Source organism: Ammospiza nelsoni, chromosome 6 (assembly GCF_027579445.1).
Source record: "Ammospiza nelsoni isolate bAmmNel1 chromosome 6, bAmmNel1.pri, whole genome shotgun sequence".
Taxonomy (NCBI): Eukaryota; Metazoa; Chordata; class Aves; order Passeriformes; family Passerellidae; genus Ammospiza; species Ammospiza nelsoni.
The window spans coordinates 31439911-32016626 of NC_080638.1; the positions used below are offsets into that span (position 1 = coordinate 31439911).

General features: G+C 41.1%; 7 protein-coding genes across 16 annotated transcripts in view; 3 read left to right on the plus strand and 4 right to left on the minus strand.

Moving 5' to 3' along the window:
* Positions 1-12049: 12049 nt before the first annotated feature.
* ZFP36L1 (ZFP36 ring finger protein like 1) lies at positions 12050-15662 on the plus strand. Its single transcript, XM_059473660.1, has 2 exons — positions 12050-12302; positions 13136-15662. The coding sequence occupies exons 1-2, from the start codon at positions 12246-12248 to the stop codon at positions 14084-14086; spliced, it is 1008 nt and encodes a 335-aa protein (XP_059329643.1). The 5' UTR covers positions 12050-12245; the 3' UTR covers positions 14087-15662.
* Positions 15663-67177: 51515 nt separating this feature from the next.
* On the minus strand, positions 67178-423903 carry RAD51B (RAD51 paralog B). 7 transcript variants are annotated; one of them, XR_009418616.1, is made up of 12 exons: positions 423774-423903; positions 422825-422918; positions 421897-422010; positions 420647-420763; positions 416397-416533; positions 413640-413759; positions 412218-412401; positions 274964-275060; positions 220588-220706; positions 194245-194323; positions 77735-77879; positions 67480-67556 (listed from the first exon to the last, which is right to left on the minus strand). XR_009418616.1 is itself a non-coding variant. In XM_059474510.1 (11 exons), the coding sequence occupies exons 2-11, from the start codon at positions 422906-422908 to the stop codon at positions 67405-67407; spliced, it is 1203 nt and encodes a 400-aa protein (XP_059330493.1). In that variant the 5' UTR covers positions 422909-422918; positions 423774-423903; the 3' UTR covers positions 67178-67404. The 7 variants fall into 7 exon arrangements, 5 of the variants coding, with proteins under 5 accessions (XP_059330493.1, XP_059330495.1, XP_059330497.1 ...); XR_009418617.1 differs by lacking the exon at positions 77735-77879 and adding an exon at positions 150785-150872 and having other exon boundaries at positions 67488-67556; XM_059474510.1 differs by lacking the exon at positions 77735-77879 and having other exon boundaries at positions 67178-67556.
* A 15983-nt stretch (positions 423904-439886) lies between these two features.
* TMEM229B (transmembrane protein 229B) lies at positions 439887-472108 on the minus strand. 4 transcript variants are annotated; one of them, XR_009418646.1, is made up of 4 exons: positions 471971-472108; positions 461376-461545; positions 441078-443467; positions 439887-440085 (listed from the first exon to the last, which is right to left on the minus strand). XR_009418646.1 is itself a non-coding variant. In XM_059474737.1 (4 exons), the coding sequence occupies exon 4, from the start codon at positions 443439-443441 to the stop codon at positions 442938-442940; it is 504 nt and encodes a 167-aa protein (XP_059330720.1). In that variant the 5' UTR covers positions 443442-443467; positions 451917-451964; positions 461376-461545; positions 471971-472108; the 3' UTR covers positions 439887-442937. The 4 variants fall into 4 exon arrangements, 3 of the variants coding, with proteins under 3 accessions (XP_059330720.1, XP_059330718.1, XP_059330719.1); XM_059474737.1 differs by adding an exon at positions 451917-451964 and having other exon boundaries at positions 439887-443467; XM_059474735.1 differs by having other exon boundaries at positions 439887-443467.
* An 18992-nt stretch (positions 472109-491100) lies between these two features.
* PLEKHH1 (pleckstrin homology, MyTH4 and FERM domain containing H1) lies at positions 491101-545167 on the plus strand. Its single transcript, XM_059475053.1, has 29 exons — positions 491101-491325; positions 500226-500401; positions 506065-506127; positions 509190-509339; positions 512146-512229; positions 513753-513834; positions 516436-517445; positions 519797-519875; positions 520448-520536; positions 521042-521192; positions 522237-522376; positions 523043-523153; positions 523704-523790; positions 524755-524916; positions 525887-525967; positions 526891-527070; positions 527193-527301; positions 528166-528278; positions 528954-529130; positions 529954-530051; positions 532557-532734; positions 533147-533302; positions 535854-535954; positions 537675-537816; positions 538700-538842; positions 539748-539877; positions 541509-541595; positions 542112-542258; positions 542572-545167. Exons 1-29 carry the CDS (start codon positions 491271-491273, stop codon positions 542746-542748), a joined length of 4458 nt encoding a protein of 1485 aa, XP_059331036.1. The 5' UTR covers positions 491101-491270; the 3' UTR covers positions 542749-545167.
* A 769-nt stretch (positions 545168-545936) lies between these two features.
* PIGH (phosphatidylinositol glycan anchor biosynthesis class H) lies at positions 545937-551488 on the minus strand. The gene is made up of 4 exons (XM_059474270.1): positions 551287-551488; positions 549276-549485; positions 548564-548647; positions 545937-547016 (listed from the first exon to the last, which is right to left on the minus strand). Exons 1-4 carry the CDS (start codon positions 551464-551466, stop codon positions 546915-546917), a joined length of 576 nt encoding a protein of 191 aa, XP_059330253.1. The 5' UTR covers positions 551467-551488; the 3' UTR covers positions 545937-546914.
* Positions 551489-553856: 2368 nt separating this feature from the next.
* ARG2 (arginase 2) lies at positions 553857-574722 on the plus strand. Its single transcript, XM_059473607.1, has 8 exons — positions 553857-554041; positions 554160-554232; positions 567270-567447; positions 568214-568373; positions 571743-571837; positions 571959-572063; positions 573281-573417; positions 574298-574722. Exons 1-8 carry the CDS (start codon positions 553913-553915, stop codon positions 574501-574503), a joined length of 1083 nt encoding a protein of 360 aa, XP_059329590.1. The 5' UTR covers positions 553857-553912; the 3' UTR covers positions 574504-574722.
* VTI1B (vesicle transport through interaction with t-SNAREs 1B) overlaps positions 574635-576716 on the minus strand; it is an 11535-nt gene continuing 9453 nt past the window's right edge. Inside the window, exons 5-6 of the mRNA XM_059473610.1 lie at positions 575890-575951; positions 574635-574991 (exon numbers count right to left, since the gene is read on the minus strand). Coding sequence (XP_059329593.1) covers positions 574895-574991; positions 575890-575951 — 159 coding nt within the window. The 3' untranslated portion in view covers positions 574635-574894. The remainder of the gene's footprint in view (positions 574992-575889; positions 575952-576716) is intronic.

A 576716-nucleotide genomic window follows, 5' to 3' on the forward strand; every position in this document is an offset into this window, starting at 1 on the left:
GCACACTCTTCTTAGTCTAATACGTGCACAGAACCACTTATTGTTTGCTTTTTCTGGTACAAAAGAGAGGATCTGCCGAGGGATCTGGACAGGCTGGATCATTGGCTGAGGCCAGTGGTACGAGGTTCATTAAGGCAAAGTGCTGGGTCCTGCACTTGGGACATAACAACCCCATGGAGCTGGGGGAACAGAGGCTGGAAAGCTGCTCAGCAGAACAGGACCTGGGGGTGCTGGTCAACAGATGGCTGAACATGAGCCAGCTGTGCCCAGTGGCACCCTGGCCTGTATCAGCAATGGTGTGGCCAGCAGGGCAGGGATTGTGCCCCTGTACTCGGCACTGGTGAGGCCACACCTGTGTTCTGTTCTGTGACAGTGGAGCTGGTGAAGGGTCTGAAGAGTAACTCTGATGAGAAGCGGCTGAGGGAGCTGGGGCTGCTCAGTCTGGAGGAAAGAAGTTCATGGGAGGCCGTGTTACTCTCTGTAAGCACCTGGAAGGAGGCTGTAGCCAGGTGCGGGTTGGTCTCTTTGCCCAGGCAACAAGTGACAGGACAAGAGGAAATGGACTCAAGCTGCACCACAGGAGGTTCAGGTTGGACATCAGGAAGAATTTCTTCACTGAAAGGGCTGCCAAGTATTGGAATGAACTGCTCAGGGAGGTTGTGGAGTCACCATCCCTGGAAGCATTCAAGAAATTGCTGGATCTAGAACCTAATGCTATGGCTCAGTTGACATGGTACTGTTTGGTCAAAGGTTGGACTCAATAATCTTGGAGGTCTCTGCCAACCTCTGTGAAATGTATGCACTTCACAAATGCAAACTGGTCATACAGATACACAACTCAGCTATGGGACAGAGCCCCAGGCCTCTCCATAGCATCATCATTGCAACAACCTTCTGCCTGGGCTGAGCTTTGGAGCTGAGAGTTCAGGAGATGTAGATTAGTTAGCATATTAATTCACCAGTACAGCTAATTCATTGGTCTGATTTACGCTGAACACAACATTTGGTGCATTATTGGCTTTTGCTGCTGCTTTTCATTCTGCTTATACTATTGGAGTATAAGCACTCACTGTAGGATCCTCCCTCCATCAGCAGACTTCCTCTTATGAACAGTTTCACTAAGAAAGCCTTTACCATTTAACACCCAACACCTGTTCTTCAATGGGTCTTCAGCATGTTAATGACACTTGGAAGTTCAGGCTTGCCTTTTGGAACAGCTCCATTTGCAACAGACACAGTCACATCCACCACATCTTGAACGTGTAGGATTTTACCCATTGATTTACCAATATCAGAGGTAACAGACTGGTCATCTTTGAGCTGCACATCTCAAACACACTTGAACTTGGGAGCAGGGGCAGAAGTTTGCCCAGCATCCTGGCATTGTACTGATGGGCCAACGGCTGCTGACTTCAGTGACAGTCAGTGGGCATGATTTCTCAGCTCAGTGCATACAAACTGAAAGGCACTGAGCTTTGCAGTCAGAAGATTTCTTAAAAATTATTTTGATATGTCTAACAGTGCTCACTCTAGTAGGCCTGGAGATAGCAAGTGTCCATCCACAGATAAATAAAGCAGCACTGGCTGAACTCTCATTTCACACAGGACATCAGGCAGTCTTGAACAGGCAGAGTTTCCTGCTGCTATGAGTTACCACTGGATCTATTATCCAGCTGGACCAGCCACATCATCCCCCCAGTGCTCACTGCCTGCACTGCACAGTGGCCCAGACACCCGGCCCAGGGTCTCTGCTCTTGTCAGGAGCAGCATTAGCTCCTCTCTGATGACAGTAATTCCATGCTTTGCTTTTGTTTCTCAGCCAAAAGCCTACCTCTCTTGTGGATCCATGGCCACAGCACTGGCAGCTGGGGCACCCAGAAACCCTGACTGAAATAGTGACAAATATCATCCAGCCAACCATATCCCCTCCCTGATCATCCACACAGCATGTGGCAAAGCTCCCACCTTTCTGGCTCAGCCACCTGTAGAATGTGTGGCATTCTCCCTCTCTGGTTTCTCCACAAATGTTTCTGTATGCAGGAAAAGTTGGAAATTCAGAAGGCGTCTGTCCCCTCCCAGCCCAGCTGCCTTGCCACACACAGGGGACAGATGCCTTTGTTCTATGCCACTTCTCTGGTCCCTCAAACTTATTTCAGAATCAACATGGTTCTTTAGTAACTTCATAAAAATAAACAAGGGCCTGATAGCCAGGTCATACTAGTAAATTATTTACACACAGATCCCCCCTCTGTTTCTTATTGCATGGCTCTTGGTGTCAACCACCAGGGACCACACTTGGCCCTGCAGCGCAGTCCCCACTCTGTGGCAGCTGGGCACTGATGTGAGCAGGTTTCAGTGCACAGGCAGGGCTTCACCAGCTGCTGCCCAGGGCTGGAGGTTGCCTGTCGCAGTTGCCCACAAGGCAAGTGGGTGTTGGCAACCTCTCCCGAGCCGGTGCACTGCTCCAGGCGCCTTGGCACGCAGGGGTGGCTGAGTTCAGGCCAGGTATGAGCTTATCAGCACATCACATCCAGCTGGGAACAGTACTGAGAGGCAGTGGCAAAGCACTAACTTCCTTGCAACTATTTTTAAAAGCACCTTTACACCTCTCTTTTCAACTTGCAGAGCACAAATAAACCAAAAGCATCAGCCAGTTGTTGCTAAAGGGAACTATTGTTTGTAGCCTTCCTTATCCCTGTTGCAAATGAAATAATATTATACTCCTCAACCTCCCTTCACAGAAAAAGTCCCCCATCCAGCTCTGCGTTTGATCCTGTTTCTATTCTTCCATGGTGCCTTTGATGGACTTTTGATCTTGACTCAGTATGGTCCATCTTAAAATGGTTCTTTAGGTCCTGCTCCACAGTGGGCAAGTGGGCATGGGCTGGGGTGGGTACCCAGGTTATACCATGACATGTTTTTCATGCTGACCCACGGTGCAGATGTTGTATGTGTGATGCTTGAACAGTCATTGCCCCGTCCACTGCCGACCCCCACAACACAACTTCTAATTCAGAGTAAGAGGCTTGCCCAATTTCTTCTAAAACAGCTTGCTTTGGCATTTGTGTGCACTGAACTTTCTCCGTCATGGTGGTTTGGTTTCCAAGTTTAGTTAGAATCTTCTGGAGTCCCTCCCAGTCCTGCCAAGACTTGCTTGCATTTATAATGCATGGTTCTCTGTTGGCAGTAAATGCTGTTGCCTTTTTATCCTTCTTCCCCCTTGACTGATTTTTGCAATAATATTCAGAGGGCTGCTTTCATCTCTGCTAGGCATGGTCCCACCACCCCCTTCCACCCAGTAAACTTTTCTTCCCCAACTGGAACACTGGCCTTTTACTTGTAATGGATTTTCCTCCCATTCTGCCAGCTCTGACTCAATTTTCAATCCATTATGGGACTTTTCATACCATGGCCACCAAGTTTGTTTCATTCTTGGAAAGGCCTTTATCAAAAGACCTTTTGAAAGCATCAATTACTATGGTCCTTGCTTGTTCCTGATGAACTATTTCAGAAGCTCACAGAAGTCAAATGACTGACTAGTGGGTCTAGTGCTCTATCAGTGCACCTTCTGCTGGGTGCTGGTCCACCAGGGTGACCAGCACCGTCCCCATTTGTCTGGAAGCCTCATATTATGCCCTGGGTAAACTCCTTGAGCCCAGGTGTCACACACAGCAATGCCCTGTCACTGGTACTGGCAGCTGTGCCGGGTGCTGAGGATGCTCCTCTGGGCTCTATCACCCACCCCTGTGTGCAGTGCAGGGACACTCAGGGTTAGGGCTGCAGGAAACACCTCAGATTGTGCAGGGCTGCCCAGGTCTCCCTGGGGAAGGCAGAGTACTGCAGCCAAAACACCAGTCCACCACGCCCCAGGGAATGGCATGTGGCAAAGCCATTCAAAAGCCACCGGAGCAGCAGCCCTCGTCCTCCTCACCTTTGGAGCCCTTGTCCCTTAACGCTGAGGGCTGGCAGCACCTGCTTGCCATGTGGGGTGCCAGCATGGCCCTAGCACTGTCCAACCCCACCCTCGTGCCAGGATGAGAACAACACAGTTTAACTCTCCTGTGGCCAAACGTGCCAGTTAAGCTGGGGGGTCCTGTCCAGGGAATGGTGGGCACTGCCAGCCCATCCCATCCTCTGCCGTTTGCTGCTTTCCCCTGCAGTAACACTGAGATGATGTGTGTCAGGAGACACATGCAGAAGTGGGCCATGGACCAGGAGGTTCAGAAGTGGAGGGGCCAGCGTGCCCCCAGGATCAAGGGGTAGGTGCAATTGCCTGAGGTAAGAGCCATGTCCAGCATATTTGGATCTGGGTCTTGTTCTAACATTAGTTTAGTTTCCCAGTTCACCTGTGAAGTGCTTCAAAGGGCACTGAAAGAGTCTGCAAAGGGCAGCAGGAGCATGAACAGCTGAAGTCTGAGGGAAGGCTCTCAGTGGGAATTTTATCTCTGACTCCTAGATGAGCAGAATTAGGTAAGCACACAAAGCTTTCCCAATCTGAGTTCAAATGTATGAATTTACCATATCTAACGCCTCCCTGAAATCCAAAGAGACTCAATTACATTCTCTTTCTGTAATGAATCAGTAATTATATTGAAGAACACTATTATTTGTTTGGCATGACCTATATAAACCCGACTTGGGGAGTGCATAGTTGGTGTGGTGCCAGTACCCTGCGTATTATTGCCTTATAAACACAACCATTGTTTGAATTTCAGATCAAAACAAACCGAGCCACGTCGCTTGTCAGTTATTAGATATCTTTTTCCCAAATGCTCACCCAGGCCGTATTACAATAACAATAATTATTATTACATACTTCCTTATTGTATGTTTGTGCCGAGGTAGCACATTTGCCTTTTTCCCACACATTAGTTGCTTCTCTTGACTCTTATGATTCACTCCTGCCTATTTCCCAATGTCCATGAGGTCTTTCTGCATTCCCAGCTGCATTTTGTCAAGACATGCAGATTGGCACACGGACTCATGATGCTGTATTGCACCAGCCTGCAAAGGGTTGCAAAGCAGCACAGGGGCTTTGCTCCTCGAGGGAATATACAAACTAAAGAAATATGTGGACCCTGCCCCCAGGTGCTTTATAAATATTTAACTTGGTCTGATAATGTGATAAGGGCTGATAATGTGATTTGGACAGACTAAAACCCAGCCCTGCTTGGGCAGGGCTGCAAATGGACCTTCTGTGGGAAACACGGTGGGAGGGGGCCAAGCCAGAGCAGCCAAGTGGTGATGCTTTCCACAGCCACTGCCACAGCTGGGAGAGGACTCACCTTGCCCAGCCTGGGACACCCAAATTGTAGCTGTCAAATCCTCAGCAAGTTGCTGATCTGCCTTTACAGTCACAGAAGAGAAGCGGGTGCTTGGCTGTCGGTGAGTCAGCCCTTCTCAAGATAAACTCCAAGATATGTGAAATGAATCATACACTAGAGGTGCCTATTTGTCTCCATTGGCTATGCAGGAAGCCTGTCCAACTAATTAGGTTTAGACACCTAACTTTTAAGCACTTAAAAACAGAGGAGAGGAATCCCATCGTCATTGACATTCTTCATTACTGGCCTGACAAGGGAGGCAGTGGGAGAGGCTCCCTGGAAATGCCCCACCAGATTTGGAGCTAACCAAGCTCCTCTATCCTCGGTGCATGGGAATGTGCAAAGCCTCACCTCCGTGTCCTCCCCCTTGGAGCTCTGATGGGCACAGGGCTCTCCAGCCATGCCCAGCTGGCAGAGATGAAAACATGCTCCCTGCTGAGGTCTGAATGAGGCAACGGTCTTGTGGGAAAAGATATAATAATGGAGCAGAAGTCTGTATTATCATGTATTCCGAGCAGGCAGGAGGAACAAAAAAAAAAGAAAAGGAGACTTGACCTTGGCATCCAGCCTGGTGCTAAAAGTGTGTTTTGAAGGAACGGGATAGGCGGGAAAGCAAGCTGCCTCCCTAATGCAAATATCTCACGGAGCTGTAAGATGTGTGGAGTGCAACCCATGTGTTTGAAAATAAGGTTATGACAAGCTCCACTGTGAAAGGACAAAATGGTATTTTTCAGAGGGTTACAGCTGAGCCTATTGGAGGTAAGTGGCCACCAGCACAGCAAGCAGCACCTTCTGACACCAGCACTGCATGCCACATAAATGTCATGATCCAAGAGGCTCCAGAGTTGTCTTAGACTTTCTCAAAAAAGAAAATAAAAAGATGAAAGCATTTTGTCCCAGCACTCTTTTTTTTGAGAAAAAAATCATGGAAACATTCCACTGGTTAATGTCTGCTAAATAATCAGCAGCCACGGCTGCTGTGGCTGGAAACAGGCAGAGGCCAACAAAAACCATTATGTGCTGCATTATCATCTTGCTTGTGTATCAGCTCAGGACCAAGGATGCAGGATTTGAAAGAACTGATTTTGTCCTGTTTTCTGAGATCTATGCCTTTCCATGTCCCCAACCACTTGTTACATGCATTAATCATCTTATTGATACAAAGGTAATTGCTGTTTTGATGTGCAGCAGGTGTCACTTGTTTCTTTTTTTCTGGAATCACCCAATAGCCTCTTTAAAGCTTCTGGCACGTCCTTAATCTGAACAACAATTTATTGAGGTGAGATATATTTGACTTCCCTCTGCCCTGGCAGGCACAGAGCCCTGTGCAGATTAGGCCAGGTTAAGGGTACCTATTTGAAGCTGTGCCCTTGCTGCACACAATAATCTGCTCCTGAGGTTGGGCCCAGCAGGCATACTGGGGACCTCAGGACCACCATGTGCCTGGCTGAGACCTGGAGGAAAGAGGGTGCTGGCCCCTGGCTGCACAGGCTGTCCCCAGGGAGGGATGGGGACCTGCAGCAGGATGGAACACCAGTCTCCCCAACAGCAGCTTCGTGGCTCTGCTCCACCAGTGATGAGAAACACATCTTGCTCCATACCTCACCTTGCTGCGGCCAGGCTGGGCACTTCCTCAGCTCCCATTACCACCCTGGCAGGATGGAAATCCCTTCTCTAGCTTCACGCACTTGCAGCGTGTTCAGGGAGGAGACAGACGAGTCTTGCGCCTTGCCCTAGAGGGTTTGCAGCTTCACTGAGAACAGGCACACCCCTGAGAACAGGGAGGTTTCTCTGCAGGAGGTGGTGGGTGCAGCAGCAATGGGCAGCAGGGAGATCTGTGGTGCTGTGTGAGGCGGCTGTTGGGCTCTCCTGCTTGTCCCCATGTCCAGACAGGATGAGCAGACCCCAGCTTGGGACTGCACTGTCATGGAGCTGGGGTAAAGCAACAGCCCCACAGCCAGGTCACAGGCAGGGAGACAGATGCTCCTGGTCGGGCACCTTCACTTTCCACACCTGGTGGTGGTGTTCTCCTCCAGCCCCTCAAACCTATTGCCACACTGGTGTGTCCCAGCCCTGCTCCCAGCCTCAGCACGGGCTGAGGGTGTCTGGATGCAGCAGGACGGACCCCAGGATGTGGCTAGGCCAGCCTCCTGAGCAGTCATGACAAACAGCTAAACACTTGCATGGGCTTGCTGTCCTGCTGTGTGGAAATACATTAATTGCATTAGTATTTCCACTGGAAATTATAACTTAGATCCATTAACTTCAGCCAGTTTCCTTACCCTGCGTCTGCTTAAAAGGACATCTCTGCTTTTTCCACTGCAGTGTCTTGTCAGTGCCACCGGTGCTAAATTTGTGGCAGGCTAGTCACATTCATGTGACACTTCAGAAGAGGCCACACATTACCTCCACCTCCTGCCTTCCCCTCACTTCCCCCAGAGGTAGTCCAACGTCTGAGTTACAGAAAAACAGAAACTCCTTTGTTATGAACAACTAAAGCAGATCCCAAACCCCATTACTAATTAGTAAAGATGTGCTGTAATTTAGATCGCCTTGGATGGTCTTTAGGTCATTCACAGGTGTAAAGTCAGGAGGATTAAGGGCTTATAATATTTGTCTGGTACGGCTGCTACCAATTCCAGCAAAAATAATGGAGCTAGCTTCTTGGCTTTCCTGCCACCACAAAGTACACACATGCACACACACTCTATTTTATGAATGTTTACATACCCAAGCTGCCAGGAATCTCACTCCCGTTGCTTCCCACCACCTTAACACACTTTCCTGTATCTCTGTGAATTTGTTTTCTCACCGAGCAGCTGGTAATATCCCTTTTGCCTGGGAGCAGGCAGAGACCTGACTTCCTCGGGTGCCAGAAAAGCCTGGCAGAGGGCGCACCTACAAGCTGTGGTTTCCATCTCAAGCCATTTACACCTCCCAGTGGCTACCCAGAGATGTTCCATGGAAGAAGTGCAAGGCCAAAATAAAAAGAAGTATTAAAAAGTTACAGACAGGTGGGGAAAGGCCACGCTGACATCCGCCTACTCCCCCTGAAAGGCCACAGAGTCTGAGGAGGCGCCTGAAACGGAGGAAACATCTACACCCGCATGCAGAGAGCAGCAAAAGGCACTTCCACACCTACACCTCCAGGGTCACAGCCAACAAAAATAGCATCAGACACCAAAAGATATGTATAGAAGAGCGACTGCAGAAAGCCTTGGCTCATTTTACACCCCCAGCAAAAATAAAGTCAGGAGGTTTGTCCTTCCTCTGTTCCCACCCTCTGTACATTGGAGCACTGCTGCAGACAAGATGTCTCTGTTTACCTGAGGATTGCCATGGGAGCAGGGGAGTTAAATGCCCAACTCATCTGAAACTCACAGGGGAAAACGTTGCTTGTGACGAAAGCACTTCCCTTTCCTACCTTGAAACTTTGGGAACGGAGTGGTAGAAGGGGGAATAAACCAAAACACCCCACCCCCAACCTGTTTTCAACAATTCAGGCTTTTTCATACTCAAGTTCTTGCTCAGTAACTCTGACACAAGCAGATCTGCAGGCTTCCGACTGCCAAATGGCTCCAGGTGAGGGGAAGTGCAGGTGTCTTAAGATAGCAACCTTGTTCTTTTGCCACAGGAGCTGCACCATCATCAAATATATTTGTGGCAAAGCTGGCACTTGGGTTCAGTTTACACTCAGTGCTCAAAGTAACCTCTTATTACCCTGGCGGGGAGTTAAGCTGGGCGCAGCGTGCAGCCAGCCCATGACACCGTCCCCAGCCCTCAGCAGAGGCCAGCATGCGAACCCGTGCTCAGTGGCTCGGGGACAAGATAGTGCTGATTTGAACATCCCAGTGCCAAACTGGATCAGACCAAAGGTTTGCTGTGGCTTTCCTCTTACCTCCAAGAGCAGCCAATGCTTATGGGGGAAAATGGGGATAAGAGAGTGATACTTTTGCTGTGCATTGTCCAGCAACAAGTCGCAGAGGTCTGCCTTTGCCTTTAGTAAACCTCCAGGGACTTTTCCTCCATAAATTTGTAAAATTGCTTTTTTGACCCAGTTTATACTTTTGACCTCTACAGCATCATGTGCCAATGAGCCCACGGTTTTATATACACACACGCAATTGGAAAAAGCAATCCTTTAAATCTCCTGCCTTTATCATTTCATTCGCTGCCCCCTTCTTCTTCCCCGCCTTCTGGCCACTCTGGCCTGTTTCAGCTCTCGTGCATGAAAGTGGTTCTTAATTTCTCTGCTAGATGTGGGCACAGGTCTAATGCAGAATCTTATCCCTCTGTATTTTGTGACAAGTTTAGCACCTGCTTGCATTTGACCCAGAGAAGGAGAGGGCTCCAAAAGTGGCTCCTGTGCTGAGGACAAGTTTGAGAAGGGCTTGGGAGGTTCTGGACATTTTTTCCTGCTTCCCAGGCCCAGCTGTAGTATCCCAGCTGGAATGTGCTGGGCCTGGATGGACTGAGTCACACAAGAAGGCTATTGAGCATGGAATTGCATTCATTCACTTTTTCAGTAATCTTTAATAATTGACTTTCATTTATTCATTTACCTATCTTTATTCATTTGCATCTATCAAAGTTCTGGCACGGCTCTGGCGGGCGGTGTAAGGCTCCAATTTTTTCATTCCTCTGCTCGGTGTGAATTCATGCCCACACAAATTCCCACTCTGGCCCGGAGGGCTGTGACTTTTAGCCACGAGGTGGGGTGAGCAGCTAAATTCCTGAGCTGAGCATGTGCGCAGGCAATGCAAGCCAGACCACCATGGAGTCGGGCTTTGCCAAGCTAAATCACTGGAAAAAATTCCTTCTCGGCTTCAGCCTTTGCCACTTGATCCGCGGAAATGTGCAGCCTTAAACCCCAGGTTTCCAAAACAAATGCACACGGGGCAAGCGAATAGCGCAGGAGCAGCAGGGGCAGGGGCTGGGCTGGCGGAGGGGCTGCCGGCCCTGGGCTGGCCCCAGTCCCGCTCCCACGTCAGCCCCATGCCGCGGCTGGACGGCAGGAGGCACCGGGCAAAAACCAGGCTGCGAGCGACTCGGTAGTGAAATAGTTATCTCGGCTGGCTCTCTCCGTAACTCTTGGAAAGTCCCCGAAATGACGTTTCTAACTAACAATTAAAGTGGGTTTAATTATAGAGAGGCTTAGAGCCCTGGGAACAAGCACCATCTACAGAACGAGTAAACAACTGCAGAAAATAATAGGCTGTTTGCTCCCCTGTCTACTCCTCACTTCTGGCCAAGGCGAGGGAAAAAAAAAAAAAAAGAGACCATAAAGAGAAGGAAATTCGAGGAACCTGATTGCTCTCCTTAAGGAAATAATAATAATGATCATTAAAAAAAAATCTGGAATTGCCCAAGCCTGTGGGCATTTCTCTCGGTTGGTTATTTTGGTTGTTCTTGAAGACCAGAGGAGGGGAAAAAAATCAGCCGCCAGCGCAAAGTCCAGATGCCGCGACTCCAAAGCAAACAGAGGAGGAAGTGGATCATTTGTTTGAAGTTTCGGTGCGATGGCCGCTCGGGTCAGTGCTCTGCAGCCCAGGGCAGGGGTTTCTGTTCTCTCAGCCAAGGCGGAGCGCAGCGAAAGGAGCAAGAGCCTGCAGGGCCGGGGCAGGGCCCCCGCGCCCACCTGCGCAGGGAAGGGGGCTCAGATCCATTGCTCAGCCTAGGATGGAACACCGTCTGAAGTTACAGCGGGGGCTAAGGGGGATACCTGGGCAGAGACTGAGCACTGAGGCGCCCTGGCACTGACAAACTTTCAAGAGCTGGGCTCATTTTAATTTTTATACAGAAACTGCCACTATTGTCCCCCTCATCTCTGCAATACCAGTATCACTATGAATCATTGAATCATACTTTGTTTACTAAAACCTGGAACAGGTCACCTGCTTAGAGACAATTTCTTTTTTTTTTGTTTTTTTTCAGTTTTTTTTCAGTTTTAGAATGTTGAGTCCTGGGGCCTGGGAGAAAAGGCAGGATTTATCGAACAGCCTTTTAAAGGGCAGACACGCATTTTAACACCTTCAGTTGCTGGGGCTGTGAGCTATTTCCCCTTGCAGAGCGGGTTTCAGTAAAAGTTTGAAGGAAGGAGCAGGGCTCCGCGGGAGGGGAGCAGGGCGGGTGCCCAGCACAGAGCCCTCCGGGGCTCCGCGGGGTTCGGCTTTCCCGCTTCCCGCGGCAAGTGTCCGCGAGCCGCGGAGCCGCCGCCCAGCACGGCCGTTGGGCGCGCGCCCGCCGCTCCCCCCGCGCGGAGCGGAGCGGGACGGCCGCGCGCGCCGGCGGAGGGGATCTCGCGCGCGGGCGCGTGCCGAGTGAAACGCGCGCACGCACGCGGACACACGCGCACAACGTGGACGCACGCGGACAAGAGCGCGGGCACACGCGCACGGGGGCGCGCGCGCGGAGACGCGAGCAGAAACGGACACGCGCGCACAGGCGCGCGGAGTCACTCGGTGCGGCCGCACAACCGCCCCCTCCGGCGCAGCGCGGGGCAGGGCGGGCCCGGCCCGGCCCGGCCCGGCACAGCCACCCCACCCGCCCGCCGGCCGCTTCGCGTTCTTTTCCCCCTCCCCCCTTCCCCTTGTCCCTCCCCCTCTCCTTCCTCCCGAAAGTTTTTTTGGGCCTGCCCGCCCGGGTGATTCAGTCGCAGTGTCAATCACCCTGCCCTCCTCCTCCTCCCCTTTCCCGCCGCCGGCTCCTCCTCCCGGGGGTAAGTCACAAACTTTATAAGTTGAGCTTTCCGCGAGCCCCCTGGAAGCGGCGAGCGGGCGCGGCGGCCGGGCGGGCTGGTGGCGGTGTCGGCGGCGGGGGGAGGCTGCGAGCAGGGGCGCTGGAGGCTGTGCCTTACCCACGCCGTGACTCCTCGTGTCCGAGTGCCGCTGCCCCACTCGCTTCCCCCCTCGCTCGCCGAAGATGTCCACAGCCCTGGTGTCACCCACCATCTTCGACTTGAGCGAAGTTTTATGCAAGGTAAGGGCGCCGGCGGGGTTTCTGCCGCCAACTTCGGGGCTTTTTAGCTTCCTTCGGGTTCGAGTTCGGGCTTCCCTCTTCCCCTCCCCCCCCCACTTAGTTTTCTGGTTGTGAGCGAGTTCTGCGCCGGGACCGGAGGGCGCAGGGCGGGAACCGAGCGCGGCCACCCCGTTTCGGGACTCCGGGGTCTCTCCCGCCCGCGTTTCCCGCCTCGGTCGTTCCGGAGGAGGAAGGGTGGGGGAGCCGCCCGCGCTCCCGGCGGGCTCAGCCGCGGCGCCGAGCGGGGGGGCCGGATCCTTCCCGTGCCCCCGGGGCCGCCGCGCTTCAACACGCCCGGGCGCGGCGCGGAGGGCGGCGGCGCTGCCGCGGGGCCGGGCGGGGGACGAGCGGGCGGACGGGCGGGCTCCCTCCCCGCGGGGCTCGGCCGCCCCTCGCCGGCCGCGCTGCGGGAGCGGTTGGGCGGGCGCCCCGCCGCGCGCTGCCCTTCCCGCGCGCCGCCGTCCCCGGGGGCGCTCCCGGTGCAGCGCTCCCGTCGCGCGGGGCTTCGCGCGCCCCCCCGCGCCGCTCGCTCGGCCGGCCCCGGGAGCGCTCCGCGCCGCGGATGGGGGGGGGGGGGGGGGGGGGCGCGGCAGGGGGCCCGGGCCGCGCGTGGGGCGGCGGAGGCGGCGGCCAGATGCGGCTGCGGGGGAGCTGCCGGGGCAGGGCGGCCCCCGCCGCTCCCCGGGCCGCGGCAGGCGGTGGGTGCCCCGCCGCGCTCGCGGCGCCGCGTGGGGATGTCGGAGGAGGTGGTGGCAGTAGCAGTGACGTGACCGGCTCTTGCTTTGTCCCCGCAGAGCAACAAGATGTTGAATTACAGCCCCTCGGGTGTCAGCGGGTGCCTGCTGGACAGGAAGGCGGTGGGCACCCCGGCAGGCGGGGGTTTCCCTAGGAGGCATTCTGTCACCCTGCCCAACGCCAAGTTTCACCAGAACCAGCTCCTCAGCAGCCTGAAAGGGGAGCCGGCTCCCATGCTGGGCCCCCGCGAAAGCCGCTTCCGGGACCGCTCCTTCTCCGAGGGTGGCGAGCGCCTACTGCAGCAAAAGCAGCCCGGGGGACAGGTCAACTCCAGCCGCTACAAGACGGAGCTGTGCCGCCCCTTCGAGGAGAACGGCGCCTGCAAGTACGGCGACAAGTGCCAGTTCGCCCACGGCATCCACGAGCTGCGGAGCCTCACCCGCCACCCCAAGTACAAGACCGAGCTATGCCGCACTTTCCACACCATCGGCTTCTGTCCCTATGGGCCGCGCTGCCACTTCATCCACAACGCGGAGGAGCGCCGCGCCGTGGCGGGGAGCCGGGAGCCCGCCGTCACCGACAGACCCCGCCTGCAGCACAGCTTCAGCTTCGCCGGCTTCCCCAGCACTGCTGCCAGCGGGCTGCTGGACAGCCCCACTTCCATCACACCGCCGCCCATGCTGAGCGCCGACGACCTGCTGGGCTCCCCCACCTTGCCTGACTGCGCCAGCAACCCTTTCACCTTCTCCAGCCAGGAGCTGGTCAGTCTCTTTGCCCCCAGCATGGGGGTGCAGGTGCCCAGCGGGAGCTCCCCCACCACCTTCTTGTTCAGGCCCATGTCCGAGTCCCCCAACATGTTTGACTCGCCACCCAGTCCTCAGGACTCCCTCTCTGACCAGGAGGGCTATCTGAGCAGCTCCAGCAGCAGCCACAGCGGCTCAGATTCCCCTATCCTGGACACCTCAAGACGTCTTCCCATCTTCAGCAGACTCTCCATCTCCGACGACTAATCCGGGGTTTATTCTTGCCCCTCCCCACCTCTATTACAATGTTAAGCTGAACTCCCCCCACCTTGGCCCCAGTAGCCCAAGCTGGATGTTAACATGTCCACCTGCCTGCCTGATACCCGCTGGCTTAAACCTTAAGTGCCAAAATTACGATGAGAAGCAATAACGTTTACAAAATTAGTGCCTTTTAAAACACTTTTCACTGTGACTGTATTACCTCTCCAGCTGCAGAGGGCACCAGCAGCTCTGTGCACTTCCAGATGTGCAGGAAGTGTCCGAATCCGGCTCCCTCCACTGGCCACGTACTGCATCGCCCTCTCCCAGTCCCTTCCCGACTGGCCAGTTTCTGCTAGGCTGCAGGCATGTGGGCAACTGTTAACATCCGGCCCTCTTTCTCCCCTCCCCTTAAAAGACTAAATCTTGCCTGGATCCGCTCAGGTCTGCGGGAAGAAAAGCTGAGAACGGACAAAGATTGTAGCATGAGTGGGACTTTGACTGGGAGGAAGAAAACAAAAGAAAGGCAAAAAACAGATGGACTATGAGAGACTTGATTTTGGTGCTAAAAGTTCCCCATGTATACGTGTGACATCTTAAAACAAATAAAGAAATAGAGGGGTGGGGCTAACAGAAGTCATTCCACACACACAAGTTCGTGTAAACAAAGTTCCAGTAGACATAGCTTTAATGGTTTTGCTCTAGAGTACTTTAGACCTATCTTAGAGCACTCACGCCAAGCTTTTTATTATTTTTTTCTGGGTTTTTAATTTTGTATAACTTTTCAGAAATTGGAGAGCAAATTTTGCTTGTCACTGCACAACAATATAAAAAGCTTATTTAACTTATCAAAACGTATTTATTGCCAAAACCTTTGCTTTTTAATTTTGTTCATATTTATCGGGATGATGAATCCATAGAATATATTCTTTTATGTTTAAATTATGATCTTCCATATTAATCTTAAGATTGTGAAGTGTCTTTTTTCCTTTTTTCCCCACAGTTTAATATATTATACTACAATGACATTTTTTGTAACTTTACACTTTTTTTGGTTATTTTATTTTAAAAAATGAAAAATTAATTTAAAAAATGCAAAAACTGTGTTTGGATTATTTATTTTAGAACTCCCTCCCCCTTTTTTTGTGTTGGACTGCAAATGGAGTTGTTGTGCATCTTTGCCTTTTCTCTTCTCCTTCTCTTCTCCTCTCCCAGGTCTTGCCTACCTGGGCTTTAGAATGTACATACCTGAGGTCTGTTGCGAGACAATGTGGAAGGAAGACTTTTTTTCTTCCTCTTACTGTATAGATTCTTCAAGGAGAAAAGCCTTGGGCTCAAAGTGCCTATCTGAAGACATTCCAAATACAGTTTGTCTTTGCATTTCTGTATTCCAAGTTTGGAGTTTTCCTTGCCAAGGTGAATGGGACTGGCACAAAGAGAATAATGAATGTAATTTTTTTTTCCCCCTGTTACTGTTCGCTACACTGCTTTTTCTTCCTCTTTGTGTGAGTTTATTTAAAAGAGAATCTCTTTTGTAATGACTGTTTGCAGTTTAAATCAATAAACCCCAAGTTTTTTCAAGAAACTGACAGTGGAGCTGGTTTTACTTGGAAAAATCGAGGGGCTGGTTTTAGACAACCCCACAAATGCAGGTGCTTCCCTTCTCGACCCTTGAAGTGCCTGCAGTGTGCCCAGGTGTCCCTCCATTGTTCCCCACTGATGCAGCGGGTCAGCTGTGCAAGTGCTTGGGAGCAGATCAGTGGCAGCAAATACCTGCTGTGACCTACCCTGGTGGCCTCTAACCTTCTCTGTCTCTTGTGGAGTGCTCGAGTCACTCAGTCTGTTCCTGACAAATTCTTTCTGATGAGCGTGGCATAAACCTGGGACTGGCTTTTGTTGCTTGCGTGTTTTGTGTGTTCCTGCAGAGCTGCTTCCTCTTCAGGGAGGGCTTGCGTGTGTTTTGCGTGAGGCTAAAGTGGGATGTCAAAGTGTTAGAGGTACTCCAAATCTTGGCTTCTTGGTGGTACTGGTCTGCTTGCACAAAGGGGCTCTTTGGTGCTTTGTGGGGGAGAGGAACATGAACCCCCAGTGAAGGCTCAAGTGTATGCACACATCACCTTGCTATCGCATTCAAGTCCTTACATCTTGAAGTATCAGCAATCCCAGAAACTTATCAGGTCACTGGTTTTGTTTAGGAACACATCCTTGCCAGCAGTGCTCATGGTGTTAAGTCTCATGTTTTCACCTTTGAGCTCTTCTATGGAGCAAGCTTTTGCTTCCAAACAAAAGGCTGAAATGTTGCTGCTGAACCACCAATCCTTCAGCTGTCTTAACATGCCTCAATGTTCAGATTTCCTAATTCATGTTGGAATAGTTCCTGCCAAACAAAAGCTGTAGGATACCTCAAGGCTTATGCCGGTGAACCAACCTTCTGTGCTGTTAGCTCTAAGCACTTGTGTGGTCTGGCACTAAAGGTGAGCTGGGTGGAGGAAAGACAGAGGAAGAAGAGTGTTGCTGACAGAAGCTGCTTCCCTTGAACACTACAAAAGCTATGGGGAGTTTCTTTGGCAGATACTGATGTAAATTAGTGCACGGTGTGGTCTGCATGCTGATCCCTGAGAGAAAGAAAAGCCTCAGGCACGGCTTCAGCTCTGCTGGCCTTCAGCAGTACCTTTGACTGCAAACTTGCTCCTGGGCATAAAGGCAATGAGCCCCATGTGAGGGATGGGTTCTGCCTGGGAAACTTCTGCCCAGTTGCAGCAAGTGCCTAGGTGTGCCTCCTCAGCTGCTGGGAATCAAGCTGTCAGCCCCTGAAGAGTGAGAGTATCTGATCTGGAGGGGATCCCAAGTCTATTGCAGGGCACGCTCATGGGGCTTGAAACTGCCTGCTTCCTTTCTGGACTTTCAATGCAGCTCTTCAAACAAATAGTCTTTGACCAGTTAATAATTGATGAAGAAAATAGCTGTATCAGTTGCACAATGCTATTGGTATGACAAACAACCAGGAAGCTGTGCTAAAAGTAGCTCTTTGACCATGGTACTTGGGTACTTCCCTTGCCCTTCAAGTGCACTGATTCCGGGAAACGAGCACTGCTTTTCTTCTGTGAGTTTATTGATATATGCTTGGTTGCTCTGTGTTTTGCTTTTTGAAACTAACCTTGAGCTGGTTCATGCAGGGGATGGAGAAGAGCCAAACAGGATGCAAGAGCCTTCAGCAGTGAAAGGATTTACCTGATCTGATGATTCATTGCTGCTTTGGTGTGTGGCAGCAGACACTCTAGAGAGCATCTCTCCTTCCTTGTATTTACCAGGGATGAGTTGTTCATGCTCCTTCTCACAGTGTTAGCAAGTTCACCTAGTTGATGTTTAGGTGAACCTACCACGGCTGGTAATAGCCTAGGCAAGGCCCAGAAAAGTATAAATAGCCTATTCTGACATGATAGTTTTGAGACACAAATTCCTCTGACTTGAGACTCCTTCACTCTGGATTATTGATATAGTGCATGGGACTTTCAGAGTAGCCATAAAGTAGGGCTGGGCCTGTGCTTGGGAGCAGCTGGTCTTGGTGTGCCTGCTGTGGCAGGGCAGAGAGAAGCAAGAACAAGGTGCCTGTGAGGTGCCATGGCAAAGTGTGCCTCTGTACACTGCACAGGCTGTGCTTACAGTTCTTACTGTGGGGCAGGGGACACCTATGGTGGCTGGTGCTTCTTCTTGCATACATTTTGTTGTAGTCATGGGTGCTTGCTGTGGAAGGGACTTGGTCCATCCCTCTGGGCTACAAGCATTTGCTGCTTTTTGGCTTTGAATTTAGGTGTGTCTAGTGCTATCCGCCCTCAATATGTCTTGGAAATTAGAGCCAATGTGTATGGCTGGCTGTGCCAGTTGCCTCTTGGTATGGAACAATGAGATGACTTTGATCTGCAGAGCTCCAGGTGGCTCAGATTCCACCCTGGTACCTGCCTCCCCCTTCCTAATTCCTGCAACAGCTGTATGTGTCCCAGAGACACTGTTGACTACTCACTGCTTTGCTATGGACTAGCTGTGGCTTTGGTGCCAAAACACCTTCAGTTCTGCAATTAGAGCCTGTAGAAGCAGAGGCCATCTCATTTCCTGACCATCATAGGAGAGAGATGAAAAGTCAAATTTAGGTTCTTTGTTGTTGTTGATGATTTTGTTTTTCAAGGCAGTTGGGAACTTAACGGTCTGATTTTGGCCAACTTTTGTTTAGTAAAACTTGTACATAGATATGGTGTGCCAGATTGCAAGAGATGAAAAATACCATTTAAAAGGAACCCTGAAATTTTCCAAGTTTCTGGTCCTGACAGAGTTTGACTCATCAATATTGTCATGAAATTGGGAGGCAGAGAGGGAAAGAATTTGGAGAAGAAATATACTTGGAGGGCTGTTACCAGCTGGCTCAAATTTTTAGTCCATATGGTTCCCATGCAGTAATTGCAGTGGTCTGTAGATGGGACTTTGGGCTCCTCCTGCAAATCTCCTTGGGAAGAATGGGCTCTGCCAGGCCTTTGCACAGCAGAGGGGTCATGGCAGTGGGGCAGGAAGGGATGGGGTCACCACTGGAGATCAAGAGCCAGAGATTGAGCCCACAGAGCGTGGGGATAGCATGGGTGAGAAAGAAGCCATGCTGTCTGGAGCCTGAAGACTGCTCCTGTTCAAGTGCATAAAGGCCAATAACCTGGGTCTGTCCAGTGGGGCTCAAGAACATCAAACTGAGGGGAAGGTCTGGATGGTGTACCCTGCTGGATACTATCCGATGACCATGCCCAAGGATATGAATGACTATTAAGATGCAGTAATAGAGGCAAAAACCACAGCATGCCCTTTACACTTGCTAATTGCTGCAATTTGTGTGGTCTGTGTTGGGGAAAGCTAGCATGTGCTTGAGTCTGGAGAAAGAGGCTTTGGGAGAAGGTGTTGTGGTCAGTGTGTGAACAAAGAGGCTCCTGACTTCAGTGCTGGGGGTGTTGTGGGGGCTGGAGGCTGAGGACATGCCCAGGGGCAGCGCTGACACAAAAACACTGCCTGAGAAGGAGAGAGAGAGAGACTCATGCTTCAGAGAGGCTCCTCATGCCCTACATTACAAGGGGCAAACGTGAAGGTGTGAGGTCTGGTGCCATGCAGGGGGGCTGATGAGGCAGTCCTACTGCAGAGGGGTGGTGTGCTGAGCGACCACATGCTCCAGCAACAAGCAAAAGTGTGGTCAGTGAAGTGAAAATAGGCAAAAAAATGTAAGAGTGAAGAACGGTGCCTTTCTTACCTGGGCCCCGTAGAAGAGGGGTCAGGAGGAACTCATAGCAGAAGCACTTTGAGCAGCATGAACCAGCCACAAACAGGAAGAAAGCAGCAAAACCAGTGTTAGGAAGGCGTTAGGTGGAAGGAAGGGGTGAAGGAGTTGTAGAGGGTCTCTTGAACACAGGGACAGATGGTGAGACTGGCTTGGTGGGGACACTTCAAGAGTCTGCTGGGAACCCACAGAACAGCTCTTCCCCTCGAGGCTGAGTCCCGTCCAAAATGTTAGAAGATGATTCTGCCTGGTGATGTAAAACGTCCTTTGTTTAGAGACTCTGGCCCATTCAGCAACGCCTTTTCCTCACAAAGCCGATGCTTATTCCCTAGAATACTTACAGGGAGGAAAAAAAAAAGTTCCTCTAAGACACCCTAAACCAATACCTGCTGTGACTAAGCCCTGTGGGCAGCTCCGCAGCTGATTTATATCCTGCTCCTGCAAACGGGAGGCTTAGAGTGGAAACAGACGCGGCGTTAGGCGCAGCCGAGGGCAGCGCGGAGCGGGCCATGGGGCTGCGGGGCCGCTGCTGCCGGGCGTGACGCCGGCTCGGGTTTCCTCGTAGGCAGAACAGAGCTCCTTTTGGCTAGGGCAGCTTTATGGGCTCGCCTGGGTTTATTATACTGCAAATGTTTTGAATTCCACATGTTAATTTCCAGAGAGGCTTTGTTTCACTTTTGCTGCTTCCCCCACTCCCCGCCCCGGTTTTCATTTCTTTTTTTATTACCGCTGCCCTAACCTCTTCTTTTTGACTGGGTTTTGGTAATAGCTGCCGTTTTCTGAGCAAACAGAGGACTGGAATTCTCCCTGCCTGGGCTCCAGCTGCAAATTAATCTCCTTTCATAGTTTCATTTTATGTCCGCCCACTATCCCCACCACATTAACTCAGTCAACACATGGAAGTGAAATTTTTCCATCCAGGATCCTGCGGGTTGTAAGGCTGTTGTGGAGCACGTGACTGCCAGCTCCAGAGTTTTCTTGCACCTCTGGGTGGAAGGAAGTTTTCTCATCCCCCACGTATGCGAGCGGTTGCCGGTGGGATGTGAGAGGTTTTAGCATTGGAAACATTCAGGGTTCAGCAGCATTGCTGTGTGTGTTAAAGTCCGGGCGCAGCAGCCGGGTGCAGGCACAGCCTCTGTAGGCACGGCGCAGTGGCAGCACCTCCGCTGCCACCAGCAGCCACTGCTCAGCAAAGGAGCCGGGCAGGGGCTCTCCACGGAGCCCTGCTCTCCCCACAGGGCTCAGCTCCCTCCCAGCCAGCACAGAAAGCACCAGCAGTGGCGATACTGACGGAGATTGATGGAGTCTGCCTGGCCTGTGCAGATGTATTTTGTAATTTCTACATGATGCCTTTCACATGTGGGCCTGGGAGGACTTTACAGGTATTTTGGGCACTTGGCAAATATAGCTGTACCTATTCCACAGGTTTTAAAGCCCTGTTAGAGATACAACTGCCAGGTAAAGGGGATTGTTTGGCAGTGGCACAGTATCACAGAAAGAGCTGCAAAAATAATTCAGGACTCCTGATACTTTTTCTCCTGTCATAGTCTCCAGGCAACAGCAAATATTTCTCCTGAATACTCTGGATGAGCAGATGCCAACGTTGATTCACAGGAAAAGGATGTAGCCACGCAAGCCATAGAAATGTTGTTTGGGATGGTAGCCACAGCCCCTAAGGAGACATTAAGCAATATGGAACAAACGCCAATGAAGCTCTTAAAACTCTTGCTGTGTTTGCTATAAAGAGATTTCTTGAGCAGTCTTAGGTGGGAACCTTTGTGATTTACCTTGATTACAGCTATGTGGAAGGAATATACTGTGTTTCACAGCTCTGGAGATGCTGCTAGGGCTTTTGAGCACTAGCAAAGTTCTGGTTTACTGAGAAGCTACAGTCACAAATATGAGGAGAGCTTTTGTTAAAGGCCCACAGCAGAGCACAAAAGGTTCACTTTTGCTTGGAAAAAGGATGGCAGTGAAAATGTGCAAAGAGGCACCTTGTTTATTTTCCCCGAGTCTCCGATATTCTGTGCTGTGTTTGCAAATAACCCCGTTTCCCCCCACTATTATACTTACAAACTTATAATGAGATTGAAAAGCTGAGAACAAATCTAATTCACCCCCTCTTCAGGGTGTCCAGCCAAAAGAGCTAGAGGAGCTGCAGAAAATAATTTTCCTTTTAGGTTTAGAGGATGTGGGCTTTGGATTAATTGACTGAACTTGCTGACCAATATATTTTCTTTCTTCCAGCAATTTTTCTGACCAGAAAAACACTTCCAGTGTGGATGAAAACAGAACCGGAGATGTTTTGAAAACATGCAAAAGTTTGTTTCCAAAGGGAGCAGTTGGTAAGAAACTGAGGGCAGACAGGTGGGGGAGGCCAGTGGTCCATGGCCTAGCCTGTGGGGTTATCAGTGTGTCATCCAGATTGGCAGGGACTTCCAGTGAATCATTCAGACCTTCTCTTTTAACTGTGACAGGACTGAACTCCCTATTCTCCAACCACCTCTCAGGCAGAGGGAGTTGGCTATTGATAGCCTTCAATGTCTCCAGCACTGAGGTGTGCACAGCATTCCTTTATCAGGGAGTTCCAAGGCTCAGGCACTTTTAACCTCTCTATATGTAACCTATAATGAACCTGAATGTCTCCTACAGAGGTTTGTGGCAACTAACTTTTCGTCTTGTTGCCTTTGATTATCAAGACTGGAGCCCAACTTCCAGACTAAGTCCCGCAAAATGGCACGTGTGGTTTTACCCTTAAGCTTTCCTGCCAGCTTTCTCTTCTCCAGCCTGTTCCCTGGGAATGTGATCTTCCAAACCTTTTCATACTTCTCTTCACATGCCTCCTAAAAATATAGGCTGTCCTAGATCCACCCTGGACTTTCATTTTCAGCCTGGCTCTGCACTTGGTGATGCTGTCCTGCCTTTGGTTCTTGAGGTGGTAAATTTAACCTTCCTGGCCTAATGTGGGATGAGGTCAGGAGAAAAGCACCATGTCAAATTATACTGGTTCTGCTAGGAATACAGTGGGAATCAGAGTTCCACCTCCTGTCACAGCATTGTGCTGCCAGCCAGGGCCCTGCCCCATTACTGTGGGGTGACCTGGCTCCCCTCACAGAGCCTGGCAGTGGCGCAGTGGCGGGTGCCTGATTATGCAGAGTTTATCCCCAGAGGGTTGCATGTATTAAGAGGTGTGCATACCTAATATCTAGTAACTAGCTCTGATATTAGCACTGTGCTTCACAGCACCCAGGGTCCCTGGGCTGTCACCCCACTGTCAGGCTGGAGCAGTGCACTCAAAGGAAGCCATGCTCCTGCCCTTTGGTTTTCTTCCCTGAGGGAGACACATTATTCCCTATCCCCAGGGAACATCAGCTTTGAAACACGGAGTTGATTTGTTTCCATTTGCCATTATCTTGGTTTAAGTAAATTACAGCGCTTAACAGCGGTCATAAAATTATCTGGCTTCAAAAAACTTCAGCTGTAGAGTTTGGTCCTGTGGCCTCCCTGTGGCCTCCCTGATCAGCTCATTTCCAAGAGGCAAACATGCACTGGGAAAAGAAACAGTTTCTCCTTGTTCATCACAAATGGTCACCTCCCCATTGTATCAGCAGCTGCCTTGCCCAGTGCTGGTCACTGTAGGAAAGTTCAGCAAGCCTTTCACCATGCACTGCTTCACCCTCCTGAAGAACTCTGCCAAGGTATTTAAATCAACCAAGTCACCCACCATCCCTCACCAGTGGCCACCACATCACCAACATTTTAGAATCAAGTTCTGCCCTGGAGAGGAGGCTCCTTGACAAAGCAGTGATGATCCTCACTGAGGGATTTTGGATCACCTCTGGATATACTGCAAGTAAAATATTTTCTCTTAACACCTGCCTCATCTGGAAGCTGAATGGCAGGCTCGCTGGTTTTAGGAATCACTCTTGACCTGTATTAGGATTTCAGCAATGAGAATCTGGTTTCCAATTGTGGTATCGTAAGGAAAGAGGATAGACCAGATGCCTAGTGTATCCAAATAAAACCCCAAACCAATAAAATCTTATTTCAGTTGCTGAAACAGAAACTATGAATCTACATACCCATAAGGAGTAGATGAGCTGGACAACCAGCAATATCAGACAGACATTGTTCTAGCAATGGTATCTGCACTTTATTTCTGTTGGCAAGTTTAAGTAGTGACGTGTCTCTTGCTTCATTTAAAAACTGGTAGAATAGCCAGATTCAAGATGACAATTTATATAACTAGAATTTCAAAATAATACATTATGCCCCATTTTCTGGTACATAGACATTAACTGTGAAAAGGTCAGAGCTGGCAGAAATGTGGATTTCTTCAATTTTTGCACATCTTTCTTTGTGCTCCCTCTGATAGGACTGGGACTGCCACGACTCTTTCCCACAGGTGGCAGTGAAAATTGATCGGGTCCAGCCTGCTCCTCTGCTTCACCTAAATATAACACAAAAAGTGGACAAGAAACACGAATGCTAAAAAAGTAAAATCCAGTCCAGCTCCAGGTAAAGGCAATGTACCAACTCCTTTTCAGTGCTCTCTGACACACACAACTGGTCCTTGAGCTGCATCATTTGGTCTGCTGGTAAAACAAATCATAATGTTCAATATGAAGTAAACCAGGAAGAGAGAAAGAATCTGAAACTCAGCAGTAAGCATCTGAGAAGTGTGGAAATAAGTGCTGGTGGGGGCTAGAGCCTGCAAATCCAGCCAAGGGCCCCTAACTCACAGGCTGTGCTAGATTTCATGTGATTCCCAAATGCAGTGGGGAATGAGGGACAGGGAAAAACCTGCTCTAGAAACTGGCTGTATTTTGTCCAGCACTCAACAGCTGTTTTGGGTCCTGCTTTGTAAAAGATTAAATAATTTTTTTTTTATAAGAAAATTTTAAAAATGAAAAGAAAAAGAGTGAGTGAAATTGAGATTGGGAAAAGAAACAAAGAGTTCCACATAAACATGTTTTCGATGGAGGAACTGGGTTTTTGCACCCTAGCACTGTTTGTACTTTCAGACTGTCAGCAATGTGTAGCGTGCTGAGCAGAGGACAGTGTGGTGGAAATACCTATGAAGCAGTGAGAGCCTTATCAAGGTACTGTACCAGGAAATACACCGCTTTCTTTCCTACTTCATGCACGATACTGTGATTAAACCCAGCAGCACGCCTCACCATAACATGTGCCTTATCAGCCCCACTATCTGATGACAGCAGCAGCCCTTGGGAGACCAGACTGACATCATCCAAAACCTCAGCAGCTCAAGACTGAAGTATGTAGCTAGGCTGCAAGCTGTGCTTGACTGTGTTTGTACTAAACTTGCAGGTACTTTGCAAGAGGAAAAAGAATATGAAAATCAAGCCCAAACAATGTTTCTGAATGTTCCTGACAGGCTGTCACGCTATTTAGCAAATGAATGCAGCAAGCAAAGGAGGTTTTTGTCCTCAGCAAGTACCGCAAGTCTGCTCCACAGCTTTCTGTAGCTTTGAGAGAGGAGGGAGAAAAAGGTCAAACCAAGGTATTGTCACTGCCTTGAGGACAGTGCCACTGTATGGAGTCCCACTCCCAGCTGACCCAAATTCAGTTGTGTGTGGCTGTGAGGTTCATCCTGTAGCTGTTGGTCCAGGTGGAGCTCTGAATCTCCAGATACTAAACTTCATCATGGCTGGTTCGTTGCCAGTCTTCTTGTTTGGTTACTGCCGGTTCACTGAAGCAAAGCATACTGGCTCTGGCCTCCTCCTAATTTAAAATGAGAATTTCTACAGTCACAAAAATAAGAAACAGAAAATAGAGTAGGCTTTTCTTGTGTAACATTCAGCAAATCTCTCTGGTTTTAATTTGTTCTCCCCGTCCTGGGTTCTTCAAAACACCTTCTCTCATTTACGTCAGCATAGATTTACCACACCCCAGTTATTTCAGACCTGGATAGTAGCATGGAAAAAGATTATCAGTCATCTGGAGCTGCTTCCTTATGCCTTGGACAAAAGGAGATCGTGTGGGACCATATTCATTCAAGAACTGCCTTTGTATTTGTAGAGAACCTAGCATGAGTGAGCTTATTCCTTCAAGTTCCCTGTGCTGCAAAATTGTTCTTAAAAACACCGCCCACTTTTAATGTTTGAGTTTTGGTTGGTTTGTTTTTAGTTGCAATGCAAGCTTTCAGAGGGAAATCAAGCCGGATTTAAATGCTGAATGCATGCATAGCAACAGAAGTAGGGCCATCCAGCACAAGGATGCTAAGTGTCCATTTACAGCCCCCATGGAGCCCAGCAGCCCCGGGCCATGCAGGCTTGGTGCCCCTTACTGCCTGCTGTGACCCCGGGGAGGGAGGGCTCTGGGCCCTGGAGGATTTGACATGTCCCCGCACCTGTCACATGGATGTGGGGAGCTGCTTTGCCAGAGACCTGGTCTTGCAGGACGAGCTGGCTGTGCCCTCGCTGCTGCCATAACTCGCTGCTGGCTCCTGCCCCTGCCCTGGCACCCGCCTGCCCCGGCAGCGCCGGGCACGGGATCAGGAACCAGGACAGGATGAGCATAAGCTCCTTGGCAACGTGTAAAGGGCTGAAAACCACCCACCCAGCAAAAGGAAAGTACAGATGATTTTTATTTTATTGTCACAGTGAAGGTTGGCTCAAAGGATGGGCTGCGAAGGTGTCTGGTGGAAATAAGACTTGCCTTTTAAGACAGAGCATTAGATAAATCCAGCTGTGTTGTGGGACTGCTGGAAGCCTCCCCAGACAAGTGTGGGGAACTTGTAGTGGTTTTTGAGGCATAGTGCTATTGTCTATTTTGTCCAAAGTATTTCTTTGTCTTGATGAACTTTAAGGAGCACTGAGAACACAATGTGCCATAGGGGGAAGATATACAGAAAGACATGATTAGAAAATGGAAAAAATTTAAGATTTCTTCTCCGACAATGCTAAAATATTCCTGTTCTGAAGCACACTTGCTTTTTTCTGCCTGATGTATACACCCCGGGCTCTCACGCGGCTATGCTACATTACTCAGTGCTTTAGTTGATTACCTCTCACCATTGCTAAAAATACCATAAAAACCCACTTTTAAATAAATGGCACAGTGGAAGGTTGTTGAGGTCGGGGTTTGGTAAGAAACACAGGTGAGATTTTTCAGGTTTACAGACAGCTTCTGGTCCCACTCCTGAGGAGGAAGCGCTTTTGAATGGCTCTTGTGAAATATGCTGATGGTCTGAGCATCCACATCATCAACTCCCCATGACAATTGCCACTGATTGACCACTTGCTGGCTGTCTCCGCTGCAGCCCAGGAATGGATGAGTCATGGAAACAAAATTCCCCTTCACCCTGGCTGCCTCCCAGGCCCTCTGGGGAACTGCATTGACAACAGAGAAGGAAAGTCAGCACTGCTTTTTTTGACACTGTGAATCACTGATCAAACAAAACTCTTCTGCTTCCATGGACTCGATATCAAGGCAACGTTTTTCATGAGTGTTACCTGAAAAATTACATACTAAGAGAACAGTCTCGAATAGTGCTGGGCACATTATTTTGTGCAGAAAATTGATTCTGTGCTACTTCAGGCCAGAAACAAACATATACCATGTTTGCTAGAAGCCTTATCAGAAGATGCTAAAAAAGACTGCCATGCTTAAGTGCAGCAGTATTTAAATACTGGTTTTCATTTTCGAATGATTTTCTGACATAGGGTTTGGTTGCATTTTAATAATCTCTTAATGGAACAACCCTCTTGGAAAAAAAAAAAAAAGACAATAAAAGAGAAGGAATTAACAGATTAAGCCCTGGGTGCTTCCCTGAATAGCAAATTACTATTAAGGTGGGGAAGCAGGTTCTGTTCGATGAGGAAACTCAATTATTTTTATTTGAGTTCTGCCTGGAACATTACTCAATATTCACACAACTCTGCTACTGCAGCTCAGATGTAAATACCAATGAACCCATACAGCGAGGTATTCAGAATTTCCCTCGAGGTATTCTCAAGTGGGAAAAAAAAAAAACACATAAAAAAGTGTAAAGGAATTTTTGTCTTGACACGAGATGTATGCTGGGAGAAAGAAGTGCAAGTCCTGCCTTAATGCAAGCCCTTTGCCTTGAAAGGAGCTTTTCAGGTGTTGTCAGCCCTGCCCACACAGCACACGGTGCCTGAGCGCAGCCTCCCGAGGCAGGGCTGGTGTGGGATCCCCGCAGGTGGGTCAGGCCAGCACCTGCCTCCTTCACTCCTTCCCTACCCCCCTCCCTGTCTTTCCCTGTCCTTCCCTGCCCATGCCATCCATGCATGGATGGAAAAGTCCTGTCCTCCCCTCCAAGGTGCGCGCCAGGATGTTTCCTGCAAAATCTCCATGTCTCAGGGAGTAGCAGGGCACTGGGTGAATGTGTGTAATCCCTTTGGGCGGAAGTTTGTCCTGGTTCTTGTGGTGTGTGAGGATCCAGTGGTGCTGGGATCCAAAGCCCCACTGAGCTGCTGTCTGTGACTCAACACCAATTGGACGTTTTCAGCAGTGATGCGTTGATGCACTTGGATTAAACAGCGGTGCATGGAAATGAGAGCTGTAATAGGAATTGTACCTTGTGTCTGGCATCAAAGCCATAAACAGAGCTTACTAGAGAGCCCCCAGTGCAGACAACCCCACCTCATCACTCCTGCTTTTCAAATGGGGGGATGGGAGTGTCATGGCTCCTGGTAGTTTTCCCTTGTGGGAAATGCACCCTTACTTGCACACTGGAGATAACTTTAGCTGCAGGCACTGGGAGACGTGTCAGTGCAGTGGTGCCCTGCTTATGCCCATCAGCTGTAATGGGAGGGTCTGGTGACACCTCAGCCATTGCCCCACTTCTTCCTGAACTGGGGTTTTGGAAGCTGTGCCACTCCATGCATAGGGGCACAAAGAGGTTGGGAATGGGACGTCCTGGGTACCATTGGTACCTGGTACCATTCTGCCTCTCATCACTTGTGATTCTGTGCTGCTGCAGAGGCTGTGGTTGATGGGACAGGGAGGTGGCATGGCATGGCTGTGAGGGCACTCTGGCTTTCATCAGGGTGAGCAGTCTGATCTGCCTCAGCAGCCATACACATTCTGCCTTGCTTTTCCTTTCCTAAACAATCGAAAGTGGGGCTTCTGCCACAGACATGGATGAGGATGTACTGGATTAGACCAACAGGCCATCTAATCTGTGAATCCTCATTCAGCCAAGCTGGGTGCTTCTCAGAGAACTCAAATCACCCTGGAGCTGTGCTGTGTCACCCCATGGAGAGTGCAGGGAAAACAGTGACTTAACCTGGAGGAGTTCAAGGAAGAGCATTGCAGAAGTAATGATGCACTGGGAACCCTTCTGGTGGAAAGGGCCACAGTTTTGCAACGCTGCCCTTTGATGGGCCGTTGCCCACATTTCCCAGCCTGGCAGATTTAGATTCCTGCACTGGTCCTTCCTGAGGTCACTCTTAAACCCTCTCAGAGACAGCAGCCACTGCAGATGCAGTGCATTTGTTCAAGGGGTCATCTCCTCGGGGGTACACAATGTCCATGTCCCTCCAGGAAATAGTCCTATGGCTCATTGGTTTCTGGGTGCAGTTTTGGGTGTTGGTTGGCTCCCATAAAAACCTGAATGGCCCACAATTGGCTGTAATGATCTCTGACCCTCCCTGCTGCACTGTCACAGCAAGGTGTGCTGGAGCACCCTTGCTGGAAAAGGGAATGTCTCTGTAGGGGCACCGGGACACAATGGGATGCTGGAAACCCCTGCCAGGACTGATCTGAATTCGCTGGTTTTCCAGTGTGTTACTTCTAAAGCCAAGTTTTGGAGACATTCAAGTTTTGTGGGGGGGGGGAAAGTCTGATTCCCCAGGATGAGGGAAACACTGAAAAGGATTTCTGGCAGTGCCATCTTACTGGTCTTCACCTGACTGGTGAGCCCGATATTTTCTTATGGCAGAAATGGAATTGATTTGTTAATTGCTTTTTGGGTTATCCAGAGCCTTGGACAGGTTTTCCTTTACCTAAAGAAAAAAGAAAAAAAAAAAGTAAACCCATCAAATTCCTCTACAGCACTGACGAGCTAAGCTGAGTTGAGAGACACTCCTGTGAAGGATGATGTGAACTGGTGATTGCCATAAGGGAGACAGGGCCAGAGTCAGGCTTTGCTCTACAAAATGGTGGGGACAAGTCTGAAAAAAGGATCAAATAATACCGAACTCTACAAAGCACTTTGGAATCATGTTGTGGTTTTGATTTTTGTTTGTAACTCCTCATGTAAGCCAAATTTACAGATAAACTTTAGAAAGATCTACAAGTGTTAAAAGAAAACATTTTAATACAAATGGGTGCTCAAGTTCAAATTGGATCAAACTCTAGTTTCGTTCTAGGAATCATTGTAATTAAGGAAGAAAAAAAAAAACAACAAAGAAGAACCCACTGTGACAGTACTTTGCAAAATCCCAGAAGTAACAGAAAATACCTGGTAATATGTTGTGAAAAAAGCTGCGTTTTATTTTCAGATAGCTAGAAGAAGATCTGAACACAGCTAGTAGCTCATGGGTAGATCTGTAACCTTCTGAGAACGGTAACCACATTACCTGCACTTGGAGTAGCTGCAGAGCCCCAGAGCAGAGCTGAGATACCCCTAACACCCTGTCTATACTTTATTTCAAGTGCAAGCAGTGCTTGGCTGGGGTTTGGCCTTGGCAGCTCCACAACAGAGGTGCAAATCTGCTTGGGTGCACACTGCTTTGCATTTAGCATTTTGGAAGGCACCAAAACTGACTATTGCCTGGTCTGCATGTGTGGAAGCTGCATACAAGCTGAGTTTTTGATGAGAGTACACTTCTTGTCAAGATAGGCTTAAACTGAAAGTGTGTGGAGAAAATGAGCTCAGAGCGCTCCCAGTCATGTTTCTGCAACTTGGCTGATTGAATCAGCAGCTTGTGATGCTTAACATGAACAAATTGTAAAATGAAATATCCTTGATTTAAGGATTGAACTGAATACCTAAGATAGAAAGAAATGCCCAAGAGCCCCTGATGTTGCACCATTTTTCAGAAGTAGCAGAGTCATGCCTGCTTGTCATGGACTGATTGGCACAAAACAAGATCAAGTTGTTGCTGTGGGTGGCCTGTGTGGAGCATGTGGCACCTGCCATGAACACGTGGCTGCACAGCCCTCACCCAGACCCACAGGATCTTCTGGAAATTGGATCTTTGCTCCACTTGTCTCCACACCAGGAGAGATCTCCTTTCTGAGAAGGCTGCAGTGCCCTTCTCTGCTTGCAGCTGGGACCCTAAAGAGGCAGTGCTGGTGGTGGGAATCAAACCAGAACCTCCTGGTCCCTGTGTGCTCCTGTCCTGCCTCATGCTCCTTCAGAAACTGTTAATCATCCTGAACTACTTACTGGTTTGTGATCTTAAACAGGGCTTGAACTCAGCTTTCTAGAGGTGAAAGCACAATGTCTTACTGTAACTCATTTTGCCAGCCAATCCTATCCTGAACCCAACAATATTTTAATCTCAAAATCCAACCTCAAAACCCACAGCATTTTCAGTTACTGTATTTCATCACCACACAGCTGAAAACAGCTCTTTTTTTTTTCAACCACCCTTGTTTTTCTAAAGTGAATCACAAACCCTGGAGCTTAACAGACAGAAAAGACCCAGAGACAAACTCTCTCTCACTGTCCTGGTGTTTATAAGGAATAATGTAATTAGAGTAAGAAAGCATCTGCAGTCACATGGGTATAACAGACAATTCAGCCACCCCATGGCTAAGACAGATAGTTCATTTTAAAGAAGCCAAAAAGCATTGTTGCCTACAAAATATTTGTGGTGGTATACCTATTAGTCAGTAATTTTTTAATTTGCCCATGGAAGTCCTTACCTTTTCCCTGGAAGGCAACTTGACACTCTTCTAGATTTGGTCCTGCTAAGTGGTCTGCTGCTCATTTTACTGCAGCTCTTGGCTGTGCCTTCTTGAATCACACCAATGAATAATTAACAATAACACAACTCTGGTTCTCAGTGGATTTCCCCATCAGAAAAATGTTAACCATCAGAGTGCTCAGTGCAGCACCCATAAATAGTGTGTAACCCTTTCAGGGAAATCTGGTCTGTTTTAGTCACTCCAGTTAATTGGTGAGAAAACTGGGACATCTGAATTTCCGTTCTCACAGAAAGGCTCCAGGGTAGCCAAGGGAGAAAGCTGGATCTTCAGGCTGTCATTCCGAAGCAATAGCCACCTTTCTTCCCATGATGTTTACACTTAGGGAGAATAAATGGGCATTTCACAACCTGAGGAGGTGTTTAGAGTTCCCAGCCTCTGCTTACAGATGTGCTGGGATAATGGCCCCTGGTATGTGCTGGGATAATGGCCCCTGGTTGGTATTTGTGCTGGTGAAGGGGCTGGAAGGAAACCCTCAGTCCTGGAGGCCTGGTCTCATTGACCAGGTTTCACTGACACCAGAGGAAACTTGACCTATTCCAAATTTAAAAACATTTATCCAGCAGCAGAATCCTGGCCCTCAAGACCAACTGACGCTTAGGTAAAACATGAGCATAAGTGCAGATGTCAGAACTGTATAAAAATTTGGTCAGAGAAGAGTTGGAAAAAATTCCAGGTGGTCAGCAGCGTCCAAGGTGAGGCCAGTACAGGTTGGTCCTTGCATGAGGCATTGCCCACAGCTGGTATCAGTAGTATCTTGTGCCTGGGGCTGCCGTGGCGAGGCCAGCCCTGAACTTTCCCACTGTTCCTCTCCGGGGGTCTCTCGAGGGCGGGACGCATACAGCACAGGGCAAGTGTTGCAATCAAGCTCTCAATGGGAGCCGATTACCCTCAGTCATGTCTGGGAGAGAGGGAGGGCCCCACTTTGTGCCTTGATCAACGTCATGCATCTTTCTATATGGGGGTTTGCAAAATTAGATTCTTAAGCCTTCCCCAGCCCCTTCCCTGAAAGATACACCCACATTTTTCTCATGGATGACTCATTGTTAAAAAAAGATGTTTCTTCAGCTAGAGTTTTTCTACGCTATGTATTAGAAACAGCTGAACATCTGTCCTGACATCAGGCCTCTCAGGTATGCAAGTGAACGTGACCCTGCACACATGTGTATGTATACTTTATATATTTTTGAGTTTCTCTTTTGCCCTTTCCACTCCTTTTCCTTTCCATTTCTTTTATTTGTTGCATTTGGTTTTGATTTTTCTTTTTTTTTTTTTTTTTTTAATTTATGCCTCTCCACCTCTGTTCTATGTATGTAGATTGCAGAGCCAAAAACACTTGCCTTCTTCATTCCATAGGATGGTATGGAGGGAAATATAAAATGACTTCATCTGTTCCTTCATGGATAAACAGAAAAAGATTATGGAGTTCTTTCATATGATACAAGAAAAGAGAGTTAAAACAAATCAGTTTAAATTAAACAAAGGAAAACATTAGGTGAAATAATAGGAAAAGCATCCTCAGTCTGTCGGATTGAGGAATAATTTGTTTCTCAAGGGCAGTGGCTGAACTGAACATGATTTTTTTTGGGAGTGATAATGCTTCTCTGTCCCTAGAGTGAGGTGTGTCTTCATCACTTTGATGTGTGCAACTCTAAAATCAGCAACATTGGAAACCGCGGGGACAGAGATGTCAGAAATGGTAAGAGGTTTCCTGAGGTGATAGAAAGGCCATGTGGGAGGTGGTTGTGAAGGAAAATTCCAATGGTCATGTGCAATATTTTGAAGAAACAAACAAAGAGGCTTAAGGTTAAGATGCATTCACATGTGAAGGTTGCTTGTCTTTAGGTTATCCCCCACTGGAGGACTCTGTAGATGTGAGATTTTGGACCCTTTTCAAAAATTGCACTTTGGAATTAAAATGAAGGCTGTGGAAGTGGACAAAAACACCTAATGCACATATTAAGGCACATGTCCTGCAGGGAAATCCACAGAGGCTGGGAGAGTGGTAAGGGTCAGGAGATCTGCTCTGAGGAGCAAACCCTCAGCCAGCAGCAGTTTGGCCTGGAGGAGCACAGGTACCTGCCTTGCAAGGTGACGCTGACACAAGCGTGGATCCCTTCACCCCTGCCACCTTCATCCCAGCAGCAGGACCGCTGCTGTCCCACGGCCATCCTGGGGGGACAGGGAAGGTGGGATCCACCACATCCCCACCCCAGCTGCCCAGCCACCCTGCTCTTGTGCATGCACCATGGTGGAGAAATAGCCTTGATAAGCTGGCTGTGGTTGGGAGTGCTTTGGCTGTGGGCTGTGCAGGGCAGGAGCAGCCCTTTTTCACCTGCTGATCAGCTGCAAACAACCGCTGAGGGCATTTACAACTCAACAGGCTGAACTGGTAGGGCAGCATGGTGGCAGAGCAAGTTCCCCTCACACTCCACTACCCACAGTAGCCCAGCTGAAGTCTCTACTTGAATCAGAGTGTGTTAGGTGTGGTATAAGAGTTATGCTTGAAAAGTTTAATGAATTCAAGGGTAGAGCCTCAACAAGCAGCTAACAGCAATAAATGAGCCTTGGGGCAAGCCAAGCCAACTTTCACTCAAGTGGATAGAGGTACAGTCTTTTGGCTTCAGTGGGAACAGATGAGGTCCCTCATAGGCAGCCAAGGAGAGATTAATCTAATGATGTAATGGTGCTTGTAACTGCCTGCTTAGCCTTAATTCTGCTCTGACATTGTGAGCATGTATCACAGCACAGTCTGTAATTATGTGAGCACATACTACTTGCTCTGAGAGACGCCCACCCCATTTGAGGTGCAGGATGGGAGGTAAGGGCAGAAAGGTTCCCTCCAGCCCCTGAGACATCGTCCCATATCCCAGAGCACTGTTCTACAACAGGCTTCCTGCAGCGTCTTGGGCAACAAAAGGCTGTAGCATGTGGCAGGGACTGAGTTATGGTTTCACCAGCAGCATAAGCCTGACTTTTTCTAAACAGAGGAACTTGGATTTTCATTCTTATTGAGCTCTGAGTGTAGCTTTATGGTATGGGTAGTCAACAGCAATAGTGGCTTTAGGTCTAAACTGCCTATACAGCTTATCCAGATCTTTGCTGCAGGAGTTTTGAAAATCCCTTGGCTGAGGCATGGAGGCACACCTATCTTCTGGCAAGAATAGACAGCACTGCTCTTGGCAGCAGTACCACTTAAAGCCAAAGGTTTTATCTCCCCCATCTGACACCACAAGCTCACTCTTCTTCTGAACATCTTTCCAATCTCACCATCTTCTTCTTTTAATATGTTCCAGAGGCTCTGTTGGCCTGACTTCCAGCATCCCTATAGCTGATAGCTAAAGGGCTGGCTGAAGATCCTTGTGCCCACTGAAAAATGGGAGGGAATGGAACGAATGGAGAAAGGATATGGAAGGAAATCCTGAAGCAGTGAAAAATGGAAGACAAGAACTTTGTGAATGAGCTTAGAAGGAAAAAGACAGATTTGACCTTGGTAATGTGAGGAAGCACAAGGAGAGATGCAGGGGAAAAAGGAGCTGCAAAGAACCTAAAGGGTCATAAGGAAAAAGAACATCCAGAGTAGAAAGAAAGATCAGGGCATGAGAATAAACAAGGAGGAAAAACAGATGAAAGAAAACAAAACAGAGAAAACAAAGAAAATAGCTCAATCTGGAGGTGAAAACAGGAAAGACCATACAATGCAGCACTAACAAGCAAGCCTGTGGATGAGCTTCCCCTACCCCGCTTCATGTCTAGACCTCAGAGGCTCACCCTTGTGGGACCTTGGCATTATCCTGCAGGGACTGATCAAGAAGAGACAAGGTGTGATGGCCACATGGTGCTGCAGACAAGCCACTGTCCCTGCTCCTGGTGGGGCTCCCTGGTCTTTCAGCAGCCCTTAATTCGGTGCACTTTCACTGGTGTTCATGTCATGTAAGTACATCAGGCATTGCAACTCAGTCACCTGTTGAGTGGGATCTCTCTGCAGGAGACTGTAGACACACACACACTGAGGGGCAACCTGCTGGCTTGGTGCTGAGACCCCCTGAAAGACAAATACTTTGAGATATAAAAGGAACAAACGCAAAACCCTTGAATTTTGTCTCCTGCATGGATGTCTGGGCTACAAAATATGTTACAAGGGCCTCTTCCTCTTCAGTGAATCTTCTTTAAACCCGAGTTTTATCTCAGGCAGGGATGCAGCAATCCCACTGATGTCACTGGGCTGATGCTGGTGTAAAACTGGCATGTGTGCCTGGTGAAATAGGTCAGAGCTGGCTACTAGGAGGCACAGCTGCTCAGTCCACTGATGAAAAGGAGCTTGTGCAGCTGAGCCACACTCCTCTCCAGGCTTGGCTTGGGACTGGCTTCCTCTAGCCCCCCTCTCCATCCAGGCAAGCATTTTCCACAAGTCTTTGGCAGAAAAATACCGGTTTTGTTGAGGTTCCACATTTTCTGTGGGTAAAAGCAAGATGAAGAACTATGTTCCTGGTGTTGTAAGGACTGCATACTTTTTTTTATTTTGTTGAATGGAATAAAGCAGCTGAGGTAAAAGTTGTGACCACTGATCAGCTGCTTGATTTCACACCCTATTTTTTGTACTGAAGTGCAAGAGATTATTATTATTCTAATCCCATGTGGGTACTTGAATTCTTACAAAAGCTTTCCATCAGAGATGTGAAATGAAGTGTTGTCCTTGGAGCCATATTAATGCCCAAGCTGGGCCTACTCTGCCATTACACAGAGCGTAATTCTGTGCAGTCACTGTGCTGCTGGTGTCGAGCATATTGCTTTGGGATTTCTGGGGTCATGTAAGCTGTTAATAAACAACACATGTCTTTCCTACGGATGGATCCCTTCACTTCACACAACAGTGCCGGTGCAATCCACCCCACACCCATCACACCTCATCTTTCACGGGAAGCAAATATTGAAAGAGAAAAAACCCCAACACACGAACCATGAAATAAGGAAGAAAGGAAAGTGACGTCCAAGGAACTTGGCAGAGCCCCGTGTGCCCCACGTGAGGAACTGGGCAGCTGACTTCCAGCATCCCAGGTGATGTAATGTTGGTTTAAGGGCGTACACGCCTCTGTGTGCTAACGAGCAGAGCAGGCTGAGGCAAGTAGCTGCACAGACAGCTCTGGAAGCCGCTAGCAAGAAATGCACCTTGGTGTGTGTTTGTGAAGTGGCCACCACACGCTCCCCCCGTGCCCCTTTGATGCCGGGGAGGAATGCTGTGCTTTCCGAACCAAAGGCACTCGGCTCTGCCTGCGGGCTGTGCGGAAATTTGAGAAGGTGGAAGCAAGAAGCAACTTGTTCTGTCGGGAAGGGAAAGCAGTCTGCAGCTATTTACACTGCACACTACAGCTTTTAAAGGAGGTGGCCGGCGTGCCTGCAATGGTTAAAGCCCAGCTTTCTTTCTGCAGGGCTGCTCCTTGCCCCGCTGTGCTGCCCTCCTGCAGCTGGTTTTTGCCCCCATGCGTTGCACCAGGCTGATCCGAGGTGGTTTGGGCTCGGTGACTCTTGCCTGAGATCCCGCTGTGGTCTTTTCAGTCTTGCAAGGCACTGTGCTTTCGTTCCAGCGGTCTCTCCGAGGCATGACGAGGGAAGTTCCTGTTTGTGTGTCTGTGATGGACGTAACAGCCGCTTTTACTACACGTGAGGCATCGGGGCTTTTTGTTCCTTCCTTCTTTCTCCAACACTTTCTGGGTAATGTTTTCCGCATTTGGTCTCAACCCACAGTCCTCTTCTCAGAAAACTTAAGAGAGTTACGCCAGCTATCTTTCCATTGTGGGCGTTTGTGTTTATACACATACACATATGTGCGTTAAAAATATCCTGCTTAATTCAGGTACTATTAGAATATTCCATTATCTGGCATTAATCTAGTTGGCCCAAGCAGCAGTTTAAGCAGTATAAAACGGTCTAAACCTTCTCTTTGTATTCTGTCTGGAAGGAATTTATCGCTTTCATGCAGCTCTGGCAGGTCCAGGTGGTGTAAGGGGAGCCAGGCTGAGGAGCTCCCTGAGGAGAGCCGCGATGGGAAGGCGCTGTTCCCAGGCTGGTGCCTGGAGCGGGCTGCGGCCTGGGCGCCCCTCCAGCCGCGGGGCTGCTGCTGCTGCAGCTGGGGCTGGCCCAGCCCCGAGACACCGAGAACATTGGCTATCGATTACTGCTCCTGCAGACAAATTTACATATAAAAGCCGAACGTGAGAGATAACTAACAGATAAGCCTGCCATTTTCCAGGTGCTGGAAAACCTGACTGCCTTCTTTATGCAAACGCGGCTTTAAGTACTATTCACCTCGGGGTGTGGATGAGTTTATCTTGGTTGGGAATCCAAGGAAATGACTTTTAACCCCTAGCATTGTAATAGGTTGCCCAATGCATCCATATAAACATGATCCACACTTATAATGTAATGATCCCTGGGGTTTATTAAATACCTAACAAGGACTTTCGGAAGGCAGCCAGATAGCCTGTTCCTCCCAGCTATATCATTAAGAAAGGCCAAACTCTTGCAACAAAATGCTTTAAAGGTGTGTTGTTTTTATTTTCTTGAGTGGTTTTTTTTTGTTTTGTTTTATTTTGTTTTTAACTAGCCTTGAATTATTTAGCATGTTCTCTAAGGGATTATTGTTTCATGTCCCTTTTCAGCATTTGAGATCCGAAGAGTCCCATGAAATAGTCTCTGCTGGCAGCAGCCAGTTAACCCTTCTGTGTTTCCTTCGGTGACCTGCAGCTCTGGAATGCTTCTTCCCTTCTCAAGCACCAGAACATTGCAGGCAGTAGCAGATTTCAAGTACAGGACTGAGCTGAAAAATGATTATATACAAATACATATGGCAAGGTCCTGCAGAATTTAAGAATATTAAATCAACAGCAGGCCAGGCAAATTTAATTGAAGTCTGCAGAGATTAACTCAAGAAAGCAGTGCACCTGAATAAAAAAGAATTACAAGTTTTATGAAACTACAAAATAGTATATATGACTTATGGTGTGTTAGCAAAGCTAGGGTTGAACCAGTATACAGTAAAAAAAAATAAAATCACTTCTGGTCCTCAATAAAGAAAAGATTCTGCAGTTTATTACATGGCTTGTCTGTGTTGGTGCTGCAGGGCTGGAAGAAATAAAAAGTAATAAAATCTGACTTTGTTTCTAATACCAGCAGATCCAAAGCTAAATATGCAAAGGCACAATTCTGTTTTGAAAGATTGTACCATTTTTCCATAGCCTTTTCTCAGAGAAGATAACACACTCAGAATGAGGAGCAGAACTGTTACTGAAAAAAGTTTCCTTTTCCAAATATTTGGGGAGATTCATGCATTGCTAAGAGAAGTGGGAAAAATCCAAGTAGTGATCTACCCTTCCCCAGGCCATGAACGTGCTGTACCCAGGGCTGTGTCTGCAGCGCTCTGCATGGGATGTGGCCTGTCCCAGGGGAGCTGTGGCGCCCAGGAACCCACATGCCTGCCCTTCCTCCCACAGGCTGTCAGCTGCCATGGCTGTGCTGCCTGCTTCAGCCCCTGCATGCCAGGGAAAACCATGTGGGTGCCTCCAGCCCCAGGGCCTTGGCAGGCACTGCTGTGGGACAGGGATGCTCAATGGTGGACTGGTGTTCCTTGTGTTTCATCAGGAAATAAAGCTCCTGGGCCTCAGATTCACCCCACCTGGGAGGTTTTGTTGGCTTCTGGGAGGTGCTCTCTACAGGAGAAGGCAGCTCAGCAGCCATGGCACAGCAGGGCATTCCCGAGGGCCAGGCTCCCCCTTTCCTGCCCGCCTGGCAGGGCCACGGGGCCCACCCCAGCCGCCCTACTGCAGCGCATGCGAGGAGATTCCTGCTCGGTTTGGACAAACCACCAAGCTGCAAAGATTTCAAAAACTTACCCAGTTTGGCTAAGCCTGTGTGGGTTAGCAAAACGGGCTGGAGAATTACCAGAAGTTGCCTCCCGTCATCGTGTCTGGTGCTTCCTGCTGGGCTCAGGAACACCAGCTGCCCTGCCCTGCTCACAGGAATATCAGCAGTTTCACTTCCACACCCAGCCCACGGCAAAACACCAGTAAGCAGCAACAAAAAGTAACAGTTTAAAAAAAGAAAAAAAAAAGAGACCTATGTGTTTCATAATTCAGAAAATATTTACCAGCAGAGGCTATAGGTGACAGAAAATGGACAGGCCCTGATGGGGATTTGGTGTGAAAGGAACCTGTAGCCTGATGTTCCTGGGTATGGTTGGTAATGGTGGGGACCAGGAACATGCCAAGGTTTGGAGGGGACAGGAGGGCTGCTCATGATTCCTCACAAACCCCTGGAGGGTCTAGCCCCACTCCCCATGTGGCAGCCCTGCCTCTGGCAGATTTGCAGACCTCCCTTGCTGAGCCACAGCCCTTTTTGCACACTCCTGGGGTCACAGCTTTGAGCCTGCTGCTGCCACCCTCCCACTAGCCCCGTGGGACCCGGGGACAGCAGCATGGCACAGTAGACAGCAGGGTGGCACAGTGGGCACACCAGCTGGCGCCTGAGGGGTGGGCATACCCCGGGGCATGCACATCCCCCAGGGCCACACTTGGATCTGCCTCTCAAGAGTGACCAACATCTGATGCATGAGCCCCAGCAATGAGAGGAAGCTGGGTGCTTGAGGCAGGGGCAGTCACAGTTTGACTTCACTCTCATCTGTGTATTTCTGCATCAGCTTTGATTGCTGTCAGCCTTTTCCCATCCATACAAACCCTGTACGTACACAAAGTCTCATTAAGAAAGGATCGGTCTGAATGTTGACACATATTTTGGGGGAGGGAAACCTTCATTTAACTGAACTCCTTCATCCACCTCTAGTGCCTCCTCTGCCCAAAAGAAAAGGCTGTTCTCATTCACTTCTTTCACTGCAGTTAATTAGTAAGTCCGAGCTGGCCCGTCCTCTGGAGCTGGTGGTTCCTTTAATCTCTCTGTTGCTAGGGCATGCTGACATGCACCACTGGTACCAGTTCCAGCGTGATGTGGGGGATTGTGGAAAGAAAGGGGAAAGGGCTGATCAAACAAAATCTGATTTAAAAAAAAAGAATAGAAAAAAAAGAAAAGAGCTCTTTTTGATGAGGCTGAGAAGTTTACAACGAGGGAAAGCACACGGTGAATGATAAGGCCTAAAGGAGCTCATTAAATTGAAGCAAGCTGAGGAGAGTTATCTTATTTCACTCTCTTTCTCCTGACCCCCCCCATGATGGGGAATTCTTTTATTGAAGTGGGGGCAGGAAGGATCATTTCCTTGTAAAATGTTTGATAGAAATCAATGTATAACTGTTTTCCTAGAAGTTGTTTTTTTTAATCAACGCTTTAAACATCTGTAAAGCAAACTGGAGCCTCCACTAAGGCCACTGCTTGAGAGGAGTGTAGGCTCCAAGTGAAAGAGGTCCCACAGCCCATTATTGTTTACTTCTCAGCTCATCCAGCCTTCTGAGAAATAGCAAGATAGAAGTTAAGTAAGACACATGGACCTCAGGGATCTAAGACGTCAGGTGTGAATGTAAATGTGAAATGTTTGCCTTGGAAGTAGTTTTGCTTACTTCATTTGATCTGCCTTTACAAAACCAGAGTGAGCATGTGATTTGAGAAGATTCGTGTATAGACACAAAGGGCTGCCTAGCTAAACCTCACACGGTGATTTCCTTGGGATCTCTGGGAAGTGCCTTTCCTCTGACTGTGGCCTGTGCTGGCTGCCTCAGGAGCAAAGAATCCCACCACAGCATGTCCCAGTGAGCGCAGATAAATTGAAGAGCTACAGAATGTAGGAGGTTGCAGGCTCATAGGGAACCTTCCTAGGTCTTTGCTCAGGAGAAAAAGCTGGGGTAGGGCTTAATCCCTTGCTGGCAACACAGTGGGAGAGTGAAGTGATGGACAGTTCATTATTTCTTTCTATCTGAAAATTAGTCAGATCGCTAACCAGAGCTCCATTTTGACAGTCTGCTTAAATGGTGGACCACAGAACAGAAGTGAGCACCTGCCCCATGCAGGTGATGAGATGAGTAATGAGTAATGAGTAATGAGATGAACACTCACTTTCTTGAGGGGACAGAAGGGGTGGTGTGATGGCAGCTGTGCCAGCCAGAACAGCTCTGGGCACTGGGGTGGGCAGCAGTGGCAAGCAGTCTGTTGTCTCTGCAAAACTCCACCAGACCTAGCAAAAATTTTTGATGGTTTTACTTAATCCTTTCTTTCATGGACCCTAAAGGAGGCTTTGGAAAGCCACCTCATAGTTCTTATTAAAAAGCAATCCATTATTGTAAGTAAATATTTTAGCCTCCCTCGCCTGGAGGTCTTTCTCCCTACCTTAGTACTTCCCTCTGGCCAAGAATTCCACTCCTGCTATGCAGGTGATGACATGGACTGCTCATTTTTAGTGCAAGGGATAAAGTTAGCTGTTTCCAAAGATAAGAGCAGCCTTTAAATGCGCAAATATGTTTTTATTAATCTCTCCTCCTACTTTCAATAATTTCCCCTCCTCTCCAGCCGTAGGAGCACACAGAGAGCCTTGAGAGCCTTGCTGCATTGGGAAGTGCTGGACTTTACACATGGCAGCTTTACTGGCTTAATCTCCTTCAGGTATCAGCCCATTCTTCTGCAGGCTGTTTTTAGACAACTTTTTTTTCTGAGGGGTGTCTTCTTAAGAGGGATCAGGTGTTTGGCATCTAGCACACCCCCCACTCTCATTTCCCCATGCTCCAGTCTTTTTATCTCAAATTTTTTCAGCAGAACTGTACCCAAAGGTATGATGAGACATGGTGGGGTGTTACGCCTTACTTTGCCAGGATGACCCATGTTAGCAAACAGACTGACTTTGCTAATATGGTGTGAATTAGTAAGTGCATTCCTCACAAAACCCCAGGTTTAGCTAATGGGACATACTGGTAAGGAGAAACTTTTAAGGACCTTTCATTAACCCTGGTGTCATCTGTGTGCATGGGCACACAAATTTTCTTGCTGCTCCTTCATTTACCCCTCACATCTCTGCTCATTTGGGGTCTCATGCAGAGCAGGAAAATGCAAGTGCAGAGAGGCTTTGTTTGCTCAATGGATTTGTAAAATAGAGATGGAAAGATAGGCCATTGTAGTCTTCTGTCAGTCTCATCCATTACCCTATAGCAGTGTCTGGTTTATTTCACTGTATACTAATTTTGTACCTGGTGTAACAGTGGTAACATGTACAGGACAGTGGAAAACTTGTCTGTTGTTTGAGTTACTTAATGCCTACCTTTATCAGCTTGACAACACCCTTCTCTCCCTTCTTTCCAAGCATGGTGTTTTTTTGTTTGTTTCTTGACAAGTAGTCTTCAGCAATTCTTTGTAAGAACTGGAATCGTTGCTGTCATGCTCTCTTGCATTTTAGATGTGATACATTAAGTGCCTCTGTGTATCAGGGTCTTTACACAAGAGTCACACATAATCTTTGCATATTGACATTGAAGAAGAAGTAAGACAAGTCAGAGCAAGATCCAGTGGCTGAAAGCACAACAAATTCACAGCACTAAGCGCATTAAGGGTGGCTGAACAGGGGATATTGTGCTAATGGTGCAATTTGTCCAGGCTGGGAAGAAGAGGCAATTTTTCTATCATGGAAAGTTGCCATTATAAGACTGGATAAGAACTCTGTTAGAAGAGGGCCACACAGCCCTTATGGTTTACTCCTTCTAGTGTTAACCTGTGACAAACCATAAATATTGTGCAAGTTTCTGTGTACTGCAGTTTATCAGCAGGGTGTTCTGTTACTTGATTTATGGTCTAGGTTGCTCTGGTTTAACAGCAGTTGGTAGTAGAAAACATGTCCTGCAGTAGGGTCTGGGTGGTGCCTGGGGTCTGAGGCATAACTAAAACCCATGCAAGGCTGTCTTCTCTTCTCTGGCAACTGGCTGACACTGCAAAACACACAGGAACCCTAAAAACAAAAGCAGCATAATGGGAAGGAAGGCGACTCACAGTTAGGCAAGGGGCCAGCTTTCTCTGCTTTTTCCTCTGAGTCTCCACTTGTGGAAGTCCCTGTTTGCATGGCCTTACTATCAACTGATGTTTTAGCTGTTCATTTGTGGTGAATCATAACCAAAGGGAACTGAAGCCCTATCTGAAATTTGCTTCCTCTTGGGCAACAGAACTCCTTCCCCTTTTGGCTGCTCAGGCTGCTCTTTTGTCAGAGCACCATTACAGCAGTGCAACCCTGCTTTATTTACAGAATTGGTGGCACTGCTTCAGCTTCCTTGAGTGGGGACCTTTTGAGTGTCTTTACTGGTGAGAGGAATATGTGACAGGGGAAGGTAAGTTAGAGCTTCTGTGCAGGCATGACTTCAGTGGCATTACATTACCAGTGAATTCTTAGTTTTTCATGTGTATGAAACCAGAAACATATTCCCCTCTCCATCAGCCTAGTCTGTTCTGCCTTCAAGCTTGGCAGGCCAGCTGAGGGAAGCCAGAAAAAAAAAGGACCTAAATGAGAAAATATGATTTTCTAATGAGCAGCTGAGATGAAAGTGCAGAATGCTTCTGGCTGTAAGCACTTCCAGCATTTGGGACTATGTAAAATTATGATCTGGGTTAAAAAATATTGTTATTTACATTTATCACTTATGGTAAGGACAGGAATTTAAACAATATTTGGTTAACAGAGACTGAATGTTCCCAGGTTGAGCTTAACAGTTGGTAAGAGATGGAAACAAAGATCAGGCTTCTAGTCTTTCCTAGACCAAGAAAAGCAGTAGTGATTCCATTAAAACCATTTGCTCAGTAATTAAAGGCACGTAATTTTGGACCCTGGGTAAGGGAGAAGCTCTGGTTATGTAAAAAGCACCTTGGAGAGAACAGTAACAAGTATCAGCTATCCATCGGAGTTATAACAACAGATCCACTCTGAGAAATCATCAGCTCTGCTTTGATCTCAGCCTTGAGGAAATGAGCATGCAGAAGCCGGGCTAGATATATGACAATAAAATCACAAAGGTCATGCAGCAAAATGGGAGCCAATTAGCAAGAGACTTTAAATGACAATTAATTCTCCCATCACTACATCAGCAGCAAGAGGAAGATGTAGGTGACCAAAAACATGCTGCCCATTGGGGAAGAAAAGCTCCAGACAGTTCCTTGCAAGAGTGTCAGGGTGCTTCATACTCTTATTGCATTTGTTATCACTTCAGACAAATACTGCAATCAATGTCAATGATACAGGGGGGTGAGATCACAAAACTGTAACAAAGGCCAGATGAAAAGATCCTTCAGATAGTGTTGAAATTGGTTGGGCCAGATGAATTTCATCCTCGGGTAATTGCTACAGCCAGTTAGTTATTTAAGCACAAAAGCTCTAAGCAGCGTAACCTCGCCCAGCTCCTGGGATGTTTTACGGAGCCCAGAGATCAGACTTGGAAGCCTGGAAAAGTGCAGACGTAGTTCCGCTCTTTACAAGGGAAAAAAGGCGGAGCCAGGGATTACAGATTGTTCAGTTTGACTTCAATTCCCGGAAAAATACTGGAACAAACAATCAAACTTTGGTAAGCACCTAAAACAAAACAAAGAGATGAATAATGGCCAGCATAGATTTGTCAAAAACAAATTGTGTAAAACAGGTCAAATTTCCTTTCATGACAGAATAAAGAACCCTCATTGATAAGGGACAAGCAATAGTATTCCTATATTTTGAGGCTTTTGTCACAGTGTAACATGATACTCCAAAGCAAATTTAATTAAGGGAGTCTGTGATAGAGCTGGTCTGGGATGATGGAATGCTGATTGGAAAACTATATGAAGAGAAGAGTTATTACCTGTACTTTTAAAAGGGAAAGATGGATCAAGAAGAGTTAGTGGGAATCTGTACTGGTTCAGTCTGATTTAAAGGAATTATGAACTTGGACAATGGAATAGAAAATATTAGATTCTTGGCTGTCACAATCTGGAAGGGCACTGTGGGTAATCTGAAATATAAGGCTACAATTAAAAATATTTAGACAAACAGCCTTAAAAATAGGATTCATTTCAGTAAGAACAGTTCTTAGTTTCTATGCTTGGGCATCACCAGGAATAATTAATTCTATTTATATAGGGCAGTGAATTTTTGAGTAAGTAGCAACACTGCATAAAAAGATCTGAGAGATGTTCCAGGTCACAACCCAAATATGAGTTAATTGCTAATGTAAAAAGGACAAGTGCTTTTCTAGGATTTGTGCTTAGAGGTGAACTCCACAAATAATCATTCTGCTCAGTTGTCTGTGAGCAGTTGGAGTGTAATGTCCAGCTTTGGGTGCAGTGCTCAAGACAAGGTCCGGAGGACAACTGGGGGATAATCAGGGGGGATAATCTTGCAAAACAGAGCTAGGAGGAAGAATGAACAAACTGACTTTCTTAGGTCTAGAGAAGACTGAGGCAAGATAGGGATACTGCTGTCAAACATGCGAAAGGTGGCTGGGGAGAAAAGGGGAATAAATTGTTCGCCATATAGATGATGGATAGGACAACTAATGAGCTTAAACTACAGAGAAGCATATTGGGGTTGGATGTTAGAAGATGGCAAGCAGTAAGGGTAATTACACACAGAAGTATCTGAGGAGGGTGTGGAATCGCCATCCTGCTTTTAGGAAGAAGTTAGACAAGCACTTGCCAAGTGTGACATAAGTATAATGATCCTGCCCTGGGACATGTGCCTTGGCTGAGTGATTTTCTGAGATTCCTCCCAGCCGTATAAATCTCTGATTCTCTCCTGGCTGCTGGAGGAAGCAAGGCTGATGGGGAGCATTACAAGTGCTCCATGCTTGTGATGCAGTGATCTCATTTGTGAGTGAGAACCAAGGGCAGGAGATATGTGTGCTGCTTTCTGGTTCAGAGGAAAAAGGCTGCAGTGACAGGTGAAGTCACCAAAGACTCAGATGTGATTGTGAGAATATAGTCCTGTATGTTTGATCTCTCATTTAAATGTCTCTGGTTCCCAGAGGTGATGATATGTGACACTAACCTTGATTGATCAGTACAAAACAGTGTGTAAAGCTGAAACTTTGTCACTCTGACTGTCCCTAGGATTGGATGCTATTGCAGCCTCCTGTAGAGCCAACCAGAGCAGCCTGTCCTTTATGTAATTCAGGACTCTTGCTTCTGTGCTGGTTGGAACCAGAGGCCAGTTCAGCCTGCAGCCCTGGCAGCAGTGACACAGGCTGGCACTTGGAGCCCTAAAGCTTCCCCAGTGTCAGATGCTGGGGAACAGAAATGTGAGAAACTCTGCTTTTATCTGGAGTCCCTGTGGGCCATTAGGGACAGAGCTTGCTTAAGATTATTTTATGCAAGAACTTATAGAAGTTTGTGTTTCTCTAGGAACTCCATGGAAGATAAATGGAAAAGGATACAAGCAGGAAGGACAGAAATATTCTTCTTTTTTTTTTTTTTTTCAGTTTCCAAAGACAGCTTCTACAAACACTAGTATATAAATAGCAAAAAAAAAAAAAAAAAAAAAAAAAAGAAAAAAGAAAAAAGAAAAAAGGGCTTATTTTATTTTAAAGAGGTGGTTAACCCAAAGTCCCTTGAAAAAATAGCAGAGAGCAAACACTGAAGTCCTTTAACTCTGTGTCATAATTCATAGCAGGTTTCCAATTGTGAAATCTCTCAGTGATGTGGGACAGATGTTATGGTGAGGAAAACAGACAACGGGATGGGAAATGCAGAGAAGATGAAATGACACCGTGTTGTAATCCTTATGGGAAATCTCTATATGGCTTTCCAAAATACTGTGTTGGTGAGCAATTAGGAATAGATGAGCTATATAAACAGAGCCACTAGAGGTCTGTAACTGTTCCCATGCAGTTTCCACAGAAACTGTCAGCCTCAAGGGCAGCTTTCGGAGGGGACTATTCTGCCCACCATCTTCTAAATGATCCTTTTAATAATCTGTCCAGACTTACTTGTGTAAGAAATGGACAAAAATGGAGGTTTTCCAGTGCTCGGTCCAGTTCCTGTGGCAGTAGATCAAAGGCAATAACAACACAGATTTAATTAATTCAGGAGAAGGAATTCCCACTTGCAGCGGTCTTAACCCAGCAGTGGAGGAAAGCTGTCAATCATAAGGGCAAAGGTGCTGAAACTGGCATGGATTTGTGGTTTGTTTTGTTTTGTTTTGTTTTCCTCCACACTAAGCAGTTCAGGAGGAGAGTGAAACAGTAAATGTCACCTGAGCTTCAGCAAAAGTGGGGGTTCACATATAATCAGTTTATGTTTAACATATATATATAAACATACAACAATTTCAAACTGTGCCTGAACCATCCAGCTACAGGACATATGGACAATAACTGGGTCAGTCAAAAGAAACCTCTCTGGGGGAATTGTATTTCTTTGTCCAGGTCAAGTTTGGAGAACATCCCTATCAGCCTTACTCCGAAGGCCCACCTTCACACCAAAGACCAGCAGCATTCCTGAAGGCAGCAAAACCTGACAAACAAACAGTTGGGGAGGAACTCATCTCCACCTTCCAGCTTGGTGTAAATCATAGGAGCAGAGGGGATTAAATTATTAGAAATAATCAAGAATTACTGACTTAACCCAAGAGGAGTGAAGGCAAAAATCTTTGTACAGATCTAACATCAAAAAAATGAAGAAAGGCCTTTTGGGAGACTGAGCAGGGAGCTGGCCACCAGGGCACTTAGGCTTTCTAGAATGCCTTAAAGACCAGAAGGAAAGATGAGAGAGGAAGTTTGTTGATGTTACTTGAGCTAGAATTTACCACCATAATAATCTGATGCAAATCTACAATGGGAGATTTTAAGGAGGCCAGCAGGGAATGGAAAAGTAGAAGAATGACTACTTTCCCATCAAAAATATATTGTCTGAGTGAGAATATACAAGAAGGGACCACACAGCAAGGAAAATATTGAAGAATTCTGCTGATGTTAAATGAATTCATTTCTTTGAATAATATCTTCAAAAAGACATATTTTCTTAAACAGAGGTTCTAAAATAAAATGTCACTCATATCTGTGAAAAAGCTCCTGTTGCCTTCTCCTTAAAAGAGCTGCAGAATATCAAAGGTGAAGTCAGTTCAAGAATCTGTTATCCCTTTGCTCTGTTTGCCCTCACTTTCTTTTCCATGTGCAGCTCATCTAACCTGGCCTGAGTTTCTTTCTCAGCACGAGGGAAGTGACCCACATGACCCTTTGTGTCATTTCTGAGGCACTGAGACAGCACCAGAGCCCTGCTGCAGCTGATTTTAAACAAAACAGGCTGAACCCTGTGGCCAGTGTGTAGTTTGGTGCAAGGTGTCAAATACTTCAAGGATTGAATCTGCCTACCTAAAATTGCAGTGATCACATTTTTGCCTTGGGCAAAACAGGGATAGGAGCTCATACCCAACTAGGGCAATCTAATGATTTGTCTACCACTCTGCCAAACATTCATTCATTAGAAAAATCAGATAAATAAAGACTCACTTAGATCCAATGGCTTGCTCTGCTGAAGGTACCCTAATACTTTTTGCAGAAGTCCCCTACACAAAATTATTTAGAAATTGTTTCCGATCTGTAGCCTGCTTCATCTTTGAACTCCAGCTGACATCATCCCAATTGCACAAAACTTTAGGGCTCTGATGTATAAGAAAGGATCTTTACATTACAACATCTTACAGCCAGTCTTGTGGGTTTACCTGGAATCCTGCATATGATTCCCAGCACTACACATGGTAAACATTCTTACTACACAGAGACGTCTGTGTGTGCATTCATTCAGATTCACCCTCTGTGCCCACACTGGGGCTCTCACCAACCTGTGTGTGTGTGTGTGTGTGTGCATGTGTGTGTGTGGTTTCTCATCATGTGTGTGGTTTCACTGAAAGAGTGAGGATGTGAGGAAGAATGGGCTTTTCCATTTCTAGGAAGGCACCAAACCATCATGTTGTATATGAATCTGGAAAAAAGAAGTGCTCCCATTTGGAGGAGAATTTAGGTGCTGAGAAGAGAATGACCTCTTCATGCTGACACAACTTAATTTATATATTTACAGGATATTACCCTTTAAACCACTTGCAGCATGGCCAAAGTTAGGCCATATAAGGCCTAATTGCACTCCATTATGAAACTTGGTAGAAAAACCCTTCACACCTTTAGACTTTTTTGTTTTCAGGTTTATCAGGTATCATATGTCCTTATGTTACCTTGGGAGGTATATTTTTCAAGGTATTTTGCACAGTTCAGTCCCTTTGGTAAAACATTAGAAGAGCCTTCTCACACCCTAGGGGATTAGACCCCAGACAGAAGTGGTCAGTCTGGTCTTCCATGCAGCACTCTCTTGTGCTGCAGGGGCTGGCAGAAGACTTGTCAGAGATCATAACAGAGTCAGTGGGTCACACAGAGCCAGTGTGCGTGAGAGGACAGCACAAAAACTGCCATCAGGTAGGACCCATATAACACAGGGAAATGGGGCAAGTCTCAGCCTCAAGGCACTTCCAGAAGGAGGTGAGGTGATGCCTGCTGGTGGCATTGCTTTTGATATAGGAGGTCTTAAAATTACTTATTTTGAAGTAATTTTTGATAATTTATAGTCAGCAGATTCTTTTGGCACAGAGGAGCCTCATCATTGCATTTTAGATGTTATTAAAATTTGCCACTACAGTTTTAGGAAGAGTCCTTGGGCCATTTGCTTTATAGCTGGAGTTTGGAGCCAAAATACTTAATGTAACCTGAGATTTAAAGATTTTGCATGTTGTTAAGAAAGCAAGCTGCAGCCTGCCCTCTTCCCCATCCTTTCTTCATGGTAGCTAAACTACTGTAAATACAACACATGCACACTGCCTTTTAGCTGACTTCACAAAAAAGTGTCTACAATAGTGTAATTTTTATGTCAGTAACACATGTGAAAAGAATGTGTGAAGTCCATGAAAGTATGTGAAGACTCATGCTAGTTCTGTGTTTAATGATAGTGAGATATGAGGCTGCCATATCACACTGAGGTGTGCAAAGTTCTGGCGCTCTGAGCCAGCCTTTAAGAAGAAGGCTGAGAAGCATTTGCCTCCTCTGTGCCATTTGTGTTGTCAGGAATGTGCTAAAACCAAATCCCTGTATACTGGTAGTGATAACTGGAATAGTCCCAGTCTCACAGGAGTAAGATGAAGGCGTTCTCCTTTTTGTGGTCCCTGATAATGTGGAAGTCTGTTATAGATGGCTTGGATTTTTCTCAGGGACATAATTGGGAAGAGCCAGCTGATACCTACATGTGAACTTCCATGTACACTAAAACATTGAGAATTCCTTTGATTTACCTTAGATTTGAATTTTCCGGGGAGGAAAAGAATAAAAGGTCCTGATATAATTTTATTTTTAATCTTTAAGTGCAGTGTTTCAAGAAGTATTTTTCCCTGTAAGATAGGGAACTGTACCCTCTCAGGTAGAGAGTGCTTCAGTTTAGAATATCTTTTCTTGAAATCAATGCTTTTCCTCTGCCCTTACCATCCTCCTTTGCAACCCCAGAAAATGAAGGCTGGTGCATTCCTGAAGGCTGCTCCAAAATAAACATCCAGCAATTGCCAACTTCTGTCTCAGCTGCATTAATGAGCCCCTTTAAACCACCAGTGCAATGCAGTAGGTGCTTATAAGAACGATATTCAGCCATGGTCTGTGCTCCAGATACGGGGTTGGTTGTGAAGCAGGCAAGTTTCCAAAGCTGGGATGGCATTCCTGTTACCACTTTCCATGCCAGCTGTCTCAAGGAGTTGTTACAAAGAGGTGCTAATCAGGTGCTCGAGAACAGCATTCTCTCCTTCCTTCCTCTGCCAGGCTCTGGACATTGCTCCCAGGGAGGAAAATGCTATTAGAGTATTAGGTCATCTCGGTGCTTCCTGTTTTCTTGACTGATTCTCCTGAAGCTTGCTGTGCTGATTTCAGGTCCCAGTGCACTGGGGTTATGGCTGTGTACAAAATAAAGGCGGAGAAATGAGAGGCTACATCACAAAAGCGTATGACTGGACATTTTGTTTTGCAAGGCTGGTGAGACAATATGAATCATACTGTTCCTCCCACACAGAAATCCCCTTCTGCTATAGTTATGCCTTGCATACCTAATAGCTTAGTAAATAGCATAAAGAAACTTCTCTGCAAAGGTGGGGAAAACCGTATCTCCCAAGTGGCCAAACACCACCCTCCTCAGCTTTGGTCTAATACTGGCATCTCAAGATATTGACACTGTGATAATCATTATGAGAAGTGTCAGTGGAAAATGATTGGATGCAAAAAATGCAATTACCTCTCCCTTAGCCAAAAATAATGGGAATGTCCTTTAATATTTTGGTTACTCCACATGCTTACGTGTGAACCTTGCTGGGAGAATAACAAAAGCAGAAGAGCCTGTGGCTCATGCCTGACATTCACATCTGTCTTTGCAGGTGAGTGAAGGCTTTCTGAAGCAGCACAGGCGCTGGGAGGCTCAGAATCCTATGTGCCCAGAGTGGGTTCAAGGCATGCAAAACCAGCACCATTTTGTTTATTGCCTGGTGGAGGCTTTCCAGAGTCCACATGTGAAACCCTGCCATGGGTCATCACCTTGGGCAAATGCCTGGCAGAGAATGGGACAGTGGAACTGAGGAGGAGTCAGTGGTATCAGATGGGTGGGCAGCCAGGAGCTGCCAGCCACTTTGTCCTTGACTCATATGCATGTGTTACAGTACGCAGCAGACGTTTCAGGTGCTGATCAACAGTGCAATATGGGATAAAGACGGAAATTCTGGCAGCATATGGGAGAGATTTAAGCTGTGAGGAGGTGGAAAGAGCTGTCTCAGGAAAATGTCTTGAATGCAAGCTACTACAATGGGAAACTGCCACCCTTTCTCTTTTGTGTCTCGGAATACAGGGGCTGTGAGTCCTGTAGTTCAAGTTTACAAGTTTAAAACACTGAATTCAATGCATTTTCATAGGGCAAGTCTTGCCCAGCAGCTTGCAGGATGGTTTAACTGGGCCCAAAGCACTTGTGAAGAATAGGAGTATTTCCAGCAGCTCCTTGAAGGCAGAGAAAGCAGCGAGGTTGGTGTGGCCACAGCCTGAGGTACTGAACATGCTGGGGGCACATAGGGATGGGTGGGAAGTGTGGCTGGTGGGGATGCTGGACATGTCTGCCCACACTGTGAATTTTCTTTCCCTGGCCCCTGGTGCTGGCTCTGTTCAGCCATGGCCATCCTGGCTTGCTGTCCCTGAGCTGCAGGCCCTGCTGCCAGCCCCCCATTCCACCCTGGCAGTGCCCACCTCGCGGTGCCCAGCGCTCCAGCAGCACACCCGGCCCTGCCGTTTGTCTTGGAGGCCCAGAGCAATTCCCTCAGCCTCACGCCCCTCTGTTTACAGTATCGCAGCCGCTTCCAGCCTGAGATAGCGCCGTGGCCGCCAGGTGACCCTGGCTTAGTGTAAATATTTTGCTTTCAGTGGAAGGAAATGTGACATACATTTGGGGTGGAAGTTATCCAGAGGCTGTGGCCTCGGGAGCCGAACTGCTGGGAAGCCCCTGATGCAGTGCTCTCAAGGTACCAGCACTATCAAACACATTAGGGGACTGTGCACCAGCAAAGGGCCAAAGATTTGCTTCTCAGTGCCACAGCAGGGGCAGCTGGGGCTCAGTGAAGAGTGAGGGTGCCCATGCTGCCCAGGCACGGCACAGTAAGGCGCTGCATGGCCTGCCTGCCCTGGCACACCTCCCCCTGTGCAGCTGAGCCCTGGGATGAAAGAAGGTCATGGCAGAGAGAGATGAGCAAAGGTGCTTTCCAAACATCCATGAGAGTTTGGAGCAAAAATGCCGTAAAAAAAAAATCACTGCATGATGATTTGTGTTTCTTAAACCATGTGGCCATGTAAGCAGCCATGGGTAATGTGGCAGGTCCCAGTCTCCTGCTAATGGGCTTTGTCCTGCACTGAGGATAGTCTGGTTTAAGGCCTGGATGGGTTTTAAAAGCTGCCTCCAGCTGAGGGGTGTTTGTTGTTGGTGACACTTGTGATTGCCTGCCTCAGCCTGTCTGTAGATATGCTTAAAAAGGAATAGTAATACAACGCTTAAAGGCATTTTGTACCAAGTAGCTAGTGTCACATTTTACATCTGATAAATATTAATTAATGGTATTTCAAAGTACAAAAGGTGCTGGGAACTCACGCATTGGCTGGAGAGAAATAGATCTCCCATATTTAACCATAAGCTTGCTGAATTTGACTTGGCATAGCTGTTACCCTGGAGTGGTGTCTGCTTGTTTGGCATCCCTCCCTGTCATACCGAGGTGCCGACTTCCCACAGGACAGCCCCACAGGGAATCAAAGAGCCAGATTATCCAGACTGGGCAAGCTGCGCCAAGTCAAGGGTTTGGTTTTGGTAAGTATCCAGAAATTAAGGCTCTAACTTGTTGAGGTTTTAGGCCTTGCCTAGGCCCCGTCCTTATCAACTGCTGTGAGCTTAATTACCAACCTTTGTTTCTTCAGACAGTCAAATATGTTATGGAGAAAATGCATGTGTGTTTGATTCACTTGTGAAAGGCTTGACAGTAGATAATTTAAAATCAAATTACAGTCTGCCGTTAAAACAAACCCAGAAAGTTCCATTTCACAGGACAATGCTCCTCATGCACTAAAATAAAAGCTGATACAACTGCATGGTAATGCTCAGCCAGATCACAAAACTGTAGGGAGGTTAATTGACTTTTTAGGGAGATCCCCAGTGAATATTAAACAGACCCTGACATTCCTAGCACCGCTGCCTGGGATCAGCACTTCACTGCCAGCTACGTGCAGAGACATTTAAACAGCTCTTGCAGCAGCCACTGACACCATCCTGAATCCTTGCTGGGAGACCTTAGAAATGAGTCACAGATGGGAATGATCCTGTTCCCTACAATACACTGCAGTGTGCTTAGCTGAACAGCAGTGGAGAAGGAAGGAAATGAAATAAAAAATTTTCGGAATTGGAAATTTTTATTGCATCATTTCATAATTAGAAATGAACACATACATATACATACATGTGTATGTTTGCATACAACTACATATATATGCAGGCCAAAGAAAGCACTAGGAAGCTGTTGCAACCAAAGCATGTGCCACACAATCCTAAGTAGGACGTTCTGTTCATAGTAGAACATAATGTAGCTCATGGAAGCTCAAGGATGAAGCAATAAATGTTGTGTACTAGCCAGTTCAAGGTTACACAAAAACATTAAGCTCCCTCTTGTTTAGAAGACACTGAAATGTGATACATGAACAAAAAAAGAAGTAATATGTTTAAATCTTAAAAAAGAATAGCTGTTTTACTCTGTAGAGATCTATGTGATCCCCTATTCTGAGGAAGAAAAAAGATCTTTTTCCCAACTGGAAGGAGGGATTAGTTTTAAGTTGAAGCAGTATACATGTGATACTCCTCATGTGGTAAGTGATGTGTGGGCTGGCAAGTCTCTGGGCTGCCCACCATCAGTGTTTAACACTCAGAGCTGTGCTGTGGCACCGAGCACTGAGGCTGTGGGACATCATGGGGGCCACACCTCAGTGTGGGTCTGGCTGCTCTTACATCTCTATGTTCAGAGTTAGAACTGAAAATCATGCCAAAGCTCTTGCCTCAGGACTTCAGTTGACCTGCTAGCTCTTTGAAATCAGCAGCAGCAGCAGGTTAGCCACCACCAGCACCCTGCAAGGTGCTTCTGGGCTTGTGTGAAGCAGGAGAGTGAAGGAGAGGGGTTTTTGGCTGCCACAGCCTCCGGGTGTGCTGTGCTATGTAGTGCACGTGCTGTGAGCTGCTGCTTCTCCTGAGAGCAGCCAGAAGGAAGGGGTCCTGGCATCACAAGGCTGAGAGACAATCCGTGCAAGGCCGGCAAGGTGTCAGTCCATGAACTCACTGCCACTGTGGATATGAAATGCTGGGAAAGGGCAAAGGATCTCCCAGCCATTACAGGCAGGCTCAGTTCCCTGCCTGGAGGATGACAGACCACTCTCCCACTACAGACTCTGTTTAACAACAGATTAACTGAATTCTTTTCAGCTTTTCTTGTGCTGAAAGGACGTTGCCCAAAGCAGCTGAAAAGACAGCCCACGTATCCAATACTAGCAGCCCTTTTTGATCCGCTTTTTCTTTGACATTGCCTGAGGCACCCTCCCCCACAGCCCTGCAATGTAAATTCACTTTTTAATGCCGTTGGGTTGGATTTGTGAGGAGTGTAAAATGCCAGCCACCTAAAAGGCCAGTCAGAAGAATTGCCATCTAAAAGGCCAGCTGGCAGAGAAGTGACTTAACCTGACAAAAAAAGGTGTTGAGACTAGTTTGATTATTTTGGGGGTGGAGGGTGAGGGCAGGTGGTTGTGTTGGCACAAAGAAAGAGCTCTGGACCCAGTAGAAACAGCTCATTCAGCCAAGCACCAAAACTGGTGCCAGCTCTAGATAAACTCTGCTGCTCCTCTTGCAGTTTTTATCCAGACTTGTCCCAGTCAGCACCAGGAACTGCCAAGGGGTGCATCTCATCAATAAAAACAGGCCAGAAGAGACTTGTTTCCTGTGTGTTTGCCTTGAATCAGGATGTATCTCGCACCCAGAGCTCCACTTAGCTGTGCCAGTTCCAAGAGCTGGCTTGGTATTTGCACCATCCTATATGGAAGCTGGGGCAGCCATCAGCCTGAGCAGCAGGAGGAAACCTCTCCCCTGTTCACAAGTGCTCATTTCTGGGGTTTTGACTCATTGCAGATGGTGCAGTGGGGTGTGTGGAGTGTGTGGGCTGTGTGGGGTGTGTGCTGTCCTGAGAATTGCAGTTCTGGACACAGCTTTCAGTGGTCACCCCCATTGCTGTGTGAACACTGTGATGAAGCACACAGTTCACTTTCCAAGTACAAAGCTGTCCCATAGAGAGATGTGTGTTTCAAGAAGAGGAGAAAAAGATACATGTGGCATGTGTTTCTGAGAAACATGAAAACATGAAAATTATGCCCAACAAGAAAATGCAGCTGAGAGATAGCTGGAAGGGTTCTGTCCTTTCAATCTCTGTGTCTATCAACAGAAGAGGTGCTTGAAAATTGCACCCATCATTTTCTTTTGCAGAGTAATAAGCAAATAGGCTTTAGCCTGTCGCCTGCAGGGAAATGGTTTTGTAATGGAAGGAGCACTCTGAACTAAATCAACAAACAAGAGAATGGCTGTGTTTGTTTTTCCATGTACTGGAGGTGAGGGCTCAGCTATGCTGGAGTTTCTTTCACATCCTCTTCACTTGACACAGGGCAGGGGACAGGCACAGACACATGAAGAGCTGCACATTTACGTGGAGGGAGCATTGGAACAACAAAACTTTTGGTCTCTGTCTTCCCCCCACGCATGTGCCATGCCCTTCCTGTCAGTGGAGTGGGAGATGTGGGTCTCTCAACATGCCTGATGCTCTGCCTCTGGCTGTATTTTCATGAATGTTTTAAGACAGCACTTGTCACTGACATGGAAGCTGCCTGAGTGTCTCACTGCCCCTGACTACTTGTTTCCTCCCCTCAGCTCTAGTGCAATCATACTGAAGTGCATCGGTGAGTGCAGCTGGACCACAACCAACCAAGGACTACAAAAAGAATGCATTTTTTTAATCCCGAGGTTCTCCATCCAGTTCACTCTCTTGCACTGGGAGTGAACCTCGTGTGCCTCTTTTGGCAGTGATGCTGACTTATTGGGAGAGACATTCATGGCCCTCTGGCCCGGGGCAAGAGGTGACCTGGCTGAGGAGGGCCCTGCTGGCCCCAGGGCATTCCTGCCTGCCTGTGTGGGTGGCAGGAGAAAGTAGCAAGTAAACTGAATTAATCAACCAGAAGCTTCGATAGTGGTGGAAGTATCTGGTTCACATGCATACATATACTTACAGAAATGCACTTTACTACAGCCAGTTTCACATGAGGCATGTATTTTTGCTTATTGATTATGAATCCAGAACCACCAGTGTAGTCTTTTCATTGCTACATATGCATTGTTGGTATGTCTGAAGGGCGTGTGTCCAGCACAGGCTCTGGCTAAGCATTAAGTTGGGAAGAGAGTTACCTAGCCAGACAGAGGCCTTTTTGCCTCCTTTAAGTTGCATTTCAAAGACAGACAATTATTTGGAAGTATCTTATGTGCTTAATCAATGCACAGGAAGCATTTCCAAAGGCAAGGGCAGCAGTGAGTGTATGCTTTAATCCTGTCTCAGACACAGCATTCCCCTTATTCATCTATTCCCAGCATTTGAACTGTCAGCTCAAAGGCAGGCCTAGAGCTGGCATGAATAGCTTAAGATAGCTCTCTCTATGTCTAGGTCACTGGATGCCCATATGGGCTTATGTTTTTAATGTATATTCCCCTTGTCCCTCTTTTCTCCCAGCAGGAGAGAGGTACTTCTGTGTGCTTGTGTGCCTTGTATGTGGCAGGCCAGGCAGCCCTGAGCCTGTACAAGTGCTTGTGAGCACACGCAGATATAGATGTGCCCATACAGACCCAGATGTGCCCAGACACACCCACATCACTAGTCACATTTACATCTGTCTATATGCATGCCTATTCTGCCATGCAATCAACATATACACAAGTCTGTTGAAACAAGCCCATTTTTTTCCTCTCCTGAATTGCCAAATGCTGGAAGCTGCAGGCTAGCTATTGTGGTTACCCTGATTCCCAGGTTTCTCCTGCAGTTGGCAAGTAAGCGGCACTGCGAGTTTCCTAACAACTGGGATGAAGTTTTGTGTAAATCACCTTCTAGGCGTTAGACTTTTCCCAGCAAAAGAGGGGGGTGGGTGTTTGGAGGAGGGAGAATTGCTCTCTTTGATGTGGGGATTAGTTCACATGTCAGCATTATCCCCTTTTTTTTAATACGCTGTGATTTATAGAAGGGCGGCTATGAGAGATAGCCAAGGGGACACCCCACGTGGGACTGACAGACACCACCTCCCAGAAAATACCTACAACTAAAGCAGCTGGCATCAACAGAAAGACTCCAATTGCAAAAAAATGAAAGCATTGTAAAAAAGCCCTGTTTTGCCTAACAAATGTTTTTTAAAAATTAGGATGGGCTTTACTGCTTATTGAGCAGAAACTGGTTTTCCCAGCAGCAGAGGGGGAATCTTTCTGTACATCCACAATAAAGAAATTATAAATACTTTTTTCCTTTAAAAAAAAAAGTTTGTTTTGTATTTTCCCCTTAGAGCACACATCACTAGTTAGAATGAGCATGGTTTCAAAAATTATTATGTTTGCTTGAAACATATTTTGCAGTGGGACTGCTCCAGAGTTTCCACATTCTCCTGCATGAATATTTTATCAGTGCTTTAGAAAAACTTCACTTTTTGGTCAAAAGTTATATAGCTGTTCTGCAATCCAATCTTATGTCTGTTAGTGTTGAAGGAAACTTTCCTGATGTTTTTCATGGGAACTGGATAAGGCTCTAACTTATTAGGCTAGAAGCCATATTTAGAGTAGCTTTGCTTAGCATATCTGAATTATTTGGGTTTACTGCTTTGTGAAGTATATGGCTGAGGGGCTGGCAAAGAAGACAGTGATATATACAGTAAGAGATTTAACTTACTTGTATAGCTTGTATCAGTATTTTTTCAAATTTCTGTCTGTTTTGACCCTTTTCAGTTCCTTGTCTTTTTATTTTTCCAATTCTCTTTGAACAAAACTTTGAGCCATTCTAGTAGAGCCAAGTTTTATTTTGTAATTAAGAGTACAGTTTAATTTCCAGACAGATCAGCTCTTTAAGCTGATTCCCTGTGTGGCTGCTCTTGTGTTGAATGCAGTGGGGGCAACAAGGCTGCGGCAGCCCAGACTTTAGAGTGAGCTGCTGTAAAACTCTACCCTAAATAAGCAGTTTTATCGTGTTTTGACCACAGAGATACCATGGGGTCTTCCTTGAGTGTTTCTTTAGGTCCTCTCCCACCCACAGCCCTGCATTCACCCTTGCTGCTGCTTTGCTCACGCTCCTTCCAGCACAGCAGAGGCTGCCTGGGCACCTTACCTTGAGGGACAGACAAAAGCCAAACCACTTCTTTGCTGCAATGTTTCCAGTGGTCTCCCGCAATTCCCCTCGCTATTCTTTAAGCATAAAGAGGTTATTGTGTCACCCCCCAGCAACCCATGGCTGCCAGTGACAACCAAAGTGTGACGCACGGCAGGACGTGCCCCACACAAGCAGGCTTTGTACCCGGGGCGGTGCACTAAAGTGGCCACGTTCAAGTGTGGCCTCACAGTGTGACTTCTCCCACCCCAGCCGGGGCTGCTCCATGTGCTCTGACCCAAATGCTAATCAAACTACTTAAACCCGCAGTGAAAGCACAGACAAAAGCTGCTCTGGCATCTCTCCGAGCGCAGCCCTGGCCCAGGGCTCCTGTGAAGGTGTGCTGCAGCACGCTCACAGACCCACCTGGCTCCGCAGAGAGGGGCAGGTTTGGCTCTCAGGTGCCTGTGCATGCCCCACCTTGGCTTGCTACTCCTCTTTTGTGCCACTGAGAAGTGACTGCAATCACAGTCCTTCTGAGAAACATGCAAGAATAACGTGTAATGTGCACAGGCACCCTCTCCTCACAAACAGGTAACAGCAGAGTAATTCAGAGTGATGCTTCCTTCCACTCCAGCCTGAAGCAGGGTTGGGATGGTGTGTGGAGAGAGAAGGGTGACTTGTGGACTGGAAATGATAACTGTTTCCACAGCCTGGGAAACACACTGCATATGTTTCTGGCAAACAAGGGTATTTAAGAGACATGGCACATGCTGCGCTTCTTATTCTTCTTCACAAATGGCCCAGTGGAGCCAAAAATCAAAACCATTTCCTACTTATTTGTTCAAATTGTCAAAATATTTGACCGAATGAATGTCAAGCAGCATCCTGAAGACAATACTTCATACTTGAAGGAAAGACAATTTGGAGATCACTGTGTTCCCCCATTTCACTGCACTTTCCAGAAATGGAAAATCCTCCTTGATGGTCTCCTGGCTGTGGTGTGGCAGGGTGGACAATGCCAGCTGACTACAGCCACAGACATCACCAACTTGCACTTTTTTCTACATACGTTACCATTTGGGGGCTCAGACCTGTCTCCGTTGTCGCTGGTAGCTTGAATCTCTCCTGAAGGGTTAAATAATTTTTTCTTTTAAATAAAGAGACAGCACTGGCTGATTAAACCCCAGTACTTATGCATGTATTTTGTTAACGCTTTTGAGTGAGAAAAGTGATTCCTATATTATTCAGGCGTGCTCTCATCTGGGAGAAGCAAGATTTCTCAACCCCTGTTTGGATTGAGTTGGGAATACAAATTTAAGCAAAGTTTGTTAAATGCCATATATACTAAGAATTTAGATAAACCTTTTCAGTAGCTATGTTTGAGTGTAACTGAGACTAGAACTCAGATTTTATGATTTTGATGGCTTACAGTTAAGAATGAACAATGTAATATAATATAGAGAAATAATCAAACAGCCAGTCACACAGGACAGGCTTACACTTTTGAATACATGACACTTTTGAAAATTATGAGAAAAGCAGAGAATTTGAAAAACACTGTCAATTTGGGTGCTTTTTTTTTGTTTGTTTTTAAGTAATGTTGATAATGATAGAGCTTAAATCAGAACAATATGAACAGACTGCAACTTAAAACTTTACCTGGTCTTTTCATTTAAATCCACAAAAATGTAAGTACAGGCTGGAGTTCATAACAAGCTGGACCCTTCCCCTTCGAAAAAGAAAGAACCAAAACTGAAATCAAATGCTCAGTTTGATTATCCAACTGTTTGGCACAAAGGTGCAACTGGCTTGTCTTTCTGAATGAAACCCAGAGGGACATTAGACCCTGACTGCTAGACACAGCTCCCATGCTTCCAAAAGCTGATCATGAAAACCTCAGGTGGAGGACAAGAACTCTTCCTGCAGGAGATAGCTGCCCTCCCTCACATAACCCTGATAGCAGGAAAGTACTGTAGCTGCTGATACATCAGAAACAGCCCTTGAATATTTCTGCCTGTCATCCAGATTAATTAAAAGATCACTTCCATTTGAGATTCTCCAAAAGCATGTGTTTTTTCTGATATGTCATATATAAGGATGACACAAAAGTAAGTATGTCACCACTTTCACAAGCTGTGTGATGAACTAATACCTGCATCATCTAGAATTCGGTGATGGAAGAGCTGTATTTTCGTTTTGCCTCCCTAGTAACAGACATATTATCAATGTCCAGCCAAGGTAAAATTCTACTGGACCATACTGTGTACCTTGTATGCAGGCTTTGAGAAGTGATTTCCATACCTGCTGAAGCAATTAACCATTAGTGCAGCAGTTGGGGTAGAGCAAGTGAGGCAACCACAATGTGCCTTCAGGTGGTGAGCAGCTTCAGGGCTAAACGGCAGCCTTGTCAGACACTCACCTGGTTCCACTGCTTGCACTTACAGCTCGGGAGAGAGCTCAAAGAGTGTGGAAATTCTGCAGCTAAATAGCCACCTTCTTAGCATCCTGCTCAGTGCAAAGCTTCCCTAGCACCTGGGTAAGAAAACAGTGCAGGGGATTCACAGGAACAGGGGCTGGGGTCAGGAGAAAGCACTAAACCTTTGCGTGTAACTTTTCATGTGACCAGGCTGGCGGACCAGGGACTGTGGGCTCCATTGGCAGGCAGTGGCTTGTGGAGAGCTGGGAATTATTATATAGGATTGGGAGAGAATGCCAGCAATGCACACAGAGCCCGGGGGGGAGGATGAAAGGCAAACGCCACGCAATGAATGAATTCAGAAATATGCATGCAATTTCTGAATGACTTCTTTCCCTTTGCTGAACCTGCACACCAGTTTCTGCAGCCACCAGGGAAAGCCTCACGCACGTCCCACGGCTGAGAAGATCCGTGCCAACCCCCTCGGCTCTGCCAGCCCGCACGCTGCTCTGCCTGCCACGGCATGGGCACAGGCCACCCGTGCTGTCAGCGGCACGAAGGGCAGGGTGTTGGTGTGCCAGGAACGAGGGCCCTTGCCAAGACACCAGTGAGCTCCCCAAAAGCAGCTGCCCTCGGGAGGAAAGCGGGGTGTGGCTCTTCTGAATGCGGCAGCTCCCACTGGTGGTGGCAAAGCTGCGGGGCTGTGGTGAAACCCAGAGCTGAGGGCAAGGGGAGAAATATTCAATGTTGCTGCCTCAGCAGTCCGAACCCAGCAGTGCCAGAACCCCTGGCTGGGGCAGAGCTCATCTGGTGCCGCCTCCATTGTCACCATGGTGGCTGGGGGCCCACCTGTCTTGTGGCTGGCCTTCCCAGGTGGCTGCAGCCAGATGGGGTGTGCAGGCATGGGCTTTGAAAGCACACAGGAACAGTAACTTGCTGCTTCCCCACAGTGTATAATTTTGGAAAGATGGGAGGAGGGCCATCTAGAAATGGTGTCCCTGCAGCTCCTCACTTGGCATAGTAGAACCATCTTTTATTATCCTTTGGGGCTACAGCTGAAAACAAAAATTGCTTTCATTTCACTTTGGCAGCAGCTCTGGTTGTGTGTGCTCTGGCTGCTTTCTTAATTACAGTGGTTGTTGACAACTTCTGATAGAGACCCTCTCTTTGAGCAGTCCCCCCACTCCCCCACTCTTTTTGCAGTCTGAACACATAGCAAACTGGGACAACGTTCTGTAAAAATAAGCTCACTGTAACTCAGTAATTCCCATGCCACAGTTATGCTCTCTTCTGTCCTCTCAGTTTGTGCTGCTGCTGTTTATTTCCTCTTTCTGGCTATAAGACGTTTTATTTATTAGTGCTGGATTTCCTGTTGCTTGCAGCTGCCCGTTCTTTACTCTCCCCAGTGCATTTTGCCACGAGAGGCTGTCTGTAGGTTTGTTGTCCCACTGACTGGGGTACTCTCGTCAAGTTTGGTTGGTGGTTGTATTAAACAACACTTGACAAAGAGGGGGCTTCCATGGCAGCCTGGGCATACAAACCATCCCCCCCCCCCCCCCCCCAATAAACCAGAGGCAGAGGAGGGGTTCCTTTTTTATGACTTACTGATGCAGAGATTATGCTTTTTCAGATGGCAGGAACGTTTATTGTTTTGCTTGCACACACTGCACCACACAGGGGAAGTCAGCTCTTTGACTGGACACGTCTGCAGGCCTGACTGACAAGGGGCCTGCAGGGGCAATCATTTATATTTCAGACTGTGGGCCACATCATGCTAGAAACATCATGCAGACTTTACACATGTGAGGTTCATGAGTGACTTTCCTGATCTTTTGAGGACATTCAACATCCTTGTAGTAAACAGAAAAATTGCTTTTACTAAAAGTGAGATCATGAAGTGGAAAAAAATGTTTTGCTGCTTTGAACACGATTTCCCTGCTGGAAGGAAGAAGGTGGCAAAAGCTCTTTATGCTCTGTGTATTACCAGCAAGGCCAGCTGGAAAAGCTCGCTCATCGACACTGGAGAGAAGTGCTTCATCTAAATTCTCTGTTGTCCAATAGCTATCTGGTATTATTTCAAATGGCAGAGAATAAGGTTGAAGCAGCATCTAATGGTAATAGTCTATTTCTTATGTTTTGTGTGTAAGGTGCTGCCCTAATTTTATAATTTTTTCTTTCTGTTTGGAAGGAATTTGATCTGAAACTGAATAACGAGAGTTAGGGGTGAAGTGAACCCCAAGGCATGGAGGTGTGTTTTACAGTGGTGCAGCCATGGTCCTATTAGGATGTGATCTTTTCAGCTGTTGTTCATGGTGGGCAGTTGCTGGCAGAGAAGCTCTGCAGGTGCAGCACCATTTAGACACTTCTTCCTTTGTGTCAGATGTTCAAGAGCTGCCCATGACCATTAAATAGGGAACAGTCCTCTGACATCTTCCAGGTAAAATGGAAATGGGAGATCCTGAGCATTTGAATTATGAAAGATCCCAGTGTGTTACCTGCAAGCCAGTGTTTTAACCCCAGTGTCCTGGCCAAGTTCCAGCTCTGCTAATTACATCCTGCCTATGTGAAAATTCCCCTGCATTTGTACACTGCTTTCTTCCTCGCTTGTTTTCAGCAGCTGTGTGGAGTTGCCAGGTGCGGTGAAGCGCTTGCCATGTTCCACCTCAGGCCTGGCTGCCTTTCAGCAGGGAATGAAATGAGCACTGTGCACAGCATTTGCACTGAGTCCAGATCCTCTGCAGGAAAGAGTGCTAGAGAAGCAGCCTACCCACGGGCCAGTGCTGGAGCCTTGTCACAAAAGGTAACAGCGTTAAGAGGCCAAAGGTTCTAGTGCTGGGGTACATCATAAGGTCACAGGAGAGACAGGAGGACTGATTTTTCTCCCAATATCCCTCATCTACAAGGCCTAGAATAGCTGGTACATACTGATCTGGTTTTGGTAGCTAACTGACTTCAGATTTGTTTGCACAGTGCAAGAAGCTCTCAGTCCTGTGTACACTGGTCACTGTCAATATACATCCAGCTTTGCATGTCTGGTTATGTCACAGTGTGAATGAGAGAAGCTAAGGGGAAAATAATTTAAGAGCTTTAAATCTATAGATTTGTTTCCTTGTCTTCTACTTCATCTCATACACATTGCTTTTTGTTTGGCCCTGTTTGGAACAGCTCTCTTCAACTAACCATTAATCTCTCTGGTAAAAACCTCACTCTTACCACTGGAGAAGAACTGGCTGACGGATTATCCCTCTCTTCTGAAGAGGTGAAAGAGATGGCTGCAGCGGTAGTTACAGGATGCAAATAATAAGAAGCAGTAAGAAATGCAGGTCACATACAGAAGGATAATGAAATTACATCTATTCAATACACGAGTGACTTATTGGCTCATCTGTCTGATCTTCTTGTCAGCCAAGACAAGAAGATCAGACAGATGAGCTCTCTTGTTGATGATGGCATTTTTACCACAGTTCTGCCTGAATATTATATGGAAGTACATACAAACATGTTTGAGATTGCTTTCAACAGAACACCAGCTCCACTGGCAGCAGTGGAGGCTGAACATGCCCAAGGCAGATAGAGCAGTGACTTGATTTTTTTTCCCCACCTTACATCCCTCTTTGATCTTTTCAACATCTTAATTCCATGGGACAGCAATCGTGAGCAAGGGGGAAAACCCAAGGTTGTCTCAAGGTGTGATGCCAGCATGTTTTCACTATATCCTAGGAAGGGAAGTAGAGCAAGTCTTGGAAAGGGAGGGAATGTATGTTGTTTGTGGTGTAGGAAGGTGTGTTGTTTTTGGTGTAAGACAGAAAGCTGGGACTCAAAGACCCAAGTTCTGTTACCACGCTGCCCCTGTGACCTCAGCAAAGCACAACTATTTTAGTCTCATTAGCCCTCTCTTTAAACTGTACTTGTTTCATGGGGATGAGAAGAAGGGGATTAAGCTTTAATTCATTAATGTTTGTAAAACATTTTAAAACTTGATGGAAATTTCCCAGGTAGTGCAGAGAGCATTGGAAAGCTTATCTCCCTCTCCAACTGCATACAGCTCTGCAATATGACCAAAATGAGTGAAAACTCCTTGCATTCTGGTGTTTATAATAATGAAACCCTCCAGCTTCCCCTCTCAATCCTTCCATGTTTTTTTTTTAAATAGAGAGAGACAGCAATGAAAAATTTTAGTCTAAACAAAGTGCAGTTGCTCCCTGGAGACTTGAATGCATCTCAGTGGAATTTTCCCTGCCTTCAGTCTATTGTACTTCTTAAAGGTCCTGGAACCAGGCATGTGACTGTAAGAGCAAAAAACACTTCTCTGTCTGAGTGCTCTACCAAATATTTACAAGATACTCAGATAAAATGGCTACAGGCAAGTTCAGCAGGGTTTGAGTGGCTGGTGGTGCAGCACTGTCAAGCAGAAAATCTAAATCTTAGCTAAAATAAAATTAAAATTGCATGTTACAAAGGTCTCCTCAAAGCATAAAACTGGTAACACTGAAGCTGCGAAATTGCACTTCCCCAGGGTGAAATGTATTACTTTTAGAAGTAGCTTATTGAAATGCAGCAGCTTCCTTGTTGTGATGGAAACTGCCTTGTTACAGGAGAGCCCAAAGCTGTGTGAGCAAGCGTGCAAGCAGAGAGCTGCAGAGATGGCCTCTCCATGCCATCCTGTCTGGTGGCGGGGAGTGATGCAACATCAGCTTCCACATCTCTGCCACTGCCAGCCTTAACAGTGTGCAGTGCTTTTTAGTAGGGGCCACGTGCTCCCAGGAACTCTCTCGTCACCCCCAGACTGCCAGCAAACAGCAGATGGCAACCTGCCTGCCTGGCTGCCCCAGGTGGCCTCACTGCAGTCGTTTCCTTGCTGGGTTACTTCAGCTACTTCAGCACTACTTCAGACCTCTCATATTTCTGTACAATTCTCAAGAGGGTGCTCAGGGAGGCTTTCCCTGTGATGGCAGAGGACAGAAGCAGCCTCTCAGCCAATGGTGCCTTCAGCAGCAGCTGGCACTAACTGAACCCATGGCTTTCCTGTAGGCTTGAGAGCCAGGAACACATCCTGATCACAGCACAGCCAGTGATGCTTTTAGTGGCCTTGAGCAAGTCACACATTCTCTAAGTCTGTAAGGTGAGTAAACAGTTCTGTGGTTTGCAGTCATGTTGTGAATACTTCAAAAGTGCTTTGAAGACAGAGAAAGCTGAGCAGCTGTAATACACATTGATCTTCCCACTGTTTAGATTGCTACCTGTTCTCCTAACATTCTGAACAGTCTGAGCCCAGCTATTTGTAACTCTTACATCATTTCCAAGTGAGTTACAGGAATAAGTACTTACTGTACTATTGCTTTGTAATCAAGCCACTGAGTGGGCTTATCATTCTCTTAAAAAAAGGAAGTGAACATTTCACAGTGTTTTGGGCTGTGGACACTCCTGTGCTTGGCCATTGGTTCCTCCAAACTGATGAGAAGGTGAGGTGAATTAGGACGGCACACGTGGCCTACACTTCTTCAGTACCATGTATGTTGTTCAGAGGCTTTTATTATTAGGTCACTTTAATTAACCTAAACAAAAGACAGGTTTTCCCTAAGTTCAGAGTTAACTATGGCCCCACATATAGAAAGAACAGCACTTGCTTTTAAAGTCAGTCTTTGAAGAGATGAAAGAAGAAGAATGTTCAATCTCTGCTTCACCAGATTTTTGAAAGCCAATGTCATCATTCCTTCAAGTCTTTGGTGAGGTTTCATTTGTCCTTTCTATAGATTTGATGTATTTCTTGAAGTCTCACCAGTAGTGCTGGGTAAAGCAGCATCATGTAAAGTATCTTTCAAGGCAGTGTTCCTCACTCGTATGGGCTGCAGGGCAGGATTGGTTCCTTCCCAAACTAAATTAGTTTGATCCTTTTGATCTGAAACACACAGTAAAGACAAGACACCTCAATGACGATATTTCTGAATGAAATTGCAAAGTTGCCATTTCCTTCAGCAAACAACCACTTGGAAACAAATACAAAAATACAATAATACAAAAAACAAATCAAGGTAATAAGTTCACTATGAACTAATGGTACAAATCTGCTGAAAATGGATTGATGTGCATGTAATGATCCTCTTTTTTATGCATGTCTGGTTGTCCTTCTAGTTACCAGTGTCCAAACGCTCCTTCTCATTCTGGCTGGCAAACTTTCTGATGTGCTCTAGAGCCAAACTTTAGACTGGTCAAGGCCCCTTTACCATTCTTTGCCAGAGCTCTCCAAAGGCCAGCATGTATTTGCTGAGAATACTGTACTTGCCAGGGTACTTGCACCACCCTAATTTTCCAATAAAACTGATTTTTCATAGCCAGTACCCATGAACAGAGAATGGGATGTGCAAGAAGATAGACATTCTCTACTACAGCTCATGTTTGACAATTCAAACACATTTTCTAGAGTTAAAGAGAGCACATCTAATAGCAATATGTTTTCTAACTAACAGCAAATAGCCTTGGATTCAGAGAGAATATTATGGCTCCACTTTACATGCTTTATTAATACCTAGGCTGAGATCAGAGCCTGCTCCCAACCAGTATAATCTGCTCCTCTTCTAGTCTTAGACCTCTGTCATTGACAGACTGTAAAGTGCTTTGGGATGAAGCAGTCTCTTAGTAAATAAAGGACATTATATGACTGTGATTAGACACTTTATGTAGAAAACAGGCTGTTGTTTGTGAGAGGAAATATTTAAAACCAAAATGAAAGCCTTCCTGAGCAACCTGCAAGGTGACGAACACAAACTGAGAAACACACACGGTTACCAGGACCAAAATATCCGAGGTACCAAGCAGCAGTCAGATCATGTCATGTCCTCAGGTTTGCTGCTATTAACTGTGCTGCAAGGCATCTCAGGCCTATTCAAATATATATTTCTCTTCCACTCTCTGCAGGTGACCCACTGAGACAAGCTCCATCATAGCATAAGTGCCTGAAGGACTCTGCAGAATGGCCAGCTTCTACCTGGGCTGATTCCTACTGTGCTGTACCAAAGCTTGAATAAAGTCAATAAACCTGAAAGGAGGAAAGTAAAAGGCAGGATATTTTACAGTAAGAAGCCATGATTAACAGAGGTGATATTGTAGAAAAACCACAAGGCTTATTACACAGGTTGTCAAAGTAAGTTGTGTCTCAGTTTTCCTCTTGCTCTTTAGCCCGATTTGTTAACTATACCAAAAAGGAACTACACTAGAAAAGAGCTGCTCCTATAGCTGTCCTGGTATAACCATACTGACAATGATGATAACTCTCATTTCCCATATTCCTCAAGGGAAATATGCTACACTGACAGAAGCACCTCTAAGACTGTTTAAAACAGCTTTGGTATTTACTGCAAGACACCTAAAGCACTACCCAACTGTACTTAATATAAAGCTGGCTTGACAACCCCAAAAATGTATAGGGAGTCCTTCTGTGAATTTACTGGGAGAGAATAAGTGAAGTTTTCTATACTCCATCTAGCTTTGGTAGAGGGCTGACAGCAAATGTATCTGAGAACCTATTTCAATAAAAAGATAGGATAAGAAAGCAATTCTTTACAAAGAAACAGCTCATCATGAGCCTCTGAGAAGTCTATATTCTCATCCTATTCAAACAAACAAACAAACAAACAAACAAATCCTCAAGCCCTACTCTCTAAGCAAGGGAACAGAAAATACCACCTGTCTTCAAGGACAATCCAGACATTCCATAGTCATGACATACTAGGCTTATGAACATTGTCATTCTTAGTGCATAGAAGATAACAAAAAATAGTTTTGTGGTGTCATATTAGCCAACTACATTTCTGAGCTTTAGATAGCCCAGTAAATGTGCATTTTCAATATGCTGTCTCTTTTTGCTTACTTGTTTGTTTCTGTTAAACCATGATGTTTAAAACAAATCACAGGAATCTTGGAAGTCTGTTTAACACCACTGGATTTGAACAGCATCACTCAGGAATTCCAGGCCAAATGAGTCTCAGGTTTTGTAAAGTGGATGACCATAGTTTTTAACTACAAGAATACCATAGCTTTGTTCTAGTTTTCAGTAAGGTCCATTTTCTACCAAACAGGGTTTGTATAGGAAGGTATGTATGATACCACCCATCCATAATCACAAATTATAAAACATAACACAGTTTTTTTTCTGGAATAACTGCTGGTTACTAACAGGTGCTGAACAGTTCCCATTGATTTTGTGTGGAATAGCAATACCCAGTTGTATCTGCACCTGAAGCAGGCCTATGTGCTACATAAAACTGCTTAGATTTCTACACAGCCTCTGATTTGATCTTTTGTTATCTTCTCCAAGTGATTCAACTTGGAGAAGTGGCCTGATTATATCATTATAAGCAAGGACATGTAACCCTTTCATGGGGCTAGAAGCCATTGCAAAGTTATTTGTACTGAACACATGCAAATCAGCTTCAGTTTGAGGTAGTCTGGGGGAAGTCTGGGGGGATTTCCCTGCTTTATGTAATCATTGCTGCTTCTTAGCTTCCTCTCTTCACATAGCCAGGAGACATAGGCGTGACACTGCTTGGTAGTTTCTCAAACTCAATTTGAAAGCAAATGTCATGTGCTCAGTGACCTACAGCAGTCCTATGGCTTTCAGTAAATCCTCAGCTGCTGCTGCAATCACATCTGGAATGAAGGAGGCCTGAAGGAGAAGTAGGGGAATAACGCTACAGACTTCATTTGCTGGCATACTTTGACAATGGTCAGCAGCCAGGAGGATCTGTGTGCTATCCCTCAGCTCTTACTCTGGCCTAGCCAGAGCCCTGATTTCTCAATCCTCAATCCGCACAGAGTGAGGCACCTTATATGTGGTGAGTGCTGTCAGTTCGCTCTCCAGACTGTGGGGCACTCACAAGGCCCCTGCACACCAGGCTGCAAGCACACAGAACTGGCTGCCCTCACCTCCCCATGAGGAGGTGAGGAACAACACTCACACCATCTGCTCAGGAGTCTCCAGGCCCACCAAAGATATTCACACTGAAATCACAGGCTGGACAGGTAGAAGCTTCAAGGCAAGTAAGAGAAACCCTCTATCCCTTAGCAGCCCACAGAGAGTTGTGACACCCAGGTAAGCCTGCTCAGGGCTCTGCTGGGTATCACTCCCCACAATGTCTATCATGCTGTACACATTGTGGTGTTATGATTCCAAACTGGAAGATTTATAATTCAGCAACTATTCAGATTCTGAGAAACACACTTACTGAAAACCACTAAGCTAAGGGAAATAGGACAGGTGAAGTAAGCCTGGTGGCACTGAGGAGGAAGGAAATCTCCCTGCAGTGTGCTGATAAGAGTGTGCTTCATATATACAGTGTTCAATCTGGACAATCTGCAACTGGGAAAACACAGGCTAGCTGAAGGAAATTCAGCTTTGGGCCCTAGGGACTGAATTAGTCTGTTAAAATGCTTTGTTGGTTTTATTTATCACTGCTTAATTAGGATGCTTGACCAACACACTGGAAAGATAGTAACTGTTAAATATTCAACAAGCTGACCTTTCAGTTACAATATTGCAATTCTGAATAAAGTTCATGGAAAGTTTGTCCTTCCTAGGTACTCCAACAAAGCCAAAGGGAACTAGACTGGGCCAAAAAAATAAAAAAGCAAGAAAAAAGTAGGGCAGTACTGTGGAGACTTGCTTCAAAATCCAAGTCTTGCTATGGGCTCATTGAATGATCTCAGACAAGTTGTTTCCTGCCCTGTGCTTCAATTTTTTCCATCTGTAAAAAGAGTACAACAATGTTGATCTTCCTTGTAAATCACTGAGATGAATAGCTAAAAAAGCGGTAATATATTATTAATTACTTATTATTTCTGAGGAAGAAAAAGCAAAGAGAAGAAGTCATCAATCTTTCAAGGTTTTCTCAATCCTCAAAAAAAAAAAAAAAAGCACAACAGAATGTGAATTTCACACAACAGAAACTTTTGGCAAATTACCTTTAAGAAGAAATAGTGGGTACACAATTAAAAGACAATTTAAAGTGAGCAGACACTCAGGAAAACGCTCCAGATGGTGAAATGAGTTAGGCTGCAGAGCAGGCTCCCACAGGAAGAGATGAAACCGCCATTGTTTGAGACATGTGAAACTGAATTCCTCAAAGTGCTGGTATATACAATACAAGGAATCATTCTACACTGTCTCAAAGTACAGTGGCACTGTGATGACTTGAGAGAACTGTACCTTCCATTTCTTCAATTTTAAGAGAGAAATGACTCTCTCTGACTATGGAGAGCTGCAGACTCATTTATCAATACAGTATCTGAGGAACATCTTCTGAGGGGTAACTACACTGTGTTTTTGCAGGAGATGGATTCATCAACCCGTAACAGATCTTTCACATTCCTAATTCTGATGTCTGAACGTGGTATGTTGAGGGGAAAGAAAGCCCCCCATTCTCTGGGAATTACAATGTGCATCCTACTATTTATTTCCTTTATTACAATCTAAAGAGAAACTGAGTGGCTTGATTTTTACAGGCAGTGGTTTGCAGAAGAAATACCATTATTTTAATGGGAACCAAATGAGCAATCATTACATAAATGGCATTATGAGACACGGAACTAATGCTGAAATGTTAAATGCTTGGGTGAAACTCATCAAGATGGGAACTGACAGCAGCGTGCTGGAACATTGGGGTTTCTCCACACTCAAGATACTTCTGCAAACATTCCCCAGTGCTGTTTATGCTAGTTCAGCTCCTCTGGAGGTAGCTCTGGAAGGCATCTGACTTCTTCTGTTGTTACTGGCTTAAAATCTTAAGACCATCTCTGAAATCCAAATTCAGAGCTTTGGGCCAGTTTTATTGATAGAACTTGGTTAACTGCTTGGAGCGGGTAGAGTAAGAAAACTTTTTAAAAGGAGCTGGAATTAGAGTTTTAATATCTTCATTTCCTCTTGGTCTCATACCTGCTGGTAGACAAAAACATGCTGTGAATTGATTCATTGGGCAGATGAGCACTAGTGATCCTGTTTTACTCTATTCACTTGGGCAGGACAGCCATGGAGTGCTCCTGATGCCTTCTCAGCTCCTTGGGCAGGAGAGCTGGTGCCAGGAGCAGCAGGATGTGCAGCCCAGCATGCCTTGCCTGCCCCCTCCACCAAGGGCTGGCACTGCCCGCACTTCCTCCACCCCGTTGCTGGCCAGGGACTCAGCAATTTCCTCAGGAATGAATCATGAACAAAAAACCAAACAACAGCTACTTAAGAAGGTTTCGTCTCCCTCTGGAACTGTCCTGAGCAGTATCATATTCCTGACAGTTTATTCTTCAAGAATTTAGTCATCTAAGGTTACAGTGACTCATGTGATGAACCTTCTGCCCATTTCCTGGAAAGAGTCTTGCATGGTTCTCTACACCTCGTGCCATTTTCCTTCAGGGTCTCAGTTCTCACTTCATTTTCATATAGTTCAGCTTTCCTTCAATTTTGGGGTGGAGGAAGAAAGCAAAAATTTCTTGAGTGTACTCATATTTACAATGTAGCCAGAAAGCAGTGTGGTGAAAGAAACATCTGGAAAATAAAGATGGATTCTGAACCAGAGAATTTCTTTTGGAAGTAGTTGCCTCTTGGGCTGAAATCTGGTTAGAAGGAGCTGCTCTATAAAGTGCTGTGTGGTCCAATATGATCATGAATTTATCAGGGCTGTACCCTGTAAAATATTTGAGGGCTCTTTCAGATCATTGCTTGGGTAGGTGTGACTCACCCTGGGCAAATGCCACTGATGACAACCACCCTGACACAAAATATTGAATGAATTGTGCTGGATGGGTACCAAAGTAACCATTTTATATACTTGGGCCAATCTGAAAGAAACTTCTGTGCAGAAAACAACTGCTTCCTTTCCCTGATGGAAGTTCAAAAGCTGCTCACAAAGAGCTTGAAGGATACTTCAGCAAACTCTGATCTAAGTGGGGTTGTGCTGTGCCTACAGCAGACAGCTGCCTGGACATCAGCGATGCCCAGGCCATCTCTTATAACCCATACAGAAGTGATACTGCTGCATGTTTATATTACAGCTAAAGCAGGGAGTGGGGTTTAGTGTTCTTGATAAAATATCCAGAAACATGTGAGAGTCTGAGAGCATCAACTTAATTTCCAAAGCGTGAAACAGCTCAGCAGCAGCGCCAGTGCACACGAGAGATCAACTCCTTCTACACCTAAGGGGACAGAGAAAGCATCCTGACTTACACTAACTTGCAGCAGAGATAGTTAAGGAATTTGCAGATCTGTCTGACAGGCCCAACATGTCCAGTGTTCTTACAGGATGATTTCAGTGCTCAGTTATACCAGTGTACCTGGCATGTGTGCTGGTGTGTGTGTACGTATATGTATGTGTGTATATATATATATACACACACACATACACACACACACACACACATCAGTACATATACACTGACACGCATCAGAAGTCTGTTCCCTCTAAAGGGATATAGTGCCAGGCCAAAGCTGGCCTGACATTCTTCTTTTTTTAAAAAAAGTAAACTTCTACAAGCCCTGATTCCAACAGAAATGTTTCCATGATTTATTTTAAGAAGAGAACATTCCCCTGCAGTGCTCACCACAACCCAAACATTGCAGCACTGTGCAAGAGCATGAGAATCAGAGAGGAAACTTAAGAATCTATTTTCACTGCTTCAGAAGAGAAATAAAAAGAGCAAACAAACAGGAAAAACAGTGAAAAATAGATTTTATTTTAGTGGTGTCTGTAGTGTTATCTGCAATATAGCTAAGGAGAGTAGACTTGAAGCGTGCAGGCATTTCTATTGATTTCTGCAAGACATGACTAAATGTGTGATGGGCACTTGTGGGAGCCATCTACATTGTAAAAAAAAAAAAAATTATTTTTCTTGGGTTCACCCTTCCTTCTCCTCACACCTTACCTTTCACATCTGAGAAACTGAACAGTAGACTAGAAGAAATTGCCTCACTGTTTTCAAATCTGGAAAATAATTCAAAGCATGGGCAAGCTATGCAGAGAACAAATTCCTCACTGGTGGGAGAGCACTTAGATCTTGAAAGTAATGGGAAGAGTCCTTCCTCTAAATATCTGGAGCCCTCTATTGTACAGAAAGAGGCACCAGCCCTCAGTGCTACTGTTTGTTTCTTTGCTCAAATTCGCAACAACCAGCAAGACTTAGAAGGAAAAGAAGGGGCATATGTTAAGAGAAAGAACAAATGAACAAGAACAAGTTCCTGCCATAACTACTGGCTGCAAGCACACATGCATGCAGACATGCACACACAGCACACAGGGCCTCAGTCTGAAAGATCTGTGTACTGAAGACAGAGAAAAAAAGTGAGTGAAGCCTGCTCAAAAGGAACCATAAAGACTGATCTTGTGGCAGATTAGTGATTGCACCAGAAAGTTTTTGGAAGCCGTAAACAGGAAATGGTTAAGTAAAAGCAGGTGGAGCATGCTGATTGCAGGAACAATGCAGGAAATTGCTGAGTGTCTGAATGGATGCAAAAAATCTGCTCTTTTGCTCAGATCTTGGCAGTCACTGTAGGCCTACTCCACCTTCTCCTGGTCTTCCCTCTCTACCTTTGTCTTCCCAAGCTACAGTCTCAAAGCCTGCAAACACCTTTTGCTTGAGTAATCTGCCCTTCTTGAAATTTGAAACCAGTTCAGGAGAGTTGGGAGGTTCTGCTTGGAAGGCAAGAAACAAGAAGGACTCACCTAGTTCAGCAAGAATGAGTCACAAGTACTCAGCAGTACCCACTGCCTGCCAGGAGTTTCAGGTCTGAGGAGCCTGAACAGCATCTCTGGCTACTGCCCCAAGTGCTGAATTCCCAAGTGTATTTAGTAGAAGAGTCAATCAGAGAAACATTACTCCTCTGGCCCCTTCCATTCAAGGGGGCTCCCAAAGCCCTAAGCTGTAGGGATCATCCTCCATCTCCACTGAATCACAGTCCCTTCTGGGAGAGAGCACTGCAGCTGTTTAATAGCTCACAGCAACAGCACACAAGCAGATGGAAAAGAAAGTGAAATGTGCAAGAGGCATTTTTTCCACTTTCCTTCTAACCTTTCCTCTCTCCTCCTCATCCACAGCCATTTGTGCCAATTCCAGACTACTCCAGATGTGTCACCAGTCTGCAGAGGCTTGGCTCTGGAGATAGGGGCCTGCTTGCCAACTGCAGCCTTCCCAGTGCTTTCAGACCCAAGGGTCAAGTTCCTGCTGCCACACTCTCATCCCTGGCTGTGCTGCCAGATGTGCTGCAGGATGAAGTGCAGACATGCTGGTAAGGAACAATTCTGCTTTCTTCTAGAAGAGTATGATGCTGATATAAAATTGCTTAACATACACAAGACACTCTTGCCTTCAAAGTATACTAAAAGTCACATTAATGCTGTGAGAAAAGTGAAGAAGTACATGGATTAGTTTGAATCATTTTGATCTTGTCTACATCTTGAGTATTGGATGGTAAAGCTCTGTTGGCAAACTCTCACTTAGATATTTCTCCTCCTCTCTACACATACATTTAAAAAAATCTGTTTCTTCTTGTATTCTGAGTAAAGAATGGCAAATGAGCAACCATGGAGTTACAACTGCACAAACAAAAAGATTTTTCTGGCAGAAAAATCTTGCAAGAAAATCCTACTCTTTTTTGACATTGTTATTTTGGCAAAATTTACCAGGTGTTACTGGGAGTTCAAACTTTTACTGCCTTTTCTGTATCTTTTAAAACAGAGAGTTACTCTATACAACATAACACTTTTAAAGTTCAAACTCTTAAATCCTAGTCTAGACAGGACCTTTGGGAGTAAGGTTTAAATTCGCCCTGAGCAATCTCCCATATCCCACACTTCTGCCCAGGCCAAACCTTCCTGGGAATGTCCTGAGAACAGTGGTGATCAGAGACCAGCACTCCATACTGCTGCCCCCATGGGAGGAAAGAGGTGGCACTGCCAAGGAAAAGTTGGTATGACACCTTCTGCAAGTGCCACCACACTTGTTTAGGTTGCCATGGGACAGAAGTGGACAGAGAGGATGTGTGCTATCAGCTTCAGGTGGATGGCAGGTCAACTTCAGGTAGTTAAACCTGGGCACTGACTTCCAGGAGAAAACAATCTGTGATTCATACAATTCTAAGAAATGGAGAGAAAATAATTGGAATGGGCTGAAAAAAAATTAAGCAGGTGCCTCTTTCCTGCTCCTTTCACAGTTTCAGCTTTCCTGCATCCTTACTCACACTTTTTTGCACTTAAGTTGTTGAGAAAATTAGCAGGAATGAGGTTCCTGGTATAATTACAGTTTGCTGAGAAAATCACAGCCCACAGCAGTGATTCCTTTAGTGCCAGAGACAGATGTTGCTGAAGTCTAATCACAGGCTTCCCACTAACCAGCCCTGAGTCTAATCTGTCATCAGCTGAGAGGCCGCTGGCTCCCGCCATGCGTGTGAACCCCAGCTGCTGAGCTGGATCCTCTCCCCTCAAGCAGAGCCAGGCAGTGCCAGAAGGAGGGCATGTTTCCATTCACTCCCCGCCCTCAGTTACAGAGATACCACAACTTCAATGTGCTGCTTATCTCTCCTCCAGGCCTAGTATCAAAGCCTTGCTGGAAAGGGCTCAAGTGGTTGTTTTCAACTTACAGTGTGTAGTGACTGCAGTTCAAAAATACAATTTGAGATAAGTTGAAGGAGAGGCTTTGTAAGAATGGCCTGTAGCTAATTTGTCCTTCCAAAATGTGTGGCATTTTCTGCCTCCTAAGAGGACAAGGCTGCGCTCAGTGATGGGTCACATAACCTCCAGATGTTGATAACAACAAGATCCAAAAGTGGATGAGTGCTGATGAGCACAGAAATAGGAGGAAGAGAGCAAAGCAGAACTGGGCATATTGAAAAAGGTCAGGAAAGGGCATACATGCAAGAGGGGATTGAACAAATCTCTCCTACGTGTTACAGGCATATGACATTGCCACTAAATGTTTTGTATCTGACATCCAAAGAGCATTGGGCCACTAAGAGCACCAGGCCATATCTTTGAACTTCTCTATTGTGGTGAAAGAATCTCAAAAATCAACAGATCCCATCAGTGCCCCTGTGCAGGCAAAACTCACCGTGGTACTGGATTAACATCTTTAGATTGGATTCTGGTCGTGGAAGGAAACTGGCTGAAGGAGTCTATTTCAAAGGCACATTGCTGCAGCATTCAGAACCAGTGAGAACTGGGAAAGTCCTTAGGCTGGTAAGGGCTTCCAGCATCTGTAAAGTTAACAAGGGCCCTGAAGTAACAGGGGAGATGGTAGGTGGAGAGGCATAGATTAAACAGCTGTGTTTTGCATAAGGAGCTCTTAAGCAAGGCATAGGGGAACTGAGTTGGTCATCATTTCTGGTCAGGAGCAAAAGCATATTAAACGAGTTGACTTTCTGAAACAGCCTGTGGCAACTCAATTTCTTTGTGTTTAGCTTTTTCTGAATCTGCACACGGTAGCTGGGCACACACTATAATAATACTCAGCAGATCTCTGCAGTAAAGGTGTGCAGGGCACCATCTCAGCCACTGACAGATTGAGGGAAACAAAGTGTTGCATGATGTGTCAGAGAGGGGGAAGAAGTGACTCATACGGGAAGAAAAACAAAGCAAAGATGAACATGGAGCATAAGAGAAGTGGCAGACTGTTGGCTGTAAATCAGTTTTCTTGCACTCACAAGGGTGGGTATTATGGTGAGAGAAGCTGTACTTGACAGTAATGGAAGTTCAGGGAAGTTTGATTAAGATTAAATGGCAGTCACATGCCAGCTCAGAAAAGAGGCCTTAAGACTAAAATCAAAGACTGGAAGTGACTAAGTAGGTCAGAAGCTGTGAGCAGTGAGCTGCACAGATTAAGTGGGACTTGGAGCAACTGAGTTAGCTCTGCTAAGTGATAACAACACAATGGCACCAAGTTTAACAAATCTGACTCTGAGATCACCTTCAAGGCCTTGATAGCAAATCAGAGATTGCTGAGTCCTAGCTGTATCTTCATCAGAGCAAATGCTGTATCGGTTTTAACAAGAGATCTGTTTTACAGTCACTTTTTGACCCTGCCAAGCTTCCTGTAAATAGAGTGCTGTTTTGTCTGAACAGGATTTCTTCTCGAGGAGCTGGGAAAAATGAACTGACTAATAGAAACCGTGAGACCAAGAAGGGCTGCTGCTGCAGGTTGAAAAGACAGATGCAATGGATAAACTTCTTTTAACTCCTCAATTCAGCAAGTCTTTGATTCGAGAGCTTTGTTCACATTCAAGGCATCCGGAAGAGAACAGTCACCTTGTATTTTTGTACCTGATGAGAAAACTCCAGATTGTATGTGTGCATTGGGACAATTCAATGTGTGTCTATTCCAACTTCAAAGAGGCTTTCAGTGCTCTTTGAGATGTAGGGTGTGAGGAAGGGTGAGAACTGCTAATGCTAGCCCCATCCTCATTAAATCTTTGCCCTCTCCAGAGCAAGCATGCAAGTGGAGAGAATAGATGATATGCATGAGCAACTGAGCATCTGTGATCTCATGACCTTTGACTGTTGTATTATGGGAAATGTATTCTCTGGTTGCTATGCTTTTCTAATTCATTTGTATTTTCCTTCAGTGACTCCCTTGTATTTTCTTTGGTGCTCCTGCGTAACGGTTTCAAGGAACCACAGATATCTCCAAGTTAAGCATGCATACAATGGCTTTAATTAAATGTTTGTGGGTATCCCACAGTAAAGCAGGGGAAAGGGAAAGCAAACAGTTCTGTACTTACTTGTACCTATCCCTTCTGAGCCCTGGCTTGGGTGGAAGTATCAGCACGATTGCCATTAAAGCCTATTTTCTAAGCTATTGTGAAATGAAGGGCATCAGGTCCTGCTGCTCTGCATGCAAGCACTTCAGGCATTTCACTCTCATAAAAAAGCTACAGGTCACCTGTGAAAGGTACAATGCTAAGATATTTTAGATTAGGCTCGAGGAAATAAAAAATAAACTAAGGGAGGCACTTCTTTGCTCCACTTACAAAAATTGAAGACTAAGATTAAAAATATCCTTAACCATTCCTTAAAATACACTAAGATGCTATCAGAAGAGTAGCATAAAAACAAAGATTTTGGTCTTCTTTGATATTCTGATATTACTATTTTCTGTTCTCTGTGCCATTAGCACAATCTGACTCTTGACGCCACCCTCTAGAATGAAATAATAATAACTATTGTTATTGTTATTATTTTATATGGGAATCTTCGCTTCTTTTATAAGCAGTTAGCTACATTTTTCTTATGTATAGAAGAAAGCTGTGAAGAAATTTGTTTCCATTTCAGGCATTTAAAATAAATATACATGAGGCAAATGACATTTGGAAGGGGAACTTTCATCACGCAAAGATGGAGGAATACGAGAAATAAGAGATGGGATACAAAAGTTATTGCTTAGTTCTTTGAGTTAAATACCACACAATTTCACAGCACATTAAGTGTTTAGAGGAAGAATCTTTCTTTCTCTTGTATGATATGGAATAGTCAGCAGTATCTGCAAAGATAACTACTAGGTCTAACACTAACAATTATTGCTAATATTTAGCATTAGTAAAGAGTACTTTTCTTGAGCTTTTCAATGACTGACGTCACTATTAGTTCAGAGTTGATGCAAACTAATGTAAAACTGCTTTAGCAGAGCTGTACATATTTTATTGCAAATCCGTCCACCCTTTTTAGTGGCTCTCAGAGACAACATACATCAGAAAATTCAAGAATAATTGCAAGGGTAAAAATAAAAAATTAAGGCCAGTTTGATAGAGAATAAAGAACCCATGCTTCTAACATTGATTTTGGTTATTTCCCCACACTGAGACCAGAGGCATTACCAGTTTTTGCAGTCTGACATGCTGGATTTGGGCAGAAGTTGAGCAGAGCAGGGGCTGGGTTAGGTTTGCTGGAGCTAGAGCAGCAGTGACTTTTTAGGAGGGAACAGAAAGCATGGGTTGTTTCCCTCACGTAGCAAGGCACAAACAACAACAGGGTTATCTGAGAAGATTGAGAACTGCTGACATTAGAAACAGGAACTGGCATCTGCAAAGTTGAGTAGGAGGGGGATGACAAAGCAAAGGAGGAAATGAGAAGGCCAGGGAAGATCTAAAATTGTGAGCAGCTAACAAACGCTGACAAATCCTTGTTTCCTCAAGGGTATGATCCTGAGCACATTCAGACCAACTTGAAGATTCCTACCAGGATTTTTGGGATACTCTAAGTGAAGATTTCTACTCTTTGCCTCTCTCTTTAGCTGTAGTCTGTTTCCACTGCATCTTCAGAAAATGCCTCTCAAAAATACACCTAATTTTGATGACGGCTGACAGTAAAAAAGGTTTATTCTGAAAGTTGTATGAAGAAAGATCTACACTTCCCCCTCCTTCACTTCTGCCATGTCAGTCTGATGCCTGTATTCCAGTTTGCATGGCCAGTGACCTGTAGCAAGGATGCAGGGCAGAGCTGCACAGAAGGCACACAGCTTGGCCTTTTCTGGGTTTCCATTCTGATCATGGAGGGGTTTGATTTTTGTTGTTTGGTATTCTGAATTATTTACTCAAGCTGTCCTGAGCACTCTACTTACTCTATGTAAAACAAGACCTGGCAGATTCTCAGGTTTATTAGCTCCACTGCCCCATCAGCTTAATTTTTATTCATTGCCTTAGACTTTTCTGTATGTCACATATTTTTTGCTTAGTACTGTTTACATCTCACCTGTCAGTCTTCACTGTTGCTTCTCTGTTTCCTACTACATCACAACTGTGAAACTCTCACATCAAAACCCAAGTTACTCTTTTGTTTTCCATCCTATCAGGTACTCCAAGGACTACTTCTGCCCTTCTCCTCTAGTGGTAACAGCTTATCTACATCACCAAGGCTAAGGCTAGGAAAATCCATGCCTGATTTTCTCCCAGGGCTGAATTTTTATGGACAGTAATTAGTTAATGTTTTCACCACACAGGTCCCAAAAAACCCACACTAATTAAGGTCCATAGGGATATTGGTGTAGTAATCTTGGGCAATCATAAGTACATTTAGGCTTCTCTGGTTCTTCAGGTTTCATTTCCCTTTAGAAAGTTGTATCTACGTTAATTCACCAAATATGTAAAAAACTTGAAGTTAAAGATCAAAGTTCAGTGCAATCCTTCTACTCTGTGACCTAAGCAGTGCAGTTTACTGACAAATGCTCCCCCAAGTTATTTGTGATAAGGAGAGGGAATTGAAAGAGAAGAAAATAGTGACTGGTGATTTCTTTACAAATTCTTTTTATTAGCTTGTTCTAAAAGTAGTTTGGTTCCCCTCAACACACAAAAAAATTCCTATTCCTGACATAAAAGCAGTTACAAATGATTTAGCAGAGCTTTCTGTACACTGTGAATGCAGTGCTCACACTACCTGTCACCCCATCAACACTCCAAACAGACTGAGAAAGAAGAAGAAGAGTTGCAAAATGAGTATAAATACTCTGCATGGAGCCAGCAAGACAGCAAAGTCACAATGGTGGAAAGGAGAATGTCAGAAGTTAATCCCAGGTGTAATACCTCAGAAGTCAGATACACCGTTGTGAGAGGTGCTATTCAGTTAATATTTATGTTTTGTTTTCACTCTGTGAACTTTAAGGCAGACCTCAGCCAGTGAAAGCTGAATTCTCTGTAGATGCCTTGCACTACTCTTGTTGTGTTTCCAAGTTTCCTATTCAATAGCACATTTTTTCCCTTGTTTTCAAATGCTTGCTGGAGTCTTAAGACATTTTAAACCTAACAATAAAACACCTGCATTTTATTAAGACTTGAGACTTAAGTTCCACCTCCCTCAATTTTACTGAAATGTTTCCATTAGACGGTTTAACCCTTTCATAGTCAGTTTTGCTGTCAAAATGAAGCTACGTGTCTGCTACATATAGCCAAATTCCACACTCCTGTACTGTATTTGGAGGAAAAGAAAACCAGCCCTGAGGCACACCCAGAGAGCTCCGTCCTGTGCTGACTGGCAAAGGGTGCAGAACCACAGCTGCAGAGGCACAACAGCCCTGGAATGACATGTCTGCTGGTAAAACTTAAAACTGAAATGTTCTTACCAACCATTTTTGTTTCAAAAAATTTTTGAATTGTGTCATAGAACTTCATTCAACTAAATGGGAGAACTTACTATTGTCTGTGTCCCTTCCCTTTTGTCATTCCAATGTCTTAAATGAGAAACAGAGCAGCACTATAGAGTGATTTTTGTGCCTCTATGTCCAATAATGTCATTATTCCTATATTCAATTAGAAAAATGGCAGCACGTGAAGTAATTGCCCAAATTCATGCAGCAGTTTAGCAAAAAGAGCTGATAAATTAAATTGTCAATGCACTAAGCAACTGTGTTGTTACCCAATTAACTTACCTTTCTGATAAGCAGTTATTTCTAAGTCCACACACATCACAAAGCACTGCAGTGCAAAGAGCATCAGCTGCTGGCTATTTTACCAAATATGATCAGGTCTCTGAAGGCAGGAGAGAGAGTAACTTAATGCAACTAGACAGGGACTGAGGATCTGTACATCGTGAGTTCTGATTCCATTTCTGTTGCTATTTATGTGTCTATGGGCATGTAACTTTAGTTCTTTATGACTCAGCTTCCCATCTAGGCAAGAGGGAGAGTAATTCTTCACAGCCAGCAGGTGAATCAAGAGGTCATAGATTTCTGAGATGATTCTGAGTCAGTCATTCATCTTAGGACTTAAGTGGCACACCTATACAGGGCTAATTGGACTAATATGCATCAGACCTGCATGGAAATCACAGATTCAGAGGTTTGGAGACACTCAAATACCATGGCTATACAGCCATACAAATTCCTAGGATAACCAGGTAAGTAAAGAGAAAATTAGTTGCTACCCTGTATATTTACCAATGTAATTCATTTAATTGGTGGTTATTATTTACACTGTCTGAGGTATTAGATACTGTTCTGATTTATACCAACACATCTCTGCAATACTGATACAGGAAATATAATCACATACCCTGGCAGTCATAAAGAAAAAAGTACAAAGTTTGTGCTGACCTTGTAAACAAATAATTTCCACTCATTCATACCTACCAGTACATGATTTCAAATCTGTGTAGGTATCAGTAATCATTGGAAATGGCTTTTATCCCCATGGCAGAGATAGTTTTAGGACATAAGCCTATTGCTACTGCATATAATGTCATATGATGTGGGGATCCAGCAGCCTGGCACATGCAGCAGTGAAAGTCATGTGGTGTGAGAGTAGCAAACAGCCCCTACACCCTCATGCCAGCTCTGACCACAGACCAGGAGTGCACACTTGTGTTCCCACTGAGGAGCACACCTTGCCTTGCCTGCTATTAGGGAAGACAAAGGCTGAGCATAATTTATAAAGATAATCTAGCATGGAATTTTTCACATTTGAGTTATGACTCATAAGATTTTTACTTTTCCATTGAGTGTAAACATGCATAAATAATCATTCTGAATTGATTTTAAATGTAGAGGTAAACAGCCTTTCAAAGTCTCTCTTTAACCGAATTGGGGTAAATCTCACATTTGTTCGAGTTTACACCCTTTAACTAGCATTAGCAAGCTGTGATTTATATTGCTGTGTAAATCACATCTGCTCATAAGCTGTGGTTTGAAAACATTGCACATCTGGGGTGTCAAATGTGTGCAAATTAGAGAATTATATGACATTACCAGACACTTGCATGCAAATGTAAGCAATGTAAGCTTCATTTTTTGTGTAGCATTTGAAGTCATGTTATTACGTGGTGTAAACTACAATCATCTACTCTCTACTTAGACAGCAATCCAAACAGAGACTGGTAATCCCTTTGCAATCATGTTCACAGAGCCACATACTCAGGTACCCTGTCGAGAATGTAAGTTACAAACTGTTATGTGCCCTGAAGCATGCTTATGGCCCTTCTTTATAGGTGGCCTGCTCACCATACTCATTACTTTTGAGTAAATTAAGAGCAGGGTTTCATATTTTGTAGTTGTGCTTGTTAATAAAAGAATCAGCAATCTGGAAAAACAGAGGTTTTCCAGCTTTACTTCCATCATTCTTTTAGAAGTCAGTACCAGACTGATCACAGCCAGCACTTTCTAATCCAGGATCTGGAGGCAGGGGTGGGGAGCTGGTATAATCAATCTCTTTCAACACTGTGAAGGGGGTTGTCCCCTGTGCTGTATTTTTCTTCGTCTGAGTATCTCAAAAGACAGCGTCAGCAAGACTTTCCTCCTTCTATTTCATAGAATTGCTCCTATTTTCACCTCTTTTTATGTAAGTACTTTTAAAATCTAGTAATAGTAATATTCTGCTTTAAATTACAAGTTGATTTCTTTTCAGTCTTGACTGCATTTTTCTTTAGACAAATACTTGTACAGAATTTTCATCAGAGGACCTAACATTACTTATAAGCACCTTTAATGAAGCCCAACAAAACAATTATGCAAAAGCTGTTATCATCTTTATATTTCATAATAAATTATAGATAAATGAATAATGAATACATGACTCAGTCAAGGTTGTACTGTGAATCAATGATAGCAGTTGGAAATGTATCCCAGGAACTTTGACATCCACACTTCTGCTGAAACTACGTGCCCTGAAAACACCAGGACTCTCTCAGACCCATTGTGCCCCACCAACATTTCTCTCATATCAATGAAGCCTTTTTAGGCTATGAAAATTTAAGGAAAGGAAAAAGAATGCAAATCAGTGTCTGATAGTACATTGTTCTCCCCTCTGAAACTAAAAGACTTTTTCTTGGTTTATTTTTTTCTTGCAGTAGATATTGGCAGGCTGAAAGTTGAAATAAAATAGGAAAAAATAACAAGCATATTTTGAGTGATTACTCAACTGGGGTCCTTTGTGACAGGAAATGCAGCTGCGTGACTAATGGGCCTGACTTTCTCTTGGCTTCCTTCCCCCTTCAAAGATCTTGTTTATTGCCCTAGCCAACTTTTTTTTTTTTTTTTTTTTTTTTTTTTTTTTTTTAAATTGCTAGAAGCTAGAATTTTCCAGGAAAAAAAAAAATCTTTGCAAGGGGAAGGGGCAAAGGCAGTAAATCTTAAAAAGATCAAGGGCTGCAGAGCTCTCTCTCATCTACTCCTTGAGGCTCTTGAGTCACGTCATATCTTCCCCGTTCTGCCCTGAACATGTGTCTAGCAGATCTTTCTGCTTTGCTGAGGGGAGGGAGTATGTGAATCACATTTATAGCATTTAACCCTGGAATTCATAAAGGAAGGACTAATTCCATTAAGGAAACCAGGGGCCTCCTTAGCCTTTTGCATGTTGTCTTTTTTATTATTTTTCCTCGCTCTCTCCTTAGCAGTTGTGTGCCCATACCCCATAATGACATGGCTGTTAAGTGTGAGCTATTGAGACTTGACACAGCACAGTCCCATTAGTGAGGGGCCATGGAGTTTTAAATGCTGTTTGCATTTGGCCTGCTTTGTAAGTCTGCTGTGTTGAGCTTTCTGGGTAACAGCAGATAGGCCAGGACCTGAACGTCCCCTGAAGTGGAAAAGGAACTGTGCATCCAAGCTCCATGGCAGGTCCTTAACCCTATGGCTCAGTGCAAGGAAGCCCTGAGCTCCCTCTCAGTATGGGAGGGTGTTGGTTGGATAGAGTGGTTGTGGGAGCAGGGCCCTGCCATCCTTTGGTGGTGCTGAGCCCTGTGTGGGGGCACAGTGGGCTGACTGAGCTCTCTGAGCTCTGAAGTGCTCCCACAGTCTCAAAAAAGCCAACACGGCATTTAGTGGCCTGAGGGTGGGCACTGGGGCAGGAGCAGCTGCAGTGCCAGCACCAGCCCTGCCACAGAGGCAACAGGTACAGCTTCAGACTAGTAGTGGTGGGTTTAGTCCTGCAAGGAGGTTAAAACTCAACCAGACAGGTAAACAACAGCCTCAAAGAACATGATCTACAAGAAATGGGAGCCATTCTTTAGCCTTTTCTTAAGACCCTTTTCTTTGGAAAGCTGGAGTATCAAGTCATTGAAGGAGAGTTTGAGGGCTACTCTGTAATCTGCAATGCTGGCAAGGTTTCCTGTGCCTGTAGCAGAGGCTAAAAAAGGAGGTGAATATATTCATTACCATAAACTGCACAGAGGAACCATCACAATATGGGTATGATAAAAAAAGAGATGGAACCTTTGCTTATGAACAGACCTAAAAGAATTGAATACATGTGTACAGAGAGATCATTTTCCACTACCTAGAAGAGGAAAAATCTCTGGGGAAGTAGCTGATGCCAAATATTTTCTTATATTTCATGTGTCAGCAGGGTCTGGCAGAATCCCTTAAAAAACAGAGCATGCATTTTGTGCAAATTGAGAATCACAATTCTAGTGATTTAGATTGCTTCACCAAACTAGAGACATTTCTCCAAAAATACAGCAGATGTTTGATGATATACCAAGTTTTCAGCATTTAAACAGATCAGATAATGTTAAGATCAGCAGAAAACAACTAACAATAACACAGTAAAAATCAGATCTTCAGATCTGTTCTGAAAAACTTAAGCTGGGTTAGACAAAAAAAAAGTTAATTTCTACCAAGTGCTCTAAAATCCTGGCCAAGCTATACAGCAAAGTTACAGAGGCGCTAGACTGGGTGCAGAGGTGGCGGTCACCAGGACTGCTGGAATGGGAGATGTGTGTGTAACCTGGCTGCATGACCTGAGAACACCGAGGCACTGCTGCAAAAATACTGGCTTTGACTTAGACTTTGACTACAAAGTTTAACAATTCCAGAGACTGAAGGATAATGGGGATGCAGCCCTGAGGTATCTTAAAACTACAGGAGACAGAGTCATCCCCAAAAAAGAACTAGCCTAATCCTCCTGCAGCTATATGGTCAAAACTGGAGATCACTAATTTCTGTGCAATGAATGCTAACAAAAGCTGAGTGTCAGTACATTCTGATAAAAAAAGAGAAGGATTTGGCACTTGTTTGTGAATGTAAAAAGTTTCCTGTCCTCTCTTTTTGTCTTTTATGAGAAGACTGTTTTAGAAAACTGACCATAACCCGCTTACTGCAATTGCCAAAATGGCCCGGCAAAGCCCCCTCTCCTCATGCATACATGGATTTATTTGCTTCAGTTATAAATTTATGATTTGTAGATTGGGAGGGATTTGGTAGGTTCAAAACTAATCCCTTGAGCATTTGATGAAAAAGCAATGATGCAAAGTCCAGAGCTAGACTTTGTATGTGATGATTTGCTTAAAAATTTTTGCTTGTGATGGTGATAAGACCCAGTGGAAAGTATATGAGCCTGTCACTGAGAATATTCTCAACTTTGTTGCTGACTTTGGGTGGAGTATGCCTACTGTATCCTGGCTAGGAAAAATTACATAACCTCTCTTGATGCTTATTTTTACTTCCCTGAGGTAATCTTACTACAAGGTAGTACAACTAAACAGGCAGCACAGTATATCAAGCTTATCACTACACATCCTGTACCTGCTAAGGTAAACTAGATCTGACAATGTGGCAGGAATAAGTGTGAGATGCCTTCAGCAGAATAAGATTTAGCTCTACCACTCTAGTTCTATTACTCTTAATCAATGAGCTAGTAGGAAGTAGTGCCAGAAAAAATTTGTTACTTCTCTAAATAATGTGGAATTAGGCTGTGATCTGATTTTGGGTCTATTATATCAATGTATCAAGGTGGAACATATGAAGTCAGTCAACCACTGACATTTTGCTTTACCAAAAAACCCCGAAACAAAAATGCATACTATTTTCACTCCTGCAGTCTTTCAATTCCCTGACACCTCCAAGGGTGTCATCAAAATCATGGAGGTCTTGAAGAAGAGTAAAGTAACAGCCAAGGCACAAAAAAACTTAGAATAACGTAACTTGCCTCCCTGAGGACTGTAGCTGTGATATTCCAGTATCAGAGACGTAAGAACAACTGCCCAGTCCTCAGGATTCACTGAGCACAGTCTATGTGAAGTTGGTTGTAACTACTTGCAGTTGCATATCAGCACAACTTGTCTGAATTTTGTCTTGGAAAATTCAGTGACTTTAGGACTTATGACACTAAAAGTCTGAGAATCTGACTGAGGTGCTACAAAGTTATCATTTTATTATGAACAGCTGGATGAAACCAGATGCATAATAAAGCAAATTCTTCATAGCCAGCCTAAGCACTGGATGTGCAATGATGACAACTGCATTTCAGCCCAGAGGTGGCTGCATTTGAGCCATAAGGAAATAATCAATTTATAAACAAACTTCTCAAGCACTTTGAGATAAAAACACTACACAGAATCAATTTAATTCACTCTTCTTATGTGACAAACTCATGTTATTCATGTTATTGTTTTCTTGGTTTTGCTACACCAATCACACTGCAATTCCAAATGTCATCACTCTGTGCTGGAACAGCAGTCTGACACGTTCAAAAAAACTTGCAGAATAAAAAAACTTGTGATGGAAATTGCTCCCGTGTGTGCAGCCTGCTCATACTCAGAAAGTGTTCATGTTCCATTTCTTTGTCTAGTTAACAAGAGGTATGTGAGTATGGTTTTGAGTTCTGAGCACACTTTACCCACTAGGAGCCTGTTCTGGGCACTGTGTTCTGGAGCATGACATCTGCCTTGCATTCAGGCTCCTGGCTGCCTTAATTTCTGCTCTGATGCTCTCCTGACCCTGGAAAATCTCACCTCATCAGCAGAAACAACCAAACTGCATCTCAACAGTTTCAAATTATGAGACAGTTTGTAGATTTTCTCTCCCCTTTTGTTCAATCCTGCGAAAACAACTAAAAGGAGTGTGCTACCCAGGCGATCAAAAGGACTGCACTGCCTTTGACCTGGGGAGTATTACCGAAACTAGACGTCAGATGAACTCTAAATTAGGCATCTGCTAACTACCGTAGCTTCACCCAAACTTAACTTGTTACACAATGGCCACATGGCCTCCTGTGCCTTTGTTTCTTCACCTGTAACATGCAAACAGAAACACAGTCGTGCAGCAAGGAGTATTTAGAGTTCATTTGGCATTCCTGAAGACTTTGGAGATTCTTAGATGGACAGCGCAGTATGAACAGATTCCAGGTGATACTGTATCTTTCTCATGGTGACCCCCTCATGCTGTTGGTATTGTGCTCTCACATTCCTGAGTTAAGCTTGCTTGAGGGATTTGATTTCACTTGGGCTTAAAATCTTTGTTTGACTCCTCAGAGAGGATGCTGGAATACACGGTAAAGCACAGCAAATCTCACATGTCCAGAAACTTCCACTCTCAAACCCCTGCTAACCACTTCCACCTCACCTTCCCCACCTTTTAGAATATACTCAGCCAAGGATAGTGGGAACAATTTAATGCATGCATGTCTTGCATACCCTGCAACCCTGTGCATTGTGAAGGTCAGACAGAGCATTCTCTGCCACAGCAAACAATTTTGTGTAGATGAGAAGCTTTGCTTTAGAGAAAAAAACCCCACTACTATATGCCCATGTGTTTGCAGATTTACAAGAAAAAGCAGAATTTCTGGCTCTTGATAGTGAGGCATAGTTACAAGTCTGGATACACATTTTGCTTCAGGAACTGAGTTTTATCTATGTGCCTTCAAGAGGCCTTGTAAGTACAACATCATCTTTGTTTTTCCATCTTTAAAGCTGCAATTATAATATTCTCCTATAATAGAAGGGGTTAGAAATGTTAATTTCTAGAACTTTTAACAAATGTTAAATATCTGTTGTTTTGATCCTATTCCATTACAAAGAAGCCCTGCAATTCTTCCATCCTCTCCTGTTAAAAAGATTGTCTTCTCTTGCAGCCTGTAAATTATTTAATTAAATTGTACAGGCTAGTTGTATGAGCCAACCTCTTTTATACAACTCCATTTTGTTGTTACAGAGTGGAGGAAGATGTGCATTTAGACAGCAAGTAACTATTTTGTGAGTAAAAGTGAGGGACATGATGACAAAAGGTTTCCATAAATAACTCCTTCCCCTCTGTGCTCTGGGGGCAGCTCTGTCTGTGATAGCTCCTCTTTGACAGCGTGTCTAGCACAGAACAACTCACGATCAAAAAGTATCAGCAGGTGTGAAAAGCACACCCACACAAGTGTCAGGTCCTCAAGCATAATCCATGTAGCTGTTGAATTTCCCACTTTGCAGCAATGATTCAGCTTGGTGATGGCAATGTGAATGCTCAGGAGAGGAAAGACAGTAATATCAGTATTTACAACAGCAGCTCATTAACAAAGACATTAATGAGCATTTGCATTAAGGTGGCATGTTTCAGGTCTAGTCAGTGGCTGTCCATAAGGATCTCAGTGCTGGAGCACCTCCTACACAGGGCAGAGAACTGGGGGCTGGAGGTTGGGGGTATTCCTTATGGAGCGGGGGCTCACAATGAGGGCGATGTACATCTGCCAGTGTCCAGGAGCTGAGGGCAGCTGGGGAGCCCCACTGGCTGCTGTACAAGAACTGGGGTCACAGCTTGCCTGGAGGCATGGGCTTCTCCTGCCAGCACTGTCCTTCATCTGTCCCCCTGAAAGTCACGCTCGGCCACACGTTACAGCTCCGAGAGACAGCGGCTCCCTTCAACACACGCTCACACATAGCTAATGGAACTGGAATTATTGCAGCAGTTTGGGAAAGGGAAAATCTATAATGCCAGGCTGGATAAAACATTTAGACAGTGTTGGCTTGATGTGGGCAGAACTCCTGCCAGATGAAGCATTTGCACCTGGAAATCCGTGAGGCAGAGGCCTGGCCCTGGAGCATCTGTGCTGCCCCCAGCGAGGCAGCCGCTCGCTCACACGTACTCCGACTCCCAGGAGGCCGGGGCCCAGGGCTCCTCGAGGAGGTCAGTTTTTATATAGCAAAGCAAACAGTTGAGCTAATCAAGAAATTTTTTTCTTTTCTTTTCTGAGGCTCTTGGCATCCAGCCCTGTTACTTGCAATCTTTAATTTGTACTGTGGCTTCCTTTTCCCTGCTGCCTTCTCACTCAGTCCAATTTTCCCACACACTTATTTCCTAACTCTACCTCTATCGAGGTCTTCATTTAGTTTGGACCCAAATTTATCTCAATCCTACACAAAGTTGATGTTACCTCGTCATTTATTCCTTCAAATGACTGTCACCAGAAATTCATAAGCCTGAAAAGTTTATGAAAAAAAACAAAGCTGTTTTCTGTGTTGTTACTTATAAAGTAACTTTATTCATAGATAGATTCATTGATAGAAATGAATTGTGGATCAACTTAGACCTTCTTTTTGGTTATACAGCTGCCTGAGTCTTAAAATTGGGGTTTTTAAAGTATCTGTTTACGTCTGTTGTACGGGTGGGTTGAAATTTACATACACACCTCACACACTGGCCATGAAAAAGCCTCTTATCATAGAGCTTCCACTATAAGGAAGCAGATTCTGATGAAACAAAGTCACATTTTGGCAGATTCTCCCTCCCACTTCCATAATACTATGAAAAGAATGAAAGAGAGAAAGGCATTTTTTCTGTTTAGCACAGCAACACGGTCCAGAACATGTTGTGTCATTTGTGTAGAGAAACTGATGAAGGTGACATCAGTGCAAATAAACATCTCAAGTAAAACCATAGCAAAATCCCAGTAAAAATATACAGCCATCTAGTTCTCGATTGTCAACATGGCAGAGGCTAGCTTGCTCAACAGCTGATGAGAGATGTAGAAACATGAATAAGTGGCCCACCTGATCACTAGTTTCTACCTCATTAAATCACCTTTATATGGTCTTTTCTGAAAAGCTGCACAGATCCCAAGGTGTTCCTTCAGTCTGCACACACTCTAGGAGCTGCAAAGAGCACCATGTTGTAACAAATGCACAGCCTCCACCACACATTAGATCCAGCTGATCTCATATCATTTGAGGTAAATACTTCTCCTTCCCTGTGGTCATTTTCAAACCCATTTCTACAGAACTCCTCTGTCTCTGGAGCCCAAGTTGGCAGGACAGTACTTTCCAAGTCATGATGCAAACTGCAAACAGCTGACAAAGCCCAAAGTACATTCCCCGTATTTTCACTGTAATTGCTCCTCTCAGCCACTTCCACACCAGCACAGAAGGGTTTTTAATGAATTGCAGTGAAAAAGAAGCTAAAAGCACAGTGAAACACTGAGTTAGCAGGCAGTGGATGGGCTGTGTGTCCATCTTCTGCAAGGCAGTGGATCACAGGCCAGGGCCAGCAGACAGGACACAACAGCCATCATGACTCACTGGCATCCCAAATGAAGTAATGATGAAGTCCCCTAGGCTGAGCAGAGCCATAGATTAGAAAGCAGATGCTGCCAAATTGTGCACAGTCTGTGAGGCAGTTTGCTCAATGCTTCTCATTAATTTCAGAATCCACTACTGAAGAAAACGCTTTATAAGGTGGGACATGTTTTAAAAGAACAGTTGGTGCAGATTCAACTTGTATAAAGCTGCACAGTTCTATTAAATACCAAGGGGTGTTGCTGATTTATACCAGCTGAGAAGCTGGCCAATATGCTTTTGAAGCCATCAACTCTCCCACTGGTAATTGCCAGTAGAAACACTGGGAAATACAAGAAGAAATGAAAAAATGGAGCACATTTATGTGAAAAAACTTCGATGCAAAACAAATGTCTGCTCACTGCACAAAATCTGAAATAATACAGTTGTTATTGGAACTGTGCTACAATAAAACAAGCTGGATGAGTCAACCAGCAGTGCATCTAATCTCCACTGGCTGCCTTTCTGGTCTCCAAGCTCCCCATCTATTTTTATCTCTGCTTTCTTCAATACGATTTTTGGTTTGCAAGCAATAAATCTGCAGCTCTTGGGTCCCCTGTGTGCACTCTTTTTCGGCAGGCCACTCTGCATTTAGGAATTTACCCAGACCATTTCAGTTATAAGACCACAGAACATGGAGGCTACAATTCAGATTCAAAAGATACCATGGTGAGCACAGCAGAGGCATGGGGCATCACAAAAGTTTTCTGCTCTGAAGGAAGCAGGCACCAAGCAGGGCCATCTGAGAAGTTTTGGGATGGACTTGCTTCCACACTTGATAAAACACAGAGACTGGGGCAGTGCTCTATTCAAGCTCCACAATGCAGCATAGGGCACATACAGAGCACGAGATATGCCCAATTAGACAGCTAGGGGAAGAGTTAACAACACTAAAATAGGGGAAGAGTTAACAACACTAAAATAGCACTGGCAATCAGCGTTTGCTGCTATACAAAGCAGCCTATACAAAGAAAATGTCATTCCCTCTTTTTCCATGGGTGGGTGAAGTTTTTAGTGAAGAAGCCATTTGCACTTGGACCCTTAGGACCCTATACATTACCTATTACAGAGTGTAATGTTTGGAAGCTGAGAAAAGGATAACCCTGATTTCAAAATCATTGGGCAGGTGATGGGAACTGTGGTCATGAAGTGAGATTACTGGTTTTTGTTGGTTGGTGTGGTAGCCCTTTGTTGAGAAAAGTGTAGGTGAAATTTTGGAATCGAAATATTCCTGCTTCATTTTTTTCTGGCAACCACATTATGATCCTAGAAAAAGAGCAATTAGTTTTCTAATTTTTCTCTGTTCTTTTTAATGGTTTCATTACAAAGACATACAGCTAGTCACCTTGAACTCATACATGCTGGGAAACATCTGTTAATTGAATATTAAGATAGCCAGAGTGTTATAATGGATAGAAACTACTGGGATCTGATGGTAGCCCAAAGCCTTCCCTTTCATTCCAAGAGTACGTGCTTCAGGGAGCAAGGGAGAAGAGTATATGAATTTAATTTCAGACATTCACGTTTTAGGTGGCCCCGAGGGATGTACCCATTTCCTATATAAGGTTTTGTCTGTTTGCAATTAAGCTCTCTTCTTTGCATATTTCCGGAGAGATTAAAAATAGCAATATCAGCTTATTCTTGGACTTCTGGAAATAAACACAGCCATTGCTTCCAGGGCTTTTAAAGCACTGATCAGACTCATAGATCTTGAAGACCAAATTTGTCTGTAAATTTTTTTATGCTGGATAAATGAGCAATTCCAAAGATAAGAGAAAAGGTAGGAGCACATTTCTAGAACTGGAGACCTTTTAAAACAATTTAACTTTTATAGCCTTAATTTTTAAACAAAGCTTAATGTTGATGAAGAGTTAAGTTGAATACTCTTTATATAGAAAGCTCAAGACTGGTTCAAACCTCTCCCACCATTCTCACAACCAATGGATCAATTCCAGAGCTGAGAGGCTTGTTCAGCTCCGATTACAGTTTTCCTCTTATTCTTTTTCTGTTGGGATTACCATCATCAATCCATTTAATCCAAAATGTAAAGCTGTTTTTTGTGATGCAGTCATCCATTCTCAAGGACCTTTACAGAAACAACTCATTTATAATGGTGCCTAAATTGCTATCAGATGGGATTGATTCCCATATATCCCTAACAGCCTGAGGTTGGACACATGATAGTGATCTGCAACTGATAATTTCTTCCCTGCTGTTTAGGCTTCTCATTTGCAGAAATTACCTGGAACAGGAGCCATTTTCCAAAGAAGTGCCTGAGCACCATGTTGCAAATTTAAGTCTCCCGGTAGTGCTTTTGTTTATCTTTTGCAGACTGCTTAGAAGTCAGTGGCCACTGATGGAACCATGGACAATGGGATTAAAATCACTGATATAGTGGTTTTAACACTAGTTATTCACACTCTCATGTGCTGACAACAAAACAAGGATTCAACCAAATTCAACCAAAATTATTTGTTATGTTTCCTTAAGTCCAGAAAACACTTAGGACTACATTCAACTCAGTAGTGGAAATAACTCCCACTGTCTTTCTAGGAATTATGTTAATGTCTTCTTGATTTTAACTTTACTACCAGACTGAATTAAAGACTCAGATCAGCATTGAACTTTTAATCTTGAAAATTCAATCATGCCATACATGAACCTAATAATTATAATCTCTAATTCTAGTTGTGTTTGAGCTTCCTTATCCAAATAATCTGATTACTTCCCTACAATCGAATTTTTAGTGACTTTTAGTGTTTCTTACATTGTGAACACACAAGGGTAAAAACCAGTGAGAAAGTCTGTGATTCTGCAACAGTATAATCTGACCTAAACTGTGGCTGCATCAACACTGACAGCTCCTGATTACAGTCCTTCATCTCCTTTCTTGTGCTGCACTGGTGCTCATCCAGCCTTGCAAAAAATTGGTGCAGGGGATGTGAAAACTTACCTTTTTGCAGTGTTAACTTTCATCCAGTTTAGCTCCCTGAACTATGCTATTCCAGGGTCAGATACAAACCATTGCTTGTATTGAGGAAACACTGCAGCATGGCTGGGCAATCATAGCCCTGATTTAGGTTAGCTGGAATGGATGTGGAATTGTACTTTAACTACTCTGTGGGCAGTGTTGTTGAAAACATATGAAGCAACTTAACAAAAAGCTGCTTGCAGCAGTTCATTAAAGATTTGATTTCCAAAGCAGAACTTCCAGATCAGTAGTCAGTGCAAGTCATTGTGAAATTCAGGGGATATTTACAGAGCATCAGGTAAGGGTCTGACTGATGAAAGACTTGACAGTCTGACAGGGTAAACTGCATGGAGATTCTGGCAGATATCTAGGCCTAGAAACAAGGACTAGACACCAGTAGATTCAGGAGAGTGTATGGAATGGGTACCAGCTGATAGAGCACAAGGACTGGACAAACAAGTACACTGCAGCTTAGGGTTACATGAGTAGCAAAGCTGAGAACTCCAGATTGTAAGAGCAAGACTGGCTAAAGCTGAGCCAAACTGGTAGAACTACATTGAGGATGCTGCACAGAGCCTGTCCATGCAATGCCTGGCTCTTACATGCTGTCTAGGCCCTCATTTTCCAAGTGCTGCATTGTCCCAACAAACATGAATAATGATATTGAAACTGATGATTCAGGAGGGAAGGAAGATTACAGCACAAAATAGCCATGTGAACAAGGAACACATTTACTGTTGAGTAGTACGTACTTTGGAAAAATCCACATGGCCTTAGTAGAGGGAAGGAAATGGACATAGTTAAGCAAGATACTAATGAACTGGCTCACTCCACCAGGCTGCACTTTGTTCCTCTGCTGTGCAGTGGCACGGGAAGGACTGGTGGCCCATTCCATGCCTCCTGTGATGGCAGAAGGGCTCTTCCCTGCCACACTTGAGTTCTAGGGCTCTACAAAGAGCAGCACTCAATACTACAATCCTTACAGACACAAGCAGCCTTGAAGAATTCAACAGGACTATTCATGAGGACTGATTATAGGAGGTCCTGTTGCAAAATGAGCCCCTTATTTTGGTCAAGAGAAGCACAGCAATAAGTCCTATTGCTGTATTAGCAACATAAACACTATACCTGAGGACCTAATAAAGGTTTTGCTGTGTGACAAGAGTCCCAAACAGACCTTACAAAATAATATGGACTTCTGCAAAAGCAGGACAAAATGTGTAAAGTTTAAAAAAAGTATTCCTCAAAATGAAAGCCCTCCTGATTCACTTTAGCTCCCAGTAGCGTTAAGGACATAAGATCTTTCTGGTACCATGGCCTGTAAAGAGTCAAATCTCAGCTCCTAAATGTGCTCCTGCATATTTCCAGGACATTTGTGCTGGGAAAAAACCATTCCAAACAACAGAATAACCTTCTGTCCATCAGGCAAGATTTCACAACAATTACAGTACCAGGCGCAGAGAACTCTGCCTGTCTGGCCCACAGCCACACCGCGGGCGGCAAACTTTCTAACTCTCACCAACTAATTAGGCCCGGGTCAGGTATGTGACTGAGAGAAATCCAGGGAGAGTGGAGGGTGAAGCAGGAAGCAGTGCTGATGATTCAACCAGGGATCATCTTGAGAACAATTTTAAAGTTGTTTCTTCAGAAATATGTTTTGGACATGAAAGGAAAGTGATTTTATTTCTACGAGTACTTAGAAAAGGAAAAACTTTTTGGAACAAAAATGAAAGTGAGGACTCTTTTAGTAAGTAAAGAAGCAATGTATTAATTAGTCAAAAATTTTTAGTGACAGTTTATGGTGTCTAACAGTGGAGTGGGACAGGTGACAAGAAGGCAAAACCACTTTCAGTTGCTATAATCAGCTCTCAAGATGACTTCTTTCTAGTAAGAAACTAGAGCTGCAAAGGAAATAATTTTGAAATTCCAGCAAAGCTTTCTCCACACATAAAGACAGCACAGGAGTGACTCCAATATCTCCACATGCAATCAGACAAATGAAAAAGACTCACTGCTGGGTTTTGTATTAGATTCTGCAAATCTTTAGTAGTAGACATAACCTAGGGCTATGGAGGTCTGCTTTGTGCCATTCTACACTGTGAGGAGGGGCTGACATTTAACACCTTTCTCCCAAAGCCATAAAAATACTATCTAAGGTTCACAGCAGCTACAAGCGATGTGAGTACTGTTCCATCCAAACCCTGTATCTGGCTCCTCAAAAAGGCTGCTGCCAAGTTAAAGTAGTGCAATGCCAAAGTACTCTCATATTCCCTATTTCTTAACATCTTCAAATCACAGCTTTGTGGGAATTCCCTAGGTCAAGTATAGGGCATTATGTTTACAGCAGAGTGACTAGAGAAGAGTCTGTGGTCAGTGTTATACAGGTCATCCTTGGCTCTGTAGAGTGTCTTTTCAATAATGTAATCCTACTAGCAGTAGATGCAAAAAATGTCCAAGTAAACAACCTTCTATCTGGATAGTGCTTATCAGCTTTCAGGCCCAGTTTTTAGCTGCCCGTGCCTGTTTGCTGCATGACACGTAGCTGTAATGACTGGTGAAAGCAGCAACAGAAGCAACATGGCAAAGCTGTGGTGGTGAGAAATGGATGTCAAGTTCAGAGGGCCAGGTATGTCTTATTCCACCTGTGGATCTTTCAGATATGTCAGTATAAGCATGGAGGATCTTCTACTACTGTGTTTGCATTGAGGATCAGAAAGAACCTTTTCACTGGGTGAGCAGTACAGTGCTGGAAGGGGTTACCCAGAGAAGTTGTGCAATCCCCATCCTTGCATGCTTTCATGACTTGGCTAGACAAAATCACAGCTGACCTGTTAAGTGCTGGCAACAGTTCTGCTTTTATCAGGATGTTGGAACAGAGACCTCCAGAAGTCCCTCCTTAACCTACATTTCTATGATGCTATGTCTCTGGATCCCAGAGCTGAGCTGACGAACCATGTTTTGAAAGGACTTGTAGGGTGAGAAGCCATGGCTGGTAACATCTACCAAGCTGGAGCGGTTGGAATGGTTTATGTGGAGCAAACCAAGTGTCTGAGTGGAGGCCTCCCACACCTACTTGTAAAGCCTCCTTTTGAGCAGAGACTGAATGGCAGAGATATTGTGAAATACTGCTTATGAGGTGGCAGTAATTACGGAATGTGATGCTGCTCAATTTCCTTATGCAATCAAGGCTTCAGCCAAGGAAAGGTGTTAGTCTCTTGCAGCATTCTTTTACAGCAGTGCTGAGAGGGCAGTTGTGTTCATGTTTGTTCGCTGGCATGCTGAGGTGTTGCTCAAGGAGGGTAGGTTTACGGCTGAGTTACAGGCTGGCATCTACCTCAACTTTTATTTCCTGCTTTCAAGACAATTATATTTAGCTGCTTCTGACACTAAAGAGACCAGAAGAATTTGTACTCTTCCACTATCCAGGAAGACAGATCCCAGACTGGACTGGTTGCAGGAACATGCTAGAGTCATAGAAAAGCTGATAATTCAGGGGGGACATTTCTATGCAGGCTGGCAGACATAGCAGAAATATGCACAGAACAGACAAAATCCTTTCTGCAAAAACACCGTTTGCACAGTTCTGCCACACTTCATTCATCCATAGATCTTTGCTGATTTGTTCCTGGAAAACCAGGTTTGCTGGTTTTCTTCCCCCCAGTTCAGAACCAGCTCACCCACTGCTACAATACACTTATCTCTGCCATCCCTTTAATCCTTCTCATAATCTCTGTACATTCCCTGCTTTTAGCACAGAGATGATGGAACCCAAGAAGTGCATATACTAGTTGGACATAGGGAGAACCAGGAGTATGCTGGCCCCAGGTGACAACTTCTCCATCAGCAAATACAAGTTGAGATGTCTCTGAACAAATGGTGTTCTTTAAAAACTGCCAGGAGAAGAGCTGAACTCACAGTGAACAAATGGAGCTTGATCTAAGAACCGCAGCATATCACCTGGAGCTACCAATGTGCTAAAGAAATTATTTTCCTTGAAAAAAGCCCTAACCACAGTTTATGTCAGTGTGACACGTACTGATGTGGACTTCCAAATGACTACAAATAATATTTCAGAGATTATTTTCTCTTGTATATTAGCTTGAACAAATATTGAGCAGCTGAGAAAGAGTCTGAATCTTAATACAAGACCTTACACAAGCACAGAAAAATACTTAAAGAATGAGATCATTTTGAAAAATGCTGTGATGTTTTTAACAGGGGCTGTTCCTCAGGAACTTTGGCTGATACAATCCTAACACCAGGACTACCAGTGAGTTCTGGGACCTTCATGAAACATGAACCAACTTCATCACCCTTTAAGCTGGCAGGATGCTTGAGAGTATTTAGAACAGTAGATCTTGGGATCTGGTACACACAATAATTATATTTATCTCCAATATGTTTGATAGTCATAAATATATTAATCTCACTTTTCTCCATAGAAAAACTTGAATATATTTAGGAGGTCCAAACAATGAAATTATGACAGCAGTTAAATTATAGCCACACAAAACAGCAGGATGTATGCTCAAAAGTCTTCTTCATTCCAAGTCAAGAGAGACTAAAAGCTTTTTATAACCCACAAATACAAATAAAGATCTTTATCTACTTCCTAATAATGACATAGAGATAAACTCTGCTCACTCTTGCATATATATGTGTAAGAAACCTTCTCTCCATACAGCTCCTATGCAAGGGCCTAGCTTCAGTTAGTCTTTTGCATCCCTGTTCTGCTTCCTCCAAAATTGTCCATTCCATATTAATGACTGCCTGCCAAATCACATTAATTCCATAGCTGTATCCCTGTCATAAGCCATTAGTTCCACAATCTTGCTACACATAATACATACATTCCACATTCTTTTCCTTAATATGCAAATCTTTCCAACCATGGTCTCCTTTGTTTTGGTGCCTCTCAACCCACCAGAATATGCAGGAGGGCTCACAAACTGATCCTCTGGGATATACTCAAACACAACCAATATGTTATTTGTGATTCATGTGTAACAACAGGAGAGGTTTTGAGGTTCCCTCCCAAGCCTTCAATTGCTTAACTATTGCCCAGATTCCTGACACCTTTCATCTGCACCAGGTGGTTTGCACTGGTAATTATGAATTTCCTTTCAAGGCTGCTAAGACCTAAATTTGTTTACAGTAAGAAAGTTTTCCAATGGCTCAAAGTAGTATTTTGAGCCAACAATGAGGCTTAGCTGAACAGCCACATTGCCATCACCATCTCCTGCTGTCAGAATCTCATCAGGACCTTACAGGACTCATGGCTGTGCATTGTATTCAATCAGTTAGAAATACTTGTTTTAGGAAGAGTATCTCCTTGTTTTCATGTAAGTTGTCAGTCCTAAGAAATCTTGCCTTTATTTTGTTCAAATTGATTCCTGTCAAAATCTGCAGCAGGAACCTACTAAACAGTCATCTGAACATTTTAATTGGTCAAAAATATGGCAGAATCGGTAGAGTGACATTGTGCCCCAACAAAATTCAGGATGTTTCACTTGCTTCAACAAATTCTCTTATATGATAAGGATGTGGTATTCAAGACCTATATTTTGTTTAATTGACACAGCTGTAGTAAATAGACACTTGGAGCTGGCAAAGTGCATGATATAACTGTGAAGTTCTGGACACTATTAACAGTACAATTTAAGCCTTGGGGTGTGAAGCCAGATTTTGCCTTTCATTCAGTATAATGTACAACACAATTCTTCCCACAATTTTTCCTATTCTCCCAATTGCAATGGCTGGCACCATCTCTCTCTGAGCAGGGAGATGGCTGAGGAACAGCTGGGAACTTGGTCTTACCAGTCAGATTTATCACTATTCTTAATTTGCACTGCAATGGTGACGTGTGCATTACATATGCTTAGACTGCATGGCTGAAAGCTCATGTTATATCAAGCTGTGGATGATTTTACAGCTGGCTCTGCTCCTTGAGCAGTGGGAGCAGCTCTCGTGCATTTCTGAAAGGCAAACTACAGCCAAGTGGCTGGCGTTATAATTCTACAGCCTGATCTCTCCCAGCCCAACTATCGTGACTCCCTCGTGCCCCGACATTCTTTGCTGCTTTGTTTATGCTGTAGAAAACATCTGTGAGGGTATATGGCCAAGGTGAAAGATCTTGGCAAACAGTTATTTTTCATAGCTCAGCTTAACGGGAAAATATGAAGACTGCCCCGCCTTCTCAGAGAAGAGGAAGGGTGGGGTTGAAAAATGAGATCTGACTGCAGCCAGGCCAAACAGCAGACTTGCTGTCCCACTAGCCCCTTTAAAGGAAAAGAGAATTGTTTTTTCACTAGAATGAACTATGCTGTGGAAGAGGAAAGGTTTAACTGAAATAAAGTGGACTAAGTTTTAGAGTAACCAATTAGATAAATGTATCAGGAAAACCTTCAAAATGTTGGGATGTGTTAGGCTAAGCATAATATTTCCAGAAAATGCATAAATCATACTGCAGAGGTCGTTTAAAACCAGGCTGACACAACAAAAAAATTCTGTAGTAGAGAACACCCCCACACTACTAGGAGATGGACTCAATTACACTGCAGGTCTTTTTCAATGTTTAACTTCTATGACTCCTTATAGAATTGGGGCCCTGTAAAGGGAAGGAGAAAAAACGTTGGCTTATTACCTTTGTTGATTAACAGATCAATTTTCTCAAGCATTAAGGTACTTTATAGACCTACAAAGCATAAACTGTAGGTAGAGAATTGCAGATTTCCCTGACAAGGTGTAGTTTATTACTGACATTCTGCAGTGGAGCAGAGATGACAGCACATGCCACTTGCATTTATCTGCCTTTCTCAGGCTGGCTTTGGAAGATCGGGAAGGAGAGATGAAAATTCTTGCTGGGAAGTGAAGGACTTGCAGGATGACAAGGACATTACAGATTTGTTTTAAGGATCTGTAAACAGGCAGGCACCATTTCATTTCTCCCTGAATTGCAGCCACTTCTAGGTGAAACAGCAAAACTGATTAGAAAACCCAGGGACGCTTAGGATAGGAGGTGAGGAATGGTGTGTTATTGCTGAAGAGGAGATTGGAACAAAAAGTCAGGAATCACTCAGAAGCACTGTGCTGCAATGATAAAAGAAAAGGTCTGCCTCTGGAGCTTCAGTCCTGCTCTGTCCCTAGTCACACTCAGGACTCGCCATGAAGTCGGTCACTGCTCACGTACCAGGAAGCTCAGCTACTGCCAGATGTACCCACTGGGATGTAGCAGCTACACAACCTCTGGGATAGAGACAAACAAAGCTCTCTCAGAGCTTGGAACAGAAAGAGGAGACAGGCTGATCCATCGGGATCCATCTATGATCTGTCAGGAGCAGTTGCACAGCTGACCAGTGAGAGAGGGCACTGCTGGTGGGGACATGCAGCCATGCAAGCAACCACTGCCTCCTCCACCCACCTCTCCCCTCTGTCTGCCCCTCATCCAGACCTACATAGGCTCCAAATTAATTTTACTACCTGGAATGCTGTTAACACAATCAAATTATGAAAGAAAACCTCATCATGAGAGAAGGCAAAAATCAGCTCCCTTCTCTGTCTCACAGCTGTCCCCTCCTCCTCACCATGTGTTCCTGAAACCTGGGGCTGTTCCAAGCACTAAATGCACTGGAAAGCATATCCTTGGGCCAGATGTGATCTGATCATGGCACATTGGCTGCGGGTGAATCAGAAGCCAACTGATAGGCCCAGGAACAATGCAGCCCCTTGTTAGGCTCTGAGAACAGCCACTGCCTTCAGCCTCTCTCTGCCAGTCTTCAGCAGAGCAGGATGCCAGGACAGCTTCTGTAACATGTCCTGCATGATCCTTTCCCACCAAACCTGTGCTGAACTGCAGCTATTTTCTGGTTTGAATGACACGCTCCTTGCGTTGTGAGAGACTCTGGGTGGGGACTGTTGCAGCCTCTTTGGAAGTGGGTGCACAGCAAGTGTCAGGCTGATACCAATATTTATGTGCAAGCTGCCATGGGGCAGCCCCAGCAGCAGCGCCTGGGACTGTGGTTCCTCTGGAATCCCAAGGGCTGGAAACCTCCAGGAAGCTGCTTCTCATCGCCCTCATAGAGTACTCACTGGATTGCAGAGATCCCAGGAACCAGATTTTATCTGGCCTCACAACTTTGCCGATGTTTTGTAGGCTTTGTATGTTTATGACATTAAGTAAGCATTATGGAAATGAAGCAATGGCACAGAGCCAGAGCCCTCTGTTTTTCCCAGCCCTTCTCACAGCGAGGCTGTTGCAATTCTCAGGAGCAGATGCTGGAGGAAAGGGGTTAGTGGTGGGACAGGGCTCAGTCTTCTCCAAGGCAATATTCTGAGGGGGAACAGAGTGCTGTCTGGAGGGAGAATAAGCCATGGCCAACACAGATTTGAGGCAGTTTACAAAAGATTGCAGAGAAATTTAACCCTGGTGCATTACCAAGTCTCACATCTAATAGTTCTTTGCATTTGTATTGTATTACTGTGCCAAAGCACCAACCAGGATTGCCCAATGCTGGCGGTACAGCCCCATCTTCAGGGTAAGTATGCTTTGCCAATCAATTCCCTCTGCAATTTTGATTAGACATAATAATTTCATTGCATCCTGCCCTAAACACTTGCCATGTTGTACCACAGCTGCATTTCAATAGCGCACAAAGGATCCAAATACATTGGTTCTAGCAAATTTCAGTGTAAATATGGATCTGAAATTGGGATCCTTCCAATTAAAAAATACTGCACTGGTGCAGTACATTACTAATTGTTGATAAATGAAAATTATAGATTTGTTCTGTGTCTTTTGCTAATCCAAACTGCTTTATAAGCTAGGAATACAACATACCCTATATGGGAACTACTTACCATTACCAAAACAGTCACTTGCCCGGTGGGAAGCTCTTATGAGCCTACCAGCACCAGCTCACAAAAGAAATAGAGCAGAAAGTTAATTTTCCTGAAAATTAGTGTTGGCTCGGATAGCTGTAATAAGTTTCTAATCACATCGAAACTGATTCTGCAGCTGTGGCTCAAATTTGTATATACTTTCCCACTCTGCTGACTTTTGCTGTGAAACTGCATTTTGGGCCAAAACACCCCTGAATCTGGTCCTGATATTCCAGTGTACTACAGCTGCACCAGAAGTGAAATTTGCCTGGCTAGATCAGACATAAATAATTGAAATGCAAAGTAAGATGTGTATATAGATTAAATTTTTTAAGAAATATGTAAGTCAGCAAGAACCAAATCTTGTACCATCACAACAATGTACAGCAACTGAATATAAAGCCAGCAAAAATGTAATGTGGGTAAATTTTACTAAACCTAAATCTGTATTCTACAAAGAAAACAATCAGAATTCTCTTGATATGTTGAACTCAATAAATTTGCTTTGAATGTCTGTGAATGTGACAGAGAGAGAATTAGTCTGGATTGCTATAAGGATGTCAGCCAAGCTCCCAGCATCTGGAAAGCAGAAAGCAGAACTATATTTAGTGCACAATGACTTGCAATAATCTGGGGAGGGAGCAGAGAGGAACAAAAAAGAACAAGAGAAAAGAAAAAAACTTAAGATGGCAGTTTTGGACAATTAAATTAATTATAAAGAAAAAAGAACAATGAGGCTGGGAGACGGATAAATGAAACCCTGGGGTACATGTTATTATAAGAGCTTCTACAAGCAGAAATGTTGTATAGAGTTAGCAGACATATTTATAAACATGCTATAGATAATGCATACTTCAGTATAAATACCACCTCTAAGAATTTCTGGCACAGAACAGTTAGGGCACTGACCTCTGCTGTACATTCATTTCCTTTATGTGCTGAAATGGCCTAAATATATTCCTTAGTTAGGCATGGGAAACTTTTTCCATATGGTAACTGCATCTGCAAGAGTACTCCACAGTGTAACTGTACTCAGTTATGAATGGGTTCTGAACTCTCTGCAAAGCATGTAGAGGTTACTGTGTGCTCCCCTACACCTACTTGTGAGCAGAACAAGCTCCAAGCAAAAGGCAAACTTTCACTGCTGCAGTACATGCAAAATAAAAATGGTGTAACACTTCCTAAGTTCCTTACTGCTCTAATAAAAACAAAGTACTGAACAGTCACATTCCCCTTCTATCACTTAGTTTTTGTTTTATCCTTCACTTGACTTAAACATTCCACACACTAATGCTTCAGTGTCACTCATTTCCTGGCACTTTCTCAGACCTGAGATGCCAGGATTCCAGAGCCTCCACCTGAAGGACATCTCAAAAAATAAACATAACCTCAGTTAAAACTGAGGCACACATCTCAGGCACAGTGATGCTGTTTAAAGGACAACTAAGATGAAAGAAAACAGTATTACTGACAAAACAGTAAAAAGGTTATTATATTCATAAACACAAAAGTTTTTTCTGGTGTTCAAACTAATCTAGTTTACAGCTTGTAGGAAGCAATGTGCTGCCAAAAGATGATGTGTGGCCAAGAGAGAGACACCAAAAGTGTTGAACAGAAAAGAGAGCAGAAAGTGTTACCTGTGCATAGGGAGCAATTTCCTAAGCTTGGTGAAAGACAGCAAGAGATCTGGGGCCTGTGAGCTGGGAGGAGAAGCTGGGTCTTGCCTGCAGTGCCAGGCAATGAGCAGAATATAGCCTTTGAAGCACAGACCAGAGCAGCAGACATGTTGAGAAGAAGCAAGGAGTGCTTCTGTGATTTGTCTGCTTTAGCTATCAGTCTGTACTTCACTTGTATTTACAAATAACAGCCAAAAAAAAAGAGAAAAGGACCTCTTTCTGTAACAGGCAGTTTGGGAGAAAGTAAAAAACCAGCAGCCATTTTCCATCTGGCTTCAAGATCAGTTAACATTTGTAGGGACCTGTATAGCCTCTTATTTGTAAACTTTAAGTTGTGTCTCTCTCTAAATTAATGCTCTCATGTGCCTTGTGTACAGGTTACAGGCTGCTTTTGAGATGTAGTCTTGCTGGCTCTCCATGTATTAGACAGCTGTATTACTTATATGTCCTACTGTGCTGTCTCTAAGGATAAAAGGACAGACCTAGTTCCTCATTTTACGAAATAGGCAGTTTCTAGATAGACTCTGCTAATTAACATGCCAGCATTTGTGATACATGTGCATATGAACTGGAGCTAGACCAAACCTACCACAGAAACTGCAGAGCTGTAACCTATTCTGCAGTGTCTCACATGCACTTCACCAGTCATACAACATACATGCATAATTTAAAACAATGAACAATTTTTCAACACACTACAAGGGATGACACCAGCACTGTATCTCCTTTTAGACCCACAGATATCCAGCAACAGAAAGGATGGGCAGTAGGTACCTTTACTACCTTGGCAGCAGAGTGGAAACAGGGCAATATAAGAGATTCACAAATCAAGGAGAGAAGGCTGCCAAATAAAAGGAGCCAAGAATTGAGATAACTACAGAGAACCTGTAGCAATGCCCATAATACTGTCTGCAAGGGCAATGTCAGAAACAGTAATGTAAATGATTGTATGGGTCCTTCAGCTGATATAGGAACTGGAAAAATAAGGACACTCAACTGGACACTGGAGACACTGGAGCACAGCTCTGTGATGGAATCTGACTTGTCCTACTAGGTGAGATCATAGTGCCTAAGGAAAAAGACAAGAAAGCACTGCTGCTCTCATCTCTCATCAGACATGGCATGGAGCTTTCTTTTTCTCACACTCCCCTCAAGCAGGCCACTCACACATGTCCTGTTTTCAAGGAAAAACATATGTTTGAAATACTATAAATGAAAGCTCCTAAAGAAAACTGCTATTACGAATGAGTAGATTTTGATACATGTTTTACGTTCTTTGGGGTCTGAGATCCCATTTGAACCAGAACTGCTGTCTGCAAACACCCTGCTGAAGTCAGCAGAAGATGAGGATTTACTGTAATCACTACAGCACTGGGCAGTGAGCTAGGCTCATTCCTGAACAGTTTCCTAAGAGATGTTAACAGACTCAGCTGGGTGCTCTTTGTAGTTCTGGCAGAGGTCAGCTCTGTCTCTAAGCACAAATCAAAAAAGTAAATCTAGTCTAAACAATTCTCCGTACTGTTCCAGAAGCAATTAAAGGCACTTTGCTTTGTGTATTTCCCCCAGGTGTGAGCAGACACTTCCCACAGACAGTTTGCAAAGCAAAAACTCTTTGCAGAGGAAAAGGCAAAAAAACCCCTCCTGCTTTACCCTCCAGTTCAATAAGTCTGAACTGGACAAAACAGTGCAGGATTAGGCAATCCAGGCACTGCATATGACTTGTACTTGGAGAAAAGTAATGGCAAAACAACTCCAGTTCAAGTCTTCTAACTCCATCAGGCTCTTTAGCAAGGTTAATACCAATAGATTAGGTATTCACTTCTTAATTTGGTTTTCTTAAACTAGGAATGAAAATGTAATGTGGTCCGTCAGCATGTCACTGTCATTCATGACAGAGCTATTAGCACTCATGAAGCTAAAAAACATCACTTATCCATGAGTTTTATAAAATCAGCAATGATGTGAAAAATGTAGAAACAAGTGAGTACAAAGTAAACTTTCACACATTTTAAATTACTAATTATAAATATTAAAATTATTATATAATCATGCACTTTGTTAAAGTGCATTTGGGTGTTTCTTTGTTCAGGATTCTAAGAAAAATGGAACAATAAATAAATTACTAATAAGTATTCATATAATATTAGGTAAACTCACTATATCTAAAAACTCTGACTGGTTTTGCTAAAAGGCAGGATCAGCAGTCCTAGGAATTCAACACATTGTCTGTGAATCTCCTGTGTATTATCACTGGCATATTGTTAGTTTTTCAAAACAGAAATCTACCCCAGCATCATGATAGAAGGGATGAAACATGAGTAGTTCATGGAGTCAATAGTTTTTACATTTATTCTTTCATACTCCTTTTTTAAAAATCATAATTGGCACATTCATGCATGGTGTACCTCTCCAGCCTTGATGCAGCACAACTCCCTCTACAGCTTTTATTCATGGCTGTGGCAGTGAAAAAAAGAAACAAACTGATTTAGGGGTAGTTTGATTAGACAAAAACCATCTAAAGCCCTGATGTTCCCAGATGTGGCTCACATCATGATCACACAGATGTATGATCACAGCTTACACAGCAAAGTGCACAGGCAGAGGAGCAGGCAAGGCAGCAGTAACTGTAATGGTAAAGCACCATGGAAATGTAACCTGAAATCCTGGCCTTAGCCAGTGGCTACAGACTTCATCCCCACTTATCCTGGCATAAGCACCTTCTAACTGCCGAACATTCCCTGAAACCAGCTCCCAAAGCATGCATTTATGGTACTGACAATGACTGGCAGAAGTGGAGTGCCCTTACTGTGGCACAGCTGACACTGTCTGCAGGACAGGAAGCAAACCCGTTGGTTTGTGTTGTTAGGGGATGCCAGTAGCATGTGCTGGCACCAGATGGGATTTTGCTGCAGCCTTGCAGATTTCTGCTTCTGGTTTGTGAGCAGTGCCAAACACTGCTTGTCCCAGTCTGCCCTTGAATGGAAACCTTTCCACCAGTGGCTCATCTCTACCCATTGCTAATTTTCACCAGCAGCAGCCAGAAGGTTTCCTAATATGCAGAAGATGCAGATGCATAAAAAAAGGACAGTACTTTTATACTTGCAGAGATAGCATATTTTTTTACTGTTATTTGATGCTGCTGATCACCACCAGCCTGAAAGAGTCCAACTTCATGAAGGGAAAGACAACAACAGGCAGCAGAAAGGAGAAACACCTGTTGTTGCTTCAAGATGTTTACACAAATCACTTCACCTTCTCAGTAAATTCTAAAATAAAAATCTATCTCAGTCGTTTTGCATCGGAAGAAGCAAACACAGCTAGGGGCCTGGACTTGGTGAGGCTGCAGAGGAGGTTATATATAACTGTAGGTTATATGCAGAGAGCTGAAGATACCAATCTAGAATTTTAAAAAGCAAACCAAAACAAATTGCTTTTAAAAAGCAAACCAAAATTTTTTTCCCCTATCTGCATCCCCTAGAACATCAGGTAACTCCCACCTCCATTGTCAGGCAGGTGATTTTTCCATTTATCATTAGATTACCTTTATTTAGCATGGGAAACTAAGTGCACCCATTAAATTTTATGCAAACAATCTGCTCTGGGCTGTCTGGAACTTGAAAGAAAGGTGTCACCCTGGGTGATATAAAAGGAATTTCTGGCACATGAATTCAGACAGCATTCAGATTCTATAAAACAATCCATGCTGCAGCCCAAATTCGACCCTGTGGATCATACCAGTGAAGAAGAGGGTCCCTAGATTTCAATGATAGCATAATGTCAGATTCTGGATCTATGTGGAACTGGCATGAGATCTGTAATAACAGAAATCATTCAATTTTTACTACAGTAAAAGTGGCTTCTCCACTCTCTCTGATTGTGGGTTAGAGGAGAAGCTAAGGCACACAAAGACAAGCTATTTGCAGACATTTGGCCCTGAGGTGACAAGCAATCATTCATAACATGACTACCCCAAAGTATTAATCCAGCAGAAGACAAAGCATACTTAGATTTATTTCAAATTGTTTTCTTACATACAATTACAAGGGAGGGAATGAGCAGCTGTCTGTTCTCATCAACGAAACCCTAAGTGGGAAGAATTCTTTAATGGGTAGCTGACTGTCCTAAGGCCATTTTATACTTTCACATGGCTTAATAGACCAGAGAATTAGAATTGTTGGGTTTTATTCAGGCAACAAATACTAAGTATTTTGGCTTCATTAACAGTATCCTTTTGAAGTTGTGAAAAGACGTTTATGTACTTATGTACTGATTTCTGTCCAGAATCCCAGCTGAAATGAAAGTCATGAAGGATTATGCTAGCCTTCAGCTGCTATCATAAAATCATTGCAGAACATTGTTTAATTAAGCCTGATTTTCAATTGCATTTTAAAACACATCCTGGCCTCGCCTCTCGCCACTAAACTTGAGATGATCCAGCAGTTCTATGTGGGATTACCAAAATTATCCACTTGTGTGCAGGCCAGACTGAAGGTGCTTTGGTTATGAGATTCAGGACCAAAAGCACAGGCAGGAGCTACACCTTTGTTGTGAAATAGCAGGAGCAGAGCTGTGAGGAGGAAGTTTGCAGTGTACCTGGGATATAATGGCTGCCTGGAGCTGGCACTCCCAGTGTTTCACTTTTCTGCCCACCAGACATGTCTAAATATCTTGAGAAAACAAGAAACAAAACAATAGGTGACTGTAGTGTGACTTATAAAAGTCTGGCTTCCCTGTTGGAACCTGACTGCTGCTCTTAAACTGCCCCAGCTGTGCTTTCACAGCCCAGGATGTCAGCACAACTCCTTCAGTGAATCACTGCCCTGTGCTCCCTCTCAGGCCATCTACAGCACCCTTTTATAGACTGTATTGTAAGAGTGGGGCAGGTTTCTGAGCCAGAAGGTCAGCACTACTGCCTCTGTACTCCAGAAATATAGTTTTGCTATGATACTATACCAGCAAAAAAACCCAACAAACCAACCCAAGATGAAATGCATTTGTTTTGTTCCTAGCAGGAACAGGTAGAGCAGACATTAGAACTACTCACTGACACATCCTGAGGCACTCTCTGGTAGAGCAAAAAGTTTTGTAAATATATGATGGACTGTGTGCCTCTACAAGCTGATTCAGAGGCAAGGGCCAAATTAGGCTTGGCTGAAACTACATGGATTTCAGGCAGCTCCCCTAAAATTAATGTGTCCCTACAACAAGTGCAGTTTTTCTTTCTCTACGAGGAGCCCTCATGTGTCTAACTCACTCCAAGCTAATAATGGACTTCACTTACTGTGTGTTTTGATTTTTTGAGAAGATGAAAAGACATACCATGCAACCATCTTAAGTAGTTCTCTTTTGTAACTGCAGTCAATTCTTCAAATGCTGGTGTGCTGTCCTCTTGCCAACTAAAACAGCACAATCTTTCCTTCCCTCCTCTTGTTTCCAGTGACAGAAGAGCAAATCATAAGCCAGATCTTCTCTAGACTGTGTCTCAGTAGGTGTCAGCTATCTGAAAAGGCACGCTCTTCCCTTCGTGTCAGCGCAGCGTTTCCCTGGTTTCTACTCATCTTGGCTTTGGAATAGAAGAGTACTTTTCATCAAGTTCAAATCTACTTAAAAACAGATACAAAAGGAAAAAGAAAATATATATTCTTTGCTGATTTATCTATGAGTACTGGAGAGCAGTTGTATCACTGATGTTTTGGAGAAGGATCAGACACCTTCATGGTCAAACAGAACCATCCAACATATGGCAGTAGATGAAGGCTGCTTTTTGCCTCCCATATTCACTCTGAATCCTTCTAAATCACCCCTGCCAACACAATACAACCCTTGAAGATCATTCACAATCCTCAGAAGAGCAAATTCTCACTTATGTATGTAATAGGTTAGGTTGCACCAAACAGGTATGAAAAGTTCCCTGGGGGAAGACACCTGCAGAGTCTGTTCCTTGACCTTCAGCTCCACTGCTCCTACAGATGAATGATGTTTGATTCAGCACTGCATTAGCAGTACATATGCAAAGTGTGTCTGAGGAATAAAACATCAGCTCTTCTGAAAGAGAGCAGTCTTATAGTTTCATTTGTCAGATGATGCTTCCTTCCAATTTTGATCAAATGGAAAGTATTCCTGGTCAAAATAAAAAATGATGGAATACATTCCCCAAGTGTATTTTCTTAATGAAAATACATATCTTGGAGAGCAAAACATTTAAACACATATTGTTGTAGGAAGCATTTTTTCTTGTAAACATTAAACATTGTAAACAAACATTAAAAACACATTAAAATACTCTATTAGTGAGCTGAGGTCCCCTTAGCAGGGTCTGGAGCACACTGTATGTAAATCACGTGTCACTGGTAAAACTCTTATTTTTTCTGACTGCAGTGTATATTTCAGGTAAATGTAAACATAATCAGTGGAAAACTTACATCTAAATTTCTCTCTGATTTCCCAAACAAACAGAGACAGGACTTCCCAAGGGAATATACACATATGGATTTCCCCACAAGCACAAGAAGATATTTAAAGGTTCTTTAAAGAGAAATAAAAGGGAAGAAGCAGATGAGGAATTTCTAGTCTGTGTTAGGTAAAATGTTTGCATACTACAGAAGGAAAAAGTATGCTATTGATCCCAGTATAGTAGCTTTCCTCACATCCTTCAAGGCTCATCTGCTCAGTGTTTCAGGCACTCCTGCTATCCTTGGAGATACAGGGGCTGACTTTCCAGCAAAGTGGAGAAAAGCCACTTGAAATCTTTTTCTTCCTCAGTGCAGTACAGTCATACTGTCAAAGAAAACAAATCTTCACACAGTACATCTCCCAGGCATATATTTTACACTGGAAAGAAGTGAAGGATCTTTTAACTTTAAATAGCGCAGTGGAATTTTTCTTCTGCGGGCTCTTTGTTGGGATGTACTTTGCTGGAGCACTGAGGTGCTATTTCATTACATGTACATATTAGGAATTTTTATTTCATTTGCTCTTCTTCCAATCCACAGCTCATTTTCAACCAGTTCATAAAAGATCTGTTCTTGGTATTTGGAGAAAAGACAAGAGAGAGCTTGTGAGCTGTGCTCACATTATGCAATGATTGACTTAAGTGGGAACTCATGGGACTGAAGGATTTGGCCCAAATATGCAGTAGCTCACAAGAAAATCCAAGATGTTAGGTGCCAGAAGATTTGGAATGTGAGATGTATAGTTACTAGAGCATCTGCCACTGTGGCAGGTAAAGTCTGAAAGCAAAAAGGGAGGTGGTAGTTTGGAAGGAAGCAGATGACACTGCATTATGAGTACAGTACTAGACAGACACAGCTGGATTTCATCAGGATTACACCTTCCTATGAATGGCAACAAGAAGTGGTTTACAGACACAGCCAAATCAGAGAGGGAAGCAAAACCCTTGTGATATTCAACTTGCCTGAGAGTAAATGGGACCTGTACTCTTGCTGTGGGAAAGCAGAGTCCTCACTAGGAGTAAAAAGGGAACTTCTACATGTAGTGATGAGCCCTTGCTCAGCTCAAATCACCTTGAGTCCAGAATCCCTCTTGACCTTCCTGGTTGCTCTGGATCTGCATTCATTGCTGAACTCCTTACTCTTGAGTTAAGGCCCATATGTATTTTGTGAGTGAGCACATATATTTAATCTCTCCCAAATGTTCCATCTCCAAGTAATGGCATAATACCTGGCTCATTCTTTCAGCTTCACCAAACAATAACTGCCAGGAGAACAGCTTAATTCAGCCATTCCTAACAAAATACAGTTAAGTCTTTAACACACAGCCTTCTTTTTACTTGGGCTGCTGTATTGCCACGCCTGAGTGGGCGCAGCTGGTGAGAGAGAGACGGTGAATCTTGTTTCTTGAATCAGAAGGCTGAATTTATTAATATAAGATATAATACATTATAGTTATACTAATAGAATATAGAGAGAGGTTTTGCAGAGCAGCTAGGCTAGCTAGACATAGATAGAAAAGAATCCACAACAAAGCTGTGGCCAAGGACTCAGTCCCCTGGCTTGCACTGGTGATTGGCCCTTAATTATAAACATAAAACATGAACCAATCACCAATCAAAATAGGTGTCCCTGTTGCATTCCCCAGCAGCTGATAATAATTGTTTACCTTGTCTTCGGAGGCCTCTGGCCTCCCGAAGACACAGAAATCCGAAAGAAAGGATTTCTGTGGAGAAATGTCTGCGACACTGCTGCTTTTTCGGTGCAGTTCTTTGTAGATTCCCTTGGTTAATGCCAGCTGAATTCCTCCTCCAGATAGCAACTTGCTTCTTGTAGAAACAAATATATTTACATTTGGAGAATTTTACAGCTGGAGCATTTCCTAATTCCACACTTCTGACATTACCTTTTTTCCTGACAGCCTGCACAGGCACCACCTGAAGGCAAGATGTCTTAGCTTTGTCTCTCAAAACTTTGACTTTCTGTGATCTCTTCCTGTCAATGTTAAAGTTGGAAAAGCCAAGTAACTCTCTCTCTGTGCTAAAATGGTGGAAATTTCCATAAAAGCACACCTAAAATGGACTTAGAAACCAAACAATAGTAAATGACAGAGTTTGTACCTCCCTGCCAGATGTGCTAGGGCACCACTATGGAAACAGCTCAGTGGGCACTATGTACATGCAAGGCCTTTGAAGCAGGGGGCTGAGGAGAAGCAGTTAGTGACACATAAAGATGTGGAAAGAGGGAGGAAAAGGTCAGAAAAATCCTGAAAAAAAAGAATCTAGTGCACAAAGGAAAAGATTGCTCTAGTGCCAATCCCTCTTGGACCTTTTGCTCATTCAGCTGTGGTGAACTGACCAAGACCCAGTGGATGGCTACGTGCTGCCCAAGGACTGTCTCTGCAATGTGACAGCAAAGAGGCCACAACAAGGAAAGAAAGCAGAAATCTCTTGGAAGTATCATAATAGGCTAACTAATTTGCCCTCATATACAGAGTTTCCACCAGACTCTGGGGGAACATTTAAAAAGCCCCATGGTATTTCCTCCTTCTTTAAAAGAGACCTATACACTGTTCATAGTCCCTGATACAGACTTAAAAGGGAGACACTCACTGCCCAATGGAACAGGGTCTTTTTTGTGAACTTTCCTGGGGCACTGTATGTGACAGGAGATAGCATGCAACATGAGAGCCAACAGTTTACTGAATAAGACTGGACCATACAACATGTGGATTCAATTTCTGACTCTGGTACAGACTTCTAAAAGAGAAGATTTCACCAAGAGACTCCTTCAATGCTTTTGTATATCGCTTCTGAGTGAGATGACAATAACACCCTCTCACCATATAATAACACTTTACCACAGAGATACTCATTCCTATTTGTACTCAATCCTGTACTAGGGAAGCAAACATGGCAAATACAAGAATGTTACCATCTGCACAGCCTAAGCAGACATCAAAAGCCCCCTGAAGTATTCTGATATGCAATCCAGTGCACAATTATACAATTGCTTTAGTGGCAAATACAGCCTTGCAAGCCTTCTGCAGAGTTGTAAACCTTACTTTCAGTGATCTCAGCTTTTGTAGATTTTAAGCGATTTAGCAAAAGTGTTACAATGCACCTTCAAGTGGCCATTAACAAATAGGTTTTGCTTTAGAAAGGGTTTCTTACTGAGTCTAACATGTAATATTTGCATGTGAAATGAAGAAATTTTAATTAAAACAGGTTTGTTTATTTTAGAACACACTAGAGCCATCCACTGCACAGCTGAGTTTCCAGCACACCAGTACTGGATGCCAAGTTAAAACATCACCTTTCTAACTAAAATGTAAGTAAAAGTCTTAGGAAAAAGCATCCTTATAAAGCATGAGGAGATGAAGCCCTGGCTTAAAACATCATCTAATGTAAGAGGCTGAGATGTGTGCTGCAGTGTTAACATCCTTCCAGGGAAGTGCTTTAATTCCAAATCAAGAAGGAACATCACCATCTCTTGAGTCATCAGCATCACTTCCTGCCTTTCTGTGTGTATGTTCATAGGAAATCTTTCATCTAATTTTTTTCAAAGCCAAATCCCACTTGGCTAGCAAGCTCAGGCAAGATCCAGCCAAAAACAGTATAGGCACAACAAGTTTCAACAAAAATATTTGTTGCAAGAACACTCTTTGATTCATTTGCTCTTCCTTGGCTGAACCTTGACTACACCCATCCTGGTGCACATTTGTGGAGTGCCGTTGCCATGTCAGAGGATCCAAGTTCAATTTCTGCATACCCTAGTGATTTCTTCTGGCTTTGAACACTATCCAGGTGTCTGCACAAGGGGCTGCAGAAATTACAGGGAGATGGCAGAGTTGGTGAGAGTACTTGCCTGAGAAGCAAAGAAAGGGGAGATACCCACATTCTACCAGCCTGTCCCCATCCAATCTGCCCACAATATGCTGTTGTAAAGAGTTTGCAGGGAAGCTGGGGATCTGGCACTAACATGGTGTGGAATAGTCATCAGATATTTAAAACAGAGCTGAGAGAACAAAGAAGGGCTTTGTAATGCAAGGCAGCACTGAAAACCCTGAACCTCTGCCAGCCAGCTTGCATGGAGTGTTTGCTAATGTACACAGTGGAGTGCATTCCTCGCATTTGATTACATGACAGTTTTATATACCAGGTATATGCAGAGAGTTTTTCTTAACTCTTTAAGTCCCCCCTCATTTATGAATCCTAAAGGGACTCAGAGAGGTTTCACTTCTGCTGTCTTGTACATGCATACAACTTCAGCCATGAAAGGCTGAGTATGTGCTGTGGGCAACTGCTTGTCAATGTGTAAGTACACTTATTTCTGTTGCTATAAACAGTAGAAGTTATTAAGCATGAAAGAATTAAGAAAACTCATTCTTGCCTTACTCATCCTATAGTCTTCTGCATCTCCCTTGATTTAAGCAGTGACTATAAAGAGGCTTGTTTAAAGGATCCATTGCCTCTTCCTACTGTAAAACGGAGGATGCAGGGACTGCTATTAAAGCTCCCCCTTGTTAGACCAGGGAGAAGGGAGCCAGGAACACCTGGCTGGCTACATTCTATCATATACTGTATTACATGGTGTCTACCATAAAATGAGGATCACCGTATGTGCTCTTCTTGGTGAAGTTCTTGGAGAGCTATAGCTAAAATGTGTTTCCTGTAACTAGGCAATGTTCCATGCATTCAGGCATAAGAACCTCTAATTCGTATGATATGAGGAATACAGATAAAGAACCAAGGCCTAAACTGCAGGGCTTGGATGCTTAGTGCTAAGTGGTTGAGAAGGGCAAAGTATTCTTACTTTTCTTTTCTGCTAATGCCCAAAGTAATTTTTTTAGACATAATTTTAATAATACACAATTGTATTTTCAGAAGATCTGCTGTGGTGTCTTTCATAAACTTTAAGCTGTAGAACTATTAAGTTATAAAGTTAGAAGGTTAACATCTGTTAATTAAGTTAAAAGAAAAACAGAGGCACTGAAAGAGATATTTGTGGTTAAACTCTCCAGCACCCATACTGTTGCCTGTATTTTAATGTTAGTAGCTCATAAACCAACATCTAATTAAGCCCATTTCACCAGAAATTATTTTTTCTGCTTAGTCACCCAGGGAAACAATCAAGAGACGGAAGTTAAAGCGTCTTGACAAATATTTGGGTATCAGGTTTATTACTCATGAAATTTCTACTTCCATACTCTAACTAAAAAGAGCAGAATTTTCCTTGTAGGTAGAGAGGAAGTGCTTGGTGTCTGGAATTAGATGGGCAGAGAGAAAGGAAGGTAAAAGAAGGTGAAGGTTATTGCAATGGTGGGGAAAGTGTACAATGACAGATAAGACTGAGGCAAGATGAGGGAGAATTAGGCCAGAATAAAGGCTAACCAAGCTACTGACCTAAATCTCCTTAAGTTGTTTAAAGGTTCTTACCATAGTGGGAATGATTCCAAAATAGATCCCAAAACAGATGGGTGTAAATAAAGGACTCAGGAGAACAGCGATGGGGGTACTACATTTTGTACCCATGAGCAGACAGACTCTTGGTGGAATATTTATATGTGCTTGAATTTGTAAAGAAAAGGGAGAATAATTTCCCAAATCAAAAATTGCATGATTAGATGCCACAAGCACAGAGACAGGAAATATATCCTGTTTCCAAACTATAGGCATTTTCACTAAAGAATGACAGTAAAAATGCCATATTGGCAGAACTAACCTACAAAGAAAAGCACTTTTTGAAGTTTCCACTTAAACACTGATAGGTCTTTAAAACTATTATTAGCTGTGAGATCCTTCTTAGGACAGTAGTCGAAAATGTTACATTTTTAGGGATAAAAGAGAACTGGAAGCATCACAGAGGTTCTTACAGGAAAGTCAAGGTTTCATAAAGTGTACTGTAGATGATACATTCAGACAAATAGCTGCATCCTATTTCTGAAACAGGACTGTTTCTATGTTATTCATAATTACTTTTTCCTACTGTTAGATTGTGCAACGTGGAAATAATGTGACACTTCTGAAAGAGAAATATTTTTTAATACGGAAATCTATTTTTTACTACGAGGAAAGGGGTGGAAAGTACTCAGATAATAGCATTTCTCAGTAATCTTTAGCTGTAATGATCACAAAATGCTGCTGCCTCTCTTTAACACAGCTGCATGTGAATGTAAAACACCAAGACTCATCTCACATTCCTTCTCCTCCCAAAGGGTCATGATACACTAACACATTTCTGCAACCACAGAGGCCCACATGGCTCAGTTATCTTTCCCATACCATAAGACATGTACAAATGTGTGAGAGACATCACCCTTGGATGCCAGGAGAGCATTTATGACACCTAGCTACATACTGCCTTCACTTTACAACAGATAGCACCATATCCCAGGCATCTGAATTCCTCAGCTCAGAAAAAAAACAAGCCAAAGAAAAACCCTGCTACTTAGTCAACAATAGAAAAACAGAGGTGATGCTGCCAGAAGAGGTGAAATTTGGCCACACCAACAATTACCACCCTGTGTTCAAAGAACAGACTTCTGTCACAGTGGCACAGGGCATCAAGATCTCCTGAGGTAGGATATGGAAACAACCATGACAATCAAAAAAAGCTGGTCTACACAGTGCCCTAAGGAACGCGGCCCTGTTCTTGTTAAGGCTGTGGACACGTCAGTGTACAACGCTGAGGACTGGAATCACAGTATGATGTGCACTTGTATGGCCTCAAGCTTCACTTTCAGTAGTGAAGCTTGCATTTGGGATGGTTTGAAGCCTGCATTTGGGATGATCTGAAAAGTTTTGATTTCACTTGCTATGCAGCATCTTGGTTCGCAAGCCACCTCTCTTGGCATAAGTGACCTGGTCAGTTTAAGGCCTTCAGATATTTCCAGGGAGATAATTATAAGAAATTTGACATGTAAAGGGGATGAATCTTCAAAACTTCCTCAGGAGAAGAGCTAACAGTGGCCATAAATTTCAGTAGCTTCAGCAAACTCCTTTGCAACCCTCTACACTGCATTTTAAACAATAATAATGTGGAAAACATGGAACTGCACCATTATCTCAAAGGAGAAAGCAGAAATTCAAATGAAAAATCAAGCGGATTATTAAAACAGTGTGCTTTATATTGAGTCCAGAAAAAGGGACAGAACAGAGAAAAATGACCCTTGGGTAACATAATGTTACTTTATCAAGTTCACAGAGTATTAATATGGGAATATAATGATTTCTCAAACATATTCTACAGTTAAATGTTAAATCTCCAGACCCATCCTGTGCATGGCTGCAATTAACATATACAGGCCTCCTATATAATAGCCTTGCTGTAGCATCACATGTGGCTTACACAACACTGAATCCTGCCAAAACATCCCTGGTTATGCATCAATAAAGTAATGAATGCACAGCTCTGGGAATGGTGTTGGTTATGTTCTACATGAGAATCAGTAGAGGGAACAAATAACACTGTGGCTTTTTGAGTTCTACGAAATAATGGAAATGGCATCTTTCTTTCCTCCTCTCAGTGGAGTAATGGAACAGTAGATACACTGTGGAAAACCACAGCTAAATATTTAAAACCCACAAGGAAAAAATCCTTTGAACAAATCAAGCTATTTCACTTACAGACTGGGAAGAAAAGAGAGACAGAAGGTTTGTTATTGCTATTTCTATTTTTAAATACATATGAGATGCTCAAATACTATTTTGATAGGGGCTATATAAGCACCAAAAAAAAGAAGGACAGGATTTTTTTCCATGATGTTCTTATATCTTTACAGTGGTGATTCAAACTTCAGCTTTTAGCAGCACCTTTTCCAATCAAGACATCTGGAAATGTCTCAAAACCAATTCAAAACTCAGTGGAAATATTGCAATATAAAACATGACCTTCAGGCCATCTAGAGCTATGATGAGCATATGGAATTTCCAGGGATTTCCTCCAAAATGATGATGTTCAGTATCTGCTCTTTGCCCATCGTCACACAGTTGATGTTTTTCATTTAAAGAATGCTCAAAGGCTGACAAAAAAAGTTACTTAGAAGTTTTGAAGCATGTTTGAGTTCACTAAGTAATTATATTTTTTAATATTATGTACCTCATTTTTTCCAATTTGAGAAGATTTTACTGTTAAAAGACATTCACTTATCTAAGAGGATTATTAAGAAGCTAATGAGTATTTTAAAAATATTTAAAGTGGCTAAAGAAAAATTGTGATTTGAAACAAAAATAAAAAGGACAATGAGAAGCATACAGGGAAGGGATTGAAGGTTATCTCTACATAACAGTACAGAAACTGGCAACATAGTATATACAAAAAACCTGGATCCTATTCTTCATTATGCGTTGAAGTAAAACCCGCACAGGTGCAGTGCATCTATAGTGAGAATGAGTACTTTAGTGTCTCTGCTGATTTCATGATGATCAAACCAATTGCATAAGAAGTTTAGTGTCCCTCTCCTAAGAGGGAAAAACCGTATTTCTCAGAGTTCCCAGGAGTTAACACGATAATCTAAACCATGATAATCATGATAATGTAAATCTAAACATGATAATCTAAATATAAATCACAAAAAAAAAAAAGTATTTAAAAATACCCTGAGAAAGAAGTAAAGATAATCAAGTCAGACATAAATGAAGATAAATTCCCTCAGTTCAGTGTCTGTGAGGACTAGACAGGTTGTCTTCATGCCTCAATGACAAGTCTATTAACCACTGAGCATATACTCAGGTTTGCAGCTGAAAAATCATAAAATCTTTCCTAAACATTAATTTGTTTACATTTCACAGTCCACCAATAAGATTTAACCAGTACATTCTCCAGAAAAACTTGCATTCCTGACTACCCCCAGTCACACCTCGCTACAAATGCCTCAGTGGTGAGGCAAGACACCTTGAATTGAAGTCTTCATCTGTTTTGGATCCAACCTACTGTCTAGAACATAAGTTAAATTTCTGTAAAACATGAAGAACAGGAATCTAAAAAAACAAAAAAACAAACTAAGGATATTCTTAATGTACTTGCTCCTGCATCTGAAAGCAGCTTGGCTCAGAAATTAAATTTGAGACAATTCCACTATTTTGCATTTCAATATCTTTCACTGTAAGGTCTTTTTTACTTACATAGCTAACTGAGCTTTTAAACAACACTGGGGACTGTATCACTGATCCTGTTTCATGCCCAGATATGTTCAGACAGAATGTACAATGAGTTAGCTGATTTTTTGGGGTTTATATAAAAAAACCACAGAGCTATGCTGGGATGAGGATTCAGGAGCCCTGCCTCCCACCCTGGCACCACCGTGTGCACCACTAGCCAGCCACCATTCAGGGCTCAGTGCTAGCTTAGCTTGTCTGGCCCCGTAATAATGAAAGGAAGAAAGGATTTTTCACTAGGAATTTGGAGTATTTTCTCATTATAACCAACCAGCATGACCAGAAAAAAGACTCCTGATGCAATCTCTAGGCCCCGTTCTCACTCCCCCGCTGGCAGGGCCTGAAAGACTGCTGGGGCCACAAGCCCACTCCTCCGGGAGAGGGGAGGGAGAATGGGCTAAAACCAGATCCTGTCCATCAGGTCTTGTATCCTGCCTTCAGCACTGCCCAGAGCTTCACGGTTCAGGGAAAAGCAAACAAACAAACAAAAAATCCCCCCTGCTTCCCCCTTCCAGCACCCGTGGCCTGTGGTGCAGTAACCAAGGAAGCGGCTCATCCCATTGCTGGCAGCCAGCCCTTCAAGAGATGAGGACTGGGCAAGGATAAATTCCAGCTAAAATCCCAACTCCAGTCTTGCTCTTCAGACCAAAACTAGAAAATAGGGCAGGATAGGCAGAATTTGGTATTGTAAGGGCCCTCATGGCTGGAAACAAGGGCAGCTGAGCAAGCTCTTGGGGGAAATAGTGGCCTGGGGGAGGTCAGTGCACAGAGGGATAACCGTGCTTCTCCAATGGTGCTTCAGCAGTGTGCCCAGGGTGCTGATTTCTGCCCACCACAAAAGCAAGTCATCAGAGGGGGATTTTCTTCTTTCCTCTCTCAGAGTCACCCTCAGAAACACTACAGCAGCAGCTGAGGGGCCTTCTCCTGGAGAAGGCACAGCAGGAGTAATCCCACAGGTCGAGAGGCAAGGGCAGAGGCCGGAGGGCAGGGAAGGTCAGCGCTAGGCAGGCACGATGCAGAGCTGCCGAGGCAGGCAGAAAGTCTGTTCCTGGCTCCTCCAAGCCCAGCTGCAGGAAACTTAAGATGCACTTTGGGAGATGCAGGGACAAGGCTCACAGTAACCTGCAGTAACAGACAGCTGATGGCATCTGGCCTGGGAGCAGGAGCGGGGGACGGAAGGGCTCCGCACTTTGTCCCCTGGTGTGACCGTGTTGTTCTGCTTGCAACAGCGCAGCCTCAGTGTGCTCATGGTTTCTTATGCAATGAGAATGTGTGCCCAGAGAGGCAGAGGAGGTGCCAGCTGATGCAGTGCAAGGGAGGTGAGAACGCTGTCAAGGTTTTGCTCCCTGCAAAGTGGGGGTGCACCTTTTCCAATACAGATGAAAGAAACAATGCAATGCCACAACACAAATTTGCACCACGCCATGGGAAGTCCTCAGCTATGTGCTCTGCTATGGACTTCCTTGGGTTAACACCTCTTTCACACAAAGTCACAAGTCAGAGTGAATCTTCTGCTGTTGGTGGTGTCACAGCCCTGTACAACAGTAACAAGAGACAACCAGACCCACTGTGTGACTCCAGGTCTTAACTCTTGCTGTTCCTGTACAGGGATAAAGACCACCATGCTTGTCCACTGAGGCTGAAGGTGCACTTCTCACTCCTGAGGCTTGTTGTAACCCTGAGAAGGTGCTGGGGGAACCAGTGGGGTCCGAGTGGTTTGTACCACCCCATACACAAACCAAGGCCTCAGACAGGAATAATCTATATAATGCTTCCAACTCCAGTCCAACATGTGGAACTTTCTCCTCTCTGTCACCAGATTTTCACTTTCCTTTTCACTGAAACAGAAATAACTGGAATTTAATTTTCCCTCATGGAATTTTGTGATTACATGAGGTTGTGCAGGATAAGCACATATTAGATCCAGTCTCTCTCTCCCCTGCCACCTATTCCTTCCATCAGGCCCATTCTTCTGCCTTGTCATCACCCTGTCAATCAATCTGCTTTTCACAATCTCGGGAGACTTTGGTCACAGTGAGACTTGAGGCCTTCCTAACAGCTTCTACACAAGCCCATCATTGCTAGTAACTGAGCACAGGACAGTGGAGGCAGGCAGCATTTCTGCTGAAAGCCATCTTGGATCTGCCTACTAAGAAGGCCAGGCTGACAATAACACAAGCTTCTTGTACCAGATCATGCAGTAGTCTGTTTCCTGCAAAAGTCAACTCATTCAGAAGAAAGCAAAATAAGTTAGTGTACCTAGCCAGGTGCAAAGCAGAGCGGATAGAAATATGTCTCTCTTTCCTTCCCTGACAGAGCAGCCAAAGAAACATTGTTATATTGTGAATTTTTTCTGCCTGCTTTTACCCCCCATATGATTTCATTTATCTTACCATGGTTTCTGGCTAGTAGCAGAAACAAGAAATTAATTTAAATATGTTTGAATCTGGAACCAAACTTTCTTATAAAACAGGATTGTTTTGGTTTGTGTGTGTTTTGATTTAACCCATTATTTTTCTGCATTAATCCAATTAGAAATCTGAATGCATCCGACACAAAAGTTAAAGCTCTGAATCTGTTGCTTCATCTTTAGCAGAAACAAAATAAAAATAAGGATATGGGAATTAAAAAGTAAATTGACAAAACACTTTCCTAAGGGCAACTGCTAAATTTCACAAAAATGTGCTACCTGCAGATATGGAATATCACCTTTGCACTTGAGATACTACAGGTCCTGGTTATCAGAGTGCTGATTTTCAGGGTGCTAAGCTGGGACTTAACAACTTCATTCCAAATACTGCCAAGCACACTGGGATTTTAAGAGAGAGAAATTCTCTTTCTTCCTGAAATTAACTCTGCCTCTGATAAGGAAGGCCAAAGAAGCAAGCTGACTGTAGAGGATTCAGAGGCTGCACAGACTGAAAGGAAAAACCGTAAAGCACTATCTTTTCCTTCAAACAGGCACAAGCACTGCTTTTTTTGGGCATGGGTGACTTAGGATTTGAAGATCTTTGCTAGCACATATTTAATCACCATGTTTTTTACTAACTTCTCTGCATGACGAGTTTTTTTTGTTGAAATGAAGTCACTATGTTTTACCTTTTCCTCCCATGTTGGGACTGTTTGCTGTGTCAATTTTGGTAGCTTAGAAAAATATATGCACATCCTCTGAGCTGCATCCTGGCACTGTAAAGCAAAGCCAGTTTTGGTTTCCTTCACTTGGCAGTAGTGGAAGCTGGGAGCCTTTGGGTGCACAGATTGCCCTCCACTGTGCATGCACCTCTCCCAGGTCACAGGGGATATTGGGCAACTTTGGCCTTGAAAGCACAGGGTAATGATGTGCCTCACCACGACTGACCTCTCAGGAGCCATCCCTCACTGGGGAGTAAGAGGGAGCCTGGCTCGTGTCTCCTGTGCAATTTCAGGGAGAGGCTCTGGCCCTCTGTTTCTTAGCAGCACCACATGACAACCCACTGCTCTTGTAATTTCTGTCATTCCTGCCACCCTCCATGGAGGAGTTTTGCATGTGTGCTCCAAGATGCACTTATTGACCTCCTCTATCTTTCCAGTTCTCCTCATCCTCTGTACAAGTAACTCAACCCTTTCAACAGCAGTTCAAGTAAAACTAAGAATTTCAAGAGAGGGTGGACACCCTTGATATGCACCCAGCCCAAAACATATCTGCCAAACTCTAGAGCCATGAGCCAGCTGGCCTGGGCAGGGTGGAGAGGGAAGGAGTCCTGGGCAGTCCAGTCCACTGCCCAAATTTGATTCAGGAAAAAAAGCCTTTAATGTGACAACACATACAGAGGACACCACTTCCCAGTTCTACACAACCAATGTCCCTGGACAACTTTGATCAGTCTGCTGTCTGGAATGTGTAAGGTCAGTCACTCAGCCTCCCAAGTCAGCCCTGAAAGAAAGGAGCAAACAAGCACAGCCATTTGCTCCTTTCCCCAGTTTGAACTTGCAAAAATTTATGGCCTTCCCCAAAGATGGGCTGCTCTCTTGTCCCTGACCTTTGCTGTAAACTCCAGCATTGTCATTACCTCCATTAGAGCCTTCTGAGTTGGTCCTATTGCCCTGTGAGCCTGGCACTGGCTAAGGACATACCAGACAGCACCCTGTTTACATGCAGGCTCTGTTTACATGGCAGAGACCCAACAACTCACCAACCTCCTTAGAAGCCATGAGAAGATATGGGAAGCAAGCAGAATAATGTTTGTTCTGACCCCTAACCACTCTGGCTCCACAACAGCAACATGGTGAAGACATTTGATAAAAAAGTAGACTTCAATTAAGTAACTCTTGTCCTTGCCAAACACTAATCTCAGTCCCTTTGGAAGGCTCTCTCTGGAGTTCTTAGTCTTACCCAGACAAGTAGGGTGTTCCACAGCTGAGCACTCTCTGTGCTTTGTCCTTGTTCTCTCCAGTTCCTTGCTTTTTGGGAATTAGAGCTTGGGGAGGTCAGAAGCCCCAGTCACATCAAATGAAGCTTTAGGGCAGACAGGCCTAAATTATTAATGCCTTTAAATACTAAGTGCACTCGGGAATCAATTGAGCCTCCAGCACACAGGCTGTGCACCAACATGGCCCCAAAGGGGTCACAGGAAAACACCTCACTAAGGATTGCGAAGCAGCAGTTCTGCTTGCATTGACACATTTGTCTCTCCCCTGGACACAGTCATGACTCACCCTATTTGTACATATGTCCACTCTTCTCTTGCTACTTCAGCCACTCCTTGTCCCTGGGAGACACACAGCAGTCCTAACCAAAGTTCCATTTTATTTACATCCAAGAAGGTAGTCTTGCAAGCTGCAAGATGACCTTTCAGTCATATGGCAAGAGAATCATACCTCCACATCTACAATTTTTCTTGATTCTGTCACTGGAAAGACTGCAATTCACTAACGTATCTCTGCTATGCACAGTTTGGTATTTCTCTTTAATCACATCCCTTTAAAGCTAACTTTATTGACAATTTACTTCTGTAAATTTCCATTTTGTTTTTGGTTTAGTTTAATCCCCCTATTACATCCTACCTCTGGCCCCTAACTACTACCACAACTAGCCTGCAGATAACAACTCTGACTTGGGTGTCGTGTTTATTAACAGTTTGCTGTTTTCATGCAGCTTTAATTTTCAAGAGTAACTGAGGCTGATTTTTGCTCCTGTTTCAACATTTGGCAAATGCATGAAATTCCACATGTTGTAGGAAACAGTAAGAAAGCTTACTGTTTAGAATGTACATGCACAAACAACACAATCAAAATACATGCTCCTCCTGTTTACTTCCTCCACACCTCAACATTTCTGTTCTCTTTCTCTGCCCTTCTGGGAATGTATCTCTTTCACTTCTGGTCGTCTCTCTCCCACACCTACAGGCATACACTGATTTGTTTTTGCTAGGTCACTTGTGATTAAAGCTCTGGATACACTAGTTTATTGCAGGGTTGTCCTGGCTTCGTAGGTTGTTTGCTGTTTTGTTATTATAGTGCTGAAGCCTCATTCTTGCAGTTTGCTGCCTTTCACACACACACCACCACAACATATTTAGTTTGAAATGGCCAACATGAAAATTTACTCGGGGTTTGCAAACAATTTGAAAGGGAATAAGGGAAATGGGGGTTACAGATCCTGGAAATGCAGCCTCCCTGCCCCGCCTGACTTCTCTGAGTGTTTGCCATTTTTTCTGTGGTACTAGAATAAAAAGCTTCAAGTGCCACAAAAGCTGCATGACTGTTTGCTTTGCTTGGCTGCAGAAACTCAGGCACAGCATATTCATCTGGGAAGCTGCTAGTTGGGGCTGGGGGAAATTGCTGGTCCCTTTTGGCTATAGAGACTTTGAAATAGCTTTAACAAGTTGCATTTGGCTTTCTGAGCGACAGGCAACACAAACAACTGAAAACCTCTAAAAATTATTATGGATGCATTTACACTTAACAAATACAAGAGCAAGCCCCTCCTCCTCAAACGTGTTTCAGCCCCTTCCAAAAAAGGGGGATTTCAAAACCAAAGCTCACAGCAGACAGAATTTCTGGTCTATTTTGAAAAGTTCTGTGTACACCTACTGCATTCCTCTTCTTCCTCCTCCCACCAAAAAAAAAAAAAAAAAAAAAAAGTCAAACTTCTGGGCATAGCTTAAAAGCCACAAAACCTCCTCCATGTGTGTATTCTCCAGCTCCACTGCAGATACTTGGAGTTACATAAAACTGGGCAGTTAGTGATTCTGGCAGCTGAAAAATTACAAAGTTCAGGGTCTGAGGAGGGCGTGGGGCAAGCTGAAGTTTTCCAGAGAGCTGTACCAGATGGAGCAGAGAAAAAATGCTTCTCTTTCGGCTCAGGAAGGAGAGTTAAAAGCCCTGAACCTTAAACAAATTTCAGGGAATTTCTCCATTCCCTGTGAACACTGGTATTGGTAGTGCTGGTTATCAAGGATGATTTGGACCTTAAAAAGCAATGAATGCCTTTGTGCACGTGGCAATGCAATGCCTTTACAGTGACACAGCAGAGAATGATGGGTTCCAGTTACCCCCCAGGGCTGTGTGAGCCTTCTCCCTTATGAACCAGCATGTTTCCATTTCCAACTGGATGGCTGATGCACAAAGATGAAATTGAAGTGCATCACGTAATAAACTGGACTAGCTACCAAATGTGCTCCAAGTCAGCACATGTACACTAGAATATGGTTTTATGTTAGAACATCTGTTTGCTGGGATGGTGGTAAATTTAACTGTTATGTTTAAATTATAATAACTCCTCAGATTTGGACTTAAAACTATCGAGGTAGGAAGAGTCACACTTCTTATCTAAGTGCTAAATAGTGTGTTAGTTAGCACATGCTGTAAGATGTTGGAATTTTTCAGTGTAAGTAGTCCCAACTGCGTTTTAAAACACCCTGGCTACTCAGGTTTAATTTTCTACCTCTGGACAGAGTTTAAAAATATGCTTTCAACTGTGACCAGCTGTGATCACACTAAGGGTAAAATAGCCTTGAACCATGTGTTAGTCAACAAAGAGTGGGATATTGTGTCCAGCTCACTGCATACACTGCAAGAAAGACATTTGCAAGCTGAAGTGAAGTCCAGTGAGGGGACCCTAAAATGGTTAGGGGCTGGCATATAAGAAAGGCTGGGAGAGCTCAAATTCTTCAGCCTAGAGAGGGCGAAGGCAGAAGAGTTTGTTTAAGAAAACTAAGTATTTGATTTTTATTATTTTAAGAAAAATGCTGCTTAACAAGCAAAATTTAGATGCTTTTCAGAAGATAATTTGTCAACTAGGAACTGGAATAACTCACTTCACATTGAATGGAAACCAGTCATTTGATTTTTGATTCTTTATTCTTATATAGAAACCAGCCCAAATGACCTGGAGAGGAGACCCTGTATATAACACATTACCAAGTACTACAAGGAACAGATTCATATAGTATTAACAATGGAAATTTGTTTTAAAGACTGAATTTTCTGCTTGGTGTCACCAGTTCTCAGTGAAATAGACATGGCAAGGTTGAATTTTATTACCTATTAACTGTGAACACAAAAGACAAACTTCTCCAACTCAGCAGGGAATCAGTCAGCTAACTAAATAAAGTAACTACTTATGTACAATGTGGTCTTGGTAAAGTCCAAAGCTTACCACTGGAGATTATGGTTCTGCAGCAGTTGAAATTAAAATAACAGTTGGTTATGTGGTACAGCTCTGGCTATGCATTCCCATTCCTCCCTTACACCCAACACTACACCTTTTACCAAGCTGTTTCCCTGATCTAGGTCAACATAAAGCTCACGTAAGAAAAATTAACATGGTCTTTGGTACCAAACAGGTTCATAATAATAGCTAAAGCTACAGGCAAGAAACAATATTTAATTTCAATTTCCCATTTCATTTTAGACAGCTGCAATTTTGCTCAGATTTGGGAGTTGCGGGGATTGTGAAGTTTTGGAAGATTCAAGAAAGTGATTGCTCTTATAGGCAAAATAAAACTTCAACATGCTTTCTCTGTTACTGCCAGTTCACGTTCCTTAGGAAGAAGTTGAAGTGAAAATTAACGAAATTCAGTGAATCTTTGCTGGAAGATGTTTTCTTTATAATGAAAATATAGGCATGTCATAACAATACTTTGGAATACAGAAAGCATTTCAGCTATTTTTATAGTCTTAGAGAACATTATGTAATTTGTTACTAAGATGCCATTAAGCTAAAAAAAGAAGAAGAAGAAGAAAAAAAAGACATACCAAATAAAAAATATTAAAAACCCCCTTTCCCCCCTCTTGTAGGATCCAGGGCTCTGACTCTGCTAAGACCTTCAGTCTGGCAAGTAACTATTGCAAGTTCCAGCCGCACCAAAGCTTTCTCCTTCTATGCTGGAGAAAGTCCCTTAGCAGACTACAGTGATCTGCACAAGCCAATTTTTTTCCTCTCTGTCTGGGATCTGGCAATGGCCCCCTGCAACTTAACTGCTCTCCCCACCAGTCTTTTCTCCAGGCTGTGTGTTGATCTAGCAAATGCTTCTAGCTGTAAGGAGATGAAAAGAAGGTAAGGAAAAAGTGGGAAAAAAAGTGCAAGCCCTGCAGATGAAAGTCTGAGGCAGTGTTTTCCTTTCCAAAGTGCTGCTACATTCTCATAAGCTTGTGGTTTCCTGCATTCTGTTAGAGGGCTTTTTTTCTTTTTCTTTTTCCTTTTTTTTAAATCCTTCTGGTGATATCTGAAGAGGGAAAATGTCCAGCACTAACAGGAGGCCTTTTGTTCTATTCGTTTCTAAGTGGACTTTAACCCAGTTACTACAGACTGAGTCACTGTAGAAACAAACAAAATAAAAGCTCTCTGTTTTGTCCCTCTGGACAGGTCAGGGACATGTTAAATTCTGTTCTCCCTTTCCTACTTTTTGGAAGCAGTACCAGACCTGGTATTGCACTGCAAAAATAATGAACATAGCTTATGGCTGTTCTTTTTTATATGTCCTGGCAACCCCTACAGAGCTGATATTCCAATAAAGCTAGCATTTCATTAACAAAATAAACACACAAAGGGCATATCTTTGGGTAATAAGATGAAATTAAACAAGAGAAAGGCTGGTTACCAGGAACTGGTAAGATATGAGTAAATATGACACATATAGGTGCATATCTGAGCTATTTTGGCACCTTGTCAGATCTCAAATTTTTAACGAATCACAGCAAATAACTGCTTGTTTCTGAATATGACTGTAAGATTCACTCACTTTCAGGGTGAGTTTTAGGCTGAATCTGAGGGTTGAATTTCAGTCATTTGTTGCAGTTCTGATTGCTATGACAAGTTATATCCTGTCCCCATACATCAATTTTAGGGTAAATCATTATCTATTTAGATTCCAACCACCTAAATTAAAACATCTAAAAGAAAAGCATCCTGGGGCTTACTGATCTCTGGAGGCTCTGGAAAATCTTTGCACAAGAGGATTGCTCCTCCTCTTTTCCCCTTCTCTCATCAGCCCAGCTTTCCCTGAAAAGTTTTTTAACTCTTTAGTGTCCCCTTATTTATGAGCTCTCAGCTCGGGCAAAACACCTGCCGTAGTGGCTGGCAAGTGCAGAAGCTGCCCATAAGCTTGCTTTCACCCCTCTTTTGTGCCCTTGCTATAGCTGGTTACACAGTTGCTTATCTAAAACCACTGTTTTTTTCCAACAGCCCTCTTCCTGGTCCAGTTTGGTTTTAAGGTAGGGAAGTTTTATACTGGGGAGAAGTTAGTAGGAGGAAGAAATACTAGTAGGAAGTACTTAGTAGCAGTAGAAATATGTTTTTCAGATGGGCAGTGGGTTGTCATGCAAAGCTAAGACAGAGAGAAACTGCAGCACTTAAGAGAGAGGATTTTGTACAAGAACATGACCATGCAGTGCTGCATGGAGAACCAAACACGGGTAAAACCAAGACTGTTCTGGGTCTTGGGTGTGAGTCAGTAGTTTCACATGTGTCTGGTATTGTACTGGGCATGGGAGGACAAGGAGCACAGAGCCAGAGGACTGTACTGATGCCAGAGCTGGGGTGCAGAGTCAGGACTGAGATCAGTACTGTGCCAGGCCTCCTGCTGCTCCCTTTTCCCTCTTCTATTTCCCAGCAAAACTGTCATCTTACAGCACTCTACCTGGCACAAATGGCATCTGTTCCCACACCTGCTCAGACCTGTGTGGAAATACTGCCCTAGGTGCTGAGGTTTGCTGGAGATGTACTTTGGTCATGTCTCCTTCTCCCAGTTTAATTTCTTGTGCCAGTTTTGATGTTCCTCAACTCTGAAACACTCCAAAAATGGTTGGTGAACCTCTTATGCTGTGCCAGAAGAGAGCTTCTTTTAGCTTTTCACTCTTATTAACAGAGTAAAATGCAAAGTAAATGAAAATTGAATTATGAACTGTTGCGCTATTGACTTAACACACTGCATTGTGTCTGCGGGAACCTGTAAGTTTACACAAGCTACAGCAAGAGCCCATAAAGGCTCCATGATCGTGGTGCTACTTAGCATCATTATTCTTACCTAACTTATTCTTTGATATATTTTGCAACAGCCATAAGAGACCAGAATATGGTCCAGGTTTAGCACAAATTGGGAGTGTAGGTTGCTGCATTACTCCTTCCTTGTTAGAGTAACAGCAAGGGAAAAACAGACAGACTCTTCCTTTACTTTTTTTCTTCCTCCTACACTATCACCATTTCACTGAGATGGTCCTCACATCACTTGGGCCGATAGAAAAAATGCAAAAGAGATTCCATCCCAACTAGAGATCTGGATGGGTTTCAGAGCTTGTCAAGAGCAAGTAAAGTAGCAAAACAATCTGAAGTTCACATAGCAGATTCTTTGGAACAGTTTCCAGGCAAATTTATGTTCATTTCTTGGCTGAATACTACTTGAAACAGAACTTAAAATGGTGAACATGGGGAGAAAATTGTGATCAGCAGAAGTAAAACATCTGTTTTATCAGAGACAACTGAACTCCAGATGTTGTCAAAATCACATAATTCTAGGAGTGCCAGTCTCTTTGTGGGTTGCTCTGAGAAAGGTCATGTCACTGAACTCTTGGTGACTGAATGGCTTTTGTCCTGGAAAATTCACTCCCAGATGTGCAGTGCATGCTGGAGTTTGATGCAATTTGCTTTGTTAACTTAGGCAGAGGGAAGAAAGATATCACAAGGAGATATCCTACTTTATGAGAGTAAGCTGGTCTCATAGATCCTGCATGACTTGTGCTTGTTTTCCTTCCCATTGAAACCTGTTGGACATGCTCATTGCCATAGGATGTTGCTTCAAACTGTCAATAAGATAATCAAATACTTTTACCTTAGCCTGTTTGGTTCACAGGAATGGCACTCTTGAATATAGGTCCAGGTTAGAAATCAGAGTAAATGCTGACACTGTCTTTATGTTTCTCTGGAGGACATCCTGCTGAGAGAACTACTGACCTAGGTAGGTGTTAGAGCATTATTCCATGCAGGCAAATAGCATAGACAGATGGAAAACATTTGAATCTCTTTTCAGTACAGAGTTCTTTCCCAGTTCTGGGCAGGAACAATGGGGCTCCTCAGTTGTTCTTTTGCCTCTTAAACTCTAAGTCCAATGCCAGCAAAATGCTGACCATCAATGTTAGAAGCACTGTAATGCTCTCATCACGTGTCATCTGTTTCCCTTCTCTGTTTCACACATAGAGTCTGTAGCCTGTGTTTGTGCATGTGACACAGGGAGGAGAAATAAATGACACATGATGCAGGGGTTACACTGAGACTGTGCATCTGCTTCAGAACACACCGGCGGGGCACAAATGAGTGCAGAGGGTTTGTATGACATGGAGGCACACAACTATGCACACAACCAGGCAGCTCTGTGAAGATACCAGTGGAGCTGATTTTCTTTGTAAGAGCTGTTCTCCCTGCCATATTTTTATTTTTTGGTCACAACTCTGCTATTACTTTTGCAACATGATAAGATTCTCAGTGAAATCTCTTTTATAGTGTCAAGACACTATAGATACTAGAAAAGCCTAAGAATTTTCTGATGTAGAGACAAAATGCACAGCAGTGACACCCAACACATTATATATAAATTGATCAGAAAATGTGTTTAAGCAATAGAATAATATAACTTGCATCCATCTGTCATTCAAGAAGGGATGCACAAAAGAGTCTGTCACTTAATTCAGTAGGGTGATCAGTGGGTCTGCCTGGGAACCTACTTATTTACAAAAGGACACATTATGGCTTTAGAGCTTGTTGGAGTGAAGCAGGCTTAAATGTGAGTGTGCATATGAATTGTTCCATTTTATAACTTGTAAATTCCTCTTTCTGATGTACTCCACCCTCCAGTGACCTTTTGCTCAGAAATTAACCTAATCCTCAGAGAAACTGAGCTTCCCTGATTCATCACTATCACAACAGCTGTTTTCTACCTATTTGTCCTGAGCACAAAACTTCAGTTACCATTTTATTTTTATAACTACTGAAGTCAGTTTGTGATAATCTTTACCAGTTGCTTACAGCAGGTTACACTGCTTACATTTAGTAGATAGTACGGTCAGGTATGAGGTCTAAAAAGATTTTGTATCAACAAACAAAATAATAAAAAAGTGCACAAAGCAATTTGAGCTGAAGACTGAATTTCTGCTAAGACTTTTGACAGTAAATTCTTTGGTTTCCAGCTGATGAGACAGACTTTCAGCTTCTTGCTGGCTTTATTCTCGCGTGATCTGAAGGCATTTGGATAGTGCATTTTAAACCAATTGGTTGTTTTCTCAGAGTCCACACAGAGGTCGGGGAGAAAGGAGAGTATCTCTCTTGCTAATGTTAGCCAGACAATGGCAGCTTAACTGTAAAGCCCTCTAAAAGAGAATAAGCCTATTGTGTCCCCAGTGTGTTTCCCACATTTCAAAGGCCACTAAGTAGCACCAGCATCTTTGCCTCTGGGTTACTGAGAAGACAGACTCCTATGCTTATTAAATGATGTCTTTCCCTAATGATTTGAAACAAAAAAGGCACACACATACAAAACCAGAGATGTGCACATTTAAGGCTCCTCCTGCCATAAGGTCAAACACATGAAAAGACACAAAAAAGAGTTTGGCCCTAAGATATCAGAGTAGATCCACTTGCCCATCTCTCCCACACTGGCCCTTACTCAGTTTTCTGCTGCTAGAGCCCCCGATTCCTGCACAATTAAGCACAGCACCAATGGCATTTCTGCTGCTGCTCCTTCCACTTGGCTTCACTGCTGAGAAAGGAGCTTGTTCGGCAGGGAGGCGGGCACTGCTGCCTGAATAGTCTCTGAAGCATTCATTATCTCCTGCCTAATTACATGGCCGGCATAGTGGTGGTGTTGTGGGAACATTGCATCACATTAATCAGCAAGGGGATGTGCCAAGATGAAAGGGTCCCCTTGTGTCTGCTCTCTGCTGTGGAAAATGGGCAGGAGGGTGGGGGAAGGAGTGGGGTATTTATCAAGTGGCAAGTAGGGAAGGCACAGCGGGTGCACCCCAGCTTGGCCTGGCCAGGCCGCCATCTTCCCAGGTCAGTGCTTTTGTGGCAAATACTCCTTTTGTGTTCGTGCATGTCGATGGACCAATAGCTCCAGAGGCTAAAATCCTCCACCACAGCACAAGTATGAGCAAGAACTGTAAGGCAGCAACCATTTAGTTGCAGCAAGAGGGAGTGGGAGCTGGTCCTCCATAGCCTGTCCTGCCCTTAGCCCACTCTGATTAGAAATAGGATCACCTATTTGAACAGGCTCAGATTCAGCTGTAACCTGGCCACAAGGTTTCACAGACAGTCACTGTCCCTCAAAACACTCTCCAAACACATTTATCTCCAACAGTCTCCAAGTCAAATGTTAAACAGAAGCTGTGATGGGGCTCCTGAATTAAAGCTGGTACACAAAAGCAAAAATTTCATTTCCCAAAGCCTGCTGGTGAGAACCCCAGCTCACCCACATAGTATAAAATTTAAATGGACTCTTGAAATCTGAGATCTCATTTCCTCCTATCTTTGTCCCACTTGCAGGACATTTGAAAGGCTTTGTAAGGCTTTGCATAGATGCTCCTCTGTGTGTTGGGGCTGGGGGGAGGGTTGAGGCATCCACACTGTGGTTGTTTGGCACCCTGCAAAATACTGGGTCAGACTAGAATACAAAATGACAGTCCTTGGCTGAGCTGCTCATTGCTGTGAGATGGAATAGCAGCGCTTTAGAGAGAATGAGGAAAGGTGATGGAAAAATGAAGATATTACAAATGCAGTTCTTTGCATTCGTTAACCTCTCCCATTCATTTTTGATTCGATCAGTTCACATCAACCCTCTTTAAAATCCTCCAAGGACAGGCAGCAGCTCATGCTCTGCGCTCTTCCCATTTGGCTTCCTGCAGGCCTTCTGTCCGTCACGGCTTTTCTGCACTTGAACTGTGCTTCAGGTTGAATCCAAGTGCTTGGAATGGAAGCGTCTTGCCACCAAACCCCATTGTTTTTGTAACGCATCTGGCTTATTAATGCAGGCTATTAAAGCCACTTTGGAAGTAGATTTACTGAGACGCAGATAAGTTTATCTGCCACAAAGTAGGTGTGAATGCCAGTTACTCCTGCAGTGACTGTTGCCAAGTCCTCCCACTGGTATCCCATGCTGTTTTGACGACAACTGGGGCAGCCTGCTTATCTGTGTGCCACCTGTTGTGCTGGAGTCACCCTGACCCAGTGCCACCTTTCTATTCAAATACCGCTGCCTAGTTAGGTGGTGCTCTTGGGTTTCAGCACACAGGGGGCATCGCTTATGTAATGCCAGACAGGCCCATACTAACAGATTTGACTTCATTGCCCTCTGGTGAGAGGAGTATATACAACAGGGGCCTATCTTTTTTTTTTTTTTTTTTTTTTTTTTTTTTTTTTTTTTTTTTTTTTTGTTAGGGAGAACAAATGGGACCTGCCTTGGTTACAAGTGACAGTCAAACTAAGGAAGGGAAAACTTCCAGTTATCTTGTCACGTATAACATAAACGGAGTTTATGGAGCAGGAGGGAACAAAAATATAGCTCAGCTCCACGTATCATCTCTCTGTCTGTGGCTTTTAATGATTACAGCATTACTCTGATTTTCCTCTGCTTCCTGATCCTTGAGCACCAGAAAAATTACTATCCACTGTCATACTTTAAATCCAGCATGGGGACTGCATGATCAAGGAGCTCATGTCCCAATGTCACAATTCCTGTTTCAGTGCTGGAGAGCCTCAGTGGCTAAGAACATCTCAGCACAGTTTTCACCTTTGCCAGGTTTGAACGGAATCCTTCCTCTGCCATTTGGACATAACATCCTTTAAACAAATTAAATTAGTGTATGTGCACTTTCTACCTCCTCTCCTGTGTTAAGTCTTTGTTTGACCACCCTGCTTTGAACACAAGAGTCTTGTGTTAATTAATCTTTCCCTCAAGTTAATTAACTTAATTAATCTTTCCCTCAAGTCACCAGGACAGTTGTGCTCTAGCCATTTCCTTCCCAACTGAGACACAGAAATTCTGTAAGATGGAGAACATTTTTCCAGGCCCACACTCATTAAAGGTTGATAAAAACCATGGGACTGGAATTCCAGCCTCAAGACAAAGCACAGTTTTATCCCCAGTGGTATTAAGACTACTATCTGAACAACAACTAGCTGTCCTTTCATCTTACATTTGCCTGACAAAAGTGAGATACTAAACTTTGATCACTGCAATGTATTTTGGGCTAAAACTGGCCAGTTTACATTGGAGGAAAAAAGCTTGAGAGATAACATAGTGAAAAACTCTGGTCTCTAATCCAACAGACAGATAAAAAGAAGCAGGGAGAAGAAATCCTACGAAATGATACAAGGGAGATAATGACAGAGAAATGTGTCAGACTTTATAATTACTGTAAATGAGGTTAATCTAAGGGCAACTAATCCTGTGGGAGAATATGGTGGCTTTGTGATCAAGGCCTTTTCTGAAATACAAGAGTTTTCTGCAGTCCTCAATCCTAATGCCTCTCCCCTTCTGGGACACCCACTGTCCCCCAGCACAGAAACATCTCCTTTTCTCATGGAGCCACCCAGCAGTGTGCAGCTGTCATGCCTACCCACAAAGGCAGTGGTTTACTGGCAACTTGCACCCCAAGCAAGCAACAGGTTTGCCTCCTGCTTGCATTAGCTCCTGACTGCACAGGCACGAGCTTGTGTGTGCACTGCAGTTTGATTTGAAATGTGCTTTGTGTTTTACCACCACTGCCAGTTATTCCAGGACTTGAGTCAACCACTGGGAAGACCAAATGCAGATGCAGCAGATGAAGAGTTCTAGAAGAGGCCTAGAGTAAAAGCCAGTTCAGTTTCCATCTCCTCCTGTTTTTCATGTGCCCCACTCACTGCCATTTTTTGGTGGCTGAGCAGGACATTCCTACAGCAATGCTGTGCAAATCACAGTGTTCCTATCAGTTTTGGGAATTTAACTTTGAAACCACTCTTTTTTCTAGAACAGAAAGGTGATGGTACAAAACAACCATGGGAATTGCTTGTTTTGACACAAAACTTCATTGCTTCTGAAGAAGAAAATTAACATCACAAACATTCCCCCTTCCAGCAGAGAGAAGAAAAATAGGGCAAGTGGCTGCTCCACACAAAGCTGTCCAGCCCTGAAATGAAAGTCTGTCCAAAGGCCTATAGGCTGCTGGGGCACATCTGCAAAGCCCACAACAAATTCCAACACAATTAAGTTCTGTTTCACAGCTTCACTCCCACTCTTCATGTGATAGCTTTCTTTACAATCCCACAGTACCTCTTTCTCACCTGGAAATATCATCTCTGGCTGTTTTTTTTTCTTGTCTTGGTCTCTGGTTTCCAATGGACTGTTAACTGAGAACTCTTTTCTCCCTTGTATCTATGTTCCTGTTAACCCTGCTTTACATATTCTATGACAAAAAGTAAAATCAAACTTCAACTGCATGAAAAAAGGACTCAAGCAATTTGATGGTAACTGCATCATTTGTGCCTATCTCTCACTGGTGCCAAAGGCGATTGGAATTTTAATAATTCAATAATAGATATTATTAATAGATATGTGAGTTTATTTGATTTGGTATTTGGCTGTACCATGTTTCTAAAATACTCTGCAGCTTAAAAATTTCAAGATCACATGATATGCTTCTTTAGGGTAAATGAAACAACTTTTAAAGCAATATGCTCATTGCAGGTATACTCATAATATTTTTAACACTTTGCTGCAAGTTCCATTTAAAGGAAGCTTTTATCCAACAGCTCTGTGGTGATTTTTAAGTAATTCCCCTCCCTCCACATGCCCACACTAACACCAACAGGGCTTACAAGGAAATCCCAACAGGCAGACTGTTATTCAGTGTATTTCTGCATTTCTAAGGCTCATCGACCTTTCTTTTGTAAGATAAAAGCTCCCCATCTCTTTAAGCCCTTCATTCTTGCACTAGTCCCACAGAAAAGTTGACATCCTTGGCAAGGAGAGTGAAAAGCAGACTGTCCGCCCTTCCCAATAGGCCAGGCTGGAGTTGTTTTAGCCTGTTTAAATCTCTCCCCTATTTATATGCTAATGTTCTGGTATCAGCAGAAAGTATAAACAGTGTTGTTTACAGCTCCCTATAGTCTGTGAGCACCAAGCTGCCAGGAGAATACTGTGTACTGGGCAAAGAGATATATTTATTGAAATTAAAATGGCCCTTCTAAGAGCATGAGAAACAAAACTGTAAAAATGCAGTGTCAGCCAACAATATAACATACAAAACAAGACTGGCAAAAAGCCATTACTCAGGGAGTCAGCTGTAGGCTCTGGGGAGCTAAGAGTTTTCATATTTAACAGGAAGAGATCTGGGGAGACCTTCAGCACAGAGACCTCTGAGAAAAGAGAGCATCAAGTTCCTTGGCAAGGCAGCTTACATGCTCCATTTGCTATTATTGCAGATTTTTGTTAGTGGATAGTGTTAGCTCAAAGCTTGGCTCATAAGTCTCCTGGATCCTGAAGTGAATTAAACACTCCTAAGGAAAACAGCATGGTCTAAATGAGCAGGCACAGGAATTCCTGAGTTGATCTTGTCTCTTCAGTTTGTGGTGATTCTTCACTAGTAGAGCACTAGATCTTAACAGCAAAACCAGGCAGCAGTAAGGATGTATAAAAAGATGTTTGTGCAATGTCAAGCTTTCTGAACATTAGGGCACAGAGCTAATGTCTTCTTTACATTAGTCAACAAAATGTTGACAATTGCAATGGCACTCCCTGTTCAAATCCAGGGAAATACCTGTTCCCATTAGCAATGCTTTATCTTTCATTAAATAAATATTTTAATGCTTTAAAAAAATCCTTGTTTACCATAATGCCTGCTGTATGCAATTCTCACACAAATGCAATTACTGGAAAAAGATGCCAAACTGTTGACCTCACAATCCTTATTGTATGGTTTTCTATTGGAAGTCAGAAAAAGATGGGGCAATTTAACTCTTATTCTCCTACTGTATATGTTTCAGTTCTCACCACATGACATTCAGCACTCTACTTCCAGGAGGAACAATGCAGGGTACTTCAGTGAGGGCTTTTGTGAGCCCAGGCCACATGGGCCAGCTGGGGCACCTCCAGTGTGTGCACTGACAGCACTGCACTCTGCTCTCTTCTGAGTGGGACTCCAGGGGCTGACAACCAGTCCTGCTTGTCTCTGTGATCCAAGCCACATCACATCCACCAGTGCCACTGACTCTCTTGCTGGGCAGTCTCAGACAAGGTACCAAGACAGGACTGAGTCTTTTTTTAGCTCTCACAGTCCTGCAAAACCAGTGCAGAGGCACCTGGGTAGGACAACATGTAACTGCTTGGCTGATACTCAAGCAGTATACATATACTGCAAATAACAGGAAGTCCTCTACTCAATAACTTTATATCATCACCACTAGATTGCTGAAAGGGTAAAATGCCAAAAGAACAACTTGCAATGGCATTGTGCCCTGTCAGAGCAGCACAATCACAGAAAGAGTTTGAGGTGGTGAACAATGACAGTATTACACTGGAAAAGATGTGCTTTTCTTCCAGTGGGAATTCAGTTGCTAAGTGCATCAAGAGGATTTACAGCAACTCTTTGCTGTAATAACTAAACATAGGCCTGCATGAAAATCCCACATTTGGCTGTGGCACACTGGCTAAACTACTCTGTCTCTTTCTAGTTGTGTGTTCCCAAAGAAGGAAACAGTTAATTTCTGCTACTATAGTACATCTGAAATTAAGTAGTAGTCTGCCAAATTTTCCAATGCAAAAAATTTCTCTGTCTTCTGAGTTGAAGTAATCTCCATGTGGTCTTGCATATATTACTTACGTCACCTTTAATCCTAATCTAGACAGTCTTGAGCTTTGAAGTTTTGCCATCCAGTGGTAAAGGGTTAAGATTACCCAGACTGCATCAGGTGCCCTGCACACATTACACCATGTATTTTGCAGGATTACAAGTACTTATCAACAGTGCAAATAAACCAGCTCAGTGCTTTTATACTACTCAAGGCTGTCTGACGTGTTCATTTCTAATAACTGGCAGCTAAACCGTTAAACCAGGTAGGGATGATTGAGGGCTTGTTGGAGCCATTTTGAGCTCTAGCAGCAGTTTCTAAATTACTTATTATTAATTACTGTTCACTAAGTACTGGCAGTAAGAGACAAATACAGGCAGCTCTACAGCAAGGGGTTAACTTTTAAGTTACAGGCATATTGATTAAAACCACAGTATGAACTGTGAGGGATGTCTTAAATCCGAAGCCATGAGTTAGGATTGTAGTGTTTGTATTTTTGGCATCTGTGTCTGAAAGATGAGGAAAAGGCACATAAGTGTTTTTAAGAGTAGTTGGGTGTTTTGGTTAAAGAGAAAGCTGACACATCTAAAACTAGGTAGAGGGAACTATAGATGTACTTCTTAGAGATGCATCTACAGAAATAATAATAAAGAAGAGGCTAGAATGTAGTCTTACATAATTCATTGCTGCTTGGATAAGGGCTGGGAGGGAAGAATGGAAAAAACAGTCCATAAAGATGCCAGTAGTTTCTAAGCAGAAACATCTGTTGAGGTCTTAAAAATGGTCAGGCCTGCAGCAAGCTCAGCAACAGGAAAGTCTGCAGTTGATCACTCCTACCCTCATCAGTCCCATGAGCTCCCACCGCTGGGACTGGATCAGAGCTTGGAAGATAGCTGACACCATGAATCAAACACAGCTCCTTTCTTAAAGGGGAAAAGGGGAGGAACAGAGAACCAGGATGGGCATCTGGGGAAAACAAATTATTATTTGGAATGGAGGTATTCAGGAAGAGTTACAAAAGAGTAAGGGAACATGCAAAGGGAGACCCAGTGGCTTATGCACTCTGTCCCATGGAGTGCTCATACACTGAATTTCCATTGCTCTGTCCAGGCTAATTTTAAATGTCTCAAGCAAAAGGCCTTGCTTCCCTTGGGAGGCTATTGCAAAATCTCACAAATCATCTTTGCCTTTTACATGACTGCCTCTTCCTTTGCGATAGTTCATTTAACTTTGTTTTCTCTTGATATTCAACAGTACCCCTAGACATAGCAGCTCCAAACAGCAATTTCTACTTCCTGAAAGCATTTGTCCCCCTTCGCTGTCTTCTCTCAAGAAAGAAGTTATCTTAAAAACATCTCTGGAGATTGTATTTTGTTCATCTCTGCAGGATCTGCATCTGCCAACAGGAAGGGAGCATGGTTCTGCTGGATCTTACAAGGATCAATCATTGGGAGACTCAACAGCTATATTACAGGAGATGTATACATTGGCAAAAGTTCTTAGAAAAAGTAGGGTTTGGAGCATTCTCTTTCCCATCTCTAATAATTTCAGGTGCCAATTTTGACTAATTGCTCATGTTAAAACTTCTTACAGAATGTGAACATTTATTGACCCAGAAGGCCAAACTTCAATCCATGACTAAAACAGTTTTAACTACTGTTCCTTAGGTGGGGGTTCTGTTTTTGCTGCAAATGCAAAACTCCAGCAACCTGCCATATCCATGGGAGTGGGCAGTAACCAAGAAGTGAATTTCTGAGTTTGCAAAGGATTCTACTTTAGAGTTAGTGGTGGCTGAAATACCATGCAACCTATACTTCATAACTCAAAAAAGGTTAGTGTTTGAGTGCTTGGTACTTTGGAAGTATTTACCCTGCACTTTTGAAAATCTAAGCAAAATTATTTTCCCCCATTAAAGTAATTACTAACATTTTCCTCGAATAGTTGTTCTATATAAATTTAGACTGATGGATCAACATATGGCCTACACTGGAACTCATGCTGTGAAATTACTCATGCAGTCCTCAACCAGCACCTCCATAACAATAACAGAAGTGAGCAGAGTAGTGGTTTAAATGTTCAGGAGGTCAAAAACAAACTCTGCAGTTCTCAGTATTCATCAGTTTTCAGATTTTGACCTGCTCTAGACCTGCACTCCAAAATACCGCAGTGTGATTTTCTTCCTGGTGCAGAAGTTCCCAAGTTCTCACCACTGAACATCAAAGAAAGCATGCTGCTCAAGGAATCTCTTCCAGCCTATCTGGAACAGCTTTGAACAAGAAACTGTGGTGCTGTCTAAAGCTCCAAGGATCCATTTATCAGTCTGTAAGGTATTCTCCACCTTCATACTTCCTTTCTAGCTAAGTCCATAAACATTGTATCAGGGGAGGACTTTGTGACAGTGAACTTGCTCATGTTTCTAGTTGTGAAGTCAGCTGGATAATTTAGTGTTAATGGTGGGATAAACAACATTGCTAGAAGCAGCGGTATTACACAGTTTTTCATGTCATGCAGCTCAAAATTACTGATCAAAAGGCCTTATCAGCAGGTCAGCTTTCCTTTCAGGTGTGGAGCAAAGTTGTCACACTGCATGTGAGGCACTGGATCACTTCAAAGACTGAGAAACAAAAAGGCTTAGAAAGCATCTTGCATCTCGCTATTGCTCCTGCAGGTTTCTAACCAGTCTCAACCAGCTGCCTACATCCAATCTGGTCTCATGAAGCCCCAATTCCCTGCAGGTCCTCTGGCAGCACACAAGAAGGGAATGGTCTCCAACAATGCGGGAGTAAAGGGAACTTTTAACTCAATGTTAAGCCTCTTAAAAAATGAGCTGAGGTTCCTGTGAGATTTTATTAAATCTGCCAGCCTGTGAAATACTGCCCATTGGATCAAAGACACAATACACCCTTTCTTAGCTTGTGTTGAGCTCTTCATGGATCTCCAAAGGGCAGTAGGGCTATAATGTCTCGTTAGGTCAGTCATTAAATACAAGGAACTGAAAAATTCACCAGAGACCAAGAGTCAGGATGGGACACTGCCATCCCTTCAGGAGCACAACATCTGACCCTTTTAATTCATTTTCCCTCCCTTCTCCCCCAGTACACTGGGAACTACTCACTGTTGCTGATGTATAAAACCCTACCACGACAACTACTAAAAAGGGCAGCTCCATGCTGGCATTGATCCTGCCTTCATCTCACTGCATTCTTTGTCTAAGAGAACAGAGGCAGGATTAGAAGGCGGTTTAGAGTGCAACCAGGCAGTAAGATTAATAACTGCTCTTAGTTTCATTCATGATCAATTGAGTGTATGTGAATCTGCAGAGGACTTTCTCCAAACAATCAGTAGGGATGGTGGTGGCAGTCACAGAACCAGAAATCCAAAAAAAATTTCAGTGACACAGCATTTCTTTAGTGAAAAATTACATGTTTTGCTGTCTTTTGATCAGCAAATACTGCTCTGCTGGTGTAGGTCTGCTAGTACTCACCCCCAAATCCATTATGCACACTGTCTTACTCCCTAGAAAGTCCACTGACTCCAGTGGGCACACAAGTCTCTGAGGTAAAGTTTGCTATCAGGAGTGCTTTCAGCCACACATTTCAAATATGTGTTAGCTACTCTTTAAACAAATCAAACACCTTGAAGCCTAAAGGATAAAATGTTTGACCTGCTTTATCCTAACTTGATCTCCACAAGTAATGCAGATAAATCACATGGTCTGGCTCCTTTTTCTTGAAGGGGTTAGCACTTTCTTTATGAGTTCTTGCATATGTGAATACAAGATATGGCATGCACAGTGGTCAGAGAGGTGACCATCAAATGCGTTCCCTAATGACCAGCGTGTTGGTAAGACCTGACTGGTCAAAATTCACAACTGCTAGTGCAAAAGCAAAAATTGCAGTCACGTGTGAATGAAAGGTGGCCATCTTTTACATTTAGTATGCAATTCTGTTAACATTACTAAGCAAAGTATTTTTGTAGCACTTTGGTCACTTGCTAAGACATGCAGTATATGGAGTGACTCCAGATAATGTGTGCATGCATGGCTTTGGGACACCACTCTGGTGGGAGCAAAGCCCTGTGGGTTTGATTTCAGAGTACAGAACATCCAATATTTTTTTTTTCCCAGAGATGCCCCTATTTTCAATCTGTACATCACTTTTTAATCTAGAAAATATCAAAGGAGAGAGGAGCAAGGTACGCAAAGGAGTGCCTATATCCACAACTGAAACGGAGCTGGGGGCAGCAGTTAGCCACATGGACAGCACTACACAACAGCTTAGGAAAAAACATGACAAATAAGTTTGCCTTTCTAATGGCCAACAATGCTTTGCAGGCATGTCTGTACAGACCTGGAATGCTTGGAGCCAACTTCCAAAAATGTGGTAGTGTCTAGGCATTTTGCTTGGCCTGACAAAGGAAAGGAAGGAGGGCACATGGTAGTTCTGCCCTTACTAGATTTCCTAACACAATCTATATGTCCTGCAGGGCCAAAATTATTACTTCAAATAATGGAGTGTTACCTGAAAGGTCATCCCACAGTATGCACACAGCAGCTGACTGCATTCCCAAGCATTTAGAAATTTGCCATCCTTATTTAATTGAAACAGTGGGAGAATTTATGGATGCCGAAATTAATCCCCCTAACTGATAACTGAAAGATTAACTTCTGGAGGGAATGCCTTGAGATTTTCAGAGACCACATATGATCAGGACATTGGCTTAATATATCAACTATCCACGCTGTACTGACTAAAACAGGGTTGTTGGTAGAAAAAAAGAAGAAAATGGAAAGAAAAATAGGGCACTGCCATCTGAAATATGGTATGAAGAGGTCACTGCAGTAGCCCCATAAAATCTGTCTGCCCAAGGAAATTTTATTGATTAACACTTCATACTGGCATCAGTGAGAAAGAGTTCGGGCAAAGCAAAGCTGCTCCAGCATGTTTAAAAAAAAAAACAAAACAAAAAAATCCCACATTCCTCCTTAAAGGCTCTTGTTTTCACTAGGCCAAGTGCCACTGACTTCTGCAGACCTCAATCAAGATCATTAACTGTCAAACTTGGACTATATGGAACCACCATATGACAGTTGTATTCACTCTGCACAGTAATTTTAAATTTTGTTTTCAATTCATGCTAACCTCTTACTTCCCCAGAAGCATTCATGAAAAATAAACACTGGCTTTGAAAGAAGACTTTACATCCAATGTGATAAACTGGAGCAGGGGGTGGGTGAATCTCAAATGAGCAGTGCAGTCAGTGAGGCTCTGCTTCTGCAGGTCCCTCTGCCCAATCTACAGGCCCAAGATAGCTCTTGGGCTTTGTAACTTTGTAACTTTGAAATGTTGCTTTTTCTTGACAGAACTGTATTACTCCATTGGATTATTTAAAATTAGATCTTGATAAATGATGCCTCTTTGACAGTTTTAGCCTAGAACTGAGCATGGAAACATCCTTGTTTGCTCATATGAAAGGACTTAGGAATGAGGCACACAAGCCACAGCAGAAAGGAGAACGTGGAGCAAGCAGTAAACATCAGTCTTCAATGCTGTCATACCAACATTAAACTCACTTAAAAAAACAGTTGGGAGAGACAGATGGTAAGATATCTAAGAATGCTGATACTTCTGAGAAGGGGAGCAAGACATGGGTCATTTGTAAAAATAGCAGAAACCCTGTCTGTAACTTCAGCAACGTTCAATTTCTGTATTTAAAAGAGTCCTCTGAGGCTGCAGCTTTCACGCACATACCCTGGCTTTCACAGGGAGCATGGGAAAATAAGCTCATTGTGTCAGAAGGCCTTGAAAGGGAAAGGAGGCTTGCAGCAGGATGGGAGGAGGGGAAGAGCCAGAGCACAGCTTGAAAACGCATGGAGAGAAATGGAAAACAAACATGTACCTACCCCCAGCATGCACACACATGCAAGCCTAAACTCTGACTGAACTCTGAAATCAGAGACCAAGCTGCTTTGGAAGCCACTGCTAACTTTTCTTCTTCTCTCCTTTTTTTTTGTTTGCTTCATCTTTGGGTTTTCTTTGGTTTGGGGGGTGGAGTTTTGTTTTTTACCTTTCTAAGGAGGAAAAGAAAATCAGCAAACTCTGTGTGTGTGTGTGTGACCTGGGTAGCTCAGGAAGAGCGAGTTGTCAAAAGCCCACTCCAGCATCTATCTTTCTTGTTCCTGGTGAGGATTTTATAAATATTTGGGAGGTTGCATGGGGCGGGGGGGATAGCTGGGAGGAGTGGAGGCTGCAGGAGGGAGGCTAGATAACTTTTGGGCCCACACGGCACAGAAGTTTTGAAAGCCTGCTTTTCATTAGCATTGCCTAGCAACCAACTCATCTGCTGCAAATCTCATCACGCCCCTGCAAAGCATCCACGGCATGCTAATCTTCTCGTTTAATAGAAAAGCTGCTGTAATCTTTCTTCCTTTTCCTTTCTAAAAAAACAGACTATAATAAAAATAATAATAACGATAAAAAAAGATTCTGTCCCTGTTCCTCCTGCTGCCCTGCACACATCCCCCACCCCACCCCAGTGCTCTTGTTGATCCAACACTTTGCCGAGTTCCCATGGATGACCTACATGTGTGTGTTCTGGCTGATAAGTCCCAGCTGCAAAGGCAAGCTTGGGTCCGTTCTTGCTTTCTGTGTTGTGTGTGCTGGAAAGGGAGGGCGGTGAGGGGGAGGATTTTTCTGGCTGGGATCTAAGAGAGGAAGGGGGCAGGAAGGCTACAGCACTCAGAGTCCAAACGGGTCCAAATGGCTTAAATGAAATCTCTGGCTTCAGATACTGTAACTGGAGCCTCCCCAGCCGACAGGGAAGAACTGGTTTGTTCTGGTGTGTGCGTGCGCAAATCCAAGTTCTCCCCATATCCGCAGGAGAAGAGCGAGTCTTGCTTTGTTGCTGATGAATTCCGTGTCCAGCCAGCTGCAAACAAGCCGTGCTCTGGAATCTCCCTGGGCTTTGCCTGTCCTTTCACTCTGAAAATATCGCGCCTAAGGGTAGGGGAAGTGGTTTGGACGAAATAAGACTTGACCTGAGCATCTGCCCAGAACTGAAACCAAGCGTCTGTCTCCCTGAATTTTTGGCTTTTCACAAAGCTCGGATAATTTCTCTTGCCACCTGCCCGTCTTCAAGCATGTTTGCGCTTTATGGTTCCACACAGAAACACTAATTTATCATGAAACAGACCATGCATGCAGCTTCTGAGCTGCTGAGAAGCAGGAACCTGAAAACCTGCAGACAAGCACATTCTCAAATATCCAGCCCCATTTTTACAGACACTGAGCAAGATGTGCGCCACCGTTCTCTTTGCACTTTCCTCCTTCCCCTCTTTCCAGTCTCTGTATTTCCTCTACCTTATTTGTACTTTTAAATGCTCCTGAGGAAGTCTTGTCCTCCCCACTCAAAAAGTAGTCAACTCCTCCAGAGTGCAACCCTGGGGGCATTTCACATTCTGCTTAACAATCTATCCTCTTTCCTGGTCCTCTAACTGTGAACCTTGAACATAATATACCTCACTTCTACCCACATGTGATGACTGAGAGCAGACTCCTTCACAAAGATGTTTCCTCTTCTCCTCTACAGCATACTGTTGGAAGCATTCCCACTAGAGAGGTGCTATAAAGATGAATGCAAGATCACAAGGCCCTAAAGCAAGTTAAGCCACTCTGGCCAATAATGTTATCATACCTAAGGAAATGACAATGTGGCCATTGTGTAATGGATCAGGTAGAGATAAGATACTATGAATTTCTTAAGAAATTCATGCAACATGAGGCCTGGAAAGCAGTAAATCTTATGTAAAATTGGAAAGGATATCACGATTGTGGAAGATACTTCAATGTCACCCTGCTTGGCATTTTTAAGCAACACACGGTGAACAATAATTTTCAGGTCTACTCTTGCAAAGTCCTAAAGGATAGATGGGCCCAGTAACAAAACTTTTGACAGTGTACCTAAAGGAACGGCTGTAAGGCCAGTGGTCAGGACAGCAAGAAAGTTCAAGCAATCTCAGCTTCAAACTCTGGCAACCATTTCAAAGTTTCATAGACCAGAGTGCCCACAAGCCGATGAAATGAGACTGTTCATGAAACATTTACTTCACTTGATTGAGAAGAATTGCCAGCTTTTGAGAAACACATCCACCTCCTCTCTCCTATCTGATAAACAACTGCAGTGCTACCAGCTTCAGCACTCTGTGCTGCAAGCACTTCCAGAGTCATCAATCAGGTTAAAACCCTTTCCCCTATGCACACACTGGGCTTGAAACCATTATGGGCTGGCTCTGCTCCCACAGCCAGCTGGAGACAGAGATGCTTCAAATGCATTCGACGGGAAAGGAAATAAAACCCCCACCTTTGCTGGCTTTTAATTAAAAAAAAATCTCAAGCCTCATTGGTTCTCAGGAAAACATAGAGTTGGCTGGTGTTAAAAGTGATAGTATGGAAATAAAATTAGTATTTTAACAAATTTCATTCCCTGTGTTAGTAAGACCTTTAACAAAAAGGCTGTTCACCATAAAAATATGGTGAAATTTTTGGTCACTGGAAGGCAGGTACTTTGGACTCAAAAGAAGATTACGAAAAGAAGCTATGAATTGCCTCATCTTTGGGGTTTATACCTATCTTTTCACAGACCTGCATTTCATTGAAATCAATTCTAGGCCATTCCAGGGATAGTGAGCTCTGTTAGGCTGGATAAGAAGTAACAAATAGCAAAGCAATAGCACCAGATGGCAGAAAGAAGCAAGTGAGGAACTGAATGCCACTTACCCACATGGCAGATCATTTGCTGTGAACTACCACCACTGTTGTGATGGAAAAAGATAGATTCTTGTGAGTGGAAAATGAACTGGAATGGAGACAAGATTCCTTGGTTCGTGTGCAAATGCCGATTATAATAATTTTTCTGTAGTGTCCCAGAGAGCAGAAATTAAATATGTGACAAGTCTCACATAGGCCTCTCTTGTCCTTGGTAAACTTATACACACATTTCAAATACCCTAGCCTAACTAGCATTCTCATTATCAGAATGAGCTGAGAAGCCAAAAATTGAATGAACATCCTTCAGGTCCCCAGATGATGAGGAAGGACTTAAAGGTTGGGGTTTTTTGATCGACCTAAAGGTAAAGAAACATAATTTCTGTTTGTTAACAAGTCTCTCACTGAATTCAAGTCTATGTATCTATGATCCTCACAGCCCTTGCTGGAGAAAAATTCTTAATCAAAGAGCAGCAGCAAGTTATCTGGAATGATCCGCTCTTGGGAAAGACTCAGGCCTAAGCAAATAGTAGATAAGCACCAACCTTTTTTTTAAATTTCCTTTTTTAAAAAAAATGTAGCAAGTTGTAACAGCTTTTTTTCTAAGATATACTCTTGTTTTAGAGCAGTCATGTTCTTACAGCATTAATAAAATGACAGCTCCCAATGAACAGTGCATAGAAGACTTACAGTATTGGACAAGGCTGAGACATGCTGGCTTTTCATGGTGTTCTGCAGTTCAAAGTGAGGAAAGTTTGTCACTTTGGCAGAATATAAGCTGAGGGAAAGAAAAATGTGTGAAGGCAGTTAAATAAGGTTACACAGGTGCTGCTACTTCAGACTGTGGAAAAAAAATAAATTATAATACATGTGAAAGAAAAGTCTCTCTAACATTTGAGTCTTCTTACTGCAGGGTTAAAACCACAAGTCTGCTTTAGGAGTGCTGCCCTCCTTTAACTCGCCAAACATCACACTGACATTCTTTACTGAGTGGTGGTTTGGAGAGACAGCCATATGTAAAACTGAGGTCTACACACTTCTTAGAACTAGAAACTATTTGAGTATGTTCTATGTTCTGTTAAACTTTGAGATGCAATCAAGCCAAAGACAATTTTACATGCTAATAGAACTCCATTTAATGATAAATGTTATAGTCTCTTAAGACAATTTTATCATTTAGGCCACTCCTTACCCCTCACAAATCAAGACAGTTTCCAGTTTTGGGGAGGAAATGAGAAAGGCTTAAATGTTGTCAATGTCAAAACAGAGCATTTTCAGAACAGCCAGAGTTTTGAAACAAGTTCTGTGATTGCTAGAAATAGGTCAAACTCAAATTACATTCACAAGCACTCCAAAAGTTTAAAGAAACTTAGGAACAGAAAGTAAAAAAGACGTCCTTACCATGAACTCATTTGTGCTGAAGAAATAGATAAAATTTTACCACAGAGATCATTAAAAGTTAAGTTGATATTTAGATAGAATTCTTGCCTTGTAGTTCAGCAAAAGTCCCCCTTGCTCTGGACAGAACTACTGAATTGCTTTCTTCAGAGCATTCATAAATGAAATGCTCGTAATGTTTTCACAGAATAGACATCAATGTTTGGATTTTTTGCCATAGATGGCATTTTGCTCCAAAATTTACTGAGATTCAGTTGTATCAGACATCAAATCCTAGAACAAAAATATAATGTTTTGGTTTAGTGTTGTCAAACACGTATTAATTTAAAATGTCAAATTGCATTCCATTAGAGAAAAATGCTGGTATTTCTAGGGTTTGGGTAGCTTTAGATCTAAGGTGTATACTATTAACTGCATGCACAAATGGGAACCACACTGTTCTTTCTAAAGGTAAGAGGGAAATGAAGCAAATATCTTGTCAGCCAATTGATATGGAACAGTGAAATACAGCAAGATTCAAAAACCTCAGTATATATTTAAGGTCTGGAGAGTTCTTTCAAGCTCTACCTTCCTTCACAGATGTCCTCTGATGCCACACCAATTTAAACCTCATTGTGGCTGTTACTTCCACAGTCTTCTGCTTCAACAGGTTCCCAGCTCATCACTGCCATGATTCTACTGATCGCTGCTTTCCATTCGGATTCCTTCAAGATGCCCAGATGGGTACTGTGAAACTGGGGACCCATCCTAATGTCCTGTGTCCTAATACTGCCTTACAGTGACACAACAGCTATTAAAGGTTAAAGGTTAGAAAAAGGAATTTCAAAAGGAAATGGACTCATGCCTAGAATATGACCATTTGGGGTAGATTTTAATGTGAAAATAAAACTCCTTCCCTTTTTTTCTCCTAATACCCCATTTATCCATCAATAATGTGCAATTCATGGCCAAAAATGGAGGCCCTAGAACTTCCTAGAAAAGAAGAATTGGTTTCAATCACTTGTAAAACAACCATTTTCTTCATAACTTAATACAAACTTTTGGAAGAAGCTCTCTATCAAAATCACTCAGAAACGAGTCCCTTACATTAGCCTTCTTGGCTCAAATGTTGTGGTAAATTATAATTAGATGAAAACAGGATTTTATAAAGGAAGGTCTAAGACAACTGCAACAATCATGGGGTGACTAGCTCTGCCTGCCCATCAACAATAAGGTGACAGCAATTCCAAATGTCTACATGACCAAACACATTCAAAAATGAGCTTAAACTCCTTAACAGATCACTTAGGATACATTGATACACCCAGATGCTTCCTGCCCCCTAGATAACAGGGGCAATTCCATGCCTATGTTTGCATAAGTCTTAACCCATGTACTTCCTTTGGAAGTCACTGCCTGGGCTTTCATGTGTCTGCAACTTCCTTGTAGATGCTTTCTGGCATTGCAGGTATAGTGGTGCACGCTTCTGTGCTCACAAACACATCCTTATCACACTCCTTTGCCAGAGATTACTCAATAGGTACATAGTGAAATAGAAAACATAGTGAAAACAAACCAGGATTGCATTATTAAAGTCTTTTATTCTGTTCTTCCTGCAAATAAGTGTTGTTCAAAAATAAAAAGCCCAAAGAATGCTGGGATCTAACTAAGACACACGTGAGGGATGAGCAGCAGCACAAGCTTCCTCACTGTCTGATGCTGCATGGTCACTCAGACAGAGGAAGACTAAGGACAGAACAATGTACTGCCTCTGACCATTCACTCTAGGAATTCTCTGCTAATATCAGTGACAAAGGTCTCAGGTGGTTTCCCCTAGTTAACCTCATGTTGGACCACTGATCCTTATCAGAAAGGAGAGATAACAAGAAGGAATATAGGTCTAGGTCCCATCCTGGATGTGCTGCTGCTCTGCAGTCCTGTATGTCAACATGGAGCAAGGATCCCTTAGGGAGGGAATCAAGGTGATCAATTGCTGTCTGCTGGGAAGGAAAAGAAACAAACTACAGCAATGAGAATTCTATCCCCTGCTCTTGCTAGAGACTTGTTCTGAAAGGCAAATGCACTCAAACTGTTAGTTTACTGTTAGAGTCAAAGTAGGCCCAGTCTTACAGAGCAAAATATTTGACCTGAGTCTGGAGACTTACACTGTCTTACTGAAACTGAACTTTTCATGATGTTAAAGAGCCTGTTTAGCAATTAACGTAGGACTGTCTTTTCAGTGGTTTTAAGAATAAGTATTAGTACATTTTTATGGAAGGTCTTGGCATGAAGAATTTCATTTGTAAGTCAGCTGTGAAACACAGGCCATCAAATTCAGAAACTGTCCTGGAAACAGCACTAGCCAGTGCTGTCTTATGTAACAGGAAAGCTTAGAGGAACTGATGAACGATTATCTAAAGATGCCATTCCACGGCACCTTCAACCAGTCTCAGCTGAGTGGCCTAAAAAAATCCCCCTGGATTGTTTTTCAGCCAGTTTAAGCCAGTTTGTACAAGTATTCAGGTCAGGAAAGCACCAGAGCCAGAGCAAGAGAAAGAGAGGGAGCTGGGAGCTGAATGAGTAGGAGCACAGCAGACTGAGCAGTTTGAACTGCTGTGGAGCTAAACCATGGAACTCTGATCCACTTTTCAGTTGCTGCTGAATGTAGCACATGAGCTCCTACAGGCTCACTTCTTAATGCTAAAGCACTTTTTCAGATATTTATAAAAGACCTTCCCTGATTATCACAGAGGTAACTGGACCCTGCAGCACTTCCACTGAAGGCAGTGGCAAGAAAACAGGCTGCTTTCAGTCAACAATGGCAAACCAAGCGAGGAGTGAAACTGAAAAGCAGCTGTGCAAAGATATTCTACAATTAGAATTACAGACAGTAAAGAAACTCTGAAGAGAAATGGCAAGTGAAGCCCCTTTGGATTTTGAACTGAAGCCTACTCTCTTGCACTGCTAACTGGAAAATGGGAACGATTTACAGTAGACAAATGTCCTGATGTCTGACAGCTTGAATGCAGCAGGTAGAAGTGGCACAGTAACGGACAGAAGTCAATGCTCCTTCACTGGTAAATTAAATCAGCTGTGAAGTCTTTAGTAAAGGGTAAAGTGTGAATAAGCTGGTTGAAGGGACCCTAGCTTGTGTGGAAATTAGCTGATGGGGAGATGCTCACTCTGCGTTCAGCTGTCCTAGTCTGTGAGACTGCTGCCCTCCAGCTGCCTCTATCTGCCACCCTGCACAGGGCTGCTGTCTCCCAGCAGAGCCACTGGTGTGAGCACCTCCAGGCAGGGTTTGTCACATCAATTTAAATGAGTGGTTTGAGCCAGTACACCTTTACCCTACACCTCAAAACTTACTGGGGAGCCTACACAAGAGCCCTGTCCATGGCTGAGCAGTTGGCAGTGGCCAAGAGAGGACCGTGGTTAAGTAACTGATCTCAGCAACGCCTTCCAGCTGCGTCCGGAGGAAGGGGGCTGTCCGTGGGTTTTGACTTCACTCTTGTTTACATAGGGAAATTACACTGCTTTAAGTAAATGCACAGTTTATATCCAATTTACCTAAACTATTGCAAACCCTTGTGTAAGCACTTAGTGAAATGCAGTTTAAACAGAGGAGGAACCTGGGTGTGGCACAAGTTCCAGTAAACCTATTAAACTTATTTAAATTAAACCAGTGGGAATTCCATGTGTTAACAAATCTTTTGCAACTCCATAAGGGCAAATTCTCCCATTATGTCTATATCCATGCAGGAGTAAACATGTAAGCAGTCAGACTAAATCACTTCAGAATTTGGCTTTGCACTCAGTCCAGACGAGGTTTTAGATTGTAACCAATCCCAAGCACCAAATCACAGCATATCTTGTACTCCTTTACTACCACTCTCAGGGCAAACACATTACCTGAAATGCTGGGAATATGAAGTTTTCCATCCTCATGATCCCTGTACATGTTTTCCTCAGGCTCAGGCTTTGTAAAGAAATGAGACAGAGCCATGGTCTCCCAATACATCAAAGACTAGAGGCCTTGTAAATCTCAATATCCTGCCTGCTCCAAAGAATGCAGCAGAGCTGGGTTTGCTTATGGGGGAGGAGAAAGGAAGTGCTCATAGGCCTGAATGCAACCAGCACATACAGTAGGTCTAATTCTTGTCCTATCAGCCTTGACGCAATGTGTCCTTTTCCTTCAGCTATTTTAGATAAACAGGAAAGGAAAAGAAAAAAAAAAATCAGTGCTGGAAAAAATACAAGTCAGTTTGGAAAGAAAATGCTATTGTCAAATGTTCTAATGGCAAATTCAAACAATAGTGAGTACAGTATGTCATATGAAAAACAGGGCAATTGCTATGATGGTCAGCCATACCAGAAACAGAAAAATAGACTAAAAAAAAAGGTGCTACAGTAAGAATAGCTACTGATTTGGATCATTAAGCATTTCAGCTTATGAGTAACAAAGCCTGAAAAGTGGTAATATCCTTATACCCATTTTTCTGACAGGGAAGGCCCTTTACAGACAGTTAAAGTGGATTGTTGTGGTTTGCAAATAATCCCTGAGTGTACCTAGGCTACTGCCTAGCAAAACCATTAATAGCACTACCTTCCTCTAACCATTAAACTGTTCCAAGAAGTATTCTTTCATTAATGCCTTAGTACACAAAAACAGGTGAAAACTAGTTAGACAGTAGTAATCTGGTTTGGCACTCAATACTACTTCCAGAAGCCAAGTCAACTTTCTGGTATAACTGTGGTACCATTAATACCTCTGAAAGGGCTCAGTCTAGAACTGAAGACTATACAACATACTTGCACAATAATTTTTTACCTCTGGTGCAGAAATCCCTAATGAAAATAGACATAGGTTATGACAACAGAGCCTTTCACTTGATAAATTTAGTATTTATAAATTTTGTTTATAAAGACATTGGACCTACTAAGCAAAATCATTACAGATGGACATAGCTTCATGTCAATCAGTGTAAACTCAGTGACATGATGAAAAAATTTAATTTGATCAGTTTAATCTGTTATCGGTGGGTTTTTATCACTTGTATCATGGACATGGGGGGAATTGATGAGGCACATTCATCTATTCAGTTAATTTAACAGATCTCTTACACCATGCACTATGATGCACTTGCCACCATTACAGCACATGGGAATACAGAAATTTGGAAACTGGTTATCTTCAAACATTTTGCAGAAGCTAACTAATTATTCCATGTATTTTCACAAAGCAGTTCAATATTGTTAACTACTAGCTGGAACTGCTTACCAGTGTTAGCCATTTTCCCTCAATAAGTCCAGACCTGAGCAAACTTTAGAACTGAACTCCTAGTTTCCAACACCTTCTACCCATTAGACTGTGCTGCTTACTCACATTCTGAAGGAGTTGGCTGGGAGTAAGAATTGATGACTATTTTTATCTCAGTTACCCATAAAACCCCTTTTATTCAGTGAATGGGCTGTATGGAACGGGCTTCTATCGCAGTTCTTAGAGAATGTCTGTTCATAACACAAAACCACCCTTGTTAAAATTGCTCTTAGAGAGTCTCTAGAAGTGTTATGGATGGACTGTCTAATGCTGATAATACTCTCCTTTGATCCCATTCTAGTTCTTCTGTGGAAGGGACTGTTACATACTATTAAAGCTAAGAGAAGAAAGATGCTCTGGATGACATTTCTGGAGGATGCAGAGTTGCTGATGCAGGGTATGCCCTGGTCAGGCAGCATGGTCCCAGCTCGTCCCTCATTCAGTTCCTGCACTCCTTGTGATGCTGTACATGACTCAGTCATGCTCTGCCACTGCCTGGGGTTGTTTAGTTCGTCCATCTGTTCAAAATTCAGGAGTCAATCAACACTTTCACCTTCTTCATGCTCTACTATAATACAACTTTGGCTGGAATTCCTGACTCTCCCCATTTAGCAGGGCATGATAGTTGACTTTTTCTACTTTCTGTCTCCTATTGACATTTTCTCTTGTATCTCTTGCTCTGCTTCTTCTTTCTTTTCTTTCTTTCCTTAAACCCAGTTGACAAGACTGACTTTTCAGGCTGTACCCTTTGACTGCAGGAATAGTGAACTGCATTCCTAAGAAGCAGCCTCAAGCCCTAAAATGCAGGTTGAGTAAGTTAGCACTTCTGTGAACCAAGTATTCTCTTTTTATAATATTTTTAAAAGAGAACTTGTTCACAAAAGAACAAAACACCAGAAAGGTTTATAACTCCTAACAGAAACCATCTGCTTGAACATAAAGCTGAAGAATGTATTGCTATTTTCAATTCAGGCTCAGGAGAGCTGGGAAAAAGAACACTGGTCTGCAGACTGTCACTCAGACTTGTCTTTCTGTTAATGAAACAGTATTTGCAAGACAAATGTTACCATATTCTTAAAAAAACAAACAAAAAATACTTTCAGAAAACCCCAGCATACTCTTTTATGAAGCTGAACATTTCCCTGTCACACTCCAGAGAAAAAGAACATGCTGCAGCTCCACACAAAATATTGCATATGTCGTTATAAATCAGATGGAAGAGAAACGAAGAGCTTAATCTGTAGTTATTTTTTATTATGAATTTTTAACTGAAGATAAAATTAAAATATCCAACACTGATATTCTACAAAACAACAACCCAACAAAACTCAAGCCTGTGAATTTTTACTTCTTCCCGCTTGAAAATAACATGACCCATGGCCTATTTTTCAAGTCAGAGTTCAATCCTCTCTAGCCAGCTGTCAGGAAACCACAGAAGGTGCTTGAAAGAGCACAAAAATGGCTGGTTCTAATCTGAAGGGAAAAAAAAAAGTTGAGGAACAAGGCAGCTACTTGTGGCAGAATGTTGTTTTTTCTTCAGTCTCTGCCTGCATATTTTCCCAACATGTGTACTCTGTTACCCCATCACTTCCATCTTTTCCTTGGGTAAATATCTCTGCTTTGGAATAAAAGAAGGCCCAGGGGTGCCACTTGCAAGGACTGCACTCGCCTTGATATGTTGTTTTTGAACTGGACACATACAACGGACACATTTCAAACTTGGACCTTTGCCATCATACATGTTGCTTTTAGTTTAACCTTCTCAGATGATGGGGGGAGGCTGGGGGTAAGGAAGAGGCTGTGAGCAGGGTCACACATTCTTTCCTTTACCAGATGTGGGATCTCATGGGAGCCAAGTGTAACAGCCCACACAAACCCCTCTAAGCACACAACATAATGGAGAGAGAGAGAAATGCAAACTGACCCTCTCCAAGTGCCAATTCTTTGCAAAATCAAATACAGTGGGTGACTAGGCCAGACTTTTGCCATCCAGCTGTTTAGATAAAAAAAGAGTATGTGATTAATAATTTATTTTTAAAAAGAAATATCTGTGTACAAGTTCTATATAGGTAAGAGAATCACCTAAAATGAGATTTTTCCCCATTTTCACCCTGTAAACTGCATGCCCTATTAAATGACTGTGCTTCATGTATGTCATTTAAAAAGACATTTGGAACCCAACAGATGGACTGAACTAGATTAGAATCTAGAATTTGGAGAAGAATTAGATAAGAATTGGGACCTAGGATATTCTGGATTAAACCAGCTCAAAGACCACCCTACACTCACATACTAACCCAGTTAAGGACACTAGGCAAGACACTTTTCACCACCATTGTCATGCATCAAATGACAACAGGCAGGGCAAGGACAAGAGCTGGCAATGGGCTCACTCTTTTACATGTCAGGTAAGTCATGCCAGGTTACTTCCAAGTGCATATGAATGAAGCCCTGAAAGCTGCCATGTGTACTAAGCAACTTGGAGATGGGAAGAGCTGCCAGTGGGGATGAGGGTAGTGCTGAAGCAAAGCTAATTTGGGAACAAAACAAAGTATTGAGTAGTTTCTAGAAGGTGCTAGGAAGGTCAGAAAGAGCTAAGAATTGTCTGCACTACATAGTACTGAGTCCAGCTTTGCAAAGTTTCTTGAATATGTATTTTACATGCATGTACTCATTTAATTTGATAATATACCCAACTTAATTTGGTCACAAACCTGGCAACAGGTCACCTGAAGAACCATGCTTAAATGTTTCGTCTGTACAAATCCTCTCTCCCTCCCTGATCTCTCTGATTATCCTAATCTGATCCCTTCTTCATCTTCCAAAAATAATACATCTAGAAAGGTCTTACTTCCCCATCATTACATTGTAACTTCTTTCCCAGAACTTCTCTTTTTAACTCGTTCTTTTCTCCTTGATGTCTCTTACATACTTCACCAAACCAATGTGTAATTTCTCTCCCTCCTTTACTCACTCACCATGGGGCTATCCTGTCTTCAGCTCTGCGGCGTAACCAACCGCTCGTACAGACCATGGATAAATCAGAACCCTTATGGCTGTACACATGGGTACCTTTCCCTTTCTCCTGGCAAATCCCACTCAAAGAACCATTTCTCTCTCTAAACCAGCAAGTAATTTGCCAGCATGCAAATGAAAAGATTGGGCAGATGACATTTAATTTTGTATTTACATCTTATGGGTGTGCTTTCATAGCCTTCATGTTAGATACCTGTAACTTTGATAACCACTAAAGATCCTTGAAAACTACACTGACACATGGTAATTCTCATGTCACACATTCTTTTCCAAAAAGTGCACCTTGTCTAGAGTACAAGCAGTAACAGATAGTCAAGTGAGAAAGTGTTGTAAGAGAAATGCTATAAATGGGCATACACTGGAGCAATTGCTAGCGTGTGATATGTATACACAGATTGAGCCAGTCTCTTGAACAGTCCTGAGATGAGAGGAATTAAAATCATCTTTATAATTTGCTTTTTACAGTGTAGTGTGATTTAGTGGACATATTCTAAATCTAGTTTTTGTGTATCAAAACAGAAGTAAAAATAGAAAACCCAGTCACTGTTCAGTTGTTTGAGAAATCATTGTTTTTCTTGCTGCTCTGTCAAAAAAATACAGCAATCAAAATAGCCTGTAACTGGGAATCTATCAGGCTCTACAACATTTTACAGCCCAGAACCCTGGAAGTCCAAAATAGCTCCACAACAAATAATATATCCCAGAAGTTGTGGATTTTTTTTAATGTATACCCAACCTATCTGTAAAAACTCCAAGAGAGTTTATGAATACAATAAACTTAAAATTTCTTTAGCTCCTTTACTGACCAAATGAACTAACTACATAATTTGTGTCAGGTTTTCATCTGCTAACATGTGAACAACTGTGGAGCAAAACACAGCAGTACCTGAAGGAGCCAAGCAGTGTTACACAGTGGCAAAAACATATGAAGAAATCTACTAACTTTACAGGAGGAGAATTTAGGTAAAGGAACATTAAATACTCTTTGGCACCGAAAGGCTAATGGGGTTTTCACCTGCAGTGTATGTGTCATCTTGCCAGTGATACAGAAGCCAGCTGTGTGATGTGACAAATGGCTTTTCCCAGTCTAGTGAAGCAGAAGTCTTCTGTCCCACTGCACACTCTTGGGAAAAGAAAGTAGTTACTATGGAAAGGTGCAGAAAGCTGCCCAGAGCATGGGCAATTCAATCAGTATATCTGGCACAGTTGGCATCCTCTGGCACACACTGGACAGCTTATCAGGTGAAATGACAGCAGGCCTGTAACTCCATTTCAGATGCTGGGCTGCTCAGCCCAGAAGTTGGGTAGCAGCCCTCACCAGGCTAACTCTGCAGTGGAAAACAATCTAAAAGGATATGTAAGAAATGAAAAGGTGTAAGAACTGCCAAATCACTAAACCTCATAACATGATACTAGCAAGGTATGTGCAAGAAAATAGAGCAACACCGCAGACAGATAAAAATAAGTGTTGTCATGACCTGGTAACTTCAGATTAAATTTTGCAGGCTCTGCTGCTGGGTGCTCTGTAAAGAAAGAGGGGGCTCACATATGCAACCTTTCACTAGCTCCTTTCTCACTTCTACAGTTTTGACTTGAGTAACATCACCCTGTGAAGTGGCAGAACTCCAGAGCCACCTAATGAAACTCTGAAATCCACCACTGCTTAATGGGGGGCCAAGATTTCAAGACATTAAAGGTAAAATAATTCCCAGTAGGTCTCCTAAGAACATCTTAATGCGTCTGTACTGAGTGGTATTTTCACACTGTTCCCTTCCTCTCTCCTTTGCCTGAATAAAGAGCTCAGAGGAGGAAAAAAAAATACCTATGAATACCGATGTGCAGGGAGCCCTCATAAATTCACTTCCTGTCAGTCCAACAAATGAGCTCCCCCTGGGAAGTCATGAGAGAGGGCCTTCTCACACCAGCCTGATTATCAAAAGTTTGTTCTCTCATGAAATACTCTAACCTCACAGGGACAAATATTGTAATAATATGAAAGTATCATAATAGCTTGAGCAGTGTAAATTACTTTTGTAACTTGGGACATGTGGGGTGCATTTCCGGCAGGTTGGTTCCCAGCGATGCTGTTTGCCTCTCTGTATCACTGGAGAATTACCCCAAGCATGGAAGATTCATGTGCTGTAAAAATTCAATTTCAGAATAGAAATGCAATTCTCCATATATCATATTTCAGGCGGTCACTGCATCCATCATAATTTTAGCAAGCTGGCTTTATCACTGCCTTGTTCTCCTCAGAAATATAATGCATATTACCTGCCACACTCCTATGCAGCATTTAAAAAAATTTTTACAGATAAGCTGCTCATTGATTTTGTTCTTCAGGGATTGCCATAAGTCTACAGTACTTGAGTACTGATGGCATTTCTGTCAGTTTCCAGATTTGCCTTTCACAGTTCTCTGTCTTGGATCTTTTCCATTTTTGCAGTTTTCAGATCCATCCATGTTTTGCAGCTATCTGGGTGTGAAGGCATCCTACATAATAATCTCCTGGATGATAAGGATGATAATCTCCTGCTTTTGCACTGCTGTACACAAAGATATCCTCACCTTTATCCTTCTCCTAACCCTAAAAAAGAGACTGCTTTTAGAACCATGTTTCATTTCAGTTGTATCCGTAAAACCCCAAAGCCTGAGAAACCAGAACGAACTAGTGTAAATCAAGCAGTGCTCTTACCACTTAGACCCGCCCTGCAACCCTTTCCAATCAGGGAATCTAAAATTACCATATTTACAGCATCTGCAGCAGAGCCAAGTACAAAACAAGATGAATAGCTGTGACGCACAAGGCAGAGTGTGGAAGTATGCAGCTGGGCCTGCAAACAATATAGGCACTCGGAGCTGGAGTCCATCTAATGCTTTTCACAGAGCAGAGTGACTAAAAGGGGAAGGAGGGGGAGGGAGGAGAAGAGAAATTCCAGGAAGATGAGTGAAAACACAGCAGAAATCCCAGGCTGCCTCACTAATGGGTAATTGAAATGACTCACAAAAGATCTAGTAGGGAATTCAATTAATTAGGGACGTGACTGGGCAGAGAGGAGGAGGGAAAGAAAAGAATGCCGGTGATACAAGAAAATCACTCCTCTCCATTCACTTAGGAAAGGGCTGGAAGAAAACCTCAAGGAAAGAAAAAAACAAGTTTTTCAAGACAGGGTCTCTACCCCTTCTTATGCACAGAAAATGACAAATAAGCACATTCCTATTGCTTGTCCTCCTTCCCTCAGACTCCTAATGAAAAGGAAGAAAAAAGAATAAAATTTGATATATTAAATACATCAAGGCAACTGGTAAGAAGAAACTATGAGGACAAGACAGAGGGACGATGCAGAATAGATCAACTGCAGTGCTGCTAATAGCACCCCCCTTGTCATAACACCACTTCTTATTCCATGTGACAATGAGGGGAGGGAGATAGGAAGCAGTAGGAAGATGAGTGAATTAAAAATAGGTGGGGATGTTTGAAGGAAAAAATATAATGCAGGAAAGGGAGAGTAGTAGGAAGAGGGGCATGCAAGAGGACTGGAATTGACAAGAGCAGGAGGGAAAAATAGAAAAAGAGTGGATGGAGGCAAGGTGAAGGGAAATGGCAAAGGTCATGGGTGAGAGAAGCGGCAGGGGGAAAACCTGAAAAGGAGGAGAAGAGCAGATGCAAGAATGGTCAGGGAAAGAATTATAAGCTTCACAATCAGTCAGCAGTTAGGACTTGTTGTGATAGGTACTTGAGAACATCCATGTTCAGGCAGAGACCATTTATTGACAAATATTGTTTCTCACCAAGCCTCACAGACTAAATTTACACTAGTGCTAGTTTAGAAATCTTCAAGAATGTGTGATCTAAACTTTCCAGGCCCACAACTGGTCATTCCTGGTAGTGGAACAACAGCAATACAATGAGCAGGGGCAAGTGCTCATTCACGGGATAGAAAGTGGGATCTGCAGTCTTTCATAATAAAGTTACCACAGCTTGAAACGTAGCTCTTGTTAATTCTGACTCGGAGCTGTTATTGCCAGGCTGGCTGTTCAATAGCTATACAAAGGAAACTCAGGGTCATTGTTTACCTTCGTGAATCATGAAGAGAGCTAACAAAAAGTACTTCTTATGCCCTATCAGGTTCAGCACTGAATGCCCTCTGAAGGCTTAGATATGCTCTCACGCTCAAGGATCAAGATACTATTGCTGTGAAAGGTTGGCAAAGTTTGCAATATGCTGCATGTTTGGGCAATTAGCTGAGGATTTCTGTTCCCAGGGCTGTCAATCTGACATCTTAGCAAGAAAACATATAAATCAAACCATATACCTCTGCCAGTGAACTGACCATTAACGTCAGCTTCACTATCAAATAACCTTCAGATAAGCAAAATATTTTTCATAAGCTTTTTATTTTCTGTGATAGAGAAAAGAAGATACAACACTGTCCAAGAAAACACTTTCTAGGCAGCTAAGACATACTGAATCAGAAGGAAAAATATACTATTTAGAAAACAAGAACCAGTATGAATGCTATTAGTATCTTTATACCACTGTAAATACACTAACGTCTAGACACAGAGATTGTACTACTGCAACTAAATCCAGGCTTTCACAATGTTTTAAGCTACATTAATGCAAAAATGACTATGCAGAAATCCCCAGCTGATTCTGAATTGACCTTCCAAAATGACACTAAGGAGTATTTTGCTGCTGCAGGAATCGTCTTTCAGAAGAGGTACAAAGTGGAAATACTCCAGTGGGCTGGTCTAAAAAAATAACCCCTAGATATTTTGCAAAGACATAATTGTTGGTGTTCTGGACAAATGTAAACATACTTCAACCAGCTGGGCTGGCATTTCTATGGAAAAGGACTACAAACTGCGGGCATCCAGTGCCTAGGTGCCTATGCAACAATGTGATTGCTATACAAGAATTACAATACAGTTATAAAATGTCAGTAAAGCCAGTCAGCCCCCAAAGCAAATTCAAGCTGGGCAGCCAGAGCACTACTTGACACAGTACTTTTTCTGGCTTCAAAGCTCCATTCTTTCCAATTCTGTAACATGTCTGATGAAACAGAGCAATGTGCTCTGAAGGTCCTCAGTTTATAACCAGAGCACCTTCAAAATTTATCACAGCCTCGATTTCACTGCCAATATAATTTTGTCTTTTTACTGTCTTCATCAAGTTAAATTCATGAGAACTGCAGGCTTGGTCAACACATATCTCAAGGCTATCTGGATTCTGTTAAGCCAGACTGACACATTTTGTCCAGATCCTCCTCTCCTTCTCTTCAAAATACTCAACAGAAAATAAAAAAATCGCCTCTTTTGTACAGAATTAAAATAATTAAAATAAATTCTTTTTATCTCTCTAATTAAGTACCATCCTGTATTTAGTCATTTGACAGTACCAAAGAATGATTTTTCTGTATTCCACAATGTCATCCCTCCTCCCTGAATCTATTCAAAGCCTCTTGCACATATTTAATCACTCCTAGCCAGGCCTAGCTAATGAAATGCAGGGCCTTGCCCTGACCTGACCTTGCTATTTCTATTTTGGCTCAGCACATCCTCTGCTAGTCAGGTAAAAAAAAAAAAAAAAAGTTGTTTCTTTCTCTTGGTCTTAAGGGTCCTGTTACTGGCAGGGAGTATGGTCAAGGACACTGCTGAAAACAGAACAAATGACTGTGAACACTGCTTTGCAAAACTACTGCAAATCAAAAATGGACCACAGCAACCTAAGTGTGAAGTTTTTTTCTGTCATTTTCTTTGGTTGGCAAACACTGGTGGGCACTGTTCATCCACTGGGAATAGCTTATGACTAGATAACTCTGTAAGAAAAATGGACTGCTCAAATTATTTGCCGCAGTCATAAAGCACTGTAATTTGTTTTGGGCACTTACTGCAACTAAATATGTTGTTCTTGGTTTTCCCTCTTTGTCCTTCCTATTTGCCAATATGGCAATTAAAAAAAAATTTTTCCGTTTCTGAGAGTTTGTAAGGAAGTGTGATTGATCCTATTTATGAGCACTTAGGAATCCTGGATGTTAAGTTATCCCTTTTGTCACATGATGTTGGTTGCAGGAATTTATCAACATGCTAACAGAAGTCAGAAATATTTCCAGTGTAAAACAGGACAACATTTACATGCGATCCGTTGTGGAGTTTTTAAGCTGCTCTTTGTTTTGAAGTGGTTTGCGAATTTGTTGACCATTAGTTTTGGTGCTCAGTTTGACACGGGGAGTTGCTGCATGAACCATAAACCATATTTGAAGTCAGCAAGGGCAAGGGCCATAGTTTTATTCTTTTTGAGCACACACTGCCTTACGTTGCGGAGCTTTGGATGCTGAACAGGGGTCACAGATGCTATCACAAAACAACCAGTAACAGCATAAGGACCTTCAGGTACTCGGACTGTCAGAAAAATCAGGCTGAGCGGTTCAATCCACCATTGTTCCCCAATTACCTCTCAATTGAGGCATGCCAGAGAAAATGGTGCTGAATAGGATGAAGATGCCTTAACTAGCTGCCCCAAACTAACGTCCTACATCCCATGGAGTACTGGGAGCCTTAAAAGCTGCCTAAGGACCACGGATGCAGACCATATTTCTAACGGCCAAAGTTTAACACATCCCTATTAGTCCTTCTGCATGTGCTGGAGCAGACCTAAGAAGAATTAGACTGGCACTTAGAAGCCCAGTCTTTTCTCAGCTCAGCTAAAAACAAACACATTCAAGTTGCTACCTTTAGATGAATAGAAGCAGTAGGACATTAGACATTGCTTGAAGGAAGAAATGAGAAAATCATGTTTGCAATCACTAACGTCAAACAATATAGTTGTGTCATTTTCCTTCTACTACTGTTTATCAGGTTGTTTTTTAGTCTGGTTTTCTACACAAACAACACTTTTGCGGTCACCCTCTGCACACAGCTAGCTTTTATCCCAGAAATTTTTGAACGAAGTCTGACAAAGGATAGGGGTTCTCAAACATAAGTGAGATTACAGAAATTCAGTGAAAAGTGATGAACAAGTAGAAGAGAGAGTGACTGTAAATATCCCTGGCTGGCTTATTAAGTTACCCATTATTGGATTCCATGAAATCCACAAAGAGGACTTCTGAGTACCAACCACGGGAAAGACTTGTAGATACAGTCAACAAACCACAAGGTCCAGATCTGTACCAAGCCACATTTTATTAGTTTTTCCTATACTCATACGTTTGCCACAGTTTACAAAAAGCCAAAGTTGCCTATTTCATAGGAAAAAGAGGAAACATACAGCTTCGTTGGGATTCTGCTATTAGTCTTTTTGATCACTGCAACGCAGCACCTGCAGCTGTCCTGAAACAAGTAGCTTTACTTCATTGTCCCACATGGTTTGATACTGGAGCCAAATTGCTCTGACTGTGAATGGTTAACAGAAGACATAGCCCTGTCTGTCTTTCCATGTCCTCCATCTTTCTTTCACCCAGCCTTACCTGATTCCTTAGCACTAGTGCTCATTTTTGTCTACAAGAAATCAGTTCAGGCAGCAAAGGTGGCAAAAGGCTAACCCACAAGTACAAAGCAAACAGATTACTTAGCTCTCATAGACAACTCTCTGAGGGGTTTGATGAGTACCAGAAGTGATATAGAAGTTGGCCTTGGTTTGGGCATCTGTTGATGACCAGGAGATGAGAGATCAGCATTACTACAACCTGAAGCCTGGCTATGGTCTTAGGTGGGTGGTCACAGTCAAACATCTGTATCTGGTGACCCTCACTCAGAATTGTTCCCTTAGGAAGACACACCACTCAGAGCCACTCCAAATGAGAAACAAACCTCTGTGAAACTGAAGGCAGAGGCAGCATTCAGCCACTTTTCTTCCCTCTTCAAGCAGGATTCTGACTCACCTTGAGCCCCAGCCCCACTGCAGTTGTACAAGACAGAGCCAAACACTGCTGTGTAGAGCAAGCACATTCACAGTGACTGTGTGTGTCTTTGGTTTCTTTGTGTTACAGTCTTCTGAAAGCATTTTGTTGTAATTTTATACTACAGACATAAAGAACATTGAGGGCTCCATTACTTATGCTGATCCTGATGGTTGGCACAGCTGAAGAATGCTACCTTGGGGTGCTCCTTCCCTCAGAGATCTGGCGGGATGTTGCAGTTAAGCCACATCCCCACAGCTTAAACCACAGAATGTAAAAACAGCTGTGAAATCCAACTGTCTGAGCTGCCTTGGTGTTTGGCTGGCCTCTGTGGGGCCAATTTTTTTTTTTTGACTCAAAGTAAAAATATGATTTAGCATAATTCACGAGACTAGGCAAAAACATTTTTGGGAGGTTTGTTCCAACTTACTTGTAACAAACAAATTTGGGCAACCACTTATACATGCCAGAAAAAATGTTTATCCAGCTTAGCCAAAATGGAGCAAAATAGATTTGCTGGCAGCATGGACAAAGCTTTAGGCTTTTTTTAATGTCTCTTCCTAATTTCAGTTTTCCATTCCCCACCCTTTGGAGTTTCTTAAATGATTCTTTCTCCTCAATGGCTCTTCAGTTTGGGCACTGTCCTTTAATTTTTTCAGCCTTATGATTATTTTCTTTCCTTTTAGTTTTCTTCTGCATTTGTTTTCTTTCTGTTCTTTCTCATGGAAACATATTTTAAAAACCTCCTAACTCTAACATTCCTACCTTTTGTTTGCCAAACTATTTTTCCCTGGCCAAAGATATATTCTTTGATATCCCTTGATTAAACTTCCAATGTATTAAATGATAGGGAAATAGGAATATTAACAGTTGCCTATAACCACTATTCCAAAGAAGAGAAGGAATTTTTTGTTTACATGTGTAAATAATACAATATTTACAATATTTACAATATTTACAATAATACAATAAATAAAGTATTTATATATAGATACATATATTTTAATACTCTTGCCAGTTCCTCAGAAACTAGCACAGAGAAGATATGTGTAAGGAAAAATGGACTAAAGGAGGACTTTTGAACAAGATAAATTCAGAAAGAGGGGAAATTAGACAAATTCAATGGCTTAACATGGAAAATTAGAGTCTATGATTTCCAGGCACACTGGTCTTCTTTCTGAAACTACAAACGTCATGTATTTCCCATGGAATGGACCTCAAAACTCCTATTATTTTTAGCATTAACTGCTTGAACCATTTATAAAATGGCTCACAGTCCCAAAAATCAACAGGAAAATTCTGAGCATTCCAGTTAGAACAGTCTTAAATTTTATTTGAATTTTTTTAATTGAAAGTCAGACTGAATCTCTCACTGTTCACAGCAAGCACCAGATAGTTTTGTGTGCATTCCCAAGGCTACTCAGACTAACCTATAAAGGCCTGAGCATTTTCTGCTGGATATGTTTCCTAAAATTTGTCTCACTGTCTCCAGAGACTTGAAATCGCAGTGGTAACCAGTTATCTTGGGGATGACAAGAAGCAATTCTGTACGGACAGTTATTCAAGAGAGCCTCCCCAGTGGATTCTTCTGAGAGTTCCTATCTTCATGATTCAGTAAGAGTCTCCAACTACTGCTTCAGACTCAATTTTTGGAATATATGCGCACTTGAAATTAGTTCATGCTAAACTTTTCAAGGGCTGACTTTATCTCTTTTTAATTGAAAGCATCTCACTAAAAAATGATTGCCCATGATGAGAATGCAAAAGACTTGGGATGGATATGACAAGCAACACTGAGTGCTCAAATGATACTTAAAAGCTTAAAATACAACGCTGCCCAGGAGAAGAGAAACTCTCCTTAGGCAGCCTTTAAGAATACTTCCCAGTCCTGTCAGGACTGGCTCCCACATACAAAACATGTGCACACACCATGCTAGTAGCCTGTCAGTGTTTATGATTACTCACCACAATGAAAAGCCAAATCACAACTACAACCTTTTCATTCTCATGATCAATTGATCAACAGTTCAAGGAAGAAGACTTTGTTTCATTCTGATTTTTAGGAGTCCCACTGGAATCACTGACATCATCCTCAGCAATGGTATTGTCAGACATGTATCCATAGTGCCTCTTGGCAGGTTCAGACAAGAAACAGGAAGACTGATATCACTTTGTTGCTGCATATGTTACTCTGAGATCCAAGTCCTTGCTGGGTCAGAAATCACATGGTGTATTAAGGGCTTAAGATTAATTATGGAGATTTAGACTCTTGTTTTGACCATAAGCCATGAATGGAAGTAGGCTCCAAAAAAAAAAAAAAGTTTTATGATTCTGGGTCATGGAGTAATAGAACTTCTTAATCAAGGAAAAAACAATTAATTAATTTCAGCGGTAGATGCACTTTTAGCATCCTTGTCAAGTAAGTGGCATCATTACCTCATTTTGAGAATCTGACAATAAAGGACAATATCAGGTATTTTATATTAGAGGAGAATCTTTGCAGAGGTCTCTGAAATTCCATTCATGTTGGCAACTTGTACATTAATAGGCCAGGAATAATCTGGCCCATTAAAGAATGGAATGATATAACTCTCTTAGGTTGGTTAGCAGTCCTTTTTTCCTCTTTCTGATGTGGCCCAGATCTTAAGGTAAACTGACTGTCAGGTGATAACTCTGGTGTCCATTACCAATACCTGAAAACTTCAACATGTTTTCATCTCTGTATAGCCAATACAAACATTTTTTTTCCACTGGGGATAAAAAGTAGTAAATACAAAAGTAATATCCAAACCAATCCCCAGCCTTCAGAAAACTACACAACATGCAGATGACCTCCTGTACTCAGGTAATATCATCTTCTAGTTGCTAGATGAGGAGAGATTTCATAGGTAGGCATGTCATTTTAACATCAAATACATTCCAATTCCCTTATCTAATCTAACAAGCCATTTAACAGTTTATCTATCAGAACAAGTCTTTGAATCAGTTTTGTGCCATGGGAGTAAAAAATGCCTAACATTTAAATAACCATCTTTTTTCACAAAGGTGAACTTGATCAGTAATAAAGATTGTTTCCAATCAATGATCTTCAAAATATCTTTTCAATTTCTTTCCAGATGACTATACAAAACATCACAGTACATAAAATACCTTGGTCTAATCCACTGCCACTTATTTTCCTCTTTGTCATTATTTCTTAAGCTTTATGAAGTACATTTGTAAATGTTTTGTGCCTAGAGAAGGCATGCTCTCGCTTTCATATGGAAACTGTAAGCACTGTCATCCCTCCACTGCCAGAAGACACACATGCACACAGCTGGTACATTCTTCTAATCACAAAAGTAAAGAGAAAAAATCCCAGCTGCAGTATAAATCGCAAATATATTCTGGTTCGTGTCTGGTTACACTCAGGTGAACACTGATAAGTCGTGTGAGGTTCTCATACATAGCTCTGGCACTGCAACACCAAACCTAACGTGCCTCCAGGCTCTTTAACGTTGCCATACAGCTCAGTCCTGAATGGCTTCTTACTGACACACTTCTCTTCCAGTGGAGATTTATTAGAGTTGGCCATAGTTGGTCTTTGCTTTTTATAGAAAAATAAATATATGGGATTCATCTTCCCTCAGAATCTTATACTTCAGATTGGCTGGCAGGCCAAATTCTGTAGCAAAGCTTCATCCAAATGACAATTTTCAGACATCGTTCCTGAATGTTTACAGAGTACATGATGAAAAAGTCTGTCCTAGTTAAGCTGATTCATGTGTCCTTCCAAATGCTTAACAACTGTTCCAAAAATGTATATAAAAAATCAAATTAAAGGACTATGTTAAAAAAAAACCTGTCTACATCATGCAAATGTGTCCCAGATTGAAGTAGAGAGCTCTATAAGCACCATCTAGGCCATCTTAGGTCAAACATAACCTGCATGATCTTTGGCTGATCTGTATTGCATTTGTAATGGGGAAATTGCTGTGGAAGGAACCCTGGTGCCATTTTTCAAGAGCAGACAAGATTTGCCCTAAATGCAATAATGCTGAGGCAAATTCCATTGCTTTCCCTTCCAGCAATCTTAGTACAGCAGTTCTTCACTACCTGCTACACTCAGTGTTTATGGAAAGTCTCTGAACACCTTGAGGAAGGAGATGTCCCGCCTGCCCACAGCACCTGGTGCAGCATTCCTGGTCCGGAATCCAGCCCTGGGACTGGCAGGCCATGGCGTTCCCAGCAGGGCTCACAGCTCACTCGCTCACTGTGTGCCTGGCACAAGGCACCCAGCACAAAGCAGCTCAGCAAGAAGCTGCTGAGCTCCTGAGAACACTGAGAGAATGGTGTGGAATCTTTGCACCGCCACCAAAGCATCAGGTCTTCAGAATGCAATGTGACATGCAAAAACACTGCTTAACATAAACAGTGGGGATGGAAAAGCACTGCCAGATATATCGAAATACGAAATTGCTAACTTTCCTAGCTTGGGAAAATTCATTCATCACTACAAAGGCATTGCTTTGTGGCATGGTTCAACAGCAGAGAAAGATGCCTATAGAATTATCTATAGGTAGTAGGAATTTTACAGTTTTTTTAATATAAAAAGTAATTTTTTAAACATATCAGGCTCAAGTCTAATGTGCAACCCTATGAATGTCTAATCAGTTTTGCTTTCTTCCTCTTCTCACTTTCAAATTCTGGTCTCCTGGACAACCACACAGCAACAGAAGAAATTTCCAGTCACTCAGGCCATTTTTGCAAGTACTTAAGTTAGTTTAAATGACATTATGGTAACATTATCACATATAATAATCAGCTGCAGGGAAAAGCTTTGGCCTAAATGATCAATACTCTTTCAAAAGGAATGGTGGAGATTGCTGCTTTTAAATGTCATCACTGTACAGACCTGTTTTGATTTCTCCTCCCTGGCCTGAGAAGGACTACATGAGATAAAGGGGCATGGCACAGCAGAGCTGTGCTGTGAGATCTCATCCTTCCTCTAGGGTAATTAGGCTGCATCATGTCCTGTAACTCAGTACCTGTGTTCAGGGCTTACAAGGGAAATGCACAAAGAAAGAAACAGACAGCAGTGGGAATGCTATGCTATGCAACTCTTACAGTACACATGAATGATTTTAAAGGAAGCAGCTGCCTTTCCACATGCCACCACGGGCCAAAATAAGCTGCCCATCCCAATGTGAGCAACCAAAGTCAGGCACTTTGCCTCTGTTCCAGGCCCCTGTAACATGAGCAGTCTATGAGGGGATGGGGCACCACGCTGGATGCTGCACTCAAAATGCCTGTCCTCTCCTTCTGGCACAGAGAGCACCACTGTTCCTTTTTAAAAATCCCCTACTCTTAGCAAGGTTTGTTTTTCTAGCTAGTTCCCAGAAATCTCTTGGGCGTTCCAAGCCCAGAAAAGTAATTACTGCATTACTTTGGCCACAGACACAATATCAACCTTGTTAGACTTGGCCTGTGGAGAGAGCCAAACACCTGCTGCTGCAACATTTATTTGATAAGCTTCATGGTTCACTAACATAAACCTGATCCTGCTGACCTGCAGGAGGATGAAAAGGAGTCAGGGGGAAAGGGTGGAGCAGGTAGGCACTCTCACCGCCCTCTGGCCCAGCAGCTTACAGCCCTCTCTCCCAGCAAGCTCCCATTTCTCTTTGCTTTCTTGTTTCCTGGTGAGAGCTTCAGAGAATTGGTTTTCCCCCTGCAGTTATGCAGGCAGATGTGGATAGGGCTAGGATTCCCATGCCTTATGATGGATTAACTGACAAGTGTGGGATCAATACGGGAATTGTTCTAGCTCTGGCTGCATCTGTAGGCTTCCAAAGCAGACAGAATAGCTGCACACACTCTCCTTGGCATGGTGGTGTGTGCACTGAAAGGCTGGCTTAATACCAAAGTCCATTAGTTATCAGCAAGGAGAGAGGGAAAGAAGAGCTGCAAATCAGGCAAATCAGTAGATAAAAGGTTGGGGAGAAAATCTGATACAGAAATAGAAAATTGATTTTTATTCTTCAAATGGCATAGTTGTCTAGTCTAGTATTAAAAAAAAAAAAAAAAAAAAAAAAAAAAAGAAATGGGAGTGGGAAGGGAAATAAATAAGGTTTTATCCCAAACAGAACCATCTCTCCCAGATGATAGTGCCAAACAATATCTGACGAAAAAACCACATGCCAGGGTACTTAGCAGGAAGAAGAAAATAACCTTCCCAACTATGGTGCTCAATATCAGGAAAGAAACTTACTCTCGTCTGCTTCTCAGTCTCATCTTTTTCTAGGCAGAGGAAGTACAAAACAGACAATCTAGAACCAGTAAAGGACATTTCCATGTATTTGCTAGCTGTCACTTACAGGGAAATGTTTGACCTCAGGACAGTATGTTTTCTAGTGTAATTTGTTTATCATTCTTTACCTGAATGACACCTCTGTCAGTGTATGTTGATAGTTTATCTTGGAGATATATAGTGTGATTCATCCTCTTGGGAGACAGTGGGAAGCAGATGAATCACTGTGGATTACATCAGGGCCAGACCAAACTTTTATATGAAACTTGGCAAAAATCTGAAGACTAATCCGCTGAACAAACATGAAGTTGTCTACATGACCATCCTCTATCTTATTTCACCTTCTTCCACTGGCTCAGAACTTCAGGAAATTTATTTCCTGATGGATAAAAAAACCTGCAAAAATTCATGTAACATGTCACAAGACGTTTTCCGGATAGATCCGACTCAAATCAAAGCAAAAACCTCAAAAGAAAATTTCTTTTGTGGCACTTCAGGCACAGTTTTACAGTTATGTGAAATTCAGGTAACGAATGATAAACAAAGTTTTGGACTAGCGTCAATATTCTACTTTTGTATTCACCCTTCACAGGGTGAAGGTACAGGACATACAGCATCGAAGTAAAATGCTAAGTAGACCCAGAAAACCAGCATGACTTGATTCTCAAAGCTCTACTCAAAACAGTCAAGTGTTCTCCAATTTCTGCTTTTATTGACTAGACTGTTTCTCTCTGAACAGTATGAGAAAGATGTTTTAGAACTAGTAATTCAGGAAAATAAACAAATAACCTGATACTATTGGGATACTTTTGTGGAAAGTGCTGCATGAAGGAAGACAGAAAGTGTAAGAGAATTTGACCTACACTGGGAAGTCTATATTGCTTGGAAATCTGAGTGTACCAAAGGTGTACAAAGTAAGTGCTGCCCAGCATGAAAATCTTGAAAGCAATGTACAATATACCCAGTTAATGGAAAATGCACCAGACTGAGCCGCCTTAGTTTTGTTAAAAGCTAATGATGACCAAAGCAAATAACTTCATTCTTCCTCCACCATTATGCTTTAGGCTGTATAGCAATGTTCCCCAGCACTCTAAAAGGAAAATGAAGAGCTCCAAAGGCATTGTTCACCTACAGGCACAACTGATAAGGAAGAACTCATGGCCTGTTCTTCAATAGCTGCTAGAAAAACTAGCAGCAAAACTTCCATGCCAAGAATAATTATATTTCTTGGAGCTCTCTAAACAATAAAGCCATCTCATTTCAGAAACTATTAAAAGGCATCCCAGGCAAAGTATGGCAATAACTATAAATATCCTCCAAATAGAATTTCTGTAAAACCCTTATCATATTACAGGATGCATATGTATATTATTCTGCCTTTTATTCTTAAGTGCAGTTTCAGACTGTGAGCACATGTACACCTTGTATAGCAGCTTCTGCCCACAACTTCCTCAGATTACCACAGATAACCCCAAAGAATATCTTTCCATGGTAAAATACTGGCAGACTGTTACACTAGTAGGAATAGTTTTAAGGAAAGTTGAACAGTTTGACAGCAGCCAGAGTGAACTACTCCTGGTTATCTGAGAAGTGAAACCAAGGAGCTGGACCTGACACATCAGCAGAGTACTCTGAAACCACATGAAGTTTGGAGCACAGAGGGCAGATGAGAAACACTGACAGCTCGCACAGCGCATCCCCAAGAAAGCTCTTGCTTTCTTGCTTTATGCTTACAATGAACACTGCGGCCAAAAGGAACCAAAATCATTCAGCAACTTCTTAAAATAAACCTTCCCAGCGGGCCCTTCTTCCTGTCCTGTAGAGGAGAGCAGAGCAGAGGAGTGGAACTTAGTCTGAGTCACGTAAGTGACGGGTGCTGCTCTGCACAAGAGCTCTGGGTGCCTGGGCACGTGAGGCTGCCCACGCGCCTGTGCTGCCAGCTACAGGACCACGAGAAGAACACGAAAGCAGCGTGTCTCTCTCTCTCTCTCTCCATTTTCTTCCTCTATGCAGAAAACTTTATGTAGTTGAAAACTGAAAAAAAATTTGAGATTTTTCCTCTCTACAGGTAAAATATGAGCAAATATTGCAGGCCCTTAACAGTGCACAGGTGACTAGAGCTCAGCCTGGCAATAACACATCACTTCTGCTGCGCCAGATCCCTGGGAACCTCCAGGATCAACACCTTACCAACTACACCATTTTGTACAACAGCAAAGGATCTAATTGGACAGAGTCAGAGCAGAATATCAAGATAAAACCTTTTCATGGTAACTGAATATTGTGCTCTCAATTTTTTTCTCTCTTTCTCAAAACTGCATTTCTAGCTTTACGGTTGTGATGACAACTTTTATGTTAGGAATCAAGAGTAAGTAATATAAGTAGGTCAAGTCTGCAAACACACTAAAATAGGTTTCTCAAAATTATGTCATAGCATGATGCCTTGAAATGACTGAACCCCATCCTTCTCATAAGTTTTTTGTTTGAACTATCTGGTTTCTTCAGGCTGGAATCAACGAAAGAAAAAGACTGTATTTTTATAATGTCTTGGGTTAAAACCCATTGAAACTGGTCACTCTAGCCTGCATTTCCTTTCAAGTTAAATAAAGCTACAGTTAAATACTGCTTTGTTTAGTAATTACTAAAATCAAAAGACTACAAAAAGACACAGGCTGTGCAGGGTCTGGACCTCACAAGACAAAGGGAATCATGGGAACAGATGCCACAAATGTGGAGATTAGGGCAATGAGAAATGCAGCTCTGCTTCTAAAAGTGCTGGGGATGAATATGGTTGTCTTTGTCAACACAGGAAGCATATCCCAGCATGTGAAGCTTACGGTAAGCCAATGTTACACAGTTTTTACTATATTGAACTACTGTAATTGCTTCTTTGGTAATTTGCTAGCTCTGGAATGGCAAAAGCATAAAACTGTTTCTTTTACTTTTTGTTTTTGTTGGGGTGTGTGTGTGTGTGTTTGTGTGTAAAGAATACCAAAAACAGGTTTCTTCTTACAAAAGTAATCCAAAGTCATCTGAAATTAAATTTACTCTCTCAGAATACTATTAGGTTACTTTGAGCCTTAAAATAAATCTCTGGCCTAGATGGCTAATTACTTCCAGTTATTTCTGAATAAAGTTTTAACCACTTCTGTTGGAGTAATCCATATCTAACAGGTTGGCGTGAAGGGAGAAAGTGATCTGTCTAAGCATTAGACAAATAACAGACTAACTGACAGAATAAAAGCAGAAGAACAAACCAAAGTAACCAAAAAGGACAGCAAACCAATTTGCTTCCAGCAGCATTTGAGGAAGGCCAAGGGAAAAAGTGAAACACCTTACAGTATTCAACAGCCTTCAGGTCACTTTATTTCAGCTACATCATGCCTTAAGTTTTGGTAAAAAGAAATACAGGCAGGAAATTCTAAGAAGATTTCCAGTACATCAACAGAAACTTGATTTATCCTTAAAAAACCCAGTCTAATTTCTGAAAGCTTTGCATCAGCTCTGGCCAGTTTTCAGAGCACTGTGGCACACAGGTGGTGAGCTGGGTGCTGATGGAAGAGGTACAGCATGCTCCTGGGAGAAGGAAGAATCCCATGGAAAGACCATGTCCTGCTCAACATAGTTTCTAGATGACCTGTTATAAATGTGAGAATATATTTTTCAAGCAAAGTAGAAGGGATTCTCTCTGTATTTAAACCTTTTGCTTGAACTGACTCATAAAGCAGGAAAGCCATGAAAATGCAAAATTCACTTTGGAAAAACTTGCCCAGATAAGGATATATAAGGCTTCCTGGGCAACTACACAATAACTGGATTATATGTATACAGAATGAAACACTGTAGAAATGGAGTGTCCTTCACATAACACTGAACATTTCAGCATCTCTGTAAATTAGAAGATTGAAAACAGGACATGGTGAAATTCTTTTGTCCATTATTACACAAAACCAGCAAGAATTAGCAGTTGAAGCCAGATATCCCCAGATGTTAATCTTAAAACTGTATTTGCTTTGATGTTACTCATTCCTAGGACACATTAATAGAGCAGTGAACTGGTGCTGATTGTCATGGCTTATTAGGCAGTGATAGATTTGGGCCATGCTTTTACTCATTTCCCATAACAAATATTTGCACATAGGACTGAAGTAGTGGGAAGCCATACATGCACACAGCTATTGTCTCAAGTGAACCCTTCCTTCCAAGGCCCAGTTCCACTCCCTCCATTAATTTCTCTATTTGCCTTCTATTTTTGTTTAGATTACAAGTTATTGTCACTAAATACATGAAAACTGTAATCAAAGACAGTCTGGGCCTAACATAATTAATCAAGTAATTTCCAGCTAATGGTTTACTGTTTGCTTCACTTCTCCACCCACTGTCTGGCTTTTTTAGGGCAAAGACATAACTTCTTGCATGTTGCTAGAGGACTAACAGAGTAATGGGTCTAAGAATGCAATAAAAAAGATTTAATGTCAGAGGGGATGAATAGAATCAATGAGTATTTTCCCTTTAGCAGAGAACAGTTCATTGCTACTTCAGTGGCAAAGGCTCCTATGCCCAGAAGAAGCTCAGTACTGCCTTCTATGAGTGCCACGCCAGTGGAAGCACTTTTGGCCTGACTTGCATGTGTCTGCTATTCTGATTCTTCAATGAGACAATTCACTGTCTGTTTCGGGGGACAGAATGAATGGAGGAGTTAGATCAATTATCTGAGAGTCTTCAGGATACACTCTGACAGATGATGAAAGGACTCTAATATGTAATTGAAATACCCTGTACCAAAATACTCACATTAAACTTTGGCTGATTACACACAGGTCTGAGCTATCTTGGACCTTCAGAACAGGAACTGAGTTGTTTATCAGTGAAAGCCAAACTTCTAAAAAGCTGGCTGCCCACTACAGAGCCTTTGTGTTGGGTAAATTAGCTTCAGGAAGAGAATCAAAATGAATTAAAACCACATGGAGATCCTCTCCCTTTACCCCCCTTTTCCCCTTTCCTCTCGCTATATGAATCCCCTCACCAGGAGACAGAGGCCAGTTCAGTATAATTTAGTCCAGTGTTTTTGTTTCCTAAAGTCTCAGTCTTGGGCTGAGTCCATTAATAGGCTGCAGCTGATTTTAATCTAGATGAACTCAAGACTTCTCTCTTCTTTGGTTTAAAAAAGATTACAAATTGTGTGTTATATAAATAGAGGGAAAGGGGGAAAAAAACCAGAATAAGTAAAAAATCTGCTCTCCATTAGCTGACCTGCTGAACAAGACTGTGATTCAAATAAAGATGAGAAATGAGAGATGTGGGGAGAAAAATACACAACTAAAAGCTCTAGTGATACTGCACACAGACACAGTGGTAAGAGGAGATGCAGTAATGTCTGATAGCTACCATTACCATTGTAACAGCACAGAAGAGATATTAATGGGACTCCAAAAGCAACAAACCAGATGCCTCAAACCAGATGACTGTTCTGATAGTTTGTAGCAACTCCTCCCCATTAAACATAAAATCACTTTGATTAGCAATTATGATCTCTTTGTATCTCAGGTCTCTCTGCTAGCTAGGGTGGAATAAGTTGGTCTCAGACCAGCTCCTCGTAGATACTTTAGAGTGTGAAAGAATGCCATGATACGCACGTGGACTGCTCACATGGACTGATTCAAGTGGGGTTTCTAAATAGAGGTGCTGACACTAGAGAGAGTTGTCTCATATCAGTGCTGACAATTTTGGGTGGGAAGGGGCTGGGATTTTTTTTTTTTTTAATGCCAGCTTGAATGCTCTGTCTGCCTAATGCCACTCTGGAACTCTACACACTGGATGGCTCAAGACTGCATGAATCCATGATTTTTAAAAGAATTGCTATAGGCTACAAATATGACACTCATATTATGATGCTCAGTCTCAGTGCTGATGTGTTCAAAGTCTCCATTTAGAAGACTCTCATGAACAGCTCATAGACAACTGCTCCATTTGAAAATGGCCACTGCAGCTGAGCAGCAAAGCCAAACATCAAGGCACAATGAACAGCACTGGAGCAGAATGTAACTACTCAGAGTACCCTACAGACAGGTGGCTCCTGGTGGAGAGCAACAGGATGGCTACCATTTGGAAAAACAAGAGTTACAGAATTCTATGTAACAGGCTTCTGTTATATAAAAAACTGCATTCATTCCATAAGAAAAAGCAAATGTTTTTTATAGCCTATGAGCAAGTGAGCTGTACTTGCAAAAAAAAGTCCCAAAGAAGCTGCAGTCTTAATGTCATTATGATAACTTAAAAATCTCAAAATAGCATTTGATTCCACAGATTCCATTTCAGAAGTCCAGAAATGTTTTTCTCTGCTTGTTAATGCTCTCCTTTTTGGGTATTGCACACACCTGTTTAACACAAAGAGAGTTTACAAAGAGAGTATAAAGTAAAAATCACAGCTTTGCCATAAAAAGGAAACAAAATAGAAGTAGTAAAAGTGTTAGTAAATCAATAATTAATAGTAGATATGCAGAGAAATAGATATCCAGGTGACACCAGTAAGGGGAATCACATAGTTCTATCAGATTTACCTGAATACAACCCCTCCTAATAAGTTTCAATTGCAATGGTTAACGTGCCTGGATTAAACCCAGTAATTTTTCATTCCTTGCTAATGGGGCGAATGTAACTTGGAAGGAGTCTGTATGCAATCACTGGAGGTTTTATTTGTATAACTTTTCTGGAGGTTGACTATGACTATATTTGATTGCATGTGGGTGGCTGTGGGACAGGCAGACAGCTGGGTGAAAAACTATGACAAAAGAAATCTTGTCCCATTTCCTGCCTGTGCTTCATTCACTAATGAGCACTGCTCTGGGTCATTCTCAAGATTTCTTCATCTGTTGTTGTCTCGTCTGCAAAGGGGCACCCCAGCAGTGGAGCTGTTGTCAGCTTGTCTTGAGAGTTTATTCTGCTGCCCCTCACCCTTGCAGCTGTGTGGGATTTTAAGTGCCTGGCTGTAAACAACTCCATATTTTGTGCTTCTTTTTGGATGACTTGAAGGCCAGTCTAAGGCCAGATGTGTTTGCTGGTGTATCTGTTTCTCATTTCTTCTGATAAATGCATATCTCAACAACTAATAATAAAGTGAAATCAGGATTTATCTTCAGTTGTCTTCTTCAGCTTGATTTCTATTGGAAAGAAAACGTTAATAAAACACAGCTAAGTCCTCAGTCTCTCTTTTCTTCCTGGAGTGCTTGAAATGTTCACTGAACATATCCCTACAAATAAACAAGCAGGCTGGTGATTCTGATGCCATTAGATTCCTGCTGTAGCAACCAATATCCCTTTTGCTAGCTTGTGGAAACAAAACCATTTTGCTTCTTTACAAAACAGTTTTTCACTAACACTGTGTCATCTATTCTTGTTTCTTTTGTCAGACCAGTTCACTTGATTTCTTCCCAGTAACAGGTTTACTAATTCTAACAGGATTCTTTTATAAAAGGCTTCTATCTGTGCACAGGCAGGATTAAGCATTCTCCTACAGCAAACTGTTCTGTTACCAAGTCTAGTCCATTGATGAAGAAATTTATTAGAGGATGCACGTAAGGACTGCACCTCTCTCCTCACACCTAGGGTTCAGTAAGTCTCTATCCAAGGAAAAGGAAGAAATCACACCCAATTTCATTGTATCGAAGTGCTGTCTTTTGATTTGTGTTGTAAAATTGATTTGTGTTGTAAAAAGGGTATTGCATTACCCTTCCCCTTCCAAACAGGTACAAAGGTGAGGCAGTGGGAAGGGGAACCCTAACCCCAAACCCTGGGCGCAGCCCTAAGCCTAACCCTAGGGCAGTCTCGGGCTAAGGCGGGTTCCAAGGAAAAAGCTGTGGAGGAAGCCATGCAACAGCTTAGCGTATCCCCGGACACTAATGATGGCAAGACCTGTACTGCTGCAGTGCAACACAGAACTCTTCTGGCCATGACCCTCCTCTTCTTTCCAGTTAGATCATGGCCTTATCCACTGCCACCCCTCATATCTATTACAATGGGACCCTTACTCTTAATTAAAACCACTGCTTAAGTCTGTCAAAGATACTGCTCCAACAGAGAGCAATTCCATCAGGCATGGCTTTAATAGAAGGCTTCCAATCCTCATGTATCTGCTACATGGGTTTTACATCCTCTGCACGTTAAAATTATTAGACATGGATGGTCATAAAAACAGTTTATATAAAGGAAGTCATGGGGTTGTCCTTTACCCAGGAAGACTTTCAGATAAATGTTCTAGTTTAATCCCAAAGGAGATTTTGCCAGGCCCTCTGGCTCTAAGAGGGAGAAGAAACACTTTCCACAGTACTAGGCAGTTCTAATTATAGATGCACCAAACCAGCACCTACTTTTATTGAAGATAATTGTTCCCTGACAGTATTCAGAAGCTCATCTATTGTCCTCAGCCACACTAATGAATGCTAGTCACTCACTCAGCCTTGCTAGTTCTGTTCAGAAAAGGGTACACAAAAAACCTAAGTTCTGTTTCTTCCATGCCTCTTCAGATTTATTTTAACACCCAAATACAAAAACTGTAACTGTATACATAAGCCACCATGACTGGCCTAACTGAAGACAACTGTTTAAACTGGCAAAGACACAATTTATTCTATTAAAACCACTCATGATGATATGTGAGAAGGAAAGAAGTCCTTTTAGCTTTTAAGAAACAAATAATTTCTAGGGATAGTAATTAGGAAAACAAACACAAAACATTTGTATTTGTAAACTGAGTATACTTGCTGTAGCCTGACTAAAATGTGCTAAATCTAATCTTGGAATTTTTTCCTTCAAAAAACCTCCACATTTCAAGATGCTAGTAACATAAGAAAACTAAGAACAGGCAGAATCATTCCTCCACTAGCCCATCTGGATTTTCAGCATTTTACTGAGCTTTCCTATCTATTATGTGAAATAAAAACCAACCTGTTTTCAGAAGGCTCCTTTGGTGAGTGGTTTGAATTAATTTCATTTCTTAATTTAATTTCTCAGGACATTCAGAGCTTTTTTTCTATTTTCTGTGTTGAACTTAGTGGGTTTTCAGAGCCACAATATCAACAATGCAATATGGTATCTATTTCTTCCTGTATCTAGCATGGTTTTACACACAAACCAATCATACCTCAAATATCTAATTTGAGGCCCTCATTCTCCTGCCTTTAATGGTATATAGTTGACTTACTGTGACACCTTAAAGAACATTTCTTACACTTGACCCTCTCAGTAGCTTCATGGGATTCTCCCTATTCTCTTTGCATTCTTACCAGATGCTTTTTTCACTATGACAAATCACCAAGCCCTCAGATCACTTGCATAAAACAAAAGAAGGCTATTTTACCTAGGTAATGTTCTTTCTCTGTCTACAGTAATGGTGGTAGAACTTGCACAAAACATACTGTTGTGAAAAGAATTAGATTGCAGATTTATGGAAACCGACTCTAACTTAAATGTGTGGAAGCGTCATTTTGTACATCATGGGCCTTGAATTAACAGGAAATCAATGCAAGGATACACCTTGAATGGGAGACAAAGCTGATCTATATTTGTGGGCTGCTTTTATTGTCTGTCCAGAAATTTCAAAGCATCATATATAAGGAGTGAACTCTGGATATCAGAATCAAAATATGCACCTACATTTTTCAAACATTCCAGCACCACAGCATTGCCTCTAATGGGATGCAAATCTGTTTCTCCAATGCCTCTTGGAATGCAGAGGTAGTACATGGACTAGACAAAGCCAGAGCAGAACTAACACGCAGCAAGCTAATCAGAATTTCATGATTGCTGGGATATCTTTAAATTGTAACCTGAGGTTAGCTGATGACACAGTCATTGCCTGAATCATCTGAAAATCTGAAACAATGGCTCTGAGCATGGTAAGCCTTATCACTAATCTGACTGTGTGTCATCCTCCTGACTTGAAAGATGGGGAGAGGGACGGCAGGAATTCTGCTGCTTCAGCAGACAAATCTATGGGCAGAGCAGGAACAGAGAAGTACAGTAAACACCTGACTCAGTCTCTAGCAGACACATTCAGCAACATGACTGAACTTTACACTCAGGACACTGGGTGCCTGTCACATTCAATAAGGAAATGGCATCTCTTACTGCTGTGGTGAGCAACAAGGCAGAGGAAGAATCACACGGCAGAGAAGCAGCAAAGCAGAAGTACCGGGGTTCAAACCCAAGTTTTAAAAACCTCACGTGATCTAAATAAATACCAGCACTGCCATACCTGATTTGGGGCTGTCATGAAAGGGAAGCCTAGAGAAACAGTGTCCGCCCTTAACCTCCTGAACTATCAATTTTCCTCATCTAATACTGCAGAAAGGTTATGCTGCAGTGCCCTGTGCTTCCTCACATTTAAAGTTAGGGTAGCCAAGGGCAACAAAGACTCCTTCCTCTCCAGCCTGATAGCAGAGCTCTTCCTTCCTTTTGTTCACATGAAGAACAAACACTGAGTTGAACAATAACAGTGGATGCTTCATTATGATGCTCTCTTGGGCACCCAGCCCTGGTTAGCATTATCTTACCCCTTGGTTTTGTTTTAAAGGAAACTGTGAATGGTCTTTTCAACTGGTAACAGAAGGCCACTTAAACAAGCTTTCCCTGTAAATTAATGCCACACTGTTGGCTGCAGCCCTCAGTGGGCCAGCTCTCTTACCCCTTCAGCCAGAAGAGGCCTTGAATTTTCAAATTCAGTTTATGTATTAAGTTTTCCTGTACCCTTAAATGATAGAGCCATGTCCTTTCTCAGCCCAGGCAGCTGGGACCAGCTTGAGGGACACCTTATTCCCTTTGTGCTCAGATGTGACAGTGGAATTTAGTTCATTCTGCATCAGAGTAATCAGGGCTTGCTCTGACTTTTATACGTTACTTACAAACCTTTCCTAGGACACAACAAATATTCCAAATGAAAATCAAACTGTGACTCAGGTGGCTGCCCATCTTTTGTCCTGCTAGCCAAACTGGACCACTTGGATAAAAAAAACCTTTTTCTCAAGGAAAACAAAGTATTCTGGATGAATAAAAGTTCATCTAAGTTCTGTTAAACTTGAATAAAGTTCTATCTGGTGTTACTCAGCTGGAAGGACTGCAGTAATGAAGCAAGGCAACAGAATTGTAGGGGAAGGAAGGCTGAAAGGCAAAGAAGAAACAACATACCTTTGAGCTCTGGTGTGCTCTGTGTGAGGCCCTGCCTCTGTATCCAACATGAAGGTGGCCAGGATCACATAACAGAACTATCAAAGTTATGCTTTCACCATCCTGATTTAGTGCTTTTGGCTTTTACTACTGAATTCAAATACATTGGCTCGATTTTCAAAGGTAATGAGCACCTCCAGGTCCCACTGCCTTTGGTGACAGCTGCAGCTCTAAAAATCAGTTTAAGATAGTTTGCATATTGAGAAGAACTGAAGGAAAATAAAAGGCCTATTGTATATATATGAAGAGTTAAAACACTACTGATTGGTGGTCTGTGAGTCCCTTCCCTTTTCAAATGAATTTCACTTCATGTTTTGTTTGGTTTTCCTGTTGATGCATCCTGCACCCTTCAGTGCTATGCTGGTGGGATCCCACATACTTTTCCTGGCATGTGGTGTTTAAAATAAGAGACCTCAGCAATCGGATATCCTCAGCATTTCCAGCTATTGAACAAAATCATGAGTGCTGTGATCCAATTTCAGAGCAGAAGAGGAAAGATATAGAGTAATATTCTCCCTGTGCTGGTACGGGGCAGACAAAAGAAAACTAAGCAAACAGGATGTTCTGCTCCTCTGTGGACTTCAGCACATGCCACAGCAGACAGGATATGGTCTAGCTCCCAGCTAGGACTCACAGCTGCAATGTATGTGCCTGGCTGCCCAATACCTTGTTTGGGTAATTCGCTCACAGCACAAATGTAGCATGAAGAAAAGTAAAAGATGTGGTGTGCAGTTCCCACCTGTTGTGTCTCAAGGCTGCAGTCCTTCATCAAGCATATGCAGTCTGAAGGAGGAATGTAGTATTTATATATGCTACCAAGAAATTATCTCATCCCATCCCTAAATTCACTCAGAACATCTTTACCAGTGCAAAACTTGGTGTTCACAACTTTGGATTTTAGCCTGCTTATTCTAAGCCTATTCACTGAACAGTAAGGCATATCTCAGCTGAGGTCTCCACCAGCACACAGCACTCAGTTCAGACTACTCAGGCTCTAATATTCCCCAGCATTTTCTAGAAACATCACTCCTCACATCTCAGCTGCTGCTTCTGGGAAGTTCACCTCCATAGAGCATTGGGAGAGTATGGGAGAATGTTTCTGTAGTTGAAAAACTAGGACATTTACATGAAAATGAGATTCAGTGGACAGTAAAGTAAAATCTTTTCAGCAACACCTTTTGTTGAACTGTTAATTGTAGCATCATTTGCCTTTGCTTCCTCTTCACCCCTGCAGGCTTGTGCTGCCTTGCCTATGTGCTGAGCCCTAAGGCAGACCCTCTGGGGTTATTCAGGGGGCAAACCAAGGGACAGCCTGGGCTGGTACACCACACTCTAACAAACTGCTGGCTAACCTTGTTGCTTCTCTTACCTCTATAATGCTTCTTTAACTCTATTGGCCCCAAAATTTAATCTCAAAAGTTTTTCAGGGGTCTTCACAGAACTGAATGACAAATGACCAGGTTTGGTTTAATTACAACATAAACACTGAGAAGCAGTGCTAAAGTTCAAAAGAACATTGCAGGAAATACTTTCCAGTAACAGCCCAACATTATGAATTTTAGGGAACAACTGTAATGAGAAAAAGCATTTGAAGTAAACCACTGTTTGCTGAGAAGGTTTATCACATGTGCCTGTTTTTAAGAAAGTGCTATATATTCCTATTCCATCTTATCAAGATAGATTTAAGATTATATGAGAAGATAATTTAAATCTGTGACAGGGCAAGTCAACACATCAGATGCAGAGATACATGAAGTTGTTCAGGGTGTGTTAATTCTCAAAACATAGAGAAAGTTTAAAAGAAAAACAGCACTGGGGTCAAAGCAGTGGAAGCCCTATTTGTTAAGTGTTATCCCCGTGCTAGTAAGCCTCTCCTCAGGCAAAGTTTCCTAGTTTTGATGAAGTGCTATTCAAGTGTGCTTGCTTATGCAGAATTGCACTCTGGAGACTTCCAGAGTTTAGACTGTACGCAACTTTTGGATTTCCTCAGCAGAGGCAGCAATAAAGTGTCCAGCATTTCTCTTTGGAAAACAGGCTGTACACTTAGGGATTTTACAAGATTTTAGTAATACATAAATTCCTACAGCTAAAGAAAAGTTGCATATATTACCAAGGGTAAGTATTTTGGGTCATAGTCCTCTCTCTATTGCTAACTATATTTTCACAAGATCAAATGGCATCAGTGATGGCTTCACCAAACATGTTAGTGGTGAAGCCAGTACAGACATAACCTTTGAGGATAGCAAAAGAAACTTAGCTGTGCCTACATGAGAAAAGAAAAAATCACTGAGACTTAACAGTCTTTTACCTTCATAAGCTGCACACAAAAGCGTGAGCCTTTACTCTGGCTGGAAAACATGTTTTTGAACAGACACTTATTTAGCTTCCTACTCATGAATGTGTTCGCTTAAGAACATTAAGTCCATTTTAGGTACATTTGACCTTATTTTACAAATCTGTAGCTTGAAATATATGACATCTACATTAAATCCAGGCAATTACTAGTAAAGTCTTAGTCTTCCTTGACAATGTTCAGTTCCCAGAACAATATATTGTCACAAATCACAGACACTACCTCTAATCAACAAACAATTACACTCCTTATGTTAAAAGCCTTTTGGAAAAAAGGCCATTTGCTTTAGCACTATGCTGAAAACCCAGGGGAGCAGCCCACTTTGATCAGGAATTCATTACAGAGAGCTTGGTAAGGAGAAGATTTCTCTGAAGTGAGGTCATTTTGTCCCAGGAAGCCTATGCCAGCCTTGAAAAGGGGGAACAGACTTACACTCTTCAGTTCATTGTTTTAACAACACTGGAATAAAAGAAATTAGTTTTGAATAACACTTGTATAAATGAGAACAAATTTGGCACACTGCTTGCACTAAAACTTTTTTTCGTGTTACATTTAGTAGAACTTCAGACAAATTAAATGCTAGTACTTCAGCTGCAATGTAGTAAAGCACTTAGGAACATGTTTGGCTTTAAGTGCAAGACAGAAGCATCTTCAGTATCTTTACATGAATCTTTAGAAATAAGCAGGTAATTCAAAACATTGTGCTAAACTGGATTTATCCAGCATAATATCCTCACACAAGTTAAGCTCACAGGAACAACATGGCCAGAAACTCTGTCAATCTACTGCCTATCTACTATGCCGCTATGTGAAAGGTCACGTTTGCAGAGAGAAACATTTAATTTTATAGAAATTACAGTTTATTGTGGTTTCTACTGGATCTAAACCCAAGATGCCTCTAGTCTTCATTCACCATTAAAATGTTTTCCTTCCATTTCTCATCATAAACATTTTTAGTTGGTTTTGCATCTGTGCTCTTTTTCTCTGTCCTCCTTCATTTGACAGCCATGGAGTTTGGCAACTCCAGCAAGGCTTTGGCAGTGCTGCTGCAGAGCAGTAGAACAATTCTCACAAACCCATCTAATGAGGACACCCTCATCCAAGCAAAGAGGTTTAGTAACTCACTCCTCAAAATGCCATGAATTGCCTGAACAAAAGGACATTTTCATTGATGTCAGCTATATCTGTGTGGGTCACGGTGCTGGCATTGGGATGATGGCAGTCTTATTTTTTCTCATTCCTTAGTCCCAGGATGGACTTAACCTACAAATTGATAGTGTTTCTTTGCTCTCATTATTACAAACCTGTTAGAAATAGCATGAGACTTTCAGCGTCCTGTGGGGAATACAGCAAAAACGGTTCCACCCCACAGAGATCCTAACAATGATCAGTTCATCTTTATCCCTCCAATAGGCCTGGACATCACCAGTGGCACTGCAAATCTTTTACCATCTCAATAGCAATGCACAACTCTATTCCCATTAATCTGTCTTCCACCCATTCACACATCAAGTACAACTCTGCTTCATTTTACAGATTATATCCATGTTGCTCCAGACAAAGGTCACTTTATAGTTACAGTTCTTCAATTGAATAAAAGCTTTTGATGCAGTAAATCATTGTCTTTCACTGTTCAAACCCACACAATACAATACAAATAATGCTGCCCTTTCTTTCAGAATTCCTTTTCTACCTCACTACTTGTTTCTTTACAAAATAAAATGAGGCACTTTTCACTTGCTTCAGCCATAGAAATTAGTTATAGCACTTTGGAGACAGTTTGCCATGCTGCAGTACAAACCCAGACCCTATGCTATTTAGAGATCAAAATGAGCCTCTTTCATTACCTTAGTGACAAATGAAACATAATGTACCAAGGTTTCCCTAGATTTAGCTGTTAGTAGATCTTTTCCCTTACTACTGTGAAACTTAAGACACTCTCTTCCAAGTGCCATATTCTTTTGTTTCTACATATAATAAGTTACCTGCCTCAATAGGACATTACATGCAAGGTGAGCACACTTGTGTTCAGACAGCTTGTGTGCAGTGAAAAAGAGGGCAGCAGAAAGAGTGGATTAATAAACTAATTATTCAGTCCTGTGGCACAACCCTCAAACTCTTCCCTTTAGCAATACAAGGTATTTGGGAGCCAGTCAGCGGGAGACATGAAATTTTGAGGTTAAATTTATAGACAGTTATACCTTTCAAAAAGGAAGAGTAAAACATAGCAAGATAAATCATTATGGCAAGTACACTCATGAAAAATGGCAACCGTTTAACAGCAGCACTGCTTTTTTTAGCACTGAAGGTCCTTACAAGAACTGAGGCCAAAAGCTGAAGGCAGACAAATTCTAATCTGAAATACAGAACACAGGTTTTGCATCAAGGTAGCTAAAACTTGAAAATACCATCAATGCAAACTAGGAACTCACATTTCTTTATGTCTGCAATTAATAGTGATTACTTTTCTAGAAGAAATTATTTAGTGCAACCAAGTTATCAGGTACCTGAAGGAAACATGTATCATATATGGGAGGTCAGTTTGGATGAACTGATAATTCTATCCATCTTTAAACCCTATGAAACTGAAAAGATATCATTATTCAAAAGCACGTCCCAGCTCACGAATAGAATTTGCCTTATGTTTTCAGTGCTTCTGAGCTTTTCCATGAAGAGCAATGTTAACCACTTAGTTAAAGCATTGAGTCGCAACAGACTCTTCAGCTGGCAAAGAGCCACCGAGTCCCCGACTCCTTTCGCAGCAGCCTCCTTTGGTAACAGAAGGCATTTGCTTAAGTGAGATGGAATGAGACTTCCACAAACAGCTGAGCTGTTGGTAGGTAACAGCTAGGCTTGTTGCCTATTTATATCCCAGAACTCTGCTCCTTCTAAAGCTAGACTTGGATGATCATCCACAGCATACAGCTTCAAATCAGTTTCATTTAGCCTATCTTTTTCACATATGTGTGCACAAAGCTAAGTAGCAGCTTCTAGTTCAGCTGGCCCAACCTAGGATTCACTACATTAAATTTCAATGAAACTGCAATTAGGCAAGAGCAACTAAAATTTCTTCTGTCATACCAGAACAGAATTACCAGCTAGCAATCTCCAATCAAAACAGAAATTATATCATAGCCAAGGAGAAAAATAATCTTACAACTTGCATTCCTAATCAAGTAGATCTGGAGCTCTTTTAATTTTATTCTTCTTTTGAATGGTATGACTTCACTCACTGCAACTGGTTGAAACAGGGAAGCTGCTGTTCAACTGGTATTGAAACAGGGAGGTGGCAGCAAGTTCCTAGAGCATCAAACAAAAGCTGACAGGAAAACTTCCAATATTTTGCAGTGTTTGATCCAGGTTTCGGCCTTTTTGTCTAAGATCTCTACAAAATAGAAACTGGCTGTCAGACTAGATTCTGCACTCACAATTCAGGTTCATCAAAGAATGACATTGGCAGAACATAACATGACTCTGCATTGCAATGTAAAGGCAACTGAGGGTATTTTTGAGGTTCCAGTCCACTCCCGCTATAGCACAGAGCAATTTGAAGGAATGAAGGGAGGAGGCTGAAGACTTTTCTTTGCTAAATTTCTGACTGTCCAATCTTGCCTTTCAATCATCACATTTCATTTCTCTAGTCTGAAAGTGGAAATAAAAGAGTGAGTGCATAAATGGATTCTCTTCATCCCTGAACACTTCAGGTTTATAAAAGCAAAGAATTTTTCTCCAAGGGACCCTTGGGCAGCCTGGAGATCTCCTCTGAGAATAAAAGAGAAGCAGTTCTGCCTTCACAAGGGTCTCCTCCAAAAATTTCTGTGCTTGCACTGAGGCCATGAGATGCAAAGATACCAGGGAAACAGAGCAGCAATTTACATTGACAAAGAGGATTTTGATACACTCCTCCAAATGGGGCAGCATTACCATCTTAATAGCCTTTTGCTCTCAGCCCTCTTCCTGAGGACGCTGGAGATTTTTGCAAATGGAGAACAGTTCCGCTTCCCATTTTAACTGCAACAATAGCAGAAGGGCTCCTTAAACTGCATCAAATAGCAGCCTGTGAAATCCCTAACTAGCCACACTGCCTCTCCTGCCGTTTTATTATCCTCCAGCCCACAGAACAAAGCAGGGGGGAGCTCCTCCTATTTTTTTTTTTTTTTAGCCTATTCCACACATCCTAATCCCTCAGAGGTGGCAATGGAAATTGCTTGTGGAACTGTTAAATCACACTTTCACTTTGTCTTTCATTCTCCATTCACCCTTGCTAATCAGGGAGCTTCCAGCTACATTTTCCGATATCAATTTGTTTATGGCCTATTGGTTAATGGTCCCAGGATGGGACCCCCTGAGTAAAAAGAAAGAATCCTGGGCACTTCAGCCAGCTGCTGCTTCTCACCAGTTCCCACATCCACCCACTTGTTCCCATCAGCCACCCTCAATGTGCTCACCTCCTGACACCAAGGGAATCAAAGTACAAAGCCTGAAAGGCAGAGTTGCCTTTGGGAGCGGGCTGGGGGACAGATCCCGCTGGTTAGTGCTCTGTGGTGTCCCTCCACACCTTACCTTGCATCCAGCTTCCCTTTGGAAAGAAGCACCAAGTACAACTCTCAGAAAAACTCTAGCATCTTTTGAACAAGGCAGCCTGGTGCCACTTTCTGCATCTTATCCAAACCAGACATTTCCTGGTGCTCACTTCCTGTTTCCACAGAAATAATGATCACTGAAATGTGGGATGAGACCATGCAATATTGACTTTTACAAATTAGTGAGATGGTTCATGTGTAAGTGCTTACAAGTCTCTGTAAAAGAGTCTGGGTCACATTATTAGGGGAACCATACCCTTCTTTGCTACCCATCTTGGAGAAAAAGATCTAAAATAGAAACATAATTATGTAGTTAGAAAGTAATAAAAGGCTCACACAGAGAAGATATTCTTGTTGCCTTTCAAAATGCACAAAGAATGCCTGATATAAATACATCAATTACTTAAAGAAATCCAAACTGGTGTTTTATCTGTTTGTAGAAAAATGGCAAATGATGTTTAAAGTGTAACCCCCAGAAACACATGGGTGTAGGGAAAAGAGCAATTGCCACACTTTTAATCCAGTGATGTTCTCCTGTCAGAGTGCTGTTCCATCATTATGTGTAACCAGGCCTATTTGTTCTTTAAAGGTATGGTTCAGCCCTGGGAAAGCTATATTCATGGCTCACAGAAAAGAGCTGAAAAAATTAAGATTGACTCTGAACAAAGTCTCTCTGTTTCTGAAATAGGAAAACTTTCTTTCCCAAAGTTTCACTACATTGGGGCCTGAGGACAGAGCAGGAAACTGTCTGCCTTTTAAAATAATGACCAGAAACATCTATGTAACTCAAGATATCCAAGATAGAAAAGTAGCTTATCATCTGCCCTATACTGAAACAAAACACATCAAGAACAACTCTTGCAAGTACTCTCCATTTAAACTAATAAAAATTGTTTCTAGTTCCTGTAGACTTTTAGAATTACTAGTACCAAATAAAGCCCAAAATGCTATCTAAACATATACTGAAAATAGTATCCAAAGGCTTAGGAAATGCTGTATAGACACCTCCCCCGCCATTACAATTACGTAGCTGTATCAAATGGAAGCAAAAATACACCATAAAACAATTTCATTTCGTTTGTTTTCTGACATTTTACATCACCTGAGATGTAAGCATATGGAGTCACTAGGAAATATAAATATGTCATTATTCTTGTACAGCCTATTTGAATGTGAGAAATTTGCAATCAGAACTGTTCACATCCCTTAAAATGTCCACAGTGCCTCATGGGATCAGTGATTCTCCATCACTGGAAACTGAGAACCAGCTATACTCACTTGTCTTATTGCCCTGGCTGCACATCATAGTGTCCTCCCTGAACAGAAAGTGACAGGCACTGATAGTTTTATTCAGTCTGTTAAACTGATGCAGTGATGAGGAGCCAGGCTGCATATCAAAAGACATCAACTCAACAAAATTGATCTATGAAGGTTTGTCAAAAAGTAAGGATGTTTGTAGGGATAAATGGGAAAAGAAGGGAAGAGTTGTACTTCTCTCTTTGCTGTGTCTAGAAGTACATGATTCAGGACACAGCCACAAGGAATCCTAGTTCCCTGTCAGCATGGTATTAATATCCAGCTTTTCAGCATAACACTTCATATCCTAGAGAATCTGAGGATAATTTAAGACCATTGGGCATTAGCATTACAATGACCACAAAAACAGAAAACAGATATTAATTTTCTTACTGATGCCAAGCCATTTGCTAAAGAAGAATCATTCATTAACACAGGCCATTAATGATAGATGGGTATGTTTCTCCTGAAGAAACGTATTCCATCGGGCCCCATGTTACCCAAACCATTCCACTTTACCTTGGAGAAAAACAAGGAGCCCTGGTTAATAATTTCAGGGCCCATTTCTAGATCCATGGAAAAATGCAAGAACCAATTTAGTGTAATCCAAGAGAAAACAGTGAATTCAGCAAAATGTCCCCTTGTTAACCAAAATGTTTAAATGTGTGGGGTTTTAATGTGGTACAAACAGCACAATTTTCAATAATAGTTGTTGTTATCTACATTCAGTCTGCTTAAAATACTAATTGAAAAGACAAAACAACAAATGCTCTGGTCTTACCCTGAAGAATCAAGCCCGATTTCTCAATGGTGTAGAAAAAAGTGGAGAATGGAGCAACAGGGGATTTAGCAACCAGGAGCTGCAAAGCAAATACATGATGTAAATATGCATCTTCATAACATACTGATCAAATCTCAAATCTCCAAAAGCAATCTCACCAGATTTAACTCCAGAAGTAGTAAAGCACACTTCAGATATAACATGTAGTTATTGATCCAGCCCTATCACTTCTAACTAGCTGAGATCTTCTCATACACATATATAGATCATGCTGCAATTTTAAAAGGATTTACAGGTCCTTAAACGCCTTTAAAAAATGCCATTGAAGCAGTACCTTTTGCTTGTCTTACTGGCATCCTGTTAAGCTTAACCATTCCTGCTGTTCAGGCTTTTGCACTCAAAGATGATTTTGAACAAAACTGCTACTGCCATATACAAGGAATTTTTAATTGCCATTAGCCATTCCACAGATATGCCCCCTTGGCTTCTCCAAGAACTCCACCCACTGTGTTTACCCTGCCCCTGGAAGCAGCATGTCCACTCATGTGTCATCACATTGGGGATGGTAACATGCCATTGCATGTATCTGGATGTCCTCTTCTGCAAAATGGGTAATGACCATGTCAAGCTTTATTCAAGGATCTTGTCCTTGAAATATCAAAATAGGAAACGGAATTCCCTTGGGGTGGGTGTACAGTGCAATTGAATTTAGCTTGGTGTTAGGGTGACCAGAAATAAACCAAGATCCCTGGCTCCACTGTGGTACAATTATCCTCTGTGGAAGACGAGCCTGCAGCAGAACTGCAGAGACAGAAATGGGCAGAGTAGGGAATGTGGGACCTGCAGGTGGCAAACTCACACAAATGTGCCCAAGCTCTATTGCTTGCCTGTTTGATTTTTGCTCATTGCCAAGGACTGTTCCTCCACAGCTTGCCTAAAATAACTCTGATGCTGTCACCTGCACGAAAGTGACATTTTTACAACATCAAACCAGGATATGATTCTGTGAATACTTTGTGAATAATCCAAGCAGGAAACCTGCTGTAGTAGCACTTTCCCCTCTTCCATGTTAATTACCATTCTCTCTGGGATTATCTTCTGGAGAAAAGGGCAGCAAGTCATATCCCACATGCCTGATGCAGTCTAACAAAACCTGTACTCCCTTGCCTGTCATTATTACAGAATCACAGAATAAGTTGAGCTGGAAGGGATGCGCAAGGCTCATCGAATCCAGCTCCTAGCTCTGCACAGGACCATGAGTCACACCATGTACCGGAAGGCATTTTCCTAAACACCTCTTGAACAGGTTTGATGCTGTGACCACAGCCCTGGGGAGCCTGTTCCAGTGCCCAATCACCCTCTGCATGAAGAGCATTATTCCAATAGCTAACCTAAATCTCCCCTGACACAACTTCAGGCCATTTCCTCAGGTCCTGGCACTGGTTACCACAGAGACAGCAGGAGGAAGACTGCCAGGAAGAAAGTAGAGTGAAGAGGAGTTGCCTCCAGGTGCCTCACAAACTCCCTCAGCTCTGAAAATGCAAGGGAGAGGATGGCGTGGAAAAACAGTGCAAACGCTCAGGTAGAGCCTCCCACAACAGTTGGCTGTTTGATTGGAAAGGCCTGAAGTGAAACAGTTACAATTTGACATCCAAGGTCAAATTGTTGGCATTCCATGCACTGCTATGCACATAAGTACTAACCAAAGTATGCATGTGCACTAGGCACAGTTATACATGCACATGGATAGACATTCAAATAACTCTATGTACATTCTGTTACTGCATTTTTATTCAGTTACAGTATGTGCATAGCTATGTATAGCAATGAAAAACTATAATAAATCACTTGCTTTGAGCAGCACATCACAGGGCCCCTCTGAAAGGTGGCTGCTGCACAGCTACATCTGAGGCTCCAAATTAGCTTCCTTTCCAGTGAAATGGAAACAGCTCAGAACATTCAAAGGTATTTATTTTGAATGTTTGCCCACTGAGAAAAAGAACCTTTTAAGTACAACTACACATTTCACAAACAGAAAGAGTACAGAGAATTCATTTTTATAATATCAAACTGTAGTATTTAGCATAACATTAAAAAGAGAAGTAAATATGTATTTAGATTTGTTTTTCAAGCAAAATCAAAAAACTGTAAAAGTTCATTGCAAACTATCCTCTAGCCAAAACAGTCAACAGAGAGTAGGTTCCTATATATATACAAGGAACTTATAAAGCATGGAAGAAAATACATATCAAAAAAAGAAAATTATGTTTGGAAGGCCAGGAAACGGAAGTAGAAATCAAGGATTACCAAAAATCAGGTGGTGTTGACTCTGGAAAGCCAAAAGTAAATAAAAGTTGCATTTATAATGAAATTACATTGGGATAGTAATTATATATATTTCTAGATATTAGTGAAAAAAAATAATTCTCAAGTAGGACAGTACTGAAAAAGAAGAAAAGGCAGGTAATGTGAATTTATCCATATCACATCGATATAGGAATAACAACTGAGTGGAATGAAAACTCCAGGAATTTAGCACTTTCAGCAGAAGTAGATAATCTCTATCAGGAAACTATTCTAAGAAACAGCATGTGAACTCAGGCCCGACAGCTAGTATTTGTCTTTCCTATCAACCCGAAGATGATACAACATAACTGAGATACAGCAAACTTAGTCCCCATAAAAGAAGAGGAAAAAGTATAAACTATTGAGTTGATGCCTGCAACCTGATAGTACCACACAGGGCTTCACAAGATATTTTGAAGTGAGGAATAACACAACTTAGATGCAAGACTCAAAGGCATAATAAGGAAATTTGCTGATACTAAATTGTGAAGAGCAGTTGACTCCCTCAGAGACAGGGAGGTCCTGCAGAGAAACCTTGAAAATTTAGGGGACTGGGCAATCACCAAGTTTAACAATGGGAAGTGCTGAGTTCTGCACCCAGGATGGGGAAACACTGGATATAAGGACAGACCAGGGAAGGAGAGTCTGGAGAGCAGTGCCACAGAAAGAGACCTGGGGGTCCTGGTCTATAGCAAGCAGAACAGAGACAACAGTGCCCTGGCAGCCAGGAGGGACAACCGTGTGCTGGGGGGCATCAGGCACAGCATCACCAGCAAGGCACAGGAGGGGACTGTCCTCTCTGTTCTGAGCTGGGGGCAGTTTTGGGTGCCACAGTGTAAGAAGCATACAAAGGTATAAGAGAGTGTCCAAAGGAGGGCTACAAGGATTGTGAAGCATCTTAGGTGAATACGTATGAGGAGCAGCTGAGATCACTTGGTCTGTTCAGCCTGGAGAAGAGGAGACTGAGGGGGAAACTCATTGCAGTCTACAATTTCCTCATGAGGGGAAGAGGAGGGGCAGGCACCAATCTCTTCGCTCTGGTGACCAACGACAGGATGGAATGGCTGAAGTTGTGTCAGAAGAGGTTTAGGTTGGATATCATAACAAAATTCGTCACCTGGAGGGTGGCTGGGCATTGGAAGAGGCTCCCCAGGGAAGTGGTCCCAGGACCAGCCTGACAGAGTTCAAGAAGCAATTGGGCAACACTCTCAGGCACATGGTGTGATCCTTGGGCTGTCCTGTGCAGGGCCAGGAGCTGAACTCTGTGATCCTTACAAGTTCCTTCCAACTCAGAATATTCTATGATTCCATGAACTAAAGTCTTGGAAAATGGGGTAAAAGAAAACATGGCTGTCATGCCAAACAAACATGACATCCTTCTTTGAAGAAAGATGTCATCTATGTCTGGCGTGACATAGATGACATGCCAGACACAAATGATATGCTTACTTTAGAAGTCTGATATAAATTTGAACTCATCTCTTCAGATCTCTGTAAAGCTTTTAACACTGCTAAATGGGAACTGGTAATGAAAAAAACAAGGATAAGACAGAAGCTGTAAGACAAGCTTAAGTGGAAACAGCTTAAAAGTGGAAACAGCTATTGGAAAGAAGACAAGCTTAAAAGTGGAAACAGCTATTGGAAAGAAGACACTTCCTGGGTGTACCTGAGATATTAGTATCTCACTTAGACTGACCCATAAGGTGATGTAGTCAAGACAGTGACAGGCCCAGTTGTATGGGACACCACCACATATACCTGGTAAAACCAGGGACAGCTGTGTGTTTCTGCACAAGATACCAGCAAGGTTTCATCTGGGAGACTGTGTACCCTACAGGTCACTTATGAACCCAGACTGCAAGAGAGGGGCTGTATGCTGCTGAGGAGACTGGAGTGCTCATCTGAGTCGGCACTAGAAAAACATTAGCTAAGTGATTCTGGCAAAAATGAAGGCTGAAGGTGTCTGTGTGTGTAAGTGAATGGGAAAAGGGGAAATGAGAGAATGAAGTAGGAAGAAAGGGAAGAGCTTCTCAACCTGACAACGATGGCAGAAGAACGGATTTGCAGCCATAAAGACATTTTGGCTGGAAATTTAAAAGATCATAACTACCAATAAAATGAGACTCTGGAAGAGCCTTCAACTCAAAGAGGAAAAGCTAAAAAGTTAATCTTTGCTTTTAGGATTCAGATTAAAATATTTATGAAAGGGATATGAAGCAGTGCCTTGGGAGCACTTCATGACCTGTTAAGTCTCTTCAACTCCTATGGGCTTCCTACAGCATCAAAGCCCTGCCAACCCATGTTTTATGCTGATAGAACTAACAGAGTTGGAACAATGCACGCTAACAATGTCCTTTGATGGCTGACATGCAACTAAGGATCTTTGTGCTGAATAAACCAAGAAAAAGTTGATAGTTTTCAAATACAGAATCTGTAATTTAAAGGCTTCTCATCTATATTTTCTAGTAAGCATCTGCTTCTCTCCATAAGATTCCTAACAGCCACCTGAGGATGTGGAGAACACATGGGAACTTCCAGAATAATTCAGAAGTAGGCAGCACAGGCAGACCAGGAATTTATAAAACTCACATATATTCAAGTATATGTCTTGTTTCAATTCTCAATCACTCCTGTCTGAAAACTGGGGAGAGTACAGAGAGATGTATAACCTGGATCTGAATTCAGAATTATTTAATAACAAGTTGAAACACAGATCGCTTTCCACAATCTTACTTTATAAAACTTAAGATCATGAACCAAAATTTTCATTCCAACATAGATTTCCTTGGTTCCTTTTTTACTTCAGGAAAAGAAAGGAAAATAGAACTCCACTAGTATTCCTGATGTATGTAAAGCAATTTATTGCACTCTTTCCTAGCCAGAAAAGTGAAATACACACTTTAGTGCTTCAGTGATAAGCACTATTTAATCATGGAATCAAAACCAAATCCAGGCCCCACCAATTTTTTTTCCTATTAACACTTCAGTGCAGTTAAAAAGTTGCACCAAAAGTAGTACACATTTTGAGATGAGTAAACAGAAATGGTAAGTAATAGGCTAAAGAAATTAACAAGCATTTTGATTACAAAAATAATTTTTAAACAGTAAAATTAATAGAAAACAGACATAAAAAATGATGAAACAGTACTGAGTCTTTCTAGTTCATCCTATGATACTTCCAAAATGCTCTCCATGAGCTGCCCATGAGCTTCTGGAATGGAATGTAAAATCCATCTGCAGTTATTATGCTGCTGTCCCTCTAAAGTGCAAATGATGGAGATCGATGAGGGAAGTAAAAATGAAGGCAATTTCAAGTTTTGCCAAGTCCAACCTCTATAAAATGGTCAAATCTTCGTTTCCTTTCTTTTCTTTCTAGCATCACATTTCCCTGTCAAGAGGTTTGTAATAAATATTTATTATTTGACAACAATGTAGAATAAATATTAAATGACTGAAAAATAATTTCTGCCACAAGGCATGCTAAGAACACAAAGGTACTATGTAAAAGGAAATACATCACCTTGATGAAAAGTGAATAGAAATTGGATAGATGCCATTAGATTAGATAAAGGAAGATAAATGTGAGACAAGCAGAGCAGTTGAGAGAGAATTGATGATGACAGCAGAAATATTGTACGTGAACGTTTGCTTTAGTTCGGGAAAGCATTTTTAATAATACATTTTATTATTTATAAGCTTTATGGAAGAGATTAATCAAAAAATTGATTGCAGAAGCCCAGCAAAAAACAGTAATTATTGGAACAACGCCCCCTGTCAATAGCAAGGGAAGTGAGGAATTGGAAAAGGTATTGGATGAACTTTCAGAAGGCTTCTGACAACCAGAAATCAAGGCAATGTTCTGCCAAAAAAAGAGTAAAGATGATGAAGGGGACAGAGTCCTATATCAAATTAGTTATCAAAATGCCAGGATGATAAACAACCAAACAGTGAAATAACAACATGATTTTGACTGAGCTATTAGCTGTCATGTGACTGAAAAATTATGATTTTATAATAGAAAACTAATGATTTCAACTAAGATATATTTCATTGAAATATCTTAGTCCATTTGTTTTGGACTAAGATATTTCAATGAAATACTTGAGAAAATAATCTGTACTAACATTTAATACATCACTTCCATTTAGACTGGAAAGACAACTACTTTTGTTCCTATTTTTTTATGGAAATTATTACAAGAAATTGGTTTTTAGGAACAACTGAGAAACATAAATGAAACTATTTGAAGCCTCCTTTAAAGTATCAGTTTCTTATCAATGGACAGATTCTTCTATTTTTATTTTATTCTATGTCAAGCTTTTTCTTACGCTGTTTTTTCTCCTTGACTCATATTATTCTTGTCTATTGTACTGACAAAATGCATATAACGTGCACTAGGGACTGAATGACAAGCCAATCCACATTTACAGTCAATAAATATTTTAGAATTCAGGTCTACTGACTGAATACCAGGGACCTGTGAAAGGAGTCTGGCTCTCATGACTCTTGTGGCCCTTACTGAAACAATGCTGGCTTGCTGGGGCATTTTGCTAATTCATGTTGCTGTGCAATTGCAGTGAACAAGCTTTGCTAAGAGCTGGTGCATTTCAGGAGAGCTCTTCACTAACACCAGATTCAGCTGAAAGAGCATGAGGATTGAGAAGGAAGCCTACACCACTGACAGGGTCACTCAGCAGTGAGAATGCTATCTCTCAAGGTTTGATTAGACTCACGTACTAATAAAATCAGTGCTAAGCTAAACAAACCTTTCCCATGATTGTGCCAAATTGGCTGGGTGGACAATCTTCATGCCAGAATTTCCCCTCTTATTGTAGATCAGAAGGGTTGTTTTTTCAGCTGCAATAGAGCCCAGGAAAAAGCCAGGAAGGAAAACAACAAAGTTGATTTTGCATCAGATATCCCAGCAGACTTCATAACTGTTTTTTCTGCCCTCCCTTCTGCTCCTTCTCGGGCCCAGTGTGCCGGAATTTGATATATTCTAGAAATGAAAGCAGCAGTTCTTATTCTGCAGATCGTTTACTTTTGAGTAGGAGCCGCAACACAGTTCCCAGGGCCAGCTCTGTTTCTCAGTCCCACAGCTCACACTGCCTCCAGCCCACTGGAAAGGTACCCAAGGAGAGAACCAAGAGTTCCCTAAAGGGCACCAACACTGTGGTGGCATTAAGTCTTCACAGAGTTGTTCCCCACTCCCTCTTTATACTGAAGCATCCCTTCAGGGCAGTGGGATGGCTTTTTACAACACAAGAGAAAGAATGGTTGTGTTTCCTACCAAGCCTTACTAAACACCAATGCTCATGGACCTCGGAGCTCCCTGAGGCTCCAGTCTCACCACGGGTTCTGATTTGACTGGGGGGATAACTGCCCCTTGCTGCAGAAACAGAGAGTGACCCTAACTCCTTTCCAGTGCTATGGTGGAAAAAAAGTAGATTCAGTCTCCTGCAATCATTTACCAAGCTCACAAGATACATCTATAAACAAACAACTGATCTCTGATAGCAAATGATCCTTCGGACAACAACATTTTGTGCTTATATGGTGCCTGATCTACAGATTTTAAAAAAGCCTTAGAAGGGTGGGGAAAAAATAACCCCGTTATGCACTTGGGTAAATTGAAGTTCATAAATTAAATACAGTCCTAAAGATTTTACAGCTGATATCAGTACCAAAATCTGAATCATTAAATCCTATTGCCTTCATAAGCAAATCACTGTAGAGTTTGACTTTATCAGGACCTCACGTTTTCCTACAGAAACAATTATCCCTTGCTTTGTATCTTCCTCCAAACCCCACTGCCAGGAAAGGCTCTCCATGCACAAATTTTCGTCTTTCAAGCAGAAGAAAGCTCAGCCACTTCAGCTGTACTGTGTGCACCCATACACTTGTCAGTAAGAAAGGCTGCAGGCTAGGCAATTATTGGGAATAAGGAGGTAAACCAGGCAGGCTGAGGAAAAAGAGATATATGCCATCATTCTCCAGTCCTCCCAAATACACATGTACTCTCCCTGTTAAAAAAAAAAAAAAAAAAAGAAAAAAGAAAGGGTGGATTGAAACAGGGCATGCTTAAGATGTCCTGAACACGAGAGAGGGAACTATGAGAAGGGGGGCTACAAACATGCCCCAGTACTGAGAGTACATGTGGAGTCCCTACTGCTTTCATAAATGCAAAAAAAAAAAAAAAAAAAAACAAACAAACAAAAAAAAAAAAAAAAAAAAGAAAAGAAGAAAAAAAAAAGAAAAAAATATTTAAAAACCAATTATCATTTGGATTAAAATTATGTCTTAGGAAACTGTAATTTAATTTGTGCCATACATAGCACCAGAGAGATGTGGTTCTCTGAAATCCAGCTGTTTGAAAAAGCTTTCATCAAGGCTAGGTTAAAGGGCCACAACTCAATAAAATTCTTTATAGAGCAGTTATAGATTGCATCTCCTCTTTCCCCACAAGAAAATCCCACCTAGATGAAACTGTTTAGGAACAAGTTTCCTTTTTAGTACTTTAGGGAAAAGCAACAGTGGCAGCTAGAGATGGTTTATGAGAGGCATTCCAGAATCCCAAACCAATTAGTGCAGAAAAGTAGGCAAGCAGAGTTTGTGTACATCCTAAAAATGTCCATTAGCACACATCTGGAAAAAACAGCAGAGTGAATGGGCTGAAAAGGCAACTGACCATCCTGCTGTCATCTCAATCCCTCAAAATGCAGCAGCACATCTGTTTATTTTCTTTTAGTACAAGGCATACAAATTTCATATATTAAGAACATTGCTAAGAGTGCAAAACCAAGAATTCCCTGTTTATCATCTTGAGAAAAAATGAGGGAGGGAGAAATGCAGATGCACTTAAGACATTTTCACAGGAAAAACAGCAACCATGGGTGCTGATTTGAGCAAGAAAATTAATGAAGAGAAAGTCTTCAAAAGCTCAAGGGAAAACGTGTAATGGATTCAGCATGGGAGAAAGAATTCAAAGAAATCTCTATTCTGAAATATCAGCATGACACTTACATTAACAAATGTAAATTACTATCAAAGAGATCAAACTTTCTCAGCCAAATTCCAACAGATTACCTTTAATTATAAGAGTCTAGCTAGTGCTAGTGTGAAGCAGAGTTTTTGAAATATTTAAAATAAATCTCTAGAAATCATGAAGCTATATAAGAATAGCCAAATTTCAGATAAATCACTTCTTGTCTTTTTGTTTCATCTTCGCAATAATTTCTAGGATATGATCATATATTCTTTTGTGTAAGTCTAGGCAGACCACTTCACCTTTCTCTCAGTGCTCCACTCTCAGAAGAGGTCAATGAATAAAAATTCTACACCTCTGTATTTCTTATTGAAATTATTTAGACTGCTTACATACCTAAGTTCTAGCTTAAATTTATGTTAAGCATATGTTCCTAACTCAACTACTAATAGTTTTATTATTTATGTTAGACATTAATCTTAAAGAAGTACCAGGAATTCTGGGACATCATGGTGTTGCCCATGGTAACACAAATATGTAATAACTTGAAACAAAAGAGTGGATTACTTATCCACTGTGAAGACTAGAAATGCAAGTGAAATATAAGCATTTTATGGTACTTTTTACTTGCCTCTTCTGAATCAGCAGAATCTCAGGCAGACCTGGCTTGGTGATGTTCTGGCTGTACTCTCTATTATCCTAAGAGTACATGACAGTAGCCAGTGACTGTGGTTGCACTTTGTGCAACCACAAATTCTTCCCCAAGCAGAGGTCAATTGAGCTGCTTAGGTGGCAGAGAGGAGGACAGATGGTTGAAAAGTTGACCTGCAGAGACACCATGCAAAGAAGCTGAACTGCTGAGATTCTGCTTTTCAACACCAGACAGGACATTCAGGAGGCCGTATTAGTGTCTGAGCTCCGAACCCTCAACATCTTAGTGATGGCAGCAGATACTCTCAATGGCTGTGGACAAAACAGGACATTTTACAACAGAAAAAAAAGCTCTCAGAGCAGTTTGTTAGTGCAGTTCTTCCTATAGTAATGAATAACAGTCACAGGCAATGACTCCAATAAAAATAAACCATCATTGCATGCACATGTGGCTGGGCTTACTCCCACAGGAGACATTCAATACTTGCAAAGGAAAGAAATGGAAGGAAAACAAACAAAAGAAGGAGATAGAAATGAAAACCAAGAATCTTTTAAGAATAGAGGAGAAACAGAGGGGACAAGTCTAGGAAATAGGACACTGCAAATCTCAAGCCTGCTATACCTGGCTGGCTTCAGGTGCTCCTTATAAAAAGCAATATATGTATAGAGCACTTATTCACAGTGCACAACGTCAGGAACTGGAAATCAGGATTCATGAGTATTCTTCTTAACTTTGCCACTGCTTTTTGAGCAACTATGTGAAAATCATATATGGACATAAGACATCTGTAGCAACTTTACTGCATTTTCTGCCAGGTAGGCACAGCTCCAGATGTACCCTACCTTCCTGTACCCAGAGGCTACAATCCAGAAGGCTCAATAAGCAACAGTTCTGCTATCTCTTTTCAGTGGGGTCCCTTCCTCCCCCTCTCATAAAACCAGAACAAAGGCATGTGTTTTGGCTGAGCCTGTCCAGGCAGTTGCTAGCAACAGATGACCAGTCTGCAAATTGTTTCAGCTTTTGTGGTGTGCCAAACATTGGATTTCAAGTGAGAGAGGTCAGCATGAAATATGTAGTGCCATTTAGGCATGGTTTTAGCATCAGGCACTATAATGAGGAGCTCTGAGTATCCTTGGACTGAGTAAACATAACTTCAGTGGAAGAAAACCAGCAAAACCTCAAATGAGTATCAAAGACAAACACAGACAACAAAACCAAAAATTTCCAAGGTGAACTGTCCTGATGTGCTCCAGAGCAACCACTGTCCTGAATGCAATAGGCCAAATCTAACAAAATGCTGCTTTTCCTTAGCTGTCCTTTCCCAGACTGCCAGCACATTCCTGAGCCCTCATACCCAGAGAGCCTTTTCTTGCCTGATGTACATAACAATACCTTCAGTGGCAGGGAACTGCATTACCCAGGCAAACAGCAAGTTTTAATTGGAAACGAAAATGAAATCCCAAATGTGTATTCAAATGGTGTCTGAACTGCAGCAGCACAGCCAGGGAACTGCACAAAACCAAGCTGCCTCCAGTTTACTTTGCTGAAGTCAGACTTCTGGTGAAACTTCCCCTGGCTGGAATACAGGGAGGGTATGCAGGGTAGTCCTTTCAACTCATGAAACACCAGATCCTGCAAAATTCCTCTCCCCAGAAGCATTTTCTGTCTCCCTGCCACATGCCTTGTTCCCTAGTTTGTAAAATGGATTTTGTCACCTTTTCTGTTTCTGAGAGTCTCCTAATTTTCCCAGGAGAGTCCTCTATAGGCCAAGGAAACTTCACAAGAACTTGGCCATGATGATAGCCTATGCTATAATATTTTTGAGGCTCAAAGCCCTGATAATTGTCCAGTGTGAAGGCTTGTAGCTTTTACTAAGCAGGAAAGCAGCCAGCCAGCAAGAGTGTCCTGCTTACCACAGTAAAACAAAGCCAAGAAAAGGGATCTGAGGATGGTGCTGTGGCTGGATAAAGTAGTTGGGCAACATAAACACAGACTCCTATGGGAATTCTCTTATGTGGCAACTTGTGGTCACTCACAAGATTTACAGAACACCAGTAGTGAGAAGAACAGAAAATAGTTTATGTAGCTTATCAGAGCCTTGCGTACTGTTCCATTTCACTCCAGTTCTGCAAGTAAGGAAAAAGCTGAAGGATACAATACTTATTTACAACACACACTGGAACACTGCTTTATCCCAGAGATCATCTTGTGTCCCAAATTGTGGGGGACTCCTAAGGGAGTACCAGGACAGTAGCACCAGGGCAGCTCTTTCCAGAATGCATGGCTGCTTCCCCCAGCCTGAGCCACGGCTGGCAGCTCTGGGGCCAGCAGGGAGTGCAGCTCGGGAGCTCAGAGCTGCATGGTCACACAGAGATGCCACTGGTTCCTCTGCCCATGCCACTGCACAGAGCAAATCACTTGGTGAAATTCAGCAGCACAACATGAGGAATGTTGTGTAATTAGCATGTAAATTGCCATCATGATTTATCACTTTTATTATTCTTTGAATATCTATAATAATTTTAGCAACATGCTTATCTTCTACAGATAAAAAGTGTCTGCTGTAAATTGAACTTCAATGCCTGTTTCTAATGTGTCTGAAATCTTTATTTAAACATTCCCTCTTTAACTTTCTTTTGGTTTTCTAAATGATGAAAAACACCAACATTATTATTTATGAATTGAAAGAAAATTAATCCATTACAAAATAGCATCAGAAGTGGGCTCTTCCTATTCTCCACTCATAGGCTTTGAACATCAGTAAAAACAAGTGTCCTTCCTCGAGGTAAAGGCATAATCCTAAAATCCCAGACCTGGGCCAAAAAGCTTGGGATTCAACCAAGTAAAAGTCCTAGATCATAGCATAAATATTTTTTACTCACACTAGTGGCTGCAAAATGCCTTTGACATGAAACAAACAAAAGCCCTTTCCAACTCTTTTGTGTGTTCACTTTGTTCCATTCCTAAAAGCAAAGTCCCTGGAGACAAGCTAATGCAACACTGCTAATTTCATGTGTGAGACACAGCAATATAATGTTATGCAAAGCCTCAGCAGAGTGTATTTTAGAGCCCACTGGGTATCACACAAGAAGGACAAGAAAAAAAAGTCATACTAACAGATCTGTGAGCTAATATATACAGATGCAATATGTGTGCTTTTGAAGTTCTGTCATGCTCTACTGATCTTAGAGAAAAGGTGACAGAGTTAATTTAAAATTTAATTTCAATCTTTCTATAAGAGTCAGATTTTCTCCAGCAAGAACGTTATTGGGAGAGAATTTACTAATGAATTGGAAATCATTGGCCTTATAAACATCGTCTGTATGGCTGAATGTACAATTGCTGAACAAAATTCTTGAAAAACTTTTCTCTAACAAACATGAACTGTTCTAGAAGGCTTCGTTTACATTTCTACAGGGCAGTGGATATCCAAGAAGCCCCATCAGTCAAAGGCAAACATACTTGTTCCAGTGCATGGCACAGATGCACTAAACACTGGTCAGACCTTTAAGACCTCAAATATGGCTTTATGACCCATCCAGTCTGAAATTTTTGATGACAACAATTTGTGATGTCATAAACAATGATCGGTAGGTTAAAAAAATCTTTGTATGTTTGTAGAAGAAACAGAAGCAAAGATAATGTGTAATGATCATTCTTTTCTCAGAATTACTGGGAGCAGCATTTATAGCTCTTAGATATTCTCTTGCATGGAGATTATGCTTAAGAAATTCAGACTTTAGGGATCCTAACTACATGTGAACTTTAGAAAAGTTTAGTTATATTCAAAAGACAAAAATGTAGCCATCACTAAGAAAATGCAAAACTGTAGGGGCAGAGAAAAATCTCAACCTCTTCTTTCCTGCAGTGGGACCCATATGGCAACCTTTAGTACATGTCTTACAGTGAGTTGTTTACCTTTCTTTCATATATTTAATACCAATTAAGTATATTAGTATTATCTTAGTAAGATTAGTAAGAAACTCTTTGATTTTTTGTGCTTATTTACACTTTTCTTTTTTCAGCTTGCTCAGTTATTTCAAATGAGATGTCCATTATAAAATCACAAGCAAGAAGCAAGGCAAAAATATATGAAAAAGGAGAAAAAAATAGTTTCCTCTTGTTTTTGATATGAAATGTACCATGTCCAGTTGTAAATATCAACACAATTTAAGAGAGGATTAGGTGATATTTTTATCTGTAGCTTGAGATGACTCTGGGTACAGAGTTTTGTGTTACTGTTAGATAGATAAATAAAGACTGATGCTAAAAGAAACAAGTTCAGTGATGTACACTGAAGAACAAACATATCACTTGGACCAGAACCATCAATGTGCTGAAATAAATGTCAGTGCTGGCTCAGGCATGATAAGGTTTTATTAGCTCAGACTCCAAACCAAACCTTCCTGACCATTGTCAGCTCTGCACAAGGCCAGCTCAAGTGTCCTGAAGTCCATAACTTCCACTTCAACACCATGCAGTATGTAAACACCCCAAACTGCAGAAGATATCTGCACAGACAAATTAAATCAAATGGCAGAAAACAATTTGACTGATTGTTCACTCAGGACTAGTGCAAGAACTTCTGCCGGAGATTCTGGACTCACCGGTAGGAAATGACTGATAAGAGAGACCATGAACCATCACTGTTACGCAAATGTGAAAGGGCCTTGCAAACCCAAGATAAATCTAATGAGCTCTTTCCAGTGCAGAACTTCAGCAGTGACTCACACACCACACTGCAACCTAAGTTTATCACTTTCTTTGATGAGACAGGGGGATTTATTGATAAGTGACCTCACTAGTCATTTTCAAGTTGGTGTTGCTCCAATATGAATAATCAAGGAAGAAGTAATTCATTAACTGAGCTGTGCTTTATAATACTACTTACCAGTGCTGGAAAAGTTGAAGCTACCCATCAATCACAGTCTGTCAGAAATACTGAACTTCAACACTGATTGAGGAATTTATGGCTTTCTGTTAATATGCAGCCAAAGGACATATCTCTCCTGAATCAAAGTATCCGTGAGAGCTGGAAGCACGATGGCCCAGGTAGCTATTTATAATGCCTTTTACCTTTTAGTCCCAAGTATCTTCCAGTATTTCCACCATATGGGTAAAATACACTACCACCTGATGCACACATCCTTTCCATTCCTGATTGAGCAGATGTCCCAAAATCCCATGGTATTTTTCCAACAATTACAACAATCAGTCCAAAGGAAGGTAATATTTTGAAAATTATCTATTTTATTACCTTCTTGTTGCATTAGGACAGGTAGATATGATAAAGTTGGCCAGGCAGCTCCCATTAAGTCTGCAACACTGGAGATAATCAGAACCCCCTGTGTTTTAAAGTGCAGTCCATCTCAGGCAGTGGTGTGTCAAAATGGGTTTTATTCCTTCAAGTGGGTCAGTAGCCTGCATTCAGTTCCTAAGCAGTTAAGGTTTTATTCTTTTTCAGCCTGTTTTTACATCACAGCTAAAGGCACAGGAATTACAGAGATCAAAGATTAAAAAGTCTACGTAGAGCAAACTCCTCTAGATTAATTGAACCTACCCAGGGTAGATATACTGATAAAACTGAGCTGAAAACCCCATTGTTCTCTCTGCAGTAGATTTTAAAAATCACTCACTGGCTGCCATTCTCCTGTGTTGTCAATCTAGAACAGTTCAATGACATTAGATTCCTAAAACAAGCAAAAATTCAAGTTCAGAGTAGAGTATCCTAGATATACAAACTCCTGACATGATTCTCCCTTAATATGTTTAGAGAATCAAAAATAGCAATGCTGAAGATGAGAATCATGTCTGATCCCTACCTTTTCACACACGATGCCGTGCACTTTGCCCACTGAAGTCAATATGTCAAAGTTTGTCTGGTTTTAAAGCTTTACCTAAGGTCTACTTTTTTTACCAGTGACAGCTCAATAAATATATTAAATAAATAAAATATATGTCAATAAATATATTCTATCTAGCACAGACCTTTGCTAGGAAGAAAGTAGATGGAGAAGAAAGCAGAAAGAAGCTTAAACAAACATTTCCAGGCCATATACAGTATTCCAGAGATGTCCCCAGTGCCTTTCCACAAGGATACAAACACTTTTGCCTGATACAAACACCTTGCCTAATCTATTCTAGGATAATGCACACCCTTTTCTTGGTTACATTACAGTGTTGAATTAGTCTTTCTGTGATAAAGTAAACCACTACAGTATATTAGCTTCACTTTGAAATTGTCTGCTCCTTAAGTAACACAGAAACTCATTTGGAATGCCCAATATTATTTTGCAAATTATTTCTATTAGCAATCTTACATTCCACTATATTTTCATTACTTTAGATTGTCCAGTTCACTCACAATGTTTTTTTGATCTTTTTCACTATTAAGAATGTCTTTAAGTATAGCATATTACAAGAAAGATTCAGCAGAACTTTTCTGAATAAATAACACTTAAAGTTGAGTTAGGCATTGCTTCCCTCTGTTTTCAAATGTAAAAATTAAAAAAAAAAAATTAAAAAAGCAAAAAGGAGAATCTGGTAGAAGATAGGAGGCAAGGGGATTTGCCACATCATTCCAAGGATAAACAACTTTGGTCTCTGACACTCTTTAGGAGTGATGACATTTCAGTTATTGATGAGAGAATCTGCCCTAGGTTAATTCTTCTCTGTTTTGAGGAAAAAACTCACACAGAAGTCAAATCAAAATCAGGAAAGTGATTCTGTATAAACAGGATGGGAATTTGTATCCATTCCCTCTGTGCAAAGGGACTTAAGCTTACAAACAGAACATTCTTCAGACAATTCAGACCAGAGCCTAAGAGTTCCATCTGGTTCCTTCTCTCTCCCATTTTTATGCCGTTTTACTTAACTGTAAGTACAATGTTTGTAAAGGGTGTTGGATTAATAGCACCACAGACAGAAGCCCTCTTTTGTGTTCAGAACAGATTTTGTTACAGTAATCTTACTCCTCCCATCCTGACCTTTAAGTGGTTCCCAATAAAGAACAGGAGGTACAGCCCAAATTTCTGAAAATTTCTATCTGATTAACATGAAGGTGTGCAGTTATCAATTAGACCAAGGCAAAAGGCCAAATCCTCAGTTACAGAGCTGAGAAAATATGTAAAAACTAAAACAACAGCATCTCTGTGACTAAGATCACATCTCATCAAGGTAACAATTCTATTTTCTGTGGTGCGTTTGAAAGAGAGAAAAAAAAGGTACTGATAATACTAGAAATTTTGCATTAAACACTACTGAAGATAAGAGGCCAGACAAGCATTTTAATAATCTAAAAATTTAGGTGCTGGCTACTATCTTCATTGGGTACTTGCAGTTTAGAACAGTTTTGACGTCTGCAAAGGGGAGAGACCGAGGAATGTGAGGTGACTTCTAGAGCCGAGGCTTAGAAAAATCACCTCTGGTATAAATAGAAACTGGAAACAAGGAATTAAAGAAAAAGTTCTGCCATAAAGCTCCAGTCACAGTCCCTGTTTCATTAACCTTTGCTTATGAAGAAAAGTTTATGGCATGCTGAGGAGATTCAAGACTAAACTCAGTGACCACACTGAACATCGGTTCAGCAGGTGAGTTAGTCCACTGAGCAAGCTGGACAAGGAAGCAGGAGTACCTTCACTACACAGTACCAGGAGATACAAAGACTTGCAAGTACCTGAAACAAAGGCAATAAGTGTTAAGCAAGATCAGGCTTATTGGCACTCAATGGCAGTGAAGAGGTTCCACCTCTGCTCCCAGCTGCAAAAGCTCAGTTATGATTCAGTTTCCTCGGTTGTGAGCACCTGGCAAGGGCACTACAGAGATCAGTCTGCAAATGCTTTTACATAGTAATTTGAAAATATGACATAATAGGAGATGGTTAACTTGTAACTCTGTAGGTTATCAGCAACCAAGAAGCAGCCTCTTCTGAGAGTGGGCTGGTCTGTCGGTCAAAGATACCCCCAGAAAGAGCCCACCTCTGCCACCAGCCTCAGCAGGAAGACCTCAGTGTAACCTAATGACTGAGTTTGCCTCTCTGCCTCAGAGATGTCCCTGCTTCTCTGTTTAGGATGCTTTGAACTACAGCTGAGTGAGTTTGAAGCTTGTACAGCTCTGACAGCAGAATAATCCTCATTAAGAAAACTTGCAGTAGTTATTAAAGAAATAACAGAGAAGAGAACAAGATGAACTATTTCAAGGTTTCTTCTGGTCTTTTCTATTTGACATAGAGCCTTTTGATTTCTATTTAGATTCCTAGATAATAAATTAATTAGTGCTTTATAAGCACCTGAGTAAGTGAATTCTTGTTCAAGAATGATGGAAACATTCTCTGAAAGTGTCCTGTTAAACAGGAGAGGGCCATACACCCAGAACCCAGACCCATTTAACGCAGACAGGGCTCCGGTGATGGCTAGATTGTGTGACCACTCCCCAAAAGTTCATTAAGAAGGAGGGTTGCTGCAAAGAGAGACATGAACAAACACTCAGGTCAGCCAAGTAAGTCACCTGGTGGTGTCTGAGCTCCAAACACTTGCTAATGAACCCTCACTGTTTTTCTGGCATCCTTTCATCTGGCACTTTGCTGGATTAAGTCAGTATCATGCTATGTTGATAACCATCTGTTTATGCTACAATTGTGCCTTGTGTCCAGTTTCATACTGTTCTCATGCTCTTCAGGATTATACTGCTGCTTATGCTTGTATATAATCTATGGATAAGCAAAAGACTTATGTCCTAAGGGTTATCAGTTGACAGCACTTTAATCAGAAAAACCCCATAAGCGTATTTATGTATTTTGAAGGATGTGGTTTGCAAACATGCATGTAAATTTAAAGCCATAACAATATTGTGTCCTGATTCAAAATATTCAATTAATAGTTGAGGTGAGGCACAAGTCTCTGAAGTAAACTGTGCATCCTAGGAAAAAAAAAATTCTTTACATGGAAGGGTTTGCAGAATTTGAATATGTGCTTCTGTAGTCTTTTCACAGCTATTTTTTCAAAAGAAACAGAAGGAAGAGCTCTAAAAAATTAATCTCATCACCTGAAAAAAATCTACTTTTCTGTAAAATTTCTTATTATTTTTTTCCTTTCATGGCTCCACACCATCACTTTTACCCTGAAAAGAACTATCAAAAAAACCTCTGTGTTTTTACAGAATTGACTTTCCATATGATAAGCATATTATATAAGAAGATAGCTCAGAACAGATACACACTTTACAACATTTCCAATTTCAGCCATCTCCTGGTGAAGTTATAGCCCAATATTTGTACAGTTTGAAAGAAATGCTTTAATAACATGATAAAAAATGTAAGGTAAATAATTGCAAATCTCATAAATGTAAAACATAATCCTGACTCCCCTTTGCTCTTTTCCAGCCATTCCTCCCACACAGCAAGCACCAGGGTTACTTCACCACAGTCATTTTGGAATGCTTATTCAGGGCTTATTCATATGATAGTAAGCAGAGCAAGATGAAACAGCTGGTCTGTAACCAAGGACACAACAAAAGTTATGTCTGGCATTAGTCTGAACGAGATAAGGGGGTTTTGTTCTGTTTTGTTTTATTGAGGATGAGTCACCATACACTTATGCATTGAAACACTTTACCTTCACGCTTTACCATTTCACCAGGAAAATTCTTGCCCAACAGCTCACTCAGCACAGCTTGAAAGCTTCAGCCCATATCTCAATCCTAAAACCAGATCTTCTCTAGATATTCAGCCCCCTGATCTGGAAGACGTGGATGGGGAGCAGAATGAAGCCCCCATAACCCAAGGGGTAATGCCCAGTGACCTGCTTTGCCACCTAGACACACACAGGTCTGCAGGGCCAGGTGGGATCCCCCAAGGGCCCGAGGGAGCTGTTGGAAGAGCTCACTGAGCCACTGCCCATCAGCCGCCTGCAGCCCTGGTCACACGGGGAGCTCCCAGGTGACGGGAACCCGGCAAAGGGGCACCATCTACAAGGGCCAGAGGAGGGCCTGGGAAATACAGGCCTGTCATCCTGACCTTGGTGCTGGGGCAGCTCATGGAGCAGACCATCCTGAGCACCATCACACAACACATGCAGGACAACCAGGGAACCAGGCCCACACAGCATGGGTTTGTGAAAGGCAGGTCCTGCTTGACCAACCTGATCTCTTTCTATGACAAGTGACCTGCTCAGTGGATTAAGTCATATCTGTGGATGTCACTACCTAGAATTTAGCAGAGCTTTTGACACAGTTTCTCACGTGGAGCATGGCTTGCCATGGTGCAGGTGGGTGTACTGGTTGCTAGGTGAAACACGGTCTGGGTGGCTGGGCCCAGAGAGTGGTGGTGCATGGTGCTACATCCGGTGGGTGACCAGCCACCAGTGGTGCTCCCCAGGGCTGTATTAGGGCCAGATCTATTTAATTTCTTCATCAATTGTCTGGACAAGAGGATAAAGTGCACCACCAGTCAATTTGCAGGCAACAGCAAGTTGGGCAGGAGTGTTGATCCACTGGAGGGTAGGAATGCTCTGCAGGGGGATCTGGACAGGCTGGATTGATGGGACAATTATATGGCATTCAATAAGGTGAAGTGCTGGGTTCTGCACTTGCATCACAACAACCCCAGCCAATGCTACAGGCTGGGGGAAGAGTGGCTGGGGGTATTGGTTGACAACTAGCTGAACACGATCCAGAAGTCCTGGTGGCCAAGAAGGCCAATGGCATCCTGGACTGCATCAGGAACTGTGTGGCCAGCAGGACTAGGGCAGTGATCATCCCCCTGTACTCGGCACTGGTGAGGCTACACCACAAATCCTGTGTCCTGTTCTGGGCTCCTCCATACAAGAAGGACATTGAGGTGCTGGACCAGCTCCAGAGAAGGGCAATGAGGCTGGTGAAAGGTCTGGAGCTGATGAGGAGCGTGTGAGGGAGCTGGACTTGCTCAGCCTGGAGAAAAGAGGATTCAGAGCTCATTGCTCTTTACAACTCCCTGAAAGGAGGTTGTAGGTGGGTGGAAGTCGGTCTCTTCTCCCAGGTAACATGCGACGGAACAAGAGGAAGTGGCCTCAGGTTGTGCCAAAGGAGGCTTAGATTGGGTATTGGGAAAAATGTTTTCACAGAAAGGGTTGTCAAGCATGGGGACAGGCTGCTCAGGGAAGTGATGGAGTTTCCATCCCTGAAGGTATTTAAAAGACACGTAGATGTGGCACCTGGGGACATGGTATAGTCGTGGACTTGGCAGTGCTGGGTTAATGGTTGAACTCCATAATCTTAAAGGTTCCAATCTGTATGATTCTGTGATTCTAAATGCTCTTTCTTGAAAATACCACAGGAAAGCACTGGCTTGCTATAACACTTCTATATGCATTTTTCCTCTGAGAATTTCAAAACATGTTACAGAGATTAACACAATACTACGAGTCTCAGAAATCCCTTGAAAATTATAAAATAAACCAGGCCCATAGAAGCTGCCATACCAGATCTGGGCACTGTCTCATTTAATCCAGCATCCCGCCTCCAATGGATATGAACAAAATGTTAAATATAGCATGGCAATGTATTTAACCCTACCAAAGGCAGATGAGAACACGTGAAAAACAATAATCTTAAAGCCTGCTGACTCCAGTTCAGGAAGGAAGGATAATTATACACATAGGGGTAACTGAGGAGTCTGATAGTTTCTAGCGCAACCCCGTTGGTTTTGGCCCGAACTCAAAGAGTCTGCATGTTTATGTACGCATTTCAGGAAAATAAATGTCATGGTTAGCTACTTAGAAGAGTGCTTAGGGAGAACAAGGTATCAGCATCTATAAAGACAATTCCCTTCATGAAGGTATTTGTGTGAAACAATTAACTTTTCCCATGTTCTCATGCCACTGTGCTGCTGTTGAAACTATGCAGCTCAGTCCCACCTCAATAGCTAAAAGACTCCTGCTGTTGTCCATGCTTGTGGGTTTTGGTGACATAAATGAATTTAAATGCAGACTGGAAATTTCTTTTGGCCCTCCCCCAGTGGTGCTGCTTCTGTCCTGGAGGAAACAAAAACCAGAACCCTGGCTTCTAGAAGGAAGCAAAAGAGCAAAGTTCATCTGTTTGTTCAGAAAGCTGTTCCTCTCCTAGCAATAAAGCAAACCTAACTAATTTTCAGGCAGGCAGGACATCCCAGAAATTTCATTACTTTGCTGAACTGGCTGCTGTCTTATTAATGCTCACCAGACATAGGAAGGGTGGAGTGGAAAAAGGGATAGTTGGCTGGAAAATATCTACTGGACAAACAAAATAAATTTTTTACTTAATAGATAAAAAAAATCCCAACCGTGTAGGAATTCTATGTTCAGTTTCCTAAGGTTTGTTACATACTTGCTCTGCCACCTGCTGCCCTGGCATTCCCCAAGGTTTCAGGAATGGGGACTGTGTCCATGAGTTTTCTCAGAAACAAATACTGCATGACTAAGAACAAGCATCTAGCAGCCCAGTGGGCTGTCCAGGAGATACCACAGCTCTGGAAAACAGGTTGCTTGAATCCTCCTGAACAATCACAGTATCACTCTGTGTTTTGAAGGACACCACCCTTGGCCCAGTGTCTCTCAAGAAGTGTTTTTTCTCTTGATGGGTGGCATTCTGCAGCAAGGATTGGCACGCTAGCTCTACTACCTTGGAAGTCAGATATAATGAGGGAAAGTCTTTCAGACTGTCACCACTGCCCCAGTTCCTCCAGGGAAAGAAAGAGAGAAAGTAGATGCAGAAAGAGAACATTCTGGAGATCAAGTGACTGACTAAAGAATGAATTTTACCTTTTGAAAAAATGAATTGTATCCACTGTGGAAGGAAAAGGGACATGTATGTCTGGTGGAAGCAAGGTCAGGTGACAGGGAAAGAATACAGAAATGCTATTGACCATGGTAGGGGGAAAATTTGTGTGGTCAAAGGTCAATTGGAGATTAAGCAGGCCAGAATTGTGGGGGACAATACAAAGAGTTTTTTTCAAGTACATTAATGGCAAAAAGCAGCACAGAAATAACTTCATCCCACTACAGGATGAGGATTGACAACCTCACAAACAAGGATACAGACAAGGCAGAGGTGTTTAAATGCATTCCTTGCCTCCATCTTCAACATGGATGATGAGCCATGAGGGCCTCTATTCCTGAGCCAGAGGACCATGACTGTGAGAATGATCAATTCCCAGCTGACCCCAAAATTGTGTGGGATCTGCTGCTTCAGCTGGATCCCTACAAATCTATGGGGCCTGATGGGACTCCTTTGAGGAGCTAGCCGAAGTCATCACAAAGCCTGTCTCAATGATTTTCAGCAGTCTTGGGAATCCTGAGAGGTAACACCTGAGAGGAAGCTGGCAAACATTATCCTGATTTTCAAGAAGGCCAAGAAGGAAGACCTCAGAAACTACAGGCCTGGCAATCTCAATTCAGTGCCTGGTAAAATAATGGAAAAGATTATTCTGGGAAGTGTTGAAAGACACCTGGAAGACAATGCAGTCATTGATCACAGCCAGCATGGCCCCATAAGGGGAAAGTCCTGCTTGTTGAACCTCATTTCCTTCTACAACAGGGTAACCCACCTAAAAGATCTAGGAAAGCCAGCAGATGTAATCCTCTTGGACTTCTGCAAAGCTTTCAGTATCCTTTTGGACAAATTGTCCAGGCCACAGATGGATAAATACATCAGCTGGCTGTAGTGAGTGGAGTGACATCAGAGTGGGGACCTGTCACTAGTAGGGTTCTGCAGGGCTCCATCCTCAGCCCTGTGTTCTTCAACATCTTCATTAATGACTGGGACACAGGATTCAAAGGGATACTATGTGAGTTTGCCAATGGCACTAAATTGTGAGGGGCTGTTGAGTCCCTCAGAGGCACGGAGGCCCTGCAGAGAGACTTCGACTAATTAGAGATGGGCAATCACCAACTATATGAAGTTTCTATGATTCTATGGAAACACAGCTCATTCCTTATACAGTATTGATTCTGTAAGGTTACAAATGTGGAAAAGCAGGAAAAGCTTGGTTTTGAAACTACTTTTCACCCTAATCTCTAGACCAAATGTGTGCTTTCAGTAATTCCTTGGGGCAAAATTTCACTTTAAAACCAAGACAATCACAAGGTTTTGGTGGGGTTTTTTTGTTTGTTTGGTTTTGGTTTTTTTTGTTGTTTTTTTTTTTTTTAAGTATGAGAATTTGTAAATGTGATTACTGACTTGGTAATTTCTGAATCCTCCTGTTAAGCTTCCTTAAAAAGTGCTGGCTTTCAAAGCACTGATATCTAATACCTCCTGGCAGAACCACTTCATGATGACTGAAATGGCATCTCAAGAACTGAGGCACCTTTATTCACAGTTCATTTCTGAAAGTGGGTCTAAAGCAATTATAAAGGAGCATATGTGTGTAAAATGATAGTATTTGATCAATACAGTGCTGCCATAGGTAGGGTAACTCCAGATGCCTTCCTCTAACTGGAAACTGCATGTCTAGCTGAAATATTTCCATGAATTTAAGAAACAAGAATTTATCTGGAAAAAGGACACAGATATCAGCAACAGGAAAATACCTACAGGACATCATGGATATATCCCATTTCAGTCATGGAATGGACTTCACAGGCACATCACTGTTATTTATATCACACCTGTTTTACATGACTTTGGTTCTAATAATATATATTAACATTTACTTTAGGTTTTTTTTTTTCACTGTAGCTTTAGTTCCTTTGCTTAATTAAAACAGAATGAGCACATAGCTTCACTTGTAAGCAAGGTGGTGCAACTGATAAATCCAGTAAGGAATAGAGGAAAACTCTATTAAGCAGACCGTAATTTCAACGGCTTGAACACAATTTTTCATACATTTGTGATCTATTCCTTCTCAAAAAAATCAGGAAAAACTACATGTAATATTTGAATGTTCTTTAGGAAAGCTGTCTCCCTTTTTCCACTACCAGAGGAATGTTCTTAATCTGTTTTAGCTGACTTTGTGCATCATGAAGTAGCATAGAGCCCAGTTTCTGCCCTTTACCCTCAGCCAACTCCACCTCTCATGTAACTCCGAAGTGATCCAGGAAATTTATGAACAGCTTTGTATTTTGCAAACTTACTATTTCTGTAGAAAAGGAGAACTCATTACAGACCAGAATATGAAGCAGTACATAAGAAAATTTCTAAAACTAGCAGCAGTAAGAGTATACTTCTATGCATAGCCTTCAGAAGTGAATACAGAAAATGCCTTTTCTACCTGCATTTGACACACTTAACCTTCTACTTCAAAGTCCAGAGGCTACTGCTTCGAAGTAGTCAAAGTGCCCACGACTACTGAAGAAACAGGAGTGCTATCGTTACAATTTTACTTCTAATAAATAATTCTCCAATTAAACCAGGTGGCTTCCTCTCCTCTGGCTCTAAAGACTGCAATTTAAAACTGAGAAACTCTGTGTTGTGACAGTAAACCGAGGAGCACCAACCTGAACACACATGGGTAGTAATGGTATAGGAGTAAGATGGTACAAACATCACGTAGGAATTTTTCTGACAGCTCTCTACTTTAACTGGTAGGAAATCAATAACATTAAGACTGAGGGTCACAGCCTTTGGAAAGAGTTACATCAATGCAAAAACAGAATAGACAAAGCCAAAAGAGATTATAACCACAGATATCCCAAGGGACAGATGAAATCATGTATTATGATGTTTTTAAAAAGAAAAAAAAAAGTCATTCCCTCAACCATACCCCAAATGTCTGGTCTCTCAGTTTCTCAGTTTTTTAAATTTAGAGGTGAAGATTGCAGTGAAAGATGCTACTATGTTTCACTTAAACATAAAATGTCTCAGTGAAAACGGTGACTATTCTACTTGCAGGCACATTTCTGGGAAATTGGTGCCAAACTTACTGCTCAAAGTTAAGCTCACTGGTGTAGGCAGCAAGCTTCTACTCATAAACAGCAGTCATAGAAAAGAGAGTGCTCTGTGTCCTAACAGTCACAGCTGAAATTGGGCACAAAGAGTAGACAGACAACAGCAAAACAATCATGGCAGTGAAAAGACTAGGTTCCTCCTGTCCTAAAATTCGTGTGCAAGAAAGCACTTTAAGGATTACCTTTCATCTCCATGATGTAGAATCCTCTAAAGGCTCAATAAATTTGTACATCTGTACCAACTGTGACTCATAAAGGCCCATCCTATTACATGGAGGCACTGAAATGCTGGTCATCCCTTAAAAACAAAGGACACTGACCAACCTCCACCCCAAATAAGTGACTGGGCTCTCAACTGCCAAGTTCTGGTTATGTAGCATTACCAGAGAGGCTGAAGGACACAGCCCATGTGACCAAGCACTGCTGGTGTAGCTTTATTTAAATTCTCTTTGCTGGTAAGTTCTCACCTGTCTTGTTGGCAAGTCATGGTACTGCAGTATGAGCCTGGTGTTGACGCTGTGACTCCACGTGTTACCAAGGGCTGCGGTCACATAACCAGAATCCCTCTTCCCACTCACAGAAGATCCTGAAGGTAAACATGATACAAACTGCATCAGGACTGTGGCACAGAAAACAGCATTGAAACTTCATCAGACATCTCAGATTATTCCCTAAGCTAGGTAATTACCAATAGCACTTAAGAGATAGCACTGTTGCACTAACTTCCTACCTTTCTGATGTTTTTATACAACTGTAGTGTGAGTTCTCCATCAACAATAAGTGCCAAGAATTAGGGAGATGTTGCTGATGTAACTGTACCCCCCTGTACCTCTGTTTAGAGCTGGGACCCACCATTCCACACCATCAAGAAGCAATTCATGAATCCCTGCTGGTGGGCTCCTCCCTGCAAAGGGCCCAAACTTTCCAGAAGTAGCTAATGTTGGCATAAAACAGCCACAAAATTCATACCCAAACTTCCCTCAAGTAATGTATCTGTTATTATGTAACAGAAGAAGTAACATATTGCTGCTGCAAACCTGAGCCAGGCATTTAAATGGTTAAATGTCTGGAACCTGCCACTATTATGCTATGGAGATATCGCTCCTCAGCAATTCCAAATTCTGCATTCCTTCAGGCCTAAAACCTGTCCCAAAGTGAACAGAAATGTGTAAGGTTTGTGGCAGTACAGGCTAATTGCTGTAATTTATTTTATTTTCTTATACAGGAGAAAGCACACTGTACCATACTGTGTCAGCCCCTCTCTGAAGAGGGCAAATCCTTTTCTGTGAACTTATTAAAATTTATTACTTTGGTGCAAAGCAGTTAGCAAACCTGGAGCAAATTTACAGCAAAGACTTTTTGCATGGTGAAAGGGAATGCCTCATTGGAAAGGTTTCCATTTTATAAGGGATCCTCCTGTGAGCTGATGCATGAGGCAGATAGAGGTACAAGAAGTGAAGCAAACAGGAGGAAGCAGCGCCAGCTTTGCAAAGAAGTTCAAGGGCAGTGACAACATGTGCTGCATTCCTTCTTCTTGCTCTAAACACAAAAAGATAGTAAATGTCTCAGAGGAAGGAAAGAGGATATGTTAAGAAAACAGATTTATGTTGATACATGGCCTTAAAAAAACCTTGGACTTATCTTTTCTGTTATTTCAACCACTACTTAGACATTAATGAACTGGACAAAGGAAGTGGATAAATAACACTGCTCAGAGAGAGTGATTTTTTTTTCCAGTATGCATTGCCTTGTGCTTCCAAACCATGATGTTTTCATGCTTAGAGATGGGAGTATCACACCAACATTGGCCCAAGAAGAAAATAGGCTTATAAGATTGTGGTCTCTGCTCAGAGGTCCCCAAACTCTCCAAGCTGAACCACAGCAGAGTGGTATAGAGTGCTTATCCATGCTGAGGGGTAGATGCTTCCACAGCACCTACAATGTGCAGTCAGCTGATGAGCAGCAGTTCCAGTGTCTCCAGTGGGCTTAAAGCCAGTTCTTACTCCAGTCACTGCTGGCATCATGGTTTCTGTTCAGGACACAGGTGCTACAGGGAGTGCAGGGATTAGGGAAAGTAAGAAAACAGAGCGGACAAACAGATGAGAGAAAGGTGACATCTCAGTATATGCATGCAGTAAGGGAGTGGGTGTCCAGAAGCACAGAGATAGGATCCTAGCAAGGGAAAGCGAAGGTGAATGTTAGAAGGCTGGAAGAAGATGTCTGAACAGCTCCCTGCTTTCTGTATCAGGTCCAGCTCTAGTAAAATGGGTGATTTCAATTCCTGTAAACACTCCCTCCTTCCTCACACTCACAAAAAATAGCATGAAACCAATCTTCAAAGCAGTCAGGCCACTGTATGAGATGCCTCTTCCACTGTCTCCTGTGAAAGTGAACTTTTCAGAGCACTAGCAGACACCGTATCTGTTCTGAATGCAAACACAGAGGAGGAACTGGCCGCTTCACTCTCACTGAACAGCTGTCACAAGTGAAAATAAAGCTGCTTGTGGTCTGAGTCAAATGCAAAGTAAATGCCTCTCCACAACCAGGGGAAAAACAAAGAAGAAAGGGTGATTCTTCAACTGTGGCCCGCAGTGCTGCTTCCAAGCAGAAGAGGCTTGCACTGGGCTCCAATGGCCAGGAAGGAACTGTCAGTAGAACTGGGCCACGACACTTAGCCCTTCTTATACATGAGAACTAGATTAATTTTGTTTGCCTATCAATGCAATCAAAACAAACTTTCTATAAGTAATTTCCCTGTCACTGAGAGAAATGACCCATTTAGGGAGTATGGGGAAAGTGGTTTTATTTCACCTTCCATTTTTCACTGGAGGGAACAGCAGGGTTAAATCTATTCAGCTCAATAGTGCTTCTGGGATTATTCTATTTTGCCCAACCAGAGCACTGCAAATACAGAGCTGGTCTCAAAGACCTTCTTGTCCTCTGCATATAAGGTGGTACATTTTAGAGACTAAATCCTCATGTAACCAAGTCCCAGTTGTTGCAAGTATGTTGGAAGGTGATTTAGACATAAAGACACTTCAGTTCCATTAGTTTCTTATCAGAGGAAAATTTCAATAACTAGACCAGTATCTTGAATCAAATGAAACAAATGTCCTAAAACAGTTTTTTTAAATGCAAGAAGTCTGTGCAGGCAAAATGTGACTACAGTCATGATTAAAAAACCCCAACATGTTCCTTGTTGGTATAATTGCGCAGAACAATTAGTTCCACCTTGTTCACATTCTCACATACTGATTTTTTTTTCTTCCCAGATGGACGAATCATTGCCTGGCAGGTTCATCCCCAACACTGGGCCCTTTGCAATGTCTATCAATTGGTAATTTGAAAATATTTTCTCATAAAATGTTAAAAATGGATTGATGAACTAAATGACAGTGAAATAACAAAACAGTGAAGCAACAAGTTCCCAAATCTTTCAAATCTTAACATCAAATCATCCTGATAAAAGCCTGGCCCATCAAAAAGAAGGAAAAAAATCTCTCTGAAAGTACAAAGAAAATATTTATAAAGAACTATACTACTGAGCTCAACAAAAACAGCATGCCATGCAATAAGAATGAAAGTACTTTTCCTCTCACTCAGGCTGTGCAGCTTTCCAGTTCACTGGCAGAACTCAAAGACCACTACTTGTCACCTGCATTGCATTTATTTTTGTCTGTATTTTTGGTGCAGATCTCTAACAATGTGATCAAGAAAAAGAAGAAAAAATCCCCTTCAACCCCTAATCTATTTTTCCATCATCACCTCTTCAGAAAGTACAAGTACAAAAATACGCAATGGTGGAAAAACCCATCACACAATAAAAAACAACCCACAGGACAAACTCATCTGTGAAGTAACTAACCACAGCACTCTTCAAACTCCCACTGATGCCTTCTGCCCTTTTCAGCCCTTCTCCACAGCTTTTTCTTAAGGTGATTCTGATTCTCTTACCCTACAGTGGTGACTGTCTCACTCTCTGCACTTCTCAGCTAACACTACTGACTTCATACAGCCTTTTGTTATTTAGGACATATGGCAGGAAAAACAGGTGCTGCTGTAAGAAATCAAGCTTGGCCACAAGACTAGCCATGGGAAAATGCTAACTTTTAAAATGCTTAGGCTCTCCCTTTTATTATGAGAGGGAATCTGACAGTTTTACTTCTAAAACCTCCTAGTTCTAAATCTTTACAAACTACACCCTCCCCCCCCCCCCCCAGATTATTCTATATCACTTCAAATTTCAATTAAGTAGAAATATTTTATCTGGAAGTTGGAGTTGTTCAGTAATCAATGAACATGTAATTTAGTTTTCCTTTTTTTTCACAACACAGTCATCAAAATATACTTAGCAAACCAAGCAACACCAACTAATCCCCAGTTTAGAAAAAACCCAAATGTGTTATGTGCTGACTTGAGATTACACTAAACAGGCTGTTCAATTCAGCCATCATCATCGTGACGAGACAAAAAACTGCCACTTATAGACTCCAGGTGCAAAGTTCTGATGGAGTCAGCACTGAATGCAATAGAAAGGGAATGAGCTCATTTCTCATTGTGGAGAACAGAGTTCAATTATCTCATATGCTCCAAACAGGTGAGTTTTCACACTTTTTTGTTTGTCATATTTATGTCTTTATGTGTACACGCTCTGGGTGATTTTTAATGGTTAATGATGGTTAATCTGATATTAGATCAAGATTAAGGTCCTTTTTGCTGTTTTTCCCCCCAGTCATTCATTATTTCCATTGCAACAACGCCTAGAGCTCTCATCTGCAAGATGCAAACCACTAGATAATTAGAGAACAAAAAGATTGCTCCTGACCTAAAGATCTTCTTATCATGAGAATTGCAGGTTACAAGTCTCTTAGCTGCTGCTGATTATTCCCCACTTACAAAGAATCTTCCTTAAGGGATGAGGGAAAATATACCAAAATATGTGAAAGGCCAGAATTACTGTGTATAAATAAGGACTTTGAGTATTCTTCATGAAACATTAGAAGCTTTTTCAAATAAGTAATGTTGACCTTTATTCTACCCCCAAAAAATCAGCAGGGACCTTCATACAGCTCAAAATTTAGGAAGAGTCCATCAGAGTGTTGTTGGTTTACTTTTAATCCCACACCAGCATGCCTACTGTTACCAGTGTGGTTTGCACCAGAAGATCTCATTCCTCCACTGAACTCATTAGTGAGCTCATGTCAATTCTCTTCTGAGTTGAGAAAGAGAGACACACATATGCTAGTACGAAGACTCCTGCCTGATGACCTAAAAAAGGAATTGGCATTAAGAAATGAAAAAACCCAGCTGGTCTGATTTCTTGCCAGACAACCTACCAGCCATGACCAAAACAATCAGGTCTCAGGAGATCTGTGGAGGTGGGAAGACAGCTGGTGGTTTACAGCACCTGAAACAGGGCCCAAATCAGGGAATTGTGGAGTTGGGAGCCTTGGGAACAGATATTTCTTTTTACTGGTGAAAATGTTCTGCCTCTGTTGCTTGACACCACATCACAAAGTGGTGAGTTTCCACCTCTCTCTATCATTGCTGCAGTGCTACTGCAAATGACAGAACAAGCAGTGATTTGCTGGGAGGGATGGTGAAGCACAAGTAGAAGAAAGCAGTTAAGTCAATTTCTTTCTGTAACCAAGGATAAATTTTTTACCCCTCAGCTAAACCTCTTTACCCTAACAGCAGTCTTTGAGAAGTTCCTTCCTTTTCTAAAATATAAAATTATGCTAATTTACACTACTCTCTCAGTATCCAGAGATCTTTCCCACATTGCTTGTCATTAAAACTTAAAGCAGCTTCTTCTTTTGAACCTCTCCTATGCAGTCACTTCTTCCTGTCTCTCCAAGACTAGACAATAAAATCACAAACCATTGAACTAAGGGAAGGAAAAAAACCCAAACAACCCAGATCTGGCATTTTGCCTGCCTGCACATATAAAAGATACATAGGTTGAAAAACAAAGCTTGCCCAATCATGGCATCTGGCAATGCTAGGGCCCTGTGATCCAGAAAAATGCTTTTAATTATCACCTCACCAATCATGCTACAAGTTATTGCTGTAATTTTTTGCTTAAGTTCCCTTAGGGAATTAAACAGATCATGATATTAATCAGAAGGTATGTAGGAGGGAGGGGGCAGAATGCTAGAATTACATGTATGTAGGTCCCTTAAAGCTTGAATAAAGAAATGAGATTTAGAATCCCACTGTCAGAGCAACTGAAGCCTTGCATGCTACAAGCCTCAACCCTCTGACCTACACAGCCATGGCATTATCATATCTGATTTTCCCAGGGTGGTTCATCTCAGCTGCTAAACTTCATCACTCTCTGCTAGTGTTTACCCATATCTGGATTTGCCACTTCCCAACTCTCCAGACTAGAATTGAATAAGCCTGCTGTCACACTCACCCCTCCATAACAGCCTGAAGCCTAGATGGCTGAATCCCAGAAAGGCAGAACAAAAGCTAATACAGCTGGGGGAGGAGAGTGAGATAGAGCTCTGAAACTGCAGTGAGTTTCAGAATGCAGCTCACAGCAGTATGGTCGTGTTAAGATGTCGCAGTCTGAGAGGCAGATTATTCTCACAGTCAACATTTTTTTTCCCCATAAAATATGTCTTGGCAAAGAAACAGTGTCATGGCAATTTAGCTCTCACACCCAGGAAACTGCCACAGTGCAGGCAAAAGCAGCAGCACTCCAGTCTGCAAATGAACCGTAAATTCAGAGTCAGGGTGCAGCAGGGCGATGGGAGCAGGAGGGGGAGCGAGTCCAGTTTCTGTTGCACAACGAGGTCTCCAGCAAAGTGGCCAATAAAAGCACCAATTAGCACTAATTTACCCAGGGTGATTCTGACACGGCTGCCCATGTCCCGAGGAGTGGGCTGATGCTGTGTGCCCACATGGCAGACAGAAAAGGACAGTGGGTGTATGCAAGCGAGTTTTCAATAGCACTGACCCCTTTCTTGGTGAATATATTCTGCTGAGGAGCCACAGGGAGCATTGTGCTGCTACAGCCGGGTCTCTGCCAGCACCTGAGTTGGTTCAATGAACACGAGTGCTGACAGTCAGCCATTTTCGCAATATACTCAGCATAAAATGTCTAAATTAATAACGATTTCTGATCACAGCCTAGTGACATGGCTTTGAACTAGTGAATTAAGTATATGTCCTTTTTACTCCTGAGCACAGGAGTATATTAGCAGTATCTTTTACTTTTAGTAGTATCTTTCCAAATAATTTTCTAATTGAGTGACAGCTTCTTTATACAGCGAGTTGAAACATGCAATAACTAAAACTCCACAGTGGGGCTGAAAACCACAAGGACTATGTTTAAAAAGCAGTATTAAATAGTACTTCAGGTTAAGATTGCAATTCAAACTGAGCAAACTGCTTTACTTTGCATGATGACCAGCATAATTTCTTTGAAAATTTAGCCTCCAGCATTCTTAACACTGGTCCCATACATTAGAGTTGCGAGAATTCCCTCTAGGTGTAAATAAAAACAACAATTTTAGAGCTGTAAAGCTTGGATCATAAGCCAGAGTTATCAAAACTGAAATTCCAGAAGGAAGCAATCCTCCTTCAGCCTGCAACACGGAAACAGAGGTCAGCCAAACATTTGGGGGCTAGAGATGACTGTTTGCAAATTTCAGCTGTTCACATCTGGAGTTCAGATTTGGCCAAATGTTTAATACTATCAATCACAAAAGCTGAACTGGAAGAATGTTTTGGTGGTACGACTAAGAACATAAAAGTTAGAAAATATTAAATGCAAAAACCTCTACGCGCAATTTCAACTCTGCCTTTCAAACACAACAACAGATTCAATTATTTCTCACAATGGGTACCATCACGGTTGACTGTAGCATTTCTTAACTGGTATTTAACCACGAGTCTGCACTTGCCCATATAGGTTTCTCTGGCTGTATCTATTTCTCAGCACAGAGTGGTTCCTGACACAAGATGAAGGATGCAACCTCTTCTCTGACAAAGTATCTTCTGGGCTGGCCCATCAAACCTTACATATAGACCTAGCAGATGCATCTGAGTACTCAGAGCACCTTCAAAACACAGCTTGGAGTAGCTTCTGAATATAAATTAACTGGGCACTTTCACTTTTTTTAAATTGCACAGCCAATATACCCATGGCTAGAAAATGTGATCCCTTTTACTGTAAGATGTATGACAAAACAGTTTAGTACATGCAGACACCACAGGGCTCACTGCTCAGACTCATCTCCAAAGCTGAAAATACATATATATTTATGTATTTAGACACACACACACACAGAGGCAGTATGAAACATGCAGGATGTTAAAATGACTGACGATTACAGGGGTCTGGCTTCACTCTCTAACTGACACAGACTTGCCAGGAGTTTCCCAGCTAGTCAGTCCCTCTCTGCATGGCACAGTCACCCATCCTGACGCAGAGGAGGTGCAGGTTTTTTTTTCTTCATCTCACTCTCAAAAAGGAATTACTTACTTTATTTAAATTAAGCAAATAAATTCAATTTTGGACAACAACCAAGACTGGAAAATTTCATCCTGATAAGCTTTTCTGACTGATGACAGAGGGTTAGAAGGGAAGCAGTTGTACACCCTTAACTATAGGAGGTTCCTTCCGCTCCTGCTATAATGCAAAATATTCCAAGATGTGCCAAATTTTCACGGTAGTCTGCCATCAGGCAGCGACAAGACACCAAAGTGCTCTGTGGAGACTAATGCATAAATCCAAAATGATCTTTTGACCGCAGTGACTCTTCTCTCCTGAGATGTATTACATTTTTTAAAGCCAGTGAAAAATAAAAAAATTGCAAAATATCACTTTTAATCCTTGGACTAAAAAATGGTTGAATCCTCCAGAGGCCAGTCAGGGCCAGAAACAATTTTTTTCCCCAGATTTGGGGGGGCAGGGGGAGGGCAAAGGGAAAGGGAGAGAGCAAAGAGTGGTTCGTTTCAAATAGCAACATTGTCCAAAAGGGTGAAAGGGAACAGATGGCCATGGAGAATGCAGCCTCAAAGCCCTAAAGAAAAGGGCTATTTTGACAGATCTCGCTGTTTCCTATTCAAGCATGAACATTCTGGCATGGAGAGTTAAGACGATACAAGGAACAACCTCTGTTCCCAGCAACTGACTATGGGCAACTGGCCTCTGAAGCTCCCTGAGAAAAACAACATGAGACAGACAGACAAACAGATATGGCACCAAGCCCAGATCCCAGCCACCAGGAAAGGGAAAAAAAACCAATCAAAAACAAAAACAAAAAAACCCCCCCAAACATCAGAAAGGCTAGAAACAGCTGCTTTTTCCTGGCTCCAGCGCAGAGCATTAGAAAGAGCCTGTCCAGCCTTTCTCATCTTCCTTTTTGGTAAAAACTTCTCAAATGGGTCACCCTCAAGCTGTTGGTCTTTGCCCTAAGGGGAGGTGAAAAAGAGGACAGGCCAGAGCTCAAGTCTGGCTCAATGAAACCTGCTTCCTTTAATCACAAAGTCCTTTCTCCAGCAAACTATGAAGAACTCTAAGCATAAAAATGCATCATTAATGCTGGATTTTTGAATGCAAAAAGGCTGAGAAATTAAAAATTGCGGCTCTCAGAGTATCTGTAATTTGTTTGCATAGAATACAGAAGAAAACCATTACATGTGAGGGCAGGGAAAAATGTACCTGCTGTGGGAAACACTGCTAATGTGTGTCCTGGCTTTTCTATTCATCTTATCAAAAGAGTGCATCAACAGCTGTTTCATTCACCAGCTCTGGATATGTGCTATCACGCAGAGATTTCAGCTTTGAAGGACAGTTTCACACCTACACCCAAAATTTAAAGAGGAACCTGAGCCATTAATTGTAACCAGACACCACTGTTTCCAAAGTCCATAGAAAAAAGGATGAATCTGTTTGTGACTTTCTCTCTGACTTCCTGTATTATTTTCATGCTTAAGGCAGAGCTTGAGGCACTGCCTGTTTCCCAGCCAGAGCTTGCCTATGGGCAGAACACTGAGTGATACCTTCCCTTTTCACTGGAGTGGAGACCGGAGCAACAGCAGTTTCACCCTACAGTTGCAGGGAGGGAAAGAGGGGGTATATGGTATAAACATTAACTATCTTCACAATCCTTCCCTGAGGCAGGTTAGTGGCTATCATCTCAACTTTAATATCCTCCTTTTTAAAAATCATTGAAGGAAAAAGATAATAAAGAACTGTGGGTGCTCTCATGGCAGAACTCCAAATGAAGAAATGCAAATGCTACATACTGATCCTATCTGTGCCTTTGTTCCCTCATCTGTGAAATAGCATTTGTTTACTTTAGTCAATAAGTAGTAAAAGTGTAGAAAAATAGACACCAGGAACAAACCACCTCAACATCCTTAGCAATCCAATTATTATTAAATCCATAATTTTCTACAATATAAATAAATAATTTGTGAGGTTATGTTGGTTTCTCAAAGGATAGCCAATGCAGTCATTACTAGTTGTAATCATTGATTAGTAACTAAATAGATAGGATCTGACTAGTGAAAGTAGTTACACAATAAATAAAATACCTTATTTTAGGTTAAATCAGATAAATTCTGTTTCTTTTCTTCTTAACCATGAGCTTCCTAAGACTGAGTAACTGCTCCAGGCTACACTTACTAAGGGAAACTCAAACATGGATTATTGGCTAAGTATTAAGAAATATTTAACTTGTGGATTCAACTTTCTTCCCCATGTTTCCTTGAGTAAAGCCAACCTAGCTCCCCATGGTTTTCATTCTGCTTTACTTTTAATATATGAGTCCTTCTGTTCACTGCAGGAGTAACCAATAATGCTCACAAACCAATTCTGTCCTACACATTGCAGGACAGGTGGTCCCTCAGTATATTCCCACACATTCCAAATATTTTAAGTGTTCCACATCTGTTGTCTAAAACATTTTTAGTTCCCTGCAAGAACAGTAGGAGATGAAAACAAGAAGTTATATATAACATAGCAACTGACCTTGTATACCACATGAGCTCTCTGTCATTTCAACAAGATTATAAATTTCAAAAAAGAGCTCAATCTTAATTCGTTATACTATACAGCTATCTTGCAGAGAAGATAACTTGAGAATTAATTTATGACAGGTGTAATAGCCCAGACAATAAAACTGAATCTAGAGATGACCTTTTTTCTCCCCACAAGAATCTGCTGATCTACAGGGAATTTTTAAAAATTAAACAGTTAAGGTGAATCACACATTTTCTCATGACACAAACCCCTGTATCTACTTAAAAAATTCATTAAAACATCTTCCATGTATGTATAAGCAATCTTGGTGGGAATTTTATAGGAGTTTATTGTTAGCCTATGGCAGGTATGGAAATACTAGATGCTCTTTTTTGCCCCCTACAAGAATGAATCTAATCAATGTACTATAAAAATGTATGGCTGCAAGTATTCCTTTTCACTTAACAGAACCACTGGCCAAGATTTGAAGTGAGGAAATTCAAAGCACTAATTGCATCTTAACCAGCAGGCTACTCATAGAAGGCAGAAAATAACTGCCTGGGCTGTGCTTGGGAGAGGTGGTGAGGGCTGGAGTTTCTGCTCTTGCTCAAAGTGCTGTGAGACGGCCCAGCACCAGCAGCTGGGAACCTGCTCTGCACCTTGGGCAGAAGCTGGCACATCTGGCTGAAGCAGCACTGCAGCTCCCCTGGGCACCAGCTTGTTACAGGCTGTAACAGGAGACTGGCCCCTGCTGCATGGCCAATGTCATTTCCAACAAGGTGGTGACATTCCTTCAAGTACTTTGCCAGCACAAACACCCATCAGTTAGGAAAGCTAATATCTCATCATAGGAGATATTAGCAGTACAAACATGATCTCCACAACCATGCAACAGAAACAAGTGCACAGTCTTTTGTTGCTGCTGTTTTATTTCTTTCAATTAAAAAGAAACTTTCTAGCCTGAGCTACACTGAAATCTTATAGGGGTCCCTGTGTGACAGACCCCCGGGCATGTCTCAGGGCAAAGGATGCCACTGTGCAACCATGTTCAAATACTAGAACATCTACAGGGTAGGTGTCTAAGAACTTCCCATGGAGCCAGGACTGAAACTTAAAAATTTAACCAAACTTGCCCCAATTAGTTTTGGAAGAGACAGCTGGCTGCCTTTGTCCAGCCCTAAAGGAACACTGGTGCAAGGCACAGAGTCTCAAGAGTGCATAATGGCAAAATGATGCTGGGTATGAATGAGGGTATAGACACCTTCACCAAAACCACAACTGGATATTTAGTAACTGGAACAGACCCACGAAGAGGAGAATTTTAGGGTTTTTTGTAAAAGCAAGAAACTCAGACTCACTCATCATAAACTCCACACAAGCTCTGACATGCTCTTCCCACAGCAAGAGCTGGAAAGACAAGATAAAAGGAAGAGGGAAAACCATGCTGAGGATCATCACTGGGTACCACAGCAGAAGCCAGAGAGATGAGAACTGTGGGAGGTCCACTTAACTTCTAAATTCTATCTTTTTCCAAACATTTTTGAACAGAGATGTTTGTAGGGGGATACAGAATGGGCAAATGAAGGTGGCATAGAATGTAATCTTATCCCTCAACAAGTTGCAGCTGGACCAATTACTAAAGATTAGGAGCAGGCCTGATCTTAAAAGGCCATACCTGTAGCCAATAAGAACAAGTGGTATAAAAGAGTGGATTGGTGGGATCTGGAGTCAGATGATTACTGCAAGGACCAGGAAGAGTCAGTGCTTAGAGGAACTGTCTATGAGAAACATTGAGAAGGTACGAGGCTCTGGCGATATGGAATCCTTGCACTGTAATGATAATAGAACCCTTGCCATATAAGACAACAGATGTTAGCATGCTTAACTCTGCAAAACAAGAGGCTGCCAATGGCTGAAAGACCACTGAGAAATTAGAGTAAACTTGCATTTAAAAGGTGCTGTGTTCATGTAAACGAATGGTGATAACAAAGATTTGCAGGAAGTACTATCTCACACCATCCTAGACTGGAAATAAACAGTCCTATTAGACACGTAAAAATAGTGCCATATGCCATGTGATAAAAACAATACCCTGGATTTTTCCTTTCACCAAGGAATGGCTACTTGGCAGATCACTATGCCAGTAGCACCCTGCAAGGATTGTTCCCTAAGTTGTGACACATTTCTATCCTTTCTATACTACTGTTGCTCTGAACTTCTGAATTAGGGGTGACTTGCTAAGCTGCACATCCAGTGATATGAAGCATGTGTCTGTTTTCCAACATAATCTAATTGCCAGAAAGTAAGGCAACTTCAGTCATTGACCAATTAGGTAATTCCAGGCATTTCTACTTCATACCCTTAAGCCATCCTCTCCAAAAAGCAGCACTGTGATTTCACTATACATCCTGGAATTAATGAAGCCAACTGACTTCTGCTTCTAGAAAGCAACACTGTGGGCAAATTCATTCTGCCTGATATGACAAAAGGGATGTACAATGGGAAGACCATCTATTCCACATAGCAAAACCAAGTAACTGCTGTTTTACCCTATGTTCTGGAGCTGCCTATCCTATCTTAGGAACAAACTCCATTATTTGATTACATTACAGTATGAAACAATTCAAATTTCTTCACACTTAGGCTAGGAGTATGTAAAACAAGTAACTTGAGTGCTGTGATGGAATACAATCCCTGGGGAATGCCACATGTGTTTCCCAAGTAGAACTTGTACCATGGAGCCTTTGAATTTGAAAAGTAAATGAACAAGAGCAATAATTAAAATGCAATTGAACAAGAACAGTAATTAAAAAGTAGAATAATTATGAGATGAACTTTGTTACCAAGTAACAATATGATTAAAGATAATATACTTGTTAATACATAAGAAAGGACTAAACACAGACTAAGTAGTGTGTTAGTGAATGTGGTTAAACAACTTGACCCTGTGAAGCCAACTTTGAATTTTGCCCTTACATAAGCTGTCATGGACTGGTTGTCCATTTTGTGACCATTTTAGGTTCATCTTGGGTGTAGCCCTGGTTTGGCTCTTATGCTGCCCAAGGTGCATCCATTGAGGCTTTTTAATAAATACCTACTTTATTCTTTAATTCCATCTAGCCTCTGTTCTAGGTCAGCATTCACAAGGCATCAACAGGGTTTGGGGAAGTGAAAAAATCTATTTATTATCTGCACATTTTCAAGACAGGAGAAAAGGACAAAAACATATGTAGAATTGCTCTTTGAGGATGCTGCATGACAAAATACAACCAGCTTGCCATTGAGGCACAGGAAACCTGGAAAGCACATAGTGAACTGTGACACTGGATTTTCTTAGAAGAAAGCAGGCATTCTTTTCTGAAGGGCAGTGCCCACAACCATCTTATAGATGCTGGATGGATGCAACTTAGTGACAGTTTAGGGAGCCTAGTTTGGTATCACTCAACAAATGACATGAGTGTGCTCTACATATTCACTTTCAAATACATTACATATTCAATAATTATAAACATAACAAGATTCTTCATTTAATTATCATGCTATAATCATGATTAAAAGAAAACTGTTTAGAAGGTAGTAGTTAGGAAAGTGCCTTGTGGATACTGTTGATCATCACAACACTTTTCTTCTACTGTAAAAGGGGATGCACATGATATGAGGCATCTTGCATGTCACTATCTACTTAGACAGGCTTCAGCCAGAAATAAGTAATGTCCAGATATTTGGTACCTACTGGAGCCATTCTTGAAAGTCTTTTATGTTGGTTCTAACAAATGTGCCTTATTTCTTCCAGCAAAGTAATTCCTGGAAGAGGTTAATGATTGCTCAAACTAGGTAAGCAGACTAGACTGTTCTTTCCCTAACTTCTAATTTTTTTTTTTTTTTCAGTAAGGAAAACTAATCCTCGAAATAATTTGTAAAAAAATCCTGCATGAAAATGAATCATATGAAATTAAATAACTGGTTCTGTAAAAGAGTAATAGGATTTCCATAATTTATTTTGGAACAACATACAGGTATAAATGTTGCTCTTGCTAGTATCAACTTAGGTAAAATAAAGTTTATAGTATGTGGTCAGTTCAAAACTTAGGCCATGTAACCATCTCACCATGTAGATCTGAAGTCAGTCAACAATATTAAGCTACTTTGGAAACAGAAGGATTTGATAAGAGGTTCACATTTATGATATACACATTTGCAACTTTGTTGTTGAAATGACAGCTCATGCACAAAAGTCAGAAAATGGAAGTGCTCTCCTGTAGTTGCTCACTTTAAAAATGGGCAGTACTTGGATTCAAAGCCTTGTTACTAACTGCAGACTTGTATTACAGCTTTCTCATTTCCCCCTCTGGATAGGCACATGCACTCAGCTGCTTCTGCATGCAGTAGGATTTGCAGGAATACCTTTGGTGGCAAATTTGGCCTAGTTTTCTACCTGTAGTTTCCAGCCTTTGCTGGTGAACAGAAGTGTATCAACGGCTTGCAGCCATGGCTAGCCTACATCCATGCCCACTGAAACAAATTACCAGCTTGCATATTCTACACGCCAATGCTGACTATGCCAGCAATATTTCCTAACCAGAGCTAGTAAAAAAAATAACCCTAAGCCCTGATTTTTAAAATCAATCTGCTAAAGAATAAATGCTTTCTGAAAACTTGTGCATGCCAGTAAATCTTCTGATGTAGACACAGGCCATGCTGATACCTGCCAAGCAGATTTCCTGCTGAACCTTGCTGCTGTCCAGCCCACTCTCTGTCAGCCTGCCCAAACAATAGCTTTGGACCAAGGAATTAGGATGTCCAAAGAAACAGCTTAGGCAGTGTAAGAATAGGGGAGGGATCCACATTCACAACTTTTTCAAAAAATATGTTGCAACTCTGAGTAGACACTTAAATACTTGCCTTTCCAATTAAAAGTATTTTCTGAACACTCAGGAATTATTGCACAACAAGGAATATCATTTACCAGCCACTCCTATTACGAAGAACAACAGTCTTAATCCTTTACTGGAAAGCAGATCAACTGCCTTTCAATTGCCTTTCCCTTTTCCCTTCCTTCACTCCACTATGAAATTTTCATTCTTACCTGGAGTCGTACTGCAATCTAGGTCACGTGGCCAGTCTCCTACTCTAAGACTACTACTGCTCTCCTACTCTACTCCTACTCCAACCTCTGGTCATTGCTGGCTGGGACAGTACTCAAACACTGTTCAGACTATAACCAAATGACTTTCAAGAAGGAAGAGGCAATTTGCAAGACCAATTTACATTAGCAAAGGTCTGACAGAAATTGGGCAACAGGGGTTCATCTCTGATAAATTATCAACCCTTATCTTTACTCATATGCAGACATAATGTACCCCTAGAGTACCTGAGAAAGAACTGGTACCTACTTCCATGGTACTTAACCCTGAATGTGGACTTATTTTGTACAGGATATATGGGGGCAGCTATGGCTCAAACACATTTGTTGCTATTCAAAGGTCACAGTGGCAGAAATAGCATAAAGCTTGGAAAGAGATGCCCAAATTCATAGATACTAATAAACTTTACTACTTTTCCTGGTATGTCCCTAGTCAATGTTAATATAATCCTTCTTTTAAAGGCAAGCCCTGCCAAAGAAAAACAAATTACTTGGCTAGGCTTGCATGATCAGTTTTTTTAATTTAGCCAAGACATGTTATATCCTATCTCTTGTAAGAGGTGCCACAGGAATTTCAATAAGTTCAAACAGTAAAAATAACAGACTTATGCTTCATGTGAAATATAGTGTTTCAGCAAGAAGAATGCCTCTTTATGTCACTCCAGGTGACTGTCTCAATGCTAATCTAGCAGAAAATAGGATGCTTACTGAACAACCAGCATTATTATTCTCTGCCCAACAAAAGCTGATCATGATCGTTTCAGCCCTGTCCTACTTTATTTACAAGACCCAGCAAGATAAGGGCTAGAGGCTGCACAGTCATTTGTCAGTTAACACTCACAGCTGACTACAGCAAGAACTCATTCATGAAAAATTGAAATTAGTCATTCTCGATTGGCTTCTCTAGCCTTTCTCTTCAGATGCAGTGACTTATTTAAGCAATAATTATTGCAACTCTGAAATTACAGAAGATACAGAAACAGTTTTCAAACACCAGTAACATTTAACTGTATTGATATGCTCTCCAAAGGCATTACTGTGGGGTTAAACCTACAATGATAATTTTTTTTTTTTTTTTTGCTTTGAGTTTATTAGTGACAGTCTCTTCACAGAATGGAGACTGGAACTGAAAGCCATGGTCAGTTGCAGGAGGCTGCTGTCAGTGCAACACACCCCAGCTTTAGTTTTCCCCTTACAACCAACATAGAGCAGTAGTGCTGAGTTTGGCTAACAGAGCTGGGTGGTACCTTGTCAGCTCAGAGACAGAAGAATAAATAAGGCAGCGTAAAGGAATTTGCCACACCATATGTGTCTTGTCATATCCAAGGCAAAATGCATGTAGTATATGAATCAATTTGGAATATAATATTAAAAACTAAGATATGTACTGGCTGCAAAACACCCAAATTGTTTCTCATTCTAGCCTTTATCCTGCCTGAGCTTTTTCTCCTAGAGAAAAACATCCATGGAAAAAAGAAAGAAAACAAAGAGGCAGAGTGTTTGAAGCACTACCTCGTGCTCTTGGGCCGTCATTTCATTGCCTACAACTTCAAGCTCAGCACCTTCAGGAACAGGCAAGGAGAAATGAACTCAGGTTCACTTACTGCACAGAACTCTGCAGTGAAATACATATGCAGAAACTTACCCATTCTCTTGTAAAACTGAGTGCTTTCCAAGCCAAACACAGCAACACATCAAACTCAGAACACATCAAACAGTTAGTGCTAATATTTATATCAGTGTTGATAATGACTTCAGAATGGAAGAATTCAGCTCCTTTCCATTCTAAATTTGGTGTGGGCTTTAAAACCATATACATAAATTAGGTACATCAATGGAAAATACCAAGTCTTGTTTGCTCCCACAACACAGCATTGGTATTTCCATTGGTGTTCTTGAATATTAGTAGTTATTTTCTAAAAACAATCAGCCAAAAACTATGTTTCTCTGTGAATGTGTTCATGTTTTACTGCTTTAAACATTAAGGTTTATTCCAAATCAATGTTTTTCACAGTTCCATCTTTAATCTCATCTGTAAGCAGATAAATATTTCAGATTTTATGTACTCTGACTCAAACTTTATTTAAGAAAAAGAATGATCAACATAAAGCAAATCTGACCGTATTTGCTGGAACAGTCAGTCCATGCATAAAGTTCCTTTACACTCTCTATAGCACACAAGTCACTTCTTTTAATTGCTGTACTTGAGGCTGTAATTCAATACCTGCATAGCAGCTCCACATCTGTACTGTTTAGCAGCTTGGGCTAAGAAGTGAATCAAACTATATTCCACAACTCATACCTACCAACCAGGAAAAACACAGAATATATATATATGTGCAGAATAATGCAGTGAACTCTGTCCCAAGGGTGAGTCATTGCATTGAGTACCTATCCTAAAAGTTAGGAAAAACTTTGTTATAGCAATACAGACTGATTATTAGACATCTTCTATAACAGTCAGAAGGTTGAAGGGTTTGGGGGGGTCAGTTAGGTTTGGTTTGTTCTGGTTTTTTTTAGTTGGATTTTTAAATTTTTTTTTTTTAATTAAGTGTGTAACTACAATGCAGGCACTTGTCCTACAATGCTGCTGTTTCTGGATTTCTCTTTTAAAGTCACGCATGCAAAACCATCCTGGAAAACCTAAACCAAAGTTCTTTCGAAAAGTAGTTTCATCCAAATAGAACCGTACCAAATAAAGCCATAAAATCAGAGACTGCTTTAAGTACACTGTAATGAGCCCTCAGATTAACTGAATTTTCAATGAATTTTAAACACAAATAAATTCTGTGTACCTTTTGGATTTTCTGGCAACCACATCACACAGTCTTGGCTATTACCCATAAGGGAGTTCTGCCACATTAATGGAATTAACATGCTGCTTTTCTTTTGCTAGCATGAGTTCTTGAATTATTTTAAAGGCTTTTGTATCTCAGTTCTGCTTTCCATATTAAAGCTGGAGACTCTAGCAGCAGTGGCTCACTGAGGAGGACATGCCCCATTTCAGCATTGGCTCAGAAGAATGCATTGCTTGGGATGCACAAGTTCTCCATTTGAGCAACCCCCAAAATAAGTAACACTGAAATAAATATTTATCAACTCAGCTATAACCATTTCCCTTTCATACTGGACAGTACAGGACTATAGACAGAATGGTAATCACTCAACTATTCATTCTTTTTATAAGTCTCATTTAATTGATTAAAATCACATCAAGCACACATAGGTGGGACTTGTGAAGTCCCGCCTGCTCCAGTACAATAAGGAAATCTGGTGCATGTGTTAACCTTCCCAGCAGAACATTACATCTCACTCTCTCTGCAAAATAAAGATTTATATTTCTTTCAAAAATTATGATTTAGATTCTAATGTAGCTGATTCCCTGAAGTAAAGAAACTGCAGTCTCCAGGCATCTGAAGCATGACTCTGAATTTTCTGACATTTGTAGCAGTATCTTTCCTTTTTTTCCCCCCCCTTCTGCATTTCTCCCACTCCCACCCAGGACAAGTCTACTTTTTATTAGCTTCAGTGAGATTGCACAGCAAAGTAACACTTCTCAGCATCTACTTGTGCCCTCTACTTTGTCCTGTTAAACTCCTAATAAATTGTCTTCACTATTATGCAACCGCACAAGTTCTCTATGACACGAAAAGCAATAATGTGGTGGATGCTTCCCTTAAAAGATTTTATCAGTGATGCAGTTTCCTAGTACAAAACTGCTTCACACATCTGGGGGGGAGGAAGAGGGGGAGGGTGGGGTGCAAGGAGAGATAAATTGTCTGAGGTCAGCACCAAACCTTGCCTCATCTCCCAAGGGGGATGAATCACACACCCTGCTCAGAATAAACACGTCCTCATCGAAGGGGACTGTTGGATGGATTAAATGGAAAACACCCTAAGAGGAGTGTCTGTAGATGCCACTCCAACACATAAAGAGAAAAGAGAAATGAAGTTGCTGTCCCAAGCATATCTCAGGATGTCTCACTAAAAGCATGTTTGTTTTTCCCCCTTTGCAATACAGTTTTGAAAGTATTCAGATTACCATTTACTTTGCACTGTGAACATCTCATTGCTCTCCAAGGTATTAGCTAATAGCCAGTTACTACCTAGGAATGAGTATTTTGCACAAAAATGCTCTTACTTCACTTTTGGATGGCTTAAGGAAGAAGATACGCCAGTGGGAAGGGAAGGGAGGACAGAGAACAAAAATCAGAGTGGGAAGCCAAGACTGAAACAGGGTCAGTGGCAGGAAATGGAGCAGGGTGGGGATGGCTGAGCCTGTGACAGCAGGCAATGGTTAACTGGCTGGAGCTGGGAGAGCATCATGAAAAGCAGACAGGGCAGCAATGAACATACTGCACTCCAGGTCAGGTGAGGAAACCATGGGAAAGACTTTCTAGTGCCATTAAAACAGTGTGTTTTAAATATGTGAAAATTTGACTCAGATTGAATAAGAGTACTGGAAAAAATGAACCAAGTACTGATCTACAAGGTATCACAGCTCTTCCCTCTCATCTGCTCAAAGTCCAGAGGTCTCTCAGGTGAGACTGCATAACTTATAGACAGCTCGAAGCAACTCCAATGGTTTCCTTATGCTAGCAAGTCAACTGAAAAGCACAATAGGTAAAGGCTCCACAAGACTCTCTCTCAAGGTGCCTTGAACCTACACAGAGCAAAGATATGTTTATGTACTGCACCTGTACTCCTAGAACCATACTAATTTTTAAAAAGCTTCTGATAGTTTTTTATTACACTGTGTTGATCGTATTCTGTAAAATCCATTGTGGAGGTTTTTGTAGTCCTCCTTTATCAGCTCAGAATTCTTTAGGAGGATATTTTCATGCTTTAACACAGGCTTCAGGCCTGTGGAGATGAACTGGAAACAGGGTCTCTAAACATCTCTTCATGTTCTCAGAAATACCTCTTCATACTCACAGGAGATCCTCAAGTGTCAAGACTTTTCCCCACTTCTCCTTAAAAGCAAACAATCTGTCTTCTCATACAGAGTGCACAAGACTTGCTGGGTCTTTGCATTGAAAAATAGATAGTATAGCCACAGCAATTTGAAATGCCTATTAGCTGAGCTCTGTAAGTCCAGCCAGCAATGACTTTAAAATAATTGTGGTTTCTTGCCCTTTTTTCCCCACTTCTCTTGACTTCTGTTAGAGAGGCATGTGTTTTGTGTTTACAGGCAGTTCAATTAATTCACAGTTTAATTAATTCCAAAGCTAGTGAAATAACTAGATCCTTGCTGTGGCAGCATCACTTAATGAAGCCTCTGTATTTCCATCATATGTAAACAAGTGCATTTAGTGTTCTTCTGCTCAGGCAAGCAAAAAGCTTAAGTGACATAGTCCAAAAGAAAATACCTGTTGCAGGAAGTTATGCAACAGCATTTAAGCAGAAGAAAGGGACATATTTACAGATATCATGGTGAAATTAGACAAGTTACAATTCCATTACTGTGGCATCTTCCTTGTGAGTCCAGAGAAGATGAAAATATGAATATTTGAAGAACTCAGAAAAATGTTATTTGTCTTAGAGATACCACCTCTTCTCCAGATCAAACATTCAACTGTTGCACATCATCTACCAAAACTGAAGACATACAAACACATTTATGCTTAATGCTGCATGCTAATTTAATGTATCCATCAGTCTTCTGCGCCTGTCTGAGAGTACCTAATGATGGACACTAATTTTTGTGAGACAGCAGGAAGACACACTTTTTCCAAAGACTGTCCATTTCTTCCTTTACAATGAAATTTAATCTGTATTTTCCCCTAGAATTCCCAGTATCTCAGAGGAGAAATGTGTATTACTGTATTACTGTGGAGTGTCTGCCTTTTGCCAAAGTAATGCATTGGCCACTAATATCAACTAAACATTGTTCTGGAGGCAATTTAACACTTGCTCTATCTCATGTATTTGAAAGTGGTTGCAAAAAAGTGGTTCATTTTCATCTGGATAGTGACAGAAAAGGGGTTTGCATACTGACCCCTCAGCTGTCCAGCTTATAAATGCCAAGTAATCTCTAAAAGTCCAGTTGCCTGGCTTGGAATCATCTGACTTACTGTTTCATCTCACATTTTTGAGAAATTGGTTTCAAACTTTGCTCAAAATTGTTCAGAATCAGATTCAGTGAAAGCATAAGATGTAGTATAAGATACTTGTTGTGGAGAAAAGCACGAAGTAGTGTGTAGCTGAAATCTGAGTCTGTCAGTTTTGCACAACTGTTGCTTGAGGTACTTCAATGTCTTTCCCAGGCTGTGCTATGTTAGACAGCCTGAGGAAGCTAAGGAAAGAAAGGCCAGGTCTCAAGGTTAAGCAGAAGTTCACACCAGGACCATTACAACATCCAGGGATGCTGGGGGAAACATGAGGCTGAATGATGTTAAGTAGCCAAGAACCACAACAGCCAAAGAGACAAGTGAAAAAAAGAACTTCCTTTCCCTTGGCTGAAGTAACACTGTACATGAAACACACAAAGCCTTAACAGACCTGGACTACCAAAGCCATTTCCTAAAATAAGCCTGCCCTGAATTTGAACAGGGCCTCACAGACAGCCCTTTGAATAAACTGTAGCAAGAAGCTGTTCAGGCTAAGCAAAGTGATGGCGAGTAGGAAAAACTTCACAACCAGCATGAACCTACCTTCCTAGTCCAAGAACACAAGGCTTAAACAAGAGAGAACCAGTGGAGCATCAAATTTTTGCTGCACAGAAGGGAGCTAAAAAATTTCTGTTTCATGTAGCAGGAAAGTTCTCCAGACTGAGGAGTGTGATTTTAAAGGATCAGGCAGAAGACATGGTATCTCAGTCTAGAAGGACCACTGCTCCAAACCCCAACTCCTTAAAATTTCATCATACTGTTTGTTCCCTTTTCTTTTCTACTTGTTATATCAGGATAATAAAGAAGAAAAAGGCCTCAAATTGCCCCTCTGCTTGCAGATTCTGTGATGTCCATGGCTTTGCCAGGGGGGTTGCTGTCACAGAGCTCTTGTGACATGTTCAGTCAGCAGCCATGCCCAAGCACAGCAGCAGGCAGAGCTTGTGTTCAGCATAGGGGAGCTAAAGACAGCTGCCCCCTCCTTTCCTTGCTTGCTGAGTTCGGTTTTTCTGACAACTGATGTTGACCAGATGGGCCCTAGATTTTAAAAGCTATGTGAAAAGAAGAGGGTACGTCTCCTGATGTGCTTGCACTGAACAGAAAACACACCTCAGGATGTCACATGCCAAGAGTTGTCCATTCGAAAAACAAAACAAAATACCCTGGTTGCTTTATGTCAGTGGAAGCTGCAGAGTAGTTCACACTGGAACTGTGCACGCACACAAACACACAACAGGCCTCACAGTGCAAACCAAGGGGCTTATTAGAGATGAAAGAAGGCCTCACATCATCCCTTGTAAGGGACCATTGTCTCCCTTTCTGCTACAGTGGTCTGTGAAGCTATGGGAAACAAATGACCTCCGAGCCACAGCGCTGTGTGCAACTGCAAAAGAAAAGGAAGGGGGAGAGGGAGGGGGTTCCATGGGAGGGCCAGCATCCTCACTCTCCAGTCTTCCAACAACATCCCCACCATGCCATCCCAGAGTACAGCATGGAGGTGTTTCACATGCCTCCACGCAGCTCCTACTGCAGCCCAGTCAGCAATAAAATGAAAACTCAGCAGAGAGAGCAAGACACCCTTCCCCACCCAGCACAAGGGGTTTTCCATCTGGCTGCCTGGCTGGTTACTCAAGCTTAATGGTTGAAGGTATGCTTCAGACCTTCTGCTTTTCATTTGTAATTTTTCATACCATTAATAAGGAACAAAAAAATCCTGCTTCACTTGGAAAAAGGGTGGATAGGACAGGAACAAACAAAAGAGAAAAAAAACAAGTAAATGGAGCACTGGGAAAAAGGGGTAGAAAATATTAATGTAGAAGACGAATATCTACAGCCAATGCTTATCCCATGTACTTTACTGAGTTTTTGGTTATGAGAGATGCTGGGAGATGCAAAGGTGAGTTATACAGTACAGAAGCACATGCACTTCGCATACTACTCTGTATACAAACCACATTCATTTATTCTTTCTGGTCTCTTCATTTTTTGCTTGCTCCTCATAACCTTCCTTCCAGTCATTTGATCGATCTTTAGTCTTTTGCAGCTAAACAGAACACCATCCTCTGTTTATATTCAACTCTGTTCCAAAGAACAAGACTATTATTTTTGATCAGGCTAAATTCTACCAAGATGTGAAGTCCAGCACCTTTGGGAAGTCCATTTGTCCAGGAATCTAAGTTTCTCCTAACTTGGTTTTCTACTCAGCATCTGATTCAAGCTTTCTGCCTTGATATTTGGATATCAGTCAACACTACAGGAGTAATCATTGCTCTGCAGAACCAAAAGTCAGACCAGGCTGCCAGAGCTAGAGGATGATCCTGGCTGCACCATGGAGGAAACTATCTCTTGGAGAAAGAGAGAATAGCATGGATCTAACTCTGTTCAGAACTATGGACAACATTCAACTTAGCTTCCACTGAATTTCTTCAAAACCTCTAACCACAACACCAGAAAGTTCCTGCAGTAAATCACCTTTGAAATAACCATCTTCTTTACCGGCTGAAAAAGAGTATTATCACTAACCTTATTTCTGTATTTAAAGATTTAGGAGATGCTCAGACACTTGGGTAGTGCATGGAGAAAACTGCATACACAAGGGGTTTCTTTCATAGACAACTCTAAAATACATTATATTTGTAATCGAAAAGTATACAGCTGCTTTACTAACAGCAACGCACTTAAAAATGTTAATGTACTTTTCTGTGAAAAATTCTCTTTGGCTATTTTGTTTAATACAACTCAAGCTGAAGACAGGCTTTTAAGCATACCCAGGGCTAAACAAAACTGTTCTTAATTATTTTAAATTCATAAAACCAGCTCTGTATAAGGTTCTGAATCCCTTTTTAGTTAATAGAAATACCCCTACAGCTGGAACCCGGACTACAGCTCTAGCCACCTCTCTTTCCAATGTCAACAAAATTTTCCGCTTCTGTCACAAGATTTTGACAGTTCTTACAACATCAATGAATCAAGTCTTGTGGTCTCTTTAGAAAAGCTGCATTATTCACAGTGCACATAAAAGAGGAATCAGCAGAAAGACAACTTTCGGGTAGTTATACCCCACAGGTTACACTGCAGAGGGAAAAACAGAGATGGGAGGGAAGCGCTGCCCTTTTAGCAGGCCAACAGCTAAACACATTCAAACCAACAAAACTTGAATTAAAAGTAGTAAAATGTATCCAGGACACAGAGTCATGTAACAAGGAAAGTGAAAAGCTGGAAGACTCCTCAACAGCCCTAGCTCACAATCCATCAGGGGAGAGCAGAATCCACAGAGCAGCACAGATTTGTACTGACATTTGTTATTCCCCAGAACAGGATTATGCACTGTACAATGTAATTGTGTAAAAACACCCACTTTCAAACTTTGGTTAAGTCCTTCAGGAAGTTGATGGTAAAGCCAGGTCTCCAGATGCCTAGTCCTGTAACTTCAGAATACTTCTGAAAAAACTTGTGTACATTTGAAAGCAATGTCATATATAATAAATGCATAAGTGTCACTGCATACATGGACTCTATCTGAGAGTTAGGAACTGAACCACAGTACAGAGGTATGAGTTAGCAGCTGAGAAATGGGAAGTTAAACCTCTGTAATAAAAATGGGCTTTAAATACTGCTTTTCATGTTCCCTATTATTGGCAAACAACAATTAGACAAGTGGTTTTCACTATCCATTCAGAATGAAAGGAAAAAAAAAAACCCAAATCAACAGAAAGTAGTGAACTAGTAAACCAGATTAAACACAGTCTTTAGTAGTCTCAGATAGTGAATTGTCTAAAGCTTTCTATTTATCTTACTGATGGTCATTTCAATAAGCACCTACACAAAACAAAGTTAATTAAAATGATTATGCAATCTATGGAATAATATTTGCTAAGCACAGTAGCTACACAATGACATGGGAAAGACAGTCCATAACCTTCAGATTAACTAGTGCCAAAGAACACTAAAACAGATTAAATATAAACATTGAAACCCAGGAGACCACATCCCTGAGTACAGTTATACACTACTTATGTACTCTGCAGGTAGAAAAACGTGATCATAAAAATCAACAAAACCAGTCTAAGGAGAATCATTTAAGTGAAATGAGGCCAGCATAAGGTCCCCAATAATGTCTTCCTCTTTCCCCAGCCCAAAGCAAACAAAGTCACGACGAAATGGAAAATAGGCAGTGTTGACTGATTCTGTAAGATTTTTCTTCTTAATTGTATTTTCAAGTCCCCTAAAACAGACTAAGACACTTTTGTTCTACTCTAAGACTGATGGATCAGCTTGCACCAAAAATAATCAGGGCAGAGTGAAGGTGAGCTAAATACATACACATTATATCCAACAATTATTAACATGCATCTCAATAATTTCCCAAAGAAAATATCCCCAGATAGCTAGTAGGTTGTTTAAAATTCTGTCCTACAGCAGAAGTACCAATCTGGCTCTCATTTTTGTGTTCCAGGAAACAGCTGTTTGTGTTTACAGTTACCAGCAAACAATTCAGCTTTTTAATCAAACAAGAGCTGCTTGGGTGCCTTTGCCCATGGCTATGGGAATCAAATCACTCTGGAAACCAGATCTTTTACAACATTACGAAGAGGCCCTCAGCGGATGCAGGGGATTTGAGAGGCATGCTTTTGGAGGAAACCAGATTTATAGCTCACAGCATTCTCCATCCTGGGTCAATATACTGAGCTCAGTAACAAACTTTAAACTCAAAATGGCCCAGGGGTCAGTTTTCTTTATTCTTCTCTCTCCAAATTATGTTCTGTCTCATGTGCCTACATCCTCTACACTGCATATGCAGAAACATAATAAAATATTAGTTCAACTCTCCTATAAAACAAAGGATGATGTTGTTTTTCTAGCAATAGACTACATTTTTCCACTATGAACATATAGAACCATTTTTCCTGTATGAACACTTGTATGATGGCACTTGCTTAGAGGCTGAAGAGAAAATGTGAGCTCCCCTCCATATTTCACTTCAGCTTTGTAGCAACCTTTCCCTACTGTTGGCCTGCTTGGAGCTGTTCCTCACAACTACAAGGCATGTACATATCCAGTACATGCAATTGTAAGTTTGTCACAAAACAAGACCAGTTCCTCATTTCTCTAGAAGTGAGTTAAACACAAATATATCAGTGGTGTGCCTCATAAGGAGTCAAAATGAAATGTATGCTGGCCAAGATTTCTGTTTCTTGCACTGCTGTGTACATCAGCCTTTGAAGGAGAAGCAGGTGAGTTTAAATGCTGCAGCTCTAGACTTGGAAAGGCAAAAAAGGTGTATTTTAGTGAGAAGCAACTACCAAGTTCCTCCTCCTGATCACTGCCTAGCAGCATACTCACCTCTTGTATCTTGTAACAGAAATCTCTGAGCCAGCTCAGCTTCTTTTCTTCACAGAAAGAAATACTTATGATACACTGTGCAATCTTTGCCATTCCTGTCCACAAAGCTTCCCTAAAAATGGCTATGTGATCTATGAAAACAGAATTCTGTTTCTCCTCTTCTAGAAAAAGCCAGAGTTCCAAGGATCTAATACACTAGAAAAACCCACTAGAAGTGATACAGCAGCAGGCACTGGAGGCTTTAGTTGACTTGAAAGGAGCACAGCCTTTTCTCTTGAAGCCAGGTAACATGAGGCAGTTTAGTTAATGAAGTCTTCCTCATTCCACCAGGAATTCCAAGGAAAATTTGAAGACTTATGTCTTCAAAAAATGTAGATAAGTCTCACAGGCACTTTGCTAAACAAAACACTAGCGAAGGCCACAAAGGGAACGTAAACAAACTCACACTGGTCTACAGACTGATGGAGGGAGGACATCAATGCAACAAATAAACAAACAAACTGTATGACCAGGAGCAGCTGGGTGCCAGACTCAAAGATTCCCTATGATTGTTGCACTAACAGGAATAGAGATTCTCCATGTTCTGTCATTGCAAGTGGTGCTGCAGATGTTAAGAATCACTAAAACTTTGTTCCCCCACAAGGTTGCTAGATCACTGCTAAAAGACTCAGCAAGTGGCATCCTGGAGACATTGTGTTTTCATTTTATATAGTATCTGCTTCCTCTGGGATTCCCTAGCCAAGGTACTGCATAATCCTTTACAATAAAGCAACACTGTTCAGGCAATTCCCAAGACAGCAGCTAAAGGAAAAAATAATAACCCTTAGCAAAAAATTACACAAACAACTATCTACAATATAAAAGAAAATCCACTTAGATACAAACTAAACAGGAAACTGAAGTGTCTTGAGTTTAAATGAGGGGAAGTTTCAAATGAGTTCTGGCTCTCTAGAGAATAAAAGCATTTCAACCTGATTGCCACTATCAGCAAAAGATCTTTTTTATTCTATCTCCTCAAAACCTCAAGTCCATGATCCTATTGAGTGAGCATGATGGAAGATTAATTCCCTCTTCACTACTTTCTTGGGTCTTTTGCCTTGAACACGAGTTCAAAATTGCACACAGCACTCTAATACAACAGGCAGTCCCTGGGTTTCATAATCTAGGTTATCCTTCCCAGGCAAATGCAGTTTATTACATGGAGGAACGCCAAAAGCTAAGTGTGTAAGTTTATACAGACATACCACACTATTTATATTGGATTGATTAAAAACCCAGCAAATGAAAACAATAAAGAAAAGAATCTAAGAACAGAGCATTCTTTATATATTTGTAATTTTGGTTTCTAAATAGACGCACTTTCACAAGTTGAATATGTAATTATTTTCAAAACTTACAAATGAGCAGCAATGAGTAAGACAATTGGATAAAACATTCCAGCTGAACTTTACGTGCAACTTAGATTTAATTTCAAATACCTGCCTTTCATGAAGTTTTCAAATTTCTCTTACAGGAAAACATCACAGTGATACTGATGTCTATATTTTGTGTAACTCAACTCAAAAAGGTGCAATATACAACTTAAATAATTAAAATAACCCCACTTCTGTTGAATTGAATGTTGCAATTGTTATTGATGTAGAATGAGGAATGCACAACACTTCCTGACCAGGTCCCAGTACATTCAACACTGAATTTTGCTGCCTGCAGCTGCCCCACTGGAGCCACACTAACTTTGTGAGCAGCTCCCTCTTTCTCCTGTGAAATTCAGGTGAAAGTTAGGTCAGTGTCCTCCAAGGTGAAAGAGAACCCCACAGCAAACCCAAATGTGTAGTAAAAAGGAGGATTTAGTAAAGAACCCACAGCCATATCTGTTAGTTAAAAATCAGTTCGCTATTATCAGCAGTAATGACCAACTTAGCACTGATTGGAAATTGGTAGATTTCTTTTTCCCTATCATTCTGACAAAATCTTTCCATGCACATAAAACCCTTCATGTGTATAACCCTCTCCTTCCATACTGTACTTCATCTACAGAATACAGGACCAGATTTTACATGCTCTGCTCATAGGTAATCTCTCTGAATGAGTCAAGAAACTTCTGACCTCTAGTTGGGAAAGTTGAAATTGAAGCATCTTAAAACCAATGCAAACTCATAAAACCTCCATTATTATTCAAGTACTGATTATTCATAATAAGCTAAAACTGCTGGTCAGAGAGAGAATAAGGAACAGGTAAAGGTGAATGATGAATGCACTGATTCTTGGCTCCCAGACACAAAACTCATTAAGCTATGGTCTGAAGTGATGAAAAAATGGTAATTCATAGCTAAAATAAGCCAATGTTATACTGTTACATGATCATTCTCTTGCCCAAGCATAGAAGAAAGAAAAACTTCAGCATAGTGATGTGCCTCCAGCTTTCAGTGCTTTCTGCAGCCACTTCTCAAGAGCAGTGTACAGCTTGTCCTCTGCTTAGGGCTGTTCTTGAAGCTGTAATTATGCAAAATAACTCGATGCTAGGTCTGGAATTACAAAACCCACAACCCATGTTTTCTCCAAGGCTGTCCAGCACAAGCTCCTAACCTAGAAACCAAAACCTACACTGGTTATCATCACACTTGAACTTTAAAAAGAGCCTCCATAAAGTGAAGTCAGAGGCATCTCTGCACATCACTGATCATCAGCACACTGATATTGGCTACATTCTAAAATTCTGCCAGTTCTGGCTCCAACATGGAACTGCCTGTATTTCCTTATTCTGGTAATATCAGCAGGCAATTTGTTGGACAGATTCTGTAATCCACAGATGAAGGCACTTGCAGGTTTTGATTTTATCCAGCATTAACAGCCCCTAATAGCCTAGTTCAGCATAGACATAACAAATGGAAATGGCTTTAAATTATCCTTCCCTTGAGATGTAATTTCATAAGAGAACTTACTCTATATGCACAAAGAGAGATTTCCAATGTAAACATGTGGTGGAAGCTAAAAGCTTCAGTTAGATTTAGGGCAAAGCAAGGGATTAAATTTCAAAGACATCCATTTCTTTCCAGTTCACAATATATATATTCTTTTCTGCTGACTTTTCTGCCCTTTGAGCTCAAAAGATCATGTCTATTAAAGAAATCACTTTTTAACTTTTTGAGACCTTACTGAGCTTTGTCTCCTTTTTCCCCTCACACAACAACTCTGGCTGGAATAGAGAATCTACAGTTGTTATAAGGGGCAATTCATAAGCAGAACCAGAATCATTATCAGCATCTGTCTGTGAGCATTTTAAATTATCCTTTTTTCAGAAGATGGGCTCTAGAATTTTAACTAACTTATTAGCTAAATTGAATTTCTTAAACCATGAGGAAAAAAGGAAGAGGTGTGTAATCACTCCAGTATTGAAGATTCTTCAGATTTTTTTTCTTTCTCAGGATTAATGTAATATAAGCCCTGGTTTTATATTTGATAAGGTGCCAAGCAGAGTCAGATAGAAAAGTGCTTTACAAAGAGAAATCCAGTGCTAATGCTAGAAAAAAACTGTATTTATGAGCATAGTATTTTTTCCCCTCTGACCTCTTATTCCTCTGACAAAAATACCTATGAAGACATTATATGCTAACCATTACTATTTGAAAGTTTGACCTCATCACCTCTCAAAAAAACACAAGGCCAGATTTCCACGCAACAGAAAACTTCCAGTCACTTTGCACCAGTATTGACTTATTTCAAAACTCAAGTTTAGATCCCTAAAAGTTAGTTACTTTTGTTGGTTTGTCTTTTCTTCAAAGATACTTTTTTAAACATTGCTAACATTCAGTGCTGAAAGAGCACCCTAAAAGAATGCACTCATCATCTATTTGAAGATAATGCTATGGTGTTTTTAGTGATTGGACACACCGAATCTGTTACAATCATAGAGAACAAAATTTCTTTCCATCATCTGAGATCTGTGGTTTCAGACAATTGTGTTTAAATAGAAAAAATCCATATTTAAATAGTTCCTGCAATTAACAAATTTAAGGATATAAAATTTAACAAAAAGCAGGAGGGAAAAAAGAATGAAAATGGCAAATCTGTGCAGAACAGAGGGGTGTTTATACAAGCCAGCATTTGTATGCAAGATTTACACACTCTAAAGTGGCAGCAGGGTTATTATTACCAATGTTTACAATCCAAGAGAGCAAAAGAGCCCCCTGCATGTACAAGGGACTAATTTTGTTAGTGACAAAGGTTTGTATGGGATGCAGCTTTTTACCTCTCTTAGTTGAACCCTTTTGTGCTGATGTAATTCTAGCTTTGTCATTAGTCCTGATACTGCACAGGGTAGTAAAAACAGACCTAATCATAGCAGAATGTTCCTTTAGAAGGTTTATTTTGATTGGCCTATCATTTAATATTATTTCTTTTTTAAAGAGAAGGCTTCATACAATAAGGGAAATTATCTGCTCTCCTTGTATTCCTTAGGGTACACAAGTCATTCCTTCAGCAATTTTCACCACATATAATTTACTACCCACCACAACCTTGATTTTTTACTGTGTTGTGTTGTTGTGTTCTAGGAGGACACTGTTCCTGACATTTAATCCATAGAAACAAATTTCAAAGTTATCTTTTTTTTTTGAGAACTAGGGCCTAGGAAATTGTTTTATTATCTCAACAAAGTTATATGTCTTTAATGCTAGAATTGCAAATATCACAAGAGGCAAGATGTGAAGTGTTTGATGTGTTCAGCTAAAGAATTGATAATGCCTAAAATTTCCTGACAACACTTATGTATGCAAATTTTTTTACATATATTCTCTCAGAATTATGACTAGTGTCTCCATCTTCAAATTCCATCTTGGACAAATGCACCTGAAGCTACTGGTGCTTAGCTTTTGGCTCTAAAGGCCATTTTGGTTTTTTTTGTGGTTTAGTTGGGTGTTTTGCTGTTGTTGTTTTAAATCAATGAGTGGTTGACCACAGACTGCGCTGCAATTTCCCAAAGTAAAGTATTTCACTATTAGATGGAAAAAGATTTGATAATCATAATACCTCCAAAAAAAAACCCCCAAAAACATAAAAGGAATGACCATTCATCCAAATTGCCCCAACAGATCAATTGGAAAAGACTTCTTTTGCAGACTTCTGTGTGGTTATCAATTAATCTATCTACATGTATATACACATGCACAGGCACGTAGATATCTGTCTCTTCTATTATATACTAAACCAGCTTTGTGTTTATTTAGGAGAGGTTGGTAGAAGGTGAAAGTCACAGCTGGTTCAGACACTCCTCTTCTGAAGAATACGTATATTCTGAAAGGAAACTACACATTAGAATTTGATATTCCTGCTGTCTTTTGAAGAAGCCTAGCTTGAGCAAGTATGGAAATGGTATTTAAAATATTTTTAGATCAGCCAAAGCAGCTAAATAAAAGGGCTTTACAAATGTAATCTGAGAGTCTCCTTTAATTTTACTGAATAACTTCCCTATTTTTTTTCATTCTTCAACAGCCCCAGAACAAAGAATCATATTTGGAGAAACTATCTCTACTAAGCATTTTCTCTGAAAGAATATTAATATATCATTTTGTGCTGCATGGCTTTATCCTCTGCAACTTCACCTCCTTGACTTCCTGAAAAGATCCCTCAGATCAAAGATGATGATTTATTTCTATATGGAATTGTTTACAGCAGGATCAGGTATAAACAAAGGTGAAATAATAATAATAGAACCACACAGCACTTGCATTGCAATCTGTAACCCAGTCAAGCTAGTAACTGAACATTTTAAACTATCCTTACAGACATGGAGGAGACCACTGCATGCATTGGGAAATAATTCAGCAATTTCAGTAACAATTGTGAAGATGAGCGTGGAGTGCAGCAACCAAATGGAACAGAAAGATCCATTATCCTTTAAGTTGGAACTCAGTCAAAAGGAAGTTGAAACCACCACTTCACCATGAGATACTCAGGAGAGACAGTTATTTCTGAGGAAGTGAAGTTGCACAAAAGTTCTGACAGATAACAGGAAGCCAATGGAAAAATGAGATGTTAATTCACAGTAAGACACAAGCGACAGCTTCCGTTTGCTGACTCTCCTGCTTTCTTGCCAGATGTAGCAAGAACATGCCATTTGCAAGACAGATAACGTTTTTCTGAATGCACAAAAATCACAAAGCAAGGTCACTTTTAATCTAAATCCCATTTCCAAAGTGCAGGGCTTGGGTATGGTGGGAAAGAAGTGCTGAGAAAGAAGTACCCAGTTCCTCCTGAGTGGACAGAGGAGAACTCCTAAATCTCTTCTCATTTGTGACCCTTCAGTTCCTCCTACTGAGTAGGCTTGATCTGGAGTATGAAGTATAAGTATGAAGTACTTACTGGAGAAAAAAGAACAACCCACAGTACCATAAGGCTTGATAAATAAGAAACATGCCTCCCCAAAGTCTTCATTCACAGAACATTTTAAAGGTTAAAATATTGTAGCTGGTATTCAATTTAGATCCAGCAAGTAAAAAAAAAAACCTCAAGCAGAAAGCAGGTCTTACATAAGTCAGAATGTATAAACACTTGTGCAGAGACTATAAGGACTAAGTTGTGCTTTCTCAGTAAACTGGTTGAAGCAGCTTCAAAAATTTCCAGTCCCTTTTAGTACCTTCCATTAGGCATCATCTCATTAATCTAAACACATGAAATTTGGTCACCCAAAGGAAAGACAAATCCAGAGGGTCTCTCCTGTGGTTTATCCTTGCCATATTTTAATTTATGGACTTCAGGGCTTCATTGGAAATTTTCTCTTCTGTAAATAGACTTAGCTAAAGTTTTTATGAGCCATGGATTGCCAAATGAGATCCTGAGTACTTCTTCAGCTAACAAACCATGAATCAAGGCTCATTCCTATTACTTTCAATGGTTCCATGGTAAAAACATTCCTTGACCTAAATTGACATAATATGGGAGAACACAGATTTCCATCAGATACCTCCAAATTCCATCAAATGTCTTCATCCAGAAACCAACCTAACGTTCTACTTTCAAACAACCAGAACCAAGTCCTAAATGGATAATTCAAAGAATTGGCCAATTTGTGAAATGTATCACAACACATTCATCTATAGGTATAAACCAGAGTTTACCTGTTCTGAGAGAAGTTGGAACATTTGGGCTGTGTTCTTTCACTAGAAGGCCTTCTCCTAGACCTAATGCTCTCAGCCTTAAACTGGGAAACTACAGTCTTTTGAGTACATACTGCTCAAGTTTCTTCCACTTTACAGTGTAGTTTACTCTGCAGCCCACTGAGAGAACTTGGCCTACATAGGCATTTTTATAAACCAACATTCCTGGCATCAACATATCTTCAAACTGTGCTCTGCCAATAACATAGTGAAGTAACTGGATATTACTTTACTTTGTTAAAAACTAATCTCTCTTTTTTTTTTTTTCTTTCTCCTGAATATCAACTTCCAGGCTGCCAGCCCAGTCCTGGTGTTCCTAGGCTGCCAACTGACCATACTAGGGCACTGGGGACTCACACACTGGTAAATATTTCAAGAGCCATGGCTACAACAGCTGTTTTCATCATCACTGCTTATATTGTCAAGATATTTACAGTGACAATAATTTCTGCAAAGAAAAAAGTCTTGAGTTGTCTGCAGGGAAACTCAGACTATGCATTCTTTGTCCTCCTGCTCCTGTAACTGATCAGGTTCTTGAGACTGATGAGGGATGCTGGGCCATGCTCACTATTCACAAAATATCTCCTGACATATTTTAACATAGTTCTGTAATATGTAACGTGATAGAAAAGAATAAAGTCCCACTTTATATAAGTGGCTAATCTCATTGGGACCGGTTTCTGCATTGGATCATCACTTTTCACAGCAATAATCTACATCTGCCTATAGAGAAAACTACACAGAACCAGACAGCAAAGGTAAACTCACTTATAGCTGTGGAAGTCATTGATGGCCTCAGAAAAATTTAGCAATCCCACTCAGAGGCAGGTATTATTTTGGACATACTTTTAATGCCTATAGATCACAAATTAACAACTTTTATAAGGACAGTGACAGCAATCAACCACTTGAATATTCCCCTTAAAACAGAGCACACATCCACATATCTTGCAAACCTTACCACATGTCTTGCAGATCTGACCTGTGGTTTTCATCTGAGCCCTCTGCATCCCGCACACTGGCAAACATACAGAGCTTCCTGAGCCATCCAGCATCTCAGTGAATCATTGTTTGTTTTGTAAATATTACTGGCCACAGCTCAAAGGAACTTTTCTATGCTTTTGATCTCCACTACAAATGCAAACGACTGAGCAGCATGTGGCCAGGAAAAGCTGCATCCATCAAGAGGCTATGAAAACTTCTGCCTGGAGAGTCAGTAAAAAAGGAAGGTAAGCTCTTCCACAACAACTATTTATACAAAAGTATTACTTTATATATTCAGAAACTGTAATTTTCATCCATCCATCCTTTCTCAGAAATCCAGAAATTCCATGAGGGCATGTTTCAAAAGAACACATGGTTTGTGCACCTCACCAAGCTCACATGTCACTGCATGCAGAAACTAACATTATATACACATGCTATCAGTGAGAAGGAATAAGTTACTTCTTAGGCATAATGCCTAGAAAATAGAAGGAAAAGTTTTCCATGAAAATATTCTATAAAAACATATAAATATTGTTAGTGAAGTGCAGAGTTATAAGTATGCACTTTACTACATGCCTTAGGATGATTTCAGATCTTCATTTCTTCCACAGATGCATTTCTTTGCCAGGTTCTGACAAAACTGTTCAGAAACTGAATGATTACACTGCAAAATAATGTTATGCCTTCATCTATAAAACATAGAAAATAAACTCTATTCAGCTGGTCTTTCATTTTCCAGTCTCATTTTCCCTTCCCCTTTCAAGGCTGCACACAGCCAGCAGAGTTTCCTGTGAGCATCTACCCTAATCTAAATCTCAAGAAGATGGGTTGAGGACTCTTTCTATACAGATGTTCCATGTGGTCTTAAATCTATCAATAACTTGCATATCAGCTTCAATCTTCACAGGTGAGCTGCTCCAAAGCTGTCACCCACAGTGTTAGGAAGCTGTACCTTTCTAAGGCTGAAGTTTTACCACTTGTTCCAGTCACTGCACACTCATACACATTTGCCAATCCAGGCAAGAAGACTGAACTGGCAAATAATAATTCCAAGTGTAACTACCACTGTAGTCTCACATTGTCACCAGACTGCTAAAGCCTTTTATGGAAAAGACTTCGACAACATGGACTGGTTTTTGTGGTCTCCCACAGTATCTCCATACCCTGCCTAAATTCTGAGAATCAAAACTTCCAGCAGAATTCTACCAGTTTTGGGTACAGAAACAAAGAGCATTCCTCCTTTCTATTTGGAAATCCTGTTAAAGCATATCAGGATCCCATCAAGGGGCTCTTGGCCAGAGCTGATTAAAAAGACAGTTTCTGCTGAGGAAGTTTTAACTACTTTCCCACCCTGGGATAATCTCTGGCTCATGGTTTAAGGCTGTTTCTTAAGCTGTATGCACACTCGCATTTTTCCCTTGATTCACATTGCCTTTACTTGGCTACAGTAGAACTACACAGAATGATGGCTAATTTTGAAAAAGGAGCTAAAACCCAGACAAGGAGAGAAACTGAATAACCCATTAAATCATGAACAGGTCCTATAAAAGTTGTGTGCAAGTATGCTGTGAGTCAAAAAGGGGAAAGCCTTCTGTCCCATTGTCCACCTTGGAAATTTCCTGGGAAACCATCACATTGATGGAATGGATCTGGCACCATTCCACAGAATTAAATTCACAACTGAAAATTAATCTTCAAAATATTTACTAGTTGTTGCCGGTATTTAGAAGGAAAGCATCTCTTCATTCTAGCATCCCAGCATTCTTGTATGCACTATTACCTCAAATAATTTGGACATTTTGGGGAGCATGGACACTTATGTTATTAATCAGTTTCAGTCATATGCATTTACAGTTGTCTTCAGTACAGATTGAAACTTTTAGGGTAACAGATTGTATCTTGAAATGAAAACAGTCAAGAGGAGTGTAACACATGGACCTACCCTGTTCCCCTAGGGTCCATCAGATAATCATCTGTAAAGCCCAAGGGCCAAAGGCCAAACTTTAAGAACTATGTTACATTATCTTTTGTTTCATTTTGCAACATTTGTTGCACAAGCATGAAAGTATAAACTGAATGATGCTTCCTTATCAGTGACCTGTCTCCTCCAAGATTTATCCAGCTGCCAGAAGTAGGTTCCCCAGCACCATCACTGAGTGACTTCCCAGATACTGGATCACCCTATCAGTAAGCCTTCTGGGTGAACAGTCTGGACAGGGAGCAAAAGCCTTTGCTTACATACACATTGCTTCTTCACTAACAAGGAAATAACTAATATAAGAATCAAGATTGCTTGCTACAAACACACCCATGCACGCACACACACCCCATGCACCATACACAGAGCCTTAAGCCTAGAACCACAGAGAACCTGCTGGTGGAAACTGTTAGTAAGAGATGCTCAGAAAATCAGGTCTATCTGCCAGCTTATGGCTGCAACTCCTCCAAGCTTTTTGTGTCCAAGTGCTTAAAGTTCAAAAAACTGTGGTCCATTGACTTTAGACTGCAGTTACTTAGAATTTCTGACTCAGTCTTTGGCTGAGTGAAGTACAGGTCTTCATGGAGTGAAATACAGGTCTTACTGTTGGGTCATTAGTTTGGCCTAAGTCAACAAACTGACTGGCTGTAGAAGAAATTTTTCACCTTTAGGTCCCTGGTTTGCATCCAATACAATAGCCAGTAGTAGCTGAATGTCATAACCATCAGTTGTTCACTGTCTGTTGCAAATTAATTTGCCAACTTACCAGTTTCACTGCATACTGCAGGATCTACATCGTCAATGACCTTCACAAGAACTTTAGACATTCAGCAAAGGACTAAATGAGAGCCTGAGCTTCCATGCTGAGTGATGGAATGTGGAGTCTCCAGAAAAAAGCTGAAATACACTGATAAGCCAGTAGAATAGTTTGTGTTACCACTGTTTGGGTTCAACAGTCCCAGGACCAGAGGAAAGAGACTATGGTTTGCAGAGGGCTCAGCTTAGTGCCTTACAGTAAAACTAAAATCTATTAAAAAGTACAGTCTGGTTTTAGCAAATATTTTCCTAACTACAGATGTAAGTAGAAGGCACAGCTGTTTCTGTCAATACCCTGAAAGCACCAAAACTCTTTTCATCTAGCCTATATTAGGTACTAGGAAAACGTTAATGTTGACCACGAGGTGTGATTTAAAAGAGTCTCTTTAAACACACCTTGGTTACATCTGGTTGGTTACAGTAAGTTCAGCGCTGATGTTACGCCCAGTTACTTTTTCAAGGAATGTCAACATTTGAGGGCTGTAACTTACTGGCAGTTTAGTGTTATCCTGGGATTAATATGAGAAGAGGGAAGGGGGCTGTAAGTTACAAGGGGATGTGTACTGCAAGAGATTTGGCAGGCCAGAGTTCTCATTAAGCCAAAATTAGGGATGTCCTAGGTCTGTATGTATGCTATTAATCACTACCTGGGGCTTACTAACAAAAGTAGTCTTTCCATTAAAAAATTCATTGCTCACTTCCAGAGGAAAAGAATTATCCTATCTGCAGAGTTGAGATTTGGGGAAAAAAACCCCCAGAATTTCTTCAAGTTCTCTTAAATACATTCTAAACTCGGACAGAAGGCTTCAGAAGAGAAAATATTTTTCTACTCCTGCCTTCAAGCAGCACTATTCAATCTCAAAATTTATTAAGTATTTACTAACCTGAGTCGACAGAAAAGATAATCTTCAAACCATCAGCACATTTAACAGCATCAAAGTAAGTAGATTTATAACTAGGGAATTAGCTATTAGGAGAATTAAGATCCCTGTCTTTTGAAGGAGTCCCAGCTAATAGATCCAGTACATATTGGAGATTGATCAAAATGTGTAACCTTGTGTATTAATTGATAAATAGGTATAACAAACATAGCACAACAAAGAAGAGCATATATAGAAAATTACAGTAATAAAGAAAAGTACAGAACAGACTAAATGCAGCATCATAAGCTGCAAGAATATTTCCAGCTGGAAGGGACATCAGGCCTCTCATCCCACCTCCAGTATCTGGGACAGCAACCTCAGACCAGCTTACTCAGGCCTTTACCCATACAGATTTTGAAAACCACTGATGATACTGCTCTGTGCAGTCTGTAGTGTTCAGAGTGCAAAGGGAAAGAAAAAAACAAGCAGTCCAGAAAGTGCAGAAGGAAACACAAAAGAACCTCAAAGTGACTGTCATAGAAAGGAAAAAAAGGGTAAGGAAAGAAAGTACAGTTATTTCAAAAATAAGAAAACAAGTACAGGAAAACATTTTTAGTACTTCAATTTTTCCAGAAGCCTAATGTGAAGGGTCTGATTCTTTAATCATTGATTTTATAAAATAAAACAACAATCCAAAACAAAACAGAAAATCTTTATGCCCTTTAAGCCACCTCAGCATAGACTCCAGAACCTGAGATACCTCAAATCACCAGCTGCTTTCAAACAGGTAGGCTGCAGCAATCCTGCTGAGCTGTGTTTGACGCATATCGGCCAAAACTTTGAGGATAAACAATGAATGACACTATTTTGTATGTTGAACTTTGTAGTTCCATCAGATATGAAGCTGATTGCGAGCCCTCCAACTGAACACATCCACTACATGGTTCTTTTAATGTTTCCCATTTCAAGGAACTGGGAAATTGCAGGAAAGCATGGCAGAGCCATTTATAGGGATGGTGAATTGAGAGATTTAGATAAACATTTTAAGTTTTGTTTCCTTACCTATTTGTTCTGTTATCACAATTCAGACCGCAGAATCTTCAAGCACAGGACAGCTTTAATGTTCTTGGAAAGGGGGAAGAGGAAGAATGCTTGCTATCAACTCTGCTGCCACTACATGGTCAAGCCAGATAAAGACAAAAATGGAAGAACAAAATTATCACCACTTGGTTTATTAACTGATAGTAACAAGGCACACAGGGCTATGACAGCTCAGAACTGAAGGCAAAAGGCCCTGGCGGGAAGAGTTTATATTGATCACAATCAGTCCAGGCATCACAGGATTCTCTGAGACTAAAAGGTAAAAAATATTTTCCCTTCAGACCCTGCTACCTTTTCTTACTGCCATGACTTGCTATCACTAAGTCTTGATGTCTTGATTTAATGTTTGAAAGACCTGTGTGCTGTTGACAAGAGTGTGACAGCCGCAAAAATTGAATCAATATGGAACTCTGTGTCCCTGGAGATGGAGAGGAGACTGGAAGGAAAGGCAGCAGAGGCAGCCAATGAGGCAAATAAGAGGCCTTCTTCTGAGGTTAACTACGAGGGAGTGCCTGCCATGTAATGTTTTGATGACCACCACGCTCGCTCCACAACAGACAGCACAGTGAGATAACATTAAAATCTAAAATGTCCTCATGTTAAGGTTCAGACGATGGTACCAAAGGCAGCAAGATTATTTTAGCATTCAAAGTAAGTAATCAGGTGATGACAGGAAGCCACATCTGAGCATCTGAACTAAGAACACCCCAGAGAGCTTCAAGTGCCCATGATGCAGTCTTTTCCAACTGAGTATAAATAGGACATGTCACCTCACCCAACACCCTGGACCACAATGTTTTGAAGGTAGCAAAGGAGGAAACCACACTGCAAAGAGGAAGCAACAAAAGCAGTTTAAAAAAGCTTGCAGGCTTAAACCAACTGCATCATAACCAGAAACAGCTATTAAATTCTGAAGTAATGACACATATTAGCAATTAAGCTGCTGGAACTGGACAGCAATTTCTCAAACATTTTCAATGGCACCATTGAGTATAGGAACTGTTCGTGACTATATGCAAGGTAACCACTGGCAAGGTATTGTTTATCAGAGCAATTAGAATATGGCACACCACTACCACAGGTACCTGTGGAAAATGCAAGACAAACACCACATAATTTCATATGGAACTAAGAAGTGGGGCCAACCAGGAAACAGTTTTATTTTTGTTTTATTCTTCTACTGGTTTAGCAAAAGTAAAACATTGCAAAACAACATATTTTTAATTTGAAGGGTCCAAGAATGGTGAGAGAGAGAAAAAAGGAAACATCCAGACAATAACCCAGATGTTCTTTTCTGTAACATGTCTCTAGTTACAATCAAGGACCTCTGTCTTGTCTCCTTTTTTGGTTCAAGATTTTTATTTTACCAGCAAAAGCACATTTCCACAGAACAAGTTAGTTCTGATAAAACACATTTTTGTTTTCATTCATATCACAGTTGTCACAAAAATTTTCAGCACAATCAAAATAAGTACTTTATCATGTTGAGATCTGCTGAAAATCCACTGCTTTACAGACACAGAAAGCTGCAATCAGTACGTATTTGTTCAAAATGCTTTTGACTCAAAATTGTGCTATACCAAAATGCAGGTGACCTTCTACCACCTTAAAAAAAACCTCCAAATCCTGGGCTCAAGCTATAATAAAGTCAAACTTGCCCTATATTGCATGGGCACGTATTACATACTGATGAACTTGTCTTCAATTACTATCCAGCCTAGAGGACACAAATACCATGTTAGAACAAGGGAGGAAAACAAAGCATCCCTAAGGAAAATCCACAGCTCTTTCAAATAAGTTTTCCAAGTCCTTTGCACTGTCATTATGGCACTAAGGTAACCTCCTTTCACCCATAGGATCTTCTTGTCCAGGCACTTCATTTTAACAGAAGGCAGGTTCATCTCAGGATATAGCTACACTGTGTGTGGTAAATGCTAGAAAGATTACGCTGTGCTGACCTCTCTGCCTCTGTGACTCATCTGCTGCTGGAACCCTCTGGATCCCAACAGCTCATTTCATGCTAGCTCACCTCACCATCACTGCTGCACTGACTAAGAAGCAGAAGCACCCTCAGGAAAAGCAGAACTGGATAGTTTTGGATGGCAAGCCAAGACAAGGACTTGGCCAAAAGCCATTAAGGTCTTGACATGCTGATCCCATGCTGTTCAGAGTTACCTCATACTAACCTGGAGGAAAATAATGTCACCCACCAGCTTTTGCTTTGTTTGTATGATTCTGGTGCACAGTTGAAAGAACAAACTAAAGGCTCTATGAGGTTTCTGACATTTTTAGCTGAACCCAGAGTGAACTTTTCCTCTTGAGATTCAGATTCGGTCACTGACAGGCACTTTATTAGCTTGAAGGCACTAAAGTTTGTCCTAAACTTCATTCCTACCAAACATTAACAAGAAAAGATTTACAGACTTCTAAAGCTCAAAAAAACCCTGCAGGCCCATCTTCTTAGTCACTCGACCTTCAGTGGGTAGCATAATTCTCAAACATGACAGGCCTAGTTTCAAGTCTTAAAACATCAACATTATCAGTCTGAAGTTAAAAGAGGGGGCAGCAAGGAAAAAGTAAGTTGGGTGGTATTTATGAAAAATCATTCAGCAGCAGATGCTGATGATGACTGAACCCAGGAATTTGGTACTTGAGGCAAATGTTTACTGCCACTGAGATGTGACTGTAGGCCAAAGGAAGACAAAATGTCATATTTCATAGCATAAACAACAGTAAATGAAAGACATAGCAACTCAGGCTTCAGCACAAATGAGCTTGTCAAATCCCATCTGCTAGGATTTGAACTGTTACCCTGCTGAAATGCCTACTGTTGTTTCTTGTGATCAAGTATTACCTGAGCTCAGTAACCACAAGTCAGGCTACAGGCATTAACAGCTTATTATGAAACCTTCCTGCTGATCTTTGGAAGTGGTCTGTATTGCCTGACTCACACAAAAAAACACAAGAGAAAACATTTCATATTTTTGTTTAAGAAGCAAATCCCCATTAGCGAATAACTTGGCACAGCAATGTCAGACAACCAAACGAGTTGGTGTGGATCCCCTTCTAACTACCCCGTGAATGCATCATTGTTCTCTTCCAAACTTGCCTGCTCTGATTCCCTGTGAGAATGTCCCTATTCTGGCTGTGGCTTGATGACCTGCAATTGCCTTAGATTCTTCTGCCTTCAGGACGGCTTTGAGCACTACCAGACAGCATGGAGCTAGCTAGCACCAAAATCTCTGGTTTAATTTCTTATAAAAGTTCTCTAGTTGATGCACATCAAAACCACCCCACATAATGAACAAACATGCAGTAAGCAAAGATCAATGAGGACTTGTTTCAAAATCTCAGTGAAAAGCCCACTGCAGGTGCAGACTGGAAGCAAGTTGAGGTACAAAATGAATCTTACTGGAGGAGCTGGTTGAAAATGGGAGTTTTAATGCTTTCAGTTTACTTGAAAAAAATATAGGACCTCCTATACAGTATACATTCCCAGAACATCTTAGAGCCAAAAGCTTCAAATACTTGACATAGAATTCTGTATTCAGATTGCTTATAATAAATTTTAATTATGCACCATCCTGCATAATTTACAGTTGTTCCTTAGACCCAAATTACAAAATCCAACCTTCTGTTTTGCTAAGCAAAATGAATAAACAATGAAATCTGACAAGTCAAAAATCTAGTATTTAAAAAAAAAATAAAATTGAAAGATAAGCAAGGGAAGAAAAAAACTAGACGCAATCAGATATTTTAACAGCTCTAGAATTTATTTATTTTGCATGCAAGACATCAATTTTTTTCCCCATTCCTTCAAAGCTACAGAAGCATAGCTGTTGAAGCCTGAAATTGTAGTTCCATACCCTTTTGCTTTCAAATTAAACAAATGATCTCAGTTTTTGGAGCAGTTTTTGACTCCAGGGAAACTATGCCATTAAGAGAGTGCCAGAAACACATCTAGTTGATGCGTGTCACAAGAACAGCTCAAAAGAGGGTAGACACACCACATATAGATTTCAAGGAAATTACTGAAAAGCCACAGAGCTTCAACAGAATGTGATATGTGAAACACAGCATATGAAAGACTCACTATCAAAAGGGTAAATTCAGTTCAGGAGATATTAATCTGATTGTCTAAGAGGTATTATGAATTGGATATGCTCCTTTGTGCACCAAATCCAACCTGGACAGATGGAGGAGACTTTTATGCTCCATTTTCTGTCGTGTAATTAGTGTTTAAGGGAGGATCAAGTTACAGAGGCAAAGTTTCAAACAATTTTTTTTTGCAGTACATGTACAGTGACCAGTAACAACAGATTTTTTGACCATTTCCTTGAGTGGCTTACACAGTCCACAACTTGACTTTGCTGTTCTCATTTTCAGTATCATGCTTTGTCTGCACCTGCCTGACAGAAAATCAATCCAGCAACGTCCTTAAACAAATCACTTCACATAGAGCTCTGAAACTAGCCTTGTGCAGACTGAATTCTGGGCTAATTTTATGCAATGCAGGTTTTAATCTAAATTATAGGCAATTTTAATATTTTTCTGCACCATAACCTCCTCTTTCCTTCTTGGCATCATTGGCAATTTTCAGGATCTGTTGACAAAACTGTAAGTAAAAATAAATCACCTGTTGCAGGCTCCTCCCCTTGTTGGATTTACAGAACAATGCCACTGTCAAACTTCCATGCCTGTAAATTAACAAGTCACGGGCCTTGGACTATCAGTTAGCTATTAAAATGTTACTATTTTCCATTATGGTAATGAATGCTTTCAAAAGAACAAATTTGAAATCTATTTTTGATTTTGTTTATAAACTCCATTTAAAATTGCGTCAGAAGGCGGCTTAAAAATCAATCGTCTAATTAGGACATCTGTAACATGTCATTTTATGCTAAAAAGTCTGTCTGCATGGCTTATCAAGCCCTTAGCCTTGCAAACTACACCAGCCATCACACAAGGCTACCTTCTGTTTATTTCTCCATCAGCATCCTACATCCATAAGATTGTGCCACACACACAGGTATATGAATAACAGAATTAGTTTTACAAAATAGAGGGGAAGGCTTAGCCCATCTCCACTAACATTGCCCTATATAGCTTTTAATTACTTTTAACAAAACATTTAAATATTTCAGCAGGGAGAGACAGACATCAATCCTTTCATTAAGGCAAGGAGCACTCAGGGAGAATGGTTTTGGAAAGGGTGGCTTGTGGCAGCAGGGGCAGCTGGTACCCATCCAGCAGCCGTGGCCGCGCCACGAGGGCGCCAGGGCTCGCTGCCAGCCAACTGACAGGGAAGCAAGAGGGAGAGGCCAGTTCATGGCGAAAGACTGCAGCAGCGTGGGAGGACTATGACCTTTTGACCCCCGAGATGTTCCTGATGTACCAAAGTGACATGTCAGCTCTAATAAGCTGCTCTCTCAGACTGGTGGCAGGGGCCTACAAATTACTGTGAGATCTGAAGGCATTTGTTGTGATGATCCTGGCCTGGATGGGGCATATCAGCGCTTGCCCAGCAGGGCTATCTGACAGTCTGCCCCAACAATTCCCAACGCCGGGGTTGTAACCTCCAGCAGGGTCACAGCCGCACAGAGTGGGGTCGCAAGCCTGACAGAGATGTGATTGTTTGTGTTAGTCTTTGGGGTCGCAAGCTTGGCTGGGGTGAGTTCACCATGAAAAACAGAGGCACAAACCCAAACCATTTGGGAACAGCTGGCCTAACAGATTTTGCACTCAAAAACAACTTCCGGATATTCAGCTAAAACATGCCCAAATTACTGCCTTGCATATCCATGTGCCAGCCTGAAACAAGGACTCCCCTGCCAGGTATCAGGCTGGCTCAAATTACTCCCTAAGAATCATGGCTGCATACCCAGTAGTAACATCTGGTTTGCTTTCTTTGTGACAAATTTTCCATTGTTAACAGTTCAGCTATTCATACTTGAGCCATTGTCTTTTCTACCCTTCCTGGTGCTAGTTAGGCATCAGCTCATGCAGGAAGATTCTGTAGGTTGCCTGATGGACTGGAGCAACAGCAGGACATTTTAGGACAGCAGAAATTCATAAAAACATAATTTTCCTTTAAGCTCTGGGCCATTTCTTCACCCATCTTCCTGTACTGCACTGTGACCACTTGGGTTGCTCTCCCTCTGAATGCTTTTTTTTGTTATTTTTTAATGTAACTGATACTATGAGAAGACTAGTAGAATCCAGACTAGATTAATCTTGTTCATGTGAAGCATACAAAATCCGCTCATGCTCTCTATTTTGATTAAATTAAGAAATAATGCACCAACTGCATACTGTCTTTTATTGTTGTGTTGTTTGGGTTTCAATGTAATATTTTAGGAGCAGACTGTCACTGGGAAGAATTTAATTCACATGACAGAGCACTCAGCTTCAACCTCCAAAAAAGGCTAACAGGTTATAAACTTCCATCATTTAAGACAATAAATTATTGCAATAATAAAGCAGGAAATAGACACAAATTAAGCAGAAACACCAACGTGCTCTTTTTACGATTAAGGGGAATCATCAATCATACAAACTGCCTGAGATTAACAAGGAGCCACTTTTTTCAAACATCCTGCAGTAAACCCAGAGGAAACCCAGCTGGAACTGCTGCTAGAATATAGGCATGAGACTCTAAAATTATCCTCTGTCCCCTCACCTTCCCTTTTGGTGTAGCATTTGCACCTCGGATCACTCTTAACTGCTTCAAGTTCTGCAGGTGACCCATATGTCTCATGTAATGCTACATGCCAAATGTAATTCCTATAGTGATGTTTTCCTGTGTATCAAAATCCTTCTAGTGCCTTCCAGCTCCATCAGAAGAAAGATCCAATGATGATACCATAAAACTCCAGAAGAAATGGGACTGAATGCTACAGATTGCTGAATATTTTGTCCTCAGCTTCTGTACAGATTTAAGGATAACACACAGTGAGTTAAAACAGAATTTAATTGGTCATTGTGCACAGGGGCAAGTGGTATTTAGCTTTTCTTACCCTTGAATTAATTTTTTTACAATGTAATTTGAAGGATAAGGTCAACCAACACTGAGGTGCAACGTGTAGGGCCACAGAAGGAATTTGAACTAAGCCAGGCCTCATGTTTCTGACTTAAACCACTGATTTGCAGACCACAGTAAAAAATTCTGTATTCACCCACACTGAAATATGAACTAATCTTACTTTTAAATATTTTGTGGCATAAAGAAATGATCAGCTGTAAATTCTTACAGTACTTTACACCTACATGCCATCAACTGAAATTCAGTGACTCACCCATGCATGATCTCAAGCTTAATGCAGTTACAGGAACACAGGAGTAAGCTAAGGTGTGCACCAGGATTCATGGAAGCCCATCCTGCTTTGCACTGGAAGGTGTAGCACATACTCAGTTGCACTTTTTCTCAGTGGAGCTAAGATACATAGCAGCTGAGAGGCAGCAACTTCTAACCACTCAACTATGACTGTAATCACTTCTGTTATTGTGCTTCTCATTATATAGATGAATGATTCCCAGAAAACGTACCTGAAGGGTTTTTAGATTACAAATTGTCGATTAATGATTCTAACTCACATCACATCTTCAGAAAGAAACCACAACAAAGCAAGAAAACTTTGTACGCTCTCATCGTGGCAATTAGGATGTGAGGAATGGAGATTCTCTTAAACTGATATATAGAGGTCTTTGAATGCTCCTGCTGACAGCTTTCAACCTTTCTGTAGTCTAGATCAAGTGATTATGCATATGTCATTCAAGCTGGGACTTCCACAGACAAATACAGTCTCTCTGACACTGTTTTACTGAGAGATTTATCTTTTGATTTAAAAGCCGTTAAAATTTGGCTGGATGTTATTATGTCACTACTTCCCACTTGGTGAAATATAGCATGAAAATTAGTACAGGCAAACATGGCAACCGTTATCGTGAAATCTAACTGCTCCACACCACCACAACCCTGCCTCCTGCAGAAAAAAGCAGGGTATCATTTTCCCTAATGGTTAATATCATTCCTTCCAGGCCCTGTACTGATGGTGCACGTCCTTGTGCTGCTCTCTACAGCCAGAGGGACTCTTTTCCTTCCACGGAAGCACAAGAGTGCAAACTCCACAACTGTTAAGAGCACACACTTGCAAGAAATGCGAATACACAGCAAGCACAAGAATGAAATCCTATTTTGAGAAGGCTTGTTTTTTCCTACAACATGTATTAATGAGTTCTATCAAGGCTGCTCCTCTTTTTGGTGCACCCTGTTTACCTATCCTGAAGTGGATGCACTATGTTGGCTTCCAGCAGGTTAAGGAACATGAGCTCCTCACCTTCAAGAGTACATACAGCTAACAATGTTTTTAATGAAAACTGAAGTAGTGACTCAAAGACAGAGCAGACTGAAGCAATAAAAATCTTCCCACGGAATTGTTAGCTGGTGAAGATTATTATAGGGTCTCTGCTGGAGCAGATTCTTAAAATGCAACTGAGACATGAAATCCAGCAACAAAATAAAGAATTAAAAAGAAACAACTCCAGCTGTTTCATTATTGAGCTCACATGCACTAGAACCAGTGACTTAAGCAATTCTATCAACTCTGACACTGAAGTCAGAGATGCCCAAGGCTCAGACCTGGAGGCAAAATCCTGTGGCTCACTGAGCTCTCTTGTCCCATCATGGAAGAGTTCCTGATGTGGGCCCTAAATGCCAATCAAACCTTCAGGTGATAATAGTGATTAATATCAAAGCAAACACAGATGCGAATCTCACTAGGCTTCCCTGTACCATCAAGACTGTAGCGAAACCATGTAGCAAAAGCTACACTGTAGCACTTCCTTATCTCCATAGACCAAGAAGAGAACTGCATTAGAGAATCACAAAAATCACAGAAGGGGTAAGGCTGGAAGGGACCACAGAGGGCCATCTGGGTCCAACCTCCCTGCTCAAGCAGTCATGCTAAAGCACACTGCAGAGGATTGCATCCAGATGCTTCTTAAATATCTCCAGCGAGGGAGACTCCATAATATCTCTGGGCAATTTGTTCCAGTGCATGCTCATTCACACAGTAAAGAAGCTTTTCCTCATGTTCATGTGCAACTTTCTGTGAATCAGTTTTTGCCCATTGTCTCTTGTCCTACTGCTTGACACCACCAAGAAGGGCCTGACTGCATCCTCTTGGTACTCTCCCTCCAGGTATTTATACACACTGATATGGTTCCCTCTTTACAGGAATGTGCTTTAATTTTTAGGGTTCACACCCACACACTAGTCTCAGTTGGGAAATTTACTCTTCAGTATGCGTAGACATGGCCTAATTTACAGAGCATTCAGCTAAAATACTAAAGGCCAAAAACATACCAAACTCTTATAATAATTTCCAATGCATCATTCTGGAGTACTTCACAAGGACATGAAGTGTTCTGCATTAGCTTTAAAACTACACAAAGGAAGTATTTTAGAAACTTATTTAACAGCAACTTGACTCATAAACTCATGGTTCCTGCACAACAGGGATGAATATACTTTTTTTTTTTTTAATTAAGTCATCTGTGGGTCCAACCCTAAGCATTAAGTATATACATAAATCAACAAATAAACAAATCTAAACCAACCAACAGCCTCTGATGTCTGGGGGCTTCTCAGTTCACTTGATAATTTTTCAGTTTTTTCACTCCATTTGGCACCAGGACTGAAAAAAGGAGATTTGAAGGGAGAGAAGTAATAACTACAGAACTGATCTTACTGAGGTGAAGAGAAGGACAATTCATTATTTTCCCCACAGAAATAGTGATATAATAAGGAAAATAATAATACTTGAAATATTAAGGAAAAAAAGTTGCAGAAGAAAAAGAAAGCCCCAAATTTTAACAAAGGTAAACTGAGGCTGGAAGAATAAAACAATTTAACCACAATATGTCAAGAGATCAAGGGCAAAGCAAGGAAGAGAAGCTGAAGATCCCAGCTTCAAACCTTCCACTTCTAAATGAAAGTAGGAAAATCCTGTGGGTGGGAGATATTATGGTAGCTTAGTGTTCTCCAGTTTCTACAACACAAAAGCCTACTTCTGCTCAACAGCTTAAAAGAATTCAAGATCAGAGCAACAAAGATGAAAAGGTCAGACTAAACTCATTGCTCACACAGTGCACTAAAAATATACAATGCTATGACAAACCACTTGATGAACACAAATGGCAGAAGACTGAACACTGGCCTCCCCAGATCTAGTGCAAGTTTAGAGACAATTTTAAACACAAAATAATTCTGACTTTTTCAAACAAATATTTGAAAGCACTAGCTGAGACTGAAGAAGCACAAGACAGCATTCCTTGACACTTTGGCAGGGTGGGAGGAGGATACTGCTCTTGCTCATACCAACACATTCCTGAATTTTTTCCACAAAAGATGGAGTTTGGCTTTGATGTCTGCTAGAGGAAGTTAGAGCTTGCAGCTGGCAAATACATTAATAGCATAGGCACTGGTGGATTAGAAGGAGCCTCAAGTAGGTCATCTTGTCCCATCTCTTTGCAGCACGCAAATGAAACACAAATTCCCCCAGTGCTAAAATACATAGGCTTAGAATTGGTTTCTAAAGACTTTTTATATTAGGTAAAATTTAGTCATGTGAACTTCACAAAAATAGCAGAGTCATGGACACCTTGTTTTAAAAGACCCATTGCCAGTCATACAAAATATTTCTACCATTCATGAAGCCTAATGCAGCTTGAACCTTTTTTTTTTAAATAAGATATTACTTTAATTGGGTAAGAGCTATTTTTATATATTTAAATGATAAATCATTAGTTTTTAGGCTATTCCTGGGCTTGTCTGACCACCTCAGCCATGAAAAACAACCTTAAGCTTCTCCAAGTTGTCTTTGACTGGAAGAACTAAACAGAGACTATTCCACAAAGCAAGAATGGAAGTGAAACAGCAACATCCACCATCATCCTCCAGACTATCCCCACTGGTGATAGAGTTTGAGAGATGGCTATGTAAAAATGGTGGAGTAAAAACTGACTTTGGTTCCTAGGGAAGAAGTGACAGGAGCGACATCCTCAGATGTCTGAGGATTTAAGAGCTAGAGAAAAATATTATTGGTCCTAACTCCTTCAGTTGATAATCTGACAACCATGTAAAGGCCAAATAAATGCAAGGACTCAGACTATAAGTAGAGAAACTTTGGCACTGTATTTATCACTTTATTTGTGGCAAACTATGCATTTTTTTGTCTATCTGGAAGCAGAAGTATGCACAGGTCTGGGAATTTAGCTGGACATAACCATTTCCTATAAGAAATACCAACAAACAGTTCATGAATTCTTACATAGCCACATAAGTAGTGGGATTTTACAGCCAGCACTGCTTTTATAAATCCATTAACATTCTCATAAAAATCTAACGTATTTTTAGGACACAAGTTTTCATGCACTAGGTTACAGCTTTACAGATGACAAACTCTGAGCCTGAAACAGCTTGACAATGTCCTTTCAGCCTGTTCATCAGATTAACTTTCTGTCACACATCAGATGAACAGCTTCCTTGGTTTCTTGCCTAATCTAACACATAACCCAAGCAATTCCCAAGCACGATCAGAAGCAAAAAAAGAGGACACTATAACATTCCACTTCTTTCTAATAGCACATTTAGTTTGAAATTTTCATCTAAGAAAGATTATCCTTTTAGCAAACTATTTATAGTGAAGGGACTCTGATTTCAGATAGGATTAAAACAACATATTAGACATATACAAACCAAGCAGTCTGAGTTGCTTACAGGACTAATAATGTGTTATGGGTCCTTTCACATCTAGGTCACTGGTTCAAATTCAGCTTTAGTTGGTGATGAGTGACATGGAACAATGAGGTAAGAACCCAGTCACAAATCTGGCCTCTTATCCTTGACTCTGCAACATATACTCTGTGCACTTGGGCTACTCACCTAACTACTCTTTCCTGTAGACTCTACAAATGTAAAAGAGTAGTAATTTGTCTTCTAGAGTACTAACTCTAGAAGACAAATTAATTTAGGATTCTGAAAGTACAAAAGACTAACAGAAGTTTATTGCTGCTTTCAGGCTGCTCAAGAGTTAACAACCAAATACATTAAGGGGGAACTTTCTCAGAACAGGTCAACACCGTGATGTTAAAAAAACCGACCAAAACACACTGGCCACACCTGTATCTTTTGATAGGAAGATAAACATGGAAATCAGATGTTGAATGAGCCTGAAATTTCACAGATAGCCAGTAGCGGTTAAAAGGGATGAAAAATGGAAATCCAGAAGCAGCCATTTTACAAACAGTAAAGATATAGGGAGAAAAGCCTGTGGTATGGAGATGCACTGTGTTCTTCCATGACACAACACAAGAAGTAAATGCCATATCAATGTTAATCAAGAAAGGAGGGAAAGAAGAGAAGGAAAGCAGCTTATCGGCCCTACACCCCTTGATAAAACTTGACTTTCCAAAGGAGCCTGCACTGTTGATGTCTGTACTATTCTTGTCCTGTGGCAAAACAAACATGTCCATTTTCAACAAGCATGATGCTGACACATTTTGCTACTTCAGATCCTTAATTAAAAACAAGGAATGAGAGCAACAAAGGAATAAAACACAGAGCACCAATATATTTTCTCATATATAACTCATTCTTAAGCTAAAAGGTGAAAAGCAGTGGTGGTAGTTTAGGCACAACATAATAGATTCATTAAAAACCTGTAACTGCTAGAAAAATCATTATGCCATCTCTTGAGTAGCCCTGATTCTAGAATATTCTGGAAGTATGGCTCGTACGCAGCACTGAGAATCTTTTATATGTGCTGGGAAATTCAGAAACATTTCAACTATTTCATGTGTTTTTCCTAAGTATCTTCAAATATTTTAGCCACAGGAAAAAATATGTTTTACTGAAAACATATTTTGTTATTATTCCCACATCAGAGTCAGCTGTCCTTTCTTTCCAGAGGAAGCTCATCCATAGCAATTCTAACGGGCAAGGAGAAGCACGAGCACTGTGATCAAGACAATTTAATAAGACAAGGCACAACAACTTTGTGCCAAGAAGAAAATTATAAAGGTGAAAAATTATGCCTTCATCTTCCAAATCTAGTTACCAAATATCAAATCTTTCTGCCAGAGGATGGGAGCAGTATTTGAGACATGTACTTCAGAGATACTTTGGCAATGGGTGGAACCAATAAAAGCCACAAGCACAATTTTAAAATTGTTTAATGGACCATGATTAGCCAGACTCCTATTGACAAAATTATGAAGTCATAAATCAGTGTTAAGGCATTGCACTGAAGTTACTTGCTACTCCCCGACATTCCGTCTAAATCTACCTTCAACCTCTTTCCCTTGTCCACTGAAATGAGTTGCAGAAATAACGTCAGTTTTAACCACTGCTTAGTTATTTTTGCCACTAAGCTGTACTTGTGTAAAGTCAGACAGGCTTGAGACAATGGTGTGATCAATCAGAACACAGAGAAGCTGATCAGAACCATCAGAAAGTGCAGCAAGGAGACAAAGAGGGGAAATACACAGGTTATGCAAAGTGGAAAGTCTACATGCAATTATCATGGCTTTGCAAGAAAAGCATTGCTGTGCACCATACATTTGGGTCTATGTATGAACTGAATGCTAAATTTTTCTGCATCTGCCTCTCACGAGGGTACTCTGACTATTCCTTGCAAGTGGGGAAAACCAAAATTATAATATCACTTTGTAAACCTTGATTCAGAATTATCTTTTCTTCTCAGCACACTATGTCCTCACTATTCCTCAAAAAAGTGCTTTTCTCTAATTCTGTGCAGAAAACAAGCATGAAGATATGAAGTAATATATGGCACCACAAAAATCCCCATATTACATCCACACAACAGAGAGATGCAGTCTGAGGCACTGTACTTGAAAACCAAACAAGTGTAATTCAAGGAACAGGACTGAAGATCTGCTTTCCTTCCTTTGCAAGCAGTTGTTTCTCCTTGGAATCTATGATAACCATTAGATAAGATGAAATTCGCACACCAGCCTGTGTATTTCCTCTTGTAGCAGCTTTAGAAGTCTGACAAAATAATGCTTTAAATGCATGTGAGTGACAGTACAATGCTGAGAAACTGACATGGCTCAAAAATATATTCCCAGCCTTTAGAAAGTATCTGATCCTTTTAGCAACTCCACATACTTTCTTTTTAATTGTAAATAGATTTTCAGAGAAACTAGAAAATAATTTTGTTTCAAGACTGTATTAGGTTAGACTTAGTAAATTGACTCACTTAGCCCCCTGTATTTCAAGAGAAGACTGCAAGTTACAGTGTGGATTTGTGGCCGTGTAGAGTTTCAGTTCTGATCGAAGGGATTCCTTACCTTCAGACAGGGACAAATCATCATCTGGAGACACCAGGTCTGCCCGGAGCCCAGGGCCACTGCTCAGCGCTGTGGTAATCTGATTCGTCAAGATAACCTGCAGACAGACAAGGAGAGGGGGATGGGAGATGAATTGCTATAGCCACTGGAAGGCAGAGAGAAGCCCAGGACTGGAATCCTCCAGGCACAGCATCGAGATGACCCTCTGTATTCCGATCTTTAGCAAATCCAACACTCAGAACATTTTGAACTACCTGCAGAAACTGAAGAGTCAATTGCAAGAAGTTGCAGGGAGGAAAAGGGATATTGTTAAAAAGATGAAATACTGCACAACAGTATGTTGATACATACAGGCACCTTAAAAGAAACTACTGCTCTGAAGAGCTTCATCTTTTGCTCATATTCCATGAACATTTTGATGCTCCTTACAAAACCCCACCATTTTCTTCATAGTCAAAGAGAAAATCTATTTTCCAAGTAATTTCCACAAACTTTCTTCCTTTGGCTGAAACACAGTGCCATGGAGCAAGGTGTGGTAGGGGTACACTCCCATGGATCCGAAGCACAAAAGCACTAAATGTTACAGGGCTATCTTTACAAAAGGGGATTTTTTTAGTGCTTTTCAGGATCTCAAGATTCTGATAAACAAAACTATAGCACCCACTGTGCTCTCCTCTGACAGCATGAGCAATAGTCAAGAGATGAGCCTACAAGAGATGAACAACTTCTTGCACCTTTCAATGCATACTGGTTTTTAGCAACAGAAAACATTATGCAAGCAGTGCAAACACCACAGAGAGAAGAACGTAGCTACAGCCACAGTTATCTTGCAATGCTTTGGATCTCTAAGCAGCTGCACTTTTTGCAATAACAGTTGGTCTCCACTTTGCTGACTGACAAACTTTAAAAGTTAATTTTTTTTAAAGAACCAAAATGATTCTTCTACTTGCACTGAGAGCAGACAGACTCCAAACTGTCTCACAAATTAATGGCCTGTCTTCAGATGTATTTGACACAGGAGAAAGGCAGAAAGGAATCCTACACAATACTTGGTTGAATGCAGTTTCACTGGAATTTACTGGAATAAATTAACAGATTACCATTGCTAAAAGGAAGAGGACTTTCTCTGCCATTCCCTCCACTACTTTTCCTTCCCTCTGATCATGGCTTCTTCCTGCTTTGTAATTCTTTCAGCAGTAAGATATGACACACTGTCCCCTTTCTTTTCCCATTGCGAGACTCCACACAAGCTGTGTCAGACCAACAAGCTGTGACTGCAGTGGTGGTGCTGCAGGGTTTTGTGTCTTCTTCAGGCAGCATGACATGAGGTGCCAGCAGTGTGATGGAGAACATGACCTTTACAAGCCCACCCAGCTCTGTGCTGCAAACAGGCATGATGGTGCCTGAGAGCTTTATGGACTGTATCAACACCACTAAATTGAGAAGCGTGTAAGTCAAATCTTTGCTTGCCCAACAGGAGTTCAAGACCTTCAGAACTCCATAATGATGCCCCTTCATGCTCATCTGCTATTGACTACAAGCTCTGAACAAACTTGAACTAGCTTTGATCACTCTGCACAGCTTAACCACAGGATGAACCTTTTGGGACTGGGCATTTATGATCACTGCAGTGAACATGGGCATGGTAGAAGACACCCTTGCCTGGTTCTACACCTTGGCTAAGGTACCACTTGCAATATTGCTAACAGCAAACACATGTGAAACACATTACACCCCTCTGCTGTTTCCCCCAGAGCTGCTGTGTGCAACTACAAGCACCCAAAAGCAGACAGCAAAGGGTCTGGTACACACAACTCCTTACTGCCACTGATGGCTAACTTGTTCATAAAGACTACAAGGTAGGATAATTCAATTTATTAAAAAAGAAGAAAAAAGTAATTTTTCCCTTTTTTCTTTCTAGGATACTTATCTTCCATTTTAGTGAGCTAGTTCATCCTTGTAATAGGATGGGCATCAAAACCAGTTCAAGGCAAATGGAAGGAATAGTCAACCAAGAGTCAGTAGGGATAAGAAAGGATCTGAGACCTTTCCTTCTTGAAATCATTCTCACTTTGTTTCCACTGTGTCACAAAAGCCACAGACTCACATATCCATAGTACCCAGTATTAGAAAATGTGCTGAAACAGAACACACTAACAAACTTATACTCACGTACTGGTGAGGTATGAAGTTTTCATTGGCACATTTTGCAATGATCACATTATTAACAAGTATCAAGCTCTCTAAGTGATTCAGTCACCTCAGACTCGTGCCAAGATAATCTTCGTGCCGTGCCATCACGTATTTTATTATTTATGCAGCACATTTTAAAGAAATGTTGCCATGATTAAGGAACATTTTTAATAGAAAAAAATACCTAAGCACACTATATTTCATATTGCTTTTCTTCAAAGGAAACTGTGAAGCCTTCCAAAAGAAAAAAATCAAAAGAAAAATAAACAACAAGAATAATGCAGCAGCTTTTTTTTTTAATCTTCCAGATTCCTCCTTAACCAGGAACTCCACAGCACTATTAGCTGTTAAGACTGAAAGTCTTCTTCACCTTTTATGTTTAACTCAAGCAATGCCTCTGAACCTAGATTTCAATTTCTCATGTATCCTTCAGCAACTATTCAATACTAATATCCTAGATTCCCTGCTATACTGTTTTAAAAAATCAGTTAAAAAAAGCAGAGTCCTACCTAAGTAAATGTTCCTCTCTGATGTGCTCTGAGGATGGAAATTAAGCATATTCTGAGTTCTATGACTTCACTGACAGTTACAAATTTGCTTAAATACACATGTAAATACTATCTTGAATAAGCAGACTTCCTCTGAGATGAAGCCATATGCAGATACAAAATACTTATTTTGGAATTAATTGAAAATTATTCCTCATTTCTCCAAGCCTGCAGAACCAACAGAGACACAGTTCTCCCATAAGATAAGTCCAGCCACAAGACAAGGCTGTTAGCTAAGCACTAAATTTGGCATCAAATTCCCTGTCACACTTCTGCAGCCTCACCTACTGGAAAATTCTTTAATCAGGTACAGGTATTCTTATTATCATATATATATATATATGTATGTATTTTCATGTATCTTTTTGTAGCTCCCATAGTACAGTTTGAACCTCACTTTGAGAGTGTGCAGAGTACTCCAAACTCTCACTAAATCAAACATGCTCTGGGTCACTAACAAAAGGAAAGAGCTGGTCCTTTGCTACAGTTATGAAAAAAAAAAAGGCACCCAGATTCAGCAAGCTCCTCAGAATAGATACATCTATCTTCAAAATTTCAACCATATGCCATTACTGGAAAGTGCCAAGTTTTATTTTTCCATGAGCAAAACTTTGGTCATGAATACTCTGGCAGTTAAAGTGCCATTCAAACAAGACCATACATTTTCAGCAGTCACCAGTCCTTACAGGCATTCAACTCGAAGCCTTGAGCACTGGTATCACATGACTCCAGTGGCACATTTAAAAACTTTATTAATATTTCCCCAAATTCTCCTTCATTAATCTGAAAGACATGCGTACATTCCATTCTGCCATCCTTTGAAATGGTTTGATGTATTCAGAAAGCTGCAAATAGGTGCTTGAGGGAATGGTTAAACTTGTGGGTGATATGGAGAGAACACCCAGGTGGACAAAGGAGATCTGGTGCCAAACAGCTCTGTGAGTTCTGGTGAGGAATCACATTTGTGCATGGACAGCATCAGCTGAGTCTCACACATTGCTTCATACATGGGTGCACAGGACATCATGCTGGTTTTGATGTTAATGATGCTGTTTCTTACAAATCACCAAAAAGAAGGTCTTGGTTGGTCTGATAGGGGCCACACTTGAGAAAAACTACCTGCTAAAGTGCTTGGAAACAAGCTGGGCTTATTAGAGAGTCCAAGCAGACTTACTAGAGAGTGCTTTGCATTGAACTAGCAATGGCATTTCTTCAACTCTTCATTGTAGATCTGCCATTACTTTAACCTGTTTAGCACAGGAGACATGCCAGAACCTCAGGCTAAGTAGGTAAGGAAAATTTGCCTCTGTTGGGATCCTTTTGGACAAACACTGGACAGCTTACCAGCCAAGCACAGCTTCCTTTCAAGAGGTTCAAAGCCAGTCACATGTTTATTAACTTCCAGCAGAACACTCAACAGTGAGAATATTGCTACATGGTATTTTGATGTTATCATACTGAAATACACAGTATTTTAAAAGATATTATATTTAAAAACACCTAGTATTTTAAGAGGAGCTCCTATTTCCATTATCAACTAATGGGACAAAATATTTTCACTGCCACTAAGACTCACAAAAAGCCATCATACCTCTACATACACAACTGTGTCCTAACATGTGCAGCAGGTAAGGAAGCTTTGCTATTGCTCTTCTGTTCCTACTTTGTAATGAACAAAGGGTGTGGGTCTTCTTTAGTCAGCAACTGTGCCTGAATAAAAAACACTCTCCACTGCTAGAAGAGGGAAAAAAAGTCAGCTAGACAGCTCAGTAACGCTAGAAACATGCTTCCGTGCAGTCTCCCATGGAGTTCAGTGAACCACAGCCTTTAACTTTCAGCCTATTCCCTTGCCATTGGTTAAGAGAGCTATTTAACAAGTGAAAATTTACAGTCCTCAGCCTTCCAATTCTGGCAGAATTACCAACTCTTTGGAAATTCACTCGGATTCAGATTTCAAAATCCTTTCTGGGAAAATGTCTACTACTTCAAATACCACACAAATGATGGACTACACAATTTCCCAATCTTTTACTTCAATTTTTACTGCAGCATAGCTACCTCAGATAGTAAAATAACACCATATAACAATTAGAAGTGTCACGACAGCAAGAAGAATTAGAAAACCCAGAGATAAACACAATAAGACAGCGGGAGCACTTTTTCAACTTCCTAATTTCAGACATGTTAGAAAAACCCCACAACTTCCTCCGCTGATTACCTTCTCACTTTTTATAGGTGCCAATACCTGGAAAAAAATGGACACAAGGGTTTCTCAAGGAAAACAGCACTCAGGTTCCAGATAGGTCATTATTACTTCTAAGATTTAATCAAAAAGTCAACAACAGTGTTAATATCCCATTTAAATCTTCATATGTTGTTGTGAAAACAGAGTCACCGTCCACTGATGTGATTTCAGCAGATGCAAGTTTTTTTGGAGGCATATTAGAAAAGTAAAAAAAAACCTTACTTTTTGTGCCTAAACTCACAACATTCCCATTTATTTGGAATAGCAAAGTTTCTGCATATGCAGAAAATCCCTGCAGGTCCTGGGAGAGAGTTGGCCTAAGAACTTCACACAGAAGAATAAGCAAACTATATTTTGTTTGGTTATTTATACAGTACAATTTTTCAAGTATTCCTCCTGCCCATCCTAGACCACACTGAAAGTACAAAACCTGACTTTGTCATCCTTGTAAATCCAGTTGAGTAAATAAGCTGTTTTCTGTAAACTTGTGGTCTCAGCCTCCTTGTTAGTTTATTGCAAAATTAAAGGGAGCTCAGCACAGAACTATCAATCAGTAACCAGTAAAGGTAGAAAGTCTTCTGGAATGTACCAAAAGGCAAAAAACCACACTATTTCATGAAATGGCTGTTTGTTAAAAGGACGAAGCAGAAATCCCCATTTCGCATGCAACACTATTTAGGAAAATTCTTATTAAAGGCTTCCTATTGAGCTGGGAGAGCAAGCACAAGAACACTTGCAATAATCCCACATTACTCCACCCTTATTAGTCCATGAATTTTGTGGTTTTCACTGTGCCCAAGAAACGTCACTAGAGAGCACCAAGTACAAGTGACAAGTCACTGGGGCTGGGATGATGACCCTACATGCTGGAGGAGAAGGAAAAGAAGTTTTACTGATCCCCAGCCAATCTGTCTTCCCATCCCTGAGAAGGTACCTCCCTCCCTTTCCCTGAAGAACACAGCTTTTCATGAGGTATTCAAGTAATGGCTCAAAACAATAAAGGGCACTGCACCAAGCAATACCACAAAGTCAGAAGGGGTTGGCAGCAAGCCTGAAAACAGCAAAAGGGAACAGTGAGAAAAATAGGGTGAAAAATCATTATTCAAACAACTGTGAGAGCAACAGCCTTCTCCTTGAAAACCTGTTAAAGATCCTCAAGACTGGCATCAGTCTGCTCAAGGAAGAATCCAAAATTACCACTATCTGTGACAGTAACAGGGTACTTGTGGACTTCATCTAAGCTACACACTAAATCAGCTTTTTCTTCAACTTCTGTTTCTTTGGGGAGACTTTCTTCAGCCTCAGGGTCCATTTGACACAAAAGCTGTCAAAAGTTGTGCAAGACCTCAGCAGAACTTCTACTTAACACTCACAAGGAATAAAACATGCTTAAAACTGAGCTTTTTTGGTGAAATCATGGAGTTGCAAACAGTAAAAAAGAAAGGTCTGAATGCAATACCGAGAGCTCCTAACCAAAACATGAATTTTCAAGAGAGAATGTCAAGTGCCCACAGCTACAGCAGCACTTGAAGCCAGTTACTGCTCCACAGGGCCTCACCTCACAGGAGACTGGCTTTTAGTGAGAAAAGCCTCTGCACAGTCAGACAGCTCTGGGCTCCAGGACCAGATTAAACATATTTATATCAACACTATTATAATGACAAGAGATTAAATATATATATAAATATATATATATATCTTCATTCTTAGAAAATGCAAACTATTTTGGTTCACACAAACCAAACACAAAAGAAAAAACCCAACAGTTTATCATCTCAAATCCAAGCAAATCACCATACCCACCCAATACTTATCCCACTAGGTGTCTTGTATTCCTGAGCTGAGCAGCCACCAGCCCCCGCAGCTCAGGTTTCTGTGGGAAGACTATAAATAATGTCAAATACTGTATAAAGCCCAGACATCACAAGTAAAAAACTTTCTAATACATGAAATTCCCATATGCAAAGTCAAATACCACTTCTGGTGTTTAATCAAGGCCTAACTAGGATACTCAAAAGTATCTTTACATGTTTTACTAAAATGATGGTAGCACAAAGCTGCTTCACTGCAGGCATGAGCAATACACAAATACCCACATTTAACAACTGTTGCTAATCCAAATCAGCTGAAAGATGAAGTACCCATTAGAGCCATCTTGTCTGTAACATGACAGAGGAACAGGCTGGTAACAGGCTGGAGGGAAGCAGGCAGATATTTTCAGTCACAGCATAGCAGCTACCCTGACTGAAGGCAAAGCCAAGAGCTGTTAGAATTCACATCTCAACCAATGTTACCAGAATTTGGCATAATTCCCTGAATAACAGATATATACACATAAACCACTGGAAGCCTATTGAGAACCACTTCCTAATCCCATATGCAATGTACACTCCTACAAGTGCTGGCCTTGCCTCAGAGGAATTTCAACTGCACCCATTTTCATCAGAATCCAGAGGAAAAAAATAAAAGCAATTGAACAGCACAGAAACAAGAAAGCACAATTCTCTGGAAGGCTCACTTACACCTTTTAAAAGATTAGAGATCTGTTGATCAGGACACATTGTTGGTTAGCTGCAACCTTATTAGAGCTTTTAGGAAAGAGAGAACTTGCAGCTCTTGTTTTGCCAAGGTATCACTACCCAAACTTCTCTTTCATCCCTCAGTGAGACAATTCATAGCAGCAGAGGTGATTTTATCGTTATTGGATTTCATGGGGTATAAACAGGACTTGGAAGAAGCCAAGGTATCTTTCAGACACTAGTCACTGCATTTACATCAAACTTACTCTGCTTTGCATAGGAAAAGTACAAAGTTATGCAATTCTATTCCATAAACCTTTTGAAGAAGTGTCTATTCACATCTCTGCCAGCTGCTTAAAAAGCATCACAATGAATTAAAACTTCGACCAGAAAAAAAAAAAAAAAGAAACAAAGCAAAACAAAAGCATGTTGTTCTCAGGCAGCTACAGGCCTTCAAGTTGAAATAGCTACCACCCAGGAACAGCCTGAGGTCTTTAGCCTTTCCTACTCTGTGAACGAGGAATGCAGCCAACACAAACGTAATGCTCAAAATCCCCACCACAGCACCCCTGTGCTGAGCTGCCCAGGAGAAGGTTTGTGTGCCTGCCCAGGAGAGGGTTTGTGTGCCTGCAAGGCCTTCACATCCAGCAGCCTGCACAGACCTGTTTGCAGAGATGTGCATCCCCCCAGAGGGATGGCCACCCGCCTTCCTGTCCTGGCAGGGGCCCAGAGCTCCCTGCTCAGTTTCCAGCAGATCTTCCTCTCCTCCACCCTCCCCTCCAGCCCCTGCTTAATGATGGCTTTCTGAATTGAGCTTTCTCATGTGTCTAGCTAGAGGTGGCAGTAAGAGACTGCTCTGACACTGGCTGAGGAAACACAAAGTACCTCTCAAGAAATCACTGTAATCCACAGGCAAGTTTTACATTCAAACCTGCTGCACTCTAAAAGCAGCGAGCACCACTGCTTTAAAGGGAGATTTCTGATGAATGCCAAATTGTCTTGCAACAGAATAAATAAAATTATGAACTCACAGTTCACTCTTAGACTCTTTGCTGTTCTCTGCAACAGCACTTTTGGTTGGTTGAATTTATTTTGTTTTGAAGGATGGGGAAGAAACTGGGTTGCCTGGAAAACCAGCAAAGTCATACAGAATTTCAGTTCTGCACTGGCATGTTCCAGATTGAGAGGAGACATCTATACTTTCATAAGACTGCAAGGAAGTAAAAATTTATGCTCACTGTTTTCCCAATGAAAAACCTAGTTAAGTTTATTGGCACTTGTCATTGGCAGAAGAAAACAGACTGAAGGCTCTTTCCTTCCAGTTGCTGTGTTCAGACCTTCTGCCATGCATCTATCCTCTTTCATCCAGTACTTCAAATTTACCTAGACCTACACTAATTCTTTGACATTAAACCTCACTATCTTCTGGTGGAATAAATGTATTGTTGCCCCTTTTGTATAGACAGATGCACAGACACTAAGCAAACTGACTAAAGGTAGCAGAAATGTTTACTACTATTCCTAAACCCTGATTTTAAGAACAGAGTTAAAAGTTGGAAAGGGTCATACTCCCCCAAGCACTCTAGAACACCTCAGACTATCTAGCAGGTAGCTAGCAAATTATATATTTATAATTCTTTCCATATTTGGAGTTTATTTTAATCAGTTTTTTTTATACCTGTCTATACTTAGTTTAGCTTACTCCTAACAACTAAATAGGAATATGGAGCAACTGGAGAAGTGTCTATTATTCATTACTAAACTAATGAAATACTCCTAACAAGGTCTACTTAGGGCTCATGGCCCATTTCAAGTTGATAATTAGTACACCAGCATTTTTATTTCATTTTTATGTTTTGACAAGCCCATCAGAAAGACCATTTATACCAACATACACATGCAGGTCTTGATAGATACAGCATATAAAGCACAACTTCATGTAATTAATTCCATTAATTCCTGAGATCCTTTCCAATTAGTTCCTCCAAGCCAGGGGGTCACAGGAGACTCACTGAATCTTGGATACAAACTGAAACAGCTCAATGGCTTACTGTAATTTACAGCTTTGCTGAACAGTTTTAAAAACACTTTCCCTAGCTCCACCTTGTTCCACAACATGACTCTATGCCAACATTCTTAAAAGGAGGACAGTGTTAGTTTAGACCTGTGCTTGGTATCTTGTGGAAGCAGGAGGAAGTACTTCCAGGATGTGCTAGAATATTTGTTCCTCTGGTTCATTCATTAAACTTTACATGCAGGTAACTACTACCACAATCACATGGCTTATTTTTTTTTATACACAACATACTTTATCGGTAGCATAGAAACACAGCAGATCTTTTCTAGTCTACAGTTATGTTAGAGAACACAGAATATTTTACACCACACCTTTTGGAAAACTTTTCTTACTGTGCTATGGCCTTTCACTGAACACATCTCAAGACCCAGGATTTTTATACTTGTCTAATGGCTATGCTTAGATAATCATGTAGGCTTTATTTCAGTGTATGTAATGGTCAGTAGGTTTGAAGTACAGAGTAACAGGCAATTTGGATACATGACTCCAACCACCAATTTACCCAAGCTATTTGACAGGTCTGTAGAGTATTAAGGCAGTAATTGATACTGCACAGAAGCCTGACAATCAATATATTGATAATTTTTACAAAACAAACTAGACACTGACTGTCACAGCATACACACAGTACATGTTGCAGTCCAGAGTATGCACAGAGTATCACAAACACAGAGTGTCACCATACAGCTGCAGAAAGCTTCAACCCACACACGGTAACACCGTACCACAGCAGAAGGCTTCAGGTGCCTGCCCATACACAGCAACATCACATCACTGCAGAAGGCTGCAAGCATCTGCCCCTTTTGCTCTTTAGCCCAACCTTTCACACCCCTCAGGGTGGTGCATTGCACCTGTGTGCCCTTTACTGCTGGTGCAGTGCACCTGGGCACTCTGTGTCTCATCACCTGCAGTGCTGCTCACCTGCCCCACACAGCTGTAGCCCACTGGGGATGGGGCTCAGCCACAGCCCTGCTCCCAGTTACCACAAACTGTGTGCCTACAGCTGACACCAGCATTCAGTGCAGCTGATTTAGTGAATGCTGTGCTCCTGCTGATTTTAAAGTTCACTTATCAACCTCTATAGCTGTAATGGCTCTAAAAAAGTGACATCAAAGAAGAAATAAAATACCCAGATGCTGAATCAAACAGCCTCTCAAGTTGCTATCAGTTTCCCTTCCTTCTGAGTCAGTGCTCAGAAAGGTATGAAAGAACAGGTGAGAATGAATTACATGCATTAAAAGCTGTAGATATCTATTAGCATTTCATTTTAGACATTTTCATAGACTGAATTGCATTTACACCTTTAGAGCCTAACCTACAGTTTAGCCAATAATCTTTCTCTGCCAGAAATATTTGTAGTATTACAAAATCATCAGTAGTCCCAGCCTCCCTTAAAATGCAACAATACAAAACACACCAGTCTGAGCACTGGGTAGTACTTTTCTTCTGTACCAGTGACTATTTTCATAATCAAAATATTTTAGTCCAAGTGGATGGAAAGTCAAAGTTTTACCACCTAGCTTTTTGAGCTTTCTAATATATCAACATACCTCTAAAATGCAGTGCAATATTTTTATGCAAAAGAAGATTACTTGGGTATATTTTATCAGTTTCCTAAACCTGCAGACTTAGACAGTTAAGATCATTAACCTTTGACATTTTTCCTCTTATAATATTCAACACATTTTCTAAACTAAGGTATTCTGAAGAAAATAAAAAAAAAATTAAATAAATGCAACCTATACAAAGTTTTATTAGTACTCTTTGAAGACTGCTACAGCATTTTAGGAAGCCTTGTTACACAGTAGTAAGATTATCCTAGGTGCTTCTTCCACAAAAAGCACATAAAAAAAAAAGCTAGTAGTTACAGATAAATAGTTCATAATGAGACAGGAAGAAAATATGCCCAAACATGTACATGTATAATTGTTTTCCAAACATGTCAGATCTGGTATCACTTAGAGGAAAGAAGAGGAGAGGGGACATAAATCACCCAAGTTTCTTATCAATATTTGGGGGGAAAAATAAAATTTTGTGGCATAAAACATTCTGGAATTTCAGTGGCAATGTCTTTGCCTCTGTAACCTATTTTATTTCTAAATCTTTTCACTAGGAAATATAGTTAGTCTGTATTTCTCCCATACAGGCCAATATGTGATAAAATTGGCCTTTTTATCACATTTTAAATTTCTATTGAGCTACCCAACTTACTTGGAGTGTATTTTCTTGGAAGCATAAATAATTAGAAACCTTTTTGACAGTTAGGACTGAAGATGGGAACTGAACTCTGAAAAATGTAAGGAATCATTTTTGTGCTGAGACTGCAGCATGACACACACCCCCTTTGGCTTGCTAATCACTGAGTATAGGTCTGCTGCTTCCAGTGGAAATGACACTGGGCCTACCAGTATCACTGTTTTGTTTTCTTGGCACCTCACTTTTTATGTAAATATTTGTAAACACTTAATAAAACAAACACAAATATCTTTATTCAGCTATTTGGGTACTCTAGAATATTTACAGCTGTTACTAGAACAACAGAAATTTTAGTTGATGTCAGGTGAATATAAACAGGCTGTGGCACCTTTAGTGATCTTAAACTCTCAGAAAACCTTGGGAATGGTACAGGATTTCAGCTTTTGCACAATTTGAAATTATCTGTTCTTTAGGAATACACTTAAGTAGGTAATTTTTGCACCTCATTCAAACAACCCAAGTGCAACAAAAATTTGCAGTCCATCCTACAAACTACACATACAGGTATCAGAGAAAAGCAGCTGGTGCTTTCTGGACAGCCAACTGAAATTTTGCAGCAGCTCTAGATGAATTTTCACTGCAGTTAGGAATTTTTAAATATCATTTTCTCAACTTGTTCATAAAATTCAGACTCATGCATTTTCTTTGGACTCCATAGAAACTGTTTCATCTAAAGAGTTTCTTAAAAAAAAACCTCATCAGTCTCCATTGTAGAGTTGCACAAAAAATTGCAAAGACAGTAATGTTAAAAATTAATTACATTAATTTAATTTAGAGAAGGACTTAAGAGGACCAAATTATGCTTTAGTCAATAGATTCTGTTGCCCCAGTAGGTTTTCTGCAGCCCCATGACTGGAACAGCTTCTTCCAGTGAGGAGTGAGGCAAACACATAGGAAACCTGGCCTAGATTAGAAATTTCTGGATAGGACTGAAGTGTATGAGCAAACATTGTGGGAAACAGGAACAAAAAGACCAGCAAGATGTTTCCAGTCAGGCAGGAAGCACATCTTCAGATGCACTGGCTGTGGGTACTGAGGTAGCAGCTACAGATGCTGAGACACTGGGATTGGTACTGACAGAACAGTAGGTCAGTGACTTTCTCAGGAAAGGATAGGATGTACTTGCAGATCTCTAAAACAAAGATTTAAGTAATTCAATGCAAGATACTTGAACTTGAAAGCAAGATGCAGTACCAGAGTAGAGTGTGTGACAGACTAAATCTAATTGTTCAATTAGATCTGACTCTCGGTGAAAATTGTTTCATGTTTGGCTGGATACTAATTTACAAAATACTCGGTGGGGTGTGGAGACGTATAGCTTCTGGGACAGAAGGGCATTTATGGCTTACCCCCCTTCAGTCACACTGTCTGATTCCTGCCATCATCCAAATGTATCGACGAGGAAATTGTTTTCAGTAGTAGAGCTATCAATTCAATAAAGTTATTTCTTCATTGGCTATTCCTTGAGTCTAATTAAAGATTTTTATAGCTTGTTTTACAATAATTTCTCCTCAAAAAGTTACTTATTGTTTTTCTATTTAAAACAATCCCTATCTGCTGTTACCAAGCCTTAAAATTCCCTGCATGAAAGGAACATCAAGTAATGGATAGATTATACTCCAGCTGCCTCTTAGACTGATCACCTCCTCCAGAACATTAGATACCCACTGTAGAAAGCAGCCTGACCAGGTAAATTCTCATTTTGAATTTTATTAATATTGCTCAGGTTTTTTTCCAGACTATGTAAGATTTATTGCAAGTCTAGTTTAATCGATCCTAAAGGAGTTACACCAAAGTGAAACACGATCAGAGATTTGTCTCTGTCCAGCTTCATCCTTTTGTGCATAAATACATTCACAGAGAAACAATCAGTTCAGACTTTTTCTCTTTTTATTAACTCTTCACCTCAATTAATATTCAAGCGAGAACAGGAGGGAGCAGAAGTCCAATCGCATGTTCTCTAATCCTGGTTCTGAGGCTAAGTAGCTGCAACTGCTTACAGATACAATAAATTCTTTGTGCCCTGTTTTCAAAGCAGGCCTAATGCCTACCCCATAAGAGTATTGTGAGATTCAGTATTTTGTTTTCCTAATGCTTTGAACTCACTGCATGAAGTGTGATTAAATCACAGTGCAGCACCACAAACCACCCTGTGTTCCCAGGGTCCTCCAATGTATAGCTGGGCAACCTCTAAATACAATTTAGCAGTAATAGTTGACCTCTGTAGGTTCCATGTATGGTCTTGTAACAAAAAGTCTTAAAACTTCCCTCCAGAAAACTCACTGGCTTTTTTGTTTTCCTTTCAGCATTTTTGGCTGGGTGGGGGGAGGAATTGATGTGTTTTTTTAAAATCTTTTGCCTTTGCTTGAGTTGTGAGTGAAAGCATCAGTGGTTTGTACTGCAAGTTTGGGAAGGGTAAATCTGAAAAATTCCTCACGGCTGAACTTCTGGTATGTTGTATAACATTCTGTAAAGTATTAGCACTGTATTTAAAACAGACGGAAAGTAACAAACAGACGCCAGATTATTATTTAGATGTTAGCTATGATCTGTGTTCTTGGAAACAAGTTTTCGTCTCTCTTGAGCTTACTGAGGGTGTTTTAAAGAGCTGTTTAATAGAGCAGGGAGTACTGAATAGTTCCAGAACAGCAAAGACAACAAAATAACAGCAATGCAGCATAGCTTCAAATCAGCCCTGTACAAATTTATTTTCTGAACTGGATATCTCAGATCATTCCTGCGCCAGTAAAAGACAAATAAATAGTTATTTTTTAGGGTGTTACAAGATCAACAAGTACAGAGTTTGGACTACTTTTAAAACATGAGACTCAATAAGGAGCTGTATATATCAGAGTAAGCAGCACAAAAAACAATATTCTGTTCCATTCTGCAAAAGCACAGAATAAAACACACACACAGAGAAAGATCATGTCAGTGCTGAAATAAAATTCTCCACCTCAGATGTAAAAGCTGACTTTTTAACAGACTGGAAAAAACATCAGTGATTACCTAGATTTCAGTCCAAACTCTATCTCAATAGCCAAGAAAGAATTGTTGCTGAGGAAACTGCAGCCTGCAACAGCTCACCGAGAGCTGTGTCCGCACTGAAGTTTCCAAGAGAAAGGGGAAGAGGCACAAATAATTAAAGAGACGGCATGATTTACAGAAAACAAATACAAACTTCCTCCAGGAATGAACACTACCTGGAATACCATCAGCAAATATAAATGGGAGGAACAGAATTGGCACACCTAGAACGTGGTGGGACACAGAGTCCTGAAAATTGCTGCTTTGGAGGTAAAGTGCCTGCTTCAAGTTTCACACACTTCAAAGAATGAGACCATAAATAGAAAAGCCATTCTCACCAAGCAAGAAGCCATCCACTCTGTAGTACAGACTGAGAACTGCTCTTGCAATGAGCATCACAAGAAAGACTCACCATTCATTCTGCCACAGTTTCTATCCTGATTACAAATAGCAAGAGCCAGCCTCAAGAATAAATGCACCCACTGAAAATCAACACATCTAAATGCTTCTCAACTTAATAAAAATGACCAATGCCTAAATGGGTCACAGTAGCCCAAATTCCACAGATTAGTACTAAACTACAAGCTCTGCGAAACATATTTCTGAAATTCTGTATGGATAGCATCAGATTTAGGTGATTAAAAGATAATCTAGATACAGATAGTTGCCAACTCCACCTTGCCAATGTGCAAGGGGGGGGGAGTATAAGTTGAGGTAGAAACAACCTTCAGATTGAATAAGTACTCAACAGTGTGAACACTGTAATACACCCTATATATTCACACAAGCAGTTACTCAAACCATATCTCCTTACATGAGCCACACACCAAACACAGACATATGTGGCAATGCTTCCCAAAACAAAAAGCCCAAATACAATAAAAAAGTGACCTTGTATGAGATTTTTCAGAAGAGACTCTCAAAACACTACAAACAGATCCTGAATCTGAAAAAAAAAAAAAAAAAAGATGCTTTAACATTTTCAGTTGACCAAGGAAAACAGTGGACATGGGGCTGAACAGAGAGGAAGCAATATTATCTGAGGCCATCAATGGGCCAACAAATCACCCTTAATAGGCAAGGATATGTTTTATACAGTATATAAAAGCAAATCTGACATGTCTAGGACATTGAACATGCACTATGAAGTCTGGCACACAGTGTACTTATTTGTAAGTCAGCAGCCAAGACATCCTGCATGTCCCAGTTTTTCTCTTTTCCTTGAAGTTAAGAGGTTTCAAGTCAGGAAAAAAAGAAGACTCAGATAAATCACATCCTTGCAAAAATTTTGCACATCTCCACTCTCAACTGCATTTTACTTGCCTAAGCCTAGACACTGGAGATACTGGAACAAGCTGATATGCAAAATTAGAAAGCTTTTCTAATTTTCACAAGTATTTCTCTGTTGTTAAATCAAACCAAGTTTAAATTAAACACTTGCAGGAAAACCATGGATCAGGAAATTGGAAAAAATGCTCCAAGAGCTATAATCCAAAAGGGATGTATTTGTCTTCCTTCTGCTTCTCCCAGCTGAACATCATGGTTTTGCATGCATACACTCCTGCATCTATCTTTTGGACCCTTACGGACTTCGTTTCCCATCGCCCATTCTTTTGACTTCACTTTTTTTCAGAAATATTATTGAAACAAAGACAAAACACTTTAGAACACTCAACCAGGATTGGAAGAATTATTTTAATTACAATTGAGAAGTCAGTAAAGCATTTGCAGATCTCTCTAAACCAGACAAAGTCTACCTCCCTTCAGAAATATAAGGACAGTTTTTCTGCTTTGAAAGAGAAAGTTGTGAAGTTCACTAAAAGCAGCAGAAGACTGTAAGGGAAGTGTCTAATAATTTAATCTAAAAAATCTAATCTAAAATTTCTTGTCAGTTCATTGGAGATAGTATAAAATGTTGGGCCCAGAATGAGTTAATACTGCAGAATTCACACGTATTTCTCAAAAACAAAACATCAAAAGGAAGAGAGAAAAGAATTAAAGAACAACCTGAACAAGTATTCTTACTCAAGGCAGCACTTAAGCATGTACTCAATTTAAGGTATATACTTAAAACACTAATTAAAATATGTTTAAGAGCTTTCCTGAGTTGATATCAAAGAATTCAATCAGACATTGATGCAAAAATCTGGCAGTATTTGTAGCATTGTATTTAATACTGGAATGCAAAAAAGTTATTTAAAGACAAATTGCTGTAAGAGGCAGAGGCTGTGTGTTCTTGCAAGTGTAAGTTGCAGCCAGCCTGGCTACTACACTCTGGAATTGTAGTCATAAGAATTATAACTTCAAAGGAAAAAAGCATTATAGCAGAACTGGAAGATGGACAGAGATCACAGAAACAAGGTGTTTTCAACAAAGTCTTACCAAGTAAATTCTTGAAATATGCACTTTTAAAAATACATCTACATTTACCATACCACTATTAAGAGCTTAATGGAAATGGTATCAAATTAGAGGATGTAGCAACAGAACAAGATTTAGACAAGCTTTTATGCTTAAAAAAAAAAGGCTATGGAACAGAAATCAGTACCTGGGTGCAGAGGAGGAAGTAGATCACAATAATACTACACTGAACAGAGTATGTACTATATTTTGATTCTTCCTGAAGACAAACCCAAGCCATGAAAATATAATGAGGTTACACAGAGTTATAATTCTCCTCTATACTTCAGGAGAAGGATCATGAGCATAAAAGTTGACTCCAGTAACACCAATACTCCTACTAACAATTAAGACAAGGAAGTCTTTAAGATTATTGCTTTTAATTGCTTCATTTACAAACTGCAATCACTGGTCAGCACTGAGCTTTTCAGAGATATCTGGCATTACCAGAAAATATCACAAGCAATCTGACAGCAGTATCCCCAAAACTGAAAACTTCAGATGCTAGCCTAGCAATGATAAATTCAGAAAAGAGAGATGAAGTTAAAAGCATTTCAGTTCCAAAGTTATTTTAAAATAACCTGCAGTTTTTTACAGAAGGACTACATCTCAGAAAACACAGACAACCCTAAAGATAGGTAGAGGGAAAGATTTAAACATCATTTTTCATAAACAACTAGACCTTAGAAAATGAATATTTAGACTAATCCAGCTGATTGAGAGGAAAGTAAACTATAACAGTCAATACATAAGAATAAAGTCTAGGGAGCTGTGATGAACTGAAAAAGCAAATCAATGAAGACATAAAATCAAACAAACTCCTGAAGTATGTCTAAAGCAAGTAAACAAAGAATCTGCCGGCAACAAAAAAGAAAAAGGGGATAAGGCTCACTTACAGAAGCAATATGATTGTGTTAAAGAAGTTTGCAACGAAAAATTGCACACAAATACTTATCCTGATCCCACAGCTATTTTCAAAGTACTGAGATGAGGTATTTCCAAGAATCAGGGGATCAAAAAAAGGTTCTAAAGCAAAATGCATCAACATTTTGCCTGAAGGGGGGGAAAAGCGGAAAAGCCCATATTCAAGTAGATGAACTCCTTAAAATTCCACTGTAAAACAACAGCATCACAATACACATAAACACACCCAAGTTCCTCTTCTCACTCTATACAGGCACCATATTCTTGCCCATTTGTACACTTAGGCTCCATATCATTACTATTTTCACAACACAAAATAAAATTCTCTTGTAAGCATTGGCATAAAGCCCCCACCTGCATCTCCCTTGTTCTCAGGCCTTCCTGGACCTCCACAAAGTCACCATTTGATGCACCAAATGTGCAATGTGAGGTCGTTTGGGCTGAGATGCCTGGGAGTTGTTTTCCTTCTCCTTCAGAATGTTGATTGGTATAATGTATTATTACAGGAGAACATCTCACATTTAAATACACACACTGTATAATAAAGAACATTTATGTAAGTTTGAGGCTTTGCCATCTGTGTGTAGGCCATTTTCAGCCACTGACGATAATATCAAATGCAATCTGAATAGAAATTTTTTTTTTCATGAAACCATTTTAGACATGTTTTTAAAATAAGAAAACATACTATTGCCACAACTACTGCTTCTGTGCTCCCTTAGAGACATCTTTATTGGCACCCATTACGGGAAAAAGCCCCACAACTCTAATCTCTATGACTTCTAGTATCTTTTCTACACAGAACAACCACTGTACGAGACTGTATTTTCACATATGTTTGCATATGTTTTAAATGGAGTAAGATGAGACTGGGTTGAGAAGCTACTCTGCCCTCTCCTGTATCTCGTTTCCCTCCCTGAGCTGCTGTCATTCCATGTAGGAAGGCATTTCTGTGGACTTACACTGAACAGGCTTAACTGATGCAGTTGCCCAGGCTGGATGGAAGGAGGAGCGGATGGCCCCTTTCAGTCACCATGCTGTGTTACTGTGTGCACAGAACATTTGTAGAATTATTGGATAGAGTCTACCCTAATGCAGAGGTTACATCAGGGCCAAAAATAAGAGAATAATATTCCATCACTGCTATGATTTCATACCTTCAAAGGAGAACAAAAATCATAACTGCCTTTATGTTATGCTCTTTTTCACTGCTACGATGTGGGAAAACACCATTTCATTACATCCTTGTCCTGGTAGTTCTCAAAAGTTTAGACCAGCCAGCTATGACTGAAGAACTGGCTACAGCCCAATGTATATCTCAAACTATCATCCTGCTTGAGAAAGGTGAAGGAAGCCGTTACCTAATAGGCTGCCTATTTGTCCTATTTATTTTAAATGGTATTGTCTGGAGGTGTTCAGCATTTTGAACACTGTAACTTTTTCCCAGGGAGATGCAGATGAGAAAGCCAAGGGGCTGCTAAACAGACCATGAGATATTAAATGTAATTCACAGCTGCACCCTCTCCGCTCTCCAACCCACAAGATACATCTTTCACATAGTCTTTAGGCTTTGATTGTTGAACAATGCTGGTCAAGATTTACTAGTAATCTCCCAGGGAGCTTATTTCTTCAAAGATTACAGCAAAACTGCTGATCAGAACAATGCATTTCATGGCAGTATGATCTAGATGCTTTTCTCTAAAAGGAAAGGATTATATCTAAGTAATATTTACACAGATCCACTTCTGCTGGAAATAGAATTTGCTGCACTTCAGCTGGTGACTAACACACTGCCCGTTCTGCAACAGCAAGGCATCACTTACAATCTCTTCAGAAACTTACTGTTTAATAAGCATTTAACTATTCTATAGAAAAAAGCAAACAATCAGATTAAAAACTGAAGAAAACCTTGTAGCACACAATTCCACATGTTTGGGAATTGCTTGTTGCATGCTGTTAAGACAGCTATTTAGAACAGCAATTGGTCACATCTCACATAGAGGCATCTGTTTTTCTCTCCAAGTTCATTGAAAGAAAGTTGAGCATGCCAAGAAATGAACTTCTAGTGAAGTTATTCTGCCACCTGCTGTTGCATTTACGGACATACTAGACATTTAAATCTGAATATTTTAAATTTTAAAAAATAATTAAAAAGGAGATATTTCCTCACTGGAAAAAAAAAAACTGATTATTAATTATAAACCATTAATATATTATACTTTTTTCTTCTTTTTGATTTCTCAAGAATGTGACCCAAAATATGCTTATCACCAGGACTGAGGGGTCAGGGGTTAGGAGGGGAGCCTTGAGCAAGGGAAAAGCCTGTGGTTTAAAAAAAAAAACAAAAAACAAACCAAACAACAACAAAAAACCCAAACATATGGAAGGAAAGAATTCTAAAACCTCATAAAACGAAATATTTTCATGAGTGTCATAAAATTCACACAGAAATAATTGTCTAAAAGCCTTCTAGTCTGAAAACTGCAATCCTAAACACTGCTGGATTACTGTATCAAATCAAAGAAGAGGTTAAATGAAATACTGAAATTCACCAGTTTACACTCACTGTCTAAGTGGGGGGAGAAACTAGAGCAAGTAGTATTGAAAAGGCAACTCCTCTTACACCTTCAGTTCTATCAGTAATACAGCGGATGGTTTAGCAAACTTGACAAAGTCCTGTTCAAAAAAGTAAGTGGTGGCCATCCCAGCCACGAGCACCCACCATTTACTTTTGGGATATCAACAAGTGCCATCCCCTCATATCTGGCCATGCACAACACCCTTCAACAGAACTAGACTGGCTACATCATATGCTGTCCTTATGTTGCCCATTGCTTTGCACATGCTGAAATACTTGTCCACAGTGCAGGCAGGTAGCAGTAGTATAGGAAGAGTTTGAGGAAAGGATGGGAAAAAAATGGGACACCCAAAAGAACTGCAGAGGGAGGTCAGGGAAAGCAGTTACTCACTTAAAGGATGCCTTTGGATTTTCAATTATTGTAATTAATGAAAGCTAAAACTCTAGATGTAACCTAAACTGCAAAACAACAACAACAAAAAAAAAAACCTTGACCAGAGAAGAAAATTCTGATTCCACAAAACAAATATCTATGCAACACATCCCTACTCTGTCCTACAAAGGGCTCCTTACAGTAATGGGACAAGAGAGTTGTCTCTCATCCAAAAGACTGAACTAAACTTGTTTAGCTCACTAGACCAGAGGGGGACAAGCAGAGTTAAACACTCATTGTATGAAACACATCTACTTGGTCTACTTTTCATTTGGAGCACCACTAAAAGCTTGCTCTGCTTTGGCAGATGCCCACTGCCATTTACAATGAATATTCAGCTGTTCCTTTAGGCTCTTCATCCCTTTGATATCCTATTGCCTGTTATGAATTAGACAGGAGTACAACCCCTCTTTGCAAGCAGTACCTGCAAGGCAGCTTCACACTCTTTGAAATGAAGCCTCCCAGCAATTTTTGGTTTGGCCCCATGTCGAGTACAGGAATTAGTTCTCCAGACAACAGCTCTGCATTCCACCACTAGTTCTTCTCAGGGAAGTGCTCCAGCAGCCCCCAAATGAAAGAGCATCTCACCTGCTGCAGGGAGCCCCAGACAGCTGTGCTCATTCCTCTGGGCTGGGAAAGGGGGTAAGGACTTGTTGGCCAAGTTAGAAGAGCTTGATGCCTTGTGAAGGCTGACCTAGACCAGAGGCTAGATGGGGTTAAAGAATAAAGTAGGGATTTATTTAAAGGCCTCAGTGGATACACCTTGGGCAGCATACAAGCCCAGCCAGGGCTACACCAAAGATGAATCAAAATGGTCACAAAATGGACAACCAGTCACAAGGTCTCTCACTTTTATCTCTCACTTTTATAAGTTCTGGTCCATTTGCATATTAGACTTAATTGTCCAATTACAGCTTTAGGTTATGAAGTCCCGTTCTTATTTTTCTCTCTTCAGTCCACTGTTGTTTATCCTCTTGGGCCTGAGATTTGGATCATGTGTCCTTGGTTCCCAGCTAGAGAAGGAATTGTTTTGTCTACCTACTCTGAGAATAGAGTAGGTAATGAAGCTCAGAACTACACACTAAGGCAGCACAGAATCAAAAAAACGTAAAACGTAAAACCTGAGGCATCAAGCTCAGCAGTGGTTTTGCCTCTTGCTTACCTGATTTCAAATAGATTTGTCTCATTGCTTAGCCCAGTGAGCAGAGTTGCAACATTAACTACTGCTTTTCATTTACAAGTGAAATTCTATTTCTAATTTGCATATCATGGGAAGGAAACTTTAACCAGACCTTGATGTATTTATATAAACCCATCTCCATGTGTAAATAATTTATATGTGCTAAGCATTATTAGCTCTATTTTTTGAAGCCGAATGGAAAAAGAGACTAAGACATAAGCAACAAAAAACCTGTAGCAGATCTAGTTCCTAATAGAGATCTTGGTTTGTCTTTCCCTTGTAATGAACACTAAATAAACCTGCAAAATAGCACATTCATGCATAAAAATCAAGTTTTTTTAAAAAGTGTTTTTACTAGCTCTGGTTTCAGAGTTGTTTTCTGTACTAAAATGGAAGGTCATCCTGTACAAACTCAACTCAGTATTTTTTTTTCTGCTGCTGAATTTTGTTATCCTTTTCTGCATGTGTATATGCAGTTGTTACATTAAGGATTTATGCAGATGTTTTACTTTTAACAGTAAGACAATTCCCTTGTTTGGGCCATAGATGGAAGCCAACTAGCATTTCTTCCAGCTATTGCATTCTAACATGATGAATTCTATTTTTGCCCCCATAAGGTATTTTCCCATAGGAATTTCCATAAGGAATGTTATTCCTTGCAGTGCTCTGTTCATATAATTCTTGTCCCTTTCAACAAGGTAGATAATTAAGCACTTTTCCCCCAAAGCCAGATTATCTGTTGATGAAACAAGATGTACTAACAAGGCCACACCCTATGATTTGATTAATTTGTTCTCTGACCTCTTTTTAATCACACTTGGGACTTCAGTTTTGTAAGGAAACACACCTGGACAGTGCACAAAAAGAGAGGGCAAGCAGATAACACCACAAGCTGCATCATGGCTGGACTGCACATTCTCCCTACAGTGACCTAAAATGTTTATATTCTTGCATTTAATATTACAGAAGTTACACAAGACAGACTCTTATCAGAGCAAAGACATTTTTGACACAGCCCTCACCTCATTCAATGTTAATAAATGGCCACCAGAAGAAAGACAAAATCCAATCCAACTGTCCATTACTGAGTTAAATAAAATAATCCATATAACAGCCATAGCAAGAAGAAAATCATGATTCTTCCACTTTCCCTTTGATTTTGCTTCAAACTCCAGAAGAAATGCTTCTCTTAAGATCTCTTACCCATTTGTTCATTAATTCTTCCATATATACACTAAGAGATCCTAATGAAGATGGAGCAGCAGAGGTGCTGTTGTCCAGTGCAATAAAAACTATCCAAAGACCATAGAGAATCTACTGAATAATTTCTCATACACTGAAAAATTGTATTATGCTCTATCAACTGCCATACACTGTCAAGACATTATTTATACTGGTGCTGAACTTCATGCATTACTGTGACTGAGTCATTAAACTACAATACAGTGTAATACATATGAAAGGAAAAGCAAAAGTCCTTCTGTCAAGTCAAATCTGAAGATTATTTTAGGGAAGAAAAGAGGGATGCTCTTTCAGGATTTATTTGGAACACTTAGGCCTCTATGCAAAGAACACTGGGTACCTTGGTGGGCACAAGATGTTGAAACCATGGGTTTGCATCTCATCCATTGCCCTTTCCAGCAGTAATCTTTTACTCCAGGACCTGGGCTCAGACCTGACTCAGAGAGAAGAACAGTTCTAACTAGAAACTGCCAGCAACAGCCCCCAAGTACAGGTTTGTTACCCACACACCCACGCTTCACAGGGCAGCAGTTGCCCATCCAATTACTGTCCAGACTCAACCTTACTTCATTTGCAAATTGTGACAAAAATCACAGCCTGAGGTGGTGTAGCTACATAACATGGACATTATGCACCTTTCATTAAAGAAAGTGTAAATGCAGAAACCTATTAATAAATACACATTGCAGGGCCTGAAAAATGTGAAAACAAACATTTCATAACACATATAATAAGGTTTTCCAATTAACATTCTGTTTTGAATAGTGGCTGATCCACAGTAGCCCCTGGCAACAGTCTGCCAACATGTTAGCCCAGCATGCTTAGATACTTCTGGCAGTGTTTCCATTCCTCTGCACATCAACAACAAGCCAGCTTATCCAGCTTACCTGATACATAGTGCAATGCAGCCAGGACATCAAGCTATTTCCGTGAGATTTAATAAGTCAAGACATGAAAATGATTAGCCAAAATGAAGAGGTTGAAAAGTTGCAAGAAAATTGCCATAAGTAAAATCTCTGTAAAGCAAGGATTGCACTATTTGTAAAGCTAGGGGCCTTCCAGACTGATAATACTGAAGTGCTTTGTTATTTCTCTCTCAACGTTGCGGCAAGAACAGTACACAGACAATGGCTATTTATCTCTGATGCTACATTCAGCCCAAGAGACCTACAGGGCACAGCTCTGTGACCTTTTGTAGATGAACACAATCCTGCTGTGCCTGTGGTCCAAGCAGAATAGAAAACATGTTGGTGCAATGCCAAGACCAAGCTAACACAGAGCACATCTCATCAGGCTTCAAAGCAAGCTACATCTACCTGCAGCCCTAGATACTGACATGGTGGGGAGGAAAATAGCAGGAAAATGCTGTAAATGAGACACATTTACATTGCTGCTATAGAGAGGCACCTTGCACCAGACTCTCCTGCCCAGCTAAAAAGACAATATAAGCAGCTAGGGAAGGTGCTGGTACTTGACTCCTGTGCCTGCTGGAGCCTCAAGGTAACTAAAGCACAGACATAGCCAGTATCAGAACAAAAAGGATGCTAGTCAACATTCTAGTGCTCATCCATGCAAATCACATGGCAGCGTTCTAAGTATGAATGCTCTAAGAGAGTTGTAGCACTCAAATGATGATAGATTTTACTCTTAGTTTCTGTGTCTTAAACTGCAAAGGTGCTATGGAGCATTTCATTATTTAAAGGGAAGAAAAAAAGACAAAGTCAACAGTTTTGAGGGCTAACACTCAGCTACTCTTCTGTGAAAACATGTATGAAACAAAGAAGCACACTTAGGCAAAAGTAAAGAAAGCTCAAAAGAATTTGTTTCCCTCAAAAAAACATTCTCTTTGATACAATAATAAGTTCACAGTGCTCAGAACTCTTACTTAATATTCCCCTCATTCTATCTTTTGCATATTTATCTATTTTTAAATATACATTTTAAAGTTAAAAACCATTTTTATATGTATAAACATCTAAAATTTATGAAGGGAATTTCTTCCACTTTTAGACAAAATGTATTGTTTCCAAATGCTGCCACTGTTATAGTCTTAGACAACAAGAGCTTCACCACAGAGATTATTTACAGCAGGGACAGGGCAAAATAATTTTTTTCCATTCTACCTTATCACAGAGCTGCTAAACTACCTCTGGCCAAATTCTTCCTCTGTAAACATTAAATCCTCAGTTGCTGAAAAAATGATGGTGTTTGTAACTTTTGCCAAATATGTGCCACAAATTTCACACACATGAAAGAACAACTAGATGACTGTAATTTCTGGGTACCTATTACCTGGCAATAACCAGAGGAGTATAGTTTACTGTGTTTTGGCTGAGTGAACAGTCACTGATAAGACTCTTAATTTAAACTTGGGGAAATGAAATGTTTTTCTTGCCCACTCTTTGTTTCCTCCTTGTGTCCTTCCAATTAAGCTAGAGTTACAGTAGTTCTGTTTACTGAGCAAATATCCTTTCAATTACATTTGAAATGGCCAGGGATCATCACCTTAACAAAATCCAAAATACTACCTCCTAAAGACATTACAGGATCACCCTTCACAGCCTCACAAAAGGTGGAGAAACCCAGACTCAAAAGCAGATTAGGAATATCAGTTTATTCCAGGAGTATGGAACCCACCACCCATAACACTGGACACTGTGATCACACCTAAAGAGATATTCATTGACTTTATGAGGTCACCTACTAATAGGAAAAAAATCAGTGGTGATCATTTACTTAAACTGGGCCTTAAATCTTTCTCTTTAACAGGTGACCCTGATGAAAGAGTCTGCTTAGAGAGTTCAAGAAAAGCTGAATTTATAATGTAGGAGCTCCTGGCACTTTCATCACCTCAAATTACACAGTGATTTTGAGCAGTGCACAGGACCTAGAAGGATGAATTCTGCCCTGTTTTATTGACTCTGACTTCCCCTACAAGCTCCTGACACAGAATCAACAGTGAGAAAATTCCATTCTTCCATGACCTTAAATTCAGCAAAGCACAATCCCATCTCCTCTCCTCATTAATGCTTGGATCCAAGTGCACACATACATGACTTAAATCCTGTATTTGGGGGAGCAGGGCGATTGATATGAGGCCCTGTAGTCCCTTTCAAATTTTTCTCTACGAACACACACAAGACACATAGGAGAAGTTGCAAGGTGTCCTGCAACCTCTCTTTAGTTTCATGCAATCCTTACTGACACAAATGAAAGCCAGCTTTAGATCATGTTAGATCATGTTAGCAAAGGCAACACTTGCAAGAAGCAGCAGCCAGCCAACAGTCTGATGTCACATTTTACTGGGGGCTCCTTCCCCCAAAGCAAAGCACAGGATTGCTTCCAAGCTTGGCTGGATTCAACACCAATACAGGTTCATTAACTGCAACAGCGCTCTCAACTAATTAAAGGCAACTTCTACTGTAACTATTCCTATCAGGAAAAGATATTCCAAATTTTATCTGTATTTTAAACAGCTCCAGAGGACATCACTCACATTCCTTCTGTGTAGAAATGATGATGAGACTAGCACTGCAACTATAATTATCAAATGGCCTTTTTGTAGGGCAAGTTAGACCAGTGAAAGCTCCCACGTGAATGTGCTACAGGCTCCACCTCCTCCTTTGGGAAACATGTCCAAGCTTTGCTTTCAAGTTCATAACACTACATTATCACTAGCATACAGACATCTCCATAGTGTTAGAAACTGTGAAGCTGCCACACAGGTAAGGAAAAGGGACATATTGTTCTTTACAAAGAGCCTCCAGACAAAAATCTCAGGTCACTGTGAACTTATCACACACTGCTCTTTCCTTCCATTCTTCCAACAAATTAAAATCCTTCATTTACAACAGTTAAGACAACCGTAATAGTAGAAGAAATGATTATTTGAAATAATTTCAGAATTTCCCTTCTTTTCATCTATTTTTGGCAAGCATCAGGAGATTAGAAAGACATACTCAACTTTCCCCTAAGAAATGTGAACTGCAAAAATCAGGGTGACTGAAATGTGTAAGGTTTATAATGCACTAGGCCTGTGTTAACTCTGATTCTCTATATTTTCCAGATGCAAAGCAAAAATACTAAGGTCCTGCCAGAGAGCATGATTTAAAGTATAGACTTTAACCATATGTTAAGAGTGACTGAATTCAAAATGTGAGTCTTCCTGCATAAGTATTATCATCTACTGAAATGATCTTATCCCGCAAGATTTCAGCCCTGCTTTATGCATTTTGTTCACCTTGGACAGAAGTTGTACTTTGATGAATTTGTATGTATTTGTAGTCAATTGACATTCATAAATTATCACTAATGAAGTGACACGTGTGGCAAACTCTCGAAATGCATTACTTAAACCCTCATTTTTCAATAAATTTCTTGTACAGCAACAGAAATACGTCCCTTCACTGGAGGCCTGAAAAGGTTTTTTTGGGGGATTTTTATTTGCTAGGACTCAGCCTGGGACAACATTATATGTAACATTAGAATACAGTGCTCCTTTAGGAAAGAGATGATTAACCAAAACTAACACCATATTTATGCAAACTCAGATAAGGACAACAAAATCTCATACCTCAGAATATAAACAGTTCCACAGTTGCCATGGGAGTGTTTGTCTACTCACCCCTTGACTGCAAGGACAGGGTGAGTAAGGCAAGAGAGGAGGTGGTGCCTTATTCTGAGCTAAACAGAATAAATAAGACAGATCTGCTGTATTAAATCTTATGTTCCTTAGCCTTTGCCATCTGGCAAGTGATCTATTGCTCATGTGAAATGAGTGGGTGGTCATGGTCTGGTTTGTACTAGACATTTCTTGGGATCACAGAAAAAGAAAACAAAACACTGCAACTGGCACCAAGCACTGCTCTTGTTAGCGGCTTTCAGCAGGCGAAGGACCAAACAAAACTGAAGACTAAACCTCGCCCTCCTACAGAACTGGTCACAATTTCAAAAGTCAATAAAAGCAAGTTTGTATAAGGGAGAAGGAAAGTTTGCAATGCCTCTGGGTCTGTCATTCTGTTAGAGGTAAAGAAAGCAGAGATTTCAGCCCTTGGGACAATCAGTGACTTTACCATCCCCATTCTGATAATTCACCCTCTTGTGAATGTCAGCTCTGAAGCCTCAAAGGATACATGAAATTTATAGCACTGATTTCTTTTTCTGAGTAGATACGATCCTAAAATATTAAACTGACATTATATATAGTTATCAGCAGAAAAAATAATTAATCTTAGGATAACAGGCTCAGCAGAGGGGGAGTGAACAAATACATGCAGGACTCAAGCTAGGACACTGCTGCGAGCCTTACACTAGCTCTAATAAGAGCTGGGAAAAGTGAAAGGGTTTTTTTATAAAACTTAATAGATGAACTACAATGCTTAACATCAGGTTTGCTACATTGAGGAATTATCTTTCAAAGGTTACCCGACTGAAAAAAACCCAAACACTACAGCATATACATTGTTTCACTTTTAATATATGCAGATTTTCAAGCACAAACATCTTTAAAGGAAGCCATAAGGTGAAGGTAGACTTGCTTTCCCCTAACAATCTGGAATGTTTTCATTCTGAACTCTAAATTAAAAATGGGTTCAGGACTGGATATCAGAGTCATAGAATATCTTGAGCTGGAAAGAACCCACAAGGATCGTCAAAGTTCAATTCTTGGAACTACAAAGGACACCCCAACAATCACACCTTGTGCCCAAGAGAATTGTCCAAACACTTCCTGAACACTGTCAGGCTTAGTGCCGTGACCACTTCCCTGGGGAGGCTGTTCCAGTGTTCAACCTCTAGGTTGGTTCCAGTGTCACTGTCTAGATGAAGAGTCTTCTCCTAAACCTCTCCTGACACAGCTTCAGGCCATTCCCTCAGGTCCAGTCACTGGCCACCAGAGAGGAGAGATCAGCATCTGCTCTGATGCTTCCCCTTGTGAGGATGCTGAAGACCACAATGAGGTCTCCCCTCAGCCTCCTGCAGGCTGAACAGACCAAGTGATCTCAGCCACCCCTCACGTGGCTTCCCCTCCAGACCCTTCACCATCCTCATGGCCCTTCTTTGCACACTCTGTAATTGCTTAATGCCTTTTTTATATTGCGGAGCCAAAAACTGCCCCTAGCACTCAAGGTGAGGCCACCCTAGAGCAGAGCAGAGAGGACAATCCCCTCCCTTGCCTGGCTGTGATGCTGTGCCTGATGCACCACAGGACAAGGTTGGCTCTCCTGGCTGCTAGGGCACCACTAACTCATTTTGATTTGTCACCAAGCAGGACCTCCCAGGTACATTTTCACAGTGCCACCCTATATTCTTTTATTTCAAGGAACACACATTTAGCATAGAGTCATACCATGAAATGGCACCTTTAGATATTTTTAATTCAATATACCAATTCACTGAGCAATTTTAAATCATATTTCAGCTGTGGCTGAACAACAAAAGCAAACCTAACCCTTGTTTGCACAAATAGCATCAAAATAATTACACAAAGGCAAGCTGGATAGTACTCTGTTTCCCATTTCAGGGAACATATATTAAAATAACATTTACTTACTTAGTCTTAAGAACTTGTTCAGTATCTTAGAATTTTGCAATAAAGAATTTAGACAAATAATTTTTTGAGTTCTCCCTTGCTTTCTTTTCATAAACCAAAATTTACACAGGAACACTAAGTATGCAGACAAAAATGCTAATCTAACTAAATCTATATGAGACTAATAAAAGAAAGAAAACTCAGAGTATCAGTCTGTTAAGGTCACATATTCAAAAGCAGCAGTTTTTCTTTCAAATCTATTAATTCCAAAGGAGTGGTGAAAAATATATTGCTAATATCCTGAGAGATAATATATTTGTCTGATTTCAATAGAGAAAAAATAGCATCCACATCTGCACTGGTTGGGGTTTTCTTTTCCTCCTTGCACAAATAGTTTCTAGTTTCTCCAAATCTCACTGGGCAAGATTAGAATACTTAATGACTGATGTTTAGCCTAAACATTTTAAAAAGCAATTTACACAGGAATGCTACAAAACTCTGTTATGACACATACAGCTTTTCTGAAGTCATCAGATTTAGCTGTTATAAAATTTTAAACCAGTGGACAAAGGAACATAGATATCATAAAACTTGGCAGGGTTCTGAAGAACAGGGGAAAAAAACCCCATCAAAACAACCCAGAAAACCTTACTCAAAACAAAACCCCAGCAAGACCAAGCTGTTGAGTCTCTGCCAATACACACATCCAGCAGTGCTCTGTGAAGGAAGGGGAGAGGAAGGTCACTGAACTCTTCTCTGCTGACTGCCCTGTTCTATGGGGCTTGTACATCCCTTAAAGCACATGTGCATGAATTAGGGATGGGTATTTCTCAATTTTAACAAACCACACATGTTATCTGTGGTTGTTACAAACAGGCTAAGTCCAGGGTAACCATTGTCACCAGATGGAAAGAGAGAGCACTTTTAAAAACTGTTTTGGTATCTGAAGTAGTAGTTAAGGAAACTTCTTCCAATTAAAACACACAGCATGCCATGAGCTGTTATACTGATAGCTTAATTTCTAAAAGTCTTTCATTCTAAAAAAGTAAACTATACAACCTGGTTCCATAGGCTTTATGTAGGCTGGATTTCTACTAACATTTTACAAGAGTGTTATGTGATGCTGATGTCAAATGGAAGATCAACAGCACTATTCTCTTGAAGGCAGAGAAAACGTGAGCACCTTGTGAAGAGAGAATGGCACTGATTTTTCCAGTAAAGCTGTTCAATGAAAGACATTATGGAATTACAAGCTAAAATAAATAGATACTTTGTATTTTTTAACATCTGGATGTTAAAAGATGACTCTTGAGGGCAAACAAGTTCTATAATGCCACTGAAGTATAGCAACACCTGATGTAAGAAGAAAGCTGATTTTCAAGAGCATGCATGTTTCCCAACTGCTATCACAAAACGCCAAAAGCCATATATTTTACAGCAAGGACAATATAAGTAAAGAAAATTCAGCAACTTTAACAACAATCTGTGTAAAAAACGCCTAAAATAAAAACTTTAACCGTAGCAACTAGTCTGGGCCTTGGCTTCATCTTTCTTTATAAAAACTGACTTTAAACCATGTAGTACTCTCTAGAACTCTATTCCAAGATCTGTTGTCCCATGATACTTTCCTACTAACTATTTCTGTGAAGACTGCTCCTCCAAACAGTGTCCCAGCCCCATTCACTCTCACCTGGATTATTTGGCAAATTCATAACCTGATACCCAGCAACGCTGGCACTTCAGAATGACTGTAGCACAAAGGAAAGTGCCTTTAACCAGAGAGCACACCCAGCCCCAGGTATTCTGAAAAGGAGAGTGACAACTTGTCAGGAAAAAGTTCTAAAAAAAAGAAAAAGGTTTAATGACTGAAGAGATGGATGAAAAATTTAAAGAAGTAATTATAGAGCTTCTTCAAATAACAAAGCCTAAGAGGAGGGACAATAGACAGTAAAAGAGTGTAAAGAACCAAAATTATCAACAGAGAAATTATTTATTCTCCTACAATGAACTGTACTTTGGATATTTATTTTATCATTTATATTTACCTCAGAAAAAACTGCCCAAAAGCAACTGAGTAAAGTTTACCAGCTGGCTTTTATGAAAAAAATACACAACAAAACAACAAATACCTCATGGTAACAGAGCATCAAGGTGAAGAAAAGCACTGGTGAAAAATAAACAGTGGAGAGATATTTAGGGCACTGGACAACTCCTATCTGTGGAAGAACAGAGGATAAAATTAATCCTGCCAGAATTAAAGTCTAGAGAGTGGTTTTTGAGCAATGTGAGTGGTTCTAGAGAAACAGGATTTAAAATGTAATGCATAGAGTGCTATACTGGGCATGCTGACATACTCTTCTCAAAGCTAATCATATCACATTATAAAAATGCTTGATTGGAATTTTGGAAACCATTAGGGAGAAGAAATACTTAATAGTAGTTGAAATGTTTTCCTTGTCACTTTTTAATCGCACTTTCTGGGAGACACAAAAAAAAATTGATGGATGATTCTAGATTTTAGACCTTCCTACTTTGAAGGGAAAATTTTTCTAAGCATCTAGGTCACGTAAATGATGACATCCTGTCTACTTAACATATTAAGACTGTAGCTCAACACCAACCTCAGGTGGGCCCATCTGTTTCCTAGGAAATGTCTGCATTTTCCTGGTACAGCTACAGAAACTCTTAAAACCAACTGCTATCAGAACTGCCAAATCCAAAAAAATTACTGAAAACAATCAGGAAAAATTTGGAAAAGATCACCTGTATAGCAATACTTCAGTTCATATCCATAGCTGTCTTGTAACACAATATAGGATTAGATACAATTTTTACATAACTGCTTGTGTTATACATAAATGTAGCAAGAACACTGAGCTAAATCAAACACTGTGCTCAAATCTAACACAAAACCAGAATGAGACAATGTGGTTTGTTCAGGCTGCTGCTAATGCCCTGTGGATCTCAGTCAAGTAATCCTGATCCAGCAGCAGGTACTGATCCCTGTGCACGGCCCAGAAGGCAGATGTCTATCCCAGAAGCTGATTACAAGCATCTGCCTTCATTAGCTCGATTCAAACTTACAATTCCCACTTCAAAATGAAAATGTTCTCAGAGTCAAAATATGGCTTAGAGATGTAAACCAGACTCTCTATACCCTTCTGTCCATCTCTGGCCTCTACTCCTCTTGAACACACACCAGCTTATATGCAAATATTAATTACAAAAATGTCCATCTGCACAGAATACCAGTCTGAGCAGGATCTAGGGCTGTTATTTCAAGACAGCACTCTAATGATTACAACCAGACTCTTCACTCTTCCCTCTGAGGTCCCCTTATGTCTGCAGTAGATCTTGCTCCCACCACACTGACCCTTCCAGCAGCCCAGTGCCCAGATCTGTACACCAGCAGTATCATTTGTGTTATCTTAGTGCCCATAAACTCTATTCACAAATCAAGACTGTGCTGCACATCCTATGCTGCACAACCCAAACGAACAGATAGACAACACACTGGACACGCCTGTCCTGCTTCAAAAGGCCTTCAGTGAGCATCCAGCAGAGAGCTCCAATCCAACTCTGCCTACTGCATGCTGTGCACAAGGAAGTCATTTCTCTCCACAGCTGGGTCAGAGCAATGGTTTATCTAATCCAGCACCCTGTCCCTGATAGTGGCAGCAGGAGAGCATGTGATACTTTAGAAGGTGGCTGAGCTATTCCTCTTACAGTCATGAACCTAGGGATGTTGGAGGGGACCTCTAGCTATTCCCTTTAGAATCTGTTAATGACATGGGTTTCTGAATATGCCTGACCTCACTTGCACCAACAGATTTCTGGACAGCATTTTCTTTAGTTTTTTTTCATTTTCAATAATGGACAGAAAAATCCTATTTTAAGTTTTTCTGACACTCACTTCTGGAATCAGTATAAACATGCTTTTCAGTCATCAGTAACACAAGTCTTACATCTGCCACACTTATATCTGCTTTTCCAAGCCACACCCATTATTCATCAGCCTTAGGTACACACATTATGTTCCAGAAGTAAAACTACATAAATGCAGCTCAAGCAATCAGCCATCCATTCCTATGTAGAAAAATTACCCCTTATGTGTGGATAAGGACCAAAATATGTGGAAGGTAAAGCTCAAATTCACCTAAGTAGTTCAGGAAACTGCATGGGCTTGGGAGTTGTCCCTTCCCAGAATTCCTTTAGAGTTACAGGGAAAGAGATGCAAGGGAACATTATTTCTTGGAGGAAACAGAGATATCTGGGACTACTGTGTAGTAATGGGAAGTCTGAAAAAAAAAAATCATGTGCCACACAGACCCAATATAACATCCTGATTCATTCACTCTCTCCCCCTTTGAACTTGACAAACACATCAGAGCCTACAACAAAAAGGTACTTGTTGATGTTTACACTGCTCAAAGCTCAACAGCATTGCTCATTTTCTTAGACTAATCCACAGGAAATATCAGTTTCATGGACAAAGGAAACTGCACAAAATAAACAATTAAAAACAGCTAGAAGATTATTACTGCTTTGTGACTCCAACCTAGAAGCTTGAAACTTGAGCAGAATTCAATTTATTTGCTTTAATGAATTCTTTCTGCCATGCAGCTGATTTCACACATTTCCTCCTGTTCTCATTATTAAAAAGGAAAAGCAGCTTGTATAAACATCAAAGAGTGGCATTATTGCAATGCGTGACACCAGGGTGTTTTCCAAAGCTCCAGGTTAAAAATGACCAGTGAACTTTGTGATCCCTTGGCAGGATGGGCATACAGAACAAGGTGATGCACTAGCTTCCTGAAAGGTATTACATACATGTGATGACTTTGGGGAAGCTGGGGCTCAGTGACACAGCACGACAACAACAGCAGGAGAGAAATACCACACACCCACACCACCCTTCATAGGAGTACAGCTCTGCTCCTGCTGCAGTGATGAAAACATCACCTCATAATATTTTTCCTTTATTTTCTACCCCTTTGAAACCCTACCTACACAGGCACATGTATCATAAATTCACTCAACTCAGTATTAATCCATGCTACTTCTAACAATAATGATGCTTCACCTTTACTTTTGGTATAGTATAGACTGCATTGAGGCTTGCAGTCTCCCAAAAACAACAAACACCAGCAAGTTCTGCCACAAAAATGTGTGAACTGTTCTACTTCTCATTTTACTCATCCACTTCCTCCCAGATCAAAACTGATAATGTAGTAATCAGGAATATGAAGTGGTCCTGGATGACACAAGATTGACAAAAGTAGAAACACTTTTTAAACATTTATTCTTCCATTAACCCCTCCCGCCCCAAATAATATACTATACTTAAATCTCAGCTGTTGGCTTAGTAATGTTTTCCTAGGCCAGAACCATAGAGAACTCCAATGGTCAACAGTTCAGACCTTTAATTCCTTCCAGAACACTTAATTCAACTCTATCAAGCAAAAGAAAGTAGCTTTAACTGCAGGACAAATTTCCTAGGAGATTTAATTAGATTAAATAAATTTCTACATCAAAGTTCCATGACTTGTTTCTGCCATTTCTAAGGCTGAACAGAGCAAAATGTAAATGAAGAAAGAGCCCTTCTAGCTCCAGACCTGAGCAAAACCAGCGGCCCCAAAGGCCTCAATGCAAACGCCGCACGTGCACACAGAGTTCTGGAGCGGGCTCCTCAGCAAGCTCTCAGCCTGAGGGCCTTAAAGCACAAATATCCAGGTGTTGCAGGTACCACCCAGAGTTAATCCCAGCTGTGCCCATCTGCACCCACACATCTGATCACTGTCAAGCACATGACCCAAGCCCACTTGAAACCCTTTGTGAGAGGAGGTCAGGCTCCCTACAGGACGAGGTCGGTTCCTCTAGATGCCCTCTCAGCCACACTTGCTGCAGGAGGAAGTCCCAGAACCTCAGGCTGGAGAGGAGCAGGTTATGAATCTGCAGCTAAAAGGAAGTCCCAGCCATAAGCCTGTGGTGCATGTTTCAAAGTGACTGCGTGGCACCGCGTGCGCTCATGCTGACAGATGTGGCTGACAGGGCAGCGTGGCTCTGCCCAGTGATGGCCAAGCTCATCAGAGGCCATTCCAGCTCTAATTTACCTTCTGTACACAAGACATGCTGTACAGCTGGAAAACCTGTGATGCTGCAAGTGTGGGGAAGCCCCATGCCATTCCTTGTGTGAAAATCAATCTACAGTCCACATCCTAAAAACATTATCTAGTGCATTATCATATGAATGCACACAGCATTCATCTGCTGCTCCAGTGTTCTCAGGGTTGCACAGCCAAAGGCTGGGGTTACACAATCAAGATAACTTTTCTATTCCACCCTACTGTCAGATGCTTGCAACTTTTAATCTAGGGAAAAAAATAAATTAAAAAAAATCAGTATTTTCTTAGCTACACCCTTGGAAGTCTCACTCTGCACTTAACAAGAGAAACTAAACAAGGAAACGTCAGTCACCATTCTCACTGGCATGAGACTGAGAGCTTCCGTCATACCGTAGGCCACATCCAACAAAATGGACAAAACGAAGGAGAATTAGAATAAATATCATTTACTACTTCACCAGCTGTACACAGAGAAGCCTTCAGGAAAAAACAGCCTGTTTTTCTACCAATAAAGCGCCATCTTCTCTGCAGTATGTTTTCCAGTATACCAACCTAGTTGTTTTTAAAAGTTCCAAATACAGGAACTTTTGCCAGCTCCAAGGAAAATTTACCACATCCTTTCACTAGTACTTGGATCTTCAGCCAGTTACAGTCACACATACTTACTGAACTGAGCCAGTAAGTCTTATGCTACATATGCTTCATCCAATACAACTTATTTCTAGACCTAATGCCATAAATCCATTTGAAAAGTGTTCAGTTGGAAGAAAATATTAGAAGAAAATTATTTCCATATACAAGCATCTTTCTAAGGATCTCAATGTCAGTCTTCATTAACTTCAAATAAAAATGGAAATCAGGAGATATTAAGGTAGCCATATGTCTTGTTACAGAAAGTAGGAAACCTGCAGATGGACTGACCGCTGCTATTATTTAAGATTACACAGAAAACAGGGCAAAACCAGGAACAAGGTCAAGCCTGCACAGTACCCTTATCCACAGATTACACTGGGGATTTTCAAACTCAAAGGTGGCAAAGTTTCGAGGGGCCACTTTCTCTATGATATATCAAGTGGGAAAGGAAGGAAAGGGAAATGGAACACCATGTGGAAAATCTGAAAGAACCATTCAATTAAGCTGTATCTGGAGGAAGTGGTAAAGAGCATGAAAATATTTCCAACGAAGATCAAGTGAATCATCAACAATTTAAGCAAAACTTTTTCTATAAAAGCATCACATTGGTATTGGTTTTTTGCTTGGAAATGCTTCCCAGAACAAAGAGATTTTGTCACTGGCCTTTCTTCCCTTCTTAGTGGAATTTTCTTGAAGAGGAAAAGAGAAAGAAGACATGAAAGTATATACAGAAGTGAAACATCTGCCCTTCTTTTTGTTCTCACCAGTTTAGAAAAAAATATAAAAAAACAAATAAGCAGTTTTTTTCTTTCAGAAGTCCTTATGTGGAAGACTTTTGAATCAACACAACTTACAGCTGTGCACAATGAGCTGGATTTTAAGGACTCTAACAATAAAAAAACTGTGAATCACTTTTGAAGTCGCAGTTGAGACAATATTCTGCTTTTGTCCCCACTTAAACAGTGTTAGTGCTTAAAAAATAAAAAAAAAAGAGGAAGCTTTACTTCATTAAAGGTTTGCTGACTTTGCCTCTCTCTGTGAAGGCTGATGCATACCTAGGCTGATCCTCCTTCCCACCCAGAAATCACGGAGGCAGTGGAAGTCAGAACGTCTCTTCAAGCATAAAACTTAATTTCAAAGTTCTCAGTCTTTACCACAAGTCTCCCAGCTGCAGTAAAGCCAAAAGCGTTTTACCAGATCTAGCTACAGTGAAAACAACTCAATGGATATAAATATCATCACACATTTGCAGACACTGGGCAGAACCCACAAATCTTTCTTTCTGGACAGCAGCCAGTGGGAGTTTCAGAGCCTGTAAGGCTTTGCAAAAGGAAACAATTTAGCCTCCTATAACAAATGTGCTGTCCCTAAAGAATAGTGTCATGGAAATCAGAGCACATAGAAACAGGATTTTAAAAAATAATGTGCTACAGTCCTAACCAGCTTTCCAAACAATCATTTAAATGTAATGTTATACTGGGAAGTTATATAAAATGTAGAGAATTATTCCTCTCTTCACATCATTAAGTAAAGTAGGTGTACTTCTCAGAATCTAAAAGCTAATTCTTGGAAAAGATGGCTTGTCCCCTCTTGAGCCCTGCTGTGTCTTAAAACAACTGTTTCTACCAGAAAACCAAAGGTGTAAGTGACAAGAGAAGGTTCCATCATTTTTTTCCCTTATGATTCCTGCCTAACACACCCAATTTACAAATCCATGTATCAGGAGACCTTTTTACCACTATCAGGCTGTAAATTTAACATGGAGTCACATCTCTGACATCACACCAGTAATGAAAGAATTTTTCACTTGAAAATGAAACATTAATTCATGAAAGAGAAATAGTTTGAATGTATTGTTTTCTTAAAGGTGTCCTTGTCCCCCTGAACCAACCTACAGAAAACCTTAATTCTACATATCTGATTTCCAAAGTTATAGGTAAACTAATATAATTTTTAGTCAAATTTCTGGCCAAACCAGCACTTCAAACACACCCCTTCCCATGAAAAGAAAAGCAGAGGGCAGAAAAAGAAAAAAGGAATTGATGCTGTTAGTTGAGTTAATTGGTTCTAATGAAGTTCCTATCCATGTTGCAGTCATACATATCAGATAAAATTTTACTTATCTATTTCCCACATTGTCATTGGCTGAAGAGGTTCAGTCTGGCACATACATTCACTGAACAAGCTGAAGGGGTGTTACAAACAGGAAAGAACAAACTGAAGTACCACCCGCCTCATGTATTTCCATACTGAACAGTTAGCAGTGGACAAGCAAAACATCAAATCCATTAACTGGCTTGTCATGCTTATCCATCACTGACATTTACAGGCACAAGTCTGTGAGCTGTAATTCTTCTCCTACAACACCAATGGACCCAATTTCACAGTCCTGAGGAGTACTTTGCATGCCAAGTAGTCACATTGCACAGAATCTCATGGAGAGTACCCACAGTTAGTTTCAATGCTTGAATAAGGCACTACAAATGGGCAGAATCAGACTCTAAGCTAAAAATTAATAGAAAAAACAAGCTCCTGTGAACATCTGTTCAATTGTGCAGTTTGAAGCAAGGCTGAGACCAATCCTCTAGATAAAGGTAGACTTTGCTATTTTCTGCTTCAACTTCTACCTTATGGAAGAACTTTGAATAACTCAAATAATAAATGAATGGCCTATAAATATTGTTTTAACTTTCCCCTCTGTAACACAACACCTGCTTTTGGTTCTGTTCACACTTCCATTCATGCATGAAGTGTATGTACAAACAGGGTCATTGTGTCATTGAGTAAACGAGCACTGAAATCAAACCAAAACTAAAAACCCCCAATATTACAGTTTTCTGTTCCCTGTGCAAAGCCAATGAGTTCTTTCTAGCTAATTCTACACATGCATCTTAGTAATGAATTGCAAAATAATCATTTGCAAATCACTGCTTCCCCCAGTATGAAAACTCTACCACTTAAAGGCAAGAAACACTGAACACATGGACTGCATTAGAGATCTGCTATTTGAGAAGCCAAACAGAATTTCACTTTGTTGGCATGCTCCACCTCTCTGCTCCCAGTGCTCTCTTATTTAACAGACTAAATGTACCGGACAATATTCTTAAATGTTAATGACAATGAACACCTTCCAAAAAGCACAAGACAGGTCTTTTATTTACAAACATAAAGCTTTTATCTTTACTATCTCCAACACTGAAGGCTGTGTTTGATTTGGTTATGGAAGGCTCAATGAGAACTTATAATCTGTGTTACTGCACTTCAATGCAGATTTCCTTCCCAGAAATACCCACTCAACACTGCAAATATGTTATGCTAATGGATTGGGACAGAGGGCATTAGGCACTTCTGCACCAGCACTGTACCACAGTCTTGCCTGGCTGACACTGTGGTCTCTTTGGGCCCTGCTAAGTGAAAAAGTATGTTTATACAGTGGTAACTTCTATCCTGATGTGTCCCCACTTCTCTCTATTGTTCCTTACTGTCCACTTATTGTGGAAGTGGCAGGGCCATGAGAGCCACAGGATGGTTACAGCTCTGTGGTGATTTGTTTTATAATTTCAGGTTTAGGAATGTCTGTGCTGGTTTCAGTTGGGTTAGAGTTTATTTTCTTCACAGTGGCTAGTACAGAACTATGCTTTGGATTTGTGCTGAACAGAGAGTTAATAACATAGAGATGTTTTTGTTATTGCTGAGCAGGGCTTACACAGAGCCCTGCTTTTCTGCTTTTTTACAGGCATACTGGTGAGGAAGTTGGGGGTGCATGGGAGGTTGGAAGGGGACACAGCCAGGGCAGGTGACCCCAGCTGACCAAAGGGACATTCCAAACCATGTGACATCATGCTCAGTATATAAAGTTGGGGGAAGAAGGGGGGACATTTGGAGTGATGGTGTTTGCCTTCCCATTCACCATTCCAGGTGATGGGGCCCTGCTTCCCTGGGGATGGTGAACACCTGCCTGCCCATGGGCAGCACTGAATTCATTCCTTGTCTTGCTTTGCTGGTGTGCACAGCTTTTGCTTTCCCTATTAAACTGTCTTTGTCTCAATCCAGGAGTTTTCTGGCTTTTATCCTTCTGATTCTCTCCCTGATCCACTGGTGGGGGACTGAGCCAAGCCTGCTTGGGCCTTGGCTTCTGGCTGAGGACATTGTCTTGCACAGAAGTATGTATAAAGAGTATTTCCTACACATTTGCTAATACAAAGAGTATTGCTCCCAAACACATTATGTCTAAAGAAAACCCCACCCATCTTACATACAGAAGAGAGTAAGTCACATAAAACAGGGGTTGGTAACAGCATTTGGTAGCTTACTGACATTAACATCATTTATTGCTCAGATAAAGGATAAAAAAAGTGTAAGCATAAAGCAGGAGAGCATAATAAGGTAGCTGTTGCACATGACAGAAGTAACTTGTTGATGCAGCTCCAATGGCAACTGCAACTGTATTTGATCTCCATTATTTTCTAAATTAAAGGCTTCATGTTTATTCCTCTAAACTACAAGCATGATAAAACCATAGCTTTACTGCCATATTTAACACAGTACAGAGCTACTCAGCTAACATATTCCTGATACACTCATACACTCACTACAATGTACTCTTTCACTATACCTTAACACTGCCTGTTAGACTGTATTTTAGAGGTCCTGAATATGTTTTGGATTGAGGTCACTGTGAGTTACAGTGTAAGTAAGGGAGAGTAGAGGACGCCCCCATTACAAGAAAACATTAGCTCAGGAAAGCTACCTAAAGAAAAAAAACCCAACCTGTTCAAGAAACTGTTACTCCCTTTCAAAGACAACAAAACCTGTAGAAGAAAACAAAGAGCTGGAAGCAACTAAGGAGGTATTTTTCTTAAGATCTTCTTTGCTGGCAAAACAGAAAGCAAAACTAATAAAACCTAAATATACGCTCTTCGCAAAGTCGAAACAGCCTAAGTAGAATTACTGCAACTCACAAGTACCAGGAGAAACCAGCTCTCCTTTCTGCTTTTACAAGGAAAAAAAGTTCCTCTTCATACTCTAATGGGTAACAGTAAGGGAAGGTGTTAACTTTTTCACCAGTAAGTTTTGTAATTGCACAACTTCTGGTTTTGGTTCTAAATGCAAGAAATATCAGTTAGGAAAACTTCTTCGCTTCCGAAATCTCTTCTCTGACATATTACTGCCAGAAACTGTGCTGGTTTTCTCAGACAGACTGCATCATGCTCACAATAATTTGAGTAAGTATGAAAAACACTGCTCTCAGATATTTCTTGAAGGCTCACTTAAATAACTTCCTTTAATTCAAATACATTGTTAGTGTTTTTCCAATAACTGCAGCCTAATCCTCTTAACATTATACACAATATCTTTTTCCATTTTTATTTTTTTGTCTGCCTACCACCATAAAAACAGCTCCATGACTAAAACCACAATCAAGCTCCTTCTACGTGCCACAGGAGAAAAGCAACACGGTCACCTGATCAAGATTAGACAGATTACACACATGAAAGTAGTTAGTGTGGTTAATCTGCTACTACACCTACAGTAACTGGGTGTAGCTGTGCCCTTTCTAACCATGTCAAGGTGATGTTGTACTGATTTAGCCAGGACATAAAGACAAACAGTTTCTGGGAGTGAAACTCACCTCTGTCTATTTAGACCGTGTGAGTTCTCAACAATGATTCAGAGCAGGAGAAGCCTGAGGTCACTCCACAGCCAGATGTGATGACTTAGGACTAAAATATTTTAACTCCCAGTGCCTCTGGCAAGCAGAAAGCAGCAATTTATTTAGTGTAATAGAAAAGAATTTTATTTCTAACCTTAACAGACCTTTTTCTTCAAGAGACTGTTACTCAAAAAAAATGCATATCACAGCTGATTCAATTGGACCTGGAATAGTAATAAAGGCAATACTATCAAAGAATCACAGAATCACAGAATTTTCAAGACTGGAAGAGACCTATAAGATCATCTAGTCCAGCCGATGTTCTAACTGTTCAGCTAGATCATGGCAGCAAGTGCCACATCCAGTCTTTTTTTAAATTCTTCAAGGGATGATGCCTCTACCACCTCACTGGGTAAATGATTCCAGTTTCTGACCACTCTTTCTGTGAAGTATTTCCTTTTTACTTCTAACTTACATCTAGCTTGACGCAACTTGAGACTGTGTCCTCTTGTTCTATCCGTTGTCGCCCGGAGAAAGAGGCCGACCCCCAGCTCACTACAGCCACCCTTCAGGAAGTTGTAGAGAGTGATGAGGTCACCCCTTAGTCTCCTTTTCTCCAGGCTGAACAACCCCAGCTCCCTCAGTCGCTCTTCATATGGCTTGTGTTCCAAGCCCCTTATTAGTTTCGTTGCTCTCCTCTGGACACGCTCAAGTAACTCAACGTCCCTCTTAAAGTGAGGGGCCCAGAACTGGATACAGTACTCCAAGTGAGGCCTCACCAGTGCCGAGTACAGGGGAAGAATGACCTCGCTGTTCCTGCTGGCCATACCATTTCTGATACTGGCCAGGATGGCATTGGCCCTCTTGGCTACCTGGGCACATTGCTGGCTCATATTCAATCGACTGTCAACCAGCACCCCCAGGTCCCTTTCCACCTGGGCACTATCCAGCCACTCCATCCCCAGCTTGTATCGGTACAGGGGATTATTATGGCCGAAGTGCAATACTCGGCACTTGGACTTATTGAAGTTCATCCCATTTGATTCTGTCCATTTGTCCAGCCGTTCCAAGTCTCTCTGGAGAGCCCTACACCCCTCTAGTTGATCTAAACTCATACCCAATTTGGTATCATCAGCGAAACTACTAATAAAAGACTCTAAGCCCTCATCCATATCGTCAATAAAAATATTGAACAAAACTGGTCCCAACACAGAACCCTGAGGGACACCACTTGTGACTGGTCGCCAGCTAGATGTGACACCATTCACCAGCACTCTTTGGGCCCGGCCATCCAGCCAGTTTTGAACCCAGCAAAGGGTATTCCTATCCAGACCACGGCCAGCTAGCTTGTGTAGGAGTATGCTATGGGAAACAGTGTCGAAGGCCTTTCTGAAATCCAGAAAAACAACATCTACAGCCTTCCCTGCATCCACTAGCCGGGTTACCTGATCATAAAAAGTGATCAGGTTAGTTAGACATGATCTACCCCTCCTAAATCCGTGCTGGCTAGGTCTGATACCCTGGCCATCCTGTAAGTCTTGCATGATGGCACGTAATATGAACTGTTCCATTATTTTGCCAGGTATAGATGTCAGACTGACTGGTCTATAATTGCCAGGGTCATCCTTTGCGCCCTTTTTGCAACTTCTGGAGGCTTAAGGTACTTTTACTTACTATTTCAATTAAAGGACATCATTTGCCATTTACTTATTCAGATATCAGATGTCTCTATGCAGATATCTCCAAAAATTGATCTGCATAAAAGCAATTTTTGGTTCTAAGAGACATGCAAGACACTAAACTGCAAGAGAGGCTCCTACATTGACCATCCCACCACGTGCCTATCTAAACTAAACATAGAAAGCTGATATGGGAGTAGAAAGCAATAGAAAAAGCAATACAATTTGCAATTAATCTTAAACCAATGTTTCCATTTCATGTATTCTATGAGTATCAGGTGAGCACTGCACATTAAGCTATATAAATGAAATATTAAGCACAGGCATCCAGTGACACACACTGACTCCAGAATCAGATACACACAAAATATTAATAATTCTTACATAGAAAATACTAGAAAACAGCAATACTGAAAGGTTATGAGCAATTCACAAAATTCTGATGCACAGCTTTATCCCATTTTAACGACTAATTTTTATTAAAATCTGTATTCAGAGATACAAACAGTTTTTTCAATTAAAAAATGAAGATTTTTCTCAGCATTGCATTTCCCCATATTGTGTCTTTTCTTCTAGTACTGCTAGCAAATATTACATGCACTACTGAACAGTTGTATTTTGTATTTCAGCAATCCTGAGAGAAAAAAAAAAGTGCTCTCCAAGTGTGCTTTGGTTTCCTCATGATGTAATGGCCTATAGACTGACTTAATAATTTTCAGAGTAATATGTTGAGTCAATCTTTATTATTTTAAACGAACACAAATCCATAGAAACAGTCATGAAACAAAGCTGAAGCCAATGCACTGCATATTTACAGTCACAAACATCATAGCACAGTTTGGGGCAGAAATTAGAATGCTACAAACTCATGAAATTCTGAGAAAATGTAGCAGGCAATGTCACTGAGACATGGATGAAACACAATCAACACCCACACTCAAGGGAAATGTTACATTTGCCAAGTGCCAAGAATTTGGACACAGAATAATTACAGCATTTAGGGAAACATGAGTTTTTAATTTAAAAAGCAATTCAAATAATTACTTTACAGATGTGAAAGAAGAGTTTTTAGTGAAAGTCTTTTTTTCCATGCTAACAACTGAAATACTGTATTTCTGTTAGCAGTCTTTAAATTTCTGATCTGCTGGAGCAAAGCAGAGGTAGGCCACGAAGATAAGAGAGCTGGAGCACCTCTCATGAAGAGAGGCTGAGAGAGTTGGAGTTGTTCAGCCTGGAGAAGGGGAGGCTCCAGGGAGACCTTGCAGCACCTTCCAGTACCTAAAGGGGGACTACAGGAGAGCTGGAAAGACTTTTTATTAGAGCATGTAGCGACAGGACAAGGGGGAATGGCTTTACACTGGGAAAGGGGAGGTTTAGACTGGATGTAAGGAAGAAACTCTTTACTGTGAGGGTGGTGAGGCACTGGAACAGGCTGCTCAGAGAAACCATGGATGCCCCATCCCTAGAAGTGTCCAAGGGCCAGGCTGGATGGGCTCTGAGCAACCTGCTCCACAGGAAGGTGGCCCTGCCCATGGCAGGGGTGCTATCAACAACATAATCTTTAAGGTGCCTTGCAACCCAGGTCTGCAAAGTTCACTGCTCCTTTTCCTATGTGCAGTATGCCCAAAATCTGATGTCAAATGACTGTCCACATCAAATGGGAAAATAAAACATGAAAGCCCGAGCTGCACATTACAGATTAAGATGTGGCTTGTTCAACACTTTGCAGTTCCTCTGTGTGTCCACATCATCATGCTAAAACATTCTTTAACAGAAAGCTTATGGCAGACCTAAGTAAAACTGGGTGTACAGCATTTTGTCTGCCAGAATATTTCATATATTATAGGCAGTAAATGGCAAAAATACAGTCAAATATACCAGTTTTACATGTATGCTTTTAATTCTTCCAAGTTTTAACATATGCTTCTAGCAATTTAGGACCTTCTCATTTATCAAAGACCCCCAGAGGCTCAGGCAATGCTTCCATAGATGCATCCCTGTGCAGCACTGACAGCCCAAGCAGCTCACACAGTATTGCTTCTGCAGCACCACACGTCAAGCTGGGACACTTGTCAGGATTTAAACTAACCCCACCTCTTCTCCTTTCTACACAGCCTTTTAAGATTCATTTATGTTTCTTGACCCAGCCCATAGGTGGCCCCTGAGAGAGCTGCACCAACCAAACTGAAGCCACAAGGGGAGAAATGCATCACAGAAGTGGCCCTTTAAATGACACCGGTAAGCCCTGGGTGAAGACACCACAAAGATTGCCACAGTTCTTTTGGCATTTTTGGATGGGAATGATCAGTGTCAGGGCAGTTACATAATGCTTCTGTTTCAGCAGCAAAGCAGGCTTAAAAAATGGCCAGCCTTACCTTCAGCTACTCTTTATTGTCTCATGCCAAGTTTTTTCAGAAGGTTATTTTCAGCCTTGATTATTTCAGCAAACTATTTTACTGCATGACACCACAAATCCTTAGGCAGGCATTGAAGGGGCTGTGAAGCACAGCACAGAGAAGGGAGCTAATATCCAGCTTTTAATTAGCTTCACAACAAATACCAGAGCTACCTGTAGTTATTAATATCTTAGGTTACTGCTACAAGTCATCCAAATTCTCTGAGTGTCTGAAAAATGCCAGCAATAATGAAACTAAAATAGTATTATGCAAGATACCAAAAAGATACCATCTGGAAGATTATGCATTTCAAAACAGGATAGGACTTCTGGACTGCAGTTTCAGTGAGTCCACTAAACTGACACAGGATAATGAAATCTCAAAATAGCATTTTTGATAGCAGCATCAACAGGCACATCAGGAATCAATTTCAACTCTCAGGGCTCGCTAAATGCTGGACATCTTCTTCCCATGATTCCCTACTCAAATGTTTCCACTTGTTTATATTAACTTCTCTGCTCACTGAACCCTGCACTAAGCCATTTCAGCATGCCAACCCTACAGAAAATTAACCAGTTGTTTTACTACATGTAATTTCTTCTTGTCCTAGTGCATACAATGGCTCAGCAGAAGCCCAGATAAGCACTGATGCCAGTGCAAAGGGGAGAAATTGAGAAAACTGTCCAGGAAATTTTTTTTTTCTATGTACAGTGAACGCAGAAGCTACAGAAAGGTATGTCAGAGGAGCAGAGCACGGGGTGAAATACTCCTACATCATTCCCCTTTGCTCCTTGGAACTGCAGCCTAGGTACAACTGAGTTCTCTTGAAATTTTTATGGGAAATTGAAGCGAAGAATTTCACTGCACATGCAGAAGCAGAAAATGAGAACTTGACTGTCAAGTCAATTTGGACTCCTTCAACACAGATCCAAATCCTGCTTCCTATATAGTCTCCACAGCAAAACAGGCACCAAAAATACATATATATATAATATTCCACTTCAACGTATTTTTTAAATCACAAAGATCAAGCCTCATTCCCACATGATTAAGTATCCCTCAATAGCTGTGAATTGCTTCTTTTTATTAGTTGTCAAGCATTGCTTTGTTAAGCAGGCACCAGTGTATTGCAAAACACTGTGTGTACACAAAAAAAGACAAAGCGAGAGGCCCTAGTTTTAAGTCACCTTGGAAAAGACCGTTTTTAATCAGGTTTGAAATAATTGAGAATTTGTGCATTCAAGATGATGGCTTTCACCATTTTCTGTCAGGGAGCACAACACTTAAACAGCCAGCCTTGTTGTTCTTGGGGTTATTTGCCCTGACATCTCAGTATTGGCAAGGGGAGATGCCAGTTACCTTTCTCAGGGCTCAGCACACATTACACAAAGAGCAGAGCAATTCACCCAGTCGTCCTCACCCTGCTGAGGGTAAGAAGGTTATCAGTCTGGAAGACAGGATTATGGGCTTCTCAAGCAGGCTCTTAGCAAGAAACACTACACAGAACCTGTTTATTATGTTTCTAAGCCACTAGCATTACCAGAGAAAGGAATAGGAGAAAAGAAGAGAGAAGAAAAGCCCTCCTCTGCATCCATACCTTATGATTTAATTCTGCTCTTGTTCTGATTCATAAAAACCTGATGAAATGCCAAAAAGAATTTCCTTAGAAGTGAGCAAACAAGGGACAATAAATGCATGACAAAGAGATACAAACAAGCCACGGGAGTTAATTTTTGCCAAGGCTAAGTGCCTAATTTCTCTTTCACAATACTGGTCTGGCTGCCTGTGAACACACCCAGGTGAGCTAAAAGGTTCAAACACTGCTGAAAAGGAAATGACACAATAGGAAAAGAATCCAGGAGGCATCCAGGAGGTCTCAAATCTCCCAAGCCCTTTGTCTTAGCCTGAGGCCAGCTCTATGCAAGGATAGGTGTATTTGTAACTCTGCTCGCCCTCTCTCTTTCTCACCCAGCTTTCTGCGAGAAGATAGCTTCAAATAGCAAGGTTTAACGTACAAATCCAGCCCAACTTATAGAGTGCCAGGCATGTTTTAGAAGAAGCTGAGAGAGAAACAGGCAAGGCAGGAAGAAAGAAAATGTTTCTTATCTCTGATTCTGAAATAATGACCTGCAGGAAAATATCCCCCAGGAGCATTACCCAATGGCAGTGCAGGAACTGACCATCTTTGACACTCCCACTTGGTCTCTACCAAAGGATTCAACTTTGTTCCAAAAGAGAACAAAAGGAATGGGTGTCTCGGAGAAGCAGATCAGCTCACCTGTGTATAGAGAAGTTTCTAAATATATAGCGTAGTTTTATAGCTGTCAAATTTGCAAAACAGGGGCTGCGTCCAGATCAGCAGAGCAGCTGGGGCTGATGCATCTGGCCCTCCAGGAACTCCCATGGTCTTTGATGACACAGAATCCCTCTCTAAGTCAAATGCATCCTACAGACTTAGGCTTACTATCTTCTTAACATTTTCTCAATGACTCTGTAGTGCTGATTCCCAAACCATGGTCTGGAATTGGGCAGCATTTGGCAAACAGCATCAAGAACCACCATGAAGAGCAAATACCAAATTTGTTTCTTTTGGACAGCCTGTATTAAAGTCTGAGAGTTCACAGAGTTCTTGTGGTAGAAACCACTGCTTCTGCTGTTGTTTAATACACATTAAAACAAACTATCACAGGAAGTGATCAGCTTCCAGCACGCAGTATCTGTGGTTAGTCTTTGTACATCAGCTGCAAGGCTGTCCTAAAACATGCCTGAGTACAAGGCAGGCTACTTTCCTTTACATGCTTTATTGCAATGACATTGCCCATACTGACTCCTAACAACACTGCAGCTGGAGGTGTCAGTCGTCACATGTAGACCAAACATTCTCTAACTTATTCTTTTCCCAGTTGATCAGGAATCATGTCTGCAATCTTAGGCACTATCTGCAACAATGCAGCAAACCTCCAGCAGATTCTTCCAGCGAGTGTAAATGCAAGGGTGAAATACACAATTGTGCATTGTATAAACTAGTGTCAACCTATTGAAAGGTACTGGAGAAAGAAGTCCATAGCTCAAACTAAAAGCCTGTACCCTTCAGCAGTAACAAATCACCTAAACAGGGAACGGGAAGGAGACTCTAGTGCTTAAGTGACCTCCATTACTTCTGCTTGTATTTTTGTTGAATTCAAAATCACACTGCAAAAAAAGCATTCATGACACTTATACTGAACTGGGCAGACTAGGCTATCCCAAGATCACTACTGAAAATTTCAAGCCCACGAGGAAGGAGTCATCATGGATAAAAGGGTGCTGGAAATGTCAATACTAATATCAAATTTATATCCAAGTTACTATATTGATCTCCTAAAGCATATTTTGGACCAGTATTGCAAGAGGAAGGTATTTAACAAAGCAGATATAAACTGAGGTTCATCAACAGAGCAAAGAACCCAGGAATAAAACATGGAGAGGTTTTGCACATGTAAACTCTGATATGCTGTCACAATTCAGCCAGAAAAATTTTCCTTGTTAACATTAAATTCCCATACAAAATACTTTGTACTGGCAACTTGTCACTGATACACTGAATATCTTGCTTTTGTTTCATCAATCTAAGTACATTTGAGTAAGTATATCAAAGACTGCTCAAGTGGGTGTGACAGCTCAAAAATAATATCTAAAATTTTTTTGCAATTATTACTATTATAGCTTCTTTTACTGTGTGCTTGTTGAAGAGCCTGGTGTAAAGACTGATTTAAAAAAGCATACAGCACTGACTGATAGTAAATTTGGTCCACATCAGTTTAGTTACTGCTTAACATTTGGATGATACAGGAAGTTTGGCACTGGACTAGACAATCTCAAGAAGTCCCTTCCGGCCTAAACAATTCTGTATGAAAATGAATGTTGTTTAATGTGAATTCCTCTACTCCTAGGCAGCAATGTTCCATTCAATCCCCTAGGAAAACCTAGGAAAAAGAAGCTAAACTTGACACATACTTGCTCTCTGGATTTTAAAAAGAAGCAAAACCCTCGAGAAATTAAAACCTGCTGCCTTGCATCCTATAAATTCCAGATTTCAAACAGCATACAGAAGGCAGGACTGAAGACAAATACAGCTGCATACCAAAATCTGACCTGTAAAGCAGTGACAACTCTTGGTTTTCTTGACTGATATTTCTTCATGACCCTTGGTGCCACAGAAATGGAATAACCCAGGCCACTGACCAGCTAATCTGTGATCCTGCTTCTAGCAATGACCAGCACCTGAACTTTCACTGGTAGGACAGAAAGTTCACAGTAACCTCGGGGCTCTTATGTAGCTCTGTATGCACAGACACTGAGTTTGGCAGACTCATGCTCAGGACTTTGCAAACTGCTGGCTGATAAGAGCTGTCACACAGTTACCTTCATTCCTTTCCCAGGACTCACAGTAAAAATGAAGAAATAGTCCACTTCCTCTTTTCACCTCTCTTCCCTAACTAGCACAACACAATATCCTCATTTAAACCAGTCTGCTACAGTTAGTCAATGTAAATAAGGCATTTTAAGCAGTAGCCTCCTACAACAATTCCTTATTTCAAAGATTTTACACAATTTTGGTAAAAATTTTTCAGAAGGCACTGGAACATATCTTGAGCATTGTCCCCTCTGCTTGAGATTTGAGGCATAATTCCCTCCCACCAGGATAGATCAATGATATATCTATGTGTGTTTCCAGAACTAACCAACAGCCTTCAGATAAAAATATTTAAGCCAGATAAGGGAACACTCGTTCATGCATTCTAAACTCAGAAAACATTATTTGGAAAATTTACAGGGTTGGAAGTCCAAAGCAATCTCCTATCAGTTACTCAGGTTTACGAGGCACTGAAGCAGTGCTTCTGCCTGTAGTCACGTTCACAGCTGTCATTAGCATACACTGACTGCTAGTAAGCAAAACAGAAATAGCCCCTGGAACAGGGGAAAACGACACATCTACTCAGAACTACTGCACAGAGAAGTTAATTCAAGTGACAAAACAAGCATGCATTTCAGTCTTACCTAGTTCATCACAGGTCTGCAAGAGCAAATCAACATATGACAAAAGATAAGAAGTTTTTATTAAAATTGCCACCAAAGGGGCGTAAACCCAGGCTTCAGGGCACATTAACCTCTGTCTGACCTAGCATAAATTTCAGAGAAGCTTTCTAGTGATAAACACCAAAGACTTTAAAGGAGTATGTGGACAGCACCTCTGTGAACCACAAAAAACCCAGAGCAGGGTGCAGTGCTCTCTTTATTTGCAGTGTGCTTTACAGCAGCCCCCCAACACCACCCACACACACAAGCTCACACTCAGGGAAGCTGGGCCAGAACAGACACAGCAGCAGCAGTGAGAGATCTTTCTTCACTCTCTGCACTACAGAAGAGTTACCTGCATGGTAATTGTTGACTTCTATCTAGCACTGTACACTGTGCTGTTAAAGACAATAAAATGCCTGATTTGAAGAGCAAGTGAGCTGATTTGGATATTACATTCTGGGATGCAGTAGAAATGTTCTGTTTTGCTTTTGCTTTGACATATACATTGAATGATGTGGACAACTACTGATGCTATGGTTTCTTTCTATATTCTACATATAGAATCTTGTGAGCTACAATATCCCCAAAATTCCTAGTTAAAAATAACAGAGTCATACTTAAAACACTTGATAGATACAAGTATTGTAACTTCTAAATCACTGCATTTAAGTGAAATCCACCATTAATATGTGCATGTGACATTATTTTCTGTATCTTCTAGCCCAACCATTTTCTAAAACAATTAGAAAATCTTATTTCAGATAATATTTAGGAAGCAGAAGGCAATTCTTCTGCATAAAGGGGAAGAAGAGCAAAAATTCAGGACAAGCAATGTCAGTGCTAGTTCCAAATACATTGTCTGGCTGGGAAGCAACTGAAAACAGCAAGTCAAAGAATTCCATGTTTTAATCACTATTCTCCCATGATTTACAGAATCTATTACTCCTTTTTTTTAAAAGTGTGACTGGAAAAGATAAGGTCAATACAATTTGCTAGTATCCAGGCAGCAAGACCACAGAGCAAAAAAGTAATAATGAGCAGAATTAAAATAGAATTTGTTTTGTTTAGTAAGTATGTCAAATACTAAGTCATGGGGGGAAAAAAGTAAATATTTCTGAAATGAGTGGTAAAAAATGATGCAAGCGCTAGAGAGAACCCTAAACATTTATTAGACAATTTTAACAAAGTATGGTCATATATAAACACCTGTAAGAAAATGAAACATGGTTTCATTAAGAAAAGAAATAATTAACTTATATATCATCATGACAGTTCTTCTCATTTAATGTTGAACCTTCGATGCTTGGCACTTTTCTTGCTATGTGGATCCTGTTTGAATCATAACACTCATAAGATAGTTTTTTACCTTAAATGCACAAGTAAAATGTGGAAAATACAAATGTCTAAAAACCCACAAAAAAGGTGGCAATATAAAAAAACTGAGAATAGAATAGTTTTTTCAATTGTTTTTAAGCAACTACTGTTTTTAAGGTTTCTACTTCAGTTTCTAAGTGCTTAAGGCTTGCAATCTTTTCCTATTTAAAAGTATAGCAAAGATCTGAGATGATTTACAGTAAAGGGTAATGTAAATGTACTGCCAAGAAAAATCCCACAACTATTAAGTTCATTACTTGGCTTATTAAATACTGGGAAAAGGAAATGGCAGTCACAGACAGTGCTTTACCATCTGTACCATCCTTCCTAGGAGCAATTCAGAGGACAACTGTAATTTATGGATAGGGATCTGTCCTTTTTAGAAGAAACTGACAGCAATCTTAACACCTAAGCTGAAGAATAAAATGTATACAATATCTAATGGTCAACTTGGTCACAAAAAGTGTACTAGGAGCTATTCTGGGGCTCTCAAAAGACAATGTATCACTGTATTTTAGGCTGCTCAGGCTTCTCATTTTACTGTCTGCTTATACAGGAAGGTGAAGCTTTATATATGCTTTATATATAGCAAGGTGGCAGTGGTGAGGCTTTCACAGGTGTGGTGTCAGTATTTCTATCAACAGAGGCAAAAAAAAAAGAAAACATACAAATCATGTAAAGGAATTAATTACCCTTGGACGACAAACATCTAAATTATCTTGGAAGTCACGAGTAACCCCATGAAAGCACAGCTTGAAGCTGAGAATGGACTTTTAAAAAACAAACTAAATTGAAAAAATATTTGAACAGTTCTACATTTCTACAAAACCCTACGAGAAAAGAAAATCAGTTCACTCATTTAATTAGATGGAAAATATACCTCGGAAAAACCCCATGTTTTGCAAATCATGAAAATTACAGTGCTATTTCCCTTGCAACTAACATACCATCACTGATTTCTGATGTGAAAGACTGTAAAACTGTTAGGTCGTGGAAAGAACAGTAAATTCTGGGTATTTCAGGATTTAAACAGAACTATTTCTGGTTTTATTAGGCATATCAAAATCATGGTTCAACCTCAGCAGTAGGCTTGTGCTTTTAGGAAAAATGTTGTTAAATCAGTAAAAATTTGTATTTCTTGGCACTCAGGCACCATCCTAACAAGTCTCTTTAAAAGCAACTATCTCAGTGGAGGTAATATTTACTGTTTACTGTACTTCTGGTTGTTAGGGGTTACCAAAAAGGTCCTGGTTTTCCATGACATCAGCTGCATTCCACTAGAAATGTGCGCCCAGGAGTTTTAGTAATGACTGTAGCCTCCAACAGTTGAAACCTTGGCCAAAATCCTCCACACCTGCAGACCAGCTGAGTAAAATAAAATAAAAAACCCCACAAAGAATTTAACTGGAATTTTTATGACTTAACTCCTAGTAAAGAGAAATTATTATCTTTGTTCCTCAAATCTGTTTTTCAAAGATGTTTGGACCAAATTTTGAGTATCTGCTAATAGTTGTTGCTTGTTCAATTAATTTCTTGGCTCAAGGCCTCAACTCAGTCTGTCAGAAGTGTAACATGCTCCACACCAAATCTAACAGGTCAAAAGGTGCTCAAATTTTTTTCAAAATCAGTATGTCTTATCTGCTTTACATATCTCTCATCTGCTTCTTTTTCTAAAATGCTGCTGATAATATGCCATTGAAATACCATGAAAAGCCAACTATTTGTGAAACATACAGATCCTGTAGTCTTGGGTAAAATCCCATGAAGACAGGAAGATCTCAAGAGCAGGCAATACACTGAATGAAAACAAGCACAGAGCTGCACTGTGAACACTGAGGACAAGCCAGAACACCACAGCAGTGGCAGAGATCATCCTCTCTGCAGACAGCACTGCATGTCTAAGTGTGTAAATGACAACCATGGCCACATTGAGCAAAGTATGTCTACCAAGAGCAAAGTAGCTTTGGACTCTTGAGTTCTGTGTATGCTACAGATATAACAATTAGCTGTCTGACAAGTGGGCAGCCCCCAGAATCTACTCAAGAGAGCCTGCTCCTGCAGCTCACCTAGCTACACAAACCTTGCTGTGTAAACCCAACACAGCCAACAAACCTGTTATATGACCAGCAGTATCCAAGTGGGTTTATTGAACCTCAGGCCCAAAATAAAAAACATCATAACGATACAAGATTGAAGAAAACAAAATAGAACTAAGGATTCAGACTCACATTTTCATGAATATCATGTTATCACATCACTAGGGCAGGCAATTCCTAGTGCAAGGAAAAGAGCCAGTATCAGAATAAAAGGTGTGGGAGTGTTTATATTTTAACATGTACCAGTTCCTGACACTACTTCACACATGGCTATTTCAAGTTCTTATTAAGCATCATCACAACAGAGAAAACTGTTTTACAAGGTAACTTAAAATATCATTATTTTGTAATCAGTAAGGAAAAAATTTGAAATCAATCAGCTCAGCACTGTTCAGGTTACAGACCAGTTTCCTTTACTGAATTTTCTTTAATGATAGAAGCCTACTACAATTAGTAACACACAAAGCACACCAAAAAAATCTCAAAGGCCCACACTATATTCTCTGTAGAGCCAAATATTAATTTTGAGGGGGAAAAGGCGCTATTGACAAAATTATTTATAAGAGACACTTGTAGGCTAAAGAATTGTGCCAAAAATTGCTACGTACTTAATATAAACCAATGTTCTCCAGGCAGAAACTATTCTATCATTGACAACACATTCACTTGTTATGTTTCTCTGATTTTGGTTTTCAGTCAGCATATGCTTTAAACAAAGTCTACTCTTTCCATATTTGTTTCCTTAAGTGCTTTTTTTAAGAAGTCCAGTCTTTACTACTGAAAATTGCTATCATCCTAATTTTATATTATTACATATAGTTGTGTCTGCAAAACCTTAGGTGGAGCTGCACTTATCTCCTGAAGGAAGCAGGCTCACTCCAACCAAAATACTACGAATGCGGAAACTGTAAATGGTTCCAATTTTGCCAGTTAGCACATCAGAAAGAAGAACAATTACACTTAAGAGCTGTCATTTGCCCTTGTACTTTAGGTCTGCCAGACCCACTTTAATAGAAAGCAAGTTGTACTCTAGTAGCTCAGAAAGAATTTGTGACAAATCTTAAGGGGACTGGCTTTGTCTTCACCTTAACTATTTTGACAATTAAGGATAAAAGGTGCTTTAACTACATAAACAGGAGGCTTGGAGGTGTTAGCAATCCATTGTCCTTTGGCCAGTTCCACCTTGCACTGCTCAAAATGTAACTGATCTCTGCAGGTGCCTCTGAGGGAAGGGAAAATCACAAAGCACCCCCCACAAAGGTGTGCTCCAGGTTCCCACACCACAGCCCTCAGGGATGACGAAAGCTATTTGTGGCCATGAATTGCCAGCAAATTTAGATTTGTTATGCTGAAGGAAACAGCATCAATGATTAAACACCCAGCCTTTTGCAAGACCATGTGTGGGGGACAAATGAAAAACCATTATCATTGTGTACAAACACTTCCATGAACGGCTGGCAGAAACAAAAGTGTTGTCACTGTTTGTGTTAAATTCCAGGGATATTTGACCTCAGCTTATCTCAAGGTCTTGTGAAGCTTTAACTGTACAGTGGATATTTGATGTTAGACATCCCACAGGCTTATGCAATGCTGCTCTGCTCGCTCAAATGGCAGCTTTACTGCTTCTACTAACTGGCTGCATAGCACATTTTAAAAAAAGACCCACAAAGCTTTTGCCACAAATCCGCAGGCCAGCGACCTAAAATGTCCTACAAAACCAAGGCAGCTCCCAAGCTGGCCTTTTCCTGCACTCACAGGGCTCAGGCTTGATGCACAGGAAAAGGCAAAGAAGAATGAGTTTATATACACATAAAGCAGGGCTGCAGAATAACACATCAGTCACATGATGAGGCAGATATGGACTACTGAGAGAGAAACTGAGACCTGAGGCTTTTTAAACAAGTCAGTCTATAATTAGGATAGGATACAATTTAACAAAACTCAGAGGAACTCCTGAGCATTGATGGATGATATCTATGGTCAGTCATACATTTAGAAAGTATACTTATACAGTGAACTGTGATGTTAATTCAGTCACTATTTTATATGTCAGGTAAGGAAAACTTTCTGGCAGAAAAATGACAGATAATATACATGAAGGCCTGTATATTTATTACTAAGTTTAAAGAAGCCAAGATCAGTTTGCACAGAAGTGTTGTCATTACTTTTTTAACTAAACAGGGAAAAATTCTGGGGTGTAACAACCTACCAATATTCAGATCTTAGTGCTTAGGACTCTCAGACCCTATGAGAGTACACAAAGAAACTACTGTATGAGCCATAAAGTGTATAATTAGTTCCCTATCTTTTTTCACACTTCAGTATGTAAGGTCCATCATCACTGCTTCATCTCTGAAATGCAATTGTACGTGAGAAAGTAATTCTTTAAGGAATTTAATGTAAATATTGTAAAATGAAAGAACTCTTACTCTGTTGCTCCTCATACTACCGACTTACGTAGGGACATAAAAGACGCACATTTCGTGAAAGCACAAATCTTTAGGTCTGGAAAACAAACACGACCATGAATATCTGCTGAGAGTCTAGCAGCAATGAGATTCTCATTCACTACTTCTTTCAGAAACATACCCTCAACACAGTATCTAAGACTATATTAGTAACTACACTTGTACTGCAGTATCTCTTCAATAACAATTTTGACTAGCTGGTCATCTCCTATGCTACAAGCTCAGAAACCAACAATTCAGACAGTATCTGCTTTATTTTGCTTATTGTACGTATTTAGAGAGTTACAAATTTGCTTTAAACTGGAACTAGCTTGCATGTACTTCAGACCTTCCACCAGATGATTTATTCTATATAAAGTATTCTATCTCTTGTCTGACACAGAGGAAAGTGAAAGGAAGCTAAAAGAAAAATACTGTCTGAATACCTAAATCCCTACCTAGTGCATTATTCATTATTGCTTTTGGTGCCTCAGCTACCAGAATGCTGAAACTAAAAATACTTAATCTGATAAAAAACATTAACCACTGCAGTACCTTTCAAGCATTACTGTACACACCCAGACAGAGCTCCATTCTGTTGCCCAGATAATGGGAAACAACACTTATGTCTAAGCTTCAACAAGGATGAATTGTTGACAACAGGTAAATGAAAAGATCTATCATCTAACCAAAAATTTCCACAAGGGTTGTCCATTCTTTTAGAAATAATGATAAATAACCATGCAGGAAAGCAAAGAAAATATTCTTGGGTTCACAAAGACCACTTCAATTAGACCACTGACAGCAAAATATTCATCACTATGGACAGCAATTTTTCCTCTATGGAGCACAAGCAAAAGCCATATACTTTAAATGCAGTTTTTAGATAAATTTACCTGTAGTCAAAGCCCACCCTCAGCACAACTGAAACAATCTGCATAACAGAATAGATCTTAGTATTGGTTACCACTATCTTGTTGCACTAATTGATAATGAAATAAGCCATATGAAGTAAAATGTAGAAGTTAGTTTACCAATATTTGAGTATTTCTGATTTCAGATTTTAACTCTCCTTCAAATGTCCAAGCCTGTTCACTTAAAAGGGAACCACCCTTTCCCCCTTAGTCTGAGGAAACTCAAATTTGAACCAGATTCCAGATCCAGTTTGGACAAATTCGACCTTGTAGATGAACTAACACAAGAAATGTGACTTCACCTTTGCGATCCTCTCCCTTTTTCCCCCTTCCTCTCCGCTCCAGGTTGCACAGTGATTGGCTCCAAATCAACAACATTTTTTGGGGATTGGGCTAAGTACCCAGGAATTCAGAAGAACTTCCCAGATCACAATAAATCCATGCATTATTTCTTTTGCAGCCATACAGAATAAATGTTGATTCATTTTGAATTTAGTATTTATAGACATCCTTCATCATACATTACTGGTCTCAAGATCAGAAAGAAAATAAGCACACTAATGTGAGAGGGAAAAGTAGAGGGAACTTAAGCCAAACTAAAGCTGAGCTAGTGCCTCTCCATGCAGTTACGACAGAAGCTGTCAAGCCCAGCTGAACAAACAGCTAACAGACAGAAATTCTGAATAGCAGCAGCAGCAGCTTATTTTGAAGTACAACACATTCATTTCAATCCCCATGGAAAAAGCAATCACCAATTGGCTTGAAACAGCACCAAGACTAGTTCAGCAGAACCATTTCCTTCAACAAACACAGAGCTTGCTCTCAAGCACAGGAGGATAGAATGGCACACAGTTCATTTGCTTTTGCTCTGCTCCCTCCACCTTCAAATATTTGTGTTTGGGATAATGTTGACCAGTGGGACATATGTTCCTGTGCCTCAAATTCTGTCGAGCTAAAACTGTGTTCTTATCTTGTTCTACTTCCATAAAGAGAAATTAATTATACAGAAGGTAAAAGTAAGAAGAGGAACTTTTGTTTCTGCCAAGCCTTTCATGTCCAATGACCTGAAAACACACAGTACATCTGGAATCGAACACAGCAGCTCTTCTGCAGCTCACAGTAACAGCATACAACAAACTGGGTTAAAAAGTAAATTAATATAGCTGTATGCAACAACTTCTTACTCCATCCTATAGTTATGGTAATTCAAGGTTCAGCCTCTGGCTATTTTTCCCCATTCATTGCTTCATTCCTGACTTACTTCTGACCTAGATGTTAGGAAAATCCCATTCTTAAATCCTGCCAGAAGTCATAAATCTCGGAGTTAAAGCAATAAAAGCTTTGCAGTGGTTTAGAACAATACTAAACAAAGCAGAAATGGGTCACAAGAATAAGTAAAACAAAGTAGAATTAAGGAAAATTGGGCAAGAGAAGAGTGAATTCAAAATGGTCCTAGAAATACAAGTTACTGAGTTACCGATGTATTGAGTACAATTTTTTAAGTGAACATGCATTGAAGTAGTTAAGTAACAGACTAAGGAGCAACTGAATTATAAAATTACTGAAAGGGAAGATCACACACTCAGCTACAAGAAGGGCCTAAAAATCACACCAAAACCTGTCATGTATTCTGTAGTATAAACCACCATAACAGCTGGCAAGGAAAAAATGTTATCATGTTCTGCTATTAAAAGCCAAAACTACAATATAATACTCTCAAAGGGCAAGCTTGAGGAAAAGAGAACATGAAGCCTAGACATGGCCAGCAGGTAATTACTTATTATATCCATTTTTCCTTGACATTTGAAAGAAAAGATACAAAGAAAACATATTTGGAAGGTTCCCTGGCAGACAAAATGCTTGCAAATCACTTTCTGAAACACAAGTCCTTGCATGGTTGCAGTCAAACTGGACAACAATATGGGTCTTTTCAGGAGTTATGCATAACTGAGTATTAGTCTGAACCATATTTTGTGGTAGCAGATCTTACATCTTTCAGAAGCACATGCTTCTGGTTGGCAATAAACCCCTTTAGGAACAAAAGATATTACAGAATCTCTTATGGGAAAAAGCATCTGAAGGCAAACAAGAGCTACACCACATTGAGGAGCAGAGGATTCCAGCCATCAGATGAGTTCTGCAGCCCTGGACTGCAGACAAGAACTACAGAGATTAACTCTTTTCTAGCTGTTTGGGTTCCTAGAGTCATTCAGGTCTTTCGGAGACATCACATCAGCACATCTGTGATGCCAGGGAGGAGCCAGGTCAAGATGTCAAGGATTTCAACACTGAACTGAGTCTGAGCTGTGCTACAAGGTTCAGGAACAGTTTCAGATTCAAGATGAAACAGAACAGGACAGACATAACAGCTTCCAACCTGGAGAGAGCAGTTAGATCCAAAAGGAAAGATATCACAGGAGCACAAAAAGGACAGTGGAAAGAGTACAGCCTTGAAGGATATGAGTACATAATAAAAGAAGCTAGAACAAGCCCCCCCCCCCAAAAAAATGGAAAAAACCCCAAAACCTCACAAAGATGGTCCATAACAGTAACATTTAATCCACATGCCATTTATATCTACTGAAGAAAGTATACTTTTAAGTTAACACAAAGACTGAATGCTTAAAATTCCTCAAATTGTAACTTCCTTGTATTATAAGCTCTAAAATAATTTCTTTTTACCAGCTAAGAAATGACCATTGTGTTTTCCATTGCATCCTTCCTTCCAAGTGAAACAAATTTTGCAAGCTTATATCACAGTTGGCTATCCTTTCAGCATGGCAAGGAGGAGAAAAATTAAAACAAAATTAAAAGAGGCAAACCAGTAATAGGCTGCTATTAATGTCAAGCAAGTGTTAAACACAGAAGAGTAGAAAATAATTTGGATTCTTTAAATGCAATTTTACACTTCAAAAGAAACAGTCAAAGGAAAAATGCTTGTTACCAAATGATAAAGTAATGTACAGAGTCTTTATTAAATTCAACTATACCACACAATGTATCAAAGAACAAAGCAAATGCTAATTGAAAAAAACCTCTTTCTATTTCCTTACAGGTTGTCAAATCTGTCTATTAAATGGGTTGGAAGACATTGTGTCCCAACAAACAGAGCAGAAATCACTAACATTAACTCAGCACAGTAGTGCTTGTCCTGAGAAACAAATGGAGGTCACTCCTGTCTCTTTTTACAAAATCCCATGAAATCTTTGATTTGTACCCAAATTCTCCCTAGGGAACATCACTGCTTAACTTCAGCTGCATAAACAACAGTCCTTCTTCCAAATAATCTAAAAACAAATAAACTGTGCCTTTTAAGTATTAGTGATCCATAAAAATACTGTCAGTAATTAAAAATATAATGTGGTTTTCAGTACTCAGGCTAAACTCTAAGCTGGGAATTATTTCTAAGCTATTTGATGATAAAATGAGTTGTCCACAATTGGGAAAAGATCTCCTTTATAGGATGGGCCCACTCCAACAAGGTACACAGCAATGAATGGAAGCAGAATTAGCTTTCACAGTAGTGCTCTGCACTGTTCACAAGTCAGATACAGCTGAGGAAGCACGGGTCAGTGTTGGGTTAGGACAAAGACAAATCCTGTCTTTTGGAAAAAGGAAAGTGGTTTAACCCCTGTTAAACCTGTTACACCTCAGTTGCTGATTTAACAGATCAGGTGATGCAAGTGCTCCCATTTGCTTCAGGGCAACCTCCCATGCAAGCCAGCCCAGACGACTTTCTGATGAATGGCCCAAAGAGCATTTACGCAATCTGTCAACTTGGTGAGAACAACAAGCAACACCAGGATAATTTCTTGCACTGTTACAGCTAAACATGCAGCAAGCCTGCCCATGGCATGAAGACCTCACAGAAATAAATGGAACATAAGGGAAACCCAGTGACTCAGGAAAGCTAAAATTCTTCACTAGATGCGATCTGGGTAACAGCAGCTTACATACAAATCTTCTCAATAACAATTTCAAAAAGCATAAAAACAGGAGATCTAGAGTCCTTTCCAATTCAATGCTTCAGAAAAGCAGGCAAATGGAGAGCTCTTCTTGGACCATGTAAAGGAGCAGCAGCCAGGGGAATCTGCTGCTCTGAATCACCTCTAAGCATTTACATACAACTGTCCCAACCACGTAGAAATCCAATCTGCTTCTATGACGTGTTTTTGGTATTTAGTTCATTAAACTTCAGTATCCATTCTTGTACAGTGTCCTGAAAGCTCTAAAGCAAAAAGATGATGCAAGACCTCTAGCAAAACCAGACCAGTTTCCCTTCTCAACACTTTTCAGTAGGGCAAAAAGTTGAGTTGACATTGTGCAATCTTTGCAAATTGAACAAATCTGAATGCTACATGACAAAACCATCTTTTTCCCCACCTGAGGGGGAGTGGTGTGTATCTCCCACAAGTGTAATATTACTTCAGATTAAGCTAAGGAAGACTCAGAGCTTAAGATGCTCTTCTTTAGTTGTTTATCCACTGCTCCCATGATTTTTCAAGATTCAACAAAGCTTCATAACAAATTTAAAAAGCAACTCATTTTATCTCATCTACTACCCAAAGCATGTACAAATAGTTTATCTAGGGATTTCTTTTTTAAACAGCAGCAGAAAAATGAAATATATAAGGTTAGAAAAAGACTATAGCAGAGCAGTATCTGTGCCTATTTCTGTCTTCTGGACCTTTTTTTACCCTGTTAAACTGGACTCAAGAAACCCCTTTCCTAAACTCATGGCCTGAAAAAATACTGCTGGGCCCATCCATACCCTAGCTTACTTTCTTGTTTTCTGGCTTCAAAAGTTTGTTTAGCCTATATCTGTGTTTAAGTCCAGTCATGGACCATCTCATGCTTTAAAGTCCTCTGTTCGTATAAAAATTTTCTATAGAACATTGTATGACGTGCCAGCTCTGAACACAAGGCTGAAATATTCCTAAACTCCAGTCTCAGCCCTCACAGCACTGTACTGAAATCACTCCAGCCCACCACCACCTTCTTTGACAACTTTGGAAGTTAGGCAGTATCAGCTTTAAAACTGTCTAACACTACCAACACCAAATAATCTCCATTAGCGACCAGTGTCCACTCACCCACACAGAAATATTTTCATTATCTTTTAAACTGAATCCACACTGAAGAATTAATCTATGCAAACAGAGACATCATCTTAAGTCTCAAACGTGAGCAGCAACATCAGCTATATCCTGGTAAAAACTCAAGTGTGACAAAGCCTTTTACAAGCATAACCAGCTGCTTTAGTTCTATTAGGCAGCTACAAAGTAAATATGGTTTTCCTGTTTTTCCACTTTGCTTCTCCTGATCACTTAAACTATATTTTCATTGAAAATGTAAAACAATCCCAATCTTCAGGCTTCTATTTCATGGAACAAATATAAGAACTATTTTGTCATGTGATAAGAAACACCAGTCTTTTAAAGAACTGTTCTCCTGGCTGACATTTTGATTTTTGAAGGTAGAATCTCACACTCCATTTGTTGCACATGCTGATACCAAAAAACAGTTTTGGAGGCCTTGGTCTATGCTCAGATAAAATTGAAAACACTATTGGAACTTAGGTGATCTGAAAAGCAGAATGCAATATCTCACTGCACGTGAGTAAAAGGATTTGACAAGGAACAAGACTGCTTTATTCTGTTATATAAAAATCTATATAAACAGAGTCATTGACAAGGAGTCATCTACACTGAGTTTACAGTCTAATCAGAAATAAAACATAATAAATGAGCATAAAAGACAATGCAGCAAGACAAAAACATAGGATAAAGTATGTTGACAAGATCACATGCATATTTCCTTGAATTGTGCAGAGATTTTACTCACAGAAGTGCTGCAATAGCCAATCAGCTGACAAAAATATTGTCAGCATTTTCATTGACTGACTTGATCATCATATACTTCTCTCAGCAGCAAAATCCTGATGAACTGCAATAAAGTCTCAAGAAACTGTGTCCTCCTCCACAGGAGCTGTCCTGTCACATCTCAGCTAAACAAACTTAATGAATTTTCCACCTTTGTCATAATGCAATTGTTTCTATTAAGCATCACAGATAATCTTATCTGCTTGGTATTAGAGCACACAGTTTGGTGGTTTTAAAAATAATTCTGCCTGCTCAACAGACCCTGGTAATTTTCCTCTTGAGGGCAACAGCTGCAGAACATTCTGCAATGTATTCATTAAAATCCCAACACCACAAGCGTTCTTTCAGGTCAGACAGGCTGCTCCTGCTTTTCAGCTAACCTACCATGAAATATGCATCAGCCTTCAAAAGGAGAAACCGCTGCAGATGACGAAAGGCTCAAACAAACATCCATTGACGATAAACTTCAGTCAGAAGGTTGAAAACTCCAGTATTAGTTTGTCACTAATGGACTGTCATAAGACTGGATTCTGTACTTGAAAGACTGAGCCTAAGTTGCCAGGTTTTTCTGTACGGACTTCATGGAGGTTACAGATTGACGTCGCTCTGCTCAGCCACACAAGGCCATAAATGGCTGAAGAATTCAGCTCTCTTAAGAAGTGGCCAAGGTATTTAATTTGCAGCGTGTCACTGACTTAAAAGATTTGGGGGTTTTGACCTGAATCACTTTTGAAAATTTTAAGTAGGCCATGAGCATCCAATTACCTTATGAAATCTGCAGCTATCCCTTTTGGTATTTTTCCATAGCATGTAGGGAGTCTTCCATCCAAGTATGCATGCTGCCTCCACCCAACTCCCTTGGCTCTAACCTTTCAACTAAAACCATTTTACTTTTGAAATCTGTCCTTTGCTGAAAGCTTCCAAAAACGGCTACAAAGCTACATAAGAGTCCATTATAATCTGCATATTTTGATTTGCAGCACATTTGGAGTTGTCTTGGGCTGACTGGGATTGGAAAGGTAAAATCTAGTACTGATTAAAGTCTTATAACCTTTTCCCACCACCAAAGTTCACATGTTTTTATGAAAACTTTATCCTGTTGGTATACATACACTCATCACAGAAAGCCATCTGCATGCTCTTCAGTTCCTCACTTTGATGGGCATAATACCCTCCATCAAATTTCTAATCATTAACTCTCCACCCTCTCCCTGAATGATGTTCAAAGGCAGTTTGTAAAGAAGAACAGACATGGCATTGCTCCCAGACACAAACCACTGCTATTCTCTTGCAGTAAAACAGCTGTTACTAAAACATATAAATAAATCCCCAAGTGAAATATTTGTCAACACAGAATTAAACCTGTTTTTGTTGAAATAAACTAGATTTCAGACTGATTATGTCTACAATAGATAATCAGGCTTTTAGGCAGGAAAGGATGAGCATGAGAAAGATCTGTGATTGACTTGTCTAACTCAATATGCGATCACTTCTCTTACTTGGCTCGAGATGTTGATCAGAGAAATAGTTATAACTTGTTTAATATTAAATACATTACAGAAGAACTCTAAGACTTAAATGAAGAAAAGACAATTGGGAGTCCTTTAAGACTCGTAACAATTCCAGCTACAAAATATGAAAAAATGCAGCAATTCCCCAAAAGGAGCTTTGTGTAATGTGGAACCAGTCAGTTTAAATTCTGTGAAAAGTGGTTTTGCTTTATTAATTTTTTTTTTCATTTAAACATCCAAGTTTCAAATGTCACATTTTTCTGTGTTAACAGGCATAAGTTAAGATTGCTTAACAAGGTAATGAAAGGGCTAACTTAAGCTATACCTCTTTTTCCCCCACTCATTAGCATTACTGTATATGCATCTTGTAAGCTACAGCAAAAAAAGAGAGGCAGATTCAGTTGCCAAGAGCCACAGTCATATTATTAATGCATATACTACTTATGGTCATTATTCATCAACCTCACTCAAGGTTGCCTAGGTGTCAATTGTATGCTTCCTATCAATGTGGTCCAGGTGCTCCCTATCCTCATGCCATTGCTCCTGGCTTTCTTCAAAGTCCTGCATTCACACCATGCAGCAGCACAGCAGTTAAAGATGGCACTAGAAGACGACTAGAAGATTTATTATCTCTTCAATTGATTAATTCATCAATGTTCTGCAATTCTGAAGATAAATTACAGGATACCAAGAAGAAAAAGAGACACACAATCATTCATCAGCCATTTTTCCAAAGCTGATCCAAAGCTGTGCTTTTTCTTTTCCTGGACTGCTTACTGCCCAAAGGAATGGCATCTTTACTTTTTCTAGAAAACAGATTCTTTTTGCACTGGAGAGGTTGGAGAGAAAATTGAGTAACAGCAGTTCTTTAGCATCCCCTCACAAGTACTTCAACTTGTAACTCTGAAAACAAACATCTGATACTTTCCTTTCAAATATCCAAACCACAAAGTTTTCCTCCAGGTATCAAAGAAACAGATTTCAACTGTACCATGTGCAGGAATTCAGACTGGAGTGGTGGACTGAGAGGACACAAACACTGGGAGTTTTTTTCAGTTAAAACACAAACAAATGCTGAAAGGTATTTAAGAAGCTAAATAAAAATTTAGCAAAAACAAATGCATCAAAATAATTACATACTACAGGATAATGCCTTAACATCAGCAGCTCTTGAATCAGTTGTCAGCTTTTGAAAAATATCACCTCTGTGATGATAAAATACTTCTAAATGGAAGGTAAAGTTCAATTTTAGAATGGAAGCCCAGATTGTCAGTGTACCTCAGCTTTCATCTGCAGAGCCTGTACATTTTGTATTTCTACAGAGCAACCAGTTACAGTTCTAATTTTCAGTTTTGACCCAGGGTTTCTGGCTTTAGCAATTAAGGACCTAGGCTATACAGTTCTTTTACAAAAATCACAGCCTAGTAAAACTCTACTAATTGTTTTCTACATATCAGATATATGAGACCTTTCAATAAGAAATGACAGGAAAGTTACTGAATGTATCCTGAACTTCAGTAAACTCCCTTTTTACTTCGGGGAACTGACCTCTCTAGAAACCTCTGATCCATCCTATGCAAAAGTCTGGCAGGAATTAATAGCTGAGCTCTTAAATATTCAGCAGAGCCAAGTGCACATACATATGTTTCTGTGTTCAGTCTACTACTTTCAACCTTTCCATCTATTTACTGAACCTCCTTTTCCTGTTTTATTTACTTAGGCTCCAAAGACACATGGTAAATATTTCACAGGGCAACCAGATATGGCAACTTCACCAAGCTCAGCGATGATGGAAAAAACTGTAAAGCTGCTGCTCCTGCTCCTCTGTTCTGTTTCCTTTTAATGGAGTGCAGCTGAAATGCAGCTGGAAAACATCTGTCAGCTTTAATTTCCCAAATCTGCACTAAAATAACAACTACAGCTTGATCATATGATAATTACCTCTGAATTAGTGCCCTGGATTTGAGACATTACATACAACTGGAAATTAGCCAAGAGCCTGAGGATGACAATAAACACAAGGCTGAGTGCATTCTTCTATTAGGTAAACATCTGAGGAACAACATTAATGCTTTGCTCTTCCTCAGTGTTTTTGAAATACTGTCCTCAAAAAAAACCCTCCACAAATACGAGAACACTCCACTGTGAAGTAGGTATGTACATGAAAAGTGATCATCTGAAGCTAAAGGGAGCCTTAGCCTTCATATTGAAAAGCAATCAAATTCAGATTCTAGTGGCGGGTTGTTTCATCTTTAGAAACTACAGGTTTTTTCAAGTAATTTATGAACAGAAAGCAGCTAACCGCCCCCCATTTTTCTACTTAATAAACTACCTTGATGCAAAACATAATAAATGTTTGACACAGACAAATATAAATATTTATTTTAAAATACTTTAAGAAATAAAACAGTTTATTAAGTTTATGTAGTATTTCTGCTCAGAGATATGGGTTTATCAACTAGACTCAGGAGATAAATTTTTTGATCTGAGTAGACTGTTTCACAGAAGATGAATTTGGTCAATACATACAAGCCGACTATTGCAAAAGTGTACCTGCACTTTCCTCAAAAGGAGGAAGCAAGATCTGCAACTCACTCTGACTTGAACATTTCTTCCCATTCTTTGTAATCTTTTCCTGTAACCATGTCATCTAGCATTACTTGCTACAACTTTACAACATATAAACATGACTAACTCCAAAAATCAGAGTCAAAAAAAATAAACACACCAAAAAATATGCTGTTTGCTGACCCACTCTGACCATGACATCCACTAAACATCCCCAGCAAGTAATTTTTAGATTTTAAATATAATGAAGCACAGCAGAAATGAAGTGACAATAACAAGTTCTACACATGAATATAAATCATCACTTCTTAAATATTTACAAAAATAATTTTGAAATGGTATTTTGAAATAAACAACATTTTTGGCAGATTTAAGATCTCAGCAGAATTTCCCATTGATATGCAAAAAAGCAATAGAAGTTTGATGACTTTATAGCAAATGCATTATTGTATTACAAATGACACTTAGCTATTTATATCATAGCTATTGAATTTTTAAGAGGACACCAATGTCCCATTTTTCCCAAGATTAAAACCTAACTCAAGGAAAGCATTTTGCACATGGTCCCTTAGCATGTAAACAAAACTTCTGGGGGGAAGCTCAAGGACATGAGTTACTATAGTTTTCATGTGGCAGTCAGCCCTTATTCAAATAACCAATTCACTGAGGTACCTTTTTTAAACATCAGAATACTTAAAAGATCATTACACTAATCCTGAATATGCCTCCTTTTAAAACATGTGAGGTTACAAAGAGAGAGAAAAAACTCTTAAGGAGTTTGAGGGATGCATTGTTTACAAAAATGGGTTTTTAACATAGAAACCAAATATATTTGGGTTCTGGTCTTTTCAATGACACTGCTGTTTTCAATTAAATTATTTTCCATTGTAAAAAGAAGTTATTTCAAATACCTACATCTAACTTCAACAGTTTCTCTTTAACCTTCACATCCACTGATGTTACGCCACAGTGTCAAAACAGATTTCTTGATTAAGCATCACACTTGCTCCTGCCCAGCATAATACCAGACTTATTAATGCCAGCCTCCAGCCAGCTCTTCTCCAACAGCTGTGCTGCACTTCATTGTTATGCAAGACTGAAAATAATTCCAAGTTTTCCCTGTGAGAATGATTGCAAAGAATTAATTTTCTCTGGTTTTAGAGTCAAGATTTAATACAAGTATGTCAAGCAATAATCTGAAACCAGCCAACTTTTTCACACCCATCTCCTGAGTGAAAACTAAAAAAGCAAAAAGCAAGCTTAAAAAAGAGAGGTAATTTACAGCAGCAGTTTCAACTGACAATGAAGAATAAAGGCCAGAGGAGAAAGTTAAGAGTACAAGGCAATAAGAATTTTTTGCAGAAAACAAGAAGTGCCTAGAAGCAAACAGTACAATAAAGAGAAAATTGTTACCCTAACACCTTTCATACATTTTCCAAGAAACACAAAAGTAAAGTCCATTCATAAACATGCACCAGGACTGCAAGGCTCTGGCAGAGGAAAAACAGGATTTTGTGTGGGGTTTCTCTGTCCACACATGGCATGAAGTTCTTCAATGAACAAGTTTATGACTTGGAAATCTCATTAACAAGTAACTCCTACAAAATTTTGAAATCCACCACAAAAGCAATACAAGCAAGCGTAAAGCCAAAATAGGACTAGTAAGAGTGAACTGAATTTGTTTCCTGTGCCTGGACAAAACACAAACCCAAGCGGCAAAACCATACCCAGTTAAAAGGAGTTTGACACAGCATAAGAGGAATTTCAATGTCTGCCTGAGCTGATGAAGAACTCAGCAATTCAGATGACCAAGCAAATTTACAAAAAAATCCCATACCTTTATACAAATTTTTAACTGCTTAAAAGACTGGAAGATGTCAGAAACTAAGATTATTGACCTGAAGCTCTGCAAGGTGTATGTTTTCATAGATCTAATCCTGAATGTGTCTTTTACTTTGCTCTGAGAGGCCCATTCTTTAGACCCCAATAAACACTATTGTTCTTTGAGGATTATCTGCAAAAGCAGCAAACATCTTGCATAAAGCAATAACTTTATTCTTAAAGAAGAAATTTTTGTATAAGACACAAACTGTCACTGATAATTGCACAGGCTGATAGAGTCAGGCCAGCAGAGAAGTAAAAACTTCGCCTTGGAGATGTGGGTGTTTTACACCTTTACATCAGGGCATGTAGCTCTGAAAAATCAGGGAGTCAGGAGTCACCATCTGATCTGTCTAGGCTTAGTACTGAGACAAATGTATTCTGGTTCAGTTTAGAATCAAGTGTGGGAAAAGTTAAGCCCTACTCTTTTCCATGCCTGAACTTTAAGTCTTGATCAATATGTGGTAAATGTTTCTTCCTTGAAGGAAAACATAAATGAAATAAATTTGCAATGCTCTAATAATACAGTACAAAACAACACAGTTCCAGATAGAGCCCTTCCAAGTTCCTTTTACATGAGTAATTCCATAAAAGTTACAAAAGATAAGTGGGCCTTAATTCATTTGTTTTGATGTTCTCTCTCTCAATTCATATGAATCAATATAAAACCCAACAATATTTATTAAGCAGGAAGTTGAAAAGCAAACAGGATCACCAGAGACAGTAAAACAATGCTGCAGGAAGAGCTCTAGTTTACTTGTTCTAAATGCACAACTCACACTTTTTTGATATATTGTTATGACACACATTTTGTCTAACAGCAGGATTCAGAAACATGGACCAAGTTTAAAATTCACATCTCTGAGGGCAGCTCTTCCATGCCTGATGAGCATCACAGAACTCCACTTCTTATCATCATAAAAATGGCAGTTTCCCACATTTACACAGCCATTTAATTCATAAAGCAGATCTGACAGGTTTTTGAACACTATTCTGAAGTTTTCCTGACTTCTGTGTTCTAACTAAATAAGTTTTTCTACAGGTATCAAAAGACATAATTAAAAGTCACAGCAATTTTTTAACAACATACTCCAAGAGCTATTGCTTCCCATTACTCAAGGCTAAGGGCCAGACATGAGGTTCCATTACAAGCACCCTACAGAAACATATCAAAACACTCACAAAAATGCATTTGTTTATATGGCAAAGAGACATGAATGAAAGAATGCTTGTCATAGAAACTACCATAATATTATTAGAGTTTATTCAACCTGCAAGAATTTTATCAAATCTTAAATCATGTTCCCTTCCTTCTTTCCTCCCCACACGCATCAATGGACTCTTGTGTTATGGTTTGCAAATATTTAAAGTGGTGTGTCAAGTCCTGCTGCAGAAGCCTGATGGTCATGCTATGCTATGAATAACAGACTGAAAGCAGGGAAAACAGTTCCTAAATCAAATTACAACTCTTGGGGATAAACACATTTCCAAATGATGTAATTATAACAATATGTCACACTTTGCTGAAGACCTCATATAACATTAAAATAAAGAATGAGTGGGTAGGAAATATAAGCAAAGGATGACATAATATTGGTCTGTGCCAGTTTCTGCCTGTTTTCAATCAGGCCAGACATCAGAGAGTAACTTGGGAGGGGGGGAAAAAGCCTCACTAACAATCAAGGGAATTTCTGTTAAAGTCAGAGGCCTGTGCACCAAGATCACATTTGACCTTGTAATATAAATAAAGTAACCTTAATGAAGTGTGTACAGAGCCTGGGAAAGACAAGCCCCCCCACCTACCCCCTCATACTGAGTCCCAAATAAACACACCAATATGACTTAAGACATGCTTGCAGAAAAGTTTATTATTTTATTTTCACCTCTGTATGTATCCCATGCCAGTAACAACTGCTGCATCACAAGCTCTTAATTTAGTCCCTTTTAGACATAAGAGGAACTTCTATGGTTGACCCTAAACATGCCTGCACCAAATAACTCATAAAAGAGCCGACAGAAAACATATCTCAAACTCAATTAAATGCTTTGTGTGCACGAGTGAAATGAGTCCTATCTGGTTCAGACCTGAATCTTTGGTATGGTAGTAAATCACATTATCAGCCTATAAAGTGAAGTCACTTGATTCTATCAAAACTGAATAAACTCCATTGTGGCTTTGCTATAATCTCCTTATGAGAACTGTGTGCATCATTATTTACCCAACTGTTATGTGGGTGGAAACAGGAGACATTCACCTCTGGCAAATATGTGTGCAACTTCTCTCAATACAGTTGCACCTGCTTAGACCAGCAATAAAGCTTGTCTATGATGACAGAGATATTATCTAGAGATAGAACAGTTCCTGTTTTGTCTGAAAAAATAAATACTTCCAAACATGTCAAGTTACTTGCAAATGCTGCCCATAAAGGAAAGAGGAAAAACATTTGGAAGTATTAATTCCATAAAACATTGAGCTTCTGGAGCTAGAAATCTTGAGGAGATTCACACCCCCCCCCTGCACTCCCCTTCTGCCAGGAATCTTCCATGACAGTTCTGGAGCCTGACATGCCATGGTTCTTGCTTGCACAACAACGATGTTTTTATTGGGAGCCCAGAAAAGCTCAGTGCTGAAGACAACTGCCAGAGAAAAAGCAGCTCTATGCCTATTTAGTGGCATCTTTCCAGATGCCTTGAGGGAAGACAGAAGGAAAATAACTGCTGACTAGAAAAGAAAGAGGGAAAGGGAGGGAAAGCAATGACAAAGCAGCCAAGAACATTTCCTCTGCCAGACCTCCTTACAGATTCAGCCATTCACACACACCTCTTCCCTCAAACTCCCTTCTTCATCTCTATCACTCTCAGCCTCATTAAAAAACCCTTTTTCTCTAACAAGCCTGAAGTTTCTCCCAAATCTGGCCATTCTCATATACCCCAAAAAAACAACACAAAAACCCAAACACAAGAAAACCATATAAGTCACTTCACCTTATGCCATTACCTACTTAACTACTCTGACCACACTTGCTACATATTTCCTCTTCCTTTCACATGTCTGAGTTACTTTTCATAGTACGGACTTCAAAACACCTCGCACACTTGGGAACGCCATGATGTAATTATGTGTTTTAAGGATGACTACAGCCAGGATTATAAAGACACCATAAAACCAAGTTTCCCTTGAGGGAAATTCCTTCCTTCCAACCAGTTTATCAAAGGAATATGGTTCAAAGCTCCCACTGTCTACTAATAAAGACAGCTGATCTACCAGAACTTCCATTCATACAGAAATAGAAGCTGCCCTTTAAATAGGACCTGGCAAGAAATACTGGAATTTCTACGCTTTCTGATCTTAAAAATGCCAACTAAAAATTGAGTGAACTCATTCAGCTGACATCATTGGTTTGTATTTCTGGGACATGTCTCAATTTTAATGGAACACATACCTCAGTTTTAATGAGCTGGCTGTCCAATGATGGACCAGGTAGTCTGAAAGCCTTGCCCAGCTCATTCTGATTTGACACAGGTTGGGTGAGTGCCAGCAGCATGAAACAGCACCCAGTGAAATCTTCATGAAACATTTTCAGAAATAGATGATAAATTTTTACTATTTTATATGATCAATTACAATAGCCACGAGCATGAACCGCTTTCCCTACGTAAGCTGTGCTGCATCTGCAGAGAAATACAGCCAACCACAACATGCAATTCCCAATTACTATGGGGGCCCGGTACACAAAGATTTTGTTTAACTAGTTGCTGATATTGAAGCACAGACGTTTGGAGACAACCACTCACTGAAACTTTGCAAAGATTGCATTCATCCTCCTCCTCTACACAAAATATAAAAACACTGATCTCTTCCTTGTGGTGACCAGCAACAGGACCCAAGGGAGTGGCATGAAGCTGAGTCAGGGAAGGTTTAGGTTGGATATCAGAATTAGGCTCTTCACCCAGAGGGTGGCTGGGCACTGGAACAGGCTCCCCAGAGTCACAGCACTAAACGTGACAGAGTTCAAACAGCGTTTGGGCAATGCTCTCAGACACAGGCTGTGACTCCTGGGGTGTCCTGTGCAGGGCCAGGAGCTGGACTTGATGATCCTTGTGGGTCCCTTCCAACACAGCTTATTCTGTGATTCCATAATGTATCTAATAAATAAAATACCTACAGTAAATACAGTGAATACAAATTCACTGCATCCTATGAAATTAGGCCTAGGCACCAAAATAAGTGCCTGAAGATTAGTGACTGACAGAGCAGTCAAGTAACTTCACCTGGTCCTTCAGCCTCAGGAAATTTCCTACAGTCAAGTGAATGCTGCTACAAAATTAACAATCAACAGACTATAAATTCATGTGCTTTGTTGCATTTTCTACACTACATCTACTTAGCATTCACAAAAAGTAGTGAAGTTTACTTATAGTTGTATTCAACACTACCTTAAATTCCATAAAATTTTTCATGCCAATGCATCACAAAGCTCTTTGTTCATTTACAAAGCTGCTTGTTTACAAGGAGTTCTTCCCTATACTTTAGGACACAAAGTTTCATATTACATCTAATTAGGCTGAAAAGAAAATCCTGTACAAAGCATCAAGGTTTTAAACACTTGATTCAACATAAATATTGCCAGCATTTCCTTTATTATTATTCCTTTATATCCTCTCAAATGGTGAATATGATGTGTCACACGTGCCATAGAAGTAGACAGAAACATGAGAAAATTGTGCTTGTATTACTTAGAGAGGAGTATTAAATGTTACACAGTGGCAATGAATCTGCAAAAGCTACAAACAGGCCTCTCTATGTGAATTTCTACAACCCAAATGTAGTGACCGCCCCAATCTCCAAGTTTTCCTTAACACCACTTCCCTTTTCATTTTGCTTAAAGCCTCTGGCCCAAAAATTAAACTCAATTAAAGTAACTGAATGACACAAGTCCAGCTAACAGTTCTAATTTGTTCTAAGAAACCCAGATTTTGAAAAGCAGTTCAATGTCAAGATATTTTGTCACTCAAGTCAATTGAAGTAGCTAATTCTCCTGATTTTGTGAGTGAATTAAGTCATTTGGTATCCATCTGGCATGCACATGCATAAAAAAATCTGGTAAAAGGAACAGTGAAGTTTCTAAAACAGAATAAAACTTCTTTTGAGTTCCATGAAATGCAGTTGATCCAAACTAACTGCTCTTCCTCTCTATCAATATTCTAATTGAAATGTTGTAATGTCTCGTTCCTACATTAATTTAATCATCTTTTGAAAGAAATAGGCTTTTCTCCATGTATATAAAATCTACAAGCTCAAAAACTGTGTTTCTGACTTGTGACTTATAGTCCAGGTATCTCCCCTGCAAAGGACAATTCATTTATCTTTCATTCCTTCAGGTGCTTGTTGAGTAAGCTGTCATACTTGGATTAAATGAGTTCTCATTCGTTTGGCAGCTAATAATGCAGGAAACCAAAAACCCTTCCAGTTGATTGAATTCCCTCAATAGGAGAGCTGGCATTGACTCACACAACTCCATTTAAGCGGAACAATAACAGTATCAGGTTACCTTCTAACAATAGCTCCAGTGTTATTTGGCATTGCTGTCAAATGTCTCAAGATGAAGACAAACATGTAAATTCATGGAGATCTCCCAAGAATGTTTTCCCATTCAGAAAAAAAAAAAAAATCCAAGAATAATAACAAGGGGGGGGTGGTTTTTGTTATTCCTCAGAAATAAAGGACTCTTACAAACACTTCTACCTTTAGAATTACTACCACTCACATAAGAATTGAGTGTTCTCAACAGTACTATTTTATAGTTGAGGATACAAAACCTAAAGGGAAATAAACATCAATCAATAATACTTGAACAATGACTAAACTACAAGGAAGACACAACTTGAGAATCTCAAGTTTTCAGAGCCTTGCCACTGCATAGATGTTCTAGGGATCTGGAACACATCAACTACTGCAGGGTGTTCCTGTCTTCTGATGCTGAAGAGGAAGTTGAAGGGAGAAGCACAGTGTCAGTGACATGGGAAGATGATTTCTGAGCATCACAATCACCTTCTGGCTCAAGGCCTAAGAAAGCTGCAGTATCACACACTGAGGAAACAAACAAAAAACCCCAAAACAGGCCTTGGCAACATAAGGGCAACTGAAAACCATCCTCCCCATGAAACATCTTCCTCTGAATTCAACTCATTTTGAATGCAAGATCTGGACTTAGATAGAAAACAGATATTGTCTTTTGTTAAGTTATGATGAATTCTTCAAAACCACTGAAAGAGGGAAACAAAATTATTATTTCTGTATTATTTCATTTTACCTTGCTGATGTGTACAAAGTTCCTCACAACTGCCAGTATTTATATTTGTCTCTTCCCATCTAAAAGCTTTCTGAAATTTTATTAGATTTTTCACTCCTTAGCAATTGTTACTCAGCATTGCTCCATTTCCTAAAAAGCAAGTTAGAATGATTTATACCAATATACCAACAAAGGAGGTAGGAAACAAGTAAGGATAAACAAAGCTGTTAGAAGCATGTTCAAAATCTGTTTTTTAACTCATGCTGACCCCCATTTCTAAATGCATACACAGTCAAGATCTAGGAATGCTTAGTAAGACCAACAGCAACAAGCTTAGCTCAAAAATGAATACATAACAGGACAGGCTGCTTACAGCACAGCTCATTGCCCTTTCCATACCTGTATGCTACACATTTGTTGAAGAAAACAGAATCTCTTTTAGCCAAATTACATGCTTCCAGGTTGAGAAACATCAGCCAAAAGCATAGTCTTTGAGCAAACATTAGCAGCATGACCTGTTGTAAAAAATCAGTAACTAAAACACATTGGCTCAGATACAGCTCAGCCACACAAACGTGGCTTCCAATACAGTGTGTTATCCACACGCTACTAGTCAGCAGATGTTTCAAACAGTTGCCATTTCAACCAGAAAAACAATCCTGGATGGATGTTTGTTATTTTAAACTCCTATCAGGCATCCCAAGCAACAAAAAGGGAACAACTGGTATTTTTTATATTTATGTAATTTGCTAATCTGGCTGTTACTCCAGAAACAGGTAATTTATCAAGATAGTCCAAAGAAAGAAGAAAAAATAAAGCATAAGGAGCAAACTTCCAGCAATTTACTAACACTGTGTAAAGGTGCTCAAACATATTTGTTCCATCAAGAGGCTGTTTGAAGCTTTGTTAATTGCTTTATCTGCTAATCTCCAAGGATGACGCTTGAAGTGTTCAATGCAAGGAAGGACGTCTGGTAAAAATAGGTAGTGGCACCCACAGGAAGGTGCTCACATTCAATCCAGCCATTATAAATACAGGAGGCTAAAACAAAACACATGAAAATACTAAACAGGGGCCCTCCTTCTCCCTCAGCCTCCCCCTAACCTAGGAGGAACAACCTTTTCAAAAAGGTGCTGATGAATTATAAAAGATGAGCATGATGTGAAGAGCAAGCTTTGAGACACATCAGAGGTACAAGCAACACTTCCAGGTAGTGAGCACTTGAGGATTTCTTGTCCTCACTTCCAGACTCTCCTGATACAGGGAGAGAAGGAACACAGCACTGAAGCAAATTAAAACAGGTTGGGTCACAAAGTTTATAAAAGCCAAACCAAGGAATATAACAATAACAAAACAAAATTTAAAAAAAAACAAAAACAAAAAACAGTAGCTAAATGATATAAAAGCAAAAATTATATAAAGTAACCAAAATATTCCAACCTGTAAACTTCAAAGGTCATCACTGAAGAGAAATATAAGAACAAAAGTGATACTAACATCTCTCTCTCTCCCATTTTCATATTTCATTAAGGAATAACAAAAAGTCAGATGCCATTAGTCAAATGGTTATTGGTTTTAGTTGCCCTCATGACTTCTAATGCTGCACACACAGAGCAGCCAAGGCTCAACTCTGAAGAAATTAAGGCATATCAGACACAGGAAAAAATTTGTATTAGAGAAAAATTCAAAAGTATCAGCAAGCAAACGCTTTATTGACATAACTGTCAGGCACAGATGCAGCAACATCAGAACATTCTCAAAACATATGAGAAAGAAGAAAGAAAACTGGGAATTTTGGGTATGGAAAAGTCCTTTTCCAGCTGCAGTACTTTGGATCCAAAAGGGTCTGAGACAATAAAGCAAATACTCATTTTCCTTCACAATGAATCTGGAGTTCAAATTAAATGCAGAGTTGAAATGGTACTTGGCAACCTTTTCTTTTACAACCTTCTTCCTTCAGAGAGGCTAGCAAGTTTTTGAGTAGACAGTATAATCCCTATTTCACAGCAGGGACATGCTGTGACCTGTCTATACTAAGTCTAGGACAAAGGCAGGAATAGATTTCTGACCTTGTGACTTCCTACTCTTAGACTGTCACCACAAAGCTACCTCTGCTTTGTGTCAATACAGCTAGTACCTGTGAAATCTCCCCAAAACTGTTGTTCTGAGACAATTATCTGAACCTGCCTCTTATCAAAGATTCAAGAAACTGACACAGATTTCACAGGGTGTTTGCCTGTGGGACATGTATAGGCAGGAAACACGTACAGTCTTAAAGAAGAGCTTTAGCAAACTACAGTCCACAGTTTCTCTAACAAAATGCAAGGAAGAATCACGCCTAACTGGTATCAACAAGATAGCCACTGCAGGAAGAGGTAACATTGCACTGCTGACATGCACAATTAACACTGCAGTGCTCCTCGCTGGTCATGTTCTGTGGCACTTGGACAAACCTGTTCCTTCTGTGAGCTCTTTAGAAAAAGCTTTTGCTGGAAATCAGACACAAAGGTTTATTTCATATGCTTCTGTTGATAATCACAAACACACGTGTTAAGTTTAAATACTCATCACTAAATATTATTTACCATGCCTTGTCATTTGTGTAAATGCTTACTGAGAATCACATAAACGAAGTATGGACATCCTCTATACTTGGACATACAAGAAAACCAGTATTGGGATAATGAAAAGACAGGGTCTGAGCAGCAAGGCTACAATCCAGTAAAATGCAGACATACCACTTGAACCATAAAGGTGGAGAAATATCTTAAAATCCTATTTAAGACAGCCAACAAAGGCATTTTTACAACATTAAAATAAAAATATGCAACTTCTTCTCTGTCCAAAGACAATTAGGTGGTCAGTAAGAGGCAGAGTCTCTTGATACTTTGGTATCCTGCCTTTGAATAACAAGGAAAAAGAGAAAATAGAATAACAAAGAAAAAAAAGAAAATACTAAGCCTTGTCAGTATGAGCTCCAGTCCCCTTCTGGCACACTGTGCAAAGGCAAATAACAGCACTGGGAATACCTGTTATTTAAATGCACTAAGGAACAGCAAACCTCTGAGGCTTTCTGCAGTTTTTACTTCCAGTTCATGCTTAAGGATAAATGCAATGTACCCAACAGTATATTGTAAATCAGTCTAAATACACATTTTTTCTGAAAACATAAAAAGTCTGTGCCTGCAGATGATTAAAGAATTTTGGATTGCCTCAGGAGACGCATCATATACTTCCTTGGTATAGTAACAGCACATGTAGCAGAACTCTGCTATTGATCCCAGTCCAGGAAGAACTGGCGTGTGAATGACTGCTAGGACTAGTGCCCCTACACATACATTGTGTTTCTGTTGCAACACAACACCCACAGTATCTCTGGCTGAAACAACTGATTTAATTACATAGATATATTAGATGTATGTAAATACATAAAGTATATAAATACTTTGAAAGTAAAAGGTTTTTCCTGTTTACCATCACAACTTCCAAAAAGTCAAAGTCATTCACCATGTCAGTAGGAAATCAGTATTCCCAGTGTACATAGTAACTAATTGTTAGTAGGACAAATATTCTCTAGTCATTACTCTTCTCAGGTAGCCCCATCTCTCTGAAGATACTCATTATTTTACAGACTGACATTCTGAAAGCTACACCAATTTAAAGCAGTCAGACGATAAGGCGCAGTAAGAGGAGCCCAGCTGAGTTGATGTGAGAGATTAACTGCTGCAGGAAAGAGGTCCCATACTCCCTACTCCTCTTGGCATTCCCCTTTCCAGCCACACATCCCTGATGCTTCCTTCTAACAGCTCTGATTCATGCAATCCCTTCAGTAAGCCAACTCACTGGCAGAAGCTAATTTATCTAGAACGAGCCTTCTGCAAGCTGATAGCTTCAATCAATTTACCAAGGGATCAGATGAACATCAGAACAAGCATGGGAGGAAAAAGATGAAGGACTGCTCCCAGCAGCAACAAAATGCCAAGTCTGCTTGGCTGTCCTCAAACCTGATCTTGAATCTCTCATGAATACCACAGAGCAAAAGGGAGCTTTCATAATGAGTTAAGTTATCAATGTATTTTTTTGCCTAAAAGGATCCCACCCAATATTGGAACTCAGCTAGAGATTCTTGCAGCTACTTGGTTCAGTCAGTGTTAGAAGAATGCCACATATTTGCAATCTGCTATCCTTGCACATGTTAAGCAGTAATTTTTTTCTACAAGTAGCACCAGTGAAGATGGTAGAACTTTTCAGGACATGGTATCATTTTACAGAAAGGTATTAGAATCTGGTTGCATTACAAAATGTGAATTCAATAATGATCTCTCTCTGATACAACTGCTATTTAGAGTTTTCTACGTAAGACACAGAACTGTGGAGTCATAACGTTGTCACACAGAAAATGCACAGGACACAGAAGAGCTGCTTGGTAATCTGCTGGAAAAAAATGTAGCCATTGAGTGTCTTTTTTCTTGCAGTGTCTGTAATTCAATTATGATGAATTTTTCTTCAAGATAAATTAATCATTGTTCATCATGGCTCATGCTGCCTCACCACTTAGTCTGGTTAACAACACATTATTTAAATTAATTCCCTGATTTGCTGCATGCTTTCATCAACACTACTTTTCCCATGAGAAATTGATTTGCCTCTCTACATGTACCTTAAGAACAATGTGGTAAGAAGTAATTCTTGCCAAGTAACGTTTATGCTTATGTATGCAAACACATAACTCCCATTAATTAAAAAAAAGTTATCAATGATGTAGTAAGATTTGAAAGTCTTTTGCATGCTCTTATTTAATATCAGGGAAACTTAAAAAAAAACACAAAAAGGTGTACTGTTATTTAGAGAGAATTTGTACCATTATTCCCACTCTAATGAACTTATGACTATGCAAAAATAATATCCTCACTAACATCATTATTTTTTCCTAGTTTTGTTATATGAAAAATGCTATCTTATTTTTTTGGGGGGAATTTACATAACATAAAAACATGAATTCTGCCTTTCTGTAAGGCAGATCTCTGAACAGAAGTGTGAAAATGGTCTCCCCAAAACTTCATAGAATTTACAAGCTAGGAGTCCTTTCTGAAGTCCACATATCACTCCTCCCACCAGGGGGTTCAACCAGCATCTTAGCCCTGCTGACCATACAAGGTGCCACCAGAGGGTTTTGCAAGCACATGCATCAAAGCAAATTACTAAGGACTCAGGGAAACAACTTTTTGTTTAAGCCTCTAAAAGGTTCATTTCAAACACAAGCAAAGACGCTCAAAGTAACACCTGCTGCTTTTGAGTGTCATTACACACTCCAACATGCTTTTCACACTGGAATGCCAAGGGTAGGGGCCACAGGCTAATTCATTACATATAAAACACTTGAGCCCTCCATACTTCATAAATTACATGCATACAGTTTGGAAAGAGTACACCATTCTTCAGCAGAGACAGCATTATCAGTAACATCAGTACTCCAAGAATAACAGATTTGAGTTCATAAGACAATTCAAAGCAACCAAAAGGGGGTAATCTGCAGACAAAATGCCAGTCCATTCTTTCACAAAGATAAATTATCAGGAAAAACAAACACTAAAATTTCTGGATCAATGGGATCTTCAGTTGTATAAAAAAAAGAAAACACCACACAAAAACACCCCGAACAAAGAAAGAAGCAAAAAAAACATTCACACACATGCAGTGCCTCAAGTAAAGCAATCCTTTGAGTTAGGAGAACATCAAACCACTGTTTATTTAATCTAGAGACCATTCTCAAAGCAGGACTCAAGTCAACAATGTCAAAACTTCCACCTAGTTACAGGAATGTACAGCCATTCCCCACACGCTAGCCACAGTCTGCCTTCTTAAATAAGCATTACTTGTTTCAGCAAAGGAGCTCAGCTCCTCTTCTGCAGCAGCCCTGTGAAATGCTGTACAATGAAGTACAAGCTGCAACAGAGATCTGAAAATTCAAGTCCTCAACTTTTCATGGTCTTCTGCAAATGCATCTTAATTAGATGCAACACCAACAAAAACCAACTGCATGCTGATGGCAGGAAGCATGGAACTAGGTCTCAGGTTTACTTAGGTACTTTTTGATTTACTATGTGATACTAGGCAAGTCACTTCCCATTATTTATTTATAAATTACATCTAATTATCTAGGAAGCCTTATTAGCTCATTTGGAAAGTGATTTGAAATGCACAGATGAAAGATAGTGTGCATTTCTCAACTCTTGTCATCGGTGCCAATAAAATACCTATTTCACAATAATTACCTCTAACTTTATTTTTGATAGCTACTGCCTCATCCCTAGAAATTCCAGCTCTGGAAGTCACAAATACAAAGACTCATTGGGATGCAATGCTAACAAAGTGGTAGGTGAAATATCTAGAGATAAGGTTAATATTCTAAAGGCCTTTGTGCAATCACTCAGCACACAATGAAACTTTCTTCCCAGTTGGGTTTCCCTCAAATGAAAACCACGAGATTTGTTTTTAAACTCTCATCTGTATCACAGTAAGCATTTCCAGCACAGGTCTGTGTCTGTCTGAAAAAAAAACCACCAAAAAGTGGCCTAGGAAACTAAACCTAATCTAATTTTAATCTTGATTAAAACGTTCCAGAAAGCTTTAGCAAATGTGTCTTATTACTTCATGTAGAAGACCTATGTTCACTTTTGGAAAATTTGTCAAACATTAACAGGACCCTCAGAACAGGCAAAAAGCTTGACTTTGGGGCAGGGTGAGATGGGCTGCAGTAAAATGGGGACAGAGTAAGTAGTCTGAAGCACTTTGGGGGTTACACCTCCCAGGCTCCAGCCCCAAGGAGGGATCGCAACAGCCCACAAACAGCAGAGAGGCTCATTAAACCCCACTGCTCTTTTCAACACAGTCTAGTGTCCTGTCCCTACAATAGCTGGCATGGGATCTTTCCAACAAAACCCTAAGAAATTATGTGGGAAACAGTAATGGAGTAATCAATTCAGTATGTGAATCTCTGCTTAAAGAGATCAAACAGTACGTGTCCTAAAACACCATACCCATCTGTTAAGGTTTTCTACATTCTAATCCTGACTATTTTTAATGAAGAATTTTTTCCCTCTCTGTATGACATGGGATTTCCAAACAAGCCCAAATTTCAATGTTCATTTTGACGATAAGCATTCTGCAGCCCAAGGCACCTCATCTTTCTATATTTACCCACTTTATCGTAATGTTAATTAAAAATCAGCCTTATTCTACCATTCTACATACCACTGGAGTTAAGAAATTTAAACATCAAAGTAAGTAGGGTCAGTCTACTTGGCAGGGGTATTTTTTTAAAGTCAAATTATTTTCAAACACAACACTTTAAACAACAAAAGACACACTATTTTAACTAAGAAAATGATGCAACTTTTAATACGTCATAACTAAGAAAAAACCATACGGTTTAAAACTTCCTCTACTAGAGTCCCATCTCAATACTTCATTCACTCCTTCAGGCAAATGAAAAGAAAAAAAATCTTCCCTCAATTTACTCCAGTTCCTTGTTGCTGCTGGTAAATATATCTGCTGTAATCTTCCTGGAAGATGATCTCCCACAGAATCAGGGAGGTGGCTGCTGCTGCTGCTAACAGGACTCCAAAGTAGCAGAGAAATCTGCCTCTATCAGCATGTGAAGGAGGTGAGCAGGGGAACCTGTGACTGACTTGATTGCACAAGTGACCACAAACACAGTCAAACCAGCTTGCCATCTTTGGATCTTTCCTTTCTGTACTTGTCCATGCTTCTGTTACTTATGATTCCCACCAGGTTGCACAGAGATGAAAAAGGAAATTAGATTATTTTTTGTTGTTGGATACAACCCAAGTGGAAAACACATCATTTTCTCCTGCCCTGCTAGACTCCATGTTTTTCATTCCCTCGTTTCAGCCACATCCCTGTTTTCTCACCAAGTCACAGGATACAGAAAATGCTGCTGCTATTTAAATTGTTGGGCTTCTTAGAGTGTAATAAAGTCAATTTTGGCTCAGAAAATGTATGGCAAGGTGAGTATTATTGTTCCTTTTCAACAAAACTCCTATGAACAGCTTATCCAAAAATCACTGCGCACACATCCGACCACTACAGCATAGCTCTGCTTATTGTGTTTCTCATCAGTGATGGGTAATCAGTATTTCTTTGAAACACAGGTATTAAGTATATTTTATTCTCTGAATTTCTCATAAGATGTGGTAGAAATCAATGAACAAATAAAATTAAATATGGCAATCTGCATGAAACCTTCTGTACAGAGGGGACAGAGAAAAGCTTCTGACACAGGGTGGGGACAGGGGTGCTAAAGTGAATTTGAAAACTTTGGTGCACTTCTAGGACCCTATCTGGTGTGCCTGCACACTATCAGCTAGCTACATTCTCTTTCTGTCCTGTCCACAAGATGCATCTTCTGCACCCAATTCATCACAACCTCCAAATATAAGCAGCCTATCCCAAATTTACTGAAGCGATGAAAATTCAATATACTCCCACTTTTAGACCATAAATAGGAGAAACGAGGAGTTGGAAATACATCTGACATTTAACAGTGACCCTGAGTCTTTCAAGTTATGAAATAAAAGTCATGAATAAATGGTGTGTAACTCACTGGGAAGAGGAAACAAGAGGACACTTGGTGCCTCTTACCTTCAGGAGCCAGGAACACAGTACATAACAGAGTATAGATCTCATTCTTACATCTCACTAGCAATGAGGTACTACCAGCTCTACTGTCACCCTAACACAATGCTCAGCTACCCAAGTGGTCAGGGAAATAAGGCCATCAGATTATTCCATGTCCCTTATTGCCACACAACCCTACCAGGAGGAGGTGCACCTTTTATTTTTCTCTCTTTCATGCTGTAGCATATGCCTGAAGGTTACAAACTAATAGAGACAGACAAAAATATCTGCATGCTTTTGTATCTGCTACCTTAACAATATCTACCATCAACGAGCATTTTCAAGGAAAAACTTCTGCCTTGCCATTCTATCAGGCACTTGAGGTCCTAGCCAAAGGGCAAACATAGAATACAGTGCTTCTATGTGATGGGCATGACATATGTGAGGTTTAGCCATACAGTACATGAACAATCATGAAACAGGTTGTTGGTGATTCTGCAATGTTTCCTTTGTGACAATTGCACCTTTTTGCCTGAGACAAACACAAGAGAACATATTCTTCCTTGCTGCAATACCAAACAAAAGTATTTTGTTTTGCTGCACTTTTAATTATTAGCGCTACTGGGAATAAACTGCTTATATTACGATCACCAAATAGATAATGGTTAACTAATTATGCCATATAATTTTGCAAACTTTAAAATACTTTTCAAAAAAGTTTTTCCTTGTTTTCTCTTACTAAAATATAACTTTTTTAAGAGTATATTTCTCTGCAGCTGAAAAAAATGGGAGAATAACATTATCTATCTGTTTCTGCATTTATATTCAGGCATTTAAAAGGTAATTCCCTGCAGAGCACTTCCCTGACATATAAACTACACTTTGGTTATTATTTCACTAATTTAACATCAGCTACTGTTAAAATATAAACAGCTCACTGCATTCAAAACAGGTGGCAATGTTGTGACAAGTGGACTGAGTGGAAGATGACCAATGAAGTTTTCTAATTTTTAAAATTATTTTTCAACAGCTTTGCTCCTCTGTTGTGATTTTAAGCTGCCCTGTCTCAGCTGGGCATTACTGCCACCAAAACATTTTGGAACATCAGCAGTCCCTTGTCCGTTTCTTCACACTGGCATTTCTACACTGCAACACAGAATGGCAAAGCCAGATGTTAAAACTAACTCGCAGAGCAAATGCAGGCTTGTGACAACAGCTTTCCTATGGCTCCCAGACACCAGGCAGCAGCTCAGCAGTGACCAGGAAGGGCTGAAAGACACACACAGTCCCAGCAAACCATGCTGCTCAGCTGGCTGAAAACATATGTAAAGGCTACTGAGGCAAGGTAAACACGTGGCAGAAATTAAATTGACTGGAAGGGCTGCATTAAAATAAGCAGCAATGCAGTTTGAGAAATTAGCCTCATAGTACTCTGCAGTTTCCAAATATCCTTCAGTATTTATGAAACATTTATATTATACTTAAAAAATTAATGCACAAGAACACTCATCAAAACATCACGTCTAGTCTCCAACTCTCAGAGCTGCAACAGAACACAGTACTTTCCTCTGGCTAATCAAAGGACATTTAAAAGTCACTACTCTGGGCAGACATTTATTAATGTATTTTAGAATGCAAAGCCCAAGACTAGTCTCAAATATGCTTGGGATTTTACGTTTCCCAGATTGAAGCATGAAAGACTCCTCGCTGTTTTTCCCACACATGCCAGTATTCATTCAGATATTTAGGTTTAAACACAAGAGCCGTGCAAAAATTTAAACGCCTGCAGAAACATTTGCTGGATCTAAATCTAAAGGAGAAAAGTAGGGTTTTATTTTTGGCTATTCTCAAGAGCTCACCTTGCAATGTTCACACTGGACTGAGCTATACTTCTTCCATCTGCAAACAAGGGAATATTGTCAATCTATAATAGAGGTACACCTTAATGCCACTTAATTAGGCTTTAAAGTGCTTTGAACTCTTCAGATTCAAAAGATGCCAGATAAGAGAGAAATAGCATTATTGCTGTTTTCATTTCTCTAGCAGACTTCAGTAGCAAATATTTCTTTCATCTTCATGCCCTGTATATACTAGAGACATCTCAGCAAGGACCATATATAGCTACACTTTGGGCTCTGGATATGCTAAAATACTTAGCCAGTACAGACAGATTTCACTCTATAAGAACTGTTTTTTTCTTTTAAAAATCAATGCTATTGGCAGATGTGCTAAGCTAGAACAATTCTTAAATTCTCTTTCATACCTTAACTTGGAAAGTTACATTAGCACCTTCTGGAATTAATAAATATTAAATCATATTTGTTGATTTCATTAATATTCTGAATGATGGCCAATATTGACCAAATTTGGTCTATTTTAAAACTGGAAAAAAAAAAAGGAAAAAACCCCAAAAAACCTACCTAACCATAAAAAAACCAAACAACTGTTTTTTACCAAGTGTCCAAACAGTATTTTAACACTCTGTGTTCACACATTTGATTCAGCTTTCTAGACGAAGATTAAAGCATAAAGTGCTTCTTTCTCTAGTTAAGCTTGCCCAACCTTGCTGCAAAGTCAGCAGCTGAAAGAGCAAAGCCAAATGCACAACCAGAATGTCCACCTCCACCTTATTCTTACACTCTGACATTCAGGTGACTCAGGCTGGAATTGCTGCCCACGTGCAGGAATCAGCATGGGCTGCAAGCACAGCCTTCATATGTGGTGCTTTCTTCCTCAAGAAAAAGACAGCAAGATACAAAGTTTCTCAAAGATTTAATCCATGAACTACCAGCTGGAACACATAAATGTATAAATGTGTTTGAAGAAAAAAAACACACCTCAAAATGTCAAAATAACAAGAAAAAGATGACAAGGAAAAAAGTTAAATGTTTCATAATAATAAGCATATAGTAGAAAACACGACTGAGTTTTGAACCACTGTGAATAAAAACAAGATGTAATCATGTTCTATACTCACATCAAAAGGAGTCTTTCTACATTTGATCAATGTTCCTGCACTAATTACAAAGGCCCCAGTTATTCCTCAGGTTTTTTCTCCTGAAGCATAAAAATCAGGTCTTCAAACAGAACTCAATGTTTTCCCACAGGTTCTAGAGCCAGAACATGCTTTTACTACACTCAGACTATTTTCCTCATTCACTTGCAATAGGTTAAGAATTTTGAGGACCCGTCGAATGCTTTCTCATGGTTACAGGCACAGAGTTTTTATCACCTTCTTATACTGGTCATCTACTTTCACCATATTTGTAGGAACTTTTTTTTTCAAATCTTCTGACAAATCCAGCTGAAACTGGCCAGAAGTTAAAAGGTAATTTTGCGTGCCTATTCAGGAGCATGTGATACAGTATCTTGGGCTACAGGAATAACTATGAAATTTGGCAAACGTAACTCCTGAAAATCCAAAAAATATCAAAAATAGAGAAAACTTTTCCACCCATTCCAATGCTTACCTATATTTTTTCACCCTCAGATAGTTGAGATACAATTTTCAGTTCATTTCCCATCATTCTGTTCATAGAAAAAAGTACACAGCAACACTAAATGGGATAGATCAATGTGCTGAATAATTCCTAGAGTCAGGTTTCAGCAGCTAGTCATGAAATCAAACCCATTTTGCAGACAGACCTCTGTCTACAGGTGTATCTCTTATGTGGTAGGGTTCCTTTATGCCTTGTTCTCTTTTTCTGCTCAGTAATGGTAGGAAGAGAGCATGTCTATCCCAATTTTCAAAATCTTGTGCTCATTGCTAAGCCAGTGTATTTAAAATGCTTTGATAACATTTGCAAGCCTAAAGAGATTGACTTCACTGCTCAAAGCCTACCTGTGTTTGCAGGTATTAATTTGAAGACTAGAAAATTCATTCTAGGCTTTTGGTCATGGGAAATGTGCCAAAAGATTACACATCTCCAAAAGCCCAAGTTCCCATCAGCTGCAGGGTGTGAATACACATCCAGAGACCTCTGCCTGCCATTGAGAACAGATCTCAAAGCTCAGTCAGGCATCCTCCATATTCATAGATATGAAAGAATTGCTGCACATTGACAACTTGGCTTTTGTTACAGTTTAAAAAAAAATTTAAAACAATCAAAATAGCAGAGCAGTTAATCCCTGGAAGGCCTTGTGATCACATTCCTTGACATGTTTGATAAATATGGAAATAGTGAAAATGTTCTGACTAGCCAAACTTGCAGTCTCTCTAAAGCATTTCTTGGCCCTAACATGCACAGACAGCTGACTTGGCACACCCAGAGGACTTTTGCTCACCTTCCTCAACAGACCCACACTGATAAGCCTGAGTTTCCCCAAGAGCAGAATGAAGTCATGCTTATTAAAATGTTTGCTAAATTCATAAAAGTAGAGCAGTGCTCTTGTGAAAATTAGTATGTCAAAGCAAATCTCCATAGGCCCATATAAGTAACCATAGATGATAAAAAATTAAACCAGAATTGGAATTACTTCCATTCTTTAAAAACAGACTAGAGTATAATGCCTTTAAGGTTTTATGGAACACTGATCTCTAAAGAATATCACCTGCTTATGCATACTAATGAAAGAGATAGAGTAACAAGACTGAATAAAATTTAACTCGTAGTTATCATTTTTACCCTAGTGTATAATTCACTAGCCATGGGTTTAAACAACAAAAACATTATATGTAGTGATCTAAGTAACCTAGATCACTACATATAATTTAATTTGCATTAAAAGGCATGGATATATTTATCAGATTTAAGAGTCTCAAAGCCTGCAAAAATTTTACGGTACCTTTTACCTTGCCACACCAATTTACTTTTTTACACAGTAGATTGTTTCAGCCACAGGAATAAAAGAGCATAATATAAAAAGAAGTGGGGGAAAAGACTCTAATGCCTACATACTACTGACTACTAATTATTTTGAAAAAAAGAAGAAATAATCAGCCATAGATTATTGCAAGTTGTGCTCACTAAGCTGTTTTCCAAGGGAGGTGCCAAGATGGTTGATTGTGTCAGCCTAGCTTTCAGCTGTTCTATTTGAAAACCAAAACATTTTTTTGACACTTATAAATTAGGTGCTTTTAAAAAGTATATGGCATATTCACAAGCACTTCAAGATGGAAAACTGTTTTCATCACACAAGGTAATTTTAAATGATTATGCACAATCAAATCACTTTTCCAATGAATGTCTGAGAAATAATTTTTTAAGAAACTGAATTTGCACAGCTGTATGTGTTGTCTCACAAAATAAGAAAAAACACTGCACCTTCATCCTAGGACCTAGATATATGCCAATCATTATAGCCAAGACTGTGAGAGTAAAAAAATTGTAACATAATAACTTATATTTATAGTCTGAATTACATCCTTAGACAAGTGGTAGTGGGGTAAGAAACCAGACAAACTCTATTTAAGCCATCCTCTCAAGATATGTCAAACACTAACATTCAGCCTTGCTCTCCTAGTACAAATTTCCTTCTTATTCAATCTATTTGGATTAAATTTTTAAATTCTATAAGAAAAAATATTTTATCTTAAGCATTAATGCAGTTATGCCAATTATTAACTAAAAGTTTTGTATTGAAAGGATGGTTTATAGTAGAAAAGTTGAAAACAGCAAGAAGTTGCTAGGAGAATAAAAAACTAGACCATAGCCTGGTCTGATTTACAGATTATAAAAAAGTCAGCACTGCATTTTGCATAATTTTCCACAATTACTGACACTAATTTTAGGACAGCTTAAGTAATCACTGTTACACAGACAATTCAAAGTTTAAGTAGGTTGCACAGATAAAACTAAAACCAGGGTAAATAGAAAATCTGCCCTGCAGTTAGTACCAGGTGGTGCATAAATCCAATGCAAGTACAGTGTATTCCATCTTACTGGGGTGAAAGGAGGAGAATTTTGAATTCAGAAAGAAAAACTTGGTTATATTAAATTCCTAGAAGTACATTCTAGTTATGAATCAGATGCCAGTGAATCTGATTATACTATTAACTTGAATACTAAGAAAAAGATATGTGAACAAATATTCAGCAATGCAGCAGCAGGGCTCAGGCAAATGCAAATACAAAAAGCTCAGAGAAGAGAGCAAACATTGAATACCAGCATGGTTAAGTAAAATAAACACAGAAAGAATAATACAGAAGGAATAAAGAGGTAAGTTTAAAAAGCAAGGACAAAAAATCCCCACCAAGGCATACTCCATATAAATATAGAAAGCATCCACAAATCAAGCAAAGATACAGGATACCATAAAAGAAGATAATATTTCACATTTACATTACAAAAAGTAGAATTATACATGATTACATGCATATTTCATTTAAAATGAGAAAGAAGAAACCCTTTTCATGCATACACTTCACAATTCAGAGTATCAAGTATTTATGAATGGCCTATGTGCAAATAAAAAATAAGCACATATCTAAGTGAAAAATAGAACTAAAAGAAAATAAAGAAGGAAAATACAGAACATGGAAGGACACAGATGAGCTCAAAAGACCTCAAGACAATTGATTTTGAAACTGAGCTATAGGCATCACCAAAGAAAAGCTTTTGCCATAAAAAACCCAAAAACTTTAGCCTCCACTTTACACATATTATAATACTTGTCACAAGCAGAGATACTCAAGGGGGCACCAACTGATTCATTGCCTTTTCTTTAGATACAGTTTTGAAAGAGTTTTTTCTTGAGGACACAGACAAGGTGACTGCAAGAGGATAGTCCCTTCAAAGCCTACCAAAATCAGTCTAATCGCTTGCAAGAACTCTGCAAATCCAAATACATATGGCAGCTCTGAAGCAGTAAAAAAATCTCTGCTTTACCTCCTCTTACAAGTCTCTCTACAACCCGAATGCCAGTTTGGCAAGTGAAAAACTCTACCACAGAGCAAACTTATGAAGACTGAGAAAGGGAATGGAGAACAAAATTTGAAAGATTTGAAGCTTTTACTAACATGCAGAGTGTTAACCTTGTGTTTGCTGGTGAATGTTTTCTCTAAAGGCTTCAAACAAAGAACTGAAAGCTGTTTTGATATGAAGTTAGGAAACTGAGTTACAATCTGAAATGTTTCTTAGAAGAGCAATTAGACTGGCTGGAAAAACTAGACGCAAGTAAAAAATACAACATTGTAAATAAGGCTCAAAATACACAAATGTCTTTTTCCTAATTTTCTCTATATGTAACTTCAAAGCACAAACAGACCATAAACACCATCAAGGAGCAGAGCAGTCTTGAACACTGTCCCCAAGGAAACAAGTAGCTGTATCAAGAAGCACATCTAGTGAATTCAAAACCCTACAGATTGATGGATGACACAGAGTACAGTTGTATGATTCACATTCCTAAAAATGAGATTGCTTGGTTTAAAAAATTGCAACTGTTCAGAAGAAATAATGTTATAAATTATCAAATTACAATAGCTCATTACAATGAGCACAAACAGGATTAAGAGCAAGATGAAAAGTAACAGTAAAAAGAAGTCACAAATGGTATCTGAAATTATTAACTGGTATTAAGACCATAGTTATTTTCAAGTAGAAAAACTAAAAGCTGTGAGCTTTGGTAAAGACTCCACTGCAGAGCAAAATGCACAAGATCAAAAGTAATATCACCTCATTCATTTTCCAAATTATAAAAGGGAGATGTTAAGGAAGAGACAGTTTAGCAATTAGTTGTAGAATCTTGAGACAGTATCCAAAAAAATGCCTAAGAACAGAAAGAGACAGCTAGAAGCAAAAAACCAACATCAATGAAACCAAACAACACCCCTCCCAAAATGTAAACAAACAAAAAACCAAACCAAAAAATGAAAACCCAAACCCAAATTTAAGAATTGTTATCAAGTTAATGATGTTTTACTAGCTAGAAGAATTCCAACCTTAATTTTATTAACAAGTCAGTAACAAATAGAAAGGCCTTCTGTCACAGGACTAATGCACATTTCAACCTTTTCCAGTTTGTAAAGTTAAAATCTTTCAATTCCCTAATTGCCTAATAGAACAAGATCACCAAAATAAAAGATCCACATATCTTCTCCTACCCTATTACACCCTGAGGATCTAAAATGATAACAAACACAATATTTAGAATGTCATAAACAAAGTAATTAGAACTCCTTTTGGTGGCCTGGTAATTTCAGACTTGGTTAGGACAGACAATATAGAAACAGAACGTAAGTTCACAAAGAGGAAAAATACGCACATTTTCCCTTTGCTGTAATACAGAACATTAAGTTTTTCTGCAGTTTGAACAAAAAATGATCTTTCATTGCTTGGCATTTCTTCTCCAAATGAGATAGGGAGGGGCCAAGGAGTGCAACTTATTAAAGGGCACAGAAAAAAACTGTGTACGAGTGACCTCCTGATAATGTAAAGCAGACTGGAGAAGAAGAGGAGTCATTTAATTTCTTGATATTCTGCAAAAACAGAGTGTTAGATCAACAGGATCAAAATTAACTGCTCCAGCAAGTACTTAAGATTGATGGACAAAAGGCAGCACATCCCAGCATCTTCAGTCTTGGCTGGACTTTCCTCTATGTAGCTGACACTTCTGCAGTGCAAAGATGATCAAATAGCTCTAACAACATAATGCTACACTAGGCACTCAGAGGTAAAGAAGAATACAGATGGTACATGATTCCACTTCCTGTGACACTACACTGATTGGTTTTATTGTGAAGTCTATTTATACAGCTGATTATAAATTCCTAGTGTGCTTTGATTAATGCAATAGCAGCTGGACTACTTCCTTTCTCTTAGCACTTAGCTGCATTCTTGATTAGCAAGTGGTATATGAAAGCTTGTGAAACAAGTACAGGAAGATAAAACAAAAGCAATGATTTCCTCTTAGACCACTACATTACATTAAACCTGCCAACACTGGACCAGTTAGTCTCTGACTGCAGCAGCTGGGAGTAGCCAGATTCCAGGTGGTCCTAGAAAGCTGCTTTTCTATGGTCCTTGTCTTATTTGTACCTAACATGGAAAGACAAAAATCAGAGAAAGCTGTTTGGGCAACTCTGTGATAGATGACATTTCCAAATAGAGCACATTTCCAGTCATCCAGTGTGTATATGATGTGTACAAGATCTATAATACCCATCTCTACTGGACTATCATCACTACTGAAAGTCAAATCCACTTCCACTACACTAAAACATGTATTTACAGTCTGCATGCCACTGGCATCTCAAGACAACCAACCACTACAAAATACTCTATCACATCTATCCTGGATCCTCAGCTTTCCAAAGAAAGGGGAAAGGAGAGAGGATTCAAGTCATTGCTCTGAAGGTTATGTGTGCATGCCATAGTACGTAAGATTTGCAGTGCTAACCAGAAGAGCAAGCACAGGCAGAAGTCAGCATACACCTGACTCAACATATTTTTATTTTCAAACCTGGCAGATTGGTGAAGTTCTAGATATGGTTCAGAATTATCTAATATGTGTACATATGTCCCCTTTTATACTGCAAAACAATTCAGAACTAAAAACTTGAGGTGTTCTCCCCAAAATAGTGTTTTTAAACCTGAAGCAAGCACAGGAGTTAAGCTGCAACTGCATTTGGCCTTGGCTAATTCAGGTACCAATACATGCAGTGAAGGATATATCAGGATAAATTGAGGATAAATCAAAATATGTAGACAAATCCAGTAATAAATTTAAGTTTACAGACACATAACTGCAGTCCTACTGCCCTCAATATTGTCTTGATATTTTTAAACACAGTTTTATATTTGTTTTCACATGGGTTATAGTAAGATGACTAATATTTATGCAGTATTCTGATTTATTTGAGTTCATGGTCTAGATGCAAATATCTGACTTTCAGGTGAACAACTCAGTATTTCTTAACCAGCAGCCAGAATACCTCTAAGTCTGCAAGCTCTTTTCATGGTTTATCCACAGTGCTCTCTAATATTTAATTTTTCTATGTTAAAAATCTGTTATGCAACAAACAAAATTTGCAACAGCTAGATTACTCTCCACTTAACAAACAAACATGCAAAAAATAAAATAAGCCTTCTTGCTATCTAAAGTAACTGTCTTGGGAAACAATGCATAATATGGGTACATGTATATTGAAATATATTAGAGAAAATCACAAGAAGAAAAAGAAAGAACACTTTCCTTTTGCAGCACACTTCATGCAATACTCACTGAATGGTGGAACAAAAATTCCATCCATAATTCACAAGAAAGAATATTTATGTAAGAAGTACATTTGTTTGACATTTAACTCTAAGTTTTACTATGTTGGCTCCACCATAGGCTTGTTCCTTATATGTATGGACAAAGTTACTTAATTACTACCACATACTTCAGTAATTTCTTGACAGTATGAAATTTTTTCAGCTTCTATATATAACTATATAGAATATAGAAGCTGAATTTTTCTCAGCTTCTATATTCTCTATACAAAGAACGAGAAACTGCAATCAATAAAAAATTTACTTCCATTTGTACCACCGTACTTAAGCGGAAATTCTTCCTGCAGGCTGATTTATGAGTTCAAATCAGCAATTACTATAGTTGAATGTACTCACTTATAAGCATTGCAAACACAATTCAGGACATTAAAGCAGATTAAAGCTCCTACAGCAAGTCAAGGAAGTATTATGTATTTGTACTTTAACCAAAAACCAAATAGATGACTGCAGACACTTCTGGAAGAGTGAAAAAGTTGGTCTTGTTTTAAACATTGTATATGACAATATCACTTCATATTGTATTTGTTCTCACTGCTAATTTGAGATCAAAATCTTCTGACATTCCCAACTATTTCAATACTGGGCCTGCCACTGACTCACCTAAGTAATCTTTGAATCAGTACTTAATGCTTCCCATGCTTTAAATTACCTAGCTATATATCAATTTTTTAATATGTCAAACAGATTTTTAAAGGAACATTCATTTGCAGTGTATTTGGAGACTGTAAGATGAAACACCTTAAGCTTTCAAACTTTAAGTCTTGCTTGGTCAGGACTTATATGGTATTCCTGTCAAAATCAGTTACATATATAATCCCTAAATGTCACTAAACTCGTCGAGGAACAAAAATTAGGTACCAGAGTCCTGTAATTTGCATTACCTTTTAGTGCTATCTCAGCAGATGTTGCAAACAAACTTTGCTGTGGCCACACAAGGATCTGAAAGCTTGCTTGAAAAGAATGTGGTGTGCAATAGCTGAGAGTATCTCCAGGTGTCTGCATAGACAGACATGTTTGTTTACAGAGAATCAAGCTATTCAAAACAATTGCTAAAACATATAGCTTTTAGAACCTTCAGTGTCAACACTTTGTAAGAAACTTTGTATTATTCTTGGAAAGAAGCTGTGGAAACTAGTAAGAAAATAGTCAAGATACCTTTGTATGTAAGTGAACTGCAATTTTTCACAGAACAGTTTCTCTTGTAAATTTGTCTGCACTTAGTTTAATCAACAAAATTTGCAGCTGTTAACAGGCTGCGCTTCCATGCTACATATGTGATAAGTACATTTCTTAAGACAGAAGCCTGTTTAGAGTCTAACTGCTTTAATTGGACTTGGTACCAAAAAAAAAAAATATGTATAAATAATAAAGCTAACCATCAAAAGAAGTACAATAAAGAGCAGGTTACAGGAAAACTGCTTTCCTCTGACTTACCAATGTGTAAGCACAAGGGCAGTGGAGATTATTTAGCTTTGCTTACACACACATCTCAGGAGAAACACTTCCCTTCATTTAGTGCCAACTAATTTTGCCTATGGTGGATGGAGTACAATTAAGATACTTCCAGCAAACTTGAGGTAATTACTGTAATATTACTGGAGGACACTGCATAGTCATAGTATATAAAACATCTTCATAAAGGCTGGTATTTCAGCAAGTTACTACTGATTATTTTAGAGGCTAAACGTTGTTATTTCAATTTCTCATTGCTTGCAATCTCTACGCCATCTTTCAAAAACAGGAAGGGAAACAAACTTGCCTGTAAAAATTTCTTAACTTCTTAGGAAGGTACACTTATTTGAGGCCTCAATCATTCATCCAATTAGTTCCACCTTGATGTTTCAGACTAAGTAGATAGAGGGTGGGTGCATGGGAGTGTACTTTGGGTTACTGTTTGATTTCTACATTGCATTCACTATTAAATTTACTGTCTATTGCTTATTTTAAAGCAAAAGTAAGTTGTTCATCAGACATACTCAGATTCCAAATGCCCTACCACTGAGAATTTTGCACATTGGTGACACTTGTTCCTTGGCTAGGCTCTATCTATCTTGCTCAAGCTTACTGACAATTAGGTAAATTTTTATTTCTGTAAGAACACAATTTCTTTGGAGCTAAGTCCAAACCTTCATTCATAGCTTGGCTGTAATCATCAGAACTGTTCCAATCTAATCCTCTTTAGTTCAGATTTTGTAGTGCCTTATGCCTATAAGGATAAGAGAAGTGAAAAATCTAATCTCTACAGCCTATCTCTACTATAGCCTTTCCTCATCAGAAACTCAGCAATTTACAAATAAAACATATCCCAACAACTAAAGATCCCCAAGTGTACTAGCCTCACGATTTGCCCATGCTTGATTGGCATAGCCCATAACAGGAGGGATAAACCTTGAGGACAAACGATATTAAATACCAAAAGCCTGACCACATGACCTGCAGTGAAAATGAAGCCTCTGTTGGCTTTGAACAGTCATAGCTCAAGACAAGGAAACCTAAATTCTTCACATGACACAACCAAAGTGAATCCTCAAGGAGAGAAGGACATTTGTATAAGAAACAACTGGAGATTTTAAAAACAAAGGGGAGAAATAGAACAGGTTTCCAATTGTTAACCAAACAAATTAGAGCACACTGCAGAAAGTCATGAATTAGAATCTTGAATTAAAAATGTTAAGATAAGCCAGGGAGTGTGAAGAACTGGCTGCCCTTAGGTCACTCATGCAAATAAAAGATAAGGACCATGAACACTGTCTAGATGAGCAAAGTCTCCATGCTTAAATTGTTGATGGACAGGTTTACTCAGAACCAGGTGATATACGCACACAATCAGCTACATAATTTATAATTTAAAAAAGAGTCTCAGTGCCATTAGCATCAACTGTATTATCAGTGTGCCAAGAAAGGAAGGAGTAGTTTGGAGAGTCCACTTAAAATGCAAGGTCTTCCTTTAAATACAGTCATTGTTTTTAAAGTATTTTCATCACCAACCAACTTCATTAAAAGTAACACTTTTTTTTTTTTTCAGAAAACAGAAAAGACGTCAACAAAAGTCAAGAGGATTGTTTATGCAACACTAGTAGCATGGTCTGTCTTTAAATATGTCAAAGAACTGTCAGGAAACTTTGAACAGAATGATCCATCAACTCATCTTGTTCAGATAAAGTTAAAATAGTTTCCATCAGAAAACTAACAGCTTCTCTAATATATCATTTCTCTTCTTCCAACTCTTCTTGAGAAATAAAAATTAGAGGCTTTTCTGCTAGAAACTAAAAGCTAGTAAACAAATGCTTGCTCCCTGCCCATTATTTCAAAATTATCCTGTTACAGTGGCACACACAGAGCAATGTTCTATAGCAGTCAGATGGATATCACCATGAAAATGAAAAGCTCATCATTCTCACATGAGTATTTGGGGAAGCGTCCTAACCTTCTGGGCTTCTACTCACACCAGTGAGACTTGGGGATGCACAAAACTCCTGACAACACATTAATTTCAGTACTATGGAGCAGCTGCTCTCAGAGCAACCAAGTTTGAAAACCTTGAAGATAATCTTGGCTTATAGACTGATTTCTAGGACAAATTCACTAGTAAGTGCCCTCTCTATCATCCAGTGTTGTCCTTACAGAAAAGTTTTGCTTTTCAGCTCCTTCTTTATCTTTTGGCCCTTCTCTCACCCTTATTGCACAAAAACTACCTGCCCAGTACTTGCACGCATTCAGTTATATGGAGATTAGGCAAAGAGGGAACAGGTACTTCTGCTTACAGCTTTAAAGGACATCACAGATGTGCTGAGCTTATTCAAAGTACAGAATCAGCAGTTTTGAAACAATGCTACAAATGCTACACAGGTTCTAGACACAATAGCCACACCATTAGGTGCTGCAAATGAAAAAAGAGATATTAAAGAAAACCAGAAAGGACAGGTCTTCATGTTAGTTGCAAGTTCAACAGGGGTAGAGTACAGTTGTCTTTGACATTTTTTTGGTTTTTTTGGTTTTTTTTGTTTTTTTAAGCAGGAGCCACAAATTTGTCAATAAAAAGATGTTAAGAATTGAGTCGGTGACAGTTTAGCAGTAAAACCAGGCCTCTCTGACACCATTCATTTAATTATTTTCTTTATTGTAATTCTTTCAACTTTAAAACAGCTCGAACTTGGGGAACTCCTGTTTTCTGTCATTTCACAACTCATAACCTGCCTGGCTATTTCATTTACAATAAAATGGTAGAAAAGTGATCAACAGTAAATCACTTTACTGTGCACTTAAAACTCTCAAAGTGAAGAGCTGGAGAGCAGAGACAATTCACATAAAAACAGAGAGGAGGAGATAATTTGCTGGTAATGGCACAGAACTGTAAGTTAATACATCTGGGTTCCATTCCATACATTAAATGTGAATAACATCGTGTGCTTTGCAGAAGTGTAAGGAGGTTTTATTCATCAGCATTTATAAAGCATTTTGAGATCCCCAGAGAAACTGTTTCAGCAAGGTAGAAATTACGGCATGTTATTTTATTTTGCAAATTATTTTACAGAGCAAAACAACAGTTTAATAAAAATACAGTCTTATGCTCTCTCAAAGCCTCTGAAAACTAACAAGTATTTTCGAATAGGCACATTAAAAGTCAGATTACCAAAACAAAACCCAACAGGAGTAGACACAGAAACATAAAGAGACAAGATACATAAATGTAAGGGCCAAGATACATAAATCTTGAATTTTAAGCATAGATAAAAATATGTTCAACTTGTGCACTCAGTCTCTTAATTCAATCACTGACATTAAGTATCAACACTCCTAAATTATGCTTTACAAAAGCAAAACACAGACTTCAGGTGGCCCACTAACATAACTCAGATGCCCATAGGAAGTCAACTTTGTTTCAGCTAATCAACAAGTTTTTCTTTCCATGAAAGCAGAAAATAATCCATGGCATGAGTGCCAACCACAAAGAAACTAGTCTGAAATTTACCCAAAATATTGTAACAACTCAGTAGTCAAATAGCAAAATGTCACAGCACATATCACAGTTGAGACTACCACAATACACAGAGCATCACCATACAATGTCAGAAAGCTTTAAGCATTTGCCCAAACAGAGTAACACCATACCTCATCAGAAGACTTCAAGCATCTACCCTTCTCATTCATTAGCCCAACCTTTTATACCCCTCACGGTTCATGCATTGCACCTGTGTGCTCTGTGTTCCCTTTGTGATTGGTCATTGCACTCCAGGTCTCGTTACCTTCAATATTGCTCACCTGGCCCACACAGCTGTAGCCCATTGGGGATGAGGCTTGGCCCCAGACCCACTCCCAATTACCACAAACTGTGTGCTTACAGCAAAACACATTGGTCTTTCTATGCTCATATCAAATTAATGGTCTAGAAGCCAATCCCTCTCCATTTCACCCTTTTGACTTTGGCAGTAGAGGACTGTCCCAATACCCTTCCTCCAAAGTCCCACACAGATAAAATTTAAAGCTTAACAGTACAGTAATACTAATAAAATATCAAATTATATCTAATACCACATCTCAGCCTGATTAATCTTAGATCTCATTATTTCCACACACTACTAGCAAGTAGGTGAGGTATCGTTCGTAACATCCCAGTAGAGTCACTTGCAGCTTTAGTATGTTTACTATTGCTTGGATGCTGACTGAGCAGTGGTGAGTGACTGCCTTTGCATCACTTTGTATTCTTTTTTCTCCTGACTTCCCTTATTAAACTCTCTTCATCTCAACCCATGTAATTTTCTTGGTTTTGCTCTTCCAGTTCTTTCCCCCATCCCTCTGATGGGAAGGAAGCAAGCAATTGGTGTGTGTGTAGCTGCTGGAGTGAGTGAACTCACTAGAGAACATCATCGAGAAAAGGCACAGAAAGATGTTTTATTGGTAAATCAGTGTCTGAGGAATATCCCATTTTGACTTCAATTGCTTTTATAAAACTAAGAAACAAGCCTTTCTGATATTTTTGAAAGCACTGAATAATTACTCATATACAAAGACATCTGCATTCATTGTATCGCTTCCAAGCTTGACTCAAAGCTCGTTCATCTGAATGGAAATATCAAACAATTGCACACCAGGTCCTCAAGAACCTGAAATTCACAGGACAGAAGTTCTTGTGTACAGAGAATGTAAACACAGTTATCATGCAAAGAAAGTCTAAAACCAATCAGAGGCTTATAAATGGTGGTTGGTTTAGGAGAATCTAGGAAGGAAAATTAAAGGTTTAGGAGAATCTAGGAAGGTATTCAAATGCCTTGCTGATAGCTGTTTCAAACAGGTACATGTATGTACTCATGTGAAGAAAATAACAGATAGAAATAAATAGAAAAGAAAGTTCCAGAAAATGTCTAAAACTGCCAAAGAAAGAATTTTTGAGAAAAGGATTGACTGATAGAAACTCTGAAATATTAGCAAAGAAATTGTCTGTCTTATTCTGCTTGTACTCAGGCAGGAAAAATTTGGTCTATTACTTATTTATAAGCAGCTGAACATTGAAAAAATGTTTCTCAGTTTCTCCTCACATCGGTATCAACCTGCAAGAACCCATGGTTTTGGCTAGAACAATTATATTTTTCTCTATAAATTTAAACACATCCCAACTCTGTTTTACAAGGATTTAATCTACTCTCAGACAACACCAAGCAGTGCTACTTATCTGTGACCTAGAAATTGCTCCTCAAATCAATATTATTAATACTATCAGCCTTGAGCTTCTGCAGAGATTTGGAATCCAGGGAGAAGACATAGGTGCAATTCAGAATAGGAAACAACACAGTGTGATAGATGAAGACCTAGCCTAAGACAGTCCCCCAAGCTTTCAGATCCATTACAATGGGCCAGTATCCAAAAGGTGAGATATACACAGATTAACCAGTTTCTTGGGGACTGAACATTGTCCTTCTGAGTCCTTTCTGACTATCTGACCAATAGCAGTTACCATCTTTTTCATTACATAAATAACCAAACATCAACATTTAATTAAGAAGCCAAAATACTTCCAGAGTACGAAGTATTTTGAAGACCTCCCATAACTCCCCCTTTATTAAAAATACAACATATATCAAACAAGCTCCATTTCATTGACAATAAGGCTGTGAAACACAAGCTTACAATGGTCCAGGAAATACAGAGTCATAAAGATGCAGTTTCACCCCAAGTCACTATTTTTGGAACCTAATTTTTCTTTCCAGACACAGAAATTGGGTGGTGCCAGTGGTTCCATTTCCCTCTTGGTTTCCCTCCATTAAAAAAACCAAGAAATAAACTCACTTAAGAGCATGAAAGTACACAACTCTGAACTGTCCACAAAAACCAAGAAATGGCCAAAAAGACAGAGGGGAACAATACACCACACTGCACTGTATTCTTCAAAGGAGGAAGACCAGAATTTAGCTGTAAGGTGGTTTTAACTTAACCAGCTACAGGTATTTCAGTCCATACTTTATGCTCCCCCGGCCACCTGATGCATTTGTAGCACTAGGTAAAGTTACTGTTGATTAAAAAGGTTTGAGGTGCTGTTTTGAAGTTTAAGAAAGTCATCACAACATCATTCACAAACAAGCAATTTATTCACACAAGTGCTGAGATTTGGTTTCAGACCAGTATATCCAAATGGTATATGAATTACAAGGGAGAAGAAGTAGGTTTCCTAATTAGGTCTTAGGAAGAAATTCTTCACTGTGAGGTTGGCGAGACACTGGAACAAGTTGCCCACATAGGTTGTGGATGCCCCATCCCTGAAGTGTCCAAGGCCAGGTTGGATGGGGCTTTGAGCAACCTGATATAGTGGAAGGTGTTCCTGCTCTTGGCAGGGCAGTTGGAACAAGATGACCTTTCAAAGTCATGCTTCTATCACTCTGCTCAGCCATCACCCTTCTGTACACAACCAGGCAGAAAAAAGAGAGCCTACACTCAGGTCTGGATACTTGGCACCACTACTCAATGGGCTGTATGTCTTTTTCTACTCCAAATTATTGTCCCTGTCACACATGCCCCTGTGAGAAGCTCTAAGATAGCCACCACCTAATCTGAAATTAGACATTAAGAATTTTTTTTAAATAAAGTGAAAACATTTTCTGGAAGCCCCCAGAACTGCATAATGTAACCTTGGAAAGATGCAAGGAGGCCCCAGGCAGCCGTGTTACAGATGTTCAGGATACTGCCTGTTTTCCAGCTTTGTGTGTGGGCAGGGGAGGGGGTACTGGGGAAAGCACCTTGAAAGGAACAGACACACACAACACAGTAGAAAACATGGCTGTCTCAATTCACACTCAGCCACTGCAGCCTGGTTCAAAAAGCTTTTGCTGAGTGATTACCAGAGCCCTCTCTTCACTCACTATCCCTGTGACAAGCCAAGACTGGGATGCTAATTATTCAGCCATTTACTAGAAAAACAAAACAGAACATGCCTTCAGCAAAGAAGTGAAGCTCCAGGTGAATAAAGCCTTGCTTAAGAGGAGATTTGCTTCATAGAAATTCCATTTCTGTATTTGAGGCATCTGGAGCGTATCATTAAGGATATATTCAAGGTGGAAAATGCCTAAAGGAAAGTCTGCTATCAGAGCTGGGATCTTTCCCATCCACCTTATCTGTGGTGACAGCAGTGAAGAGCATATTCACTGATGCCTGCAGAAAACAACATCCAGTAACATTTACTTCGGAAGATAACCATGAGGTACCAGGCAATAAGACCCCAGGCAGCTATCTCACCTACATAAATATATTATCACTGGATTTATTCCTCAAAGCCATAGAGATCAGCAAGGCAAGACACAGTGTATATTTCAGAGGACCTCCTTAAAGGGAAGCCCTGGCCCTAAATTTTCTCCAGGCTTTTACTGTGAATGGTATTTTATTCCATCATTTTGTTGGCACTAAACACCTGAGAGAAGGCATCCCATACTCTTGGGAAATTAGGAAATGTATTAAGCAGGGCCATTTCATGGTTTAAGAACTTGCAGACTTCTTCCTTGGATGTTAAGTTATCCAACATGTTAGGGGATCCAAGAGTCTCATCATTTCCTGAAACAACCTTATACTTGTGAGGTAATACTTGAATCCCAGTGATCTTGAAACACAGTTTTAGGACAAAGAACATCTTTCAGGGAGGCTGCTAGCATGAAATAGAATAAGCTGTATTGGACCAAGTCAGTATATGTCTATGTAACCTTCTCCAGGCTGATGACAAGGATGTGTCCTTAACAGAGGCTTGTTCTATCAGCCACCCCAAGCTGATCACAACACAGCAGCATGCCCAAGCTCACAAATGCTCCTAAGTTACTTGGAAGACAAATGCATCAAAACTGTTTCCTAACAGTGATCATCATTTTGACTGCACCTTTTTAACAAGAGGTGAAGATGTGACCAAAATGCATTTACCTCAGAGAAACAGCTGCTGATGGAAAGAAGAACAGAATATGTTTGAAATTAGTGTTTAATACAATTGCAGTGTAATTTTTGGAAAGTGACACCTGAGACGCACATATGGGCCACAAAAGCCAGACATTTGTGCATTCAACGTTTCAGGTTTAAGTGTATCAAATAATTCAAGCAAGAAACAAAGCATTTATTATTTTTCCTTTCTTGGAGCCCTGGTCTCTCTGGTAAAGATTTTGACAGCTGTCCTTATTTTTCTCAGAAGAGCTGATGTAAGAAAATACCATGAATTTTTACACACATATTCTAAACAACTGAAAGGAGCCTTGTATTCAAGACTAATGAAATAATCACTTTATTAGTAGAGAATATTCAAAAGCACTACTACTTACTGCCTAAGGAAGGGGACCAAAGACTACATCAGAACCAGAAGCTCCCAGCTATCAAGCACTGGAACAGGCTGCTTAGGAAACCCTTGAGTCACCATCCCTGAAGGAATTGGAAGGACATGTAACTGGGACTTGGTTTAGTGGTGGACTTGGCAGCGCTGTGTTAATGGCTGGACTCAATGACATTAAAGGTCATTCCAGCCTCAATGACTTTATGATTAATACAGCAGAAACAATAATCTGGCAATATATTTTGTGTGCATGTGCGATTTTCCAGGGAAAAAAAAAACCCTGCTTAGTGTGATATGCAGCTCAAAAATATAAAATTACATAAGTCTTAAAAGTTAATCAAAACGGTGAGCCATGAGAACTCTACATAGGAATGTATTTCCCTGTGTTCACTTCCAAAACAGCAGTTAATTCTTTTACATGTACTGAGATGTTGAACCCTGCAAAGATAGGAAGCCTGCTAAACTCTTTGTCTATAGAAAATAGAAACATATCTCCCATGTCCTTCTGGTTTTGCCAAACTGGCTACAAGTTTAAATCTGCAGAACTGTAGGGATCAAACTAAATGAACTTCTCATTATTTAATACCTGTACTGCTCTGAGACTCTCTGACACTTCCTGCTTTCTAAACTATAGGCTTAGAGCCAGTCCTGCAAACCCACTAGGGGGAAAATTTCTGGAATAAATCATTTCATATGGCAATATTCCTCACTAAGACAAAAAATACAGAGATTTCCTCTGGGGACTTCTTTGTGATCATGGAAAAAGTGCACATCTGTAAGAGTTTAATACTACATACACTTCATTTACATGAAGGCTTTTTAACAAAGATACTTTTAAGTTCACCTACTGGACTGTAACATTTTTCTTTTACCAGGTCACTATCATCTACCTATCTATAAATCTTGTTGAATAACTACAAAAAATACAGTTCTAGCATGGATGAGGTTTTACAGAAATGAAAAAGAATGAGACAAACTTCAGAACCATTAATTTGATGTACTGCGGGTCAGTAATGCCAAAAAACAAATGTATTTACATTCCTATGCCAGCCATAACAAATAGAAACATTTTATTACATTTCTTACCAAAGAAACTGGAAACCTGCTTTGTTAAAAATACCCAGTTACAGGTATTTGTTTACTAAAAACATAACATTCAACATGCCTGTGATCTACCAAAACAACAAAACAAAGCAAGTTTTCCAGAAAACACAAAGTTAAGGTAGGCAACTTCTCTGTCACAACAAAGAGTGTTAAGAAATATCTCCCTCTCGATGGACATGAAGATGGTAACTGACAGAAAAAATTAGCACCCAAACTAGTTTATGTATACCACAGTGCTAAACCACAGTGCAGCAGCAGGCCAAGCAAGACACAGCTCTTTTTTTAATGTCGTAGCTGAGAAAAGCAAGCATTTATCTCCCATACACAACATTAAGTTGGTTATAAATTGATTCCTTGAGAAGTTTCTTCAAAATTCAGGAGTTATCCTTAAGAACTGCAGCAAGACTTTCATTTTAGATATTTATTTACTTATTTTTGTATATTACGACCGGTTGCCAATGGCATGACCATTTCAATTCCACCCACACCACATACGTTCCCCCTCACTCCTTTCAGTGAGAGGCTTAGGCCAGTCTTACAGACAAAAGGTAACTGTCCAGAAGGACCCTGCAACTGAATTGCGGGCTGGGGGGCAGAATGAAGTAGAGGAGGAGGCAGGAAAAAGTAACACTAAAAGATTTCTGACAGTGTAGGATGAAAGAACATGAGCATCTTGGGTCCCCTAAAGATGTTTGCTACCAGAACTTCAATTTTCCTTCTGTGGAAACAAATTCAAGAAAAGAAAAACTAGATGCAAACAAATGGTGCTGAAAGCAGTGAAGACGAAAGTGAAAAGATTTGATATAAGAAAACAACTTGAAAAAACAAAATTTAAGAATTATGAGTGAAAGCAAGCCAGTTAAGGTGAAAGTATACTTGAAGCAAACAAACACAAATCTTAGAGTAGTTCCTAACTTCTTAATACTGAAAAATAAATTAGAGACATAATAGTTAGTAGAACTTAAAAGATATTTGGAACAAGAATAAAATTTTGTACAGGAGTAGTTAGTCTTCAAAATTTCCCTTAAAAGATAATGACTTGGTGTAAGAGATTGACTTACAAGCTTCTTTAATATTGCTGCATTTAAGAAGTGAGATTCTGCCCTATAGACTTTCAGCAGATGTGAATTTTGCTCTTTATTATATCTTATGCACAAGTACTTTACACAAAAGTATAGCTAAGTGAGCTGCTATTAACATCAGAAAATTAAGTATTTCTCAAATTATATTACTTTCCAGCTATGCTAATGACATTATTCTGAGAAACAAAACTACTGGCATTTATTTAGCATATAATTTCAGATTCTTTTATAAGAATACACATTTTCAACAGAATAGAAAGTGGTCAAGTAATATCTTAGATTACCTTAATGGACAATAAAGAAATAAAGACAGCAAATAATATAGCAGAGGTAGAAGCACTTCCCTCATTTGATGGGAACTTAGAGGACCAGATTCTGGTAAGAAAGAGAAGTCAGTCTCTCCCTGCCACATGGACCTGATGCTACATGTTCCTTTTTCTCTAGCACTACTTGACAATGACATAACTTTTCGTTTTGTTTATTCCTCTACAGGCTGAAAACAGACTACAAACTGGAGAATTATGCTCAACTTCTAAATTATAACTGGGATGCCTGACAGAATCCTTCATCTATCTAACTAGGCTTATGGATGCATTTACTCTGCATTCATTTTCATCCCTCTAATTTAATCCAAGGCATTCACCAATTTACTTTAGTTCACGTGCCTATGCATATTGAGCACAGATAAATCAAAACCAGAGGGAGCTCCTGCCTAACCAACATCTCTATAAATCCCCTGAAATATATTTAACACAATATGCAGTTTTCATCTGCATGAAACAAGATGATAACAGTCAGCCAAGGTGGGAACCTGAAGCTAAATTCATAGATTGTAAAGACAGCTCAATATTCTGTCTGTAATTGTCTGCAGTATTTTGCATGCAAGAGTCATGAGGAAAACCTTAGCACCGCAGTGAGGCAGTATGTGCTGCAGAGATCTGTTTATCCCCAGCCAACAAAGACTAAGGTACAGTTCCTATTAACACTGATCCACCTGTTTCATTAACACATCAGGCCAACGGTATCTCCAAATAAAAATATGACAAACTTCAGAGTCAAGGAAATACCCTTCCTTCAACAGAGGTCCATACAACTGCTGTTACATATTGCACAGTGTGGACACAATAAATGCCCAAGGGCTAGCAGTGCTGCACAGCACCACACAATCATTTTGTTGCTTCAAGCCCTAAACAAGCCAAACCGGTTCTGTGCAGCTGGTAAATTCCCCATTGCAGGAGAAGCGTGTGTATGCACCTGAACAAGCAAAACTTGCTTTAAAAGTAAATTCTAGCAAACTAAGCATGGGGTAAACTACTGACACCATTCTTCTGGTCTTCCCATCCTACTTCATCACTTGCCTGGTCCACTTTAACATCTCCACATTACAAAAAAACTAAAACAAATTCACATTTCTAATTTTCCACTAGGTACCTTATTTTAGTTTTACTTGGGCTCTGACAGGAAAGCACTACCCTAATGTCTTTCATAAAATATATGCAGCACATGCAGAAGGATGAAAGGAAACAGCCACTCATCACCAACTGTGGAGTTTAAAACAAGGAAAAGTATCTGAACTGGCAAAACTCAGCACAGTCCCTTCATAACAGAAGGGTTCTCTATGATCCTGCTGTTCTAGCTGACAGGCTTTGGGGTTTTTTACACTTTGAAAAAATGATTCACAGCCATAATTAGAACAGATGGAGAAGAAGTAACACTTGGAATTTACTCACAGTAAGTAATGTCAGACTTGAACCTAAGGTCACAAACTTGCTCCTTATACAGTCTCAAGCCTGATGTGCACCTTGTAACCAGACTAACCACAACAGATTTTAGAGTTTAAAAATAGCCTTCCATTACTTGAGCATTTTTAAAATATAGCAATGACAGCTGAATATATGTTTGTTGCAATAAATAAAAAGCCTCAAACAGACAATGACCAATCAAGTATTGAAATTAAAAGAACAATAACTACAAACTATGCTTTAGGGTCAAGTTATCAGGTGGTGCCATTTTAGCAAAGGAAGATGAATATTTTTCAACAGTCAAATGAATAGTTAAAGGATCTGGTATCATCTACAGCAAAACCTTAACCTTGCCCTTTTGCTTTATTGCTAAAAGGAAATTACATTTCCCTGTAACTTCAGGTTAGATCACTATACTTAAACAACAGCACAACAGTAATTTTATTTCTGACTATCCTATCTTTAAATAAACTAAGAGCCACACATTTGTCTTGTATGTAGTTTTTCTCCCCCATACCTACAATCTTCCAATTATTTTGTATTTAATAAAAGAAACCAAAATCATCTGTGAGGGCAATCTATCAAAAAGAACAATATTTTTAAGAATAAAACATTAATGGTAAGCATCCAAACACACATTTTAAAGAGACTCTGTTTCCTTGCACAGTGAGCACTGCAACCTTTTTGCAACTTACACAGCCAAGAAAGCTTTGTTAAAGGAAATCTTGCCGGACAGACCACTGTTTCACTTGAGCATTATTCTCTGTGAAATACATCCTACTGCTTGAAATTCCAAAACTCACAACACCCATTAGTCAAACATAGCAAAGTACCACTTAAGCATTCAGGAAACCAGTGATGTTTACTTTGAGGTTCACCTTCAAATGAATAAAGAATCCATACACCATTTATACTGGTTATCTTTGTTATGAAACATTTTCAGGTTTAGCCCACTGGGCATGTTGAAATGATAAATCATGTTTGGCTGTATAAAAAAAAAAAAAACTCACTCAGATTCAAATGCCCACAGGGAAAATAGCATCTACCTAAAACAGCACCACATTTTAGCCATTCCTTTAGGTTTTAAACCTAGGCTGATTCTGCTTTAATATCTGCAAATTCCACATCTTTGACAAGTAAATACACACACCCCCTTTGTTTCCCACTCCTTTATTTATTCTTCTCAAACTTTCCACTCAGTCAGTCTGTCTTGAATATGTAACACTAAGGGCACTTGACAAAATACTAAAATATCTGCTTTGCAATGAAAAAAGTGGCAGGGTGAGGGGGAATATGTAATGCTATTTTGTTGTTGTTCTTAAATCTCCCATTTGTGTTTGCATTTCAAAACAAGAATATATGATACTAAAAGTTTTTAAAGCATTCCCATCGTCTTTCTTTCCTTCTCCATTTACCAGCCAACATCCAACTAGATTTACAAGGAAAATGTTGTTATTCCATTAAATGCTACAAAGGAATGACCTGCATCTCTCTGCCTCAAGTTTCAAATACTTAGACTCTGTAGAACCATAGTTTCAATCTGTGTCAGGATGCAAACGGAAAGCAAGTAGAGTTTACTATGTGAAGATCTTTCAGATGAGGCTTAAAAAACTTACTTTCCTCTACTGACTGAACAACAATCTCACAGCATTTCTAATGAAATCAGCAGATGTGCCCAAATCATTGGTCATATTTCTGTGTGCACTATTGGACTGCTGTCCCACCTTAGAGATCTGACTGCACTACTGTAACCGGGCAGTATGTGCATGAGCTGGCCCATATATGTGCAGTTAGGATCAAATTTATGCAGAAAATCCACTTATTTTTACCACTTAGCTTCAACAAGTTACTAGCATTCATAAGCTAGTGAAGACAAGCACCTATTCAGCTGCATCTTTCATTAGCAGGAAAGATGCTCCTCTAATGGCACTGAGGTACCCATGGCAGGCCTGATAAAGCCAGCATAAGAGCAACAAGCATGACCTGTTTGACACAGACAGCAGTTCCACAGTTGCAGCTCAGTGCAAATGCATCCAAGGACACTACATGTCTCTTAAGGGAAAAAAAACAGGACTCCCTTTCCATTAATAAAAAAATCACACAGACAATTAGCCCCCACCAAAATAACAGCACTAGTGATAAATACCACCTTACAAAGTGAAAGTGTATTGCAGGACCTAAGCTAACACATTTTCTTGAATGGCACAGGATTCATTCCAGAGTGGCCAGATCAAGCAAAAGCAAAGAAAGGGAATGCATGTTAACAACATAGCTGTCTCATGCTATCAGAGAGAACCAGAGCTTGGAATGAGCACAAGGAAAAGGCAAAAAACAATCCTTCCAGAAAAATACACTGAAACCCACAACGCCACCACATCTTTCATGCCGTGAAATGGGAAACACTGAGTAATTCTTGGTTCTTCACATCAACTCTCACAACATTCCTGCAAAAGAGGCTCTCTTTTCCATCCGCTCAATCTTAAAATTACACCTTTCTTATGGATTTAAAGCTGTTTAAGATTTTGCTCATCTTAATTCTGAATATGTCCTCCCCATTCCCCCCAAGTCCACTGCAGCTACCTACATTAAACAAGCTTTGCACTTATATTGCACGTGCTATGAGAAGCTATGAAAGCTAAATTAAGCTGAACATTGCTTCCAAAACAGAATGTTTTAAAAGTTATTGATCTCATATGAAATGTCTTCAAATTATTTAAAACCATGTGTTGCTGACACAATTTTCAAAATTCTATGTCACATTATTAAAAAACTCCCACATCTTTTTTTGGAGGTGTTCTTACCCATGGAATTCTACACTGCAGCATACTAATGAAACAAGCTAATAGCTTTCCAAGATTGGACAAAAATAGACAAATTACTGAGGAAACAGCTCATTCCTTAAATTAGTTTACATTTTCTTTTGTATTTATATTTTTTTCCACAATAGACCCAACAGAGGCAACAGAACTTTATATATACCATGCAAGAAAGAGATCAAACAATTTATCAAGCAATCTAAATTTCTCCTGTATTTGGACAAATTATTCCTCTTTTGAGTCTCCATAATCACTCTGAATTCAGACCAGACTTTGGGTTACATTAAAGCGATTTCTGGTCAAGATGTAGGAAAAAAAATCAATGTAACCATTCCTTAGTCTTGCCTTTTCAAAACTTAGAATGAAATCAAGTCACTCAGTTGCAATACTATGAACTTTTACTTAAAGATTACCAGAAAAATATTGCTCTGTGGGTCTCTAAAAAAGAAAAAGTCCAGTAATCAAGGTAATGATGTGTAACTTACACAATGCTTCATCAGCCTCCTCAGATCTAAAACAGTGGCAGTGTTTTCTTGCTTTTCCTATTTTCAATGTGTCAATAGAATTAACTTTATTTACAAGGTTGTGGGCTTGTTTTACTTTTAATGCATAGTGTGTAGAACTGTACATGTAATAAAGACCTTACAAAAGCCAAGCAGTCAAAAGCAATTTTGCATTTCTATCTTTGTGAAACAATTAATTGTTTAACTATTTTTCTTTCTCCCAGAAATTAAAGCCTTTGGTGAAGTCCTGCATAAGTCCCAATATTTTGCTTGCAAGTCTCTTCTCTCAGTGCTTTCTTCTAGAAAGCTTGTGAGACAGTCAAAACCATACTCAGAGAAACTGTAGGTCCTTCAAGTACCTGAGGTCAAACCTGTGGCCAACTGCAAGACTGAAATGGTGAATAGAAATCTTACAGGCTGCAAAGGTTTGTGGTTATATGCCTAAAAAACTCACACTATTACACTCACCCATCCCTGTAGTAAGCAAGAGCAGAATCAATAGATTGGTGAGTATCTGGAACAACCTTCTGGCTGGAGGTCTTTTTTAAAGCTCCCACTGTGATGGAATAGACAACAGTACAAAATACTTACTCCTTTATCGGGGCTGAACCTGGTCATATGACTATTATCTTTATTTTTTATTTCAAGTCATAATAGAGTGAATACAAGCCAAGCATACTTTATCCTCTTCTTCAGTGCTGTGTTCAAAGATCTCTGGCCTAAGGGGATGCATTTCTATGCAGTTTTCTGAGAAAGGCTGGCACACCCATAAACAGCTTTTATTTGAATGATAAGATATAAGGCAAGGCATAGTAGAAACTCCTTGCACCATGAGAAAGTGGGAGGACTTCCAGTCTTCATCCTGTCTTAAACCAGGCTCCTTTCAATTCTTGGGCATTCACATATGACCAGACACTCAACACTCACACTATCATTTGTATTTCAAATTACCAGAGACACTGAAAAATCCTGAGCCAAGTAAGATTATTTACTTCCTTCCAAGCCATCCTACAACCTGCAGGACTGAAATTCTTTAAAAGCAATAGCAAAACATCACTTGTAGTACTATGTAGGGATTATAAGATTCCTTTAGCAAGCAAACAGTCTAAAATAGTCTATGATAAAGAGTTATTTCCATATGCAAGATGGTAAAGATACAATTTTACACTTATCTTGGAACTTTTCAAATATGATTTTATTTGATTTGGAACCACGTCCAACAATTCTACCTCAGTGTCAGCTGTTGGGAGCCACTACCATAAGAACAGCTTCAATGTGAGTGACAAACCCCTCTTTAAGCAGTTAGGAGTAATCATAACTCTTGTAATAAATGCATTTGTTACATCACAACAGTTTAGAGGCATATTCAATGTGGCCTAGCATATATGAAAAATACAATAGGGTATGCAATCTAAAAACAGCCAAGACATTACTCTTGCTAGTTATCACCTATTTCATTGCTGCTCTTCAAAATCTCAAGAAAGATCAATTTTACAGGAAACTGTCCTAACTATAACAAGAAAAAACATCTCTCAAAGGAAGTTCCCACCACCTGAATCAAAGACAAGGAGCATATAAAGATTATACTATTTAAGGTGCATACTCGTATTTTTTCAGGACTGACTATCTGGTTGTCTCAACTTAAGTTCTGTCTGCTTGCTTAAAGGCTATAAAGACTTGCAGTTTTGTTGTTTAAAGGAGAAAAATTTACCTAATATATTTCAACATACTCTGCTATACCATGGAATTACCTGAGACTTGAACTGGTTTGGCTTTTCATAGTCATTATCAAAGCTAAGATGTATAACACCACAGAGTAAATACAGAATTATGAAAGCTAGATTCCACCACATTTGAGAAGAAATCCTGCACAACTCCTATCTACTTCATTCATGCAAAATGCAACAGATGCAACTAGATAACCAAACTAAAGAAACTCACAAAAGGTATTTTTGGAATGCTGCTAGTAAAATAAACAGCAGCTAGCTAAAATTCACCAATAAGGCAAAGCACTAAAAGAGGTCTCATTCCATCCACCTACTCGCAACTCCAGTGGCCACAAGGCAGCTGCATTGGGGATTCTCAAGGATGGAACAAAACAGGAAACACAAAACAGGCAAAATGAAAAGCTAGCAGAAAGACATATTGTGACAGGAATTTAAAAAATAAGTAGCTGTATCATTGATCTGGCAAATCATCATGGAAAAATCAGAAGCACAGTCTCCTTCACTTGAAGGAAAAAGAAAAGAAAATAACGATTGGTTGCCAAATAGAGATCACAAGTACAGCATGCATGCATTAGCATTTCTGTGCACTGAACTGTATCAGAAGCTCCAGAAGATTTCTGTTTGTTTATAAAATATAAAAGGGCACATATCCACTCAGAGACAAGAAAAGCTTAATGGCAACATAGCTTAGATGAATTCTAAAATATCCCACTTCTAGAAGCAAAGTTCAAATCTTGGTAATGTCAATATAAAGTTTTATTTTTCTAAAGCAGATAGACCAGGCTCCTATACCATTTTCCACATTTGCCCAGCAGCTTTTTGGCAGAAATTTTTTTTGGATAAGACTTCAAAAACTTAGTCTTATTTGGTTTATGTTAATATTAATGTTTTCATGACTTTTCTTCAAGAAATTATGGTTGGCTTGATGCCTCTGACTTAAATTGCCATTCTCTTTCTAAAGCTTGTAGTTTCTTTCCATCAAAGAGGACCTGCACAACAACCATAGACTATACTAATAAAAACCTGGTAGAAGAAGAAAGACTATTAATCAGTAATACAATCAGAGCAGACTTCTAGCATGCTTCAACATCCAAGTTGCAGATACAATGTGAAAAATGTACATGCAAATTCTCTCGTGCTTAATCACAAAAACAACATGATGATAAACTGAGGCATAGAACATGTTCACATAGGAAAAGGGAATTTAGAATCCAGGGTAGGAGTAAAAGAAAAAAAAAAAAAAAATTTTTCAAATAAGTACTAAAATTGGCTAGGTTATCCACCAAGGCAGAGAAGTGGAGGAAGCTGTTGGCAACAGCAAAAAGACAGCTCTTCCAATAAATCAGAAGTCACATGGAAAGAGTGGGACTAATTCACAGTGAAGGAAATAATCTGTGAAGATGCCTGAGGCAGATTTCTAAAACAATTCTCAACTACATCCTAAAATGAACGTGAAGTTAGCGAAGATACTGGAGGATAAAGAAAGTGATTGGGAGAGAAAAGGGAAGAATGGAGGAAAAGAGAGGATGGGAGAGATGGAAAGACTCCCAGTAGAAAATAGGAAGTAGGAGTGACAGTCAAACTCTTTCCCTACAAAATAAAAACCAGAAAGCATAAACCATATTCTACATTGGTCTACAGGCTGAGGAGGAGAGGAATTAAGCAATATACTGTGGCAGGTTGTTGATTCAAATCCTAAAATTTAAATTGAGTTACCAGATCAAAGGAAGACTAATTAAAACAAAAATCAAGTACAGGGTGTGCAATTCCTCTCCTTAATTACTCCAACCGTAAACCTCAGGGCTTCACTAAGTACTTCACATTAGCTCACTTCTTCCACAGCTGAGCTGTTCCAAAGGCAGCAGCAAAGGGATGGCTGCCTGGAATTAAAATGAAATGCCTCTAACTTCCAGTATAGTCTTTGTAAGTGGATGTGGGTTTTCTCCAACTGGCAAAGCAAAAAGGCACCTCCTGCTGGGCAGACTCAATCAAAGAGGAAAAAGCTGGCTTCTTGGAAGGAAAAAAACATGACTAGCTGTTAAAAGGATTTTACTTTCTAGCCTTAATGGAGCATCCTGAATCAGGGACAGATGCAGCTACATCATCAGAGGACTTGTCCTAATCGTGGAATGAAGACTAGCTAGTAGACAGCTATAATAATTTACACCCTCAAATAAAATTCCCTACACTTTCCTATTTGTTTGTATGTTTCTGTCCAGCACACAGCCACAAAACCTGTTTGAAAGAGCAGTACAGGGAGATGAAACCCACTGGCAAATACTCAAGGCAGAATAAACCAAGATGTAAGCCCCTTGCAAAGTTACACTGTTCAAACTCAGTGCCAGGTAACATGTACTTAACATCTACTTTTTTACAAATGCAGTGACAAATCACATCTACATTGGTAGAGCACACATAATTGTCTATACCAAGTGCACTCAGGTCCTTGCCCAAAAGCAATCCCACAGAGGTGGGAATAACCCAGACTGTTTTCCCCAGCAGGTTTTTAACATGCATTACAGGAGCTTTATCTACTTCTACAGTACATAAAAATTTTGATTGGGCAGGGCCAGCCTGATTGGCAGCTCATCTGGTGTTGACTAACTAGGCTTAGGCTAAACGTGTATCCCAGTGCTTAAAAGTCACACCAAATGTGCTAACTGAGGCCTTGGCTAAATGTGTATTTCAGTGCTTCAAAGTCACACCACCCACTGCTCTTAGTGTAATCTTTAGCAATCCATGACATCATAGCATCTTTCAGAGTGTGGTGCACCATAGAGCGTGTGTTATATCCCCTCCCAGCTGTGCTCTGTGGCCCAAGTGTCTGAAATGGTTTTGGGGCTCATTATCTGATTCAATTCTTTCTGGAGTACCATGTTGCCCTAACACTTGCTTTTCAAGGCCCAGGATAGTGCCCCATGTGGTGGCATGGGACACAAGATACGTTCCTAGCCATTCTGTGGTTGCTTCCACCATTGTCAGCACATGCTATGACAGGTTTGAGAGAGTGTGATAAAATCAATCTGCCAGAGGTCCCCATATTTACATTTCAGCCATGGTAAAACCAGAGAGGCTTCACCCACTTGGCCTGTATTCCCAAGCAATCCAACTCCAAGAAGCCACAGGGTCAGAATACCAGGGGCTGCTACAAGCCCCACACTATCCATGGGCTGCAACCTTGATCACAGGGACCTGGGTCCCAGGAGAGCATCACCAGGGAGGAGCTATTCTGCACACCACATGTCCCATGCCCCACCACAGGGCAGGGATTTGGCACTGGGCTCATGGAGACATGGCATGGTGCAGCTTCTGGCAGCCTTGGAAGCACCACTGTGACCTCCTTGTATTTTAAAAACATCAGTTAAATAAAATAAAAATAAAGTTAGAACTGTCCTCTAGTAAATAAACATCCATTTTTGGCTTTCAAACACTTTTATTAACCCTAAAACCTGGAATTGGCAGAGTGATAAAACAACATGGGAATACAATACAAATGAAGCTCATTTCTAGGTCAAGTCTGACAGCATTTTCATTAAAATAAGTATTATAAGACCATCAGCAGAAAGGCCAAAGAATGAATCATGGACTAAATCTGACTGAACCTTCTTAACACAGCAATAAACTTTAGTGCTGAATCATAGTGACAGGATATTATTGGAGAAGTCCATGCTGCCACTCCAATTCTGAAGATTGTCAGTCCATTACCTAATGCTACTACTGAAAATGTTGAAAATCAACAAATGACCAAACAGTACGGCCTAAAAGTACATCACCAAACATAGCATAAGGTAACTACTTTGGAATATCCTAAATCAAATGTTTACATTTTGATTAGCAGAACTACCAGCATATTCTTAGCTTTGGTTATCAAACTCAGCCCCAGTAAGGAACATGGTATCCAAACTGTTCTGATAACATTACAATATTGTTAGACTTCCACTTCGTTAGCAGATTTTTATCTTTCATCTGCTATCAGAGGTCACATCACAAATGTTCTGTGGGAGTAAGTGAGACTAGAAATAAATAAAGAACTTCTATTAGAGAACAAGCTGTAAACAACATTTTATGAAACCAAACACTGGCAACATGTTTGAAGGGAATCTAGCACTATATATTTATGATTCAGATTGATTATGATTACTGTCCAGTATTTTTTTTTAAACTTCAACAAACTCAAGGACTTGGAGATGGTCTGCTTGTACCGAAAAAGAATTTGTGCATGGTTTCCCTAGGAGTATTTAACTGACAGAAAAACTTTGAAACTGTTCTTTCATGAAATGTGCCTATTGCTACAAACAGCAAACTCTGTAATTGATTTTGGCTTTCTTTCCTACACCATAAAATTAGTAACTCAAGTGCCATCTACTGTGTCTGCACTCAAGTTAAATGGAACACAGTGCCAAAAACATCATACAGAAATAACTCATCAATTTTATGCCAAATTTGATATATATCTTCAAGCATTGTCTTCCATGCAGATTAACATACACACTATGCTCAGAAGACTAGACAGTCACTTTTGTGGTATGCAAGTCAAGTTAATATAATTGTCTAAAGCAGATCTTCATATTTTTAATCACATTAAAAACAGAACAAAGAAAAAAAAAAACACAAAGAATTAGCCCGGTTTTCCTCTCATCTTGATTATGCTCTTAAAACTTCCTGTTTTCTTTCACAAGATCAAGGAACTCAGATATGGGGAGAAGAAAAAAACTAACAGCAAACACCAGAAAAACAGCATTTGTCCAGAGTCCCCATATAACTGTCACGAAAGCAACACTGCATTTTACACTGTTGAAAGCCCTGTTACACAAGGGCTTTCAACAGAAAACACACGGTATCTAAGAAATCCCTGGATTATTAAATATTTTCTTTTAAGTGTACTGATTTATTAGGGGAAAATTCCAACACTTCTCCTGAAAAAAAAGCTTCCTATAGAATGAAAACACAAGTAAAATATTACAGGAAAAAATACAGCTTGGAGTTATTCACACAGCACACAGCTTTAACTGTCTCATACAATGTCCTCTATTTCATGATGTACAGAATTGTGCATCAAAATTGCTTTGCTTCAGCAAAAGCAATACTCAAGGCAGGTGTCCTTGCAACGTTGCAATAAAGTTTGCTGGTGGATTCCTCTCAGCTTTCAGCTACATCCTTTTTCATCACATTCTATTAAAAGAGGGCTCATGGAAACTCACTCCTTTTTCTCCTCAAGTCCATCGGCATGCAAAGAAAGTTAAGATTTGGGGCTAGAAATACCCCCACGTGTATTATCAACTGCAGAGCATGGGAGCAGCTCTGCTGGGATGTTAGGGGGAGATGGCAGGTTGGGAGGAGTAGCAAATCCTGATCTTATACTTGCTTATTCTGCTGTAATTGCAGACATGTGGGAAGCAAACAAAATAAGGTCACGGCTTCAGAGCTATAACCTCCTTCTGCAAACACAGCTCCCTTCATTTGTAGTAGATGGAAGAAACAAATATAAAAAGACTTTCCTCTAATGTTGCTCTTTCCAGAAGAGCTCCCTCTCCAGCTTCACTGGCACATGGAGAGAAATGATACACAATCCTTTAAAAACAAAATAGCCACTCGATCACTGTCACCACAGGGAACCACAAACACCCAAGTTTAGGTGCCCAATGGAATCCAACCCCAGAATGGATGAGAGGCTGCATTCAAATGCCATCTGTGTTTCAGCATTCCTTTAAATATCAACTTTTTAAAAGTTCAAACATATACATGGTTATCAAGTAACAGGGAAAATTCATCCAGACTAATAAAATATGAAAGGTTGCCTCCTACTTATTGGTTCCAAAATAAACATGACAATCAGCATGTGTGATTAAACTTTGCTTCCAAACTAAACACTGTGTCATGCACACAATTCAGGGTTTAAAATACCACAAATATTCTGAAGGGGTCACAAGGTACATAAAGGCAAACATCAGACCATTTTAAAGCAGGAAATTTGGCAGAGAGGTACAAAGGGAGTGGTTGGGGGGAGGGGGTTGAAGGCTTGCTGTTCTGCAAGAAAAGAAGTACAATATGGTGCACACCTGGTTCTCCTTCAGCCCTGATTACCACTGTAACTGGAAGCACACACAGCTAGAAGGAGGGCCTGCACAGATCTCAAAACCAAATTATTCTGATGTACTCCAATGGCTGTTTGTCAAAGCACCATGCTATGAATACTCAAGTGTTCAGTCTGAGCTGACAACAGCCCTTTTCCCTATCAGCTGTGTTTTGGATTTCACGCTCATTGCCAGAGGGTTCACAGCTGGGAATTACATACAGGTCATGTGAAAACCTCTTCCTTTATAACAGTTCTGTTCTCAAGTCTTATCCTGCAAGAGAGGGCAATACCTGAGAACATATTCCAGCTGCCTCATCTTCAACTGGATTCACCTTACAAAGATAAACTATGTACAAGAGAACAGCCAAGGCTATGTCACGTCCCCTTTGCCCACTCTCCAGACTGCAGACCCCTTGCCTAAAACACTGCACATTCTTCCATTTTCAGGCTCTTGCATAGTTCCAACAGGGTGACCCAAGCCTGATGAAAAAACTGTTGTAATTCTAGGTATGATTTTTCTCTGGCAGCATATATCCTCCCTGATCTTTACAACTTCAGTATTTCAGGGAGAATCTTTTCATGATCCAGCCAACATGGCTCAATTTTAATTTCCAAGCCACTGCCTTTCTCTTCTCTGAACTTGTGAGCATCACAGTCAGTTTGCAACCACAAAGGCTGGAAAGAACAGAGAATGATAGAATTCACTCTACATTCAGGGAGAAAAGGATACACTCACCTCAATATCTGAACTTTTCATTTCTGCCAAGCAACAGGCAGAAAGCCAACACAACTTTGTAAAGAGAAATTCCTCTCCCTTTTGGTGATGAAAAGGCACCACCTTGTGGATGTTGCTCTGTGTGAAAGGCTTCACCAAATGGCAGAAAAGATTCTGCCAGTATAGCCAATCCCCAATTCTGTCAATGGGACCATCAAAGATACGTATAATGAAAAAATCACTGCTGAATAACAAATACAAGAGCATGTTTCAGCTAACAAAACACTCTGCCTAACTCAAGTGGTAATTAAAGCATTGTTGTGTTCAATCTCGAAGTGAATATTGAAGTTCTTCAGCTAAATCAACTATGTAAAACCTTAACAAGGGAAGAAATTTAACTTACAACATAAGAAAATAAGCTTCTTTACAACCCCACCTGTATTTATTATTCTCCAGCAAGCACTTATTAGATACTTATTGCAAGAATCTAAATTAACAATTTATTTGATTGTTAAAATAGTACCAGTTTTTCATAAGCAATAGACAAATGGCAGTCACAGTCAAAAGCAAATTTAATTAGACCCTGTGCAAAATACACACACATTACCTCAGTCTGAAATAAACCACCCAAAATCATTATAGGACAGTACATCCTAGTAGGAATATCAGTATTTATTTCAGTCATTGTGCAAACAAGATTTGCCACAAAGAATTCTGCATCCACAGGCCTGTTCATTAAAGGTTCTTTTTCCTGTGCATATCAAACTTGAGCCAGGGGAGATATCAGACAACACAGCTAAGAATATAATCCAAACAACTTCCAGCTACTAGAATATATGCTTTCCTATCAAAAGGCCATAAATGCCTTCTGAAAAGCAATTGATAGAAGACAAAACTAAAGACAATGGGCTGGTGCAATACAAAATGAGTATCAGAATGCAATACCTATATATTTGGTGTTCTGAAAATACAGGAAACAAAAAATGCCTATGATTCATCTTTTAAAAGGTTGTTGGTTCCTTTCTACATTATATTCTACCAACATTGCCAGAGCATTTATGCAATTTACATAGAATGAGCAAACAAAAAATCCACACAAATAAAAAATCAGCAGTTCTTGAAAATGCTTCTATGCTTAGTGTTTAATGTAAATGCTAGTATTTCAATGTCCAAAAATTTGAAGAAAAAATGGATTGCAATGACTTCTAAAACAAGGAATTAATTCTATCTAAGTTTTGGTAACTCAAAAGCCAGTACCTATAGTTTCAGTATAATTAAAGAACTTTGTTGAAATTATTTCTTACAAATTATCTGCCATACATAGATTTTATCAATAGAGAGAACACACCTGAGAAGAACAAGCACATTTAAGTTTAGTTTTAACCCACACAGCTGAAAAACACATCTGTTGTCTAATTAGTGCTCTAACTGAAGTGATAGGAACAAATAAACCACAGCACAACATCCAATAGCATCAAAAATCCCCCATACTGTTCCTGCTAAACACTTGTGCATCAGCACCACAAATGGAAGGAACCTAAATAGGTCAGGTTTTACGTTCTAGAAGAACTCAAAAGTCTGGGGAAATACTTGCAAAAATAAAAAATGGGCAAGGAGAGATGAATTCAAGAAAGCAGAAGCTGATACAAGGATAACTAAGTTTAAAAAAAAGACAGCTTAGCAACACAGCTGTTCCTTTCAAAAGGCTGTAGGAACTATAGCAGAATAAAAGTGAATAAGTCAAAAAGAAAGGATATTGCATCCTGTCACCCTGGTGGAAAGTTATTCAGGAAAAAGAATAAAATACCTCATAAGATAAAGTGTATATTTATTTGTGTATGATTATATATTTATGCATACAAAAAAGTCCACATAATTGTCAGAAAATTATGACTGTTATATCACCTTCAACCACATATATAAAATAGTAGTGAGTCTAAATCTGATGAGTACAGCCTGAATTTTTCAGCCACACACATTTTTATCCTAACTGGCCAGGACAATGTGGTTGTGCTTATTTCAGAAAACTAAAAAATCCAAGAAATTCAACCATGACTAAACAGGCACTGTAAACCAACAGCTGCTTTAGAGCATATGGGGAACATCTCTTCAGCCTTGAACAGATAAAGTGAAGAATGTAAAGAAGAGAGTGGAAAACAGAAGACTAGCAAGAAAATCACACAAAGGGGTTTAACTTGAATTTAAGCTGCCACTTTCTTCACCATTTCCAAGAAAATATCACTCTTTATTGAAATTAAGTTTAATTTTGAGAATAGTATAATAAGGTGGTAGATTTAAAGCTGTCTTTAGTCACCTAAATTAAAGGGGATAAGAGGAAGGATAAACAATAAAAGACATTAACCTTCAAAACAGGAGAGGTACATACTGAAGGAAAGGAAAAAGAAAACCTTTAGGAGAAGGACAGATGTTCTCAGCTGCTATATACAATAGATGAAGCTCTATGGTGATGACAGCAAAAACTCAAGAGAAATCTCAATGTCAGTTCTCACTTCCAATTGCTTTAAAATTTGTTGCAGGAAGATGGAGGAGGGTCAGCTTTCTGCTTCCATTTCAGTATCATCAAAAACTGTAAGCTGCTTGCTCTCCAACATAACTTTAAAGTATTTGTATTTAACAGAAACTCTGCTGTCTTTATTCTTCTGATAAAACTTCCACATGCCGACATTGGGAGAGTGGATCCAAAAAGGAATTTATTATTACCAAATGATTAAGAATATCAGTAGTGTGCACTTTACTAGATCACTCACATTCGAAGGGATATAAATGACCACAAGCATTTAGTGTGTATTAAAAGCCTTCAATTTAAACATAAACAAAATCTCCAGATTAAATGTCAGAGCAAAAGTAGGAAAGCTTAATGTCTCTGCTCAGCAGTAACTCCACAGAGTCTAAACTAGAGAAAGCAATGTTTACAGGCAGAAATACTCTTCTTTACTAGACCAGCTGACAGGCAGGTTTCCTCTTTTAGTGAGCTCCTCCTTTTCCTGACTGCATCAATTGAGCTATTTAAAAATAACCCAAACTTTCACCCCTATCAGTATTTCTTTGCTTTACCTCATCAGTTACAACTCTGAATTGGGAAGGAGATTTATTGACGCTGAGAAAAAAATCTGGAGTAGTAGAAATACTCTGAGGTCACAAATTGTGTTAGTACATGGATTATTGAAAAATTCTAGCATTGATAAAAAATATTTTAACACTATAACTCCATCTATAGTTCCTGACAGAAGCACATGACAGTAATTAAGTTTGTGTGAATTTTTTAGATTTCAGGAATACAACCTATATGACGTTTATCACTGATACCACAGCGTGATGAACCAGGCCTCTTTGATACCACAGAAATTTCATCTTCCTTGAGTTTCTCTTCACATTTAGCAAAATTTATGAATCAAATCTAAATTATGTTTTGCTTAAAAAAGAAGGCAATTACTTATATCATTCCTTACACAAGAGAATCTTAAATGTCAGTTATTGAGCTGCTAGAAAGAAGGCAGTTTGCTATGCCACAAGAGCCAATGTTGTCTATCCTTCAGATGAACTGGGGTCAAGTGACTGATCATTCTTAATGACCAGAATTTCTTTGGACATTATCAGTATTTGAGGAACACCACAGTTACAAAAATCCAAACTTACACAATACAAATAATACAGTTCGGTTTAATAGAATCAATTGCAGTGTTTGCATGACATAAATAGTCTTTGGGCATGGCTACAAATTCTTAGGTTTTCTGCTCCAAACTCCAGAAGGCTCTACAAGCACATCAGGACTAGGTTCACATTTTTAAGCAGCATCCACCACCCAGGCTGCCTTGCTGATTCCAAACAAGTTGGTGAAATGTACAGAGTTCCAGCAGTTTAATGCACTCCAGTACCAGCAAATTAAATTGTGTGATTGCTATACAGGCCCTCATTTCCTGGCTATTCACAGATCTCCTGTGCTTAGTATCTCCTTGTATTTGGAGGGCTCTATGAAAAAAAGGCAGCAGCTAGTCATTGTACCAATACTCCATGACATAATCACCAGTATGCAGAAGACTCAGCTGCAGTGACTCAGAAGAAAGAGGGCAGGCTTCTGCACAGATTGTTCAGCCTTGAGAGGGAAAACACAACTATTATTCCTAGTCAATTATTCCTTCAGAAGGAATGATTGCAAAGCCAACTGCAAAACAGCAGTGCTTTAGGGTAAATAGAGCTCAAAGTAAAAATGAGCATTAAAATAATTGAAAAGAAGACATTCTTTCAAAGTAATCCTATTGATGAACACTCCAAAACCAAAAAAAAAACCAAGCAAACAAAACACAAAGGCCACTGAAACACAACCCTAATAACAGACCAGTCTACTACCACTTAATGGCTGGTAATAAGTGGCCCTTGGCAGGAAAATAACTTGAAGGCTTTGGGAATTAATGGACACCGAATTTGTTGGGTTGTATTTTAACAGCCAGCATCTTAGACTGCAAAGAGATTCACTCAGAGGTGAATGATTGGACCGAATGCAGGTCCACAGTCATGTACCCATAATGCAATTTTTTCCCTACCACCTTTGTTAAAAAGATGACAAATATTTCATTATATCCTATCAGCAAAAATTATGTTATTCTAGGAGACAAAAAGAAAATTATTTTAAATTTATGCAAGTATTATTACTTTAAAATTGAAAAGACTACACATTTATGCTGACAGATTTTACCTGGCACTAAAAAATGAAAAAATCTATTATGATTCACAAATTGTGGTACTTGGAATTCAACAGCACTGAAATTTTTAAAAAAGACCATGCACACAGAGAGGACCATACAAATGCTTCTGGAACTCTGCACGTCCAAGGAACTATTTAGTAACCATTTTGCTTTAGCAATAATTTGAATTGTTATTCTCCAGTAACTGTTCAGTATCAAGCACAAAGTACTTTGGCAATCTACATACATACTACTTTCTACATCAATTTCTATCTTTGCTGCAAACAAATTAATTTTCATCCACATTTTAATAGAGGGTGTCAAAAAGCCCCACACATACTACCCATAGCCCCATTACTTTCAAATCAGACCTCACTACAGGGTCTATCTTCAGAGCAGATCAGCAGCTAAAGTTTGCACAAAATGTTCTAAAAATAGAATGACAAGATACAGGACTACAACAACTACATACAGAACCTCTCATGAGATGAAACAAACCACTGTTACTTGAAATAACTGCTGCAACAAACGTAGACCAAACAAAAGAACAAGAAAAGTACCACATGCCAAGTAAGTTAAATCAAGATCATAGACTTTCACCTGAACTTGAACTTATAGTCTTGGACAATTTAATAAGTTCTCAGTAAAATTTCCTCTTACTAGCAGACAAAGAACAGGAGCTGGAGATAATGACATTATACAGACTCTTAAAGCAGCAGCTGCAAAATCTTGGGTAATAGTTCAGCCATAGCACACTGACAGATGGATATGGAACTATTAATAATGAAGGAATGCAAGCATGTTCTGAAGGGTACCAGCTATTCTGTGGCTTGTTAGACATATCATTCTGAATTTCAGCACAGGAAGAAATACTGCGGTTTGAAAATCTACTATTCAGCATAATTTCTGACCTCAGCTATAATTCATTATGCATGGATATATTACAACTCCAAATACAGCATATTATGATGCATTTTAAAATCAGAATGCACATATTAAAACCAGGACACTGACCTAACAGTGCACAAAAGCCTTAAGCAGCATAAGGATAGGTTGCATACAACCAGGCACCACCTTTTGCCAAAGTACAAAGCATCACAATAATGGTATGTTATACAGTCCTTCCTAGAACAGTTCCAAGTTTAAAGAACATTTCAAGCTTTTTCTTTGCTCATTCTGATTAATAATCCCTCTAGCATTTTTACTCAGCTCATTCTGATTAATAATCCCTCTAGCATTTTTACTCATGATATCCTTTTTACTGAAAATGCAGTTTTACATTCAAAATCCATGCTGCTGCCACAAACCACACACTCCTGCCCCTCCTTTCTGCCTACATTAGTGCCTGTTCAGGTGAATGATTGCCCACTACATTTTTTCCCCTGGTTTGCTTTTTCAGCTGGTTTACATCCTTGTCCGGGCTCATAAGCAAGCACAAACCAGTTACAAATGTGACAGTGAAATGAATTACAAGGCAGGTAGGAAAGAAAGAATCCCTGCCACTTGGTGACCACCTCTTGGATTACTCACACTTTCTGTAAGCAGGCAATTAAACTACTACCCATGTATCACTTGTGATTTGCATAGGTAATTTTTTCAGCTTGCAGTTTGTACCTGGTGTTTTGTTTCCTAGGGACAACTTCAGAATGGCAGCTGCAGGTCAGTGGATTGCCACATTGCTAGTGGTGGCTCTTCTGTGACTCCTTTGGGCCAGTTGAGAAAGGAGACACAGCAGTAAGTGCTGCTGCCAATCCCAAACAGGATCTCTACAGTAACTATTTCCTTTCCTGTTGTCAATCTGCTCCTTGAAAATATGACAAGCTTCACAAAGTGTTTCAGCAGCCTCTTTGTTTCTTGCAGCTCCATGTTAGGGATATCACAGAAGCAGAATAAAACACATTTGCTCTAACACACAGTGCTCTAGTTCTGTGCACATGCTGTGTGCCCAAGGCCCCCTCAGAAACCTTGTACTCACTGCCCAGGAATGATTGTTTCCATTATTACAGTTCCAGAAAGAGCTGTGACAGAGCTCTTCCATGCAAACACAGGAAGTTATACAAGCCCAAAACGCGCCAGCCTTAGATGACACAAAAATTTAAGACTTAGAGAAAGACACATCACCCTATACTCAACTTCAGCTACTAGTATTGTTCATAAACTTTACAGGAAAACAACTTCAGTTTGGTATGTCAAAGACTGCCAATATCTGAAGCCATTTTGCTTAAATTAATGCTGTTGAGAAGCAAAGTACCTAGAGCACCAGCAGCCTTAAGCAAGCCCCTTTCTCCCTATGGGAGACCTTTACATTAAAGTTACACAAAGTAGCTAAGCAGTAAACACTTCTAAAGTAATTTTTCTCTCAAGAACTAAGTTTTCAGTTGCACGAAGGAAAACCAATTCATGTATTAGAACTAATCTTGCTGATCAGGACAAAATGAAAACTGTAGTATCATAGACTGCCAAGAATCCAGTCAAGACCTTGGATATTGTTGAAGAGAAAAGCACTCTTTGCCTAGGTCAAAAGTAGGAGATACAATAAATACAAAAGTAACGTATGGAAAATACTGGAATCTAGAGACAAAGAAAGTTATTTTAATGCTAGGTTGGGCAATACAGCTTATCCAAATTGGAGTATCAAATGTTAGGACTATTGAGTTGGAAAGAAATACTGTCATTATTAAAATTCAGATGTAGTCTCAACAAGAAAAACTAGTGCCTCATTCATTCCTGTCTAATCAAAACTTTGCAGAAAACTGTTCAGTCCTATTCAATAAAAACCTAGAAATCTCATTTTGTTTACTTACTATATACAGCAGAAACACTAGACTCTCAAATGAGATATAGCTACGCATTTTGAAGAGAGGCAACATGACAGTTTTGATGAGGTTGCTGAAATCCATGCAGACTCTCAAAGGAATCTGTATTAGAAATGGCTCTCCCTCTGTTTTATACTAAATGTCTGCCAAAAGAATTAAAAGGCTATTAAAATGATGGGTTTTCTACTTTAATAGAAAACTGGGTGAAAAAAATCAACACATATAGCTGAAATTTCATAGAACAATGATATAAAACATACTTGTTCTCAATAAAGAAGATGAAGTCTTCTTACATAAAGTCAGAATGAAGTTTCTCAGGAGAGCTTATGTTATAGCTCATAGATTCCAATTCCAAGCAAAACAGAGTAAGGAAACCAGAGCAATACAAAGAACTCCTCTAATGCATAAGAACTTCAACAGCAGAAGAAAAAGTGCACACTGAAAAGCTTGCCCTGCAAATCTAGATACTTCTATTTTCAAGGCAGCACATGATCCTCAACCATCTAGCTGCAATAGTTTAGTCTGGTTTTTATTACATGTGGAAAGAAGGAAATTTTGCAGACTGCAAAAGGCAGGTTCTGCAGTTAACAGCAGCAAGCAGACTGCATCATCATGGAGCTTCCAGACCAGACCTGATCAAAAAGCAGCCCCAGCAGCACATCTAGTTCCACATGACTGCAATGTTCTCACAAAGCAGTCCTGTAGACACAAAGAGGAAAGTGGTACCATCATTTCTATTACCCCCAGTTTCCAAGAAAGTAAAATTTTACTTTTGATCTCTGGGCACATTTGTATTATAAGAGACATATGCATTGCCCAATCTTTATTTTGTTTTATCCCCATCCCTTTATGCCTCAGGGGGGGTGGTACAATATTACCTAGGAGTAACAATTGCAGAGCTGGTCCTCATTATTCCCAGAAGTCCTGGGCCTGAGTAACCAAAAAGCAAACTAACACTGGAGAATATGGAAATCAGATCACTAATTTGTGTATACTGAGCTCATACACGAGCTCAAGATTCAACAAGGAGCTCAAGACCCATCAAGATTTTTCTAACAACTTGCAATTTGGTCAAATATTCTTTGCATTGCTATCCTGTCTAAAGACTCAAATCCCTTTCAGCTATAAATTAAGCTATAAATAATGCAAATCCTGAAATATTCCTAGAGAACTTACAGTTTAAATAAAATCAGAGGACAAGAAAGAAGCACAAGAAAAAATTCAAAAAGCACTGAATACTAAGGATTTCTCTGCAGAGTCACAAAGAGACCATTGGCCCCAAGGTCCAGGCAGTTGTTCATACAGTCAAAACAGTACATCTTGTCAAACGCTAAACTCCCAAGACAAGGCATAAAAGCCCATCAGTACAATCAACTGTTATTTTTTACAGCACATACAAAATAATGTGACAGGGCAGGGAAAACAAACAAACAAACAAACAAACCAAAACCATCCCAAACAAAAAAACACCATATTTTTATATAAATACTGTATTTTTATTTTAGCAGTAGAACATCACATATAGGTATGCTACTAAAACTAGAAAAATATAACCTAGATTAATCTATGCAAAGTTTATTGTAAATGACACATAGCAGTTATCAGTGTTTAAAGGTCTCTCACTGAATAAAATGGTACAGTCTGCATGAAGTCTGGTTCTACCCAACAGTTACACAAAGAATCTGTAACAGAATGAATGATCATTTTTCTTGCAAAAACAGATAAGTAGGGAGGAGACTGTAAGTAAACCATGAGATCAGAATTCAAAATCATCTTGGCAAGTCAGGAAAAATAACATTAGAAGGAGCAACTAGCTAAGCAACAAAGTCAGCAGATGCAGATTCAAGATTTTAATAATTGGTAAGTAAACAGCATCAGGTTGTTGCAAAGAAAGCAAACTGTGTTATGATGCATAAACATGAGGATGCCCTGCAAGGCATGAGAAGAAATCCTCCTCCATACCTAAACTGTGCTAGAGATTCAACTGGAATGTTGTCCACTTCTGGGCACCTCACTTACAAGATTATGTCAATTAGCTGAAGGTAACCCAGAGAAGCGTAACAACAATGAGGGTTAGAAAATCCAAGAAACTGTTTATTTACTTTGGAAGAAGTCTTTCAGAAATTCAAGTCAAGGCAGATATCAGAGAAAGTGCCTGCCCTACTTTATAGCAAATATTGTGCATAATCATAGAGCAGATTAAAAAAAAAAAAAAAACTGGCAGTAAAATCTGATTCCTTTCAACTCCCTCTCCTATATGTTAATCCTGGTGTGCTCCTTCTACATAATTTCATATGTGCAATTGTGCAGAATGATAGCTTTTGGCAAAGTCACTTGCACTGTAAAATGGAAAAAGCAATGTAGGGAATACTTTAAAAGAAAAAACAAACTGAATTCAAGTATCATATAACTTTAAACTACCTCCTTTGCTGTACTTCATCACCACATGAAAACAGGAAACATTGCTCTAGCATTTCTCATTCCTTTTCCTCAGCAGTAATAAACATTTTATGGTATAGATGGTCCAAAAGGAACAGTGTCAGGCCATAAACTGCATAAACATATATTCTCCAGACACATTGAAAAAACAACACAAATGGCAGAAGTACTGAAGGTAGTTATAATTACATTTTAACCAGCCATTTTAAACTAAAAGCTGTGCACCTTCTAAGGATAATTTATAACAACTGTGAGAAGACAAAGCCATCTACCTTTACCACTCTAACAACATTTAACAGTTAAATTTACCCCCTTTTATCAAAATTGGGTTTTGCTCAATACTGTAAAGTGGAGGAATAATTGAAGCATAAACAGTCTGCCAAAAAACCCTGAGTTTATGAAGTTTCAGCTAGGGCAAAGAAAGAAGGTTGTTCTGTAAGTTCCCATTAACCATCTTGGTTTCCCAAGTAAGCAACAACAAAAATTAAAATTCATGCCAAATCACACTTTACAAATAATACTGCTCACATAAATGTGAAAGTCTGACATTTACTTTTTAAGTAGGTATTTCTAAAAAAATAAAGGCTAACATTATAATACTTAATTAAAAAATCCAAAGCTATGGACTCAGTTCTGGGCATGAAAGAACTTCTAAGTATAACATGGTACAAAATCTTAAAATCATAGAATGGTTTGGGTTGGAAGGTACCTTAAAGATCATCTAGTTCCAGCTCCTCTGCCATGGGCAGGGAACATTCTGCTAGATAAGGCTGCTCATCCAACCTGGCCTTGAAAACTTCCAGGGATGATACATTGCAACTCCTCTGAGCAACCTGTTCCAGTGCCTCACCACACTCATTTCACAACCTATTTGTTACTTAAACAGATAAAGCACACTGAACAAGGTTAGGTGCTTCTCTTTAAAGCAAAACAGATGATGTTTAAAACCAAAAGTTCTGATACAGCTCACACACCTGCAATTTTCTAATGCTGTTCAGTTCACCATTTAATGATATGAACACCAACAAGAATTTTGGTTCAGGGGAAGTGAAACATCTTGAAGAGAACAAGAATCGGGTTTTTTTAGAAGAAAGTTAGTTTTGGAAGTAATTGAAGTAATATGGCTAGTTAAATTCTGGAAACTCAGTTCCAAAATACTTTCTTCTGATAACATTAACTCATTTAATTTCCCACTTAATATTTAACTTCATTAAAGAAACACATGATTCCATGTGGCGTAACTTGTAAGAGATTTCTCTTTCTAGAAAACTTCAAAGTGGAACCAATTCTCTAAGCTTTACAAGTAAAGTTTCTTTTATTCTAGTTTTAAACAACCTGTAAAGATAATTCAATTACAGTTTCTGTAACGCTGGTATTAAACAATTTTTAATAGCTAAGAACAAAAAAACAAGTTTGCATTTCAGCAGCTTTACAGTTCCGATATAGACAAAATAACCTGAAAATCTAATGCATCTCCATAATTTTGGAAAAGTCATCATACAGCACTGCTACATGATGTAACAATAAATCAACTATGTACTTTTACCAAACTCTGCACATATTTAATTCAAGATGAACTGGCTTCTAAACAACACTTCTTCAGTAATCTTTTATTTTGGAATCTGTTTTGCATTCCATAAACTAATATTTTCAAATATCAGAACAGCAATAGCTAAAGTGCAGAAGAGGTGGCAAGCAACCATCTATGTGGAAGCAGAATAAAAAGAAGCAAGAATGAGGCTAAATGGGAATACTTGATTATAAACAAGTCTTGACATATATAAACAAAAAGAAAACGAACAGCTCGAATACTCCCTTTGCCAACAGAAACACTTCAGTTTTGAGACACTTTACTGCAGGAAGATGAGACAATTCAAATTAACAAAAGACAGCAGAAAAGGCACTGCAAATGTCAAGTAATTTCTCCATATGAAGTGACTTCGAGACAAAAAAAACTTACTCATCCTAGAAGCAAATATATACTTAGCTAAACATTTGGCTTTCCAAAGTAAACAAAAATGTTGGGTCTAAGTTTAAGGAGCATAGCAATTGTGAAGTACTGAAATTAAAATCTAGGAGATCAGTGTGAAAAGAAAATTGACTGTTACAGATCTGTTATCATAAATATTAAGTGTAGTTTTAGTTTTTAAATGGAGCATGTTGATTGTAAATGGGGAAAAATATTACCTGTGGAACTTGTGAACTACTGTTAATTTATTTAGCACAGAAAATAAAAACATTGGAGAATAATTACATAAGGTTTGTCTTCCATTTGCTCTAAAAAACCACACATGAGAGATTAAAGTCTCTCATCGTAAGTTACTTCATATTTTCAGAAAGAATAGATAAAAAAAGAACAGACCATGCTATTATACATTTGCTGGTAACAATAACCAATATATTGATCATAAATAACAAAGGTTCGCTTCAGTGATCTAAGAACATAAGCCAGACAAAAGCATAAAGGACAGCAAATGTTGTCATTTGATTAGCCTTGGGGTTTTACAAAGCAAATTTCATCATCAGTCTCAATTTGACATTTAAAAGAATGCTTAAAGCAGTTTGGTTTTGCAACTGCTGCCTCTGGAGTCCTTTTTCACAGAGATGTCTAGCCAGCTTCACTTATTTTCTGAAGTATTAATGACTAGAAAATCAAAGTCTATGAACAACAAATTTTATAAGGTAAAATATTTAAATCTCAACAATAATTCTTGTCATATTGGGTTTTAGTTTTAGCTCTTTACTGAAAATGAGACATCTCTCAACTAGCACAAACACAGTATTTGGTGAAAGTAATTCAATCTACTAATAATATACAGTTTCCTGTGAATATGGAAGAAGAAAGAAAATTCAAAGCATATTTTACTTTCTTTCTTTTTCAGAAGGCTAAGGAAATCAGAAAGCCACACAGGAAGCATATAGGACTTATTACTGTTGCTTAGTTATGTAATCTGGTAGACAGTGTCCACACATATTGTAAGAGAAGACATTCAGATCCAAATGCTCTCAACTACAAGGCGCTCTATTGACATATAAAGGTAACAAATTTTTCATCTAGATTTCCATATTCACTGGATTTCAACAAGAAAGGGGATTTTGTTTCATTGGTAATCAAGCTGCCCTTCTCAGTTTCCAGGAATTGCTTTTGAGCTGACTGGCTAGCTCCAACCAAACCTGGGATAAAAAAAGTATGGATTGGTTACAACTCTGTGCAGGAAAAGGAAAAAGGGACGCTGCTACTTAGTGCCCCATGGAGGCAAAATCTTCAGAGACTGTTCAGTCATCAGCAGGGCTGCCAGGTCCCCTGTCAATTTGCCATAAGTGAACTAAACATTGCGCTGCCTCTTGCCCTGGCATCACAGCAAATGCCTAGAATGAACCTGGGCTTACTGCTAAGTTACATGGAAAAAATGATCTGAAAAGGCTATCAGGCATCATACTTCACTTTTTGAGAAACAACTTAAGCTTTACTAATGCCCCTAAATATAAAAAAATAAAAAGCAACTTTGCTTTTCTTTGTACTTTACAAACAACAACAAAAAGAAACACAAAAATCCTCCAACAACAAAAAATTAGGTCAAGCAAAAAGTGGCAATCACAAATCATGATCACTAGCTTCACTCAGTGGCTAGGATAGTAAAATTCAATTAATATGCTTATTATTTTTTTCTCATCTCAAGACATGGATTAAGTTTTCATTTACTACAACTGTTTTAAATTTTACACTGAGGATGGCAACTGCTACTTTCCAAGGAGCATCTATATATTGTCCAGACTCAGTACAAGATCCTTATTAGTAATGACCCTATCTTCACAATATCCTCTCACTGAACAGTTCTGCCCCATTTTACAACCTGAAAATAGAAGCGCAGAGAAGTTAATGAACAACCACCGTCAGTTTTGGTATAATCAATATCAACTTTTTTCCCAAATAGAACTACCTGCCTTGAAACAGCTCCCCTTGAGTTTGGTAAAAACTATGACCCCTAACCACTTCTGCACATCCAACTCAATAACCTGACACCACAAACACATAATTATAAACAGTTAGAGAGTTCATAATGCCAACAAAAATAACTGCATTAAAATCCTTTTAACTCTGGCATAACATGGTAGCTCAGGGCTTCCACAAACTTAACCTTATTTGAAACCGTTTCCATTTTAGGAAATGGGGGAGGAATGCCCACTTAAATATACCCATGATAAGCAGCTATTTATGTTTAGTAATGCATTCCAATGATTAATTAGTCCAGTAAGAACACACCTCTTATTTGAAGTCTGACCTTGCTTAATTCAGCTTCCAACCACAAAACTGTGGTACACCTGTGTCAGCCAAAGAGTGCTTTTATCAAATACCTCTTCACCAAGTAGGTGCATATTCACTAATGAAGAAGCCCTTAACGTTTCCTTAGCTAAGCTAAACAAAGTAAGAACCTTATGTCTTCTTCACTTGGACTGCTCTCCCCCATTCATTTTCAAGGCTGTTCTCTGGAAGCTGCTTTTTCACCACCCTCTCTGCAGTGCCAACATCAGTACTGCTCCAATAAGAGTTATGGCTGATATCTCCTAATTTCCAATTCCCTTGTTTTACTACTCACAGTTTTTCACCAGACGCTTAGCTACAGCCAAAAGGATCGATTTCAAGTTCAAATCCTATCAGCCTCAGATTCAATCTCCCTAATTGTTGCCCAATTTAGCATTTAGTTGCACTGATTGTGCCATGAAGTTACATTCATGTATCCAATTTATTAGTGATCTAAATCACTTTGCAACCTTACTAATGTCCTTAGTCCCAAATTTATATTTATTATTTTCTAGATAAGTAAAAACATCTGAAATAATGCCAACAGAGTTATTTACAGTGAGAACCTCAGATACTCTGTAAGGGAAGTTATTGGAATACATGGAAGAGCAGACTGATTTTGCAGTATGCACCAACACTTGCAGATGCACAACACACTCCAGCCTGAAATGTCAGAGATTCAAATCCAGCTCAGTTTCATCATTTCAGCGAAAGTGGAGGGCAGGGGCTATCTAAAGGAGAAGAAAATGGAGAAATAGAGAAAAAAAAATCTTCTCATAAAACTTCTCCTCTTTCTCAAAGGGCTGCATAATATTTTATCAAAATATCAGACTGTACACTATTACACACAATTCTTTCCTGGCTTTATAAACAGTCGCTATCAACTTTACTGGGTGCACTGACTGGGATGCTATCTTCTGTACATGAACCTTAAAGGCACTTAGGCAGGGTTTAATTGTCCCCATCAGAAGTCTTTAGAAGTCACATGCAGAAGGAAATCCATTCCTCTGCAGTTAGATCAGCCAGTTCCACACTTCCTATTTCTGATGTGATAGTTTCTGTGACCTCAGAGGCATCAGAGTGAAAAAGGCCCCACCAGCCTTACTCACATTCCTACCCAGCTTCTCTCTTACACTGGAGTGATGAGTAGGTTACCTATACCAGGAAATACTTTAAAGAGTTGAGTTTCAATTGTATCTTTTGAAATGGCCCTTTGTGGAACACAAAATAAACACACACACAAACACATATACACAGTTTACACCTTCTAAAGCACTTTTCAATCAGGTCTACCCAGTCTTTGCACTGAGTGTTCATGTCTTCCTTTGCATTTTATGGGCAAGTCTACAGACAAGGATTTGCTGACCTGTTACCTTCCCTTCTGCAGGAATTAGCATACATTACCAGATACAAAAGGAATTCACACTGTTCCAGAGCATAAGTCTTTTTGAGATTCTATGAACTTAAGTAAAAGAAACAGAGGCAGAAAAAAATCTTCACCTACCTAGAGCATGCATTAGGTAGAGTGACAATGCAGTACAAAGGAACCATCAGGATAGACAATATTAAATGGCAAGAAAATGTAGGATTTAGAAAAAAAAAAACCAAAACTAAAAAGAAGCACAGAGATAGCTGGAGACTCTATTAATATTTGCTTCTTTAAAGTCCAAAATTAACAAAAAATTAAAATGATTTCTAAGAAATTAAAAAAAAAAAAAAAAAAAAAAAAACAAAAACGCACACAAGAAACACACCAAGCAGAACCATTACTATTATTCTATTTCCCAACTATATTCCAACTGGTACCTACATAAAGATTCCTGCAGGAATCATTGTCTGGTTTCTTCTTCCTGTCATTCTCCTTCTTCTCTATTACTTGATACTGTAAGGCAAAAACTTAGAAAAGGAGGAAGAACTTACTGGTATTGAGAACTCCTCTGCCAAATACTTCAACACTGATGCTCCTCTATTCAAAAAGTTACTTCTCTCTGCCAGATTGCCCTGGAGTTTTGTATCAAACTCCTTTCTGACAACTGAAGCAACAGAGTCAATTATTACAAGTTTAACCTTCTTCAAAATAATTTCTTCTTCCAAAGACATAATCCTAAAAAAAAAAAAAAGTCACTTATAGCATTATTTACAGAAAAAAATATAACACTAAAATGTTTAAAATAAAGATACATTTACTAAGCTTAAAGTCAGTCCCTCTTTTTTCATCCCCATACACCACCTCCATTGACATCTGCACGTATTGAAGAGATTTGGAAAGGAATCTGAGGCTCAGTGGGCCCAAGCCAGGACCTCTCTACAAGAAAGTTTTGGAAGACCTCTGCTAGCAACAATATGCTGTACAACTCCTGAATGGCAGACAGCAAGTAAAGTGGGCACTGAAACTGTGCCTCACTGTGCTCTTCCAGCACTTCAAGGGGATTAATAAGTAAGAGGGAGAGTGACTTTTTACATGGGCAGATAGTGATAGGACATGGGGAAATGGCTTAAAACCAAAAGAAGAGATTTAGATTAAAATTCAGGAAGAAATACTTTACTCAGTGGGTAGTGAGGCATTGGCACAGGTGCCCAGAGAAGCTGTGTGCGCCCTACTCCTGAAAATGTTTAATGCCAAGTTGGATGGGGCCCTGAACAACCTGACCAAGTGGGTGCTATCCCTGCCTATGATGGGAGGTTTGGAACTAGATGACCTTTAAACTCTCCTCCAACCCAAGCCATTCCATGTTTCTTTAATATGCTACTAGCTGTTCTCTGATAAAGCTGTATTAGGAGGCAAAACTATTCTGATAATAATTCTCCCGCTAACATAAAACATACCACATGATCATAAAATATAACTTCATTAATTTTCATTGCAATATATGTTCACAAATTAACATAACATAAAAACATGACAATACAATATTGCACTCAGGCTGGTGACAGCTAAACAACTTCTCCCTCCCACAGCTGGGGGAATCCCCATCTTCTTGGAAGTAAACTGCTTTGGAGGAGCAAACTTCAATTTCATGGAAAACGTAACTCTTATACTATGGTCTCTCCACAGCCCAAGAGAATACCTGTCTCATGAACATTCCCCTTTAAAGGCTTACAAGAATCAGATCACATAGAAATTGTCTATCACAAATTAAAAATCAAGTGGATTAGTCACATGCTATGAAATGATAAGAGCAATGTCAATCTTTCTGTAACAATGTTACTTCGTTGGAGACCATGCTGGCATCCACATGAAAAGGTCTCAAATTAATTATTCTTCATAAAACTTTGATACAAAAAAAATGTTTTAGACAATCCAGTCAAAATTGTCTTTTCTTAAACTCTGGAAAAGAATACCTCTTCAGCACACTGCAGCAGGTCAGCTCTCGGTACAGGTGGATGCTACGGGTCATGCAGAGCAGCTTTTCATCTGAGTCATAATAAGTAGGGAATCTGTTTGCTGCTATCTCAATTAACCTATTAAAAACAAACAACAACAAAAACCAGAAGGCATAATACTGCAGAAAAGAATAATACAAGCTAATAAGACATCAAGTATTCAGAAAGCAAACACAGCAAAGTTCTGAGCCATAAGCAGATACCAGCTAAGACTGGAAATCTCTTTAAAAGGAAAAGCATACTGTATCAGTCAGAGTGAAACAGTGGAAATCAGAACAGTTAGATTCTCCTTCCAGTGATGCTGAGTCAGTGGTACACTAGGGAAAGACATCATGTGTCTGTAAGCAAAGAAAGGGCATGTCTCCTCTAGAAGGAAAGTTTACTTACTGAGTAAGTTCTTCAAGTTTTATACCAGAAATTGCACTTAATGACCAAGCATTTTCCTATTCAAATTATTTTACATAAATATTAATTTCATTTAAATAAAACTACTCTCCAACTCTAACCATCTTCCTTTTCACCTTTACCTTGCAGTGAAATCATAGATTGGGTTTTGTGTCACCAAAGAAATCTAACAAGCTGGTAAGAAAGAGAAGATCCATTAGACAGAAAATTTTTTCCACAAAAATTTTTTTAATTTTTAATAACAAAAAATACTTAATTGTTTATATTTTAAGCAGACATATCCCACCACCTATAGCTTGAGAAGAGTGGCATCTAGTGGATTATACTTGTGGGCACAACTTACCTCTCTTTAAACTTAGGCTCTTTTCATTAAAACACAAAGTTAAAGAGAATTTAGAGAAAACAAATTTAAAATCAGTTTAGAAACAGAGCTCAGGAGATTTGAGGTAACATCCTATTCAACGTAGTGCCAGCTATGAAATCAGAACAAGTTACTTGAGTCTTCATTTCAGAAGCCTTCAAGGATGGAGGCAGCCCCACCTCTCTAGGCAAAGCTTTTTCACCACAAAGGCAGTTAGGAATTGTAAAGCTTCTCCATATATCAGCCCAGAAATGAAGCTCAATGTATGCCTGCTGTCTCCCAGCACACACCCCTGTGCCATCTCCTTTGGGCCTCCTCATTGGCAAGTGAAGGCTACTGTTAGATTGGCCAATATCTTCTCTCTACTCAACTGAGCAAGTCCTTGGTCTCTCCACAAATGGCAAATGCTGCAGCTCCCAACCACCTTGGGAAAAGCGTATATGCACCTCCCTGGCCATGATGGTTCAGCTCCTTAGAGGATGCAACACAGAAAGTATAAGATATAGTCGGTCTGCTGAAATTGTGTTTATCATTTGCGACTGAGCAATACTAAATATGATTTAATACATAAATATTCTCATCTTTAATAATATTATTTTTGCCATGTTTCCTTTCTACATCCTATTCTATTTTCAGCAGTCTCAGTTTCATCTGCATCTGCTTTCCTTTTCTTTAGCACTCATTTCTAAGTGACAAGTCTTAACTCACTCTTTAGGTCCTACCTTTTTTCACTATTTACATTTCAGGGACCTGAAATAAAACTTAAATGGTGTGTAAGGAGGAAGCACAGGACTTTACAGAACCATTGCTTGAAGCTTTTTTCCTTTGATATGCTTCAAACTTCTGTGACATTAACTTGACAAAAAAGCAGGGTTTGAAATCCCACCTTCTCATCTACAATAACTTGCAATAAATAATCAATGGAAATACATTTACCTTAATACTCCAGAATCATGCCATGGCTATAGTTACTAGATCATCTGAAATATATAAATTATTTCACTCAACCTCTTTCTGCCCATTTTTCTACACTAATCAGGATGAGACTACTGTACCTCCTGTCCTTCCCCAGACCCTTAACTTTTGAACTTGCTCATTCTAAACAAAAGGGACCAAGGAATTGAAATCTCAAAAAGATCAAAGCCACAACATTCAGCAAACTTTGGTAACTAAGTAAAATAAATTAGAGCTACATTTAATGAAACACTGCAGGATTATTTCAACAGTTAATCAAACAGTTAACATGGGAAGAGCAGCAACCAACAGTAACTCAAGCAATCCAGCACAGCACACTCATTCAGCACTCAAGCACATCAACATGCACAGCTGAGCCATTTGGGTTGCATGGGCCAAGCAGGAGATATGAGAAGAACCAGGTATGTTACAGTATTGTAAGTAAGGTATTACAGTAAGGTACAGTACAGTAATACAGTAAGGTATTACAGTACTGCATAGCTGCTGGGGATACAGGAGATGCAAGGTTACTGCAGAAGGGAATCAGAAATGCAGGAGGATATTGAACAGAAATAGGATGGAAATCTGAAGGAAAACTGGCAACACCAGTCCCACTGTTCACTGGAAAACCTCTACTCTCTCTGTAGCCAAAATGCTCTGCCTTTACATCCTCTAATCAATATCCTGTTAACTCCACAAACCAAACTGCAAAGCAAGATTTCAGGTACTAATAAAACCATTTAACAATTAAAGATCATGTCATCCACCTTGTCATACCAGAACTGGAATCTGCAACCTCATACAAATTAGGAAGGTGAACAAACCATTTTATTAAGTTAATTTCATTGTCTGTGGAATAACAGCATGTACCAGAGGAATGTTTAATAATTACCACCAGTATTTAAAAATGCACAATTATTGCTCAGAAAATATTTGAAGGTTCCAGGATAAAAGGTGCTAAGAAGTTGTGTGTATTTTAGAATTTTGCACCTTACCTTTCAGCACTGAATGCAGACTCTGTGTCGATGTATATAACAGCCCCATCTAGTCCTCCCATGCTCACAGGAAGCGTAGCCAGAACACTTAACATAATACAAAATTGTGTTTTGCCACAACCTGGTGGGCTAGTTATCTGGAAGGAAAAAGATTAGCAACATAACATTCATTCCACCATACTTCTACTTTTATCTAAGTCCCATCAGCCTGTGTTCCCCCAGTTCTGCTCTTTCAGTAACCAAAGGAGACAACAGCCATGAAAAGACAGAACATAGCCCACAAAGACCAATTTACAATTACTCTTGGATCTGTACCTTGCAGACAAATTCATCCCCTGAAGAAGAAAAAAAAGCTTTTCAGACAAAGCATTATGCTTATGATGTCACTTTCTTTGACATCATTATTACCTTTCAAATTTGAGGTCCCCTACTTTCCCCCTCACCTCACAAGATCTTCCCTAGAGACACCTAGCTCTCTTCCATCTGTCCCTCTGCTACCTTCTAAAACAGAGCAGAATTAAAAGATTCACAGTTGACATTCACATGTCATCAATGGCTTTTAGAGCTGAAAACTAAGCCCAGAGCTATTGAGCTCACAGACAAACATCTCCCTAGAAATCATCATGAACTTGGTAAAACCAGGTCTCTCCTAGAAACACCAGGCTAATTGCTTATATCCTATAAAGAATATGAATAGAATAATAAGAATATAAAGAATGAATGTTCAATACGAACCACATTTATACATTAGACAGATTTTATCTGCCTCAGAGACTACACTCTGCCCTATGCAGTGTGTTTTTTCATTGATATTAACTCCCTATTACCATATTTCAACACCAACACCATTCAATGATCAAGACCAGATCCCCAAATCTTCCACCTGTGCTCACTGAAAGCCCCTGTGGTGAAGCAGCATTCAAAGAGAGCATGCTCAGCTTGCATGAAAAGGTTCCAGTACGATTTTGAGGAGAAAAAGGATCCAAAGAACACATTGTTTGATGAGATCACCAGTTTCTGAGAGCAATATTTTTCTACTAGAGATGGCAGTCTGCTGTACTTTATCCACTGCAGATCTTCCAGAGATTGTGTCTGAATGCTGGGCACTGTGTTCAGATAATTGCAAGTTCATTACTACTACAGGGGGTCTTTGAATACAATATCACATTATCACTGCTTCTGGGAAGGGAGATGATGAAATCATAAATACTCAGAGGGCCAAAACCCAGCAAAAATAAAGTGACTCTAGGCAGTGAAATCAGAGTAATGGGTTCATTCTTATGCCAGTAGCAACAAACTAATAATGCAAGGTGTAAAAGCAAGCCTCTCCAGGTAAGCTGAACTGTAAAACAAAGCATGCTGTCTCAAAACACCTAGTACTGCCAGAACAAAGGCCTAAACACAGAGCTAGCATTTTAAATTTAAAAACTTTAATTTAACTTTCAAATTTAAAAACTTTACAATTGACAGGCACTCAAAATCAAACTGATTTTTGAGACTACATGCACGATAGTTTGGTTTCAAACACAAATACTTTCACCAGAAGATAATACAGTACTGCTACGGTTTTGTTTAAAGCAGTAGCAGCATGACTTGAAGCACAGAAAATGTACAAGGAATTTGTAGAAGAAGCATCACAGTAGCTACAGTTAACAGTTGGTTAAAATCCCTTTAATCACCTTTGTCTTTTAACAAGGCCTAAAAGTCAAGCTATATCAACCAATCTACTTGAAGCTTTAATGCAAGGGAAGCATTAAATGATGTTTTTTAGAAGAACACACTGCATTTGGTGAATTACAGATCAAGAATCAGTAATTTATGCAATTATCTGTTCCCCAGCCAGTGCACTTAAATTACAAACTATCATATCACCAATATCTGCTACAATTTAATGTGAACCCAAAGCATATACAAAAAGTACAGAGGCAATACACATTCCTTAGACTGTGACTGCCAATGAACCTCACCAGTTTGTTTCTTGTTAAAAAGAGAACTTGAAATGAATGAGGGGCGGGCATCAATCCAGTTTGTGAAATTAAAATGTTTGGACAACTGTGATGATATTTCATAAAAACATTTCTAGTTTCAGCCTTGCCTGGGAGGTGCACTGGACCCAAGATCCATTTCAGTGGCTGACACAGAAGCCAGTTCAGCAGAGATGCTGTAAAAATGTCTGAGGATATGAGCATCACATCCGAGAAAGTGAGGGAACCTTGCAGCACAAGGAAGCAAGCCAATGGAGCAAGAAAGCATTTGTATTCCCAAAACCAACAATACTTCATGTTTAATCTGCATTCCTTTAAAGGGCCTTAAAACAGGCATTCAAGTAATCCACAGTGAAGAATTTTACAGAACTACAACATTTTATTATCGTTACCCCCTGGTTCAGCAAGTGTTTAGAACAATTGAATCCTTCTTGAAATTCCTGTAATAAATTTAAATTCAATGTCTGCAAAAAATTTGTTTGGTTTATTTTATTCCAAATCTGCTCTGAAAAAAACCCACCCAGACAGAGACATGAAAAACATGAAGACCACTTCAGTTTTTTAAAATATATTTTATTAGGCAGAGATAAATTATTTTTCATAAGTTATATACTATTTTCTCTGGCACATCTGTAGGGTTTGCATGAAAACACAAAGAGCTAAATCTTCATCTACCAGTAGATTAAACTCTTCGATATTCAAAAAAGGATTTTGAATAAATTCCTTTTTTTAGGAATTTATTTCTAAAAAATAAATTCTTCCTCATAAAACTTGGAAAAAAGCTCATAAAACTTGGAAAAAAGCTCTGACCACAGAATTTCAGCTATGATTTAGTCTTCAATTTAAAACCTAATAGTGGCTTGGAAAAAAAAATATCTGAAACAGTGTAATGGAAATCAAATCCCTCTGGCACTCAAAAAGAAAGGAGATTTGGCAATAGAAGATATGACCACAAGTCTTAATCCCTCTGATCAGATACTCAAATTCCAAGTTTCCAGTTTTACTGCTGGGTAAAGTAACAGAAAGACAATAATTTAGTCCTAGCACTCAGGAAGTAAATTCTGCATTCAGCATACTTTTGATGAGAACTTCTGTCAGACTTAAAATATCCATCTAATTCAAAAATGCCAAAAGACAATCTACTTGTCTGTTACGCTCCAGTGACTTGTAAAAAAGCAAATTAAAATTGTTAAATCCTAAGATCACTCAAATCCAAAAATACAAAAACAAACCTGAAAGTGTTCACAAGCTGCAGTAGAGCATAAAAGCAGCAGAAGCACAGCATCAAACCAGCTGCAGCTGTAAATTGATAGCTTTCTACTAAAATTTCATCTAGCAATCTGATGAACACTCAGAGCTGCCAACCTTTTAAACTACTTTAAATCTCAAGATTCTTGCAAAAAAGCTTCTTAAAATCCCCAGAACCAGGCTTTAAAAGAAAAGATCAGTTTTTTTTTTTTTGGACACACTATTTTTTTTTTTCTTGGACAAATCTAATCTTTTGAGTTATTCATCACATTTCTGGATCCTACCTAGTCATCTCTGTATTATTTGTGACCAAATAGTTATGTATCAGTCACCAACCAAGCCCAAGGTGCAGGTGGAAGGGCTTGCAGTTCTGGTCTCATCCACTACATGTCTTGTACAGATGTCAACATCTCCCTCCCTTGGTGAGATCTCCCAATGTAGAGAACTGCACCAGGCAGGTCCTTTCATTTTTAACCAAAATATCATAGAATACAAAAGTCACATTCAGAAGCTTTTTCCAGAAGAAAACTTAAAGTGCAATATTGCCTTTCCTGGTGCTGTGCATTCCATGCATGGTGCATATTCCATTGTCTACAAAAAGAAATACTCAGAACCTTTACAAACTAATCTTTAAAAGCCCTCATTATATAAGAGATTCTAGAGCAGAAACTATTTCATTTCAACTTAGTCTTGCTTTAACTCTAGTATGTTTTAAGTCACTGTTAGATTTTGTAAGTCATTTCTATCAGGAATCAAAATCAATCTAGCTTGCTTACAGGATGCAAAAAAAATGTATTTTCTTCATAGTAAGATTTTCATAACTTCTCATTTTTATTCCTCTACTGTGACAATTTGCCACAGCAGACAAAGAAAAGCACTTGGCAAGACGTGTTCTCATCCAAACATTTTTGTGTGTTTTGTGTTTGAAGCACCTGACACAAGACGGTCCAACCTATCTGTGACTTTTGATTTCTAGGCAGAATGCTCAACTAAAGTAAAATATATTAAACAAATTACCTCTGTGAGGGATCCACAAGGCACTCCACCATGCAGGACTCTATCCAAACTATGAAGTGTGGTGGATAAAAAGGCTGAAGAAGGATTGACAGACTTTCTTAGTTTCATTTCATAAGCCTACAAAAGGAGGGAAAATAGCAAAAGAAAACAAGCAAAGCAGAAAATGCTTTTCTAAATGGAAATAGGAAAATTGTATTTGCTTTTAACAACCTGGTATGACTTAACATTCAACAATGAGAGAAGTACTGTTATATTCAGCTATAGTCTGCCCTTAGCTCATCACCCCTCCTTGTATTTATATTCCATTCCAGAGAGTAATTTTAAGTCTTTTTTCTCTCCCTTACCACAATATTAAATAATAAGCCCTTAATCATGATGTGACAAAAACTGTCTCTGCTCCTATTCAACAAGGTTTGTTTTCAACCTGTAAAATTCCCTGATCAGTGTTCATTACCAATTTACTAGCTTCAAATGCATGCAGTAAAAGTCATAGAAATTCTTCTATTACTAATTTGATTGCAGGATATTAGTCAATTTAAAGTCTCACAGAATTACTCCTATAATTACTACGCCAATTACACATTTGGTCATGGATTATTTTTGCAAGGAATAAAAAGGGGCTGCATTGACAGAGGTCAGAACTGTCTGTATCCCCTCAGTTTTAAAAGACTGTGTCCTCTCTGTTTTAAAAGACATCTTTTCATATGAATTCAAAAAAGAAAAGAAAATGCTGCCACTGCATTGCAGACAACATGTTTCCTTCTTGCACCCTCCCCAGTTAGGCTACTGTAGCCTAAGGCACAAAACTCATTAACATGGGTGGAAACGGTCCTTAAGAAGCTATTGTCAGGATCACTTCAATTCTTGGCACCACTTTTATATCTAAACCAAATTTATACCAACATTCTTATTATTTGCTTGTAGTTGAAAAAAATATTTTCTTCACTGCAGGATACATATTGCTATAAGCAATTGCTATAAGCAATTTTTACATGCTGGATTGGCAGAGAGTATGACTTATTTCCCTGCTGCACTCAGAACTGCTGCTGCAAGCCCGAACAATCTCATGGGGCTATAATACCTAATAAATGTAACTGTATCAACCTAAAGTGCATCAAAGACCTACATTTGAAAATAAAAACATTATGGCATTGTGCAGTAAAACAAGCCTCCCAGCTAAAAAGATGAGCGACAATGTTCAGCTTTTCCAGATATTGTATCAAAAGTAGTACCAACACAAGCACACTTACTGTCTGCATTTTGGGAGCACAAGCTCGGCTGACCTTACAGAGAAGCTTCTGCACCTCATAGTAGCTCTGTCCTGTCACTTTCATTAGCTCCAAGAGGGAAAGACATAAAAAGTCCTGAAAGAGTACAGAGCAATTCAGAGAGCTCAACCTAGAAATCCAGGCTGGGGACTAAACTGATGCAATCTGTCCAAAATTAGTGCATATTCCACAGGTTTAGCAACTCTCCCTTCAGATACTTTTACACATTGCTAAGGTCCCCTCTCAGCCGTCTCTTCTGGAGGCTGAACAGGCCCAGCTCCCTCAGCCTTTCCTTGGAGAAGAGATGATTCAATCCCCTCATCATCTTCAAAGCTCTTCACTGGACCTGCTCCAGGAGCTCCATCTCTGTCCCGAGGAGCCCAGAACTGGACACAGCACTCCAGGTGAGGCTCTCCAGGGCTGAGCAGAGGGGCAGGATCCCCTCCCTCGACCTGCTGGCCATGCTCTCCCTAATGCAGCCCAGGATCCCATGGTCCTTCTTGGCCACCAGGACACACTGCTGGGTCAGGGACAGTTTGCTGTCCACCAGGACCCCCAGTCCTTCTCCACAGAGCTGCTTCTGCAACTTCCCTACCTCCACAGGGACAGTAAGTACATAAAAGTTTAAATGTTTTAGTTAGGCATTCATGATTTTAAAGCTTTATTTTTACAAGGCAGCAGACCAGATTGAGTCTGCAATGCTCCCTACTTTGTAAAAAGTAAAGATCCCAGTTTAATTAAACTGCCAAAAAGTGAACACAACATGCGTTAAAACAACACAGTCACACACAAACAAACAAACAAAAAAAAAAACCAAGAAAACCACCAACTTACAAAAAAACAAACCCACTCCCAAACTGCCACCAATCCACAAAAGACCAACCCCTCACAAACAAATTAACTCTTTCACCTGACAGGTGGTGATCTGATAGCGACTCAGTCTTTCACACATTTCCTGAGACAACTGTGCTCTTCTTAGTTTCTTAGCAGCCATGCTTCCCAACCTACAGGGCAGACAGAAAAATATGTGAAAAATGATTTGAATATGATTGTGTGGACAATTCCACTAACTCCCTGCTAAAGAACACATGATGTAATGTGATATAGATTTCCCATATAAGTCTGTGTCACACTAAATTATATTACCAGTCTGAATACAGTTTTTTAATTACATCTCATATTTGACCGTGTATGAGAACATTCCAGTAAGAACAGCAATGTCTATAGGACAGATGTTGCTGAGACATAAGCCAGAAATTAGACAGTCATGAGCTGAACAAGAACTCCCCATGCTGTATGGCACTGGCAAGAAAGAATTAACTTTGGATGTCTGAATACGAATTGTAGAGCAATCTCAGTAAGCATTCAGTCCTAGAATATACACTGCTAGAATACAACACCCAGTTTTGGTGTGCCAGTAACATTGAATTCTACGGCACAAAATGCTGTCCAGCCCAGTACAATCCAAAGCACACACATACATATGACTGGTCATATCGCTGTTTCACATGTATTATTTAGCCAACATTCCCAGTATTAATTCATACAGACATTGGGGCAAAACAAAGGTTTTTATAACGTAAAACAAAGTAACGTAAGTGCAAATATCGCAAATGTTTGCCATAACACAAAACTGCTACAACTTTGCAGATGCACAGGCCTCCACATCTTTACAAAGTGGAAACTTTATTGCCCCATCTACAAAATTCTCCTTAAACAGGAAGGACCCCCAGAGTTCCAGGCTCCCTCCGCCGCATCAGCGAGGATGCGCCTGCAGCCGGACACCCAGCCCGGCCCCTCGGCCCCGGCAGCGACAACCGAGAGAGCGAGAGCCCGCTCCCGCCGCAAACCTGCCTCACCCCGCGCCTGGGGGGCGTCCCGCAGCAAAGGCGCCCCAGCCCGGGGCTCTCAGCCGAGCCGAACCGAACCGAGCCGAGCCCAGCCGAGCCGAGCCGAGCCGGGCAACTTTTCAAAGGCCCCGCGGCGAGGTCCAGGGGGCGGGGCCGCCGGGCAAGGCCTGCGCTCACCATTGGCTGCGCGCGAGGCACGCCGGGAGCGGTAGGTCTCGGGGGCGGGTGCCTGTGATGGCGGCGGGTTGTGCCCCTCAGTCCCCGCTCAGGGCAGGAAGCTGCTCTCCTTTGCGGAGACTGAGGGTACAGGGGGCTGTTCAGTGTTCCTTCTGCCCGTGAACGTGAGCGGCCCCCCCGGAGACGGGAGCCTTGCACGGCGCTCTTGTACTGTAATGTAGGAATTCCTTCCGTCATCTGCACAAAAGCGTCTACAGAACCCGAGAGCCTGCAGCATGGAGCGTGCCATGCACGCGGTCACTTGTTAGTAAAGAATATTGGAATAACGTCCTTGTCTTCATAGTTAGGGCTCACAGACACCTGGTCTGCTGCCAGTTGTGAGAGAAATGCCCCATGATGTGAATCATGGAATCAATTCGGTTGGAAAGGAGCTCTGGGGTCATGGAGTCCAACCTGTGACGGAACACCACCTTGTCACACCCTGGCTCTGAGTGCCACATCCAGTCTTTCCTTAAACAACTGCAGGGACAGTGACTCCACCACCTCCCTGGGCAGCCCATTCCAATGCCCAATCACTCTTGGTGAAGAATTTCCTCCTAACATCCAACCTAAACCTGTCCTCTATGTCCTCATATCCTATTGGTTACCTGGGAGAGGAGGGCACACCCCACCTGGCTACAGCCTCTTTTCAGGCCGCTGTGGAGAGTGATAAGGCCCCAGCCTCCCTTTTTGCCAGGCTAAACAACCCCAGCTCCCTCAGCTGCTCCCTATTGAACTCAAGAACCTTCACCAGCTTTGTTGCTCTTCTCTGGACACCCTTCCATACTTCCTGAATTGAGGGGTTCAGAACTGAAGCCAGTTCCCAAGATGTGGTTTCACCAATGCCAAATACTGGAAAAGAATAATTTCCCTATTCCTGCTGGTCACCCTGTTCCAAATATAGGGAATTTCTGAATGTAACAGGGAGAAGCAGTCATCAAACATGACTGGCATGAATGTCTATGGGGTGTGCTTTCCAACTCACTCTAGGTTATACTAGAAAGTATTGAACTTAGTTCTATAAGTTATCTGCATAATCCTTAAAGTACTAAAAAATAACCCAACTGAAGAAAAAATGGACCAAACTACCTTCTGAGAAACTGAGCACTAACTGGGAAATTGAGCACTGGGAACTGCATGGCTGGGCTTTTGTCTATTCTGAAAAACAAATGCCACAGCAAAGCTGCCAAGTACAGAACACTTCAGCCACTCTTCCAAAAGAGTGAACAGCAGAAGCAGCAAGAAGCTATCTCAAAATGCCCAACAAACAGAGTGTCAAAAAGGTCAGGGAATTCACGTTTCTTTCCTACCTTGAAGGGAGCTGCATGCTCAGAGAAGTCCAGAGGATTTAAGAAGCTGGGCAGGGAGTAAGCAGCCCATACAAAAGCACCTCAGAGCTGTAGTGAAAAGGTACCTGAACACGGAGAGATGGCATGGAGGAAGAGTTCCTCCTAGTGTAGTCGGCCTTTAAAAGTTGACTTGACAACTGAATCACATTTGAGAAAAGGTGTCTAAAGAAAGGGAAAAGATGTCTGTGGCTGCAGTTTAGTTTCAATGTAAAAAGAAGGACATGACCATAGTATAACTTGTCATGAACTACAGTTTCCTCCTCAGCACAGGGGTAGCAGAAACCCTACCTTCCCAGCAGAGGAAAGGGGAGCATTGCCTGGATGACTTTGCTTGCCTCCCACAAACACATCAGGGCTTTCCCTTCACCTGCAGGCCAACAGGCTTCCTCTTCACTTTCTACACAAACGAAATACCTTTATTAAACCAGAGAACTGTTTTGGAACATTGAGCAAGGGAAGAAAATCTTACCAGCCAACTACTTTAGAAACTTTGTGAGCAAAATCAATATAGCCAGGTGCCTCTCCTGCAAGTTCTTTGAATCTTATTTCTCAGAAGTGTCATGACTGTTCCCCAGTCTACTTCTCAGATATGCAGATACACCTTTAAACCTGCTGTCAAATAATTGTGCATCATCTTCCCCATGTAACTTAAGGGAGAGAACATTCAGAGGATAACCCTAGATGTGTTGACATATGCTCAGTCACCGTCAATGTTCTCCAGCAGCAACACAGCAGGCACATCACAGCTTCCATTTGTTTGACTAGGACAGTAGTCACTGGGGAATCAGGATGCTCTGCAAACTGCTCTGCTCTGTGACCTTGGTCAAGCTCCTTGACAACAGGGTGTCTGTTTTCCATCTTGGCTTTGGTTTTGCCCATTTAGTCTGCAAACAGAGGAAGCAGTGCCAGTCCCATAGACTCATGTGTCGGGCATGATACAGCAGAGAACTGTGCTAGTCTAAGCCTTTTGCTGCTTCTGGAACTGAAAATAAGAAAGGATAAATAAAGCTAAGAGATTATTACTTTATAAGAACTGAGTTTCACATTAACATAAGAAGGTCATTTAAACTGGCAACACTGGAGGAAGAGTCACAGAAGGGCAGAAGTATAACAGCAACAACAAACGAGATCTCACAGAATCAAAAGGATCTAACATCAAGTACATCAATTAAAATTAAAAAGGATATGGTGATTAGCTGTCTAAGGGGCAAGCAGAAAGGGATAGAGTCTGATTTGAAGGACACATGATGAAATACTTATCAGTTCTTACCCAAATAAATACTCAGTAGTTAATAATTCTGCAAGTCCCTAGAATTTAAAAGATAATGGTAAAATGTTTCCTTTCTGGAATAGATTCCACAGAAAAGTTTCTTCCTCAAACCCAAGACAGTTTTTGTGAGCATTTTCAGATAATAGTTTGCATTCTGGGACATTTCAGATGATTCATATAATTGCTAACACAGTGTCAGCTCACTGATACTGACTACAATCCTCAGGTTTATTACTATTTTCCAACTATCAATTCTTTCCTTAAAATTAGCAGTGTTCCCCTGCTCCTGTGAAAATGTGTCCCCAAAGGAGTCTGCTCCAGCAGAATACAGCAACAGTTCTGACTCACAAGGGTAATCCAGATATTCAGAGCAATTCCTCACCTTATGCTTGCTGACTAGTGTCTAATTAGTCTAATATATTCTTATTCCTTGGGGTTACCTACTTGATGCCTACCACACTCTTTAATAGAAAGAAATGACCTGTGAGCTCTGGGGACTGCAAAACACTTATAGAACAGCACATGCTTTCCTGGGATTATGGTCCCAAGAGGTTGCTCAATAACAGCACACAAAGGAACCTCCAATGAATTATTCTGTGTGTGTCTGTCTCCCCAAAGGAGCTGGAAATTTATTTCCAATCCTTTGAGGTTTCCCCATCTCAAAAAAAAAGAAATTAGAAAGATCTCATAAGGAGGCCTGACCCTGGTTGAAAACACTTTATTTTTCATGCTGTCCACACCAGCACAGCTTTAGCAAAGCTACTTCAACTTGAGATTTTGCCAGATGCATCTGCTCCAGGGATGGGCTGGGGGAAAGGAAACTGCCATTCTGTTTTTTCTAGAAGCTGCTCAGCACTGTTGCCATTGGCTATAATAAATTAAGAACAACAGAGCGGTGAAAAAGTAACCCATCTTTTCATTTTGTGTTATTCTTCCCACTATGTCCCAGTCATCTGAACCATCTGTGGACCAGATAAATGCTTCTCCCCAAGCAATTAACCTTTTTCCTCCTGCTCAGGAAGGATTAAACCCAACTAATAATGAATCCTCCTCAGGTATTAGTACAGATCTGTCTGACCACACACCTTTACACCCAGGAAAAAGAAGATTTTTTTCCTCAGAACAGGCAGAAGGCATCTCTCTGTTTTCTGCCTATTCACCCATGCTGCTGTGAATCCAGAATTATCCATAACCTCCAAAACTATTTCAGAAATATTCAATAGCAATGTTTCCAATGTAGCTCCATTTTTTTGAAAGGGAGCATCTGTACCTCCTACCCTTTTTACAAAAAAGCAGACCGGCCACATTCACTGCTATTGCAGCAGAAGGGCAGCCCCACCTGCATGTTACAGCTTTGAAAAACTCATCTGCATTTGCTTTTTGCCCAAACTACAACAAACAAATTGAGAGACTTCAGGGATTATTCCACTTTTAGCCTGTACTCATCTAAGAAGATTACCCACCAAGATCAGCTTCCTACTTCATTTAGCTTTTTCTGGTTAAAGGGACAGGAGGAGTCATTCAAGTCTTTGGAGTTTTTATATTTCCCTGTTAAGTTTCTGTTAGATGAGAAGGCCATAAACTGATACAACAGCACCATAATAGTCTATGTGAAGTTGCTGTTACAGAGCAGATCTTTGCCTGTACATGCTGAACCAAATTTACCCTACATAAAACAAACCTGACATCCTCCTGCCTTTCAGAACCTTGTGCCTTACCAGCACTCCTTTTTTCCTGCCTTGTCCTGACCTTCTGCTTACTGAAGTTGCTGTGGTTGTCCCAGTAGTGATGTCTGCATTCACCAGGCCTTGCCATTCTCAATACAGATTTTCCTGCATTTTTTCGTGAGATAGTAAGATAGACAAAGAAGTGACAAATTTCACAGCACGGGCCTTTAGGAGCATGGTGATCCTTCACAGCATCCAGCCTCTATTGAGAAGCTGCAATTAGACTAGAAAAATCAAAGTAGTGATTTTTCACAGTGACCAGTAGTGAAAGTGCGCTGTGTATCCCTTGTCATCACACTCAGAGTCAGACACCATGAAATTAGCATGATGGTGCCTGGTTTTAGCAATTAGGGTAGGACATCTGTTGCTTTCAGGTACAGCCCTCGCTCCATCTGCAGAGTTCTTCAGTGGAGAAAAGAGACAACAGGAACCAGTAGACTTGACTGAGAGATGAGCTTTTTTGCTTAGACACCAGGAGAGAAGAATAGATCTCAGAAACTCATCTCTGTGCAGTTGTCAGAAATGGGGGAAAATGAGTCTTCACTTTGTGATGAAGATTACTTGCTCTGATAACCCAGCAGCTGATGTCAACCGAGTAGCTCTTATTTCAAACAACAAACACACAAACCTGGAAAGCAAACAAAGCCTGGAACTTATCATTCCTTTAATTGTTTCAGTCTGGGGCCTTTGGCTTTTGCATGGTTTTCATTCTACTTATTTTTAAAGCAATGAATGAGATCCCTATGGCTGGAACTACAAAGGAAACTGCTCCAGACATCCTCACCATTCTCCCCTAGAAGATGCTTTTGAAGTGTTTCCAAAGCTGGCCAAGTGGCCTGGAAGACAGAACACACCACCAATCCTGGGCAGAGAAAGCAGAAGAATGTCTCCACTGCCACAGTATTTGTGCTTGACAGTTTTCTGCCTGCCTGTGAAGGAATGAGACATCTTCACACTCTGCAATTGGATGTTACTCATGCTCACACACACCTACAAGGAACTCAGCAGTCTCAAACAGAGATCAAAACAGAGATCCAGTGTCCTGTGTCTTAGCAGTGTTGGAGAACAGATGGAAGACATCTCTTAGTGGATAATTACAGAAGATTTAACCACAGAGGAAAGAAGAGATCAGGTTAATTCTGTAGTGATTATTTTTTTACCTTGAAGCATGGTATTTCAATAATTTATGCAAATATCACCCCAGTACTCCAACACCACGAATTTAATTACTATGGAGACTAGCCAGGCAAGAATGTTTGTCACTCAGTGTTTGGGTACAATGCTATAGCTGAGACCACATCATCCTCACCCTGCACTGACTGCCCAGGACAAATTGATTTTTCAGAGCCATAGCTATTTTTTAAATAAATCACTGGAGCAAATTGTATTAAATTAACTATGCAGGAAATTAAGACTATACTTAATTGAAGTAAAATAGGACATTTGTACAGCAAGAAGCTGAATGCATGATTAGCTGTTTTACTGAGCCAGGGTCCTATTAATTGTCTCATACGCAAACTTTTGTTTTAGTAGTCTTTAGGATCGAGGCTTATGAATCTGCACGAAGCATCAGAGTCCAATCCAGTTCAGCCACTGAAGGAATATTATCCTGGACCTCAGTTTTCACACCAAAGAGGGAATGGGTATGAAATGAGAGCACTCTCAGCCTCGCAAAATAAAATGCACCATAAGGAAAGGTGCCACTGAGCTGACAGAAGATGGAGACATCCTGCATTCATCACTGACTTTCATCAGCTGTGCTGTCATGGCATCAGTAGGGACAGGTGTATCCTGGGCTGTGTGACCCAAGAGCCATATAGTACCAAAATTCAAGTGGCTCTGGTTCAGCTTCCACTGGGAGCTGCGTGTTTCGCTGACCTCGCAGTGGGAACTCACCAAGTCAGTGGGAACTCGCCAACAAAGGCCAAATGATGTTTTAAAGCCTCCGATTTGAGCTGGCTTCATTTTAGGGCTTTCAGCATGAAATACCTTCCTCCCCAGGGGTGTACAGCTGACATACTTCTAACTGGAGCCATCTGAAGAGAATCAGGAGAGAAATGTCCCAGAGTGGTAAAACTTGAGTCACTTTAAATCTATAGTCAATTTTCAAATATCTCAGCTTGAATGATAAGATCAGGAATATAGACAAGTCATCACAGCTGGGGAATAGGAAGATGAGCAAGATGACTTGTTTGTCTTAACTCTCAGTGTTATGTTTAAAATATTTCAGTTTTTAAATATATCACCTGACTTCCTTCTTACATTGGTGAGGATTCAGAATGAGGTCAGTGAAGTGAATGAAGTTACAGTAAATCAGGCTAAGAACAGAAGCAGAGGTTTGATATTAAAAACACGGACCATAAACACAGTTTTGATTGTTTCTTTCTCTTTGCCTTTAATCTCACTGGGACAAAAAGAAGCCGGGAGGATGAATGAATGTCAGATGTGAAGAAAATCTTTTGAGCTTTCAATTTCCAATTATAAACCAGGACTAGAATAGTAAAAAGCAGCAAAGGTCAGAAATGAGATAGAGTGGGAAAAAAAGCAGCATTCACCCTCTTATTCCAGAGATAATGGTTTCAATCTGCTGTGTATGAAAAGAGACACTGGGAGAGAAAATCCAGAAAGAGCAGAATGTTTTACAGGGTGAGAGAAGGATACTTTTAATTGTACTAGACCTATGTATGGTTTGCTGTGAGGTTTTGTAGCTGTAATTCTGCCATCCTACACCACAGTCTTGTATCTAAACCACAGAGAGAGTGCCCAGCCCCTGCTTCGCCATCTGGGAAGAGTCAGAAGATGAAGAACAATTCTGGAGCCATCCAGAAACCAAGACTTCTGTGTCCATCCCAGCATACCCAAGAAGGGCAGATGTTTGGTTTCTGTTAGATTAAACTTTTGGCTGGAGATTAAGCTTTGCTGTGGGTTAGCTGCTGATCCTTACTGGATAGTTTGCCTTTCTATCTGCCAAAAATGCCTAGAGTAACACACTGGCATTTTTTGTGTTCTCTGTCAACAATTGAAATAAACACATAATATCAAAAACTATGTATTTTAAATGAAAAGAAAAAAATTAGGTTGGTATGGAGAGGAATTCTCAGAGTCTTTCCTCCCCACAGCTAATTCTCTCTGCTTACAAGAGCCTCAATTCCTCCTTCTGCCTGTTCAAAACTTGAAGAAAAAAGAAAATTGCTGACACCAATTCAGCCACAAAAGTGTGGATATTGAGGGAATCCAAGAAAAGCAAGCCTTTCTTCTATACTCCAAGGTGGGAAGACTGATGACTTTGTAAAACGAAATTTATTATCTAAATTCCGCCTTAGATATACTTCCTGACATTTATAATTTCTTGCACCATTGACCTCTGTGTATGAGGGTAGGGGGAACATAGTGGGGCAGTTCATGTTTTAAGGCCAGCAGCCCTGCAAAGCCACACTGATGCCCTATACAGCTCTGCAGGTTTTGGAGGGCACTTGCTAAAACCAGTTCCTTTCTCTTTTCCTTTCTCTGCCAATTTCAGTACTTGAGGTAAATCCTGGTTTCCTTGGTTAATGTCCTTTCTTTACTAAAACATGGACATTTGAAGCAGCTTTGTCTGAGGCAGCCTGTCTGAGGCAGGATTTAGTAATAAGTGAGGTCCATGTTCCCTTTGGTTCTTATCCAGTACTAATGATTTCCCCATTCAGTAAGCATAAAACATTCCCTCTTTGATTTGGTAGCATTTTTCACAGAGCCTGCAAGCATGAGACACAGAATAACAAAGAAATTAGTCCAGACTAAGGATACTACCTTTTCCTTTTTTTCAGGAACCAGCTGTAGGCAGGCCCATGTCTGTGCTGGTGCATGCTTTTGTCTTGCAAGCAACTGGGCTGCACAGGCACTCCTTGTTGGGAGTGTCCAGCTCCAGCACCTGCCAGAACCTGCCTAAGTACCACCTGCCTGTGCTGGGCCAGGCTGGTCCCAGAGACCACGGAGCACCCTGGCTATGAGCTTGCACCCTGGAGTGCCTGTATCTGCAATTGAGTTGTACTGACACTTACAGATATTTCAGAACTGGATTTTAGAGGGGCTGGTGTCAAGGTTTGGCTTGCTAAATCTCATGTCAGTTCTTACTCTAGTAGGGCTTCCTCAGTCTTAATCCTTCCATGTACAAAGCAGATAAATTAACAGTCATGCAGGATTGGGAGTAGGAGGAGGGAGCTTCTTTGTAAAACCTCATTAAAACATCTCTGTCTTGTCAGTGTGTACAGTGAGAACCCCATGAGGGCTTTCATTGCATCTTTGGACATAATTGTCTCCCTTGCATGATCTTCTGAGCCGGCCAGCTAATGATTTCCTTGGCCAAGATATCTGCATTTCAAAAACACCATACTGTGACAAAGTGCCCGTTTCTGCCCGCCTTTACAGAAGCAGACAGTTTTCCCACACAGAAATAATCTTTTAACAGTTCAATGAGTAACTGCTGCTCCTCTGCTCAGGCTCAGCCCCAATACTTGGTCTGCAAGGTGGAGCAGCAATGGGGATATTTGATCAATGCTATTGGGAGCAGCATTTCCTGCTGACTCCATATAGAAGGCTTGGCAGAATGCCCTGTGCTTTTCAGATATTTTTTGCTGGTAAAAGAAAAATCCTTCTGCAGGGCTGTAGAGCCAGCCCCCTAAATCCCTTGACCCTGACTGTGTAATCTCCCTGGAGACTCAATGCACATGAAGAAACATAATCTTCTTGAAGCATCTGCTGTCTGTATTGTGTTAAACTATGACCAGGATGCAACTGTCAAATCTCCAGCTCACTCCTTGCAGAATCCTTTACAGGGCAATAAAAAAACCAATCTCTCTCCATTGCTTTAAGAAGGGGTATTTTATCATGGCTGCAACCTGAGAGGTTTCTGTATCCAGCAGACATTTCACATGCTTTGTGTTCCAGGGAGGTAACAGCACACAACAGATGGGAAACGGAGCAGTTTCGTGAGGTCATGGTCACTGCATCACGTGCAAATCCTCTGCCCGCTGGGACCTCGTGGCGCATGAGCTGTGCTGGGGAAGCCGGGAAGCTTTCCTGCTTGCCCAGTGACAATTGGCAAGGAGACCTGGGAAGACAGTCTTGGCAAATGGATCAGTCTGACAGATCAGCTTTCCTGCTGGGCCTGAAAGGGAAGGAGAAATGTTTCTTTTCATAGAAGACACAGAGAAAAGGAGTGTCTCCTGTTTTTTAGATTTCTTTATATATTTTTCTGAGCCAGTTGAGGACTTGGTCTCTGCTCTGAAGACATAGGTGTAGGGAGCAGAAAAAGAGTGCTTTAAATATAGAACTAACAAGGAAAGAACAATCAATATGGCCTGCCAATGATCTGCTCTTGTTTCAGTTTGCTGTATTTTTTTTCAACACTGGAAACTCATCTCCTTGACATCTGCCCTGCCCTTGCTCTCAGTCTCAGTCTTCCCTTCCCCCACTTCTCCCTTTAATGCTGGTGTCCTCATTTCCCCTTTTGTACATATGACCCTTTCACTATGCGGGGATTAGTATCTCACTCATAAATATGTGAAATAGATACACAGCTGATTTAATTTGCTGGGTTTTCCAGGGCTAGCGAGACAGACTGGCATGAGGAGAAGGGTATTTTCTAGCAGGTCAGCTGAAGAAAACATCTTGGGTGCAGGATGACTGATGTGAAACACCAGCACCAGTCCAGGAGGGAGACCTCAGGGTGCAGGGAAAAGGTAGTAAAACATAAAGGCTAGGCAAATATGGAAGAGCAGAAGACAAAATCAAAGATGTCTCTGCTTCTCCCATTTGTTATGTATCTTCCAGGGAGAAAAGTGGGAGACATGAGAAGAAAAATGGGGCCAGAAATCCACCCTGATTGCAGTGGTTAGAGTTGTTGGTAACTCATTCAGGAAGAGATGCCAGAGGAGCCAAGAATAATGCTGGTCTAGTGAGACGGCAAGCTAGGAGGGAGGCAGAGGTCTGGGACATGGGGAATAGATGGCAGTAAAAGCTGTGTAACTGGATGGGGGTGCCCAGACTGGGGACACAGCTAATCTGAACAGGGATTCCTGATCTGAACAGCGATTCCTGAGGAGGGGGAGAGTGGCTGTGAGGAGGTGACAACAAAGAGCTGGAGATAACAATGATGTGAAGCCCCAGCCAAGAAAAAATTGTCAAGTGGCAAGGATTAAGTCACCAGATACAAAACAGAAAATAGAGATGAACACTATAGCCCTAACAGGCAATAAGACCTTGCCAGGAGGCAGCTAGTGAGGCAGAGAGGAAGGACAGGATGGGCAATGGAAGATAAAGCAGAGAAATAAGGTTTAATGAACCATGAGAGCAGTCAAGGCCAGGCTTGCTGCTGGCTTTGCCAGCAGCCGTAAGGTTGCAGGCAGCCTTGCTGTAACACCACAAGCTTCATGCTGGGTGCATGTTCAGAGGTCAGTGGCCAGGACAACTGCAGCCTGTGCTGTTGTTTGGAGATGTTTGTGCTACTTTCAGCAGTCATGTAGCACAAAGCCCTACCATAAGCAAACTGCTGGGGGCCATGCTGCCCTTACTGCAAGATCAAAGGACAGCTGTGCTTTGTCATCACACTTGTCAACCAAAGTATCATTATCATTACCATGCTAACTCCAATCTGGCCCTGCTGAAGAGCCAGTTCACCATCATTAAAAAGCTGTTTTGCTAGAGAATGCCAGCATCTGGCTAAGGTGGACACCCATGTGTCACCTGAAGAGGAGTTGCACTGAGGCTTCTAGTGTGCCACAAGCCATGCTCCACTCTGATGTTGCTGGCATGCTCAAATCTTTATCAGGGATTTGCCTTCCTGAATGGAAATCCACTTTCCTGGATGGAAAGGGTCAACAGAGGTACCTCTTGGACATTTTGGTTAAGCCCTTTCATTGGTGGAACAGAGCTGGGATGTTTACTCTTATCCTTGAAAATTTCAAGGAACTTTTTTTAATGCTCACTCTCTCTGATAACTTAGCACTTACAGATCCAGTTAGGGACATTCTTACATCAATGTGACAACAAAGGCACAAGGCCTGGCCTGGACAATTTGCAATGTGACTGAGATTGGAGACAGCAGACAGACCCAGTAGCCAAAAGATGGAGCCGCAGAAGAACAGGATGTCTAGGATCAACATTGCAGCTGGGTGGGAGTACTTTTGGTTGATGCCTTAGCTGAGAAACAGAAGTGGATGGGATGGGTTTGACTCAGCAGGATCCACAGTGCTCTCCTGAGCAATAGTAGAGTGGATACAGACTGGAAGCCAAACCCTAGCAAAGGAACTAGAAGGTCCCCAAGTGATAACTTTTTATAAAGATGATAGTATGGTATATAAAGAGGATAGTATGGTATGTTTGCCTTAATCTGATTGAAACACCATATGTTAAACATGTTTGAAAAACCTAGGCCTAACTTCCCTCTCTGAGCTCACTGCTCATCAATTAGGTCTTTCATCCACTGATACATGTAACTGAGGCCATACCAAAGCACACAGACATGCAGCTTGCAAGGTTAAGAACATCCAACTTAGATCTTAACCTTCTTCATATGTATGTGGGCTTTATTTTGGATATTCTCTGGATTTCATCTGCTCAAGAAAGTGGCAGTGAGGGGGCAGCAAAATGGGGGATGGCTCTTCTTTGCTGGTAGAAGCTACAATGCATGTATGCCATCAGCTATGTTTGTGCATCTAAACACACTCACTATATGTACACACATCCATATGAAGGATGAGGTGAAATTATTAATTAGTCTATTCAGTGAAACTCAAAGACATTGACCAGAGAAGCTTTTTGCTGAATTTAGCCATGAAAACCTATTGTGTACCATTGTGAGGAAGGTAGAGCAAACATACCGAACAGTAATTTCATACTTCCTGCTGTACTTGTGCCTGAAGGCAAGTGTGTAAAATGTTTTCTGCTTTTCAAAGCACTGACAACTGCAGCTGTTAGGGGCTTCAATGGAAGGTACAGCTCATGAGCAAATATTTAACACAGCATTTTTGTTCAACTGCCAAAGGTGGGGTTCAGACTTGGGGTAGGGGAGCTTGGGTATCTCTCACTGCAGCATGGGTTTACAGTGGAGATAAAGCATGGAAAAGGACGGGATACCCCAGAGGAGCTGCTGGACAAAGAGAAGCAGTAGAAAGAGCTGTGGTATCAGATGAGTGGTCTGACAACAGAAACAGCATCACAGATAAGCTCTGCAGTAACTGCAACATGAGCTGATAGAGCAGATGGTCACCTCAGTTTAGCCTTTAACATAGCTTGTTGCCCCTAGCAATATTTACCCAAAAGTACTCTACTGATGGAGATGGGATTATGTAGCAGACAGAGGGAATCAGTCCTATTTTATACAAGACACTGGGCTGCCTATCAGCTCTGACAGTCCCTTCATGTGCTGGCTTTCAATTGGGCAGACAGGGCAATGTCAGGATATGCACAACCACTTCTGGGAAAGTTTCACATAGAAACCAGGTAGCACTTCCCCAGTTTCCCAACTTTGTCAGAATACTATTACCTCACTCCACAAATCTGGAAACTTGATTAAGAGGTAGTGTTAAACTCCCTTTTCTCTCCCTGAAATGACCTTTTGGGAACTGTCAGGACAGTTTTCATCAGCTCTTGATCAGTGCTATTTGGGGTTAATTCTGAACCATTTCAGTAATTATTCAGGAGCAAGAATTATTTCATTAGTTTGTGAAAAGCACTTCAAAGATCCTTCAGTGAAATGTGAAAATACTTTTATTCTCATTCTCAAAATACTAAGGTAAAGAACCGCACTGAAATACCAATATAGAAATGTTGCAAAGGTGATTAACTACAGTGGAAAGCAACATTCTTCACTGGAAAGTGTCCCATATTTGAAAGGCCAGACATCTTTAAGCATATGCATATCTCACCTATTTAATGAATATTGTCTCAACTGCATGTTTATGTATTTTTATTAAAGAGAAGGTATTTTTGTTAAAGGTATTTTTATTTATGTTAATAGGTATTTTTATTAAAGAGAAAATTGCTTGTACTTCCTCCTCTTTCTTCTGCATTATAGCATTAAAGCAGGATCACATGCCAAACAACAGTATAAACAATCAGCATCACCAGATACTTAAGGGTCTTTAGCTCCCAAATTGACTAAAGCATAAATACAAACTGACGTCAAACATTTGGGATTACCATTTTAAAATTGCTGTTTTCTGAGGAACTAATGAAGGCCATTCATATCAGAAAATTCAGTGCTTACAGTAGGAGGAGTGAGCTGCCCAGACTCCAGAGTAAGGAGTCAAAGAAATGGTCTGCATCTCTTAGAATAAAAACTACCAATTTGCTTTAGACCTATGAGAATTGCCAGATACAGAGAATATAAAGAGATTCTTTCAACCTAACTGTTGAAGATTTGGGAGTGTCACCATCAGTCCTTGCTCTGCCCACCATTATCAGCAGTGTTTTTATCATCCCCAGCTACTCATCACAGTCCTTGTACGATGGAAGCCCATCCTGGCTGCGGACTGGAGCTGCACAGCACACCCCATGCAATGCAGAGTGCAGTTGTGTGATGATACTGACCTGCTCCAGAGCCGTAAAAAGTCACCTTCCACATTTGGTCTTCAGGGTCTTAATTAAACAGCTGAAATCTTAAACAAGTAAGAGCACAAATAAGATAAGCAGCAGTGATGAAGCTTATATAGGATCTCTTTCTCACTCTTAAGCATGGAATTAAGAGTACATTTTATAAGACAAAATGAATTCCTGAGTAGGTGTTGCTACTATTTCAGGTCCTGAAGTGGTATAGCCAAATGGCAGCACACTGTGAGTGTGTCTACTCTGCTTCTCAACATGATTAACTCAGCAGGATGGAGAACAGCACTATATGGCTCTTAAGACCTATATTGGCTTAATAAGCATTAGCTTGCACATCCCAAGGTGACATATTTTTCCACAAAGTTGTAAGCTGGGAATCACCTAGAGAGAAAGAGGACTGGAGATTTTGAACACTCCTTCTAGTTCAGAGTAAGTCAAGCAATCATATACTTTGGGGCAAGCAAACATTTGTGTTTGCACAAGTAGGGAAGATTGCAGTGGGAAAGCACAACTTTATATTTGAAGATGTGGTGCCTTTGAACACAAACTAACCAGTGCATCCCCACCCAGCACCTTTTCCTTCCACATCTGTGCTGGTTGCCCAGGGGCCAAAAGTAGAGCAGGTTCTGGGGGCACTGCCTGATCTGTAACTTACCCTCTTGTTCACAAAGGTTTGACCCGTGGTCAAACCCTTGATGGAGCAAAGCCTTGCCATCCTGAAAGATAAGCTACTACATACACATGGTACAAATTCACTATGAGGTCTATGGAAGCCTTGCTTATGTTGAGCCTGAAGTTCAGAGCCCCACAGCTCTTACAATCAAAGTTGCTGTTCCAAATCGGAGACAGACCTGTGTTAGCATAAAACCTTGAGTGGTACCAAGGCCCCTGAGCAGCTGCAGAGCTTGCTCCATTCTCTGGGACAGAAGGTGGAAGGGACACCTTCCTCAGCAGCTCAGGACACTCCAGGAGGAGTAAGAGAAGACAGGTTCAAAGGGAGGCCATTTTCCAAACAAGGACAATGCTCATCTGTTCTCACCAGCTCTGTGACCCAAAGTGGTCTTTAGGTGCCAAAGCAGCTGGGTAAGGTGACACACATTACTAAGAGCTCCTGGTTTGGTAAGAGGCTACATAAGAAGAAAAATTTCCTTCTACAACAGGGCATGGACAGAGGGATTTGGTAGTTGCCAGTGTGCAGGAAGGAAGGGGAAAAGAGTATTCTCCCCCTCAGGTGGTTCAGCTGCACTTTGCAGGCAGAAGTGGAGGAAAAGAGGTCAGGTCTGCAAGCCTCCCCTTGAATACAGGGCAGATTGCATGTATTCAGGGCCTCAGATAAATTAAAATAGAAAAACATTTGGTTTCAGTTCACATCTTGGTTGTGGTTCATGTTTTATTTACAGAAAGGGCAGAAGTTTCCATGAGTGAAGAAATCCCCTTTCTTTCTCTGCAGGTTTTAGAAAACCAGTCAGCAGCAGAGCTATGCTAAACTCAGGACTTCAGTCACCTGCTTCCTAATTCTCAAAGCAGCTAAAGCCTTGCAGTCTTTTTTTACCTTTTATAGTCACAAGACTACTCGAGCAAAATCTTGATTGGATTATTCTGCTTTAATTACAAAACGCACTCCGACCAAAGGCACAATAGTACCTGGTACATATGTACACATTTCTCTCAATTATAACACAAAATACCAAAATGCCATCTGGTCCTGCTGTAGATCAAACATTCCCCTCTGGCAAGATCTTTGGAGTATGAACAGATACCACAGTAATGCTTGAACTGCCTCTTGTGTGATGGACACCAGACTCTGTGTTTATTTATCACACATTTTGAGATCCTTTAGGGTGGACTGTACATGAGACAAGTAAGAGAGAGATGCAAAACTGGAACATCGGGGAGTCCATATCCCACCACCCCCTGGAAAAGAAAGGCAGAGATCAGGGTCACTTTCTCTTTGCTGCAGTTAGGACAAGGTAGATAAATCACAAGGTTTTTTTTATTGCTGGTGAACTCAAAACAGGCAACTTTAATCTACTGAGGAAGATACACATACAAACAAATGTTAGGCCTTGTGCGTTTTTTCTTCTTCTTAATGTAAATGTCTCTTCAACTTCAGTCCAGCTCCCAAGCTCTCACTGAGCTGCCACTGAGATCCTGGTAACGTGCTCTGGGCAGTTCTGCAAGATGTTATAAGAAGCATCACATGTATTAAAAAGGGAGATTTTCCAGAAAAGACAAAGCTTTGACAGCAGCCACGTTGCTCAGAAAGGAGAAGTCTGGCTATTCCTGCTGCATTAGGTATGTGGTATTATACATAATTAAATTATTTAAGAATTTGCCAGGTCCTTTTCTGTTTCTGGTGTGCAAGCTGCAAGTAAAGTGCACTTCTGGGTATAAATAACCACTCTATGAAGATGCAGTAGCTGGGTGGTACACGTCAGACACCAGTGGAAAGCAGACTGCAACAGCTGTTTCAATGACACAGGCAGTAAGAACAATGCCCTAAGGTACTAGATGCTGCTGGGAAACCCATATTTTGAGCAGTTAAATATTACATCACTCAGCAAAATACAAATAAAATGTCATTTATACGGGACCTTCTTAAGTACAGACAATAACAGACACAACTGCTATTGCACACCAGGATAGCTCTGCAGACAGCCAGTCCTCCACACCATACTGCCAACTCTTTTTAACCTCTCCAAAGAGTTTTGTAACAGCTAAGGAGAAAGCAGGGATCCTAAGGATCTTTCTATAAAGCTGAGGGTTTGACATGATGTGGGGGTGGTGTAGGAGGCAGCACAACACCACATTTAAGCTATGCTGTGAGAGGACAACCCAGCTTTAGACACTGCATTTGGTGATCATGACATAACCAGGGCCAAAATGGTGTGATCCCAACTCTCATCTGCATCTTGTTATTCTTGTTCTGCTCCAGTAGAGCTCATCTACATTATCCCCCACACAAAACTCCTTTTTTTCCCTCCATGTACAGTTTCAGGTGACTATTTTGTCCAGGTCTGTACTCCCAAGACCAACAAGGCAGATAAACTACATACTGTTCCTCTGATTTCATAACACTGGCATCACAGCATCAAAAGAACTATCTGTTCAGTGTTTGTTCTCTTTTAATTTAATGAACTGTAAAAAGGGAACTCTAAATACCCACCTAAGTATTCTCAGTGATTTGGGATACGTTGCATATCCAGGGCATATTCGATTAACTCCTTGCCATCACAGTTTTCATGTGTCCATTGCCAGCAATGAATGCCATATGAAAAGGGGAAGGGAAGGAATAAAATAATTGCTCTCTGTGTAATAACAAAGAAGGATTGACACTGCCCTGTAACAGCAGAACCAAGAAACAATTCTACTCACAGGGCCAGCAGTGCTTTTCCTCTCAGGAATGGCTGCACCAGGGCAAGAACAGGTTCATAGCTGAGCACCCTCTACCAGAAACAAGGGACATACATTGAAATGGCCCAACTATTTCCAAGAGTGGAATCCTACAACAGATTTGCATTTCAAGACAAATTATCCCTGGTACAGCTCTGCTGACTGTGGTGGAAGAACAAAGAAAAATTAATCTGGCCTTACTTATGGGACAACTCTGGCAAACCTTCCCCATAAATCAGTTCAGGAGTGAGACATCTGACAGCTGGAAGCTCTCTGTTTCTTGCTAACTTCAAAGGCCAAGACTTGACAGAGGGAATTCCAAACTTGTGGCTGCCACTATCAAACACCTTTCCTGCACCATAGGTGTCCTTGTTCTCTGTAAGTGCTCCCAACAGGTTAAATTTCAAACTGTCCCTGGTGCGGGTAGGTCTACAGTGAAGCCACAGCAGTCCCTCCTACTCCACCTCTATACTGCTGCTCTCACACCCTAACTCAAAGCCTCATTCAGGCAGAGCATGAAGAAGTGCAGGCTTTTCAGAGACAGGTGTTTTGTTTTTTGTTGGTTTTGTTGTTGTTTGCCAGTGCTGAAGGAACATGGCAGTCAGTGTCAGAGGACCAAATCCTGGGTTAGCCACATGGAAGTTTTGACCTTCAAATACATTGAGCTGCAGCCAGACTAAGTCATCGACATCACCAGAAACAGAGGAATCCCTGGAAAGGAAGGCTGAAAAGTCTTGTGGGCTATATAGTCTCTATAAGGTTTGCATGGCTGAGATGGGAGCTGGAATCTGCAGCAAGATCTGCTTTGGGGGGACAAAAGAGATGGGAAGACTTGCATTATTTCTTGAGCCTTTTGCCAAGATTCAGATAGCACAGATTATGGTAAAATTCACTTGGCAAAAAAGGCATTTTTTTAGGAAAAAAAAAGGAAGAAAAAAAAAGAAGGAAGAAAAAAAAAAGATAATATTTCTATTGAGTATCAGAAGCATCAGGACTGAGATTTCAAAAAGTACAATATCCATATAAGTTCAGCAAGATGTCCAGCACCAGATTATTTCATGGTGCAACAAAGAACCTGGGGAGAGGCCAGTGGGACCTGGTGAGGGGAACACCATCTACCTCCCCAGCAGACTGCCAATCTTAGGTACTTCTCAACAGCAGATGGATTTTGCTTGTTCCTGCAGCATCTCAGGTCCCATGGGAGGTATTGGTTGCAAGCAAGCACCTGAATATTGCCTAATGGAGTAAGCCAATCACTAACTCAGCTGGCGTGTCCATGCCCATCCACTGATTAGGTGGGGTTTTTTAGGATGCATTTCCACCGTAGCATTTCTTTTTTCTTCTTTCTCCACTTTAAAGTGTAAGCAAAAGGACTGCTTTCATCAGTAATAAGTTAAAATCAGAAACAACCTAACTAACAAGTAACTGATATTGGTCCTTGGAGCCCAAAGAGTAAAATCCATAGAAAATCTATTGGTTCTAATTTTTCTGGTATATCCCATGCATACCCCCATTAGAAAAATGGGGTTATGAATCTTATACAGCAAGGAGCAGTACCTCAGAGCCAGAGCTGGCTGTCAGTGGTAGAGATCTGGGCTCTTTCAGATTGCTAAGAATGGCTCTAAGCGGCTGCTCAATCTGTCTTCACGTGGCCATTGGCCAAGGCAACAGGCGTGGTGGGGGCCCCAGGCTCGGCAGTCTCATCAAATCGTAAGCGCAGGGTGTTTCTGATCACCAGCTGCTCCATGATGAAAGAAGCACAAAACCATGGGATGGCATACTCCAGGGTGATCAGGCCCATGAAGTCAAAATCAAACTGGGAATAGTCCCATGGGCAGGCATTGAACTGGCGTAGGATGAGGCCAGTGGTGAACTCCCAGAGGTATGTCCACAGTGTGTAAATGAAGCAGCGCACTAAAATGTTACACTTGTCTTTGAGATACAGATACATCTTCTCCACAATGAGGATGGAGGTGCCATAGATGAAGAGTGCCCAGACACTGGTAACACCAGGGAACTTCCAGTTGAAGTTGACCACAAATTCCCAGGCAGCTGTGAACATCACCTCACAGAAATAGCCGTGGATGGCATAGAGGTACCATCGGGAGAAAGCGGTCAGAGGTTCTGCCGCAGCCATTCTTCTGCACTCACCCCAGCAGCACTCTGAAAGGAAGAGGGAGAGAGAGGGAGAGAGGAGTCAACAAGGATGTCACAAGTCCTTGTCCCCCAGATGGCAGCACACAAACTTGTAACAATAGATAAATCTGAGAAAGAAGTGACTCTCATTTTCACCACAGCAGATTTTAAGTCCTGGGGAAAAGTGGCACCTTAAAGGGCTCCATGACTCAGGATGGGCCTGAACAATATATACTGCTCTGCCCAAAAAATGGGACACCGCTGGTATTACATTGGTGATAAGGAGGGAGTTGATAAGTACAAGGGCTTTGCCAGGAGCATGGTTGCCAAAGAATTTACTGGTTGCAGGTCAGCAGAAAAATATAGTCATCTCACAAGGAGTACACACCACCTGTTTATTCTTTTCAAGAAACAACACTATACCTTACTTTTCTGATTCTACTGTGGAATAGTATTCTAAAACTGGGCCTTTCCAGCTGTTGTCTTCAGTCTCGATATTGAAAATGTTTGCTGTAGTCTAAAACTGATCTTTGATGGGAGCTACAGCAAGGGAACTGGAGGAGAAAATTCAAAGATTTTACACTTAAAGACACCATACCTTACACTCATTATCCAGCTGAACTTTTATTCTGCCTGTTGAAGAACTCATCCATATTATGGCTAGCATTTGTAAAATAATTTTCTTATGGTGTCAGACTTCTTGATACCAAGTCAAAAAGTACAAAAGATCCACTGAAATCCATTCAGATTTGGTTCAGGACAGCAAAGCACAAAGGAGGAGAATAAAAAGGAACAGCTGAGCCTAGAGAGGGGTAGTTACTCATGATCAATAGGAAATGAGAACAAACTCTAATTGTCTATAAAGAAAGAAATTGGTGAAGTTTTTGAAAAGGCATAATTTTCTTATCACCGAGTTGTTTCATCACAATCTGCACATATTCACAAATCTGCCATGCTACAGTCAATTACATGAGGTGATTATAAGCATAATTTTACTGAAGCCTTGCAGATTTAAACCACAGGATGAATTTGACCTTTTTCCTTCTTAGAAACTTACTCTTTCAAGTTGAGTTTCTCTGCACTCTTTACCAAGCACTGTTTAACTTGCTCTGCACTTGTTAGTTCTGTGGCACAAAGCGCTAGGGAAAGGACCACACTAGCTTTATGTACAGTCACTCCATGCCATCTGGAAAGAGGCTGTTCCTGCTCTGCCCTGTAAACACAGTGCCTCTCTGAACAAAGCATTAGCAAGCAACTGACATTCTGATAGGAGATAAGAGAAACTTCTATAAGGAAAAACAGAACTATAATAACAAACATGAAGAAGATATGGAGAGGGGAATATTGAAAGTGAAAAGGACAGAGCTGTATCCATGATCTGTTCACACCTCTCTTGACCAGACACACAAACAACCAAAGCCTTGACAGTTCACAGAATCACAGAATCACAGAAGTTCAAGACTGGAAGAGACCTATAAGATCATCAAGTCCAGTCGATGTTCTAACTGTTCAACTAGATCATGGCAGCAAGTGCCACATCCAGTCTTTTTTTGAGTTCTTCAAGGGATGATGACTCCACCACCTCACTGGGTAAATGATTCCAGTATCTGACCACTCTTACTGTGAAATAATTGCTTCTTAATTCTAACTTACATCTCGCTTGAAGCAACTTGAGACTGTGTCCTCTTGTTCTGTCTGTTGTTGCCCGGAGAAAGAGACCGACCCCCAGCTCACCACAGCCACCCTTCAGGAAGTTGTAGAGAGCAATGAGGTCGCCCCTTAGTCTCCTTTTCTCCAGGCTGAACAACCCCAGCTCCCTCAGTCGCTCTTCGTATGGCTTGTGCTCCAAGCCCCTTATTAGTCTCGTTGCCCTCCTCTGGACACGCTCATATGATTTGGGTGCTTGAACAAAAACTCATTTTCTAATGGCAGAATCCATTTTACACAGGACACTGAGCCATCATTACATGCTACAGAGAAAGGTGAACAGCACATAGTGAGCTTGTAGGTGAAAGAATAAAGAATTACTATAGATTGCCTCATGTCTCTTAACAATTCAATCCCAAGAAACCCTGCAAGACAGCAGAGGAGGTGGCATATGAGAAATATGCAGGAGGTGTATATCCACACAATCCATAAGAAACTGATAAATAAGGGCAGTGCAAACCAAGGAGAGCTTGTCAATGTAATGTTACTTGGTTAGCTTGCCAACACAGTTGATAAGCTTAGGACTCTGAATCATCATATCATTACTCCATTCTGACATAATTTCAAGAACAAGTCAAAAATCAGAGGTACAGAAGTCAGGGAAAGCAGTAAGAAGGTGTCATGATTTAAACCCAGCTAGCAACTAAGTATCAGACAGCCACTTGCTCACTGCTCTCCAGTGGGATGGGAAGAAGAACCGGGAGGGGGAGTAAAACTCATGAGTTAAGGTGAGTTCAATAATTGAAACAAAGTAAAATGTAATAATAATGTAATTAGCTCAGTAATTAGCTCAGGTTAGAGCATGATGCTAATAATGCCAGGGTTCTGGGTTGGATCCCTGTATGGGCCATTCACTTAAGAGCTGGATCCTTGTGGGTCCCTTCCACCTCAGAATATTCTGTCACGTTTCTGTAATATGCAATGTCATTATCCAGAGAAGAATACTGTTGTAAAGATTTTACTAAGTTGCCAAGGGATTGTTGCTCTCTCTTCTGAGCCTAACCTCCTTCTTACAATATGCTTGCAAGAGTCCTCATAGACTTCCTGCTGATTAGGAGCAAGGAAGACAGGGCAGATGCCAATCTGTGGTAGCCCAAACATAACTGGTTCCACTGTCCTAGGCACTAAGCAAATCCACAAATCACAGCTCCTCCTGTAAAATATTTCATCCAAAATATAACAAAAAGGACATAGTAAGACATAAAGGGAATGGAGGATACATTTAGGGGGCTATCACAAGCCACAGCACATCACTGCACAAGCTGGGGACTGTACAATTTAATGGTTACAACTCACTTGAGCATTAACAGAACAATTAAAACTGCAGCTTTTCCTAAGCATTGTATTTCCCAGCCACACCAAATTATTTGGTGCTGGTAAGCAATATTGCACAAGAAGGTCTCAAGAGGGACATAAAGGAGAAAAGTGTTGTTTTATTGGGCAGCAATTCATGATAAAAGAATCAAGCTGAAGAGCATGAGATTAGTGGGAGAAGCATTCAAACAGAAGGCCAAGACTGGATTCAGTAAGAAATGCAGATTTGTGAAAAGCCTTAAGTAGATAATTGAACTTGGTGATGCAAAACTTTTAATGGAGTGACAGTAATACTGACCAAAAGGCTCTGAGCATATGGGAGCTATTCAGTCACCTCAGGAAAACAAATGACATTCATCACTGAGGCACTTATAATGGGATGGGCAACAGCTTCCTGAAAATCAGCAACACAGCTGCCAGCTATGCAATTGTCTCATCAGAGAGCAAACAATGCATGGAGACTGCTCATGGATGACCATGCTTGCATTGAGGCTGCTTGCACTATGCTGTTTGGGGGAAAATAGGGAGCTTCTACATTCAAAGTTTTGAAAATGCTTTCCATCAGCAGCAAATTATATTTCAAATAGTTAAAACAGAAATAGTTCCTCTAATACAAAGTTATTAGGAAGCCTGAGCTAGGCCAGTGCAAAATCTTTCCTTCTTTCTCTAGCAGGACTTTCTTTTCCAGCTTGCTGAGAAAAAAAAAAAAAAAAAAAAAAAAGAAGGCAAGTCTGTGGAAACCACACATGGACCTCCAAGGAAAACTCAGTCCTTTCCCTGACTGCCCTGCATGTGCATAACTCTGCTGGCAATGCAGGGGCCAACTAAGAAGCCACTCCACCTACAGGAAACAAGCACAGACCTAGCAAGAGAAAGTATATAAAGGACTGGGTTTCTCTATAGAAATCTGGTTGCAGCAAGAAGCTCAGCGAGGACACAAAGCTGAGAGGAGTAGTGCTCCTCTCTAGTGCTGCACAGCCCTTCAGAAGGATCTTGACAGGTTGGAGAGAGGAACTGCCTGAAATTCAAGACAAATGCAGGGTCCTGCACCTGGGGAAGAGTAACTCCATGTAAGGACAAGAGAAAATGGGCAGGAACAGAGGCCTGAAGTTCCACCTGAATATGAGGAAGAATTTCTCTACTCTGGGAGTGATCAAGCATTGGACAGATTGCCCAGAAAGGTTGTGGAATCTCCCTCACTGGAGATATTCTGGATATGGATAAGAACTGTCTGGATGCAATGCTGTGCCATGTGCTCTAGGATGACCCTGCTTGAGCAGGGAGGTTGGACCAGATGACCTACTATGGTCCCTCCCAACCTGTCCCAACATTCTGTGATCAGGGCATGACTTTAACTTATGGCTGCAAGAAAGCACCAAGATTACACTTTAATATTTTATAATTTCAGCTCTGAAATGGATATTAATAATCACCTGGGTTGAGGTAAGATACGGATAAAACTGATGCACCAGGCCAAGTAAGGAGAAAGGACTTACAGACTGCCCCACTTCGTGTGAGGAGCACTCAAGAGGAGCACTTCCATATTCACATTCAGCTTTGCAGGTGATGCAGCCTTGGCAGGCAAGAGCGAAGGGATCAGAAGATGGACTGATGGTAGACCAAGGAATAATGGTAGATTTGTCTCACACAAGCACTGCAGGGGAAACCTCAGTGCATGTCGTATTCATGCCTGATTAGGTTCTTGAGCACTGCCTGGCTCATTTTTTTTCAAAGCTCTCCTTTGCAGTGGCTTCCTGCCCATTTCCCTGCTACCAAGCCAAACTGTGCTTTAAAAAAGGTCTCTTACAGATTGTCTTTATTCCTTTTAATCCAGCCGAATTATTTAGATGCTCTGGTTGAGTGTAATGAGACCTCCTCAAGAAACTCTGAATTAACTCTGAAGTGCTAATAAAAGAAAAACACAAACAAAAACCTCCATGAGACAATTCCCCTAATGAATTCTAAGTCTATGAATTCTGTCAGCTAATTGATCCACTGCAGGTAAACTTGAACTACTGCAGCATGTTTCATACTCATAATGCCTAGTTACTTCAGCAAGTTAAAAAGCTACAGCACAGTATTATTTTAAAAATTAATATTTACTAATATTTAGTTCTATAACATGCATGTTCATATTTCTAATGAATGCCTTAGGGATCTATAACCCTATGTTATATATGATAATTACTCTTAAATTTGAAAAAGTGCAAAGGAGACACACACAGTAGGACACTTTAGTCTCTCCAAACAACAGGACCACGAGCAGTGGGCCAAGCTGAAGTAAAGGGTACTTTCCTCTCCCTGCCCATGAGCTGTACTACTGCTAATGTCCTCCTTCCTCAGATCCTTACTACCCAAACAGTACTTACATAAAAATAACTGTTTCTCGTTACTTTTAAATTACTTTCACTGGCCCATCATTGTAGCTACTCTGTTCTTTCTTCAGACTGGGAGAAACAGATGTACATCTGTTTTTCTGCTTTAGCAAGGATTACAGTAGATATGAGAACGTGTTGGTGAAACTTGACATGCATTTTTGGACAATACCTGTTTAACTGTAATTCTTCTGATTGTGCATTTTCCCTGTGAGTAAACACCTAACAAGCATACCTTTGCAACCATGGACAACATTGAATGAATATGCTGCAAATCTGGCTTCAGTATTTTCACAGAGGTATCACACACCATTAGAAGTGAAGATTTACAGAACACTAGATGTGTACAGAACACTATGTACTAAATTTGGCCCCAAGACATTAGTTCATCAGTGTTTAAAGATTTATACAGTAAAGTCTTAGTGGTACTTATGTGCTGAAGTCATAACTCTGAGGAGATATTCATCCTTCAGGTAACTGAGAGCCTCAATTAACTGTGGCTCAGAAAATAGGATTTCAACTGTACTGAAGTGTGGAAGAGCTCCAGCAGATCGATTAATCAAGCCCTGCAATGAAGCTAAAAGCATGCCACAGATGTCTCCAAATACAGACTCTCAGTGCTTTCAAAAAGGATCTGGAGCCCTTGGATTTTGGTCAGTTCTGAGTCATCTGTTTTTGCTGCTTTTTTCCATCAGGATGAACATTGTCTCCCTTCCACACATTGTGGGGTAAGAAAGCACAGTCTATTTCTTATCTGCATTTTCCCCTCATTTTTGTCTCTAGCTCCTTTCTCATAGAAGGCACATCATTTCCCTGCCACTCCTTGTTTTCTTGTTCCTTTGCCCAGTTCACTTTGTACCTGCTGGCAGCCTCTGATCCCTGTCTATCTTTCAAATCTGGTCCAAAGGGAGTTGGGATTCAGTAAAAAACCATGACGCCAAAAGGAGATTAAATAAATCCAATTACCAGCCTAACCCAAAGGGATGGGGAAGTGTAGTTCTTAGTGGTAATGCCTGTGTGTGGGCTGCCCAGAAGGTACCATTTCACAACAGAAAGGAGAAAGGTAAGGATTTCTTGGGAGGGAGTGTAGAGGGAGGTTGACTTCTCAGAGGACAAAGAGAAAATATGAAGACATTGTTCAAAGAATAGCTTTCTGACTAAGGTGATCTCATGAATTCCTGTAGAAGTGCAGCAAGTGGAGACTTTCCATGTCCTGCCGCACACATAGCAGGAAATGTTACATTACGTGAACACACCTTAGCTCACAGTGACCACTCCAATTTGAGAACAGATTAAGGCAGTAGCTCTTTACTTACAGAGACCAATAGAAATGTTTTCTTTGTACCTGACAGAAGTTAAGACCCCCAAGAGTCATGCAAGTAGCAGACTTGAAAGATACTATGAAAAATTACGGAATCCAAACTTGACATTTACAAGTATTGAGCCCAAATCTCCCCAGCATCTCCTTCAGGCAAGGTCACGTTCTTCTCCAAGCCTGTTGCTGTAAGGCTCTTGTGCATTACCTGCTACCATTCCCTGTTTGGAAAAGCTGCCCTGAGTTCCCAACATTTGCTGATACTACTTCTCAAAAGTAGTTTTCAAAAACACCCAGCAAGAGCCCAGGTGCCCCTGATGTGGCCCCAGTACAAAGCAGAGACTTGGATGCCAGGACTCTTCTGTAGGAGCACGCAGAGCTTCCCATCAACACTGAAGAGGAGGGAGCCATCATTATGGAAGGTCTGTCTTCAAGGAGATGGCATGTTCAGGGAGCACAATCGACTCTCAAAATCTTTATCAGCCATCCTTCAGTTTTGGGTGCTTACTTGCTGGATTCACAGTTATCTTAACCTGGACAGTTGACTTCTTTCTCTGCAGTGAGAGCAGACCTGAGTTCCTAGAACCCAGTTTTCAGAAAGTGACACAGGTTCACACACCATGACTTCAGGCCCAGGTCTGAGCACTTAAGAGTTCCCTGATGGGCAACTGCCTGACTCGTAAGCTCCTCCTTTGCATCAAACCGTGCACTCAAGTATAGTGCCAGGGAGCTGGGTCATAAGGATGTCTCGGGAATCCTCACACTAGACCTGATGCCACCTTGGTTCTTTTCCTACTGTTTCTGAGTTTCTTATTGCCTCTCTCCCATATCACAGAACACTAGACTGTTCTCTAGTTTGGACTGGACCATAGATATCCCCTTTAAAGATGGCAAATCAACCTGCTATATCTACATAAATTTGAATTCTATCTACAGTTGTATAGATATATAAAGATATAGAGACGCCTGCATATATTGTACTATTTTATTTGCTGATTTGTCCTCTTTTCCCCTCTACTTGAAGGGGATGGATCTTTTTCCGTAAAACTGACTCTTCTGACTGTGCGCACTTTTGTACTACGGTGAGCTTTTACAAACAATACACTACTATTGGATTTAGCGTACCTTCAAACTAGCAATCATTTATCACAGCTTCACAGAGCCTCTCTGAAAATAGATCAATCTAATATTATGTTTATACCCTTCTTCCACATTTCCTGTTGCGACTGCAGTGCGTCCAAATGACCGTGTCCTACTGAACAGTCTCTACAATAAAACCAACAGATTCATTGCTGAATACTGGAAAGAATTTTCAATCTGTATTTATTAGTCAACCTAAGTGTAACACTTTGGGTTCCTTAAGACAGAAAGGTCTGTATGTATGTGCACAGGGCTGCTTCAGAATATTCTAAATGCCTGAAGTCTAGGAATTTACCTTTCATGGTACAGCAAGCCCAGATCATGAAATAAAGCAATACCATAGCTTCAGACACAGATGTATCAGTTTATGGTTGAGACCCAACTCACACCCCTTTTCTGAGATCCAGTCTACATATTCAGCCTTCTGAAAAATTCTAAACATTTCTTGCGAGTAGCAGCTAACATGCATCTGCTTCAGGATTCATGGAATGTAACTGCACTGTGTTACTACCACCTACATCTTAACACCTTTAAAAGGAATTAAGTGTCCACCTTAGAAAAGAAAATCCTTATGAACTGCTAACTCTAATCCTAAACTCAGCAAGGATGTAAAAATACTACTCACCTCTTCACTCAATTGTCAGTCAGCACAGAAGACATTTTCCATTCTCAGCTGCAGAAAGATGGTACAGGTGCAAAAGGTCAAAGCACAATGGACAGGGGACTTGAATTTGAGTCCACACACACAGCTACTGCAGTAGAAGACAGAGCAATTTTCTTGCTTGTGTATTTGTATTTATTCAGTTTTACATGCTTCAGAAAAGAAAATGTTCCAAAACACACACAGCTCTTTGTACATATTAATTTAATTCCCAGTGACTGACAATACAATCTCATAATTGAAACATAGGCACTAACTGGCCAAGATCCTTGGCCATCCCAGAAGAGAGACAAGATAACAATGTATTCTTTTACTTGCCTCTGGAAGATGCTCTTTCCAGAATAGATAACTCAAGTTGATGCATAATGCAGAAAGTTCATGTTCTCACTATCAGAGCTTCTCTTTCCTTTACAAAAGCACTGATGTTTCTCTGGACAATCCAGACAGTACCTTTCACTGACCCTGAATTCCCTTTACAAAAGTATTTTTGATGGTCATGCAGGTGATTTAGGAACATGTGAAGACACAAGCATGAAGAAGGAGGAGTTGGTGGCCCAGTGTCTCCATCCAGCAGGGGTTGTGATGCACAATCTTTCCCCACTGCAGGCTCCACAAGAAAAGGCTCATGGCAGGAAGGATAAGCTACTGCAGATCCAGACTATGTTTTCGGTAACTTTGATCTTACTGCTTTGGTCAGATCAGAGACAGAAACATGATACTCAACTTCAAACAGCTTCAAGCCCGAAGATGGCTTGAGTATCTGTAATTTTACTGGCCCACTTCCATCTCCCTGTCAATATCAGCTGACTCAGTAAAACCTATCACCTCTCCTTAGAAAAGGGAATATTGAGCTGAACAGACTTCACCTGGTTTCCAGAAGAGGCTTATTTTTCAAGTCTCATAGCAGCCTAGTAGCTGAATGCTATGAAACACAGGATACCCTCAGCAGAAACATTTAAAGAGCCATTTACACCAGATGGGAGCATGTAAAAGGAAATGGTAAGACCACAACTTCCCAGCCATGAGGTTCAGTTCGTTCTTAACACCTCCTATACTTAGTTTCTCTTTTGCCAAGTACCGAGCTTCCACTAATTTCTGTCAGCTTGTCAGAGGACATTTATTGAACTCTGCACCTGGTTGGAAAGACTCATTTTCCCCATGGGGCCTGTCAAGTACAACCAGAAAAGAAAACAACTATGGCTGTGTCATTCTCTGCAACATGGAGGCAAACCTGCCATCCTGGAGTCTCATCCACAGTAGAGGCTTTTCAATGGATGGATAATTTAACTGGCCTCCTTCCACTGAACTGTAACCTAAGGTTTTACCCAGCTAACATGTAATTGTGCTTTTGCATTTAGACAGGGGAGACAAGAATAAGAGAATCTCAGAATAGTTTGAGTTGGGAGGAACCCCAAAGATCAATCCAGTTCCAGCCAGCCTGCCATGGGCAGGGACACCTTCCTCTGGACCAGGTTGCTCAGGGCCCCATCCAGCCTAGCCTTGAATGCTTCCAGGGATGGAGCATCCACAAATTCTCTGGGAAACCTGTTCCAATCCCTCACCAGCTCTCACAGTAAAAAAGTTCTTCCTAATATCCAGTCTAAACTTACTCTCTTTCAGTCTAAAGCCATCATTCCTTGGCCTATCACTAAATGCCCTCATGAAAATTCCCTGTCGCACTCTCTTGTAGCCCTCTTTAGGTACTAGAAGGTGCTGTAAGGTTTCTCTCTCAGAAACTTCTGTTGCCTGGGCTGAACACGCCGGCTGTCTTAGTCTGTCTGCACAGGATAGGTGCTCCAGCCCTTTAATCAACTTGGTGGTCTTCCCTGGACTCATTCCAACAGGTTGACGTCCTTCCTGTGCTGGGGACTCCAGAGCTGGATGCAGCACTCCAAGCAGAGTCTTATGAGGGCAGAGGGTCCCAGCACAGACCCCTGAGGAACGCCATTTGTTGCAAAATTACATTTGCACCCTTCCACTGATGAAGTCACTCCATCACAGAAAGCCACTGGTGGTTGATCAGCCAGAACTTGCCCTTGGTGAAGCTGAGCTGGCTGTCCTGAACCACACAAGTGTGTCCTGCCCCATTAATGACTGGCCACAGAGTTCCCAAACTGGCAGGGCTTTCCCAGGGTCACACTTTTCTGCACAGATCTTCATTTGTGGTGCCCTTAATACCCAACTTATGTTTTCAGCTTTCATTCTACCATCTCAAGAAAAGTTTAAAGATAACAACCAAACAACTGGTTGTTATTTTAGGAGGCACTGTTATTTAGCAATTGTTATTTAAGCAGTGAGGAACTGATCCCTCCTTTGAGCAGACACTGAGCTCTCACGGACTGAAATGCACTTCTGATAGTGACTTGTTTGTTCACCTCCAGTAATCTGCATTACACCATTACTGCACCATGATACCATTCTAACAAATTAATTATTTGCATGACATGGTTTTACTAAATTTTGGATTTTGTATAAACATTTCATACACGCATGCATATAGAGGTGCAAATTAATGAATGAATTTCAGGCACATAACAAAGGTACCTTACAAGCTTTGTTTCCTTACAGGTTCCCATTTGCAGTTACTAGAGCCTGTGAAGGCAGCTAGAGATGGGCACATTCTGAAGACAAAAGTAGAGTTTGATCATTCCTGATGCTATCTTTCCTACATCTTTCCAGTACCTACTTAGAGGTACTCAAAGCACATACAACACTGATTTATTAACCTCTATACTTTAGGTTATATAGGGTAATTTCAGGTCTTATCAAACAAGATTTTTTTCTTTATCTTGCTTTCCATTCTGGGCAACAATAGGCACGTCGTGCCTCTGGGCAAAATGCCAGTTTAACAAAGATGCCATTTCTCATCTGTGTGTTGGGAACTGACTTGTATTAAGACTAGAAAAGAATTCCTCAGTTTTAAGTAAAATGGTTTGATACTGCTCACACTGGATACCAAAAATAACCCTCTTCAAAAGTCCCAAATGTTAAATTCTTTTTAAACCATATTTAAAAGCAGGTGGCCCATAGCAAATAGAAGCAGAGAGGCACCATATGTTTTCTTGTCCATGTTCATGTAAGATGCTTAGGAGTTGTCATTTTCGTGCCTGTATTGTGCATCCACTATTGGCAGTCCTGGAGACACACTGGTCAACTATCCATTCTTTTTTAGATGTACAGAAACCTGCAGCATATCAGGACTTCTATGACAATCACTAGATATTAAGCAATACACTCTTGGTAGAAGGAGAAAGAATGTAAGTTTTTGTCTCCTGCTAAAACAACATAAATATCATTCCATAATATAACTGGTCTTGATACATGCAACAACAAACCCACCACATTACACACAGACCGAACAGCACTATCTGCACAACAGTTCATAGCAATGTCAAGGTGCTCAAAGTACTAACATTTTCAAGTGTGCTTGTTTTGCATAGGCTCGTACAAACTTAGAAGCCAGATTACACTGCAGCTAAGCAACTCGCTTCACTTATCTTCACCGTCTCTGACAGTTCCCACATCTGTAAAGATATGCAAACTTCAATATTATATATGCAAAGTGAACTTTTAAATAAATGTGCCTCAGCCAAGGCAGTGCTGCATGCATGGCACACAGACAGAAGTTTTAGCAGTGCATGTCTGTGCCTAAAAAGAAATGGAGGGTGACTTTTTCATGCTGATAGTAGTTTTCTTCGGTATTTCCTATATCTAAGTCATTCTTCTGAATAACCTGCATTTAGATACTCTGCAGCACAGTACAAGATGCAAAGTTTTGCACTGCATTCACAGCATTGACAGATCTTCCTTCCTTCTCCTGCTGAGTTTACAACGACCAGTATATAAAAGAATAAGGAGCATCTTCTTATGCATGGAAGCAGCCCCCATTTAGCAGCCTTCTCTCAGATTTTCCCTACTACAGCCATGGCATGTAAAAAGTTCCAAAAGTCTGGCTAAGAGCAGACTGGACATTAGAAGATGCTGAAAAAAAGTGAAGCTCTTCTACAGAGCTGCATGAAGGCTCAGGAGTCAAAAAGCAGGGAATCTTAAGAGATCTGCTCCAAATTTCATGCTGTGAGTACTAAAACTAAAATATCCACCAGACTACAGTAGCTCTCCCAAAGCAATTCTAAAAAGCATTGAGACCGATAGATAATACAAAGAATAAAAATTTTCAGTTCCTCTCAAAGTTGCTAGATAGAACTTCAAAACTAACTAGCAAGAAAAGATGAAAGAATGTAAAAGTATGCACACATGATGATAAATGTAGCTGGAACTAGTGGATAAATAGAAAATTAGGAATATACGTGGGGTTTTGGCAAGTTATGTAACAAGAAGCAACATGCATGCCGAAAGAAAAGTTCAAGGAATAGTCATATTCGGGCACTCAGTAACCAGGGATTCCTTTAGGTGACCCTCCAGGATCATAAAAGGTCTTCCAGTTGGAGGCAGATGAATGCAAATTAGTTCTAGGGAAAGTGATGTTTATGTATTAGTTAGGAAGTATATTGTAATGAAAGTATAATCATGATAGAATAAATACCCTATGGTAAAGTTTCATGACACACATTCAATTAGAGGAGATATCCTCCTAAAGTGTCCAGCACTGTAGTAAAGAATGCCTGCTTTCTAATATTTCAAACTGTGTTAGAAAGTTTATTTTCTGTTGGATTTTGGTATCACTACAACAAGGAAGTGAAGCAAGTAGAAGACAGGACTCAGATGGAGAAGCAAAAGGACCTTCCTAAGACAGTGCCAAGGTGGCTACATAAATGGGGTTGTTGAGCAGCTGTGCTGCCTCACGAAGAAATATGCAAACTGCTGCAAGTCTTGTAATGAACTATGCTGGCCCAAAGAGGCATAAGGGGCAAATAGTGCAGTGAACTAACACAGGACTGATGAAACCTCTGCTTTATTACTAGGTTTGCCATGATCTGCAATGTGACCTTGGACATGTCACTCCACCTCTCAGTGCTTCTGACTGCCATCTGGCTGATTAGGCTAAACTGTTTGGTGTGAAGACTGTGTCTAATTATAGATTGGGCTGTCAGGTAGCACAAATAGTTACCTATACTGACAAAAGTCATGAGAAAAACTGAAACACAAAGAGCAACTGCATCCAGTCACTTGCAGAAGTACCAAATTAAGGTGCAGCCAAAAAAAGCTGCACAACTGAGATTCTCTTAGCACCAGTCTCATTTGCTCAGTCATCTGTGTCACATGGATTCCCAAGTTTACCAAAATGTTTCTTTCAGGGAGCCTGAAGGTGCATTTTTAAGTCAGATACAAGCATTTGTATTTAACAGCATATTCAATAAGCTTCTCTGTACAGGACTTCAGAGTGAGTAATTAAAGGAAATATTTCTTCAGTAGAGTTTCTCATTAGCAACCTAATTAGCCTTCTGAAAATAATTAACATTCCTTTCTATAAAGGGAACAGACGACCCATTACATCCCTTAGACAAGCAAAACAAATGCTGAAGGTAAGGAAGATTTGTTCAGGGAGACAGTAAGAAAGCATCCAGCAGCAGTACAAATAAAAAAGAAAAAGATGAGGCACAAATGCCTGTGAACCACGAAGACTGGACAATGCAAGTGTGTGTGCAACACTAGTATGTGCATGACTGCCTGATGTGTGCATGCAACATTCACATTGAGTATTTTCCTTCTCCTGCCTCTAGGACCTACTGGTAATCTCATCACTGAGATGCTGAAAAATTCCACCTCCAAATTGTTTTGAAAGCCAGAATTAATCATCCATTCACAGTCAGAAACAGCTCTCTCCACAGGCAAAAATTCCCCAAGGATCATGTATTTTGACTATTAAAACACTCTCAAAATGCCCATTAAAATAAAGCATGATGTAATGTCAGATACAGGGACAAGTGAATTGATGTCTATGAAGTTCACCTGCCAGGTTTCACAGGGTGATGTTTGACCAGTTACCATGCCCCAAAAGAGTTACACATACATTTCCTGACCAGTGCATGTTTGATATCAGTGTGGCTGGAGTCACAGGCACCAGTGTTGTGGGACGTGTGCATATATACACATGACAGAAAGCAAAGGACAGAGGTCAATATATCCCTGCCTGGCGCAGCAAGAACTGGGGTATCAATATAGTTGAATGCAGAACAACAGATAAAGGAGAAATGAGCTGAGCTTCTAAACATCTACATATTCAGGTAACACAGCAAATGAAAAATTCATGAAAATGCAGCTGCATTTTCAGCCAGTTCCATGTTTGATACATACTTGCATTTCCCTGGCAGGAAAGCTGAACACTCATAGCTTTCAAGTGTGATTGCACAGTGAGGGCAAAACTCAGCTGCACAAAAGCTTCCATAGCTACATCACTATGGAAACCACAAATCCACTGCAAGCTCTGTTTGTCTACTTCTTTCACTGATGAAAAACAAACAAAGAAAAGGTGTGCTATCAGTTTGTTACCTTTTTACTTTGGTCAAGACCATAGGACAGCAAACACATTTTACCTTCTTCAGAAGCAACCCTTTCTTCCTTGTCAGCTCTTTGTGAAACCTACTCAGCCTCTCAACCCAGCAGGGCAGTCATTCCCCTCAGCATGCTTCCACCACTTTTTTTAGTGAGGACTCTTCAAATGCGGTCTGGGATTTTATCTTAGCCTCCAGAATTTCCCTCAGCATCTGGACTAGAACAGCTCCAGAGGTGACTCACTGTAGGCCATATCCAGCTGGCTGACATAATGAGAAGCTGAAAACTGCTCTGAACACAAGCTACAGTGTCTTGTTTTGACAGAAGTAACATTTCCTTCCTTTCCAAGAAGCTCTTTAGGAACATTAGAAGTGCTCGCAAAATGCAGTAGGGCACATTACAAGACAGCTGTAAATGCAAAGGTTGAACTTCTGTTTTAAGAAGAACATAATTTCTACAGCTGTTGCTATTTACAGGTAGCTTTCCCCACACTAAAAATCAGAATACATCTCATCAAAAGCCTAATAGCTAAGAGCAACTCTGAGAGATGCAGAAGGAAAATGGGGGGAAATGCTAAAGAATCTGTAATATGGCATAGACAGTGCAGCCTGGGTATGCGAAATGGCCTGAAGGAATCTTCACGCCAACCAATGGGAAGGAAAAAGCAAAAAAATAGTTACCTCTCTGCATCTAAGTATGTGCATTCTGTGCTGAAGAACAGCCTCTGAACAAACCTTCAGCAACACCTTCTCTCACAGTGGGCACCTCTTACCTGGGCCCACAGCAGTTCATGGAAGAGATGGAGGAGAATTGAGCCTCTGCAGCTCTGTAAATCTCTGAATGCCTCTCAAATTCAACTGCCAGCTGACAATCATTACATAGACAAATGCCTACTAGTAAATGAGTTGAGAAAAACTATGTGTTACAGATGTTCCCAAACAGCCATTTAAATACACTCATCTTCACTAGAGCGCTCTCTGCATGAACAGAGAAATCCTGCCTGTGCTCAAGGAACTTTTAACAGAGAATACTTAGGCTTCTCAGCAAGATAGAGCTAGGAACAAACTGACATAGTCTAAATTCTCGTACAAAAACCAAAGCAATGCTACATAAAAGATGTGGCTCTCTCACCTCCCTTTTGCAAAAGGGGCCAGAGCAGCCAGGGCTTCCATCTTGCTCCTAACTCATTGCCCTCACCTCAGAGACAATTCCAAGCTGGCATTACCAGACGTGTTCCAAGTCCATTGGTGTTCCAAGTATTCCTACCAATAGCCCATGGGATGATAAGAGGTTACTTCTGTGTCCTCAAGGATGTGACAACAATGCCCAAGCCAGTCTAATGAAGGACAGGCTCAAGAGTGGTGATGACAGTCTGCAGGGTCTTGTCCCCATGGCTTTGAAAGCAGATCTGTCTACATCTCCAACAGACAGCATCCTGAACAGCCTGAGTAGATGGAACCTACAAGAGGTATTGGAGGAATGAATAATTCATAGTCTTGTTCTGCTGCCAATGGATCTATGTTTTCTTGTGCCCATGCGGTGCTCGGTTTTTATTTTAACAGTAATAGGAGACTTCTACACTACATTTGATGGTTCTTGAGGACAGCAAGAAGCAGCATTTGCTCTACACACAGCAATAGTACCACACACCAGAGCACTTGCCAGACACAGCTTTCTTCAGAAATACTCATGGCTGCATCACTGACATAACAGCTGGACTCAAACAAAGCTCATTCCATCACCAGCTGCCTTCTCAGGAAGCTGCTGACACCTGCTTTGTTATAACATTGCAGCACTGGTCTGGACTTTGCCACTCAAAAGATGACACTTGGTGACCAACTGAAGCCCTGTAGTCAGCTACACAATGGGCAGCACAATCACAGCTGGAGCTCTAGGCAGGAGCTGACCCTTGCTTATCCACACTCTTAGCACTCTTAGCCACAATTAAGTCTTCTGCTTTCCTTCAGCAGCTGACTGGGTCTGTTTCCCAGCCTCAGAGGGGATCAGGGGTCTATCAGCAAGAATACCCAGAGGAGTGGGACAACAGAAAAGCCCAACACAGGATCTCCTGAGCACTACAACTAGGAGAAGGTAATGAGACACGTGAGACAGGACAGACTGAGGGATGACCATGCTACATGTATCTGAAGTTTATACCTGCAGCATGCAGATATTCAAAGTGAGTTCCCAGCTAGAAATAAAGTACTGTGCACAACCTACCCAGGAAGGCTGATCCACAATATGCAAAACAATACTGTAGCCTGAACTATGCCACATACTGCTGACACAAAGAGCCTGTCAAAAATGCTGCAGGGTCTGGAAATTGTTCTGGTCCCACAACATCCACCCCACTAACCAGAATCAATATAAAGTTTTGCTCTGGGATATAAATCACCCTTCCAAACTGATAGCATTTTACATGCACTACGTGGAAGTGTAACTGATTGCCACAGCATACAGGAGAGTGGCAAGATGAGGCTAAGAAGATTAGTAGAGTAACACACTGGTGAATCAGGTGCAGAGACTGCAGTACTTGCTAGGGCCAGGAATAGATTCCTCATCATCCAACTCACACCTGTGCTTTCACAGGAGAGAGCAACCCTTTGCTCTTTACCTACTGCTCTGGTTTAGCTCAGAGAAACTGCTCCACTGTCCTGATTAAGTGCCTAAGGCTATCAGAGTGTGAGGTTTTAAAGAGACAATAATACTGAAAAGTTTGGCTGTATAAATTACAAGCAATCAGAATGATGTGACTCACAGGAGACAGAAATCAAGGGTGATGTGTGCAAATGGCAATCGTACACCTCCAGAAAACAACTTGGGGTTTAAACCAATGGAAATAACTTTGCACTCTACATATTTAAATTTCAAAGGTCCCATCTACAATCCAGTCAGCTCTGTACTCAGACAACTGCTCTGTTTTTCTGGTCTAGAACTGCAGTTCCACCACTTTTAGCCTCCAGACCTTACCTTTTCCGGGGAGGGATCCTGGAGCTCTCCCACTCTTTGGCCAGCTCCTAATTCACAACATCCGCAGGTAGACTAGGCTGCCTCCAGCAAGTCCAAGGGGTTTCAGATGCCAGTCGTTTTCAGCCCAGGTGTGTGTGACCAACAGCTAACACAGCAACCAGACAGCCTTCCTAAATCAAAGAAGTACATTTTAATCTCAATGCAGCACAGTGCAAGAGAGGTTTCAAACACAGAACGAGCCATGTATATGGATAGCTTAGCTCCAGTACATTGGGCCCTGGAAGATCTGACTTCTTCAGAGCCCCCACATAGCACCTGTACCTGGCTCTTGCCCAGGGCAGCACTCTGACAGCTGCCTCTCCTTGGGTGAGGCTGCTCTCCACTGTCCTTCTGGATCTCAGCCACAGCAAACACACAGAGCAACTGCACTAGAGTCAGCGACCAAAGGTTCACTGCTACCATCTCAGCCAAGGTCTCAGTTAACCCTTGAAGGGCCTGCCAGAAATTGCTTTACTTCTATTTTCCCCATGAATGTCTCAATTTTTTAAGCAAGCTTCACTGCTGACACCTTTCCACCCCCATCCTATCTCTCCTAATATTGCCTCCTTATCTTCCCTGATCTCCTCTCATCCTCACTTCCCCAGTCATCTCACTTTTCTTTTCCCTTCCCCATTCCAGGACAGAGTGTGGACTTCATGTAAACAGGCCATTCCCAGTGCCACCCACCCAGCACCCTAACCTGTTCCTGGGGGCACTGGCACTGGCCTCTCTGCTCCAGGGATCTGACTGCCTTTCACCTCCATGTTGGGCTCAGGCAGCACAGCTACATGATCCAGGCAGGTGGAACCCATGAGCTGGGGCTCTCCTCTTCAAATGCTGACATTTGGGAAGCCACATTCCTGATTTTCACAGAAGTCATGCCTCGAGGTGACAGCTTCAACACACAAGTATCCAACACCTTATTTACATCAGCCTCACAGATCTTACAATCCAAGGGTTTGTCTGTACATAGCATGTTTCTGGATTAATTGCATATGAAGAAGTTAAAGCAAGGACATTTATGTGTCAGACTGTATAACAAATGAGTTCTTCATGTTATCCTAATGAATCTCAGCATTTCTGTGCACCAAAATCCAAGAGGAATTCAAGAGACATGTTTTCCTTGACAAACAAAACAAACCTACGCTGTTTTTATTTACATGACACTGAACTAAAAAACCACTCCAATTAAAAATGCAGATTAAATAACTAATCCTCCCCCCAAAAAAATCTTCCCAATGAGATTAATGGAGCAATGAATTGCATAAACCCACTAATTAAATCAATGTAATATGGGTATTATTGAGACACATCTAGAACCTTCTGCCTATGCCCTGAAGCTTGCATCTACTTTGGAGTCTCTCTTATAAAGAGAAATAGTTGCTATTTTACTAGCTAAATATTTATATATCAGACTGGGAAAGAACTTTTTTGTTGTCTAGGTCTGGTATAAAGTGTTGCTGCATCAATGTTCCTAAAAATTATTTGCATAGAATCCGTTTTCTTTATATGCATTTTGCCACTGTTGGATATTTGCCACAGATTTCTACTGAACTATTTATCAGACATACGCAAACAAAATTTCAAAAGGCATTTCCCTAGAATCACAAAAACACAGAGAATGCTTTTTGCATAGTCAGATGTACTTGTCCATAATTTTATATGTAAAAGACTGAGGAACAAAATCATACAAAATAAGCAACTGCAACACACTTCCAGCTCCTTAAATGCAGAAACATGAATACTACAAAAGGTTTCAAGTCAACCTAACTTTAGAACAACACAGTCCTTCTCAGTCCATCCCTTTCCCTGGCACCAGCACTCAGGCCACCCATGGGGCTTCACCTGGAGCCAGACCAAGGAACTCATCAGCCCTCTGAATGCTACCCCATGGTACCTAAAGCTTGCTAGTTTTCAGCTGTATCATCATCTCTCAGATTTGACTCACAGCACACAGCCCAGCAGGAAGTTCCCTTTTCACAAAATACTGCGTCACTTTGAACTCAGAGTGCTGGAAAAACCATACCTTTGGTTACAAATGTATCTACGCTTGAAAAAAAAACAGTCATTGAAGAAAAACCTCCATTAGTAAAGACTATGTCATAAAAGACGTGAGCAGAGCAGTAGAGCTGAAGATTTGACCTTAAGGCTCACATGATTAATACTACGCTTAAACTGTTCAGAAAAGGTGATTTGTTTTTCGTTTGGTATATAAATGGACTTTCTGTGTCAAAATACTAATGATTCAAAATGTGTAGTGTTTCTAGTAAGGGAAAATCAAACAAAAAACCAGACAGAATAGTGTGAACATGCCCTTGTATATACAAAACCAGTTAAAAGCTAAAATCATAGACTTCCCAAAACAGCACTTCCTGCTCTGGCTGTTCCTCTGACACAAACATTCCTGGTGTCAGCAGGTTGGAGACTATACATGAGCATAATCTAGCAGTATTGCTCATCAAGTGAAAATACAAAGAAAAGCAAACAAAAAAGAAAGCAAATTCCTGACTGGAAAGTGGTTAGTTGAGCATTCCTTCAACGGTCTCTTTTAGTATTTACATTCCTTCATTATTTCTACAATTATCTACAAAGAGAGCTAAGGCCCATGCAACTAACCGGTGGTAAGTTGTGCAACAGAAAAATCAAGTCACAACATTGCTCTGTGACTTATCTGGGATTCTCCTGAGAAGAAAGTGCCAAATTTGGAAACAGAGAGTGAGTCTGTGTCTTCTCAGAAACTCCCCCTGTTTTGGCAGGACTTACACAGAGGATGATGCAGATTTCCCTTTTAACTGAAGTCCCACCATGTCTCTTGATGAGGACTTCTGAACCTCTTCCTACACTGGACTGAAATACTGCAGAGGGACACGTAGGACACAGTCCCTCATCTCCTGAAATGCAAATGCCTTTTGCTCCTTCTGGAACAACAGAAATGTAATTGGAAAACGTACTCCGTAAAGCAACAACTTGCACTTACCCAAGGAAAACAAGTGATTTCAAGGCTATGGGCATCCTTTCCCAGATACATCTAGGTGGGTGCCCTATCTCTACTGAAAACTTCTGTCAAAGCCCTGAGAAGCACATTAGACCTCTGAAGTTTCAGATTTCTTCTACAAGACATGCCACCACACAACAGCTGAAGAGGCTTGGCCAGATGCCTGCATCCCCACACAACTACAGTCTCTGCAAACGCTTCTGTCGGTATTTATTGCCAAAACCAAAAATGCATTTAAATAACTTCCAAAAGTCTTTATTTTTTGCTGTTGTTATCTTGCAATATCTTTGAAAAATAAATTAAACTCAGATTTCAAACAAACACACAACTGAATTCCCTCATGCTGTCTTCCATTATTAGACTATCACTTTTTCCTCTGTGTACACTCATCCCTTCTTATGTTCCTTCCATTCTGCTTCTGCTAAGGCAATGAAAATGAACCAGCTGGATTTATATTCATATTTTCATTAATTACCCTGGCTCTCAATATTTTTGAGCCAAGGGGCCACCATGAGTGTTCTGATACTTATCACAGCTTGCCATGCAAGTATCATCTACCTTTTAACATAAATCTCTCACCCATTTTCTTCATTTTCACAGTCTCAAGGATGAGCTCTGACCTACTTGTTTTAAGCTGTTGAACCATCAAACACTCACAGACCCACTGCCAGGAATGGTTATTTACTCATATATGCTCACATACCATTCATTAACTTTGAGAGCTCATCTAACTTTGTTGTTGATTTTGTTGATTTCAGGTTTGGTGAATGCTCTTCTCTAAAACTGGGGTCAAATCTGACCTCACAATATGGCAGATTAAGCAGCAGAGGAGTTAAAAAGGAGCAACTCTTACAAAACTCCACCTACACTTTCTTTATGAAGAAGTACAGCACCCATGTTATATCATGAAAGCACACTCACTGGCGTTTTGGTAATTGAAGGCAGGGTACTGTTGCCTGGCAACTTATCTGATTACCATTTTTTCAAGTATCACATGCACACTTGGATATGTTGCATAATAATGTCTCACTTTTATGCAGCCTAACCCAATGGGAAAAAAAAGAGGGGGATGGGGGCAGGAAAGCTACAAAAATTCATGTCTTTCTTTTCTGGAAAAAAAGTACAAGATAGTAGCTCAAAAGCAGGCTGAAACATTAGTATTCCTGAATTTTATTCCTGCTTTTCCTGGCTTGCTGAATGTGCTTATACAAGCATTTTACTTTATCTACTTGTCTGCAAAATGACACTAATAATACCAGCCTCACAGAGACACACTGAAAATTCATTAAGAACTGAGAGATTCTCAAATGAAAGATGCAGTGGAAGTGCTGGTGTTTGCACTTACAGCTTTTTAGTACTCCAAACGTTGCTAAGCCATGGTCCTTAAGCGTAGCAAATGTTCATCATTGTCATGACATTGTCCAGTCCTTGTTTCTCAAACCAAGGAAACTATATTTCTCACATCAGAATGCAACATTTTCCCACTTTCTATGTCTGATATGTAGCTGGGGAAAGAAAAAATAGAACAAAAAACCTACTCCCACTGCCCCACACACAAGGCAGCATACCCCAACTTGGAGTAACTGTCTAAGAGAAGGACATAGATTCTAGAAGTTGACCTTTTGCATATCCACAGTTTATAAGGCAACATAATATGACATAATGAATTGCCTTCTTTCTATATGCACTTTAGTATCCTACTGCACAAGAAATGGCTTAGCTGCCCAGGGCACTCCTAATACCATGCTAACCTCTGTCAGCTCAAGTGGCTGAGGCTGATGGTTTGGAAAGTATCTCATCTCCATGGTAAAGTATTAAGCAGCAAAGGAAAACCAAAAGCAACAGCAGCCAAGCTCAATATTGCTAAGGAATCATTACATTACCTTCAGAGCAGCTTTTCTCTCCATAGTTAGACATTCAAGCATTTTTATAAAATGCATCCTACATCCTGAAGCTCCTGTACAAGTCCACTTCCAATTAAAAGCTTAATTGTGAGGTTTGTCTTAGAAAGAACTGCTGGATCAAAATAAATCAAATCACATGGTATCTACTGTACCACTAGGGGAAACCATACACATCTTAAAAACAACAGAAATTACAAAAGTAAATAACTCTTCTTCTGGAACTTAATAGAAGCATCCTTACCATAAACCTCTGCTGACACAAAACACAAAGAAAACAGGTGGCTGAAAGTGTCCCATGGGTTAAGCAAGTCTGGCTTTGCTAGGTCAGTTACAGGAGAGGAAACAGCCAAATCCACTGCTATCATCAGGAACACTGTCACAAGCAGAGAGGAATGACTACCTAGAGCTCTGCATAGACACAGCCCCAGCCAAGATTTCCCAGTCCAGATTAGGCTGGTGGAGCCAAATGATTTAGATCATGATCTGTGCATGCATTCTGAATGAAAGAAAAAAAAAAAACAAAACAGACTCCCCATTCCCAGAAGGCACTTGGCAGTACATACAGCACTATGCTAGAGCTACCCATACTAAAGACAGAGCTCCCCCCTTCAGAAGTACTTCATCATGCTCCCAGCAGAATCATGAAAACAGGACAGAGAGGTGCTCCATAAAGTTCTTCATAAAGGCTACATCCAATAAATGGCACACCTGAGAGCAAAGATCCAGCAAGCAAGAAGTCAAACAGCAGCTTCACCACGCTATGCTATCAACACTCACCTAGTGACTACTAATGCTTGTATCTTATGCAATGAAAGCAAGACAGCATTTGTGGTAGGGAAGATTCCCTCAGTCATTTAATCCAGCTTTGACACAAGCGTGTGAGGGCGGGGGAGTTTCAAAATAAGGTTGTGGTGAGCACTGACACCAACAAAAATCCAGAACAAAAGAAAGGGTAACATAAAACACTTCCCTGTTCTACGCAATGATTAGACACCTCTGACCTAGTAATTGATAGGTATGCTCATTCAGATATGCCTACAAACAAATCTCTAAAGCAGTCTAGCTTTTATTTCGCCTCTGAGGACATGTTAACGAGCAGCATGCACCTGCAAAGCCTTTTACACTCATTTTAGCTGGACTGTAAGGTGCATAAGCTCTGGCTCACAGCAGACACTATTGGGTGTATCATTTACAGCCAGGAATGTAGTGCTCTGACTAACCAGAAAGAGAGCGTTGTTCTGAATTGGCACAGATGTTGGTATCTGCTCCTGCAGAGCCAAAGCCTTTGCCCAGTCTGGCTTTCTTTCAAGACTTCTTGTGGTCGCCTGCACAGCCACCTTACCGAGGAACTCGGGAACCATCTGGATACTCCTGCCTCACATATCATAAAGGAAATGTGAAAAGCAGACCAGTTCATTTCTGACATAGACAGCTAACCAGCCCTCTGCTCCCTCACCCAGTCTGTACTGAGCCTGCAGAGCTAAAGCAAGCAGCAGGGTCAGGTGAGAAAGCCATCAGAGAATACTGAAACACATACAGGAAGCAGATCTGAGAAAGGATCATTTAAAACCTTACCAAGCAAGCCACAAGCAGGTAATACCTTTTATGATGGAAAACATTAGCTAACTAGATGATGAAACGTCTTTCAAAAGAAGCAAGGAAATATACCCTACTTTATCTTTCACATCAAGTAAATTTTGTTCTGAAACAGAACTCCCACTTGAACTGTTCAATTTCACTTCTTTCACTCCAGAAACAACCCAGGAACACTACTGGACGCCGCTTCATCTGCAGCTACACAGGAACACGCAGGACAGAAGTGACCGCATACAGGTTTGCTCAGGTGCCACTTCCCCATCTGCAGGGCGTGGCTCTGGCACCTGAAAGCTTAGCAAGGTACTGCAACTGCTAGGTAGGTAGGAAGCGCTGCCCACAAAAGGGTGGTAAGGAGCGGGAATAAAGGCTTTTCCTACCTCCTGCTGGTAAACAATTTCTTTAAGTAATTGACCCATTTTCTAGAGAATAATTAGCCCTAAGGAATGAAGCACTGCTGCCCTTTAATTAGCATGTTGTTACCTCTCCTCTTACCATATAATAGCAGGCTGTCTGAGACTGAAAAAAGAAACAAATCAACACAACAACCTTATTTCATTTTCTTAAACATGGTGTTTGTTGAAGGCAATCCAGAAACAAAGAATCCTAAAGTACAATTTGCAACAATAAAATTTTCCATTTCTTCTATAATTTCACCATCAGAACAAGGTCTCCTCCACACCATCACTCTTTAAGCCTCCCCAATATATTTTCTCCTTTTTAAGAGCTTTTTCATTATGCTTTCCAATCATCTTCTATGAGGAAAAATTTCTTTCTGTTGTCAGACAGTTTAACAGAAAGGACTCTTTTGCCTAAAACATAGTCAAATTTCCTGCAGATAATTTTATTAAAATTTCATTAAGTTTCTTGCAACATAGCTCAACAACTTGGATAAGGATAGAAATTCTTTAGTCTAAGGAGACTAGAGGTGCATACCATGAACAAGGAGCACAGGAAAGCAACCACAGCCAGTGAGGTAACTCCAAAACTTGCAAAGAAGGACTGGACTCTTCAAACAAGTCTCACAGAGATGACGCTTAGTGACCGATTCCACGCTGCAGAAAAAGGAGCTGCTTGGCCCCAGACTCTGTGACAAGTACGATTCTGAGGATACAAACAAGACTTGCCATCAAAGCATGTGATGATAGCAAAAAGCTGGGGGTTCCCCCTCCTCTCTCCCCACCCTCCATAGGAAGAGCATACACTCTCCTCCCCCTCACTCCTTCTCCACACCTTCCTGGCATGATCAGTCCCCAACTGCTCCTCATTTCCATCACTTTGGAGAGTAAAACTTAAATTCAAGTAAAACTTGTAGGTCAAACTTTAATTCATCTGACTAATTATGCCATGAGAAGAAACACCCCTCCTGGACATGATGCAGCACCTGCCAGCAGCCCTGAAGCACCTGATCCAAGGAGAGTTACTGCCTTAACCAAGCGGACAGGTATTAAAAGCTTATTTACAATGCCAGAAAACAGCTCCTCTCCCCATTTCTTGACATGTGGGAATAAGTAGATCCTCAAATTACAAGGCCAAAGGGTTCCCTACATCTTCACTCCCTAGAACATCTCCAAGATGCTGAATAAAGTATAGATTGTAAAAAGATATCTTAAAAGACTCTAGATGATGTTGAGTTTATCACCTTATCCAAAAACCTCCTCCTGCCTTACACTCTAAGCTAGAAACCTGCATCTCCCTTCAAGGTTAAATTTGCCTTTCACTGTCTGGCACCACATAACGTTATGACATTGCCAGCAAAACTGCAGAGTCCCCACTACCAGGTACCATTTCCATACGGATGCAGAGATCTAGGTTGCTCTCAACCTACACACCTGTGCTATCCATACCTCCTGGTCTAGACCCCTTTACCACTTCTGTAAACTACCATGGGATCTTGCCATAAGAATTCCAAGGTCTGAACTCCCCAAGGAAGCAGCTTGTTTTCTGCCTCCACCATCAGCCTTCAGTAGAGTGTGCACAGCAATACTGACCAAGGCTACAGACACGCTGCCAGAGCCTCAGCAAGAAGTTATGCGGCAGCAAGCAGCACTGCCTCAACTTCTGCTTGCCCCTCCATTTCCTTTCCACCAGACTATACTACATGCCTTTTCCGTATTCCCCTGGTCAGAGAATCTCAGAATGTTTCACTTTGAATCAGCTGCTTCTAGCACTTTTGCTGAGCTTTGTTTAGAAAGATGCTGTAGCTACTAGTTAAACCAAAGGATTTGGAGCTGTCTTGTTTCAATTTGACAACAACCTGTGAAATGCCATTTTCCCCTACCTCAGTTTCCTCTTCTATAAACGGAGACACCCATGTTCTTCAGCGGCAGCCTCAACAGAGAAGTATGAAATTCTCAGATATACATACCAAGAGCATACATTCCTCAGGGAGAAAATAGCTACTTTCAGATTTAATGAAAAATGTTAACTTATCCACAGTAGCAAGCTGATGTTACTTAACACGGGAAAACTGACATTTCTCTGTGGAAGAAGTCATACCTTCTCATTGGGACAAGGTGCTGGGATTCAAAAAGGACCTTCAGGATGTGTATGGAGTATCTTACAGATTTCCTAAACAATTTTCCTCAGTGCTGGCTGAAAGTGCCTACAGGCATTTGACTCCATGTCAATAAGTCTTTATTTTCTTTTCTGTTTCCTAATAATTTATAGTTACTTTTGTTTTAATTGCTTCCTATTTACCACCAAACAGTAGCCAGCCCCATCTCTAACTGATGCTGTACATATATTACTGCATTTGTGCCCCTGGAAAACACAGAATAGAGCTCTTTGGGCAATCTGTTCTTGCAAATCCCCAATGCACAGTCACAGATATGTTATCACCTTGCCTGTGAAAAAAACCAGCTCCTGCAGGTCTGCTTTTTTTCCTCAGAAATAAGAGAAAACAGGAAAAACATGTGAAATAAACAATGCCAGACAACAATACAAAGTATTTCACGTAACAGAGTTTTTCTGCATCTGCTGTGTAATTATGAGGCTTAACAAGTTTGTACATCCCCAGTAATTTTGGACCAGCAATGTGAAATGATCTCTAGGAAGTCCCAGTGTAACGGTCAGCTTAAGATGAACACGACAGGGAATCCTCCGCAGCATCCCTGATCCTAAGCATCCTAGGAACAATTTGCAAAACCCTAGAGTAAATGAGTGAATGGGGAACAGAAGGAATCAGATTTTCCATTTTGCAAAAATTCAGCTATTCTGAATAGTTTTCCATTCCAAAAATGGAACAAGAGTAAACATCTTGAGACTATTTTTTTTTTTTTAATAGAAAAGAAAAAACTCATTTTCAGCTGACTGTAGTATCCGTATCCCTGACCTCTGGCTTTACACACAGGAGTAATTCACAAGGTTGCAGAAAAGTCACTGAACGGAGCAGAGCCAGTTCCCACCTCCCAGTTCAGCTCTGCAAACGCTGGGCTCATTCAGAGCTATTTCCCCTTGCCTGGAATAAAGTTTTACAGAAATCAATACAAAAAGATGTTTCGAGACATTTCTTTCCTTTTCGTGGGGAAGGAAAAAAAACAAAAAACGCACTGTCCAGTGAAAAACAGCTCCGATTTCAACAACCCCTCCACCCTCCCTTCCCTGAGCCCCGAAAACTTCGCAGCCGGGGTCGGGATCTCCCGAGCAAACCCCCTCGACGCGCACCGCGCTGCCGGCCCGAGGAGCTGCGGGGGGCGGCGGGGCCCGGCCCGCGGGGCTGCGCCGCTCCCCGGGAGGGGGCGACACACCGGTGCCCGGTGGCCCCGCGGGGCCCGCCGCTGGCGGGGAAGCTGCCGCTCGACCGCCCGCCTTTGTCTCGCCCCGGCCGGCACCCGCCCGGCGGGGGCGGCACGGCCCTCCCGCCGCCAGAAAGCGAAACCAACGGCGCCGGGCGCCATCCCCGCCCTCCGCCCCGGGCAGCGCATCCCCCGCGCCGCTCGGCTGCGGGGAGGCCGCCGCGGGCCGCGCGCACCCCCGGCGGGGCGGCCGTGAGGGCAGCGGCCGCGGGCAGCTCCCGGTGCCGCCGCTCGGCCCCCCCGCCCGGCCGCAGCTCGTGTCCTCACCGGTGTCCATGGGTGCCCCGCGGCCGGCGGGAGGTGAAGTGTGCCAGTGACACTCGCCCGTAGTATGGATGCGGTTTCAATCTGCACATGCTCGCTCCCGACAGCCAGCCTGCCCCGCCACCTTCCCTTAACTCTTTCCGCACTGCCTCGCACTGCCTCCCCCGCCCCGCGGGGCCGGCCCCGCGTCCTCCTGCCGGCCTGCAGCCGCTTCCCTCGGCCCGCAGGCGGGGGGACGGCCCGGCGAGCCCTCCCGGGGCCATCGCGGGGCACGGAGCCTGAAGGCGGCGGGGTAGCCCCAAGGGGAGGGACCGGCGTCCCCTGGAGAACCAGACCCTGCCGGTGCGGGCCGGTGTGTGCTCAGGTGAGCGTCGGGAACACCCTGCCCTTCCCAAACGCCTGGAGTGTTGGCTCCGGCCGGGAACACGAAGTGGCACAGTGCGCCTTGGCTGGTGAACCTGCAGTACGAGTCCTTCATATTTACTCCTCCAAAGAAATCCGTAACAAAAACAAATAAACACACATACCCCATCAGCTGAGGGATGTAACCCCCGTGCGCCTTTGTTGGATCTGGACGCTGACAGGACATCCCTGCAGTGCAGGAAATCAAACACAGCTATCAAAGGAAGTATTTGTCTGCAGCTTCAATATTACAATAGGGAAACACAATCGCTGAAAAATGTTTTTTTTCCACCCAGAATGATCTCCAGATTCAGAAAACTGCCCGAGGAAGAATAGTAAGAAAATAAATTTCAAGCACAGGTAGTAAAAATAAATTAAAATCCTTTCTCTGGCTACCTTAACTCTTTGGCAGCACAAGAACACAGGAAAAAAATGCCCTTCTTTGGAATGAGAAATCGGGAGAGTGCAGTCCTGAACTAGGGTTCAAGCAAACAAATGCCTTCTCCGTACCTCTGAAAGAATGGAGGTGGAGGTAACTGGCAGCTCTTTGTGGTTAGGGGTAGCTGGGTAGTGCCTCTGAATGCCTTATAGTCTTCAGACAAAAGTGAGCAAGGTTTTTAGTTCTGTCCATCTCCACAGAGAGACATTAACATATTCTGGGATAAAATGGTAACCTGAAGTGACACAAATGCAGAAATGGCAATTGATCTTGAGCCCAGAGATCTGTCTTTAACCAGCACCCTGCTTTTCCTAATGGGTTACTGACTTAGGGCTCTTGTTTGATCTTCCCAGGCCTCTGATGCAGTCCACATTTTCTTTCTCACAGCCACAAGGCCTCCTACCTTGTGTAGTACCAGAAATGATGAGCTAATGCTTTTAGCAGAATAAGGATGTTTTTATGACCTCTGTTTAATGACTCGGCATTTCTGGTTTCAATAATAAGTAGTCCCAATAATGAGGAAACATCGGATCTGTGCAGGCCCCAAATCAATTATGGTGAAGGATTCTCAAGATGTCTGGCAGCAGTGGCTCTGTTAAAGGCAGGTGCTCTCTGGAGAGGCGGCTCCCTGAGCCCCAGGGCGGCAGGGCCGGCAGACGCTGCGCACAGCGGAGGCGCCGCGGCCGCGCATCGATGGCTCTGCGTACCGCGGAGTGCCCGGGCTGCTGCCCCGCGTTCCCTCTGCTCGCCCGGGGAGCTCTGTGTACAAACCTCGCTAGCTGCTCCGAGGATGCCACAATGCAGCAAACCAGCCTGTCACCGAGTCACCTGATTGCACAATCTCACTGTGAGAGCTGGAGATGCAGAAAGATGGAGCGTTTTAAAGGGGAAATGGAGAATAACGCACAGCTAGCCCTGCCTCAGCAACCGAGCTGTGCAAGCTAGGGCAGCGCTGCTTATGCCGGTCACCTCCAGCTGGATAAAAAACCACACAATTGCTTTGTATAAATTTCAACAGAGCTGGGAAGTAAAATGGTAAAATAGCTAAGACATCTTTGATGTTCTAAAGAGCACCTTAAAATACCATATCCAGTTAGGCAGTTGGAGAAGACAGCAGGCTGAAGCAGTGCTTATGTATTTATTGTGAAATAGCATCCTTTAGAAAGCACTGAGGACCATGCTAGAGATATAGTCAAGAGAGCGTGAGAGAGATAATTTCACAGTATGAGACAGCATGAATGTTTCACAGCATGAGAGGAGAGAATGCCTTACAAGGAGCAGAGGAAAGGTCAAAAAGAGAGGAAGAAGTGAGCTGATAGATACTCACCTATAAGAAGGAGTTATCAACATCCAAAGATGGATCACAAAAAATGAGAAGCACATGTAGGGAATACATAAATCTCTATTCTCCTGTCTAGTCACATCATGCAGAGAGAGGTAGGAGGAGGTAAGGATAAAGGAGAGGGCTCCCAGAATGAGGAGAAAGGAAGGAGGAAGCAGTGAAGTAGGGTGAGGGGAGTGAAGACACTGTGTGTACTGTGTTGAGGGGAAAGGCAGGAGGGAGAAATGTCAGAGTGAGCACCTGATGGTGGTGCTGTACACCTGGGAGCTTGTTCAGCTCTCCCTAGCTGCATTAGCTGGTCCAGAAGAGCTGTTATTATTCTATTCAGCCTTGTTTCTTTCAGCTTGAGCTAGTAAAGGAAGAGAGAAAAAGAAAGAAGTTGAAATTATAATACAGCGAAAGTGGGAGTGGGATGAAGACTGGGGCCAAAGGCAGACAATTTCTAGAACTGCCCTTTTATCAGGCATTCACAAGGAAGCTTGAGCTCCCCAAGGCCTCATGCTGGGAGTGAGCACCATTGTCTGCAGAGCATCCAGGCTGGGATGCTCTGGGTGCACAGGAAGCTGGGTCCAAGATGAAAAGAGTTTGTGGTGATATAAGGCTTCTCTGGCTCTCTGCAGCCACTTGTAAACAGGCACAGGAAATGCTGCTGATCTTCATGTGTGTGTTGTCTTTTTCTGAAATAGCATAGATCATATATAATACCTGATCTAGTTCCTATATGTATGCCCAAAACCAATTCAGATGTTTCTGCACCAGCCTGTCTGGTTCTGGAAGGGTTTCTTCATTTGGGTCTAGCATAACATGTGGCTGTATGGAAGCATCTTAGAAAGTGGCATCACAAGTATCACTGCCACTGTAGTCATTCCCAGTGAGGTAAGATCTTGCTCTGCAGACTGGGCTTTGAAGTTCAGACATGTTTCAATTTAAAAGAATTCTAAATTTGAGATTCATAGCATCTCTCTTTCCCCAGAGAATTTAGTTTTATATGGCTCTTTATATTTAAATTGCAGTTTAATCCAGTGGATGTTCATCCCTTCTGTATATCCAGTCCTGGTCTTGAAAAAGATGCACCTGGAAATCAGTCTTACTGGTTTAGTCCAAGTGGCTTGTCTGATATTGCTTAGGAACTATTGAAGAATGGGATCCATATTTCCAGAGCAGGGTTTAAGGCTGGGCTTATTAAGTCATGCTTGGCCTAATTTCTTGATTCACTTTAAACATGCTAATGGGTTCTGCAGCAAATTAAATGAGAATCTCAACTTATAACACTCAACATTCTCTACACAGCCCAGCCAGTGTTTTGGAGGAAACATCTGTCAGGAAAAACTTCATCACAATTCTTTAAAACCTGTCAAGATCCAGTCAGGGTTTTTCCCTCCCTGGGAAAGTTTGGCTTTTTCTGTCCTGTTTTCCTGAGGAGGTCCCACAATTGGAAATTGGGAATTTCATCTCCCTGTGTGTACAGAATAAAGAGTAGATGCTCTGTGTTTATTTAATAACCCTCCATGGATCTACATCCAAAATATGGGCTTCTCTGACAGGAAACTGAGGAACAAAAGTCACTTTTAGGCCTACAAGGAAATTAAAGAAGGAACTACTTTTTTTTTTTTTTTTTTTTTTGCCTGAAGGGGCCCCAACCACTGTGGTGACAGATGTTATTCAAATACCTGAAGTAGAAAATGGATTTTGAAGAATACCACAAGTCATGTACTGTCTCACATCAGCTTGCATAGGTCTTCATGCAATACCATAGAAATTGCTTTCTTTGTGTCTTTTTCCTTATGGTGCCGGTAGAAAAAATGCAAGCCATAGATTTGCTGAGCTGTTTGAAGAAAACATGAAGGAAATTTTCAAACATTGTTCGTCCAAGCCAGTGGAGACTCCCTGGAATGATGGCTCCTCTCTTTCTTTTGCTTGTGTCACGGCCTTGGGTTTTTTCTGTGGTTCAGACACTAGCCCCGTATTCATCACTCCTCATAAAGGGTTAGAGGCAGAGGTTGCATCCATGAAGGGTCTTAACTTATCTTTGCACAAAATTGAAGCCACTTAAACATTTGTTCTTCTAATGGTGCCTCTGCCAGTCTCTGTAGTATGGTGCAGTCCTTGGGATCAGCTTCAAAATGTTGAAGGTTAGACAGCAATCCCCAAGGAAGCCAGAGCTGTTTTTGAAAACTCTGGGCTTTCTCTCTGTGACTGCTGAAATAATTTCCTGACTCAGAGCATTTTTCTTTCCTTTAGATATAGATAATAATAGTAAAGCTTACATTAGTATTTAGCTTTTTTTTGCTTCAAAGCATTTTTCTCTAACAGATACCTGCCATGTCTTTTGGTTTGATAAGAGCTTGGCTCTGAAACTAAACACTGCAAATAGGAAATTTTTTCTCCTAAGAGATGTGACCAAAGTGCCAGGCAGCAAAGCATTTCCCTGTTTAGGAAAGCTCTCTCCATGGGTGTTCCTATTCAAGGTATCCATGGGAAAAAATGTTAGCAAGACATTATTTCATAGGGACTGTCAAAGCTTGTGAGTTTCCTCTGGGATGTTCAGGGATCATCTCTTTGGACTGACAGAAAAATTTCTCAGCAGAGAACTAGTGTCCTCCACTAGCTTCTGCCACCTTTGCCTTCATGTGGGTTAGATGCCAGACAGGTCCTTTGGAACACAGCAGCCTGAGATCTCTAGAACAAGCAGCAGACAAGATTTACCTGAGGTGTGACTGATGTCTGACTAAGTTAGCCTGTGTTTGCTTGAATTTTTAATGACAATAACTAAAAAGAATCCTTCATGGTTTCTATTCTATATTCAAGGGCAGAAGAAAAGCAAATATTATAAACATGGAAATTACAGAACCTGAAGGGTTTGGCAGCAATCCTGTTTTCTCTTATTTTGCCAGGTTCAGCAAATGCAAACATAGGTTTGGGGAGAGGCAAACCACTTTACAAACCTGAACATGTCCAGTCCAACTTGATCCAATAATCTGTTTTGGGGAGATGTGTTTCCCATTAAAAACAGCAGGAAACTGGAGGCTCGGAGGCTTGGGTTGTACTCACAGATGTGCTTCAGGCCTTCCCAATACCCTCAAATTCACCTCTCTGTTTTTCCCCTGCTGTAAAAGAGGGAACACATTTCCTTTGCTAGGAGGCTTTGAGACAAGCCAATGAAGAACAGGACAAGTGAAGAAGTGTTACATTTGAAGAGTTTCTAGAATGGCAAACAGCACTTCATTGACATGTCTTGTAACTCTGAGCTAGCTAAGGAGACAGAGAAGAGACATTGCGCATGTTTTACCTAAAATGCTTTTGAGTGTCAGCACCAGAGATAGGATAATTGTAATAAATAATTATTTTTCATCAAGTGTGTCTGTTACATATTATACTGCAAAATATAACTGAGACACTAAATATTTTTGGAACAGTAGTTTTTATTTATACGATGCGACATGTGCAAAGTGCTCTGATCAACAGTAAAATGACAAGTCTCTGCTCCAAGTCACTTACAATACATTTCTCAAACATCAGTCAAGTAGTGATAATAAACTAGGGATTAGAGGGGAATGGATAGGGTGAAGTGATGGAAAAGGCAAGGATTACAATTTAAAAACAAAGATAAATGAAGATGGTTGAGAGAAATTACATAATAGGAATGAAACTGAAAAAGTGTTCCTCTGAGATTTGAAATGATGCGGCAAGTGGATTTGTCAAAGGAATACATAAAATGATTCAGAGATAAAAATCATCATTTGACTCTCTACTTTCATGTTTCAAATATCCACAATGACATCCACATAATCAAGAACATTCCACAGGCCAGGAGCTTTTAGAACAACAAAAACTTCTGAAATAAGGCCAGGTTACTTAATTATCATAGATGCATGTCACAGCCAAGGACATTTCTAGACAGAGGAACAAAGAAAGAGAAAGGAAGTCACCCAGCAAATTATATTTCCTTTGATTATGCTAATACACCTGATAAAGGGACATTATACTGGAGTATCTAAAGAGAGAAAATCAGTAATGGACTTTTACACTCCTCCAGTTTCCATCATCAGTTATCTTGGCAACCTAAATTCATCTTGTTATCATTAAATTGTAGCACTTAAAGGTCCAAACAGAGACAAAGTTGCACGTTTATCTACTGCTTCTTGACATAATCATAACAATAAATAAATATATCTTTCTTCTACAATGTAATGTATCTCAGGGATTACTATCACCTAGAATGACCTCTTAGCTATCATAGACCATTAATTTTCATGGATATATTCCAGTATTAAAAGCTACAACTCATTCTTGACAACTGGCAGTTGGCTGTAGGCCGATAAAAAATGCCTAATTTTCATGAAGACATAAGGAGATGAAGAATTCACCACATGAGCTTGTTCTAGTGGTTAATAATTTTCTGTGTCTCATTCTTCATTTGAATTTGTCTGACTTAATAGCTCCTCCACTCAGTCCTCAGTACAACTTAGTCTGCTCAGAGCCCTTTCCTGCTAGTATTTTATGCCTCCAACAGTACCAATTCATTAATCAAGACATAAATCAAATCATCTCCTTTTCAGTAAGCCAGACAGGTTGAGCACTGAAAGGTTTCTACAATAAGGCATTTTCTTTAGATCCTGGATAATTACCAAGCTCCCCTTGCACCTTCCCCATCTTTTCAGTAACCTTTGAAAATAAATATCCTGCATATGATTAGTCTAATGAGTGCCACAAAGGGAAAAACAGCAACCTGGTACTGGTACTCACTATTCCCATGTTTATGCATTTGAGATTGATTTCACCCTTTTTGCCACAGTATCTCACTGGAGTAAAACTGCTCCATACTCTGATGATCCTGATCCTTTTCAGAGTGCTGTTTTTTCCAGGGTAGAGTTTCTGATTACACATCTTCTAATCTCCTATCTGGTTCCCACATGCATAATTTTGCATTTGGCTGTAGTAAAAGGCTTTTTGCTTGTACATGAAGATGATCCATCCTGCCCTATATAAATGCTTTCCCCTCATCATTGCCATTCCACCAGACTTCCCAATACGTGCATATTTTATCAGCAGTGAGTTTCTATTTACTTCTAGGGTAATGATGGAAATACTGAATAGAACTGAATTTAAAACTCGTCCTAATACTACTTCCATGGCTTTTGCAAAGTGACATGGCTTTATTTTTTACTATGTCAAAACTTGGCTGGACTATTTTCCTTGTGCTTCAACCATCCTGTGTTCTGTATATTTCACAGAGAATGAGAGTGATCTAGTGTTGCTCCTGATCCTGATTCAGTGACAAAACAATTTAAGGAATAAAATCAAGCAGGATTCACAACCCATACATGTATTCACTCTTGTCCAGTCAGGACTTTCTGTGGGGTTACCATGTTCTGTCTTCATAGAACTGCAGAAGGTAGGGCTAGGAAGAACCTTGAGAGCATCTCTAGTCATCTTCTTGCTCATGGCAGGGGTGCTTAAATTATTCTTGCCTTTTTTTTTAATTAACTTTTTAATCAAGATTATTGTGATGCTGGAAAATACATCTCTTTATTTTCTTATTCTTTGTCAAAGAATTCTTTATCAGTTAATATTTTTTCCACAAACTGCTGTTAGCCTTGCTAGTGCACATCTACTGTGATTATTGATTTTACCATTTTAAAAAAAATATTGCCATAGAACACATACTCCTTTAGTATTCTGCTACTTCCTTGCTGTTAAAGGATTTATGAAATATCAGTATCAGCAGGCTAGAGACCAGTTAAATAAGCTCTATTAGTATGCCCATGTAAACCATCCACACCTGCTGATTTTAAAATATTTACCTCTAGTGCATACTTTACATTCCTTCTGGTCACTAACAGAGTGGAAAATTTTTCATCAGCCCATGTGATACAAGTGCATCATCTTTCTTCTTTCTAAATGCAGAACAGAAATATGTCTGGAATATTTGCCTTTTCTGCAACTTTATCATTTCCTCATCTGCACTGAGCAGCAGCATGTACCCTTGTTAAGACTTCTATAGTTCTTAATATACTCTAAAATAATTTTATTTTCTTAAGGCCTGCCAGCCAATGATTTCCCTCTGTTGTCTTTTTAATTTGTCTATTTTTATGTGATGTAGCTTCAAATTTATATTGATTGCTAAATATTTCCCATTTTATCTATTTGCTTTGTAGGTTTTTTATTTTCTAACTATGCCTTCACTTGATACATTGATCCAGGATGGCATTTTACATAATATTGTTCTCTATTATGCTTACAAAATTATTATTTTTTTTAAATCCAGTGACTCTTACACAGCTTTCAGTTGTCTGCAATATTTTTCTGTCTGAGTTTCTCTTCATCAGCTTTAATGTGTTTTGTCCTATTCTCTACTCTGATTCAGTGGTCTCTGAGAGACTCTTCTTCTTCAGTGGTATCTTTTGTTTTGTTATTATTTATTGCATTAAGCCATTATGCATGAAAGCACCTGTGGGTCTGAGTTACTAATAATTCTAAAATTCTGGGAGATTGTACCTAAAACAGAGCATACACTCTCTTTCTCATACTAGTTTTTACTTTTTCATTGGAAACAAAATAAACCACATCATTTTACTGTATAAATTATTGCAGCAATTTTCAGAATGCTGCTTCAATTCATTTTCTTCATAGCAATGAATACAGAAATTACTTTCTTTAGAATTAACATAAATTAATATTATTCTTAACCATCAATATTTGAGTTATACAACAGTTTCACTAGCAAAAGAGTTCTCTTGCAGTCTCCACTGAATAGAGTAGCTGATATTTCACTGTTACCTTATTTTTGTTATGTCACTTTCAGAATGCATTACATAGGAATATTTTTCCCATTTAACCAGATAGCCTCAGGCCTAAAGAAGTTTGAAGTTCATCACAGAGGACTGAAGACTATCCAGAAGCCTGAACAAGCAGTGTCCTAATCTCATAATGTATTTCACCTGCCATATACATGCATATGATGAAGAACACATTAAAGTATTGCACAGGGAGGTTAGTGCACTATTTTAAAAAATAACTCCTTCCTTCCTTTGTTTTCAGATCTTGTTACTGTCCTGGTAGCAGCCCCACAGTAAACGCATGAGCACAACAAATGTCAGTGGGTTAGGAAGGGTGGGACCTAAATGGTCCCAAATCTTTTTGATGACTAAGAAGAGTCAGATGAAAAAGACTGTTTCTCTTTAGATATGCTAAATAAATAACTAGTTCATTAAATATTCATCTATATCTTAGACAGCAAAGTTCCCCATCAATAGGTATTGCCCCAGCATAAATTGCATAGGGATTGTCATAATATTGTCTAAAGAGTAAATCTTCATTTTGGAAAATTATTAAGAAGATCTTTTGGGTAAACAATTTAATGAAATTAAGTAAATACATAATCCTGTAGAATGTTTAGTTCATGATATGTCCAAAAGAAATTAGATTTTTCTGTTATATTGTAACTTACAATTATTGAATATTTTACACTGACTATGAATGCCTGCTTAATTCAATCCAGAGATCTGTAGAAGAGACCAGAAATTATGTTCCAGATACCAAATAATCCCTGTCATCCTGCAAAGCTCACAGTTATAATTAGTAAAACTGGTGCTGATCGTTAGAAATCGACTTCAGAAATAGAAGCGCAGAACCAATCAAGTGAGCTGAATGTGAGCAGAGGTCCTGCTGAACCTTTGAGGTCAGCTGTAAAAGTCATCAGCACAATTAGTTGTCACTCTTTATCTATGGACAGATCCAGGCCTAACAGTAGGGCTGCAGTTTGCTGCTTATTCAGTCATGAGAACTGGACACTTCTGCATGATGATGCACTCCATCCTAAGGAGACTAATCAAGTTTCCCTATCCTCACTGATGATAGATGGAGCCACATGAGTACTTCAGGTTTATTTCTTGACTCCTGGGTAGCTGAAGTCAGGCAAAATAATCACAGACTGATGGTCAAACTAGATACATTCGGTTTTATAACATCCTGACAAACTACATGAGACAGATCCTAAACTGGTCAAATGAGAGTCAGAAGGAAGCCCAGATTAGGCTCTGATTCATAAGTAAGACTCACTTTCATAATTTGACCTCTATCACACCTATGCCACCAAATGCTTTCAAAAGTTTGTTTTTCGTAGTTGACTTTGCAAATGGGAACTAAATGACCTCTTTTATATTATTCCAAAGCGAAAATACAAGCTAATTGAAGGGGAATTTGAGAGTAAAAGTGTCAGGACTGAATTTCACTTCTTCAGAAAAAAAAAAATCCATAGTTGCTTTTTGGTTCAAAGCCATTTTAAATTTTCTTGTAACATTGGGTATGCTGTTAAGGAGAAATATTCTATTATACTTTAACACAGCCAAATATGACATCAGTTTATGAAATCCATTTGGAGTCAGCTACATTTTCAGCAGGCTTTTTTCTTAAGGGATGTTTATCCTAATACAAGCAATTAAGGGTTCTTTATTAGCCCATCTCAGAGGTACAGACTTCACCATCAATTCATGTTCTTCTCAAATCCTGTAATAAGACCAGAGGACAAAGAAAAAGTACATCTTCCCCAAATAAGCTGTTCCTCTAGCACAATCCCATGCATGAGGCAACACTACTAATTGTATTGTACTGACTATAAAACATTTACGTACTCATAATTCTATGAACATTTAGCTGTTACTTACTTGCAAACATCACTGCCCCATGAGTAAAACTTGGATAAACTAGGAAATCCCAAACCCCACTTTGAGAGTCAGACCGTGGTGTTGCTTGCTTTTCCCTTACACTTCACCAGGTCTCTACACCCTTACCCCAATTTTTACAGTTCCTGAGTTCCTGTATTCTAATTGTCCTTGCTCCATGATCAGGAAAGGGAAAAAAGACCAAAGCTCATTTCCAGGTGGGCATCTCAGCAGTCAAATTAACACTTTCTGGCACAGTAACCCCACTAGACTTGTGCTAATTATCTTTTTTTAGGGCATTTTTGGCATAGCAGAACACTGTTTTCTGGAATTCCCAAGAAGATGTGTTTAGACCACCTCAGAAACCTCTAAAACTGATGTGTACATGATGAGTAAAAAGATACAGGTAGGCAAGTCAATGTCCAAGCTGCCCCCACCTGCTGACAGCAGGCCTGTAACCCCAGCCTGGATCCCTTTGTCACAACCCATGAATATCAAACACTGTGACATCCAACTCCTTTGTTTCCAAGAGAGAGAGTTAAAAAGGGTTCTGCCATGTTCCCTGAGGCTGGCAGATAGTCATATGAAAATTAGAGCAACTGGATACACCCTGCAATGTGCACAAGCAAAGCAGGCATTCCCAGGGAACACTACAACCATTAACCCTATAGTTCACTATTTGTGTTGCTCTCCTCCCACCTGCTGGATGACAGAAGGAGAGAAAATTATCTGCAGAATTTTTTTTTTTAAGTGTCTGAGCAGTTGTCTGTGGTTCTTGTCCATGCTGATATCTGGGTATCCAAAGGTATTAATTTTTTTAAGTACATGTTACCAGTCTGAGTAACAAATACAAACCCTGTCACTGACAGGAACTAATACAGATTTCTCCATGACACTTAATAATTTCCAACAATCTTATCTGGAAGCAACCTCTACCATCTAGCCCTTATTCAGACTCCATAGCTGGCTAAGCACATGGTCTTTTAGCTCTGTCATCTTAGGAAAACAATAGTTCTGCAGAGCTGTCTGCATCTCCATGGAGCAGGAGGTCAGGGGATGTAGTGATGTATGCTTCATAGGGGCACCCACTGATTTTGAAAAACCAAAACATGCTGGACTTACCTCAACAAATTTCAGTCCCCGACTCCAGGGCTTTAGGGGCACTGGGAGCTGAAAAATGAAGTTTTGCTGGGTATTATATTACAGGATCAAGGATCCAGTTTACAGTGGCTCAGACTTGTGGCCTTAGGTTTATCTCAACAAAGATTTTTGAGGAAAGGTTTTATGCCAGGTTGCTTTATACTCACCTGCAGTTGTTGGAGTGTGTCATATGACAGTGGAGTTTTTCGCTTTAAAATAGGCACCAAAGCCATTTCAATAAGGGGTTCTTTTGTTCACTTCAAAAGACAAAAAGGCTTCTTTTAAAGAATGTGAACACATGTGTTGTGCAACTTCACAATATATAGAAAATTACACAAAAATATATAACCACAAAATATTGGAATACAAAGAAAATAGACCTATTTCAGGTCATCATACAGTCTTCATTATTGTGAATAATGTTATCATTAGGAGTAAGTTTGTGAGATGGAAATTAGGTCAAAGTTTCAAGGCTAGTAAGTGAAACAGATTGTAACAAGCTTTCTTGAAAGGCTGAAAAAACCCGACTTTGCCTTGTCATTCTATGTATTCTGAGACTGCTCCAGGAAAGAAACTTGAATCCAGGGTCTATGCTGTAAGGTGAGGAAAGTATTTGTAATAGCATAAAAAGGGACCAAGTGCAAACTCACATGTTTGGATGATCATCATTAGTCAATGGCATTTATGTTGGGCAGAGCTGCATGTGTCATCTGGTGGTTTTTTTTATTCCTGTGAGGTACATGAGTCTTGATGCTTTGTGCAAGTGATTCTCCAGGTTACGTTTGGTTTCATTTCTTGAGTGTCACTTTTACTCATACAGAGTGGCTCAGGTTTAACATATAGGGCTACTTTCCACTGGGAAAAAAAAGAGAAAGAGAAAAAGAAAGAGAAGGAAAAAGAAAAAGGAAAAGAAAAAGAAAAAGGAAAAGGAAAAGAAAAAGAAAAAGAAAAAGAAAAAGAAAAAGAAAAAGAAAAAGAAAAAGAAAAAGAAAAAGAAAAAGAAAAAGAAAAAGAAAAAGAAAAAGAAAAAGAAAAAGAAAAAGAAAAAGAAAAAGAAAAAGAAAAAGTCTTGAACTGCATTGGGCTTGATATGAAATGCTCCCCTCCTCTGTAGATCCAGAACAGAAGGAGCTTGGTATTGTTAAACAGTAGCTAATTAGGATGGGATTTCACGTTGCTAAGAGCTAAGTCTTTGGTATGCAGAGCCAAACAGCAAGGGCAAAGTGTAACTATTTAAGGCTGCAGTTTGATATTTAAAGGAAAGTGTTCATCCTTGCCCAAATGTTTGTTGCAGTCAGGAAAGTGTTTCTGTTCTAATGACAAGATGATGGGCTGTCACGATCCGGTCCAGTCAGTCCAGATCAAATGTGCTCAGGATATAAGCCAAGAGATTTTTTTTTTCCAACCTGCCAACACCAAAAGCACCATCTGTGATTGATTTTGTGATAATGGTGTAAGCAGCTACTGGAAATTCAGGACACTTCCCAGAGATTTTGGTCTCTTTTATGCCTACATGGCTACAATTCACAGAATACATTTTATTGCAGCAGGCTTACCTTAAACATAAATCTAAGCCCAGATAGAGCACTGTGAACACTGATTGCAGACAAGATTATAGAAATCTGGAGCCAGTACCTTGTGTTTCTGTATGGCCACACACTGCTTTGCAGAGGGAATGTAAAGCAGTTCAGGCTCTGAAACTCTCCTATATATAAAAGCAAAAGCAACCCCTCCCTGTGGTAATGGCAGCATTACTTTGGCTGATTAGAAGAATGATATTGTAATTTTGGTCCAGCACAAAAATGTTTTGTTAAAATTCTTAATTTATGAAAGGTTTAATATATGACTTTTGATATCTGTGATGTCTTCAGAGAAGCAAAATAATCTTTGGGCAAATATAAATAGTAATGACTTATGTCAATTTGCTCTTATGAGGAAAAAATCAAGGCTGAGAGGAGACAAGTGGTTTCTACCGAATAAACAGGCTTGAATTTTGACCTGTTTTAAGAGTGGAAGTGGGTCCAACTTTAATGAATATTACAGAAAAAAAGTCTTAAGGGCTTTGCAGATTTGGGAAAATAGAGAAAAGAGAAAATAGTTCTTTGAATTAATGGCTGAACTGAACATAGCTAATGTATGTAATCATTGACTTAGGAACACTTTTCCCTTACACAGTCCCATATGTTTATCTAGCAAAACAATCCAATGCTTATGTGCTTTTTAAGAATAATTACCCAAGTTCCCACTGAGTCAGGATTATATGTTAGCATGTGTATCCAATGTCTTGGAGACATGGTTTGGGCTAAGTCTTAGAATCCCTCCAACAGGAGCCCTTAACAAATTACGGCCATTCATACTCCCTTTCTCCACAGACCCCCAGAATGTTCGCTAGAAACAGCCTGGGTGTTCGCCTGGTCCGAGGTTTCTACTTATTCCAGATGAAGAAAGACCCCGATGAGTTTTAACTAGCAGAGGTTGCGCTTATGTCTGTGAGAGGGCGCTGCCTGACTTTCCCTTTGGGAAGTCTGTGTAAGTCTGTGTCCGTGGTAAGGCAGAAACCAGCCAAAGGCGTCTCGCACCCTCAGGACCCTCGGTCTCGGAGGGTCCCCCCCTCTCGGTGGCCCAGCCCTGGAGCCAGCCCCGCCGTGCGCCTCCCGCCACCAGGCGGCGCCGGAGCACAGCGCTGGGCCCGGCACTGCACAGACACGAGCACGGAGCTCATTGGCGGTGTGGCCTAGAGCGGGTACGAGTGGAAAGACGCTTCTGACAGAAAGGAAACCCCCAAAAGGGAAAAGCTGAACACCCCCAGTCCCCCCAAATTTAGATACCCAAAGTAAGTCATCGTATGTGGGACAGGGGTGGAGTGCCCATGCCTGCCTCGAGAGGTACCTCGCGTGCAGCCAGCAAGACGTGCCAAAGTCTGTGGTGCCCGTTAACCCTCTTGGTAGCCCTCTGGATGAACTTCCTATACTTCTTGTCCTCTTTCTCCTTCTGGTCCAGAAAAAAATTCCCAGAATTTCATTCATGTGCTGTGAATGAAACTAACTCTGTGACACAAAATGCAAATCCCCCTCCTTCTCCTGTCCCTTGACTAGAGTTTCTAGAATGAAATTCTTCACTAGAGTTTCTAGAACTCACACTTCACAGCCAACTGAGCATTTGCAGGCAGAGTTCTGACCTCCTACTGTGTGCAATTAACACTAATTAAACAAATAAGTAAAAATTACTCATGACATCCTTTGCAGAAGGCCCTAACTCAGTTTTGTGTTGTAGTTGCTGGAATTGTTTTAATTGGCTCTGTGTCTAGTGCTGCATCCTGGCATGAGCTTCTGAGAGTGCAAGGAGACACAGAATGCCTCTACAGCAGGACTGAGGTTACACCTCTACACTGAGACTGAGGTTACAGGGCTGCTCCAGAGCAGGGGAGACAATCACAGACAGAGGGAGAGGCTGGGCAGTGACCTTGGCTTCAGAAGCTCCCCTGTGGACCCACAGGACCCTGGGCAAGGGAGCTCAGCATGAGGAAAGGGGTGGGAATCTCTTACATTGCAGCAGTGAGCGCAATGAAAGCCAAGCACCATCTAAACCTACAGCGAAGGTGCCATTTCTCTTACAAGGATTCCTGCTTCAGGCAGTGCATAGAATGAAAGACAAGTTCTAGATCAATCTTTGAGCCTCCCAGGGAGAGCGCATTGATAGGAAATTACAAAATGAAAAAAAAATTTAGATTAACATTTTCAAAACTGGCACCTTTTCCAGGTCACCCTGTTGCAGGGTGGTGCAACCAACCCTGGGGCTGGTTTTCAGAGAAACCCAACCCTTGAATTTCCCAGCACCTTTGAAACCAAGCCAAGAACATTTTGCCCAGAGGTGGAGGCACACAAAATTAGGTTTCCTTTTTCAGATGCATGCTGGCTGTATTTGAAAGCCATATTATCCTTTATAATTTTTACCCCTCCCCTCCAGAATTTTCTGGAATCTTAAGCTGAATCACAAAAATTATGCAGATCAGAAAAATAGCCTTCAACCCATTCCCCCATGTCATTTCATCCTGGCAGCTGTGCTGTTTGGCAATTGTTGTTGCATGCAAAGGAGTAGGTGGGTATCAGGCAGGCACCTCCAAACTGCGTGGGGAAGAGTGTGCTCAGCAACACTCGCTGCTTCTGTAATGAATAAGATGGCAGGGTCAGATCTTGAGAGCAGAGGGTGAAGTCTTGCTGGCCAGGTACTGTGGTGGTAAGATTGAGTTTGTTCCTTGCCCGTGAATAGTTTTCATCTGTGACCAAGGATAAAAGTTTGAGATTTTGTCCATGTGCTTCCAGACATAGCAGGAGAGAGGGCAGGGTGCAGGTTTTCTCCTGAAATTTACAGGTATGTCATACCTGTGTATGTGCTTGCATGCTGGACCATGCTGTGATACATCAGTGCTTCCCACTAATCCCAAGCAGTCGAAGTACTATCAGACATGGCTTGTTTGGGTTCCCTGATGATATCCCTTGCCAGTGTTGTCCACAAAAACCAATTTGCAATACCATTTGAACCTTCTTATGGCAGCTTGTAACATCTGTGAGTGGGAGCTACTGCTTTGAGCCCTTTGGGGAAGGGTACAGAAATGTTTTCCTTACCAGCTCAGGAAGGGAGTGGGGCAAGACCCAGGACTGACCCCAGAACTGACCCTAGAACTCAGCTGACAGTACAAAAGTGCAAATGCACTATCATGTTCTATTATTTGCGTTCCCAAAGAGATCTATGCTGGTTTTGTGGATCACCATGGAAACTGCCAGAAACAATCATGGCAGGGAAGCTCAACAACCACTGTTCTGAGAGTGTGCTGTCTGGGGATCTCATCTGTGTACACATGGAGCTCTGTCCAACACTGCTCACCCAGGGTTGACCCCTCCTGAGAGAAGCAGGCAGAGGGATCTCTGCAGGAGCTCTCAACATTTCCACCCTCCTTGTGGATGTGAAATAATTCCTCCCTTTACACAATGCCTTGACAAGTCTGAAAGATCCCAGAGCAAAGATCACAAACGTCTGGAAACTGTGTGCCTGGCTCTGGTGTGAGACCAGGAACAGAGCCAAAAACCTCTCCAGCTAACCCTCCTGCACTCTTATGGAGGACAACCTGCACGCTGGTTTCAGCAACAAAAGCTCTGCAAGCAGGAGTCCTATAGCAGGGAACCATGTTCTTCTCCACACCCTATGCTGACATCTGGCAGCTGTAGGCATAACTCCAGTGCAATACTGGGAAGGCAGCCAAAACCCTTCCCACAGACTAGCCCCATCTCTTACTAGTGTCTTCTCTCCCCCACCAGCTGGGACAGACCTCCGCTGGTTGTGGAAGGGCAGGGCAGGGATTCTCCATCAGAGACTGTCTTGTGCAGCTTCCCCTGCCTCTCACTACACAGCTGCCCCAAGTGCCCATTCCAAAGTTCTTACATCAGCACCCAAACAGAGGGCAAGCTGGGACCTACTTTGGTCTTTACTAGAAGTATTGATGTAACAAGTCTGGAAATAGTATTTTCCCCCAGCTCTGCTACAGACAAGGACAATACCTTCTCCTAGCCTGCCCAAATTTCTCCAATCCAGCAACTCTTTTCACAAATCTGGCGAGGATCAGACATGGGTTCTCTCCCCACGGTCTCTTGTGGTCTGAGTTTTATGCTGAGAAGCTATTTTTAGTGATGGCTGGGTGCAGAACTGTAATGAACAACAGCAGTAATGGGGGTCTATGTTCCATGGAGCTCCTCTGGCTACCTGCAGCTCAAACTACTGCCTCCTCAGCACTCCCCTAATAAACATGCCCCTCAGACAGATGATGTTTAAAAATGAGGCTGAGATGACCAATTTGTCCATACAGCTGCCACTGCTGCTGCTGCTTGTCAGAGGGCAACTGACCAGTGGTTATTTCTTTTACTTGGCTTGAATTCAAACCAGTAATCTATAAATTAATTGGTGCCCTGCTCCCCATGTCTCTTTCTCCAGTGCAGCTTTTTGCATTGTGCTTCCAGAGACAGCTCTGTAAATAGGTATTTTCCTGGCATTTCACAGGGTACCTTGGGAAGGAAAATTACTGTAGGTTGTTGACTACTTTGCCTCAGCTTCCCTCCCCCTGGGAGGAAAGACCTGTTCCTGCTATTCAAGGAAGGTCCTAGGGGTATGGACTGTCCCTTGCAGCAGCAGATGTGGGTCTCTCTCGCAGCACTGGGGCTGCCAAAGCAGCAGGTCCAACTCTCCAGGGCTCTTCCTGATTCCTTCCAGCACTTTGTCACCACCCTCTTTCTAGGCAGCATCTGGACTGACACAGTTTACCTGTGACTTGCATCATGTGCAGCACCACTTGCACTGCTGTAGCCTGTGGACTCAGAAACAGATTCAAAGTGTGCTGTGGTATGTGGGAACCTTTGGAGATGCATACCAGCCAATGCCAGACACAAGAAGACCACACAAAACAAATACGCATGTAAAGATTGTTTTCCTTCTCTGCAGCTTCAAGACTCCCACATGCCATCCTCCTTTCTTCCCTGTTCTGAAACAGGAGTTGAACAGGCACACATGAGCATGCTCATAACAATCCCAAACTGGCTTTTTTAGATCCAGTTGTCTAATTTATGATCTAGATAAACCTATGGGAATACAAGCATTAAAAAATATTAATTACTGTAAGGGATGTTACATCTGTGTGTATTTTTATAGAGAAGAAAGTTAAGTTTTTTATCACAGGCTACTTTAATGATAGTTAAAGACTTCTTAATCTATTGGAAAAAGACATAGTGAAATCTGGTACTTAGAAGGTGAAACTGGAAAAACCCAGAGATGAAACAAGGCAAGAACTGCCAATACTGAGAATAACACTTGAGTTGCCCCTGGGATGACTCCCTAAGGAAAATGGTAATTCTCCATTGTTTTGCTCTGTACCAGTCAAGACAGTATATATAAAACATATGTTCTTGCTCAAGTTCTGGCTGGAATAATACACGAGTGTCTGTGTGTGAAGTGTGACGGGATGACCACAACACGATCAAATCCAGCTGACAGAGTACTGGAGGGCAATGGTTTCCTGGCCCTCCCACTGGGTCCTCCCACGAGCAACTGGTTTATGCAGCAAGGTGATCCCTGGCTGCCAGTCTCTTATTTTAATGCTGCATGAACTTGTCATTGCTGATTAGAAGAGAAGAAAGGCAGGGGGTCGCAACTCTGTGTTGTGTCTGTCAGCACACTGCAAACCCAGGAGAAAGAGAGAAAGAGAACTAGGCACAAAGGCCATTTTCAACATTTTTAAGCTTTTAACACAGGTGGAATTTAGAGAACTACAATATGAAGCTTGAGCTGCTTGTGGAGAGCGACAAATACCTCAAACAGGTGTTTCAAGGTACTGGGGTTTTTTGGTGCAATTTTTTTCCCACACAGGATTGAGGCTTCAGTGGGGCTCTGACACGTGAACTTTTGGTCTGGCTGGTGTCCTTGCCCATCTGGTAAGTTTTCAGCAGCACTGTGTCTGGAACACAGTGCTCTCTCCCACCTGCAGAACTATGACAACTGCTTACTAAGAGAAAGAGTTCATTCTGCTCTCATCTTCTGACCCCTCACTCCCATTTATCTCTTTGTCCTTCTATTTAGGTATCTTGGATATGGTGCTCTGAACAAAGCAGTCTGTGCTTGTGCTGTGATAAGGATAGTCTAACAGTGTAGTCAGACAGTGCCAAGCTAGTTCTCTTGGATCAGCCAGAGAGTTTGTTTTGTCAATAAAGTACTTGCTGTTTATGGTAAATTTCACGTTTTGATGAATGATTTGTCTGCAGATTGCAAAGACCTGACACACAGTCCTTGAGCAGCCATATTAAAGACAACTGCCCAGGGAAATAATTTGGGAACAATGAGATATTACTGGTTGTTCTTACAACCTTCTCCTTCTGAAGATAAACTGTTTTTCTATTTGCATAATTTAAGGGAAACCATGATTTTTTTTAAACAATAATTTTGTTAAATACTTTAACAGAAGTGACAGAAGATATAAGGAGGCATATCTTTGAAGAATAATTGCATTAAATACATGGCAGAACATTGTTGTGTGAGTGCTGATGTGGTTCTGGGCCTCCAGGGGTTAAAGCAAGGTGTGCACAGGCAATTCTTAGGGAGGTACTTTATACAAAGTTCAGTGGCTGAGGAATGTCCTGGCAGTCAAGCTTCATTGCCTGGGAAAAACACAAGGCCAGATATTGACGTTTCAGTGAGTGATATGATCCAGTTGGCTTTGCTGGTGCAAATGAGAGGACTTGACCAGTGCCTTTAAAGGAAGAATAAAAATAGCTTACAAAATTCAGATTAAGAAATATTCTGCTAGCATGCTGTAGCTCAAAGGAGCAAGAATAGGATGGGAATATGAAGGAAATAGCTCCTTTTCTCACTTTGTCTTCAGCCAGCCTCAGTTCAGGAGTGGACTCTGTAAAGCATGAAACTACATTTTGCCCTCTGAAATACCTATAGGAAGGCACAAATTGTGCTGTTTCTGGTTCTTTATTACAATTCCTTGATCACGGGGCATAATGATTAATACAGACTCACACACAACATGCAGACTGTAGGCAACTGGAGCCCCTTCTACTGGGAATTGCTGGAGAAATCTTTATGGATGATACTGTCCCAACAGTCAGCTTGGTCTCTGCCTGTCCCTGCTCACCTGTCCAAATGGGAGAGCTCCTCCCCAGATGCCTGTTTCTTTTCAGTTCTTTGCCTGTCTCCACTTGGCTCTTCAGCCATCCCTGTGTAGTGCATTCCTGCTCTCTGCCTAAACCAGCTCTGTAATGAAGGCTTTGTCTCTTAGCTAGGAACAGGCAGCTTCATTCAACCAAATTCCCACGGAACTGGAAACAGATGAGAAATCTAAAGCGAAACCATCTTTAGGGAACTGCAGGGTCCTCAGAGTCTTTGGAAATCTGACTACTTATTTGGATAATGAGATGTAGATTTCGGTCTGCCTTTATTCACTCCAGTGTCCAAATCTTGACCTTATGTTTTTAGTTATATTTTTATATTTTAACCACTTAATCACATCAGTGTTTTCATTTTTGCATAGTAAGTGATTTGCTACCCAATGTTTCTCTGCTGAGACAGAAAAACACAGTGAAAGCACACTATCAGTGTGAATAAAAAGTTTACAATGAATGTTTAATAAACAGCAGATCTTGAACTAGACAGTATCCGTGAGCCAGATAACAACTCTTAAGATCTTGTTTAACCATGTCAAGTGAATAGTGTTGCTTAGTGTCCTTGGAGATAATTTTGTTCAGTTCTTCTGTGTGCTTCCTTCATAGACTGTTGAAGCCTATTTATTTCAGACTGCCCTGTTTTGTGTGAATAGCCTCAAGAGGTGCCAAAGTACAGTTTCAGAGCTTTCATGGATCTCTCATAACCACTCAAGATATCATAATTCTGGTGCAGCCATTCACCAACAAGCCAGACTCATTTTCTTGAGATGAGACAGACTGTCATGGCAGTGAATGGCCCATGTGAAAGGTCCTTGGAAAATGGCTGGAAAGATACACATCAGAATGACTGTTGTTGTCTCTACTGAGGGGAGCCTCATACAGACATTTTAAACGTATCTCTGATGGAAATAATGAGCCTGATAAGGGAATAAGTAACACGTAGTTGCTAAACCAGAACAAAGGGTCTTTTGCTTTAAAACACAGTGGTCTGAGGTCCATATCTCTGGGGACATTTAGTCCTACCACACCCATCTGTCTCCAGTCCCTTTTTTACTGCCATTTGCATGCTCTGGTCTGCTCAGCACAAAGGGAGAGAGCACAGAGCATAAGCTTGGCGAGCCTGGGGTGTCAGGGAGTGGCCAGGGCAGAGGACAGCAGCCAGTAGCACGTGGTGTGTGCACTCACTCGCTGCCAGTGCCCAGCCTCCCGAGGCAGTAAAAGATCACCAGGTTTTGGTATGACATGGGCAATATACTCCTGTATGTCACCATATATTCATATAAGGCATTGCTGCATGTAAAGTAGTTCAGTAAGTGATGGTCTGATGTCTGAATAACATGTTTTTGTGCGCTGCCAGCTATCATTAGGAATGCTTGAAGCCCTGGACCTATTTGTTTAGGCCATTTTACGTGAGAAATGGCCACAGTACATGTATAGGTAGGTTGGTGTCTTCTGCTCAGGAGACCACTACACTAGTTCGGTTTTCATCTCTGTCGTGGCACCTCATGCCCTGGGGTTGCCTACAACGAGAGCTTCGGACGGACCGCCAGCCCCTCAGGGCTCCAGTGGCGGCAAGGGCAGCGTGCTTCTGCAGGTACCAGCCCGGCTGCTCCGCAGAAAACGCCGCTGCCCTGGTGGTCTAAGGCGGTTTGGGTAGCATCAGCTCCGATGTCTGGGAGATGACTGTGAGGGAGATCTCGGGAAACTCGGTTGCAGCCCCTGAGGGTGCAAGGTGGGCGGAGAGGAAGATGTCCCCGCCCGGGGCAGAGCGCGGCTGCCGCTGTTGAGTCCCGGGCCCCAGGCACCCTGCGCTGCCCGCCCCACCTGCCTCGCCGCTGAGCCCGGGAAGGGGTTAAAAGCCCGGGGCGGCTGATGTCAGTTCCTGCGCTCCTCGGGAGGGCCGTGTCTGATATTTGAGCCGGGCTCTCCCGCCCGAAGGAAACCGGGGAGGGAATGGTAAAGTGCTGAATGGGACAGGAGCCGTGCCGGGCACCTGCCTGCCGCCCGGCACCGCGCAGCCGCCCGCGGCCAGGGGCGGCCCCGCCGCGCCGCGGGTCGGGAGCCCCGGGACGCCGCCGGCTGCGCCCGTCCTGCCCCGCCGGGCAGAGACCTCCGCGCCGGCCAAGGTGAGCGCGGGCGGGGACGCGCCCCGGGCCTCCGGCGGGCGAGAGGGCGGCCGGGGGCTCCGGAGGGCCGGTCTGCGCGGGGCTGGCTGGCACAGCCTTCCTCCCCCGCCTTGGCTTTCTTCCGTGAGGGTGACCGTAAGGGGACTGGCGGGAGCATTCTGGGGCTGATGTTGTGGCATCTCTGATAACTGAGGTTTGCTCTCGCTCTGGGACTTTGGCCCTGAAGAGGCATGGAAGAAGGGGAGGGAGGAGTGGCCACACGAAGGGGGAGATGCAGTCCAAAATTAATGTCTGTAAGCTCAGCGGTCTCTTCTGCCTTCCTGGTACGCCTCGGTGTGCAGGGCAAGACCTCTGCAGGTAGAAGAGCACAACTGGGAGCCCTTCTTCCTGCCTCCAGGCGCTTTTACTAGCTAAGCCACCTGCGCGGACATTGAGGGGAAATTATTCCCTGCTCCCTCCCACCCCAGGTCCGCGACAAGCCTTTTCCTTGCCCTTTCCACAGCTTTTTGTGTTATTTTCTCCCCCACGCCCCTCTCCGCCCATGCTCTGCACTTCTCAGGCCGCGCTCCTGAGCGGGAAATGACTGCGTGGCTGAGCAATTCCAATGGCCTCAGTGCTAAAAAGCTGAAGGGTGAGGCGAGTATGAAGTGGAAAATGAAGTGGCTGGGGACAGGGTGTCGATTAATAGTAGTTGATTTCCCCCCTGAGTTTTGCCCATTGCCTGTACTGCTGAACCCCTTGATGCCAATTCAGTCACATGAGAAGAACTCTCTTCCCTTTCATTTATTACTTTTCTAGTGATTCCTTTTGTTGTAATATGGTAGCTGAAAGTTAGACCAATATTCAGCTCTGCTGTTCAGACACTGGTGCTTTTTATGGGCAGGTGCTAAGAACTGCAGTCCCGCTGTGCTGTGAATCCTCTATGACAGCCTGAGTAAATCTGTTGCTGAACTGAGCAGTCTCATCTGGAATATGGAAATAGCGGTTCACTTGTCTTTATTGTTTGCACTGCATGAACAAAGCTGTAAACACTTTACTTGCATTTGTATCTGCACCTGAAAGTCTTCACATTGATTGATTATTTTGGCTTTTCAGGTGGAAATGTACAAAGTCTCCTAAGTGTTTTGATTTCTAGTTCTGGATCCACCTACATCTGCAACATCAGCTGATTGTAGTCTTAAAACACAAAGAAAAACCCCCAAACACATGACACCTTGATTTAAATTTCAGCTTCATCAGAATTAAAACTGGATATGGACATTACAAGTAAATATAATCATATTTATTTTGGATATGGTGGTTAGAGTCAGAACTGTCTCTGATGTTGGTCAAAACTTACAGATACATGCATGAGATCTCTAATTTTGACTGCATTTAGCAGGTGGTTGGGTCATTTTTCCCCCAGAGAGTTTTAAGGGCTTTTTATCTGCCATTATTGTCACTGACAGTTGGATAGTTAACACTGAAAATCAGTTGGATACTTAACACTGAAAATCAAGCTGCTCTTTAAGAAGTGGCTGTATGCATTTCAGAATGAAGTTTTGAAAATCTCAGCTTGTCTGAGTAGAGTGGCTGTCTCCTATGTTCTGAATCCCTAAAATAAGAGTACTGCCTCTGCAAATATCAGGCTCCCACCTTTTTCTTATGCATAAGGGTTTAAAAAGACAGTTTTATATAAGTATATCCTTATAAATTCTTTGTCTATTTGAAGAGGACCAATATGTGGGAGGGGGGATCAAAAAATGTGCTGAGAAAAAGATGGTTAAAGACTTACGAAAAAGGGTATCTGAAATGGCAGATCCGATGGAAGTGATTTAAAGTCAGTCTGTCAAAGTGAAATTGGCATTGGAATTCACAGAGTACAGATGAACTGCTTACATTCAGAAGAACAGGGGAAAAGGAACAATCTATTTTAATGGTAAATGAAAATGCAGAATAAGTTTTGTTAATAAAGTTGTACTCTAGAGATAAATATTAGACATTGTGATACAGTATCTTTCTCTGAAAAAGTGTAAGGTTTTTGCTAGGGGGAAAAGCTATAATTCTAATATCTAGTCTTCAGAACTCATTTGGTATGATGACACATGGGGAAGTTATTAGCTTAAGTGGAGGAGATGGGGATTAATAGAAGAATGGTAAATAGACAAATGGCAAGAGAGAATGTGACAACACAACACAACAGTGCTGGAGAGGGGGTGGTTAGATGGTAAGTATTTTACTGGTAGAATTAGCTACTGACACAGGGGATTAATCTAATGACACAAAACAAAATCATGCATTCGAGGAAGTAACAAAGTGGGCACAAAATCTGGCAGAGCACTCTTTAAAATTAGTAGAGGAGAAAAAGACTCAGTTGCATAAACAGTGAGACTTCTTCCAGATACCCAAAACCAAGCTGTGCCTTTTAAATGTTAAAAATACTGTCTGTAATTAAAAATATAACCTATAGTTATGCTAATCAATCATAGGGTTACCATGCATGGTGAATTTTGCAATCACAGAATGGTTCAGGTTGGGAGGGACCACAGTAGGTCATCTGGTCCAATGTCCCTATTCAAACAGGGCCATCCAAGAGCACATGGCACAGGATTGCATCCAGATGGTTCTTGAATATCTCCGGTGAGGAGTCTCTACAACCTCTCTGGGCAACCTGTTCCAGTGCTCAGTCACCTGCACAATAGAAAACTTCTTTATGTTCAGATGAAAGTTCCTGTGCATCAGTTTCTGCCCTTTGCCTCTTGTCTTATTGTGTGGTACTGTGATGGCCTGTAGTACAGAGAATTTGATCTTTCAGAGGTCTGGCATAGACCTGAGCTTAATATTTTGTTCCAGTCCATTTGTAATTACCCTCCTGCTCTCCCACATCTGCCGTTTACAAAGGAAAAGTCAGCTGAAATTCCTCTATTCCAGTTGTGTCAGCTTGTCTGTGAATGTCAACCACCAGTGCAATATGGTTGTAAAAAAAAGGCAATCAGATGAGGCCTTGCCTGTGAGAGGGGAAAGTGCTAAATGCCTTTACACTAGGCTTTGCTGTGGGTGCATGCTGCCTTTCAGATGCAGTTGTGGTCACCCATGGCTATGAAAGGGAGTGAGAAGAGCCAGCTCTTTTATGTGATGTGTACTGAAGCTGGAACAGGTGCAGAGGGAGAGCAGGGAGCTTTTCTTATGAGACTAAAGGAGCCCCTTGTCTCTAGCTTTGCAAACTGATGTCCTTAAGGTAAAGCTTTTGATATCTGTAAATATATCAAGGTGTAAATATGAGGGAGGAAAAAAAACCCTAGCTAAACTGAAGGGTAGTAATTTACAAGACTTAACAGATACAAGCTGGTTATGGTTATGTTTATGCTGGTAATTAAAAGGCAGCTCATTAGAGACATGAGGTTCTAGAATAATAAGAATAGTGGGAGAACTGCAGCATGGTTCTAGGGAAGGGCAGTGTTCATTTATGAAAGGGAATATAAAATGCAGTAGTCTGTGGTAATAAAGAGTAAAATGCAATGATTCAGGACACCTATCCCATCCTAGACCCCCTATTCTGAACGGAGTATTTTATTTCAACCAGAAGTTATGGTCTGTGTGGAAAATTACTTTTGTTTTGGCTTAAGTTGTTTGGTACATCAGTTTCATTTCGGTTTGTGTCATTAGAGTCCATCCCATTCATTTGTATATCCTCTTTGGATTTAAACTTAATTCATAAAGACCAAAAGCTTGTATGAAACTTACATAAAAATATGAAAAATACACTTGTATGAAAGAGAACAGAATTACATTTGAGAGCTGAATTATTCTGTCCAAAACAGTGTTAGCTGTAAACAAAGTTAACAGTATTGTAGGATCCTTCCATGACTTAGTTTACTCTTTCAGCTTGGGAAGGACTGATAGCACTACCTTACAGGGAAACACTGCAGTGTTGAAAAGTGTTCCAAAGGTAACCTGGTTAAATGCCTGGCAAGGACTTAAGGCTAGAGATCACAGCAGTGTGCTGGATGGGCTGTGGAAAAGGATGTCCTCTATTTCTCTACAGCAGTAAGTGTGCTGCTTGTAGGAAAGTGCTCTTCTTTCCTATTGTGGAGTGTTTTCAGTACTGAACATGAATATACCTTTGTCTTGTTTTACTGAAACCTACCTTCTGGAATAATATTTCACAAGTCATTGAAAAAGAGGCAACCTGTTGTCTGGGAAACTTTCTATTACTGAACAAAGCAACCTGAACATAAAATAACTCACGGGTAATGTTTATAGCCAAAGGGTATAAAATGCATCTTCCTTAACTCGGAACATGAGAGTACTCTATCCAGTATAGCTTACTTATGGTAATTTGAATCTCAAGTCTTACATGCAAAACATGAACCAGGTATCCTGACAAGTGGATACAGCTGGAGGGACATCTTAAACTTTTCCTCTCTGCAGAGAGATGCAGATGTAAGGGTGATGAGGCAGAGTGACTTCGTTGCTTTCTTGCAAATCCCAGACTGTTCCTTCATCTGTCACAGTTTGAGACTTGTGAGTTTGCCTGGGAGCTGGTGAGAAGTTCCTTTTACAAGTAAGGATTTTATTGTTGTGATGAAGCTGAGCTAACAGCTGTTCTAGCTTTGTAAACATTTGTTATTGTTTGATAATATAGCTGGCTGCTGAACTGCACGCACTGAGTTGACCTTTTTGTTCATGAATACCTGAATTTGGTTAAGAACATCTATTGCCTACATTTTTTGAGTCTTTTACTATAAGTATCTGAAATGTCTAAACTGTTACTGAGTAGGAAAGTAAAAGGTCTTCAAAAACTACAGCCTTCTCCACTTTCTGGGGCTGTATATATTTTTTGATGTTTACAAGGACTTCAGTAGAACAGCGTATTTTGTCTTTAGCCCTAAGTTATTCCTGTATGGATTCTTTGTTTTAACAGACCAATTGTTTGGATACTGGGGCACTTCCACTCTTACTGTCAACTGTATGTGTCAAGTAGTTAGGGATTGGGAACAGTTGCTTAATACATCACATCATCTTAACACAGTCTATTTGAGATAAAGCACTGGTGACCCAAGCTGAAAATGTGTGTATGATATCTGAGGCAGGAGGTTTTAGTGACTTGAGAGTTTACAGCCATACTGGAACAAAGGAGGCAGGAATAAAAAGTATCTCTAATGTCTGGGTAGAGGCTGAGCAAGACTGTAAGGGTGGCAGCAGGGTTGTTTCTGGAATATACAGTATAATGCATTAGTAAATTATTTACTCATTCTAAAGGTAAACGTTTATCCATTAAGAGTGACCTCTGGCAGAGGGCAATATCAGTGACTCAGGGTAGTACCACTTCATCTTCTGCTTGGAGAAGAAATGGCCTTTTTTACCAATTCTATAAGAGGGACCAAGGAAAACTAGGCACAGAGGTGATAAGTTTGTCCTTCTAAAATACATACTTATTTTTCCCTTCGATTCTGTAGGATTTTTAGAGCACCTCAGACGACGTCCTAAATGGATGATTAACATCACAATGGCAGAACTCACCGTGGAGAATGGCAGCTGTATGGACTGGCAAAAGCGATGCCTTGTGTTGGAGTCCCAGCTTTTCAAATTCCGCTTGCAGGCAAGCAAGATCCGAGAGCTGTTAGCTGAGAAGGTGAGGCAGAGGTGACTTCTTCTACTTTGCAATGAGTTATGACGCAAAAACAAAAAATCTGCAAATGCCAAACTACCCAATATATCTGTTACTCGCAGTGAGGATTTATTTCTTGATTACAGTACATCTTTGCTCTCTGCTTTATCAGTTGAGATGCAGAGATGTGCCTGTCATGGTGTAAAGTGGCATATAAGAATGAGCCTTGCTTACTGCAAAATCACCAAGCATTTGGACTCTAGTGGAAAACACTGTACCAGCAAGATTCTGGATATCTGAAGTGATTGAGACAACAGCGGAGCAAATATGGATGTTTTGGGTAAGAACAGCAGGATCATAACTTGGGTGGCAACAGAAAAGTATGGAGGAGTAAAAATTATGCTATAACGTTAAAAACCCAGACAGGGATACATGTATTGCCATAGTGTTAGAATAACACTTCATATCCAGTCAAAACATTCTGGGGATACTGAAGAGCAAGGCCAGATATTTTGAGATCTGGATGTTAGAAACTTACATTGCATCTGTGGTTTTAGAGACATCTTCTACTAATGTCCTTCAAGTGCCCTCATGTGAGTTTGTTTGCATTCTAGAGGAGAGAACTGGTAAAGATCTGAGGGTTTTATTGGAGTTTTGGTTTTTTGCTTGTTTTTGTCACGGTGTGAATATTTTGTGATTTTTCTTAACCTTAAATGGTGTTGTTTTTCAATTAGAATTAAAACTTTTTCACTAAATTTGTATGAAGTCCAAATTTGTAGGTTGCTGGGGGGAGCTCCTTCTTTTTTTTCAAAATGTGGCTTACACATTATCACAGTTCAGTCCAAGATTGCTCAGATATTCAATTACTGTATAGGAAAGTGAGAACAGTTTACTAATGAAGTCAAAATCTGTACAGCTGACTGCAGTTCACTATACCCAATGACAGATATGTTCTAAACTCACTTTTGCTCCATTCTGTATGTGACTTCTATATATTCTTGTTTGTTGGTTTTGGATGTAAAAACATCCAGGTGACAGCTACTTGAGAGTGGTGTAATTTTCATCCCTGCTTTCCCTGTAATTACATTTTCACTATTGTCATATACTGCATGGGACATTTTTCCACCCTTCATATTTTAAGGAATTGTGCAATCCTAAGCAGCTTCTTCATCTCTTCAAATTAATTTCTGAGATGGAGCTTAGTGATTACTTACCTTGAAAAACATTGAAAGTGGTTGTAAAGTCCATTTAGATAGAGGCACATTAGAAAAAAAATCATGTATAGATGTGCTAAAGACAACCAGTATTCATATGTAATATTTGTAAGTTTGCTGCATTTTGAGATCTGTATCCTTGTGCTTTATTAATTTCTGCTATGAGAAACTTCCTGACTACCCACACATGAGACAAGCCCACCTACCATACTTCCTTATAGAGAACAGACTTGCCAGATATATTTTGACTATCTCTGTAGTGAGGTTTGTGGGTCATGCCAGAGAATTAAATTTGCATCTGCTTCAGGGGCCTGGCTATAATTTATCCAGCCTTTTAGTCAAAGCGATGCTCCCTTTGCTGAGATGAAGGAGTAGCTTGGTTCAGTGGTCAGGTTATTCTGTAACTACTTCTACAGTGCTGTTGTAGCTTTACTTGAAGGGTCAAAGAGCTAACAGGCTTGCAATTCCTAACTCCAAATGTCATGTGGGAAAGGGAAAGCCTCAGCAGGAACCATGGGGCAGCTCCAGCAGGCTCTCAGACACACAGTGCTTATGCTGAACACTTCTCTTGGGAAATGTCCTGGGCCTCAGGTTCCCAGCTGGGCTGTAATGACTTGCTCAGAGACCTTCCTCCCCTTCTCCTCGGTCACCACAGGACACCCCAGCAGTCACAGCAACAGGGGCTCCTGCCTGCGCTGCATCCTTCTCACCCTCACGTGGGTAGTGATGCAGAACCGAAGGAGGTGCTTGGTTTATGTCCAGTGATGGCAGCTTCAGGGATTTTTGTCATCGATTTTATAGCAACTGTGATTTTTAAGGGTTTTTTCCTCATTATGAGAATGAAGAGATTCAGATTTACTGGAAAGTCTTGCATTTCAAGGAAGGTTTTTTGGGGCAGGGAGGGGGGGTGCTCTTGGAAAAATGTGAAGTCTGCACAGTTTGAAGCTGTGTGCCAACCTGTGGTAAGCATTGTCTTGAGAGCCTCCCAATATGGTTTGCAGTAACAGGAATTTATTTCTTTTAAATACTTTTAGATGGTGAAAGTGAAGGGCAGTGTTAACCAGGGGTGTGATACTTGCTTACCACCTAGGTTGTCATAGGTGTGGAAGTGACTGAAGGGCTTGAAAACCTGATCCTCACATCTTAAATTATTTTTTATAACTAATTTTATTATTTCAAGACAGGTTTTACTATTTTAACTCACAGAAAACCCAACCGCTCATGCCTGGCACTGGCAGTACAATGTGCTCTAACAGTTTAAATACTTGAGATTTTTAAAATCCGCTTAGATTGAATAATCTAGATCGCTGTTCAGAACATGGGGAATTTAAAACCAAGTGGTTTAACTGCCAGTGCCCTAGTTCACATGGTGTGAACTTCCACATTGATAGCCTGGTCTCAGCTATTGAACAGAGCTGCCCAAGCTGCGCAGAGCCTGGCTGGGGGTTGGCGTGGCAGAAGAGCCTTAGTCCCTGGTATCCCAGACAAAACTCTGCCATCCTGCTGGACCCCACAGGGCACAAGACCCCTGAGTCCTACCTTGTAGACATTAGCAGGGATTGCTTTGGAAACAGGCAGTTGTTTTCACCCTATTTTTCTTGTACACACGCAAGGAAAAGGGATACTCCTCTGCTGGTGAGTGACATAGCAGGCTGTTGTCTCGGCAGCAAGTTGACCTGGTTAAGAGTAAGCTCTGGAGCAGAACAGCAGGAGAAAAATGAAGCTGAGAGGTGTAGGAACTTTTTTCACTCAATTTTATGTAGCCTCTTCTGAGCCATAGGAGAGGGAAAGCCTGTGTGAATGGTTGATGGGAAGATCTTTTGCAGTTTCTAGAAAGGCCATCTGGGAAACTTAACCTGCTTCTGTCTTATTTTAATAAACAATGAACATTTGGAAAAAGGATCTTTTGTCTCATGCAAGCATGGCTATTCAACTGGTCCTGTTTCTCCCATACAAGCTATCTGGGCTAGTGCTTGAAAGAAGAGTTCTGTGCATTTGGCTTGGTTATTAATTTTTTTGTGTGACTTGGGTCACGTTGCTTAGTAGCATTTGTCAAATTATAAAGCATTTTGAATGAAAGGACCCATGTAAATACCAAGCATTATTATTAATTCATTGAGGGATTTGAAAGAGCCTTACAAGCATGTATGTATTAAATCTGAATGTGCTCCAGTGAGAGTGCTGACACTGGGGATGAGTGAAATAATGATTTCATGTACACCAGGAACACAGCAGTTCATAGTAGGACAGCTCAACAATGTAGTACAGGAAATTAAGACAAATACAAGTTCATTTAAGGCTACAGAACGAATTAGGGTGACAAAAGTAATTGATTTGGCTGGAACTTAGCCAGGTTGCCCTGCTTGCACAAGTTTCATAACTTTTTAGTGATCAGGAATGGTCCCAACATAGATTCTTTGTCCGGATCAAGAGCCATAACTGCTGGCAATGCAAAGGAACTGCTTTGGGACGACAAGGAGTTCTTCACTTCTGTCTTCATAAAATAACCTGAGTCTTTCATGGAGATGGAGCACCTTGTGGAGGACTGAATTGTTAGAGGATATCTAGTTATATCCTCTAGTTAGAGAATATAGAGGATTAGAGGACATCTTGGTAAAAAGGCCCAGAAATTAATCTCTGCTGTGGATGTAGAGCCTGTCAATTAATCAGAAAACTAGGAAAGACCAATGATTCTAAAACTACTGTCTTAAACACTCTTTGTTTCACAAAGCATGTTATGTATCCCCAATAGTTCTGTTTAGCATCTTTCTTTTGCCAATATGTTTTGCTGCTACCTGTCTGTGGTGATGACTGTCCAGAGACCAAAAGATAAATGAATGGGTGCATCACTATTCTGAAGGGGACTCCCTACTCGTGAAGCACAGACCACTGCTATTCGTGTTAGATTGCCTGGAGCTCAGTCTTCAAGAAGGCTTTTTGGTCAGAGCAGCTTTGTATGGCTGCAGTCCTCTGTGGCATCTCTCTGTTCCTCCGCCAAAGAAGCATCCTTGATTTGGATATTAAGTTACAGAGACTGTTGTATTTGATTGTTCCACTGAAAAGGCAAATGTGAGAGGTATCATGCTAAATGTAGCAGGTTTTGATCTTCATGGTTTTAATCTATGTCATTGCTCTTATAGTTATGTGACTACTGAGGTGTCTACATGTATGTGCCTTTTGATGTGTTTGCTGGTAGGAGTCAGTCTGCTCTTGTGTCAGTGAGAATGTATGGAAAGAAGAGTTGTCTTGCTGCCATATGAAGGAAGGCAAATGGAAATGGGAATGCTGCCACATCTATTCTGGGTGATCAACCCAAGAGAAATAAGTCCATTTTCAGATATATTGGTTTGGTCCTGTTAGTTACCAACCTGAATACTTGGCTCCAGTGCTTTATCAAAAATGCATTGGAGAGAAAAGGAGCTTAGTTCCCTTTATAGTTTTTCTTCTTCAAGCAATGATTCTTTTAATCTTCTGAAGATTCTTCTATGTCATTCTTTTCATTGTAAAACATAAGTAAGTATAGCAAACTCCATGAGGTGTTCCTCAAATTTTGCATCTTGGTGGATAAAACTTAGTGTCACTTGAAAGAAGAGACTTTGCATTACTGGGCTTAAATCTGAGACCAATTGAAGCAGGCCAGGTGAAAATTACTTTGGCAAACATCAAATGAGAGGCTAGGTTGATATTTAAAGAAAAATTTAAAACAAAACCAAACAAACAATTAAAAGAAAAGCCCCAAAACATCCCCCAAACCAACCGCAACCCACCAAAAAAAGGGCACTACTGATAAATTATTAGAAGAACCCCAGGTATATCTGAATTTTATAAGAATGAAGTGACTTATAAACATTTAGAATAAAATTCAATTCAGTGTCCTTTGACTTCGATAGCAGCAATGTTCAGATGTTGAATCACATAATTGTCAGTTTGCAAAGCTCTTTGAAAAAAAAGAAGCATAGGAAAATTAAGATTGTTGTTAATCTTGTCAGTTATAAGTCTATGATGCCTTTGAAGCCAAAGCAAAGTATTCAGTGGTTATAATGTGACATTATAGAGAACCTGCTGTGAGCTTTCCCAGATATATTCATTTTTATTTACCTTTGTGAATGAATCCTAGCTGAAATAAGATCAGGGAAGAATGGTGCACTGTAGACAGGCTCCTTGCAGGGACAGCCCACGGTGTGTAAATTGTGGAGATGAGGTCAAGACTTTGGCACTGTTCCTTTGACCCATGTAATGAATGATGAGGCTCACTAATGAGAAGATGGTTCCGGTGTATTCAGAGTAGGGCAGAGCACTGGAAAAGGTCAAAGACTTTTTTTTTTCTTGGTCAAAGCTGTCCAGTTAACTCAAAATATGCCAAAGATCTGTAAGCTTGCACAAATGCTGAGTAAAATATGAAAATATGAGTGTCCAGGTGATGTTAATTTATTTTCTTTCTTTCTCCCTCTTCTTTCTTTTCTGTCTCTGAAGATGCAGGAATTGGAACAGAGAGTGATAGAAGCAGAGCAAAGAGCTGAGGATGCAGAGAAACAGGTAAGAGATTCTTTGATGGTGGCTCTGGTACAAGTCCAGCAGTTAACTCACTCTAAATTCCTTCCAGTCTAGCATACAGACAGCAATCTGCAGTGCTATTCCCTTCTAGGGAAACACTGATTTACAGTGGTGAATGGATTTTCTAGTCTACTTCCCAGTCTGTGAGCCTTAGCTGTGAGCAGGTGCCTGAATATGCTGAAGTGAAAACAAGCACCTTACATCTTCCTGTCAGCTTCACTGCCTTTACCCCCTCATCCATGATAGGCATGCTTGGTTGTGGAAAAGAAAGGGGATGTTGTACCTCAGGATTAAATTGCAAAGATAAGGTTGCTTGGCAGGTCCTCAGGAAGCAAATACTTAAGAGTACTGGTGAGGACTTGTCTACAAGTAGAAAAGGTTCTGTGAAAGAAGTAGGTTTTGCAGACACACCCTTCTCACTTGTTTTGGACTTTTTAGTAATTACTGCTCTGGCTCCGGGGCCCATGGAGAAAAACAGTAAGAGCTGAATTCATTGTCTATTGCTGTAATCATCTAAAAATTAGGCATATTGTCTAAACTAGTTCTTCTATGTTTCTTGAATAATAGAGAAGTGGATATATTCAGCTTGTGAACAGACAGAAAAAAAAATAGACCTTTGAGAAGCAGACATTCTGCACTCTAAGAAGTATTATAGAAAGAAAAGAACCAAGATGAGCCAGGTGGTTTGAGCTCTTGGATCACTGCACATCACTGCTGAAGGGAAGGCTTGAAGTGAATGAGCTCCCTCCAGCTGGACAAGAGCTGCAGGACTGAGCACTAAGTCACGGGTTGAAGGGCAGAAATGAAAGTCACACAGCCAAGAATGACTGTCAAAGATGATTTCAGAAGTGAAGGACTGAATAGGCAGTGTTATAAGCACTGGGAGACATAACGCCTGGGAATCAAGAACTTGGAGTACCTGGAAAGGTACTGTCTGCAGAACATATTTTTCCCCACCGCTTTGATATTGACATCAAGATTTTTTACTGACCAGCTTAATTCTAGGAAAGATGCTATGTCTTGACACTGTGCTGTTGGCTTCTATGCTAGACCAGCAACTACCAGTGAAGAACAAGAGTTGTTCTCGAGAGTGTTATCAGTAAGTTCACACCCAGCCAAGACAGGCAAAGAGTAGCACAATAGAGGCAAAAGTGACAGCTGTGACAGCACCATCAGGAACTGTAGTGATTGTCACTGGCCAGTGAAGGTTTCATACCAGCAGATACCTCAATGACAGGAGCAGAGTGCCCAGGATATGATAAGATGCAATGACAGCAAGGGACAGGATGGAGAACAAGTCAAATCCATGTCCAAGAATGGGCAGGAAAGGGAGAACTTGGCTGGGAGGGTGTAGCAGAAATGAGGGTTGCCTCCATTCACCTGCCTCCACTCAGCAGTTCTGTAGCCATATGTTGGCAGGTCCTAAAGACTAGCAACCCCTCAATGTTTGCCTTTCCAGCAGCCTTATCCACATCCAGAGGTAAGTGTTCCTAGAGAAATGCTGCATTGCTGCCTGAGAGCCTGAAGAAGTGACAGTATAAGAGTAGGGCCATTCCCTTCCACTAATGAGTACATTCACCGTGAATGAGAGGCAGCCAACAAATGAGAGGGCTCCACATCAAGTGCAAAATCCCTTGTTATCTTTCTCTCCAGGAGTCTAGGGGGTTGGATTTGTTAATTCAATGGACTCCCTGTAGCTGCCAACCTCAATTAAGGAAGTCACATGTTTGCAGTCCCCTCGCTGAGCCTCTAGTACAGAGTCAGCATTTGGGCATCAGACAGGAAGGAGGGGCCATTTCTTTTTGCTATAATCACCCTAAACTCTAATGAAAGCACATCCGACTCAGCAGGCTTAGTTTTCTGGCTCGGATGTTGGGTGTTTACCTTTCTGATTCTGTATGAGGAAGAGGCAGCTTGCTTCTCTGCCTAATACAGGCAGACAGGGGGACGGAACACAGCTTCTGCAAGTATGGAGTGTAGGCTGCTCCGCAGAGCGTGACTAACCCTCTTGCACAGACTCTGTGAAGTGCTCACATTGCTCCCTGCTTTCTGTCTTTCTGGTTCTAAGTTCATGCTAAATTTATGGTATTTGGAGTTGGTTTCTTTGCAGATTTAGCTTCTTTGAGGTGTGTTGGAACCAGAGATTTTCCAATCATCAAATGCTGCAATTAGTATGTTTGAGTTAAATTGAAGGGATTCCATTCATCTTTAGAAATTAAGTCTTATAATCCATTGTAATAGAATGAGGTAACGGTAAAATGGAGTGAAATTATTGAGAGACAAAGCTTTTGGAGAAAGTAAAGATATTTTTAAAATGTGCTAAAAACCTAAAATGCTTCAGTAGGCACTGGATTCTAGTGGATTGAAACTTCGTCTGTAGTGAAGGAGCACTACAGTGATCTTTCTCTTGCTGAGATGAAGAAGTCTTGGCACTGGCAGGAGCTCAAAGACAGTAAAATCTTTCAAAATATCAAACATTGTAACTCCTTAGCAGGTCTGGAGAGAAGACTTGGCAGAAAGACAGGAATTGCCAAAACAATGTCTTAAGCTGGGGACAGGAGGATGAAGGACCTCCATAGACCTCCTTTTAATCTGAAGTAAATGGCCAGGGGTTTTTTGTATATATCTTGGTAGTGAATGAGGTAAAAAACTGGCCATGATATTGCAAAGGACAAAGGTGAGATGTACAATGTCTGTATGAGTATGGAGACTATGGTGCCTGTATGGTGTCTTTGATTAATAATTTGATTGTAATATCTCACAACCCATGATGCATTTATCTGCTCATGGTTCAGTTTGCATCTGTTATTGCTTCAGCATTACAATGATCTTTCCACAAATGTGAGTATAAACTAAGTGTGACCTGAAGGATGTTGTGGTTTTTGATGTTTTATTTTTCCTTTCCTGACTTGAAAAATAAGAAACCCACAAATATTCTCATTTATTTTCATTCTCTTACCACTACACAAGCAGTTCCTTGATTTACATCGGTTTGCTTTGGTGGTTTTTGGGTTTATTCAATTTCCTTCTGATTACCATTACAGGTCAGAGTTATGGAAGAGAAGATAAAACTTGCCAATGCGAAGACTGGTGAATCTGACAGCACCCTGCACAAGAAATACCAGGAGCTGATGTGCACAATGCAAGGAAAGGAAGATGTGATCAACAAATTGGAGACACAGCTAGCAAAACAGGTAGGAATATTTTCTACAGGGAGACTTGTAGATTTCACAAGTTAGAGGGATACTGTCATGTATATTTCAAAGATAGGGACTATGACTCATTACTAGTTAGTCTCTCAGTTGGCTCCAGATCAGCTAAGATGATGCCCAGCCCAGTGCAAGATCCTCTCTTTCCTTTTTGGACAAAACATGCACTCAGCTTCAGCAGCCCATGTCTCTTCACCATTGGGGATCAGTCAATGTGCCTAAAGGCTTCCTTATGTTAGTGCTGAGACCCTACATTATAATGCTACAGCCTGGTCACAGTGTTTCTCTGGCTTTTTACCACAGTGATTGCTTTGCAAAACCCTTGTGTAGCCCATCTCTGTTCATGCTGCTTCTTGGGAAGGGTCTTTTCCCAGCCTTCAGCAGTCCTCCAGCATAGTTCATCTCTTGTCAGATGTCATTATAAAAGAGCAGCTGTTTCTCAGTATGGATAGTTCCTAGTCTCTCCCTTTTTCAGTTGGTGGAAGGAAGGTGCTACATTTCCAGCAGGGCTTGTATTTCAGTTCTAGTAAAGGCCTTGCCCTGTGGTTTTTATAACATGAGGAATGAGGTATTCTTATGCATTGTTAAGTAAATAACTTAAATAAAAGTAAAATTTTACAAAAAAAAAAAATTACTCGGCTATTTGAGTTACATTGAACTAATTGCCACCTATTTAAAGGGCTGTTAGTAGAACTCTTGTTCCAGCAACAAGAGGCAAAATGAGCTTCTAGAAATGAAAGCCAAAGCTTGGCAATTCCAGACAAGAAATACTCATCATCAGAGTCACTGGTTTTATTTCAGAATGGGATGAGATGGTGGCAGGGCTAGAAGGTTACTAAGGGTCCCTGTAAGGCATCCTGTTGGTTTTCACTGGGATGGGAAGAGCCATGGAGTTCAGAGCATCATTAAGAGAGCACTGAGGTCATGTCTGGGCCACACAATAGTGTGGGACACTAAGAATATCTAATTGCTTTTGGAGCTTAAAGCACAATAACTGTATCTATGGCTGCTGTGCCTGAGTGAATTGGTTCTGCTTAGAGGCAGGGCTTATTGCACATGGTGACAATGCTGTCATCATGTCACTGTTCTACTTTAGAACCCTAAATAAAGTCTTGGCATTGCAGTTCACAAATAGTGTAGTAATCTGAATCTTTTATCTCTTGGACCGTGTTCCAGGACAAGTCCAGGTCATTAGGGATACAAAGCCAGCTCCCATGTGATGGACATTGAGAGATGGTAGACTTACTATGTGTGCTAGATCATTTCAGACCTCTAGGCACATCTAGTATGCTAACTCCTGCATCTAGTTAGCATTCTCCTGAGATTTGATGATTAGGAGCACACACAGTCATATAAAAGGAAAAAAACCCACCTAAATAAATCTTCTTCTTGAAGCATCTGATTTGGTTGCTTTTATTTCATTATGCTCAACTACTAATGTTACGGTTGCCTAAAATGTTGCTTGGGCCTACTTTAAACAAACATACTTGCAATAATTGAGCAAACATACTTGAATAAGAGCCCTTAAATGTGCAGTTGTAGTGATAAATAGCATGTGGTAATTAAAAGTGTGAAAATGTTGGGAAAAGATGTTGAAAATTTGGGGAATTTCACGGGGTCTATTTATCCATGTGAAAAATTTAAAGTGGGGGGAAGGACTGATATTTTTTATAATTATAATTGCTGGTATTATTTTACTTCAGAAAAAAACAATAGAACAGGGAAACCACCAGCTGCTACCAGAAGGGATTATCTTTGCCCCTTATTTGGAGAAACCAGGGCTGATGTGACTTGCAGCATATTGTCCTCCTTTCTTCCTCCCTCTGTTGCTCTCAGAACTGATTTCTTCTTGCAGTTGTTTAAATCATTATGCAGTTTGGAGAGTTTTCAGTGATGTTGCTTCTGATGAAGCTACACAGAAGATAAAACAGAAAGCTTCAGGTGATCATAGTGTTAATTCAGCATCTTTCAAAGGAAATTTCCAGAAAAGTTAAAAACACAGCTGAGAAAACACAGCTGCAAAAATGATGTAGCAATATTACCCAAGCAGATACTTGGGGGAACAATGGTCATTGTGCAAATCAACAGTGTTGCCATAACACCTTTGTGTGGACTAGAACCTGTTCTAATGGATATGTAAACATACTACCACTTATAGCATCTGAAGTTCTCCTAGCAGATCTTAGGCATGATCTTGATATTTTTCAAGGTCAGGTTGTGGAGCTTTTTTTTTTTTTTTAATTTACTTTCTCAATGAGAATACTGTGTGTGTTAAATTTGTTGTTGGTATTTGCATCTTGTGCACCTTGAAAGTCCACTCTAGACTCATGGTTACAGCATCTGAATCCCTTTTACTTGGAATGATTGGTATTTTACAAATAAGTTATAGGCACTGCTTAATTCTTATTAGCTTTGGCCAATAATGTGTGTGTAGGCTGGGGGAACACTACAGATACTCAACAGCAAACAGCAACATTGCAAAACCATCTGAAACAGAAAAAGTTGCAGATTGTACTCAAACTGAGGTAGGTTTGTTACCTGACCTGGATTTTGCTGATACACAACAAACTTTTGAAACAAGCCTCTGAATTTGAGTCTAGGGACCATGTAAGACAAATTAGAGCTTGATTTTTTTCAGATGCCAGCTGAAAAATTGTATCCAAGTAGCAGTCTTAAATCTTATGTCTGGAATGGGAACTTCTGTGTTTCAGTCACTCCTGATGCACTAACTCACTGAGAACAGTTGTACTCTCCTAATGCCTCTAATGTTGGTTTTGGTTTTTTGGCTCAGAAACAGCTGAGGACTGAGGAAGCCAAAATTGTTCAAGAGAAAGCTGCCAAGATCAAAGAGTGGGTAACATTTAAGCTCAGGGAGGTAAGTCTCTGGCTTTCTACCAGGTTTCAAGGCATGTGAGTAAGTACGTGTGGCTGCACTGCCAGGGGGTTCCTACATAGGACAACCATCTGGGCACAGTCAGTCTGCCACAGGGGCACTCTGCTTGTTTGGCCCTGCACATACTCCATTTTAGGGCTGGGGTCATCACTCTTACCAAGGGCTATTTAATTTATTGGGCAAATTATAGATGACTGTTAACTCATCAGTGCCCAAAAGAAGTTTCTGAAGATTGACTAGTCACAAGTGTCTTTCTTTTACCTAGCTTTCTTTTACCTCTCCTTTTCTCTGGATGCAGTTTCTATTCATTTCTGACAGAGCACCTGTTGCACAAACATATCCTTTGCTCTTTTATAATTTACCATCTCTGACTAATGCTGTTTTCCTACTGCCCAGTATTTTTTGTCTCTGACCTCTCTGTTCTATCCATCCTGTGGATTTATCCCTCTATCTGGTCCTACCCTATAGAAAAACAAAGACAGCAGTGGGTCAGCATGCAGTTTTAAAGATGGGAGTAGTAGTTTTCAGCTGGGAGTGGGTAGCCTGGTCCTTTATTCCAAGTTAAAAACATGTATTTCAAGGTTTATGACAGAAAGGGAATTTGTTGGAGTTAGGAGAAGCATTCTTTGTGGGCACTGATTATATTATGATGTGACTTTGTAATGTCATTAGATTGCCTAAATAATCCACTGAACTCCTGTGCTGCTTCTCTACCCTGTGTTAGATAACTTAAGGTGCATTTAGGTTACTGACTGGTGCAGCACAAAGGAGGAAGCAAGGGGGTTTGATTTGGTGTGACCTGCTGTGAATCCAGGACCATACACTCACACTGGCAAAGAGGTTTGTGCCAGATGCTGATTCCAAGTGCATAGCATGCACAAGTGGATCGCTGCCAGTTGGAGAACTTGACACCTGTGTTGCCAATGGGTTACTTGAGACAGCACTACAGGTGATTCCTTCAAGAGGAAAGTCTGTCTGGCTGTACCTCTGCTGTGTTTAAAAATGGATGCTGAGACTCTTCAAGTAAAGGCATAAAGCAAATTTGCAAAGAATCTCTTATGCCCTAATTGGAAATGTAAATGCACCCTTAATGTTGGTTTGGTTTTTGCTGTTTTCTTTGGTCCTCTGGATCCATGGGTTCTTATTTTACTACATTAAGGGTGAGAATAAATGATCCTTCTGGGTAACGTTTTTTTGATTTTCTCTTTCATGAGCATTATTTCTGCAACAGGAGTAAATTATGAGCTATAGCAGAGAAGTAAATTTAAAGATGTATTTGTGAAGTGCCAATAGTTCATATAGAGGCTGTTTGAGAAAGCACAGCAAAATATTTGAGTGGTCTACTGATGTTGCTGATTAAAAGGATTCGAGGTGACTGGTAGACTCAGTTTTCCCCTTTTTAAGAAACTTTAAAGTAACAAAGATGAAGGCATGTTCTGTGTAGTGGATCACATGTGCTCACAATTTTGTATTATATTTCTTTTTTTATTATTCTTCTTTCATAGCTTGAGCTAGAAAATTACCACCTGAAAAACTGTAATCAGAGACTGATGGAGCAAATTGAAGCTCTTCGGGATACATTGCAAGGTAAATGTGTTCAGCCTGGAAGTCACCATTCCTGGGTTGTATTCTTAAGTTTGTCAGAAATTAAAACTTGTGGCAGCAGGCAGTAGAGTTGCTCTGTTCCTTAGCTGGGTCCGTTTTTAAGATGGGAATAACATTCTTATCTGCCTTAACTCTTAATTTTTTTCCCACTAATTCACTGTAGAGTCTTTTTTTTTTTTTTTTTTTTTTTTTGTTAGAATCTGCATTTGCCATTAAAATAAGCCACTAAGCTCCTGAGTTAGAAGCATTCATTGAAATACATATTAGAATTCTCCTTTCACTGATGTACTTCAGTGTATCTCCATGTGTGAATTATTCTTATCCCCACAGAACCTCTGCTGGTATGTGATCTGAGTAACTGAATGAGCCAAGGCAGCAGCTCTTTGGTCTGCCTTTAGGAGCTGGGTTTCTCTGTGCCATCAGGTTGGGCTGGAGAAAGCTGCTTATGGTGTTTTGGGTTTTTGCAGTTCTTTGATGGCTGGATGGAAAACTTTCATCTCTAGGCTTAAATTCAGCACCTTTTATTATAATGTGCTTTGAAAAAGAAATTATATCTTTTTTTTTTTTCATTTTTCTTTTTTAATGAGCTTGGTTTGGTCACAATAAGATGAGCTAGTTTCCAGAACTTCACTGGGCATGTGGGGAGGGGACATTTCTTTCCTGCAGAAGTCTTTCTGGCATTCCTATTACTCCACAGCAAGGGAATAGGGCAAAATTCTTTTTAAACCCCACCACATTTCTAGTGAAATGCTTTATGACTGGGTTTCTCTCATCCCCTCTGGCTCTGACTGTTCACAAAAAGTGAATGCCTGGTAAGCTGCGTTAATAATCTGGTATTAAGTGTGCCCTGGATCCCAGCTCTCTGGGCAGTAAACAGCACTGCCCTCTCCTCTTATCCCTCACTAGTCTCAGTATGCCAGGCTGAAGTGAGAGCCTCTGCAGAGAGACAAATCTCTTCTTGCTTGCTGTGCTATTGGTAACAGCTTCTTCTTCTTAATCTCCTGTCACATCTAGGAAGCTGTAAAATACCAGTAATGTTTAAAATTAATGGCATATTTTCAGTCTACACTAATGATTTACCTTAGGGTCAGGGAAAAATATGTGCCAGGATTTGTGTGTGCCATTGTTATGTGTTAGCTTTGCTAACATTCAGTTCCTTGTGAATCAAGTGCCAAGGTCATGCACTCATGATTGTCTTTTTCTCAGCTGTTTCCAAGAGCAGGTTTCATCCTCTTTGCTGTCAACAGTAATTTATTCTGCTGTTTGCTCTTTCCTTTGTAACTTTGTGTCTTCAGTTTGTTTCTATTTCCTTGTGAATCCCGCGGTTGGTTAAGCAATACCCATGGAGTTTGCTGTTCAGGCAGCATTTTCAGCAGTAGTTGTGCAGAGTCACGCTCGCCCATATTTTGCAATTTCCAAAGCATTTGGTTCTTTTTCAGTCAGGCTGAAATAAATATAAATGCCAAGGTCAATCAAACATCCTCTGCCATTCCAAGTTTTATCCCTGCTTTCTTATATTCTAAAGCTGCTATTTGGTGGAAATTGTAGAACTGAGATAATCTTTAATAATTATGGAAAGGGAGAAAATATAATAAGTGTACTAAGGAGAAAGGACAATCTAGTATCTGTCTTTTATGTCATCCTCTAACATAGCAACTGAAAGGGCATGGAAAGAACTAAAAAAGGGAAGATTTTACACTAAAACCCTATAAGTAACTATTATAAAATATCATGACATAAAGCACTGTGTGGGTCATATATCACAAAAGGATAACAAAAAGCTCTAGGGAAATTCTTCAAAAGTGAGTAAACTCCCTGGTTGCTGAGTTGTTTAAGAAGGTCTCCATACCTTTGCTGGAAGCCCCATCTAGCCCCTGGGAATGCATGGAATCATTCCAGATTTTTTGATGAGTTAAATCACTGTAGGTCCACTAAAGCCAAAAGCCATGCTAAGCAATGGCCACCTTGATGTATTTGACAAAGTGTTGTGTGGATAGGTGCACTTCCTCCTCATGTTTTAAGACAGGAGGCATAATTATATAGGTAAGAATAAAAACTCTTATATTGCATTAGACTGAAAGCTTGCCTAGGCCAATATCCCAGATCCTGGTTGGCTGTTTGCATTCCACGAAGGACCATACAAAATAATACAAGCTGTCCTTCTTTCCATATACACTTCCAGCTTCTGCTCTGAGTAGTTTAGGAAGTTCCTAGGCCAGAACTCCTGTACTACCAGTAACATTAGTTTTTTTCTAGCCTGTCTGCAGCATTCTGTTTGCTTTTTTTGTCTGGGAAAAAACCTTCCTTCTGTAAATTTCAAATGTGCTGCCTAATTTCATTAGGAAGCCCTCAATTTCACTTTTGTCAGAAGTAGTGATTAATCATTTCCCATTCATATCTTCTGTGCTAGTCCCAGCTGTAAATGTACTTTGGTTATAACTTTGCCCAGCCATCTCCTTTCTGTTCTGCATAGTCCTAAACAGGCCAGGATGCTATTGAATACAACTGAATGTACACAAGGAAGCAACACTGAGTACATCAAAGCGTTTCAATGCCTTAACTGTAGGTTCTCCTTCCTTGTAGACATGACCAGCATTCCTCCCTTGGATTCTCTTTGGAGCTGTGATTCCCTGAAGCCTCAAGCATCAGGAGCCTCTTTTGCTGAGAAAATAGAGCAGAAATCTGTGCTCCTTGCACCTGGTTTCAGAGAGGTGTGTCAGACAGGACCTTCCAAACATGTCCTCTCTTCAGCAAACATAGTCCTTGCCAATGACACCATTGCTGAGAATGGAGAGGATAAATCTCTGCTTTCCCAGAGCATGCTGAAGCTCATATCTGACCCATCAAGCTGGAATCTCTCCACAGAGAGAAATGTATTTCCAACTGTAAGTTCTGAACATGGTTTAGGGTGCTCTGGTCCCATATCACTGGACCCTCCAGCTGAAACCACAAGAATTCTTGAGGCTTTGACCTTCCAATCATCTCTGGAAGGAAACTGTAGTGCTGTGAGCACCTTGCAACAAGTGGGTTTGGATAGCACCCGCTTCTCTGATGATCTGAGTGCCAGATTCCATTCCCACCAGCTGGACTCCTCTTCCTCAGCAGAAATTATGAGCATGCTTGAGAGACATCTCCAAACTGCTGAGCCACCTGTGGTTGTGTCAACATCAGCTGTTACAGCACATTCCTTCTTTCCAGGGAGGGAGTGCAGCCTTGGCAGTAGTATGACGTTTCCAAAAATACGAACACCCAATACACCAAGAGACAGTATCCAGCTAGCCAAGAGACATCACAGCCAACCACAGTCAGGGGCTAATTCTTTCCATCGTGTAATGCACTTAGAGACTAGCACTTTCCAGCCCATAACAGACCCTCCAGTCAGCTCTGGGCACGTGGAGGAGACAGACATTGATGATGATGGAGTAATGGAGAAGATGGAGACAGAATGTGGCCTGCTGAGGGGAGAAGCTGCAGCGTGTGAGGGAATGTGCCACTTACCTGCAGAGCAAAGAGAAGCTGTGAGTTCTGAGTCTGGCACACTTGACCCGGCATGCAAACCTCCCACACCACCGCTGCACCGATTCCCATCGTGGGTAAGAAATGCATGGACAACAGTATGAGAATGCTGCTTATCTTTGTGCCCAGTAGTTAGGCTACTGCACTTCTTGTGCTCAAGGAATTGCTACCTGTGGGTATCGCAGGTTGCATTCCTGAGCCACCAAGTCAGACTGTTCCACATCATGGGGCATGCTGGTTCCGTTGACAATTTTTTTTCTTTTATTTATCTTTATAAGAGGAAGAAGATCTGTTGAAAAAAAAAACAGTATATAAGAATCATAGGAATAAAAGTGAAAGTCAAAATGTACTGCATTGTGGTTTGGGTCATCAAAAGTTAATCCTTAGTTCTTTTGTCATGTGTTTAAGATAGAAAAATTAATCATAAATGCAGTGAACCAGACCAGATAGCTCCAGAGTGAGAAAAAGCCATGGATACTAGAATAGGTACATGGATTAGATCTCAGCATTCCTATCTCATGGTATGCTCCTCCTGTTAGGATAGTTTTGTGAAAACCTTTGGTAAAGTGGGTATGCATGTCCTGTCATTTTTTCTTACAGTTACTTGCGAGGTCAGATAGATTAATTGGTTTTTTAGTCTTGGAATTGTTTAGGATGTAAAATGCAGCTTCTCCTCATCCACTGAGCAGGTCACTTGTCATAGAAAGAGATCAGGTTGGTCAAGCAGGACCTGCCTTTCACAAACCCATGCTGTGTGGGCCTGGTTCCCTGGTTGTCCTGCATGTGTTGTGTGATGGTGCTCAGGATGGTCTGCTCCATGAGCTGCCCCAGCACCAAGGTCAGGATGACAGGCCTGTATTTCCCAGGCCCTCCTCTGGCCCTTGTAGATGGTGCCCCTTTGCCGGGTTCCCGTCACCTGGGAGCTCCCCGTGTGACCAGGGCTGCAGGCGGCTGATGGGCAGTGGCTCAGTGAGCTCTTCCAACAGCTCCCTCGGGCCCTTGGGGGATCCCACCTGGCCCTGCAGACCTGTGTGTGTCTAGGTGGCAAAGCAGGTCACTGGGCATTACCCCTTGGGTTATGGGGGCTTCATTCTGCTCCCCATCCACGTCTTCCAGATCAGGGGGCTGGCTGCTTGGAGAGCAGCTGGTTTGCCATCAGACTGAGCAAAGAAGGCATTGAGTACCTCTGCCCTTTCCTCATCCTTTCTCACTGTTTCCCACTCATATCCAATAAAGGATGGAGGTTTTTATTTTTTTTCCTCATGTATTTATGGAAGTCTTTTCTTGTCTTTTACTGCAGTAGCCAGGTGAAATTCTAGTTGGGCTTTGTTCCTCCTAATTTTTTGTCTGCATAACTTCATGGTGTGTTTGTAGCCCTCCTGAGTCACCTGTCCCTTCATCCAAAGATCACAAACTTTGAGTTCAGCCAACAGTCTGGTCTTCCTCATTGTCTCATCTATCAACACATGGGGATGACCTGCTCCTGCACCTTAAATTTTCCTTCTTGGAGAATATTCAGTCTTGCTGGATTAATTGTCCATTAGAACTGACTCCCAAGGGACTCCCATCAGCCAGGTTCCTAAACAGGCCAAACTGACAAACCTGGTGGAAATCAATGTAGTATCAAAAGAGGCAATTCTGTTTTCATTTGCTTTTTTAAAGGCATGGACAAACAAATGATTTATTGAAACTGCAAAGTCAAGCACTCATTGTTAATTCTTACGTCTTATAATTTTTTTGGCGTACTTGACTTTGCAGTCTTAGGTGCTTTCATGTATATGTATTATGTGTGTTATTTCACAGTGAATTTTGGTTGTATGCTTTAAGGAGCACCAAGAGGTTTCCTAGCTTTGGGGTTTATCCATTTCACATTAGTTGATGTCGTCGTCATAACACTGCATCTAGATACAGTTTTGGGTTCCCCCTCTGGAATTTTTATCAATTCATGAAGCACTTGGAGATCCTTTGAACTGAAAGCTCTGTATGTTGTTGTAACTGAGACACAGGCTTATTGAGATCATTCCAGGCATTTCTTTCATTCCCTTATTACAGAATGGGCATCCTTTGCAGCTGGTGACTCAATGAATTGTTCTGGTATAGGGCTGTTCTTAATTCATTGTAATGCATTGTTTGTAATTTGGAAAAATCCCATCTCCTTCCAAGCTGTGATACAGTAATTTATGGATAATTGTGTGTAGGTGTTCCAGTGTGTGGATGTCACCTCTGTAGCTGGGAATTAGCACACAGTAAGATGCTTCCATTAATGGCCATTCACACAACATATGGTGGAATTCAGCTATCCTTGTTAGAGAGCTCCTCCCTCCTGCCCAAAGGTGTGACTGTGGTGTGATTCTGTGACATGGGCATTTCTGTTGGTAAGAATTACATTTTTGCCTGATCACTGTTGCTCATGGTATTATTGTTCCAGGAGAGCCGAATCTATGCCGTGGCCAAGTCTGGCATGAGGCTGTCTGAAGTGGCCATGGTGAATGATACTTCCAGCTGCTGTAAGTTCTGCACTAGATCCATCCTTAAAGGGAGTTCATGGTGACAGTGTGGGACCTGAGCTTCTGGCTGTCCATTTCTTCATTTCCTTGCCTGTTTTCAAAGTAAATTTGATCTCATAGATGGCCTTGATAAAGGAAGGGAGGAGGATATATCTGATTTTGGGGATGGTTGGTGTGGGGCTGTTTGTGCCTCTAGATTCAGGGCCATCTTCAGGGATTCTATTATCTCTTCCATCAATTTTGCAGCCAGTCTTCTGCCTCTGCATGTCTGTGGCCTGTTTTTATTCTTCACCATGATTTTGCCTGTTAGGGCTTTTTTCTGTTTATACAGGGTACACCAGATTGCCATTGTACCATGGGGAGCACAGGGTGGGTAAGGTGTCTCACAGGCTAAATGGAGGGAACATTGCAGCTCTCTCTGGGAATTGTATGGAATTAATGATGCATCTGCTGGCCTTTCTGAAGCCCGACTGTCCAGGATGGCAGTTCTCCATGTGCTTCTCCATTAAAACCTCCTCCTTTTCACCAGTTTGTATTTTGTGCTCTCTTGCTTTCTCTTTGAATTTCCCCAGTTTCCAATTTCTCGTGTTCAACTTCTGGGCCATTCACCTATCTCATCTACAGAAATGTCACAGTGCCAGTCTACACTACACTGAAGGGGGTAAGGAGTTACCTCACTTTTCCTGTTGTGGAAAGCATGGTGCAGATCTGCTAGTATCTTGAGACAAAACAGGATGGAACTGTGCAGTGAAGGAAAGAAAATTAGAGAATGTCAGGAAGTACTGGACATCGAAAGAATGCAGAAAGAGTAGCAAAAGTTAAATATATTTAAGAACACAGAACATTGCAACACGTTTTGGTCCAGGAAGTTGCAGTGTGCACTATGAAACCAGAGGTGACAGTGGTGTAGCCTAAGGAATGAGATGGAACATAAGGGTTGTGGAATAGTAGGTGGGTGTAACCAGAGGAGACCCAAACAGATCAGACTAGAGAGTCCAGCTTGGAAGTTCTCAGAGTAGAAGGGGAGGAACTGAGGAACCCTGAGGCAGAAGTGGGCAAGGCAGTGTGGAAATGCAGGGCATGGGTTGCTCTATCTCCTGATTGAAGGGGGATTGTCCTGGGGAAACTCTTCTCTCACACACTAACTATACAGGTCTGTTTTCCAGAAAGCCACACAGATCAGCAATGTGCCTTTCTTAGATGAGTCTTCAGGCTCTGATGATGACTGTGGCTCCCATGCCAGTTTCAGGACTTCTGCTGCTGGATCTGAGAACAGGAAAGCTAGCATGCCAGGCAGCCCTCGGGCCGTGAAGAGAGGTAAAATGGGAGTATTGCTACTGGGCAGGATGAACTCTGTCATCAGAGCCAAGATGCCCTGAGCAGCATCGTCAGTGACAGGCAAATGCTCAGCCAGGGTGTTGCTTACAAGGAGTTCTCCCAGAATGTGTGCAGACATCAACAGTAGAAACAGTAGAAATCTGTTCTTGTAGATGATTTTTACTGCTGATAGAGTTCCATTCAGGCAATTGCTAAACTAAGATTGTGGGAAGGATTGCCCTCCCAAATTCATCACATATCTAGTCATCCATACCTTTGCTGTGGCTTCTCCTTGGAAGCAAGCTAGTACTGATACAGGACAGAAAATGCTTTTTTGTCTTTTTCATTGACTGGTAATTTCTTGACGAGTAAGAACATCTCACCTATCTTTGAGAGCTGGCAGGTACTTTGAGTCTTGATTAGGACTATTTTTCTTGCCTGCTGGCAGGGCTAAACTGGAATGGAAGTTGAATGGAATTTTTGTTACCAAAGAGACAATGTGAAATTACGACTCTATTTTAAAGACCACCAAATTTTGTTGGTTGTCTCTAAAATAGAGTTGTATTTCATGTAGTCTTAACTTCTGTTGTGAGGCATTGGCAGATGTGCCTGTGCATTGCCATGTACCTGTGGGAAAAGATTCACAGAAAGCAAAGCTCTATTGCTAGTGAAGAAGCCTTTTCCTTAGCTGAAATCAGAGGAGGCTGAGGCTTTATAATGGATGTCCCCAGATGAAAACAAGCTGTCTCTCCTTCAGATGACAAGTTTGTTGATTTTTTTTTGTTTATATATTTTAATTTGGTTTTATTCAGCAATAAATGCATTTCACTGTCAGTATCCAAAACTCTTGTCTTCCTAGGGAAAGAAAAAGAGGCTCAGAAGTCGTGTTAGTGGGGTTTGAGTTTCCAAAGTCTGATCTGATTTGTCCTTCTTGAACCAAAAAAAAGGCTTAATGGTGAATGCAGAAATGTTTTTGGAGTGTACAATATTCAGTGCATGCTTTTGTCTAGCCATGTCTCTCATTCCTTCCTTTATTTTGAGCAGGTGTATCTGTGTCCTCACTGAGCTCTGAGAGTGACTATGCCATCCCTCCTGATGCCTACTCCTTGGATGGTGACTATTCAGAGCCAGAGCACAAGCTACAGCGAACATCTTCCTATTCCACTGATGGTGGAATCTGCTCTGTAAGGCTTGCACTGGAATTGCTGTGTTACACTTGCATAGGGCTGCAAACAGAGCCTTGGCCTTAGAAGAGAGTAGTGTAACTACAGGATATTGAGTAATCCCCCAGCAGAGTGAAGCTCTAACAGACTGGGCTATTGGTCCAGTTGATTGATTTTAAAAGACACCATCTGGTGTTTCAAAAGAAGGTGCAATTTCTTTATGTGCTTAGGTAAAAGTATAATCATCAAGGATGTATGACCTATATTGATTTCCCGTAGTTGTATTCTACTTTAGTGATGGCCTTACACTTTTGGGGCAAAAGACATTTGGAAATTCAGAGGAAGGAAGGAGGAAGGAAAGAAATCTCACAACATGCAGCATTAAAGTCTGTACTCTTCACTATAAGAGATCAAACAGACAAGGAGCAGGAGTCTAATCATGGTGTAGAGACAGCCTTCTTGATCTCAAGGAATCTCACTTTTATTTGGAAAATCAGTGCCTTGGTCGGAAAGAAATAAGTTTACAGAGCATCAAACAATCAATGAAATGATCTTTGAGGGCTGCTATTAAACAAAGCAGAAAATTATGGGAGATGCAGCAAATGTCTGGGCTTGATTTCAGCACACTTTCATTTGTATTTTGAGAGTTGCAAGATGACCTCCTCTCCCCTTTCCTCTGTCCTCCAGGAGCCCATGGAGAAATCAGGCTACTTGCTGAAAATGGGCAGCCAGGTAAAGACGTGGAAAAGACGATGGTTTGTTCTCAGAAACAGACAAATCATGTACTACAAGTCCCCGGTAAGTCACTGGGATATATTTCCTCCCCTCTAGAGGCACAGAGAAATTTAGGATACTAAAAAACCACTTTTGGTTAGACATGTCACTATTTTGAAAAGCATTACCAACATTAGAATGATCATATGCATCAAATGCATCAAATGAAGAACAAAGTTATCAATACACTTGTCACTTAACAAGTGTCTAGCTGAATCTTGAAAACTTATGAAGGTGGAAATTCAGCCACTGTCTTGGTACCTATTGTATGTTGTACTGCCTTCCGACTTATTTGTTTGGGCTTGCATTTGTTTTATTAATCATAATGTCCAATCTGAACTCCATAAGAAGACAGCATTTATTAGCACTGCTTTTGTTATATTGTCTGCCACTATTGAGGAGACTTTTGCAATGGGATTACACAGTCTCATATTTCACCTGGCAGCCTTAGGCTGTCCTTTCTAGCTCGTGAATGCAAACTCCAACCTGTACGTGCATATTATGCTGTATTTAAGTAATCTAAGACCCATCTGAGGTTTCCTACTGAAAAAATTGTTTGCTTTTCTTTCCTCAGAGTGATGTAATCCGCAAACCACAAGGGCAGCTGGAGCTGAATTCTTCATGCCAAATTGTCAGGGGTGAAGGGTCCCAAACATTCCAGGTAGGTGTTGCTTTTTTATCCTGCCCCTTACCATGCACTCAGCAGCTGGGTGAGTGAGCACTTAATTCAGACTGAATGGTACTGTGTGTCTCAACTGATATGACCTAACTTTATCTGGTCTCTGTTTCCTGGTACAAAACAGGCAGTTAGTCTAATTAATAATGAGGAAAGAGCTAAATTGTAACCCAAATACACCCTTTTGAAACTGAAAGAAATCTGCATTTATTTTTGTCCTGTTATACACCATAATGCTTTCCCTTTTTTTTGCAGGAGTTAGTGCTTGAAGTCTGTGGGGGAAATGATTCTTACAACAATTAAAACCAGCTAGTACTAAAGATCTTTCTGAGAGACTTCTCTCACAAGATCTCAAGCCTGACTTTACATGCCTGGAGGCATGTAAAGAAACATCTGAATAGTTGATTCCTTTTAGAAATTGACTTCTAAAATATTAGAAGTTAGCCCATAACTGGGTTCACTTTAAGTCATTATTGACTTAATTAGAAAGGCAGCATTAAAGTTTTTTTCATACTTTGAAAGGTACATGGCCTAACTTGTGAGTTACCTTTGGCCCTTATGGAACTGAAGTTGCTAAGGCCTAATACTATTAGATTTATAGCATCTTTCCTCTCAGTCACAGGGTAATGAAGGCAAAACACAATACAAAGTGAAGGCAGCAAAACCCCACATTTATGTAGTCATCTTTAAAATGAAAAACTAGCAGCAGCACTGAGAAACAAGAAAGGATGAAAGAGGACACAAAGCCACAGCAAGAAAGTTTATGGGAATTTGATTTATCTGAGTTTTGCTTTTTTCATTTGGGCTTTAAGGATTAGCATCTTTTTTCCTGCCCTCAAAAAAATCTCTCCTGAATGACCAAAAAATCTTTGAGATAAAGCAACTCAGCAGCTAAAGAGATGATTTTTAGATGTGCAGCTATGTACTTTCTCACTCATTTTCCTTCCAGCTTGTGACAGAAAAGAGAACCTACTTCTTGACAGCAGACTCTCCCAACATCCTGGAGGAATGGATTCATGTCCTGCAGAGTATCCTGAGAGTACAAGTGAGCGGTCCTGTTGGTGTTCCTCACAGTGATGCTAAACCTACTGTGAAAGGCTGGCTCACTAAGGTAAAATATTTCATACTTTATGTTTAGCTCAGAATTGACAGTGTGCCAGTTTTTTGTTTTGCACAGAAAATGTGAGCAAAAAATTAGTATTTTACTCTCTGTAAGAGTAGGGAAAGAAGGAAAAGTGGCTGTAGATTTCTGTATTTCAGAGTGAAACATTTATGTAAGTGATAAAGGATGGGACAAACAAGGCTACTGAAAGGTACTGACTGACAAGTAGTAAGTAATAACAAATATCTAGCTTATGTGTGCTTTTCTTCAGCAGAATTCACAGCGTGTCACAGTAAAAAAGTCAACACTGTTGAGTGTCACATTTAATTGTTGAGTGTCACATTTAATTGATCTTTAACTTGGTGATACAGGAGAGTTTAAAAAAAATGGCTTGTGTGGTTCTAGGTTAGCACTTAGTTCTGTCATAATAGTCTGTAGGTACATTAGTACAAAGTACAATGGCAGAAAATTCTTATTCTTTATATAATTTCCATTGATTAGTTTGACATTGCAAGTTACTGTGAATATTTTAATGTAATTATTGTCAGGTTCTAAGATGGCTAAAGACAACCTGTATCTGAAGGTTATTCATCTGCAGTAGGAAACAGCTGTCTAGACTATAATTTGACTGGTCTTTTCTTACTGAGATGAGCTGATTTGTTTTTATAATCTTTAAAAGGGCATCCTTAATATTTTATTTCAGGATACAGAAGTTAAAAGTTATTATGAATGAGTAAAACACTTCACAAAATCTTAGACCCATTCTCATAGCACTCATGTCCCATGTTCTTGGGTGGGATGTACTTGCCTGTTGTTGGAAGGGGTGCCCTGTATGTTTTGAGAGGAGCTTATATTAGCATAAAACAAAAAATATATGCAAAGTGTTAAGGGAGAGTTGAATTGAAAGTTGAAGTCCTAGAAAGGCATTCTGGCAATACTGCTGTTAATAAAAGCATGGATGTGTTTGTCCTCCTTACAGGTCAAGCACGGTCACTCTAAGCTGGTCTGGTGTGCACTGATTGGAAAAACTTTCTACTACTATCGAAATCATGAAGATAGGGTAATTCCATTTTCTCCTTTTATTCCTGGACCCTCCTTTCCCATTTCTTTTGAAGCTTTCTTTACTGTGCTTTACTGCTTCTGTGTCTCAGGTCTCTTTCTTGGTGGTACTTGTCTTCCAACAGCATCTGTTCCACAAAGAGAATCAATATTTCTGATTTTATTTTTTTAAGCTTAAATGACAGCCAACTTAAAAGGCAAGTGATTGCTCTTTCTCAGATCACTCTACATCTTGTTTCTCACTTGCTCCATTTAGTCTTGTGTAGCCTTCTGGGCAGACTTTTATACAGCAGCTGATAGATCCCACATTATCGTCATGAAAACAGATAGCATCAACATTCTGGGAAGAGGGTGGTAATCAGTGTAATGTGCTTCCATTTCTGGACACCTTGCCCAAAAGTCCATTACTTTGTCTTGGTGACATCAAACCCCAAATTTTAGAATATCAAAACAGTAATGTGACTCATATTTTGGATTAACTTCAAGAGTTAGCACAGCAGATGTCTTCTTTTTTGTCTGAATCTAACTACTTATGAAATTTTCAAAGTATTTCTTTTCCAGTATAGCAAGCAGAAAGTCTAACCAGGGTCAGAAAACAGTGGCTCAAGATACTAAGCAACTGACCCTCAAGTGCAATGGGAAGAAAGCAGCATCTTATGGGAAAAAATATTTTTATTTGCATTGTCTCATTCTAACCTGTAGATGCTCTCCCAAGAAAAATAACATTAGTGATACAATTTGTAAGTACCTTATGAAAGAAGACATTCTTTAGAAGTGCAAGATTACATTAGCTAAACATTGAATTGTTTATTCCTTCCATTTTACAGAACTGTCAGCATTTTTACTTGGCTTTTCTTTCCCAGTGTTCCTGGTCCATACTGGGAGATGAGTTACATTTATCTAATGTGCTTCTGCTCCTCACAGTGTCCTTTAGGACATCTGCCTCTGCGTGAGTCCAAGGTGGAAGAAGTAGACCGCTCCTGTGACTCTGATGAAGATTATGAAACTACTGGTGGAGGACTTCTCTCATCCCACTGTACACTGGTGATTCACCCACAGGACCAGAGTCCCACATATTTACTTATCCGCACCAAACAGGAGAAGGTATAAAAAGCAGTCATTTTTTTGGAGAGCAAGAGTCTTTTGGTAAATGGGCCATACAGGCTTAACCTGTTTGTAGAAAACAGGCCTGAATTGACCTCTCCTGTTCTCATCCTTATGCCTAGAACACCTGGCTGTACCATCTGACTGTTGCAGCTGGTAGCAGTAATGCCACAGTGGGCACATCTTATGAACAACTCATTGGAAAACTATTGGATGCAGAGGGAGACCCTAGTAAGTAAGCACCACAAACTCTTCCATGGTAGCAAAGTATAAGGAAGAATAATTTCAATTCCCAGTTTAGTACAGTCAAAGGTGAGGGAAGGGGATTCTCAGTAGTACATCATATGGTCTCTTGTTCTCAGACAAGTCCACCACATTGTCACATCATTTATCAAAGCCTCTGAAATGTCTGTAACAGTAATTCATCAAATAAAGAACTGGTGCTTTAAATTTTTTCCTGTCTTTGTTGGTCTTGATTTTCCTTTCCAGGAAATCTTGACCATACAAACATGTGCTCTTTTATTTAAATACACTCAAACACATTTGCCCTCCCATCTGTTTCTCTGTCTGCACATATAAACCTTTACACATATATCCATTCTCATCTTTGATACCTGCTTATGCATTTATGTTTATGCACCATGTTCTCAAATATGTATTAACATTTGCATTCATACCTAAACTCTTTTGTTGCACCCTCACATATTCAAGCCCCATACGTGAACCTTGCTTCCTGTTGAATACTTACACTAACAAAGACCCCCATTGCAGCCAGCTGCCCTGGCAGGGTTTGTGTCTCTGGTTTGAACACACACCTGAGCAGCTTCTCACCAGAATCCAGCTGACAGGAAGCTCTGATGTAGCAGGACTGAGGATACCAGTACTTCTTTCTGCTGATGGCTAATGCTGCTGGTGACTCCTTATCCATGGTGGGCTTTGCTGAAATCAGTGAAGTATCACCAAAGATAGTGTGGCCTAGTGCAGTGCTGCTTCCTCTGGTGCTTTGCCATCTCAGGAAGGCTCCTTGTCAACATAGACGCTATTCTCTCTCTCCTGTTTCTGACACTGCCTGTTTTTGCCCATCTGCTACCTCAGATTCTCCTCTGTGGAAGCATCCTATGTTGTGCTACAGTAAAGATGGGTTGCACACATCCCTCACTACTCTGCCATCAGAGGCTCTACAGACTGAAGCCCTGAAACTTTTTAAGGTATTTAAGGGGACATTGCATCGTTTTCAGTTATTTTGCTATGTTGATGGGGCAGTAACATTGTTTGGTCATGTTGTACAACAATTATTGTCACTGTGGGTTGCTTCAGACAGGCTTGCTGGTTCATTTAATTACAAGAGAACTGTTGGATTTTAAGTGACATTCATTCTTTGGAGATTTAACTTCTCTTGTGCAGAATCTGGGCTTAGGGGTAATACTCCTCACAGACTTTATGCTTCAAAGTTAGCTTTGTCCTTCTTTTCCTCTCCAATGGTTGGATTGAAGGAAACAGAAACAATTCATTGGAAAACTCAGTTGTCTCAGTAAGACCAGTGGTGAAGCTGCTGGAGATGCACTCTCCAAGTATAAGATCAAAAATGAGACTGGACAGTGTGAACAAGGTAAAACACAGGCATGGAAGGCAGGAAGCATATTTTCCCCTCAATTCTTTTGCTGACTTGTAAGTTCCTTAGACTGGGGGAGGTTGAGTAAATTTTCTAGTTGCCGTAACTAAGGAAGGAGGAATAGGAATTAAGTATTGACTCTCTTCCCTCCTCTCAAGGTTATTTATTCACTGTCTGTAAGTTAATAAATACATCTGGTGAACCTGGCCTGGAAAGTACCAGAGAAAAGTTGCTGTGTTTGTGACATTGACGAACTTCTGCTCTTTCACAGTCCTGTCAGCTGTTCATCAATGTTCCTGTGGAGGCATCCTCTATTGATTACCATGTGTCACTTGCCCAGACAGCACTGCAGGTGTGCTTGACACATACTGAGCTGCAGAATGAAATTTACTGTCAGCTTGTTAAACAGACCAGCTGCCGACAACCCCAGAACCACTCAGTCATTCAGGTCAGTTCCTCTTTATTTAGTGCCACTCTGCAAAAAATTTCCATTTAATTCCATGGTTTTAATTAGTAGGTATTGGACTGGTTCTCCTAAAATAGTGCTTATGCTAAAGGTGTGCTGGGGGAAAGAGAAGCTCAGCACTGATCTGCGAAGAAGAACACTAAGGATATAACTACTTGAAAAATAAACTTTAGTTTAAATGTTACTGTTTACCACTTGCAAATAGTCTATTCAGACCATATTCAGAATCAAAGTTCATAGCTAATGTTGTCTTGCTATAACTGTCACATGGTATTCATTTTGTTTTGCATTTTAGATAATCAACCGCATACAAGTCATGAATATTACTATTAAACATTAAATCTGAATCTTGCACTGTAATTGTTAGGTAAATAAATCATAAGTTACAGCATGAATGTAAATATGCAATTACAATATTCCCAGCTCAAATGAGATATTAAAATCAGGTTGAATAATAATGGATCTAATTTGAAATAAAATTTCCCAGTGCTTTTTTCATTATGATTTTCTGTTACATAGTATTAATTTAAGTCTTAATTGTTGACTCAGTTATAGTTACACTAAAATTTTCAGAAGTCAAATTTTCAGAAGTAGCCAATGATATAGAACTCCTCTCAGAGTCCAGATTGAAATACTGAAGAGCAGTCTGACCACTACTGCCTCTGAAACATCTTGAACTACACATCCACAAAGGGTCACTCCAAAAAGCACTAGTCACTGGCCATCATTTTGGCTGTAGTAGTCTGTGAAAGACAGCAGGTAAGAAGTACAGAACAAGAGTGATTTCACAGTTTTGCTTTCACAGTGCTGGCAGCTCCTGGCTTTGTGTGCTCCTCTATTTCTGCCTCAACATCACTTCCTCTGGTACATCAAACAGCACTTGCAGCGCCATGCAGACCCCAGGTAAGGACTGCAACAGCTTTTCGTTCTGCTCAGCTGACTGCCTCTTGCACCCACTGCACATAAAGAGGGGAGCAATTCTGGAACACACTCCTACAAATATATATTGAGAGGGAGATCAGGAGGTTCCCAGTAGGATAAAGCTGTGCCCCTTCAACCATTCACATTAATATGTCATTTAGATGAAGCTAGTTCACAAAACTGAGTGACCTATACTAGCAGAAGAACTTTTTGTAGATATAACTGGAGCTACACTGGGAAGTTTTTGCTTATGCAGCTACTTTATTTTATTGACAGAAAGACAGACCAAAGTAATTACTTGGAATGAATTACTTAAATTTTAGGTGATTAAATTCTGCTGTCAGGTTAGCAGGCAAAGTGACAGAACAAAAGTGAGGCATAAGACATCTCAGGGAACTGTAAAAAGTTAGGAAAAACTAACAAACCTGAAACATATGCTAGTACTGTTTTCTCTTACTTCTTTTGTGTGTAACTATGGTAACAGCAAGAAGTTGTTCTCCATTGTTCATGCTGTGCTCTTTGTTTCCATGGGGATCTTCAGTGTATCTCACTGTGTCATTACCCGGGAGGTCAGAGCCAGAGATGTTTAGTTGTCTGTTGCAAAAATACACTGTTTTAAGACAAAAGTAAAAGAGTAAAAGTAAAAAAATCCTTTCAAACAAATATTCATATTCAATTAATAAGCCTAAATCTGCCATTGAACTCAGGCTAAAAGTCTCCTGACACTGCAAAGGAAATGTGTACTCCTATCAAGTATTTAATTCTCTTAACTGTTGCCTTATATTTGCTATTTCTTCTCAAAAGCAAAAATACAGGTATTGGGCACTCCACAGTGTTCGGGTTCTCCTTCCATTTGCTAAGACAACATGTTAGGGATCTTTTGTCTAGTAGTAGGAACCATCTCTTCAAACTTGTGCAGTATCAGCTTCCAGACAGGCCCGTTTGACCCACTAGTGGAGATGTTCTGCTGTTGGAGACTGTTGAATTTCATAAGGATTTGCTGGGCTGTGTGAAACTGATTTATTACATCAGCCTCAAGCTCTCCTATGCTGATGGTCTGCCCAAAAGCACCTTTGTGAACAAATATACGTCAAGCAGAAACAAAGAGGAAATTTATTTATATGATCCAGCTATGAAGCAATTATTAGGGCTAGACAAAACCCAGAAATTACATGAAAAAGGGCTTATGTACTTTAGCTTAGATTTGGACCAGTTGCTAAATGGGATTTAGCATGGCTCCTTCTCCCTAGCTCTAGGAATACTTACCTCTCTTTGGATGGAGTAGATACAGCTGTTTGTTAAGTAGATATACTTTCCCTGTTTCGTACAGCAAGCAAGACACTAGAATGTTTACACTGCATAATGCGTATGGTCTAGATCTATTCTAGGTATTAAAAGATCTTAATTAGAAGAATTATAGATCTTAATTCTAAGTATTGTTTTTGTGAAAAGTGATTCAGCATGCATATCCAGTCTCTAAGAGAGGAGGAAAAGTGGGGCAGAGTTCTAAGTGAGAAGTCACAGGGCTCAGGAGCATCTGGAAACCAGACATAACAGCTTCTTGATGAAGCAAGATTATCTATCTGAATATTGTCTGAGTTCATTACTGGGGAGGTGAGAAATATATTGCCACAGTGAAAAGCCAGAACTCTGGACTTCCATGTTGCTTGTAGGGACTTAACTGTAATCATGTCCTGAGCCCCTGAAGACATCTTGAGTGGAATTATTTTCCCCTGGAAAGTGATAGCACTACTACAAATCCATACAAATACTTCAATTTCAGAACTTACTGAGTATGTACATTCCTAACATTTTTGTGCAAGGTGCAGTTGACCGTTCCTGCTTTGGAGACACTTTGGAGACACTTACATCTTTTAGATGCTGTTCAATGGAGTACTCTCTTCAGTAGACAGTAAATTGATCCTCTTCGTAACTATCCCTATCCTGTATTGAACTGTCAACAAATCTAAAATTGCTTGGAATCTCGGTCAAGTCTCTTGGTTGCCAGATAGGATTAATGGAAACTTACAATTTGTACAACTGTGTAAATTAATAAACACAGCTTGTAATGCATTAGTCTCACAGGATTATACAACTCAGCATTTACCAGGACTTGACACGATAGTAACTAAATTCCACTGGCATGACAGCAAGTTTGAGGGTGAATTGATCTTGACTTGACAGATACTATGCTGGCAGCAGGGTACAGAAGAGGGTATGTGTCCAGTCCACATAGAAGCAGGGAATACTCTTGTGTTTCCTAGAGATTCCATTGTCTGCCTTAGTTTTACAGATCCTTGGAGCTCAGGTTTGTGCTGTAGCTTTTCACTTGAGCTCTTAGTCTGTTGAGATGAACAGTGGATCTGCATAGAGGCATACCTTTGCTGGAGCAAAAGCCTGAGGGAGGAATGCGTTGCCATGGCATGGGAATTGAAGAGGACATGGCACTTGGAGCGTGTTTGTGGTTCTCTCCCCCTGTCTGCCTAGGAGTGAGATAGGCAAGTATGCCATCTACTGCCAGAGATCCGTAGACCGCACGGTGCAGGCTGGAGAGCGGGAAGCCAAGCCCTCCCGGATGGAGATCGTGTCCATCCTGCTGAGAAATCCCTACCACCACTCACTCCCCTTCAGCATCCCAGTGCACTTCATGAATGGAACGTACCAGGTAAGCCACCACAGCTGCCTTTCTGCTGGGACTGGAGGACTGCATCATAACCTGCCTCCTTCATGTGGGTGGGTTGCACCATGGTATTTATATGCATATCTCCAGTAGGCATACTGGGAGATAAACACTGCTTCTCCTCCTTGCTGCTTTAGCTGATTTCCCAAGAAAGTGAAAGGAATTCACTCCTCTACAGATCTTAGGAAGAAAAGGTAGCTGAGAAAAAGGGAGAAATGTTGGAAGTGTCTCAATATGGGAAAGAATGTGATACGAAGGGAGACAATACACAGATGTTGTCACTGGAGCTGGCAGTTAATCCTGAGATGCTAATCCATATGACACCACCTTCATTAGTTGTGATACCCATCAGTAGTCACAATCCTTGTATCCTCAGTTAAGTCCTCTTTCATTGCAGGTTGTAGGTTTTGATGGTTCCTCAACTGTTGATGAATTCATCCAGAGACTGAACCAGGAAACAGGAATGAGGAAGCCATCCCATATGGGATTTTCTCTGTTCACAGATGATCCTTCTGGCAGGAATTTGGAACATTGTTTGCCTGGCAGTATGAAGGTATTTATTTTTCGCCTCTGTTACCTTTAGTATACATCTTTGAAGGACTGCCAAATGATTAATAAATCTTTCTTAATTAAGTAAGATCAAATAAGCTTGGGTATTGTCTATCTAGATTCATATTCTCAGATGAGATATTAATTCCTGCACTTGGGTCGCAACAATCCCATGCAGCCCTATAGGCTGAGGGAATAGTGGATGGAAAGCTGCTGAGAGGAAAAGGACCTGAGGGTCTTGGTCAGCAGCCATCTGAACATGATCTAGCAGTGTGCCCAGGTGGCCAAGAAGGCCAATGACATCCTGGCCTGTAGCAGTGAGGCCAGCAGGAGCAGGGAACAGACTGTCTCCCTGTACTCAGCACTGGCTTTAGGGCCTTCACAATAAGAAAGACATTGAGGTGCTGGAGCAGGTCCAGAGAAGGGCAGCAAAGCTGATGAAGGTCTAGAGTCTGCTGAGGAGCAGCTGAAGGAGCTGAGGTTCTTTAGCCGGGAGAAAAGGAGGCTCAGGGGGATCTTATTGCTCTCTACAACTGCCTGGAAGGAGGCTGTAGCCAGGTGGGAGTTGGTTTCTTCTCCCAAGTGACAAATGACAGGACAAGAGGAAGCAGCCCAGAGTTGCACCAGGGGAGGTTTAGAATGCCTATTAGGCAAAATTACTTTGCTGAAAGAGTTTCTCAAGCATTGGAACAGGCTGCCCAGGGAAGTAGTAGAGTCACTGCCCCTGGAGGTATTTAAAAGATCTGTAGATGTGTCACTTGGGGACATGGTTTAGTGATAGGCTTGGTAGTGCTGGTTTGGTGATTAGGCTTGCTGATCTTAAAGGTCTTTTTCAAACTAAATGACTCTATAATTAGCTAGCCTAATCTAATATAGTTCTTAATAGAAAGATCTATTTTAGTAGGTTATAAATTGGTCAATTTTTAAAAAGTCTAACTCAAATTTTAGTACATATTAAAGTTTAATTTGTCTTCACTACAAAATTGAAACATGACTGAGCTAGGCCAGCATGATCAGATATCACAACTGACATCAAATGTGACACTCCTAATTGAGACAGAATTGTTAGGCTGTGAATCTTTTGGCATGTCTGTATAAATTCCATCTGTTGAATTATGAAGTATCTCCTTGCTGTCTCCAGATAACTCAGGCCTTCATTGTTGATAAGCATACAGAGGGGAGAAAGCGTGACTGAGTATGGCCTCACTGTAAGAGTGTTGTGCCCTAGATCAGGGGAAAAAGAAAGACAATAAAGTGTTAGCACCTGTGACTTTCATATGGAGATTTTTACCCATGCTGCAGCTGAATGACTGCCTTAACTGAGCAGGCTGGCTGCCATGAATGAGACCCATCAGATTTTGGTACAAATCTGTGAGAATAATTTGTAATACAGCATTAATGGAGGAATAGTTGTAGTGCAACTTTGAAGAGGTCCTGATAACTGTAGGGAACTTAAACAATCAATTTTACACAGTGTAAAATTTCACATTAAACAACAGAGGAAGAAGACACCAATAACTTGGAAGTAGATGGTTTGAAAGAAAACTACCACAATTATATCATTTGTTTTCATGGCCTGATATAGATCAGGTAATCTGGAGCTTTGCTGGTAATTGGACCATCTCTGGAGAGATGAAGCATCAGAGTAAACAAAGGAGCTTGAGACGATCAAAGGTGGCATCGCTTTGCCTTGGCAAGTAAATAATAACCAGTAAATCTCAGTAGCTTAAGAGAGGTTTAGAGATCTGATTATGTATTTCATGTGGCTTCTTAAGTTCACATTCCTTTCATTGAGATGCCATCAAAAGAGAAGTAGGGGCCTTCATTAGACCACTTGAAAAAGAGCTAGAATAACCAGGAGAAGCTGAATGGAAGAAAAAAACAAACAGAAACCATGTTATTATGAAAAATGTCTGAGTTACAAAGTTGGACTCTAGGACCAAACGTTCCCAAAATTTGGACATACACATCCAAAGGTTTGGTGCAGCCATGCACATTCTGCTGCTGTTCAGAGGACATTAGTGCTTTAGTTTGGCTCAAGAGGGGACTGTGGAAGTAAACCTACCAATCATTCCTATTAGCCATGCTTTGACTTACATTAAGGAGTAATCTGAGAGCATGAAATTGATTCTTTTTGCATGAAACATGAACTGGAAGATGTTATCCAGCATAGTAGAGGACTTTCAGGTCACTCAGTCGGACTACTAGTGTGGGCATGGAGACTTAGGAACAGGAGTTTCTCTGGGCAGATCTGTTCCTCCTGAGCTTTGCTACTTGCTAATGTGGGCATAGCCACGAGAATTACTACCAGACCAGAATTCATGTGTGCCCCTGCAAGTTAGAGCTGGAGTTTTCAGTTGGAATGCTTTTGTTTTTACATACTGTGCAATAGAAAAAGGAATGTGTTTTGTCACTTTGATCTGTGTTTATGCTGATCCAGTCTGTCTCTTTATCTTCTGTGTTTCACAATATTTTATTCACTTACTTTCCCCTCAAGCCTTGGCCATATATTTCACCTAAGTTTGTGTCTCCTCTCTCCTTGATATTTTTAAAAGATCTGTGATGTCATTTCCAAATGGGAACAAGCCTTAAAAGAATTGCATCCTGGGAAATATGAAGGTGGCACAAGAATTGTAAAGTTGACCTACAAGAACAGGTACTGTTCTCTGTTGGGTGGTCTTACTACTGCTGTTAATTAAACATATATCTGTGTAAATGTCCAGTAATTTATAGTATCATTGGTACCAAAACTATTTTAGCTAAGATGCAGTTAAATTCTACAGGAGATGTGATGGGTTTTGTCTATTGCATTTACAAAAGCAAATGGCCTAGGGGTAAAACCCAAACCACTTTGCAATAGCAGAATAGACTTTAAAATAGTTAACAACTACCTGTAGCACGAAAAGGCATCCTTGGCACAATTTCATTTGCCTAGATCCTAAAACACAGTTGAAGAATGTGTGTTAGGTGAGAGGAAGAGAGACCTAGAGGAAAAATCACTAGTGAAAAGAAGTATGCCACTCCTTGCAGTTAAGTGAACATTCACAAAGATGAAAAAGATACAAGAACGATGTTCTAAATCATATGAGCTGTAGAAGAGATATGTAGTAGCAGTGTCCAGACTTTATAAAGAAAGAAAAATAAGATGATGAAAGATGGTAGAGAAGGGAAGTAAAAGACAAAGATCTAAATGAAAAATTGGAACAAGCTAATCACTTATAATAGAGGTAGGAATTCTGAATTACAGTAAACCAAGAGCTGTATGAGAACAAGGAATGAATTCTCTTTGCAGGTGAAACAAAGGCTGCCCCAAAACTGAACAGAGAGTTCAATATTGAACATATGAAGATTTTGTTGACTGTAACGTTGGAAACAAATTTCTGTCAACTTTGTTAGTTGGTATAATAGAGCTGAAAGTAGAAGTTATTGCTTTTGACCCAGAAGGTTGTATTTGTTTCAGGAGTGAAATTTTGCAGTATTATTTTGTTGAGCTGGAATGTGCATAGGCTAGACAGCAAGGATGTTTTGATATGGTCTTTCCAAGGCTGGACTGTTCTAACACCAAGGACTCTGATAAGACATTTGTAAGGTCAATATGGTCCTAAGAGTGTAGTTAATCTCAAAGAGACATAAAAATAAATAAACCGATCCACTGGAATGAATATCTCGTGTAGTGGAATTTATAGCCATAGATGCAGCTTGAAATTAATCTATGAATTGATTGCTGTGGCCTCTAAGTATGAGGAGTGGTTCTGGGAAGCATTCCTCAAACTGGTGTCTTCAACCCCAACTAGTAATCTTGCTATACCACTTCAAAAAAATTCCAAGTGTCGATGGAATACAAAACAATAGGATGCTTTGATTTACTAGCATGTTTCCTTGAACAAAGTCTGCTAATTGGGTCTCCTATGTCCTGCTGAAGCATACTGAGGCATTTTTTAATAAGCCTTCAGTGTAAGTGGTCAAGTCCAAGCTGGCAAGTCTACAAGGCTGCCTCGGAGAAGCTTATACATGTAGAGCGGAGGTGGTTCTCTTTTCTGTGATAAGCAGAGAAGGCCATAATTTAAATATTGCCTATCTGTGCTTGATTGGGATGAATGGACACTGACTTATCTGTGTTTAATAAGGGTTCGCTGTCTAGAAGTGGCTGGCTTAGTGAATTCAAATAGCTTCCTAAGCTAGAATGCATGTTTTGAGCCTCCTTGCTCAAGTCTTGTTCATAAGGGAAGCACCTCAGCTTCCAAATCTGTCCAGTACCCCCTCAGTGAAAAAAAAAACAAACCACACTTTTATTTTGCCTCACCTTGATTTAAGTTCCCAGCTGTACTTTCTGTTCACAGTATCTTTTTACCTTCACAATCCTCCCTATTTTTTAGACTGTATTTCCGGAGCCAGGCCAAAGGTGAGACAGACCGTGAGCGGTTGCTGCTGGCCTTCCAAGTGAGCAATGAAATAGCCAATGGAAGGTTTCCTGTTAATAAGGAATTAGCTCTGGAAATGGTGGCTCTAATGGCTCAGGTGAGTATGGCAGAAATCCTCTCTTTTGCCCTCCTTCCTCTGTACACTATGTCTGAATAAGCAGCTCCCTTTTACATCAAAGACACATCAAACATGCAGTGTGATGTGTCAAGCAAACACACCGTCAGATGTACCATGATAGACACATTATAGTAGTATACCTATAGCTGTAGGGAAATTTGCTTTAGCTGTGCCTCTCCTTTCCTTCTCAAGAAAAATATTGGAAAAAACAGAGTGAGGCTGAACCATCACTGGACCTGCTCCAATTAGTACCTTAGTAGAGATATGGAAATAGTACCACCACTAGAATTCCATTAATAGTAAAAAATTCCCCTCTTACACTGCCAATACCCTCTTACTCAGGAGGAGCATCTTCTAAGATCCTCTATTAGGTCTCCAGGCTTGCATTTAGTATTTTACCACATAAAACCCACATTGTGGGTTGTGGGCATGATAAGCAGTATAACAGTTTTTTACTGACCTGAAACTGTGTTGTATTTGTTAAAACAGTGTAAACTGAGGTAAAGAAGTGGGGGATGTGGTCCAAACTATTTACAAATATGCTGTTCTTTTAATTGGCCAATTGAGAATAAATCCCCAAAGCCTGGTAGTTTATACGGATGTGTGTCCTCACAACACATACCTGGCTGAGATCGTGTTCCACTCTCTTGGATCAGTAGGTAATTCCTTGGGCAGTCATGTCCTCAGTGGTTGCTCTTTTGTATGCAGTTGCTCTGGTTAATGCTGTAGACAACATTCCCCAGCTGTGTCTGTTTGCATGCCTAATAAACACAGTAGTTATCAGTATGGGAATTCATGGAATGTTCTACTACATTAAGAACCTCATAGTTCTGTTGCACTATAAACTATAATGTTGCCTTAGGTGGAATATGGGGATTTGGATCGACCAGGATCTTCAAGTCCTGGGGGACCATCACAATTGAAAATGCAGCATCTTCTCCACCAGGTTTTAGATAAATTCTACCCCAAACACTACAAGCAAAACATTACTCCTGAACAATTCAGGTAAGCTGTTGATTCTTCAATACTTTGTACTGAAATCAGCTTTTACTTGTCAAATTACCTTTATATTTAAGAAGTTTCAAGGAGCCCTGTCAAGATTATTGATGTAGAAATGCAAACAAAGAAAAGTGTCAGGAAAAGGCTCCCTTAAAAGAAAAAGCAATATAAAAAGAGACAAATCACCAACTAGTTTTGCCATAGACAAGAAGTTTAGGCCTTTCACTTCCAAATTAGGCATCTCAGTTTCAAAAAACTAACCCAAGCCTGAGATGAATTCTGAGTTTTATGTTTTACACTTCCCCCAAGTGTCAATTGAATCCAGGTGCCTAACATTTTCAATGAGCCATAAAGCCAGCTTATATGGGTTGCTTTAGACCATGCAATAATTCTGGTAGGACATATTTTGGCAGGGTTTTTTGATGTTCTGACTTAGAAATTCTCATACACGATGCAGAGAGCTCAAATACAAAATTCAGATGTTGCCACAGATCTCAGATCTATCTGATTTAGAGAATGGTCTTCCTACAGATCCTAAGCTATTTAGGGATGCAGTGGTGCCAGTAACACAGTTACCTCCTTTTGGAAGCAAATTCCATCTGCATGTAGCAAGGTAGCTGCCAAACCATCCCTAGTGAGCCAAATCAAGAGTGAGTTAATACATATTGCCACTCCTTATAAAGCATACTACAGGCAAGGTATGAGGAAAGTGAGCAAGTATGTGGAAGTAGAGAAAAGCTAAAATAAATTCAGGTTGTAGAACTGATAGTGCTAACAGCCCCATCTCTAAGTGCTCTGTAGAATAACCTTTTTGGAGTGAAGAAGTACATTTATTAACTGTTCCAAGTCTACATATCTTTCCTTGGAAGACATTAGTAAGTAATACTGTCTTGTGTCTTGGATTCCTAAAGGCAGCTGACCGACAGGCTGGCGACAAAGTGGATGGTGCTGCAGGGATGCTCTCCCCCAGAATGCATTCGAATTTATTTGACGGTGGCCCGGAAATGGCCTCTCTTTGGAACCAAAATATTTGCTGCTAAGGTAACTGGAGCACATGTTTTTCTGTTTCCAAGAGTGAATTATCTGAGAAGAGACATACCTGCAGCCTCTGGGAACACAGGTTGAAAATGCTTTTATTTCAGAAAGGGAAAAAATTGGACAATTCAGTTCTGAACAAGCACCCCTGGTACCATATAGGTTGAAAAAGACAAGTATATTCTAAGCACTAGGGGTTGCTAGTGTTCAGTAAATAAATACTGAAGGTTCCCTGGCTGTGTCAATTGATCATGGTGCCGAGTACTTACTACCTGTCCTTACAAGCCTTACCAAAGCTTTCTGAGGCAGCTGGATGTCCAGTTTTCCTGGACATCAAGGCTGCAATGGTAGTTTAAAAAATAACATTTACATACCACAGTGGGGGAGGAGGACTCACCCCTAAGTCACACCTGGCAGCTAGTGCCAGCTGTAAGGAGAATTGCTACTTTAGTCCTGTTCTTTGCTTGACACAGAACTGGATGCTTTCCTTGCCACATGGGAGAGGCAAGTACTCCTAATGTCCTGTTGCAGAAACAGAAATGAAAGTACACATTGGGTAAGGTGCCAGCCCACAGGCATCAGTGGGAGAGCAAAGAACAGCTGCAGGGAGCGCTTCCCCCAGCAGCTTGTACCATCCCTCACCCCATTCCAGGCTAGAGCTCTGTGCCTGTTGCTCATGCCTGAACTAATTTGTTAGCACATATGTCTGAGAAATCAGACAGGTTTTGGCCTTAACCATCTTTCCCATCCCAGCAGAAATTTCTGCTGCTGAAAGCTTGAGTGAGATCTTCTTCATGGTTACATGTCTCTTGTTTTGAAGTCAAAGCTGCTCTGGTTACAGAAGAAAAGTCTAATGATGAAAGGGACCTCTTGAATAAATATACAAGAAAATAAATAGTAATAAATATACAATATATTTTTCGAAAGACAGTTATTTCCACTGTCAGGACTAAAAGAGGTTACTGGTATTTGAGGTTATTGACAGAATATGTAATTCAGTATACTGAAGAATCAGAATATAGAATAGGTGGACCCACAGGTCAAATAATGTTGGTATGATGATTAATGCATGTTATAACTTTTCAGCAATTAAACAGCAAAGCCTATGGCATTAGCCATGTAATAGCAGATTCCCAGGAAATATTTTCTGTTGTTAATCAAAACAAGTCATCTTCAACAGACAATTGATGCACATTTGCTGTAAGATTTTGTAAGAAACAAAATGGCATTGATGTGATGGTACTTGGTATAGAAACCAGCAGGTTTCACTGCCTTCCTGACAGATAGGAGCAGTATAAACACGTGTGCTGAGCAGAGTTGCCATGCTGTTGCTCTGTCCTAGCATTTCCTTCATTTTTAACCACACTGATGGCATCTAATTAATTTCAAAGGCTTTGTTATCCTTGTGTCTCTTGTGCCACTACTCCAAAAAGTGTATGTAAATCTGAAAATGTTATTCCAAATTTTGGGGAAAGCTGTCTTAAAAATCAAACCAGGTCACACCAGTAAGCCTTTAGTATAAGCCTTTAGGATTTTTTCTCATCTTCACTTTATCCTTAAATCTCAACATTTATATCAGAAATATCATTCTGTGGTGTTCAAGAAATACCTGAATTCATAATTTTATTTCTCTCTAGCCTATTTTGCCTTCCTCCCTGGAAAACAGTCCAGTCTGGATAGCTGTGAACGAAGATGGTATCAGCATATTGGATTATAACACAATGGTATGTGGAGGAACACTCTTTCAGAGGAATACCTTACCTAGCACAGAAAGACATTCCCATGAGTCCAGTGAAAGTCACTAACAGTTTGTCTTTAACTTCAAATGTGAATTATTATTAGAAGTTAGTTTGTAAAAGTCAGAGATGAGGGAAGGCAGTGTTATGTTTGAACACTCCACAGACAAAGGAAAATTACAGCTGAAGTGTAAGGTAGGGCAGCAAACATGTTCATACATCTTGCAAAATCTCAGTGGTGTGTGCTTACTACCACCATCTGGAATATAACAAAGTCTGTACTATGAAGTAGTGAGGCCTTGAGCACACCAGGAGAAAACTAGAAATGCAATTCTCACTTGAGCTTTCTCTGCCAGCTCTTACCTTTAGAGCCATCTACTGCCCTTCACTGCTGGAGATCTGGTGTTCTTGCAGGAAGTAGCAATATAAACTAATATATTAGTTTAAGGTAGACATTTGGAGTTTTTTACAGAACTATGACTTTTTCAAACTCTCTGTCTGCAGCATTTGAAAGTCTCTTATTCATACTCCTCTGTGCTGACCTTTGGAGGCTGTCGAGATGACTTCATGATTGTAGTCAGTAAAATGAAAGAAAGAAGTTCTGGAAAAAATAGCACTGAAAAACTCCTCTTCACAATGGCAATTCCAAAGGTAATTACAAATGAAAAGTGAGTTTCTTTCCAGCTGGCAGCATCAGGGCTGGGTGTTTTGTACAAGCCCTGGGGACTGGTACTTGTGGTTGCTGCACTAGCTATATATATTCAACAGATCCTTTGTAAGCTGGAACCTTTCAACAAGAGACTTATTCTACCTAACTCTTAAAGACAGGGCTTCATTTTAAAACTGAACAATTCCATGGGAGAAAGCCATTTACAAAAGCCATGCAGTCAATAGATGCTAAAAATCAAAGGGCATTCTTACCTGTAATTGACCTACATCATTAATCATTTTCTCTTTTCCCCAGATTGTTGAAGCAACACTTCTGATTGCCAGCTACATTAACTGTCGTTCAACTCCTTCCCTGCTGTGTTCCACACAGCCCTCACGAAGCCAAGCACCTGCCAAGAAGCCCTGGGACACTGAAAATCGGTGCTTTTTTCCTTCCGTGCCCCGAAGCACAAAGGGGCCCACCCTGCTCTAAGGGATTGTTCCACATGAGCTGATTTTGTTGGTTATATACCACAGATTAATGCAGGCTCTGATTCCTTTTCCATAATAATAGACAAAGTTCCTTAGAGGTAGAGGCAGTGTACTTTCTCTTAAAAAAAAAAGTTGATTTGGGGGACTGTGTGGGAGTTTCCTTTCTGTGACACATTCCATCCAAAATACCATTCCTCAGGTCATTTGCCTGCACAGTGCTCCAGTCATTACAGCTGCACTCATTCTTCCATCTCCTACTGTACTGCCTTGCTTTACATGTACATATATTTTCTTTGATCCCTCCCATTTTCAGATTTCAAACAACATAAACTTTTGTGTTATTGCTCAGACATGAAAGAAAGACATTGCTAAGAAAGAATAGGAATTAAACTCACAAGAATAATTCTGATGCAAGTCAAGGGTGATTTCAGACCTGAAATAGTGAGTATAGAATTAGAGTTCAGCAGTACTTAAGAGTATTTTCAACCTTAAATAAAGGTGGAAGCCTAGGGTCTTTTCATGTTGAGTACTGGGAACACCTGGGACCTGGACAGTGTCAGAGAATGCCCTGGCACCTACAGGACCGGTGCCTTTTGGAAACTGACACTGTTCTATGCAGTAGATGAACATCAGATTGCTGCTGCAGGGCAGGGCTCCGTGTGTCACATGCTCCACTCTCAGACAAGCACTTTCTAACACTTCTGATAACCACTGTTGTAGATGTGTCTGGAACTGCACATTATCTCAGAAAAAAGAAGACAAGGCAAGCAAATTTTGTACTTTTTCTGTCTTTCAGCAACTAGGACAGATCTTCCCAGACAAGCTCTGCCATTCTGACTTGACAGAAGCTGCTTCTTTTAAACTCCTGCTTCCTTCATGTACCATAATCAAGGAGGAGGTAGTGGGCAATTGTGTACTCATGTTCTTCTGACTTTCCTAAAGAATGTCAATAGGTTCGATTTTCTTTTTTATCTGTTTCAAAGGGACTTCATTATGAGAAAATTATTGAATTTTAAACAAATAAAGGAAAAATATCAATTCTTCATAAAAAATCTAAATCTACTTACTTTAAGTTCAGCTATTTTGAGAAGCATTTTAAAAAAGCTAAGGAAGAATAACTGCACTTTGAAAAGTACCACATTCAACTTCATAATAATTATGCATTCATGGGCAGTTTTCCCAAATTAAAACAGTATTAATCCAACCACTGGACCAAAGTCAGTAATAGCAAACCAGTTATTTGCAAATAAACAAACCAACCATACCAGTGTTTTTACTCCTTAGTTCCTGCCACCCAACCTTGACACATCCAACTAATGCACATGGGGGAGCCGATAGATCAAGGATTTTTTTTATGCTTATGATGGGTGCAAGGCCACAGACTAAAAGAGAAGAGCAGGGGGCAGACAAAAATTGTTCTAAGCAATGCCTCATCAGCATCTTTGTAATATAAAACAAAAAAACCCAAACAAAACAAACCCAACCCCAAACCATCCATAGAAACAGTATGGCAGACCTAAGACAGGAAAAGATTCTATGAACTGTGACCTGATTTGCACATACTGTAATGTACCCACTTGTTATGAATTTAAAGACCATCCCTTGAAGGTACAGAGAAGGGTAGAAGTTTTCTGAGCCAAAAATAACTTTAAGAAGATATTTAGTAATTTTTGTTTTCCCTTAGATACTTTCCAGTCTCTCTATGTCCCAACAATAGCTTGTATTTCCCCTCTCTCTCACAATTATCTTAGTACAGCTGTGTCAGATAGAATACACAGTGTTACTCCTCCTCACTCTGTCACCTGTGCCTGACAATTTCTCCTGTATCTGAAGATTAGTTTGACAATTTGCTTCTGGTATCCCACCAGTAACAAAGCTGCTTCAGAATAGGCTGGAGCTGTCATCAGTGCTGGGGACACTCAAGGCATAGAAATCCCCAGGCTCTATTTCCTTGTGTCCTCAGAGACTTGAGGAGACTTGTACCAGGGCAAACAGGAAGCAGAGATGTTAAATAAACAGCAGCTCTCCTGAAACTCATTATTTTTTGCCACAATTGCACTTTAAATTGAGAAGTATGATACACAAAACTTTCTTTCTTCCTTATTTCTTAAAAATATTCACCAATACTTGAGTGTTTCAGGGACCACCCCACTCTGATGGATGCACACACCCCTCCTATTTATAGCTTACCTGTCTTCAAACACCCCACCCTGTGTAGATACCTACTTTGTATGATTCTTTGGTAGAGAAAATAATTTTTTATTTTAATCAATGCTTTTGGCAATGACTGTTAATGCTGCATAGAATGAGATGACAAAAGCCTTTGTGTTCCTAACTGCTGTGTGTAAGTAAAAGGCTGTCTGGAAGATACTGTGAGATTTCTGTTTGGTCTTAATAAAATGCAGCTCGTGAATTAATAACCATTAATTAAATGTGTATTATTCTCAGAATGAAATAAACTATTTTAAAAGCTAAAATATTCTTGATGTAAACAAAAATGAACATAGATTGTGTTTGGTATCCAGTCACAAACCATAGCAGGTATAAACCTGCCCTAGACTGATTCCTTGTTTCTCTCTGCTGATTTTCTCTTAGCTTAAGTGGACAACTACACCATGGGCACAGGATGTTTACTCCTTCAAAAGATTGCTGAAGCTATCTTTCAGACTTCTTGCTGTGACACAATTTCTTGGTAATTTCTTCAGTGCACATTCTGAGGACTTCATAGAACTTTTACAGCATAGTCAGCACTCCCAGCACAGCCTTGAGCCCATGACTCTGTCCACTCTGTTGAGCCATCTTTTCTCTTCTGACACAAAAGGCAGTGGCACATCCCCAAGCTGCTGCGTTTCACTTGGACAATGAGAATACTTCTGTGACATGAGCTAACTAACCTCTGTCTTTCAAAATTTGTAGGACTGTGGAAAAAAAACCACTAATCCCCCTATCTCTACCTTATTGCATGATGGTATGGTGCCAAGTGTTCATTTACAGATTATGTGGACAAGCATGGTACAGCATTGTATGCAAATAAGCATGAATCCAGGCTCCTGCCAACTCGTGGGTTTAGCTTTTGACACTTCAGTCACCTCATTAATATTACTAAGGAGTTGTGGAATATAGAGAGAAAAATACCAGTTAAGTGTTACAGTAACTTTTAGCTTGTCAACAAAGAAGAATTTCCCAACCTTGAGTTACTGCAAAGAGCACAGATTAATAAAATTTTATTCAAGTTGTCATTACCATCGTTTTCAACAACACATGTGCCTCATATTCTGAGAGTAACCCATGTGGCCCTTTAAATGCCACATCTCTTCCATGTCCCATGTCAACAGGCCCTGCCCCATTCAGCAATGAGTTCACATTTTCCCTGTGCTCCTTTTGACAGTTAAGCACTTACTGAAACCATTCTTGTTGCCTTTGACATCCTTCAACTGATTCATTGCCAGCTGGGCTTTAGCTTTTCTAACTGCATCTTAAACAGTGTTGCTATATTCCTCCCACATCACCTGTCCCTAATTCCACCCTCTGTACACTTCCCTTTTGTGTTCAAGCATTGCCAGGAACAGCTTGCTCATCCATGCAGGCTTCCTGGTATTTCTGCTTCACTTCCTGCTCATTGGGATGGACTGTTCTTGATCTCAGAAGAAATGATCCTTGACTATCAATCAGCTTTCTCAGATCCCTCTTCCCTCTAGGGACCCCATCACATGGGACTCCTTCAAGCAGATCCCTGAAGAGGTCAGTCTTCAGATCTCTTTTATGTTTATTCCATTAAACACAATTGAATGCAACAGTTTAATTTTCTGGTTTTGTCCTTCTGAAATTCTCCTGTCTTCAGGAAGTTACTATCTGATCCCACACATCAGCTTTGGTATTTAGAGTGTGATTTTCAAACAAAGGGTTAAATAAAAACCAAAACACGCATACTTATGGCAGTCCAGCCAAGGTTATTTTCTAATTTTAGCATAATTTTCAGATGCATGAAACAGTAAAAAATGGATGCATTTTCTTGTCTCCCTTTGCCCTATTTCCCCATAATTCTTTTCTGGAGAGGCAAGAAAAAGCTTCAGTCTGAGCCTAAAACGTTCTGCTAATGGGGCAGTTTTTCTTGCTTTTCCATGTGTCCCTCTGAGTCCTGCTGAAAGTTTGCTGTCTTTTTTTCAGCTATTTTATTTCACTTGATTGTGGAGCTGTCTTCCTCTGCTCCAGGATCTCTTGACAACTTTTGTACACTTCTATCAAGCAGTCCAGTCGTGGCTTGGAGCTCTAGAAGTCAAACAACAGAGAATCAGGCTCTGAACTGAAACGCCAATTAATTTTACCCAAACAGCAAACAGTGGTCAAAGTACAATGATTTTTCAGCAATTCTAACCTGGACCAGCTGAAAACCAGCAAGGAAGTTAAAGTTTCACGGTCCCACAGTCCCTATGATCCTATAACTTTTGAGCTCCCACAACAGCATTACTGTGTAAAGTCCATCAAATGCCTCCTTGCAAGAGTTGCTTGAGAGAACAAAAGGTCAAATCAGTGCAGTGAGGCTCCTGGGCTGAGTGACATGGGAAATTGTATTTTTGAAGGCTGCCATAACTTAGAGAAACCCAGTGAAGGAGACACAATAAAGGTACTAATCATTGCTCCTTCAAAACTAACATACTAACTTGCATGTTAAAATAATTACAGACAGGCACTGCATTTCAAAATGCAAGAGTTCCATACCTCCTATGCTGCTGGAGTCAACTCTACCAGTGCTAAGGTATTTCCATGAAAACAAAACTGGTCAGAGTTGAATGGTAAAAAAAAAAAAAAGAAAGAGAAACAATACAGCAATACAGATGCCAGGCAGACCTGGAAAGCAACATATCAAACTAATATCAGGTACTTGAATGCAGCTATCTGGAATTTAGTAGTTGTTGATTTCCAGCAAATCTACTTTCCCCTTGTTTATATGTGAAATATCTAATTTATATTACTGTTACTAAATATCTAATTTATATTACTGTTACTAAAGATCTTTACAATTGTGGGACTGAGTTAGCAGAAAGTGTAAATGGAATAGACTATTTATACTCCTAAGTATTCAGACTGACTGTATCCAGTCACAAACTGTTGGCAGATTACAAAACAGTCAACAGCAGCAGGTGAATTAAGGACAGAGAGGGCTCTACAGCTCAGCAGTCTAAGAAGTGAGGTACCTCTGTGCTGCTTACCACCCCTCATGGATAAGGGCACTGTTGTGTTAGGCATGAACACACACAAAGCAAATCCATTCCAAAAATGGGATTATGAACAGTCAGAACACGTTAGCGAGAGAAGAGAGAGGGGAGATGAGTAATGGCAACACAAACAAGTTATGATACATTAAACAAATTGGTCACTGCTTGTACCATGATCTTTGTCAGCAGGGCAGGCAGAGGAAGTCATTCCAATGCCAAGGAAGATTTATGAGAACTTTTGGTACACAGAGCTAAGGGAAAAATCAACTGCAGCACATTGCCAGAGTTATGGTGGTAACTGAGCACAGGACTGCACAGAAAGCTCTACAAGTCCTCAGCACCCTGTGGGAGCCAAAGACTTTTAGTTCATGCAAACTCCTGGCCGGGTTCAGACTGACACAACTCCCTGCTGTTTGAATGGAGGGCACATGAAAAAACCCATCCCCATTAAGTAGTTCTGTGAGACTTTAAGTGCCACCCTGACAGCCCAGCCAGAGAAAGGCAACTGTCACCCACTACTGTAGCAGAAAAAAATTATGCTTAGACAACTGATGCACACACAGAGACCACCATCTGGATCTCTCCACCATTCAAACTCACCTGAAAGAGTGGCACAACCTCAGATACTCCCTGAGGATCTTCAGGGTCCTGGAGGAGGATACACAGGTAGTAGATAACTTTTTGCTACAAGACAAACAGACAAAAGTCACTGGAGTATAAAAATGCTATCAAACTGCCTGGAGTTAGCACAGGAATAGGATCTGTTTCAACTCGCTGGGCTGAAGGCAAATCCTGCCAGGTCACAGTCAAGTCTACAAATTTTTATCAATAGCTTTCACTCAGTAAAGAAATAATTTTGCCTATTTCTTTCTATTAAGTTTTTAACCTGAAAAGAAGACACCCTAGCTGGAAGGGTAAGGTCTGCTTTTCTACAGGAGCTTTGTAGAAAACCCCGGCAACAAGAAAAACGATTGTTTGTGTTGTCATAGCTTCTCATCTCCATCCTGATTACATATGGAGCTGGACATAAGGATTTGTAAGAACAGCATAACAGAAAGAACTAAATCCACTAGCTCAATGCCAGTGGCATTATCCAAGGGATGGATCTGGCTTTTTGAGGTTATTTGTTTGGTTTGAGTTCTCCTTTAAAGGTGAGAGATGACAGAATAAGGAGAAAAATCTGCAATAAAGCTCCTGATGCTAGTAAATCTATGGATGGTGCTGTGTTAAATTGCTCTGGTAAATCATGCTCATGAAAATACACTTGCTGTGAGTGTGCCCAGACACAAGAAGACAGACTTTGTATGATTACCATATGGATGGCTTCATTGATAACCACATCCTTCACCTGCCCCATCTCAATGAAGGTCGTGCTCTCTTTCCCTGAGGCATAGGCTGAAGTCACCTGAATGCCGAGTGAGCCGATGACCAGCAGGGATTCCTGGTCAATCTTCACGAAGTGCAGGTAGATGATCAGGCCAATCAGCGTGATGAAGATGGCAGCAGAGAGCACCAAGCTGTTCTGTAACACAAGCCAAGAAAAGGCAGAGCTCTGGTACTACAATTACTTTAACACAGCTTTAGAGAAAGTAAAATTGCATAGTAAATTGTATATTAAAGCTACAGGTGCAAAGCATTTTTACTTAGGTAGAGTCATTTTATTCACCTGACTGGCCGATATATATGTAGTGAAGTTTAAATCAGTCTTTGCAGTATGCACTAAAATAATTGGGAGCTGAAACTAAAAACTGCAAGAAAATTCTATTTCCTTCCAAGTTCAATGCAGAAATCTCAATCCAAACAAGCCACTTGTGTAAATGAGAGTGCATTATGCCAAATTCTAAAGATGATGTCACTGACAAAAAAGTGTTGTGAAATGTTTACAGGAACCAAGGGTGGATTTTCACAGTGGAGGAACCCTCCTTCAGGATAAACACTGCCCTGGTGGTTTTCTTACTATGAACTGCTACTCTAAACTTGTTCAAACCTCAGCCTCTTTTTGCCTTAAATACCAATGCAAAGAAAATCAGCTTTATCCTGTACTTTTTCTAAGGATCAATGTCTTTTGCATGCTGCAGTCCTGGGACGGCTGTTACATTTTAACATATAACTGATGACACTATAGTCCCCAGTAAGTCATCTGAAGACCTGGTAATATATTCTAAAGGTCCAAAACCTACCATCTGTTTCTGGTACATGTTTTAGAGAACTCCAGGCCACTTATCCATTAATGAGAGTTATAACAGACACTTCCTAAAGAACTGCACAGCCCCACCATTCAAGCTGAGCCTGTACCACCACGTGAGCTAAAGAAGCCATGGCTTCAGGAAGTATACAGGACTTCTCCAAAAGTTTGCTGCCACAGGGGAAAAAAACAGTCATGAAGTACAAATAGTGAAATCCACAAAGAGAGAGACTTTCAGACCTGATTTCCTGGCAAAAGGAAGAATTGCAGTCACTTGCATGTAGGCTGCAGGAGTGTGTGTAAAGGCAAGCAGGAAGGCAGTGGGTGGTAACCCACTGTATGCTTTCATGAAAAATGAAACTCAGACATGAGCCATCTATTCCAGTCTGACTCCTGACAACTGACTTATAATACAATCTCTATCTTCATTTCTTAGGAAAGATTATTGAAAAAAATGGATGCGCAACAGTCAAAGCATGGGTCACAGTGACTAGCTTCTTTGGTTAAACTACTGAATTCAGTCTGGACATAACTGATCTGGGTCCAGTTTTTGATAAATCCAAAAGCATTAGTTTAAATATCAGCAAATTTTTAAATCTCTACTGCAAACATCTTTCTGCCTCAGCTGTGAAAATTGATAACATTCATGGTGCAGCGCTGAGTCACTCAGAAAAAATCCTTTTGGGGATTAAAAATCATTCACCTTCTTCAATTCCTCCTTAATTTCAAATTCTCACAACTCATCTCTCCAAGTGAGCACGTTTTATTTGGACTCACAAGTATGTGCCAGGCATCACTCAGCACGCAGACATAAATCTACCCTCTCTGACTAAGAGGCTACAAACCAACAGAGGCACCCGAGAAGACACCGGGGCGAGCAGGTGGCAGCCCGCGGCCTTGAGCCTGGCACAGCTCTCCCTTTGCCAGCACACCCCATCGGCTCGGCGTCCCCGGGGCGCGGGGGATGCCCGGAGCGCCGCTGAGCGCCTTCCCACGGGCTGCGGCCGCCCTCGCTGCCCCGGGCGCCGCTAGCCAAGGCTGCCCAGCCCGCGGGACTCCCGCGGTGCCCCGCTGCGACAGACGGACACGGGCTGAGGGGCGCAGCCGGGCCGGGCCCGAGCCGCGGCGGGGCCGGTACCTCGCAGAGCGCGAAGAGCCCGTAGGCCGCCAGCCAGACGGCGGAGGTGGCGGCGCTGAGCGAGCGCAGCTGCAGGCGGGGGCCGCGCACCGCCAGCTCCCGGCAGGACGCGCTGTGCTGGCGGCGCCGCAGCGCGATCGGCACCCCGGAGGCCGAGAGAAAGCGCCGCTCCTCCGCCATGCCGGGCAGGCGGGGCCCGGGCCGGCCGGCCTCCCGCGGGAGGAGCCTGAGCCGACGGCCGGCTCTCGGCTCCGCTCGCCCGCTCCGAGCCGCCCGGGCCGCAGGGTGGTGCTGCAAGTGGGCTGTCCCGCTTGTTGTACCTCGCCCGGAGTCCGTCCTTAATCCCGATGACATCAGCGCTTTCTGCGGTTTGCACATGTTGACAATTCATTGCTTGCTCCCTCTGTTTATGGAGTATGAGTTTTAAAGGGCACACGGGTTAGTGGTGCTGCACGTGTCTCTTGCCGTGATGAAGAGGCGGAGGATTTCATGGAATCACAGACTGTTAACGGGTTGGAATGAACCTTAAAGAGAATCTAGTTCTATACCACCCGCCTTGGAAAGGGACACCTCACACTAGACCAAGGTGCTCAAGGCCTTATCCAGCCTTGCTTTGAACACTGCCAGGGTTGGGGCATTCACAACCTCCTTGGGCAACCTGGTCCAGTGTCTCAGCACACACAAAGGAAAAAATTTCTAATATCTAACCTAAATTTCCCCTTTTTCCATTACTCCTTGCCCTATCACTACAATTCCTGATGAAAAGTCTCTGGCTTCCCAGAAGGCCCCCTTTAGATACTGGAAAGTTTCTATGAGCTCTCCATGCAACCTCCTCTCCTCAAGAAGGTTGTCTTTCCCCCCTTTGTCCTTACCATCTGCAACTCCATAAATGTATTTTCTCATCTGTACCACACTTAGCTACAAGGTCTTTGGATTTTTTTTCCCCAAGGTTTAAAGCAGAGTTTTCTGGTCCTTTGCCATCTAAATACGTAGTAAATTGGAGACTTGGCTTTGCATAGAGACTTAATGAGTCTTTGTATTGTGTTCCCTTTAAGGCATTTCAGTTATTACTTCATGTGACTTACGTGGCAGTAACACAAAACTACAGCTCTGTGGCTTTCAAACTGCCATCCTGATTTCTTTGGTGTTTCTATTTTTTTTCCTTCTACCACAGTTTTTGAGCGTTAGCTTTAATCACAGTTGCCATCTTTCTGTGAGCAATTTACTTAATTCATGGTATTGTCAGAGCTCTTGGGTGGATACTATATATATAAAAAACCTGTTAATTTGTTCTCACAGGGGCAGCAAAGGAGTCTTAAGTGACATGAAAAACCAAGGGGCATCAGAGAATCACTATCAAGGTCTTGGCTTTGCCTGGAGGAGTGGCTGATGGCTGCCATCCGTGGGCAGTCTTGTGCAGTACGTCCAGGATCTCACTATGACACAAGAGACCAGGTGGACGGATGGGCTGAAGGGGAAAAAAGTAACAGCAGACAATGAACTGCAGAAATGGAGAAGAAAATACTGAAGTTCAAAAGAGGATGAAAGAAGTTCATAAATGAAGTAAAAAAGGACAAAAACCCAATAAATTGAAAACCGGCTTTTTAAAGAGGGAAGAAAGGTTTGAAATGGCAGGCGAGAAGAACTGAAGTAAATAAACATGAGTTATGACAGCTGGTATGACAGCTTCAGAGGTGGGGACAGGAAGAAAGGGAAAGAAAAATCAGAGTAGGAGGTAGAAGAGGTAAAAGCACTATGAACAGCCAGGTCAGTAAACAGGACAGAACGAAACGTGAGCTCCTGGAGGAGTGTTAACAATAATTCACATTCACAAGGCATGGGGGAGTTACTGACATAGAGACGGGAGGAGAACTTGGAAATCTTAAGAAGAAAAAGCAAAACTGCTTGGATTTTTTTGTGCGTGTCACTGGCAACTCCCTGTTTAACCATTTTTGTGCTTTGTCATGTCATGAACTGTAAGCTTGTCTTTCAAGCTTGTACAGAAAGACTGCATATTCGACAGTGGGAGTCATCTTGCCTTGTCACAGAAGGGAAAGATGGGGACTTTAATTTGTTTTTAACTCATTTGTTAATCATCCTTCAAATGTGCCTCGAATAGGAACAGCTGGAGACCTCTGAGCCACGTCTCAAGCCACGATGTTCTGGACAGGTGGTCTTTCAGTGCTTTATCAAGGCCATCAGGTGATGAGCGTCACCCGTGTTTCTCCAGCGAAGCCAGGGAGCAGCGTGCCCGCACGGAGGCTCCCGAGCTCGCTGTGGCCAGCCAGGGAGCCCGGCTGAGGTGCTGCTCGTCTCCTGTGTCCCGGCGGGCCGGGTGCGACAGCGGCTGCCCTCGGCCTGCGGGGGTGCGGCGGCCCCGGGGGGCGCGGCAGCGCTGCCGCACCGGCGGGAGCCCGGGGCGGCCGCAGTGGAAAAACCCCGGGCGGCCGTGAGGGGAGCGGGGCGGGGCCGCGCGCGGGGGGTGGGGGGGGCGGGACACACCTCCGTGCGCGCGCGCTGCCGTTGGCCGGGGGCGCGAGGGGCGGGGCGGCGGCGCGCGGGGGGCGGCGCGGAGCGCTGAAGAGAGCGGGGCGCGGGCGGCGCGCGGCAGCCGCATCGCCCCGCCATGGCCCTGCGCGAGCCCCTCGCCCGCCTGCTCCGCGCCCGGCCCCTCACCCGGCCCCTCACCGCGCTCCCGCCGCGCCGCCGGGCGCACTCCGTGGCGCTGGTGGGAGCCCCGCTCTCCAGGGGCCAGGTGGGCATCGCGGGGGGCGCCGGGTGCCGCGGTCGCCCTGCTCCCGCTTCCCGTCGGGGCTTGCGCACCTGGCTGCCGGCAGCGCTGTCTGACGCGTTCCCTTCTCTTTGTCTCGCAGAAACGGGGAGGAGTGGACCACGGCCCCGCTACCCTCCGCGCCGCGGGGCTGGTGGAGCGGCTGGCCGGGCTCGGTGAGCACTGCGCGGCGGGCGGGGGTGGCGGCGGGGCTGCGGGGCTGCAGGCATCGCCCCCTCGCCTCTCGGGGCAGCGTGACTCAGCCGCTCCCTGCGGCGGGGGCAGACGGCTCCTGCCTCCCGGGACTCACGGAGCGCACCGCGCCCGGCGATGCCCGCAGCCGTGCGGAGGTGCCGGCGGGGACAGGCTCGCCGCATTCCGCACGGGAGGAGCCGCACGGGGCCCTGCGGGGGTCCCGGAACAAAGAGCGGCCGGTGGTCCCGGCTGCCCGCAACAGCGGGACGCTCAGCGAGCGCCGCACCGGCACACGGAGCGTGGGCGGCTCCCGTGCTGAGCCGGGAAGCGAGAGGCTCTTTGCAGCGCTGTGTGCGCCTATGGCATCCCGACAAGTAACTGTGCTCCTCGGCATATCACACGCTGTGCGCTTTGCCTTTTCTTTTTTATTCCCTTCTGTGTTTGTTACCAGGTTGTTCCTAAAAGATTCGTATGCTTCTAGGCGATGAAATTCAGAATTTTCTGGAGAAGTCCTCAGTTTTTATGTATGTTTTTATGACTTCTTGTGTGAAGTCTTTGAAAACGCTTGCAAATACCACCCTGTGAACGGGCTGTTTCTGGTCCTTTTGTGCAAGCAAATCCATGCACTTAATTGTGATTCAGCTTCTCACATCTATTACTTCTGCAAGCTGAGACCTGCAGAAAGCTGTACCACAGTTACTGGAAACAGGACACAAAGGATAGAAACTTGTAAAGCTTAACTGTGGCTTGGAGAATCTTTAATCTAAAGAGTGTTACTGAAAATAGTGTGATGAGGATGGATTGCAGGGATGGACCACAGTGAGAACCAATATCTGCTCCCTGGGTGGTTAGTGTCAGTGGGGATTAGATGCATAGAGAGATAATTGCCTAGTAACCCTCTAGCAATTTTATTCTGAATTTAAGAACTCTTCAAAACAGAAACAATTTTTCTCTGCAGCGCTCTAGGCATATCCTGCATATATTATGATTCACAAGCTGAAAAGTCCCAGTTGGCAGCCGAATGAGTAGATATTCTTTTTCTCACTTGTTTTGAGCAAAGTACAGATACTTGCTGTCGTTGGCAATACTTAATTGTATTGAATCACAAATTCTAGTGAGCAAGCGCTATAACCTCAGCAAATGTGCCAGAGGGCATCTAAAAGAGCTTTGTACTGGAATAGTTACTGAGCCTAAAGTTAGTTTGAAACTTGCAAATTGCTAGGCTTGAAAGGAGGATGGTCTTCTAAATAAGCCTGTAGGCAGCAGATTATTTTGTATCAGTGACAGAATTTTATACTGTAAGGCTTGGGAGTTCTCTTTCAAGTGGTTCAGCGCTAATGTTTCCACTTTGTAAGAATTCTTTGATGAAAACTCCAAACCCACAAAACCCTACAAAATTTAAAACTAGAAGAGGAAGCCCTCTCGTTTGCCTGACACAAGCTCACTTCAATAGGAGCTTGAAGAAGGTAGAAAGGGAAATTTGAGCCCTTTCTGGATTCCAGCATCAAAATGTTGTGGGGGTAGAAATGAAGCCAGGTAAACTAATTTAAACAAATACTTTCACTGCTTAGTTTCTTATGGGTTGTTTACTCATCAATCACTTATGCACATGGAGATACCTTCTTGCTGTTCCCTTACAGTTTTTAGAGGCTCTTCCTTCTGCAGTTGCAGTTTCCTATTGCTGGTGTGTTCTTCCACTGGGGTGGGGTTGGTTTGTTTTTTAAGGTGGTGTTGATGTCTATTGCTGCCTAAATCTCTGCAGCCCTTTTGGGAACAGGTTCTGCTGTGAGGGCCCATCCTACAACGATGACAGTCACCAGCATGCCCAGAGGAGTGATTTGCAGTGCAAGGACAATCTGCTTGAGGGGAGGCTGCTGGATGGAGGAGGATGCTGCCATGTAGCCTTTTGTACTGTACACATTTGTTGTTCATGGGAACTTAACAAATTATTGTTTTTATATGTGGGCTGCTTGTTTTTCTTCTCTGGGATGTCAGGATAGCTTTGGCTGCAGTGCTGCTGTAATAATGCCATTATTTGGAGTCCTGTGGTATGCTGAACTGGCAGTAAAACTTTAGCTGCTTTCTCTGTCTTTCTAACACTATGAATTTTCTGCTCATACTTTTAAGAAGATCACAGTATGAATGGAGCCATGGTATGATTCTAATTATTAATTTGGACAGTCTATTTTTCTGTTTTATTATAGGAGTTAATGATTTTGAGGGATTCTTGATTGTTTTCCAGAAACAGGCAAACTGTATTGCAGCAGACCAGGCTTCTCCTTTAAAAATAAATATCATTTGTCTAAGACACAGGGCTTCCTCATCTGTACTGGATAGTTCTGAAGCATTTGTGACCACAGGGTCTGTTCATGTGAGTTAATATAGAAAGCGTTTGTTACATGCCCCCATTGCCTGCTTGGATATGAAAAAATGCTATGAACTTGATTTTCCTTGTCATTACCAGTTTGAAACCAAGTATGAAATGTAGAATGATGCTTCCCAGTACAAGAGTGAGGCTAGATTCTGGGCCATCTAAAGAAGTACAGATGGGGGAAAGAAGCAGTATTCCTCTGCATTAACAGTAACTGAAAATTGCCCTCACTGTCTTTCATGTGGAAGAGATTTCTGGTGATCAGACTCTTCTCTTTGCCTGAAATGTTAAAGTTCATTTATTTTAAGTTTTGATTTATTCATTTTCCATTTGTAATTCAAGTTCATCTCATGCTGTATAAAATGAAGGTGCTCTGGAGGGTTCTCCAAAAGGCAGCACTTGGGTAGTAAGATGCATATACTATGTTTGTTGCTTTGAATAAAAAGCAGCCACATGGCTCTTCACATGTTTTTCTGTCTTATTTAGTGACTTCTGTTGATAGTGCTCCAGCCACATCAGAAAGAGTGAGAATACTAAACTTTTGTTTCCATTTTTTCCATTGTTTTCCACTTTCCTTTCACTGTCTGGTGTATTTGTGGGGTGTGGTGGTGGTGGAATTTTATTGTTCCTTTGACCCTATCCTAATTTCTGTTCTTTCATAGTCCTATTGCAGTGTTCTGAGCTGCTACTCCAATTTCTATTTTTTGGGGGGAATCCCTCCCTTGGCAGATTCTGTGACCATACTTACATGGTACAGTAACTTCTTGGCCTCAGTCAATGACTGCCTGTGAACTGCTTGTTTATGCTTAGGCTGAAATCCGAGGAGGGAGCACAGAGGCAGATGTTGTTGCTACTCTGTACCAGTGTCAGAGATGAATCTGAGCCACCAATTTGGCTTTTTTCCCCTTGTCAGGAGCAGAGAGATCGCAGTTACCTGTTGGTGCTAGCTCAAGGGGTACTCAGAGTTACTGTAGCAGGAGTCCCAAGCCAAAAGCAGTGGGTGTGCAAGTCTAGCAGGAGTAAATTAAAGTATAATTTACTCTGCCTGTGGGGATTTTTATTCACCTTGGAGATGTTTGTCTTTTGGCTTTGCTTCCTCTCCTAAGGGAAACTAAAATATTATCAGCTTAAAGGACACGTTGCCAAAGAAGTAAAAGTGCCATGTGAAAACAGAGGCCCCCAGCTCCTTGGCCTGGGAGAGAAAAGGGTGTAAAGCATGTAGGTCTGTGTATTGCTCTAACAGCAAACAGAAATGGGTGCAGTATGTGGTGGATTTTGGACTTTTTTTGGCTAGGAGTGGGGGACATAGGTGGCAGATACATAAACTGCTGAAGGTGCAAACTATGAAGTTTTTTAAAGTGAGAATTTCTTGGGCCTCTCCTGTTTGCTGCAGATTAGGCAGAGAATCTCATCAAACTTCAATCCAGAGTTTTGCCTAATCCTTTTACTTGAGGAGAGAAAGGCCTTACTCAGTTTTATACTTAATAGAGGGCTACTGTTTCTTAGTGTAGCCTGTGAGGTGACTTAGAGCATCTGTGCTGCTGCTGGCAGGGGAACAACTTTAGTGTAAGATTTCTTCCCAAGTATTCATTCTTGTGTGTTGACTGTTGTTGATTGCTGAATTAAAATTTTTTGGTCTTTATTTAGAACTGCATGCAGCTGGGTTGCTGACCTTAGTCAGGCTTGGATTTGGGTTAGTGTAGGATTGATTAGCAAAGTTTGGATCTGAGTTGCTGGCTTGATAAGTTGGTGAACTGCAGAGACGCGTGGCTTACACAGAGGGGAACTGCATGTGTCAGAGAGAATGAGCATCATCTCACCATTCTTCTGTTGGACTGGAAAAATTCTTCAGTCGTAGGCTTCGTGAGGTCAGTGTAGTGACTCACAAAGGAGTAACCTCCTCTAAAAGAGGAGTGGAGCTGTTAATCCCCGTGTCTCTGGAGTTACACTACTGCTTTGCCCAAAACCATTGGACTCCTGTTGACATCTGCTGCCACAAATAGCAATTCAACTTTGCTCCTTCACCAAGACAGCTCATATGGTTAGTATCACTCTTAATAAATCATGAGGCAGCTGCTTCTACATATCTCTCTTTTTTTGTCCACCTAAATCATCTTCAGTAAAGAGTTTAGAAGGAAGATAAACAGTTTTTTAGTTGTACTCCAATTATGCATAAATAAGTATAGGTGCGGGGATTCAGCAGATTTGGACTGGCAAGAGCTGTAGCTGCATTGTTGGGAACATAATGTTCATCAGTCCATCCAGTAAATGTGTTTAAAAAGTTGCCTGAAGAATTTGACAATCCCTGAAGAATTTGACAAACTGTACCATTCTGCTTGCCCTGTATTTGGACTGAAATTGGATTTACATGTTAGAAACAAGATCTGTCAGGAATGGATTCTTGGATTCTAGCTTTGTTTTGCACTAGCTTTTACCTCACTTGTTTCTCTTCACAACTCAGTATTTTAAACTTGTAAAGACATTAGTACAGCCAGTCAAATATCTCTAATCTCTAGAATTCCAATAAACTCTAAATTTGTTGTACGGATAACATAAAGATCTGGCTTTTTTTTTAGTTGTTTTCTGCTGTTGATGAAGTGGGAGACAGGCAAAATTCTATATAACTGCTGGCATTTAAGCAGCATGTTATTTAGTTAAATCTCTGCATTGTTGAGGTAAGAAATGCTACTGTTCATCTGTTTTTATTTCTGATCACATCTGGTGCTAGTACTGTCAAAGCTAAGTATGCATGTGCTAGGAACATCCTCAGGACCAAAAATCAGTTTGGATATAACATAAAGAGGTCAGACTAACAGCTAATTCTTCTTCCCTACAAAGCAGAAATACAAATGCATTTCTTTAATCCAGGAACACCCTCTCCCTCTCCTTTTCTCCTGAAACTAAATGGGTAAATGGCAGTCCTCTCCTCCTTCCTTTCCCTTAGACACAAGCATGCCCAAACAGTTCTGTTTAATAATATCAGTACAACATACTTATGTAGTACTGCAACTTATTTCTGGAACCAGACTTAATTACCTCTTTTTATTTATACAGAGATAAAGATCCATGGGACTCTGCTCTTCTTGTTTATCTCTCAAATGTGGATTAGCCATGATTGGTTACCTTCAAAGACCAGTGGTTTGTCAAAAATCAAAGCACAGCCAAAGGGGCTGATTGTACCTTGCGTTTGCAGTGAGTCTTTGAAATGATGCCACTTGTCAGGATGCATCAAGGGCAGGTGCTGCCCCACTCTGTGGGGGAAGGCAGCCAGAACTGCCTCTGGTGAGCTGGCAGGCAGAAGGAGCCCTGCTGGTGTTTTGGAGGAGAGCTGCTTTGAGGAGGCCTCCATTAGGTTGCATCTTCCCAGCAGACCTCGTTGTCTGTCTTGCCTTGAGCAGGGGAGGCTGAGCTCCCCTGGGGAGTGTGCTCTGCCGTGCACAGCTCTGCTCAGCAGCTGCAGTTTATCCTTTTGAGTGCTGTACCTTCCATATTTGCGTGAGTACAGGTGGCCTTGAAAGCCAGGAGAAAAATGCCAACGCTGAAAATAGAGCAGTCCTTGCAGTCAGTTGGTTCTGATATTCCCTTCCCCATGCTGATGGAGCACACAGTCTGCCTTGGAATGAAAAGCTTTGTGTCAGCCATCCATCAATTGGATGTTTGTTTTTGTCTCCCATTTGGCTGGTGCATACTTGAGGTTGCACTCTATGAAATTGGCTTTAAAGGAATCTTTGTGAATTTGGGGTAAATGTCACTTGGTGCTTTAACTGTAACTGTTCTGTGTGTCAGCTTAGTTTAAATACCTTTAAAAATAAAGCTAGGCTGGTGAAGATCAGAAAAACCTGAATTATTTCTTCCTGATCTTTAAATAAAGGGAGACTGGGGTGAAGGACCAATGAACAGAGCTCTTGGGGGTTTTATATTTTTTTTATTTATAGTGATTCCCTTCATCCTAGATATTTTCATATTATAAAACTACTTTTAATACATGACTTAGCTGAATTTCTGCACCTATATAATTCTCTTTGGATTGGAGTACATTTAGATTACGTTCTGGTTTAATTTTTTTTACTATTAATTCTGTTGGAGGAGTGGAGTTATTAGGGGGGATGCACAAAGGGAGGTGACAGAGGGAAAATTAGGTAATGAGTTGGATTTTGATCTGCTTTACAGTACCCATGATCTATTACTACTTTCTCATTTGAAACTTTAATCGTGTGTCTTGTTGTGGACTCACAAGACCAAGAGACCTATGGCAGGTGTATGCTTATGTGAATATGGTATGGAGGACTGGTTTTGGATGAAAGGTGGAAATTTCTATTATAACACCACCTGCTGAAAAGCAGGGAATGAAGCACTGAAATAAATACAAAATAAAATGAAATAAATAAATACAAAAAACAAAAAAACCCAAAAAAACAAAAACCCACAGACCAACAACCCACCAGATTTCATTTGTATATGAACAAGTGATGAGATGTTAGTTTCTCCCAGCTGGTTAAGAGGGAAGAAGAGGATTTCAGTAATCTCTAATATATTTTACTCGCCCTTCCTCTCAAGTGTTACCTGCCTGGGCTAAGGAATGTAATATAACTGTTTACTTTTGTAACAATCTAAAGCACAAGGTGCTTATTGTTGAGGAAAGCTCTTTTGGCAGCGTGATCCTCCTGGCTGTAAGGGCCCCATTGTGGTGGTGTTGTCAGGAGCTGTGCCTGGGTTAAGCTCATTTGAAGGGAATTAGAACATGTGCAGGGTTTGGTGGTGCTGTGGCACACACAAGAGCTGCACCCTTCTCTCTGATGCAAGCCACTGTGCAAATGTTTCCCAACACCTCAGAGTGACGTTTTTGAAGACCTTTCAAGGTCAACTGCACTGAATTTCATCAGAGATTAACATTATAAGCCATTTTCAAAGGGAAATGAGGTGGCCGCTTGATTTGGGGTTGGAAAAATAATTTTTGGCTCCCTTTATGCAAGGGACATCTTGACTACAGACTTGGGGCAGCAGTTGGAATTGGGTTTGCTTGTAGCTTTTGTAGGAGATGAATATTTTTTAATATTTACAGCTACAGAAACTTTGTCTTAAACCAGACCTTTCAGAATTTCAAATAAAAGGATGGGAATTGCTCATAAAAGAACTTGCCTTTTAGGAAGTGAAATTTTAGAGCTGAGAAGTATCTGTTGGGCCATCAACTGTGTATCCAACCTACATATATACCTATATATAACCTGGTATATATACCTATACCTCTTCTAGCAGATACCTGTTCAGTTTAAAGAGAAGTAGATGCTGTGTGATGAAGTTCCTAGCGAGCAGGTTATGACTAAATTAGGCTGCAGAAGTCTGTCACTTGCAGTGGGAACCTTGCTAGCCTAATTTCCTATTCATGTAAAATGAAAGCATGCACTTTGTGTAGTTGTAATGCACACACGCCCTGGATAATTCTGGAGGGTTAAAACTGCCTTTAAAAAAAGCTTCAGAATGCATTGGTCATAATGAATTGAATAATTTGTTTGCTGTTGTGAGACACATTTTGACAGTGTCTCTGAGAAAGGATTACTAAGTCCCCACCGTAAGCCAATGTATTTATACTGAAAAGAAGGATAGTAACCTGGTTTCATTCATGTGAAGTAAAATGTTAAGTTTGCCTATAAACATTGTTCATAAAAGTCATTGCATCCTAAAAGGCCTTTATGTGTTTGTGGTGGTTTAGTAAATGGTGCTATAGCTGAGAAAACAATTTGCAGGAGCAATGCTTGTGTGTGAGCAACTTTGTATATAACATAGTATGAAAGAAGGTCCAGTAACTGTAGGGTTTCCAGATTCCTTTGACAGTAGTTCATCCAAGGGAGGATTTACTTTTCCCACTCATTTAGGTTTTGGGGTTTTTTTAAGTCCAGTTCACAAATGCCCAGTGTAAACCAGCAGTGTTGGGAGATCAGTCCTATCCCATGTTCCTTGTGCTTTTGTTCCAATTCCCATCTGCTGCCTTGCAGAGCTGTTATATTTATGTGAATGTGCCATGGGGCAATGTCAGCAAACAGCCTGGCTCTGCAGAGCTGAATCTCCTACTGGCAAGTTTGCTGCTTGTGTTGCTGGTGCAATTTCCTGGTAGAGGAGGATGGGGGGAGGCTTTCTGTGCTGCTGCCCAGATGTTTTCCAATGAAATGCCACCTGACATGAGCTGCCTGTTTTTACAGAGGACAATTCTCTAAATCTGTGCAGGGAAATTACTGCAGTAACTGCTGGCTACTGTGTGCATTTTGCTTATGATAGGAAGTGAACTTCAGACGTGTCATACAGCTTGATGAAAGATGTGTTATGTCCCCAGTGAAAGATTATCAAATCATTCACTAATGGCAAAATAACTGAGTTGAGCATGACTGATACATCAAAAAGCTTATTTGAAAAGGCATGCAAGGAAGTTTTTTCAGGTATACACTCAATTTGTTGGGGTTTCTTTGTTTGATGGTTTTTGTTTGTTTGTTTGTTTGTTTGTTTTTTTCTTTTTGGTTGGTTGATGTTTTGGGGTTTGTTTTGTTTTTGGTGAGGGGTTTTTTCTGTGTGTGATTTTTTTTCTTTTTTTAAAAAATTTTATTTAAAGTCCAAGGCTCTTAAGTAGGAATAATGAAGATTTGTTCTACCTGATACAAGTAAGGTTCTGGCTGTGCAGGCTGGATAAATGACAGCTTACTGCAGATTGAATGCCTCTGTGATCTTTCCCTAACCTGTTCTGGTCAAAAGAAATTAACCTGGGAATGACCTGGTGTGCAAACTATTTCAAGCTAGTGTATTAATTTTTTGGCTGAAATGTGTCCCCAGCCCCCCTGATGACAGAGGGGCCATTGAAGCCCTGAGGATTGCACTCCTGAGCTGGTTGTGCTTTGTGGCAGGCTGCTGTGCATGTGCAGTGTGGGTTATGTAACTGCACTCTGTGCTCCTGCTCAGATTGACACCTTTATCTCCCTTGTATCTCTTTCAAGCTTCTGTAACACAAATAGATTACTCAGACCTGCTTTTTTGTTTACCTTGTTTCAAAAAGGGATCTCTGCTAGAACTAGGGGGTTGGTGGAGCTGACTTAGATGTATTTGGTAGCTATAAATTTCCTGCACTGTTGATAGTTGACTAATGAATCAGACATATTTTTCATTTGAAAGTAATTTCTGGTAGGGCTTGAAAGACTTTTGATCACATTTAGTTTTATGTTCTTTCATTACTAGCAAAATGTTTGTGCTGCTTCCTCCTTAAGTACTGTATGGTACTTATGGTGTGTTTCCATTTAAAAGAACTTTAATCCTGGCTAGATCTGACCTGCTTCAGTGACAAATGGTGTGGATGCTGTGCTTTCTAATGAGTGTAAGGAAGCTGGCTTTCCTGTCTGCCCATAGCGTTTTCTGCCTTTCAGAACCTGAATCTACTGCCTTTTAAAATGCTCCATATATTCTTCATGTTAACTTTTGGTGCTGATTTAAAAAGCTGTTTTGTTTTTAAATATTAGTATCTGTATAAAACAAAGAGTGTCCCAGCTACCAAAGAAGGTAAATGGATATTGCTTGGTGGGGTAGATTGAAAAATATTTCACTAATGGCCAAATAACAGCAAAATCCCCCAAACTGCACAGCAGTACAGCATGTCTATCCATTGAGCAATTTCTGTGCACAAATAATGTAGTCGAGGGAGCTTTGATTTAAGAAATAAACTTAAATCTATGTGCAAGCAGGCACATGAAATGGAAAACAATTCAGATCTTTAAGTTTTAGACTAATAGCTGAGATTCTAAATAGAAGCTATGTCAAATTATTCAAGTAGTTACTGATTTATTGAACTGTTTTTCTTTTGTCAGTATCTTTAAGACAAATGTGCATGTTGATTTAATCTCTAGTATCTGGTCATTTGAAAAACTGTGTGTACACATGGACTTCCCACACTTTGGGGTACATGGCATATCTAAGTACTGTGAATTTCATTCTCTGTGCACTGTCTATTCACTAAGCTTTCCCTTTGCCCTAAGGTCATTAAATGCCAGCTTTCCAAACACTAGGCACCGTTAAAAGAAATAACAGTAAGAGAAGATATTAATGCTTGAGTATTGGATTAGCATGTACTTCTGAGATTAATCAGATAGCTGGCTGAAAACATTCCTTATCACCTTGGGAAACCTGAGCTGTCCTCTGCAAGCACATAAGTGCAGTGGGCCTAGAGACAAGGGATGCACAAAGCTGAGAAAACCAACTGCTTCAAGGTTCATGAACCCTAACTGAACTTTAGAAGATGGTAACAAAAACTGAAGACATCTATCATCTTTAACAGATAAAAACAATTAGAGGGAATTACGAGTACCATGTGTTCAAAAAGTGGACAAGATTGCAGAATTCTGCAATAACACAAAAATAATAACACAAAAGTGTTAAGCTATATAAACCTGATGTGATCCTGAGAAACAAATGGGGTCTTTTATTCAAAAGCTGAACCAAGTCTTTTTGCCCCACAATGGGATCTTGGAGGTGGGCAGGGTAAAGCAGAAACTACTAAACACTTGCTACTTCTCTAAACACACTTGCTCAAACCTGCCATGTGTGGCCTGCCTTGAGCATAACCTGGAGAATTTTAACTCATTCCTTCAAGGAATCAGTCAGTGCAAGGAATGATGGCATAGCTGGATCTTTGTTTTGTACTAGTTTGAAGGTGGAGCTTTGTGATAGCATTAAAGGAAGTTGTTTTTCATCTTTTAATGGATAAAATACTGCCATGTGCTTGGATGTCCTGTAGGAGAGAACAAAACCCAAGTTGTATAATTTCTTCCATCACACTGTAAAATGTGTTGTCCTGCAATATGTAACTCACTGCACACGGCTCCCAAATGCACATTTATTTCACACGCACGTCAGAGGTATTGGATCAAAGGCAGCATTCCCTTGTACAAGAGTCTCTCCAAAAGGTCTTGATACCCATTGAAGTCTTGCTTCCAAAACTTGTGTCCCAGGCATGCTCAAGTACTTTCATCCAAGTTTGAAATACTGAAACGTGTAGCAGTGTGCACATGTGGGAGAAGTAGCCTTGCAGGATGATGCAAATTAAAAAAACAACTTGTAACATTTTCTGAACATCTTGGAACTCACTTTTTTCTGCTTCTGCACAGCACTAGAATAAACAGGGGGTAGAAAATGTAGTGGTCAGAGATCAGATAGCACATTCAAATCTGAACAAAATGGGCTCAAAATTCCAGAGCCTTCATCCTGTTGCTTAATTAGGTATTGTCTGTGGGAGGAAAAAAAAGCAGTTGGGTACCCGTGCTGCCTTCTGAAAAGCTGGCAGTGGTATGTCCTGGTCCTGCTTACTGCTTTAATTCACTGCAGAGAATGTGTTATCTCAGAGTTGCTGGGACATCTGTGCAATCCTTCCTGGAACAGCTGTGCTCAGCTGACATTGTTCATTTCCAAATATCCCAGTATCTGCCCACCTCTGTCCCTGCTCTAAAATGTATGCTTGCCTACTTCCCAGCACAACATCTGCATAAGTGACTCAATAAAATGTCCTTCATTCATGTCACCAGTTAGAACTCCTTTTAAAATATAAAGAAGTCGTGTATTTCTTAAGTAAGCTTTTATGCAATATCCACCAAGCAAATTCACAGAGCCAGCTTCCTAGACATTTGACTAATGGCTTACTGGAAATTAAGCAGGAACCCAGAGCCCCAAGGCTGTTTCTTCATGTTGACTTGCCTTAAATTTTTCAAATTGCCCCATTAAGCACAGGATGGCTAAAGGCAAATGTCAGCTCTGGCCTGGATGCTTTGAACTGCAAACAGCCTGGTGTTTCTGAGGAATGAAGGGGACAGGCAAGATTGATTGATATTCAGGGTGGTCTTAGTAAGCCACTGTTCCTGTAGCTGTAAATACCTTGGGGCCTTTACTGCCCTCATCAGAGCCTGCAGTGAGAGGCCCGTCTCAAACCAAGAGTCTCTGAGAGGAAAGGCTGAGTGTTACACCCAGAATGTTCCCAGGTTCAACAGCAAATCAGTAACTGACAATGAAAGGATCTCAAAGAGTTTGGGGGTCAAAGTCCCAGAATTAAAATGCCTTCTAGAATATCTTGTGTTGAGAAAATGGACAGGTTCTCCTAATAAAGCTCTACTGGATTCTCCAATGGAGTTGCCTGGAAGTACTGTAAGAAAATTATATTATTTGTTACTTGGCAGTTTTGTGCCAGGATTTTTGGGGACCTTGAAAATGTAAAATAACTGTAGCTATAGTTAGTGAAATGTGTAATCCTTGGAATCTTTAAGTAGTTGAGCTTATTTGAGGCTGTATACTGTCTGTCTAAATGAGAAGGAAGATGGTAATGCAGACTATAATTTTTCATGTTAGAATTTATAATGAAATAATTTTTTAAAAATCCAAACTTTTTCTAAGTGACTTTTTATGATTCGCATAGCTCATTGCTAAATTTAAGCTGTCTTAAGCTTAAGCTGATAATGTTGTCTTAAACTTTCTAATTTGTAATGCTGTGACAGTTGCATCCCATGCAAATAGCGAAATGGATGCATTCCTTTCCCACTGTTCCTTTCATACATGCCCAACTGATTTTGAGCATTTCCCTGGGAAGGCATTTAAATAAGTCACTCTCTCCTTTTGTTGCTGTGTTGCCAGGATGCCAAGTGCACGACTTTGGAGATTTGAATTTCACTCAAGTTCCCAACGATGAGCTGTACAACAACCTGGTTTTGTACCCGCGCTCGGTGGGCTTGGCCACCCAGATGCTGGCTGATGCAGTGAGCAGAGCAGTAGCTGCTGGACACAGATGTGTGACTTTGGGAGGTGATCACAGGTGAGCTGACCTAAAAACAATTAGTGGTTCATGCTGCAGGTCAACGCTTGGAGTGCAAGAATTTAATTTAAGAAACAAGGGGACTTGGAAAACAGCTCGCAGGTCGTTTCTTGGCAATACCTTAGGGATGGGATTTAATGGTGGAACATAGAGGACAGCTACAAGAACCTGACCTTCTCAGACAGTAGACACACAACTGAGGTTTTCCTCTTTGGGAAAGTTTGTGTCATCAGGTTCCTTCAGAGGAACTGCTCAGTTTCTTTACTGCGCAGTGTTTAGTGACGTGTCTCTTTTGCCCATCGTGTCTTAGGACAGGTTTGTAATGCCTACACACAGACAATTTTGCAATAGATCTTACAACATGAATATTTTTCCTCTTTTTCACTAACCTTTGGTCTGAGAATTGGTTGAAGATGGTAGGGCATGTAAGAAGGAATTGTGGGGGAAGGTGTCATGAGTAGAATAAAAAAAGGCTAGATTTTCTGGAGTATTTGTACCCAGAGCAGGCGAAGATTGAGTGTGTGGGAAGGGTGACAGCAGAGAGCTGTGGCTCATCTGTTACTGTAGCCCTGTAGTTACTTGGCCTCCTGGAATCACAGCAGTGGCATGCCATGCAGTTTGCATGGGATGCTCCCTTGATTGTCACAGATGTCTGATGTGTGAAAATGTACCAACACGGATGACTGAAGCTCAGAGATTGTCCTTTGTCCTTGTAGTTGTTCTGAAGGAGAAATGGTGACTAAAGACTTTGTTACTGTACTTCCAGCCTGGCACTTGGTTCTGTCAGTGGCCATGCACGGCAGCACCCACACCTCGGGGTGATCTGGGTGGATGCACATGCTGATATCAACACACCTCTCACAACTCAGTCTGGGAGCCTCCATGGACAGCCCCTCTCATTTCTCCTACGGGAGCTTCAAGATAAAGTGAGTATCCTGATTGTAGTTACCCTACATGGCAACCTCAGAGCATTGCTCACCTTTGCTGATGTGAGGTCCTTTCTTACCTGCTGCAAATGCAGATCTTTTCTATCAGAATACAAGGAAAAGTATGTATTACTGTGTGTGTACATGCACACCTAAGTACAAGTGCCACAAACACATGTAAACCCAGATACAGACACACTTAGGGACACCATGAGAAAAAGCTTTTCTTTGTGTTTGCACCCTCGTGGGCTGCACAGTGAGCTGCACACAGCAGCTGACTCTGGTGCTGCTCCTGAGTCATTGAGGGCGTTGTTGCTGAGGCTGGGCAGGAACCTCCCCTGAGCCCAGCCTGTGAAAGCCCAGCTGAGCTCACCTGCAGGAGCAGCTGGTTCCTGCACACCTCACATGCTGCTTCTGCTTAGTTTGGCTCTTCCATGTTTTGACAACCTTGGGGGCTGACAGGGGCTGTTCCTCTATGATCTCTCCTAACTGGCTGCTCTGGTGTTGGCTCCACTGTAAATATTACAAATCAAAACAGCTGGAACTGCTTGCAGTGAGCTTTTAAAGAGAGAGCCTTTTTCATGGAAAGAGGCCAGATTTTCAAAAAAAAGAGCTGTTTCCTGGGGCACATAGAATGTGCATGGCTTGTTTTTGCTGCTGTCAAGAGGCTGAACAGTGGGTTGGCCTAAGGCTGAAGTACCCTGCTGGCTTAGCTGTGGGCTGTGGCAGGGGTCTGCAGCCCCTGTGCAGTAGAACTCTGATACAACAATCTTCTTCTGCTGCAGCTTAGGCTGGAGAGAGAGAGCAGGATCAGCAACTGCATCTTGAGAATGGATGCTGGATCTGCAGGAAACCTGACTGCATTATTTTGGCAGCATTGCTAGTATTTGCTCCTAATTTTCTCACTTCTCTGACAAATTTTGGGTGCTGTGTTGCTGGAAGTATACTTTCCAAGCAAGAACAAGCATGTTTAAATCTGTATGGCTACTGAAGATACCACTGCATCAGTTCCTGTTCAGCATGGCAATACTGCAGTCATCTCATAAAGTTCTGCTTTTTCTCCTGCAAATTCTTTTGAATTACTTCCATCCACAAGTCAATAGAGTCATCTGGTGCTTTTACATACTTTACTCTTTCTAGTCATTCTTATGTGCTCTCTACAAATGTGTTGGAATTCCCAAAGTAATGCAAAACTAATGGGGCTTTTTGGAACACCCCCTGCATATGAAAAGGTTAATAGAAAACGTTACTATATTTCTACTTTTTTGCCCATAGGTTAGAGAGGGTGATATTTTTTACTTTTTGGCACCTGTACACACTTTCTCAATGGAGATAAGAAGAGAAAGAGAAAATTTTGTGAATTTTAAAGCCCACTTAAGGTGAACAGTTTATGACTTGGTGGAAACAGAACAAAACTAAAGTTCTGTAATAGCTGGGGAAGGAGCAGATATTGGTCTGCTGGGTTCCAATTCTTGAGCAGCATAGAAAAGCAGTAATTTTTTACAATTATTGGGATTTTTTGACACGCTAAAAGAATACCTGTAAGCTTTCTGGGGTCAGTGGGGGAGCAGGGCTTTCTTGCAAGCAGCAGTAGTGAAGAAAGAATAAGATTAGGCTGTGCTTAGTGGCAAGCTGCTCAGGCATGGTGCTGGTCATGGGATCTTGTCACAAGCCCACCTCAACTGCAGCAGTCTGGATGCCTCTGCAGAAGCAGCTCAGACAAGGCCTGGCTGTGCAGGTGCACACACAGGTGTGTGCATTCACTCAGGGGGCTTTCTAAATGTGTACTCATTCATGGGGCCTTTCTTACCCTATTGTATTCCTGTTTAGAGGGAGGAAAACTAACACCAGTCCTGCTGGTACCACCAGGCTTCTACAACTGCAAATTTTTAAACAGCTCTTTGGCAGTAAGAGGATGTACCTTTGACAATGATTTGTCTGGCTAATACTCCTCTGACTCTCTGGAGCAAACCATCATGTGTGCAGAACTGCATATGGCTCACCCTCTAACTCTCATCCAATACAGCACCTGAGTTGATAATGGGACTAAAAAAATTATCATCCTCCTTTCCTGACTGCTTCAGGGCTCCTGGAACCATCCAAACTCACAAACTTCTATTAACACCTTCCCATGAAAATGCCTGCCCCTCTGGCTTTACTATAAGCAGCTCCTTTCCCATGGGAACAATGCAAAGAACCTGTCAAAGGCAGTTAACACATTCAATTGTATTTATTTACAAAGAAAGAGCTATAATTGAAATTGCAGTATTAAATCTACTGAATCATTCATATACTGGAGAGTATTTGACAATGTTATGCCATTATGTCATTACTATGCTCAGTTTATGATGTGGTGAGGATGAATTTTGTGTAATTCATTTTTGAAACCTCAATTTATTTTTCCTAGTGGTCTCCAATTCATTTATCCCTTTTATAATCTGTGCTAATTTAACCCAATGTAATTAAACGTAGCTATGGGTGTGATCACCTTTAAAAACATCTAATATTGTACTTAGAATAATTAGTAATTGAGAAGTCTAAGAGGGAAACAAAACCTTCTGGCTACTTGAGAGCTGTGTTGGCTGTAGCCATTTTCAGAGCTGGGAGAAGAGAAATTTGAGAAATTTAATTTATATCACTCTTAAAATTAGCAAGTGTTACTAACCAAAAGGTTTTATAATTCTATACCATGACTACTGAATTACCAAAGCTGAAAAACAAAGACCTCATAATCTTTCAGTTGCTGTACTAGACCTATTCTCTTCAATTCTGCATCAAAACCAGCATGATGTAACCCACTGTAGAGGCCAAACTTCCTGCTCTGCTTTCCCCCTGCTCTTTTATTTTTCTTTTTTTTTTTTTCAACTTCCCACTTTGAATTTATCCATCTTTAATATGGTTTTTGTAAACTTTTCTCCTAAAAAGACAGAGCAGCCTTGATTTTCATTCTTCCACCTAAGCATAATGTACTGGGTAAGTTCCAGAGCATCACCATTAAGTGCCCTGTGTAAGTGATCTACATCTGGGTATCTATTCAGCATTCCTCCTTACACTCACTGATGCCAATTACCTATTGCTTGTGGATTCAGGCTTTTTAGTCCTCCTCCTCTTCAAACTGGAAAATGTGGAAGAGTTAAAAACTTCATCCACTGACATTCAACTCAGATAAAGTCATATCATTTTACCTCAGTTGAACATAGGAATGAAGGTAAGGACTGATGACATCAGCCAAACTGTCAAGTGCAGAAGTTTCTCTATTTAGAGAGAGAAAGGGTGCTATAAATCAATACAAAGTTTTCAGGGAAGCATCAAATAGCATTTTGTTAAGTATGTCGTTAAACTGACCTAATACCAAACCTTTGCCTGCAGGTACCACAACTTCCTGGCTTTTCCTGGCTAAAGCCCTGCCTTTCAGCATCTGATATTGTGTACATTGGTTTGAGGGATCTGGATCCTGCTGAGCAGTAAGTTGGTTTAGATTAAACTATTTTTGTAAAGGCTGAATTAATAAGCTTAGAATCACATCACATTGCTAGATTTCAGCTTAAACCAGTAATGCTGGTTTTAAAAAAATTATTTTCACAGCTATATTTTGAAGAACTTTGACATCCAGTATTTTTCCATGAGGGATATTGATCACCTTGGAATTCGGAAAGTTATGGAAAGAACCTTTGAACGACTGATGGGCAGGTAATGAACTATTATCTAATTTAAACTACTCTTGTTGAATATCTGCTTTCCTGAAAGTTCTTGAAGTCAAGTCTCTGATGTAGGGTGGCTGTACAGAACTGTGACAGTGCCCAGTGTACAGGGAAGCCTCAGCACTGGAGCCATTTCACCATGTTTGGCAGATGGCTGAGACAGGTTACCACTCACTACAGTTGTGGCTCTGTTTTATACTGCTTGGTTCTGTTAAGTAATTCTGCATTTTCTGCAGTTTGACAACATGTTTGAATCAACTCAAGAGTGTGGGATACACGTTACACTTTTAAAAATACATACAGCAACTTGACAGTAACTTGAAATGAGCTGTTGGTATGGGAAGTGGAAGCTTTTGATGGCTTCCTCCTTGGACTGCTCACACAGGACGTTCTACTGGTGGGTGCCAGTGCCAGTGCAGCTGGTAAAGCTCACTTTAACCACTCCCTTACTGCAGTTCACTACTGCCACCTTTGTGACCCTTGTTCAAGTTTGGGGAACCAGCTCAGGGAGCAAACCATGCTAGGAGCTGGGAGAGGGTCACTTAGAAGGGGTAACCTCTGCCACAGGTTAGAACCTGTGCTGCATGCTGCTGTTTCCTAAAGGTGTGCTCACCCTTCCTCACTGCAACTGTGCCAAGTAAAGAAAATGGTAATCCAGATGCTTCTCCGTAGTTGTAAGTACGCAGTATGCCACTTAAATAATTCATGGCAGTGACAAGCAGTGTCCAGTTTATTAAGCTGTCATCAGCTGCAGATGATATAGTAAGTAACTAACATTTTAGGTTTACTGCTTCAGCAGTAAGGCTACATGGCAGGGTTTGGATACAGCCTTTAAGTATTGACCTGAAAAATGCTCATCTTGATGAACTGTCAGTGAAATCCTTGAGCTTGGTGCTTCCTCCATCCTAGCTGCCATGCACATCAGTGTTTCAGCCTTCACCCTGGCTTTCTGTACAAAAGGAGAAAAGGCTGGGTTGTATCACACACTTCTCTACCTCATCCCACTGAGATGACAAATACCAGTTAAGATGGTTTGAACTAAAGTACTTCAACCAAATCCTCGCTGAGTAGATGCTTTTTTAATGTATATGAGACATGGTTCAAGGAGCTTGATGCTACTTTGCTGATTAGCCTAGACAGTAAGAAATGCACATAGAAAACATTTAAAGGCTCTAAGATTGCTTTTCTTGTTTTATTCCATCTCAGGAGACAGAGACCAATTCACCTGAGTTTTGACATTGATGCTTTTGATCCATCCCTGGCTCCAGCAACGGGGACTCCTGTTCTAGGTGGATTAACTTACAGAGAAGGCATGTACATCACAGAGGAAATACACAACACAGGTAGGAGCACCAGCACTACGGGGCTAAGCGGGGACAGGACAAACTACCCACAGCTCATACTGGTTATGTTTTTGTGCTATAAATAGATAGTAAATGTAATCAAAGCAAAGGTGCCTGTAAAGTCAATTCAGCCTTCAGTAAGGGAAAAAGAATTCCTGTGACTGGCAATTCCCTTGGTGTTGGAAGCATCTTAACCATCAACAGCTTCAGCTTAGCAAAGGAAAATACACAGTACGTTAACAGCTAATGTAAAAAATGTGTAATACTGTTCCCTAATCCTAAACACACGAGGAGAGATGTGAAAATGGGCATCTGGAATACAAAAATGGGTGCAAACAATCTTAAAGTTTGAAATTCCATTCTAGGATTCAAGACTAACAAATCAAGCTTTCATAAAATATACTGCAGTTGATTCAATATATGAGGACTTTTCATCTTATTACCATCAAGTTTTTATTTAATATGTTTAAACAATATTATTTGCAGTAAAAGAAGGTTAAAAAAATCCCAACCAGACAACAGTCTATAGATTCATGAACAGGATAGCAAAAGAGTATGAGGTGAGACTACGCTCATTTTTGGACTAGGAGAAAAAATGTTCCTCTCATAAATGTGTGTGGAACATCAAATGTTTTTCCTGAATGCTGAAAGCACGAATGAGTGAGGTAGTGACAATGTAAGAAAGAACCAAATTCAAAACACAAATTTGCATCTGAGAACGAACTTCATCCCTTGAGTGCCAATCTTACTTGTCTAAGGGGTAGAGTAGGTCACAAACCCAAATACCAGACTTGCTACAATGAATAAAAGGCTGCAAACAAAACCGTGCAGAAGACTGTACCCTTTGTCAGAGTAACAAAGCTGCTAATCATTTTCACAGGAATGCTTTCAGCTGTAGACATGGTTGAAGTCAATCCACTGCTGGGAGCTTCTCAAGAGGCAGTGAAAGCAACTGCTCACCTTGCAGTCGATGTGATAGCGACGTGCTTTGGGCAGACAAGGGAAGGAGCACACACCACTTTTGATGAACTCCCAACACCCAGCTCTCCAGATGAATCTGACAGTGAAGAGCAAGTGAGGATTTAAGAACCCATGCTGGATATACTGGACACTACAGAGCTCTGCTGAGGCACTTGAGTGGATAGATTGTCAACACTTGGCAAATACTGTTAACATCTCAGTTTTTAAATAAACTAGCTTTTCCGTTGATCAGTGGCTACTTTATTACATAGCAAGATTTATTGATTTAGTTAAGTATATACAAAATGAGACAATAAAATATTTATTACCTTCTTATTAATCTTACCAGTAGTTCAAGCCTGTTTCTTTTTACTCCCATTCTCTGTCTTTCAAGTGTCAGTACAGTTTCAGTTGAATGTGCTGTCTCATGACTCAGTTCAGCCCTCAGACAGTCAAAGGGAGCAGACAGCCCATCCTCTTCCTCATCAATGGAAAAGCTCATCTTGATCATGAAGGTTCATTTCTTGCGAAAGAACTTGTAGTAGACCACACCTCCTAGGATGGCCAGTTCCAGGATGATGATAATTGATAGCAGCAACTTATTTGTGGTTATTCTAGAGTTTAAAAATAAAAATTCAAGGTTTTTTGGGTTTTTTTTAGCTTGTTTATTAAAGCATATTCTAGATCCAGATCCCCATCTTCCCTTCCCTGTTTCAGCAAGACCACACTGTGCTTTTCAAAAAGCTCTTAACAAGCAGAAAGGGCCAAACTCAATAGTTCACTGCTCCGGTTTTCCTGGAAATCCTGTTTGAATCTCCTATTTCAGCAGTAGCAGTTCTGTTCCTCTTCCCCTGTCCCACAGAAGGCAGATCATTGCTCTATATGTGCCTGCTCCTTCAGTCAAGCGAAGAGGAAAACAATACCTGAAGTCCTGTGCTAAAAACCCTCATGGTGATGCTTTGACTTGGAACGATATTGCTGAATGAAAACTAAAATCTCAAAATAATAAAGTACTTTTACTACTGAAAACTACGCAGTTATCACAACTTCCTTTGGCAATAGGCATAAAGGAAAGGTTATGAGGAGATAAGTACCTGCTGGCAATGCAATCTATGAACTGGCTTTTTAAGGCTAATTAAACAATATAGCTAAACTGCAAATCCACTTAAGAAGCCAAGGTTTTAGCCATCAAAATCATACATGGTCCAGCTCAAGAGTATTTCATGGTCCAGCTGAAGAGTGTTTCATGGGCCAGCCTAGGACTAACTGCTCTAGGGCATTGGTGTGGGCTAAACAGATTAGTCTGTGTCATCAGGCATCTAACCCACCCAGTGCTGTAGTGATTTATGGCACAGCCTTTCCCAGCCTCAATGAGGGGCATCTGAAGGCACCATGAGCAAGTCACTGTAACTTGCTTCTGTCCACACCATGGTTCGGATGGGTAAAGACCCCACACCACCCTGACCAAACAGCACACAGTCAGTGCTGTTCAACAGCCTGCACACCACTCACCTCCGGGACATCGAGCGCAGAATCTTGCGACTCTTGCTCAAGTTCTCACTGGTGTTCACCAACTGAGGAGAGACACAAGTTACTTGTCAGTTAAACAAACACACATCAACTCTGGAAAGATGCATGTGAAAACAGCTGGTGTTGAAATGCTGCAATGAATTACAGGACAGGATGGCCACGTCCTCTCAAAATTGAGACACAGCACTGTTTTCTACTCACAACAGCAGCTGGAAGCATTGCCTCTTTTCCAAGGAGAAATTAAGACTTTTCTCTGTACTATCCCTTAGATACATACAAAGACATGCAATTTGAGACCACTTTCTGTCTCTTTAATTAATATACAAATATCAGAAAAGTGGTATTAACTTCTTTCATTAAGTTTCATTTCTGTTAACACCAGAAGAGAGTGATACTGATGTGTTCACCCCAGTGCATATCAAAGTGTTTGAAATGCTGCTCAAGTTCTGTTAAAGAAAGAACTGTGTTGCACTCAGAGGTCTAGGTGACCCAGTGGGTACAAGCTCTGGGCTGTTAATTTCAGCTTTGTATTGCCCAGCAATGAACTGCCCAGCATACCCAGCTATTAAGAAACATGCAATTAAGTGAGGTTATGGACAACTAAAGAAGCTGCTGCTTCACAGACAATTCATGATGTATGGCCACCGTTCTCCAGGTAAGATTTCACTATTCCACTTCCAAACATTCTAAGGAAGTGAAGGGTAAGCCAGGTCACTTATATCACAGACACCTGCCTGCACAATTCCTCTGTAGTTTAACACATTGCCCACAACTGCAAAGCTGCTTGTATGTTTCTTTGCTCTGAGATG

Excerpts from the sequence above, each read along its gene's own strand:
- PLEKHH1 (XM_059475053.1), top strand. The coding sequence starts at position 491,271 with ATGAAGCTTGAGCTGCTTGTGGAGAGCGACAAATACCTCAAACAGGTG. Across the intron at positions 523,154-523,703 it reads TCATGTACTACAAGTCCCCG|AGTGATGTAATCCGCAAACC; the intron begins GTAAGTCACTGG and ends TTCTTTCCTCAG. Across the intron at positions 524,917-525,886 it reads TGAAAGGCTGGCTCACTAAG|GTCAAGCACGGTCACTCTAA; the intron begins GTAAAATATTTC and ends TCCTCCTTACAG.
- RAD51B (XM_059474510.1), bottom strand. The coding sequence starts at position 422,908 with ATGGCTGCTAAGAAACTAAGAAGAGCACAGTTGTCTCAGGAAATGTGT. Across the intron at positions 413,760-416,396 it reads TCTGCATTCAGTGCTGAAAG|GTTAATTGAGATAGCAGCAA; the intron begins GTAAGGTGCAAA and ends TGTTTTTAATAG. Across the intron at positions 67,557-194,244 it reads ATCGGGCTTGATTCTTCAGG|ATCAAAAGGATCAAACTAAT; the intron begins GTAAGACCAGAG and ends TGTGTGTTTCAG.
- ARG2 (XM_059473607.1), top strand. The coding sequence starts at position 553,913 with ATGGCCCTGCGCGAGCCCCTCGCCCGCCTGCTCCGCGCCCGGCCCCTC. Across the intron at positions 567,448-568,213 it reads ACTTTGGGAGGTGATCACAG|CCTGGCACTTGGTTCTGTCA; the intron begins GTGAGCTGACCT and ends CTGTACTTCCAG. Across the intron at positions 572,064-573,280 it reads TTTGAACGACTGATGGGCAG|GAGACAGAGACCAATTCACC; the intron begins GTAATGAACTAT and ends ATTCCATCTCAG.
- ZFP36L1 (XM_059473660.1), top strand. The coding sequence starts at position 12,246 with ATGTCCACAGCCCTGGTGTCACCCACCATCTTCGACTTGAGCGAAGTT. Across the intron at positions 12,303-13,135 it reads TGAGCGAAGTTTTATGCAAG|AGCAACAAGATGTTGAATTA; the intron begins GTAAGGGCGCCG and ends TTGTCCCCGCAG.
- PIGH (XM_059474270.1), bottom strand. The coding sequence starts at position 551,466 with ATGGCGGAGGAGCGGCGCTTTCTCTCGGCCTCCGGGGTGCCGATCGCG. Across the intron at positions 549,486-551,286 it reads GGCTCTTCGCGCTCTGCGAG|AACAGCTTGGTGCTCTCTGC; the intron begins GTACCGGCCCCG and ends CTTGTGTTACAG. Across the intron at positions 548,648-549,275 it reads TCAATGAAGCCATCCATATG|CAAAAAGTTATCTACTACCT; the intron begins GTAATCATACAA and ends TTTGTCTTGTAG.
- TMEM229B (XM_059474735.1), bottom strand. The coding sequence starts at position 443,441 with ATGGCTGCGGCAGAACCTCTGACCGCTTTCTCCCGATGGTACCTCTAT.